The sequence below is a fragment of the Dromaius novaehollandiae genome, chromosome 2 (genome assembly GCF_036370855.1).
Source record: "Dromaius novaehollandiae isolate bDroNov1 chromosome 2, bDroNov1.hap1, whole genome shotgun sequence".
In the NCBI taxonomy this organism is placed as follows: domain Eukaryota; kingdom Metazoa; phylum Chordata; class Aves; order Casuariiformes; family Dromaiidae; genus Dromaius; species Dromaius novaehollandiae.
The window spans coordinates 12,546,931-13,123,646 of NC_088099.1; the positions used below are offsets into that span (position 1 = coordinate 12,546,931).

Genomic DNA, 576,716 nt, shown 5'->3' on the forward strand with positions numbered 1-576,716 from the left:
TGTCTGATCAGGAGGAAAATCTGCTAGTGGAAAAGTTACATAATGTAGATCCCTCCTGTAGCTGTCCTTGGACACTTGGTCCATCCAGTAGCTGGCTCCTGGATCCCCAGGTCTCCTCAGATGCTGGCACTTGGACACACGAGCCCCTGAAGCCTGCAGCCTCAGTACAGTTGCTGGTACTCAAACCTGCTCGCGCACACACGTGCACTATGTATCCCTTCAAGTAACTGGTGCTGGACACTCAGATTATCTGGCCCTGGACCCCCAGAGGCCTCACCCACCGACACACGCACGCAAACAGGGCTCTCCTGCAGCTGGCCTGGACCTGTGGCCCCACCAGCAGCCAAGGCCCAGGCTCCACTGCCTCTCTGGCAGCTGGCTTGGACCCCCTAGTCTCTCCTGCAGTCAACTCCTAGCCCTCCGGTCTCACTGCTACCTGGTCCGGACTTACGGCCTCCCAACACCTGCTCCCAAGCCTTTTGCCCGCTCGCCGACCAGCCCAGTTTGCTGTTCCCTGGCCATCTCACACACTGACACACACGCGGCAGATGTGCGCAGCCACTGCTCCAGCTGCTGGCACCCCCCGTGCACAGCCCCTGCAGCCCTTTTCCAGGCGCTGGCACCTCCATGCACACAGAGCAGACCCTGCTCACCCACAGGTATAGTCAGAAAACAGGTTTAATAGAAAGACAGGGCAGACTGTGGTGATTGGGTGGAGGGCACGGTCAGAGGAGCGCACCGACCAGCCTGCTAACACGCCACGGTGTTGGCACTGTGTACCCCTTTTCGATTTTCCCATGGATTTTCCTCCCCAATCCACCTCGATCCCACCGACCCTCGGCGCTGACTAGGCTACCAGGGTCCCTCCCCGGCTCCTCTGTGCTAACAGAAATTAGCTTTTAACCGCGTAACCTAACAGGGGGAAGACAAAAACACTCTGCCTCCGCTCAGGGATGGGTCGCGCGGCCCCATGCGCTCGACAGCCGCCCGCCGCCCGCCTCCGCCTGCGGCCCGGCCCGGTCCCCGCCCGCCCCGCGGCGGAAGCGCGGGCGGCGGCCTCGCCTCGCGAGAGGCGACGCTCCCCCACCCCTTCCGGCGGCGCAGGCGGCGGCATGGCGCTCTACAACTTTAAGAAGATCGGGGTGGTGCCCTCCGCCAAGGTACGGGGCTCGCTCGCCCTCTCCCCCCGCCCTTCCCCGCCGCCCCGGCGGCTCGCGCCGCCCTCCCGCCCTCCCGGCGGCTCGCGCCGCCCTCCCGGCCTCCCGGCGACTCGCGCCGCCTTCCCGGCCTCCCGGCGGCTCGCGCCGGCCTCCCGGCGGCTCGCGCCGCGTCCGCCACGTGCGCGAGGACAGCGCACCCCTCCCCCCCGCCACCCGGCGCGGCCTCGGACTTCGCCACCCCCCCTGCCGGGAGAGGTTGTGGGCTCGCCCTGGGCTGGGGCTCCTCGGCCTGGCGGCGCGTACCATGTGCGGGCGGGGGGGCGTGGGCGTGCCGGGGAGCGGGCGCCCCGGCCCGAGGAGGGCCCCTGAGGCGGCGGCGCGGGGCCCCAAAACAGCCTTTTTGTTTTCAAAGTCTTGCCATGCTGAGGGATAGTTAATAAATAAACAGCCTCGCTGCTACACGGCCGTGATTTAACATGTGATTAAAATGTCAAAAAAGTTCTCTTCTCCTCTAAAATACACATTTTAGTCGAATTTACGCCGGGTGGAGTGCGTAGCGTGGTTTGGGCCTCCTCCACCCTTCCCGGACACGACATGTCTGGTGGAGCTTGGGACCAGGGTGACAACCCTGCCGACGTCCCAGGTGGTAGAGATGTGGCCGCTGCCAGAGCTGCGGCTGTGGAAAACGTGGAAAGGAGGCAATTTCTTAAATGACTGTAACAAAAACTGCATAGAGAGTGTGCAAACTGCTTATTACTGTTCTGCGACAGAAACTCTGTTAATGTTAAACTTGGACACTAATGTTAACCTAGATCGTGCTGATATTTCTACTTGTCTGCATCCGCAACAACCTTGCAATAAGTTGCTTTATCTTAAAACATGCAAAATTCTTGCATTCCAAACTAATGATATGGCACAGATGCACTGGTCAGCCTGCTCCTCCACCAGAATAAAATTAATGCTCTTATTCCATGATTACTCTTTGGCAGTTTGTGTAATTAATAATGTTTCTTTAATTGCAGGACTTCATAGATTTGACATTGTCAAAGACTCAACGAAAGACTCCAACTGTCATTCATAAACATTATCAAATCCATCGGATTCGACAGTTTTACATGCGAAAAGTAAAATATACTCAACAGAATTACCACGATAGACTCACTCAGATCTTAACGGATTTCCCAAAATTAGATGTAAGTGTTTTGTCATTTGATAATACAAAGGAACTTTTCTTTCAAGGCATCATGAATACTTTGCAACAGTGTACTGGTTTTATTTGAGTTTATTTTGGCCTAAGCTGATTCAGTGCATAGTACATTTTGACTGGTGCAAAGCAGGTAACTTTAGCAAACTTGTATTGCAATTGTACTGTTTTCCTGCTAGGAAATGGAGTCTAAATTCTGCTCATAAGTGATTATTGAATGATGAGTTTTGCAGGGTTTTTACGTTAATTTTCTGATCAAGTCAGTTTGACAGAAACTGCTACTGAGTGATGAGAAAGAAAGTTTTTTTAGAGTCTGTATGTTCTGTCTGCTTAATTCTTCTTTGTATATGTAAATGTAAGTCATTATATTCATGGTTAGTCTTTCCTAGAAAATACCTGGAGGAATTAAGAAATATCCAAACATATTGCATTGCCTCTCACCTACAGTTCTTCAAAAGATTTACTTTGACAACACGAATACTGTTCTTGGCCCTATAAAGGATATTACTGAAAACACGCTTTGACAAGATGCCCATGGTCTAGCTTCCAACAACTGCAATTGAATCCATGTGTCCAGTTGGGTTTTCTGTAGGCAGTTTTCTGTTCGTGCTTAAATTGTTGACCTGCAACCATATTTTTTCCTGATGTTTTCATATTCAGTGATTATTACTGCAGAATTCCCCCAAATATCTTCTGTATTTTGTTTAACATCAGATGATGACATTTCTGCAAATAAATACAGGAGTAGCTAAAGCATTTTGTTTGAAATTTGTTTAAACGATTTGAAATAAAGATGATGCTTCTTTAAAATGCTGAAGGGTTTATCTGGGCGTTGAAGAAATGCTGTTTATCCAGTCTTATACAGAATTTAATGTAGCACTCAAAAAAAGAGGGGAGTTATCTTGTTGCTCTTCTGTTGTAGCACGAATTTGCTTTTAGAAACTACTTCTATAGGCTTCTTTGAGTTTCTTTATCAAAAAAAATTCAAAGATGTAATATTTAAATATTTTACAAAGCGAAAGATGGAAGGGAAACTTCATACGAGTCAGTCCAAAATGTGTATTGTGGAAGAAATGTAATGTTGTTAAGAGTTATGTATGTAATGACTAAGCAGATTGTTTTCTTTACTTAAGAAGGAATGAAAGCAGTCTGGCTTGTATTGTCAATTGTGTTGCTGAATTGAGGAAAAAAGGAACTTAGGTCATTATTATAATCTTGAGAATATTGAACTTAATTTTATTTTATATTTTTGTTTTAGGATATTCATCCTTTTTATGCAGATTTGATGAATGTTCTCTATGACAAAGATCACTATAAGCTGGCTTTAGGACAGATTAATATTGCCAAGAATCTGATTGACAAGTAAGGAATGTTCATTTCTTCTATTTTGTGCTTGTCCATTTGGTTGCTGGCTAACTTCTTACCTCTTTGTCTCCCCACAGTGTTGCTAAAGACTATGTGAGGCTGATGAAATACGGTGATTCTCTTTACCGCTGCAAACAGCTGAAACGTGCTGCTCTGGGACGAATGTGCACAATTATCAAAAGACAGAAACAAAGCTTGGAATATTTGGAGCAAGGTTTGTGTTCTAAATAGGCTAAAATAAGGCTATTGAAGAGGATGTAAAATTCATCCTTACAGATGACAGTTAAACATTGAAACTGTTACTGTCAATAATAGCAGGTAAAAACAGAAGAACGTGTTTAATACAGCAACTTTGTACAGGAACCATGGAAACAGTTCCAAAACCCCAAAATACTTATAATTTGTTTTCTAAGTAGTTTTCTCATTGAAAATTCTTCAGATTTTGCAAATGTTATTACTTACAGTTATAAAATGTTTCTTGGCTAAAGATCACATTCATGCTTTTATTATCTTCACTTATATATGTTTGTAGAATTAGTGCTAAACATTTTCCAAACATTATTCCTTACTTCAGCCTATGCTACCTATTTTGATCAGGTCATTCTAGCTGAGATGGATAGAGATTTTAACTTTTAAAGTATTTGTACAATTTCTTTTTTTGTTTGTAGATAATTCTGGAGTTAGTAAACAATTATGTATTTTCAAAAATAATCAGTGAATCAATTTATGAAGTCCAAAAAGCCAGTTAAGTTGTGTATAAAAACTTCAGAATATGAATTTTTCTTTCATTTTTGTTAAATTATCTTAAATCATCACAGACATTTAATATTAACATTTCAGTGCGACAACATTTGTCTCGTTTGCCAACCATCGATCCCAATACACGAACTCTTCTGTTGTGTGGCTACCCAAACGTTGGAAAATCTAGTTTTATAAATAAGGTGTGTGAATTCTTTTTCAAAAATAATACTGAGATACCATTTAATTAAAACACTTTAAAGTACCATTTAAACAATTTGATGCCATTATGGCACTGTCTGATGTCAGAGGTAACAAATTTGTATGTGTGAATAGAGATTGAGTGAAATTCAGAGTGATAAATGGAAAATTACAACAGATTTGACTGAAAAATACTGTAAGATAGTGTATCATCACCATTACCAAAATGGCATGTATCTGATTAGCATATTTTCTGATATAGACATTCCTGCAGAGAATGAGCTAGAATAATCATTTTGTTAGCTTTCCTGTAGTAAGGAAGTGTATTGTAATTATGATCTACTGCTTGCCAGTTCAGAAAATTTTTAGTAAATGTGTATGAATAAATCTTGTTTTAAGGTTACAAGAGCAGATGTAGAAGTGCAGCCTTATGCCTTTACCACAAAATCTCTCTTTGTGGGACACATGGATTATAAATATCTGCGTTGGCAGGTAAGGACTGTTATTATCTTGCACTTTCTTAAAACAATTAACTGGTAGTAATCTGTTTCTCCATTTTGCAATGTGAGTTGCATTTTCTTATCTTAATGAGACATAATATGCCTGAGAGCTGCTGTGCAAGATTTTTAATGCAATGTGCCAAATGAGGTTAGTAGTCCAAATCTATTCTAAAAATGTACAGGTGGATGTGTGTGTTTTCAGTTTGAGGGAAGAGTGGGAACTGGAATTACTCATTGAAGTCTTTTTATCACTGTCAAATTCTGGGCCAGGTTGGGGCAGGGCTCTTCCCTCTCATGCAGTATTTGGAATATTCGTTATTCTGAAACCACATTCTTGACCCGTCATTCCACTTTCATATTCTCAATTTTGCTGAGTTTGCAGACTTGCTTATGATTGAAAGGCGAGAACATTGCTATTGTCAAAAAAGGCAATATTGACCAATAATCAAGCACCTTACAAAATGCTATATTAATTGTCCTGTAATAAGGCCTGAGTTAATTATATTTATGTGAATTTTAGGTGGTAGATACTCCTGGTATTTTGGATCATCCTTTGGAAGAGAGGAACACCATCGAGATGCAGGCTATAACTGCACTTGCACATCTTCGTGCTGCTGTGCTTTATGTAATGGATGTGTCTGAACAGTGTGGGCATAGCCTGGAGGAGCAAGTAGAACTCTTCAGTAATATTAAACCGTTATTTGCTAACAAGGTAGATTTGGTTTACATTGTTAATAAAATCCAGGTTTTTATAATGTGATAACTTGGGTAATGATACTTATTTTCTGTTTACTAGCCGCTTATAATTGTTGCAAACAAGTGTGATGTGAAGAGGATTGCGGAACTTCCTGAAGAGAGTCAGGTTAGAATGCTTCCCCCAGCTGGCTCTCTTTCTTCTGAAATTTGCAAAAATGCTTATCATGGACTAATGTAATTTATATTGGGCAAAGACTTTTACATGTCATTTCTTAATTTAACTATTTAATAATGTAATGGAAAGTCATTTTCCAGGTCTTGCCTTGTATCTTTTTAAGTTGTGTGTAATATATATACTTGCCTGAATATTATAAATACCAAACAGAAGGCAACCTCTTAGCTGTTTCAGAAACCTTTGAGGCTGTGAGAACTTCCGTTTACCATGTTAGTTGGAAGTAAGACTGAAAGCTTTGTTCAGTAATTTCCATTTCAGTAAGATTGAGAGGTGCTGCTGAACAATTTCCATAGAAGCCTGTAGAAACCCCTGTTGGGAAGCAGTTTGTGTATGTCCAGGGCTAGGGGTTTTTTACATGAACAAGTTCAAGGATGCACATAATTTGTGTCTCTCTCCCTCTCTCTCTCTCTCTCTCTCTCTCTCTCTCTCTCCCTCTTTTTTTTGCTGATGTGTCCTTTGTAGTTGTTTCATAGAAGGTAGTTATGTGCTTAAAAAACAAAAAGATTAAAGAAGACTGTAGCCATAAAGTTGTTCATCTTTTTAGAAATAAATTTTAATAAAATACTCAGTAACAGGTTGCTTATGTTGATATTGGATTAAAATTTCTGTTCTTAATGGTAATGTTCTAGAAATCTGCAGAGTGTAATTTTTTGGAAAAATGCTTCTATTTCAGAAAATATTTGAAACTTTTCAAGCAGAAGGATTTTCTGTAATAGAGACAAGTACTTTAACAGAAGAAGGTGTAATCCAAGTTAAAACAGAAGTAAGTTTCTTCTCTATCAGTTTTGTTCCAAATGAACAGCTAATTATTTTGCCTGATTTGTGTTAATTTAATCACTGTTAAACTGTGCATTATAGTGACAGACTTTAAGCATGCCATCCTTGGTAGTCTGTTTAGCCTCAGCAGATTTAGATGCAAACCCCTTTCTGGAAACTTAATTATATCTACTGTAATTCATAATTTTAAAATGTCATGGTTAGGTTTATCTTGGTCTTGTTGCTTTATCTATGTAATTTGTCAGCTGTCATTATAAAAGATTAGTTATATGAAAAATATGAATCATATGCATCTTCCCTTGATATTTTTTATATTGAAATACCTTGAGATTTTTTGAGGGCTAACGAGGTAAAAGAATAAATGTAAGATCAGATATGAAGCTAGGTATTTGGAGTTGAAAGTGTACTGCATTGTTTGTTGTATCAGGAAGACTCCTTTCCTTTCCTAATGTTGCTGTGTGCACTCCTAGGCCTGTGACAGACTGTTGGCCCATCGTGTTGATACTAAAATGAAAGGAAATAAAGTGAATGAAGTGTTGAATAGATTACACTTGGCCATACCAACTAAAAGAGATAACAAGGTAGGCTACATGTTTACACTTTTTAGTATATTTTCCAGTACTCCTTACAATATTGGTAGAATGAAAATTCTCTCTTGGATTAATATGGTGAGATGTGTTTACTTTTCATCTATAAATGCCTCTGCTGGTGGGTGAGTTAGCTTGGGACTTTATTTTCTTGAGAAATAGAATACAGTAGTAATTTATAGCATTATAAAAATATGGATTCAAACATTTCATGCTTGTTTTGCGGGGGGATTGTTGCATTAATTTCAGGAACGGCTGCCTTTTATACCTGAGGGAGCAATAGCACGTAAGAAACGAATGGAAGTAGATGCACCCAGGAAGAAACTGGTGAGTGGCATCTCTTAATAAGGAAATTAGTAGATGATTTTTGAATTTGCTGAATCAGCACATATATTTAAAATTAGAAGGCATGTAAAGCCATGTGTATCTTTGCAGGAAAGAGATCTTGAACTTGAAATGGGAGATGATTATGTTCTGGATCTTCAGAGTAAGTATTATATAAGTCTCAATACTTACGTGATAAAGTTTGACTGTTTCTGTTATCTGGGAGAATACCTAAACCTGACTCCTTTCATCTAAGTATGGCACCATTTTATTGCATACTGTCCTTTCCTTTTGTTCCATTACTTCTGATCTTTATTGACTCTTTCTTGTTCTGTGATGTTACTCAGTGTTTTCACATTTCAGAATTAATGACATGTAATGACTAGTCTGATGATTCAGTTGTTTTTTACCTTTATTTTATATTGCGGTATCTCCTGATACTATCCTCTTCAAGGAGGTGTCAGTATGAGAGAGGTTCATGTATTTGTTTCAGCTGGATATCTGTTGCTTATTATGGCTTTGCAGTGGATGTTGTCATTGTCCAGCAGTCTTTTGAAGTAGTAAGGGGATCTGAAGTATTTGTGAATATCTGTCAGAGATGCTGTCAGATTTGTGCTACTCAGGAATATGACATAATTTTTTTATTATGATCTAAGTGTTGTTTTCTAAGATTGAACACTCTTCTTTGAAATTATTTTGGCACTTTACTAACTTCTTAAATTTTTTTAAAGAATACTGGGACTTGATGAATTCATCTGAAAAATACGATAAGATACCAGAGATATGGGAAGGTCATAATATACTTGACTATATTGATCCGGATATCATGAAAGTGAGTTTTCCATTATTCTTTTTACACTTTTTGCTTTTTCATTCGTTTATTTAGTGTAAATTACTGTATTCTTAGATAAAAGCAGTGCTTCATGAAAACAGGTTCTACATTGTCTGAACTTGCCATGGGAAAAGATACTGTTTTCTGAATAACTAAGGGCTGAATTTCAGAAAAATGGAAAATTGCTTTACCTTGTCTGAAGGTCACCTCTTGACTCTTTGACTGTAGACAGAAAGAATGCAGTTATCAAAATGTATGTATTATTAATAATATGAACATTCACCCAACAAGCAGTGAGTGCAGACTGTGGGAGCTGCTCGTTACGCAGTTGGGCTCATCTGAGTAGCTGGTGCTCCAGACTCACGCTAAATGTAGAAAGGAAGATTTTTTGAGAGTAAGATGCCATAAACAGCACAGCTAGGGCAGGTCAAGATACAGTACATCAATGCAGTAGGCAACTTCAGGGCAACCATACAAGTGCAGCCAAACTGCACCACAGTGTGAGCTGGGAAGCCTGTGTAGTGTTGCACCCTACAGCTTCTTGCACAGTAATCCATTTCTCTGAGTGCTTTAAGCATGGCTGGAAGGATCATTACAAGTAACATAGCTCCTTCTTTGAAGGGTCTGTATGGTCTTTTTGCCATAGCTCAGGCCAGTAGAAAAATGTAATTTTGAGATCCTCAGATTCTAAGTCAAGGGTTTGAATTTGAGGTCCAAATACAAACATCTTGATTTTCTTTTGATGTCTTCAAATTTTAAGAAACTGGAAGAATTAGAAAAAGAGGAAGAACTGAGAGAAGCTGCTGGAGAATATGACAGTGAACCAGAAAGTGAAGATGAAGAAATGATGGAAATCCGACATCTGGCACAACAAATCCGAGAAAAAAAGAAACTAAAAATCCTGCAGTCAAAGGAGAAAGATACACGGGGTCCAAGGATGCCTAGAACAGCTAAGAAGGCAAGTATAGAACATACTGTATAATAAAATCTTGCTAATGTGTAATAACTCTATAAAAAAGTATAATAATTTTGTGTAGTGGAACTGATGACTTTTTCTCACATTTTACCCTCATACTTGCTTGCTTTCTTCTGTGTTCATAGGAGCACTGATCTTGATTATGGAGACATACAAAAAGATTTGTATTATGTCACACAAATGAGTTTTCTGCAAGATTACCATGTATATTGCAGAAAAAGGTTTTAGGAATATAATCCAGCTCATTTGGTTGGGTTGCTGTATGGGATTTTTTTAAATTTATTTTATTTTTTATGTGGGAAGTTAGAAGCTTGAGATCATTATTTAAAACTAAAATTGTGCAAAATTTGTTACGGGGCCTTCCTATGCTGGAAAAGGTCAGATGTTTCTTCTTGGAAGCTAGATATCATGCTTTCTAATGACAAAAGCTCTTGTAACCAGTCCAAAAGGATTGCCAGATACCAAACTGTAAAAACTAGACATTTTCAGAAAATGAATCTTGCTAATTTTGCACCTAGAAATATATCCTCCCCCACAGTGTATGTCTTTTGGGAGAGAAGGAAACATTTCTGATAGAAACACCCCTACCCTTTCTCCCCACTTCCAAAAAAGGCAAATTATTTGAAAGATCTTTTTTGGAATGCTGGGACAAATCCTGTGAATAAGGATTTATGGATAAAGAGAATTAAGTGAACATGAAATTATGACTTTCATAATATGGTTGTGCAGTGTGCCGTAAAGAATAAACATGTAGTATTTACATATAGTATATAGTATTTACATGTATATAGTAAGCCTATGTATATACATAGGCTTACGGCGATTTATTAAGACAAATATTAGATAGGATCATTATTTTTAAAGAGAAATGTGATTTCTTAACTTTCTCTTTACAGGTCCAGCGGAAGGTGCTAGAGAAAGAAATGACTGATCTTGGACTTGACATGACTAATAAAGATGATGTAAGCTTTTTGCTCATTAAATATTACGGTTATCTGAAAGAGATCAGTTTCATTTTACGCTAAATTTCTTTGAGCACAGTTGAAATGTGTATTATCGTTAGCACAAGAGAGAGGTGGGCTTTATTATGGAGGAAATGTGAAATCTGAATGAGGCAGCCAATACTGGAGTGTTTGAGTGACACGGTTATAACAGGCTGGGTAGCCTGAACCCTTCCCCTCGTATTTATAAGGAATCACAAATGTATATATGCACTGCTTTCTATTAGAAATTCATTTGAATTTGTATAGGGTTCAAGAACTTGGTATACAAATGGGGATTGGCTAAAAATTCTTAAAATTTCGAGACTTTTGTTGGATGGGATACTAGTATGTCAGAAATAGCAGTAATGACAGATCAGGCTTATCTTTTTACAATTCATTAATGCTGTGAGTTCTAATTAAAGTTTTTGATTGCCTGGCTGGCATTTTTAGATGTAATACAGTCATGGAGTAGGACTTCAAAACCTAGATTTGCCTTGGGGAATCGTTTTATTTTATCATTAAAAAAAATACATTTTTTATGGCAAATTCAGCAGTATTATGGCTATCTGGAACTTGAGACCTTAGTTCTTTAAATAAACCAGGGGTTAGGGAACAAGGAATGTCGACATTTTACATCTGAAGTAAGCATTTATGGTTCTCAGAGCTGACATGCCATATTGATTTAGGAGCTATCTCAGTGAGGAGGAATTTAATACTTATGCTGTAGGATGGTGGTCTTTATGTCTGAAATTCTTTTGTGCTTTGTCCTATAAAGAGATAGCCAGTAATCAGAGTGGCTTTCTTCATTGCTTTTTGGCTGTTGCTGTAAAATTGCTTCAATATTGCTGTCCATTAATTTTTCTATCAGTTTTTATCCATGAGTTTGCTCAAAAAAAATCAGAAAACTGTGGAATTAATAATTTTTAAGAAAACATACTAATATTCACTAGAATTTGAATATTGCTGTAGGACAGATAGACGATGATCAGTTGACAAGGTCTTTATGTTACTACGGTATAACCAAACTAATGTATCACAGCAGTTCACGTCCTACTTTTTCATACTAAGCTAATTGGAAATGAATGAATGAATATTAACCTAATTTGAAATCTCAGCTTCTGTCTGTGCTGATTTTTCCTATTTTTAATAATTAAAATGCTGTTCTGAATGTCAGGCACATTATGCAAGAAGGTCCCGTAGTGTTACAAGGAAACGTAAACGTGATGAGTCTGAAACCCCTAAGTCTGTGGCACGCAGTCGCAGCTCCTCTCGCCCACCACGTGATGTCTCTGGTCTTCGTGATGCTAAGGTTTGTTGAAGTTATCTACCTTTGTAGGAACTAAAATGGCCTGATTGTGTATAAATTGTCTTCTGGGAAGCTTAATTCTGAGGTGATTATGTTTGTCAAGAAGATCCGTAAAGATATAACTACTTCCTGTTCATCTCTTTTCTTTGTGGCTTCCTAATTCTGCTGGCTTGATCTCATTATACCTTCAAAAGTGCCTAATTCATTCTTAAAAATAATATGTAGTAGTACAGACTAGCAAAGTACATTTTAAATGCAAATAAAAGAGAGCTCTAAAAGCTGAACATGCTCCATAATCTAACAGTGCAGTTCCACCTACAGTGAGTTAAGAGTTCCAGGGACAGCAACATCACATTGTTTTGTATTGGAAAAAAGTTTTGCTGAAGATGATTAGCATCACTTTTACCTGATACTGTTGTGGAGTTGCAGTTGGTGGCTTATATTGTGTATTACTTAATGATGTCTTTAAAATCATGCACCCCTTTTTTTTTAAAAAAAAAGGTAAACCTATTTGCAGAAGTTACTCAGTGTGTTTATTTGTTTGTTTTTAAATAGATGGTGAAGAAAGTTAAGACTATGGCAAAGAATGCTCAAAAGAAAATGAATCGCCTGGGCAGGAAAGGAGAATCTGACAGACATGTATTTGATTCTAAGCCAAAACATCTGCTGGCTGGAAAGAGAAAATCTGGTAAAACACAGAGAAGATGATTCTTCTGAATTAAAACATAAGTTTATTAAAACTCATTTCTGGTCCTGTTTTCCTTTTTTAGCACAATTGGAGTACTAAAAAAGTATACATTGGTACTGGGAGTTAAGATACTTGAAGCTCAGAGAGGGACAATTCTAGTATCTTGCTCTTGCAGTTCTGTGTGAGTTAGTAATACCATGAGAAATTTCTGTCAAGACCAGTGGCAGAAACCAGTTCTAAATAGACATCAGAAATGCCACATCATTCATTCCATTTTCTTACTCATGTCCTTCTTGTAGCAATATTAAGTATTTAAATTTTCACATAAAATTAGATTTAAAACAAGGTTAAATCTAGAAATACAAAGTGCTTGGTGGTAAAACTCGCATCAGAACTAGAAATGCCCCCTTCATAAGAAACTGAAACAATGAGGCTTGGCTTTCTGTGCTTTTTCTGTGCATGAGTTACTTCTTTAATGTATAGTGATGAATTCATGTTGCTGTTTTCGGGTGGAAAGGGTAGGTGAGAATACTGAGCTTTTTGACTGGCTTCACACTTCTAATGAAAGTAATACCCTTACCTTGATGATATTCTTTCCTGGGGAAGGAACGGGAGACTGACAAGCACTGCCCAAAGTTAGTGTTTGTGCACTGAACTAGTTTTGAATGAATAGGAAAAATATTTGCCTGTTTACTAAGCTAAATAATGACTGAAGCTGGAGAAGTTGCTTTTTCAATACTGAGTGGTAATCATTCTTGTAATAACATGGGCAGGTAAAGTTACAACTTGATTTTTAACATTTCAAATATGCAGAAGAGTCAAAACTTTCTCTGAAGTTCACGTCAATTATGCTACTGTCATCCCCAGTTTAGGAATACATTTTTTCTTTAGAGGCTGACGTACAAAAAATTCTGTATCTGTTCAAGACAAAATATATTCTGTTAAATATTAAATATTCCTTTTTTTGTCTCTAGTTAAAAAACAAGGTAGGAAATAGCTAGAGGTTAGTAAGATTGTGCATTATAAATGTAGTGCATGAACAAAGCAATTATAAAGCAGTTTTTAAGATTAAGCTGGAGTCCAATAAAATGCAAATGTAAAATAGTACCAAAATGGCAAGGCGGGGGGATTCTTAATCTTGTTTTTTTCTTTGAACTATTTCTTTTAAACACAAAAGGGCAACAGGCCTGTTCAACTCCTAACGTACATATTGGAACATTATGTATAATTCTGTTTTCTTTCCTCCTCTACTAAACACAGTAAGTTTTGTATTAGAAAGTATTCTCAAATTCTGTAAAGAAGTTTAATGTCAGGAAAAAACATAACTTTTAAGGCAGTTTAAAAAAAAACTGTTAGCAAAACTTTGCTTTCAGCTTCTTTATGCACATTATTTCTATTTCAGGGTATGCTTTATGTCAGCTTTTGCTCCAAGTTGGCCATCAAACCAGATGAGTAGAGCTTTGTTAAAATAAAATTACGCCCTGCTACCCCCAATCACATTGCTTCAGTTAGGTTTAATAGGCAGTTTGTTCTTTATAGTGTAGTAACTTCAGAGGTTACTCTTCACATGGCTGTAAGACTGGGGAAAAAACAAAAACAAAAATGGAGTCCAAAGTTTTAGGTTAGGTATTTTAATCCTTAGTCTTATTTTTAAAATCACATTTCTTTTTAAAAGTACTTTAATTCATTACTTGGGTAATGTAGCTGATTGCACTAAATTCAACAGAGCTCTTTACTATTCCCTCTCCCACCATTATTTCCTGTAAGAGAACACATCAATTCAGTCAATACACAACAACTTGACCCAAAACTTTAAATGCTGAACTAGTAGAGATGCTGGCACATAATAGCTTCAATGCTGTAGTCATAATTGTTGCAACAACTGAGATGAGAAAAATGTTAAGCATCTGAAAATCTCCCTTTCTCTTGAAACCAGGCACAGATTAGTTATAACCATTTTTCACATACAGGGAGAACTGATGAACAACATCTTATTTTACTAGAAAAACTTTGGTAGAGATTAACCTCAAAGAAACCTAGGTTTTTCAATGGTCTGCTATCAGAAGACATCACAATTAAAGTTTACAGGGGAATAAAAAACCCTGTACTTAAATTCAAATTGAGATACCTTTGATTATTTGCTATCTTATTAAAAACAAAAAACAAAACACAACCCTACTCTGTTGACCAGTAACTGATTGCAAGATCAAAAAGGAGTAGCTCTGACACTCAAGTACAATTTCTCACTAAAATTAAGACTTAGTGTCAAACTTCAATTTTGGAGTTTGAACAACTGCTTAAATAGCAGGTTTGAGTTTTCAGGGACTTCAGAAAGGGTCTCATAGCAGAGACTGCAAGAAAAAAAAAAACTTGCATCGGAATGTCTTGGTTTTCTGGAAGCTGGAGAAGTGCCATTTAAAGCATACTCCCTTCTCCAAAGAGTCTACTTCATGTTAGGTATCTAGCATTCACATTTGGTATAATTAACCGTTAGTTTCCAATTAGCGATATCCAGAAAACTACACAGTATTTAGTCATCACTTAACCAGGAAGGGGGAGGAGTGGAAGTGTTTATTTTCTAAAGCTCCGACAGACCTTTTTTATGATGTATCATCACATAAGATAATAAAAGTCTAAGCTGCACTAAATGATCTGTGGGTTTTTTTGGTATCAGTGCAAGACTTTAAGCTTCAAAGAACTCAGTCCACACAGACAAACTAATTACTTAAGCTTTTATGTGTTGTTTTCTTTTTAATGAGACAGTACAGCAGCTGAAGAGGTCTACTTGCAATTATCTTGATTGCTTTCAACTAATTGGTTTTCTTTAGGGAATCAGTCTTCTCCACATGAATGTAGAACACCATCTTTCAAAATACCGATTACAAATGAGTTTAAATCATGTGAAGTTGAAAGGATACTATCTCAACTGAATGAGCTGGACAGGTGATGTCAAAATTCCCTTGCCAGCACACGTAGTTATTACAGAAAGAAAGAAGAGCAAAACGGGTACACACAGGTTGAGCATTCTTTCACATCACATGATGAGGGTAACAGAGAAAGACACAGCCAGGAGGATTGTTAGGTTACCATTACTCATTTTAAATGAGACCAAGCTAAACTCACCCAAGGTGAAAGGCGGCTTGGGGGAGGCATTTGAGGAAAAAAAGAAAAAAAAAAAGACTATAACCATCTCTGTATAAAGTTATTTGTTAAATATGCTCCAGGTGGACCATATTTTTTAGCACTTGAGTCAGAGTTACCACACTGTTCGTGAGACAGCATATCATTGCTAGCCTTCAGCATCTTTCAGCCGCGGCTATTTACATTCTGTGTATTCTTTCATGATCAACAAATTTATTCAAGTTAGATAAGTTATCCCACCACTTAAAAAGAAAGGTCTCTGCAATTAGTTTAAACCATGGAGTAATCTTAACTTCATTCTTGGAGGCTTTGTCCAAGAGCTGTTTTAGTTCTTTCTGTGTCACATAACAGTAGCTCTTGATCTCATTAGGGTCAGGATTCAGTGTTACATCCTTCTGTACAAATAAGATATAGTCTATTTCATGTTCACCCCAAATCCCATCAGACTGGGCCTTGTAGTGAATTCTTGTCAGATAGGAGATTTCTTCCGGAGTTACCTACAACCAAAACACTTGTTAGAACAGGCAGCAAGACAAAAAAGAACAGTCAAACCGCTAGACATTACAGAATAATTAACAGCTACTATCCTCTTCCTAAAACAGATTATTTTTTTCTGGATGTACAATTGCAACGTATTTCTTTACTCATAGGTACTATGAAAAAAACCAAAGTTTTAATTGCACTTGCACCTTGATCACATAGATGGCACAGTGTTTCTCTAGTCAGATTTACCCTATAGTATGTTGAGTGGGTTTCTTCTATACAGTAACTTACGTTTTAAATAGTGTTTACCAGAGCTTGACATACACATATTGAAGCACTAATCAATATCGAAACACTTGCACTTACCCCTTAGTTCCCAACCAAAAGACCTGACAATTATTTAAAGCCAAGATCAAAACTGCTTGCTGATAGATCATATACAACACGGACCTACCAAGGACGGGTGCAAGTTGCAGACAAGCTAGGTAAGTCTAGGGACAACCTAACCATGTTATTTCCCAGTATCATGCTATTTCTCCATTGTCCCGTGACGTAAACATACTTAGTTACACAGTGTAGAAAGAGGTTTCAACCACCCACACAATTCAGCCAGTTTTACCCTGCTCTCTATGCACTCCTAAGTTGCCACCAGGAAAGAAGGTCACCAGAAGCAGGATGTGTGACTGGTCTGGAAGAAACACGCAGTGCCCTGGCCGCTGTGTCCCGCAGGAGACTTGGGACTGCACGGACACAGCACCCAGCACGCCCACAGCGCGGCCCTCCAGGAGCACCAGCTGTACAGAACCCATATCGCAGACTGTGCGGCAGGCCCGGAGCAAGTACAGCACAGTGCCTTCTCATACCACTTGGACAAGCAGTATAGCCAGCCCAACTGGAAAACACAGGCACCCACAGTTAGAACTGAGGCAATAAAATGCTTCATTACTCTGTGATTTACTTTTTGCCTCATATTTAGTTTGAGCAGCGAAATACCCTAAAATACCATTCACTGAGACAAGCCTTTGAGACTCCAGAATATAGACCAAAAAGTCTCATATTCACTAAGTCCTCTACATCTTCAAAGCTGAAGTTAAATTCATTTTTAGGTCTCAGGCTGACCCCATTTACCAGATGCAGTTAGTATGTAAATCATCAGTCACTATTAAGATTTCCCCCTTTCTCCCTCCTTCCTTTACCTGCTCCATGGGAATTCCTAATTCAGCTTTCAGTCGTCTTTGTGCTGCTCTCCGAACACCAATGGCATCATTTTCTTCTAGTTCTAGTGGATGGCTTAGTGGATGACTACAACAAGTGTTGGTAAAACAATCTGCAAGAAGTTCGTATCAGTACAGTGTTAAAACAGTATAAAGCATTGCATAAAAACTGAGATGCAGGACAGCAATTCAGAATCTCAGAGTTTTGTTTCTTTTTTTGTAGAGGAGAAAGGTCAGAAGGGAAGGAGGGTATTTTCAACCCTTATTTCCCCCTTCCCCCCCCCCCCCCCATTTTGCACAGCGATTGCCTTGTCAAGTACTAATTTGCATGTTAGTTTGATACACGCAAACACAAGCATCCTCTGACACAAGAGAACATCTACTTTAAAAAACAGTTTAAAAAGACACTGTTTATCTGCAAATGCTAATTAAAGTAACTTTTGGGAGTTTATATGCAACACAGTATTAAGAACTCTCCCAGAGCTTGCAAAATCAACTGACAGCAAGCAAACAAGCAGTTTATGCTTGTACTTAAAGAACAGACCCTCCACACTCTGTGTCAAGTATATTAAAAACTACTAATCAGTAATACAGCTGTCATCAGCCAACCCTTGATCTTTAAGAATCAAGCTCAAAAGCATCTAGAATATAGTTGTATGGAGTAATGAGGAAGAATGTTGAGGAGACAGGTGATGGGAACTAGCCAGACTGTCCCAGGAAAGAAAAGGAACAGGGTAACCTAACCTGCACATCTTATCTGTTACAACCCCCAGCTTGGCATGCTTTAGCAGCTATAATATCACATACCATTTCACGATCACAACCTAATTCTGCTTACTGTGCACACGCTTGTTGCATAAAAACCTATTAGTTCCCCCTCCCCGGGTTCCAGAACAACTTCTCCAACTCTACTAATTAAGCCTTTCAGCAGAGAAGATAAACAACACACACTCTACTTTTGCATAGACAGGATCAAACAAGTCATGAGAGCATCATTTCCCAAGAACACGTGTAACAATAAGCTAGTACTCCCATTCTCTTGCTTCATCCATGAGAAAAGTACTTTTCAAGCTGTTTATCTGCAAATGCTAATTAAAGTAAGTTCTGGGAGTTTATATGCAACAGAGTATTGAGAATTCCCCCAGAGCTTGCAAAATCAACTGACAGCAAGCAAGTAAGTTATTTTAAAAGTACTACCTTCCAAAGAGGAAAATTCTAAAGCTTCAGAACGAGTTGCACTCAAAATCAGACAGGCATCATTTTAAATACTGGTTTAAATATCATATTTATCAAAATGTTTTATGTGTCCATACTAACCTGGAAAAGTAATTTTAGCATGTGATCTCTGCTGCAACAACAGTTTATTTTCTGTATTGAATAAGAAAACACTGAATGCTCGGTGCAGCAATCCTAAAAATAAAAGCATAGAAAATTATTTAATGGAAAAAAATACATAAAAAGACTGAGTTTAATAGCCTAGAAGAATGGCTTTATTGAAAAAAAACCCACAACAATCAAAATGCATACCTCTTAAAAAACAAGGATTTGAGGAAAAACCCTTATTGGGGTTTCTATCTCAACTTAGAATTAACATTAGGAAATTACAAAAGTGCTAAGAACAACAAGACAACAGAAGAGATCTACTAAACTCTGTTAGTTCACTATTTTGAAGATGCACATTCAGACAAGCTTCTAGGAAGGCTCAGTATCCAGAAATTTATTATCAAAAAGAGACGACACAAAAATCCCGAACAAGCTGCAGGAAATTTCAAGGAGCTTCAGGAACTGCTTAAGTATAGTGGAAATGAAACTTCCTTAAGAATAGTACAATTGTTGGTTATTGTAGTTTTTGTCTCCTTCTTCAGAGCACCCATGAGTGCAGAAAGAGAGGTCACAAACTAGTATGTGAAAATTCACAAATGTGACCAACCAAAAGTAAAACTGATAAGCAATTAAAATGACAACAGAAAACTTTCCGATCACCAGTAGCTGAGGCAGAACTTTGCCTTAGCTACTGAAAATCAAAGTCTCTTCTATTCATAAAGAACTTGGTGAAGAAGCATGTGGTGTTCTTTAGAAGAGCCACACAGAATCAGGTGTCTAACAGAAAAACAATACTATTTTATCATCAGAATGTATGATTCTAAATATTAAGCAAAGCATACAGCTTATATCTGTAATCACTCATTCTTTCCTTTGCTACTGCCTCTAATTGTTTGTTCCCCCATATTGCAACTCTTTGAAATTCAACACTGTATGCCTTGCAGGGAAGCCTTGCCCTGGTTTGATCAGCACCCACCTGCAAGTGACTTTAATTTAATCATTAATATATTTCTGAAAATACGGAATCAAACTTAATGGTTCAATTAGTAGGTGTACCTTTATCAATGTTTTCATTCAAATGACAGTTTTTCTTAGTGTCTGCTCCAATCTTGTTATCATTTTCATCAATAAGGATGCACATCTCAGCCAGGAGCTGCACCTGCTGCTCATCCAGGTTATCTGTGCTTACTTCGGGCATTGTGGCGGTAATATACGTTCTACTGAAAACAGCAATAAAAAGAAGAAGAGTCATTAAGGAATATTAACGCCTAGAAGATTCAGGCAGAGCATGAGGAATGATTAAATGGCTGGTTTTCTGACACAGTTGGTATAAGCTGAGTACTGTTTGTATTTTTCAGGTTTTATGTGCCTTTTAAATCTCTAAAATTTCCCACCCATAATACATGTCATATCGCAACATAAGGTAGGTGCTTAAAGGGTTTTTTTATTATTATTCTGAAACTCCACATAACAGCTGTAGCAGGAGAACAAACCCCAAACGTAACATTTGGATGGGCTGATACAGCGTAGAAAATTAAAGACTAAATTTCACCCAGAACTAATGAAAAACGTGTCTAAAACCACTGCCTCTGCATGTTCTGCTCAGTAACTCCGCGTTACAAGTACAAAGCCAGAGAAAGAGAGAGAGGATATGTGTGTGTGCATATATATACATTCCCCTCTCCCCCAGTAAGAGCTCGGTAATCAGATGTCGCTGCCCCAGACCACCGGACCAAGGCACTTCTAGAACAGAAAAAAACAAAAACGATCTCCCCGCCTCTGCTCTGCCCGCTCCCTAACCACCGCCTGCGGATACCGCGAGCGCTTAAGTCAATAACGGAAAACAAGAACGAGTTATTTACACCTTTAAACTACTCCATAACCCGAAGCCTCCGCTGTGTTTCAAGCACAGCGTATTTTTAGGCTGCACTTGCAAATATTTCATCTGCCCCCCCCGCCGGCCCGGTTCAACCCGCCGCCCTCACCTCACCTCACCTCACCTCACCTCACCTCACGGCACGGGCCTTCGCTCCCCACAGGCCTGCGGCGGACGGGTGCGGCGGCGGCTCGCGGCAGCTCGGCACGGAGTAGTAGCAGTAGCGGCGCCCCCGCGACACCGCGGCTCCCCGGCCGCCCACAGCAACGGCCGCCCGGGGCACCGCGCGCCACATCTCCCGTCCCCCCGCGCCCGCCAATGGCAGCACCCCGAAACGCCAACGTCACGCCATCGCCCGATCGCCCCACTCGGGCGCGGGCGGCCCAGGGGGCGGGGCTTGCCGCCGCGAGCGGATAGGCGTCGGGCAAAACCAATCGCAGCGGAGCTGGGTGGCAGCGCGGGCCAATACGGAGAGCGGGTAACGGGGGGGCGGGGGCGGGTCAGCCGCGGTCCCGTTTTGAGGTTCTTTAGTGGCGGCGAACGGGGCCCTCGGAGCGGTTTGGGCGGCGAACGGGCGCAGCAGGAAGGCCGGGGAGCGTTAGTCGCAGAAACACGCCGAGAGGCACGGCGGCGCGCGCGCGGGGGCCCGGGCGAGCTGCCCGCGACGCAGCCTCGCGGGCCTGGGGTCGCGCCTGGCCTTGCTCGGGTGGTACGAGGCAGCTGGGCGGGCGCGGGGCGGGGCCGGGCCCGCGTGTGAGGGCCGGATTGCGCTGCAGCGTGCCGTTACTGCGACTTACAAAGATGCAAGGCACCTCTGGCTTCTGGTGATAACCAGGAGTCCTGAGTATTTTTAACATAAAGCGCTTCCCTTATCTTACCCATCCAGGAAAAACCAAGGGCTGCACTGAAGTGGCAGTTTTGTACTGAACAGTTTTGTACTAACCAGTTCTGGGAGCATTTGTTGTGGTAAGTGCCATAACCAGGTGACTATAAAGTTACACACTCCCCCCCCCCCCCCCACCAAAACACATTTAGTCGTGTATTTTTAATTTGCTCCATGGCAGCATCACTTCGATTAGTGGTTAAGAATGTCTCAGATGAATGTACAGCTACAGCACTCCGGGAGTGAGGAATGCAGAGCGGTTCTCTCCTATCCTTCATTGATAGCTACAATTTGTAGAAGATAGTTACTATGTTAGTCGTTAGCTTCTTAAGGGACAGAGAAAGAAACAGGTGAGTATCTGTATAGATTTTCAGCTGCAGGCAAGATGTAAAGATGAACTGCTCAGATAGGGCAGTTCTAGATACACGCAGATAAGCAGTCTGCAAAGCAGAGGAACTTTAAATCAGCCTCTGTAGAAGCTTTGTGTTACCACAGTTGAGTAGCTTCTGAACAAAGCTGCTTTTGCTAGTTTATTTGATTGCAGATTTGCACGTGCAGCTAAATTCCATAAAAGGCCTAGAAATGATGTTCCATGTGTTGTCTTGGTGGCAGCACTTTGTATGATTACCTCTAAACTCGCATTCTAGTACTTCAGTCTGATTTGTTTTGATTCTTTCAGTGAACAGGCAGATGGCCTTTCGTTTAGAAATATCATTAGCAGAACAAAATGTTCAAAATGACAACTAATATCTTATGATGGGCTCTCCTATGAAGAGGTTGGTTAAGGGAGTGTAAGGACAGGAAGTGGTTTGAGTGGAAGTGACTTGAAACCAGTAGAAAACGTCAAAAATTAAAAAAAAGAGAATGTACCAGATGTTGCCCATCCTTTCAACTATCAGTATTGAAAACAACACAAGAACATTAATGTGCACTGTGAGAAAGAACTGAAACATAAACAGATTTCTTTTTATCCTGAGTCACTGTTCAGCATAAGCACAGCAACCAGAGAATGCGCTTTGTAGAAATATGGAGAACATCCTTCACCATACTGATGACTTGCTAGTTTCATTGCTCAAACTGGAAAAAAAAATCTGACAAATGTGTAAATGTTCTTTTCTGTCAGTCTGCTAATATGACCAAACATAAGCTATACAGATCTCTCAGAAATATTGTAACTACTGAGATGGACATACAAAAGAGCATCACCTAGGAAGACAACAGAGTAACAGTGAGCTCTCCTGAGACTAAAGCCCTATTGGAGTAGAAGCTTCTACCCTAAAAATCAGAGATGGTGACAAACCTGACATGACATCACAACAACTAAAGAGCAGATGGAATGTACACACTGACATGCAGCCTACGCAGTGGAGGGATACTAGGAAAGTGTCCCTGTAGATTATGGGGAAAAGAGAGAAGATAGTTTTCCAGTAATAACCATTGAGAACTTCAGTACAGGCATTTTAGAACCAGATTGTCAGACGCAGCTGTAGTTACTGTCCTAGGTAGAGAAATGAAGCATTTCCCCTGGGATGATGTTTGTGAACACAGTTTTTCTCCATCCTTCAAACCTAACCCTCCTCTTTTTAAGTATCCTGCTCATTTGTTTTAATATTTAAGACTTCAGGTTCACCCTTGTCAACTACAGAGCTCTCCTAGTCCCCAGCCTCCCTGAAGAAGTCCACTTAGACGTCCACCTCTGCCCTGGAGTCATACCTCTTCAGAAAACCTTTGTCTAAATGATAAATCTGTGTGCAGAGCAAACAGCAGCCTGGGTGTTATCTGAATTGGGACTCGAATCCCTCCCAGTCCCCACTGCTGTTCTCTTGATCCTTCTTTCCTTAAAAGGCCTATTTCAGGAGAGTGGGTTGGCTTTAACTCACATCAAGGAAGACAGATGGCTTTGTAGTGGAAATGTAATACATGTATGCTAAATATATAAGTAGGATGTTGCATTTACATTTAGTTTTCCTGCCTAAAGTTTGACGGAAAGAGTGTTATGATGGACAGCTTCCAAAATTTTATGTACAGCATAAATAATTAACACAATAATACAGGAAACAGCTCTTTTAGGAAGGAGTAATAAAGTTTTGTCTATGAAGGAAGAAATATTCCTAGAGGGTTGTTCTGTTCTAGATCTATTTTTTTTTCCCTTTTGTTTTGAACTCTAGACAGGATGCTCTGCCTTTTCCTGCTACTTTTACAGGTTTGGAGAATCTTGATTTAGGAGGTTCAACTATTATTCTGTTCTGTTGCTGATTTCCTAAGCCCTGTATACAGCTTTCATTTCTCATCCTGTGTTCCTAAGTCCAACAAAGGAAACAGAAAAAGGAATGCAGATGGTCTGGAAGGTGATGTCTAGGACAACCTAACTTTTGCTACTGTTTACTGTAGTGCTTATAAAAAGGCTTTATTAGCTGTTGATAAGTCTCATGCTAACTAATATTGCTCCATGTTTCCATAGGCTTCTGTATTGCTGTCCACGTTCATGTCTTGCTTTGAAAGAGCAGTTTCTGAAAAGCAGGGGCAATCTGCTGTTCCGTACATCTAACAACACGTTAAATAATGTCTTGCTACTCTGTAGTGCCATGACAAAACAAAACCAGGAAAAGGGCCAGCATGACAACAGTATTACTTGCCATGCTACTCTCTTGAAAAAGCGACTGCATCCACACAAAGTCTGTTAATTTTCAGGTGAAACTCACCCTGTATCGAGGAAAAAATAGTTTAAACCCCTGCCTTCCCTTATTTTTGTAGTATTTTGCATTTCTTCTTAAAAAAAAAAAGGGGGGGGGGGTTGATCTCTTTACTGCCCCCTTCTGTTGAAGAGTGAACAAGGGATGAGGAAAAAGTCACCAAATATTTTTCCAGAGAAATCTCAAATGCAGATTCTTGTCCTCTCTCTGGACATTTTTATCTTTGAAAATATAGATAAAAATATTATGATATAGTAGAATTGAATTAGGATAAAATAATTTCAGGAGGAGTAATGAGATTTAAACAAATGTATTTAGGAACTGAATAGCTGAGGACTCTAGAGTTGTGACTTGGATAAGATGGCTGGGATAATTGCAACTGCACTAATTGTGAGAATTCCTACTGGCAAACAGTGTCATATTTTCAGGTGGTAGTTAAGCTGCTTCCCAGGCAACTCTATTGTACCTTTGTCCATCTTTTGCTTATACTCACTCCTCCTTTTCCTGTCTTGAAAACCATCAATCTATCTATCCCTTCTGTTCCTTTCCTTTCTGCTTTTGGTGGTATCAAGGAAGAGAATAGGCAAAAATTAGGGGAACTTTTTAGGCTGGTTATCCTGTAGAATAACCTGCAGTGAAGGAAAAGATGCATCAGGGCACAAACATTCATCAAGACTTTACTAAACTGGTAAAACACACTATTTTTGTCTGTGTTAATACAGTTGCAGTTAAGACATAACTATAGAAAAGGAGGTGGAAAGGAAAAAGAAGAGGAAAGACAAAGGAAGGCTGACAAGCACATGAAAAGAAAACCATTATTTTTAGTCCTCGCTGTATGAAGCACATACTCTTTTGGCCTTTTTACCAACTGCCTTCTTCTGAGGCGGTTAGATAATCTGTAGGAAGAAAGAAAATAATTAGGCAATTTTAAAGGCCTCCTTTGACTTTCGTAATCTGCTACGATGAATGAGAATTTTAGGTGGAGGCTTTCTGTGTTAATCAGCGAAGGAATTAATCATTTCAATTACGTGTTGTAAGCTTCAAAGTGAACAGCCTACTTGCAGAATGTAGTGGTTAGCTTTGATTTACCGCTTCTGTCATTTTGTCTGCAGATGCACTAAAAAAAGGACAGTTTTGGCATTTTCCAGCCATTAGATATTAAAAAACCCCAAGAATTAAAACTGTGTTTAATGAAGTTTCATTTCTGTCTTTAATCCACAGTGGTCCACTTGAGCTATAGTTGGGATGAAGTACAACTCATCTTTTTAAATATCAGTATTAAATTAATATCTAGAAGATACACACTTAAAGGCTAAATGTGGAAGCATAGGAATGGTGGCAGCATAGCCAATTGCTGCCTATTCTTTTCAGTGTTCACCAGATTGATGGGATTTTCTGTTATGGTATTTTTGTTTATATGGTGTGTCTTATTTCACACTGCCTTCATTACTGTACCTGGAATAAAATGCTGCAGGATTCCCTGACAGGGTGATCGGCCTGAAGTTCCTCATGCCTTTGAAGAAGTGCTGTACTCTCTAACACATATTTCTTTACAGATTTGCACACACATTCCTGGTTATGCCGTTGGGAAGGATTGGCATTTCCTTAATGTGACCAGGTATAGAAATAGGTATTTTGTGGCGTGCATCTATGTGAGGGTCACGGTATCTAATCCCCAAGCAAACAGCGGGAAGGCAGCAGCAGATCCGGCGTTAGGACGGCCGCGGCGGGGCAAGGCCGCGGCGGCTTGGCACAGCGCGAGCCCCGGAGTGGCGCTACCGGCGGGCGGCGCGGCGCGGCCCGTCTGCGCGGCTCCGGGGAGGGCGCGGGCCGCCGGGGGCGCTTCCGGCCGTCGCCGGATGTTGCGGCGCGGGCGCCTCACGAGAGAGCCGCGTCGGGCGGGAGTGCGGCGCCCGACTCCTCGCTGCCGCCTCCCGCGCCTTCCTCTTCCGCCGCTTCTTCCGCTGCCGCCGCGTCCCGGCCCGGCCCGGCCCTGCCCTCCCCTCCCTTCCCGCCGCCGCCCGGTCGCTGCTGACAGGTGAGTGCGGGGCCCTGGGCGCCGCCGCCGCCCCGCGCTGCCCGCGCCCCTCCCCGCTCCCCTCGGCGGGGCCCAGCCTCCGCCATCTTCCCACCGGCGAGACCCCTCGGGCGGCGGCGGCGGCGCTGCGGGTGCCCGGCGGTCCCTGCCGCGCCGGGGCTGCCCGCGGGCCGCGAGAGCAAGGCCGGGGCGGGAAGCGGGGCGCCCCCGTCCCGGCAGCGCCGCTACCCCGGTGCATTTCCACGTGAAATGCCCCGCAGGCTCCTTCGGCAAGGCGCGGATGGGTGAGAGCAGGCGTGCCTCCCCCCCCCCCGTGTGCTTCCCTGTCGTCAGCACCCGGAGCCCGAGGCGGGGGCATCCCCGCCGCGCCGCCGGTGCGGTCGGGCACGCCTGCTCGGGGGGCTCGGCGCGCTGCCCGTGCTTACAGGGCGCCCCGCAGCCTGGGGGCGAGCCCAGCGGTGCAGCGCCTTAGCTTGCAGGCTGCGCTGGGGTCCTCCCGTACGTGTGCAAACGGGGTAAAATGAACCGCCGGCCTTCCCTCGAGTGTGGCAGGGCTGCAGCAGGAAGAGAAGCGCTGCCTGGGGAGGGGTCAGGTAGATCTAACCTGTGGTGGGGGGCGATGACTTGAACTCTCTGGGATGTATGAAGTCGGTGTCCGTAGGGATCCATCTCCTGTCGTTCTCTCTCTCTTCCTGGGCAAATAATAGGTGAAGATGAATTTGTGGGAAGAATCGACAGGCTTACTCAAGATTGAGGAGATGTTAATTTCCATTTTTAGAAGGAAATTAAATAAAAAGATTGTGCACATGCAAAGATGAGGAAAATATTTTTTTAAGTTAAGCCTTGAAGTGTTGTTCAAGGACACGTTGGTGCTTGTGAGAGAAGAGAATCTTCTGCGTGTGCATTTCCTCCCTCTGTTACATCTTTTGACTTGTCAAAGTTTGTGTCATTACAGCATTTTTAAGTGCGTTTTGTATAGCTGTGATTCATGGAAGATTTATGTAAAGAACTGGTGGAATAGCTTCAGTGCCATTGAGTAAATCTTTGAAGTATACAAATGTCAGTTGTTACAGTACTCATTTTGTGATATTATAGCACAATCTTTTTGCTTAAACAAGGTCCTGAAACCCTTTTCCAAACAAGTCTACCTTTGTCATTTTATACGTGATATTCCTAAAAGCAAGCTGGTAACCTCAAGAATCCCTAATTGTGCTTTCTTATGTGTAGTTTACATTAGATAAGATCTTTTGCGATAGGAAGCTTATTAATCAAGGGCAAGTGGATGTGCAGAGCATGGATAGCCATGCTAACTATACTTAATGCTATAGGTGTTGATGTAAAATTGCAAAGAAATTGTTTCAGTTTTCCTTTTTAGCTGAACTTGATTATTTTTCTGTCAGTCTACAGTAAATTTAAAAGAAGGAAGGTATAGCCTACACTGAAATAATTAAAAGTATAAGCTTAGTTTGGGCTAATTACTTTCCATTTTGTGTGTGTGCATGTTTGAATATAGCTTAGTCCTAGTACGTCCTCCTGTAATAACTTTAAATGCAACTTTTTACTTTATGAATTTGGACAAATATTTTAAGAAGGGTGCCTACATCAAACCTTAGCACTTAAAGCAGAGGACACTGTAAATATGTCTTTTTTTAATGTCAGTTTTTTATTTGTACGCTTGTCCCCAAACTAGGTTTAATGTGTTAAATAAAATTGAAAATCGATTGTTAAATAAATCGATGTTAAATAAAATCGATTTCTAAAATGAGGTGCTCCGTCAGGCATAATCATGCTCTTATGCTTTGTCTTTTTAAAATTTAGGACTTGTTTAATGGATTGTGTCTTTTGTATGGACAAGGTCTTTTGTATGGACTGAAGCACTTGGGAGAGCTGGTATAGTCATAGGAGAAGTCTCTTCAGTGTGGTGGAAATGCTTTAAAAGAAGAGTTTACTTATACTCAATCCAGAAATTGCGGGCTAGAATTAGTATGGGTCAAATAGGGAGAAGTCAAGTAATACTCCATTTTATATGTTTGAGATGAGACTGGGGTTGACATGTGCTGCGGGAAGATGTGGTAGTTCTCCTTGGTAGGCCATAGGAGGAAATGCTGTAAGACTGCTGTGCGCAGGTTACTTACTGGTGCTTCAGAAAAGGTTGCTAAAAAGTGTTACAGTTAGTGTCAAATTTAATTGCTCTTGTTTATGTCTAGATACTTACTTACTAGCAAGTAATAGATTCCTAAATGAAAGGTAGTGATATTAGATAAACTGCTATTATCACCTCTAATACATTGCTAATAAGTACCTAGATACTGTTTGTTTAGAGAGTAGCACCGCAGGATTGTGGCCTCTAAATGAGGTACAGTGCTTCCTTAAACAAATCCCTGGTTAAACTGCCTTAGCCCTAGAACTTCCTCGGGATTCTTCACACTCAAGTCTTTTATTTGCATATCTGTGCCTGCATCTGACATCTAGACTACTTCTGAGCAGTTACAGATTTGCTAATACAGGAATGAGCACTAAAATGTCTGCAAAGCAACTAAGGAAATAAAGAGCAGCCTTCAGACATATTTTGGGATTTAACCACCAGTGAGTAATGTAGCAGGATCCGATGTTGTCTGCTGAACTCTTCGATAAAGTCAGCTAATCAAAAATACCAATTAATACAACATGTTACTGGTTATTTAGCTATAAGTATATATTGCGTTAAATGTAAGATTATATTCTACCTTACTTGTTTAGCCATTTGTTTCTGTACTGTTTAAATTAGCTGAAAGAGTGAACACATTCAATAAATAGGGATAGTAGTACAAAACACAAAGGCAAAACATACACTTTCAGTACATCAGCAATTTCAGTTCAGAAGTCCAGCTAGGATGATTATCAGTGAACCTAGGCAATTTCTTTTAAGTAAAAAGTTGTCCAGGTTTGATCATGATGATTGTTTAATATTAATTAGAATAAGTGCCTAAATATGATGATGGCTAGAGGAGGGTGTTGTTCCTTGCTGTAGCAGAGTGATGGTTGGGCAGGCTAGGTCTGTGATGCATTTTGATGTGATTGCAACATTTGCCGATAGAGTTGAGTTAGCAAGATTGAAGCTCGCTAGCAGTAAAACTGGCCTAGTTTCTGCTTCCGTGTTGGTGTTAGAAGCTTGCCCAGAGTAGGTGCCCACTAATGTGCTGAAGATTTTATTGCTGATTTCTGGCTATGTAGCATGCTTAAACTTCATTGGTGCTGTCCCTTTTTATGCTTTACACCAAAGGGAGGTTGCCACCTCTTAACTGACAGCTGCTTTCTCCCCTTAAGTGTCAAATAAGATACAGGTTTTTTTCAAAGTATGCTATGTTAAATTTAGAAACCAAATTCATGTTGTAACACTTAAATGTGCTCAAACCTTATGAAATCCACTTACTTGTTCTAGCATCATCTATGATGATCTGGAATAGTTCTATTTCCTAAATATTCGTCTTTAGAAAAGCAACTGGTCTTACCAAAATGTCTGTTTAGCCTGTTCTTTCTCAGGTGTGCTGTATTCTTGAAACTTTAACTGAAATAACTGCAGTTGAATGTATAGCATCCTTGAAACTAATTGTTCACTGAAGACCTTAAAATGGAAGTTTTACTCCTTTAAATTTCATTCCTTTGCATATTCATAAAGACTGTAGTGGCATATTTTTTTTTTTTTTTGTTAAACTCTTAATTCATGAGCAATACTGAGTTGCATATAATTAGGACCTTGATAAATGTAATCACTCTTCCCTGTTTCCCCTTTCCCTCCCCTCTTTGTGGAAAAAATATCTTAATTTGCATCTTTGTATCTTAAGGTTTTATTGCTGCACAGGACAATAATTACTTTTGTAATAAGCCTGGTTTAGAATGTAGTGTACATTGAAATACTGTTCTAAAACATGTTTGAAAGTGAGACAAGAAATATCTTGTGTTTCAACGTAGGCCTTAAAATGCTAAAGTCTAAACAAAATGGAGCAGGGAGACCTTGGGTAAGAGATGTTGCTGAAATTTCCTTGTGCTTTCCCTTTCCAGACTTCTGTGTTGTGTTGAATGAACAAAAAAGGAAATGCAGTACTGTAGCCATTCTGTCTGTGCTCTGTCACTTCTTAAAACATCTTTTCTCTCTGGCTTCAGCAGCATGCATACCCCAGGCATTCTTTCTTTGCAGTAGTCTGTTTTCTCTTGATCCATGTTCACGAGTAAAAGACATACACAAGTAGAATTAGTTGGTCGCTGTAGTGAGATGATTTTTAAGTCTAGCAAGACTGGTGTGTGTGCTTCTGTTCAGTGCCATTTTTTTATTGTAGCTGAATGAAACAGTACTTTGTTACACATGTTTTTTACTGCTACCCTAATGAAATATTTCCTGTGACTCAATACATGGCAACATCTCTTACAGAAAGGTAGGTGGCAGAACTTTAAATTAACACATTGTAAAATATGATACGAGTTTAATTAAACAGGATAGTTGAAATACTGAAACGTCTTTGCATTCTGAATGTGGTAATCACTTATGGTCTAGACTGTTTTCTAGGACACACTTTTTTCTTTCCCCCCCCCCCCCCCCCTCTATTTCTGCTGATTTACTTTGTCAAAAATTTGTTTGGTAACATTCTCTCGAGGCTTTCTCAGATCATTGTGTTGAAGACCACTGTGCAAACATAGCATTTTCCAAAATGATTGAGCAGGATAGCGCAATATATCCCATAAGCTCTCTTTTTAATAATACAGTGCTTGTTCACTGGCACCCATATTGAATATAGTTCAGTAATACCACACTCCCCCTTCCCTTTTCTTTTTTTTTTCCCCCTTGGAAAATTCTTTTCTTCAGCTTTATTTTATTTCTTTTTATTCTTTATGCTACTTTCAAGCTTTCCTGAATTCAGCTTCATTTGTTTCAGGAAACAAGAATCCCATACTTCTTGTGGTTTTTCATCCTAGCTGTAATCTTACCAAGCCAAAGGGACGTTAATTTATCTTTTTAGAACTCAGTTGAAACATTCAAAAGTTATGGTTAACTGTATCTGATTAACTATATATATAATGGGTTGTTTTGAAGCCTTTCTTTTACTTTGTTTGGCTTTGATATGGTGCTTAGCCTTGACTTGTATTGATAATTTTCCACTTTCCCCCTTTCCTAACTGCATTCTAACTACTGAAGATTCAAAAATGTAAAAGACTTTGACTGGTTTATATACTACTGACTGTTTCACTAATCAATATTTAATATGGTTTTCATAGGATATGTAACATGACACTGATATTCTGGACAGGTAATTTTCATTGTTTGAAAACCTTACATAATGAGGGGAATCAGGTAACCGCTAGAAATGAGCACCTTATTTATTTATTTTTTTAGCATCATATTGCCAAGGATCTGTTTTGTGAAGTCTACTCTTGGAAAATGTATAACAACATCAAAACTTTCCTGAAATTGTCGAAGAGATGTTAATATTTAAAGGGACACTGTCATTTTTTTCTAACTGAATTAACATCTTGATCTTAAACACTCTTAATCATTGCTGCCTTACTGAAAATTTATAAGGCTCTTTGATGGATTTAAGGATAATATTTAAGGAAAGTTAAGCTAGTCCCCTTCAGTTTCTCCTTTGTATTCTGCATATGCACATGCCTGCTTGCTGCCTTTTTGGTTTCAGCTTTGCTGTGGCTGTGTGTACCCCCTTGCAGGCCTTGGGGAAGAGTGTGCATGCTTGCGCTCTCCAGAACGGTGCATGAGTGATGTGGTCATGCTGGTGCATGAGGAGAGTGCAGTTATCGTCAGTGAACCTGGCTGCCGGTGAAGTGCTGCCAAATAGAGAAAATAATGGAGGTGTTTCTTATCTAATGGTCTCTGTTTGCTTAGTAGCTGTGGAAATAGAAGCCTAAATGTAATTTATGTGAAAATTGCACTATGTAAAAATGTAGTTTTGTGCATTTGACTGTGTCCCTTTAAATTCTGCACTGGTGGAACGAGCTGGTTTATGGCTGCCAAAACTGTACATACTCAAAGCAATCCAGGGAAGAATATTTCTTGCTAAACTCCTCTGAAATGAAATAACTTGGCAATAGAGGGCAGGTGGAAGTTAACGTAGTTAAAACAATGGATAGTGGAGAGAAAGTGCAAACTATCTTAACATCGCTGACAGACTTATGTGTAACTAAGCCTCACATAGCTTGGAAGCCAATCTCTAGCAGGGATTAGAAATTAGGTTTACTCTGTATCTTTTACAGAGTTTAGGTGAAATGATGTAAACCGATTTATATGCTTATATATAACTGTGTGTGTAGAGATACAAAATCATGCAGTACATGTATGCGTACATGCATGCACATGATTTAGTGCACTGGGCCTTGAAAATGAGTCGTGAACCCTGCCCATTCTGGTAAACTGAAAGCTGCTGAAAGAGTGGTTCCCAAATGAGACAGGAAAAAGGGTAAAATGGAGGAGAATCATTCATGTCTTTGAGATCTGATCATATTTTGAAAAGAAACACAAATGCGATGAGTGCTGAAAGCCTGTTCCTGGTTGTTGACCATATGTTCAAGAGCAGGAAGATACTTAATGGAGCCCAGAAAATCATCAATGACTTGTTGATAAGGTTTGTTTTTCATTTCAGCCCCCTCTTTCTGTGGTAGAGGAATCTAGCCACAGTGGGAAAAATCTGGTGAAATGAGAAACAATGGTAGTTCTTTCTCTTTTTCCTTCTCATTTTAATTTATGAACATAGCTAATTAGTTACTACTGGTTATTCACACGTAAAAAGCTGCTGTGGGATTAAGTGCAGGGAAGGACTGTGCAGAGTCCAGTGGAAGTGAACAGAATCATTTCAGTGAAGTACAAGATTCTGGTGCAACCTGAATTTTATTTTAGATTCACTATGGGATTGATGTCAGGTTACTGGAACTTGTAGTATTTAAGTGACTCAGGTATTCTAAAAATTAATTAAAATACCAAGTTTTTTTCATGAGAAGGTTTGAGGATGGATGGGCATCAAAATCTTAACTAAATGTAGTCTCATTTTTGTATAAATTTATATATCTTTATGTATTTTCATTTTGTGATATAAAAAACAAGCCAAGTGAAAGCTATTTTCATTCATGGCCCACACTGTGTTTTTAGTAAGCTACACTTTTCCTTGGCTTTATGATATGTTAAAAATCTGAGATTATCATGTTAAGTACACTGAACTGGTTAATGCCTAATCTTTTTAATAGTGATGGTGCTCATTCCTAGCTTGAGGTCTAGTGTGTTGGCGGATCTTGAATTGGAAGTGGCCCTGGGTATGGTTAAAATTTTCTCTGATCAGCCTATTTAAAAGGAAGCTCAGTTGCCTTTTCAGCTTTGCCAACTCTGCTCTCCTATTTCTCTGCAGACTATTGCAGCTATTTTCAGTTGTGATTGTTGTTTCAGAAATCATTTATGCTGGAGAATGAATTTTTTTATTTTGTTGTTATCAACATTCAAGATTCAAAAGTTTTAAATGATCTTAAAACGTTTGAAATGCTTAACAACTGGTGCCCCACAAAACTAAAATAATTTCTGTTGAATATCAGCTTTAATTTTCAAAAACATCCAGAAATTATGTGTTTGTAAAAATTAAGATTCTTACAGTAAAGAACATATTTTCCACTTTTTATCAGATAAATCAAGCATAATTTGATTTTTCTTAAACAGGGAAATTCAGTAGATCATGCATGGTAATGTTAGCTGGTGATACTGTCAGGTGTCTTTAAAAGTATTAAAATACATATTTAGCCTTAATAAATGTGTGCAAGCTGACAAAGTTTAAAAACAGCAACAACAAGCTGGCAAGTCAAGCACATGTTCTAAGAAGGTGAAACCATGAGCTGTCAAAAAGCAGTGAAAATTAGTTTTCAGAATTTCTATCACCAAAATTAATTTTTGCTGTATATAAACAAGCACATCTATTAAATTCTGTACAGAAACATTTAATGTTGCATACTATATTTTTAACCTGACAGTGTCCCAAAGTTATCATGTCTTTTTGCTTTCATTTTCCAGCTGGGTTTTAATTTTGCATGCATTTCAGTGAAATATAGTATGTCTAATAGTTTTTTGTTTTCTGGAAGCATTTTGGGGCTGTCACTGCTGGTATTCACCAAAATGCTTACTCAAGAGCAAGGTAATAGAATTTATTTCCCTTTTGTGGAGGTTTGTTATGAAATGAAATGCTAATGAAATCTAATGGAAAAGGTAATGCAGAAGTGATTCCATTCTCTATTTACATGTATGCACATATATTTTTGAACTCTAGGTTGTTTGAAGCATAGCTGTAATAGGAATCCCTCCTTCTTGGAAGGGTTTAATGACACCCCAAACAACTCTGAAATTCAGTAGACCTAAATGTTCCCATTTTTAGAAGAATTTTTAAACTCTGGTTACCTTGGCAAAACAATTTGTAATATTTAATACTTATTCTTAGTTTATCATAGGAGCCTCTGTGAAGCTATCTTTTTGAAGTAATGCCAATAGAAAGTGGAAGCTGTGCAGCTGCTCGCCAAGCAAAGCAGAAACGTAAATCACATAGTCTATCAATCCGAAGAACCAACAGTTCTGAGCAAGAACGGGCAGGACTGCAGAGAGACATGTTGGAAGGGCAGGTAAGGTAGCTGATACCTAGGTAACTTTGTTAACTCTTTTATGATTTTTTTTTTTAATGTGAAGAAATTAAATAGACTTAAGTAATGAAGTTTGTCTAATAAAGCTGGAGGAGTAGCAGACGAGCTTGCTTTTAAGCACTGACTGTCCTTGCAGTCTGTTAGTGTGGGTATTAACCATACTTCTGGTTGTATTCAGACTTGTGAAGCTTTTTATCAACTTTTATGTATTTTACAGTGAATAGTAAAAACCAATAGCAACTACAAAGATTATACCCCACTTAGCTTGCTGCACTTCCTTCCCCCCACCTCTTTAAGTTGAAGACTGATTTTGGAACAGTATTAGCCCATCAATATGAATAAACTGAAATACATGTTACTAGAACTCAGGGAGGGTTTTGGTGGGAACACTTTCCTCCATTCCTTCTGCGTTCTGCTTGATAGAGGTATGAGCTAACTGTTTGTGGTTTTTATTTATTCATTTATTTATTGAACTTGGCTCAAATACAGATGTGATCTTCACAGAATAGTTGAGATGGTCTCCAGAGGTCCCTTCCAACTTCGTCCAACTCCTCTGCTCAAGCAGGGTCACCTGGAGCATGTTGCCCAGGACACTGTTCAGTTGGGTTTTGAGGATCTCCAAGGATGGGGACTCCACAACCTCTCTGGGCAAGCTGCGCCAGTGCTCAGCCACCCTCGCACTTGAACCAGTGTTTCTTTATATTCAGATGGAATTTCCTGCATTTTGGTTTGTGCCTGTTGACTCTCGTCCTGTCACTGGGCACCACTGAGAGCAGTCTGTCTCTGTATTCTTTGCAGGGTTGTATTCCTTCCCTGGTGCAGGACTTTGCACTTCCCTTCTTTGTTCAACTTCATGAGGTTCTGCTCAGCCCATTTTTCCAGCCTGTTGAGGTCCCTCTGAATGGCAGTGTGACCATCTGGTATATCTTCTGGGCATTTAATGTAGGGCAAAAAATAGCCACAAAAATTTCTGTAATTCTCCTAATCTGCTCAGTTTGTGTAATAGACACAACTTAGAGCCAGTTGGAATGCCTCACCTAACAATATCAAAATTAACTCTAGGTAAAGCTTCTATAGGAACAGTGTTTGAAGTAGTGCTGCTAAAGATAAGCAAATAGCAGGTTTGAAAATTAAACTGAATACACAAAGTTCATGTGAGCCTGGCAAAAACGATGCGAAATTTGATTTTTATCAGCGAGGTGCTTTGATACTAATAACGTTATGCTATGAGAAACCACCCTTTCTCTTGTAGGTTGTCTTTAGATGCTCTGAAGGGAAAAGCTTCCATTTTCTCTGTGGCGTGACAGATTTTTGTACTGAATCTGTTACTCAGTTGACTAAAGTACTAGTTTTCTGGAAATGAACAGAGCCAAAGTTGTTGCTTCCAGTCATCTGGAAGCTGGACAATATAAATATTTACTTGTATAGAAAACTGTTCTTGCTTTTGGACTATTACAGCCTTACTTTAGGAAAGGAATGAATGGCAGAAGGGAGGTGAAGGCCTGCTATCACTTCTATATAGTAAACAACAAATATTAACTTATTTTAGTATTTCACATCAAACTCTACAAAACATTTACACATAAAACATTTATTTTATCAGTATTAGCTTGTTTAATTTTGTTGACCTTGAACAGTCAGTTGCCAGCTCTTGTGTGGAGAGAACATTAATGCCACTGCACAATGGAGCTGCAAAACACATGAAATCAAGATGATATTTTCTGTTTATCTGCAAAAATAGTTGTTACGTTATATTTTAATACACTAATTTAAATAATGCAAGCTTAAAAATGAGTAAAGCAGGTGGATGTATTTTATGATGTTGGCTACTTTGACAAGTTTAGATTTATATACACTTTCAGGCTTTAAGAAATGGTTTAAAAACCTTCCCAACATCTCACTTCATATTTCTAAAGCTATTCAAGGAGAGCTTAGTCTCTCTAGTATCCTTGTTATATGGAATTGTTGCGTAACTGAATCAGAAGTCAGTCTTTTAATTTCAATATTTCTCTTTGTACAGTATTCTTGATCAATTGATTTTGTTCAAAGTTGATTTTAATCTGGATCTACTTCACATTCTGGTTTGTTGGGGGATGTATGAAAAAAAGTACTGGCTCAAGGGAGAGGCAGATGAAGATGCAGAAATTAATACCTCGGAGCAGAAAGAGCATAGGACCATTTCTTTCAGCAGTAGTGCCTGTTTCTGTCAGCTTAAAGTAGGCATGAAACTGGTATAAGACTGAGGTATGAACAATGGGTTATGTTTTCTGACTATTAGTAGTTTCTCTCGCTCTTCTTTTTCAACTTGATGTCTGAAAGTAACTTCATAGTTAATGTAAAAGCATGATTGTAATAGGCTTTTCTGTGTTTTTTCTGAAGACAGTTACCATCTTATCTTATACATGAGCCAAAACATGAGTCAGGTTAAATTCTGGTTGCTTGTATGCTGACTTACTCAAAGACATATGCTGCCCTCTAATGGCTAGTGTGCATATGCTTTTTCATAATTCAGGCAGTTTTTAGAAATTGAACCATTTTTTCTGGATCAGGTTTTTTTTGGAACACTTCAGAATAAAACAAGGTATAACCATCCTCAAACTTGCATTGAAATAATTAAGGTAACCCTGATTTAGGTGATGTCCTGTATTAATATTTTTACTTCCTTTCTAATAGTTACTCTTCTGTACTTATAGATCTGAAACAGTGGCTGTTTGTGCTGTGATAGAAACTGTCTCAATTTCCTTTTTTGTTCGTAGTTGATGGTTTTAAGACTTTGAAATCGTATACTTCTGCTTTGTTTAAAAAGTAGATGTTGCAAATGGGCCCAATGCCTATATACTTTCCTTGAGATCCTCAAGATATATGCTTCATTACTTATCTCTGAATTTGGTAACTTGTTTTCTTGCATAGATGTTTCTCAGATTTTGAATATGGCTGCACTTTTTTGCAGACTTGTCTAGTACTAAGCTGTTGTTTTACTTAATTTTGAGATGACAGATTAAATATTGACTATCCTACTAAGGAGTGTTTAAGCTGTTTTGTTGTTAGGGTAAGGCTCAGTTAAACGGAAACTTCTCTTTAAAAAGTTTACAGTTGGCTAATGAGATGAATAATAAATGCAGTAAATCAACTTGCGTATTGCTGTCCATCAGCAACTGAAGAAAAGAATAGATTTAGTAGAACTGATTTACTTAGTGAGCAAGGATGGTTCATCCTTGCATCCATACTTACAGATTAGGCCAGTTAGTGGATTCACTGCAGTTATTAGGCTAATGACAGTATTTGCTCCTTTCTGATCTGTCATTTTTAGTAGTATGCTGTATTTTATATTTTGTAAGTTAGGAGTTGGCTGTTAGCACTAGGTATTCCCATTTATCAATTGGCTACTGTCAGTTGTCTTCTGCATCACTCGATGTCTTCTCAGCAGTGTTCAAAAAAGAATTATTTCTATAGTGAGAGCTTTCAGTCCCAACAGAAATCAGTACTCAGTTGTTTTGGATAAGGTATGCATTTGAACAGTGAAAATGCAGTGCTGATCTCTGTTTTGTAGGCAGATGAATAAAATTTAAATAACTTGTGTACAGAAACTTGTGGCCAAACTGGGTATTGAACTTGGGTTATATAAATCCTGTGTTGGTGGTTTTATCAATACTTGTTTTTGTGCTTTTTATTGCTATGATGATTAGACAGAAGAAAAAAAAAAAGCCCTTCTATGTGAACTTGCTTTTAAAGATTTTTCTGTGAAGAGGAGATCCTTGAATAATATCAGGGGAGGGAAAGATTAGATAGTCTCCTCCCCCTCCCCGCCCCCCCCCCCCCGAATGAAAAGAAATCCCATAGCATTGCGGCTTTGAAGCCACATTTTTGATTCCAGTAAGGTTTTGTATTTCATATCTGTACAGCAGTGAATTCCTCAGTCCCCATAACTAACAGAATGTCTTTAGACTTGAAATGTTTTTAGCCTGTGTCTGGTTTGTGTTCTATCAAAAGTACAGAAAGCAGTCCTAGAATTTTATTTTCATCTCTTTCTTTCATGCAGGACTTGGAAACAATGAATAGTTGTATTTACTGTTTTAATCTGTACTAAAAAATGTTCCAATTAAATGAAAGCATAAATACATTAAAGCAAAAATAAAATTTGGTGGAGTTTGCATGCTTTTGCCGATTTGCATGCTGTGCCCTATTCAAACAGGAATCTTTAGTTTAGAGATACATTTACATTAAATCATAATTTAAAATTTGGTAGAAACGTAAACAAAACATGTAAAAACCAATATTTTGCCTTCTAGGATTCTAAACTACCTTCTTCTGTTCGGAATACGCTTCTTGAACTCTTTGGACAAATAGAGCGGGAGTTTGAAAACCTCTATATCGAAAATTTGGAATGTGAGTATATTTTTCCCAGCAACTTAAAGCCTTTTGGACTTAGGATATAGTAGAGCTAATTGAAAAGCTTACATTGGATGCTATGATGTAATTAATGTAGTCTCTTTGTGCGGAGCTTAAGAGTGGTTTTGAACTTCTTGTCAAAGACAGCGTTTGTCCTTTTTAAGAAAAATCCCTTTCTTGTGTCTTTGCAAGTAGTGAGGACCAGTGTGTGTCATCTTCCTTGATGCTATGGCAAAGAAATGGAAGTGGCTGTCTCCTTTTCCCTGGTGTAGGCTCTGGTGTACACCATCTTAATCTGGCTGTAGCTTGGTTCAGCCTATGATGTTTGAGACTGCAGCTTTGTCTTTGTTTTTATATGCACACTTACAAACTTCATTTTAATGATGCTATTTTAGTAAATAAAACTAACAAAATGTTTTATGTGGAAAAAATGTAAAATGTAGTGTTTGTGGACCACACTACTTAGTACATTACATGACCAGCATCTGTATCTGCCTGTGAAGATTGAAGCTGAGCACTCAATTAATAATTCCAGATATTATCTGCTACAGATATAAATCACGCAATGACTGTATTGCAATGTAAATGAACAGAGGATCCAAAGTAAGTAACACAGGCAATCATATGATAATACCTTTCTTAACTTTTCCTGTTAGATTTTGCAAGCTGTGTTGCATAACTTTCCCTCTAAATTGTGGAATCTGTCTGTCTTGGCTTCAAGTCAAACTCTTTTCCACATCTAATAAGTTCTCACAGTTAAACCAAACACTCATGTTACAAAAACATTTTTGCTTAGTTTCTGAAAAGGTGCTGTTTTTTTCTGCTCTTAAAACCTGAACTCATGTTGGGTAAAAGTTAGCATCAACACTTGTAGTTTTTTGCTTTAGTGACACTTTGGACACTTGAGTTCTCTGCCTCCTGCTGAGAAGTTGGTGGAAAATAAGAAAAGTAGGGATATTTTTTTTCAGCTTGTTGTTCTGAGAGAACTGAACAGCTGTGAAGGTCTGAAAGCCTTTATACATTGTCTCTAAGGAAATGCTACAACCTTAACAGTAGATGGCTCACTTGACATCCACTATTGCTCCATGTCACAGCAATTTCATGACAGCAGCCGAAATTCAAGAGTTATATGTGACTGTGTGACTGCTCAGTTTCGGTGGGGGGGGGTGGAGGTGGTGAAGAGTGGCATTAGGTGATATTGTTTTCAAAAAATCAGGCTTTAGATGTACCATGCAGATTTCTCTCAGCTGAGATAAGCTATAATTGCCTAATGTTGCTATCAGTTATGCTGACAAACATGGTAGAAATGAGTTAGTTATTTTTATTTTTATTTTTTTAAACCACTTGACTTCACAAATGTTTGACAGAAAAATAGTGGTGAATGCATTTGTACCCTGCAGGGCATGATTATTTTCCTTCCATCCTATTTCTATTTCTTCCACATCTTCCTTCTTCAGCTGAGAATTCTAGTTCAGTCTTGGCCTTTGTGATCTCTTTCCACCCCCCTGACAATTTCCAAATTTCAGTTTCTTTTGTCTTCTGATGCTCAGTCTGTTGTTTTTGCTCTTGGTCTAACCTCTACGTTATTGTTGCATTTACTTTACCTAGAGAATCTCAGGTTTTTCTGCTTGGCTACTCATGTACTGTTCTTCCCCCATTACAACTAATTTCTAGTCTCTTCCTTTCCTTATTACTTCCAGGCTTCAGTCTTAATTCTTTCAGCCAATTCTTTAATTGTTTGTTTCAGTCTTCTGTTACTACAAACCTGTCCCTTCTTTGATTATTTCTCTATCACATTGCCTGTGTTTAATAAAAGCTCAGGTGTATGTAACTAGAAGAGAGTATCTTTCTTTGCTCATTTAAAGCCCTTGGACAAGGTATGTGTGTGTAAACTGACTACTTTTTTCCTTCTAGTGCTTAGAACTGAGACTTCAGTGAATTTCTTAGGAATGGCAAAAAGCATGCTCCTGATGGTTCACATTCTTCCAGATTTCAAAGCCTTATTCCAAAGCCTGGGGAGTGAATGAGGTTTTTTTTAAAGAAGAGGTCCCAAGAATTTGTAGAAAGACAGACCTAGACTTACTCTCAAGAATGGCTGAAAACTGCCTAAAGCATCTCAAATTCAGCCTGAGGAAGATACTTAAAGAATATCATCCCAAATTTTTTGGGAAAACTCTAAGCTACTGAAAAGGTTCTTTACATTATAAAGTTGGGCAACTTTAAATCAGTTCGGCCACTGGGAAAATCGCTTATGAGTTCCTAACTGATTTTTAGCTATGCTACCACTCTGTCTTCTGTTCATGTAGTGCTGGCGAGAGTTATAAATAACTGACAGAAAAACCTTCTCATTGCAATATATGCTTTGTCTTATGTGCAACAGAAGTATTTTGATGTTTCTAAAACACTTGAATGAAATATATATGTCATATTCTTCAAATTTTTTTGTACGTTTTGAAGAATAAAAAGGATTCATACACTTTTGCTGCATTTTTGTTTTTTTAAACTCTAGCGGTAGACAAACATTCAAGGGACTATAGTATTTCATGATTAATAAAATCTTTGTCAAGAAATGTCATCCTAATTGGCTCATACTTGTTATGCTGTAGGCTTTTTGTCTTGTGTTGGATTTAGTTCAGTACAGGTGTCCTGTATATTTTATAGAAGCTGTTTTATTAATCTTTAGTCACATTTAGTAGTAAAAGTAACAGTAATTAGAAGCGAGTAATGCTTTCCTTGGAATCTGGGTCAAGGTTGGTCTCTGGAAAATTCAGCATGAGACTTAGTTTATATCTTGGTGAGAACTGCTTTTATAAAATCACAGTCGATTTCCCTTCCTGTCCTTAATGTAAAATAGATTACTTATTAATCATAAAAATTCTGAAATAATATGTTAATGATACTGTTTTATTCAGTTCTTTTTTTTTTTTGCGTTAATGTGAATTTTCATGCTACTGTTAGTACGCAGAGAGATTGATACGCTTAATGAGCGTTTAGCAGCAGAAGGACAGACTATTGATGGAGCTGAACTGAGCAAAGGACAGCTGAAAACAAAAGGTAAGAGATGCACAAAGAATCCTTAACTAGCATTTTTTGAGTTTAGTTTTTCTGTACTTACCTGGTAAAAACTTATTGAAGGGAATCTTGTTGAAGGTAATTAATAGTATGGTATAAATAAGCTTATGTTGTATTTGTAATATCTTTCTTTAAATTTGTTTGTCTCAACAGCCAGTCATAGTACCAGTCAGCTTTCTCAGAAATTAAAGACAACTTACAAGGCATCTACTAGCAAGGTATGAGACAGTTAAACCTTTACTCATCAGTGTATACTCATGAGGCTAACATGGCTGTCTTTAAGTTGTAAATTATTGTATCTCTAAGCTGAGTAATGCTGTTCTTTAAGTAAACCTGTCTGATGAAGAACAGTGTTTTTTTCTTGGATTCATCAATTGCCGTTACTTCAGTAACATTTTTACAATAATTGCTGATACTTTTTAAAGGGTGAATGTTGGAGTGGAGAGAGCGTGTATGCACATGCGTGTATGTCAGGTTACTCTTTTGTAATGGAATAGCTAAAAAAAAATTCAGTTTCATGAGGGAAACAGAAAACTTGGTGGATGGTGAATTTGAAACAGGGATTTAAGTAGGATCTGTAGATACCATTAGAGCAGTGTTCTATTATAGGGTGGAGGGGGGTGGTGGTGGTGAGCCGTGAGGGTGGGGGTTGCTGCTGTGAGACCAGAACAGTTTTTCCTCAGCATCATGAGACCTTGCAAATTAGTAGTTTAGTATTCTCTTTTGCCTGGTTTCTTAGTGTAGTTACTCGTCCTGATGGTTTTCTTTTTACACATCTACATCTATCTGGTATTTTTGTTTTCCCCTTCTCTCTCTAATCTGTGGTTATAGAGTGGTTTTAGAGTGAATGTAGGTATCTCGGAAGCACCATCTATTAAGTAGTCTGAAAATACGGGAGTAAGAATAGTGTGCTGAAAACTATCCTAGCTGTGTTTTATTTGGTCTCCTTTTTAATCTATTGTTTCTCAATTTTTTTTTTTTTTTTTTAATTCTTGCCAAACTGGTACATAGAGGTGCCTCTTTTTTAATAGTTAATGACCTACAAATCCATTAATGGGGCCATTTCAGTAGAAACAGCATAGTATTGACAGTACACCTATTGTGTCATTATGAATTGTTATGAATTAGTACTTTCTCTAGTTTTTCTTTTTTGAGGCTGGTGTTAAATGCTTGTCTTCTTTTACTTGCTTGCAATGTAGCACTCATATTCTTTCCTGGGCAAGGCAGGCGGACCTTGCAACTTCAGCGTGGGAAGCTGGGAAATATGGGGTGGAGACTCCTGGGTAACTGCTTTGCTTCCCGGTATCCTGATATGCAAGCACAGCAAAGTAGTCATGAGTAGTGGAACATGAAGAATTTAATAACTTGCTGTAGGCATCATATCTATTATATCAATTGATAACTAACAGATGTTTAAATGTGCTGGTATATTTCTTCCTGCACCATTGAATCAGAATTTTGGGGGAGATAGAGAGAGGTGAGGAGAATGATTAAGCTGAGAGCATCTCTCTCCAGTGTGTCCTTTGTTCAGGTCCTTTCTGTAGTTAGAGTGGTTGTATTTGGGCCTCTGCCTCCTTCCTGCTCAGAAGAGTTAAACAGCTGTGGTCTTTGGGCTCTTCAACCACAATGAGACTATAACCAAAAGTTCAGGAGGGGCTATAACTATTTTTCTAACAAACTATGATCTTTCTCTGTTTATCTGAACTGGATGCAATTAAAGTTTCCTAATGCCAGTGTCTGGGAAAATGAGTTTTACATAGTTTTAAGAGTTCACAGCTATAAACTTCTTAAGTTTATATTTTTATAAGCAATGGATGAATTATGGTATTCACCAAAAATGAGTTTTGTTCTAAGTCAAGTTGGGTAGTGGTGGCAACTATGCTCTTATACCCCTCCTTTATACTGTCACTGTGTACGTAATTTAAAACTTGTCAGAAATCTGTCTTTCTGTGAAGTAAATTAGAAGAGACAAGTTTTACAAACCAACTTGTTTTGTGTAATTGCACAAAATTACATTTTTTCGTTTGCCAGCCTATAAAGAGTTTAGGTTTTGTTCTGATAAGAGCTCTCAGTATTTGCTTCTTCTAATCGTAAGACTGGTCCTTGACTGCCGTATTGGAAAAACATGCCAAGACTAAAGTATTCCAATCTGTTTAGTTTTTTGGGGAAAATGTTGAGGTAATCAAGCTTGAACCAAAGTCTTTTGTGAGGCAAATTCCCGTATCTGGGTACTTTTCATCCCTTAGATGAGGTGAGAATCTGAATGTTAAGTTGGCAAAACCTGTATCAGAATAAGGATGCTTTGAACAGCCAAGGTAACCTACCAGTGTCCAAATCCTGAAGGGACAGAGTAAATTTAGTGCATGGTACTCTAAAAATCCTTATTTGGATATATTAATGGAAGAGATGCTGTAGTCCAAGTGCAGCTGTTTGTAGATGAAGGAATTGCTTTGTGAAATTGATGTGTGATGGCTGCTGACAAGTTGTCACTGGTGATGTTAATGATCCCTGGCTATAAGAGTTGTTAAGGCATCAGAAAAACACCAACAGTTTATGCAGAATCCTAAAATAGGCTGAAATTATGTAACTTGTGCCACCATAAACTCTTTTCTGGGATCTCTGATTTATTTATTTTTTGACCAGGAAAAGGACCTTTTAAGGGAGTTCCTTCACCCTTCCATTGAGCAATTGAAGGGAATAAAACCTTTTTGGTAGGTGCAGTGATTGACCTCACTGCTTAATGTTGTTCTGTGGTAAACTCCATTATTCAGTTACAGTGCAATGTTGCTGGACTGTTCCTGAGTAGATCAAGTTTCCATTCTTATTTCTAATGTATCCTATTCACTTAAGAGACATTTTAAAACGGTATTTTGATATTACTTGCAAGCAGTTGTCTCCATTCTAAGGAACCTTCATATGGAATGAAACACATGAAACTCCATGGATTTAAGAAAGAGGACAGAGTAAGCTGAAACATGCTCTAGATTTGGTTGCCCAGGTATTTGCATTATTATATGATATTCCAAGATCTTCTGAAATTATTTAAAAAAAAAAAAACCTTTCTGTGGTGCAGAAGCCTCTTTTTTAGTAAGCTACATGGTATTTAAGTATTTCCTTTCCTTCCTTGAAACGTTGTTTATGAACAATTATAAGGAACCAGGAAGTAATCCAGTGACTCTCCAGTTACCGGTACGTGAATTGAGGGACAGCAAAAAAAAAAAAAAAAAAGTGTGGAGTAGCGTTTTTGACCTTCTCTCCCTCCTTTGTTCAAAACTGTTAATAATCTAAAAGGAGCTGGAGTAGCTGTGGCATAAAATGGTTGGTAATAGCACTATCCAGCACTCCTGGAAAATCTGTTGTTGAATAGGAGATAAAGTTCGTTTCAGAAAGCTTTGGCAGGAGAATTTGCCTCAAAATCAGAAAAACAGAATGCAAACTTAGGGTGAGTGTGAGACTAAGGCTTGAAAAGCTTCAAGTTTGAAATTTGAGCTGAGAGGTATATTAGTTTTTAACAACCGTTAAAGACTACTTCTGCTGTTCCACTTCTCCATTTGGTTTAAGTTCTATATTCTATGTGAAGCTGCATCCATAGGATTATATTCAAGGCATATAAAATTCTGCTGTACAATTGAACTAATAATCTTTACCACTAACCTACTGCCTTTTCAATGCATCCTTAAAGATTGTTGCTTCTGCTGCTGTGAGACTGAAATGCATATTAACTGTTAATTTGGGATTCAAATGGAGCATTATCATTTCATCATTGCAAAGTTGACGTGCTCAGAGTTTGGAATACTCTAAGTCTTACAGAAATTCTTAACTTCTAAAAACCTTTTCTGAAGTAATTTGCTTTAATGACACACTTAAGACCTTCTTTTCTTTTGATACCACAAACTAATAGGATTTTATCCTTAGTTTATTGTATCTGAAATGTAGACTTCATTTTCTAACTGTACTAAGTTGCAGACACATCTTAACGTGATTTGTGTTATGGCATTTAAAGGTTTTGAGTTAACCCATCTGATAGATACCTGCTCATAATTGCATGCAGAGGAAAACACTGATAAATTGATTTTTTCTTCTAATTTTAACAAAGCTTTTCAGACAGCCTTTCTCAAAATATGGTTATTGCTGCCAAGACTTGTGGGGTAAAATATGGTATTTTCCACTGTGGTTTTGCTCTTATTGAAGTCATTTTTCTCCACAGTTGATTTCAGTTATGTCTCTGGAAGTGTTCCAGTGAGGCACGCCTTTTATTTTTATATATATATAAAAATATATATATTTTTATATATTATATATTTTATATAAAAATAATGTATATAAAGATAGATATATCTATACTGCACTCTCCTTTTATTTGAAAATGTAGAATTTCTGCAGTTCTAGTACCTTTTTACACATCTTAGTGTTTTTAGTCTTCCTGTGCTATAGTACTTTATAGTTTTCCCTTTTTGTTAGTCTTTTTTTTTTTTCTTTTCATTTGGTTGTATTTACCTACATACTAACTTGGATTTAATAAGGCTTCTGTGTTTTCCCTTAATAGCATTGACTTTGAGGGAATGCGCTTATTAAATGTTTAGATGAGTGTGACATATCTTTAAAAAATGCTTTATTACACAAATGAACTCGCATATGGTCCCAGGTTAATGTTCGATTTGATTAGCTCTTTGTAGTTTTGAAGAAAGATGGCAGTGAGTGTTTTAAATGGGAATGTTTCTGTTTTTTTGCTAGAACTATGTCATAAACAGTATACTTTCCAAGACTTTACACTGTATAACATATCTATGAGTTGTCAGATGTAATTATTTTGGGATAGGCAAAGGAAGTTTTCTGCTATACCTTCCAGACTGGATGGGAATGTACACTATACTTGCACAGCCTAATTACTCCAAGGAGACTACATCATTTTAATATGGAATAGTTTATCTTGCTTTTTATAAAAAGGAGAGGGGGTGTTATAAAAAGAGAAAATCAAGTGGTGTGTTTGCATCCAAGCTCACCTTTCTCCTATCACATGTCAAATTCTTGACAATGGCAAACTGTGAGAAACTTGAGGAACTGGTATGGGAAAAAGTTAGTATCTTTTTGTCACACTAGCAAACACTATGAGCAATGTATTTGGGGGATAAGTTACTTAACGTTGAATCGATGTGGAAAAAAAAATGTTGATCTCTCTGCTATTTCAGATTGTATCCAGTTTTAAAACTACAACATCAAGGGCAATCTGTCAACTGGTAAAGGAGTATGTTGGCCACAGGGATGGTATTTGGGATGTCAGTGTCGCAAAAACTCAACCAGTGGTTTTGGGGACTGCATCTGCTGGTAAAGTCTTGCATTGCTTGAATCTTAAGAAAATTCTGGTTTAGTCTATAAACAGTAGCAAAAGTAGATCAAAAACATACTTCAACACTTAGGTCCCCCATACTGTCTCAGTTGACCTATTGTCAGTTTTGTTTTAAGAATTGCTGACTTAACTATCTTTTTTTAGTAGTCTGTGCAACTACACTTCTGAAAGAGTTCATTTAAGAAAGTTCAGTAGCTTAAAAATTCTTACATAGGATCTTTCTTTGAAATCTATTTAACTTTGATATAGCTTTAGAAAGTTCAAGCATCCTTGTTGTTCCTTCTAAACTGTTTGCCTCTAAACTTCCATGCAGGTCACTCTTTCCTTAGAGTCTGCTCTAGCCAGTTGGATGGGCGTAAATGAGTAGTTTGTGGAGCTGCTTGCTTGGAGAGGGCTTTCATGCCAAATGCCTTTCTATTGTATACAGAGATCCCCTCAGACTTTCTACTGTAGTAATAGTTTAGCTTTTATTTTATGGAAGTCATAGACTAAGTAGTCATAACTTGCATGTTCTTATATTCTTATGTTCTTCTGGCTGTTGTCTAAGGTTATAGGGACAACTAAAAACCTTAACTTTCAGTTCCTTACGTACCTTGTTAGACTCCTTTCCCCCTTAAGAGAGGGAACAATACAACCAAATAAGGTGCTAGCTGTGTTACTGACCCAAAAAGCAATCTATGCGATGTGTGGATTTGGAAAAATATGAGGAAAATAAGTCATAGCAAGTTAGAATTGGTCAGTTAGAACTGTCAGTCTTTTGAAGCTGGAACAGGATCTGAAGACACTGGACATGAATATTACGGAGCAGAACCCTTTTCTTGATTAAACTGAGCTGCTTATCATTTTATGTGTGTATTGAGAGGTATGTGGGGTGTTCTGTCTTTGTCCTGACTCTAACTTGGAAATGGCCACTTTCCACTTCAGGATTGTGATACTTCCTACTTAAGCATACTTAGATTAATTATTTATTTTGGGGTGTGGCAGGGCAAAGGAGTGGCATTTGGAGTGATTTCCTTTTTAAGTAAACTTGTGCAGTGCTCTACAGAAACCTATATGTGTTACAGACTTTTATGCAGGAAGGAAATATGTTTGTACACAGGACTCTTGTTTGTAGTGACTGATTTACCTTTTCACCCCTAATCACTTTCTGTATTGCTTTTTGAATCTCATGATACACAGTTTTGGAGCATTATGTGTAACTCTATATACCCAAATAAGAAAAACAGTAAAAGCAGAATTTGCCTTTCAATACAACAAAGTAATCTGAATGGAATAGCACTTTTATTTCTATTGAGACATGCTTATTAAGTTTTAATGTTTGGAAGCTTGTAATTATGTCTGGAAGCTTGTAATTATGGACTAGTATACTTTGGTATACAAGGTAATATTGTTAGAGGAGTTGTCTGTTTTTTACGTTTGGAGTCTATTTCATATGTTGTCATTTATATTCAGAAATAACTTGTTTGTTGAATCAGTGTTAAAATTGAAAAATATGTATGCGTAATATTATGTAATGATGTTTATAGCTAGTTTTTAACCTTTGTAGATCATACCGCCTTGCTGTGGAGCATAGAAACAGGAAAGTGCCTTGTCAAGTACGCAGGGCATGTTGGATCAGGTAAGATAAGGGCATTTTGCAAAAACAGGAGGGGGAAATGTGTTTTGGACACCCACAAAAATGTTTTTAGTGGTATTACTTGAAGATTTGCCAACACCGTTAACAAGTAAATTGTAAAAGTTGCATTTACTTTCATACAGAGAAGATTTTTGTCATGTATATATAAAAACATATGTACACACACATATATAGAATGAGAATATTAAGACAGTTCTGTAAATGTTGAGTGAGTAAACAACTACATTTAGACAAAACTTACAGGCACAATTAAGGCACTTGGTTAAATGTCAGAATTCATTGGGCTTTTCATGCCTATGCAGAATGAGAATGCTGTATATAATTAGAGATTGGTTATTTCACAGGATCTGTTTTTATTTGAGGTACATGATACAGTTGCTGGATCACCATCAATTTGCTCTTCGTTGTTCCATATGTGATCCCATGTATAAGTTACTGCATAGTATTAAAATCTTGCTTTGAAGACAGTTAATTCCATATAAGTATCTGTCTTCCTCAATACAATATGAATATTTCAGAAAAATGAACTTAAACCACTCCATGGATGGAGAGCTGCAGTACAGTAAATGTTTTTGCTGTTAATCTTTACTTTTAGTGCCAAATTTGTAAACAAACACCTGTTATCTTACACGTTATGAGATAGAAGGGGGAATATAGTGCATATCAATCTTTTATAGATTGAAAAGAGGTTTTCCATAGTTCTTACTTGCTGCTGGGAGCTGAGTGCTTTGACGGATCGTGCCCTGGAGTATTGAGTCGTGCAGCTGGAAAATGAGGAATGGTCATTGACCTGAAGTGTTTGGTTAAGTAATTCAGTACTTTGCATGAACTTTATGGCAAAGATACTGGTAGAATTAAGTTCTCCGGAGAGTGGCAGCTGCTTGACCCATCAATTGTACTTTCTTTTTCTGCTGTGTGACTTCTAGCTCCTGAAACACAAATATGCTAATGCCCTGTGGAGGGATGCCTAGGAACATCGGTTATCATTGTAATTCATGCTTTTTAATCTGATGGCATTCAGATATCTCGGGTCTCTTGCTATGTGGTGAGGGTGATATTAGCCTCCATAAAGTCATGTTTGAAAACTTCAGCTACATGCATTTACTTTTTTCTTTGTTTTAAATTGCTATTTGGGAAACCACAACAATAATAAGAGGCTCTGAACTATATTTAAACAGTGATGTGTAAACTAAGTTTAAAAAAAAAATACATTCAGTTCATAATTCTTCCATTTAATAAATCTTTGTTTACCTGATGATGTTTGACACTGGTTAAAATGGAGCAAAGATGTTGGGTACCAGCAACTGGTACAGTGCTGAGTTTGTTCAGTGCCAAAAATTTGAGGAGTATCTTTTTAAGGTTACTACTAAATCCCAGTATTCTGTTGAGAACATAGGCATCTCTGCTACTTGTATGATGGATGGAAATGATTTTTAAGTTCTCTTGAGGAACTGTAGAAGAGAAGCTTATGGATCTTTGCACATCAAAATAGTTAGTGAAGAAAAGTAGTTGAATCCTAATGTGTTGAAATAAAAAATGAAGAGGAGCTTTTTAGGCTGGTAGAATTCTTGCAGGATTCGATCTTAAAACAGTCATCTTCCAATTACTTCCAATTTCAGGACTGAAACCTAGTTTGCACTGTTTGCACTATTTACACTAGGTTTTTAGGCATTTGTTCTTGCAATTCTTGGCCATAATCAGGGAGTCAGTGTTCATATATAGTAGGCTTTCATCATATTAGAAATATTTCTAAATACCTAAATTCTATTTATGGATGTCTGGAGCATTTCTCCTCTGTAAGCTTATACAGAATAACTTGAATGTGGGCTTTTTCATCCTTTATAATGTGCAGTGTTTGTGCTAGATTCATGAAATAACTTACTAGAAAATGTGTATTGTGGTGTCTATCATTAACTGTACCTATTTTCTTTGACTTTATATAGGTTTATGTACTCCAATAGCATTATGATTTCTCTCACCTAACTGACTGCCATCCTTCAAAAAATTGCTTAAAACTGAAGACTTTCCTGGTTTCTCAATGTTTTTAATGATGAAACATTATGAAATAAATTTTTAGTATTGCTTGCTTAAAACTTTGCTTTGTTTTACACAGTAAATTCCATAAAGTTTCATCCAGCTGAGCAAGTGGCTCTTACAGGTATGTAATTTTTTTCACATCCTATGTTAATCGTAAATGGAAAAATAAGCATGTCATTCAGTAGCATCCTTTCGGTGTTGTAGCCCCTCTCTGTCACTGGTGCCCTGTCAGTATCATCGCTGATACAGTCATCTTCATATTTTAAGGCATAATTAATGAGAGCTTGATCTTTCAATCTGTACTTAACGTATCATTGTCATTTGTGCTCACCTCTTCTGAAACAGATGCTTGGAATCATATGTTTAACCTTTTGAAATATGTAAGTTTTCCAGAAGTAAAGAAAAAGGATGTTGTGATATTGGATATGCAGAAAAAGCAGCTTCAAAGTATTACTGTTGGTGTGAAAGGATTCTCAAGGTTGAGAATATTATCAGTACAGCTTTGGGTTTGAAAACTGTCTAATGTGGTTTGTATGGTCCAGCAATTGGGGCACTAGCTTTGGGACTAAAGAGATCTGAATTCAATTTGCTGCTATTGGGTAGGTCATTGCAAAATGAGGGTAATTATTACTGAGGTTAGAAATTAAAACACTGCTATTATGACTTCCTTCTGCATCTGCAGTGACTATTCCACAGGAAGCTAGGAAGTAGAATGCTTTCTAGCTCAGCTAACAATGATTTAAGTTAGGCTGGTTAGTTTTTTCTAATTTCAGATGGTAGCTGTAGTCAGTGTTGCAGTTGTAAAACCAATGTTCCTACATAAAACTGACCTTTTTTCACTCAAAAGCTTGAAACACCCATAGCTAAACTTTTGTTCTTCTGTCATTTTTCCGAGAGGTGGGTTCTTCAAAATATTTGCATTGAAAATTTTCAGAGGACCTGCTTTTCAGTGTTACTTGATTGGCTTATGACTACTTTTAAAATAAACAACCCTCCACTCTGCTCCCAGAGTACTGACATCAGAAATCATAAAAGGCTGATCACCTTTATTCTACCCTTCTTCCTCCATCTATTACTTCAGAAGATTTTTCTTAATACTTCCATGTACTTTACACTTGCCAAATCTGTGCAGACCCATTTTTATGTGCATTTTTTTGCCCTCCTCAGTCTAGAACCCTCAACACTGTATACTTAAGTATTAGGAGCATGTTCGGCTTGTCTGTAACAAAGAGAATCTTGTGTTTCTTGTTATGTAATAATGGATAAGTCTCTTTTAACAACAGAGAAGGTTTAAAATCAGATGGTACCTGCAGAGCCGATAACTGTTGCTGCATAAGATGAGTTGCTTAAGGTGAAAGCAGAATAGCTTCGCTCTTGCTGTTTTGGGTTTCTCATTAAAACCACACAGTGGTGGTTGTTGCCCTCCATTGAATGAAGAGGAACTCCAGTATTTTAGGAAAAAGCAAATGAAGGATAGTACTTGCTGATGAATTAAATACTTTCTTCAAGTATTATATATTAGAATGCTAGTGATATCTGTGTTCTGATGTGCACTATTTAAGTGGATAATTTCACTGTAGGAATGATTAATTTGACACCTGCTTATAGTTTGCATGTTGAGTTATGTTCTTATCTGTATTGAAGCCAGGGACGTAACCACTTCATTGGTGTGGAGACCTGCTTACCAAAAAGGTCATAGCAGTATCTGTTAGAAAAGATGTGAACTCAGACAGTATTGCCAAATATATAACATAAAACTTGTTTTTATTGTTTGTGGCAATACTCATATTTAGTCAATCTCTCTCTCTCCCTCTCTCTCCCTCCCTCCCCCCCTCTCCTTTTTTCTTTTACCTCTGTAGCATCTGGAGACCAGACAGCTCACATCTGGAGATACATAGTACAGTTGCCTACACCTCAGCCAACTGCAGACTGCAATGTAAGCAATCAACTTACTAAGACTAAACTAATTGCACAGCAATTTCATCAGATATGGGTGCTATGATAAGACTGGATGTTAAATTTCTACATAATTAAAAAATTACATGATTTCAGGATTGCAAAAGGTGGGATTTTAAGGTTTTAGTTGAACAGATACATTTCAGTGTCTGTCTTTCCTTTCATGTATCTAAGGTCTGTGGTGCAGAACAGAATCTGCAAGTTCATTAATTGACTCTCTTGTTCAAGCTAATAAATGTTTAAGTACATGAAGTGGCAAGCGCAATTTGTTTGTAATAATCCAAATCATAAAGAATAATGAAGTTCTTTTTAAACTACTTAAATTCTGGTAGTTTAACTTTTGAGGCACATATATTGTTTATAGTTGCCATGAATTAAAACCTGACGGTAAAGATTCATGCTTTTGGCATCTGCTTAATTATATCACTAAAATTGATTTCTAATTTACCCTCACCAGCCATCATCATACTATCTGACATTGTTGTCCCTAGACACTTGTTCAGTCAGTCTTTACTGTAGGCTGTCAAATTCTGTATTTGACTTAAAAAATATTTGTGATAAATTGTGAAGACCAGTATAGCTTATAGCTTGAGCTTCTCGGTAAGCTGAGTAGGGATGAGAGGTGGCTATGTAATATGAGATATATAGTTAGACTCTTGAATGGAAAATGTTTGATTCAGTTAATTTGATTCAGCATTTTTCTATTGAAAGAGTAGTACAAGTGTTATCTTTTTCACAACAAAATATGGTGAAAAAGAAGTTTATTAAAAAAGTTGCATGAGTGAAGTAGGGCTTAGAGGTTGATACTTCCTGGTATAGGAAAATAATTTATTTTGCATCCAATTTACCTGCTGTCAGGCAGTGCTGATGTTTTGACCACCAGACAAATCTTGATGTCATGACTTTGATTCTAATGGATAAAATGTGGCTGTAAAAGATTGTCTTCTCAAAAATAGTCAGCAGCATGTTAGACATGTACTGCCTTTAAAAATTTAAAGGAAAAAAGTCTCTTAATATATGTACTGGAATGAAACTCAAGAGTAATGCAGTGTGGGGAATATACAAAGACTTGTCAGACATTTGAAAGGATAATACGGGTAAGTGACTTAATGTAGTTTAAACGCGTCCTTCGTTTTAAAAACTCTTCCAAACTTTTTAGCTCTGACATAACAGTCCACTCTTTGATAGTGTTTGATAATACCTAAAGAGGTTAGATTCTACAGAATTACATTACCCCTTTACAATACCCCTTTCCATTTATTAACACTCTTTCTCTTGCATTTTACAGCAAATGTCTGGAGAAGATGAAATTGAGTTCTCGGATAAAGATGAACCTGATGGAGATGGAGACGGTTCTAGTGATTGTCCCACTATCAGGGTCCCGCTAACTTCACTCAAAAGCCATCAAGGAGTGGTCATAGCAGCTGACTGGCTCGTTGGGGGGAAGCAAGCTGTGACAGCTTCATGGGATAGGACAGCAAATCTGTATGATGTAGAGACCTCTGAACTCGTCCATTCTCTAACAGGTATCTCTTCACTCACAAAAAGTAAAAATTGCTGATTTATTTTACATGGGAGATTACTTATAGATACTGAAACATTGGGAAAAGTAAGTTGTTCCTGCGGAGTAGGAAGGGAGTGTGCACAAGACTTAAGCTGCTGCTCAGTGCCATAGTGATTTCTAAAATCCCAACCTTGGAAATGCCATGAGTATGAATTTTTACTCTTCTGAGTATGTGATGTATCAGGATGCTTTTGCCTTTGCTGTATTGATGGTATATTAAGTAGCAATAAATTACAGTGACTTAATAATGTGAAATGAGTAATAATTTATTTTGCTTTTAAATATAATTCTTGCCTTGTGTGACAGCCGTAGTGTTAGAATTCAGAATGATTATTATTATTTTACGGTTCGTATATTTTAAAAAAAACCCAAATAAACAAACAAAAACCTTGTCTTATCAGCATTTCATTCCAAATGTATGTGGATATGAAAAGTCTTACTTCATTACCTTACATGTTTTCATCTGTGGTTGTAGGGCATGACCAAGAGCTAACACATTGTTGTACACATCCCACCCAGCGTCTTGTGGTGACATCATCACGTGATACAACCTTCCGTCTGTGGGATTTCAGAGATCCTTCTATCCATTCTGTGAATGTCTTTCAGGGCCACACAGAGTAAGTCACAGTTGTTTCATAGGTTTTTTTACAAGTTTCAAAAGTATAAATATATTCAGTTGCTAATCTGAACAAAACTGTTCCTGTGCTCTTTTTGAGGTACTAAGTTCATTCCCCTGTTTTATGACTGATTTTCACAGAAACCCCTAACTGTCCTCCTTCAAATATAATACAGCAGTACTTAATTTCCAAAACAGCAGCCAGGGCTCTTGATGTGATATTGCTTATATGGTAAATCTAGATAAAACTCCTTACCATTAAAATTTAAGGCATGAAAGTTGTTTTCTACCATTGGTTATGTCTGTAGCTTAGGGGTAGTTGTCATGATGTTCAGTGTGAAATAAAGGTTACTTTTTTGGAACCAGAAAAATAAAAAGCAGGATTAATTTTTTAAGCTAGAGTTTCTAATTTGTACAAAAAAAAAAAAAGAAATTAAAGTAAGGACACTGATCACTACTTCTATCAAAGCAAGGGTCTTTTTGATGCAGTCTTTTAGTTACTAATTTAGACTTCCAGGTGTTATGCTAACTGCTGTTGAATATAGACAAATGCAGTCATGAGAATCCATGATATGTTGTTGAGTTACCTTTCTGTTAATCAGAGCTTAGATACATGGAAAATGCAGGAATAACTTCGAAATGCATTATCAAAGGAAGTTCGTCTCTTTTAAGGTTTTGGAGGTTTGACCTTGACTGTTCAGGAAACTAAATTTCATCTTCTGAACAAAAGATGATTGTGAGTGCTAGTTCAAAACAGAAAGCCCCAAACACTTATTTACATTTCCATTCTTTGTTCTTTCGCATGTATAGTTTTCATTATGACCAAGTTTTAGTATCCATTTTCTCATTTTTCCAGCTATTGGGTATAAACTTTATCTGAATTAAAACCTCTTTAAAAAACCAGCTCTTCCTCCCCAAAGACTCCCCAGCCAGATAAATATTTGATACATGGCAATCATCCCATATAAATAGCTGTCTTTTCCTGATAGAAGAGTATGCTTAATTTTGTGGTCTCTGTCCTTGAATTGTTTCTTGTTATCTTCCTGCTGTTTTATATCCTTCTCTAGAAGGACTTGGAAAAGTTGGGAGTTTTTGTGTCTGTTGGTGCTTGCATTTTTTTTATTTATTTTTTTTCTCCACCCTCTGACCTACCTCATTGCTTTGTCCTGGAACATGTTTTGCAGAAAAAAGGAATATGATTGACATTAGTGTCTTTCCATATGTATGTTGAGATCAGATGACATTGATGTGGGGTGATGGTGCATATCATAAGGGTTGCTAGCTGGTATCTCAAGGTCTATCACTGAGATCTATAAATTATCAGGGAGTTTATTTTTTATGGAATAGACCTTGAAAAACAACACGCTTACTCCAGCTTTCAACTGTCTTCATGTTTACATTTGTCTGCTTTATCTTTTGTCTTCATTTTGCTCTTTGAATGCTCTTAGTTCTTAGGATTGGCATAAGCTCTTTCTTCAAAGACGCTCCAACTTTTAAGAGCCCCCAAAGTGACTACTATTAACATCTAAGATTGTTCAGCTCATTATTTTGTTGAAGCAGTGATTCTGTCGTGGAAGATCAGTGTTTTACTGAAAAGTACAATCAAAGGGGAGATTGGAGCTCAATATTTTACAGTCAAGAAGAATTTCTCCTATGAAGGATTTTTTTTTTTTGGTCTGTTACTATTATTGGCAAAACATTTTTAAATTGCTCTCTGTTTAACAATCTTCTCACATTAAGCAACATAAAAGAATCTATTTTAGCTGTTCCCCTGAAAACATACATAGTGCAGAGTTCAATGGCGGAGAATAGACAATAAATTCCTGTAGCACTGTTGAGAGAGGTATTTACCTTTTTAGGTTCACTACCTAAGGGACAGCTGCACCCTTTTTGATGTTGTCTGTTATTGCATCTTCTGTTCAGGTTGAAAAGATTCTATTTTTGGAAGTAAAACTGAAGGCAAGGCAGACACGTGGCCTATCTAAAAGTTCTGTTTTTTTGGATAGTAAGCAGGAGGCCTCACTTTTGTTTGCTTCCATTGTCCTCTCTTATAGCTGATACTTTTTCTGATTCATCAAAACTTTTTTTTTTCCTTTCTTGAATGTCTATTGAAATAACCTCCCAAGTTTTTAGTATTCTATAAGCTCTTAAAAAAAACTCAGTGTTGCAATCATTAACCCTAATGATTTAAAATTATTAACCCTAAGTTTTAACAGCTTCCTGCCAAATAGTAGCTGATGAATAGCTGTCTAGAGTTGCTATTTCTTTTTCCTGTGTATTTCATCCAGATCAACTGCTAACCGATATAACTAGACACCAATCATTTCAATAATTAGTCCAGCGTAGAATATTTATTGCACTCCAAGAATCTTATACAAGGCTCAGACTTTACATTTCCTTCCTTCGTGCCCTCTTTGCCTGTCAGAGTCTTCAGACTCTCTCTAGAACGGTGTAAAACTTCTGTTGGGGCTGAGTGCTCCTCAGCGCACAAGGACCAAAATGTGAGACTGAAGAGGAAAATCAATTTTTGCTAAATACTTTAATGTTTGGTGGCATATGATTGCACAGCCTTATGGCGAAGGAGCCTGCAAGTGTTACCTGAACGCAGATGTAAGAACCAATCCAGCAGGTGGCAGCACAGCTCCGCCGTTGGCTGCGAGCCTGGGACCTGGGGACGGTGGCCCTCCTCAAAAGCATTCCCTGGCAAAAACACTGAGTAAAACCTGCTAAGGCCTCTCACAGACAGGAGACTAGAGACTCTTAGGTATCAGACTCTGAAGTTGGAGGGCTGGCATTCTTCTTCTGTCTCTTAAAACTCTGTATCAGGCATGTGATCTTGGTACCAAGGACAATTTTTAGGTTTTGAAATGTGAGGGAGGAAAAACCTGCTTTTAAACCTCCTTTTTTTTTAACCTCCTTTAAACCTGCTCATAAACTCAGTTTTTGTTCACTGCAGTGTTATGCTTTGTATCTGTTTGCCTACTGAAAACATACCTGACTGTGTAATTTCAACTTCTTTTTTAGTATCTTTAATGAATTAGATTTAAGATTTAGTCAAAATAGCACAATATCTTATGAAAATATAATGCAATGATGCTGATGTATTGAGAGAGTAAGGTATTTTGTAATATATACAGTATGATTTTATAAATTTAATTGACCTCCAAAAATGGAAAGCAATTACTGTGCATTGCCTTGTATCATAAAGTGATAGTCTGTCAAAATACATATATATGCTAGCTATGAGAGATTATTTGTATTTTATGTAAATGGATTAAGAAATTGCCTATTTCTGATGTTTTGAGCACATAACAGCTTTCTTTATTAAAAGCAAACTATTTCATATAGTCTAGTCACATGACGATTGTGGCATAGTCCAATAAAAAAGTCATCCTGCAATAAGGCCAGAAGGGATCTGTCATGGTCAGCATGTTTCTTGAATTAACGCCTATTTTGAATTACTAGGTAATTTTAGAGGAATTGTGGCTTGTGTATTAGGTTCTTCCAGTGATGAGGAATTCAACATAGCCCTTGGTAAATCCTAAAAGCTTCTCATCCTGATGGTTAGCTAACTTCCCCGTTAAACTGTTTGTGCCTCCCTAGTCTGAGTCTGCCTGGCTTCAAATACTAGGCACTGCATTTTATTTTGCCCTTGTATTATACTGAATATCTTTGTTTCCTATGTAAGTAGGAATTTAGATTATGATGAAATCTCTCTCTCTCTTTATTCTCTACATATTAGCTTTTTTATTCTCTAAAAATTAGAGAAATTTAATTCCTTTGTTTGCTGGAAAATCTGAGCTAAGAAAAGGTAAAAGTACTTAAGCAGGGGCTGATTAGGATGCTGGGCTGAATTCTGACATTTGGTGAATTGCAGAATGCCATTCTGACATTAATTCTCATCAACAGACTAATAATTGTTTTAGTTTCCTGGATACTCAGGTTTGTCAGGCTCAGCAGGCTTTCATAGAATCTCTGTTCCTGAGATTTAATTCTCATACTCTGATCTGTGCTTCCTTCTAAGCACGAGACCAAGTAAAGAAAGACCAAGTGATGGGGGGAAAAAAATTCTCTTCCGGCAGCAATGGCATCAGACATCCCTGTTGGAAAGTTGTCTTATTCCAGGTATCCCCAATGTTACAAAGTCACTTAGGTATTCTGATTACCGGAGATTTCAGCCACATTTTCTTGGGGAAGTTAAAGTGTATCTCAGTATAGTTCTAGACATACAAGTTTATGCCTTTGGTTAGAGGTTATTCTGTGAAGAGGACTCATGGAAGGCCTTTAGTGCCAAACAAAATGTCACAAGTTGGACCCCTGTCAGTAGGGTACAACCAGTTTAAACCATCCTTTCTTTTTGAGATACTCCTGTTCTTGCTTCAGCTTTTAATACCATCAGTGATGCCTTGTCTACCTCTGTCGCGGCCCGAAGGGAGTCGTTGAGGACGACCTCCCTCCCCTTGGGGCCAAACAACCAAGTTTGTGATGCCCTTGGACTGAATTAAGGTGAAACGACACCAGCCAACCACTTTTAAGATTTATTAAGGCAAAATGGAATCAACCAACTAGACACGTCCTGCGTCACACGTTTAGGAAAAAGAGAGGAAAAGGGGAAGACAGAGAGAGAGAGAGAGAGAGAGAGAGAGAGAGAGAGAGAGAGAGAGAAAGATAGGTATCACCACCCGTGGATCCAGTGGTGTCCCGTTGGTTCTCTTCTCTTGGGAGTCTCGGTGGCGGGGGGGGGGGGGTGGCAGCGGCAGGAAGCTCCTGTCTGATTCCGCTGACTCCGCTCCAGTTCCTCAGTCGTCGCAAGCAAGCCCCCCCCCCCCCCCCCATTCACGCAGTCTGCAGTTTTTATAGGTTCTTGCCCCACCTCTGGGAGGTGCTTCCTCGCTTCCCATGCAGATTAACTGTCACGCGCAGTCCGCCCTCTCGGAACCTTCCAGAAACGGGCTGGGGCACCTGGGGGTCTCCTGCTCATGCGCAGATGGCAAATGAGTACCTGCGGTTCGTGCCCTAGAGATGACCTTCTGCCCTTCTCGCGCCCTTTTTACCTCGTGCAGGTGCACGAGGTTGTTTACCTCGCGGACGGCTCCCGGGGGCGCCGGCGCAGCATTGCCCCATGCGCCTTGGCAGCAGCGGCTTTGCAGCAGCAGCAGCAGCAATGTCGAGACAAAACTGCATGTAGAGAACCGGTCCTCTACAACCTCTTTTCTGTTCTTTCTACTCAAAGAATACCTTCTTAGGCATTCCCCACGTGTGGATCTCTCAGTCCAACTGCTGTAAGAAGTAGTGCAAAATTTTTCTGTTGAAACACTGGGTGATTTTATTACTGTTAGCATTACTACGCTGTTGTCTCCTGTTGGTGTGTAGGGTGTTTTTATTTTTTTTATTTTCTTTTGTAGCTTCTCTGGAAATGGCCCCAAACTTGCATTTCAATCACTGTTGTTCCAGTTCCACATTTTCATGTGGCATATTCTTCACACACTTTAAATGAAGATTATGGTGAGGAGCGTAAGCTGTGGGATTAATATTTTTTTTTCCATGCTTGTAAACATGTTCATGTAAAAATCGTTTGGGTTCCATGCTGGATATATGCATGTAATGAAGCATGTTAAGGTTTGAACAGTTTTCTTGGAAGAGTTGTTAGCAGCCATAATAGCTAACAGCAGAAGCACCCAGCCTTGAGTTGGTCAGACTTAGATTTCCAGGCTGGTATCTTCTGTGCAAGTTTGTTTTGGGACAGACAGGGGCCAGCATGTTTTACATGCCTTCAGCTCGTCTGAGTTGCGTCTTGTTTTCTGACTCCCCTCCACCCCCCCATTCCTCCAAAGCTTTGCGTATGAAAACGTTCTTTGCAATTCTGAAGTTGTAAGACTCCTAATAAGGACCAGGAAGGGCAAACACTATGATGTTTTCTACTTTCTGAAAACCATTCTTTGTTTATGCACATGTCTCTATATGCACTTGATGCATATGCATTTACCCCATTTTCCTTTATAGATCTGGGCATAACCTTTTCTGTAAGGTTTTATTGCAGTGACAATGAACAAAAGCACTAATATTTGAAGCCGTTACTGGCCACTAAGCTTCACAAGTTAGGTGGTCCTGTGACACTCTTTGTACCAGTTTCAACAAGTACCTATAAGTAGGATCGGTTTCTCATTTGACAAAATTTTAAATTGGTTTAGGAGGGTTGATTTGCACTTGAATGGGAAAGATCATAAAATTTATTATTTTTTGTGGTGGTTCTTCTATGTGTTTTGTTTTATTTTTCAGTAAATTCATCCTTTATTTTGACCCGCCTACGGTAACTCCAAAGAAAGTAGGAAAAAATTCAGGTGGTGTTAGGCTGACACTAATGTATTTGCATAAACGTGATGTGACTGGGTTTGTAAGCCACAATAATAAGTAATCAACTTATAAAGTTTACAGAGAGTTGTTATCAAACTAGGTATTTAATGCCTGGGAAGGCATTCAAATATGATGTTAATGTGATGTGATTGATATTAAAGCGATTCTATAATTAGGTTTGTCTGACCTTTTTTAAAATGAGGGGAAGTAGATCTTATTTTATTCCTGAGGATAATCAAAAACCCCGGAAGTTTAATTGCTGCATCTTGTGAAAGGCATGTAGAGGAGACATACTAGTGAAAATCAGTTGTAAGGAGGATTCACTATAGTAAATACTGTGCAGAGTTCTAGATAACTCATCCTAAGTGCTCTACTATAAAACCACTAATGTGCACTTCACTGCTGCCTGCAGAGGGAATCTTGATTCTGTTCTTGAATGCATACACTAGAAAGTATTTTTTCCCCTTCAAATGACCCACAGAGCATAGCCAAAAGCCGTTTCTTTGTATTGTATTGAGTGAAGTATAACACGTTATAGCATTTGTCATCCTAAGCCTTACATAACGTATGCAACGATACTGCAGGGAGAAATGGACCTTTTAGTCCCATCATAAACGTAATGTCATTGATTTAAAGATATCTGCACTTTAACTACTTTATTAACTTGCCATCTAGTAATTCTCATAAGAGTTAGTGATTGTTTTCCATCCTTTATCATTTTATTATTTTAAGACAACTCTGGAGAAAAGGAGAGTGGGCTGTTTTCTCTAGGTGTCGTGAAACATGTCATGAAACATGTTTCTAGCATAGACTTTGATTTAAATGCTAGAAAATGAATTTTCAATGTTAACAATTTTCTCGGAATAGATTTTTTTTTCTTTTTTTGTGTTAACTCTTCCATAGTTCATTCTTATCATTTTGCAAGTTGGAGAAAAAGCTCCATGGAAAGTTGAGGCTAAATCTACAAACAGCCTTTGGGAATTGTGCATGTAGCTCTTCTTGGAATTAAGTTCTTGTAGCACTTCTTTCCAAAACCTTAACATGCAGCCAGATGTGGAGATGCTGGCCCGCTCTTTAAATGATGTTCTGACGGCCACAGCAGTAACTCTTTGACATGAGCAATGTTTTGTCCATATCTTGAAGTCTTAAACCCCTGTCTTGGCTTCCCAACATGTTATCCCCCTGGCTGTAGACCATTCTGTGTGGAGATGCATTTTGCTCTCCTAAGAGAAAATGACCCATTGGCTAGAAAAGACTGTCCCAATTGCAGCTTCCTTTAGGTTAGACAAAATGTTGTCATTATTTAAAATATGAGACACATCCAAGCAATCAAATTTTGCTGTTTAACCACAATTAGATGTATGTTGAATATACTTAGCTGATTGTTCTGTTTTAGTTCATTTTTTCCGTTCCTAGTCCAACATGCAGGTTAGTGTTCGTGAGTAGATGCATTTCAGCAGGCACAAAACCAGGTCATCTTAAGTGTTTAATGGCAAATCTCGGTATAAGCTGCATATCAGAGTGGAAAGAACAGTGTTAATTTTTTTTGGTGTAGTGCCAAAAAGTGTTCTGCATCAGCATTTCATGGTCCAACATTTCCAACATCATTTTTTTTCCCTGTGTGTGAAATTTCAGCAGATTGTTATGCAAAACAGTTTTGTGTCTCAGTGTGACTGGGGAGACAGCTGTTCGGCCTAATGAGGAGTGCGAGCATTACCGTCTTGCTGTTGATTGAGACCCACGGAGGGAGCAGGATGTTCCAGATCGGGCAGTGGTGTGTGGTGAGAAAGTGCCACGCTGTCAGCTGGAAGTACACGCTCGGCTGCTCCCCGCGACAAGATAAATGAGTTTTACTGGGGTTTGGCGGAGTCTGAAGCTCTTCAGGAGAATAGTAGTAGCACACCAAACTCCCTATGGGACCCATGGTTTAAAGTGTCATAAGACTGCTTCCTCTTTGCCAGCTTTTTTTTTTTTTTCATGTCCTACAATACCTGTCATCTTTTTGAGTTATTAAAAACCTAATGTCTTCTAGCATTCCATTAACACAGGGTCTGATGATCTTTTGTTGACACTTATTAATTTAGCCAAGGGGATGCTAACTACAGTTTTAGCTTGCCTAGAACAAATTGAAGACTAGTATCAGCAGAAAGTAAAAACAGTGAAAAGAAAATGCAGAAAGAAGTTTTTTAATTTTTGTGGTGTAGGTGGAGTTAGTCAGGGAGTATTTTTGAAAGATTATTTTTATATTGGCTGCTCTACGAACTTTTCTCTCCCTGTACAGACTTTCCTTCCTGTATCTTCCCCTTCCTCCTTCAGTTGGGCTGAAATCCTATTTTAGTTCTTGAGTAGAAAGTGGGTTTTCTTCCTGTTGCTATTTTGTCTTAATTAAAAAAAAATGCTTTTAAAACTTGGTGAGATTCATCTGTCTCATCTCAAGAGAAGTCTTAAATTTGAATAGCACAAGAGGCAAAGCATGGTTTGTAATGCATAAGAAAAGATATGAGGACAGCACTTGCTCACATTTTCTGAAGTCAGTGGTGTTAGTTGTACACATCCTTGAATTTAAGTGTGTATCTGTTTTTTAAATATCAACTGAATGTGTTCCACATAAACTTCTTACACTTGGTCGTTACTAAGCACACTGAAACTACCGCTAGACAGAGGACAACCAAATACTGATAACTTGCCCCAGAGTTGTCAAGTCTGTGAGAGTGATATGCTCTTGGCCTCTCTAGCCTTGGTATTAAGTTACTTAAAACTTTTAGGCTTGCAGTTGTATTTTGAAAATGGGGTATTTTCAAAAATTGAATCAAGTGTATTTTTCATTTTCCCTAGAAGAGCAATGTTTCATTTTTTTGTAAGCGTAATATCTAGCACTGTGTTATGCAGTACATCCAGACACTATTTGCTTTGAAACTATGGGACCAAAATTCTTGATCTTAAACACTGGGTTCAGTAAAAACTGTTTATATATCTAGCCTTTGTGTTCTAAGCTCCTTATGGAAAAATGCTTTTTTTAAAAGTGGCCCGTGCGTGCAAATAGTGCAAATTCTAGACTGCGGTGCCTTACAATGATGAATTGTTGAGGTGGTAGGTAGGGGAGTAGTGCTACAAAGCTTCTTTAAAGATGTCACGGAAAATGGCCTGGCAGTCTTCCTTCTGGCTTGCTATCACTTGTCTGGTTGTCAGAGAGAACTGTAGGAAAAATTCATTGCATTTTTATTGTATGAACTTTTTCTTATTTTATCCAGTAATTTCAGAATTCATAGCTAAATTGAAAATAATACAGAAAAGGAAATATTTTTCTTTTGAATATCTTTCTCTTTTGACAGGAACAGAAAAGGTTGAGTTGTTCTGTTTGCACAGCAATACCTTTGAATGTTTTCATTTGAAATATGATAAATTGAAGAATGAGAGAATTTTATGTGGTCGGAAAATCTTAACCGTGTTTGACAGTGACAAATGATAAAGGAGAACCAATATGAGATCAGAGAAGTTGTAAAGCTGTGTAAAGTTGTGGAAAAAAGCATTTGAAATTGGAGGATTATTTTGAGACAGTTTCATAACATATTACATCTGTAATTGGAATAAAACGTATGATGGGAAAACAAATCAGATCTTTGTGTTAGTAGCAGAATACTAAAATCCGGTGTACTCATTTCCTGGTGATTTTCTCTGTTTTGGATTCCTTCTGCTGAAGTGCACAAGGAAGCCTCACAGTGTGTGTTAGAATATATAGGGATTTAATAGCCAATTTTAAACATCTAAACAGTGTTATTTCAAATGTATTACAGCAGTACTGAGTTCAGTGCAAGTCTGAAAGTTAATTTTAAGTTAGGTTTTTGTTGGTATCGTCACCAGTAATACTAGACATCTGTTTCGCAAACTGTTTGTTCTCTTGAAATGCAAGTGGAATTTAACTCAACTTTGGAAACCTCTTTCAAATGGATAGAGGGATGAAAATTTTAGCACAAAGTTAGTGTTTTTGAGTTTCCCAGTCCAGGAGAAAGAGGAGATATGAAAAATTGTATTAACACAGACATGATAAATTTTACATATACTACCAAACTCTGCTGTGTTTAGAGTTTGTAATGCTTTGGTTGTCTGTTTTAATGTTCGGTCCTTCTTTATGCTGCATTTTAATATTGAGTATGGTGGCAGCTGCAGTACATTTCTCCCCCCCTCCCCCTTCCCTTTTGGAGATTGGGGGAAAAGAGTTTGTGTGCAGGGGATGTGCTTGGAAATTCCAATTTGAACATTTTACTGAGATATTTTGCAACCTGGATAAAGAACTAGTGAAGAGAGAATTGCAGTTGTTAAGTTTTATGGAGGACAGGTGGGTGGAAGACAAGTGCCCTTGGAACATGCCAGCTCTATCCTGAAGTGACAGAGCTTCCCAAATGTTAAGGTGCCTAATGAAAGAGAGTCATCACTTGTGGCTTTCATGATATGTTTTAACTTTTTGACTTTAGGTTCATAAAGTCCAGAAGATTAGGCAAAGACCTTTTGGTTCACATTATAATCATCTCCTTGGCGGCTTAGCTGTGCTCTAATAAAGCATTAGGAAACTTGGTATCATGAATAAAGTGGGCCTTCATCCTAATTAAAACTTAATTTAGTGTCAATTTAAATTAAGAGGCTTTCGTAAAGTGGTCCATTGCGACCTGGCTAGCGCTGATCTCAATCAGCAGCTTGGATAGGACATGAATTCAAATTTCTGCAGAACAACCAAAGTGACAGTAACAACTGACAACTTAAATTAAAATTACTAAATTCTAAGAAATTGATGTGCATGACTCAAGTTACAAGATAGGTTATTAAATCAAATCTATAGAAACAGAGGTGGGAAGCCTTTTCTAATGATCTTAGGGAGAGATGAAGATGCTTTGTTAGTGCATCATGTATGCAGAGAACAACTTTTTTTTTGAGTTGAGAACTTATATAGTACTAAAGTAACCATTTTACAGAAACTTTACTAGCTTAATATGAAACAATAGGTAAAAGGTAAAAATAGGCTAAAAAAATTGTCTCCTCATCATGAGAATTATTCATTTGCATTCAACAATATACTATTTTTGTAATAAAATTCTCTGTATAATCTTCCCTGATATCAACAGGTTGCACTTAAAATCACCAGAAAGATTCTTGGGAGTCTCTCTCTCTCTGGCTGCCCTTTTGCAATTGTAGACATAATGGGTCGAATTTGAAGAGCTGGCTAATCATGCTACCTGATATGACGACTTGCCATTTTTCTTATCTGACTATCAGGCTTTAGATACTTGTAGAATAGGAATGTTAGAAATTAGTAGACTGAGAGTTACTGCTAGTAGAGTTATACTTGAAGCTCTAGCTATGTATTATATCAGGTTTAGCTGTATATTCAAAATAGTATTAAGTTCATCTCAAATTATGGATTTCTGGATCTCTTCTGTATCTGTGCTGTGAATAATATAAATACCTGAGGTAACTTTAAAAAAAAGTCTTTGGATGGAAAATACAAGAATTTGACTATTGATCTCAAAAGATATAAGAAGGAAAATTTTACTGTATACTACTGATTCCATTTTGATTGTCTGAATAGCTTACTGAACATTACTATATAAGTGAATTAAGGCCTTGAGACTGAACTATGAAAATTTATCCTACTAAGAACCATATTATGTTATATTTAGTTCATATTAGGACAAATGGAACATGAGAGGTGTCTCCAGACTGACATTTTCCTGCTGGGCTTTTCTTAGCACTTTGACCAGTCTAGCCCTGTAGATCTTAACTGACAGGGCTTCTTGTAAGAATATGTTTTATTCTAAAATCCTCACTTGACGATTTAATGTTTCAAGTTACTTTGGTTTTTTTGTTTTTTTTTTTGTTTTTGTTTTTTTTTTAAAGAAAAAAGCAAGCTAAACATTTTAAAGGGAATACAGGAACAGAAACAGAACTTTAAATCAGATGCTAGTTTAATGAAGATTTTTAGAACTTGACCTTGTTTTTTATTCCCAATTGTTTAGCACTGTGACATCAGCAGTTTTCACTGTGGGAGACAATGTTGTTTCTGGAAGTGATGACCGTACTGTAAAAGTTTGGGATTTGAAAAACATGAGGTCTCCTATTGCTACTATCCGTACAGACTCTGCAGTCAACAGGTAAGCAGACTTTTGAGTTACCATTTTCTAGTCTTAACTCATTGAATAGAAATTTAATTTGGTGACTAAGGTTGTATGGTGAAATTCATTAGGTTTAGAAAAAGCTCTGAAGTTGTTTCATAAAATACACATGTAGTACATTTTTAATAGATGCATCATATTGCTTTTCTGAGATTTTTATATGTAGTACAAAGTACAAAGGTTAAGCGCGTTTGAGCATCTAGTACTATGGAAGACATCTTAGTGGTTTAATATACTTAATTTTGCTTGTGAAATCTACCAGGAAAAATTCATCTATATCACTTTCAGTGAACTTAAACTGGTACTGTCAAAATGTATTTGCCAGGCTCACTGTTTTGTACATAACCTACTTTTGTCTCTTCTCTGCAGGATTAATGTATGTGTTGGCCAAAGAATCATTGCCCTTCCACACGACAACCGACAGGTTAGATTATTCGACATGTCAGGAGTGCGATTAGCACGCCTCCCTCGCAGTAATAGACAGGTAACTGAAATTTTTTAGCCTTAAAGTATGTCTGTTCTTCTCTTTCATACAAGGTTAAAACTAGGGTTTAAGCTCTGGTTGAAAAGCTGAAAAATGCTGAAAGATGCTTGTCTATAGAAATGGTTGAATATACCATTGTTAATTATTGAAAATGGCCAGCATGCAAATAAGTAACATATCATTTTGGATTTTTTTTAATTGAAATCAGAAAGGTGTTTCCAGTTGACTGGATTTCATCATAATTTTTCTCCTTGCTAAAGCAATACTAATGTCTGCCTCCTCTATGAAACATAAAAAATGTTTAAGAGCCTTCAAAATGTGTTTTAACATCTTGGTGTGAATCTTGTCAGGAAAGTAACTCGCTGAGATTTCATATTTTTTTCAGTCACAGCATATTTAATTTGTTTTATAAAGAAGTAAAAAAAAAAAAAGTGAGGTCAGTTTGCAAGCTCATCTTCGTGTGATATTGTGATAGATTTCACTCCCCTTCTCCATGCTTACACAAATAAATATTTGGTACTTGAGAACAAGTACCAAATCATCACTCCTTCTTTCCATGCTAAAGATTCGTACATTTGTGGTGCTACTTTGCATAGCGAAAAACACTAATGGAACAAATTACAGTAAGTGAAGTTAATTGGATAATGTCACTTAAGTGCGTGGGGGTTTTTTTTGTTTTTTTGTTTTTTTTAAATGCTTCAGTTTTGTGGCACATTTCACATACTTTATGAACAGTATGTTTCACAATAACTGTGTAAAAGCAGTGGTTTCTGTCTTTCCTGTATCACTCACAGCGCCATGGCGACCAACCATGTGGGTAGATTCAGCCACTGTTGACAGAATTTGGGAAAGAAAAATTTAAGAACTGTTTAACATTCATCTGTAGTGTTTTTTTTTTTGTTGTTGTTGTTGTTGTTTTTTTTTTTTTTAAGTATTTCCTTTCAGACAGGCACTACAGAAAACATTGTGTTTTTTTGACTTGAATGTTGCCCAAAATGCTCCTTGGGGCATTTTTGATGTTATTGGATCTGAGTAATAGATTAGGCACTGCTTTTCCCCAGTAATGGGATAACATTCTTCCTGCAGTATTATTATCCTTTCTGTATTATGAATATGGTGAACAAAAATATCAACGCTACATCTTGCAAGCTCATAGCAAAGTAGTTGTCAGGAAGCAGTGCCTTATTTTCAGATTGCTTCTATAAATGAAAATGCTAAAATCAAAATTCAGTTGACATTGGTAAGCAAAATGATAAATAGCATACATACCTGGAAAAAAAAAGGTTTGTTGGTATGCTTCTGTTATTATGGGCCCAGTGCTGATACTAAGGAACATTATTGTCATAAAGATCTTACTTTGTAGATGAAACTAACTAAGACCTTTAGGATTCTGAAATACCATTTGTAAAAAGTAACTTGAGCGTTAGTATGTTTCTGTTTTGAGTCATTGTATTTAATTTAAAGTTTTTGAATGTAAAAGTTATTTGGAATACATGCTAAGCCTTAGCAAAATATAAATTATCAGTATTGGTAAAGAGTCTGCAGTTCACATTAACTTGTTGACATAACACCTTTTCAAAATACATCTGGAGTAACACTAGTATTTCCTAAACTGTCACAGGGCCACAGAAGAATGGTATGCTGCTCTGCATGGAGTGAGGACCATCCAATATGTAACCTGTTTACATGTGGATTTGATCGTCAGGCTATTGGCTGGAACATCAACATCCCTGCTTTGTTACAAGAAAAATGAAATGCTGGAAGTATTTTTGCATTTTATGTTGCCATGGACTTCTTCACTTTTGCAGACTTTTCTGAATACTGGTCTGCTGTTGCTGTAAAAGCTCATCCTTAAATGGAGAGTTTTGCAAATGTTGTTCTTGTTACCACATTGTGCACAGTTTGCATGAATTGTACAGAAAATGTGATTTTTTTAAAAAATAGTTTGTCTTGTGTATGAACTTTTATATTTTGGCATCCACTGGTCAATAAGTTCACTGTTGCATAGAGCACATAAATGTTCATAAGTTATTTAGCATTTATTAGATAAACAGTAGGGCATTACATTTGTGACATAAATGTGAAAGTTACGTAGTTATTGTAGAGATTATATAGCAGTCTGTTACATTTTTCCATGACTCTACATATCTGCCTTGTGTTAAAAAGAATCTGCAGGGCTAAAACTTTGAAATGAAGTGTGAATTTCATTAGTCGTATGATTGTAAACATTTTTCTGTTTGCATCTGTTTGGAATTTTTTTTTAGTGCTGCAATATTGTGCAACTTAACTCCATTTTTGTTCTAGTTACTGGAGAAATAGTAGATTTGAGAAGGAAAATACAAACAACTTGTAATGAGTACAGAATGCCAGGTTAATTCAGGATGCTTTTTGTACTTTTCTTTTTCAAAAGAAAAATGTTCATTCTGCCCTTCTTATATAAAACTGATTCTAATCTCATAGCATTTCACATTAGCAAAAATTCAGAATATTGTAATTCTTATCACTGAAATCGTCAAGCAAATTTTGAAGCACTTTAGTTTATAGCTATTGTTATAAACCATTTATGAAAGTTTGACTTTACCAGTGAATGTGAGTTAACCTTTATAAGAAGGATTTGCTTCTTTTTGGTGATCTACCCAGAAATGAAATCATGGTGTTTTTTCTGTTTTTTTGTTTTTTTTCGTATACCTACAGTGAGCATACTTTTAATTGTGCTCACTTCCCTAATTTTTATTTTGAGCCAGCAATACAAAGTAAATGAGTACTACCTCAAAAATGAATGTTAATCAAGATGCATTAAATCTCTCTGTAGCCTAGAAAGAAAGCACTTTTGGACTCTGGCAGAAGTACAGTCTCTAACATGAGATGAAAGACAATCATACTAAATGTGATCTTTAAGATAATTAACACTTAAAGCTAATGGAGCAATACGATAAGTAAACATCGTCTGTCACCTTCGTGTTCTCAGTGACTAGGGCTGCAGCAGTCCCTGTTCTGTACCAAAAGGGGGTAATTAGTAGGTTTCCCTTCTTTCTCCCAAATGACCTTACTCTGGTTTTGCTCCTCACAGTTTAGTCTTTTTTGCACCAGCAGTATGGTGTTATACCACAGCTGTTGATTGTATAAGTAAATGCAAGTCGCAGCTGACATCTTCAGAAAGAACAGAAAGGCTGCTTCAGACAGACACTTCCTTTTACCTAAAGGGAGATCCTGCTCCTAACTGTCTGACATATCACAGTATCAGGTGAAGGGTTAGAGTAATCCAAGGGTGTGCTCTTATAATGGGATTCTTAGAGTTTAAAGTGGGTTACCATAAGATAGTAAGTATTATGGACTTTTAATCACATTCTTATGATTATGTGAAGCTACAGCTGTGCTCAAGTCCTCTACAGCAGTGCTTATGATGATAGTGAGGCTGAGTTGTAAACTGGTTCTCCTATTAACTAATATATAAAGGTAAAGGAGTGGAACGGGATGGGAGAGTGAATGCATCACTGAGTAATTACAGGGAAAGTGGGGTCCTAGAAGTGGTTTGGAGCATAACACTGAGAAAGATGAGAGGACCAAGGAATTTAATAGAGAGTATATGTGGTATCTTCATAGTACGGGTTGTCATTGTAGCTTGATCTTAAATCCCTCGGGGGTTTTTTGAGGTAAAAGATATATAAAGAACTAGTATTTTAAAATTGTTTCAGTACCAAAACTAGTGAGGTTGGGGAAAGCAGCTACACACTTTTGACTCTGGTTATCAGAAGACTTAAAGGTTGCTGTTAAAGTTTATTTTCACTTTTTTTCTTCCTGTGTTTTTAATACCGGGATAAAACCATTTGATGTTGGGTTGCAGGTTTTATTTTTTAGGAAAAAAGGCTCACTTAGTTTTTGAAAGAGAGAACTTAGCACAGGTTGTTGCTCTTTAAAAATGAGAGAAATGTCTGTTCAGCCAGTAGAAGCAGTTTCTTCAGTGTGGCCTGTGCATAGGTATCTTGAGCAAAGATTAACCCTTTAACTGTCTGAGGTGGGGAAAGGGTCACTGGTTTTGGTCCTGCTACACTAAATTGTTGAGCTTCTCAAATACATATGTAATACAGGACCACTAGACTCTATGCAGTTTAATCATCATTGCTGCAAACTTTTTATATCACCAGAGGGACCAACCTCTGGCACCAGGAATGGGATGACTAACTCACTTTTACTTTGGGGGGGGGCGGGGGAAATCAATGAAGGTGCTAGAGCCACGTTCTTATGAGCAGGCTAATACTTAATCAGCTAAATACTAAAGTATTGCTTAGCTTAATTTTATATAGTGTACTGAAGTGTAAACTGAGGCCATCATTCCCCTTGAAGCAAATCACACGAGCTGTGGTAGTGAACAATGTTACATTGACTAAATATGTGGAAAACATTTCATGGCTTTGAATATTCTAAGGAGAGCTTTTCAGCACTGAACGATGTCCAACATTTCATAAAATGGAGTAGAGTTGCAGTTACAATTTCAGTATTGATGCAGAATTTCACAGAAAATTCATCACTGGGCAAAATCAAGCTTTTATGTCTTTTTCTCTCGAGCAATGCACATCAGTTTTCACAAATTTTGTATATATGTTAAAATCAGAAAAATCTGGAGTAAGACATCTTATGTGTTGCCTAAATCTGTGAAAACCACCTTTTTGGAAAAGAATTTATAAGTTATGTGGAACCACTTTTTATTATTCTGCTAATTTGTTTTTAGATGTAAATGTTTTTCTTCATTATGATTCAAAATGCATTAAAACAGTCAAAACCCCCTTTTTTTGCAAGTTGCAGTTATTCTGTGTCACATTAAGATTGCTGTTAATCTTAGTGTTTCAGCTTGTTGGTGGTCAAATGATCTTCCTATCCATTTTCCACTCTCTTCTCAAGAAGCTCATTTCCAAGGAAATGATGGGCACAGTTCCTCCGGAAGAAGGCCAAGTCTGTCTCTGACTATAGGACTTCCATGGTGCAATTGGTCATCCTGACAAGTACATCAACTGAAAGGTGCTCAGACCTGCATTTATAGTCATCTTCTCCAGTTTATACAAGCAATTTTGTAATTACATTTTATTACGCAGATTATGCAAAAGTCTGCATATGACTTTCCATAATATTACATAAATTGATTTTTAATTAAGTCTAAACCACAGATGATATACAATTTATATGTATAGAATACACCAAAAGTATTGCAAAACTTCACTTGTGGGATAACCACGCTTATTAATTCCACTTTCAGTAGCTTAAATTAAAGATTGCCTATCCTACCCATGCCATTCAAATCATAAAGCTTTGCAATGTTGAAAGTAATCCGAAGAGGGTTTGTGCAGAGATGCTGGTGTCTGACCAGGCTCTTTTGTCTGCTTTTGGACACTGAGGCAGAGCCTTTCCTAGCCAGTAGTCGAGTGCAGAACACTGCTGTGTGCATCCAGTGTTTTCCTTGTAAGTAGTTAAGGATCCCTTAATGCCACACTTTCAATCCTTAAGAGCTAGTGCTCTGGAAAATTATTATTACCTAATGTCTCTGGTGGTATGGATCAGAAATAAAAGACCAATGCCGTAAGGTGGTACAACTAAAATCGGGACTGAATTGAGATAAAACCCCCAACCCTGTTTTTTTTTAATCTATATATATATATGGTATTTAAATGAAGTCAGGGCTTCTTGCAACTGGCTTAAACATGTGGTACTTGTAACATCTTTAAATCTGCTAATGGCATAAGTTATACAAGCTTAACAAAGGCCACTTCTGCTGATATTTTTGGGGAGGGGATTTGAAGATGAATGTATGTGCTGAGACCTAGATTTTAAAACTGTGAGTATATAGCATGCAAAAATAAGTGATTTCACTAGCATGTCTGTGCTCTAATTTTAAGAAGAGCTGCCGTGGAATTGGCTCTGTCATGTGTCACAGTGTGCTCTTTAGACCAGTGCAGAATTTTTATTAAATGCTCCATTGAGACCAAAGTATGTCACTGAAAGATTATTCAGCCTTGTGATATTTTAAGTAGTGTTGTTACCTTTTCTAATTCCCACAGGTCAGAGTTTTCAGAATGTAAGTAATTTGCAGGAGCTTACAGCAGAAATCCCATTTAATTTGGACCGTAGATCCTGGTCAAAATGCACCAGTGACTGGGAAAGTTGTCATACTGGAGAAGTGTGTTTGCAAATGTGTTGTGTACACTGCTTGTCAGTGCCCTCATAGGAAAGATACTCATTTCCGTCAGGGCGTGCTGTTTCTCAGGATTGAAACATGCGGCTGGTGAGTGCAGCATCTAACCACAGTGCCTGAATGAGCAGCTTAGTTCCTTGTATAATTTTTGGGAGTTTCTGAAGGGTGGTTCAATGCTCCATGCAAAAGTTAGCATTTAAGCATTCACACTTTCTGCTAAATGGAAATGGTGTAAAGCGTCCATGGTGGCATGTAAGATAGAAGAGCGCTAACAAGGAAATACAAGTCCTGGTTTAAACTGTTTTGAAAACGGAGCTTGGGCTGCAGCGTAGCTGGCATCGGTTTCACATGGGGATGCTGGCGCTGCTGATTCACAGTGCTGCCTGGCGCTACCTGGGGCCCCGTTTCCAGTTGCTTGTAGCTGTGCAATTCACCTGCTTCAGCTGAGACTTTCCCTGCTGGGTATCAGCTTCAGAGCTTAGTGCTCATCAGTTTTGGTTCTTCCCTCCCACCTGTATTTGTAATCTTTCTCCTCTCTCCATCTAGAACAACTTTAGTTGAGTGTTTATTGCAGAGAATGAGAACAACGAGAAGAAATCCTCATACCTAGCTCTATGAAATGAGATGATCTGGCAGTTCTGCACTGGGAGCAGAGGTTTGATGTTTGGAATTGGCTTTGTGATGTGAACGTGCTTTTTGTCATCTTCATGAACCTTTTTTTTTTTTTAATTTGTTGAGGTGCAAATGTTTAATAATGAAGTTTCCTGAAGGCTCTATGCATTAGTGGTGTGGGGGTTACTGAAGGCTGGATCAAGTCTGTGGACTTTAGCTGAAGAGAGAAAATAAATTCTCAGAGATGCTGTAGCTGACTTGAGACATCAGAAAGGAACAGACTCAGGGATTCAAATGCTAGCAAAATAAAAATAACAGCAAAAAGGTCCAGTCTAAGGGTAAGAGGTCTGCAGTGTAAGGAGGAACTGTGACCAGAATTTGAGATCTGGGGATAAGGAAGTAAGATGGGTGAGAAATCTAGAGGCGCAAATTTGTGATGAGAGTGTTTGGACTGCAGATGAGGAATGCAGGGGAAGAAAAATGAAGGGGGTGAAAACCTGGAATAAAAAGAGGACTGGTTAATGAGACGCACAGATTGCGAGAGCAAATCGATTAGGAGGAAGTGCACATCCAACTCTTGTTGGGCAACCGGAGACAAACTGCTAGGAAACCTCAGTCTAGAGAGTGGCCCTGGCTTGCGGAGGAGAGGGAAGTGGAAGAGGAGATGGAGCAGGCCCGGGACAGCCTGCAGGAGGAGCAGCAGTGGCTGAGCTGGCTGGGAAGTGCACGTATCGGGCTGTTCTCACGTCCGGAGCCTGGCTGGAACCTGCCGAAAATTAAAGATGTCCTATACATTTTTTAAAAGAACGGGCTGTTGGCGTCCATATCCCTAGTTTGGGGAAAAACTTGCTTGCTAATGTAAAAACAATTTTAATTGGATATATTCAACTCCCTACTTAGTGTCGTATGCTGCTGTGATCACTCAAGCAGCTGATGCTGCTCTTGGGATGGGAGTGTTTCAGTAGGGGATGACAGATGTTACCTAGCTCACAAAAGTAAACCGTTCCCTTCCGATGGTGCCCGTCCTATAAACACAAGGGACGGCAGCATGAAATGTGGTTTATTAGGAGTCACTCCTAAGCTGGAAATTAATGTGGACGCACTAATTTGGAAGAAGGAGATACTGTTTTATGAGGTCTTTTCGAGAATATGTGGCTGGTCTGCATAAGAAAGGTTCAGCATTTAAACCGTAAGCATGATTTAGGAGTAAAATGCTCTGAACACTTGTTTACATTGTGTTTATTTCAATTCAGTCTGAATTGATTGGGGAATCTCTTTAGCTAAGCTGAAATAGGCACATCTGGATGTATAGATTATGTCAGGGTGATGCTGCTGTTCAGTCAGGCCTTAGTTCTAGGAAGGATGAAACCTTTACATTTTTGCTTTGTTGAGATGTCAAAAATTGCACCCCCCTGACTCCCGTCTCCCAAATCCAAGTCAGGAAAAAGGTTCCTTTTGTCTTCAGTGATCAAACTTCTGATTCCAGTTGCCTTCAATGACTTTTGGTGAAAATACACTCCTGAGAATACAAACAATATCAGTCTTAGACAAATATGGCATTTTGTGCCTTTGAAATCATTAGTCAATGAAAAGGGGAACAGATAACTAGTTAACTTCATCAAATTAACATTTACGCTTATGTACTCTTAATATTTAGTATTTTTAATTAATATTTTTTCTCTAAGTGTGGATAAAACCTGAAATCAGCCTTTAATTTTCCCGTTAATTTTTTAAACCTTATCTTTGCCGCGTCGCCGAGATTACCCTTGTGTAGATGCAAAACTAAGCCAAAGTATTTTAATGGAGCAATATAACCTCTGAGTCTGTATTTGCTGAGCATACAGTAAAGCTAGTAACCCTACAAATAAGAAAAGAAAATACCTGAAATAATACACAGCAAAGAACGCTGGAATCAAGGTGACAGTATGATAAAAATTTGGAGTATGGGATTAAAATAGTAGGCAGAAGGCAGGATAATGAAGGAAAAACAAAACTTTTCAGCAGCAGTTTCAGGTGAGGCGGGAGTAGTGATGTTATCATTATTAATTAAGATTGTTTTTCAGTGTGGATAATTGTGGGCCATGCTGTTTTGGCCTTTCATGTTTTATGAAGCTTGAGAAAACTGGCTACGTTAGAAGGCTGTCAAAAAGTTAGATGCTGTAGTTAAGTGGTGCAACTTTCAAAAGTGCTGAGCTCCCATCAGCTTTCAGCTTCCTCTGATGGCTGGTTAGTAGTTTGGAAAATCAGATTCATGTGCCTAAATATGGATTTAGAAACTTCAATTTAGGTGCCTGTTTTTGAAAACTATAGCCTAATTTTGTGTATACTTTATGTTGTTACTGAATTAATGTACTGAAAAGTTCTTGGATACAGATGCATAGTTTACTGCAATGTAAGAAAACAACAAAGACATTTTTCCCATCCAAGTTATATAAAGCTACTTGGAGTTTAAAATTGGGGAACTGAAGCTACATTGCATCAATTTCAAATATAACTATTTTCCGATTAGTGTCATAAATATGTTCTTTCAGATGCTCATTGTTCCTCTTGCAAAACCTCTTTGCTTGTGCACAAGTCACAGCATATTTTTCCGTAGTTGAGGGAAATTGAAGGTTTAGCTAAAGAGACACTTATGGAAACTTGGATGATGTAAATGTTGTATTTGGGGTTCACATCTGCTTTGTTACAGATCCTCAGCATATCCCAGTTGCTTGATTTGAGTGGCTGAACTTGTACACATTCAAATATATACGTTTATTAAAAAAAATCCCCCATAATTCTACTATTACAAGAAATACTGAGGAAATCAAATGTGAATGAATATATTTTTAGCTCCCTGACCATTCGAACTGATGTCGTATTTCTGAGAAACCACTCGTATGATCAGTAGGATTGCAGCTGGATCTCACCTATGCCACCGTGCTTGCCTTGAGGAGCTCTTTGTTCCTTAAAACAGAGAGGGGGGTGTTTATCTGAACAGATGATTTGGAAGCTATAACTGAACATACATTTGTACAGATTGCAGCTCAAAACCTTAAAAGCATTTATCTTGTGTGACATAAAATTAATCGACTAAGAATTCTGAGAATTACCACTAAATGAGAGAAGCAGTAGCACTTTTTCTGCTGAGCAGAAATCTGCCGAGAAGGCGAGAAGGCCAAAGATGCTCTAACCTAAAGGAATCAGGAGCAGAACTGTCTCATACCTGCTTTCAGGTATAGAGGGTGCTCCTCGGTAGCGGCATGCTGATGGGCATCCAGGGCTGACCTCATGAGAAGTAGCAGAAGGACAGATAACTGGGAACAGAGGTCACAGCAAGCGAGCAGCCTTTGCTCACCCTGGTGCAGACAGAGGGACACGACCCTGAGTGACAACTGCTGTATCTGAAACTGCAAGAAATGAAACTGAAGCCTAACTCCTGTGCTAGAGAGATGGAGCTGCACAGGCAGTGATAAAGAGAAGGAATTTGCCTTGGACAGCTGCTCGGGTCAAAGAGGTGGAAAACCCAAGAGGTGGAAGAAATCAAGAGGAAAGAGCCTGAATCCCTAGGAGATGGTTTTTATGACAGACTGATGGAAGAAACAGGCCGCTGAGAAGCCATCTATAGAGCTGATGGCACTTGTTCTTTTCCCAGGACTTCTGTTGATTAAGAGTCCTTCTTTCTGGAGAGAGGAATTTTTAAGAATGCATTCAAGGATTTACATGTTATCTTTCCTATTCAATAACTTAGACATTATTTGCTCATATTTAAATCTTGGTGCTGTGCGTTTAGTGCTGAGGGCTTCACTTCAGCCCTAGCTTGTTGGAGCAGTGTCTGATTTTGCATTCTCTTACCACAGAGTTACACAATAATTGGGGTGGAAAGAATCTCTGTAGGTCATCTCTTCACACATTTCAACTTTCAGACACTAGATCACTGCGTTTTTTTAACACTGCATTTTTCCTTGTCCCTTTTCCTGCTCAACTGGAATGTGTCTCCCTTACATTCATGCAGGTGTTTCCAGTAATATTTTTAATAATTTGATTTATTTCATCAAACCAGTTTTTTCTTTTGAAAAACACAATGGCAAATTCTTAAAAGAAGCAATTTTAAATGGATCAGCTATGAACAGGGCATTAAAGGAAAGTTGAAGACAAAACCCTAGTTAAAGCCATATCCTTGCAGGGATTAGCCGTATTCTACAAAAATCCAGCACTCAGAATATGATTTTTGCTAGGAAAGAACAACTAAAGCCTTAAGTTTTGCTCTACTAGAAATAGATACAAACAGGAATACTTATGACATATAGAAAGTTAGTGTCATGAAGCCCGATGTCATCATTGTTACCATGACTCAGGAAGCCTTAAGCATGAATAAATGTGCTAAAGCAGTACTGGGCAAAAAGTCCTGCAAGTGTAGCACAAAAAGGATTGTGCCTGCTCCGTTGAGCCCATGCAGTTGGAGTCGTCAGGCAATAGTGAATGCCTGCAACCGGCACTGCTGTCCAAGGGTGCTCCTCATTTCAGGCTCCTCAGGACTTGTTAAGTTCCCTCTTCTTCTGCTGCCTCCATCTTCCCATCGTCAGGCTTTGTGCAGGAGCCCACAGAGACAGAAAGCCCGTGGACACGACTGCCGCCTCGGGACCCTGCCTCGCTTTCCCCAGCCGTGACATCACATTTTTGCCAGTTTTGTCATGGAGGAAATTGGTGTGATTCTGCGCAGTGATGCATGGAGGAAGGTGTACAGAAATATGTGAGGAGAAGAAAGAGCTGAGGCTCTGGGTGTGAATTTCACAGGCTGAGAAATCAGGTTAATTTGAGTCAAAAAAACCCCCCAATCTCTGCTAATCTCCTAAGAGGTTTGCTTTATAGTCAAAAATTGAGAAAGAAGTTAACAGAATGGAATAATACTCTCCTTACCAAAGAGGCCACACTTTCCGTTATATCATTATAAGAGGCTTTGCCAAAAAGGCTGAACATCCGTTCTAGTATGTCTCTGAGATTAAGGTCCTGACTCAACAAGACATTAAGTGTGTTCGTAGTTCCTATGTGCATTGTGGTAAGTGCTCTAGAAACACAAAATCAAAATACGGCCCTTCATCTGGGCTATTTACCACCTCATTACAAGAGAAGAAACAACAGGTAGATGGAGACAGGCAGGGGGGATTAGGATTCTTTTATGCTGAAAGTTATATGTGTACTTTTGGTACCCTATCTTGTTGGGATCTTAAGTGTCAAAACCTGTTTCAGTTCTTCCAAACTCTGTACATCTATGCAGTGCTGTTGACCTCAACAGGTCTGCAGCTGTCAGGTGTTCTTAAGTGTCTCAACAGCTTGTTTTGAGGTTTTACCGTGAAACACCTAGAATTATGTCTTTGAAATGTAACGTATTTCTGCTCTGTCACTGGAAACTCTCAGCTGCTAAGATGCCCCCTTCCACTCTCCTCTCCCTTCACCGAAAAGGTTTTTTTCCACCTTTCAGTATCCTTCTGTCTCAAAGGGAAGAGAAAGAGAAGAGAAATGTAAATGTAAAGAGATATGTAAAGCCAAACATGTGAACAAGGCCATATCAGACTTCTTCCGAAGCAACTTCTGTGATGCCGTAACTGAGCTTCTCAGCCAATGGCCTCCTTTACTTTTTTTTCCCCGTACTGAAGGCCAAAGATTAATTTATCCAGACGTTCACACCACCTTGCAACAAAGCCTTGTGTTATACTTGATAACATGTAGAGCTATTTTAATCCAGCTTAATTTGATCTTGATCCTTGGTTAATATCTTTTTGATCTTTTTTTAACCTGTTTTCCTGAAGTTTGCAAGTATAAAATCATAGGAGGAATGGTATCTAACTTCTGATCCATTTTGTTAATAAGCTGTTTACAAGTATTTAAAGTTATCTCCTCTCCTCCAGATGCAACAGAACAAATGACCTCTAAACACAGGCAGTCTTGCCAGCAAGTTGCAGAGCTCCTGCTGCAAATAAACAATGTCAAAATGCAAATGCAGGGCTTGCTTGTGCAAGATGAACCGTTGTGCAAAGTCCAGCTGAGCTCAGGGGAGCTCTGTGGAGGCAGAGATTCAGTCCTGTGGGCCAGGGCTGCAGATCCATCAAATGTGCAATTTTTGACTGAAATAAATTGCCAATAAACTTGGTTTGGGAAAACTCTTTAGTGAACATCATGGAGTGACTGTTCTGTAAGCAATCGGTAGAACATTCCCCCAGGCGTGGTTAGTCTAGCCCTTGCTCCCCCAGGACAGCAAAGATGTCCAAGTCCTGTATCCGGCCCTGCTGGCACTGAGCCATGTCTTCGTGGCGAGCAGGGGTGGTGGAAACAGGGAGGCGCGTTTGAGCTTTGGCGTGGGGAGGTGGGATTGATGGTTGTGGGGCCATGAGGACCTGCATGGGATCCCCATGTGGGGATGTGCAGAGGCACAGCTGGGAGACAGATGAGAGCATGGCTCTGTAGCACAGAAGTACTGTGCAAAGCAGCTCCTCGTCTCAGGGATTTGACTACCATGGCCTTGAAGGATTCAAAACGGTGGGGCAGGTGCGGTAGGTGCTGACCCGTCCCACCCCACCAAAGTTGTCTGGAGCTGCTCAGCAGCACAGCACCAGTGCCCTGGGGCCTCGAGTGAAAGCTGCCTGCCTAGGCGGCCTCTCTGGGCAGGCACAGTCGTCTCCATCGCAGGAAGAATATATCCTCGCCTTTCTAGAAATGTGGCTTTCTCCCTTTGAGAAAGAAATGACTGTATAACAAATTTGCATGGGAAGGATTGCCATCTACCCCATGGGCAGAACCACCGTGCTTGCAGAGAGGCCCTCTGCCCTACTCCACGTGTAAACGTGCTATGTGCCGAGAACAGCGCTATACGGGCACACCATTTTTCCCTGTCGGAAAACCCATCTCCTCTCTATTACGTTGATTTTAGACTGATGTAGCTCCACTAATGTCATCGGCTTTGCATGGGATATCTGAGAGCAGAGACAGCTCCTTTTTTCTTATTTTGGGAAGGAAACAAGTCTTTTCTTCTTCATTAGGAATGTCTCTGCAGGGAGAGGATTTCAGTTGCCTGCCCATATGCTCCCTAGTTCTTTTAAGGCAAAGATCTGATTTTGTAAAAATGAACAATTCTTAAGTAATCTACATAAACTTCAAATACTTCAAATGAGGAAATCTCTGCCACTGTCTCTAGAGTTGCATAATTTAATAAATAATACACAAGGCTGGATTCTTAATCTTTTGCATTTCTCTTTCCATTTTTTTCTGGTTAACCAATTTCTGAGGGATAAATCAGCACCAAGCTATGTAAGAACTTCAGGGAAGAGTGAAGGAAAGGTGCTGGTTGCATAGGACGACAGGTACAGACGTGACGTACGCCCGAGGACGGCGGCGTGCCCGCGCCTAGCGGGTGCTTGCTTTGTGTCCCTGAAGCAGCGGAGGGTTTGGCACAAGCACGCGCGCTCTCCGCAGCGGCGAGGCTGCTGCAGACCTTCGCTGGGACGTTGGTGTGACACCTGCTGCCCTCGCCGTGCCTGTCTGCAGAGCCGCTGAGCCGTCAGCCCCTCTCGGCACCGCGCTCGCCCCAAGAGCTGCGTGGGGGAGACTCGTCAGAAACCTGCCGGGCGGGTGCGAGCGGGGCTGCCAGATGCAATCACCTCCCACCAGGGCCGCTTTGGAGAAGCCTCTGGAGTAGGGTTGGCTTGAGCAATTTCATTATCTGCATGAGAGCCGTGCCTTCATCTCGCAACTGCACTGCAATCGTACTCTATTGCTCTGCTAATGTGCTTGCCTTAATTTTGTTCTGTTTCCCGAAATTTCTCTGTACAAGTTGTCGTGTCCATTTACCAAAAAAAATCTCCTTAAATGGACAGAGTTGTTGGCTTCAGGTCTTTCCCAGCAAGGGAGGCTTGTAGTACACAGAAATGTGTTACCAGTAGTAAATGCCACCAGAGGGCAGGCCAAGATATACAGACAGCAGAAAATAAACTTAGGTACGTTCAGTTTGTTTGAAGAGTTAGACCAAACTCTGTTGGTTCATAATTCATATGCCTGTAGGACACTGTAAGGGAATATAATTGCTCTGTCAGGGCAACGGTGGTATTTTGCTTTGAAAAATGCTCTCCACCAAGTATCTTAAAATGACTATGAATGGCCATAATTTTAGATGTGCTAATTGAAAGAACAGAATTCCCCTCCCTCTGGCTCACCGGATCCTCATTCATTAACCTTTCCTGCACAGTATTCAGAAAAAAATAATAATAAAAAGCAGTTTTGCTGTTTTAAAGACATAGGCAAAAAGTTTGTGCGCTTTAGTAATTTCATCTCTCATGTTTGCATGATTTTAACTGAAGACAAAGTAGCTTTGCTGCTCTTCCATGCTAGATTTGCAAGAAGTTGGCTCATGGTGTTGCCCGTTTTCTGGTTAGTCAGGATTGTACATGCTGAACGTCCTCTTGATCGAATGCCCGAACGGGAAGCCTTCTGGAGAAAAAAGCATCTCCTAGATGTCCAGTCCATAGTCGAGCAGCTTTTTAGCATCCGTATGCAAACGTCTCCCACCAGATATATTAGTGACTCGTGTGCCAGAGTGAGGCGGTTCCCTGAAGCTGGAAAGCCCTGTTCGCCGTGCGGCCCAGCGCGCAGCGAGGATGGCGGCGCCAGCCCCAGAGACCCCGCGGGAGCCACAGCACGAGCACGTCCAGCGGCTTCGTGTGGGGCTAGCAAGGGCTTGCAGCGACACGCTGCTGCGGGAGCCGTTACAGTCATACACGTGCAAACAGGCAAAACAGGCTGCCTGCAGCGCAGTGCTTACACATACAGTGTACTCAGCAGCACCCGGCTTTTTTCAGGTTTTTGGGGTTTTTTGTTGTTGTTTTTTGTGTTTTGCATGAGAGGCTCCTGGCACAAGCCCATGGGCCAAGCGGCGGCTGGTGGCTCCTCTCGCTGCTGCCGCTCGCCGGCGGCTGGCTGGCCCGGCTCGGCCTCCCGCGCGGCACCGAGGGGCTGGGGAAGGCACGGTTTCCTCCTCAAATTGCCAGCCAGAGGCAATTTGGTGACACCGAGCTGCCACCAAAGGGCTTTCCACCCTGGCCTGCCTGCAGCTGATCTGAGGGGGGAGACTTCACACTAGGTTTTCCTCTAAGATATATTTGGGAAAACTTTTGAAGGCGCTCGTTGTTATTCATTTAGGTTTTATTTCAAGTATGCAACAAAGTCTTTCTCTTCGCTATCTCTTTTAGGAATTTTGGATTAGGCAATATCTCTTTGATATTTGCCACTCAAAACCACGTGGCGTGTTGACAAACACAGCTCGCAAATCCAACGGATAATTTCTTAAAAGTTGTGTTGCTTTGAGATACCCTTTAATTTTTAAGTGTAGCTAAACAATATTTGATTCCTTCAGCTAAACAGTAAAAAAATGCTCGGATGAAATTTGTAGTTTGAAGTCAAACAGAACATCTTTTTCAATCCAATCCCAAATTTATTGCTTTTCCCCCCAGAAAAGAAATAAGCCAATTTTTAGATATATTCAGATAGTCCAAGCTACACTTATAAAAGCAATGTGTAGGTGGAAATCATCACTCACTTTCTGAGGAGATTTCTTTAATACAGATACGGGAATATTTCCAATACTGTGTTTAGTACCCAATCAATGTCCCAGTAAAAAAATCTTCTCCTGAATGAGAATGAAAAGAAAAAATCCGCAACACACTTGTTTTGGTTGGCCAAAACACATCTACACTCCAACTAACAGAAAACTGGTGGAACAATAAACAAACATGTTTAGTACCTAAGGCAGTGGTACCCTCCACGGACCCTAGCAGTTCATTAAACCTTGCCCTCTAAACTTATGGACCAATTTTGTCTCATGCTGCCTGCCCTGCCAAGCTCCGGCTCTGTAATTCCCCGAACAGGGTACGCTCCAAAACGTGCAGCCAGCAGCGAGAGGAGCAGCAGCTGAGCACAACCGGCAGCCCCGCAGCTTGCTTCGACCCCTGCTTTAGACAATCATTACAATCGATGGGGTAACCTGCGAAACAGCCGCCCTTGCTGCAAGCGCCTTTCTGCTGGCGTTCGCTGTGCGCCCCACGTCGTCCCCGGCGTCGGGATGGCCCCCGGGCTGGCGCGCGCGTGGGGTTTCTCATCCAGGGCCTTCCATGGACTGGTTCCGCAGTCGTCCCGTGGGGCATCTGCGCAGGTCCAGCACGAGCCGACAGCAGCAGGTCTCTGCTCCTCTAACTCCAGCCCCTTCGGAAAAGGAGGGGTCGTGATGGCGACGGATATCCGGGCTGCCTGTATAGTCAGTGGCAGGAGACAGATATCTCCAGAGGGTGAATTCTCCTTCCTAAAATTGCTCTCTGAGACAGTGGGATACATTTCCCCTGGTGGCACCTGTCCCTCTGCACTGGTGAGAAGAGGAGCTCCGCCGCCCCGCTCACCCCCGCCGCGTGGCTCTGCAGTGGCAAATGTCGCACGAGATAAACTCCCACGTGCGCCCACCAGGTGTTCGCACAGCGTTTCAAATCAGGCACGTTATTTCAGAAGAGTGAGAAGCAACTGGGAGGACTTCAGGAAACACTTAGGAAGTTACAAAGTTAAATTCAGAAGTCACTTGGATTTTTTTACATCTATTTCCTTCCATTACAGTAAAATGCATATATTCAGCAAAATGGCAGTTCTGAAGCATAGGAAGCTACTGTGATTTTTCTTAGCATAAGAGAGTCAGTAAAAAGAGAAAAATATCTGCCTATGATTATCTCCTTTTCTCCACCATATACTTATTTTCTCCTCTGGGCTGGGTCTGTGTTTATCACAACTTAGTCCCAGTCTAAGTGGCAGCCACTGTACTCTATTAGCCCAAACTATTATACATTCTTTCTAGATTACAGATCTTTCTTAGAAACATCTTAGAAAACTAGGAATACAGTCATTAGACATATTTTACGCTCCTCTAACTGGCAAATCATGCAAAGCTTCTGGAAAGAGAAAAATGGAAGCTAATAGATCATAAGCAGTCATTTATTGTAAATAGCTTTCCAACTCTCAGAAAGTTACACTTTTAAAGTCTAATTGATGAGACCTTGGCTTATTCCCAACGGGAATGTGCGAATCTCCCTTCCCTTCCAGGATGAAGTCTCTGCTAGGGCCGGTCCCGGATACCGAGTGGCCGAGTTTTTAAATGGCAACACACCTTTTTTGCCTTAGAAATGCTTGTACCAGGGAGGACTGAGTCATTCCCTTCCCTGTTTGCAGACAGGAAAGAGCAAATGGATAGTACTCCACACTAAAGGTAAGAAATATTTTGGCTTGCTGCTTTATGTGGACAAGACCTGTTTGAAACTGCCCCAGCTTGTACTTGGGTCTGGGGAGATGATAGAAATCAGAGTGCACGGACAGGGTCTGGGCGGGGGTGGCTATCCAGAGGAACATGGTACCCATCTCCTGGTGGATGCACTTCTCTAACTGCATGTCTGAATATTAGTCTGTTATAGAAAAGAGTGAGTGTAGCTCTTCTGGCCTCCCCAGCTGCACTTACAGGCACGAGGACCACGATCACAGTAAATCTGGAGCCCCACCTGATGGTGGGCAGTAGGTGTGAACTCTTGGGCCAGGCACCTCTACCCCCAGGGTCTGGCTGCCTGTGGTCAAGGTCAGCTCAGATAAAGTGCAATGGTAACCTTGGATCAGATGTTTCTAAAAAAGGCTAAGCTGTTGAAAAGAGCTGTGTGAGGAGGAGGAGCTAGGTGAAGTCTCAGTGGGGGCCTGCATCCCTTGGATCAGGAGTTGCATTAAGCTCAGTTCTGCACCCACAGTCCTTCCCTGGTCTGACTTACGGACTTGCCTTCCCAGTTTGACCATGGACCTGCTTCATCATGTCAGACTTGCCTGGCAGTCACTAGTCTGTGGCTGTCCCTGGTTGCCATCACCAGACCTGCTCGGCAATCCTTGCTCAGGTACTGCGGGACTGCGCCCTTGTTGGCGAGATCACTGCCTGTGGCCTCGCTGTCACCTTCCTTCATGGAGCAGCCAGCCCTTGCTGCTCCTCAACAATTTTATTCTTAATGACAACTAAATTCCACTGTCTTGTCATCAGAAGTCCATTAACATTTCAGTTTCATTGACTTCAGCATTCAAGCATTAATTTAAAAACATTAAAAAATGTTAAGCAGGGTTGACTTTCTGAATTGGGGTTGAAACCACTGTTGTAGGAGGACAATACTGAATCCAAGCAACTTGGGATTTGAACCTTTTTCATTGAAATCAACTCCAGGCTCCAGCTTATTTCAGTAACAAAAGCTATATCAAAATGTAGAAGCATACTATGTGAGTCACTAGGTGAGAATGAAACACCTGACTATGCTCTGGATATTGTATATTGTTCGTGATTTCACAATAGTTACCTTTGTGCTGGTACACATTTTCAGTATATTTCAAATAACTGGAATAATTATATATACAGTTCTAGTAACTGGTTAATACAGATGATATGTTCCTAAAGAGAAAGAATGATAACAGGTTCAGTAATTATGGGGAATGGGAATTAAACATGAAGAACTGCATGGGCACAGAAGAATCGCAGTCATGAATTTTACTTTTGATTGATACCAAGAACACAGATATTGGAGATGAATAGTAACACTGAAATATGCACCATCCCAAACACTACTTTAACGGTGAGACAGTTTTTGTCCCAGTGCATTTTGGAGCTGGTTTCTTACTGAGTCTCTCTTTACAAGCTCTTCTTGGGAAGCCATTGCTGTTAATTAATCTTGTAGAGGGACAGGCTCACTCCTGGTGCTTAATGAGCAATAACGTTTGATCACTTCTGTACTGATTAGTAGTGGTCATTCCTGTCTTAAAAAGGGTAACTTTTGTCTGACTCACTAATGTTTTGGGGCTATAAATTCTCTTTTAGTACATTAGTGCTGCTTCGTAGCGTGATATTTGATGGATGAATGTGTATGGTATCTATAGCCTATTTTCTCTAAGCTCAGCCCTGAAAAACAGCATGTTCTGCTCTCTCTGGGAATACTGCAGAGTACCTTCATTTGCAGCCATAACCACATTTAGACATAGTGCTGTTGTTTTAAATTGGGATAATGAAATCTTGACAAGTGGTTTGGACAAACACAACACAAGCAATAAGAGAGGCTTTAATAAAATGAAAGGATTTCCAGGGAATACCTTCATTTCTTCCCTCCTGCAATTTAATTCTTTCTGAGAATAATCAGACCATAGCATAAGACTAAATTTAAGAGATGAAGTTCAGCTGGAGAGGAAATAATGTCCATAAAATGTTTTCAAAGGTTGTTCATTTGTTTGAAATGAGTTCTGCACGTCAGGCTGATGTGCCTTAAACACTTTATAAACAATAATACTTTGTGCTTGAAGTACCTTTTCATTTAAGCACCTTAAAGTATGTCTGAGGAGGGGGGAAGGATAGCTGTTAATTGCTGTTTGCCAAAGAACAGTAGATGGCTGGGTCTTTCAGGAAGGCTTCTCTAGACCTGCTTCAAGTGCAGCGTGGGTTGAGGGGATGGGTTTGCTATGTCCATGCTGTGACCTGGTGGAGGAACTGCACGGGGGGGTCTCTCTCCGGCCCCCACCTCCTCCTCGCCTCCCCACTCCGAGCTATCAGGGCAGCTTGAAGCTGCAGTGTGGGTAATGTAAAAGACTTTGTGCGTGATTCACGGCATTTGGCTAGAGAACCAGAGGTGACGTATGAAAATAACAACTCTCTGATTAAGAAATTTCAGTTAAAGGGAGCTTCAGTTCAAACGATCAAAGTAACCTTCCTGCAGGTCCAGCGAAACTCTGGACGCTCCCCTTTCCCTCCCCTGCACGGTGGATAAATACCAAGCGCTCAGCATTACAGCACAGCTCCGTAACCTCACCCTTGGTCTGAAGGCACGCGCTCCTCGCCCCCCTTGTTCTTTAGCGCTCATTGACTCTAGTGAGGTTCGTGTGTGTGTGTGTGTGTGTGTGTGTGTGTGTGTGTGTGTGTGTGTGTGTGTGTGTGTGTGTGTGCGTGTGTGTGTGTGTGCGTGCGCACACATGCTCCAGCTCCTTCACTCCATAGGATGGGTGTCTCACAAAACCCATAGCCTGCCATCTAGGAAACATTTTCCCAGAGCTCCGACGGTATGGACTTGTCCCACTGAAACAGAGAAGAAGGTTAGTCGTTATCCCTCTCGCTGCTGTGAAGGTTTGAAAGGCTGTGGCGTGTAGTCTGGCAATGAAGCGATGGATGAGGAGGGCTTTGTGGCAGGATGCGCACATTTTTACATGGGAAAGGGTTAAGGGTTATTTCATGCTCAACCTCCAGCTGTTGGCTGACAATGTGCTAACAGTTCGGTTTAGCCGATAGGGCCAGTTTTAAGTCAAGACTCGCTGAAGGACGTTTCACTTTTAGTTTAGAGATGAGGCCTTTTATTAGAGTTCACTGTATCCCATGATTTCTTCAGAATGCATAACATTTAGACAGAGGCCTAACGAAGGTCTGTCTGAGGATGATGAGATTGTGTGCTTCATTAATACCTTTTCTATTTAAATGGACAGTGTGGCAATTAACACAGGGCTCATTACACATTAATTTTGATCATTTTCTCTGCTTATTCATCACAGTATTTCCTTTGAGAATGCCAGAGACTGTGATTAAGCACAGGAATAATTCTGCAGTTTCTTCACTGAGATTTCTATCACCTTTTTTGGGTCTAATTATTTTACAGCCCTCATTCCTGATGTGCTTATAGCAAATACGCATAGTGCCTTGCACATAAACTTTGCTTTTAAGTTTCTGGTTGAGGTTGTTGTCTGTTTGTATCACAGAATAGCCTCAAGGTCTGATCTAGCAAGGCCTAATTAAATATTTTAAGAGCCATAAGACAAGACATAGTAAGTCCAAAGGGATACCTGATCTGGTCCTGATCCGTAACATTAATGTAAAAACATTATAAAATGGCTTTATTGGGCCAAACAAAGCTCCAGCTCCTCCACTCTTTGTTTTTGACACCAGCTGATGGATGTCTAGAGCAGAGTTTAAGAACAGGACACACAGGCAGTGGTGTTTCTCAAGAACACAGCTCCAGCCTCCAGTAATAGGACCTTCTGGAGCCAGATATGGTGCCTTTGGATTTCATAGCTTTTTTCGTATATCAATTTGTTCATAAAATCTCAAGAATGGAGTAATCCATGGTCCCTTGCCAGGGCAGGAGAGGGATCTAGGGGATCCACTCCTCCAAAAGGCAATATGATCCTATGCCTACCATCCCAAACTGCAAGCCAGGAGACCAGAGGCCCTTTTCCACCTCTGTCACTGAGTGGGGTGCTTGGATTACTGCCTGTCTGCCCAGATGCTGCTGTTTTCCTTTTCCTCTTCTTCCTCTCCCACCCATCTCTGATGGCTGCCCAAATACTTCGCCACGCTCCCAGCAGCTGCCAAGATGGTCCAGGCTTGGTCCCAACTCTTGCTGCAGAAGCCAAACCTGCTCAGTTGGCAATTTCAGACATGGAGATGTGTGTTGCACTTGTCCAAAATATGCCTAGGGAGGACTCTGAGGGCAGCAAAGGGGGACACACCTAGAGGAGGAAAGGACATAAAATAGTCCTAATTTGGGGCAAGTAGCTTCTCTGTACCTCTCTTTCCTGCATCTATGAAATCCTATAAAATCCTTCTCACTGTGATATCTAAGGATGCTGTTTGAAAATACTAAGTCACTGAAATCTTTACCTCTGTTTCAAAGTGCTGGCAACAGTTGTGTAGCTGAAGGTCTGCGTTGAAAAGATAGGGGTCATTTCTGCTAAAATCCATGCAGTTATTGAAGTTTTCAAGCATTCAGAAGAAATTAAATGAGTATCAGCTGAATATTGACAAATGCAATGTCATATTTTTCAGAAAACTGTAAGTGGGCACAGTTTGCACAGTTATTAATGAGTATGTCAACCAATCTGTTTTCCCATTACTTGACTAGCTGGGTCGCTAGTGTATTCTCCTTACTGCTCAAGCTGGCCTGGCTCATCGTGACCGAAAGGCTCAGCGGGGGGGAGCTGCAATGTTCATCAATGCACGGCAGAGGCTGGGAATGGGCGTGTTCCCACCAGCTGGAAATGCAGGAACAAGGTTGTTGAGGGAGAGCCGAGACCATGTGTTTCTAGCATCCCAGGTGAGTGCCTAAAAACCGCGCCACACGCTCCAGGAGAGACCTGTGTGAGTGTTGGCCACCAGCCTGATGGAGGACTGTTGCACGTGGTAGTGTCCTCTGATATTATCTAGAGTCTGAGGAATCAGTGGTTTCTAATTAAAAAAATTGTTCCAGTAAACCTTTCCTGACTGGCTGCGTTAATGTATTTCAGTCTGTGTTCGTTGTATCGTGTTGCTAGCAAGAGAAGCTCATTCCACCTAATTGTACTGTGTGTGGTGATGGAGATGGGAACCTAATTATCTTCATCAAATTGATTTCATTTTGGTTACCACACGGCTATTAGAGGAATGACAATAAATTTTGGGCTCTTTGATCAGGACTGGAGTTTAAACAACATTTCTAAAGTCATTAATGTGTTATGCCTCCCCCAGGCTAACGATTTGATTACAGTGTAAGTGTACTGGAGCCAAACATTTCGGGTGACAGATAGGAAGTTTTAAAAAAATACATGTTGCACCTAAATACACACCAGCAGTGAAAGACTGGGAGTCCCTGATAGTCACTGGTGGGCAGGGAGAGGACACGTACCTTGAAGTTTCATTTTAACTCAGCCCTGAGCACGGAAGTGTTGTGACACCCACAAGAGCCAAGTGCAGCTCCTGCTGCTTTGGATGCTTCCCCGCAGGTCTCCTGTGCAAGGGTGACTGAAATGCAGAACCGCCACTGGGAAGAAACTGGGACATTTCTAACTTAGTTCTCTTTCTAGGGAGGAATAAAAAAAATATGTATTTATGTGATGTTAAGAAAGCCTGTGGAATTTTATTTTATTTTATTTTTAACCTTATTTTTTAATGTGCCAAGAATATGTGTTGTATTAGGTGGTGCGTCATGTTATATTATTAATATATGTGCATATTATAAAATATATGTGCATATGTGTGTATATATATGTTGCTAATACACACGTTACTAACATGCCATGAACTATTAATTACATAGCATACCACGATATCACATAACAATAGATTTTACATTTAAATATTCTATTATGTATTTTTTATTTTATTTTATTTTAAACCCTTTATGGATAGCTGCCATCCCTTTTTTCTTTCACAGACAGCGGAGAGGAGAGGACCATGGAGGGGAAGGAAGGGCTGGAAGGCCAGTCCTTCCATCCAGCCTTCCCACACTGCCATACATGCACGGATCACCCTCTCCAACAGCCAGATTTAATATCCTGGCTGGGAATTTCATATATTTCATCTGACTTCCCTCCTCACCCTGATGCTATAGCCAGCGCAGAGCTGTCTGAGCATGTGTATGGAGCTGGAATGTTTTTAATTTCCTGGAGATGCTCCGTGATGGTGACAGGGCATTCAGAGAGGGCCGGGAAAGAAGAGCTTCTGAACAGAAATGTGCAGTATTGCAAGATGGGGAGAAACAAGCTAGCAACCGCTGGTGCTTAAGGATGAGGCTGCACCGTAGGGCTGAGCTGATCTAGCAGGTCTCTGGCACAGAAAAGGAAAATCGCCCTCCTCACCCTGCCCCTGCTCCCAGGCGCCGGGTCTGCAACCCCCGACTGCGGCAAAGCAGCTCACCGGCCGAGGACACAGTCACGTTTTTCATTGCCGTGTGCGTTTTCTGCCAGCGCAGTGATGTGAACCAGTCTGGGCACAGGGCAGGCGAGCGGCAGCGCGAGCAGGCGGGATGTGCAGGTAGGAACAAGAGCAGGAGGAGGGAGGAGGCAGAGGAAAAATGAGATCTCCCTTTCCCGTGGCAGCGAGCTCTTAGGTCGGCTGAACCTGCATCGTGTAGCTGTGTCCTTAGGGAACTCATGCAAACAGAGGCAGAGTAGACCACTTTGATTTTTTGATTTGGCTTGATTGATTGATTAACAGTAGCTATTGACTAGACTTCAAGTGTAGGGGAAAAAAAAAGCTTATCTGTTAACTAATCTATCCCTTACAAGGCACAACGCATTTGTAGAGACTTAGCAACAAGAAAGTGTTTATTTGCCACATGGAAGAAAAGGATCTTGAGAGGTTTGTGTGGCTTCTGCAAGGAATCACGTGGGAACAGAACTTGTCTCTCTTCGTGCCTTTTCCTCTGGCCATAAACCCACCCATCCCTCCCACGCCAGCTTCACGAAAGCCAGCAGGAGGGCAGTGAGCAATGCTGAGACACGGGAAAACTCAGAAAGAACAGAAATATATCAAATAGCCACATCCACAAATAGACACAATTCTCCTAATGACAGAAATGTATTAAATGCAACTGCTTGTATCGCGCTGCGTAGCTGAAGAACCACCCCGTTACATTTCAGTGGGACTAGGCAGAATGACCTCCTCATCCATACATCAATGTGAGTAAGGGGAACAGTTTCCACCTCCTGTAGTGCGCCCAAGGTGAAGCCTGTCCAGGCTGCTGATGGGCTATGATTTGAAGATTTCCAGCTTCTGGTCTGTTAGCATCGCTCGTTCTGCAAATGGTGCTCTCATCATAGAAAGTATTTAGATATAAGGAGGGTTTTTTTTCGCAAGGAAGGACAGCAGTGAAATAAGGAGCACTGCAGTGTCTTCAGTGGGGAGGTCTGAGAAATAAAAGGGCCTCAGAAGTGAACACGTGCATCTCTCCAGCATTATTTGTAAGATCTTTTCTTTGCAGCTAAGCTTGTTCACAGGGAGGTAAGGGCTGGTGGTCTGGGTGTAGCCCTAAGGGTGTAACTTGACCTGCCTTTACAATGGCACCGTCACCACCCAGGACCGTCCCTTCGCCTTCCTTCCTCGCCACCCTCTGCACGATCCGGCAGAAGTGCATGTGTGGTACTGTGGTGGACTAGGCCAAGCACTTGGACCTGCTCAGAAATAGTATCCCAGACCAGAAGAGAAAGAGAAGAGGCTTTCAGGTGCTCAGCTGGTCCAGATTCCTGCTCTGCGTCGCTGGGCTCTGGTGCCAGAGAGAGGCAAGCAGAGGGGGACTGATACGGGGGCAATGCTTTTACACCGTCGTGCTGGCTGAGATGCAAGCAAAACTACTGATTAAATGCCAGGACATATGGCATCTTAACCCCAGTTTCCAGTAATGGAGGCACTGGCCAGCTGATGGGCATTAAGTACCAATGCTGTCATTCAGCATGTAGGAAGGACTCCCTTAAGCAAATGTATATATACATACATCATACATACATATACATGTATATCCCCATATGTGTGTGTGTGTATACACACATGCATATACAAAAATATCAGCCTCATGGGAATATAGTATATATGCAGCACTATTTACTATACAGTTCTCGGCCAAATACAAGATGTTCCTAGAATCTCAGCCAGTCCTGGTTGTTCATACATAAAACACATAGCAAAACAGAAATAAAAAAGAGACCAAATATATATATTGTCTTACAGCAGCTCCAGCACACACTGAGGGAGACTGAGTTTTGTTTTTTTTGCCTCCCACACCTTCATTTCTGTGCAATATTTTGCATTTCTGCCATTCAGTCCAAGAGAGTATTATTTATGCATCCCCTCCTCTCGCTGTCCTGGGTGTCCTCGGTGTCCCTGCGCTCGGAGGGTGACCATGCCGCGGGCCGGGGCGAGGGGGACAGGGCAGCGGGAGCCCATGGGCCACCGGGCAGCGGGATCTGCCCCGAATTCCCACCGCTGCTGCTGCGCCGGTGCTGCTGGGGTGCCGGGCCGCGAGGCACTCTGAGGCAGCCGCAGTCGGAGGAAAATGCAGGAACTCGTCGGGATCTGGACACCAGCGGCGCCCGGGCCAGAGGCAGCTGGTTTGTTTGTTCGCTTCTCCGGGGCAGCTACTGCTGTTTCCCTGGTGCGGGCTGCTGCCGCCGGTGCCTGGGAAGGAAGATGTTAAGGACTGAAGGGCTCTGGTCTGTTAATTTGTTTTGATGAATATGAATTAATGCAGTTTTCTTTTCTCTGGCATGCAGATATTTAAAGGCCAGTATGACTCATAAGCATGATCTATTTTGTCATTAGTGGCAATAATACGTTAGTCATTAATGAAAGGCGTACGGCACCTCTGATGGTGATTCTCACAGCCATTTCACAGGTAGGTGGAAGTAGACATGAAGGGCTGGGTCAAAGCCTCGGCTCTCCAGGTACTGGAATCACAAGGCAACAAGCACAGGGAACACTGCTTATTTTCACACTCAGCATTTCTGGATCAGCTTGTCCCCATGGGGCTTAGGACTCCTCTAGAGGTAAAAAAGACAGCTTAGAGAGTATAAACACCATCAGATTGGTCAAACAATAATAGCAACAACAATAATATCAGACAAATCAACTTGGGAGCTGTTGTAATCCTCCCTGTAGTAAGAGGTGATAGGAAGAAGCACCAGAAGAAATTGGACATGCTTGTAAACACTCCCCCCCCGTCCAAACCAAAGAGCTACAGCTTAAAATAACATTATGGACATGGTTCCAGGACAGCATTCCTGAACTGCTCCGTTATGCAGGAGGTTGGACTACATCATCCCTTCCGATCTTCACAAGAAGGTCTGTTTAAATCTGAGCTGCTCACACTCCTAGCTAAAGGAGCACTGCCGAAACCAGAGCTTTTCCTCTGTGAAAGCTAGAGGGAAAGGTGACAAAAGGGGAGAGAAATTGGAAGCTGGAGTGAAGTGTGGCACCCACTGGCCATTCCTATAAGCATTAAAATGCTTCACCAGTTTAATGTCATTTCGCAGGATAATCCTTAGCCAGCCCCGACTAGAGACACTAGCAGGCTGCTTCGGCGCTCAGTGGTGCAAATCGTTGAGTTGCACTGCGAAAGCACAAGGAGAGGGAATGATGAAGTGTTTTCATGTACCTTTTTTGTGTGACCTTAACACTCCCCAACCCCTTCATAAAGTGAATTCTGCTCCATCGCACTTGCCAGAGTCCTCTGAAGTCAATGGGTTGCATTAAGGGAGCAGAGAATTTTACCTCAGGTGGACAATCCCATAGCAGAGTGAGTCAGATTTAATCTTTTCTTGTACATCTCACTGACAGTTTTGGGATAGAGCCCTGTCACTGTTCTTGAGTGAACAAGGGCTGACGCAGAGATCACTAGTAGCTGATCTGCCCACCTATCTGTCCCTCGCCTACCTCCCTCTCTTGAAGTGTTGTGGCAAAAGTGAAGACTGAGTAATTCTGAAAATAACCCCGAAAAGAAGATAAAAGGATATTTTATGAAAGCCACACACAGAGAAAAGTGAGCTGAGCTTGTACAGCAAATGTTTCAAATAGTTATAAAGGTTCTTCAAATGTACTCCTACTTCTTAGAGGGTCAAAGAGTTACTGGGTCAGATATGAAAGAAAAAACAAAAGCTGGGAAATGCTGAGCCACCATAAGGAAATTCTAATGCAAAGGCTGAGATGGCAATGATGGATGGTTTCTTGTTTTCCAGTGAGTGCAGGTGTATCAGGGTTAGGAACCGAGGTTGGCACAGAAAATAGGTTCATATGAAATTAGGTTTCTTAGCTCTTAAATTGAAACACGCATTTAATATTGGCCTAATCCTGCTGCTTCCTGCCAGTAGTGATCCTGTCAAATCAAAGTCATGATTTGGCAGCAAAGTCATGCTAAGAATAAACTCCCACACCAAACCTTTAAATATGTGCAGTACATTTTAATTTAGTCAGCCACCAAAACTTCAGGCTGGAATTCATTCTTTCCAAAATTTGAAGACGTTCACGCTTAACTTTAAAAGCAGACCAATCTGTTTCATATACATATATATATATATAGTATAGAGTATATGTAGGGAAAAACAAGAAATTCCTCTAACATTCTTTTCTCGCAGTGTGATAGTATTAACTCATACTCAAAAGCGAGCTCACTGTGACAAAGAGCAGTCACTGATTTTTAAAATGGATAAACAGAAGGTCCTGTGGCTTTCCAGACTCTTTGGCTTGGAGTCACCTCTCCAGGCTTCGTCACCTGAAAAATAGGCATCCATCCACCCTCTCCAGCGGGTGGAGAAGGACTGGCACCCTAAGAGGGCAATTTCTCCCATGTCTCTTTGACACTTGGTGTAGAGTGGGGTGCGTCACCTTATTCAGTCATTTTTGCTCTACTCAGAAAGCTTAGAAAATAGATTCAGACTAGACATCTAACTTCTTGGTGGATGAAACAGTGAAGGTGAAGATGGGTTTTGCCATTTTGTTCTGGGAAGGTTTTTTTCACGTGTTGTGAACTAGTTGCCCAGAAGTCCTTCTGTCCTGAGCTTGGTTTGGGTCAGTGTCTTGACTTGCTGCTCTGTTCCTCACTTCAGAGCATAAAACATAGACTGAGACTCAGGTTTTCCCCTTTCCCAGGTAAGTAGCCTAAAAGCCACTATGTTATCATGTCTTTTTTCAAAGACAATGGTTTTTAAATTATAATAACAACATATAACTTCCTCCATATTCTGTGAAATAATGTAAACAGCAGACACATTCTCTCAATACCTTTCTTCCAGAGTACCCTTTTTTTTTTTTCTGATGATTGCAGTACCTCCTTGTCCTCTAGACAGTGGCATGAGCAGTTTATCAGTTGAACTACTCAATGAAAAAGAGTCCTCCTATTTTTGGTGGGACGTGGTCTTGTAGCGGCTTTGAGAGGAGCACAGGTAGGACGCGTAAGCCTACTTCATGAATCCAAACTGGTCACAGTACAGTGGGGATCAGCACCAGGCCACACACCAGGATGGGCGAGACGAGGCATGCCCAGAAGAAGATGTCAGTGCTCTAGAGAATATTTAATGTTGGAGGCTGAGTGGAGGGTTGGCACCTAGCAAAAGGGATTTAGGTGTTGCCAGTGACAGGTATTTTAATAAGTCCCTTTCTGTATATTGCCTTATATCCCATTGAAGTGTGAGGTTTAGGAGTCCAAGGCCCACTGCTCTGTGTGAAGGTCAGGTTTTTAAGAGCCTGTGTTGGTACCTAAGCCACATTTGTACTTCTGAAAATGCTTCCTTTCACTACTGAGACCAAGATACGAACAATTTTCTTCAGAAAAACAACCAAAGTAGAAATGTATCTTATTACAGATTAATGAGTTAATCACTAGGTTAGTGAGCAAACACCTTAGCATTACTTGTTAAACGAAATGAAATAAAAACAATCTTTTGCAAAGAGCATGCTGTGGAAGACAGGACCAGTTGTAGCTAGGCTGGTGATGTCGCGTGAGGCCCGTGGAGGGGGAAGGCATGCACTGGTGCGACTGGGACCTTGAAGGCAGAGCCAGGGAATGGAAAAGGCACCTTACAAATGCAACCCCGTTTCTAGCATGACAGTGCTCCCAAATGTGGAGTGGGGCAGTTGTGTTTGTGCGTGTGCGTAGTCATGAATAAAGGCCGTCTGTGCACAGGAGGAAAATGCATTTCCCGCATCTGTTAGAAGATTTGTGCTGACTTTGAGATCCCAAGGGAAGGATGGGGCAGGCACCAGTTAATCTATAGAGCAGACTGCTGATTCCAGACAGTATGTGCCATTCTTCATATCTTTTTTTGCTCTGGGGAAGGTTGTTTTGGTCACTTTGGATACAAAGGAAGAAGCTGCCTTGGATCGTTTCATCACAGCAGTGGCTCACCATGGTCTTTCAGAGGCACAGGCTCCTCAGTGATCACGGCTGTGAAGGTATCTGTTCTGGGCCAAAGAAAGAAGAACAGGCCCTTTCCCCCTGGGGACAGAATGAGGCTTTTGATGGTCTAATGGAAGTAATTCCATATTGCAAAGTAAGTTGATAAAATAGAACATAAACTTCTCTGATGGAGGATTTAATTACTAGGAAAGAGCCAGACTGAATGAAGCATTTGAGCAGAACTACTTCATTGCTGAAAAGGCAATGATTATTAATCTCCTTTCTTCAAGGCCACATTATTTATTTAGGAGGCTCTGGAGTCCTAAGAAAGTACATGTGTGTATATGTGTGCAGTGCCTACAGGTTTTTGTGAATTTACTACGTTTTGGGTCCCAATGGACTATCATTGCCCTTTAAAGAGACTCAGATTTTCTGTGACTTCACCCAGATGTCCAGCTAAACTAGTGCATCCGTGATCAATCTGAAACCAACCAAAGTAATCAGGTCTAAGGGCTACAATGTAGGCACAACAGGTAATGCATCAAAAGGCTTAGAAAGCTATTAAATCGCTATTTCATTCTTCAACACACAAGCATGGCTATCAAGATTTAACTGCAGCAGAAGGACTTATTTATTTGAAAAACAGGCACTTCTCTGAAGCCCTCTATTAGTCAACATATTAGCTTGTTCATGTTTTATGCTGTTGTTTTTCCAATATACAGTTGGAAAAGAAATTACTGTGCTTGATGATGGTGGGGTGTATGCCTGTAAAGTTTTAAATGCGGTATTGGTATTTAGCCTTTAAACTTAATGAGATTAAACACAGAATCCATCCATATAATTTACCCTAATGACTGCTTCGTAGTTGTTTTCGGCAGCCAAATTGTGTCACTGTTTCTGCCATGGATTGGCAGCAGCAGCTACTTTTGGAAGAGAAAATAGGCTGGAGCCTGCCCACTGTGAACTCAGCTGTGGCAAAACTGCCCAGGTGTGGACAGTTTTGGGGCTCCCAGGCTGCTACGATGCACCAGGTATGGGTCTTCTGGGGGTGTGGAGAGGAATATGCCTGGGGACCGTGGTCCCCCTGCTCTCATTCGCACTTTATGGCACATGCTGTGATTTGTGCCCTGTGGCTGTGCAGTCCCTGCACCTGCGCTGGCGTTGGTTCTGGCTCAGCTCTGTGCTGCTCTCTGCACACCCTGTCTGGAGCACCTCTGCTGAGGAAGCCTATGCTGCACAGGGCTTTTTCCAAGTTAGGAGTTTGCGGGTTTCAATTTTTTGAGAACAAAATGATGGTAAATTCATCAGCTGGAGCATGGATAGAAGCACAAACAAGCTTTCTACTGGTGCAACTTCTCTCATTTCTCTTTAGGAAAATGACATATCCGTTTTTTACTGGTAGAAAATAACCACTGTGTCTAAGGTTGTGGTGAGGGGATAGAGTATGGGGTTTATTTTACCTATATCCAGTTATGGCCATACAATTTATGTATGCAAATACAGCTTGAGACTTATAATTAGTAAGAATCAGTCTTTTTTTTTGCCCAGTTCAAAAATCCCTCTTGGGTGGAAGAATGGGGTCGGCTCAAAGTGATTTTTTCTATGCAGAAAACATCACCCTGCAAATGCTCTACTCTCCCCCCTCCTCCTTATCTCACCCAGATACTTAATGATGCAAATCTGAGCTAAGGAAAAACAACTGCAGCAAAATCTTAGCTTGAAAAAAAAGCTATGTACAGCCCCTGCTCCTGCCCTTCTGTCCTGGGGAATGAAGCCTGTGGGATGGTACGTGCAGGCCCAGCACCAACTTCAATATTAGCGAGTGAAGGGCTGTGGGGACCGCAGAACTGGCTGGGGTCCTTGAGAGCCATCAGGTTTGATTTCATCCTGGAACCAAATCTGTCACAAAGAGGAGGACGGGAAAATTTCTTCCTAGACAATTTTCACTGTTAATACATACAGTTAGTATATACCTTGACAGTGGGCTCTTCTGAAAGGTTTTGGAGGCGGTAACACCAGTGATCTTTATCAAGACTGGCAGGGGTAAACCACCTCAAGGTATAGGGTCATGGTTATATACTAAAGCTTGCGTGGGTGGTGTCAGACAGGCTCAGCATGACTTCAGTTGGCTCTAGCTGAATACTGATAGTTTAATGCAAGAGTGAGCCAAGGCCACCTCACAGATGCAGATGTCTTCTTCAAGGAGATGCACTGCCTTCATACCTGTTGTCTATCCCTTTAGTTTTCTTAAGCAGCTTTGTGCAGCGAGTCTCATGAAGTGTGTGTTTGTAAAGACAAATTTAACTTTTATTAAAAAGGGTCTTTGAGAGTAACTGGGAAAGACTGAGTTAGAGATGGACCCTGTTCACTCTTCCAGAGTGAGGCTGTGCCCCTGTAAGGCTGCTTCTGCACTGAAAGGCACATTCACCTCTCAGTGCAGGTGTAGAGTTCCCATGATGCAGCAAATCCAAACTGAATGAGAACAGAGAGAATTGTCTACAGAACTGCAGTGGGTGTCTGTAAAAACACATATTTGCATTTTAGAGCATGTATAAATTACTTTCTAAGCCATAGTGAAAAATGGTCAACAAACAATGAAAGAACAATTTTACTTGGTATTTTATTCACTTAACAGAAACATTCACTTATCAGATATCACTGAAGTGCAATTTACAGAACTTAGCAGCAAATTCACATATGTAAATTCAGATTTATTTTCTTTTGTTGTCTTTTTTATTTCTTTTTTTTACAAATATTACAAATGTACATCCATTAGTACAGTATTGCCATTCACTCATGCGTGTTATGTACATAATCTTCACTTAAGAATTACTATTGAGTAAGTTTTCCTTTGCTTCAGGAAATGCTGAATGTTATTTGTATGTGCTTCTGGGACATGGTCCCATCACTCTCTATCACTGCACATAATGAGAAAAAGTAGACATCTAAGGTCATATTCAACCCCAGTGCAAGCAGGTGCAACATCGGATGCCCACTGACAGCAGGGACCCAGTTAGGTCCCTGCTGCTAGATTAATTCTGGCAGTCAAATCCAGGATTGCATTTACGTATTTCTTGCAACAAAGGATAATTCAATCCCACCACGCTTTTCTTTTTGTCCTTAGAAATAACCAGCTGCTGCCTTTTGTTGTCCCATTCGCTGCAGCACTGGCTGGGGGAGTGTTAGCGTTTGTGGAGCTGGAGCCATGCCAGGCTGAAGGAGAGAGGGGAGATGGAAGAAGGAGCCTGGAGGTTTCTCACGTGCTAGATAAAGACTAGTTTAGGGAGGGAAGGCAGAAGACACGGTTTCTGCCTCCTTGCGGTGTCCCAGTCCCTCCATTCCCACAAGGTGGTCATCACCAGGGCTTACAGGCCTCGCAGATGGCCCAAGGATGGGCTGGGCAGGAGGTGCACTGCCCCGGACCATTTTCTGCTCAGGTTTTTTTCTCAGGGGCCACATTTTTCCTCAAACCCTCTGGGACACAGAGATGGCATCAGCGGGCCACGTGCCCTCCTATGCCGCTCTGGTGCCCTGCGGCACCCCTTCCTCATGCCACGTCCCCGCTGCCCCGGCCTGGTGCCCACTGTGGCCTCGCGGGGCCCTGCATGGCCCCCACCATGCACCAGGGTTTTAAGGGAAGGGGCCGTGTGAGGGTAATGGGAGGCTCCAGAAAATGGCAAAGATACTCCGACTGTTACTCAGAAGAGGTCATATGGACAAAGTGGTTATCACAGAATCCTTGCATTATTCAGACACCTCAGATTCTTGTTTTTGTTACTATTTCTACTCTAAGGATTTTTTTTAATATTTTTGGTAGTTAATATGGAATGTATTATTTTGTTGAAAAGGTTTCTGGAAGGGGAGAGCTTTGCTTTATCTAATTTAAAAATTCTAGTTTATCACAATTGTTTTTATACAAGACACTATAGATACATCTTGTAATTTATAATCTAAAAATAAAATCTCATCAAAATACTGTAGCTATTCTATTGTGGGCATCAATAAACAATGTATTTACTGTATATGGCTCTCCAAACATGATAAACCCTATACAAAGAGCATCTATCTTTATTGATAGGAACAGTTTCCCGTGTAAAGGAAATTACATGGAAAAAATATGAGCCTTGTGTTGTTTGAAAAGTAACTCAGCTTGACAGTTCTGAGAAAATACCAAGACAATTATCACAAATCAGTAGCAGCGTGTTATATACAGATTTAAAGAGAATCACAGGAATAAAAAGAAAACAGTAGTTATATACCCGCAAATCCTGTCATTTAAAAAACCAAAACCCCAAAGAAATATACAGTGTTTGAAGGTTGGTTCTGCAGTTGGACTGTGAAAGCTTCGTTCTCCCATGACTGTATTTTCTGCTCTCTGACGAAGTTCGAGATTGTTTGAAGTCATAGTTATGAAGAAGATGTCTAACCGTTAGGCATCACTCTTCTTCTAACTGAAAAACCCTACCTGCTTTTCAGAGTGCAGCTGAATATGAATAATAGTAATACTTAGCATTTATACAGAGCTAGAATCTGAAAACTCTTTTATTGAGTAAAACCTTACCCAAGACCGTGGTGCCATCTGTTGTAATCATGTCCTTGGGGCAATGTGCAGAGGTAAAACGTGCAGTAAGAGTGACAGGATCTGGCTTACGTGGCTGTGTGACCAGAGCACTCTACTCCTGACACGTTCCTTAGATGAGAAGCAGGTAAGTAGTATTATCCCCATTTGACAGATGGAGAAACTGAGGCACAAAAGAGCCGAGCATCAGATGTGCCCTCTGGTTTGGGATGTCTCAGCTGTGGCTACCCAACCCACTGAGTTTTCAGGTCTGCCGAGCATCCTCAATTTGTATCAGCTTAATCTAAAACTGTGGATCCTCATGAGCATTGAAATATTGGGCTCTGGGTCCCAGCTTCAGCCTGTCTGATTTCGGACAGCTACCGGAAACTCCAGCGTTGGGAGTATGGCCATGCCAGCCTCCTTTTCCAGCCTGGACGGAGGCGCGCACCACCGCAGGCCCTTGGGCTCGAGTCGCCCCATGAAGGGCACCTGCCTCCGCAGCCACGTCCGAGGGAGGCCTGGGCGGCCCCGTGCCTGGCTGGTGGCTAAGGGTTAGGGTTACAAATTGGGTCTGGATAATTAAGGGCTGCAGAATGCAAAACTCATGGCCGTAACTGAAGATTTGGTGGGAAGCAAGGTGTCGGAGGCGTAAGTGTAAAAACCAAGGGACTCCTGATGCCCAGCGTTGTGCTCAGATCCAAAAGTGGAAAATGGAGTTTGGAAATGGTGCAAATCTTTGAGGCCCAGATTCTCCCTCACAGATTTAGGCAAAAAAGAGGATGATTTTTGCATAGAGGATAGACATCTTTTTGTGGATGATTATGGATGCTCTGTGACCTGCTGTCATGCCATGTGCCTGGGGTACTGCAATGTTTGCTTACTATTTTCCATTATTCAGTGATGATTCTTGCACTGACTGTGTGAGGGAAAACAAACTCTGTTTGTTTTTAAACAGACAGGTGGCCTGCCAGCATCTGAAATCGAGATGCTGCTTGTATAAACCGCAATACCAATTGCAATAAGCAGCGAAAAGCAGAATCTTTGCTGGGGGTGGTGTTATAATTTGGGCAGGTATGTTCTTGGAAGGATCATGAAAAAGCAGTTTCCTAAAGTCGAGTTCAGTGCATTAATCAGACACATTTATATTTATGTATTTCCAGTACAGAATTAAAAGAAAATATTCCCATGGAAGTTGCTATTACATGTTGAACTGCTTCGGATCCCTCGGCTCACATGTGCTGCCTCGCCTTCTCACCAGCTGATTTGATCCGGTCATGTAGCAAAGGTGTCAAGTGATTTATACAGTTAGTAGAAACTGATCTTGCTCTGGGGGTTTCTTCACCCAGGTGCCCAGACCTGCTTTCTGAAATGCTTTAAACAGCTGCTGCTTGACAGACTGGTACGTCTGAGCCACCAGCTTTGCCTCGCTGTACACTGATGGCATGTCTCCATGGCTTGGTATTCGTGTGCTCAGCTGCAGAACAAAAATCAGGGAAGGGGAAAAAATAAAATAATAATAAAAAATCAACCAACAAGCCAAAAGAAACAGGAGGCTTCAGTAGCTGTATAATCTTCCTGTCTACATTTCATAAGCAACAAACAAACCATCACTGTGCTTTGTGTGTTTGCTTGTGGTTTAACAACAAAAAACCCCAGCAAAGCAATGAATGCCTGTGACATTGTTTCAGTTTTGCACATTGTGGAAGGAATGCAAAGAGGAAGGAGGGAAACAGCCGTGCCTCGAAGCGGGCATAAGCGGTAGCAAGGGTCAATGGCAAGTCACGGTGTGCTTTACAAAGGCAAAAATCCGCTTTTCAGTTAAGGTGGATTTTAGGGAAAAAAAAGGGAAAAAATCCTTTCTGGGAATCTTAAATGAATGTGTTTAAGTTAGTCTGGGAAGCAGGGCAGCTCAGCATTTCAGATCGTCAGAGTAAATACTAAGAGACAAAAGGAAGAGGGTCTCCTCCCCTCTTCCCTCCCAAATCTGTTATCATTGGAAATGCTGCGAAACCTGCACTGGATCAGGCAGAGCTCAAGCATGGGGATCCGTGCGGGCCGGGAGCCGCGGCGCCGGGAGGGAACAGGGTTGGTGCAATAGAGCAGAGCGCTCGGAAGGGAAACCTGAAACGCCTGCCAGGAGCTGTCTTGGGAGGCAAAGACGCATGTCTGCAGCCCAGTAATCACCCGGAGCACACAGGCACAAGGAAGCACCTTTTGTTTTGCAGAAGGACTAAATAAGTGACCTTCTCTGACCCGCCAAAGTCTTAACACAGTCAAACCAGCAGCGAGTCTTTGACATTATGTGAGAGAAATCAAAGTCTGACAAATGGCTTGTAGCAAGCAGACAGGTGAAAGTCCAACACTTACAAGCCAGGGAAATAGCACCCTATAGGAAACCACCACCCTCAAAACACAGCCTTTGTGAGTAAACAACGCTGTTTTCCTCTTCTCTAGAAAGGAAAGACACTGAAACACAGGTTATGGCGAAGCAGCTAATGTGCAACCTGAAACGAGCTGGTCTGCTTTGCGTGGAGCTGTCTGGGCACACACCACGGATCTCGGATCTGCTCTCCTCAGGGATGCGTTAGCCGTAGCCAGAAAAGGCAGGGAGACGTTGCCAGCCGAGGTGTAAGCGGGTCACCAGCTAACATGTCCAGTGGCTGCTCCCCTCCAGCTGCTCGCACGCTCCCCAGGGACAGAGATCCCCTTCCCAAAACATCTGGCAATCCATGCTGCAATCTCTCCCAGTGGCATTACCGAACACTTCATCTTGTCAAAGGCAAAGTGCCCTGCTCGGCAGCGCGCTTACCGCATCCTTCACTGCCTTAGCTCCCATCCCCAGCGTGAGCTGGGTGCAATTTGGTTCTCCTTGCCCTAGTCCCCGTACTTCTCTGTGGGGTCTGCCCTGGTGCCTGGTTTGGCCCAGTATTTGTTCCCATGAGGATCCCTCTGGTCTGCGTCCTAGCAGGAGTGCTTCTCACCCCCCCTTCCAGTGCCAGCTGCCATACAGCAGTGATTGGGACCTACACCACCAAACTGTGATGGACACCAAGGCATGAAGCTCAGGCTGGTCACTTCTGCTCCTGTTAGGGACCCCATTAGGCTGAATTGTGCCCCTGACAGGGATGGATGAACCCTCCTTCTCTTAGGTCTCTGGCAGAGCAGAACCACCCCTTGGGGCTCTCTCTGGCCTTGCGTTGCCGCGGTTCCTCAGACCGACTTGTCCTAAAAGCAGTTGCCTCATCCTCACACCTTCCCCTCCCCATCTGTCCTTTGCCTTCCCGAATGACTTTGCCAGTGGAAGTGGCTGCAGACTTTCCTGGCATCGCTCTACCTTGTTCTTTTTCACTCATTTCCCCAAAGGAATAAGGATTTTGGTACTAAATAAAAACTTTGCTTGTTGTCCTCCTTTTCTCCCATCCTACCTACACTGGGGGACAATTCTTGACAAGCCTCATTATAGCAAAATAATATTATGGCAGTGAAAGTAGGCAGGCTGGAGAGGCACTTCACATGTTCCCTGCTGCTTCTTGTGGAAGTGGTGGAGTCTGGCTTGCCACTTCACTATCTGCATCCTTCTCTCCCCTAGCACTTCCTCAAAGTGTCAGACAGGAGGGAAAATGGTAACTTCAGAATTGGGAATAAGGAGAGGAAAATGCCTGAGACCATTTGCCAGCTGCTAGATTGCCAAATCCCATTCATTTACATTGCAGCACTGAGTCAAAATTTTTAGAAATACCCTTTTCCTGTCTTCTGTTTTCAGAGCCTGCATGCAGGAAAGAGCCACTCTTATTGCGTTAGACCCATTTCTGTTTCACACCCCCATCTCCTTGGCTCCATGCTTGTTAGTCAGAGGAAGGTTTCCCAAGCTTTCACCTACCCCCCAGCAGGAGACGGCTGCCTACTGCTTCCCACTCCCTCTCGCTCTCCTTTCTTGTCCGTACCCTTTTACTTTCATCTCCTTATTCCACCCCAAGTTTCTTCCTACATTTCCTACACCCCTAGTCTCCACCTTGTAGTTTTTGGCCATCCATCTGTCCTGCCACTGTCTGCTATCTGTGGGAAGAATAATGTTAAGAGGGAGGGTATATTGACTTTGGTGCCATTTCAAATAAGGGGAGTTGATAGCCATTTTCCCTAGAGACAGCTGGGCTGGCTGTCAAGGGTTGTTGACCGTTTTAATTAAGTACAGCCTGTAGTTTTAATGCCATTAAATTGTGCCGCTGCTGAATGTCATGAAATGTGAGAGCACTCAGCGCCTGGCAACTTACCTTGGGAGCAGCGGCTCTGTCATTATATGGATTTATCAGTATTACATGAGACAGCTGGGACAGCGGGGAAGAGGAGAGGAAGGGGCAATCCACAGCATCCCCTTTAGTCCGTTAACTCCGGAGCAGTTTTAAGTTAAGAGTCTAAACCTCTGTATAGGCAAAGAAGTGAGGTAGGTGCCTCAAAGGCAATGATGAATTTGTCCCTCAGACCCTGAAGATCTGACAATTTGGATACTTGTCTCAGAAACTAACAGATAGCTGGGATGAGACGTGAAAAAATCCCCCATTGTGGTTATATGAATATTTACACTCTCTTGGCATTTCATCGACAGTCTGAAAATGGCCCCAATTGCCAAGAATAGCCAGAATGCCCATTTCCCCTTCAAACCTGCATGAATTTCTGCTGTTAGATTTCTCTGTGCTCTCTGCTACGGAGCTGACCTCCCGCGGGTACGTGGTGCCCGATGACCTCCACCTGCTCCTGGTCTTCACCGGGGGAACGCAGGAAACCTCTGGACTTTGCTCTTTCATCAGGAAATTGTCAAAAAAGGCTCGGTCCCTGGGTAAGGATTAGCCCACCCTGGGACTGGAGACTGTCATTGTGCCAGGCCTACCTTCCCGTAAAGCTTTGCCCATCGAGCGAAAAGCATGCGCTTGCAGAGCCGCGAGGGGCTCCCGCAGTTCCGCTTTCCCATCGTGGCGTTGATCACCTCCAGGTCGGCGGTCCCTGCGATCCAGTTCACGCTGAAGCCGGGTGATTTTCCGGGCTGCCGAGCCTCGGCGTGACTGACCCCTGTCAGGAGAGAAGGCGACCCGTAATTTCCAGCCCTCTAAACTTTCAGAGGCAGCGAAAGCGCGGCAGGTCTCCGTGCACGTGAAACACCTCCGGGTGAACGCACCATCACTGTGCGCTGCAGATATCGATGTCACCGTCGGTTAAATGTTACCGCTTTGAGCACCTTTCAGTGACATAATTTAGCTATTTCATATAGATCTTTTTCCACTTGGCGGGCGAACCTTTCGTTAGCCTAAAGAAACCCATTAAATTGTATTGCATGGTATTGACAGCGGTGTTACAGTTGCTGAGTGAAATCTTTCGGAAAGGCTTTATTGTAGTAACTTATCTTTAAAAGGACCTAAGCAGCATACTGCTTTTGCCATTAGTCCCTCAAGGTGAGCTCTCTCTGGCCCTGTGTATTTGTCTGGTATTAACTGCTGGGGCCTCCACTGCAATGGGAACTGGATCTTGGGTGGTGCAAATGGTGGATAAGAAATTACAAAACATGCATCACCACAGACAGATGTTGAGATCTAAGTTGATAAAGAACTTGCACATATCACAGGCCTAAACAGAAAACTCCTGCTCCCCACCTTGTGTCTGCCTGCCAGATTCCTGCCCTAAACAGATACATCAACCTCTTAGAGAGCTAGTTAGTGTCGTGAAGGTGATGTTTCAGAGATGGTTAGGATGGAGTGGGATGCATCTTACTTAATTTTAGATAGCTACAGTGATGACAGCGTCATTCACCTGGGGTTCCCTTCATGTCATTCACTTGGCCAGTTTTAGATGTCTGAATCTTGCCCTGGAGTCCACTGCCTACATGGTCCAGATCTCCCTTGACTCTGAAAGGAGGTCAGGCCTGCAAGGTCAGATGTAAATGTGTACCTGAGTGAGATGCATGACCAGCTAAATTCCTGTTCCTTCTTAACTACAAGTATTTAGCAGAGTTCCACCTTTCTGTGATTCCCCTTTCTTTCCTTCCTCTTGCATCTGGAACCAGGGGAAGATGAGTCTTGGCAACAAAATAGGAGGAATAAAGCAAGCGGCTGGTTTGTTTTCCAGCACAGGATGAATGCCAGAGTGGGCATCAGTGCTTTTGGGAGCTGAGAACCAACATTTGGACCTTCCCAGCCTGGAAAAGATGGGGTAACCTGAAGCAGTCTGAATATTTCAGAAAATGTGGGCATTTGATAACGTGTCTGGAGCCAGCTGTTGATTCCCTCTCTACTAATTTGCTCTGCATGCCACTACCCCACAAACCTGGACAAAAAGGGCCATCCTGGTGAGCTGGCAGCTCGGGACTGCCCTAGTGGGCAGGCGCTGCCTGGCAGAGCTGGCCATTGCAGAGCGGAGGCCAGGATTGACTCTCTGTTTCCAAACGGCAGCGCAGGCTGACTATTACCCCGTCCTGCCGTGAGTCCCTGGCTAGAGCTGAGCTCAGGATAACATCTCATTGTTCTCACAGCTTGATGGCGAACTGCTTTTATTGTTCCTTGGCAGACTGCAACAGAGAAGGATCCTTTGCATTTCCACTGAAGGGTTTCAAAGAGCTTTTGCAGAGGAGAAGTACTGATTCGGAGTGTTTAGAGAGGATGAGATTAAAGAAGGGCGATTAAAGCCAGTCCTTTCCCACCTGTGTTCAGGGATCTCATTTTCAGAACAGATACACACCATGAGCTTTGGCTGTTTTCAGTGCAAACTGAAGGAGGTCGGCACTGATGGAAAACACGGCATCCGTGGCCACTTTTGGACATGCCAAACACAGTGAGCTGCTCAGCGAGCTGGGCAAGATCATGGCAAAGGTGAAGGGCTGTGCGGCACCTCACCTTCAGGAGAAGACAGCGCCGTGGGGATGTGCTGGAGCACGGGAATTAATGTGGGAGAAGGATGCTGTTTCTGCTCCAGACACCTCCCGGCATGGTCCGCTCTGCACTGAGAGGCAGCCATGAGAAACACGGGGAAATGGGACTGAGCACCCACAGAGAGAGAAAAGGGGCCATTACAGACAAAAAAATAATGTGATGATGCAACCACTTTGTAGTTTTGACAAAGCTTGCACCAGAGAAATGGTCTTGGTCACCACAAGTGAACTCGCCACATCGTGTAGAGGAGTATTACGGTTAAGTCATAACCTCACCTGGGATTTGTAAACACATTCATATCATATTAACACCTCTTTCAGTTCTTTTTTTCTGAGATAACAGATCAGTCTGCATCTAAAACTCCAGCTCACCTAGGCAACAGAATAGAAACTGAAAACTTGAAAATCAGATAGCTCTCTGGTGCTATTCAAATACCTCTACATCGAACAAGATGCAAACAGATCAGAATCTGCTGTTTGACACTATGCACCAATCTCTGTCAAGATAGCACCCAAAAGCTTAAAAGGCTGAGTGCCAAAAAATACAGCAAACACTCAGATAATTCCTGCCTTGCAAAGGTGCCACAGGTCATTAAATCAATAAAAATGCTGCAGATACACTGACCGGGGAAAAGAAGAAATGGGAATTGAACTGACCGGACTGTTGCACATGTAGATGACCATTAACCATTCCAGGGAAAGGCCCTGCAGAGCACCCGGGTGATCCTCGTGGCAGTGAGCAGCTCGCGTTCATGTGCAAGCCGTGCAGGGCCTGGGCGAAGGGGTGGCTGGGGCAGGACAAGGGCATGTCCACGTGGCACATGGGCCGTCCATGCCTGCCGTCAGGGCAGCCGCACTTGCATCATGCTCTCCCCTGGGACGATCGTCTGCACTGGCTGAGGGACAGAAGTTCTGCAGGGTTATTTAATTAATAAATGATAGTCTGCTGCTACCAGTGATTCAGTCTGGGAACCAGGAGAGAGTGTCCTCTCCCTTCCCATGGCATGCAGGAGATGCAGGAGAAGGGGGAAAAACCAGAGATTTGGTTTGGGAACCAGAAAAACCTCTCTGCTGGCTTTTTCCAGAGAGAAGCCCTCTCTCTGGTATCACGCTAGCATCTGGTATCAAGCTGGTATCACAGTAGCATCGAGAGAGGGGCAAGAGAGAGAAACTGCACCCATTCACCAGCCCCGCAGCCCTTCCTAGGGGGATGATGAGCCCCTTCCCCGGTCCCGCGGGCCAGCCCGCTGCCTGAGGTGGACGCTTACGGGGGACATCTGCAAGACCCGTCAGCTTGCCCCAGTGTCTGTGCAGGTTAGGCTTTCGCGCTTCCTTTTCTCAGCTATCTTATATAAATATACATATTTACATAAGTAGAAGGCATTTTCACATCATTTTCTGAATGCAAGGGCAGAAGCTTAAAAGAACACAATGAGACTTGCGACAATCAAATGGGAAGGCAAGCCTGGATATATTCTCTGATTATTATGGTTTTTCATTCTTTTTAAGCATTTTTTAAATATTTTTCCCCTGAAGGATAATTGTCCTGACTTTATTTTAAAGGTAACTCCCAAATAATCCAGATCATTTTCTCTCCTTTATGTAAAATATCCTGCTTGAAAATAACACAATAAAGAAAAAAAACAGTAAGAGACTGTAGGAACTGAAAGGAAAAAAAGAGTCTTTGTACAAATGATATAAATTTGAGTATTCTGACATATAAACCAAAACCTGTCCCCATTCTCTTCCTTCTCCTAGCAAAACCTCATGCCTCCTTAGGATACCCTTCAGAATAGTCTTGGTCTTAAGAGAAAAGGAAATAAAAATGACACAGGGCTTTTCTGTCTTCTAAAAAGACCACCCACGAGTAATCCCAGTGAAAGAATGAATTTCCATCTGTCTGGGACAGGTGTGAGTGGAAGATCTCACTGTCCATTTTTCTGTGGGGCAAAGGAGTCATCTCAGGATCTCTCATCCCACACTGTGACTCTCCGTTGAAACGTTAGCACTGCATTGACGAGGTAACAAAAATAATTGGCATCCTTGTATGGGAAGGACACTTGCAATTTAAAATCCCTTGCTGGCTTGATCCCTGGGAGGAATCTGGAAGGTGGGATTGCCTGGTCGCGGTTGTTGTGGTTTGGGCTTTAACAAATTCTGTGTGGCTTTTGCTGGGTGCCCTTTTCGTCAGTCACCGAACATGTTGTCGTCAGAGTTTTCCAGGTAAGAGAAAAGCAGTGCAAACCTCAGCAACGTAAGTTTTAGTCGGGGCTGCAGCATTGGCTCCCTCAGGTGTGTGTGGGAGGGACGATTACAAATAATGGCTTGGGAGATGAAAACAACGCAGACGGAGGGAGGCAGATTCCTCCCACTGCTTCTCCTCATTCGAAGAAAACCCACAGACAGAACGGAAAGCAAAGGGGAAGTTTTGCAAACAAACATCTCAGAGAAGGAAGAAGCCAGCTATGAAGCAAGCAGATATTTAAAGCAACATCAGGGCCCCTTTGATGAATTTCTAATTTCTTTGAAATCTCTGACAATGACTCATGGACATAGATATGTGCTTGGGGCCAGATATGAGCCACTAGGCTCCTGTGCAGTGCCAAACCAGCATAGCAGCATCTGCACTGTGGTTATGTCCCTTATTAAATCTCTTACTGTGTTTTCAGTCTTTGAGCAGTTCAGGTGGGTCTCCCCGTACCCTGTGGAGACACAACGAAAGTGGCTGTGGTTTTGGCCTTATGTATGCTGGTGAAGTAGGTAGTCAGATGATGCTAGGGCGGGTAGAAACCACACAGGATGCTGTCATGTGCCCCAGTGGGAGACCCAGAGGCCTCTGGTGGGCAGTGGCACATTGCCACAGTAACAGCCAGGTTTGGGAAATGGGGAGATTTTCCTGGCCGGCTGTAGATCCCTTCCTCCTTCCCATGATGAGCGTGTGGGATGAAGAGGAGGAGGGTGAGTTGTGTCAGGGACAGGGTGCAGCATGGGAAGCAGAGGAGGAGGAGTCCGGCGTGCTGAGTTTCCCAGATACTTGCACTACACAGTCTTTTCTCTTTGGCTGGCTGCACTGAAGAGTTAAAAATGGAGATAAGCTGTTCAAAAAAGGATAAGCCTTTTGGCCTACTCACCTTGTAAAACATACATGCACCATATGTGCTAAAACACACAGAACCTGAGAATTTCCCCGGTGGCTAAACTATCACTCCTTCTTCCTTAGCCAAACTAATTTTGTCACAAGGACAAATAAAAAAAGTAAAGAAAAAGAACATGAAATAGATAAAACCCAGCACTCTCATGACTCAGGAACCTAAAGGACTCTGTGAAAGGCAATGGTGTACTCCACTGAGGCATCCTTACCTCTCATTTCTGTATCCCTGACATCCTATTGTCTCAGCAACTCCTCTTGAAGAACAACTATCAGAGTCTGAGAATAAAATAAGAGTCTGATCCTGTGCAGAGCTGAAGATCCTTAACACTCACAATCCTCATGATGCACTGAAGGCTTTCAACACTTTATGGGACTTGCTGGAATGCAGCCAGATGGCTGGGGCCTGGTTGCGGGGTTAAGGAAGCAGGAGTTGGCGGCATGGGGAAGAAAGGTCCAAAGACCTGGGGCAGGGAGAGGCTAGGATGGAGAAGTGGTAGCCGTAAGAGTAGCCTGAAAGGTATCTGGAACCCCCTGAGCTGCTTCCTGCAGGACTGGTGGGACCACGCTGTACTTGTAATACCATGACTGTGTAGTGCACCTAGTGAAACATGGTTTCCCCTGCCTATGCTCATGCCGGGGGCTGCTAGGGCTGCAGCACTGTGGGGAGCAGCCTCAGCAGACAGCAATGCTGCCCCACGGTCTGCCAAGAAGGCAGAGCCTCCAGCATAAGCAAACAGCCCTTCTCTTTTGAGAGCCTGTCTGCTCTACATGATTGCTAGCAACTAGTGAAGGGGCAGGGGCTCTGAGTAAGGGCACTGAAGGTGGGTTGCGTGCATGGGGCTAGGCTGCAAGGGGCTAGTTCTCCTGGCTCAGCATGTTCGCATGCTTGCTGAGCCGGGAGGTACCGCATGGAGAGAGCTCAGGGTGGGCAGGTTTGGTCTGGTGGGTGGAAAGCAGAAGGCTTTTCAATCTAAGCAGGAAAAAATGTGGTTGCTCTGTGAAACAGGCTGCGAGGGAGCTGTTGGACTCCAGGGTACACTTCTGCCTACGACTGCCCTGACGACAGCACGTTGCCTATGCAGTGTGGTGGGTGCACCATGAATGATGTTAACATGTCAACACTGCTGCTTATGCACTGCCCGCCGCCAGCGCGTGCACAGGGGCCCACATGGGATGGACTTGCTGGGCATTACTGCCCAGAGACACACACAGAAACGCTGGAGATTTCTGGTATTCCCGGTCCTGGCAGCCTACTTGAAGCTACTGAGCTGCAGGTCCAGAAATCCTGAGCACACATAGAAAATCTTCATGTTTCATGTAGGACAACACTTTTTGGCAGAAAAAGAGGATGTGCTTGAGAAAATCTGGGCGTATGGCAGATGTCTTTGAAGGGAATGGCTTGAGTGGGAAGAAGTGAGTGGAGGGGAAATGGACTGCCTTATGGAGCGAGGCTGGGAAGACAGAAACATAAGAGCTTGCTGAGTGTAAGAGGAGCACAGTGCCAAAGGAGAAACTCTCCACCATCTTCCTGCCTCTTATTACAAAAGTCAAGTTTTTTTGTTTTGGAGAAGGCGGCAGTAAGAGAAGAAAAATCTCGTTTTTCTTCATACTTGCCCATCAGTCTTAATTCTTTACTAGCAGAAAGCTTCTGTGTCATCACCTGAGAGTGGTGAGTCAAGCTTTTCATGCTGGAATAATGTCTGGTAAGGGCTGAATAGAAAGAGAGAAAAGCAAAAAAAGGGCAAGATATTGCTGGGACAAAGTGATGGAGTAAGTGAAGGACATTTACTACCGTGGTTATTGGACATTGTTTTGTGTTATCCTTTTAGGGCCTTTACCTTTCCTTTGGAAGTCTTCTGAAATGATCTGATCACTCTCTAGGACACAGTAATTATTTAGTGGATTAAATAAACCTTATTCACTTTGGCAATTTTTTAATGTGTTAAGTACATTAATTTGCACTTGTTTCACATATCCACAGTAGCCATTTGCGATTCTTTGGGTAGAAAAAAGGCCATTTTCTTTCTACAAATGGAGAATGGGCAAAGAAGATTGTGGTACAGTGTCAGACGGTCTCAGGTTGATTTGGCTAAGTGTTGCACTCTTCTGAAGAATATTAAGTTTACTGAAAATTTCCTTCCTGTTTTTTACTAATCTTTTGCTCAGCCTCACACTTTTTTTCTGCTTTGAGCAGTTTAGTATAGCACTAGTTTTCCATGTTGGCTGTTATTCACTTATACACATCTTTTTGTGCTCATTGCATATAAAAGAGGAACTGAATTTAAATTCATCCCTTTCTTTACTCTACAAATTCTTACTTTTCAGAAAATAAAAAGGCACGGGCTAATGATTAACTTGTGTTTTGGGAACCAGCAGAGATTGGTTCAGTTGCTGTCCCTGGCGTATGTCTTACCAGTTGACCACTGGCAGCCTTTATAACGACTTGAGGCCTTAATTTTCCAGCGGTAGTATAGGTGTATGGCCCATTTCTCTAATAGACATCTCTGGGTGCCTAAAACTCCTCATTTAATACTTTGTCTCCATTCAGGAAACTGCCAGCATATGCATATTCATTTTAGATTTCAACCAACTTCAAGGGATGCTGGCTACATGCTTAAAATTAAGCATGTTCATCAATGCTTTACAAGAACAGACTTTTACACTGCTGAAATGCTTCACTAATTGATGGCCTTCAGCAAGTGTCTTTTCTTTGCAGCTGAGGAGTTCAAAGATATCAAACTCCACCATCCCTCCTGCAGTGATGGCAACCTCTAGAAGGGCAGTTGTTGCTAGGTGTTAACCTCTTAAGCTGCCCCAGCTGTTGGCTGAGTGAGCATGGGGCAAAGCCCTCAGTGCGAACTGAGAAGAAACGAGGTGCTGGAGACAGGCAGACACTTGAACCTTGACACTCCAGTAACGCACAAGAGAGGAGCTGCGCCCCAGTTAGGTGCTATGGCTGCTGCTCTCAAGTCAAGAGTCCTTCCCATTTCTTCCCACTAATATTACCTCGAACTTCACTGGCAACAAAGGAATTCCCCTGTTTGGGGGCTGACGTTGGTTGCAACCTGTTGTGGAGGATGTTGCAGATTTTTATTACTAAAGGGGAATGAAAGCTAGAAACGTGCAGTTTAGAGGTAGATACTGAACTTGATGTAAACAAGTATGAAGAATCTAACTTTCCTGTTGGTGACCGGTGCAATTAGTGATGGGAAAGGGGATCGTTTGTCTTGCAGGCAGGTGTGTACTTACCACTGAGAAGCAGCTGATTACGCCGATATGAAGCTGGCAGCTGACCAATGTCTTCTATCCTATGGCTCATTACCCTGGAAAGGTGACCAGTGTGACAGAGGCTTCCCACAATGACGCTGTGCAAGTACGTGGGCTCAATGAAGTAGCTGAGGAGAGCACCTTGAAGCCCCAGGATGTTCCATCTGGAAAAGAAATTCAGGAGCGATAAAACACGTGGGTGCAGGAAAGGCCACAAGAGAGGCTGTGCCCGTCCTGGCATCAGCGGCTTGCAGGAGGATTCACTTCATCGGTCCCCACCGAGCCTCCCTCCAGCTTTAGATTTGTTTGGGCCATTCCAGCAAAAGGCTGCATTAGCACCGCAGTGCATGAAGCCCTGTGCTGTCAGATTATTTTATTATACACCTGTAGGCCTGATGGTTTTAGATTATTGTGACACCACTGGCTTAAGGGATTTATTCCTCTCTTGTGCTGTTGCAGACGGAAGCCTCCTGTTGAGAGCTATTCTCTATAAAAGCATTTTGATTTGATGAAAGTTCATTTAGCACAAGTCTTTAGCAGAATTTTTAATTTTTTTCTGACACCTGCAGTGTGAGGGCTTTTGTTATTCTACCTTTATTTACTTTTTGTCATACAAGTTTATCTAAATTTAAAAATTTCCTGTCCTCTAGTCATAGAGGCAAAACGCTGTGTGACTTAGGTGACCAATAACACTGCCACAAAATTGTGAATCATTGCAGAAACCTCACAGGCTGACACTGCCTTGCAAAAACTACCATGCAAATATGAGGATGCTCATAAGAATCAAATCCTGTTCCTGAAGAGAGAGAGAGAATTAAAAAAGAGCTACACTTTTAGGCAATTTGTTTGTAACAGATAATTTGACCCACTCAAAAGTGTTCAGACTGATGAATGTGTCTCCCCTTGTTGCTGTCTCAAAGGTTCAACAGAGTGATGGTGAAAACCTTGGGGCCTTCAGCCCATTAATGATTGTGAGCTGCTTGCTACTGCTGTTGGATTAGTTGCCAGAACTGTTCCACATTTTAATATCCTATGAATTTTTACATAAAGCTAGGCACAAATATGACTGAACACTAGTTCTAAGTTATCTTCTCTAGCAAACCTATCTAGCTCAGCCCATCTAACAAGAAGTTGTTCCCCGCCAAACAAATGCTCACATGCTCTCTTATACTTGCATAATATTTTTATGTAAGTCGAACACTGTCAATCTGTTTGAATAGTTTTGAGTTCAGGAGCTCAAACTGAAAACTCTTTGGAAAAATATAATTTTGCAGAGCATCTTTTGGCTCATTAAAAAATAAAACACTGGCAACATTTGGATCTCTGTAGCTGACTGAAGAAAAGGGTAAAAGGTGCCTGCTATTTAAGGCACCATCCAATGGCTGCCATGCTAAATAATGTGTTTAGAGCACAGTCTCCACTAGCAGCAAGCATTATGTAGCTAATTTCTTACATCATTGTTCTTTTCATTAATTAACATTTCTCAACCGTTAGCGCAATTATTGCAGTGCCTCCGTGCTGTATGTCTCTTTTCATGATTAATAAGGAGTCATTATATTTCCCTTTCCTGAAGCAGTCAATTAACACGGAATACTTTCCATTAATTACTGAATGTTTAAAACCAGCATGCTGTACCTGGAGAGCAATCTGCTCTAGGAACCTGTGACACCAATTGCTTTAAAAAGTTCTCTTTAAATTTTATTCCAAAAACACAAGCAATTTAGCTGGCTATATTAATTTGCCTCCGAAGCAGGGCTGTGAATGAGAAACATCTTTTAATCTCATGCAAGAAAAGGCAGCCATCTGGTTGCTGAGGATTTCAGAGTCAGACTCTCCCTGTCTCCCTCTGTAAATGCAGGTCATTAAAGTAATGTGTTCATCTACATAAAACTCAAATGGAATATAAAAGGTAATATTTATATACAAACAATTTAGTCCCACAATTTAAACAGTCATTGGTTTTATGAAACATTTACTTTAGTCAATCAGATTTGCATAACTTCATTTGGGGGAAAAAAAGTGTGGTCATTTCTGCAAATAATATCACTTTTAAAGGAAAGAACTAGCTGCCTCTTTGCATAAATATCTTATCAGGATGCAAAATTAATAATCCAAGCTTAAGAAATAGAGATGAGTTCAGCAAACAGCACTATGCTTCAGACGAGCTTCTAAGCTGAGTAAAAAAATTAGACTGTGATATCTTTGTCCAGATGGAAACTTGTAAGATCTCAGTGTTGTTTTCAGCATTTGACATTTCCTTTAAAAAAAACCAAACTTGTATATTTGATTGAAAGAGAATAAAAAATCAGATAAACAAAAAAACAACATATGTTCAACAGTACTGAAATTTTAGCAATATGTGCACATAAGAAATCATCTGAGCTTTATTTACAAAAATAGGGGATTGTGTTCAGATCATAAATTATGGAGCAATAATGATTATTTTATTTAAATTCTTTGCAAGAAACCTGCTTCTCCTTTGACGATATTTCTCTGCCTAATTCTGAACTTGTTCTTCCTAGCGTAGAAAGGGATTCAGATGTCAAGGGAGTTAGATTATTGGAAATCATAGACGGGGGAAATTCCCACCGTCTTAGTCTGCTTCTGCTCTGTGGCTAAAGAGACCTGCTGTGGAGGGGTGCCACTTCATTATTTTGCATAAACAATAGATTTAATTGACAACAATTTGGGGGAAGGTCTTTTATCCTGTCTACTTTTCATCCCTTGACATGCACACATGGATAATGCACTTGGCTGTAACCACCAGCTCAGCCCTTTCATAATTAAGCACTTATGGGATTATTTATAGGTGGACGATAGGAATTGATATCTCTCGCGGCAGCAGCAAAACTATCAGTAAGGGTGTTCATTTCTGAAAGAGCTATTTCTCTGTCGCCTAATTTAGGTGAACGGAAGTAGCTGTGTTCCCATCTGTAAAAAAGTGCTCGCTTCAAATGTAGCTTTTCAAAATACAATTATTATTCACAGCAAATGCAGTGTTACATTTTGGGCCCTCAATATATCAAAGTGACTTTTCTCACTATGAAGAAATATGCTGGATCATTCTGGATTTTTCCTAATTGTGCAAGATTTTAAGGGCTGTTTTCAAGGGCAAGCATCTCTCTAATAACTTATATGCCGTGCACTTCTTAATAACCATTCCAATAAAGAGAAAATCAACCCACTGCTCCCTTAGTCACAGATCTTTTCGAAAAAATCCAAATCATCTTCGGCCAGCAGGATCAATAAAACCAAATGTCTCCCCTCCTTCCGTAAATACAGGAGCTTTTGGTGCTTTAAATGGAAGGAAAGAATACCCTTCATTTTGTTCAAATAGCAGATATTACTGCTCTGTTTACAAAGACAAAATCCCACATCCGGTTTTCAATATAGATAATCCTTAGATAAATATATTTTTGCCTGTTTGTCAATCACCGAAATGCCAGCGAGGAACTGGAAGGTGTCCTGGAGCAGGCAGCCTTTCTTTAATTAGAGGACGTGTTTTGCGCTGGGGGCTCCTGAGCACCCCTCGCAGCCGGGCACCCCGGGAGAGGCGTTGGGGGAGGAAGAAACACACGGCAGCCTCCTCGCTGGCCTGCCGCGACCGCCAGCTCACCGCGCGAGCCGAATTCCCCCTGAATCCAACCAAAATGCAGACAATAAAAATATTGCCGGCACGCGGCACAGCCCTAGCGACGCTGATGTGACTGGCAGTGCCGCGTCTGCCAGTCCATTCGTGTGTTATCTCCAGGGACTGAGAGCATGTGGTGTTATTCAAAGCAAATGTTCATAGGCTCCTGCCACCAAAACCCTTCAAAACTGAGGTGTGGAGAAATTTGCACTGATGCTTTCCAAACATTTTGAGGAATGGTGTCCACGCTGCATTGAAGCTCGGTGGGACTGGAGAGTCTCTCACAGACCTTTGGAAACCTCATCCGCTAAAAAATACTGCTAATGAATTTCAAAGCTTATTTGGTTACGGCTTTTTATAAAAGATGCACTTTTTATCGTTATTAACAGCTTTACATCTTACTGCTTAGCGTGTCGTTAACCTGCTGTACCCCCGACTCCATTACCAGTAATTCCTTCTGTGCTTCACACATTATAAATCATTATTCATGGTGGTCTGTGCTCAGCAGAGCACCTGCGGTGTTCCTATTTATATGACTATTTAGCTATTATTGGTTTGGAAACTGGAACTGGTGCATTAGTTTCTGATCTGTATTTTAGCAGTAGGTGGTTTATATGTTTTCTGGAATATACCTTGTGGTGAAGGATTGAAATTGAAATCTCAGTCACACAGAAAGGGGTTAAGAGAGGGAATTACAAATCATGTGCACAAATCATTCCTAATTGAAGATCTGGCTGTGTTAATTGATTTTCATTTACATTAATACACAGCCTTCGAAGTAGCTTTTCTTAAGATTTACCTTGTCAGGCTCAGTCTCCTTTTAACAATGGCGCTGGTTGACAGGCTAACGCTAAAATAGATCTAAGAAAGCCAATTTCTAACACTGACTTTTAGTCTTTCATTTTTATATGCTACATTTAAATACAGCTTAATGTGCCCAAGTGATCTTGTAAAGTGCTATTTCAGATTCCTATGGCTAAATCCTGAAACAGTGCTTTAGGACCACGTTGCCTTGCAATATTCTGAACGTACTCGCAATACAGATTCATTCCTGTTTTCCAGCTTATGGGCCCAAGCCCCACAAACCATAGCCATCGGACAAGAATAGACTGGCAGTGCTGTAATGTGCAGCTTGGAGGTCCTTTCTTCCCATTTCTGCCATTGTACAGGTGAGGTATAATTTAGATGTTCTAAGTCTTATTTAGCCTCTGGGCTTAATGGCACTGTTTTTGTGGAGTACAGGGAAGTGGATGACCGTTAACCTGGTGGCAAAAAAGAAACCCAAAAAACAAAAAAACAGTCTTTTAAAGGTGACCTTTTGAGAAGCGGTAGGAAGAAAACAATTTTAAGGCCAGAGTGAACAAAATATACATTGAATTCTAGCTTGCATCTGCTGTACAAAGACAGTGTCTGTGAGGGCTGTTCCCCGCCAGATCCTGGGTAAGTGCATTCCCCAAGCCTGCACCCTGCGAGGGGAGCTGCAGATGCCCGCGTCTGAAGGAGGACAGGGCAATACACCTCATGCATTTAGAAGTATGCCTGCACACTTTAGTTTGTGTAGATGCAAGTTTGTTGCACAGCAAGCTGGCATCTCTCCCAAATAAATATATCAAGTGGCTATCCAGAGAGCACAAACGTGCTCTGCCATAGCTTAAGCTCTCCAATCCCCTTGTTTAGGTGTATCAAGGAAGAGGTTCTTGGGGAAGAGCAGTATGTTGCAGAACTTGGTCTCCAATGAGACACCCAAATAAGCACTATTTTCTTAAAATCAACCTTAGCACAGAATACTTGGGTTGAGATACCCAAAATAATTTGCAGGTAGAGGCAGTGGAGGTGCTGCAGCCATGCATGACCTGGGAATGCTGGTTTGCGCTATGAGTGCCGTATTGTGGAACCCCCAGTGGCCTCCACCATGTGCTCCCAGCACTACTTCACTTATCTGCCAAACCATGAGCAGTGGCATTCTTTAAACTTTTATGTGCAGCTATTCGGGTGGAAACACTCTGCTATTATGGATTGGCTGATGCTGGGAGGACCAGTTTCTCCAATTTCTCTGCATGGAAGAAGAAGGGAGCCAGGTCTTGGCGATGAGATGCATAAACTCAAGGAGCCTGGAGCATGAACAAGAGCCTTCGTGCAGAAAAGGAGGAGAGGCGGTACCTGTTGTTAAACTGGGGCACGATGGGACTAAGGGGTGAGCTGTGTCAGAGGAAGCAGAGACGGTGCTTCCATGAGTCAGAGGACAAAATGTATGGAAGAGAAGAAGGTTTATGGACTGTTGGTGGACTCTGATCTTGGGCAAAAACTCTGCCCAGAGCAGCGAGGAATCTAAGTAAGGGAAATGTAATGTTCTTTAATATTTTGCCCAGTCTCTTGTATTTCTTTTGCTATGGGAATAAGAAAAAGAAGCATTTGGAAATTCTTATTTTATACATGTATGCATTTATTTATCTGTGTGAGGCCCACCAGTGCCTGCAGGAGTTAGAGGGTGCTGTGTGAGTGTGTGCTGCCTCACAACCCTTGCTGGGCTGAACATGTCCCAGGATCTGAGACTGCAAATTTAGTGCTGAACTTTCTTAATGTCTGGTCATTGCATTTAGATCCTCAAAGAGGAATTGAACTCTAGAGATATCCTCGTCTTTAACTAAACTTTTGTGTTTGTGTGTGCGCAAGTGTGTGTATACATGGGCCAGTTTGCTTTCAAAAATTTGTTTGCTCCTGGACCGCAACTGTGGAAACTTCTACCAAAAGCAACATTAACCTTGCCCTGATCTTTTAATAAGCAAATCGATGAGCTGTTCCTGTTTGTTGTCACAAAAAGCCTGAATTCTCTTAGGACCGTTATGCTGACCAAGGATGTCTCTGTTGAGATCAAGGCCTTAATATAGGTTCAGGTTAGCATCCAGAAAATGTTAAATGACACAATTTTCCCTAAACTGTTGATCATTTTCAAAATTATTTTGCTCAGGCTATTGCTGCTTTTTGCCCAAATGCATACAATGTTAAGACATTACAGAGGAAAACAAAAGTCAGTCTTAGGTGTTAATGTAATCAATGAATTTCATCTCTAAAACATGTGGTTTAATCCTAAAATCTAAAGCTCTAAAAGACTGAACTCACTTCAGCTACACAGTGATATGCGCAGAAGCTGTGAGTGTGAAAGCTAACACTCTTTTAGGGTAGGTTATTTGGGGATTCACAGAGCCCAAATTTTAAATTTGCACATATAAATGCATAGATTTTTAAAGCCAGAAGGAACCACCAAGATCTAGTCTGACCTCCTTTATAATAAAATTGCAGAATTTCACCTGCCTGAGCCAAATAATATGAGTATTCATGCCAGAAGTGTTTGCTCTAATTCAGTAATGGAATAGGTATGAGACCGGGCTGTTTATCCTGCAATCTCCACGAAGTAACAGAGCCCAAATAATGCATACCAAGAATCAAATTCTCATAGAGAACTTGTGGTGATAGTAATAAAAATTGCTAAATGCATTCGAATAACAAATAAATCTGATTAAACCACTCTCTGCTAGTGGCTATCCTGTGAGCAGGAAAGAACATAAATCGTTAGATGTATGATTTATAGAAAGTTATTCGCTCTTCTGAGTAACTCTTTCTGTTCTTGGACCTTTGATATTCTGATAGTAACATCCTTTGCAAATAATGCAAAATGATGTATATTTTAGCAGCTACTGGTTAGGTTCTCAAGAGAAAACATTCTCTAATAGCCCTGTGTGCCTGAGGGGCTTTTACAAGCAATAAAATCCAAAGCATACAAGTGAGATTTTTGTCAAATCTAAGTTATGCAAACATGAATTCAACTTTGGATTTTTTTTTTCATTGCAAGACAAGTCCAGACAATGTGAAAACAGGTTCTTGTGTCCTCCACACACGCGAAGGGTGAACTGTCTGTGTGTTAGAGCACTTCTTTGGAGCTCTGAAGTACAGTGCAAGAGCCACCGACTGAACTCTCTACTGGGGGAAGGGAGCGGGAACAAGGGCCTTAACACAGCAGTCTCCTCATTCACTGAACTCCTTTCTCATCTGTACTTTCTATGTTCATAGATGAAGAAGGCAGAAAACAGCCCCATGTGGGGTGAAAAAAAGGTGAGGCGACGAAACCTTGGACTTCTTCCCATTACGGGTAGGATGGAAGTTGTTCATAGGTCATATTTAATATGGTAAACTGAAATTTGGTATTAATCTTTTTGAAGCCATCATATCCAAACCTCTTCTCTCCGCTCTTTGCTAATCTCTACAAAAAAATCCTAGCAGCCAAAAATCACTGGCAACATAGTCACCAGTGGATTGACCTCAGATGATTGCTTATTTTCCACCATGCAAAAGATCTTTTTGCAGATCTTTCCTGTGGTATCCATGCTTTGTTTTCTCTAGTACAGTGATTCTCAGACAAGAACTCGTGAACCCCACTGAGGTTATGACACAAATATATGTAGTTAGAAACCTGGTGGAAATAAAATAGCACATCTGTGTCTCATAATGTGACTGGGCAGGTGGAAGGAAGGGTGAGTTGTGAACTGCAAATGCAGTTGGGGTTGGGATCTCTGCTAGAAAGCCTTGGGCACTTGCTCTAACAGCTTTCAGACCTTTCCTCATGCCACATACCACGGCGGTGGCCACTTTACTCCATTTGCCTTTCTTTGTCTCCCGCGTGAAAGGAGGTTTTCACAGTCATCTCCATGCTCTCTATTAACTCTGCATTTTTCTTCCCCCACATTCCTCTTTGGGTCCCTCCTGTTGGGTTTCCATCACTTCTATTTACTGGAGGTGTTTGCACCAAACCCATGAACAACCTCTTCTATGGTCATTTTCTACTTTTATCCTTCTCCTTTATTGGCAATGATCATTCCCTCCTCCTTGAAGCTCTAAACTTCATTCATTTCTGAATCTCTGTGCTTTCTCAATCTTTTCTCTTTAGCTATTAATTCAGTGGTTCATCTACTCTTTTCTCCTGTCTTAGAACACTTTACTCAGAAATGCCCAAGATGCGGACGGTGCTTGGAAGTAGTGCATGGCACAGAGGTCCCATCTGTCCCAGCGTCAGCTGGGAGGTCTGCTGGGAGACATGTAGGGTTGGGACCTTGTCAAGGAGATCCAGCAGGAAAGGCCAGCTGGATCTGGGGCCACTGAACTGCCTTGTTGAATAAGAAAACCCTAATACTGAAGGTATACTGAAATCCAGAAATTCTGTGGCTTTTGGGAGCTGGTGATTTTGCCAGCAGCTTGTGCTGCTCTTGCCACAGAAACTCTTTAGGATTTCCCACCGGAGCCTTATTTCATGCTTGGCCATTTACTCTGCAAACAACCTTGCTGTTTATCTCAGTGCGGTGCCACACACAAATCTCCCAACTCCTGACACATTTGCAGTGCCAGTTACAACACGAGCACCATTTCCACAAACATTGCTTCTTCCCCCATTTCCTCAGCCTCAGGGCTTGTGACTGGCCCTGGTGACAGTAAATCTTTGCTCTTCAAAAGAAGCAATAATGATTGTTGGTTTTTTTTGCTCTAGTTGATTTTTTTGGTCTAGGAAAATCCCGTGACCATTTGAATAACTATACAAATAAATAATAAAAATTACAATAATTAATGCGTATCAAAGATGAGAGCTGAAAGAATTCTTTTATCCTGGAAAAACATTGTAGCAGATTGTATTTTCCTTCATGGGTCTTAATGCTGTTTAGGTATGTGGCAACAAGGAAAAGATCCACTGAAAGCTCTTAGCAGATGTGTTTGGAGAAAACCCAGCTTCTGAGAGTCTGTGTTATAGTCAGCATTCCCATCCATAGAAAATGTAACACTGTTTGCAAAGCTGATACTTAATTCACTGGCTAATGACATGCCAAACGAGACTGCAACATTTCAATTCTTAATCTTAAATTTATTTAGTTTTTTGAGTCGTATGTGTCTGAAGTTAGAAAACCCAGCTGCATCAGAAAACACTGTGGGAGTTCCACAGAAAACAGTCTGGGTTTTCTGTTGTCACTTTATGAATAAATGAAAATATTATAGCAGAAGATGCCCTTTATCCTTCATGCCAACAAACTAGTTGTGACTGCTCTACTTAGCTCTTAGTTGTGATTTAGAGGATTTTGTGTTCTGTCATTTGAGCCTGTTAGTATTCCCATTTGTTGCTGGAATCATATATTTTTCTGCCAAAATGCCAACCTTTGCTAAGCCTATAGACCCACTTTAACTTTAGCAGGTCATCTGGTTAAAACTAAGAACAGAATTTGTGTGATTGCATTAAACAGAAGTTTTATAGTTTTTTAGAAGAATTATTTTATATGGCCTTTAACATATAGGGCCAAATTCTCTGTTGATGTAATTTAACTGGATTCTTAGGCATGATATTCCAGCAGAGAATTTGATCATAACATTTACATTTTAAAGTACAAAGTAATGTATTTTACATGTAGAGCTGCATCTATAGCTCATACACATAATATATATATAATTATGCACATAAGTATGCATGCATATGTAAATATATATTAATAGTAATACACACACATACACACACACACATGCTTTGTTTTCAGTCTGTGATACCCACCATTTGCTACTAGTTAACACCCTAAACTGAGCATGGGAAATGTGTTGATATTTTATGTGCCACCATGGAATGATTATGAAATTTTTATTAAACAGCAGTTATTCTACAAAAATATATTTACGGAATAGAGCAGAAAGCCATGGAGGTGCCTGTGACATCTGAGCTCTGCAGTGACATTCAAAATAGTAGAACCATTCTTAATGGCATTTAGGGCACTTTATCCAATGGGGTGCAAATGAGGTAGGTTCATCGGCATGACGACTGGTTTGCAGCTTTTGAGGTAAATGACCCAATAAGAGCAGAGTGGATGTGTTTTAGCTGCATACTGAAATTCTATTGGCAAAAGTGCTGCAAAGAGGGCTTATATTTTTGTCACACTTTAAAGAGCAACTAACGACCCTTGGAGAATTTGGGAAAATGTTCTATTTACATCCCATTCTATTTCTATGCTCTGCATTTGCATACAAAGAAGGTCTTTGTTTCTGCAGGGTTTATCAGCAGCTGCTAGTTATTTCCCACCAGTAGCCACAGTTCTGTGACATCAGACTCATTCCCACATGGCAAACATTTTTATAAAGTATACATCGAGTGCTGTGTTACCTGGCAATTTTGTCTGTGCAGGACATGGTGATGAGCTGTTCTCCCAACAACACGCCGTCCCATGTCTGAACTGCGTTGTGACACCGGACTGGTATGGTTCCTTCTCCAGACTCAATCTTTGTTCGAAGGTGTCCACGGTATTTTCTTACGATGTGCTTGCTGCTGTTCACTGGACAAAAGAAACAGAAGAGTGGGATGAAAAGGCAATAATTAAATGTTTTTAGATGCCTTTTGAAGGAAACCAAAACGCTGTGTTGATGCTAACACTTGCATTTGCAGAACCACTGGTGGTGGTCCATTAAGTTGCATGGAAAATCGAATGAGACTGCAGCCCAAGCAAACAGCAAAATGGAAAAAAATGCATGCTCCATAGCATGATCTCCTTTTCACATAAATCAAAACTTGTGCATTGCACATGTTGAGCTCATGTTCCCATTTCCTTCCATATTTGAAAAGCACATTTTTTAAAAAAAATCTTGTTTCTTGTTTTTTCCCCTGTGCTTGTAGGATTGAGCTGAGTCAGGGGAATCTTTAGAAAATCTTGGTTCAGTGAGCAAGATCAAAGGGTAAAGACTCCCATGTCTGACCCAGTCCAGACCAATACTCTGGTGTGATATTCAGTGGCAATTTCTGAGGAACTACAAAACTGAAGTCTTGTTGAAGTCATGGCTTGTTATCATCTCAAGAAATTTCACTGAAAATACTCAAAAGTTGAAGTACTAAACCTAGGGTCTAAAGTAAATTAAAACTTGGTAGTTTTTCACTGTTTGCTTAAATTCCCTCTGTAGTCTTCCTGAAGAGATATATACTACTGTTTTGTGTCATATTGATAACTGTTATGCATTTGCCATCTGTCCCTTTAGTGATCTTCTATACTTCAGTGAAATGCACCTGTCTTTGGGGTGGAGCACGACAAACAGCTACCCCACTTGTCCTGTGCATCAGCACAAGTCTGAGTGCAGAGATATGTAGTAACTGCAAAAGAGAGTGACGTTTGTGAAGCACTTTGCCTCCACTTTGGATGAAAGATAAAACCTGAACTTCGTTACTGAAATCACTGTTACTATGTCTGTATTGCTACCTGGGTACAGGTAACTTTAGCACAAAAGAAAAGAATGGAAGATGGTACAGGATGGTCTTTGCTTTCAAGGAAAAGGACTGCTGCCTCTATAGAGGCTGTTTGCCCATATTTCCAGCAGTCCAGCATATTTTTTCCATGACCTTCCTCTCAGCTGGACCAGAAGGTTTCTGCTTTTGAAGGTGACACCCCTCAACCCTCAGCAGGCTAGGCGAGGCTGTCTGGACCTTGTTTCTCACATGGAGCAACACCAACGTGTCACAGGCCAAGGAGCTGACGGAGCCACCGGCAGAGAGCAGCTGGCTCTGCGTGCCTGCCCCAGCCGCCCGCTGTCTCCCGCCTGTCATTTTTCACTGCCTTTGCTTTGTGCAGCCGTTTTCTGTGCTGCTAGCTCTGGTTGAAGCAATTGATTGACTTTGGCTGCTGCCAATGGATTGTTTACAAAGAAGGAATGGAAAAATAAATCGCTTCGGACCACTGGGATTAGCAAATGCAGCAAACACATGTAGAACAGCAATGTCAGCTGTGACCTGCCAGCAGACACATCGTCTGAGCCTCCACTGATCGCTTCCTCTTCATTTCCTTCCTGCTGTTTAAACCCCCTGTGATGAATCCGAGATGGGGGTGTGTGCGTCAGCAGTGGGATGGACTGGATATTGATTGGATTGACTGGCCACGGATGAAATGGATTCGCACCCAACAACAGGCTCCACCGCGCTGGAAATGTTTACAAATGCTTTAGGGTTTGCTGTGCCACCTCAGGAATGATGTTTGAGGAAGAGCAGTCTGTTGTTCAGTCCTGAGGGAAACTGGGAAGACCAAATAAGCAAATAAAAAACAAATAAGGAAAAATCCCAAACTTTCAGAAATGTCTCAGATCCCTCTCCCCTGAAATTGTTGGCCTGTGCCAACAATGGAGTGAAACCACTCTTCATGGCCCTGTGTGCTGATCCTACATCCATCTCTCTCGTTTGGGATCCCTCCTGCAGTATAGTTCAGAGGACACTCTTTGGATGTGATTAGTTATCTGGGAACTGGTCCATATCTTTCTTGGGACTCTGGGGGAAACTGTGTTTTTTTTAAACAGTGGTGAGCTGCATTTTTTTAATGTTAAACAATGGTGTGGTGGGGAAGGTGCCATGAAATTTGGGTAAGGAATGGAGAAAATGATCATTCTGCCTAGCAAACACATCTGGCTGTGCAACAGGGGAAATGTATAGGGAAAAGATTTTGCATTAGCCTGTACACACGAAGAACTGGTGGCATGGCAAAGTTAGACCTCTGTGAGCGAAGCACTAAAGAGGAACTCAGGAGACTATTACTGCTTTGGCTGACGGCAAGTTTTACTTTAAGCAAATCAGTTCTTTTTACCCAAGTTTTCCCATAGGTAAAATGGAGATAATGATGCTATGCTTCCTTCTGCAAATTCCTTTAAAGAAACTGCTCAAAAACTATTTATGAAAGCTAGATGCTACCATTTTAATACAGATCTACTACAGGAGTCCACCTGCAGAAATCCCCCAGGACAAAATGAATTTTTGATGTTCCTTTCCCCATCCTTTTTTAGAAGAATATTCTGCCTTGCTTGGCCTTTCTCTCCCCATTTCCCATCTTTTCTCTACACTCCTCTCTCTCTGTCAGCTCCTGCTCTGGTCCTCCCCTCTACATGCATTGGTCTCCTTTATCACTCTTTTTCAGGCAGTTCACCGCGTTGTTACCTCTACGTTTCGAAGGCTGCACACTTGCAGCATTGGATGAAATGGGACATGTAACTGCTAGAGAATTTTAGTGACTGCATGACAAGATGAATAGCCCATCGTTTACATGACTTTGAAACATTACCTAGCATGGGGCAACGCATCGCGCAATGTGCTGACAGAGATAAGGAGGAGAGATCCAGTTAAGGGAAAAAAGAAGAACCAGCCCTGCTAACAGCTTTTTAGCATTTGAGGAAAATTAAACCTGAGGCCAAAAATTAGAGGGGAGAGGGATCTGAAATTTTTCTGAGAGTTTAGGGTTTTTGCTTATTTAACTTTTTATTTGCATATTTGGTCTTCACAGTTTTCCTCAGGACTGAAGTTTGACAGGCCAAAATACTCTGAGAGTCTACTTGTTCTTTTAGCATCTCAGCCTTGGTCTGGAAATACCAAAAACTGAATAAAGAAGTTTTTCAAAGCATTTCGGAAGTGTGTTAGAGCTGGCATCATCTCAGTTTACAAATGCTCATATTAACTCACTCCGTGTGTCAGACTTTGCTCCCTGTAATGCAAGCTCTACCCAGGATGCAGCCAAGCAGGCAGAATTAGCTGATAGGATTCAGGCAGCTGTGGGCAGTCTACACTCACCCTGGGAAACACTTCCACAGCACTGATAAGGGGTTTTAGCTGCTCAACTACTATTAAATTCAATGGATAGGATGTGACTAAAACCCTGTGGAGTACTGCATATCTTAAGCTACTCATATTACTGGGATAGCCAGAACACACACTTCAGAAACAAGATCTGTAGTGGGTATATAAAATAATAATAACCCAAAGCTCTGACTACTTTCAGATTGCCAATGATTAAATTCAGATCTGCATTTGGAATGTACTTAGTTCTTTTTTAACATATTTTTAAGTGGTGTCTGAAGATATAAATTTTGAAGAAAGAAATAGATGAGGCTCTGTGTATTTTGCACTGAAGCTGTAAGACAGAGTCTAGCACATAAGCTGCTTGCCAGCAGTAAAAAATGCAGTCCACTTCCCAGCACAGTCTGCTACAGATCACTTTAAAACAGTCTCAGAGATATATTTATTTATGCACCCTGAAGCCAAAAAGTGCAGCGTACTGTTGTTCTCCTGTTTGGTATGATCAAAGCATCAGTGACTATGAACATTTCTGATCTTTGCTGTGCTAGTTCTCCAACTGCTTAATCTCAGCTAATTGCAGGGGAGAAGCCATCTGAGGATGCCACTTCAACCAGAACAAAATGTCAATTCAAACAGGAATTGGAAAGGACAAATTTAAAAATCATTTGGAGTGGATTTATGATGTGTGCTACACTCAGATGGGGAAATTACTCCTGAGAGTTTATAAGATAAAAAGGTGCATGATTATTAATTATTGGATTATAAATTTGCACAGGTGTCTTGTATTTAAAATAGTGTCTTGAAATCTGATACTTTTGATGCTTACCCCTTATTTTGTTAGGAGCAGTTCTGGCTCAAATGGTAATGAAAAAAGCCACTCCATATTTATTATTTGGTTGAAGAGGAAATGGACGTTGATTAAACAGAAGCACATGAGGATGGCTCTGTCTGAGATTCAGCATGACTGCCCTGGAGGTTCATTTTCTGTATTTCCCTGCTTCAGCGGAGGCTGTTCTCTCCTCATGAAGGAAGAAATAAAATGACATATCTTGCATTTTTTTCAGCGCCGGCCCCCCAAATCATCAGCATGGTTTGTAAAGCTTCCTTAGAGCTCTTTGAAACAGAGGCGTGGAAAGAGAAGTGTTAACATGTCCCTGCCTTTGTGTTGTGACAGTCATTAGAGAGGCAGCTGCTGAGCGTATTGAATGAGCCAGACCCTCCGAAGCGCTTGGTGCATCCGTCCTGGGAGGGCCTCTTGCCCCAGGCCCCAGAGGTGCCACAAGCACCTGGCTTAGCCTGCTCAAACGGAGGTACGGCGAGATGAATCCCCAAAAGTCCAGAGATGCTTTAAAACATAGGTGGGAAGGTTGGCTGGGCCGCGGAGGGCTCGTGCCCCAAGTGGGGCAGGGCTCACTGAGTCGTGTCAAAGTGCAGATCTGGGGTTTGGGCCCGTATCATTAAGCATATATGCAAATATAAACACTGAGTAACTACCTCAGTAGTCACTTATCTCCTTAGCAAAGGGGATCTGCTCATTCATAGTTCATCAATATGTGGCACTTAATCCATCTCACCTATAAAAAATTGGTAATGGGAAAAATTTGAAGTCCAAGATGAGTTTGAATCCAAAAGAACAGAAAAGGATTACATTATTTATCCTTATCTATTTTAAGTGTATTTTAATTAAATTACAATTTGAGTCTTGAGCTGTGGTGTTAGAGATAGTAACTGCAGGGAAGGTTTAGGAATGCTACTCCATCATGGGGAAAGCTCATAACTGAGTGTTTTAATGAAAGCTCTTCATTATGGTCCATCAGAATGCCTCCACATATGGCCATCGAAGGACAAAATTTCATCTGTTCAGGTGGTGTACATCTTTTAAAAAGACTTTTTATTACTTTAGTAGAATAATATGAAATTTGTTGAATGCTCATCCTAGTGAGAGGTGCTAGACTGTTTATGAAACTAACTGCTACAATCAGAGAATGGCACTCCAACAAATGAAACCCGTTTTGCCATTGAATTAACTTGTAAGCAAGCCGTTGTCTCTCCTAATGCTTTAACCTCTTGGGACAAGAAGAATAGACTGAGAAGTATATCAAAACATGCGCCTTACAAAATAGTTTACTGTCGTGTCTCTCTTTCAGGAACCCTGGGGATCAAACTATAACTAGTTAATTAAAAGTCTCTTTAGAACAATTTGTTGACAGCGAAGTCATGAACACTTACCTCTCAGGGGTGTAAATTACCTTTAGAGGCGAGGAGGAATGAGCAGTGCTGGGTTAGGCATGGGGGAGATTGTTCATGCCACCTACAAACCCAGGCTGCAAACTCCAGCCTCCTCTGGAGGAGAAATGCATTAGTACGTTGAAGCCAAAAGCCCAAGTTTTATCAGCGGAATTAAGATTCTGTGCATGTGGCAATCAAGGAAAGTACAGCTTGAACACATCAAGATTATTATTTTTAATTACTAATTGCTCCGCTCATCTAAAATTAGATGTGCAATGCCGTCACCTTACAAGTGCAGTTGCCCCCGCAGAGAAAAGTCTAGAGACCCAGCAAAGGGCCACGTGGGCGCCGCAAAACTCTGCGACTGAGAATTTCTGCCTCCGCATCCTTCCTGCGCCTCACCGCTGGCCACGCAGGCAAATTACCTGGTGTCCAGTGACCAGTTCATCCTGCTGCTGGCACCGGGGTCAGCGGCGGAGCAAGGCCAGGATGGCAGCTGGAGGCTGTGTGGGGATGGGAGAGACTTTGTGGTGCCCAGGGGTGTCAGGGACTAGTGGGGACCTGCCGGGCATCTATATCCTAAGCTGTGCAACGTTGTGGCAGGCTGCCAGCAGTGAAATCACTTTTTACTTATTTTATTTTTTTAAAAGAAAAATGTTTTTCTCTTAAAGCTGGGCTTTATCTTTTAAATATGCTTTGTGTGAAAAATTGTCAACATTACTGGAATTGCCCGTTTGGTGACAATTCTCTTCCCTGACATGTTTTAATCAAAAAGTTTACACAAACATAAAGGGAATGTGTTGTTCATCGTAATCCTCTTTCTTTTATCATAGAAACATGCTGTTATTCACGCGGGTTTGGAAATTTTTTGTTTGTAAATTGAAATCTTCAAGAGTGATTATGAGAAGAATGCTGTGAAGGATGTCAGCAAAATATGAAAACAGAAGATGAACCCTGTGAAATAGAAACAACAAAAATCTGTCAAAAATATTTCTGAATTAACATCATTTCAGCCCTCTATGATTGGTATGAGCTACAGAGGCCATGGTCCCTGCTGTTTCATGAGGCACACTCTAGCTCAACCTCAGTTTCTGAAACTATAGGCAGAAATTACTGGGTAAATCCTATGGTCTCTGTGGGTGGAGAAATTCAATCTAGATCATCACGAAATGGTCCCTGTTCACCTTAAAAATCTATGAATTGCAATTACTAGATTATTATGAAGAATGATATAATAGTGCATAAAATACACAATGCTTTTTATTTTAATATCCTACTTGATATCCTAGCTGGATAACTTTTATTGCCATTTTACATGGTTGGAACTAGAAATAACCAGAGTAAAATGAGTTGTTCAAGGCTAGCTAGAGAAGTAACAGTAAAGTCATGGTTAGGCTTAAACAGTGTTATCACTCTTAAGCAGATTTCTCCAGATTTCTCTTTTCTTAAGAGTCTAAGAAACTCTAAGTATTTTCAAAAGTCCCAAAGAGATCTCATCTGGAGCTTTAGGTGCCTGACAAGCTTTATGAAACTCAGCTCATGAGCTTTACCTGTGACTCCCACTCAGTGGAAGTGTTGTGTAAATTAGACCAAATTAGACCCAAGTGAGTGCAGTTTTTGCCACTGGGATTTTTCTCAATTACTGTTCGATCTTTTCACCCAAAATATGTTCCATAATTAAATGCACATCTCAGTCTTCTGACTCTAATGGGCCATCAGATGCCACAGGAGCTGAGATGATGGTGCCCTGGAACATACAGTCTCTTTGTCCATGCTGCAGAAGACCTCAAAGAAGCTCAAAAATAATTATTCTTTGGGCTGGACAAATTCTGGGACAAACAGTCTCTCTGGGTAAAAATTTCTACTATTATTCTGAGAGCTCCTCAGCCATGGCCTTTTGCTGATTAATGTAGCCTTTTTATCACAACTGAACATTGCGTCCAAATGCAATGTTTTACCAAACAGCAAAACCTAGTAACAAAGCAGAATCAATAACTACAGTGCAATTCCCTTCGGTGATTCAAACTTTCGGTTAAAATTAGGATCTGATTATAGCTGTGGAAACCTGTTTTCCTGAATCTTGACAAATATATTTTGCTTTACATGAAAACTTTTCAAAGCTGTGGCCAGGTGCTGGTTTTGAGCTCTTCATAGTTCCCAGCATATTCTTTCTCTTTTCCCAAATAGACACACACTGCACAGACACATACTTCTAAAAAGTCCTATTTTCTACTTCAAAAATAGCAAACTCTAAACAACAATATCCCAAAAAGCAAAAACAGCCAAGAAGATCAGAAGGAGAGGGGATTGGAACATTTTCAATGCGTTGTCAAAGCCAAAGAGTTTGCTCAAGATGTCTCAGTTCTGACAAAGTTTTTATAACAGAGACTGGAAAAAAGGAGACTGTCTAGCTGAGTTGATAGTTAATTCACTGGAGTGCTGATCTGGAACTTGGGAGATAGAGGGTCAAGTTTCTCTTAGAGTCAAAGTGGCTTGGAATGAAAAAGCCCACCCTGACTTAGACATGAAAGGAAAGGAAGTAGAGTTTTGCCCACCCCAAGTTAGTATGTATCTAACCACAAATATGGAAAATAAGGAATGTGATCTCGTTTTCACACAATTATTTTTTTTTCAAAAATTTGCTCAGCAGGTTTTGATTTTATTCCAGCCAACCAGTGCTTTGAGTTCTGAAAGTTGTCCATGAAGTGAAGTGGTTATTCCCTAGTCAACTGTAGCAAAACTCCACTAAAAACCTAACTATCTAACCTGATGGAAATTTATGTAATTAAAAAATGAAGCAATAGCAACATTTCACAAGTTGGCTTTTTAGCACTGAAAGCGTAAGGACTTCCAGTGCAGCAAAACCAGAAGACATCCTCTTTCAGAGGTCCATTCTAGGGCACAGCATGATAATACCACCAATAAAACCATGACCATACTCTGTTCTCGCTCTTTCTAAGCCTGGAGATCACTGGTTTCTCTGTTAGGTTTAAAAATTAGAAGGCTGTTTAGTGCAACAGACATTTCCTTTGGATTACCAAGAGCAATGTAATTTCCATCAGTGAGAACACTGGAACAGCTAATCCCTGCTACGTATTGCAGACCCTCTAGCTCTGCTTTTCCAACTGAGTAATGGGTCAGGCTGCAAGAAGCTGCAACAGTTACTGCTTCTGCAGCTTCCCCCTTCAGGTGCCATAAGGGGTACTCCCAGGTTCAGAGCAAAGTGCTTTAACCTGTCCCCCGTGACTTGACCCTGTCCTTTTCTCACTGCTTGTTTCTTTCCCTCTCCTACAGCCCCGAAGTATCAGAGACTGAGCAGGAGATGCTGGGGGAGGAAAGCTTCTTGCCAAGCTGGAGGTGGGTCAAACAGGACCTGCAGGTCCTGGGTGGGGGTGGGTGGAGTGCGCTGGAGGAGGGAGAGGATCCCCACTTGTCCTGAAGCTTTCCAGAGTCTCTCCATCCCACATGGGCCTTATGCTGCTGTGTCTTCCCATTCCCCCATCAAAGTTGAGTGTCTCTGAACAACCTCCCACCCTGCAAACTTTCTGATCCTCACTGCGGCCTTCCTGTCCCAAGGTCCCACTGATCCCTCTTAGCTGCCCTGCATGCCACATGCAGTACCACCTACACATCTGAGAAGCCTTGAGCTGAATCACTGCTCAGACCTGCAGTGCTCGGTGGGGGTGGAGAACCTTTACACTATGGCTGTGCTCTGCAGTCATCTTTGCCCATTTCAGCTGCTCTGAAGCAGGAACGAACATCACCTCTGCTCCCAGCCAAGAATAACATGTAAGTGATGGAGAGTGCTAACCAGAGGTGACAGTACTGTGGCCGTGTTTTCCCTACCTACTTAACTTGAGTGAAAGCACTCTCACTCTGAAACAGCCTTTCAGCAGCCTGGGATGATTGAGTTGGAAGAACGGAGTGATTATATACAAAATCAATGAGTGCTACCAGACCTAGGCGAGGACGTAAGTCCCTTGACAGACCAGCTTCTAGTTAACTGTAACAATTCTTTGTATTTCCTCTATATTTACTTTGGTAAATTGAGGCTATGTCAGTGGTACATGCAGGAAGGAGCCATTGCTTCAATAGGATTTGATCTCCAAAGAGGCTGACAAGGGGTCCTGTGCTCAGGTCCTAAGCCCAGTTGTTCTGTTTCCATCCCAGTTTAGCCTTAATCAAGTGAATGGGCCATTTGCCTTCACCTTTTTTAATAATCAAGTTCCCAAGCCACTGTAGTAATCTAACAACCTCATGCTGTGTCTGCAATTTCTGCAGCATCTTCTGCATGACAAAGCAATGTGGACTGACCACAGTAATTCACCCAGTGCTAAGGTTATTTCTCCTGAGGCAGTGCTCAGCATTACAGCCCACAGTGCAATTTTTTTTCCCTTCCTTGTTACTTTGGGGCATGTTTCTCTATGATAATTCTGTTCTGAGGTTCCCCTAAGGTATTGCTCTGCTCAGTCAGAAGAAAAATAGAAAAATAATGCACCTTCATCCTGTTTCTGCAGATGGGTCATTCATCAGCATAAATTTGACTTTACAAACCAGGAGGAAGCTGCTCCATGCGTTGAATAGCTACAGATTTCCAGGACAGCAGTCACAACAGATCAACAAGATGATTGCTACACCTGTGAACATTTGTACAGCTGAAACAACTAATAGTGTCCAACCTAAAATGACGACCTATGGCTATCCTTGATTGTCCTAACAGGGACAGTATTTCAATCCATTAGGACCTGCGGTTTCTTGCAGTTACTGATACCTGATCTGTCTTCAGGCCAGTTAGTTATTTAGATAGTTCTTCTTGAAATGCTTTTTTCCCCTTAATTCTCTGCTCACAAGAGCTGAACATCTGCTAGCAGAAACCAAGTTTTCAGGCAGGGTGAAAGCTTTTTTTTTTTGTCCATTTAAACAAAACATGGAATTGGCAGAAGGAAGGCAGAGAATTGTTCCCCTTGCACGTCTGATAACATTCGCCAAACTCGATGCATTTGGGTGTGCTTTTCGCTCAGTTGGTGCCACAAGCATCCTGATGGTATTGACATCCTGAAGCCTGCCTGCAAGACCCAGAATGCAGAAACTCTGGGGCTGTGGGAAAGGACAGTCTCAGGGAAGCATTTGTGTCCATCTTTGGGAGATGGTCAATCTCCTTAGATGGTTTCTGTTTGAATCTGGCCATTTCCAGCCACTCTGCCCTGGGATAGGACTTTCAGGGACTCTGATTTGAGGTTCACACAGTGATGCAATCTGGGTCACCCCCACTTGAATACAGAGTACCGAGTCTGGTGAGAGCAGAGCAACACTCCGAGGCAGCCCCAGCACCGAGGGTTAACACAGAACATCATTGCACTGAGAATGGGATGTCGAATCCAGCAACCAGAGTCCCAAGCAGTTAAAGCACAGGTTTGCACAGTGAAAGCACCTGGAAGTAGATAGAGCTGGTTTGTCTCTCAGGGAACACTCAGCTCCCCAACTTTACTGAAAAATCCAGTATGCATCCTCTCCCCAGCACATCACCTACTAATGCAATGATCCAGCTCACGTGGTTGCATGTGTACCCTGTTTAGATGACAGCTGTATTGAATGTGTGTGCATGAGAGCTTCAGCACAGCTGTAGGTTAATAGACAAGCAGGAGGAAGACCCCATGTGGAGCAGATGCAATGGTGTGTTTCAGACCTAAAGGGAGTGTGGGATAAAACAGGAGCTGGGCTATCAAGGAGTCAATGGTACAAGGCAATACAGCATGTTAGCAAGAGATAGAAAAGCAGCCCAGGGGACGGGAATGGAGACAAGCCCTGGGGCAATTCTGTTTGTCTCTTTGGCAACACGCGTAGTGAAAAAAGCGGAGCTCATCTCTAGCAGGAAGATGGACAGTGAAGTAAAATCCTGCCAGGGAAGGAGGAGTGGGGAAGTGGAGGATTTATTAGCTCAATTTTTTAAGCAATTCATTTTGCTTTTCAAGAGGCTCTTTTGAAAAAAAAAAAGCCAGTGAGTCAAGAAGCCCTAAATTAGCTAGGAAGGCACTTCAGCAAATCAAGGGCTTGATTATTCTGTGGTTTGCCCTAGATTCAGGAGAAGATGTAAAATAAATATCCAGCAAATATTAAAGGGATAGGCCCATTTGCAGTGGAAATGGGACAGTGGAGAACGTCACCATCAGCTCATGGCTGCAGCTCCACCTTGTGAGTTGGAATGTGTGTGCTGTCAAGGGAAAACTTTAGCTTCCTTGAAACCTCCAGAAACTTTGTGCTGTGATACTGCCCTCAGAGGAAGTCTGAGATCTAGGAGCACCTTGTCTGGATGTATATGAAGGGAAAAGGAACTGGAAAAGGAGGTGCATCCCCAGGGTTCCTGACCTGCAGCACTGAATTGTGTGAAGATGCAGTTAGAGACTGGTGAGGACAGCTGGGAATGTGTTGCCTCTCTACATTTTTGCTGTGCAAGAATGTTTTTGGGTTCCCTTGAAAAATGAAGAAAGGAAGAGAGTCTTGGGAAGGGAAGTGGGCTGTAGAGAGAGAGCAGGGTCAATCCCTTAAAATGCTCACGACTCCCTGAAACCCCAGTCATATTTCCCAGCTTCCTGTTCCTGCGATGCCACTTACCCTGCCTGCTCTCCTCTCCCACTGTCACCTCTTCTGTCACCTAATCTCTTGGACTTGTACCAGCTTCTCCTTAAGCTTAAACTTCTTCCCTTGAATCCCTTATTAATCCCTTTTAGCCTTTGGTGCCTACAGGCAGCAAAAAGTATGAAAACTCCACTCGATGCTCACACCAGCCCTATTCCAGCTGGATTTTGTCTTGTTGAGCTGGCTCAACAAAGAAGTCAGCTCACCTCTGTTCCAAGAGGGGCTTCACTGCAAAACAATGCAAAATTTGCTCTTTTTGTCCCTAATTCCTTACTTTCCTGTGTGAAACTTGCATATGTGCCAACTCCCTTGACCTCTCCTCCTCCAGATCCTCTCTGCATTGTGGCCATCCACAGGAACCATGATAAGGTCGGGCTTTTACATCTGCCACCAGTTTGATAGTCAGCTCTCCAGCAAGAAATAAACTTGGTTTCAAGTGCATGCTAACTTATCTCCTCCCTTGCCAGAACAAAGCTCATAAAAAGGAAATGTGAGGCCTCCCTGAGGGTGCTGGGAAGACACGGTGGATAATAAGAAATTTTTGGAAGGAGATTTGAGAAGTGGATTTTACTCACTCCCTATATTGATAAAGGCTTATCGTATTCCTTTGCAAAACCAGAAACCACATGGCAAGACACTGTTTTTAAATGTTAATGCATCTTTAGAGAATAATCAGTAGTGTTTGATGGCTTGCGCTAGCTCTAGGAGAAGCTTTGTTGTTTAAGAAAAGAAACAGCATTCATCTAGAGTTTCTTGTCATTACTGGATGAAAGAAAGGTTATTGCTTTAGTTACCAAAAAAAAAAAAAAAAAAAAAAAAAAAAAGATCTGAATGATAAGCATCATAAAATACTTATCTTTCCAGATGTCTCTGGGATAATGTGAGCTGAAAGGAAATGCTTATCTCACTGAAAGACAACTTTTGGTGACATGGCTTTTTTTTACAGAGCTAAATTGTTTTAAGAGTATGGGATAGAGGTGGAGGGATCTGCTTAAAACAGTGAAATAATTACCAGACATAGTGCCCCTGCAAGTTCTGCTACTGAGTTGCTTTATAACCTTGGGTAAGCCACACAATTCTTTGTGTCTCAGCTTCTGCATTGGGACAATAATTGGTGTAATAGTCTCACCAACATGAAAAGTATTTTTGACATCCCTACAAGTTACCCTGTAAGTGCTAGGTATAACATGATAATATGTTTTAAAAACACAACTTTCTGTATGTATAGTCATCTAAAGGAGCATACCCTCATTAGCTGGCAGATTTATATGTTGATTGAAGCCATCTATGAGCCACGCGTTGCTCATCTCCAGGACTGAGTTCAGCGCATATCAATAGGTGGTGCTGGCAGTCGGCTGCCCAAAGCATCCGCTTGCTCATGCATGAAAGAGCAGAGTTCAGTCCTGGATACTCTTTGATTATTCTTGAGAATGGACTACATTTTAAAAATAATTAGAGATTTTGGCACTTCCACTTCTGATATCAAATAAGGCATGCCTCTAGGACACCTGCCTTTTAGAAAACATTTTGACCAAAATTAAGGCCTTTTTATGTATCTCTTAACAAGTACAAAAGATGAGACCAGAATCACCATTCATTTTTGGTATTCATAGGCACATGCATTTTTATTTTTAATTTTATTTTTTAAGATGATAATTTTCCTCATTTTTGTTACCTCATCAGGGATTTGTCTATTTTCTGTTTTCATTTTAAATGCTTGCTTTCTTTTCTTTATTTTATACACCCTGCTGACAGAATATAGAAATCACGTCAGGTAAGGAAGTGTATTTTCTTTCTGAATAGGTGTATTTCCTTTTCACACACCAGCAAACTGCTGTTTCACACATGACAAGAGGATTCCATTTTGGGGAGAATAGTATTTAACCATTAAAAAAGAACAAATAAGAATGAGGAGTGAAACCACTGTCTGATGAATTTCCCTGCGAGGAAGTTAGGTCGTTGTGTGACCTTGGATGATCAGTTTTACATTCTAGTGTATATGCTTCCTTCTCCATCCGTTCTCCTGTCTTACCTGCTTCACATTCAAGGTATTCAGGGCTAGAACTATTTCTCATTACATGTACATTTAGCAGCTACTACAACAAGTATTGCCACACTGTAAAATCCATGTATCAATAGCACTACACAGCTCAGAGCGCACCTTGTGCAATGCACTTTGGGTCATGGAGCGACAGACACACATGGTAACAAGCCACGGACCCTGGAGTCCCCTGTCTCCCCATGGGAGCATTCCCTGTGGCTAGGCAGGTGCAAATCTGGCACAGTGGTTGTGGCACAGGGACATGCCTCTGAGATGGTGGGGCAAATGCCAGGGGGACACACATTTGGGGGTGATGTGGCAAAAGCATTGAGTCATGTGGTGGAGACAGCGTGTCTCCTGTGGTCAGGCAGTCAGTGCGAGACTGGAGCAAAATGGTGGTATTTCATGTTGATTGCCGTGAGACCAGCTCTGCAGGACTATTGGCTGCATCCACGCTGGCTCAAGGCCTAATTTGTTCACCTCACTTGCAAGACCACCTCTGGAAGAGAATTCCCTGGAAAACAATGTGCATGCTTAAATGCCATGGTATGGGCCCGGGCATGCCAGGGCTGGACTGGCTACCTCCATCTGGTCCATCTGCCATGCAATGACTATGCACAGCAGACAGGCAGGATGGCCTGGGAAGGATCCTTTCCAGGAGGGCCCTGATGTTGTCCATTCCAAGGGCAGGTGGTATTTGGAGAGAGACTGAACTTTGATCAACGCTATAGATACCACATGTCTTTGTACTACCTCACACTCCAGCCACTGCAGCCTGGACAGCTCAGGTTTGGTGTAAATGCAGCCCTTCAATCTGTTCATACAGTCTAAACCTTGAGAAAAGTCTGTATAACCCCATCTGGAGTCTTGATCTTCTAGCCCAACCCCTGGCCATGGCTGCAAGGGTCTATCTGGTCACACGGACCTTTCCCAGAGCCTTATGTACAAGGCATTCATTCACTGTGGGGTTGTATTTCCTAGTGGGAAATGCAGGCTGTGGGGGATGTATTTCCTAGCAAAGCCACTGGAGCCTCAGGCAAGCAGAGAAGTCTCATGCTGCCTTGCCCAGCTCCTATTTTCCTCCGCACACTTTCCCTCCCAATATGCTGGACACAGAGCTAGTCACACAGACACTCACGCTGCGTGGCCCAGAGCATCTCTGCTCTCGCATGAAACACATTTTTTCCAAGCAAAGGAACAAAGAAAGATAAAAAAAAAAAAAAAAAACCACCACCACGCACACAAAGTGGAAAAAGAAGAGGGCAAAATTTTTCCTTACAGTCGGTTGTGATTTCATAGGGGGAGTTGAGGCGTGCGTCTCCGCAGGGTGAAGTGCTCACATACAGATGGAACAGGATGTTCTCGCGCAGCCTGTAGCCTCCCTCTTTTAATCGCACAAAGATTGATCGCTCCCAGTCTTCTCGCCGTTTGCTATGATCACAAAAGAGGTTCCAGGTCATTTGTTACATGCCAAATCAGAAACATTTCTGCTCTTTCCCTGTGTTTTTCTCCCTGTGTTTGTTTGTTTTTATTAGCACCTGGCATCATATATTTTGCCTACTGACAACAAGAGAAAAATAATAAGCTTCTCCAAGTGAAGAAATGTTTGAAGGAGGTCAGATCTGTCAATGTGCTTTTGGCTGGCTTACGTGGAATATATTCTAACAATAAAATGTGTGGATATTTGAAGGATAACTCTTCTTCTTCACATGTAGAGAGGCATAAGCATATTGATTTTGAAGTGGTTCTGGTGCATGAAGAAAGGAAAAGTTCTTTTTGGCTTTCCTGGGGAAAAAACAGCTCTGCGTATCAAAGTGCCCAGGCAGATGTTTAAATCCCATTAACATCACTGTGACTGAGACGTGTGTTTTTATATGTGTTATTTTATGACCCTTGTCAACCTTCCCTCTGCCCCCAGCAGGCTCAGCCAAAAATGAGCGTTGCTTTTCTTGCCGTTCGGCCAGAGCCACCTACGGGAGCTCCAGCCAACAGCCGGCAGGGTCTTCCGGGTCACCCGGCATTTCTGGAAGCCAGAACCCGTCCTGAAAAGCGAGGACAAAGCTTGCACAGGCTTTTCTCAGCTGAGTTGAAAAAGATACTTACTAAGATGAAGTTTTTATCTCTGAAGTGGTTCAGCAGCTAGATGGGGACACGGCGCTCATATTCCATCAGCAACAGCTGCCCGGGAGGCCAAATCCCTCCCAGTCCTGCCGTTTACAGCGAGAGCTGGCATCACGACTGTGCTGCGGCGCAGTTTCTCAGATGATTTACATTTGTGAAGAAGACATGGGTGATTTCTCTGACAGACAGCTGCCTCTAATCCATATACTTGGGTGATGGTCATGGGTATAATTTTGAGGGTGAAAATGTGATTAGTGAAATTATAATTTAAAAAATCCTTTCCCTCTAATGCCCTACTCTTTCCATCAAAAAGTCAAGGGTCTTTTTATAGGAATACCTCTGATCAGAACGGCATCTGCAGGTGATGATTTTCCAAGGAGGCTCTTAATAAGCCAGAATTTTACCCACTGCAGGACAGCCTATTTACCAAAGCAGTTTCTGCTGGTTTCTCTGCCTCCCGTTAGTGTAAACAGAGGGGCTTTCTACTCAGCCTCCGAGCAACTCCTTGGATTTAATCCAAGCTGCCTCTGCCTGTTTTTCCCTGCTGCAGCCTCTGTGCTATTGAAGCCGTTTGGCTGTCACTCTTCCATGGTTTGGGTGTTTTGTCATTTTTTGATGCGGGGATGCGTTCGCTGTCAGGTGGAATTTACAGGCACATTACCTCGCCTGTCAGGAACGGTGAGCCACACCGGCTTCCCGAGCACAGGCTGCCACATGCGGCTCCTTCATTTTTCTGCTGGCTGTGGTGGAATTTCCCAACTGCACTAATTATATTATCGCCCCAATACAAGCCTCTGAAATAATAAAATACCTGTAAGTCCTGCTGCTCAGACTTTAGAGCAATTGCAGTTGCTATTAAATAATTCACTGCAAAATCAGCCTGGAGACTACAAAGCTGTGCAGTCCTAACGCCTGCTATTACTCTGTTAAACCTTATTAAAGCGGGGGGGGGGGGGGGGGTTTGGAGCTTGCACTACTTAGAAACAGTTGCTAGGTAGGGTTGTAGCAGCCATTCAGTGGGCTGGATTACAGGAGTTCACAGTAATCAGCACCCACCCTGTTTTTACTAGTTACTGTTTTTCACTGATTAACCTTGCTCTCTTCCCGCTCCCTACGTGCGAGAAGGCTCTGCAGCCAATGTGGCTGACGGCTTGGGTGATGGACAGCTGCTCTCAGAGTAGATGGCAGGGCTGCAGGGCAAGGCAGCTTGGCCCTTCCTCCAGGAGGCTGAGCTTGTCTTTATCCCATATGCTCCTGACCTGCCTTTGGGATGGCTTTCTGGGGATTTTCAGACGTGACATTTGTGCCTGCACAGTGGCTGAATGGATTTAATAACAAAGCTCTGAAGTTGTTGCTATAAATGAGTTTTGGATGCAACAGCATCATTGCTGGGTTTGCAGGGGGTCTTGCATGTGGGAGGCTTGGGGAACTCCAGACCCAAGGGTGACACAGGAACCTCGTAGAGATGGGTCAGACGGAGCATGAGATGCACTTCTTCAAAGGCAGTTCTCCCCCAGCGCTCGTACTCTCCTCTTGCCTTCCCTCTTGGGTAGGCATTTTGAGCTGTGACAGGGGAAATGAGTTTGGAGCAGCAGTAGCTTGCAATGCTGCTTTGCGCTGCCATACCCGACTGCACAAAGTATTGAGGAGAGAAGCCCATAGCGAGCCCACAAATGTCATGCATTCAGCAGGTGGCATTAGTGTGTCAGTTCAACATGCTGACGGTGTTTAGGAGAGGCAGAATTTTTCCCTAAATTTTTGCCTTTTATGCATTTCCATCCCCTCTTATGTAATATTTGACAAATGATTGTAGGCTTCAGCAGGAATAAGAGAGGAAACTGCAGATTAGAAGTTAGAATTGCAGCAGAAGAGTCAGCATATGAGACTGATTCAAGAAAAATATTTAAGAATGTGCTCAACTTTAATCTCATGCCTAAGTTCATCATTATTTATCATAACACAGGCATATGCTTTGAGCTGACTGAGGGGATTTAAGCATGTACTTGTGGTTTAATGTATGTGAAGTGTTTTGCTGAAATAAGGCCTTACTCTCTAAAAGTGATGTAGAGGAGCTATTTTTAGCATGTAAATGTACGTATGGGAAGCTTCTAGTACTACATACGTGTCTGCTGTACAGCATGGCATCCTAGAGAAACCCTAACAGCAAGCTTAAAAGGGAAGCAGCTGAGCCTGCTAAGAAACTACTGGGACAGAAGCAAGAATTAGTGGATGTACAGCAAGAAGCTAGCTTAACTGGTGAAAATTTGACTGGAGTGGGTGAAGAGTATCCAGTGCTTCTTTACATATAAAATTAACAGTGGTTTGTATCTGACTCCGTGGAAGATCTTAGTTTCTGGTAAAATTCATCCCTCTGGAACCTACAGGGTCATTATAGCAGTGAGAAAACTGTGCTACTGATTTATTTTAACATTAGGGTATTAGTTTTAGTTTTCTTAAAAAAAAAAAGGATCTTCGTTTCTTCCCTATAAACCAGTCAGTATAAGTAATCCCACTGATGTAAATGCAAATTTTACTGCCATCATTGCAAGAGGAATCAGATTATAATTTTTGTGTACCTTTTGACTGAGGTTTATAAAAATACTTCTCAGAAGGTCTTTCTCTTCCTTCTTTTGTACATCAGAAAATTCGGGTCTTGCTTTTTATCTTTTTGGCGAAAGTCTTGAGAACTAGAGGATTAAGGTTGTCATAAAAATGAAATCTGGGAGGGGTAAGGGTTTTAATAAAACTGGTTAGAAGCTGTCAGGCCTTAGCTGTGTTTTTTAGCTTTTATTTAACTCAAGCTCAAGACAATGAATTGTTGAAAGAAAGTTTCCTTTTGACGTATTTGTCACTCCTACTTCTTAGAGAGGATGGAGTTCCCATTCTGGAACTCTCTTTCCCAAGAAAAGTCAGGAAAACTACACCTCAAATGTCTAGAAATATGAAAAGAAGGAAAAAAATGTAATTTAAATATTGCTGTAACTTTGATTCGTGGATGAGATTATCTGTCCTGAGCCTTCTACAGTTCAAATATCTGAAGCAGTCACCCACTGCTGTCTCTATAGCAGTGAAAAAAAAAATGGCCCCAGTGTATGGCAACACATCTTTACAATAGGTATCTAAAGCAGGTCTGCTGAATCACACTCCGAGATGCCCATTTCTCCGCACTGATGAGCCCTGGGGGATCTAGTTCACACTTGGCTGACTAATTTTTAGACTTATCAAGTGAGGTGTCAAGAGGTAAATTCCACTCAGCATATTCATCTTCCCCTGCCATTCCTGCTATGTCCTGGCTTTCTCCTGCCTCCCTGTCCCTGCTCTTTGAAAGCCCTCGTGCTGCATTCAGATAAGTGTGCGCTTTCCTTCCACTGAAGTCAATGACAGTATTTACAAATTCTGGAGAAGGTGTCCCTTTGCAAGGAAAACAACATATTGAAAAAAATTTATATTGGAAATTGCTAAAGTTTGAAATTCAGCTGCAGAGATCAGTTTGATAAGGTAGGCTGGATGGGAGGAAGATGTGTGAGAAAGAGAGAATAGTCTCTGCAGAACTAACTTGCCTTTTCCATGGGGAAGGATGGAGAATTTGAGCTCTTTGAGGCAAGAACTATGTTTTCACTGTTTTGGGGGGTTAGGGAGCTGTCTTTTTGGTCTCAGTTCATGCACCACTTTGTACAGCAGGTTTCTGGCTCACGAGAGGATTTTAATCTGAGCTAGATTAATACAAGTGCATAGTAACACAGATGCCATCTTTATTGTTCCTCCAAGCCTTAAGAGTTGGTGGCCAGTGAGTTAAGCTGAGTTTAACACACCTGTCCTTCAAACTTTCCTTTTAGTTATAGCATTAAGTGGTTTCTCTCTCAGTTGGAGTTGTCTCTCTTTTTATAGAGAAAAATGTGCTTTAATACGCAGAAAATGTGCTTTGCATTTCATTTTGAACACCTCAATTTTCTTGCTATATGACTATGCTCCTAAATGAGTTCTGGCAATGAAGAATAGGTCATAACTCAGTGTTTTGCTTCCACACAGGCTTCAAGAGAGCAAAATTTGGTTTGAAAATATTTGCAGTTCTGTCTATCAAGGTTGACAATTTTGGTTGAAATTTTTATCAGGTGTGCAGGTCAGAGAAGCTGTGATGGCTGTTCTTGGCTGAACAGAGAGAGATTTGAAGTTATTGTGAACAGAGTTTGTGCTGCACTGAGGATTCTCTTAACAAAAGACTGTTAACATTGATCCAAATAGCATAATAATATGACTGAACATGTTAGGGAGGTGGATCAATACAGTAGTTTAAGATACAGTGGTAGCAGTTCTATCCCGAGAGACTATAGCACAAAGCAAGTGCTAGGGTCGCTAACTGCTGAAAACACAGTAACTTAATGTAAACTTGAAAGCAATACAGATTGAAATAGAGAGACTATTGTTTTTGATTAAATCCTTTAAGGCTCTTGTCCCCCTTTGTTAGCCAAGCTCATCTACTCAGTATACCCTCTTGTCTTCATCCCTGGCCTGAAGTGAAAATAACCATTATTCCTTTTACTCCTGATTCCGTGCCAAAAATATCACAGGTGATCACTAGAACACACAATCCTGCTCAGAAATCCTTGTGTCTGTGACCTGATGCAAAACCTGCTGAAGTCAAAAAGGATTTTTTGCCTTGAGGTTACTGGCCTTTAGATAAAGCCCCATGAAAACACAAGCAAAAATGAAGGGCAGAAGAATGGCCTATAAATAAGGGCTTTTTATTTATTTTCTTTCCTTCCTTCCTTCCTTGGGTCCTTCCATCTAATGGAACAAATGCCACCTCAACTAGGAGAAGAGGATAATTCAGGCTGAAAGAGACCTCAGGAGGTCTCTAGCCCAACTGCCTGCTCAGAGCAGGGTGAGCTATGAGATAAGATGAGGTTGCTCAGGGCTTTGTCCAGTTCGGTTGTGAAAACCTCCAGGGCTGGAGACTGCACAACTTCTCTGGGCAACCTCCTCCACTGCCTGACTGTCCTCATGGGAAAAAAGGTTTTATATCCAGACTGAGCCTCTCTTTTTTCCACCTGTGTCTGTTGTCTCTCATCCTCCCACTCTGCATTGCCATGCAGAGCCCGGCTCCATCTTCTCGATGACCTCCCTGTAGGTAATAGGTGGCTGTTGTTGGGTTTCCCTGCAGCTGTCCCTTCAGGCTGAACAAGCCCAGCTCCTGCAGCATCTGCACGGGGCAAATGCTCCAGCCCTTGAGTGTCCTGCTCATCTCCACTGAACTCATTCCTGCACTGGGGCCCAAAGCTGGATGCAGTATGTAGAGGTGGTCTAATGAGTGCTGAGTAGAGGGGAATAATCACTTCCCTAGATCAGCAGTTTGTAGAGCCCAGGATACTGTTGGCCCTCTTTGCTGCTAGAACATGCTGCTGGCTCACACTCAGCTTGCTGTCTGCCAAAACCCCCAAGTCCTTTTTGGCAGAGATGCTTCCCAGCTAGTCAGACCCCGTCCAACCTCTGTTGTTGCATGTGGTTCTTTCCTCCCAGGTGCAGGACTTTGCATTTATCCTCATTAAATTTCATAAAATTCCTGTTGGCCCATTCCTCCAGCCTGTCTAGGTCCTTCTGGACCTCCTTGCCCTCAAGCACATCCACTGTTCCCCCCAAATTTTGTGTCATCTTCAAAGTTTATGAAAAAGCACCCCATAGCCTTTCCCACATCATTGATAGAGGTCTTGAACAGGACAGGTCACAGGATAGACCCCCTCCAGTACCCCATTTGTTACTGGCCTCCAGGTAGAGTACGATCTGTTAACCATTTAAATGCATAAATGGTTAACCATTTAAAGGGTAACAAGATGCATTTGGCTGAAGACAAGAACAATAATACTCACCAGATTTCTCTGTTATAACTCTACATATTATAGTATTTTAAAATATAGAGAAGGAGTGATAGCACCTTGAGCTTTGATACCAAGTTTACTGATTGTTAACACTGATTGGCTCTCTAGCAAGTCAGTGAAGGCATTAATGATCAATAAATCACTTCCTTGAGATATTTCAGCAACAGCAAGGAAGACAGGAAAATGTCTGCAGTGAGCAAAATGACCCTCTTCCAATTTCTGACCAGTGAGTGATGTTAATAAGCCTGCATGTAAAGATTTGTACAAAATGATCAGGCTTCATAAAACACAACTTTATGAGTCATGTCTAATAGCTACTGAAAGAAAATCAGCTGAAGTAAAGGAGCTCATGACCCAGCACTCCAGACTATCTAACTTGTGTTTTTTTCTGTACAGTGTAATGGTCATTCATCAGCCACTGACTCAGAAACAACAACATAAAGAAACTAATAATTCAAATGTCTGGAGGATGGATCTGTTCAACAGAAGACCATATAACATTCCCCAAGCATCAACAGAATTCAGTTACCTTAAGTGGAGCTCCAGCTGTGAGTAAAGGAAGTGAACAAATGCCCGTCTTGCCACAATTTCTGCGTGGCAGTCATTGACCGCAAGCCCTTGGTCATTAATGTATTCTCCATTTATACATTTGGTACCCGATGACAGCACAATAACCTGAGCTTGCCTGATGTCCAAACCTGTAGAAAGAAAAACAAAAGGGTTGTGAAGTTGCCTGGGGGTGGGTATGATATCATAATTGTTAAAGTTCTTGCAGCCCACACTGTGATGTGGCAGCTGAGACAGCCCTAATGGGATGCTTGTAAAGATGATGATATGGCCTTTGGAATATGCAGGAATCTCACATCTCTGTGTTATTAGAATAATAAGGGCTCTATTTCAGCCTTGCTGCTAATTCCAAGATAAAAGCTTACCATGAAGTTTACTTGTTAAATCAATAAGTACATCATAGGAGAGCACATGCTGTAGGGAGGTAATAAAGATCTCCTGCAGTGCTGATAAATGGCCAGGTTTTTATGAGCTGTTGAAGACATTTTCTGGTGGGAACACACACTCCCTGTAATGTTAGTTTTCATTGCTGTTGCACTAGAAGTGCTAAATAAAATGCAAGTAACAGTTTCTGAACTGCTCTTTAAAAAATCTCAGAGAACAAACAGATCCAATTTTCAGTCCAGCCTCCTTTTCTGTTTCCCCCAAAGCAGCTACATCAGTGCTCTTCCACTGTGCCCCCAGGGATGGAGTATTCCTCGCTGAGACCAGCTCTGTCTGTCTGCCACCTCTCCAGATTAAAGAGGATGGCAACTGAAGGACATGCCCTTCTTGTTCCAAATAGACATCTCATAGGATTAAATCCTGATTTCTTTGGCGTCAATGGTGAAATGCTCATAGGCTTCAGTAGGACCTGGGTTTCACTCCAGAATAGAGTTCATTCAGCCCTGAGGACAATTTCAAAGAAGAGTTCAGAATGAACTGAGCCAAAAATGAAATAAGCTATTGAACAGCACATTTCAGGATGCATCTCTCTGAAGGACAAAGAAGCAACTCTTGGAACAAAGGACTGTTCTGGATGATGGGTGCTACATCTGGATGTGACAAGACGTGCTTAAAAGTGTCAGGCTGTGTTTGACAGCTACACACAATTACTGTGTGTAGGCAAACGCACATGCAGCATAGCAAGTCAGACTGCTAGGGTGCTGTTTGGTTGTGCTCATGAGGTCCCTGGTGCCATTTGAGATGTCCTTGGTGTCTTGCATAATCTCCAGCTGCTGGTGCAGGAAGGCTTGGGTGTCCAGGATGTTCTGCGCCATCCCCACCCATCCTGCACAGAAGTCCCCAAGGGTGACTCAGTGGAATTAGATGCCTACATTCAATCAACTGAATCAAGCCTTCAAGGTCTGATGGATTAGTGACTAAGATAGGCCTGAGGCTGCAAGTACCCACAGGAAACAGTCTTACTATAGGCCAAATATTTCTGGTTTTAACACATTTTACTGGAGAATGCATAGTGAATCTGCACACACATTTGCATTGTTCTTATTTCTATGATTTTATTTTAGCTGGAAAAAAGCTCTGAGATTTATTTTGTAGAGTCAGCAGTCTTTTTTGTGTTGAAGTCTATTGAGTAGCAGAAAAAAAAAGAAATTGCAGAGATTTTTCTGGATTGGAAGCACCATGCTTCGGGCCATGTTCTCCCATAAGACCCATGGGTTGGATATGAGAAAACAGCAGAAAGGAGAAGGAAAGAATATTTATAAAATAAAAGCCTGGTGCTGCTGGTGCTGGAATTAAAAAGTGTTTCTGTTTATTCTAGTTTTGTTACTATTGTTGAGAAAGTAAGTTTGAGGTAGACAAATGGCTCCTCTCCCCCCCACAAAGAAAGGTATTTATATTCCGAATTGCTTTGGTGCCACTTTGCTTTAGGGGCATTGCTTTTATGAGAAAGGTAACTAGTGTCTTAGGTCAGACTGATGTCCATCTAGGTAACTCTGTCCTTTGCATTGGCTAGTACTAAACACTTCACGAGGCTTTGCAAGCAGCAAAGGTTTTTGTATCCCACTGAGCATCTCAAAAAGTAGCTTATACTTGCCTAACCGGTCAGCATGTAGCACTTCCCTTGGCTGGAAAGTTCATGATAAGAATCAGCTATTTTTTGGTGCAATTTTATTTATTTACAATGAATGTACACAGAATTTTATCTTCCTCAACACAGTAGAAATAAAACAGCAAGAGGCAGTTCCCTAGTTCAGAAATCCACAAGCCTTTTTGCCAGCCAGCCCTGCACCTGAGGATCTCTGTCAATACTCCTTCTCAGGGCAGTGATACCAGCTGCTCCTTCCTCTTTTTATCCTGACTTTCTGCTCCTTCGCCTTCTGAAGTATGCCCTAATGTGCCTCCGTGTCTCCCCCTTCATCTCTCAATCAATGTACCAAGCTTTGCAAATGCAGAGAAAACCATCTTGGGAAGCCATCTTGTTCTCCAGGAGGTATAATTCACTCATCCCCTCCCAATCAATCCAATGCTTTGTGTGATGCCTTTTATTATTTCAAACATTTTACCCGTAAATGAGCTTAACTCCCTTCTAGCATGAGGGTAAGTTCGTTAACATGCCCGTCATTTTCTGTGAGGTATGGATTTGTTCACAAATCGAAGGCAGTTTTACAAAGGCACCCAACACCTATCAACGGAGCAATAACATGAGTGCCTCTGATGTTGTTTGCTATCACAGTGTCCACCCACACAATAATACCAAGCTTGCTTTGGATGTTCGTTTTTGGGTGAATTAACTCCATGTGTCAGCTGTCAGTGACATGGGGCGCCTGTAAGTCACCACATACCGATACAGACTAATGTGTCTGCCAGTCCGGCGAGGTACACGTGTTTGCTGAACATCACATTGATGTTTCCTGGGGTACAGATGATGGTTTCCAAGAATCCACAGAACCAGTCTGAGTGTTAGACACTAAAGATCTCCAAGTATCTCCCATTTGCAGTAACAGAAAAATAACCGATGTTCCTCCATGCTCAGAAATACCAAGATTTCTGTCTCACTATCAAAACACTCAGAAACAGGTATACATGACTTATACATTAGCTCTGAAATATTTATACCTCACTGGATATTTACACCTCACTGGGGAGCCAAATGAGGAAAGCAATCTGTGACCAATGTACCACAGTTCAACACTGCATGTGAGGGCACCCTGCATGATGAGAGGCAACCTGACAGTTGCTCTATATGTTCAGGAGCATATATGCTAACAGGTAGTTCTTTTGCGTGCCTTATTTGATCTATACATGGAGTTGGAGTTGTATTCATTCTGAAATGCTTGATATTACTTCCCGTGAACATAAGAAGAACTTGTCTGTGAGAATGAAACATGTGATGCCCAGCTGGTGAAGGCAAATTTTACCAGTGACTGATCACATTGGCATTTCCAACTCTTAAGCCTAGATGCTTGCTACTAGTTATTCACTATTGATAGGCATTTCTGTACATTTGTCTATTTTGCATAAGAAACAATCATTAGTACTGTTGTCATTAATATTTACTGACTGTTTTATTTTGCCTGCAGAATACTTTATATTTCTCAAGTGATTTCTAGTTAGGAATGTCGGACCACGTCCTAAAGATTGATTAATTTACCCTCAAAACATGTGACAGATCTAGAGCTAGCACATCATCAAGTTATGCCGGGAAAGCTAAGGCATTGAGCGTGGCAAAATCTTTACCTCGCACTAACCTGGCATCACCAGCTGTATGCCACCTTCCTGGCTCTGGGGTATAAAGCAGGATATAATCCTAGGCTCTTAACGCTACCCACATTCTTACTGAGGGAACCCATCGCAGATTAAAGACCCAGAGACCTAACTCTTTGTTCAGGTCATTTGACAAACAAGAAGAAATGGGCTACATTATTATGACCTTAACTCCTGACCCATTGATTGTCAGAGCTCATGAAGCATTTCTTTCCCTCACTGCCTCGTGTGAAGTAATGTTTGAGAAGACATTAAGTTAACAGTAACTAGAGAACGATTTATAACAGGCACCTGCATTAGGTTTCTATTATTTGCCTAAAGACTCTTAATAGTTTTCAATTTGAAAAGGAAATGGAGCAGGGGAAAGGAAATTGGGGAGCTGTGTCAGCACGCAGGCTGGATGCTGGCTGATGCTCTGTTCACAGGGACAGCTGGGAGAGCGGGAACGGAATTGGCCACATTTTATTTGCAGAAATTATGCCAATTCATTAACTACATTACAGAACAAAAATATATTTATAAATGACCCACTTCGATCACAGATTCAGTCTAATGATCTGGTGAGGTAATGAGTCTTTCTCATACTCTGCTGAAAACCTGAACCCCCCAGGGCTCTGGCATGCAGGGTTTTCTCCCACACTGAGGTGCGGGGGGAACCGTGACCCTGACAGTGTTCATTTTTTTCTTTTTCAGTGGTAGTCCAGATTTTCCTGTCATAGTTGAGCAGTTGAAGAGAAAATGGGTTTTATTATGGGCCATTTTCAGTTTGCTGACACCAGCGGTGGGATTCATCTCAGCTCATTTTGAATAACAAGAGTTTAGATGTCTGTGGCTGAGCTAATTGCTATAGACTCCCTTTATAGTCAATGGAGAGAAACTTTCCTGGGAGGTGATTCATCTGGCCTGTTTTAGTTATTTGCTTTTGGATAGTCTGAATTACACCTCAAAAGTGCCAATTTCTCTTCATGAAGTCTGACGACCTGTAGCTGACTAGCGGAGGTATAGTTGTCTGCACTGTAGACAACTCCTGAGAAGATTTCTCCCATCCCAAGTAACCAAAGATCATGAATCAAAAGCCCCCAAATCATGAGTGTGGAAGCAGAACAAATCTAATGTCTTTTAAAATTTTGCTTTCTGATTTTTGAACTTCCGGGGGTCATTTTTTTCAGTTTTTTTTCATGCTAATTAGGGATTTTTTTTTTTATATTCATGCTAATATACTTATAGATGGTCAGATTACCTTGAGCTGGGTCACTACACAAGCAAATCAAATGCTGTGGGGGGATATTGCTGATGCCATTCTCCCTACATTACCTCTGAAAATATCAGTCCTGAGAGCGCAGAGCTTGCAGTAGAAATGATTCAGAAAGATGCTGACAAAAGAGACAAGCGAGCTAGAAAAAATACAAAGGTTTGCTCAGCAAATAAGTGGGGTATGGAGAACTAGCTGACATCTTATGGACTACAGTTATGAGTTGTGCTTTTAAGTCAGTCATGACAATAAATGCAAACTGTCTATACCCATCTGCTCCGAGAGACAGCTCTACCAATAAAACTGGAGAGGCGGATTCTTGGCTAGTCTAATCAATGTTTCAACTGACTTTAATAGACGTTCTCTCACTTCTAGTGTGCGATGGTCATTAAGACCTTCCATAATGAAGAATTTGTAGCCCTGCATATGTGAGTATTGGAACAGAAAAATGAAAATCACTAGGTAATTGCAAGAGGTGTTGACTGTCACATGCAATCAGTAAACTGCATTTGCTTGCACTAAATTTGAATCACACCTGCTGTATATCAGAGAAAGGCAGTGACTTCTCTTCAAGAACTTGTGTGATATTCAGTAGACTAAATTCATATTGAACTGAATTGAGTTTGCGACTACTAACGCCAGCATACTACTGGGATCACACTTGGGCTCCTCAGCAGCCGGCACAACAGATACAGAAACACCAGTCAGTGTGCAAACCTCTATTTCACTGCATGTTTTAGACCCTGTTAGCAGTAATGAAATCTATCTATCTCCTTTTTCAACATGACACCATGAAGACAACTCACTACCTGGAATACGTTCATTTCAATTAAGAAAAAAATTATCAGAAAAAATCAGGTTTGATTAATTAAAAAAAAAGCCTACCTCTTTTATTGGGTGGGAGACAACTGACACAAAATACTATGCAGTAAAAAGAAAAGCCAGAAATAATGATAGTGTAACATCAGCCCTTGTGAATAATTCATAGGGTACAATTTCATGTTATTTTAAATGGTGCTGCTTCTCCCTCTGATAAGCAATAATTTTGTGTTCTTTCTTTACCTTTTTTAACAAATCAGTCAAAAGGATTCTCCATTGTTATCTGCAAAAAAGCGTATTTGGAATAATTTTCGAAGCGGCTTAATAGAGCTCTGATCACACAGGAGCTTTTTTTTTTAATAGTCTCTACTCATAGCTGAATAAGTTCAGGTTTCCATTTCAGGTTTGTTTAGGGAAGGAAAATTTCTTGATGCTACACAGCACTGACAAGTCCTGTATTATTTTCTGTTATCTTCTTCCCTGGAAGCTCTACTGTATCGGTAGAATGACCTTAGTTTTGTAATAAGAGATAGTTGAGACCTGAAAGGGCAGTGGTGCTGGAAGAGCTCCAGGCGGGACCATGTCTTGGGCGCAGTCCTGCAGCTGATTGCCCCAAGGCAGGTCTTTACGCCTGCTCAGAGCCCGGCTGGATGCGGTGCCTCTGGCAGACTCATGGCTCTGCCTGAAGAGCTGGGGGCTGCGGATATGGACAGCATCCAACAACGGATGCTTCAGCAGAAGAGATGAAGAGCTCCCCAATTTCTGCTGTACCGGTTACAGTGACTGTGATAAGTCTATTGAAAAACAACCAGGGACATTAAAGGAGCACACTGTCTATATCCCCTAGCTCTCAAGTAGGTGTCCATGTGAACAAACCTGAGGTGGATGGTAGTGGTTTATTTGATGCAGAGGCAGACAAAAAACTGGGAAGGAAGGAGAATGTTAAGGACTCATGAAATGTAATAGTAGGAGTCTGAGCAAAATACAAATATAGAGCTAGCAAATACTAGGCATAAAAAGATTGTTGGAGAGGTTAATGATATTTAGAGATGTAAATGGATATAGACTTTGAAATGCTGTGATTGTGCAGGGATTTCCTTTCTTGATGCCAAACTGCTGTGGGTTACAGGAAGTGAATATATTGTATTCCTGTGGGAAGAGGGTGTTTGGAGGGAACCTTTGACAGATTTGTATTTTCTTCCCTTATTTATATGGTGGTTAGTTCTGCCTCTTACTGCACTGACAAAGGAGGGCTAGGCTCTGTGGTGCTCTTCATCTTGGTCAGTGAATGAGCAGGGTCAGAGACTCAGTCCCCTCTGCCATGACCTCTGATCCCTGTGAGGTGGAAGCAGCAGCCAGAGTATTGTCTGAGAATGGCCGTGGCTTTCCTTTAATAGCCAGGCATATTAAACTTTCCCTGATATCAAGGGTACTTGTTTGTGAACAAATTTCAAATCTAGTTCCAGTGGAAGAAAAATCCCTTTCTGAAACAAGCCAGTTTTGAACTGCCGGATCAGGTCTCTGGATGCCTGAAAAAAGGACTGTTTAATCACTCCGTTTTCCTACACATTTCTACGCAGATCTTTCCTGTAAGTCTCATGCACAATGAGGATTGGCTAGCCCGAGAAAAGCGTGGAGAAGAGGCTGCCAAAGTGGAACTGAATCAGAAAAGAGGGACAAAACTGCTAAGGGCTGCAGAGGAGAGTGACTCAGGAGGAGAGTACAATAATTAAATATGTAAAACTTTGGTAAGTTACACCTATAAAAGTGCAATAAGTGCCTGCAGTATCTGAAGGGTGCAAACCCCAAGGAGTAAGTTAGTACCAAATGTCTATGGCAGTATAACTGAGGTCCTGGGATGAAATCACAGAAAATAAAAGACTGGCTGAATAACCGGTGACAATTATTAACAATGAGGTCTATTAGATGAGAACAGTCTCCCAAGGTAGTGTTGAAAGCCCCATTGCTAATTGATTCGTTTAAATCTAGACTGGAAAAAACACTCAGGAATGCACCACAGGGAACCATCTTGCACTTGCAAGGAAATGGACTCGATGACTTAGTGGTCTTTTCTAGTTCTAATTTCTATGGTCCATTTCTCTCCTCCCCTTAGTGGAGGGAAAGGATAAAATCCCATCAGCTTTGCTTCTGAGGAGCGTGGAAGGAGACAGTGCTGTGCTTGCAAGCATCAATGCCCTTCCCTTCTTTTCCTCTCTGTCAGGTTTGGAAATCTGGAGGGGAGGAAGAGAGGGTCAACCCAGGCTGCTCCATGCTTCATCCCCAAACCAAATCCACAAGGATTTTTTTGTCTAAATTAATAGTGACACAATCAATATTAACTGGGGCTTCTTTCCTTTCATGTGAGTTTGAACACAATTTTTCTCCTCAGGAACAGAGCTGTGTAGAGCCTTATAGATAATTCCTAATTTTAAAACAGAACTGACTTTCACTATCTCTGCCAGGCCCTGAGTTCTGCTATCTGTGTTTCTCTAATAAATGCTTCATCACTAATGCTTAAGCATTAAGTAAATTGACAGTCTTACACTGCTTCATATGCTAGTGAGAGCCTTAATTGCAGTGAGAAAGGATGAAGCCCTGAATGTGGGTTTTGGCAGATAAGTGCAGGAGGAACTTGTTCTTAAATACTTTTTTTTCTTAAGTGTACTTGCAGTTTTAAAATCTCCCTATGTTTTTCACTAGTTCCTGAAAGTAAAAGCAATGGTTGATGACAGTTAGATTTATCCACCCAAGAAGGACCTCTTTTTTTTTAGGATGAGATGCACTATATACCCTGAGACTGGGACAGTTTCAAATTTGGCCTGTCATAGACCAGAATGAAAATCTGAATTTTACAGTTCCTTGCTTGACACGCTTAAGGTCGGAAACACAAGCTTCTATTTTTTATTTTCATGTTTTATGCTAATTATTCTACCCATCCCGGTGGCCAACACAATCATGTGCAGCACAAAACTGGGGCCTTACCCACACCCAGATTTTGAGAGATTTCAGTAACTATTTCAGTCGGAAATATTCTTGGCACAAGAAGAACCAAAAGGTAGGTCTAGAGACTATAAATGTTTTGGGATAAAAGGCTTGGAGTCTGAAAAGAGCTAGTTGCTCTGAAATGGAAACCAGAACAACCAGTAGGGAAGAAGTGGGGAAGAAGTTTGCTGCTGGAGCTGCCCAGAAGTCACCAGGAAGAAAGTCTGAAGACACCTACAGCAGCGGGGCTCTCCTCTGAGCCGCGGGGAAGCTCCTCAGGTCACTTGGGAGCCACTCCTGCAGCCCTCTCCCAGCGACGGGCACTCACTTTCCTGGCACCTTCACCTTGAGAGGAAGGCAGTGGCCCTCACGCTCCCTCTGTAACACAGCTGCGGTGGGCGGAGAGGTAAACGCTGTCACTTTTTTCACTATAACCTAGAGCACTTACGCAGTAGGTGGAAAATGGGGTTCAATGCCCTCCTCAGACTGGGAGATTCTCCTATGGGAGAGCCTAAGCCTGCTGATGTGAGAGGGGCACCCTCCCCTTTCCTGCTGCATCTGGGCTAAGACAACAGGGCTAGGTTAGGCAATAAAAGCAGGCAGATGTGGGCTGTGGGACGTACTGTTTGGGGTTCTCACCTATAAAAGTGAAGCCCTAATGGCCATGTCCCATCCTGCATTTTCTGTCTCTGAGTCAGTGTACCTTGAATTGTTTCCCATTTCTTGGCACTAATTTAACAGAAGAGAGAGAATGGCCCAGAGTTACACTTGCTGCAGGGGTGCTTTCAGTAACACACCTATGCCCATGTTTTAAAAGAAGTGGTGAATGTGGTGGAGCTACACTTTTAACCGTAAACCCTCAGACTATAAACCCTCAGACTATCGTTTTCCTGGAATTTGGAAACCTGCTGTTGGCCTGCGGAGATCCCCATCAGCCCATTATAGGTCCATATTAAAATATTGAGTAATGGAATCGAAACTGTGGAACTAGGATGTGCTTACAGAGTTTGGAATTGTTCAGAGCGAATCTGAAGATTAATGGCTTAAGGTTTATAAACAGAGGAAAGCAGATTTCTGAGAAACAGACTGACATGTATGGTTTCTAACAAGGTATCTATCTACATATTTTAAAATATTTCTGGAAAACCTGGTGGTGACATGTCAACTTGGGCACATGTAAGCAGTTGATATCATTTCCAAGAATGCCAAACAACTTTGGGCTGCCTCCTTAAAAGCATTGCGCAACAGAGGCAGAGAACTCATGAGATTTTTGAAAGCACATCTGCAGTTTGGGCACCCAATTTCCATTTCAGGGATCTAAATCTCGTGAAAGTCCGAGTCTCATTGGGACACAAGCTCTTAAGCATCCATCTAACTCTGCGAATGGGACTAAAGAGCCTAAGTCACTCACGCCTTTTGAATATGTTCTTCTGTATATCACATCTTCCAAGGATCTGCCCTGGACACTGTTCTGTAAATTATTCACAGCTGTACTTTTTAGTTAATTGAATCCAACCTGGGAGAGTGCAGATTGATACTCTGTAGATATTTAATACTGTATTTTACTAGTTTCCAACTTCCCTATTTAAGCTAAGGAGCAGAAATCAATTGGCCATCAATATTCTTGATTGTACTTGGATGTCAAGTTTTATGAATCTTAATATGACTATAAAGATCCATGGAGACGTATTGTCAGCTTTGCTTTTTTCCTGTTATTCCACTTAGTAATTATTAAGATCCGTTCCATGAGATACGGAAGATAATTTCCCACCTTTTATCACAGCATGAGATTGCTATTTAGGGCCCTTTTGTCCAGTTCATCTTTATTTCATACGAGATAAGTGAAAAGACCTCCTAGTTTGCTTTTAACATCAAAATGATTGTTAGGCTAAAAAAAAAAAAAAGTTAGGAGAAGAGAGAAAATTGAAGTGAGAAATCAACTTATAACCTTTTTCTACGAATGCTATGCTCCTGTGAAAAGGATGGAACTTTCTTAATGCTTCATTTTTAACAGAAAGCATGACAAAAAGTTCCTATCAGTATTTAAACTGCTAAGATTTGTCAAATGCAAATGGGGAAATAGTTTTTAAATAGCAGTCTCATTTTGTCCATAGTGATTATGGGAGGTGTTTTTTTGGAGGAAGGACCTTAGCAATAATAGATCATCTCTGGACTGAATGACAGTTATTCTTTACCGCATCCAGGGATTTTAGATAAGCACAAATGTATGCACATATCTGCTTAGAGCTGGCAAAGACAAACTCTGCCAGTGGTGGAAATAAACAGTCTGAATGCAGCCCAGCTTTCCCGACTGCTGACTCCTGCTCCACGCTTCCCCGGAGCTGAGCCTCCCGTCTCGCAGCGCTGGCGTGCTGCGCTGCTTGGCCCCTGTCCTCCAGGGCTATGTGCTGAGAGGCAGAGTCACAGGAAGGAGAGGACCTGGTAGGTTACCTTCATTTGTAACACCAAGAAGGGTTATGTCTAAAGACATAATATTATTGCCACACACCCCAAAATTAAGTGTGTTGCCTCCGTATGGCCAGCCACCAGTGCTTGCCTCTGCCTTTCCCCCCCTCTTTGTTGTCTAGTGTCTTTGTCTTTCCAGCCAGTAGGGTTGCCAACTTCAAAAATGAGTGTATGAAGCCCCAGCACACTCTGTAAATTATCCTTTCAGTGGTATTGGGCTGCGCATTGTCTTGAGGTAAACATAATGGATTCAGGTGACAGGCTGACAAGCTCCTTTCTACAGCCTAAGACTCAGCACTTCTGTCCCCTCCTTTCAACACAACCTGCTTTGAAAGCAGACAGTCACAGAAAAGTGAAATAATATTCCCAAAGCATAAAATCCATTCACAGAACTAGTCTGATTCCTAAACCTAATGCTGTGCATCCAAGGGTCGTACATGATCTCTGTAAACAAAAAACACCCACAAAATAAAATTGTAAGTGCTGCGTAATGAGGAAAAATGTCTGTACAATTTTCAAAATATTGCAGTACACACCCTCAGCTAAGTGAAGGGCTCTTCATTTAGGATCTTCCCAGACACCAGGAAGACCAGTGAGAGGTTGTAAATGATTCACAGCTGCTCTAATGGTTTTGCTACTTGAATCCAACCTGGGATAGTGCAGATTGATAAGGGCATAAGCAGAAACAAGAGAGATTGGGTAGAAAGAGAAACTATTTCATGATGAGGATAGTCAGGCGGTGGAATAGGTCTTTCAGAGGGGCTGTGCGGTCTCCATCCTTGGAGGTTTTAAAGACCTGACTGGAGAAAGTCCTGAGCAAATTGGCCTGACCTTGTATCTGACTCTGCTTTGATCAGGGAGTTGGACTGGAGACCTCCTGAGTTCTCTCCCAATTTGAATGATCCTAAGGCTATAGAATGAGACATCTAAAAATAAAGAAATTGGGGAATTTCTGAGATTTTTTGTAAGATTTGTGTGCTTGGTAGCAACTGAATAATATGAATGAGACAAAAAGGCACGTCTGAGAGTCTAGTCTGAGCATAGTATTCTTCTTCTCCTTGTTGACTCTTGCAGCTAAAACATGTTTCAGAGAAACCCTCATTAACAGCAGGAACAAAATATAGTATAAGTTTACATTCTCTTGCTTTAAGATTGTGTTTTAAAATTCTGTTTCCAGTTTTGAAATCCAGACCTTACCACTTGTTTGAATAAAATTGGCTCTTTTGATTCTCAAAACAGTATAGTGCTTCTAGTGAACTCAGAGGACAAATAAATTAGGGCTACTTTTAGGTCCCTTTTAACTGCAACCAGTACAGATCTGGAAATCTGGAGAGTTGGATGGTGTTTACTTGGATGGTGCTTACTTGCAGTCTGCAAGAGTCAGTTTCTATTCTATTCTACAACATGATATACATGATATATTCTATTCTATAACACGAGTTTCAGATAATTTCGCAGCTCTGAATATGCATCACATATGCATGAATATATTCTGAGCTGATGGTTCATGTCTGGCAAGATGTCACCTAGGCTGCCTGTCTTGTCCACAGATGAGCCGATGGTCTTAATTTACCTGGTGTGAGCCCACAATATCTTCAGAGATGTCGGTAGAGCTACTGATGATAGTCAGTGGGCAATAAAACTTAGGTCCTCATATTAATAATATTAATAATATGCTACAATAACAAATATACTTTTGTGAGGAAAAGGCTTGCTGTAGATATAAGATTTGAATGTAATGTCTTACTCTTTTAATGTTTTTTCTTAGAGTCGATCAGATAATTTTTGATAGAATAATCTTCTGTAAAAATGTTTTGACAAAATTAGAATGTGCTATAGGACTGGCAAATTTCAAATATATTATAACTGGAGAACTGTTAAATAATTTACTTCAACCTTTCCATCTTGTAGTTTCAAAACTTTTAGTTCAGGATATCTTATATTTGTTTTTGAATTATTATCATGTTTCAGTTATTATATCACATCACATAACATCACATCAGTTAATATCCCATGTGATATTCTTATCTTACGTAAGTGGAATTTATCAGCGCTTATCTTGATGTCTCCTAACCAAATGTTTTGAAAATGTACTTCCACAAAAACACACCAAGATTTTAACTTTTCATCCTAATTCAGAGCAAAATGTATCTAAAGATATTAAACTGTACCTTTTTCCTGACCAGTAATTTATTACTGTGGAACATTCACAATCAGTCAATAACATCATTTTCTGCATTTTTTTCTTTCTCTTACTTTGGAATTTGCCCTGGGTGCTAAAGCATAAGTCAATAACTGTGCCCAGATGTAACTCTCTTTGATTTCCCCGGGAAACTGAAATGGCAGAAAAAATGTCAGAGTTCAGGGAAAGAAAACCAATATAGCACACTTTTGTTTTGTCTGCAGAGATTTTGTATTATCTCAACAGCGGTTATCACAGAATCACATCATGCTTTCTACTAGCTTTGTCTGAAAACTGTACAAGCAGAGAATTCTGTTGCTAGTCAGGATGACATTAAATTGAAAAGAAGGTAAAAACAAATTAATTTTTGTCTGTAGTAGTTGTGTATGGTATCAAATGTGACAAGACATTACCAGATTTGTTTTTATTGATGTCATTAGTAGGTTGTTTGCATAGATTAAGTATTTTTTGCTAAATTCTGTGTTAATAACACAGGAACTCTCTCGTTATTTAAGCATTTGATGTTGGAAGAACCTGTCTGTGCTGTCTTTGAACACTGTGTGTGAAGATCCTTGCTATCTCTGGGAAGGATGGTGGGGAACAGACCACAAATCTACAATTTTAGTACAGAAAATAATGACACAAAAAGGAAAATGATTCTTGCCGTGATTGGTAGATTTTCTCATATTGGAAGGAACTCAAATCTTCCCAGAAAATGTACCAAGATAAGGCTGTTTCTGGCTTTGTATCTTCTCTGAAGCACATTATGTCTATGATTTTCTCTTTTGGGCTCCATAAAACCAGTAAGGTGTTGACAATTTGGATAGCTGACAGATTGGGGGAATTCATGAAAGGGAATTCTGGATCAAAATGGAAGCCTTGGGGGAAATGATTTATGAACATAAAAAAAAAATATACTCTGTCTTAATGCTGACTAAGAAGAAATATGAAATGCAAATGAACAACTTCTCACTGAAGGCATGCGGCTCTCATGAAAAAAGCCAGCAGGAGGGCTCTTTCCCTACAGAAGAGGCACAGACAGCCCCAGCTGTCTAGCAGGGCTAGCAAGGGTCTGGATGTGTTCTTATCTCTACTGTCGCCACATGGGCTTAGTAGACACAATTTTGGAAGTTATGACTCCATGACGGAGTCTTCCCATATGGCATGGGGTTCAGCATGGTCCTCCATATGTCTGCTTCATCGATCATATAGCAATGCGACTGTATTGTCTCTACTATGTTTTTTTAAGCAGATCCAGGCCTGGGCCTAAAGGATGAAGAAGCTATACCTTGGCAGAATTATTAATGGGATGAAATTCTGATATGCAAAATACATGCTGGATGGAGGAAATCTGAAGAGAGAGACTGAGGTGGGTACATTCTCCCCTCAAAATGTGGTTAAAGCAAAAATTCTTGACACTTGTAACTAGGCTTCCTCCAAAAGACACATTTAAACTTTTTCCTTGTTGTCCTCATGCTTGGAAAGAGCTTCTTTAGGTAAATTAATACACAGTTCTTAAATCTGTTGAGTGGTATAGTCAAGAAATCTGACTGTGACAAGGCAATTGGCATGTCAAGTCTAGTGTGCATCTTGCACATCTCGCAGTTACTCTCACTGTTCCTTTTATTCTTATGTCTTTGTACTGAATCCGTTTCCTGTGGTCTTTAGGACTCCTATTATGTTCTGTGTTCACACAACACTGTGTATGTGCAGCATGTAAAAAATGAAAGTCTCATCCATTATTCAAGGTTCTAAAGTAATACAAAAAATAACTAACCAAAGTAGACTAACAAAAATAACAAGTTTATCCAGGGAACAGTTACATTTCAAACAAAGGTGGAAAAGACTTTTATGTCAACTTCTCTACTTGTAATTTCTGGAGCTGATTGCTCTCTTTTTTCACATCAAAAAGGAGGAGGCAAAGACTGCAGGAAATTAAGTTTCCTAGAATTCTTAGCTGTATTTAGGTTCTGTGGTTTGAAAAGACCCAGTAGACAATCCTGTCTCCATTCTGCTGCCTTGCAATATTCACGAATGTCCAGACTGAATCCAGCTAATGTAACTGTTGAAAGGAACTGGTAAGACAATCCTGGATGAATTATACATATCTTTCCCCTCTGAGCTTATCCCCTCATTTCTAAACTCAATCCTCTGCTCCACACATTTGAGTGAGAATGAAGTTTATGGCAGCATCTCCACTGCTGACATTCTCATAAATACTGTGAGGTGCCTGAACTGAGGTATGCAGACAAAATAAAAAAGGCCATTTACGCAACATTTTCATCAACAAGCTAAGATTTCTGCATGGTGTGCATCCTTTAAGTAAGTTTTAACAGGACAGAATATCAAATTTTGTCCCTGATGGTAGGTATTTTCCCATGGTTAGATCAGAGCAGAATTAAAACTGTGCATTCTCTAGGTTTCTTTTGACTGGCAAGGAAATGAGCTGAGATTTGTTTTTACTGTCAGACTAAAACAAGGTGTATTGTGGCCTTGTACAACCATAACTCAGTGTGTTCAGATCTAAAAATAACAATTAATAAATAAAACAACTCTTTATTGATAACTAACCACCCCTTCTGTTAGGAAATACAAAACAGACAAGTCTGCATTTTGTCCTGTAAAGAAAGGAATGGAGGGAGCACATATTTATGAATAAATTTTTTACTTCAGCTGCCAATATTTTCTGTGAGAACTTACTTGATGTGTAAATATTTAATGATTCCTTTTTCTGCATTGTTATCTATTTTTCTGTGTGGGAGTAAAGGGATCCTTCAATATTGTGGACCAGGTAGATAATGTATTACTTAGTCATGAAAAATGCTAGAGGAAAATAAATAGAGGATCTCTTACCTTTGGTCATCACAATTCCAGCAAGAGTTTTGTGGCGTGCATGCATGGAAGTAAAATTGTCTGTCAACTCCTGGAACTTCTGTGTAACCATTTGGTATATGGAGTCGGCAAAATCCTGAAAGACACAGTCAGAAAGAATTCTTTCACTGTCTTTGATTGAGGTACCTGGGCGTTTCTGCAGATTAGTCACCTGCTGTCAGCTTCTGAGTGGTCCCTTTTGGAATTAGACACCACCTACCTAAGCAAAAATAAAAGGAATATTTCTTTGTTGACTAACCATGTCCACCTTAGAAATGCTTGGTGTTAGGTTCTAAGGCTAAAGTCTAGTGCATTAAAGCCAAGATTCATATTGAGTAGGGTTAGCAGTAAAGGGAGAAGATTTCAGTGTTGACTTTTCTTCAGCCTCTCAGTTACTGGTCCAGAACCAATTCAAAGACAATTTGTTGGTTCTTAAAGCATTTGATTATAGCTGGCTGAAGATGTGTACCTGCCTCCCACCAAACCATTTAACAATAGGAGACATGGACTAAGCACCGCCAGATTGAAGGGTTACTCTTTTAAAGATTTTTGTTGTTAATAAATATTAAGGAGTGGAAATTTTCACTAATCTATTGAAGCCTGAGAGCTTAGCTGAGGCCTGGGTTACAGGGAGGGTGTCAAAGAAACACCTATTTCTGCATTCATGGTGAGTTTTTAATGACTCACTGCTACTGAAGGAAAATGATCAGCTCAGGAATAGTGGTTATGTTTAATGTTGTCAGAAGCATACCACAACGTGTGTTATTTCCACCTTGACAACCACCAGGAAGATGGGAACCTCTGCTTGCACCAGGGATGGTGCTTGCCGAAGTACACGGGTGTCTGGTAGTGCTGCATGGACTGGTATGTGAGGTCTCCTCCTGAGCTCGGGTGAGCACAACAGCTACCTTGAAAAGCCAAATTTTCCTGCAGATTGGGCTCTAAAGACTGTGTGGTCTGAATCCTCAGGTCTAGGTGAGCCTAGAGAGTTTAGCTGGCAGTCAGACTGCTAGGAAGTAGGGTACCAAAGCAAGCAGGCTAAACGGTCTAAGAACAAACGCTGAAGACTGCTTGTGGATGAATATGAACTGCAACCAGAACTGGGGCTCCTCAGAACACTGCTTCTTGGATGGTTTCCCTGAAAGAACATTTAGTATCTTTTCATTTACTTAAGCTCTGCACTTGGTTTGCACAGAACCATTCAAGCATACGTTAGAGATAAGTCAGGGGAATGCTGTTTGTGAGCATGAGTTATTCTTAATGTGTTTTGCAAATCTGAGCATACATAATTAAGATCCAAAAGATTTTTTTGTTTGTTTGCACTATCTGATTATTTATGTGACACCAAACTGTACCTATGAATCCTTCTGGGAGCAGTTCCTGAGGGCTAGTGCTTACTTTTGGACCCTGGATGAAGACCTCTTTGGCATCCTGTAATCTGGTTAGCCCCAAACGAATGTGCCCTCATTGGGAAGAGTGGCTGGACTAAGCAATGCTTCCCTTTTCTCTACTGGTGTGGGGCTAAACTCACCTCTGGGGAAGTCCCTGTAAAACAGGCCCTCTTGAATTCACATGATTTCTCTGCATGGGTTCACTGTACACATGGGTGAGGAGCTGGATTTGATATTCACCTTGCCTCACCCTGAAAGAGCCACGGCCACACAGAAGTAAGGAAATGTATTTAGAAAGATCAAATCCTTCCTTTCTTTCTTTTTTTCTCCAGAACTGTTAAAGGGGATGCAAACATAGTATTTTAAATTGGGAAAACACACAGCTGTTTTTCAGATGAAAACAGATTCTATCCCTCAAATATTATCAGTAATACTACTGTCATAGAGAGCCTCTGCAGGCTGTACACCATATGTTTCTACAGTTTGCTACAGGAAGTCTGTTTAATTTTTAAGCATTATTATAGAAAATATAAAAGGCTAATTAAATAAAACATATCAATAATTAGGCAACCCCCTTTTCATAAAACTGTGGAATATTGCAAGTGATTGCAATCTGCTCAAGTATATAGAGGATAAGGTTTTCTTGACATGATCATTTTTCTTTTTTTTGCTAAGTGCAGCTTTCCAAGGTGTTGCTCTGGGAACCACCCATTTGCCCAAAAGAAGGAAGATGGTTTAAAATAATGTGGAATAAAATTCGCTGGCTTGCTGCAAAAGAAGGAAAGAAGCATTTAAACTCATTCTGTGATGTGCATGTGAAGTTCTGCCCCAGAATTAGATGAAAAGTGAGAAAAATTATCAAGAATGGTTTGACAGTTTCTAAATGGAATTTTACTTTGACTGCATTTATACCTCTTCTAATCTAATTGTCCACAACAACCATGTGAGCAAGGTATTGTTCATACAGTGCTTCTGAAGGCTGAATTTTGGGTCAATTCTCATTTGTCAGGCATCAAGGCACCCTTGTGATATAAATGCAATTATAGCCATTTTACAGATGAATGAATGAAGGCACTAAAACGGTGAGGGACTGGTCCAAGGGAACAGCGCAGAGCTGGGCACAGCCAGGTGTTCTGATTTCCTGATGCTCCAGCTAAGCGTTAAACACTGGAACGCTGCCTGTCTTTCATAATATGAAAGTTTGGTTCTAAACTTGTTTTCCCTACTGAAGAATGACTTCTTCCATAAAGAAAAACTAAAGTATATTTGCAGACTTGTATAACTGGGTCCCATATGGTGAACTGAAAATCTGATCAGCTTTATTTAGACTAGAAGGAAAGAAAGGAAGAGTATCTCAACAAAACTATCTGCACCATCATTTAAAAAAAGAATCAAATCATAAATTTCATCTCCCACAGCATTACAGTCCAATCCATGCCTGCCTTTCTAGAGTACCCTCCAAATCTGCATCCCAGGGCATTTTGTGCTCATTAAGAGTTAATTAGCTTAGAGGCACATAGAATTCCTAAAAGAATCATTTTAAAAATGCTAAATAGAACAAATAACTTTTAACTTTGGATTTAGAAATCCCCACAGTCAGAGCTTTCTTTACTTCATTTGGCAGTAGATTCCAAAGCCAGAGAGCAAAGAGACTCACTAAAAGCAAAATAATGACATGACTTCAGATAACATTTAGGGATGATAAGGAATTCAGCATTCACTGATCTCAAGGAGTGACCTGGGACATTAAAGAATAGCAAATCCATTAAATGTGAAGCCTCTAAGGTAAAATAAGTCAGGTGAATATTTTTGTCTGGAATTCATTGCCTAACAGGATGCCAGTGAAATCAATAGAAAACATGGAGTGAAATACATGAATATGTAGCATGCAGGATGCAGGGAAAACAACCAAAACCATAGCATCAGATCTGAGAGGTCATTTAAGGGCTATCATGTTATCTTTGGATATTCCGAAGTACTGTGTAAAGGAGGGAAAAAACAGTCTATTTTTGCAGATGGAGAAAAATAAGGAGTAAAGAGAGGCATGGCTCAGCCCAGTAAGGAGTTTGATACTCTCAGAACTGAAGCATGTAGTGCAGCTTAACTGCAGCGTCCTGAATAATCAAGCCCTGAAAGTTGGCCTTGAGGCAGACCTGGGCATAGGGCTAGTCTCCAGATCTACATCTGTACGGTACGAGAAGTGTAGCATAGCTGCCTTCCCCTCTACTACACGCAGCAACAGCTACTTGACTTGATCCAGTCACACGCACTGAAATCAGTGGCAGCAATTCTACCTCTTTAGAGACATTAGTCTAGCTTTGAATGTTTCAATAAAATCAAAAGTAGTTGCAAATATATTTAATGCATTTCGGGCAGATAGGGTGGAGATTAAGATTTGGTACACCTATCCCTGCTCACTTTATAACCAGAGATTTCATTTCACAAGTTTTTTTGCTTTATGACTAACGAGTAGTCCTAGGCTACTAAGAGATACATATCCAGCTACTGTAGGTGATCATTCCTGATGGTTGATATAAGCCAGAAAAATTCAACTATCAGTGGTCATCATGAGCCTTGTTGAAGCCTTCATAAGGGTCTTTTGGGATACAGCCCAGACCATGTTAAATGCTATCAGAAATAACTTAAAAATTGTGCAGAACAGGAGCCACTTTTCTCAGAGAAAATTTATATTTGGTGATGCCACAGTTCCTAGTGCCAGGTATAAGTGAAAATAAAAGCCTCCATCTGGAGTAAATACAAGAGCCAAATACATCTTGGCAGCTTCTGAACAGCTATCTGGTTAGTAGTAGAAAAAGGGAATATTTCAGAAGATAGGGAGAAGAAAAAGAAAGTAGAAATATTCTTTGTGGAAAAGAAATCCAATGCAACTAATAAAAGTGCATGCAATTGCACTGAACATATAATGGCAGAAAAAAAGCAGACGGGGGCAGGGAGTCAGGAAAGAAAGAAGTGGAAAGATACAGACAGACAGAACTTGGAAAATTTTTAAAAAGGCTCACCAAAAGATACAAGTTTGCATACCTTCAGAGCACTGGGACTAAGGGGGACTCTTGGTTAGGGATAAATCTTAGAAGTTCGGGGTCTGATGCAAACCTCCCTTGAAGTCAGTGGAAGTATTTGTGACTGAGCGGTGCTCCAGGTAAGGCTCCATCAAGAAAGGTGTATTAGATACCTGCTCACCTTTGAGGCCTGGGTGCCAAGGGAAGCTTTGCTGGACCACAGGAAGGATGGTTCACCAGTAACCCCATCCAGTAAATATGGAGCAATTTGAGGCATCTCGTCCCTCCATGAAAGAAATTTTTCTGCCCCTGCACTCGGGCTTGTGATTTGACACTCGGTAGCAATACTGCATCAGGCAGCTTCTGCCGTGGTTGTTGTCCCTCATATCCCATGCTGCGGTGAACAGCCGTGCAGTGAACCGGGCTGAGACACTGACTGGACTGGAAAATACTCAGAAAAAAGGCAGTTCTTCAGCTGGATCAGCTCCCAGGTTGTTGCATGACCTGCACCATGAAAGGCAGCCACACAGCAGAAGAAAGTAGGTGCTGAGGGCAGCAAGCCCTTTACCTGGCAGTGCCAGGGAGAGCTGGGCCCTGCTGGCTTGGGGTGCGTGTGTGGGCACCTTGCTTGCTGGGAGGAAAGAGTACAGCTCTCTGGAAGAGCTGGCCTTCCGAGCGCTGAATTTCCTTCAAATCCCTCGCTTTGGTTTGCCTGCTGTTAAAATCTTAGCTTTCACAGGTCCTCAGTTAGATTTTTCTGTACAAACAATATTTAGCAAAGAGACAGTTTCTTCAAGACCAAAATTTTGCACATTCTCATCAACATACTAAGTGATATGAGTAAGGCAAACAAGACTGCCAGACCCACCCCAAGGTGCAGACTCTGCTCTCACTTACACTCAAACCCCTGATGTCTACTTGTCTAGTGTAGCCTGGCAGAAAAAAAGAGCAAATAATACTAAACCTTTCACTGTGAAGGAAGACTGTGAGATCCCACCGTACTTAATGAGCTGTATTTGGCTGTATATAAGTAGGCTAGAAAAATGAAAAACAGATATCATTCCTATTAAACTGCACTGTGTTGTCTGACCTATTCAACTATCCTTGATTACCATATCAAATTACCAGTGTTATTCACAGAGGAACATCAAACTTTAGATCATACCATTACAGAACAAAAACCTCTAGTCATTTCTAAGCACTAATATTTCAAATGGTATAAATAATTAAATGTGTTCAAGTTTGCAATGACAGTCTTCAGGGTAAAACTGACATTCAACAAGAGTAGTAAGGATATTAAAATCAATAGATTATAAAGGAGAAAGTCTTTAGTAAACATTTTCTATTGAAATCCTGTCTTTGCGTTTATAGGGTTGAAATATCAAAAAGGTTAAATTTGCATATGGATGGGCAGAAATATTCTCCTATACAGATATCAGCAAGGGCTCTGCTTCTCCTGTCTCCCAAGTACTTTATTTTCCAGAAAATTACTGACATTTGGGGGGTAAATGTTGAACACAATGAATGGGGATCGGGTTGAATTAAGTTCACAACTTCCTTCACTGATAAAAGGAGATGCATGCCTAGCTCTTTTTACTAGCCAAGTGGGAAACATGCAACTCTTAAAAAGTGAGAGCTTGTATTTTTTTTCCTGCAGCGAATTCTCACTATCTAAATGGAAGGGGAGGGAAACACAGCACATAGAATATGAATCCTAAAGGGCTGATCCTCATCAGAGTATGTAGCAAATTGCTACACAACACACTTTTTCCTGGGCTTGTAAATAAGTTTGCTATAGCTACTTGGAGATACATCTCTGAACAATTGCACCCTAGAGCCAATGCATTAGTCAGGCCCTTCCCAGGTACTATATCATCTTCAAGACGCAGGCTTGAGAAGAAAAATAGGAAAGGGTCATGGGTTGCCCTCCACCGTTAGTCTTTTGGCATCAATTTGGCCTCTGTCCCCAGGGGCTCCACCAGCACAGTGCAAAGGGCTGAGTGAGGACCTAGCCAAACGGCAGGCAGGATCTGCTGGGGAGGGGCAGTGGGTCCACAGCTAGGTTCATTCCTTGCCCTGCCTCCTGGCTGCCTCTGTGCTTCACCATCAGGACCACTTCTCCATATGTGTAAGGGGACAATTTTTACCCATCTCCCAGGGGGGCTGTGAGGCAAATCTCATTAATGGCTGTGAGACTCTTCAAGCAGGGATGGCCAGAGCCATGCAAGTACTTAGATAGCTGGACTGGAGGCTGCAGTCCACAGCCCCCTCATAACTCAGCCTTCCTTTAGCATGCATAGGCATTTATAGAGTATTACTCAAAAAACAAGGCATTGCCAGGGAATTCATTGTGGTTCTTTCTATGAGATGTGCAGTAATTATTTCTCTCAGATTGTAACTCCTGCAGTATTGATCATTATGTCTGGTTTTGGCTTATACCTCAGAGCCAGCATATATGGGCTTTGTTTTATCTTAGATAGACACAGTTTTATTTTGTCTGGCTATATGCTTGCATTGCAGCTGACCACGTCTCTATATCCTGTGTACCCCTGACTCAGAGAGGTCTGCTCGTTCCTGTTTGTTAGAGGGAGCCATGCATGTGTTGCACAGGCAGCAGCTGGGTACGCATTCCTGCATGGAGCTTTTAATGAAAACTTCAATAACAAAAACACATTTCTGACACTGAATAACTTTGTGGTTTTTGTATTGAGATTGATGGGGAAGATCATCTGCTCCTATTGATTCAGTCAAAAGAATCACTTTTACCAACCCCCCTCAACTATTCATAGTCCTAGTACAAATGTTTTAGCTACATATGCTGCTCAGCTATCATCATAAATTCCGTATTTCTGTAACCATCAAACACCCTGCATTTGCTCTGCATTTGGAAAGGCTCGTCACAGACTCGGTTGACCACAGCTCAATTGGCCGACTTGGCTGGACTGTGCGATGGGCTCCTGGGCTCGTTAGCTGGCTACTTCCCTCTTTCCTCCCTCTTATTCCCCTCAGCCCTGCTGGAGACTGATTACTCTGCTAATTTCACAGGCCCCACGGAACCTTTTTGCCTCCACGTCATTATTTATACCATTAGTGATGATTTGCTAAATTTTAACACTGCTGGTTGCTGTTTGAGGCATAATTTTGAGACAGTCCCTGTGTGGCAGACAAAAGAATGACAAAATGCTCTGAACGATCCTGGTGTGGCAGTCAGGGTAGAAAATCCGTCTTCTCTTCATTTGTTTTTTGGGTTTCTCAGTCCTGCAGCTCCCTGGGGCTGGGAGGGTACAACATGCATGGGGAAATTAAGACGGGACAAAGATGGACTGGGAGGGATAATTAAAATCTTTCTTTGGTGGACCTCAGCACCTTTGTGCCTGGGAGTTTTCCCACTGACTTCTTTGGGTTTTAGATGTTCTAACGAATCTGAGGTCTGCTAAAAAAGGTTTATCAGATTTATATAAATAGCTCATATATCCAGCCTATGCTCTAGCAATGTTTAGAGACTGCCATGGACTTCACACTTGCGATGTTTCTTGAACACTTAAATGCAAGCAAAATGTTCTTCACTGCATCTCAGGCGTGATTCTCTACACATGAGAACACAAAAGACTCCCAGTAAACTTCATTTTAAATCTCTTTAGTGAGATTTTTGGTCTAGACTGGCAAAGAGGCACTGCACAAACATTTGCAGACTTTTTTTCTTAATTTTTTAAAAATTTCGTGAGAAAAAGATGCCTATTTCTGATGGGTCACAAATGTCAGATTTGAAATGAGGAAAAAAAATCCCACTTTTGGGGGGCATTTGGAGAGGAATGGAGACATCTGGAAACTGCTAACTATACTGTGAGTTCTGCTATAATCGATACAACTATGTGATTCTATAAATGAGATTAACCAATGTTAAATATCTAAAAAGATACTTGCAGCAAGATTAGGAAGTACAAAGATCAAATAGGAATTTATTCTAAGAGCTCAATGAAAAAATTGGTCTGTTTTCTCAGCATATCCCTTGACTACAGGAAATCAATCAAATTTAATATAATGTATCTTTTTATGTGTTTCAGAAACCCCTGGAGTGCCTGAAAGAAAATAGAACACATAAAATAAGCATACTATAGAAAAAGGAAATACTGTCAAATCCAAACGCCCCAGCTCCTCCAAAAAGTACGTTTTTTTCTATTTAGTAGTAAAACATTTTGTATGTAGGTTTAATTAGAATCTTTAAATTCACATTAGTGTGTTAATGTTAGGATGCTAACAGATGAGCCCCTCTATTTGAGGTTGATTCATTACTGTTTGCATTCATCTTGCTCTAAAAAGATGCTAACAATAAGCACTGTTCCAATGAATTTGGAGGAAACAAGCTTTTCCACTGGCAAGCACAGTTGTTCCCTAAAGGAGACCATGTTCAGTTGCCGAGTTTCTGCTACTTCCGAGCACAGTTTTGCATTTATTGCTTCAGTAATGAAGAATGTCCATACCAATTTTGCAGAATCACTCTTGAAGTCAATACTGCACCTGCTAACAAATGCCAGAAAGGAGGGGGTGTTTGTTTGCTTTTCTTCTTTTCTTTTACTGATCCTTAACCGAAAAGCCTTTTTCCTACAGAGACTCATATGAGGTTGGCTGCAAGTGCTGAATAATTCAAAACAATAAAGTAGTGTTCACTTTGCAGCATTGTGCCTGCTTTAGGACAAGCCTCAGGTGTCAAGCTGTTGTACACTACAGATATTAAATTAGCATGAATGGGTTTTCTTTAACTAGATAAAAGCTCTATGAAGCGACTGGTGCTTGGGAATGGCTAACTCTGTACAAAGGCTTTTATGCTCTCTATAAAAGAATTAGATTTTAGATTCATATTATGAGCCGTATCTCTTTAATAAAATCAATGCTTTTCCAAAATATGTCCTTTCATTTTCCTGTTTTACATTTCTTAGAAGCATTAAAATGAATATCCTCTGGAAACTAACCCTTGCCACATACAATACTCTCGGCTGTTTGAGGTCCACTCTCCTACCGAAGTCTAACTCGTTAGCAGCTCTTAGGTAAGTGTTGAAAGCAAGGAGAGAACAGTGCTTGCTCAACTCCCTTGAGCACCACTCTGAAAATCTACGCCTGTGTGTTTATGGTTCTCATTAAGGAGCTGCGCTATTAAGAGCCTTCCCCATCACACATATGCTTTGTTAGATAAAGCAGGGTGCAGGCAGTGTCCAAAACAAATTTAATCTATTCTGAACTGCTGATCCCAGCAAGGCACTGCACGATTCAACTTTCTGAATCACTGCAGAGCGAGGCAGATAATACACTGCGTGGCAATTACGATGCAGACGCTGGAATTTTTCCTTTCCTGTTTTTAAAGATCTTGGCGTCATTTGCTGTAATGATTCTAGAAATCCGGCTGTAACCTTGCTAATGACCTTGGTTGGGAGGGGTAGTAAAGCAATCTGCATTTTGGGTTACCTCAGCCATTCTCTGTGCTTCTTCTTAAATGTGTGCTTAGCAAAGACGGGTCTCTGTCATCATCTATGGGAAATCTGTGCCAGTACGAGCAGAACCATAATTTCTGCTGAACTCCTGTTGTGTCCATTTGGGATTGGAGTGTGTGCATGGCACCAACAGCTGAAACCAGCCCCTTACTGCTTTGATGTCCTTCATCGGACAAACATAACATAATTAACACAAGCCTGCTGAAATTAATAGAGAGATTTACTGTTTTACATCTGCTGAGAACCTGCCTCTGAGGCTGCAAGTCAGCATTACTGTGAGCCCAGACTCTAAAAATCAAATATCACTTTCTCATCATCCTCACCTCCATGTCCAGTCAAAGAATTCCCAAATAATTATCCACAGGGAAGAAGGACAAATCTGGAATCTGGGAATGGCCTTTTTAAACCCTGCGATAACATTTTCAGGCAAAAACTGTTGCATCGGTAGGCTTTTTTTTTTTTTAAGCATGAGCCCTGGGGAATGACTGAGCACAAGGGCAGGAGACTTTGGAGCGGCATAGAGTGGGTTATCCTCCTCAGGATGACCTTTTCTTGTGACTGCACACGTGAGAGTGGGGGAGAGAATCTGGCCAAACATGAGTGCAATGTTATGGGTTTCACCAATAGCTGAGATTTCTTACTGCAAATAAAATCTTCAAGAAAACTTACTCATCATAGGAGAGTTGTTTTAAGTGAATTATTCATTGTGTTCTGTAAAAGAAAAACTTCTTGGGAAGAACAAAGAATAAATGGATAAACCAAGTAATTCAATATGAATAACAAATCATTTCTATTCATATAGCACAATTTACCCAAAACTTTCAAAGCAGTTTACCTACAAATAGACCAAAACCTATAAAATCCATGTCAGATAGGTAAACATATTTACTCCCCTATGACTGATTATTACATCGAGAGACAAACAGTTTTAATATTTTGCTCAAATAAGTGTCAAAGACAGGAAATAAAGTGTGGAATTCTTCCCTTATACCAAAAATGGCATAATACAAATATGAATAAATTTATTTTATCATCATACCATACCTCTGGAATGAGACCTCTAAGGCTCTCCAAGGTGGCTAGCATTACATATCCAAGCTCCCGTGTACAGCCACGGGGTAACGCAGGAATCTCCCCAAATTCAAACAGCAATTCCAGAGAGAAAAGTGAAGTAACCAGCCATCTCACTGCTTCACCCTCAGCTCTCAGAATATATAAAACTGTCATCGGTGTGTGTTTTTAAGGTAATTGCTGGATGTTAGCTCACTTGCTAAAATGCACATAACCTAAAGGGCACTCCAATAAATTACAGCCAGTAAGTTGCTCTACCCTGTTTGGCTCACAAGGCTCCTCAGCAAAGGACTGCTGCTGGCACACAGCTTTCTGCTACCCCTTTGGACTACCAAACTGTCCTGCCAAAAGCTGGGGGGTTGTAGCACACGTCCTACGCAAAATTCTTGGATTCAGGAGCTGTATAATATGGAAATCAAGGTAAAACATGCCACTCAGATCCCCTGAAAATGCTAATAACAAAAAGGCAGAAGAATTTCAAGGGTATCTTCTGTTGCACCTGTGTCTTCTGGTATCTCTTCATCCCCTTCCCCTCTTATGAATATATTTTTTAACCATTTCTGCCTTTTGGAGGAAAAAAAAACCCTCTACTTTGTTGAGTGAATATGTGCTTAGTCTCACAGAAACATTGTCTAGGTGGGTCTGGAATCCCAGACAAACTATTGCACAAATCGAAGTCTGTCCAGTTTCTGATAACACCAAAACTAATTTATTTTTTGTTTATACTGTGCTACCTTTGACAAAGCTTCCTCTGGAGATTTGTATCTCCATCCTTGCTGCCTTCCAACTGTTTGTCAATTTTTTGTTTTGCAACTGACAAAAGAAAAAAAAAATCTGACATCAACCTTGGAAGAGGTACTGTGTGCAGATTTTTTTTTTTTAGATGTGATAAAATCTTGCCTAAAACCATGTCCAACCTTTTCAGTAGAAAGTCCAGATGGCTTTGCAGCCTGTACAACAGACTTTATTCACTGATGCTTCTCTAAGTGTCAGCAGGGTGTTGTCTTCCAGAACTAGTAAATGCACAGTGAAAGGCAGCTCGGAGGGGAGAAATGAACACAAACAAACAAAAACCCCCTCTTCAATCCCCCTGCCTTCCCACCCCCCATCAAATTAATCTGAGGATTTCTACATGCTTCTGACTGAAAATTCCCCCCGGGTGGAGAAAGGCTTTGCAAACAACTGCGGAGGTGTAACGGATAGGGTAGAAGTTCAGGCTGCTCTGGGGAAACAGTGATTTACTCAGTCCCTGCAAACTATAGGTTGCCCTTGTCTGCATTACAGATATTTCAGCTGCTGGATCAGGACCATTCCCACGTCTGGGAAACTTGCTTAAAACTGCAGCAACTTCTAGTGCTATTTTCATTGTGATTAAATCAGCAGAAAAGATCATCGATCCCGCGAGTCCGATGGGCAGGCAGGGCAGGCAGGTGGATCAAGACTCAGGAGTCTGAGCTGAATTTCTGTCTCTGTTTCTGGATCCTCTGGCAGCCTGATGCCAAGCGCTCCGTCAGTCCACGCCTCATTTTCCAGTTTGTGAAACGGGAACAATTCTGGTGAAGCCAGATGTGCAAGTCCTTTATTAGATAAGGGGCTTATAAAGCAATTCACGCTGTCATGTGCACCTCTCTCATCTGCACATACCCATGGCCAGCTTTAAACGGGCAATATAGGTACCTGCAGAAGTCAGCAGACCACTGGGAGGAGGACCAGAAAAACAGCCCCACCACAGCCAGCCTGGCCCCGCTACCGGGCTGCCCGCACATTGCTCCACCCTGGCCGAGGCGAGAGCTGAGCGCGCCGATCCTGCACCTGACAACGTGAGCATGAAGGCTGACTGCCTAAAAACCTGCCCACTCGTGGTATCACTTGTACGTCTTCCAAGAGAGTTTGAAAAGGTATGAAGTTCATGCAAGTATTGCCATTTTAACCACCACCTGTGCGACACTAGGCAAAACAGAGCTGATTGCCACAGCCGTTAATACAGCAGCGACCTTGTTAGTGTTCCTGATTCTGTGATAATTGTGCAGCTTCGCGGTTGGTAGCGCTGTTGTTCCATGTCTGCACAGGGTTTATCCCAACGGGGGCCTGCTCCATGCCCAGAGATCCCAGGCAAGACTGCAAGGCAAATAATAAGTGATGACAGCAGCGGGGAAATTTCTCAGAAGAGAGGAGAGGGGAAAAAACTAAACCTGGTGCACACAAGGCTCCGGAAAAAGTCCCTTCCAGATTGTCTTCCGTTTTGTTTCCCGTAGACACACTACTCCTTAGTTTTGTGCTGGCAGCTGTGGTCTAGCCTTTGTCAGGTAATTAATCTGGGTAATTCATTTTCACAGGTGAGTAGCAGGTTGGCAAAGTCTCCTCTAGCAGAGGTTTGGGGGGTTTTCCTTTTGTTTTCAGAGCGGCACGGGTAAATAGCATATGAAAGGGTGTGTGTGTGTGTGAGGACGTGTGTGCACGCTGCGTACTCGCTGATGCCCTTGTTGGCAATTTGTTCTTTCCTCATTTCAGCAGAATTATAGCAGTAGTTATGCTCTGCAAATAGATGCTGCTCTTCAGAGGGTAAGTAGAGGGAAACTTCAGACAGGAATCTAAAAACATCAGACTTACTCTCACTGATTACAACTGACAAAACATTAAAACTACCGAGTTCCCTTGCCAAGGCTCAGCACTGCTATTCCGACTCACACAACAAGTTTTGTGTCTATTTAGAAATGAAATTGATTAAAAAAAAAAAAAAAAAGAGAGAGAGAAGGGGAGAGAGGAAGAAAAGCCACCATATTCCTTGGCAGGGAAATGGTGGTGATCTACTTCATTTTAACATTGTTAGTTCTAAAGTAATGCAATAATAATAATAATACTTTGCCCATACAGTGGTGACAGCTAAAATGAGCACATTTTCGTTTCTGCGATGCGGACAGCATTCTGCAAGGTCACAGAGCTGGGAAACATGATTCTGTGGTGCTTGTGTCAAAGCACCAAAATAGCCTTTCACAGAAACTCTACTCCTTCAAGCTGTCTTTGAGGTCCACTGAGCCACTTTCCTCTCTTTGATGGTTTTGCACCACTTCCCGCTTGTGCTTCAAGACATCTATCTAGACAAACGGCTGGATAACACCTGGCTGGATAGCGCTGTTGTAACTCAGGGGTCTCTGTCCTCCACAGCCAACACAACCTTCAACTGGCCGCCTTTGATTTCTTCTGCTTTACATGATCTTACGACCTAATCTGCATGCTAACCTGTATTATCTGTGTTCTGGGGTATCCTACCCCTCCATTGCCATGGGTAAGCAAGCGACTGTTGCGTTAAGATTGTGCCATGAAAGGAAGCAATATTATGATATACTTTTTTTTTCCTTGAATGATAATAATAACAGGCACTTTGAGCAAAAAGGCTTGGAGTGCTAGAACAGGTCTATGGCAATGATAACGTGCCTTAGGCCCTAGGGGCAGGGTGCCTTTATGGAAAGTGCGACGTTCCCCAGGCCGTCAGCTATGCCAGGAGGGACTGCATTAGGAGAGGTGGATTTAGGAAACTGAGTGCTCTCCACCTTTTCTTTAGTGTTTTGAGTTGTTGCTTCTAGGTGGGCATTTCTGTAGACTAACCTTTACATGTATCATGAAAGGCCCCTGAATAATGGATATATTCCGGCCATCTCTTCTCATAAGAGACTGGCCCTCAATGGTAGGTTAAAATAACTTGTCTTTTTCTCCTCAATTTTGATGCTGTAGTAGTAGTGAGTAGGTACCAGTAGCAGGTGATCAGAATAAAGCGATTTCTTTGCACTAGAAAATGGAATAAATCCCCTCTCATAAATCCCATTTAACTCTACAGTCATTACATTGCCATGCTTTTGTAGTGAAAAGTTCAGATCCTATTGAAAGTCCTAGATACTAATTTTCACTGCCAAAAATTGGAGTGGTATGCACTGAACATTGCCCTTGGAATGCAGTAAAAATATTTACTAATATTTTTAGTAAAATATTCTGTAACTAATAAATTATCATAGACCCTGTGACCCGGAAAACAGAGTGCGAAAGTCATACCCTTAGTGGCTAAAATGATGTGGTACCGCTGTATTTTGTCCTGTGCTTTTTACATATGCATTCGTCATGCCAAATTATATATTACCATTTTATATATAGTAAGGTGGCTAAGCGGACTTTTTAGCTGACATTTTCAATCCAGCACATCTTAGCAATTGTTTTTGCTGGTATCTATGCCATGTATCACGTATTTGATTGTTTAGCAAATGCAAGGCTTAACTATTGAAAGGCTAATACTTATCTGCTTCTAATAGGGATGCAATAGAGTGCCATCCTCCCCCCACCCTTCTTTTTTGCCTATCCAAATGTTAGCTTGTGATTATTTACTACTTTTATTTTATCCTTAATATTTTTGTGTAGCTAGAACTAAAAAAAAAACAAAAAACCCCCCCAAAAAAACAAAAAAACCCAAACAGAACAGCTCTGACCAAAAGGATAAAAACATCTCTTTAAAGGCAAGAATAATGGGAAATCTTTCAGGGTGAAAAGCAGGGAGATACTTCAGAGAACTTACTCTCTTTGCAAAACTCATTGAAATATCACAGGAAAAGGGCAAAATCTCAGCACCCATAAGGTATTTAAGTAACAAACTTCCATAGTTAGATGACTGGAGGCCTTTGAAGAGCCTCATTTGAGGCCCATACTAGACCTAAATTTGTCCTTTTAGGTTATGTGATGTCAATGACATATACCTCTAATCTTTTCAGGTATACAGGCAACAGACATGGTCAGAAGTTGTAAAGATTTTGTTGAAGAAGCTGCCGAATCTATGTGCCTTGGTTTCCCTACTTGAAAAACGGAGATCTGTTTACCTAAGAGCTGTTTACCTGAAGTACCCTGAGGATCACCTCTCATGTTTGCAAATGGCCTGAGTACACAAATCTGCGGCAGAGAGAAGTATTGCCATGGGGGTGCCAGAACACCAATAGCACGGGGCAGCTTGTCCCAGCTGGTATCAAAGAGACAAAATGAAGACTTACGTCTTCCGCAGGCTCAACGTAGCTATAAAACCCGCCATTTAACAGCAATGGAAGATGATACTGCAAAACAATCCTTCCATCTGTGTGCCCCTGTGTTTAAAACAAACCGGTGAATGTGCTAATCTTTGCCGTCCCAGTCGCCCTGCCCGGAAGGCGTGCGCGGCAGTACGTTACAGTAGAGAGCAGAGCAGCTTTTAGCCGTGTGGCTCCATCAGCAGCTGTTTGCTTTTCTTACTGGCTGGTAGCAAGTCAACAGCCTGAGAGCTCTCCGTAGAGGCGCACATCTGTCCCACCAGAAGGGTACCACAAACATCGACCGGTTCATCACAGGTCTGAGGTAGCCCCCGGAAAACGGAGTCACTGCATCCAGCAACACCAGTGCCGTTAATGACTACTTTTCTTAGGGAGAAAATGACTTACTTGGGCTTAAGGAGTCCAAGGGCTGACTCTTCTTTTGGGCTCAGTACACAGTAATGAGAAACACTTTTGTAGCTTACACCAGTTTCATTTGTATGATTATTCTGCAAAATGCAGAATAAGGGAGAAAGATGCCCACCTAACTGGCACTATTGTCCTTCCTAGGAGCATTCGTACCACAGACCACAGAGATTATTTCAAATAAGAGATTAACAAAGTCACTTAAAGGGAGCACAACACAATTTACTTCAAAAATTTTAGTTTAGAAAACCTCAGACAAAAAACCCAGCTCAAAGATGTGGATGAGCACAAAATGAGCAAGAAGAAAGAATGAATTATTAATAACTGGCACATTTTCGTGCCAATTTTGTCATAGGAACAAGAGATACCTAGATCCTCAGTCAATATGAATGGGATGAGTTACTTTCATTTCAGTGTGACAAGTTCAGTTGAACATGGTTGAGACAGCAGTCCAATATACTTTCTTTTTAGTATTAAACATTTAAAAAGCAATTTCTAATCCTGCTATAACTGCTAATTTTGAAAGTTTTCCCTTTTCCTTTTTTCCCCAGAAATCCTCCCTGCCAGACTATAGTTATGTGGCATACGGAAAGAATCTAGGATCTGAGATAAACCTTGGAGAAATCTAGGAAAACACTTGTTTTTACTTGAGGAGGTTTCGGTTTGGACTTCCTGTGCCTTTAAAATTGGAACATTTCTGTTATTTCACAAGTGCAACATTTTATGCAAAGCTTTTATAAAAATTTGCTTGTGCATTTAATTTCAGGCTACATCTGTAGAAACAGCTAATGGCTATCAGTGATGCCTACCAACACATTTTTTCTGGCCAACTGGCATTGATATACACTCGTAGCATGTCTTTTGCTAACTAGTACTATTTCTAAAAATCTGAATGACTAAAAATCAGTCACTCAGAACTTACTGCAGGGGGATTGCAAATAGCAGCTCTCAGTTGTGGAAGGCAGACAGACTATAAACCACCATATTAAACAAGGGATACATTTCTCGCAAAAAAGCAAGAAAAAGCCCTTGTTCTCTTTCCTTCCATATTTTTCCATTTTTCCCTTCTCTTTCTCATCCAATACTTGCTTGTTTCCCCCTTTTTTTTTCAGCCCCTCTGGCTTTTCACTTTCTTCTGAATCTATACTCCCAGCTGCTCTTCTCCAAGGTTTATCTGGTTATCACACGCTAACTCCTTCCCCCGTACCCTTCAGGTATCATTTTTTTTCCCTCTTCTGCTGGCATTTCCAGCCCACTAAGTGCTACAGGAACGTAAGGGCACAGGGGGGGAAGATCTGTGCTGGTGGTCGTGCTGCCCGGCCGGGGCAGGACAACCAGCGGTGGGAGAGACCCGACCTGCCACACAGCGTCCGGCAGCAGGAGCCCCCAGTGCTCCCTGGACTAAACAGGCACCCTGGGAGATTTAGACCACAGGCACCTCGGTTACGGACCTAAGGACTATAAGAGAGGATATCGCTTAGCGACCCCAGAAATTTTGTGCTCCAACATATGGCATCTCAGGGTATAGGAAAAGGGAGAGCTGGGTAGCGAGCAATAAGGATGTTACTCAGTGCATACTCTGTGAAATGTGCTACGATCAACCACATTTGGAGACTCTGAAAATGGATGAGCGTTGCAGGTTAGTAAAGAACTATTCACCAGTGAGATGAATGCAAGTCCTGGCTTCGGATCCAGTACCAGATGAGGAAATAATCGTAGTTCATTTCTTTCAATGACTATTTAGCTTTACTCTGATTTCAGAGCCTACCGAGGGCTTTTTACCACCAGCCACTGGTGGGGTAGGAGAGCAGAAATCAGACCAGCAACAGTGAGATGCCCAGCTCCTTTCCCTTTTCAATAACTTTTCAGAAATTACATAATTTAAGCACCCTAAGACCTCCGTATCATGCTCTTTGTGGGACATAGGGAAAAACCTCCAACCGTATCTGCAAATTGTTAGGAAGGAAAAGTCATGAAGTATGAGGTAAGAGATGGATACGATGGGGTTTTTCTTTTGTAGACGATGCTGCAAAAAAAAAACCCAGGCATCTAAGACTGCACAACTTCACTGATTTTGCTGCAAATACTCATAGTTTACTGGCCATCTTTTTGCCTTAGATGAGCGCTGACTTGAACAGCAGAAAGGACTACTGTACCTCCTCCAAGGTGAATACAAACTCCTGCTCCCCTTTTGGATGTATTAATTGCACAGGCAATGGAGTGCACATGCACTGAATAAAAAAAGCTTGTAGCTAGTTTGGAAATGGCGCTGTTATGCTACACACTCCCCTCTCTCAGTAATATATATACGTCTCGCCGAATGTACATGATTCTCCCATTTATTTCCCGCAGCTCTGGGCACACACCATGGCTGAGTGAGTGCAAAGCACACCGGGTGTCATTCCTGCCATGGTCAGTGTTTCCAAAGCCTTGCAGCAAGCCATACATCATAAAATAGTGATATGGTTCCAGCAGGCTGCCACTTCTGACGTTTGATGTATAGCTTTAGGTGTTCTCTTTTTAATTCTAAAGAGTCAATGAGGGATCAAAGGAAATGTCATATTTATACTGTGCCGAGCACGGCACGACACACCGCAAACTGGTGAGGGACGAACTATAGGGCTGCTTAATTCCCGTTGGCTCTTTCCTGGCGCTACTTGGTTAAGATGATGCAGGCCAGGCTTTTAGTCAGCAAGTGAATACTTTCGTCTCCAGCATTTCAAATATTTATCGTGTTAAATATCAACTTGGAGAATATTGCATTCGTTTAAGCTTTTCACGTTCCAATGATTTTTTATTATTTCCATCGACCAAAATAAATGAAGAAAATGTTTCAGACTACACATGAAAGCATGTAAAAATCAATAACTGGATTTTAAAAGATCTAGAATGTCTTGAATACATTCATTTTTCAAACATTTTTCTCTGATCTTTAAATAGCTTTTCTTGGAGCATAGCATTTTTTGAAAAGTCAAATACAGAGCATTAAGGGTATAATTACCATTTTAATTATAACTCAATCATCCTATCTACTTTGCATGGAAATTACAGCTTTTATGTCAGGATTTTGGGTACTCACAAACATTCAGGAGTAATTAATGCTAAAGGCTTTCACTGTATATGAACTTTACTTTGTAGCACTAAATTCAAGCAGGCTTCATTCAAAAAGTATGAATGTACTGATTTTTATACTCACAATTTTCAGGCAAAAAATCCTTCTCCATAAATGTTTGTAAAGCTAAGACATTCATCAAAAGTTGAAAATCTTGAAAACAAAATGTATTTTTTTCTGTCTTCAAATGAGATCCATCTATGTAAATATGGCCAGATCAAATTCCACTGAAGGTAATGAAAAAATTCTGATTAATCAGCTACTGAGGAGCATCATGGAGCATTTCTGAAAACATTCCAAATGTTTCTGGGTGGTGTCTACGATTCAAAATTTTATTTCTAGGCACCTTTTTACATATTTTTCCTGTCTGTGTTTTCAGGAAAAATGCTATTTTAAAGATTTATTTTAGAAAATGACTTTGCCTAAATGACCCTGCAAAAATGCCCATTATATTCCTCTGCAATTATAATTATGTGCATGTGTGTCTACCTCTGAAATTCAGCAAAATTAACTACAGCAAAGCTATTTTTCATCTGGTTAACACCACAATACAAGACTTAAGATATTTCCCTCTAAGCTGCCAGTGCTGAAACAGGAAGGAAAATAATTTTTATGAGTAAATAAAATGACGCTTCATTTATACCTGGGCACTGTTTCATATTTTACTGACTTTTTGCCTATTGCACATGTCACAAATGACTTTGCTATACATTTCTGTCACTGTTCATGTATTGTGTTTTGTGATGTGCTGGAGCAGCATATGCCTTTTCCTCTCCTTTAAAAGCATGATAAATCCACATGGATTTTGCAGCGGAGCCTTACCGAACACGTGCCCTGTCATTGTTGGATGTTAATGATGTCATGGCATTTTCTGTGCATGTTTGTCTTTTTCTGTCTAAAGTATTTTTTGGGGGAAAAAATTTTACAACTACAAGGCTCTGGCTCAAGTTACAGTGTTTCACTCCCCAGAAGTGGCTGTTTCTGTGTAATGCAGTATGCTCTTTTGCACGTGGAATTGCTTTTGCCTCCAGTGAAAGCTTTGCATGAAAGCCCAGGGAAAATCAAGCCCCTCGCCTGCGAAGTGCTGCAGGACCTGGAGGGAAGATTCATGACGCTTATTATCAGCCTGCATCTGAGATAGATGTCTTACGTTCCCAGTTGTGGAGCTACAAGTAGGTTACATCTGAAATGCATGTGATTAAAGCATTTATGCCAAATCACATCATGCATTCTGCATACATATGCGTAAATAGCTCTCACTTTTTTGCTGGATGAATGAAAAATATTTTCTTATTATATCCATCAGCAGCATAAAGTAAAGGTGAATGGATTTTACAACTGCACTGCTCCATGTTCTTGACAGTTTTGCCAAGAGCCCTTTCAATTTCTCTTTATCCCTAATCTTTCCCAGATGAAAGCAGGATTCTGACATCATTTTAACACTGTTATGTGAAAAAAAATGAGGGTGGATGCAAAAAGGGAGGCAGAAAACAGATTTTTCAGAATCAGTCAGATGGCCTGACTTGGCATTGACCCACACTTTGTGTAGTCACTTACCCCAGTGTTACAGAATTTTATACTCCCTTGCACAGGGAAAAATTTCAGAAATGCCTGAGCCCATAGATTTCCAACAGAACCTGAGTCTTGGCCACACAGAAAACTTGCACCTGCTGAATCTGATTTGGCTTTTAAACCCTGGGTGAAGTTAAACCCTACAAACCCAGAAGTGGCCATGCTATTTTCATATACTTAGATCTTGGTGAGACAGGAATGAAAGGCTTTTCCTTCCATCCCTACTTCATGTTTAAGCAAGAGTCAATCTCAATTTGTCCTTCAGGCTCTGGAAAGCAGGAACAGGGCTGGCAAGGCTCGGTTATCCCAGAGGGCGACGCTAGTTATCCTGCTGGACAGGTTTCTGTGCACTCAGCGCTGACTGGGCTGTTGGACAGGTGAAGCAAAGTCCACTGCTCAGTGTGAGACATCTTAGTGTCCAGGGAGTGGAAACTATTCAAGCATAAGAGCTCAGATAATAGATTACTGCCTGTTCCTAGCCTGTACACACTGTGACTTTGCTAAACATTATGGGCAGTGCGAACAGACCCTGGACTAAACACAGATGACGGTCCGAGCCAGGGGAAGCCAGTGCAGTCAGGGCGTCTACGTGCAGCCCATGCCGGTGGTGGGCATCGAGAGGCAGAGGGAACCGCAGGAGCGCCCAGTCGGCTGTGTCTGGTGCCACAGAACTGCCCTAGTATGTAGCTGACTCTGTGTCGGGAATATGCTTAAAATATGCACTTTTCCTCCCTTGAGGCATACTGCGTAGACCTTACTGGAGATGAAGCTGCAGGCAGGCCTCCTTTCGAGACCCAGTGATGCTGTCCGGAGACATTGCCATCCCCAGCTGCTCACGAGCGTGTCCAGGATGGAGGGACCTCCCCCCCTAGTTTGCTGGTGGCAGAGACTGAATCTATGCTCCGTACTCCATCATAGGAAAGGCTTCAAACCACCTTCTCAGTGGGCGTTAAGGTAACCTTACCTCCTTTGTCCCGGTGGATTACAGTGCACTTGTGCAATGCATTTCAGCAGCCAAGCAGTGGAGCAAGCAGCTTTGGTGGAGGAGCACTGCAAATATCTGGGAGGGCATTGAACATCTCCACAGCTGCTGCAGGGACCCTCCACCCAGGCCCGAGGCTCTCGGAAGACCTGCTGCTTCCTTCTCCACTTTAAAAGCTGAAGAGTGCTCAAATGCAGGATTCACAGATCCTGAGGCTGTTTTGTGGAAGCCACAGTAAGGTATTCTCCAGGGCAGACACCTGAGAGTCCTAGAACAGGGTTTGTTGTCTTGTGGACTCGGGCAGCACTGAAAATCTCCGAAAGGAAAGGCTACAGTAGGATACAGTGGTTGGGCAGGGACAAAATCTATGGCAAAAATATGGACATTAGACAAGCCACTGATGCACTGGATAGACATAATGTTATAAACTGATATAAACTGTTAGAAGGCATCATGAATTTCTTTGCTCTGACAATGAATGTTGTCTTCACATGAGTTCTGGGCAAGTAATTCCTCAATCACTTTTCTTTTCTTTTGAGTGGGTGCTGTTTTGTTGATCTATTCTGCCAGTATTCAATTTAAAATAGGTAAAGAGAAAGCAACCAGTAATGCAGGATCTGCTGATCCCGTGCTGATCTGCTAGTAAAACAAAATACCTTGCAGTCTTCAGAGTGCAGGAGATAACTGTTTTTTTTTTTTTTTTTTTTTTTTTTTTGTACTGAGTTTATACAGTAAAGTTACTGGAATATTTGTTCACTGTAAAAATGTAGGCACTTTTCTAAATAAAATAAGCAGTTCATCCAAATGTAATGATTTTTATCTATGCACAGCTACAGTTATTTCCCTTTAAATGCCACCAAAACCTCAACTTCAAACTGAAATCTAGCTTCTTTATTACGGGAATGAAAAAAACAATATTAGAAACCATCTAAAATAATTCATTTTTATTTTTATCTCACTCTATGATAAATTTTAAAAGGATTGAGCTCTGTCCCCAAAGTGTATAACACATTATTTCTCCCCCAAGTAAGCCTAGACTGCAGATTGAACCCTGAGCTCACGACTTGTGTGGAAAACGAGGTGTATAGTGGAAATACTAAGTCAGCACAAACCATAATGGTGCTGTAGTGATGCTGAGGACTGGGCTCGTTCTTTGAGCTTGCTTCCTATAGAAGGCAAAAAAACAGGTGAATATCCTTACCTAAAGAAAAATGACCGTGGAGCAAGCAATAATTCTTACATTCTGTTTTGGTAATACCTCCAATTTAACAACTGTCTGCGAAAAGGAGTTTCTCACAATGAGTTATTTAGTCACTATGCCATCTAGGGTATAACTGTCATTCTGGAGGGAACATCCATGCTATGATTTGCTGTCAGTCTGTTGTACACTGTAAGTCCATTCATTTTTTCCCCTAACAGGTGAAGATAACGCTGTGATACACAGTAAAAGATAGATGATAAAAACAATTCTTTAAGGAAAAAAATAGACACAAGGGGTTTGGCAGGAAAATATGATAAAATGTTCCATTCTCCTTTTTAAAGTACCATAATAAAACACGTCTGAAGTGAAGTACAGATAATATAAACAGCAGAGCACGGGTCTGCAATCCCAGCATGATATCACATAAGGAGCAATCATAAAGCATTCCCACCATACTTGCCTGTCACACGTTATTAACACGAATGTTTAGGACTATTAAATAATGCTGCTAAAGGGACATAATAACTTAAAAAAAGTTGTTGTATTTGTATCCGTTGTATTTGACCTGACGGAATCATAAACGATTTCAAAACCAAAGATTTTAAAGCCGGAAGGGACCATTTCAACCTTCTCAGCCAGCTCCCAAGCACAGCACTGACCGTAAACATGTTGCAACGCAGTTTCCTGCAACTGGCTCAGTAACTTGCGACTCGTAAGAACAGCAAACCGAAAATATTCTGCTCTGTTTATCAAAACCTTTTATGATCAATGTCAATCTTTCCACAAATTACCTGATTAGTGATCATCGTTCCTTTTTTGCTGATTGAATCTTTCAAGGAACAAGGGGAGAGAAAAGGGAGCTAAAACAAACAAAAATATTACAAGCTATGGCAGCAAGATGCACAGCGATGTATTTAGTACTACTTTTCCTTCTTTGCCTAGGTTTCAAGTTGTCAATATCCTTGCAAAAGACAAAAGCAAAACTAGCCTGTGACACAGCCAGTTACTTTTTTGTCACCCTCTATTTAGGGTGACATATCAGAGAGGTGATATCAGAGATATCTGCATTGACATTAAAAAGCCATTATAAGCAGTTTAAACTCTGAATTGATCCTGACACATACGTTCAGGTCCTCCTAATATGGCCTTTCTGTAGTGCTATACTCAAACCCAGAACAAGCATCACTACAAATGGAGGAGATAATTATGCTTTATTGATTACCCCTGCCAGGTAGGACTGGAAAACAGGCAGCTAGTTGAGAACTGCCATCAGTGCAGTTTTTAAATGGTAGTATCCCAGTCCTTTCCTTTTCTAACACTTCCTAAATGCAGTCACCTAAAATGAAAACGTGGACCAAACAAAGTTTTGCCACTGACTTCAGTGGAAACTAGTATGTCAATGTATATTTGAAAAATGTGACTTTACATTCTTTCCATAGTCCTGTCACAATGTTCCCTGCTTACTCAGTTTCCACTTAACAAGGACTCAGTGTCCTCCCCCCAAATGCTACCCGTGAACCCCCCAGAGCCTCACAGGCTGCCCCACTCTGTAACGCACTGCGACATCCTTCCCAGCTGCTTAATACAAACGTCACTTTTTAATATAATGTCAGCACTGACTGACTTCAGTTTTGCCCAAGTAAGGATTTTAGCACCTGCCCCATAGCACTGTAAAACATATATAACAATCCTATAGCAACTGTACCGTAGTAGATTCATCAACAAACTGACTTACTATATGTTTCCTGTTTATAGCAAAATCCCCTAACCAAGCATTTCCCAACCTTCTGCTTTTTGCCGATTAAAATACCCAATTAACCAAACATGCTAGTCAGAAAAAAATGAGAATGTAACAATTCCATGTCCAAATTTACCTTCTTACTTTTTCGGAGAAGAAGAAATATGTTTTTCAGGATTATTAATAATCCTTTAAACTGGCGATCCACTGCATTGAAAAACACTGAAATTGTTCACAGCTGTTACTAGAACGCACTTAAACTCAGATGATCAATTTGGGGGTTATCCCCGGAGGTATAAATAAAATAAATGATGCCTTTTCCTTGCCTACTCTCTTGGTCTCAGTGATCAACTACTGATATGACTTTCCCAATATCTGCAGTTTCCAGTCTTGTCCCAGACTGACACATGGGTTCAGTCTCTCCATCCGCAGGGAATATGTTACAGTGCACTTTCCTAATTCAATAGGACAGTGTCCCAGTGCTTACCATAATTTTTTTGCCTGGTACTTTGCTCTGTACAGTACAAAGCAAGAGCAGACTCATAGGTCTCATAAAAGAGAAAATGTTTCTATATGGAAAAATTACTTAGTACACTGAAATCCAAGTATGTGTGACAGAACTTGACATCCTTTCTTCTTGTATTCTGGATTCCTCCATTGACTCTGGAAGGCCCAGATATGTGTTATCGTAATAGACTTTTGGATGCAATGCCCAGCTCTAAGTGTGAAACGTGCACAGTGGCCAGGTTGCCTCGAGCGAAAATGCAGACTCTACCTTGTCTTCAGGGGTATGTCTCAACGAACCCACTGAAGCTGTGATTGCAGGAAATGCTAGTATGCTTTTTCTAGCCTTCCCAACATTGGCACAGATGTCTAGACTTGGCAGGGTGGGCTTCTCCACAAGCTACGGACCTGCGTATGCATGTCGGGTCCTCAATGTGCAGAGGAACATGCACCATCGTGCATCTCTGCGCTAGAGACAGGCGCTGCTGTCCCGGCTGTACCCTGGGAGGCTGTGATGAGCTTTGTGCTGCCAGCAGAAAGGTTCCTGACTGATGAGATTACAACCAGCTGCTCCATGAGGCTACCACAAGCCCATATTTTTATATCAAAAACATAGAAATCCTGTTTTAAGTGAAAAAGAGAAGTCCATCTGTCTCTGTAAGGGAAGAGACTACTTGAAGTCTGTTATATCAAAACCTCTATCAATTCATAGGCACAACAATATCATGATTACAGAATTGATTCGTTATGTAGACTTTAATTAAGAAACAGTTTGATAACTTGCAGCCACAGGGAAACATTTACAAGGCCCAAGTCTCCTTTTACCCCCTCTGTGAGTCTGCAGGCTCGAATGGACTCAAATCTCTACAAAAGAGCACACATAGACCCACTGCACTGAGAAGAGAAAAAGAAGCAGGACCAGTTTCTTGTTCTCTGAGGCTCCAGTAAGTCCCCATATGTCTCGCTGACATGCTGCCCGGCCCGCTGGCCGCTGCCCAGCAGATGAAGAGCTGCTCTGTACCTGCCTTGTCCTCAGAGCAGCACTAGCTTGGGTTTTTCTCGCTTCTATAAAGACCCCAATTTTAATAAAGTTGTACAGATAGAAATCTAGCATCTTGAGATATCTGCTGCTATCAAACAGAGCTTAACAGGTTCAAAAGTTACCAGGAGCAGCAGAGCAAGATCACAGAAACCCGATTTTGCTAGGAATGCAGTCCAAAAACATGCACAGAAATCTACTCTGTAGAAATGTTCCCATCACACGAATGGCTGCTACCACGAGGGGAGATAAAAAGGTTGGCAAACTCCTTTGACTGCCTTACTGGCCCTTCCCGTCTCTGCACTGCAGCAGCAAAAAATGTACCAAAGAGAACAAAAAGGTTTAGCTTACCATTCTACACCCTACATAAACCACAGAATTCCCACAGATTTCACAGAACATATCTGGATCTAAAAGAGTCTAGCTTTAACTAACAGGGCAAATTGCCCCTCTGTAATAGTTTTTAATTGTTTTAAAGTCTTTTCAGCCGAGAAATCCGAAACAAAGAACCATGAACAATTTGTTACGCTAAGAATTATATCTGTAACCAAATGTTTGAAAAGTCTGAGTGATATACAGGGCACATTTCCTCCCGTGATAAAATAAGAATGACCTCCGTGACTCCATTTAGGTTCCACCTCTCCTGAGTTATGAGCTGTTCCTCACTTGCTAGGTATATCCCATATCTCACTCAAACTCTCAGTGGACCACGAAACTCCCTTCCAGAAAAAATTATCCTTCCCTCAGTCTGCTGAGGATTACCCATGTCAGGGGAAGTTATATTATTGTCTTTAGTGCTGCTAGGAATTACTTTCAGGATGTTTCAGCTCATTACCTCAAGTCTTCATCAGCTATTTCCCGAGCATGGTAACCTTTGCTGTGCAGGTGCTGTATATACCTACAGCATCGATTCTGCTTCTGCTGCATGCAATACATGTAAACAGACAACAGCGTTTTACTACCAGCTAGCAAGGTGCAAAATGGTAACAGATCTAGCAGCTAGAGAACACAGATAAAACCTTGAAGTAATCAGCTGAACTGTCTTGGAACTAATTCCATGATATAGTGGAAGCAATTATTTGCATTTATATACCTTATTGTAAAACACGCTTAGTGCTAAATCAATCCTGTTAGTGTTGTCAAGGACACGTTTAGCCCCAGATGTTCCTCTTTTAATCAGTAACTAGTTATTAATTAATTAGATAGCGATCACCGTTGTATTTCATACACATGCATATTATTATTGCACTTGCTTTTGTACCTTTGGTCAGATCATTGCCAATTTACTGCGCACGCAATTGTGCTAATGCACTTATGTGTAAGCAATTATCACAAGGACAGGGCACCTAGTATTTGACCTAAAATTGTAGAGAACTATTCTTACAGCTGCTTTCTCAGTTCCAGCACCAGCCTGCTCAGGCCAGAAGTGGGAGACAGCCCAGCTCCTGGCAGCAGCAGCAGGAGAAGGGAAAATGGGAACCAGCAGCGGTCGGGCAGGAGCCGGGGAAGGGGAACAAGGCTGAGGCCTTTGGAAAGCTGTGCCCGAGTGGGTGCCGCGGGGGGCCGTGCCACGGGGGCCGTGGCCAGGTGCAGTGGAGCTCAGGGCGGCAGGAGCCTGCGGTGCCAGACGGGCGGCTGGTAAAAGCGCTGAGCGAGGTAAGCGGACCGTGCAGCAAGCCGGGTGGGTATTCGCGCAGAAGAGGGTCCCTTTCCTTCAGCCTCCGCTCTGCAAAGTTATCAATTTTAATGGTGGGGCTGAGGCCGCCTGCGAGGGAAATGTATTTGTTTGGTACCCTAAATAAAGGGGAAATGCTCTGCCCTCCGACTATTAATGATGCTTAGCTATGCTTCCTAATAATATATTTCTCAGCAGATTTTTCTTCTGGTCTGAATGCTTTTAGCAGGAGCAGACGCCAGCTGTGTCAAAAGAGAAACTAATAGTAGTAGAAAACAGACTTTATCAGAATGGCGTTTAATAGAGGCCAGAAGCGCTGCACTAAGGATATTCAGCTGAAGTAGTTCAGTCAGAGATAGCTAAACTTTTTACTATGCTCAATTAAATAGAGAGGCCTGAACTGGAGATTAGCTATTTATCAGCTGCACGATGGAATGAGAAACAGCTACAACATATTTCAGGGTAAGTTTGATATTTTATTCACTATAAATCCACAGGGTCGGATTCTGCTCTGGAGTCTGGAATAAAGGCATTGGCTTCTTGCACTGCTGTGTGGCTTCGTGCCCGTTCATATCAGGGTAAATTTTGTTTACCTTGGTTCAGTTAATCATCTTAATTTCACAACAACAAAAAGGACCCTTAACATTTGTGATGATAACAAGTATATGTGCAAAGAAGTAAGCTCCCGGAACACCATATGTGGCAGGGGTAGCAAAGCACAGCTCCTGGTGGCCACCGGAGCTTCTCCCCCTGTCTTCCTTTGGAGTCCTCTGCAGGGATTTCCCTCCAGGAATGCACTGTAACGCCAACAGTTTCCCTCCCAGACTTGAGTTTTCTGTCCTGACCTCCACCAAAGCCCCTGAACGCTGCCCCTTGTCCCGGGCGACAGCTCCCGGGTACCTGATGGAGTCATTTCTGCATTTTGAGCGTTTATTCCTGAGCCCCCCAAGTGCCTCTCAGGTTTGGGGCAGAGAACGGCGCTGCTTCCACGTGCAAAACAGCACTGCCTAGGAAAGGCAAGCCGGCAGCTCTCGCCTCCCAGCCAACATCTGACGTTTAGGAAGGGAGAGGGGAAAAAATAAAAAGAAAAAGGGGCTGCTAACCACTACTGTGCCAGTGTTTAATTTACTCAGATCAATTTCTGTCAAAGGCAGCCTGCAAGCCTTTTTTTTCTGTCTTGTCTTTGCAGTGTTTCTTTCCTTCCTGCTGATCAGTTCGGCCTCGTTGGCACTTATCTTATGACCTGTTGTTATCGCGGGCTCCCCACCAGATCCCTTCCATTCGTACAAGTCCCTCCTGATCTGCAGCTCGGAAATCTTTGCTCAGATTTCAGCTTGATTTCAGCTTATTTACATGGCAAGAAGGTTACTCTGTCTTTAAGGAGTTCAGCTTTCTAGTTTGGCTTGTTTGCAAGCTTTTTGATAAAAGAAACAGGACTCCCCCTCCTTTTTTTTTTTAAGAGGGAGGGTTTAAGATCTCTCTAAATTCGTAACATGCAAGAGAAGCTGCAGGAAAAGATATAATTTTTTGAAAATTTACATTCATTTTTGGCTCCTGCCTATTCATAGAAGGAAAGATTTCAAAATATCTATATCAAAGACTAGTAAATCTGAAAGTTATGTTACTGAGCCCTTTTTTATGACTGCAGAATTTAAAAGGAAAATTTATGCTGTAGCCTGCCAGTGTTTTGGGGAACGCTATTCATTCATTCCCTGTCAGTGTTCTCCAGAACGTGGTGACAGCCGCAGCCGAATCCCTCTTGTACTTTCCCTCAAAGTCCAAATGTAAAACATGCAGCTGAAGGTTCTTGTCCTGGAAAAGCAGAGGGCATGCCCTGTCATAACGGTTGTTATGATTATGAACAAAAACACCCTCCACTTAAAAAAAAAAAAAAAGAGAGAGAAAGAAGTCTACCTTCTGCTTGGGGTTTATATGGCAACCTAGGCACTTTGCAGTTTTGTTTTTTAGAGTTTATGTGAATTTATGAGTCAAATATCTGTTTATTTAGTGAAGAAATACATTTTTAACACATCTTGATGCCTTCTCCACTTAACAGCCAACTCCTAGACGAACAAGGGCAAATACAATTCATGGACACCTGAAGCAGCGCTAAGATACTTCCCTAGATAACTATTGCTGGCTTAGGCCATGTAGAAACTCAGACAGATGTGTACGAATTATGACCAGAGGGAATGTGCTGCTGCATTAAAGAAAGTGTATTTTTGAAGAAGACAGGCATGAAACGGGAAAAAACATTTCTGTGTCAAGAAGTCACACCTGCTCTTCTGGTAATGTCCATGTAACTCTATAGTATGATCTCTAGGATGAACTTTCCAGTGAGATCCCCCAAGTCATCAAGTGCCAGAGAGATGCTCCAGGACAGCAGGGCTATTACCAGCAGCCAGTGTTGGAAAGTCACAGCAGTCAGCCTACGCTAATAAGACAGCGTTAGCTCCCTCTGTGGATATCAGGTAAAGATGCTGGATGACCTTGAGCATGCATTGCCACAAAAGGCAGCAAACTAAAACTGTGTTTTAATGTGTTGCCAATTCTCGCCAGGAAGAGCAAAACCCCTGGGCTGGGCTCAGAGGCTGCTGATATGTGTGATCCGTATGTATACATGTGCCAGGGCTTACTCTTTTTGGAGGGGCTGATAACTGCCTTTAGCATCTGTGAAGATGGCTTCCAGAATGGTGACCCTCCTGTGCCATTCTTTTTCTCTCCACGTTATCACCAGCACTGTTAGCATAATGATCTTTTATTAGTGTTATTATAGGGCACTGTTTTAGGTGAATCATGCTGCTATTCCAGGTGGCATAATTGTTAACTTTTGGCTGCTGAGGACAGTTTTGGGCTATCTATTCTGCTTCCATTTTCATTTGAATTGCTGACACCCAGACACAGAGACTTCAGAGTGGCTCAGATTTGTGTCTTCTGGTGTGCATCCAGTGAGCTCATCTGTCCCCCTCACTGCTGCCATGACCATGAGCCTTCAAGGAACTTGACTTTATGGCTGTTGTGTTATCAGCCACTGCTCCCTTTTATTTTCTAGCTCTGCTTTTTTGGCTTCTGAACACTGATGGCCAATGACTTGGTTTGTGAAGGGTTTCTGACTAGCTTGATAGGTTTAAATATAAATACTCAATTTCTACTCATCTCTTAGATTCTGATTCTCTGCAATGACCAGGACAACCAAGCCCTAACGGCTTAATTGTGTTGCTATTATGAACTATTGTTCCGTATTATGAATGTACATGGATCATTAGGTACTGAGAGTTGGAGTGACTCGTGTGTGTATCAAGGAGAGTGGAAGAAAAGAGGGGGCTGACTCGAGAGTAATGAGTTTATTCTCCAATATTCCTGAGAGGATTATTCCTTAAAAGTATAGTGCAGAGTTGATTTGGATAAAACCTAATTATCAAACATGAAATGAAGCTAGTGTTGCAGACTTCAACCTCCCCACAAGACCTTGGAGACTCACATTATTCATTGCGTTTAACCCAATAAAGCAGTGACCCACATAGGAAGGAAAAGAGTTGACTGTAATTATTTCTGTGAGTAATAGCACCCAGTTCAAAGAAGCAGCCCTAAAAATAGGAACTCAACAATGAAATGACATAAGAAAAAAAAAAAAACAAAACAGAAATTGTGGGACTTCTAGGCTATTTCTCTGAATAAACTGAAGCACATTCATTTTGTTTATTTGACTCAAGTGTGTTTGTTTAGGCGGTGTTCTCTTTCCACTTTCAGTTTTTAGAGGTGAATCAGATAGATAAAGACAGTGAGAAGAAATAGTGCCCAAGGAATTTATACAGCAAATCAGTGTGCCTTCAATAACATGCGTTCATTTGGGGGACGCCTCAGTGTAGCACTGATTTTTAAGGTAGGATTGTTTGAATTTATAAGGTCTGATTATTTGGCTAGTGCCTGGCAGTAGGTGTGATGAAGAAGAGGTTAAGAGCAATCACAGGTGCTTTCATATCAAATGTCTAGACCAGTACAGAAGACAAATAGGAAGTAATTCTTAGTTTGCTTGAAATTAAACTTTGACTTTTCAATTAGAAAACAGAAAGCAAAAAAAGCAGCATGAATTTATCTAAAGACAATATTGAAGTATTTAAGGTGGAGGATAAAATGCTGAAGGAGGGGGAAAGGTTTATGGATATATTAACAAGTTATGTTTCTTGGAATTCAGTCTAAGAAGCTGATGGGTACCATGGGACTTAGAGAATATTGATTGTTTTAGCTGAGTAGAACTTTGTGATGAAAGGAGATGGATAATTTACCTACTTTCCCAGTGAATATACATAGTTATCTCCCATTTATGTTTTTGAAGAGTTCGCAGAAATATTTTATCTTAACAAAGGTTCACATCATGCATGTGTGAGTGTGGGGGAACTTGCTCTGTCTAATTTTGCTGCCATCAGAGATCCAAACTCTCATCTCAAGTAAGATGTTCATATAAAGAAAGCACTAAATGAACAACAAAGGATTTTACTTTCTAAAAGAACTTCAACTTGTAGGAGCCAATCTTCTACTTTTGTTTGGTTGCAGCAATGTCTTGTACTAGTAAATAGATAGAGCACATTATATATCCATTACAACAACAACAACAAGCCTTTTCTGTTCATTAGCTTTGAACAATCTTAAAATTAAAGTCCTAAATATATTCCATATATTGAATATTTTATGACATGCCTAAAGACTCTACTATGTGTGTGTGTATGTGTGTGTGTACATTCCTTTCACACTGCAGTATGCATGAACAAGTTAGCTGAGATTGAAAGGCAATGAGAAATTTTGCTTTTCTCCAAAACTACTATACAAATGCACTGTCTAAACACTAACAGATGCCATAAAATAAAATAGAAAAATAAGTTCTCCATTATGCAGCAAGAAGGGAGAAGTCCATTTACTTCCCCAAGAGAGTCACTGAAGTGCTGAGGGAACTGCTGGCTCTGAACTGCAGCTATTCCAAAGGCCCTGGCATTTTGTTTTATCCATCATTCTCCTTGCATCATGATACTATGCGTACCATATAGTTGGCACAAGCACCACAAGAGGGAGTTAGTCATCGTAAAATATATGGTGGTAGCTTGATTCTGATACTCTGCACATAGAAGAAAAAAAAATCTGTCTGAATAATTAAGGCTTCCTAGATGTGACTACAGATAAAAATAGATAAAGACTGCAATTTTGGCATGGCTGTAACACTCCAGCTCAAACAGCGAAGGCTTTGCATGGAACTCAACCAAAGAAAAATTCACTCCGGGCGCTTGTATTACAGCTCCATTTAGTGGAGCAGAACGATCATGGCTTGTATTAAGTAGATAATAATGAAGCATCATAAACAATGTAAGGATGCAAGTCCAGGAGGAAGCTGGAGCTTTAATGAGGTCCAGCTTGCCGGGAGTTTTTTGAAGTGTCCCTAGCTCACTTAACAGCCAGAAAGCAACAAAGGCGCCTCTGACAGCTGTAAGAGTGTCTGGTTTAGAAGGAAGTTTTATGTGTTGATGACTCTGGACTGGGATTCAGCTTTCATGTACTAACTAGCTCTGCTTGCTGCCTGAGCCCTAATCATTCTCAACCAACTCTCTCCCCGTAATGCTTCGTACAAATAACAGTTCTTCACAAATCAGATCCACAGCATCAGCTTCCTGCATAGGTGAGTCTGGTTCATAGCGGTAAATAACAGGAGTTAGCAGAGTCTACACTGTGTCTCACTATCCGATCTTAATAGGCAATCTATACTCTGAAGGGAAGAAGTCAAACACTGGTTTTGCGGACATATAGAGGGAATGATGTATTTACTATTATGCTAGCAGCCAGGTCAAGCAGTTAAATCAGATTCATCCCTTTCTAAACGCACTTTAGTCACAGAGGGCTCTTCAGATGCTTTATAAAGGAAAATGAGATATTTTTAGTTTTTTTTTTCAGATAGCTATGATGCATTTTGGCTTGCTTTTAAACATTTTTTAAAATATAAATATATATATATACACACACATATACATACTCACTTGAGAAAAATGCCTTTGGTTTCTAAAGATTTCCTCCCTGAAGATATTAAAATTATTCATTCATTTCTTAAATGGAGATGAGCCATCACCCCCATTACAGCTCTCTTAACTACTGTTCGCTAGACAAGCAGTATATTTGGACTTCCACACCTCTGTCAAACGTGTTTGGTTTAGCATACCCAGTGCTCTGAAAGTCCTGAGTATGCTCTATATCATGCAGGACTCAAAGCCTCACATGTCCAGTATATTACAGTGGAGGTAGCAGAGTGCTTAAGCCTGTGCTATGTCAGTACCAGGGAATCCTTTTGGGCTCCTGCTGAAGACTGTTCCCAGCTGACCTGGTTGTCTGGGAAGTCAAAGGTGCTGGGAAGTGACACTAACCACACTGTTCCCTGTGGAGCTATGCTGCACTTTGACCATGCTGGCCCCATGGGCCATATGTCTGGGCCATATCTCTGAGCCCAGGGTCTGGAGCACGAGATGATTCTACCCTTGCATGCCACTGCAGGGACTCTTCTCCTGAGGGAAGCATCCCATCACAGCCATGCTGCCACCTTGCCTCTGCGGGAGCCTGGAGAGCCAAGCCGCCTGCCGTGGCTGCCAAGGAGAGCACGAGGGTGGGATGGACCCAGCTTCTGCGTGGTGTGATGTGAAAGGAGAAGAGGAGTGTGGCCTTCCAAGAAGCAGCCTCCACCTTTCTCATCTTCCAAGTAAAAGCAGGGAGGCAAGCCTGGTTTTGAGGCTCTCCTGTGACCCTGCATCCCAGATGCTCCTTCTTTCCCTCCTTGTCTTGTGCCATGAGTGACCTTGGCCCAGACAGGCCTCAGTCCCTCATTATCAGGGCTGCTGGGAAGCCTTGAGCAAGGGGTGGTAAGGGAAGGGAAGGTGGGGTGGGAGAGAGAGGAGGTGAGATGTTCTCATGCATTCACCCTCCCCACCCCTGGGCAAATGGGCACGCACCTCGCTGCAGCAAGGCCTGTCAAACAGCATCGCAAAATGTGGCAAACTGCATGGGTAGGTTGCTACCACAGCAGGAACGCTCCTGCTGAGTTTGGCTCTGTTTGCGTGAAGATTGATATGCCATTTCAGATGCATATTCCTGCAGCGAGTGCTTTGTGCAGACGGCTGCTCTCATTCTTTTGGCAGGCAAAAATCACAGTCTTGCCATTTCCAGACTGAAAACACATGACCTCCCTGCTATGGGCTCATGGCATAACTCTAGTACCAAAAGCATAGTTCCTTGGACATTGAGAGGCAGTCCCACCCACTCCCTTGGACAGCCCTTAGCAGCAACTTCAACACAGGTTAAAGCAAGCTCGTTCTTCTACATGACAGAAGACATCTCCTTGTCTCTTAGTTCCTTGCATTCACTCATTTGTCTGTCTATAAACTACCTGTTATCACTTAGCTTATTATAACAGAGGTTTAGTAATACTGCTTTGCCACAAGGTAACAAGAGGCCAACCAGGGGCTGAGCTGCACAGATCTGTCTGTGCACACCTCCCTAGCCTGAGGGGCGGCTGAGATCGTGGGAATGAGCTTGCACCTCCTTTCCTGGGGGCTATGCCAAGCTGAATTACCCTGCGTTTGCCAACGGCAGGTAGTCGGAGCATTATCATCGCTCAGCTGGTGCAAAATAATGTGTTGTTTTGCAGCAATGACTGTATTTTCATGTATAAACCCCTCAGTGCGGCTGCATGCGTGTGCTGATACTATGAGAGCGAGGGCAGAGGCCTTTCTGCCTTATTAGTTCTTTCCTCTGATTCTGCATAGATAGCCCATCTGCGTCTCCCCTTGATTTTGCATGGATTATACATATTAAAACGTGGTAGTTTCTTCATCTAGGACTCTAATTGTAATCTCTCTGGGACAATAATCATCTTTTATGTTGGGCTTGTATGGGGGTGAGGAGGTGGTCCTGGTTCCCCAATTGTGAGCCTAGGAGTGACTGCAATCTTATTAGCAGCCAGGATAATAATAACAGTATCCAGTGCACTAACGCTGTGCCTCTAAATTGGTTCTTTTGCCATTGTTTTCCTTAAGAAACTGTAATCCTATAAATGTCTTGACTGCCTGTTGCTCTGATTATAAAAAGCAACTTTCCCACCTACAGAGAATCAGAAATAGAAGGTTGAAAATAATAAAAAAAATTATATTGTACAGGCATTTCTCCGGTCCCTGCCATTTCCCTCTCTTGCATCTCACTGTCAGGAGCTACACACATACCTCTCAGCTGCTTTTCTTTGTGTAGTAGGAGATGGGAAAAGTTATAAAAACTGTAGCTTGACTAGACAAAGCTGTTCACATAAACACATTGGAGTGGCTTCTCAAAACTCGGTGCCAGCTATGTGCTGTCCCTCTTTGCACCAGTCAAATCTATCACTGACAACCTTCGCCCCAGCTTAATCGCAACACAGGTGACAGGGCATGGTTGCAAGGAAGCTGGCAAATGAGGATAGTTAGAGAAATAAAGTGAAGGAGGCAGGAACAATTGGTACCGCATGAAAATGAAGCCTATTTCACAACACACAAAGAGACAGACTTTTCTTGGGAAGTGGATTGTAGGTTGGGCTTTTTCACGCACCACAGTGGCCATTCTTCACATGACATTACTCACTTAGGTGACACTGAAGTCAGCTGGTAGGAATCCCTGACCTGCACTCTGTGAAGAATTGGTGCAATGGGGATACCCAGATTGTTTTGGTCTGCAAATGAGGTTTATGGCAAATATAGGATTTAACTGGCTTCAAACGGTTAGCCTTATTTGCAGAAGGAAAAAGCCCTGCTTCTTTCTGATGATACACACACAATACCCAGTGAGGTTATCTTTAAATAAACAAACTGGCTACTGCTCTGGAGGCTCTGGATCTGAACCAGCAACAGCAGTGTTAAGCAATTTCAAAGCAGAGTGAATGCGATTTTCACACTTCTTCGTTTTTAATTTAGGTCCATTTGAAATCCAAGCACCCCTCTATTACTAATTTGTTATGGCAATATTAATTAATGGTATTGCTCTACAGCAGTAAGAGTGTTGTTTAGACTGAGTGAGATAGATTAGAAGGAATACAAGATTAGAAAAACAATCTGTAAACTGGTCAGATGCAGTTGGGGGTCACCTTGATTTCCTAAAATGAGCACGCTGCACTCTGAAAGTCTGGGAATGTATGAGCAGATTTCTACCAGTGCAGATTCCTTAGGGCTGGCTGGGTCAGCACTTTCCACTGTTGTCTCCTATTTTGGATTACAAGAATATTAGTTCCCAAGGTGGGGAAAACAATTGTCAGACTGCCATGAAGGTTGATAATCAAAGAAATTGAACATTATTTCATGGACATTATCAGCTTATACCAAGTAGGCTAGGAAACAAGTGGTAGTATTCAGTGACTTAGAGAAGGCACACAACAATGTGTTGTGATTTCCATTCTCTTGACTCACTTTATCTCTGCTGTTTTTCATTAGTTTAGCAGATATCCAGCCTCCTTTCTTGGATACTCTGATCAGCATGGTATGCGTACTCTCAGACCATCAGTAGCAATTATTTCTTGCACTTCCATGGCATAACATGGATAATAGTCCTGGTTTGAAGAAGGGTAGTAGCTGGTAGATTGATGGGCAAATCTTGTGACCATTTCAACTGGTCTTGGACTATCTCAGCTACCCCCTATTCACCCTGTACACATTCAAGGGCTCAGGTCTCCAAGCCATTATTGTACCTATTTAAGAACCACAGAATTGGATCAAAGCACTGTTGACAGCTGTATAGAAGCTGTAATATGAATTATATCGTTTTTAAATTATAAGATTAAAAAATGTTCCTGTTATAAAGCGTGATGTGTTTTTGTTAATTTTTGGAGTATAATTTTGCAGTCAGCCCCAGAACAGTGTGGAACAATCACAGAGAAGAAATCAGAGGCACAGTGATTTTCTTTTAAGAAAGCATCAGTGCTGTAAAACGCTATAACTGTTTCACAAAGGAATTTCAGCATTGGCAGGTGAGGGACAGGAGAGGCAGCTGAAGAAGCAAGTTGGACTGCAAAGGCCCTAGGGAATTCAGCTATTCTTGCTTTGCTGTTCTTGCATTTTCTTGTTTTACCTGAAACAGAAGGGATCGAGGTGGCAGGATTTTATATCTATGCTCTCCATTTCCTGGTGGTTAAGGAAGCCTCCTGCGTATGCAGTACCTATCAGGACAGACTGGAGGATATGGTGGTTCTTTTGACATTTTTACACTGAAACTCCCTTGGTCAGCACAAAAAGTGCCTGTTAGGCAGAGGGCATGCCCGAGGGCCAGGCTTAGGAACGGCAGGCACCCACTGGGCGTTTTGATGAGGAAGGCACAAATGTCAGAGGTCTGGAGGTCCAGTTCATAAGGACATCTGAACTCTTTTGACACTTCCTCAGGCACTGGGACATTTGTAAGTAAGTTCAGTAGAACTGGACTACCAGTGTTACGAGATTTCTGGCCTTTCCTACTTGCAGTCAGGCCAAACACTGGCCTGCTAAAGCCACTGATGAGAGCAAGGGCAACAGGAACATGCAGACATGCAAAGGTGGAATACTATGTGTAAGGGACAACCACAGAGATAAATATACTCCTGAATTCTATAAGATATTGAAAACACAGGTGAAACTTATTACACTTGATCTGGTTTGCTTTTCCCTACTATCATTGAGTTAGTTATCTGATATCCTAACAAGTAAGATGAAGCACAGAAAAAGCATGGGTGGTTGGATAGAACAATAGTTACTTCTTATTCTGTGAAGAAATTTCAAAAATCTATCCCTAAGCCATTTGAGCCATTTGTGTGGCACTCTCCTGCACTTAAACAGACCTGGACACCAAACAAGCTGTGCCTACTGAAGGCCTACTGAAGCTGAAGCAGGCATAGCTTTGAAAAGGTGTCTTGTAGTGTGTCCTTGAGAATATGGCTCACAGAGGATCAAGGAGTCAAGAAAGAGCTGAAACAACTTTTGGGGCAGCTCATTCTGCCCACAGTTCAATGAGAACAACACTCTCACTGATACAGTTACCACCACTTCAAAACAGCCAGATGGGCTGAAGTACTGAGCAAAGAAAGTCACTGTATGAGATACCGCAAAATACAGCAAGAACAAGTAAAGATGTTTCTGATTTTAATGCTTAAACTATAGCCTAGCTGAAATCCATGGAAATCTGTTGGTTTCAGTGGAATTTAGATTATGACTGAAGTGAGTAACATGAACATGGATTTTGTGTCATGGCTGCTATATCAGTTGGTGAAAGTTGTTAGTAGGGAAGTAAGCAGAAATCAGTGTTAGGGTTTATCTCTCAATTAATATGCTGAATTCTGGCATTAAAAGGGTCTGACTAATCTTTTAGTTGGACAAAACACAACCACTCAAAAAATACCGACAGAGAAAGTTCAATGGCACCTTTTTGCTGACATTTATACTTCTAGAACACTGAGGAGATGAAGATAAGGAGGGCATAAGTCTGCAGAAGGGAGAAAAGGACATAAAAAAGAAAATACACCCTGAAGAATACATGGGTTGCCTTGTGAGCAATTTGGGACCCAGGTAAGATGTGATATTCAGGTGGAAGATGATTATGAAACTGAGCAACCAGGGAATAGTTCAGGGAGATTGTGAACTGAGGTGATGATACTTGTGCCGTCTCAGAACATGACAAATCATTATCTTGTGAATGGTAGGTTTCTTAGTTCATGGTATTTAACTGCTGATCCACGTAGCAAAGTTCACTGGGGACAGCAAAGCAGTAAGTAAGATGGGAGGAGGGATTCTTCTCTATACCCAGTTGCTAGGTTTCCATGGGGAAGGATAGGCATGTTCTTCAAAACAAACTTTACTTTTTACAAAATTAATTAGCACAAGAAACCGTATAGGGGAAACTGCATAAATCTCTCATTTAAATCTCATTCACCATTCAGAGGGGTACTGTGAGGAGGAAAATGCCAGGTTAGCCAAGATTTCTGAAATGTGTGCAAAGCACTGTGAAGGTCATTGTTTTTATTAAATTAGGTTGTTCTCCCATTGGTACATAGAGTTTACTAATATGAAGTAAAGGGAAAGAGGGGGAGGATTATGATTTATTTTAGAATTTCTTACATTTCCTATGTTTCCTTTTTGGAAACATAAGAAGGGAACTTCTGGTTCACCAAACATAATTCCTGGAAACTGCAGGCAGTCATGTCACATACAGGATTCATTTCCAGATCAAACTCCCTCTTGCTAATGAACATTTTTACTAATGTTCATGAGAATTGCTACTAATAATTTGCATTTACACACTACTTAGGGATCTTAAAGTGTTCTTTCATAAAATATGCCCATTTTTTAGACAGGGATATTGGATTTAAATGACTTGCCTAGGGTCTCACAGCAAGCCAGCAGTAGAATGGCTCTTAGAGCTCCTAGTGCTTTGCATTAAATCCTGGACATTAACAACTCCCTTCATAAAGGGAGCTTTGTAGTGGTGGATCACCTCCTGGTGCTGGTGGATCAAACCTTTTAGGATAGTGCAAGCAAACCAAGAAATTAATTGAACCTATGTAATGCTTCTCAGTGTCTGCAAATCCAGGCTTCCTTTGAACCTAGCAAATTGACACAACTCTGAGCATGCAATGCTAAGATAGCCTTTGGCATACGACCAACTATGAAATTTTGATTCACTAAGTATGTACCTCAGATCTATATTTCCTATATGAATACATTAGTAATCTCTACATTTTTTCCAGGAAAACTTCAGAGCATTAACCATTTCTTGTACTGTTGGAGATATATTTGAAAAAAAAAATAGACCTATAATAAAATTCCTTTAACTTTTATTGAAGCCGTGTTGCCAGGAGAGTTGCTCTGACAAAGGCACATTCCTTGTCATTGCTATCTCCTCTGAATGGCACTGTCCTCAACAAAAATTGACTCTGAAAGGAGGCTATGGGGCATCCCGTTGTCTCTTGTTTATGGATTCCTTTCCATGAAGAAAGAGGCAACACTACAAAACGACCTGCTTTTTCCACCTGTGTCAATGTTATCATTCTCTCTAGGAGACTGAAATGTTGACATTTCCCCTATATTCTGCCCTCTCATCTATGTCTTTTATGGAAAGGCCTTCAAATTGTACCCAACAATTTTAAGATACAATTTTTAAGCTTTTTCCTGTGGCGTGTGGCTGTCTCCATGAGAAGAGAGCTTAACTGTGGCATGGTACTTATTATAATTTCAGAGAAGCCATCTCATAGAGCAATAACAGCTATAACGACACAGATCACATTAATCTACCAAACTCCTCCAACTGGGTGGTGGCTACCTGAGAGCTCTCACCTGTGGCAAATGGTTACATTTACTCCTGCTGGGAATGTGGCTGGGCAGCCGAATGTTAAAGAGGGTCTGCAGAGCAGCTTGCGCTGCTTGGCCTTTTGCCAGCTTCTTGCTACGTCCTGAGCCTTCAAATGTTCTCCCGTCCACTCGCACTGCCATCACAAAGCTCTTGATGTGCTGCTTCTCCACGGTCTCCGACAGGCAGACGTACCGCAGTCCCGATCGCAGCTCATTTAGCAGCACCACTGGGTTCTTCTCGCTCTCCGCTTTGGATGCCATCTTGTGCTTGTTTTGCTTACTGTGGCCCATTAAGTCCAATGTATGGCAGAGTAACCTCCCATGTCGATAAGCAGTGGAAAGCAATTCATTATTAACTGGGTTATAGACTGAGAAGTCCTCGCTGTGTGTAGATGGTTCAAACTCCTTGAACAGAGTATCTGGAAAGTCTGCCTGATCAGAAGTAAAGTCCGTGGATGGGTTGATGCAGTTCCCCATGGCAAAGTGAGCTTGGCATGCATTTGGGAACTGAACAAAAGACTTCAGAGCTAGCTCTGCAGCACGCATTTTGGCTTTCTTTTTTGTGGGTCCTGTACCTTCAAACGTAAGTCCATTTACTTCTACAGCGACAGCAAAGACTGGAGCATGCACTGGACCTGTCTGGGAAACCATTTTATATTGTAAACCTGGTTTAAGTTCATGTAGCTGAACCAGAGCATTCTTTGGTGTCACTGACCATGAGACTTTCTTCCAGATGAGTTGGAGTTTACAGAAATGGCCATTGTTGCCTTCCTCTAAGGGTCTTTTTCTCTTACTGCTGGATGTTCCTCCTCTTGCTCTCTCACTAGAGGATACTGGATGATCCTCCAGGTTGCCAATGTTTCGATTTTCCTTTACTTCTGCGCTGCTGGTACCTGTCAGGAAAGAAGAAAAAGAACTCACAGTTGTCATCACAGTAGCTGATGTCATGTCTAGGGTTGGCAGAATACCCAAAAAAGAAAAAAAAACAGCTAATGATAGAAATTTTATGAAGGAAAATGACATCTTTGCTTGGCTTTCTTTGAGGGGGAAGGTATAATAATTTTCCTCAAATATCTATATAACGGTTGCTTTATTTGTTATAGTACAGATTCTCAACATGTCCTGAATGATTATTTTTCCTCCAAGTTCTACTTGCATTAGTCATTATCCTCCTGTTAGATTACATCATTCAAAGAGGAAGCATAAATGATGCCATGTGATTGAAATGAACTACTGCATTCACAGTGCATAATTACTAGTAAAACGTTAATAGTTTGCAAAGATCCCTTAGGCTGAGATTTGTTCCATAATCCATGTGGGCAGACGCTTATGAACACATTATTAGAAATCAAAAATGCTTCACAAATGATTCATAAATAGAAAAATGGGCAAGTGCATTGAATAATTTATTTTCAATGAATAAATTGACCAGCTCTACTCACAACATAGGCTCTTGTGTTGCTAACAACATGAGTCCAGCCTAAGAAATGATCACACAGACCTTCCTCACATTTGAAACTATAATTTGTTCTGGACTCAGATTCCAGTTTAATATGTGAGAATTTTTCTGTCAAGTTCAACTGCACATACTCTTAGCTCCTTCATCAGCAATAACTAATACCACAATAATTCTGGATAAATCTAAATCAGACTAGGAGAGCCAGAGCATCATGATGGGAGTAATTACTGATGTAAAGGATGATCTGTTTCAAAGAAAAAGCAATGGGAGAGAGTGACTGCCATGAAACACTGTCATGATGGGTGAAGGGAATGAAATGACAGCTGGGAACTATGGAGGGAGCACTCTGTGTTTGGCAAGCCAATGAATCTCATGTTGCTCTCAACTACACTTGCGCAACACCTGTGCTGCAAGACAGTATTCTTTCCTGCAGGGGATGTATGGCTGAGAATGGACATTCATCTCACTGATGACCTGAATGAGAAAGAAAACATGCTGCTCTCTCAGTAAGCATCTTACAGAATTTCTACATTTTCTGATGCATTTGTTTAAATGTATTGCATCTCTGACACATCCTCCACTCCTTTTGCGTTTTGCTTGGGGAAGTAAATATGAGTTTAATCAACCTGTGAAGCAACCCCTTCCTGGGGCTATGCACCTGATCCCTTTCAGACCAAAACACTGCCTGGCTGATGGCTTATATTCCAGCAAGTGTTGCTCATGGAGCTTTTCCCATGTTTTGTTATTGTCAGAGAGGAGCATGCCACCTGTGGTAACTGCATGAGTCCCAAGCACACAGAAGGTCCCTGTGGTCCTTAGAGGATAGAGAATGGTCCTTCTACGATCTACAGGGTTGTGGCTGCGTTCTGCTTCCTCTCGGCCCTGACACACAATCCTGCTGCGAGGGTGCAAGTGGTTAGCTGCCTGCCCAGCCCGGAGGAGCTTCTGCTGGGGCAGCGCGACTGTGCCAGAGCCCAGGACGAAGCTGTGGCTGACAGAAGCGCAGGAGGCTGCAGAGAATTACGTGGAATCAACCAAGCTAAAAACCTCCCTTACATCCCAATAAAAAATGGGTGGGCTGTGCTTATATTAAATGTCAAAAGACTTCTTCCCATCAGAGCAGTAAGACTGCATTCATGCCAGCACTTCCACAGGAAGCAGCTCACTGCGTGGACCTTACTAAAAACCACGACACTATTGCATGCGTGGCAGCCCATTTGCAGGATTGAAACTTTCGGCTCCCTTTCCTAAAACCACTTTGGCACAAACTAAGTCTCCAGCCTGTGTCTGTATTTCATCAATTACTTGCTTAACTCCATATATGTGCTGAAATGCTTTGCTGATACAGAAGGTGGACTGACAAATTAAGGTCTTAGTGACTACTTAATTTTTACCTTCTAAAGCTAAGGGGAGAGAATGAAGACAGGTGAGGAAGAAAGAAAAAGAAATACTTAATAGAAAAAGAAAAGTTTCACCATATGGCATTCAGCCATACAAAATGTGAAATCTTTAAAGCAGCCTCACTGGAAATAAGACATTTAAAAGGTCAAATTAAATAAGACACAAGGATAACGTGGTCTTTTCTTGTTGAGTTCACAACTCTATTTATGGAAGCTCTGAACTGAAGGGGAAGTAGATGCCAGCTTTAACTTTGCTCTGCTTAACTTGGCAGTGACTTTGGCCAGACATTTTCCTCTGTGATTGTATCTCATGTTTCCATCCTACTTAGAATATAACTCTTTGTTTGTGTGATTTTTTTTTTTTTTGTTTAAAGGTGAAATATTTTGACTCACATATGCTTTTTTCAGGGAAGCAGGTTTGGTTCTGTATTTCACACCTCCTCTCTCATCTTACCTAATAGGTTTTTACAGACCCAATTATGATACATAATGATATTGGAGTCAGGAGGCATGACAAGAAAGATAGCTCTTGCTTCACACTATACTCAGGTTTGAAAAGAATTTGTATTGATTATGCACCACTGAATAGGAAAACTGAGGGGGTTATTTGTATTTATAATTTATATTGTCTTCTTCCTGCTATTTTTTCTTTCATAATCAGAGAACCATGGATTTGTGAACAAGAATGTGTGACCTTAGCATCTTATCTTAATCACCCTCACTAACACAGTGATTAACTAAAAACATGGCTACATAAAAACAAACTTTACTTGTTTGTCCTGAAATTTTGTCTATGGAACTGTCTAGTCTAGGTTTTGGGGAAGAGGGAATTTGCACTGATGTAACTAAAAAAACCACAGAGATGCCAGTGGGCATCCAAGGGCCAGACACAAAGGATACTTGGAAAAAACTCGGTCTACCTGAAGGTGATGTGTATATGTATGGTGTGTTTTGGCATAGTTACACTGATGGAAATCCATGCGAGTGTCCTTACATCCAAACAGATTCCAAGAGGAGCTGATTCTGAAACACCGGTTAATAACTCAGTTCTTCACAGATCTCAACGAGAGCTGCAGCAGGCCAGAAGTCATCTATGCCATGTAAATTAGAGGTAGTCTGAATTCAATGAGTGCCTCAGAAAGTCTGTGAGCCTGATGGACTTGTGTGATATCTGACAACAGCGGGACAATGTGAAATTACTTTATACATCCATGTACCTTTGAAATAGAAGATCTTTGAAATGTGTCTTTTATGAGACCTCTGTATAGCAGACACAAGATTACCTCTCTAATGGTGGCACATGTACTTCTATTGTGAAAATCAGACAAAGCAGGCAAATGACACCAAACTACATAAGATAAATACTGTAAGCAGCCATAATAGAACAATCACAAGCAATTTTAGAAATGAAGAACACTAAAAGGAAAGGGGTAAGTCAGAGGATACACACAGTGAAAATGCAAAACTGCGGATCATTTTCAGTCCTGTTATCTCTCATAATTTCTTGGTCATGAGTTCCCAAAACACATTCTCTATATTTGGAAAAAAAAATATAATCAAATATAGTTTTTCTATGATGAAAGGTTGGAAAAGAATAAAATTGTAAGGGGAGGGGGTTAAGAAAGAGAAAGGAAAATATTGCAACTTTTTGGCAATAAGTTCTACTTTACTGTATAAGAAAAATTTGATTCTTCATTATAATATCTCCTCTTCACTGATTTTTGCAGTTTTACAAGCAAAGGGAGACACTGCAATCTTGTATTTACTTCAGAAATTGAATAGGAGAGAAGAAAGCAGTTAGTGAAATACATTTATTTATGTATTTTTCCTCAGTCTTCTGTCTCCTCTTTCATGTTTTTCTCCTTTGGTCATTATGCACAGTAGAGTTAACCTAGAGAGTCTGCATCATCAAGAGCTTTTCAGAACTATAATGCATCACTAATAATGACACTGCCTATGTCTCTGGGTCATAAGGGCTCTGAAGAACTAGCCATCCGATACTCCACGCTACATTTGAAGAGATAATATTGTTCCTGTTGAAGGTTATTCTGCTGCCAAGCCAACTTTGAGGGAGGATGGGAAAGGAGAGGTAGGTGGCATCTTCATTCTGGCTGGCATCTTTAATACTGAATCACAAGTAATGTTACTCTATTGAAAAGTTATGATATTAAAAGAAAGAATTTACAGTCTCTGTGGTATAGCAAACTTCCGATATAACTGACTTCTATGAAACAGGAAGTTACTATCTTTAGAAATGTTTAGTAAAAGCAAAATTGCCAGCAATGCATTTTGAACAATACAGGTTGAACTGAATTTTTATTTTCCTGCATCCTGCATTTTAATATCTAACCCCCTTTTGACCTGCTTATGTAGAGTATGTTTTTGCTGTCCAGCTGCATCACATTGACTGCAAAGGTTAAAAGGATTGACCTCCGTAATTCCTGTCATATTTGAAAGTGGAAAAATTTCACTCAGAAGCAATAGATACAAACTTGGGAGTCAGAATGATGGTACCTTTATTCAAGGTCAGCTGCTGCTTTAATAGCAATGTAGGGCAGGCTCCTCTGGCAGGCAAAATAACATTTGCGTACAATTACTGAATCTGTAACACAGGTTTGGGAACTCTTCTGCTAGGGATTTTTAGGTTCATATTCTTGACTTCAGAATAATAAATTATAGCTAACAACAGAAATCACACCTTCCTCTCTTACATGAAAACACACAAATATATATTTTTAAATTTTCATGAAAGAAGTAAATATGGTAAGTCTACTTAAGGAAAACTTGTCATAATAGCATTGTTGCAGATGAAATCCTCCCTGCTAACTCTCAGGGTTTAGGCTGTTTAAAATGATATTGTTAGAACTCATCAGCGTGTAACATCACACTGTGAGGGGAAACATTTGCAATGCAGTGAAAATACAGGACTTTGCTTAAATTAAAGACTGAAAATTTGTGAAAGGTGATAGATGTTGCCTTTAGCTGTTCCAAACTGAAGATACTCTGCTTTGCCCACCTTACTGTCTGCAATGACTGTGAAATCCATGTACCTCTAGTGCAGGTCTCATCAATTAGAGAAATTATTCAAATGACTTAATGGCCTGACTTAGATGATACTCAGACTCTGATGCTCTCAGTTTGATTTAGCAAGTAAGTACATGCAGCAAAACACTGTGTGCAGCTCTGAGCAGAAACAGATTTAAGCACTTGCCTTCCTGTATTAGGACCTGACTATAGCTTAGCTTTAAGTGTGGGGAAAATCCAAATGATGGCAATGGATATGGTTTTCAAAACAAAAGAAGGGGTGCTGGTTGCCTATGCAAGATGGCTTGGTGCTCTGCAGAAGATGGTATGGAAGATGATATTCACTATATTCTTAAGGCAGAGTCCTTGCTGTACCTTCCACTAAGCAATCAGAAGCTCTGGGGCATCATGCTTTCTCAGGAGAATTTTGACCGACATGCTCAAAATTGAACATGCTTCAATGCACTGAATGGCAGGCTGGGTTTCATCCCACGTGATTTCTACTATGGGACATAGACACCATCGGCTCCCTCTGCTGTCACTGGAGAGAGGCATATACCTCCAGCAGGGCTGCAGTGCTGCGAGAGTTGCCTGTCCTTGTCCGTTCAACATAAAAGGAAGCCACAGCAAGTCAGGTGCCATGGTGAGGTGACTAAGGGCAGTCAGGATCAATCTAGGCCTCCGTGCCTGCACAGTTGCACCAAATCTACGCATACAGTCGCGCGGCACAGCCAGACCCGCAGGAATCGTATGCTGCTGCTAGAGGTGCGTGCCACATTCGTGAGTATCTGTGCCTGGTGATACTTGACCTTGATGTTGTGGCATAGTGCTGATGGGTCGATTTAAGATCAGGGCGTAGGCTGAGGTGCCTAACATCGTGAAGGGCACGCAGGCAGTGAATGGGGAAGCATCATTCGCTGTTTCATACAATCCAATCACTAAAGACAACAGGCTTGAAACAACAAAGAAGAGATGCATTTTTTGACAACATGGTTAATCACTGAACTCCCTGTTCCTGGATGTTGAGATCAGAAGTATCAGTGGGTTCCAGACCAGACTAGACAAGTCTACCAGTGTCTAGGGAACAAGATGATTCAGGTACAGACTCGAGCTAGGTATATTTCTTGCTGGGTGCTAGAAAGATATACCAAAGGCAGGATCACTATTTAAATGTCCCTTCTCTCAATGTATCACTAACAGCAACTGTTGAAGACAGTGTACAGAGCTAAATACCTTATTTCTAATCCAGTATGAGAGTTCTTGTATTTTTAGGTACAACTGATTTTGGGAATGATGAAACAAGGTAGTTCCTTTCTCTCATGTTTAGGGTAAGGGCTTCCTTGGAGGCTGATTATTAGTCTACCAAAGATGGCATTTCAAAGGAGGCTAATGGCTTGGGTACATTTTTCTAGCATTATTTTATGGATCATAAACCACAATAATGGTATCTATATGCTAAAAAGCACCAGCTGAAAATGCACTTGTAGTTTAACTACTATGGATCCTTTTGTAAAGAAGGCCTAAAGAAACATGAAACATAGGACTCGAATCTATTTCAGTTAATGGGACTCTCTGCATTCATGTAGCACAGTCCACGATGGAGCACTCTCACAGAGCTCGTACAAGGATGTTCAGTTAGTGGAAACCTACAGGGATAACCAAAGCACCATGCTACCTTGCTACTGTTCTTCTAGCCATTAGCTAAATTGTTAACACATATTCAGATCAAATCCCCAAAGCTCTTTTAAATTCCTAATTACTACAGTGGTGGCTCCCTGCTATGGAAGTCAGTGGGAACTATGTCGCTATACCAGAACTGAACAGAACTGAACACTGAAATATGTCTGATTTGAACTTAATTCACTTTTTTTTTTTTTTTTTTTTTTTAGATTCTAATAGGCAGCATTTAAAGAATGTGTTGTATATAATCAATATTTTATATCAATAAAGAGATTGATGTCATTACCACTAGGAGTAAGTTTGAACCAGGAGAGGACTAGGCACGATATCCCCAAACACAGTGAAATTCAGTGTTTTTCTTTCAGAAAACATAGCTTACCCTGTCCATGTGAGCTATATTAAAGCCAGCACAGGCACGAAGCAGTCTTGGCATTACTGCAGCAGTAAGAAAATGGTGTTGCAGTGTTTGGCTTGTACAAACTTCCTACATTACCTAAAAATAACTGAGTAGCACATTTGGGAAACATTACGCAGGAGGTGCCTGCACCAGCTCATCATGTGCATAATATGTTTTTTGTGTGTACTTCTCATATCTTCCTGAAAATGTAGCCTCCTTGGGACTAATTTTGAAGGATTTTCAAGACTTCTTTGCCTTTGCTAAGATATGTAAAAAAAAGTCCCCATGCCGCAGGTACAGTGTGATGTCTGTATGATACTCAGCAGTACAAAATAGAGGGCTGTGCTCCCTCAACAGCTATTCCCCTTGGTGCCACATCATGTTCGAATGAAGGCAGATTAGCAACAACAGGGAGAAAAACCCATTCCTCCCACCCACTGGTTCTAATAGGGCAACACGTCATTTTGTTTCTGGCTGGAAAAGAAACCCATCTGGTAGGTGATACTAAAGCTCAAAGAGATGTTCATTTGGTCCAGAATGCCTTCCTCCCTTTTCTTAATGACTCAAGATATGTTACAATAAGCAGGGCTGGATAACACACCATAATTGCTTCTAGGTAATGGAAGGCTTAGTAAGGGTTATTCGGTCCTAACTGCACACATTTCTCCTGGATTTATTGGCATTTTAAAGACTTCACTTCTCTCTCAAACCCAGCAGTGCTTTCCTGTAGCTGTGCAGTCACGGGCACAGAGCGCCTCAGTGCCTGCATGCCGGTGCAAGCGCCCTGGCGAATCCTGTGGCCAATTTTTGAGTTACATCTAGTTCATTTAAGCCTGGTTAATCATCTCTTTTCAATTGGCTTTGGTTTCTTTCTATTTTTTGCTCCAGGTCATGTCAAGCAGGAGCAAAGAAGAAAATAGTTTTTCAAAAAGAGGGCCTGATCCTGCAGTCTTTACTTTGGCAAAAGTCCTTTTGTAATCAAGAGTGTTTAAAGTGGGGAGAGACACAAGGGAAACAGAAAGGTCCTGTCTTTTAGGGGTTGTGAGAAATGCAAGCAAGCAAAATGAGGTAACATAAATGGGAAGGGAAAGGAGCTACATAGTCCTGTGACCCTGAGTGCTAAACACCTCCCTTTGGTAATTTTTTTTCCTTTATATTTGTGGCTTACAATTTATAGCCCCTCTTGCCAGTGCCTTTGCGGGGCCAGTGCCTGTGCAGGGAAAAGTGGGAAGCTGAACTGAGATTAACCCCTGCCTCACTGGACATAAGAGAATATGCCTGCAGTCAGCATCAGGTAATTCTGCGTTTTACTGAAGGACTGTGCTCAAGGCCTGCCAACGTTTGCAAATCTATGTAGTATGCACAACTACTCCTACACTTCAGTGCTTTTAGGTGACTTTATTGTTCATCTGTCTGTGAAGAAAAGAGGCTGCTTACTTAAACTGTCTTCATCCTCCATACTGGTTGCGCCAGGACTCAAATACTTGAAGGGTGCTATAAACGTTGACAGTATGCTTACTTTTTCTAGAAGAAAACAGAAGAAAAGAGACAAATAAAATCAGTATTTTGTCAGAGCATTCAGATCTATTCCATACTTTTCCTCAGGTGAAAACATTTTGGCAAGTCTGTTTCTTTTCTGTGTGTTCCTGACTCTGCAGTTCAATCAAAATTTGCACAACTGTAATGCATTGATTACAGCTCACACGTGTGAATGCCCAAACACACATCGCTCCTGGTTTCTGCGACGCTGACTTCCCACAGCCTGTGCAGCACCCCCTCGGCACTGCTTCGCAGAGATGGTGTCCAGGCACTGACCTCCTCCAGCAAGGACCTGGCGCGAAGCCTAGCCAGTGCTGTGGGAAGGTGGATTTTCCAGCTTGCTCTTCACCTGCAATCAGGTGAGTGCACAGCAGGGCTTTAGCAATATGTTTTAGTCATGTCATTCTAGCAGGCCTGGTTTGTCTCGTGCCAAAGTTTAGTGGTACTAGAGAGTATCTTAATACCCTTTTACTGTGAAATGCTCTATACAGAAGGGCTGAGAGAGGCTTGAACGAGGGCAGGTATTCAGCCGGAAAGGGAGGGAGAAGGCTGAGAGCTGTGGGCAGTCAACTGTGAGAGGAGGAACATGAGGATGCTGCACCAGATGAGACCACTGGTTCACCTGCTCTTGTTTCCTCTCCCTCACAGAGGCTCTACCAAAAGTCTCAGAGAAAGGACAAGGGCTAATGGTACAAGAGAGCGCAACAGCTTCTAATTCTTCTGGAAATCACTGATTTGCTCTTTTGGAAACCTTTATGTTGTGACACAGGATGTTATTATCCAAACAATAGGAATCCTATTTGGACTCCTCCTTATTCACATTCATATTAAGTGCAATTCATCTACCTGCAGCTTCTGTTTATCCTGGAGATAATAGATGGCACAGAAATTTACTTCCAGTGCCAGGATCAGCCTCTGCATTAGATGCCAGGATGGATTCAACAAAATGAGAACTGATACTGATTTGTATTAGCTCAAAAATTGGTCCAGAATTTATCTGTGGGGAAAAGCTGCTATTAACACAAACACAAGGGCCACAGCCATATTGAAGATGTACGTTTTATTTAGCTTGTTACTCATAATTCATTCATTGCATTTTCTAGGCTGAGTTCCTCCTGACAGCCTATAGGTACTTTACTGAGGTACCTACATTAATGGGGTGTCTGTTTTGGGTAGCAGAGGAAATGCTAAGGCACCTTAAAAGGTGACTCACAGCTCTGAAGGGCTTAGTTACTTTCCTTAAAGCACTTCTCTTCTTAGAAAGCCTCAGTTAGGTGGAGTGCTCTGAATCCTAGCATACTGTGAGCAATGTTGGTCTTTCATCCTGTATCAAATGTATCATGCATCAAAAAGAAATAATGAGTGTCATCTTTCAAATGACACCAGAAAGACGATTAGCAGGGAAACCTTCCTTAACGTTGAGAAAATATTTCCTGCATTTGCATTTCTCTAAATTTCCTTAAACCACCTGCCTAATAATGTCCCGTGTGATTGCTCAGTAGCCACTGTCCTGGAAGGCATTCTGGCTGCAGAGCTTGTAAAGCTCATTCTGTTTCGGCAGTACATCTGTTAGCTTTTCAACTTGCTCTTCCTAGATTTGCAAACAATCCTTTCTCCTGTTAAAGGGCGTTATTAGAATCCATCAAAAAATGTTTCCAGATGTTTGCCCTTAGCCAGATACCATTAAAACTCAACGCTATAAAGAGAACACAGCGAAAACTGACTGTTCTTTGTTAAGTAAATACAATCAGAGAAATAAAAGATCGCCTGAAGGAAACCTTTTTCCGTCCAGAAACCTTTCAGCCCAGACTAACGTAAAATTAGAGCACAAATTAGCCTCCTTGAATTGCAGTTTCATTAAAGGATTGTAGTGATGTCAGGAACCAAAAAAATGAAGCTATTTATGAATGCTTTAGCTGGAAGATTTTCCTAGATGTGTACTCTGACGCTTTTTGCTAAGGTGTTGCTCTCTGAGAAATGTGATATCTCTGTAAGACATTATCTCAGTGTATGTGAGACTGTTGGGTGGGATTGGGATAAAGGCCATCATTCACTCAGACTTTCTAGACCAATCTTTTAAGTTAAAGTGAAAAGAGTGTAGGCTTTTGGGACTTAATCCAAAGGCTACATTTGATAAGGGGAAAGCTTCAAACAGATTTAGGATGAGGGCAGTCCTCAACTTTAACACCAGCAATAACTGTTGTGCTTGGACATTGAGATATGGTACATCAAATTATATTCCTCCTGTGCCTGACTGCTGATGGCTGTCAGATACTCAGGGCTCACCCTCAAGACACTGGGTGTCATAGGCAAGCTTCAAGCTTCCTCACCGAGAAAATCTTCTCTGTCCTTGTAGTGAGTTATTCCATTAACCAAGCAATGAAGACATGTGCTTTCTTGCTGAGGATGCTACTAATTAACCCACCATCAACCAAAAAGTGAAGTCATATAGTTTTATACTATATTATTATTAGATAAAGGAATATTATATGATTCATCTTTCACCCATTTTGTGTATGCTGTAGGTCAGATTTGTAATGTGCCTTTAAATCCTATCAAATAGCTTTCCTTTTTTGTCTAAGGAACCCTTTAGTCATCTTAAGATTTTGTTGTTACTGTTTCCCACTTGTCTCCAAAGACCTTGCTTGTGCCTTTGCTTTGTGTGGCGGAAAACTGCTTGCAAATTTTACTGCACAGTTAGAGCAGGAATGGATGGGCTCATGTCACACAAACACAGACAGGCCCTAATAACAGGATGTCCGTCAATCAATACAGATGATAAAGATTATAATTTAATGTATCAATCCATTGGTTGAGGAATGGAAGATTTACTGTACATCCGGAAAGAGGAGGAGGGCAGGTTTTTGAGTGAGTGATGTAAGAAGAGAAGAACTGTAGTATGCATGTAGAGGAGACGAATTATTGAACCTATGGAGGAGAGGTAGATGGATGACAGGATAATTACATGTAGGTGTTTACAGGGAAATAATCTGGCTAGATATGTATCTAAAGCTATGATTGCACACCTTCATGTTCTGCAGTTTATTGTCTATTACCATATATATGCTTCTTCAGCTTTATTGTCAATGGTGAAATTTGGTGTTATTTTTGTTTACTTTTTCTCAACGATATTAGGAGAATTGTATATTCACTTTACAGTCCCCATATATTTTAATGTCCATCACAATTAGTCTTATCTTTGGCATTTGACAAAATCTTATGAATAAGAATAAAGAACATGGCTGGATATGAAAAAAAACCCATACAGTTCCTCAGAGAAATACCTTTAAAGCTTCCTATTTTTTCCCCTTTCTTCTCTACTGATGATTTTTTTCAAAAAGAAGCAACAAGAAGAAGCCCAAATTAAAGCTGCTATTTTTACTTTATAATTGTAAATGTTCTCTGCATTTGTTTGAGGTAATTTTTCTAGGCTAGGAAAGAGGGTCTGAGAGAGGAAAACAAGACATATAAAAACCTCTTTTCTCCAAAAGGCAGAATATATAACCCTTCATTTACGAGAACCAATACAAGGAGCTATTATTGAATGCATTACAATTGTACCAAAAGCCTCAGATGACATGAAGGAGCTATTTCATGAGGGCCTACATGGACACAAAGAAAGCTGTATTTACAATGGAAATTGAGAGACAAAGAGTAGGTAGTAGTGAGATTTATCTCTAGCCACCCCTGAATGCTACCACAGGACAAACATATCATCTTTTGTATCATCGCTATAAAAACATCCTTCCAAGTGACACTATATGGAACTCCAGTCCAGTACTTTAAGCACAAAAATCATCATTACCCTTAATGAGAAATCCATTATAGGAAGAAACTTCACTCTCTTCAATTTTGGGATGGAAACAGATTTTAATTCAAGCATCTTAAATATATATTTTCCAACAGCAGCAATTAATTAAAAAAAAACCCAAATCAAAAAACCCACCATGTTGACAGCAGCAATATAAATCATGTAAAAAAATAAAAAACTGTCAACCAAGATATATTTTGCCTGAAAAACAGAAAATGATTTAGCTAAATGATTCAACAAAACTGAACATACTCGGCAGACAAGTTTCCATTAGACTGTTCTTTTTGTGAACAGCTCTTGCTCTATGGATGCTGTTAGAAGCCTGGTCATAGGTCCTGTAAATATGCTTTTATTCTGGAGACAAGAGTACATGTATACAGCTATAAACTGCATTCATGCCCTTCATACCTAAAGATATTTAAAGGGCATCAAACAATACAGCCTGATCATCAAATGTACTGTGGTTCTTTCATTCTTAATCACCAGAATAAAAGCAATGGGAACTGCAGGAATTCAACATTTTTAAAAATCAGGGCTTATACACCTAGGACAAATTATTTTGCTTTAAGAAGAGCAGACTGAGTGGGGTCATAACAACAGTCTTCAAATACAAAAAATGCTGCTGCGTAGAAGAAAGGAATAAACTGTATTCCATGTCCATTAACACAACTAGAAGTAATGGACTTAAATTGCACCAAGGAAAAATCACTTTAGACATTAAAAAAATCCTCTTTCTATCAGTAAGGATAGCGCAGCATTCGAATAGGTCATCTAGTGAGGAGCTTGAGGAGCCATAATTTCTGAAGGGCTTTAGGAAGAGGATTGGCATCTGTTGAGCATGGTACCTGGCCTGGGGTGATCCCTTAAAGTCTTTCCTAGCCCTGTGATCCGTGGTAGCAAGACCTGTCCTGGCCTTGAGATCCTGCAGCAAGTTCTAGCTCAAACTTAGAAAGGTAAATAGTATTTGGGGCCAATCTCTGAGCAAAAGCCTGTGGCATGCTCTTTCGCTTGGCAGCTAATGAGCACTATTAATAACTGTGTTTTAAAATGCAGCTTCTGAACAAAATAAGGATGAGACATATGGCTACCAGTAATTTGCCAGATCAACGTTAGCAATGTTTTACTGAATCAGTTTCATTCTCATATTCTAATTGATTACCATAAACTAGTTTACTTGTCCAATATTTCTTAAACATTATTCTTTTAAAAACACAATGAGGTCATTATAAACCAGTGCTAAATAATTCATTTGATTTGCATGGGGTATAAGATTACTGTGGATGGGTCAACTCTGATGCAATAATGTGAACACAGCTACAAAACCTCCTGAAAAAATTGGGTTTATTTGTTTAAAGCAGCATTTGCAGCTATTCAAATAGTTACATTCTTACAGTCATGTTAGCCTTGATTTATTTTGAAAAGGGTGGATACGGGGAGAGAAGAGAGCCTGCATATCAGGAGATGACTCTCTACCTCCATTCTGATGTCTTATTCAATTCAGGCTTGGGCTGACAGTGACTGACAGGAAAAGGGGATTCTTTACACAAAAACAAAATATAGCAAATTTTCAGAGAAAATAGCAATGTCTTTAAAGCACAGCACTTACTGAGAGAGGCCCACAGCCTTTTCAGTTACGTTTTGTACAGCCACCACGTTGCATCATTTAGTTTAAGCAAGCAGTTCCCACATAGGGGTTTGCTTGCTTGGTGTCAGAACCAGCCTTTGCAGCTGAATTTGAGAACCAGCCGTTGAGTCAGAAGTTACTGAGCGTGCAGTGCTCACTGTGGCACTGCTCAAGCACTTTTTGTCTCACGAGCATGTGTGAAGTCGCTTTGTGATGCTCTTTGCTATCCATTCTAACAAATTTTTGCTATGGTGCTTGTGCGTGGCTACTATGGGGTACCAGTGTGCCTGATCTTCAGACAGGCTCATGTTTCTATATGGACCAGACAGCAAACTGGGCATGGCTGTGTTCCTGGTTTAGGAGATCTAGTTTGGTGCCTTGCACTGTACAGGATGAATTCAAGCCTGCACATATCTGCAAGGTCACCTAAAAGATGTCAGTTCTTCTTTGGTTTGTTTTTTTTCCCACTCTGACACTGGGAGGTCTGAGAGACACTGGCCTGTTTGCAGGTACTACTGCAGTTGCTTCCAAGTGCACAGATTAAAGTGTTCGTCGCAGCTTCCATGAAGGAAGCAGGGTGAGCTGAGAAGGCAAAGGGAAATGGCAACATTGGGCAGCCACCACAAAAGGCATGATTTAACCCAGTGCTATACCTCTACATGCAGGGAGCTACGAGCCAGAGGCTTTGGAGGTTTTGACCAGGTAAAAGGAAATGCCTACTGCTGCAAAGCCAAACTCAGAGAAGGCTAGAACCACTGTGCAAGATCTGCACTGTGCAGCTGGCGCAGAGGTGGATGTCAGACACTGAAGTGATAACTTTGGCTATATCTATACTTCTGTAAACTACATAGGACGAGAGCCCAACCATTGGTACAAGATCAGCCATAGAGATACACTGTCAACATGGTTTCTGGTGTGACTTTGACTCAGGCCAACCAGTTATTCTCCCAGAAAATCTCGGATACAATTCAAGGGTTAGCATAGCCCAGGAAGCTGCCTTGTCTGGGTGGAGGGAGAATTTAGCTGTAAGGATGTGAACTAAGCTGTGCTACTTTGTCTCAGGGCCGAGGAATGGTCCCTGGCCTGTTTCACTTACTGGTACAGACATTGCAATGAAAAAAAGGCAGCTCTGCGTATGTTCCCAGGCTGTGGGATCATAAGGGCTCACAGCATAAGCTGGGGCAGAAACGGATATGTTCTCTGCAGAGTCACAAGAAATGTTGCTAGTTAACATGCTGGGCACAAAGTGGAGCAGCTCAGACTTCAGCAAACCTCAGTCTCACTGCTGTTGCTAGCAGAGCTGGGAAGGAAAATCATTCTTTGAGTAACTATTCTTTCAGATTCAGAGTGGAGCAGTAAGATTATCTTAAGTGACAGAGAAAGCCTTAGCAAGACAGTAAGTACATGTGCATATGGGCAAAGGATGCTACATGGGACATGCCATAATCTTGGTCAGCAGACACAATACATAAGAGTCCTTTACCCAAGAACAAACCAACTGTTCAGTGCAAGCTCAACAGGTCCAATGCAAGATCTCTCATTAGCCTGCCCTGCACAGGTAACTTGTGGAACTCACTGCTGCAGGAAATCTCCAAATGTAAATGATCTGGCAATCGCTTCTCTTACTTTAAAGCCTAGACAACAGGCATGAGTGGAAAAAGGTATGTGATAAGACCTTTTGGCTCCCAGGTGCAGTCCCATTGGCATCATGAGCCCTTGAGAGCTGTCAGTCAATGCAACTGGAGCAGCACTTCTAAGTCTAATTTGTATTGGTAGAGCAGCTCAAAGGGAAAAAAGGCCTCCACACTAGAAGAAATGAAAGGTTCAAAAGGTATACAGCCATTCCTGTCTGCAGATAAGCTGGTTGGCATCCCTGAGGATTTGGCCTCTGAGGTGGACAGTTAGTAAAGATCTACTTTTATCAACTGGTTTTCAACCCAAGGCTTTTGCAGCGATATCCCACACGGAAACAGTAAAGAAAGCTTTTCTAGGAGGTAGCAGAAGAATACACTGAGAGAAGACTCTTCTGGTTGAACAAGATTTTTGCCTGGGATATTTTTGTTAAAAGCAGGGATACAAGGAAATATGCAGATTTAGGAATTTAGTTCTTTAAATGAAAAAAATATTTAGCATTTCCCTACTTTTGTTCTCTGCTTCAGCAGAGATGTGAAATGAAGATGTGAAACATTGGAACATATTTTGTCTTGTCTGATAACCAAATGGAAGACAAAGCTGGGAACATTTCCATAGCCAGCATTTCAGGGGAAGGCTTTTTGCTGCACTAGACAGGTTCTTCTTTGAGTCAGAAGTCAGAGGTGTGCATACCAGAACCATGAAGGCTTCCTCTGAAACTGGGCAACAAGTTCAATACGCATCACCCCCACACAAAAGGACCTACCCCCATGCTTTCCCTGGAACTTGACCTTGGCCTGCAGAGCACAGGAATCTGTTGTAAATAGATTTACTTGCTGCCTTTAAAACTAAGGTATCTAGTTTTGTGTCAGGGAATATCTTTCTGCTCTATGATTGATCACTACTAAGCAAAATGGGATCCTTGTCCAAGTTGAGAGCTCTGAAATGCCATTATAATAAATAACAATAACAGTTTGTGGTATTACGATTCTGCAGAGAATACTGAATGTGGAGCAAGAGTCAGCTCAGGGGGATGGTAGCAGAACTAATCTTTTTACTTCTGTGCTTCCTGTTCTGGATATATATTGACCCAGAATTGCTACAATCTGAAAGCTGTTGGGGAAGCTATATGTCATGCCTGGCTGACGGTGCCGATGCCTAACACATTGCGGCTGGTTTGTCCTTTCGCCTGTGCTTTGGCTGTTCTGCAGCTGACTCTGCCTGTCAGTGGAGGGTCCCCACGCTTGGGGGGACCCTCAGGTGGTGGAGACGCACCACTGCAGCATCGCTGCCAAGTCTCCCCAGCCCACGGAGCAGCACTGCGACCCAGGTCACCGCGTGACAACCCTCCTGCCCTCACGTCCCCAAAAATCTGGGACCAGGGCTGCCACACACAGCCCTGCTCACTTACTCAGGCATCAAAATAACTTCCAGTTTATTACTTAGGAAGCAAAAAGGGCCATCAGCAAAGCCATGCATGTGACTGGTATGGATCCGTACAATACAATTCAAGGTACACGACATATCCTTTGGGATATGTTTAGTTGATCAGACCCCTTCACATCATGGGCTTTAGCCAATGTATGCAGCATTTGGGACATTATTTCTCTTCACAGTAGCCTGTCCTGCAGCTCTCCTCCTTTCAGAGAATGAAAATGGTGGGTTTTAGTGGCAGTTTCACAATATGAATATAAATAGGCATTTGAGTAGACAAATCTCAGTGGCTATACTTCAGCACTCTGTAACAGCCCACTCCAAGCTCCTTTAAAATGAAAGACCATTTACAGAATGAAACACATTGCATTGTAAAATATTAGTTTCTTATTACTTCTAGTAAAGAGCAAAGTAAGTAAAAACATAAGTTGGTTGATGGATTTTATATAAGAAAGGCAACATGTATGTGTGTTGTTCTCTATTAGATTACACAGAAATCAATCTAGAAATCTAGTTCAGTCTAGTAAAATTAGATCTAAAACTATTTAATTTTGTTTCAAGAGTGTTTTTCTCTCCTGATGCCTCGCTAGAGGACACATAGTGATAAAAACCCTTGAGTTATTATCAGTTTATGTGCACCTCCGTCTGCCTGTGGAGTGTACTGTATTATGCATTTTCTAAGTGATCCGGCTGTGGCTTGGAGATGGCAGTTTAAAAATCATGTTGTTGCAAGCTTCTTATATTATTTGAACACTCATTTTGGAAATATTTTTATTTTGCATTCCATAAATTGTGACAGACTTTTCTTTCATCTTTTTTTCTTTTTCTTTGATGTCACTTTAGGAAACAGGAGAAGCACAAGAGAGAATGATTGTGGAAAAGCCATCAATGGTCGGCTCTGTGCGCTAAAGTCTTGCAATGCAGAGCATAAAAAGGGCTAGTGGATTTATTAAGGCTATAATAAAGCTGCATAATTAACACTAACTATTACTACTTGATTGTATGCCAGCTGCATATCAAACAGTATTATTGAAGAACATATGTCTACACATTTAAGGCAAACTGAATGGCTTCTTCAGTCACATGGGAAACTAGTTGGGCTGGTATTAAAGTGAACAGGTCAATTTTGGAATTTCTTACCCATTAGGCTGTGTCTATATACAAGTCTGTACTACTTAAGTAAGTAGCTAAACTGCGACAGAAAAGTATGTGAACATGCTCAGTTTGGCTTAAGAGAGGTTTACCTGTCACTAGTCTAAACCTGTTAACTGAATAAAGACCATCTGAAAAATAGGAGTGGTCTATGCTGAAATAAGAACGCCAAAGTTAGCAAATGTATTTAAAAGGACATCTGAAACCACTAAGCAAAACTGATGCTGCTCTGTATGTAGATGTGCTCAGCAGTGCTGAGATGTGGGCAGGCAGAAGCTGCTGCCTGTGCAGACGTTACTACAGAGGGTGTCTCAGGGCTGCACAGACAGCTGGGCATGGGGGATGCAAAGCTCAGTGCTGCACTACCTGATTTTGAGAGGTTCTGCCACCTTCTGAAACTAATAGTTCACTCAGGTGCCTAAAGTCTTAGGTGGGGCTGAGCCAAACTTCAGTTCTCCAAACCCTAAATGTGCAAGTTCAGAGAGGAGGCATCGGCATGAACAGCTACAGGTAAATGCCTGCTGAATCCCTCTCAGAAGGGGTCTATTGATTATATGGGGAACCTGGATTACTGATTGGGACTAAAAGACGAACTCGTAGATGCGCAAGGTTAGGTGAGATGATTCCTATCCTATCTTGAACACCTAGCTTGCCAGGAAGTCCTGATCTATGTCCCAGTGGGCATTCTCATGGCCTGCCACTGGATTGTATGGTGCTTAGGGAAATGTCCTGACTCCTCGAGCAATGCACCCCAGCAAGAGGGCTTTTCTGTTGTCAGTTTTACGTGATACTACTTCAGTCTTTGATCTTCACATAGGTTGGCGTAACTGACTGTTTTGCGAATTATGAAGAAGGGATCAGGAGTCCTTGATGTTCACAGAGTTCACAATGAGGGCACTCAAAGAATCACAAGCATAAGGAGTTATTGTACATGGGGAAACTATAAGAAAATTTTCATATAGGTGCGATGTAGATAAACAGCTACATATTTCTTTAATCCTTTGCAAGACGACAGTTCTTGCTGTGTGATGTGTGGATCGCCTAACACGGACACTGTGTTGTGCCTCATGTCGACACGGATTGATCTTCCAGTTCTTCTAAACTGTCCAAACTGTAACAATATCTTTGAGGCCAAATACAGACATAGCTGTTAATGTCCCCTCCCTAACTGATGAAAGGACCAATGTGAAATGGCCCCAGCCGAGGGCAGACACTGCCAGTGAACTTGCCAGGACTCCTCTCTGAGCTGTAACCTCCTCCTTGCAGAGCTGAGTAACTGCTTGAATGTTAGGAAATGAATGCACTGCAGCAGAAAGGTCCAACCAGCAGTTAGTGGTTAAAGACTGTCTGTTTAATCTGCTGTCTGTTCACCCACTGTACACCAGCCACGTATGACCGCTGTCTCTTGTACTTCTGTAATAACACATATCTACACTGAATCCTGCCCTAATCCATCCTTTATAACATGAGGCAGTCTTCTGCAGATCAATCTGTCTGTGGGAAGAATGTTAAAGGCACTACTGCTATATTTTAGGAATGTTCTTACTGTGGTATGTGCATTTATTGAGAGCGAACAATTAACTCCAGGTGATATAAGAGAGCTGAGCTTTACAGGGTTTTCTTGGACGAGATGCTACTGACCAGAAGTCAGGTCTGCTAATTTGGACAGTTATTTAATTATTTAGACACTTAAATTCCCATTTGATGTGGGGCGCTGAGACAGCTAAAAGGAGTTAGGTGAAGCCTTGTGGATGTCCCATGTGTTTCACATGTTAAGGCATGAGCCTTTAATATTTATTAAGGTTTCTATTACAGCCTGCACAGTCTGAAAGTTTCAGGTTGATCATTGATACTTTGTTAGTAGTTTCTTTACCTTTTCTGTCTTTATTCAATCACCGCACATATGGCTTCAAATCTGCCCTTCGATTAAGTGGCAACAAAGGAAAAGTTGGTAGAGCTTTACAAAGAAGGCTAAGTTTTCAGAGTGATGCAAAGGAAACTTGACACCTGACTCCCATCAACAATAATAATGGGGGCCATGCATCTAACTCTTTCTGCATTGTGCTGACATTGTACCCTTGAATGTTAGTACAGTCCAATAATTCTCCAAAGATGAGGCAGCTTATTTTCTCTGCCATTGCTGCTTTGTTGGCATTTTTATGGCATTCCCAGAAGTACTACCTGTCAGAGTTAGTACTTCCAAGGATGGCATTGCTTTGGGGTGATTGAGGATTGATGTAATTAAAGAGAAGGCAGTCTACTGCTTGCCCATGGGTATTTTATATCAAGCGTTTCACTGCACAGCTACGATTGATGATTTAAATGATGACAAAGTTGGGCTGCTCCATATGTGCAACAGTGATTTGAACCTGGAGTTCAGGGATGTGAGATTCTTGAATTTTAGGCTAAAATAATTCTGAGAATGCTGCAGAAATGGAGCTTTCTAGGAAAACTGCAACCTTCTTACAAATAATTTAATAACATCACTCAAAAATGTACCAGAGACTAGTCACTGAAAAGGACTAGTCCCAGTCACAGCTAGGGACAAGGAAGATTCCCCAGTTGTGCCTACACTGTCAGTACTGATAAATTTCTGTTAAGAAATCCATACAGAGAAAAAGTCCTAACTATGCATAAATGCTAATGGGCTCCAAGTGAGCTATCTTGAAGCAGATCTTGAACTCATTGTAGGTAGTTCAGTCAAAACCTCACCTTGAAGCTTAGGAGTAGTCACAAAGGTTATAAGAATATTGGGAATTATTTGGAAAGGAACAGAAAACAAAGCAGAATACAGTATCATGTCATTGTGTAAATTGATTGTGTGTATTGTGGGGAGTTCTTGTTTTCCCTACTGGGACATCCAGCTATATCTACACATAGTCATTGTACATATCCACTTCTGAAGCAGTCACCGTAGGCTGTCTTTATAGTCAATGAAGACATAGTCAATATAGTCTATGGCATTAGAGTACATTAATTTCATCCTAAAGTAAGTATATATTAGTCTTGTTCTGTTACTTGTATTTGTTAAAAGCCATGTGAAATATCAGGTATATTATTATGTCAGTTTTTACCCCTTAATAAACTAGTGAATTGGCAAAATCCCATATGAAAGTTGCTCTTTAACACTGCAGAGAGAGCTTGATAAGGATGGTCTGGGAACATAAAATAGCTCTTTGTGCAGAAAGAAGAGGAAGCTTATTCCTCTCTTCCCTGCTGTAATGTCCATAAACTCCAATTACATTTATAACTTTGCATTAAATTAAATAAGTTATTTTACACAAGCACTTAAAAAGTCTGCTAAATATCCAATAACAGTTTTCTTTATTCCCTTGTTAGCAGCTGCCACTGTGACAGGACTCACACAAGAACGAAAGTGATTTAGTGCATTGATTTCCAGTTGGCACGGCCCTCCACTCTCAAACAGAACTGATTAGCTTAGCAGGAAAGTGCCATTTACTTTTTATCGCATTTCTTTTCTGCTCATCTCCCTTTGGTGGCTGCCAAGAGGAACAGCAGAGCTGTAACCTCCTGAGCAGGGTGCTTACTTTCTTCAGCTCCAAATTCTGTAATTCTGAGGACTAATTTGTCTAGATGGTGCTGGAACATCAATACATATGGCAAGGTTACTGCTTTGATATGCTGAAAACAGGTCCCAGTGAGCTCTTTCAGGCTGTTTCAACACAAAATTAACCCTGAATATGACAACTCTGTATGTGACAAAAAGTTCTAACTAAACCAGGATTTTAGCTTTTTTTTTTCTCTTTCCCCCCACCATTTACTGGACTAGCTAATAGGAAACTAAAGCATCACTTCTAGCTGGGAAGATTCCTCCTGGGTGTGCCACTTCTGCTCCATAGACTGACCCCAGGGCTTGCCTTCTATAATATAACATTTGGAGGCCTGTGTATGCACTTCTGCACCTCTGATCTTCTGTGCATTGAAGCTGCTGTGGAAACTCTTCATTCACCAGTTAAAAGTAAAGATTTTCTGTGGCACAGAATGACTAGCAGCTGCAGTAAAAACAGGGGGAGTCATTGAATTAGCAATTATTTTCCCTTGAAGACCAATTCATGATAGAAGTTCAGTTTGCTTTGGATAAGACTCCGTAGTCTTACAGGTCAGTTCCTCAGCTGGGGTGAATCTGTGTAGCTTTATTGAAACCAATGGACATATACGGAGTCAAGATCAGCTAAGGTCAGTGGAAAAACACTGATTTGTATGAGTTAAGGATCTGATCCTATAAACATATCACTTGTCACTTGTTAGTTCTTCACAATTCTAATGCAAACTGGACAAGAATTCCACAACAAAGCTACTCAGGGAGGGGTGTTAGTTATTTCCAATTCTGTTTTTACTAAGAAGCAAGAATAAGAAAAAATAGGAGTGGGTGGGAGGCTGAGAGCCGTGGTTCAGAGTTATTTCTGGAAATGAAGATGAAAAGATAAAGAGACAATTTTCCTTCCTACTTCCAGCTGAAATTCATTGGTAATAATATGAATCCTTTCGGACTCTTTATGGTTAACAGAGATGAAGAGGCTAATCTCTGACTCTTCCACACTGGAGGCTCCATTAGTTCTCCTAAATAGCTGGCGTAGCACCAGAGAGAAGGAAGTGCATATGCATTTGCCTCACTTCTCCTTTGATCTCAGCAAGAGATTATAAGACAGCTCCCATGCTCTGCTCTTTCATTTTAAAATGCAAAAGCTATTTGAAACCTTCTTCCCTGTGGCACAGGAAACCCTGGTGAGGAGAGAGTGCCTTTACTAGAAAATGTATACCTCACACTTCAAATGTATCTAACTCTATTAGTCATGTGAATTCTTTTTTTCCCTTTTACACGCCCTTTTTCCACACCAAATCCACAACAAATAAAATCATCTTTTCTGGGACAGCAGGAGTTATTTGAATTGATTCAAAAGACCATAATATTGGCATAGCTCATGAGCTCCTTACCAACTGGGACACACTGACATGGGCACAAGATGCCTACAGTTCTCTCCTAAACCACCTGAAACTAAAAGCTATATCTTTACCAAGAACCAAAATATACCAAAAGCGGTATGACTGTGCTGACTCACTGTCAGCAGCACCTCACTCATTTGGTCCTCTATCTCTTTTGTTCTACCAGTGGTGGAAAACTCTAATGACCAGCAGTGAGGTTCCTCTCACTTAACTGTAAACATCTGCACTGTAGATGTCTACACCTAAGGCAGTCCTCCCAGTGTCCCTTTACAGCTAGCAGAGAGAGGCTTCAGAAAATAATTCATCTGGCCTTTTCTAGGAAGAAATGAATCATGTACTTTGACTGTTGATTACAAAGGGAACCTGGGGTGATTGGCTCAGGTACGGAGGTACTCATTTAGTCAGATGAATCCAAACTCATGTGCCTGCTTATCCACACACCATTTCACACATGCTTCCATGAAATGTCTGTCATGGCCTGCATCTAGGTTTTCTTGCTGTAGAAACTCAGGCATAAGGTGGCAGGGGAATAGTGGTGTAGGCACAACATAGTGGTCTAGAAGGTGGCTGAGGCTCATATCTCTACCTGGAATACATAGAAATTTAGATGGAGGCAAGAGGTTCTGGCCTTTGGCCTCAAAGTGTAAACCTGCATCAGAGCCTAAATGACATACCTAGGTTTGGAGAGCATCAGGTACCTCAGAAAGGGATAGCTGGCTGACAGCATCCTGAAAAAGGATTTGAACAAAGTAGCCCACTAAGAAACACTAAAGATTAGCATGTGTCCCAGATCCCATTCCCCTTCAGGGCTTAGAGAGCTCACTTAGAGTTACTGGAAACTCTTCCATTTGGGACTTGCTCCTGAAGACTGATGTTTAGGCTCTGTCTTTCAAAATGGGAGAAAACAGGAGCAGGGATCATCCTGTTTTAAGAGATAGGGTACTTAGGGAATGAAAGTGGAGGGACACCCTTTGTATCAAGCGTGATGCAATTAGAGTATTTATCCAGGATATGGGTTTAACACCCCTCCGCCTCCAGCTGTGAGGAATCAAAACCTTTTCTCTCATTTCCATAGGGAAGGTCCTATTTGCCTGGCTATTGTTTATGCTGGACATTTGTAGAGCATTTGCTGCCTATTGTCTTAAACTGTTCTGTTTTGAAAAAAAGAAAAGAATAATTTTCTGGGTCACAAAGTGGGAATATAGAAATTAAGGAGTTCATATCGGAAAGTGGAAACTATTTCCAGTTCCAGCTATTTAATGCATGCTACAGCAGAAGTCCTTGGAAAAGGAACTGAAACCCAACCCTTCCCTTTAGAAGGGACATCATCATTTAGCCAACTCACCTGGAAGATTTTGGCCCTCCCTGTAGCTGGCGTAATTTTTAATTCTTTTACAAAAGTCAGAATAGCTTCATGAGGACAATGCAGTGATTATGGCACTCTCATGAGAGAGAGAGATGTTAATCCCTTTCAGCTGAGAAAAGCATTGAACCTGTATCTTTGACATACTGAGCAATTCCATAAGATCTTGGATGAAAAGGGATCCGCTTGCCCTTTTAAAGAAAGTTGAAGCTGTTACCCTGGCATTTTCTGTGGCCTTGGGGAAGTATGAATTCTCCAGACTGATAGATTCTTGGGGGAATCTATCAGAGGTGGAAAATGCCAAGGCGTTGTTTGTAGGTCCCAGGCGGGTGCAACAGGAGTGCGGGCTGGCTCAGCCCTGTCAGGCAGGGGTACTTCAGAACAGGGTTGGAAGCAGATCATTAGACATAGACACATTAATACTGGAAAGGTAAGTGACACTAGAGGGAAGAGAAAACTTGAGATCTACATTTAGGATTTAGAGATCCTGCTTAAATCCTCATACGGATCAAGCCTACAATTCTTATTGCTACTATTTACGAAGCTTTAAGGTCACTGAGAGGCACCCAGTGAAGTGCAGACACCCCTTGAATGGGAAACAGTAGATGGCCAGAACAACAAAAGCAAATAGAAAGTGAGGAATACTGAAACCATCTTAAACCAAGGGGGAACTAGCAGGAGGCAGAATGCAATTAGCCATATCAGGATTTGTCCAAGGCATGAGCGATTAATGACGTTTCCATGAAGACTGCAGAAAGTGCTATGGAATTAGTATGTCATCACAAGTAACCAGAAATGCAGCATCTCACTGCATTCAAAAGACCAAAACTGAGTTTTGATTTCCACGGGCCCTGGGTATAAAGCAGTTGGGGCGCTGCAGGGGCCGGGGGCTCCCTGGGGCTGGTGTTGGGGGCTCCCAGCGGGGCAGAGCTGGACCTGGCCACTGGACCCGTTCTCCTGCCCCAAAGGAGTGGGGCAGCCCCAGCTCCGGCATTGGGCACCACCTGGCTGCCTCAACATACAGTTGCTCTTTTGTGTGCATTTTAACCACTAATTTAGATGAGTGAGTTTTCAACGCAGGTAAAATAATAACAAACGTTTAACAGCAATGCTGCTCCTCCACACTGCCAATTATGGCAGCCACCGATCCACCTAAAATACCAGTCTTTGCAGTAATCATACATTCAGTGACTGTGCTCACAGAGGCCTTGCTGCACTTTTGAGCCTATTGATTAAAACACGCCAAGTGTTTTACCTGTAGTAAAGCTATCATGAACAGCCACAGCTCGACTTCCCTCTCCCCTGAGCCCCTGTTGCAGCGCAGGAGCATGGGGGATCTCCTTTATGGCACCTTAGTGCTGAGCCGCGGCAGGGCTGAACCCGTATGCTACCCTACATGAGCATTACAGAATAATACCGATACCCTCACTTCTTCCGTACAAGAAAGGGGCTGCACACCGATTTTATGGTTTTATAGTACTCTGTCAAATTTTGAAACCCAGACACTGCAATGTATTTGGAGCTATGGGGGTCACCCCTGTAGTGCTGCAGCTAAAGACCAACACAGTCGAACTATATTTATTAACTTTTCCAAGGTGTTTTATTGTCCAGGACCATTCAGACATGCTAAGACAATTGAAACACTTTGGCCTTGGCTGAACTTCATTGGATGGATTTGCTTCATATTTGTTAAAAAAAGAGACTGAAAGAGAGGGGGAGAAAGAAAAGGTGGCAATTTGTCTCCAGAAGTAGCCATGCAGTAAATCTTCAGCAAACAGAATTTTAGTGAAGAAATTTCATCAGGCTGTTTTTCCACTTCTATTCTGCTTCCAGCCTTTATGGATGGTTTTCAGGATAAAGGCAATTGTCTGATACTGATGATTTATATGCAAACAATCGCACTGTTTGTTTCCTCAGCTCTGAGTGACAGAACTGTGGAGCTGTAATGTGACCTCTGCCACTTCCACAAATGACTAACTAGCAAAAATCGAATTTGTTCAATTCAAAAAGAAATGGAGAAAAACAGAGCCATATCTTCCTCCAAAAAGGAGAACAAGAATGTAAAGTGATGTTCCACATGGCCCTGATTGATACTGTAAGGTGATTCAGGTTGTAGATTGCAGGCTGCGTCATTGATATTTGTAGAGCTAGGGATCTGTCTAGTTCATGTCTACCACTGAGAATTAGTTGAAGCTAATAATTTGCTCAGTGCTTTTAAGCTTTTTTTTTTCCTGTTTGCAGCTTTGATTTTTGCAAATATATTTGTCAGTAGAATTTGCTCAAATGCACTTTGTAAACATATTTCAGCCTATGCAAACTATTTGTTTTGACTTTTCACTACTCATGCTGTGTAACCAGTCACCTAAGGCAAACTGTAGTTTTCCAGAGCTTTTGCAGATGACTGATCCCTGAAGTTCCCTGAACTGTTTTGTAGAACTCTACCATAATCTGTCTGTAGTCACCCAATACAGTTACCAGACACTATTTCTCAGTCACATAACAAGGGTCACTATCCATTGGCTCTAACAGCTCTGCTTAGTGTCCTGATAGACATGAAAACTATGATGGAGTGCATTTACACATGCACAAAATCAGTTGGAGAAAGAGCATTTTCATTATACTTTTTAATCCAAACACATTTAAATTGTAGAACTCACTTCCAGAAATCTCTTTACAAACTGTTAGCTACAATGCTAGCCTGAAGAAAGCTTTGTAGAAAATCAGTACAATAAAACTTCTATCCTACTATGGATGCATTATTTTTAACAAGTGTCTGCTTGGCATCACCTATCTCTAATCAGGATGTTGATGAAGAGATCTGGAGCTCTGGACTGCATGACTACGTCCCTAGTTTGAATCCATGCCATGGAATGCTTAAGTTATGGCAATACCATACTTTTTTTATCATGGAAAATGAGATTCCTGCTCCTGATGGATGGCAGTGCAATTCCTTTCTTAAGGAATACAAAGAGGGAGCCTCTAAAGACTGAACCAAACCCAAATCTATCCTTTGACTGCCCTTGAGTCTTTCCTCTGGCCAGCTGTGACAGGACCCTGCTGAATGCAAGACAGCCTGTACTTATCTGGTGAGGGCACGATCAGCCCCTCCAGCATTACCAATTCTGCCTCTTCAAAAGGAATAACTGTGCTAAAACTTTAGAGAGAAATGGAAATGTTTTATCAAATTAGAAGGCTGACTAAGTCAGTAAGTCAATGGGAATGTAATCCCTCCCACTTAATTTTAGCTATCTGTTAGGTGAATGGTGTAGTCCGGCCACCTTGGTTTATTCTGTAGTCAGAATAAAGAGGGGAACATACATAATATAATTTATCCCTTCCTGAGATAGGTGTTTCAGAAAACGAGGAGTCACCTTCTAGCAATATCTGTCTCCCACATTGACTATAGAGGAGCTCACACTAAGATCTGACGAGAGGAACCCCCATTTCACTCGACTTCTAACGACTTCCAGTGCCAGGCTTTTAAAAGAAGCTAGTGAATTAGTACAGAATTAATACTGCATTCATCTGCAGAGTCCCATAGGCAACAAGGATGTTGTTTTTAGGGTTAGTTAACGTGGCTTTTAGTAATGAGATTCCAGAAGACATCTGATTGCTTATGATATATCTACAGGCAAAGGTGCAACAACGAACAGAGTTCCTGGATGTGAGTCATTTGCTGTGACTCCATGTACAGCCTCACTGAAGTCCAAGGTGCTACTCAGGGTGAAGTTTATTTCTGACAACTTTGTTAGCAACATATCTTATAGAATAGAATAGAGTATTTTGCATTTTTTAATGTTTAGACTGGGGTCACACCTGGAGACTTCCAGCCTCTGCTAAATGACAACCTCTGACTGAAAGTGCACATAACCTAAAACACCTTATTATGACTCCTTGTGGTAAAAACCATCAGCATAATTATATGTGGCATAATTAAAAGAAAATAAAGATCTCTGACCAAAATAGGCAGCACATATTTTAAAGTGCAGAGGAAGGTCATTTTGCGCTGTTATTTTGAGGACTTTGCTGACAGAGACTTTTCTGTAACATTCTAATTTGAATGCTGCTATCTATAGCCCTTTGTGTAAATTTGTCCTTTCAATGTACACTGTTGTCAATGAAAAGATACTGTAAGCGGGTTTCAAGGTGTGACTCACAAAAAGCTAGCAAAAGGCCTCTGAGATTTTTCAAAGCCATGCTACATATCTCCAGCTTTAATGGATCTTATATGAATGCAGTCCTCTACAGCTTGGAAAATCTCTTCCATAAGCTCTCTCCTCTCCGCCAACAGGAACCAAGGTCATTCAAAGTGATTTTATAATATGACAACAATGATGACTCAACTCTTGTGGACATGGCTGATGACCATGAGAGTGTTCATTTGCATCACCTTCACATGCATACACACATACATATCTACAAAACCTTTGTGGTTTTCCAAACACTAGTACCCAATTTGTACATCATAGCTTTCAAGCACCCAGACTCATACAGGAGCCACCTACATGGCCAGAGTTTTTGGCATCCAGCACAGATATTCATGTTCGAAACAGGGTTCCCCATGTACACATGAAGGAAAAACCTTCATATTTGTTTCAATGAGTAAGCCTTTGCAGACTTTTAGTTTTTTAAGGCCATTATGAGTACTCTCATACCAGAGAAACCAGGACCATAGAGAGGTCTCAAAAGAGGTTAGTCTGCGTGAATGGTATCTTTACAAGGAGCAACACTATATATTTAGAAAGACATCCCATTTTGATTTAGGATGCCCAGCTATCCCTGCAAATTGCCTATAAATCCATCAGAAGAATAGGATTTCCTGGCCAAAAAGGATGTTTTTCTTTTCTAAGGTCTGTTCTAAAGTATTACTGAAAAAGGAGAAAAACATCATAGCTTCTCCCCAAACAATTTAGAACTCTAGAAGGGAAAGCTTCCTTGCAGTCTTTCCTTTTTCTTAGATGCTGCCTAGTTCTGACAGGGTGCCCAACGGGGCTACAGGGATTTACTGTCTGCTCTGTGGCAGGGAAAAAAAAATCCTTACACAAATAATTACATCAATTTTGCAATCAACAGGGAAAAAACAAACAACAAACAATGAGGTCAATGCTGAATGTACTAATCTTGCCAATGCTCTGCATAATTAAAACAATTTCACCTTGGAATCTGGCATTAATTATAACATGGAGCAACTCCAGGCCATAGCATTTCGGTGTGTGTTTATGAAAACAGTTAGAACACAGGTTTATACATGGAGTATTTTCTAGTCTTTTTGCTTATGATTTCTTTCAGCATTTTTTTTGCACAATCTATTTGTTGCTGATTAGTTGTTGCTGCATTCTGTTCCTACACCAGTATGCCTTGAGAAATGCCACAATGCATTTCACTGTTAGTAAGATTCTTTGCAAAATCATTGAGACAAATGTACTGGCAAAATCCAAATCTAAAAATCAGCATTCATATTTGATGCATACAGCATTCAAGGGGTCTGTTGCTGTTCTTTTTTAGATGGAGATAGGCCACAACTTTTGAAACAGTAGCCAATTTTTGACACTGGAGTTTGGGTTTCTCACATTCACATAGGGGTTCAGTTTTAAAGGGGAGTCTTAGAATTTCTTGAAAATGAGTTATTATTTTTCTGGAAATCAATCTGCACGAGCCAAAAGGAGGCACCAAAAGTCACGCATGAGAACTTCAGCTTTGCCTTTCATTTTAACAGAGAAAATGGATCTCAGCCTCTGGACTTCGGGGAAATGCAGTTCTTACTTTAAACTTCAGCCCTAATACATTTAATTGGCTAATTCAGGCTGCTTGGTCAAAATCTGTAGCAGTTTGATTCTGAATTTAGATTTCAGTTTGGTAACCTGGGCCTTGCTTTAATTCAAATAGAGAAGATTTAGGCAGTTGAGTTCTTTAACATCAAGTAGTTTCAGTTAAAGAGATTCATACTTGAAATGCATGCATTAGGCATTGGTACTGTTAAATTAATAGTGATGTATATGTGTTGGTAGGCACAGTGACCTTTATTAGCTTCTCAGTATGTTCGAAAATCGTTTCTGTTATCTGACTGAATGAATTATGTTGTGCATTGTTATGGCTCAGATAACCTATTGAAACTAGTTATTTTTCATCATATGTTAAATGTTAGAACTAACAAGCAGTTAGTTAAGCATTGCACTGGAGGCTGTCATCATGTCTTACATCCAAGAACATGCACTTTTAAAACTGTTCAGATTAAAGATGAATCAAAGCGCTTCAGCTTCAGGGGTAGGAGTGGAGGTGCACATCCTTACAGACAGAACTGGAGTATAAAATCCAACACAAATTGCTTTTAAAATTTAATAATTCACAAAATCTATCGTTAAGCACAGCCTGGCTGGGGTAGATAAGTAAAATAAATACTGCAAAGTCAATTTATAATAATCTGTGGCATGAAATTTAAGCACAAGAGAAAACATTTCACAATCGAGTCAGAAGCTTTTTGTAAATGATCAAATGAGAATTTTAAACCCCCTCACCTACCAATGCAAAATACATTCAGTTTATCCTTTAGTCCACAAAACATCTTTCTAGATTTCTTTGTTTAAATGCTTTTTACTTCTAATAGAGCCTTTGTTATAAGCCCTTTTAGAACTATAGTTATTTGCAACGTCAGGAGGAGATAGGCAGATACTGAAGCATGTTGTTCGATGGTAAATCGTCAAACCACATGCAGTCACAAGAAATAATGTAGTTAGTTCCTGTGTTAGTCTGGTAACAAGTGGTCTGGTGTATTTATCTAATTATTGAGACAAAACATTTACAACTGAAGGGATTTTGCCATAAGAGGTTTATAAAACTCTGATTTAGGCTGATCTTCAGTCTCTTAATGCCAAGTAAAAACTGGCCTTCAAGCAACATTTTTACATGATGAAGAATAAAATCCCAGATGGATTATGACAAGTCCGTGTCGTCCTAAAACAGAAATCAAAATGAAAAGCAGGGGAAATTAAATGGCAAAGATAACATATATATACACACAGTCGAGAGAGAGAAAATGTGAAGATTTGTACATATTTTATGCATCTGGAATCAGTATGCTAACATGCTGTTTATGCTAAGAGGTACACCATCTGCAAGGAATAAAGAAAAGGGAGAGATTATACCATATTATAGGGAAATCATATTTTGACTTTATTATTATGGTTGTGGCTATTTTATGAAAAGGGGGTGGATTAATAATTGTTTAACCAACCAAAAGGGAAGGAGAAAGCAAAATGGATTTTTCAGAGAAATAGACTGTCGCAATTATTATTGATGCAATAATAAGGGGCTTGCTAAAGAGGGCCGCAGGAGGAGGAGAGGGGCTGCGAGAACAAAGGGAGGCCAAGACGCGCGGTGGGAGAGAGGCGAGAGCTCGGGTAGCTGCAGGGCTGCAAGTGGCGGCACTGGCTCGGTATCAGCCCCAAAGGCAATGCACCCAAGGAGAAAGAAATGTTCTTTGCTGTCCTGGACTCACTGCAGAGAAGATGCCAGTAAGCCACAAGACTTGTGGCTAGACAACCCTAGACAGCAGTACCTTAGTTTTATCGAAATAGCAGTAACAAGCAGCTATTTTATGTAGAATGAGACATTTATGATTCTATCATGATGCAATTTAGAAAAATACAGGCCTAGTATGATAGCAGAGGCCTTGAGAAGCAGAGACATGGGACGGGGCGTAGAGGAGCCCATGCATGGGGTGATAAGAGATGGGGCACAGGGCGTCACTGGAGACCCCACGGCTATTAACAGTTTACTAACGCTCAGTTAAAAAGATGCTGACCTAGAGCTGAGCAAAACTGGTTTTAGGAGCAACAAAGAGAACAAAGAAGCAGTATCTAACATGCATGAAAGGCACCATATATAGTAAATGTGGATGTAACATGGAGCTGAAGACAAACGAAGAAAGAGAAAGGTGTAAATGTGTGTTAGCAAACAAATAAAAATGACCCCAATTTGATCTTGAGGGCAGAGGAAGAAACCATCAACATGAACATCATATTCTTCCCGTAAAGGACTTGATGCTGATGACTTGCCACAACTCCCCCAGCACCAATGCCAAGTGAAACCACACCGTAGGACCCAAAAGAACAGGGGAAGGGTGAGCGTAACCCCAGGAAAAAGGGATAGAAACTAAGTGTGTGTGTTGCAATTTTAATTGTATTATTACTCTTATTGCAACGTTTTCTGTATATAAGTACTCTAATGGCATTATTATTCTTTCTTTTCGCATAATAATTATATCTAGACTAATGATGATTGTTGAATTAGACTGTTAATTTTCCATTATACTAACAATAAATTCTTGCCTTTCTTATACTATAAATTGTGCTTCCTTTTACCCCTACACAAGATATTGAGTGTGACGGTACGGCTGCCTCATGGCGCGTCCTGCACAGGTAGGGCAGGGGCAGCCAGGATCGCCCCGTCGGTGCCACCGTCACGGTGCCGCAGAGACGCTGCAGCCAGGGTGCATCTCCTCCAGGATGGGGGTGGCATTGGGGTGGCCACGGCCTCTCAGCGCTGTGTGAGGTCCAGAGGGGACTTGGAGAGGGACCGGGACCTGTCAGGGTGCAGGGCAAGATGACCCTGGGGGCCAGAAGAGGCTCCCCTTGTTGTGAGCTGTTAGTGAATGCTGTTCTGGGAGGAAACGGCTCAATTTTTCGGCCTGAGATAGGGCAGTTCAAAGCAGATAAAGCTTGTCCCTGCACAGAGGGTCCAGACCAGATCTCCTGTTTTCATTCCTCCTACTTACACTTTCTCATTTGGCCTATATTTTTGTACCTCTTCACTCCTTTCCCTGCACTGGCCCAGCAGTTTTTTATTCTGAATCGAAAGACAACTATCACAAAGGGCCCTTCTTGTGAGTGATATTGGTTTCATTTACACTGGACTAGAAATGCGCATGCTACAGTGCCCTGGGTCTTTCAATCACCTGCCAAGAGCTCTCACTTTTCATTGTTTCTATTTTAATGCTATTCTTGCGGCTGCATTTGTAACCTCTCTGAATTAAATCTGGGTTAACAGTCTGAGGACAGATAAGCCCCATGAGAGGAAATGATGTAAATCCAAATAGCAATTCTTTAACTTGGAGCTCTTTTTACGACAGGCTTGAAGTCCTGCATGTGATGGGAAGCAAAGTGCATTTTTGCAGTCTATTCTAATTTGCATAAAGCTTTCTTTGATATTTGCATAATTTTTCAATTAATCACCAGGACAATTCCCTAACTCCTGAACATCTCTCTCCCAGGCAGTTAAGGCATTCTTGCAAATATAAAAGCTTTAGACATGATGATGAGGCCAAGACCTAGGGTTCTCCATTTATTTCACATATAAAGCCCAGTCCAAATGTTTACTGTATCTTATAGTCCTCAACTAGTGCACCAGTGATTACTGAAAAAGCACAGATGGGACGTAGACAGTTTTTCATTCCTTGTTCCATATGATAGAACTCAACACATCTGGTATGCTATGAAAAGCATCTTTGCACTAATTTGTTTGTCAGTATCTATTGAAAGGACTATCTGTCATCCTGTCGCATTTTGGTTGCCCTGAGATGTCTGAAGACAAAACTAGTCACAAATTGCGACTGCTGGCCACTTGGGACTAACTGGTAGAAACCACCAGCTGTTCCAAATATTTCAATGGTGGATTTGTTTCTTTTGCTTTTTATAAGCTGAAATTTCAGTGTAATCTCTCCTCAGACATTTTGTATTCACAAGAAGAAACCAAATCACTTGAGTAAGAGATAGTCTGTTTGTCTCAATGTCTATATGCACATTTCCATCTGTTACTACAGCTGAGTGGCTATTCTTTCACAGTGCAGAAATGATACGCTGGGCAAAAAATGCACTTGCTAATGTCCATGTGATGATCTTTTTATTTGAAAACTCACCTTGGTATGCCAGGTCTTTAGTATCAGTAACCTGAACATAAATAGATTGGTTCATCAGAGAGGAGTAAAGATCCTAAAGGAACCTCAGTGTTTATATGGATTGATCAATACATCCTGAGAATATTTTTTCCCGTAATTCTTCATGCTGATCTTCTTCTTGAAAGACAACTCTGTGATTTATGATTTGCTATGTTTACTTTACCTCATCTCCTTACCAATGAATCAAGATGTTTGATGTCATTTCTTTTCCAGTCTGATTTTTTTATTTTCTTATTATAAATGCTTTACTGCATTAACTTCTGATTGTGTGACTAATTTAAGCCATTCCTCTTCAGTCAAGAGCTATTCTGGCATGCGATTGCTGGTCTGATTGAAAGTGTGAATTTCAGGTTCTATTAATGGTTAGGCAATATATACGTAAATAGCTTTCAGGAATATGAGAAAACCTGTGAAACACAACACAAGCATTTATGTTTAACAGACAGGTTCCTTCCAAAAATACTGATCTGAATTGTCCGTAGCTAATTTGGTCCCCATGCACTTTTATAATTAATCTGATCGATCAGCAACACAACAGCGTAACATGAACTTAATGCCAGCCACTTCAAAATAATGAAAAGATTTTTCTACTTAATGGCATAAAATCCTTTCAAACTACTGATCTGAGTAACAGGCAGTACTTTATTTCTCTAGTGTTACTGAATGAAGAATGAGTACCTTCTCTGTATTGGAGCAATAATAATGTAGTATATGGATATAAGCTTTTCACCAGATTATTCTGAATGTCCTGGTTGTTCCACTAAACTTTGAACACAAGTCCCACAGGGGTTCTGCCCAAAAGTAATGACATGTTATGATCCAGAACATCTCATAAGTGTGAAGAGAAAGAAAAGTGTTCATACTTCCTCTCTACTTTAATAGCTAAATAGCATATGCAAGATTTAAAATAAAATCAACTGGGTAATTTGGACACCTTTAAACAGTTGCCTTCCTCTCCCATATGTACAGTTACTGAGTAGTTTAGAGTGCTGACAAAAAGATGAACAGGCCTTCCTTACTGCCTGGGAACCCATGAAGTTTACTGCCATTTTGGCCAGGTTTTCAAATGGTTTGAGCCAACCTATGCCAATTAGCATGAGCTAAATAACTGGCTTCCTTAATTCCTCTTGTCTCAGGTGAGTTGTCCCCTTACTGCTAGGTGACAATGTCTCTCCTATCCAAACATGCTTTCTAGGAGGCACCTTATTACAGCTTTTGGAGCAAATACTGTAATTTGGTGCCATGGACTTGCATTTTTTAGGTCAGCTCTGGTCTGTGAGTACCAATTTAAAGAAATTATAAGAAAAATAGTAACTAATTTTATGAAGAGCAAAATTCAGCTCAGTTTAACTGATGCAATACTAGCAAGACAGAGAAGGAAAAGAGCAAAACTGAGGCTGGCTCAGTTTCAGGGACTCACCCTCAGACAGCTTTCTCGAGAGGGTATTGAATGACAACCAACAAAAACCAAGACAGCAGCAGGATTGTGGCTAGGATTATCTGCAAGAGCTGCTCTTTCCTCAGTCAACACTGCAGAATCAGGCCCAGCACTGGCAGTCAGCTGTCATGGAAGGGCATTTTCCTTACTCCTGCCAATACCCAAACTACAGCAGATGAAAATGTTGCCAGTGTGTCTTGTTTTCTTAAATCCATTTCATGTCTCTAGTGGGGTAAACCTTGCTAAAGTTGTGTATGACAGACTTTTAGTTTGCTTTAGGGGAAGAGAAAAATCAAGCTGCCTAATAAACCAGGCACAGATATGCTGAGACAATCCTTAAAAATTAAGACATCCTTCCATGACTGCAAAGCACATTTTGAGCTGAATAATTTGAGGATTAAACAGCCCATAATGTAGCTGGTTTCACAGAAGGCCTAATTTGATAATGAACTGCTCTCACACAATTTAGGCTTCTCAGAGGGCTGCTAAATACAGAGGTGTGGTGTTTAAAAAAATGATTGCACTGAACATGTAGCTGTTGTGGAGAGCAGCAGTGTGACACCGGACTCTGCATTTATATCAAAATGATATTCTTGTAACATTCAAAACAAAACAATGCAGCTTCACCAATTCGTTATTTTTCACCAGGAGATTGACACTGAGCCCTTCATTTCTTGGTCTTAGTTTGAAAATTGGCTTTGTTGTTGCAGGATTCATTCCCTGTCAAGGGCCAGCACCAGAGGCATCCCTAAGGCTGCTCCAAGCACCCGTAGTTAGAGATGCCTAGGAAAAAGGCCGAGGGTCTGAGGCAGAGGAGAGGGCAAGCAGCTAATGGCAATGGAGTAAGACTGGTAAAGTCTTTATCAGATGGAATATACCCTCTGTGCCACAGTGTTTTGCCTTGGCTCTCCTATTACCATCCACTAATTTAGAAGAGACCTGTGCCTAATATGATAATGCTGTCCTAGGTTTTGAGTGGGTGGTTATACATACGCAAGAAATCAGTTCTGTTCTCCTGGGAGAATCCCAGTGGATGAGCTAGGACTTCAGGAGCTCAGAGACTCCCCTTTCCTCCCTCTCTCCTTATCCTGCAGGTCTTTTTACTCTACACACCATTCCTTGCAGAACTGAAAATCCTTTTAGGCAATCTGATTAGAAGGGCTTGTACCAGGAGACTTTCTATATATTTTACATTCAGCAGAACAGAAAATCAGAGTCAATTTGGAGAGAATTTGATTGATTCTGCTTACAGTCAAAGCCAAAGCCAGACAGCACAAACTAGGCACCTGAGAGGCAACACAATTTTAGCATCGTTTGATTTAAACTTCGTAGGACATTACAAGTCTGGTCACATTTTTTTTTCCAGTGTCATATACTGACTCCATCAGGGTCAAACAAATAAAATTTTATTTGAAAATTCCTTACTTGTCTACTTGTGTTTGCCTTAGTGCAAAATTGATGTGACAGAGATTTCTGAAAACTCTTTCTTCCTGCAGGGATTACTTCTGGTGGGACTCTGTGTGTTAAGGCTTTTTATAATCTCTGCTGGCTGTGAAAAAGGACTATAGCACCTATGAAAATGATCATGAAGTTTGGTTCTGTAGTTGCTGTCAGATTTCAGTGAATATAGAAAGACAAAAGTACCATAGGCTGAAGCTGGTGCATGATGGGAAAACTCCATGTTGTATTTTTTTTTTCTTTGAAAAAACATATCTACTTTTTCCTGCTTCTCTACCACCTTAATTCTTTTAAGCCAAGCAGAAGTCTGGGAGTTGAATGGAGAGTGTACAATGAAAAGAATCGATCTGTGACTCTTAAATCTGACCTATGAAAGGATTATATCTTGAATGTCACTCTCAACTGTACCCCAAAGTGGCGTTTGAATGTATGTTCCAAGAGGCAGCCACGCATACCGACAAGGAAGGACACAGGGGTTGGCGCTGCCTGACTATACTGGCATGGTCCTTCGGAAAGGCTCTTGAGGGAGGTTAACCTGTTTTACCTCTGCTGCTGAGTTTATGTCTTTGTTTGGGTGCATATGTCCTATTAACCAAGTAAATGTTAGCTGAATTGGCTGAGATGATTTATTAACTATGGAAAGGCAGGCAGATATTTTAGGTTCACTGCACCAATCGGAGTCTCTTTTAATATGACATCAGTTTATGATAGAAATAAATCTTTAAAAACTCTCAGCATCTTTTATTAACAGAATGAATACTTTTATGCAAATATGAACTGTTCTTCTGAAGTCACTTACATTTACGAATTACTCATAAATTTTCTGGAGGTTTGTAGCACCAGGAGACAACAATAAGACACGAGCAGGTTTCAAAAGCAGTGATTACTATTTTTGAGACTAGCATGAGACCTATTTTGGAAGAAGCTTTACTCCTTCCTGTAGTTTAAGGTTTTTATTCCTGTTTCAAAGATCACCTACAAGCCAGGTAGGGCTGGTATGTGAAATGCCTTTTGTCATTTGGAAAAGAAAGAAGAAAAATAAACAGCAGTAGGTGCTATTTGTCTGCTTCCATTAACCAGTCTAACACAGAGGCCAGTCTTTGGTGGAAGGTACTTAGCATCTACTAAGTGGTATCTTTAAAACTGAGGACTGATTTTGTGAAGTCCTATGTGAAACATAATACATAGGCAGTTCTTAAACTTCCTCTGTTCCTATGACTTTCATGCAGTTCTTCAGGACTGCCACAACCCTGCCCTTGCAATTTTGCTGCAAACTTTATGAAAATGCTTAAATTGTTAAGACCTAAGGCTCTTACTGGAGCAGCCACAGGGGAACCTTGGCCATACTGAAGTTGACAGGAAATTTGTTACTGACATCAGTGAAGACAGGCTTTCACCAACTCCTGCGATATGCTGGTGGGAAGTAACACTTCTTTTGGGACTTCTAAGAGAGCATCTTAAATTGCAATGGCTTTGAGGGAGAAAAAAAATCAGTGCTGGAACTCTTAATGCATCCAGGTACATTTAAATTTCCCCTGGGGATGGAATGACTTAACTGTCATTTCAAGTTCTACATTATTCCTTTAAATCAGCTATTTCATTTAAATAAAAAGGATCTATTTTCTGGCATGGAAATGCAGCTTCAAGTAACCCTACAGCATGTTGATTTACTACTGACTGTATACTCTTTAGAGACGATTCCTTAAGAAGATATGCTAACCCAGCTCCATGTTCCCTGCTACATAGCACTTTATACTAATCTCACTATATCTGTGTCCATGAAATTTGGGAGGAAAAAATAGAAAATCAGGTAATTACATGTTTGCATAAATACATTTGAAGGATTTAATGCTTTATGTTCACATGAATAAACTACTCACTTGTCTGCTATTAGAGATGTTAAGAGAAAAGTTATCTATCTCAAAAGCATCTTTTCCCCGTAAATTGACAAATGAAAAGATTTTCAAGATTCTTCTTCTACTTTTCTGAAGATGTATCTAACTGTCAGTACAACTAGGCTTAAGAGGTAGCTTTTTTAAAAAAGCAGCAGAATTCTGAAGGGAAAAAAATCTCTTTTAGCTAAAAGTCTTTATGTTTGCTTTTTAAGAGATGAAAAAAACTTCTTCCAGTTGCAGTTTTTCTATCAGGTTTAAAAATGAAGGCTATAATGTTATATACTTTTGTATGAACATGGTTTAAAAAGGATTATTATGCAGTAAAATTGGATGAACTCTCCTGATGTTGGTTATTATCACTTTCCGCAAAGTCTAACGCTGCTTCGGTTCATGCACAAATTGCACATTGTAAATTCCAGCAGCACTCACACACACAGAGAAACCTACCTTTGTAACTGAACAAGTGTAAGTTGCCTAGTTGTAGCTCACATTAATTTTTAGGACACTGTCTGTCCTATCAATTCTAGTGTTAGTAATGTACAGTCAAAATCTCACTGAACTGAGTTCTAACAGTAAATTGGAAGTGGATGGTGGTGGCGGAATATGGCTCTGCAAAGTGAGAAGTAGGAAGTTTTATAACAGCACAGGTCAACTTACATAACCAGTATTGCTACTGGTGGAAATAAGATTGAGGCTTTTGGATTTCATACCATACATGTATTCTGCCCGAAAGATCCAGCTACGCTGAAGCAAAGGTTGCACATGCCCATAACCTTCTACATGGTTTGGCAACCAGAGAAGGACCATGAACCATGCATGGCTGCAAGGATGAGTTAGACCCCAGTAGAAATGGGATGTTGGGAGCATTAGGCATCTAAATAGGCACCTGAAGCTCCCTAATGCCTAATTAGGCATAATGCCTCCTGAACAGACTATACTAGCCAAGACTAAGCTTTGGTTGGGATGCTAGTCTTCTGGCTGCTATTCTGTGTGGGAGGCTGTCCTTGTGACTTCTGGCACCACTGAGAACCAGGAAAAAGAGCCCTAATTAGAAGGAAAATCCACTTGCCCTTCTTGGCGACCATCTCTTTTCTTGTCTCTGGTTTTGAAGCAAACACTTTGTGCATAAGGAATGGGGAAAGATGGCTGAAGGATGGTTGAATCAGCAAGTCATTTCTGATTTTGGGTGAGTGCACCATTCACTGATAGATCCCATTTTCCCCTGGGAGGAGAATCTACATAGTTAAACATAAGACCTGGGGTCTACCTCCAACAGACAGACAGTTTGAAATTCATGAAATTCATGCTCAGATCTAATAAGGCAAGGTAAAGGGAATAGGCGTCATCAACAATACCATCGACCCAGGGAAATCAGACTATGAAGTCCCTTTCAGTTAATAAACTTCCTGGTCTTTTGATTCTGCAAGGATCCATCCTGTGCATTAGCACAATGTAGTCTGCTTCCAAATGAGACCTTAGAGAGCAGAAATACTTTAAATAAATAGCAAGATATTTTAATATAGGTGCTTGGCCTCACTTGGGTATACATATGTCTATATAATACAATGGTCTGGGATTTACTAATTGTTACTGTGGGAACAATTTTCAAACAGACTTTCCTGTATACAGCAACATTTAAATACCTTGGCCTAAAGCAGCTGAATGAATGGAAAGAAACAAAACTTAAAAAACCACAGCTTATATTTCTAGTTTCTCTCCCAATGACAGGGTAAGCAGCTATTTGAAATTAATGATATCATCAAATTAGTTATTCTTTTCACTACTTTAACCTGGCGATTTAAATCTAAAATGATAAAATCTCCCTGTGAAAATGTGTTGTGGAATATGGCCAGGCCATTTCAAAGAGAAAATATTGTTATATCAGTGTCTTAAGATGCAGTTTTATCCAAATTTTATTGCCCTAACAGGAAAAAAAAAAAAAAAGAAAAGAAAAAAAGAGAGACAGATTTCAAACAAAACGTGTTTCTAATCTGATATTTCCACGATAAAATGTATTCTAGTATGGTATATATTGAATCATGGTATTTAAAGATAACATTTTATACATAAACATTTATATATAGTGTTAATAAAACACGATGCATTACAATAAAATGTTTTTTATTGCTGTGAACACAAGCCAAATGTCGCCAGTCAAACATGTTGAATGGGGCACACAAATGCTCATTCTACACAGATCTTTAATGATTAAAACTTTTCCCTACATAGCGTGACAGCCTAGTTTTTAAGATCACTTGGTAGTGTCAGTCGAATCATTGCTAAGTGCAAACTGTCAGTTCTAGCAGACAAGTGTTAGAGTCTGTATAGTTGTTACCTGATTTCATTTGTTATAGACTGGTTAATAGTATCAGTTCTATATACCACATTTTCCAAATGGTTAGAGGGGGGAATCCCTGCCTTTACAGAAATACAGAAGAATGTACACAGCTTATGTTATTTGCTTTTCATAGTGTGGATTCTAATATTTCTCTTACAATAAACTATTTTAATGTGGGCCTTTTTTTTTTTCAATTACTTAAAAGGGCACATGCAAAGCAAGTTAGCACTTTTGTGAAATGAGATGGGTAATTTTAAAAGAGGCTACTGCTTGTAATTTATTGTTATACAATTCTTGTTTTTAGAAGATGTCTCAGATAATAAATCCTTATTTAAATTCATGTCCTCTGTCTCTGGTTTTGAAGAAGCATCTTAATCTCAACAGTAGTTTAGATGATGACTAGTGTGTGTCTTTGAATTCTAAGTTATACCCTCTTGTCCTCAAGGCTGATGATTGTAATTTTGCTGTAGCTGAGAAAAGTGCCTTGACATCCCTTCCATTGCTAAGTAGGCTGAATGGCAGGAGGTATTTGTTGTGTTATGGGTCAGATGGCAGCTGGGTCACTAGTAGGACATTTTGATGCAGTCTGGTAAAATCCATGGAGCAGAAACACCAGTAAGAAGGCTTCCATATGCCCCAGATTGCAAAGTGTGGTAAGGCTTGTTTTTAAAAACATTAGATAATTCAGAAATGTATTAGAAATTATGGAGGATCTGGACCACAGGGAGGCTAGACAGTGAAAATTTAATTTGCCTTCCAGAGGCAGCAGAGAGAACTCCGGTTACTTACATGATTAAGAATCTGGACAGGTTATTAATTAGCTGGATACTTTCCTCTAAACAGATCTTATACGACCTTGTCACACAGAACACTGACAGAAATCCTTCAGAGCCCTGCACACTTCATCCTGAAAGCTGATTCTATTTAATTTGTTTCTGTAGTCGTTTCCTTTCATATTAAGAGAAAGACACAAAAAATGTTGAAATGGCTCGGTAGCCTGACTTAAAGTCCGAGAGGTTCTTTTCACATAGGACATCATTCTCTCTGCTTTGCTTCCAGAAGAAATACTGGATCGTATCCTCTTGACTTGTAGCAGCAACTCCTGTGGACTTGACATTGACATAAGCTGTGCACAGACTAAGAGATGGTCCTGCTGATTTCATAGGCCTCTTCCATCCACAGCTACTCTGTCCCATCAGGGCCTTGAAATTTATTGTATAATTGCCAGAATCCTGACAGAAAGAGAAATAGCCTAACTGACTCAATGACACAGCAAATAAGAGGATCCTCCCCAAATGCTTTTAGTAAGACTACTCATGTCAAAAAGAGATAGGAATGGTGGTGCACTTTTCTGACCATGAGCACACATTTCTTGATAGACTAGGGATGCACTGCAGGCTGTAAAAAAATTCTTGTGTTTAAATACTGGTTTTCCAGCAGCTGCTATAAAACTTTAACTGCAGGTTGAAGAAAGAGTGTAATATCAAATGCCATTATATAAGGCACAGATGAGGTTCTGTAGCAGTCTGAAAACTCAGACTAAAAGATTATGCAAAACAGTTGCCCAGAGATGGATCCCTATTTAGCCAGCTCTTGACACGCATGAAGCTGCAAAACATAGACACCGCCAACTTAGCAACCTCTGTGAATAGGTTTTATAATGAAAACACTCAGAGACCATTAGCTAAAGCAGTGCCACTGGCAAGGCCACGGTACGATCACATGCGGGATGCAGGACTAGTCCTTGCCCAGTTCTAGAGCGGGCCTGGAGAGGACGATCGATAGCAGCCGCATGTGTGACCTGTAACAATCATGCTACCATGGTATGAAGCTGGGTAGCTGATTATCTCCCAAACTGGCAGACGAGTCACTTGTAGCAAACAAGAGCTTGAAAAGCCACTGAATTCCCCTGAAAGAATTGAAATGGCATGTGCCGATTCTGTTATTCTTGAACACTGGGGGAGTAAAAATTGACTATGCCAAAACCAGCTTTGTAAATCATAAACAGGACAATCTCCTTGAAGGAAACTGTACTGACTTTCCATGGGATAAACTCTGCTAATCATAAGGTATTATGAAATATTTGGTTCCTCTGCTCATATCTTTCTAAGTCTTTCTTAGGCAGGCAGTCTAAACAGAACTATAAATCATTATAATCAAAGTAGAGAGTAATATTATATTTTAATGGTAAAATAATATCAAGACCGCAATAAATTATAGAAAAGCAGCATTAGAAAACCGATCTAAGATGTTGAATTTATTATCTGAGGTGAAGTTATACAGTTATAAGTTCATAAATAATAATGAAGCCTCTGTTGGCAACATAAGTAATGTTTGAACTGTGGAGCTTAAGCTCAGCTTTTATTGAAAAAGAGCTTAAAAAGAGGAGAGACAAAGTGGACAGGGCACGGTCTCAGATAAAGCGGCTGTTATCGCTCACAGGCTGCGTGGTCAATGGCAGAACTGAAATACAAGTAAACAAACAAGTGGCAGAAGCCATAAGCCATCAATAATATCATCTCTTTCTACACAAATGATCTTAGGGAGGGCTAAGAATCCTGGAATATCTGGTAAAACGCACCAAAGTGAGCTTATAATCGAAAACAAGGTCCAGAATAAAATGGGCATTCTCATTTCCCTTTGTATTTGACCCCAAAGAATCTGACTTGTCATGGAGATGTTAATACACACTTGCTAAGGTACAAATGGCACCTCCTCAGAGTGGTTTGATGAAAGTTTAATGGGATTTCTGAAGCCCTAAACATGAGAAAAAGCCGAGCATGACCTGAGCAATGTACTCCTGTAAACTGAAATTGCTGGGCTAAAAGGATGTGTGTTGCAAATATCAGCAGGTCTCTGAGGACTCCTGCTACACCTGAGAGGGAGATCCATCACCTGCCCTGTTCCCTAACATTTCCATCCCTGTGGAAAAACCACAGCAGTGCAAGACTGACGCTGGTAATACTACCTTTAACTCAGGTGACCTGAACTGAAGTTCTCTCCTGTCTCACAAGACAGGGCATCGCAAACTGCCAGCAAGGTGGCTGCATTTGCTCTACCTCGATCCCACCTCATGCGTAAGGAAGGCTCCCCCGCTCCTCTTTCCCTGTGCATTTCTGATGATTCCTCTACTCTGAGTCAAATCTTCTGCAGAGAGTGAAAAAAAAAGCCTATGGAGGCCTTATCCAGTTATCAGCAAGGTGCTTATGTTTCACTGATAAGCTGCAGGTAAACTATGCCTGTAGCTTACTGAGCTTATTAAGCTGATAAGTGGTTAAGAATGAAAATCTTAGCAGAAAATATTTTTTACTAACTGAACGCAAACCTGTTTCTAATGAGAAACAAAGCTAAAAGAGAGCACTCAGATACAGCAAACAGGGTCCCACTGGCTGAAGAACAGAGACAGCTCAAATCAGTGCCTCCACGAGACAGCAAAACCTGCGTCTGCAAATACTACTGGTACTTAGTTTCCACAACAGTTTTTAACAAGGAGTTTTGAAACATGACAGATATAAACCTTACTCTACTGAACCCATGGCAAAACTCCCTTGGCTCCTATGGAGTTACATATGCAGTGCTGTGTATGTGTTTGTGTTTATCTATATATCTATATCTATATCTAATATTTATGAATACAAATGAATTAAACCTTGTCATGCCCTGGGGAGGCAAGCAGGATTAAACCCATACCACTGATAGCAAAACAAGCTCAAGAGAAATTGTATGACTTGCTGAAGGCTGCCCTTTCCACTGGTGACAGAGAACAGCTTGAAATTGAGAGTGTCCTTATTTTTCAGTTTGATGGAGCTTGTACGAAGGTCCTTGGTGCATCAAAACCTTTTTTAAGGTTCCACCATTTTTACCTAAACTTTGAATATTCACCAATGCATTCAGCCAGACTAGTAGAGTTCCTATTCTGCAAGCTAAAAACTACACTTTCCAACTTCTCAAACTCAGAGGATTTCCTCTCTAAAATCCCAACAGAAGGAATAATTTTAAGGAATCTTTCTTCAGTCCCATCACATGTTAGATTTCAGGTAGGCTCCATGGACTTTGAATTGCATTGTTAAAAGTTAGTGACCTTGATATGTGCCTTCAGATGGTGTGAAAGAGGAGAGAGTTCATACTCCTGATAAGCGGTGTTTTTAAAAATAAACAGCAAACAATGAGGAAGTTACTCTTGCATTTAAATTACCTATTTATTTAAAGTAACCTTCAAGACCTGGTATTTACTTTTGCTTGAATATAATTTATCATGAGAAAGAAAGTTAGATGGTTAGTGAAAATACATGGACATTTATCTATTTTTTCCCATTTGCTAGTGTAAATATTTTTATTACTGGCTGCTTGGTTGAATAACAGTTTGCCATGAAGGAAGAAGAGTATTTTATTATGCAAAAAGACAAGAAAGCTTACACTGTATTTCTAACATCAAATCTGTCTTTTGTCAATAACACTGACAACATTTTATCTTTTCTGAGCTGAACACTATCTACCAAATGAAAAGCTCCCTAAGTAAAACAACTGAATATAACTGTTTTTCGCTCAGCCAAGTATCAACTGCTGCAGTGATCCTTGCAATTAGTGATGATACCACACAGCAGGGGCCCACAGGGGATTGCTTTGATTATTTGTGATGGGTTCATATTTACCTAAGTACAAATGGAAGTGTCCTGTGCTTAGGCAGAAAGCTTTCCCTTGGAGCAGCACCTGGTGCTGGAAACCTTTTGTGCTGGTTTTTAAGCATGACTGTTTCTAGGGCATCTGGCATGAAAGTACAAAAATGAAATGAGCTCAGTGGGAGCAGGCTGGAGGAGGCGGACAGTGAGGGTGCTGCGGGTGGAAGTGGAGGCACTAGCGGTAGGGGCAGCACAGCCAGATTTACCCTATCCTTCTATACTGCACTGGAAAATTACCTGGGAATGTGCTCTGTATTCCAGTTGCTTTTTTTCATCTATTCTGTTCATGTTTTATACATGTTCAAAACTGGGTTAGCTGAAGACCTGCTACCACACGACACAGATTTCTGGCACCTCTTCTGCCCAAGAGCATAGCGTAAAAGGTTTGGCAAGCCTTGAGGCTGCTGGCGTCTCTGCAGAAATGTGACTTTCATCCCTGGGACACCAGTGGGGGATGATCTGAACGCTGTCAGGGGGCCTCGGTCTGCAGCCAGAGCAAGGCCTGCTCCGTGCAGCGTTTGAGGAAGCCTTCTCTGAGCAGGCTGAGGCAGATGGTGACAGACTGTGCTTTGACATTTTGGGGCGAAGGGTGAAGAAGGGGATTTATGTGGGGCGGATGCTACTGCAGGCAATCAATATAAGCAGCCCCTACTACTCCTCTCCCATTTTTCCAAGATGCACACATTTGCAGAGGATGTTCCCCAGATTTTGGCTGGGTAGAGAGAAACAGGAAGGACCTGTAACTTCCGTCTTTTGTACGTTACCTGAGTTCCTGGGTCCTCTCAGGGAGTTAGGCCTTCCTGAGTACAAATTAAGCCTCTGAAGACAGTGAGCAGTCCTTGCTCCAATAAATCTCCTCTGTCTCTTCAAAATGCACACAAGTCTGGGGACTCGGCGCAGTATCCAAACCAGTTTCTAGGAGTACCTCACTGATCACCAAAACTACTCTAGCATCCAGCCTCAGAAGCCAAAGAGCACTGCAGGCTGCCGGGGTGCTGGGAGGAGACGCTCTGGGGAGATACTGGCACCAGCTTCAGCTGATCTGAGTTTGGGCCATAGAAACGCTGTGACAGGACCTGGTGTTCAAACATGGACCTTGTACCCCAAATCATTGCTGGAAAACTTCAGTTCAACTTGAAAGCCAGCAAAAGGCTTGTATGCCAAATAAAATGTGCAGGCTGGAATACATTTTGAGATGTTCTCCATGAAGGATCAAATCCATTTTTTCTAAATAAAGTCTTTGCTTCCAAAACTTTCTGCAACTACACCTCCTGCCTCACCTCCCCTCAAAAACTTTGGTACCTGTGTTTTCCCCTTTTTCCTTTAGACTTTTTCCAAATTTTCCATTGCCCGCTGTCCCTCAAATGCTTGGGGGGGGGGGGCAGGGGGATGTGTTCATTTATCAGAGGGGAAGCAGGGGAAGCTCTAGGCTAGCAGGACTTTAGTTCATATGAGGGGTAAAACACTGCCTGAAAGTCTCCTATTGCATCTTCCCCCTCCTCTTTTATCCTGTAGAGGGGAGAGCGGCACCACATGATTTTCACAGGTACAATTTATTTACAAGCAAAATCCACGTCCTGCTTATCCATACAGCCAGCTGACAGATGCTTGTTAGCAGGTGAAAAGAAGGCTACTTGTTAAAGTGCAGCTGCTTCTATATTTTCTTTTTCCCAGCTGCATATCAGACACCACCTGGCAGGAATTTATTCATTAGATATTATTTTAAAAACCAGCAATGTGATGAATTTAAAACGTTAATTTGGAATGTTTTAAGGAAAGGGTAATTGATGAGGAAATACAACTGCTAATTTGCTGTGACTGGTATTGCTAGTGGCTATAATATTTGATTACTTTTTTAGGTTTGCAAATGAAACAGCCTCTGTCATTCTAAAACAATAAAATAGCAACCACTCCTGCCTGTATTTATGAGTAAATAAAATATGTGGTGGATTCTAGGTCACAGAGATTCAGCTGAACTTAGGCTCTTGATGGAAAGTTAAGCTCCCGTTAATAGCTGTAGAAAATGCCTGTATTCTTTGTGTTAACATTTTATCTCACCATAATGTGACATTTTAAATATCTCTTAAGGGAATTGTTCACAATGCCTTCATTTTACCTTCCTGAGTTGTATTTTTAATGAGGCTACTTGTCCTTTCCTCAGTTTATTATAACTAAAGAAGAAGGTATTGTAGGAGTGAATTTGCAAATCTCTAGGCATAAGTGAATTCAGTCCAAGTTAAGAGACCCATTGTGGAGAATTATCCAAAATAGAAAATGTATGTTTAAATTAAATATATCATGTACATAACAAAAAAAGATGCCCAACTTTGTACTAAATGCAGTTAAATTTTTTTAAGGTATCTGAATTGTAATAAATGAACCTACATCATTAATGGTGTAATAAATGAACCTACATCATTAATGGTGTAAGTTTTCTCTTTGTTTGTTTCTTAAAAATATAACACTCCTTTGTCCCACAGGACTGATCTGAATCAGATCTATTGTCAACAATAAAAATCTAAAATTTCCAGGGAGAGAATTCATTTGTAAGACAGGGATTCGATTCAGCTCCCAAAGAGCATAATTCAGTTCTGATTATTATATTAGTGGGTCTCTTCTTGGATAATTAATAGATGAGATAACTTGTAATATATAATTACAAGAAGTCCAAAGATTTTCCATACAATTTATTGACTCAGTATTTTATGAAAGAAAAGTTCATTATAATAAAGAGGAAGTCTTTTTTGTTGCTGACCTTCTCATTATCTGTCACTCTATAGATACTGTCATGCCCATTTATTTTCTAACAATGTCGTATGTGCTCTGTGGAAGTGGGTAAAGTCACACAGACTTTCTGTTATCACTTATTTACAGTAGCAGCGTAGCACCAGGGCTTCAACCCATGAAAAGGTTTAAATATAAAGTCCTTTCGCTTGCTCATCTTTAGCCTGGCACGTGAAAGTGAAGCAACACCTCCTGTGGGTTAGAGAGATGTGGCTTCAGAAGTGTCCCTACATCATGCCAAAGCAAGCAGGCACCCAGGTAACTTGAGGGAAAGAGTAAAGGAAAGTTTAGCCTGAGGTCTTCTATAGACACTGAGCCTTCCCCTATTGAACCTTCCCAGATGATAAGGGAAACCTGAGGTTCCCAGTTCCACCACAAAGAGGATAAGGCACCATCTCTTGCAGGTCTCAGGAGCATGCAACACAATAAAAAACATGTGTTTGCTGGGTTTGCAGAAGTCTTTGCAGGTCTTTTCCTGGAAGTCATGTCTCACCCACCCAGTGCTGGGGTGGAGGACCGGAGCTGCATAGCCTTTAGTCTTCTCCAGCCTGTCAACATGTGCTAAGGCTGCAAATTAATGAGTCATTGATTCCTAATTCCTGCCTCAGAAGGATGCTGCATATGAAACCATCCAGAGCTGGTGGTGGATAGAAGAAATTAAGAAGTTAAAACTGAGGTTAAAGAGAAGCACAAGGTCTAGCGCTGCTGGAAGGCATGACTTGCTCACCACTGCAGTCCGTGAGGCAGCACATTTTGGGGCCTGCTGACATAAGTGCTTGTGAAGGTAGAGCTGAACCCAGAGCGGTTCTAAGGTGGCAGCCAGCAACATGCCTAGCCGAATGGAGAATTTTTAAGATCTGTTTTCTCTTTTCTTTCTTTCACATGCTACCGTTATAAAAAACCTTAAGTAGCTTTAGGATGCAAGACAATTCATTAATCTACATACATACACAAAAAACGTATCACTGCCTTTTGAGATTCCCTGTTATGTTCCTAATAGATATAAACGACTGTCTGTGACTCTCCACAAAAAGGGCATATCTACGCTCAAAATTTCCTTCAAATAAATCCCATGTGCAAAGCAAGCACTTTGTACTAACACCCTGCTAGATATAAAACTCCTGGCATCACTAAAATGTTAAGTATATAAGTGAAAAACTCCCTGAAGAGCCCAAAATACATGACTTCACATAGTTTCATCTGTCTCCTTTTCTTCAATTTCAGAGAGAAGTAGTTGTTTTTTTGTTTTCAGGTATTTTCTGTAAACTGTACTGATACATTTTAGGTTGATAAACAGATATCATTAAGGAATGAATAATTAATATTGTCCTCTTAAAGCCTGATAGTATAATTACACTTAGTTTTATTTTGATTAAGAATTTTTTCTTCTATACATGCTTATTGAAAACCTGCCTATACAGTCATCACTTGTGTGTATTTACAGGGGTCAGGTCTGCCACCACTAAAGTCACTAGTAAGAACAAGTCAGTACAAGAAGCAGTATTAGTCTTTATAGGGAAAAACAGATGAATAGGCAACATCATACACTAATTACGGGAAGTTATTTCTTTCAAGTTTTTGAAATAGTGCAAGTGAACCTTTGGGGGCTTCTTACCAGACTAAAACAAACAAACAAAAAAGACTTTTTCATTCTATATGCTCATTCAGATATTCAAATGTTCATTCTATATGATGCTTAATTACAGAGATCTAATTAAGTAAACTGAAAGAGATGCACAGATCTGAAGTATGATAATGCAAGATTAGTTTAATTTCTCTAAAACTAGAGGTGTTGGATTAAAAGTCATATTATTTTTTCCCTATTATTTTTTTATTTGAAGTTGAAAAATGAACTAAATAGCTGCTTAATTAAAGGTTATTTTTTTGAAAAAAGAGGCAGAGAAAGATTGTGTTATATTTTGGGCTCAGTTGTTTCAGCACATGGATAATGGTGTGGGGCTTTATCAGCCAAAGCTGCTCACAGGGCAGTAAGCCTCAGCAGTAAAACTGATGACTATCTAATCAGATTCACACTGCTGTTGCATACAGGGAAGCTGTACAGAAGAAGCCCATAAACACAATTATTCATCCTTACATTCAGGAATGGGATGTAGCAACACTTTTCAATCCTATACATGCTTAGAAAGCTGTCTGTAAAGGCATAAGAATATGTACACCTACCTATTTACCTACACACAAACACATACACATTTATGTTTAAGGGATATGAAAATTCTACAGAAATTGATGGAACGGATTCCTGTTCTCCTCAGGGAAAGGAATGCATTAACCATGTGAAAAGACAATGGAGAGATACAGGACTTCTTAGCATGTGATTCATTCAACCAATTAAGGTGTCTACTCTATAAAGAGATGAACTGCACCCTAAAATTACTACTTTCTCTCCACCAACTGCAGAGTTTAGGTGATCTGTGGACATCTACATTGGTTCTGATGAAGCTGTTCAGATGTAACATGGAGGAATAAGGAAAGAAAGTTCTGCTAACAGGATGGGGCACCCTGTCCTGAGAAAGAGTGAGTCTGGAAAACATTTGGACTAAGCCTTTAGCGTGAACTTCTAATCAATAACGGTTAAAGCAATACTGGGGATACATTAGCAAGGGATAGGAAAGTTATAGTGCATTGCGTTTCATGTGCTATGGCCACTGCCAGACAGCTCTGCAGTGCTGCTAGTTTAAGCAGGTTCAGAGAAGATTTGTGAGAATGATTATGAAACTAAAAATAATGCCATATTATGAATTATTTACAGGATGCAATCTATTTGGCTTTTTAAGTATCATTATATTCTTTAAGTACCTAAACGATAGACAGAAATTTCACTTTAGAGAGCTCTTCGACCTTGCAGACAAAGATATATAAGAAGTTCCAAGTCTGGAAGTTGAAACAAAATTCAAAATAGAACCGAAGCACACCCCTTAAAACAGTCAAGGAAATTAAATGCTGGAACAAATTATTCAAGGTAATGGGGATTCACTAGTGATTTTATATCACAATTTATACTCTGTTTTTTCACAAGTGCTGCAATTTCAGTGATGCTACTGCACCTAAAGCTAGAATTAATGCAGGAAATCCCTGTCACCCATTTTCCAGGAGCTCAGACTGGACAGCCAAAGTGACCCTCACTATCCTCAAAATTGAGAAAATCTGAAGGTATTTCACACTTTGTTTTATTTAAAGTCTTGAGTTATCTTTGTTAAAGAGCTTTTTCTCACATGAGCAGAAATGTGGTGCATCAGGGGAGTATTACAGAAACATGAAGACTTGTCCTTAGTAAGAGCATGGCCAGCAGGTGAAGGGAGGTGATTATTTCCCTCTTTGAGGCACTTGTGAAGCTGTATCTGAAATACAATGTCCATTTTCAGGCCCCTGAGACAAGAGAGGGACTAATAAGCTGGAGCTAGAGCCCAGAGGATGGCGAATAGGATGGACACAGAGTAGGCGCGCGTGATGGACATGGAGAAGCTGAGGGTGCTGGCGAATGCGAGGGGCCGGGAGGATATAATTGCTGTCTTCGTGCACTGGGGAATTATGGAGAAGGCAGAGCCAGACTCTTCTTGGGTGCCTAGCGAAAGAAAAGGTGGCAAATTGCAGCAAAGGAAAATCTGGCTGCAAACAAAGAAGAAAAAAGTTGGATCTCACTCTGGAGCAGGTAGCCCAGAAAGCCTGTGGAAACTCTGTCTTGCAGATTTTCAAAGTTTGACAGGACGAGTCCCTGAGCAACATGACCTAACTTTGAAGATAGCCCTGCTTCGAGCAGGGGGTTGGACTAGATGACCTCCACAAGTCCCTTCTAGCCTAAATTATTCGGTGCTAAGATTCTATTAATTTGGGGAATGCATTTTAATTAGAAGTTCAAGCTTAGCCATGTGAAATGATTAACTTTTGCTCTTTATCATCAAAAGTAGGAATTTTCAATACATAAAAAGTCATTCATTTCATGGGCAGATGTCATCATTTTCATCTCACTCACTCTCTCCATAAAATGTGTTGCAGTAAAGTGGATTTTTATGCCTGTAATAACAAAATAAAATAAGCCTCTGCTTCCCTTCTTCTTCTCTCCAGCAAGTTCTTGTTTACAAACCAACAGCAAACCCAAAGCCTATGTCCTCAGAAGCATGATTAGTCAATTTACCTGAGCAATAAGAATTTTCTTCTGACTTTGAAACATTGGTGTAAAGAAATCCCTACAGCATGGAATTTAATCAAATATCTATTTGTGCTTTCAGAATTTTATGAAATCATTACAGGTTTTGTATGTCTTTCTTTAGTGCTTTTATATACTTCCCGCTGATCTAAAAAAAGAAGCAATACTTTCTACTGCAAATGTGGTTTCACTGTATAAGACTATATATAAAGTTGCAGCTTTTTCACTCTTGCTATTACAGTATACCCTTCCAAGAAGGCCAGAAAACAAATAGGAGTATGCTGCAAATAAGAGTCAATCTAACAACAAAAGAGATAAGCTCCAAAGTCTATTTTAATATATTGAAAAATGATGGGCATGTATTTTAAAAGGTTTTTTTTTTAGTTTTATTTTCCATTTAACTTTGTGTAGTTAAAAAAGATGTCTTTCAAACTTTAAGCAGCCACCTTTGTCTAGAATAATTGCTCTGGTCCTTGCAGCTTCACCAGATAACTATCCAAAATCCTCTCAAGTGAAAGAAGGCCAATCAGATGAACAATATTTTTTTCATTTCTACATACCAGAGCCAAGGTTTGCATCCACAGGACAGAGCAAAATCAGTCTTGAACTAATCCTTCAGTCAGTATTGTTACTGTCCTTCTTGCAAAATATATAATCTTCTCTGTTAAAGCAATTCACTAGAAAATAACTCACTATTTTCAACACTGTGTGTGTGTGTGTGTGTGTGTGTGCGCGTGTGCGCACACATGCACCTTTCTCACACATACACTGATTACCATCTTTCTTGCATTTGTCCATGAGCATCTAAACATGAAAATTAAAGCAGGCAAGTATCTGTTTATATTTACATGGATGTTTTTGACACAGCTGCAAATCTGGTCTCAGCTGTGAAGGAGATAGATAGGCTGCATCACCGGTGGAGAAAATACCATGTACATTACAAAGTTATTCTTCCTGGTGTCAGAACTGATGCCTAGCTTCTTTGTTGCCGAAATGACCAGATGACAAATTGACTATCTTGATCTTCCAGTTTTCCTATTCCAGTCTCTTTCTCCTTCCTCCCAAAAGGCATCATCCCGTGAATTTAATACTGTATCTAAAATCTCTTCAGTTTCAGAACTTTCATCTTTCAAGACCATCTTGCATTATCCCTGCATTCATCTGTTGTTTTTTTTTAAATAATTCTGGTGAAATATTAAAGATCTGATTCAAGATCTTAACTGACTGGTACAGCAGCTACTAGTTATTGCATGTAAACTTTGTAATAGTACAGGACACTTAAAAAACCCAGCCATTCTGAAAAGTATGTGTTCTTAGCTGAGTTTTCATTTAACCTCATCAAACAGAATTTTTCATGAAATAGAGGTCTGACTACTAGAGTACTGATACCTTTCTCAAAAAGTGTCTAAGCAACCTGTAACTTGTACAAGCAGGCTTCATTAACACTTAGGTTTCCTATGTCACTCAAGCATTTTTGAAAATACCACCACTGACTCAGAAGGCTGTGGGTGATGTGTTACCAACATATTTCTTCCTGTGAAATAAAGCCGGGCTGACAGCCATGGAAACTAAGGACCACTATTTAGTCATACGATAAATATGACACATTTAGGGGCAGTGAAGGTTTCCTCATGGCACTGTGTAGATATGTTTAGCTTAGTTGTCTGTGAAAATAATTTAATTTCATTGCTCATTTAATTCTTGACCTCTCTGCTGAAACTGAATCATGATTAGCCCAAGGTGGAAATACTTTTTTTTAACACACATACCCAGAATGCAGTTGCCTTCAATGGTCATTTCAAGTCTGCGTGCCCTCGAAGGACGGGAACACAGCCCAGCACAGGCGATGCAGCAGTCACCTCCCCAAGATTTACAGCCAGAGCGTCCAGCCTTGAGGGTGGACGTCAGGCTCCAATTACTCACATTTCTGGCTTTAGAAGTGCTGCTGATCTCAAGCTTGCTCTGACTTCAGTGGCAGCTGGGTTTGTTTATCAAATGTGAAAATCAGGACCACTTTATATTGTGAGCCAGGGTGTTCAGTGGGAAGATGCCCATTGAATTTACTGAGTTTTGGGTTAGGTGCCTACTTACACACCAAAATATGGATTTAAGAGCATATACATTTGGCTTCAAGCACAAATCTGTCTTGTTTTAAACAGGCACAGTGCATATGACATTTCTCAATCTGTAGTTACTTATATTGCTGTCAGACTTGGCCCTAGACTAAGGCAAAAACATTTTATTCAGAGTATTTTAGATTGCTTTAAAAGGGAAGAAATAACCTCTACAATTGATACCTATTTTTATTTTGCATTTCAAAAACAATCCCTAGAAAACAAGAATTTGTCAGAAAACTAAGCCTGTTGAAATGAAAATTTAATATTGTTTTTCCTGTTTTTCTTTTTTTGGATTATTAGGAGTCCTACTGACAGAAGGATACCTTGAATCAAATGTCCATCAACAGGTTCAAAAAGCTCAGTGGGTTACCTTCATGCAAGAGTTAAACCTGTTATTGATACAGCATCTAGTGAAACTAATAAAAACAATCTATTAGCTGGTTGGTTTTGTTCCTGGAGACATGTAAAATGAAAATCAATACGAACAATGTGAACATTTTAAGGCAACACCGGTACTGCCTGTTTTTGAAAATAAAAACCATTGTTTATGTTGGTATATTGTAAAATATTCTAGTATTTCCTTTAGTTCATCTGGTACTTTTAAATAGAACACATTAAGCTCACCAGGGAATCTGCATCTGACACAACACTGAGTTCCTCTTTATGAACTGAAAGCAATCTGTCTGACTAGGACATTGAGGACCAGTAATTTACTACCTCAGCTGTAATTTTAAGTGCTCACCCAATGCAGGGATTGAAGATTTCATTCTATAATTATAGAGGAATCAAAGACTGGCACACTAATGTATTGAGCACTGCCAGCTATTTATAATCATATCTTCTCAGGCAATATGTTTTTAATATGTTAGCATGGGATGGTTGTCAGAAAAAACACTTTTTTTTTTTTAAATCATAGATTCCGTAAAATGTTTCATGGCTGAAAAATGCAAATGATTTTTAAAGCTTACAGTATTATAGTATTTTTAAAGGAAAGAAAAGATCCTGTGAAATTTTCTAGGATTAGAAGGGATTAGTTTTGGTCCCTCCTTTGTTGTAAGGTACAAGGAACATCAGAGTAAGAAATGTACATAAAAATAAAAAAAATACCGCCATGATGTGTGGCAAGGTTAAGGGAGTAGGTTTGGGTTCAGGATCAATCTACTAAACCAGAGTGTGTCAGACCACTCAAGGAATCCAGCCACCTTATTAAAAATCACTGTTTAATATCTGTTCTTCAAATACACATTTTTTGCTACAATTTTACAGCAGTCATCTAATAATGAATCTTAGGGATGGGTTTGTTGCTTTGTCTGATGTGATCATCTGTGAGCCACCCAGATCAGTCTTTCCTACTCCTAGCTGAAATATTTGTTATAAATAGCATTTGTTATCCAGTTAGCTCTAAAGAAAGTCATGGTTATTATTTTCACTGTAAGAAAACATCAATTGGATAAAACAAGAGCTTTCTGTGGGGACTTAAGAGTTTGACAACACTGTCATCACGGAAGCTTTCTTGGGTCCAGTGCAGAGCAAAAGAGAGAAAACTGTTCCTATGCAAGAAAGGCAAGATATAGTTTCAGAAATGTCCCTCTTACAGGAGAACTCCCTTATTTTGCAGTCTTCAGTCTTCCTGATTCAAACTGGGGCTGAACCCACACCTGACTGGTAAGGGATCCCAGATCTCCAGATATAGCTGGAATTCTCCCCTCCACCACCCAACTTGAAGAAAAAAGAGCAATTTGACTCTTTGTCTAGGATTTCTGGAAATGCTGTAGCTTTTATTTTGATTGAACTCTGAATAACACAAAATTCAGGAAAAATGACCATTGTGCATACATGGATCGATTGCCCCGAGCCAAGGCGAGATGCACCGTGAGCAGCTGTGTTTAGGATAGATGAGATCTGCTACTTGCACACCATGTGGCTGATCTGTGCGGGCCCAGACCCATGTATTCAGGGTGTATTGCAATCATATGTACGATAGCAACCTGCACAGGTCAGCTCCCCATGAGGACGTGGGAGCCACAGCCAAGCCCCTTCTCTCTCCATTATCCTCCTTTTTTCCAGTCTCTTTTCCTCCATCCGGCCAAATGATAGTTTAATTAGATGAAGTGGAGCAGTCCTACCAGATGTTTGGAGAAAAGAATTCTACAGAGTAAAACATGTTTCTTGGACACAGGTGGAACTCAAGTTGCTCACATCCCAGGTAAGCTACTAGCCTAGTCATCTACCCCTATTTTTGTTCTTTCTACACAGGTTGGAAAGGTCTAGGGTTCCCCTGCAAGTGGGGTAAGAGCACTTCTGAACTCCCAAAAAGTTCTCTGGGAAACAGAAGAAACATTTTTATGTTAGGTCCCTTTATGATAAGAGTGTCTTTCCAGATAAATTCTTCCAGCCTGCTAATAAACCTTATCACGTTGTACCTTATTGTTTATGCAATGCCCAGGACAAGGAAATCTTGCATTTATTAGGGGTTTTGATGTCATATTGCTGTACAAATAATTATTAATAATGGGACAACAGGTTGAAATTACTCATGAATAAACTATTATGAAGTTGATTTTGTGTTTGAAAAATCCTGACTTGCATATCCAAGCAATTAATACACTAGATCAAAATTTGACTGATAGTTTTCTTCAAAAGCTCTCTGCAATGCTCCCTTGCACTGGCTCCTACTGAGCCTAATGCTCATTCAGCAGGCAAAAGGGTTTTCTGCACTGTTCTGGTTCAGTGATCTGACGACACTCCCCTTAACTAGTTTCCTTGAGTCGAAGATTGACTCAGCTGAGCACTTTCAGCAAGAAAACTGAAACACGGAGAAGGTTCTTTCGGGCAGACTGACAACACATCCCTGCAGTCCATCATTCTTACCGAGAAATGCCGAGAATGGTTTATTCCTGTCCACAGTCAGCTAACAGACATTTATAGACTCTGAACCATACTTGTTTTCTACGACTGTCTCCATTTATTCTTAGACTCGTAAAGAACTGAACCAGGGCTCAGCGCAGGGCAGGCATCCTGCACGCTCGCTCACTCCACACAGCAGAACTAGACTGATTCACCTGGCAGAATAGATGGGCCAGTGGCTGCTTTTCTCTCTTTATTTGGCCCTGACTTGATCCCTGATACATGGGAATATGCACGATTGCTATCCTCCTACTTAGAATGTACATCCAAAAAGAAGGGCTTGGAGAAGACAGCACCAGTCTTGCTCATATGTTCTCTCATCTGGTTGCAAACTTCAGGAAACCGCATGGGTTGTGTCAACCTCTTATATTCATTTCTCTTACCCTGTTCATGTGGTCAGACCTCAGATGTTATTGAGTGACATGGGAATGTCTACACATTTAGTGCTGACTGAGCCAGGTTACTTTTTGATGCCCTGGAGGAATTTAATTGCTTTCTTATACATTGATTGCAGTGTAGAGTGTGCCCTTGGTAGCAATATAAATCTCAAAATAAAATAAAAAGAACATACAAAAATTCCTGCCATCTGGCATGAGAGCAGAGACAAAGCCTCTTCTTCTCTTTTGTAATAAGCAGTTGTTTTTTGTCATGGAAAATGTATTTCACTGTGTCATTGGGAAAAGGAAAATTCTCTGTGTGGAGAGATTCTAGAGAAAATGCTTTCTTTTTGCCCAAAAGGGATATGAGAAGGGTAAACATGAGAGGCAAAATTCTGCTACAGTTAATATGAAAAGTTGCATTTGTGAAGGCAATCTCTGGTATTTAACATTAAGCTCAACTTAGAAATGTTTTGTAGAAAGGACTTTCCATAGCTTTTCCCTACCAACTTCTTTTATATTCTGCTCAGTGTCTATTTCTGAAATCCTGCCCTACCATTTCACCCGGCCTTACCCACCTGAAAGGTCGGTGTCTAAGCTAATTGCCTGGAATACGTCTGGCCGGGATGGGACAGATTGCCCTCTGGAAGTGTCTGTCTCTCTTACCATTTACTGCAGAAAGAAGTTGTTCAGGCTAGATGCCAAAAGTTAGCTGAGACAGAGCCCATCACAAACACTAAAATATCATACACTATCAGTTCTAATAATCTGTTTCTTGTGGTGCCCTTCTAGCTCTTGTTGAGAAAGCACAAACACTAGCCCTGCTTGGCCCTGACACAAAAAAAGAGAGCCAGAACTAACAATACTGTGGAAAAACAAGGTGCACAGAACAAAGAAACTAGAACAGTTTATTGTTGAGCACTACAGCTAGGTCTATGCATAGTTAGCCCTTCACTGTCAGGTACATGTACTATTTCATTTAACTGCAAAAGTATTTGCCTTGTGACAAAGCTTTTCACAAGCTCTTGAGGCTGGAGGCCTACACTTAGGTTGCAGTGTTTTGCAACCTTTCTCAATCGGTGGATGCCTTGAGAATTGTCAGTGGTGACATGGACCTCTTTCTAAATGCTACATCCTTAAGTTGCTGAATAGGAGATAGAATTTGTTTTTCTCAGTTACTTTTCTTGGCCCCCCTTAGAAATATTCCATTTTCAGGGAGGAAAGAAGGAGGACAACAGATTGAAAAGACTGAAGATGACAGAGAAGTGGCCCTTATAACTTCCCTGCACTGTACAATGACCTGAAGTCATCAGTTTGCTTTCAAAGTCAAAATCATTTGTTTCAACTGCTGATCAGTCCAGATTACAGAAGTGCTATTATAATTTGGAGTGGCTGATGTTACCCATTTTGCATTGTATTATATATATCTTTTTGTGCTTCTAAAGCTGTAGATATGAGAACCAGAAAAAAGCATCTGAAACTGAGATAAGGTTCTCTCTCTGAAATGCCATGTAAACCTGGAAGAGATCCCCCATTAAATACACACATCTATGTGTGCAACTGTTTGTCTGTACACCCACATATACGGAGTGCTATATGAATAATACATAGAAATAGAGAATATTTGATTTCTCTGCTATGAAAATGGACAGCAGAAGGAGAAAAATAAAGTAAAGATTTTAAAATAATTAAGAGAAAATGTCCCCTAATCTTTTCTTCTCTTGTCTGACCTTGGTCTCCATGGAAACAGGATCAGAAATGTCACTGCCAGGAAGAACTCTCACTTAAGGATTTCACCTGGAGAGAGGAACTGGTGCCCAACACAGACACACACTCCCAACATGAACACTAAGAGAGCTCGAAGGGCCAATGCAGATATGCTACCAATGAAATACGAAGCTTTCAAAGGGAGAACAAGAGTTCAAGACCCTCTCTTCTCGGTAAATCAAGACTCTTAGATATAGTTTCTGCTAGGCAGTCAGAAGCGTAGGTGCCTACCATCACTGTTTACTTTGGGTTACCTTGGCTTCTTTATACCAAATGTGTGTATCAAATTTATACCATAAAGGCAAGTGTCTGCCTTCATAAACAGAAGGGGTTTTAATCACATGCTTCAAAGACCACTTGTTGAGTAAGCTGAGAAAATCATAGGAAGCCTCCTGCACAGGGACTGCATGTGGAGGGAGGTGGTTATGGAAATGTCTCAGCCAGCTGCAACAGCAGTGACCAAGTCTGGGGTCCTATCAATAGTATGTTCTACAAGTAGGGAATGAACACTGGTGTGGCTTCATCGAAACCAACACAAAAGACACCATTCCCCATCAAACCCTGGACACATACAAGACATACAAGTGGCTGACCCTGGATACATCATTTACTTCAATGCCTTATTGATCACATCTCTCTGGGTTCTGACTCACTAAGGACATCCACCTACTTTCCCATAATGTCCCTGAGTCAGACCTGACTCTCATCACTCCCGTTCGTGCTCAGAGGTTTCCCATTCCAAAGGTAAATCTTGCTCAAGAGCAACTGCATCACAGATAGAGCTTCATTGCTTAATTAGGCTGTAGAACTAATTGTCTATAATGAGGTCATCAAAAGGCTGTTTACTGATGTCCAGCACTGGAATAATTTACATAGACAAGCTCAGACATGGAACATAAATAACTTGCAAAACCACAATCTTCGTTTCATTATGAAACAAGAATGAAAGGAGTCAGTTGTTGGCACCTGGGTTATTGACAATAGAGATACGCATCAAACCTATTATAGAATCTGACATTCCAGGTTTATTTTCCCTTTTGATTTTTTTAACACCCTATGTTTCTTGTTTAACAAATTGTTCTCGAGATGACGTATTCACAATAAGCCCATAAGCACAAACTGAAACACAATTTCCTGCTAGCTTCAGTAGAAATACATTAATCCACTGGATATTTCCCAGGACAATATTATCTCTCATGTGCAGGCTATATTTCTCTCATTCGGCTGCAAGGGGGAGAAAAAATCCTTGAAAATCTGTTTGAAAAGTGACACATACACAAGAAACTCATAGGTAAACTGCCTCTTGCTCATGTGAAGACTTTCCTATCTATTTATCTATCTACCCCTCTACCTATATATTCATCTATACCACAGCACATCATTATACTAAACCCCTCCCTGAACATCACAATGAAGTTAAATAATGAAAGAAAGGCAAGAAGGCAGTTAGCTTGTTGTAGTCCTGATTGCTTTGAAATGCAACTGTCATCTGTTTCTAACTGCCTTGTAACACAAGAGCATTTTGCATATTGGGAGAGGAAGGATGCGGTCCGTTCCGTGTTTAGAGACATGCATCTTTTAAATACCCACAGCTTTTATTCACCCTCACATTTTCAAGGCTGTTTATGCTGCCATGCCTTATAGAGATGCAATATTAAATGCTACCAGGACTCTAGGGGTGGTTGATTACTGGCCTCTTATGACCCACAAGGCTAAAACACTAACTTGTTCTTCGCTGTTTTGTCAGCTGGTAATGATAAATGTTTTTCTCCAAAATAAATAAAAAGGGAAAACTTCCTTAGAATGAGTTCTAGTTTTAAAAGCAAAGCATATTTTTTCTTTTCTTCTTTTTCTTTTCTTTCAAAAAGCAAAGCAGAGAAGTAGTAATCCCTGCAGTTCACAGAAAGGATAGAGCCTGGGCTTCAGATAGAGCAGCATCCAGATATTCTACGTAGAAGCAAAGCATGTTCCTCCTTGCCTTTCCCAGGCATTTCAGCAATGTTAGAAGTTTTGGAAGATCTTCTAGTGAACTAACAATTTCAGATTTTGTTGACCTTCCAGAAGGTTGTGGCCCTGGCCTATACCAGGCCAAATCTAGTAGGCTCTAATGTTATGGAATGGGAGGATCTCTGAGATGGCTGCATATCTATATCTAGTGGATATCTTATATGTTTTCTAGAGGCTTTCTGAAGTGCCCCATGAATCTTCTTGCAGGAGTAGTCTCCCTGTAATTGCCACTATTATAGTGGAAACAGAAAACCATTATAACCTGTGGAAGAGAGAGGAAGGATAGATAGTTGGGAAATTCTAAGATTTGGGCAAAAGCATTACTGCGGGAATGCAGGACAACTTTGTTGGAAGCTCTTGAAGAAAAAGATTCTCCAGGGAAATTTCTGGCTAGGGAAGAAAATCTGTAAGATGAGCTTTTCTCTTTAGTTCTGAGTCACATCTGCCTTAGGACTCAGCTGGGTATCAGCAGTGCTGAGAATCAGTATAGCAGAGAGGAGGGAATAGCCTGCACCTGCCAAAGGCCAGGATTTGACTCAGTCTCCATGTCCCCAGCAAGTTGCCTGGTTTCAAGGGGAGGAGACTAGGATGTTCCAGTCTTGCTGATAGCTGACTCCAGCTGGAAATAGATTCCACAATCGACCTGCCATGGGGACTTGTTTTGATTGTCTCTAGTTGTTTGTGTAGGGGGAAGAGAAGAGTTTTTCTGGTCCCCAGCCCCTGACAATTCAGCCTTTGAAAATTTACAATAATGCCTGTATTTAGTTCATATTTAGTTCAACCACTCACCCATTCTGCTAATAAGCAGTCTTCTCTTCATCCCTCCTTGCAATGTGACTGCGATTTCACAAGCACCATCACTGGAAACAGGTGAGTGCTTTTGTGTTTGCAGCCAACTAGTATTCCAGAGTATGTCTGAGTATGAGAAAATACTTTATTCTTTTGAGAATAAGAACCATCCAAAATAGGCTCCCTTTCACTATGGAGATAAGTTCACTATGACATGAACTAAAATATTTCTTATTTTTCTGATGGTGTCCAGGCAGGAACCTCCCAAGCAAAAATGGAAGATTTGCCACTGAATAAAAAAATGAATTAGAAAACTGAAAGTAGTCAGTCACTCACTCTGGCAGCAGTCTTGCCACTGTCTCTGAGGGAATGGATCTGGCACATATGTGCAGCCTCACAAATGCAGGGGCCTCTCCCACACAGGTCTGCTGGCAGCGTGAGGTTCAGAAGGGGTTAAACAGATGGAAGCAGCAATGTTAACAGGATAGGTGCCGAAGCCTTTGACCGTAGCTAGAGTTTGGAGGCTTTGGAAAAAAGGACTTAAAAGTTCCAATTTGGAAATGTATCAAAAGTGAACTTTCTGGCTTGGCAGGAAAAGAGGATTTGTCCTTGGTTTGGGAAGAATAGCCCTTGGAGCTCCAGAGGGAAAGAAGAGAAAAACAGATGGAAGGAAATTAATTCAATAAAAATAAATTAGACCTTTTAAACAGTATTGTTTTTAATATTTATGATGCAAAAAAGATTTGCATTTTTCTGTCAGTAAAGTGTATGTCTCCTTTGACCTTCACTCTCTAGGTGAACATTTTGTTTAGCCTGAATGGCAGATATTTTTCTATCATTCTGAGGACATTTTAAGAAAATCTGGATATTGCTATTTTTTTAATTCATACTGTAAAATGATCCTTGGTGATAAGAAAATGGTAATATTTGCTCTTACCACATGACTGGATCAGGGTAGCCAATGATCTGTATCTGGGTTTCTACAGCGTGATATATTATACTTCACACGATTTGCTGCAGGCAGAAATCTTAATTAAGGCCTTTCCTAAAGAGTGACCTTCAGGGATTGCATTTTTGAATTGGTGTAAAAATAGACAAATGCCCTAACAGCGTTAGCAGAGCTGTGGCAGAGTGCTAAATGTACCTTTCTCATTCTCCTCTACACAAACAATTCTTATTTGCTGCTATTATCGAATGAGTTGCGGGGTACCTTCAGCAAACAATTATCTGTAAAACATGCAGAAAGAGATTTCAACCCAATGTATAAGGACTCAGTTACACAGCTTCTCCTCCACTTTTAATGTAAGTTGCATGTCCAATTTGAGGATATAGTCCCCTGTGCTCTATTCATCAATATTTTACCATGCTCATGGATTTTCATTGTTTTGGGATCTCTCTAATTAGCTAGCCACATGTGGTTTCTGCTCAGCTTTCATCAATAATCCTTGTACCCAGCACGCACCGGTATCTGGGCAGGTTTGGCTAGGCAAAAAGGGGATTGTAGACAGTACTTGGAAGCAAATTAAGCATATTCAAAATAAAGAGTTTGTAACAGTTGCTACAGCCATGCAGGATGCTGGCAGGATGTATACAAGCATCTCCAGACTGTTTTGCTAAGACTTCTGAGCTGAAACACCCTTATGATGTCAGATATGGGCTTTTAGTATTTCTTCCACCCAAAAGAAATTGCCAGTCAGCATGACTGACAGTTTTGTGCTGTGATTGCTCAGGAGCTGAGATAAGGCCACCAACTTCATTTCCCACTGCAGATCTAGGGTAAGATTTGATCTCAGGAGATAACAGAAGGTGACATGCAGTGCCTGCACCCCTACACCCTCCCCAGGGCTCTGCCATGTCACCACACACACCCAACACGTACTCTCCACAACGTCTGCGCAAGGCTGGCTCTTTTAATGTCCCCAAACTGCTGCATCAGCTGAGCAGTTTCTGGAGATTGACTGAGGGGCACCGTATCCTGAGATAAGGAAAGCTGATTTCAGTTGCCACAAGTTAGATAAGCCACTCAAATTTTGAAGATGAAATATACTTTCAAAGTAACTTTTGAAAAGCTTTTGACACAAGTTTTTCCCCACCCAACTCTACAATACTGCTTTCTTCATGGGCAAAGATGAAATGAAATAGCTGCTGAAGCTTATAGAGAGCTCTTGTCAGAGACGGAGCTTTTGTCTGCTTTTTGTGACAAGCAGAAAAACCTCGGCTTTTTAAAGCTAAAGCCTATTGTGAGAGATACAAACTAGACTCTTGGCTAGACTCACCCGGCCTATTTCCACTGCAGCTGAAGAGTATGCTGTCAGTTGACATGAGCCAAGGGACTGGCTGTACCGTGCAGGACAATGTGCTTTCAGATGACTTAGGAGTGTAGGAGGTGAGGGCTCTGCACGCGTGAAGGACTCTGAATGGCCTGAGCGACTTAACACCGCTGCTGCGCCCAGCGTCAGACTTACAGGGCACGCAGTCCTGGGTGGCAGTCCACCCCCAATGCAAGATGATATCTGCACCCCTTGAAGCACTAAGTCGCCATCTAAGTGGTTTGCACAAAACGCCTTTTATGCCCTGTGCTTGTACTTCTTATCATGGTACTTTTGTGTAAAAAAATCACCTACACTGTCCAGAGTCTTTAGTCTTGAGTGTGAGATCCCTGGGATGCCTGTAACACTACATCAAGGAGTTTATGCTGGACAGCAGGTAGGAAAATTTCTGTTTTTGTTCTCAGTTCTGCCACTGCTCTTCAAACATGACCCGTGTAAAATGACCTCTTCTCACCGTTGTTACTCTCTCTTGACCTGCAAAACAGAGTTAATTTTGCTTATCTGAGGGGAGCAGGGAAAGGCCTAATGTGGGCCAAAGAGCTTAAATTTGCTCAGATGAAAGATGCAACAGATGTAAAGGCTGGCGACAGTCTGCCTTCCTTTTGAAGCATTGTATCACAAAGCAATGTTAATGGCCCCAACAAAAAGCACAACAGAGAAAACAAACGGCAAGTCATCCACGTTTCCCAGCTGGATGTCCTGCAAACTGCCGACCCTCACATCACTGTGGAGGCACTAGGTCAGCTTTCCAGCTTTTGTGGAGATGCTGTGATCTCCCATTGCCTCTTCAAAATGCCTCACTGTATCCAAAACTACTTCTCAGGCTCTCTTCCAGGCTGCTTTCCTGGCAGAACCTGAGCAAAGAAAAAATAAATAATGAACCAAAGAGACAGCTCACTCTCAGCCTCACACGTCGTCGAGGAGATAACAGTCCAATGCGTATAATGATCTGTGCTGAATCATTTGCCACATTGGTATCAGAAGCTCTCAGCTTCATTCAGGGGCTCTCTCATCCAAACTGCATGTGAGATGACAGTGTTAATACATCAACGCCTGCAAAGGCTGCTGTAATGAAATCTGTCAGTGTTGCCCCTACACCAAACACTACTTGAAAAAGCAGATGTGTAGTTCAGATTTAGTTTATTACTGTCTGAACCTTCCTCACGTACAAAACCAAAGGGTGATTAAGAGAGGAAATCCCCAGCTACTGAAAGTTGTAGTAGCTGTGGCATGCAGCTTGGAGCACAATGGGAACACTGTTTTAAGTCTGCTGCTGTTTTTATTATATGTTATTTTATTATTATCAGATCAAACGTCAAAGACTCAAAAATACTTCAGAATATTTAAAAGAAACCTCATCAAAGCAAAAGTACCTAGGCTTTCTGCTCATCTTGGGTATGCCTGTTTTTCCAGGTGACTTGGGCAAGTCACCTTGGGTAACATTTTCACAAGCATGCAGTGATTCCAAAGCTGAAATGCCATTTTCAAAACCTAAATCCTACTGACCGCTAATAAGATATAAGCTTACATGAGCTTAAATCACTTCTGAAAAATGAGATTAAGTTTCCTAAATCATTTTGGCACTTCCAGAATAAATTAGTCTGGTCTAGTTCCTGTGTGTTTCCTGTACAGTTAACTGACCTGTTGGACAGTTACTTCTTTTAGATCATCTTCTCCTACAAGAGGAGGAGACAACATGTATTAAAAATGCCAGATTTTCTCTGCCGACTCCAGCCAATTAGTTCCAGTGGGGAAGTCTATATTGTAGACATCTAACACTAGGTGAAGTGAATTCGTGCTCCAAGCCTTGGGTCCCCATCTGTGCAATGAGGCCAATAACACCTTCTTTCTCTTCATCATCACTTCTCTCTGCTAATGCGTGTCCAGTCCAACATGTTTGTGCCATGAGCACAGGGCCCTCCAGTCTCTCTTTGGGCTCACAAGCCCTAAGAAGGTGACTCTCAGACCCCGAGAAGAACAAGATCACAACCATCACAACCCACACCCTATCGCTTTCAATGTAAGCAGCACAATTCCAAGGAAAGGGAACAGCCAAATTCTAGAAATTTTCCTTTCCCTTCTCTGGTCCTTACAAGCGGCAAAATTAACTCTCCAGCGGTTCCCCTGTGCTGAACACAGAAGAAAAAAATCCCATTAGGCCATCTGCCTGCCCACTGCAGTGTGCAAGGAAAGCCTCACCACCCATCCTGAGTAGAGCTGATGAGCAGGAAAATATAAAAGTTTCTCTTCTTGTGCCTTGTGTGTTCCAGTAATTAGAGTGAGTCAAATGTAGTGGGTTATTTTGGTAATTGCTTCTCTTTAAGGTATAAAACACTATGTTATGTACTACCTACAAATGAGGACTCAAAAGGAGAAACGTGTTTAATTTTGATTTTAATTGCATTTTTACTTCAAACATCTATTTTTCTCCTTGGTACAAACAGACCTGAGCAATCTTGCAGAGATCAACAAAATCTTCCACAAATGGCAGGCATTTCTCTCTCAGTGGTGCTTGACTCTGTGAGCATTTAATCTGCTAACTTTGACAGAAAGAGCTGTCTAATTTCTACAGCCTGGTTATTTTTAAATCAACAAATATTTACTGCATTTTAAAGGTTATTAGTTATTAGTGTACCTCTGTTTGATTACCAATGACACAGTAATAATACCAGCAGCTGCTGAATTGTAAGTGAAAATAACCCTTTGTTCTCATTTTTCTTATCTGTAGACTGTAACAGCACTCATGGGGACAATAAGCTATGAAATAGATTAAAAGCCTGTTAAATGCTATTTTCAGCTTGGCAGATCACCAAACCCTAGCTTACCCTTAAGCTCTGTTTCCTTTCAAATATTCCTTTTACTATAGCCATGTGACAACAGTAATGTGCAGTTTTACAGTGATTAAGTAACTGAACAAACAAGAGGTTTTAGGTTTATAAACTGAGTACTGCTGTTCTCACAGGTGAAAAAGACTATGCTTCACCAAAGACACCAACGCTTCTGGAACAGGCTGTAATGACCTAGCTTGCAGATTTTCCCATCTTGTCTAGTGATTTAAATAAAAAAAGGGGACACTGTTAGCATTTTATTTCTGGCTGGCCGTGTTGAGCCCTGCCCCCCTTTCTCCATCTCCTTTTTACAACTCTAGATTCATTTTAGGAGGAAAATAACTGCGGATTTTAGCTGTAACTGGTGACACAGGCTGTTGCCAGGTATTACAGGGTGAAATGCACCCATACACCTTCCCCACAACCTCCCTGACCTTCAGCACGAGAGTTTGCAATGAGGGGTGGCTGCATCCCACTGCTCCGTGCCGGTCCTCCCCATGGGCCAGCGCGGCCGGGCAGCGCGCACCCCTCCAGCTCTACGCACCCCAGGACAAATGCAAGGGAGGAATAGTGGCACCAAGCCACGGCCTGAAGAAGGAGCTCTCAAAAGGGGTTGTCCTCATCCTCAGGCAAGAGGGAGGAGCTCCCCTGTTGTGCATCCCCATGGAGCTGCGTGTGCACCAAACGAACAGGCACCATCCTGTTTGTGGGCATTTCAGCAGCAGGAGAGATGAGGTCACGTTGTCGGTTTGGAAAAGCAGCTCTTCCAGACAAATGCAAAAAGTGATGACCTGCATGCATTTAGACCTGTTTATAGGAATACATGAGTGAAGTCATATTCAGACTGTGAATTCTGATGAAAGTTTCCAACAAGGGAAATGCTGAGGGGGTCGTCAATGGGAATATCGTAGCCAGAGGCCATCCCTTGGTGTGCCCATCTGCCTTTGTGAGCCTCTGGTGACTACCGACTGCTTTATCCATCTGAACAGAGAAAAAAAGAAAGGAAAAAAAGAACTAGAAGGACTAAAGGAGACAGTAAACTAGTTTCTGATAATGTGGGAGGGCTTTACTGAAAGAAACAGAGGAAGAAGGGAAAGGTGCTTGTGGACAGATCCTGCTCTTTGGAAGCATCATTTTTCCTCAGGGTAGATTTCCATGTTTCTGTTCTGCCATGGGACAAAACAGATCGTTTGAAGAACAGCACAGCAGGAAGTAGGTCTTCTACTTCTGCACTATTTAACACGTTTGGTTTTGACCAGAATTTGCCACTTGGAGCTCAGAAACTCTTTCTGAAGAAAGTGTGGTTGAAAATGTAAGCTCTCAGCCAGTGTTTTTGAATGAAAACAAGCCTGTGGCTAAAATCCCAACCAGTTCTGAATTCAGCTGGTGGAAGAAACATAAAAAATATCCTAGTTCTTACCAGCTTCTCAATAGATGAAAATAAAAGTCTTGGTGTGTGTATGTGAGACAATGTAAATTTCTTTCAAAATTATCAGCTGACTCTCATCCTAAGAATTAGCCTTTCCTCCTTTTCAGATGTAAGGGCCTGTCTTTCTTTCACTGTACCAGAAGGGACAATGAGAACTTGTGAGATTTTATGCTGTAAGAAATAACACTCACTGTTGAACTTCAGATTGCTAAAGACACAAAGACTTTCCTTTCAAAAGACAGGAATCCATCCAGGACCCAGAAGGTCCTGTTTACCCAGGCAAGTCTGCTGCCTTGAAAAGATCAACACATGGGAAGAGAACTGACACCCAAGAGCCTTCAAGGAACTTCATCCCCATTGCCAGCAACCACCGTCATAGTGCCTCAATCCCAAGACTGTTCCTGGAGGTGGTGGCTCAGACTCCAGAGCTGGAACAGATTTGCTTTAGAAACATGTCTGTTATGTTCTTTAACAGAACACAATTTAAAACACCTATTCTCCGAATCTCTTTGCATTTTTCTTTGCTTCCTACTGAGCTGTGATATTCCCCACAGACTTTGTTCTCCCTTCATCTCCACATCCGTATTCACTGTGACATAATTTTTACCACGTTGTTGGATATCACTCTCAAATATGTTTCTAGTGTAACCCTATCACAATACATTTAAGAAAAAAATCAAGCCTTCAAATCCATATATCACTTGTGTTGCTACTGCAAGCCAATTTTTGAGGAGATGATAGGTATTTTAACACTTACTACACTTCCTTCTCCAAGCAACTTTAATGTGTATAAGACATGTCTGCAGTTGTTGAAAAGGGAGGAGACAGTCTACTGCACTCTCACAGTCGCGCTGTGCTAAACAGGATGCTAAAGGCTGGGAATTTCTAAGAAGTCTTTGCAGGTCAAATATCAAAACTCCATTGTAATTTTAAAAGGGATGGTGTCCTAAGGTCCCAATCAGAATATTTCTGCATGTGACATTTTAATGCCCATCCTCAGCTTTTTGTCCATTTCCCCAAATCCTGGAGTTTCACTTTGAGCTGTGGGTTGAAATGAACATGAAACATAAAATGAAACTCAAAAGAAAGCTCTAACTTTTACCTACTTTCAGAAGAAAACTTCAAATCCCACTAGATCCTTCTGTGAAGAATGTTTTTGAAGCAGAACTTTAGTTCTTTTCCCCTGATGTGTGCTATTATCTTTGTCCCTTAATTTCACCCATTTGCTTGTATTCCATAAGGAAGGGAGCATGTTTCTGTACACTCAAATGACTTGGTTAGGTAGACAGTTTTTGCAGTTAAGGCAATAATAGTGAGACTCTGAAAATGTATCCAATTCTAAGTGTATTCTTGTTACTTTGGGAGTGAATTGAAGTCACAATATTTAATCTTCCTTTGTTTCTCTATACATTGTGATTCTAGCATCCTAGATTTATAATCACAATGGTGATGGAAAGTTAATGATGATTGCTAAACATACCAAAGATCCTTGCAAAGAAGGCAGAATAAACATGCAAAGTTTTATCATAAGCAGTGACACAGGTACTGGTACAGGAACACAAGACACACCAACTATTCTGAACCATTTTTTTTTTTTTTTTTTTCCTCATTCACTATCCTTTTCATTCACAGCCTCAGGAAGATTTTCTGGGAAATGCTGAAGGAGCCCTAGGCCTGAACTCTACTTTTATAAAGCCTCAGACATGGAGCGATGGACCTCAAGAGGTCACCTAGTCCATTTCTCTGCCATTTACTGTTCAGGAAGAGAAATTATACTCTTGAATTATTTTTCAAGCATAGACCCAAAAAGCCAGTGCAGATTGCCAGTATAGGATTTTGTTATACTGCCACACAGAACATAACAGTTTTAACCAACTCCCAGGGCTCGGATACCTGCATGATGCTTCTCACTGATATTTGAATACATGCTGTAGTCAAACTGCAAACATTTATAATCTAATCCCAAACAGTGGGTTATTCAGCTAGTCATTCTTAAAAAAAAATAGACCAACAAGGAAACCCCAGTCCTTCATGACTGTAATAGTTTGCAACTTCCATTCCTGTGAAAAGACATGCTTTCCTTACTTGAAATGGGACAGATGGCAGCTCTATAGGTTGCCTCTCTAAACTGCCTCAGAGCAGAGCTCTCTGTACTGTAACCGTTCTTACAGCAGCATATGTTTGAGAGATACAAGCTGGTTATCCTGAATCAAGCACTGTAACACTATATGCTGGGGTCCCTTGAATCCAGGATTCATCGCTTGCCTTCCAAACCTCTCCATGTTTCCTTTTTTTTTCTTTAATGTGAACTTTTGTCTATCAGAGATAGAAAAGCACACATACATTTGTGCATATGGATATAAATGTTTGCATTTTACTTAGTATTTGTGGAGAGCTTGAAATGCACACTTCTAGATGGAAACATAATTTATCTCAAAGGAAACAGCATTGTTGAATGGAGAATTTTACAGGTGGCATTTCCAAATCCAAGTCTCCACAAAAACAAATGGAGCTACAGTAATTAAGCCCTGATAGCACTACCTTCTTAGAGATGTTAAAAGGTCATGTGTTAGAAATTTATGATATATAACAATGTTTGAGTGGTCACTGCAACCCCAGACAGCACCCAGACTCTTCTGTTCATTACTGCATGAATAAAGGCAAATGTCTGCTTAGTTGCACAGAGACTGTGACAACCAGGAGAGCAGTTCCAGTTCCAAGAGTTAGACTCAGTCCTTTATGATCCACTTCTCAGTCTTTGGGAGAAACCTTACCTACTCACAGCTATTTGCAAAGGACAACCACCATACCTGACAAGGAGACACTTTTTCACACAATGCATAGTTAGCCTGTGGAAATACTTGCTGCAGGATGTTGGGCATAGTAAATGGTTTCCGAAAACAATCAGATGAATTGATGGAAGAAAACTCTAACATGAACTACGGAGGTCACGTAGACACTCATGATCCTGAGCTGTGGATCACAGGAAATCGAGACCATATACCAGGAAAGTATCACCATACGCATTCCCTAGTCTTAAACTCTTCCCTAGGCATCCAATACGGCTATCACCAGAGATGATCTCCTGAAGAGTATATGTGGTTGGTCTGACCCAGTATGGCTACTACTTAGCTGTTCATGGGAGGCTGACGCAATGCAGCTCTGATGGCATCCTCATGTGGCAAATCCTGACAAAGATCATTGCTATCATGTAGTCAACAAGTAATGGAGGTGCAACTGGGTGGGATTCAGTAGCCTAAACATAGATAACTCCCATAGTCACCAGAGCTACTGTGGTATCCCCTAATTCACCTCCACCTTAGTCCCATGCAGATGCCTTGAACATCCTGGGATACTGAATTGGCTCAACTAAAACATGCCAAAGAGTCAATATAATGAAAGGAGATTGGGGCTTGATTTGTCTCCTCCTGAAGAAGACAACTAAAATAGGTAAGATGAATCCCACTTGAAAACTGCCTATTTCTCTTCACTGACCACAGTGGGAACCCATGGTGACTAGATCAGCTCTGGACACTCCCAGTGTAGATGTCTAAAACTAATGAAACACCGAGTGTTCATGCTCTGTAATGGCACAAGCATACCGACCAGACTTCTTGTGGGTGCCAAAACGGTTTTGACCCGATCTGGGCTCCAGGCAGCTGACTTCACTAAGCAGGACCTGAACAAGCACCTCTGAAACATGTCTCCCAGTACTTTCAGCACTGGTTTTAGTACAGATGATGCTTGCTCAAGCATCTGCTAAGAAAGGCCTGAGAGATAAAATGCTGAAATACTGTGCTCCCTTGCAACCACAAGTATCTCTGATGCTAACTCCTGATAGTGTGACAGGAAAGTTAAGGCCCAGCACCTTTAGCTGACAGATGACCTTTAGCTGACTAAAGCTCTGGTAGGTTTATTCTTGAGCTCAAGAAAACAAAACTAGGCTTATAAAGATTTGCAAAGGCCATGAACATACTGTTCCTGCAGATTTTTTGAGCAGAGCTTTTTTACTCAAGAACTGTAGCAAAAGCTATTCTGGCAATACTCTGTGAAAAACGGGGTAATAAATTGGTGTCATTTTAGTGGATTAGTACTATCACATCAGCCACCACAGCTTTCTGCCTATGTCATCAACTTTGCTGCTGCCATTCTCTGTCCCCATCACAACAGTTCCAAACATGACAGTTAAAGGTGTAATTAAAAACATGGCATGCTTTTTCTGAATTGGTCTGGAAAAATAAGGGAGAAAATGCTGGTATTTTGTCTTAAAATAAGTCAAAATTATTTGGAATTCATGTTTCAGCAAATACACCATCCACATCCTAAATGTATGAGAAATGTTCTTTCAGCTGGAAAGAAGAAGGCCCTTTAAGACTAAATCCAGGCCTTTACAATGTGAGATGATCTGGACTAGTTAGCAATCTATTATCAGATCATGTCTTTAGCTGCAGAATGAAGAGTTTGGTATTTCTTATTTCACAGAGAACTCTGAAACTTGGTGAAAGGACAATTGTATTTTTCTAGTAAATATTTATGATGTGGAAACAGAAGCTTGATTGGAATAAGTCTTTTGATGAAGGTACTTTCATTTAGTTACAACCTATATTTCTCAATAACTTCCTTCATCTTGTTCCACAGCAAATTTCTGGGCAAACTGAGGCTGAGAGACAGATTTTGGTGTCCTAGCCTCAAGGCCAGGATAGTAGGAGTTTTTGGCTTCTAGAATAAACAGTGTCATTGAAAATCCAGGCAGAAATCTGTAATGCTGGGGAAGGGCAGATTTCAGATTGATGAGGAAGCACTTTTTGCCTTGATTCAACTAAGACTGTCATATCAGGTCTCCTCAACCTAATTACAGGGTATACCACTTCATTTTTCATGGTCACATTCTGTCTGTTCCTACGCTTGTGAGGACATCACCATAAGCAACAAGACTTCTACCTCAGAGAACTTGAATCAGGGCATATATTGGCTTAATCCAGTGATTTTTTAAGGATTACTTAAGACATTCAAGTTTCCTTTTCATGGACCTTCGAAATGAATCTTCCATTCTGTTTGACTCAAATTTGTCCCCTTGTTCCCACTTGTTCCCTTTTTTTGGAAACTCTAAGTTCCCAGAGGACAAGCCTGAATGTATTTACACCCTGCTGAGTCATACTCCTATGGCTCTAGCTGCTTTTACACTGCCCAGCCTGCCTGAGACACAAGGAGATTAATTGATTTACAGAGTCCCAGCTAAATGCATATTCAGAAACTTGTTTGTTTTCTATTACAATCTCAGATTCCACAGCAGCCAAATCCCCCTGAAATTACTTTGAATTTGGATATCTAAGACCCTTTGTTTCTCTGAGTATCTCCACTTAGTCATTTTCTAGTTTTCCCACATTTGTGATAACCCTTAAAGATGACGGTCACTTTCAATTTAAAAAGGGGAAATCTCTTTCTGTGAATTCTAGTCACTTTTTGCTGAGGTGCAGAGTGAGGAAGGGATTTAACATCTGATTTATTGACTTTGAATCTTAAACAGCTTTGCCCTTATCTCTCTCCCGCTGCTCTCTTCTGATTGAAGAAGTCCTAACAAAATCATTAATTTACTTTCTGGTTCTGATGACTTTTTGAGTTTGGTTTTGTTTTTAGCCAAAAAACATTCAGTATTGGTAGATTCTTGCCACACAGACCAACTCACATTGACATGTGTCTTGTAGGCAATGAAATGGTTTCAGATAATTCTGCAGGTTAAAGAAGAGTATCTGCATCATGTGCGTGAAACAGTTGTCAGCTAGGGATCTGTACTCCAGTGTCTGAACAAAGCAGGGCCAATATTATTGTCAGGCAGGCGCTTAATGAAGCTTTCCAATGCATTGTGAAAATTGTCTTTGATAATGACACTTGTTTGAGCCAGCAACCTCTTGACTTGTAAATGATGGAATGCTTTTCACAGTACAACACTACCTCGAAGCAATAAAGTGTTAATGCAGAAGCCTCGTGACAGTCTTTGGGAATTTTCTGTTTAAAAATGCCTTGAAGTCTTATTTTTTCTACACTTCCTAATCCTCTTCATTGAGATATATGAACCAAATCCTTCTTACCCAGATACTGTTACAAAGGGTGATTGTTTCACTACTGGAGACTTAAATTTGTAAACATTTGAAGGCAGCAGTTTCTCTTCTTTTCTTCTAAGCACTCTTTTCAGGAAGAACTTGATTTTTTTATGTTTTCTTCAACCAGTTTTTCTTACCAATTCTCTTTTCTTCTTTTATTTCCCTCCACACTGTCAATCCTGGAAGTCACATCACGGAAAAGGTATTTTATATGAGTCTATGTCTCACTCTGGATGTTGGCAGGAGCATGGCTGATTTGATGTTTAGCCTTAGACACTGGTTCAAGGTCCTTTTAGAAGGCCCTGTCACCTTTGCTGAAATCTTATTCTGCTAAGTGTTAGCTGTTGTTCCAGAGAACTGTGATTATTGTCATAGGAGATCAACCCACTGAGAAATAGGGTCAATGAAAGAGCCAACATCCAGACAGTTGAAAGCCATGAAAATAAGGGTCTCAAAATAAAACTCAGTACTGAACAAGGAGCCAAGGGTGGTCTGTGATGAACTGAACTGATCAACTCTTATCAATCTGTGTTGCTGATGTGACAAGTCGCCATGTGCTGGACCATCTGGATCTTCTTTATCATGTTCTCCATCAAACCCTGCTGCAGTACTGCTCAATAATTTAATACAGAGGTGAAAAACACGAGGCTGGTTGATCTTCCTGCCACATGGCTGGAAGAGATGCAGCCTCTTGATCAGCTAGAACAAGGCATTTCCACTGCAGGCACCATCTGAACACTCAGGAGCAGCAAAGAAGATGGGAATCAGCTGAGAGTGCAAGCCGCCTTAATGCAGTCCTCACACTGAGGAAAATTTTTGTCTTACTCAGTTCTTTAAAGTGTTTTCTACTTCTCACTTGCACCTATCTGGTTTATGTTTAATGTCTTATTTGTTTCAGCCTTGAACTGAGCCAGCTGGACAGTAACACAGAATTAAGGATGGCGACACAGAGCCGAGTGACTGGCTAAGAATTGTGGTTGTTCATTTTGACTTTTAATGCAATCAGTAAGCTAACAAAGAAATGGCTTTAAAAATGTTTCTGAGTTTGAAGCTTCCCCTCACCACATATAACTTCCCAAAGCTACCATTTTGGGCCCCAGCTCCCGATGCCATCCCCAGTCCCACCAATCTCGGCCGGACATACGTTAACTCATTTTGTTCCCCCCACCGAGTCTACAGAGAACTGCCCTGAGCCCATTCTTTCGCCCGTCCTCATCCCATGCCCAGCCTGGCCTGCCCAGCTCCCCAGCTCATGCTGCAGCACGGAGCCCTGTAGAAGGGACTGAGCAGATGCACAAAGCATCTTCATGGCGGAAGAGAAGAGAGGAGAGGAGGGATAATGGAAATTGAGGAAGAGAACTTTACAGCAGTGAGAGTTCCACTTGACCTGGCTAAAATCAGCCTATTATTGTTTGTGAAAACTATTAGCAGCAAAAATACTTTTAAATTAAGAGCCCTGTCTTGCAACCCCACCTCCCACACTGACTGTGGCAGGACTACCTTGGAACAAGCGGCAGGATGAAAAAAGGGGTAGGAAAGTATGAGGTTCTTGTTTGTGCACAGAGGACCTATAAAACACCCCAGGAGATGTTTGACTTATATATTTAGATGGGAGATGAGCTGAAGACTAACGGTAGCTCAGAAATGCTTAGATTTGCTTTTATTCCAGTTTGCAAAAATATACATGGAAGCAAAGGAAAGAAGGGCATTTTCGGAGCAAAGCCAAACTATTCCTATTAGAGAACTGGTCCATCTTTTAGTGAAGTGAGCTGTTAGAATAGAAAGAATGGAATTTGCACTGCCATGTATGCAATACAAAAATAGTCATTCTTCCCCAAATAGTAAATGAAGCAAATGGAGAAGGAAGAAGAAATATCACAGAGGGAGTAACAGACTAGAAAAGATTTAAAGTGGGGAAAACTGTGACAGAACAGAAGGCCTCTACAGGACAACGCAACTGCAGGAAACAATTGGTGGGTCACTAGGGCCTGGAATTTTGGGTAGGGAGAATGGCAGAAGAGTATGAATATGTAGAAAATATCCCAAAGATCATATTTGGATTAATGCAAACCCCAGCAATGACTGATAAAGAGAGGTTGCTCAGCACGGTCTTATGGCATGGGAGGGGAGTCTCCTTCCTGGATTCGCTATGAGCTTGGGAAAGTTTCTTCCTTGACTGTTTTCTTATTTTTCTCATTCTTTCTGACTCTCTCACCTGCTTCTATTGGAAACACTTCAGGGAGAAATGATATCTATATGATGCCTAGCATAACAGTGCCCTGAGTCTTGGCTATTACCTTTTGGCTCTCCATCGTAATACTAGCAACATTACTGATACAACAAGGCAGTTCAGGCTGGAAACGGAAAACATTCCTCGGTTTCCTTGAAGATCTGAGCAGGGCTTGATAATTACATCCAGTTTCACAGATTCATTTCTTGCCATACATTAGCCGATCAGTATGCTTCTGTGACTAACGGTAACAGTGCATGGAAGGAAAATGCCACTTTGCAGTTAGAATGATCAATCTCTTTGACTTTGCCTGTAAACATGTTTCATCAGGGGGTCACTAATATGCTTTTATTGCCTCACTGTCAGAGATGATGCCATTACCAAGCCTGATAAAGTATTCTATAGAGGGTTCCTTTTAATTTTATTTTTTATGCGATCATGAGAGACCGTAACCGATAAATTTAGTTCAATGCTTTCTCACTATTAACTAATTCTGAGTAAATCCATCGGGGCAGCCTGGATACAAACACTTCAAAGGATTTTTACAGGATATTGAAAATGATATTCACCGTGGGACAGAGGTTTAAGTACTGATCTGCTAGTGTTTTCTTTACCATTAGAGCTACAACACTGCTAAATGTCATTTAGTCAAAACATTGTATTCAGAAGGATTTGTAGCACAAGATGACTATTTGCTTTTAATAAATTTGTCGCATCAGGGTGGTTATGTTAGCTTATTTCGGGGTGGGGGGGAAGGGAGTTTGGGAAAAGATTATGCTTTTTTCCCTCAGTTTCTTTCTTGGGGCCTAATCCTGCTCCCACTGAAGGCAATGAGACTTTTGCTATTGCTTCCAATGGGAATAATCCCTAGATCTCTGATGGCTTTGTAGTGTTCAAAGCCAAATTAAACTAGAGAAAAAAAAAGCTTTTTCAGAAAAACAGAACAAAGGGAAACAAAACAGCTATAGCAGCTGGAAAAAAAACAAAAGAGACTGGAAATAAAGGTTTTTTTTCTGGTGTAAGGTTTTTTCCAGGCTGCTTTCACATCCTGTATAGCACCCTAAAAACTGGCACAGAGGGTGTGAAACCATGGAAACAGCTGGATGCTACAGGATTTGTGAACTACTTTTGTCAAGGTTTAGACTTTGGGGATTTCTTTTTCTTTTTCTTTTTTTAAGTTTAATTGATTTTTTTTTCCCTACTGAAATCCATAATATGTTGAGCTTGTTAAAACTTATGTTAGAGGTCACAGACTAAATTTAATTGGTAGTATTTCTTTTGAGTCTAATTTAAGGGTTGATTTGGCTTTATGGACAGATTCTCAGCTGTTGTAAATCAGTCCAGCTATAATGGGGCTCAGTTTGCATGAGTGAAATACGTGGTTGTCTGAGATTCAAATCAAATATAAAATCTCAGATAGAAGAGGAAAAAAAAAGAGTAAATAAAGTCACTTTCTTGAAACATTATTTTAATGAAACTTTCCATAAAGTTAACTCTTTTGTAAGGAGATAATGATATTTCTATGATTCTTGATCCACTTAATACAAGAAGACAGGGTTGTCCTGGAAATATGGTTATATGGGCTATATGGTTTGGTTTTATTTGGGAGAGCCACCTCTTAATCACACCCAGTCAGTCACTAAAAGTTTCTAGCAAACTCCTTTGCCCATTTCAGGAGCTATGGACTCAGTATTGATGGCCATTTATCCTCTTACTCCTCCCTTCTGCTTGCTCAGGCTCAGACCTGGCCTCCCACCCACAACACCTCGTGGAGCAGCGCTCTCCTCATCCTTACTCCTTGGCTCCCTCCCTCCCACTGCACTCCTTGGCTCTGCACCTGGAAAGTTCCTTGAGAGCAGAGACCTCTGACAGCCTGAAGGAAGAGCAAAGTCAATTAAGCAGCATTGTGCTCCAGAGAGAGAGGGATTCGTATTCTTTTTCCTAAAAAAAACCACCCCAAGCAAAAAAACCAAAAAACAAACAAAAAAAAAACAGAAAATTGATGCTCAGAGAGATCTTGGGCCTTGATTCTGCAAGACATTTAATTTCATGCATTGTGGGCAATCCCAGTTTTTATAGGTCTGTTCATAGTTCATGTGCATTAATTCTTCCAGCCTTGAAGAGTGAGTATGCTCAAACCCACAAAGTGGTTGTTGCTGTGCAAAAAGCACTAACAGAAGGCTAATGTTGAATGTAAGTGGCTTATAGGCCTTGTGAGGCCAAGAGGTTACATTGCACTCACAAGTGCCATTTCAGTAACATGTATTAGGGATCTGGAGTTGCTGCTGTGCAGCCACGTAGGTGGATGGTCAGTGTTAGTGAAGTGAAACCCAACAGGAAGATGCACACAAAATTCAGTCAGGTCAAAAGGTTTTTAGTTTAGGTAAGGTTAACACTGTGTTTCCTAAATCCAGATGTCATGGGAGGAAGCACTGAAAAATATAAATATATACTATAACAAATGGCATTCTGTCAGCTTTTCTACCTCAGTCAGAAATTGTACTTCAGAAATTCTCCTAAAGAGTTTTCCTGCGCTGCTCAGTACCAATTGGTACCAAAAGGTACCAGTAAGCTTATGACTAAAAGAAATGAGACTGTTAATCTTTTGGGACTCTTCCCTCATCAGTAAATGTGCAAGTTATTGGAAAAGTCCAGCAAATAAATGTGGAGGTCATTCATTAATGTACAAAAATGGCAAAACTCTAATCTTAGTGCAGTGGGTTAAATAGCTTACTGGGTCTGGGCAGGTCTGCAAGCTATGATCTGCAAATCTGCATCCCATCTTTAATCTATTCTATTCTTTCCATAGATCCTAAACAGCAGTGAGATAAATCTTTCACTGATGATATGGCACTTTGTCTATTTTTCCCTATATCTATTAACTGAAAAAGTCATTTTCATATACATCATGCTTCAGTTAACTCATCTTGACAGCAATAATGTGCAGTGATGATCTCTTGAGGGAACTCCAAGCTTCCCACACCTGGAATCTGTACTGGAAGCTCTGTTCCCCGATACTTTCTTTACTGAGCACAGCATTTGGTATTGCAAATGGAAGTACCGTGGTGCTACAAAATGTGCTGTAATGCTCTAGATCTGCAAATAAATATTCAGACCTTTCCTTGGAAAGAAGATGTTAGTGGAGAAAAGTTTTGAGAATATGTTTGTTGCTGAAAGGAAACATTAAAAATAATATGATTCAAGGAAGATAAAGGTCTTGAAAATAAAGGAGGAAGACAGGTGGAGATACCCTGAAAGCTGATAACTCTAGAAAGGATGAGCCTTGTCAAAATGAAATACTAAAAAGTTATCTTATGGAATTTTTCTTCCTAGTGGCTCCCGATCTCCAGGGTGTAACTGAAGTCTTCACAATGACTTAAACAGACTTGGGTTATGTCCTAGCAAAAGACGACGGCAGCAACAAATGGGTTTGAAAGTTAGAGCTTTGTCTTTGTTACAGATGGTAAACACCATCCTGGGACCCCTTCCTCATTAAAGGTATAGAGTGGACTTTAAAAGACAGACACACAGATTGGAGCTGAAAGGAACTGTGAATAAAACCATGAGCTGACAGCAGCACAAGGAGAAGTCTTAGTGATTGTGTCTGTGGCCTTCCATCCAGAGGATGAAAATATTTCCTTTATCCAAGAATGTTACAATGCCTCTGTAGAGAAAATACTCAGGAGTTGAAATTTGATCTGGAAAAAAGTCTTCATTGGAGAAATGAAAATTTGGTGAAAGACAGTAAGGATGTGACTGATATTGATTTCTAATCAGCTGATCATTGCTAGTACACACTTGCTCAGTACTTGTTGTATAGTTCACAACACACACAGCCAAGGCAAGATGCTCCAAAGAGATCTGACCTTCAAGTGACAAAACCCCTGAATTTACTTGGAAAACATCTACTGAAACAGCAAGTCACACTCCATAATTTTGCAATGAATTGCACTTTATTTCAGTCCTACTTTTCCCACAGCCATGCACCTAGTACCTGTAAATGTCTGATACTTCATGTGTGTATGACAGAAGATCCACAGTTATACATTCACATCAGTTCATATTCATATCTCATTATATGGTGCTTAAATGTCATATTTCAAGATGCCATTGTAAGACACTTTTTCGGGTGTCCAGTTAAATATTTTCTAAATTTTTGGACAGTCAGTACTAATTTAAAATGGTTGTAAAATCAGCAGATGGAGGTTTGTGCTTTTCTTAACTTTTCCTCTCAGTGCCCACTCTGAGCAGCAGGGAAAAGTTGAATCTGATCATTCAATCTGTCAGTTTTCAGTCTCACCCAAGGAAGATTTTCTGTCTTCAAACTTTACATTCAAAATTTGAATCACCTGCAAAGAGTGCATCTTGTCACTCACAGCTTAGGTCTGAACAAATACATGAAATAAACAACAGAACTACTTTAAAGATAGAAAGCAGAATTGCTACCAGAATTAAATAATTTCACTTAGGAAAGCAGACTTCATTCAAAAGAATAATTTTATCACTTTTCTGGCACTTGCATATATAACTGTTTGCATTCTATGAAACATCTTATACGGTCACATTCTGATTTCAACAAAATATTCCACAAACCCTGTGAAGAGCATCAGAAAGTGTAATTTTTAAAGGACAAATAAATTACGTATTTCCATAAAGTGCAAAATTCAAAGTCAGCAGAAACTAAATTCAAACACTAACTAACCCAGAGTGAACAATTACTACAGACCATTTGTTTGGCTATTTGCTTACTCCTAGAACAGCTTGAAAGTCTTCTCCCCAAATGTTGTCCCCAGAAACTTCATTTTCTCTTTAACATCTGAGCTTGCAACCTCCTTCTAGTGGCCATCTCCACTTTTCAAACTGAATTCCTAGAGGGTTCATGACTTGGGTCCATGGCACCACATTTGGGAACTATTGGTGCACGGCCTTCAACATGCTGTCGTAGCAGACAGTGGACACTCTTCCCGTGGAGACCCCTCGGTGGCTCTACCACCTCTGCTGCCAGGACTCACAGGGCTGCTCACCTCAGTCCTGCAGCTCTGCCTCCTGCCTTCTATCAGTTAGTATCAGTTCCAGGAAGCAAAGCAGGAAATTAGAGGAGAAACAGAAATCTGAAACAATTTCCTTCTTCCACATGCTCTTAGGCAGCTGTCCTCATATAACTGGTGTTAATGTGCTTTAATTTTGAACCAGTCCTTACAGGTATGTGAAGTGCCCATTTAACAAGTAAAGCATCTGTACAGATGGCATACGCATGTCTGACTGCACCTTGGGCAACGAGATGGACTTGATGACCTTTTGAGGTCTCTTCTACTTCTGCTTTCTCAGAGTCATTTTTTTACAATGAAAACTAAAGTGCTTTAACACTATCCACAAGTGAGCACAACTTCCAAGAAAATACACACTGGAGTGTGTGGAAAATACACACGCTTTGATTGCTCTAGTTTTTTTTAACCTAATGTACAGCTAGATCTTCTCCCAGAAAGAGACTAATTTTTTACTGTTTCTTGTAAGTACTGGCTATTTTTATTACTTTTATATCTCTCATAAAGGCATTTCTTTCAGACAGAACAGACTCTCAGCCCTGGTAAGTATTTGATCTTTTTTTTTTTCAAAGCAGACATCACATTCTAACCTTAATGCTTTGTATTGTGATTTTGTCTTTTTTTCTATTGGAAGTCTCTGTAATCTAAATATGTCTTTATTTCCAATAGGATGACTGTTTCCTAGGGGATGACACTGCTTCTTGTCGAGACAAAAGCTGTTCCACACAAGGAAATTCTCTGAAGTGTTAAACACAAGGATGTACTTTTCATTTCATCCTTCGTGCAGGTAGCTTCTCTCATCTGCACGAAGGCCTCTGCTGCCGTGTTACCAGGTCTTCACCCACACGGCTTCATTTGTTAGTTAGCATCCTTGCCACTCTGCTTTGGTTGTGATTTAATAAATAGTTTAAGACGTGACAGGCATAATGGTGAAACTGGAAAGTATGAGCCATGTGCATGGCCCAGAGGCCTCTGAGACAGGCCGATGTCCTGCCTGTGGCCAGGCATGGAGCTGGGGTTGGAGGTAGTGAGTAGTGTTGCAGAGCCAAGCAACGGAGTGCTGAGTCTTGTGCTGAGAGTGTAGTAATTTGAGTAGAGATGAGTTAAAGTTCAGACTTGGCTCTGACCTAGGCTTAGCACAAAACAGCAGAGCAATCGGTGGCATTTTCAAAGGATTACTGTCAATATATATAAAAGAGAAAAGTTTTTCCTTTGGGGAATGACTTCTTTAAAAAGCAACTACTTGTGTTGGGTAGAAACTGAGAGGAAGGGAAGTATGTATGTAAAACCCCAGAAACAACAGTAACAGGGACTGGAGAAGTCTTAGGATGGGGTGATCACATTGCTGTTTCCTACCACCCCAGGTGGAGTGAAGGAGAAGGCAGCACCAGCCTTTCCTTGGAGATCCACAGCGAGGGGACATGAGGCAACCAAGAAAAGTTGCCACAAGGGAAATTCAGTCAGTAGGTAAGGATCAAATTCCTCACAGTGTGGGTGGGGAAGCACTGAAGCCTCGGATCACCAAGCCCTTGTGGATCTCCATCCTTGGAGATTTTCATCCTCAACAGGATGTGGCCATGAGCAGCCTCATCCTACTGTGAAGCTAGCCCTGCTTTGAGCAGGGGTTGGGCTCTGGAGGTCCTTCCCAACCTAAACTTTTCTATGATTCCAAAGGGAGATAAAAACTTGGGTATAAATTTACCACTCCAGTTCAGACTACTAACATACAAACCCATGAGCACCAGTCCTCAATGTAAATCAAGTATTTTTAAATGAAAGTAAGTGTGTGGGGAGAGTTTGGTGAGGGAGGGAGATCAAGGGGAGGTACAGAAAGTGGTTATGGCAACTTAAATGGAAAACACAACATTCACACATCTGACTGGCATTTATTGGAGGAGGAGATTAAGTTACACAATTTTCTTTGGTGTTGAATCTTACTGTGTCTTAGTTTCCCTGGGATGGTGTGCCTAGAGATGGTTGACCTGCTAGAATTTCAGTTTGTCATTAAAATATTTTTATCAAACTTTAAAAGCAGTGGTGGAATTTTTAAAACAGGTTCCCTATTCTTTTCTTTTTTTTCTTTCACCTTTTGAGATGGGACAATTTTTCCAATATTTTGTACCAGTTTTTAATGCAAATACCGGCTTGCTACTACTCCTCACCTCTGAAAGAATACAGCCAGATTTAGTGGAAATACCTAGGCGGTGCAGTGCTATCCAATTGGTTGTCAGTCGTTTATCCTCACTGAGGTCAGAAGAAACACAGTGGTATGCAACTTGAGGCACGCTACCAAGTTAATTGCCAGAGAGATATTCACCATGGTCAGCATGAGTACAAAATATCCTGCCTTTTTATTGCACTGATGAGATAACCAAAATATACTTTTTGCCATCAAAAGTAACACAGTATATATTTTTTTAAAATATGGAGATCAAAAATTTCCAAAATATTAAGTTTGAGTTTGTTTATTTTTAAAGGTCTCACCTGTAGAAACCCTCCAGAGTAAACTGCAGAGTACTCTCTTTCTTTCTTTCTTTCTGAGAGATGAAAGAATGAAATGAACCCAGCTGGGACTTAAACCTGAGGTTTCATGGAGTCTAGGTGTTTCAGATCAGATGCTTAAACCACTAAATCATCCCACAAAATAGAATATTTGTGTTCTGCCTTTTTAGTTTCTTTTATCTGGAACTTCTGAGCTTAGTGGGGTTTTGTGCCTCTGTCTGAACTGATTAGCACAGCAAACAGCACAGCAGAGTAGCGAACACAGAGTGCTGTCATATTCTCTCTGTGCGTTGGCAAGGATTTTCCATTTCATACATCATTTACAGCTTGCTTCAGCAATTTTGCAAAGTTCATACATATCCTGAAGACACAGAGGGGTTAAACGATGAGTCTCTATTTCTTTCTACCTTTTCTCTCTAGAGACATAGGACATCTCAATACACACCTATGCACATACCCCTGAAAGACCATAGCTTGGCACGTTTCTGACTACACCCTGGTCATTCACCTCTTTGGACTCCAACTGAGAAGCCACAGAAGGTGGCTGTTTTGATTCATGGTCTTTTACTTGTGCTGTCCAAACACTGTATTGAAAACTTCCTCTGTGGCTGTGTGGGCCTAGATGATCGTTCCTGTAGTGGACTGGCATACCACCGGACTATTACTCAGGAGAGGTTACAAACCACATAGCACCATATCTTTTTATCCTCATCCATTATTTTAGATTGAAGGAATGGCCTTAATTCCAGTGCTGCAAAAATCAGTACAAAAGATGACAGAAATATGGACTGTCCTTTTGTCTTGTTTACAGACTTTGAAATGTGGACACAAGCCTATGAGAAACTTAGGGTTGGAACTAGGTGGGAAAGTGCTTTCTCAGGCCACCATACTTCCTGAGATTTCAAAACTCTTCCTGCTTCTGAGTGGGATGAAGCCAAGATCTCTTTGAAGGGGTTCACAGAAGCCAGAGAATATCACAGCAGAATATCAGATAGCTGGCATGCACGGCACGCTGCCAGGAGGTGGATGACCCTGATTCAACTTGCTGCTCTGTTAGATTCACTAATGAGGCATTAACTGGGCCAGAGAGCAAAAATGATTGCCCTGATAGCTCAGTGATTTGGTCACTCATCTAAAATGTGGGAGAACCAGGGTCATGTCCCTGATCTAAATCAGGCAAAGTAAGTAGATAAATACATGTCTCCAATATTGGTGAGATGGCTCTCACCATCAAACTAATTTTGTATATCTCTGCTTTTTCATGAAAAAGTACTGAGAAACTACTAAATGAGAAATTGTTTTGTTGAAAATTCTTCCAAAGACCTCTGGTTATTAGAGATACAGACTGTGGTGTGGGGAAAGGAGACAGGAAGGGGGCAGCCCTGCAATGCTTACAGATGTAAGTTGCCTGTGCTTGACCTGTTATGTGGAGCCTGGGAGCGACTGTCCTTCCTTTCAATCTCAACTGGCAGCACAGAGAACAGTCACTCACACATGTGAGCATTATTTCTGGTGCAAAATGACTGTGGATTTTAGAAACATGTAAGTCATTTCTATGTGTTGCTGGAAGCACAATACAAAGTAATTGAATATTCTCCATTCTTCTGAAGTCTACAGAAATAATGAATTCAATATCAATATTTATTAATATTTGAAATCAAGTCTTTCCCAGGAAAAAATCTAGTTTAATGAGCACTTCTCATTTGTCCACTTTACTTTCTTCAATATTTATTGATCGCATGTGTAATGAAGATAGCTGGGTCATGCAGTTAGGAAGGAACACTGATGTTCTTGAAAGAGTAGAGAACATACAGTTCGATAAGAGTTAATATGGAACGTGACACCAGAAAAAGGTGAACAGCACAGAAATATTGTGTGAGGGACTTATAAATGACTGTGTGATACAGACATAATGAGGAACAGAAACAGCAAATTCCACAAGGAGGCTGATCATTTCTCCTTCTAGTTCAGGATTCTGTCTCAACATCAAGTACTTGAGAGTAACAAGCTAAAAACTTGCTGTAGAAACCCTACAGTAGAATAGTTTTGGCTTAAAACTTCTAACCTTGATTAATTAGAGATTGGTTTATGTCCTGAAGCATATTACTTCTAATAGTCTTTTAAAATCCTAATATTGTTGGATATTTGTGTTGTCTGTATAAATATTAAGTCCTTTTTGAATCCTGGTAGGTTCTTGACCTCTAAGATACTATGACAATGAGCTCCACAGACTACTCTGTCACTGTGTGAAGGAAGTACTTCTTATCTCTTTGAAATTTGCTGTTTGTCTCTTGAAATATAGCTGGTTTCTGTATGATAAGATGGAATGGATAGGAATTATAAAGGAAAGTGGCCAAAAACCCACATGTTTCTGAAGTGACTAAGTGATTCAGGAGCACAAGTCATATGGCAAATGAGCTGGGCCTTTGCAAGTGTAATCCTAAAACTTCATTTCTAAAAACACTAAAAAACACCCTTTCTAACCAGTTGTAAGGAATTAACAAGGATAGATAAATAAAGCATACTTCTAATTTCTTCAGTGAAAGAAATCCTATTCCTTACTAAAGACTTGCCTACAAGCACATAAAATCTATTGAAATCATTCAGTTCCAACTAATCTTGCTTCAGGCAAGCATTTAACTATCAAGTGCTGAAGGTTTAGGCTTGATCCTGTATCAGCATCTTGCAATGTAACGCTATTTATATCGGCAGGAAAAATATTAGATTCTTGATTCTTATGAGATTCTGACTTTAAAGAAACAGTGGGATCAAATGTCTTGGAAGATTTCTTCCCTGCCTTTTAGGTACTTACATTGCTCACATTAGTTAAGCACCCAACCCCTTAATATCTTTAATGTATCTTCTTCACAAGCTCTTCTGTAATGCAGAGAAGTATTATTATACTCATTTCATAAATGAGGAACTGAGAAACAGAGTGATTTTGCTAAGGTCACTCGGAAGGCCCTTGATGAACCTCTGTCTCCTCATCAGCTCTGTAACTTCCTTTTAAATGAATATCTTTCCTGTGCTTTAATCAGACCAACTTTGCATTTCCAAATAAAATCCTGTTTCTGAGGCTCTGTCTGTCCCTTTCTTTCCCCCATCACATTCTCTTAGCCTGCCATCACAGTCACCTGGTTTTCCTTTACTTTTATGGTCCTTTCCAAATCCTGTTAAACTTTCTGCAGCTTCATTAGTGGCCCAAAAGAACATTGCTTTGTCACTAGACCCCTGGGATTCAGAGCAGTTTCGACTTTGCCAGAAGTGCAGAAACCTTTCTGGAGCAGACTGTTATGTTTTAGAATTTAGCAGAATGGATTATACTGCAAATAACAAGGGAGAACATTTGTCTATCCTGTCACAATTAAAGTTGCAAGAATGAAGTGATTTGGGGATATTTTTTCAGTTACATTCCCTAAAACTGGGTCCCCTTCTAGGAGACAATGTTATTATTATAGTTATGCCCAGATGCCTGCATATGATCAAGAAAACGCTGTTCAGAGAGTTGTTGCAAATACACTTAGCTGTAATAACTGACAGGAGCGTGCACCAGGACAACTCCAACTGTGAAGTAAAACATGTCAACCTAAACCACCCTCATAGTAGCCAGTCTGCATAAAAAGTCTGAAGATACTATTTCTAGCCTTTGGATGTACTCAGGCGGGACTGAAAAACAAAGGTGTAAGTGGCTTCTTCTATTAACTCACTCACTGCAGTAGCATCCTCTAAATGGCCACCTGAAACTTGACAGATATGTGCAATGGAGATGTAGAACATTCAAATGTTTCTTTTTTATTGCAATATACTGAGATATGTTTCTCACAATAAGGCAATATCCTGCAAAGTAGATTATAGTGTCTGGCTGTCAGGAGGCTGTGAGGAAATGAGAAACTCCTGAATGGTCTCCAGTGTGTCCTCATCCTCTGTTACTTCATAGCACAAGGTAGCTGAAGTGGTTATATTATAGTGGGTAAAGCATCACTGTCTGCACTGGTTGGCTGTTAAGTTGATTTTTACTCATAGCAGCTATTGTGTTATATGATACACCCACTGGGTTATTTGTACTGATTTTTAATCCAGCCCACTGAATGAGCAGAGGCTAACAAGGTTGTGAGAAAATTATATCTATCATCTCTCTAAGGACAAATGCAGATAGAGGCATCTAATTTACCTACTAATTAGTATTTCTCTGCTGGGTTATGTGAACACTACTGAGCCAAATTTAAAAGGAACCATAGTTTCTTTTTATTTCAGAGACGCTCTGTGCTCCCAGCATAACTATGTGGTTCAGAACAGAAAGCTATGAAACTATGAAGCCTGGCAGTACTCTGTTGTAATAGATCCAAGACAATTTGCTGATTTAACTTTGACTACCACAACATGGTCCTTTTTTAAACAAAAAAGCATTCTTCACAAGCCACCTTCCATGCACCAGTGGACAAGGTGCAGCCTCATCAAAAGTATGCTCTTATCTTGAGTTAGATGACATGAAGTAATTAGTATAAGATAAGAACATACTGATTATAGGCACCTACCTATGTAACTTAAAAAATCCAAGTTTCATTAAATTTTAGGCACCTAATGAAGCAGCCTACCTAAAGTAAGTACCTAATATAATCAATTGAGAGAAGCACATTAATCTGAATGTGTTCTGAAGGGTCTAAGAGGTACACCCTGTCTATGTTTATGTACCTAAATTAGGTAGAAAGGAGGACCTCCCTTTGGAGGTCTCCAGAGGCACCTCATTATCTATATTATACGTATGGGTAATCTGGGCATTTATTTAGCTGTTTCATTAAGCTGCTGAAAGTTAAGCATAAGGCAGATCTACAAATCAGGTGGACAGACTCCCATCCATCATTTTTCCAAGAAAAGTAAAAGCTGTGGTGATGGGTCAAGGTGAATGACACATATTCTGCCAGGTTGCTCCAGTGCATTCAGTCCTGGTGTGCTGTCCTATTTACATGGGCACAGGGTGTAAAAACATAAATTTTCCACACCGCCCTTTCTGCTCTGTTATGAAGAATCACACTCCACCATTTTTCTTCCTTGCAAATAGCTTCTACAGTTAGAATCCCACAAAGAATAATTCTTGCACCACCTAATCCTAAACTTCTGTACAATCCTAAGAGATCACCATAACATGATAAGTAGTCTATATTGTTAACTACACACCAAAAATGTGGTGTTGTCCCTTTCTCATTTGAAGAAGACTAGGAGATCCCTGATATTCTTGTTAAGAACTGAGATTGGGAGTCTGGATGAAAAACTTTCTGATCAAATATATGCAAACAATGAGTAGAGGACTGCAGCTATATGGAAGACTGAATGACTCAGAGGCTGTAAAAGAAGCAACATATCTTCCTGGACTCATCAAAGTATGAAACACTACCGGGAGATAGTCACAGATCAACATAGGAACACCCCTTCCTGCTTTGGGAGGGCAGAAAGGTATCTTACCGTAAGGAGAAAAAGAAGCAAGGAAAGAAGCTGCCCTTCAATTTCTTCCATGTTTCTATGCATGTCTTCTATGCAAAGGCAGGCACTGAAGGCAAATCTAGCCCAAAGATCCCAGGACAGACTTTGATTTTGGTGGAGTCTGGGCAGAAGCACTGCTAGGAGACAGAGGTAACTGTGTATGGTGAAACTGAGCTATTTAAACTTTGAAATAAAGCTACAGGGATGAATTTCTGCCTACCTCATAAAAACCAGACTCGCACAGTTCACAGACCTGCATAATCAGTTGCAATCATCTGCAATAATATTTAATCCACAGTTTATTCTATATTAGTAAGTATCAGCAAGCTACCAAATATCTTTCTTTGGCACACAGTCATTTCTGAAGATTCAAATGCTTTTGGCTGGCCTAAGTTATTGGGCTCAATTCAGAATTCACTGGAAGAAATTATGTGTGATAATGTGATATATAGGATATCAGACTAGATGATCTTTTCTGGCCTGAGCTTTATAAATCTATGAAAACCTAGACTTCCTTGTCAGTATCTGACGAGGAAGAGCTGTCACAGCCAGGACACATTGTCCTGCTTGCCTTCTTTCATTGATATGCAAGATCTGGATTTAGCCATTTGCTAGGGTGGTTCAGTGGCAGCTGTGAACCCTCTAGGCTTTCCAGCTACCCTCTGCTTTGGTTACTGTTCTTGGGATATGGCTTGTTTTATATAATTGTTCTAAATCAATTGTTCACCATACAGCCTTTCTAAGAGTAGACTTAATCCTCAAGAATTCACAAATATGGGCTGTAATTATTTATCCTACTCCATTATTCCCCTTGAGAAGCAGTGCTTCTCTATTTGACTACTTTTTTTCTTAGGCTGATACTGTAAATTTAATCCATACACACCTTCAATAATACATCCATCCCACTGCCAAAGAGGGAAGGACTGAAATATATGCAAAGTTTCCTTTGACTAAACAGGACAGTGATGGAGAACTGCAATTACTGAAATTTGCTATTGCCATCTTATGATTTTATACATGTATCATTTCTGTAACTCTCAATACAAAGTTGAGAACAATGTAAAGTTTCCAGGCATGCAGTTAAAAAAGAAATTGTAGAATATGTATGTTTCAAGTGGATACTTGGGAAGTATTTATGTCATCTAACTTTAGACATCTGAGATCTTCATCTGAGCTAGTTGTTGCAGTTCCCTTTTAGTCAGTATAGAGAAACAAGTTCTCCTAGTCTCCCTATGCTGTTTCCAAAGAATACAGAGATCAAATGGGTGGCACTGAAGGTGCCTATTTTTTTCTACAGACTAGCCTGTGGTGACTAACTAGCTCAAATGTACATGTTCAGATTTCTAATGTTAGATGAAATAAATCTCACCATTTGTAAATTCTGAGGAACATCTGGTTTCTTAGGACTAAGAGAATTACTTTGGGAAGAAGGTAGGCATCAAGCAGGGTCAGGCCAGTTTAATATTTTTCTACCCCAGGAGAAATGCATTTTATGTGCTGTGTAGACTCCAAAGCAAAAAGGTTAAGATGCCTTTTGCAGTTTACATGCTTCCCACAATGACTTGCAGCACCTATTTGTAGCAGAGTGGAAAGTTAATACCTTTTCAGTTCTTTCTGCTGCCAGTCATTCAGAAGCTGATACAGGCCAAATATATTTTAAACACCACCATTAGAGGCTATAACACCGCCCTAGGAGTGACCATGTAGCCCTCTAATAGGTATCCATACACACATTCAATAATACATCCATCCCGCTGCCAAAGAGGGAAGGGCTGAAAATATATGGAATGCTTCCTTTGGCTAGACAGGACAGCGACAACTTCTCATTGCTAGTAACAGGCCATAAGCTTTGCACTGCATTTGCAAGGTCTCAGGACTGAGACTTGTCAGGCTGGCTCTGTCTGAAATTTTCTTGACCTGCCTGCAGCTCTGTTTCCCTTGGTTTAGCTGGGACAGCTATTTCTCTGACTGACCAAGTGGCCATGGTTAATCTGTTTCACTTTTGTTTATCTTTGTGTGGTACAAACATAGTTCTTTGCAGATAACTGAAACAAGCAGTTATTCTGTGTAGAACGAGATTTTACAACTGTAACTCAAAGATGTAGTGTACAGAAATACAGGTCTGGTGCGAGAGCAGAGACCTTGCGACGTGGAGACACAGGATGGGTCACAGAGGAGCAGGGGCATAGGATGATAACAGATGGGGCACAGGGTGGCACTGCAGACCCCATGGCTGTAAACAACTCACCAGTGGTCACTTAAATAAATGTAGAACTGCAGCTGGACAAAACTGATTTTAGGGGTAAAAAGCACAATAAAGAAATAGTATCTAACATACATAAAGGGCACCCTACATAGAAATTCAGTGGAGCCGCAGACAAACGAAGTGAGAACAAGGTGTAAAAGCATGTTACCAGACATATAAAAGTGACCCTGAGTGATCCTGGAGTGAAGGAGAAGAAACCATCAGTATTAACATCATACTCCTCCTGACAAAGGACCCCAGATCCTGACGACTCACTGTAACACCCCCAGCACCACCAGAATGAAATGACTGACCATAGGATCAAAAGGAGCAGGGGAAGGGTGAGCACAATGCCAGGAAAAGGGGTAGAAACTAAGAAGTGTATATATAAAAATTTTAACTGCTTTATTATTGACACTTTTTCTGCATAAATGTGTTCTTTCTCTTTCTGTAATAATTAGATCTGGACCTGTAGCAATTCTTGGATTAGACCATTAAAGTTTAACTTATACTAACAGTAAATTCTTGGCTTTATATGTAAGGTATGGTTCCTCTTTGCCCATAAATAAGATTTTGAGCGTTACACAAACCAGAGAGAAGCACAGAAAAACTGGCAGTTCTCCTTTGCTGTGACACCTACCAAAAACAACGTGGCCAGCAGCATGTTGAGATGGCTCTTCATCATGTTGAGATTGCCTTCCTTTTCACTTGTCCCAACTGTGTTTTCTGAGACTATTTCGCTGGTTAAGCCCAAGACACTACTTTTATTCTGTGTTTATACAGCATCTTGCACACCTCTAGAAGAGTGCCAGACACCATACAGACAGAAAAATTAGAGAAGGGTAACACTTATTCTGTCATCAAGCCCATTTTTTCATAATATTACAAATAGTTCGCAGCTACCCTCTCTGGCTGTATGGATGCACAAGGTACTTTCACTCTAGCACTTCTAGGCATACTATAAATTAACTTTAGAAACATAGACAGTAGGTTATGCACCTTTTTCTTACATATTCCTCTAGAATATACACTATTCTTATTTATTACAGAACTGTGCCGCTGTTCATGATATACACCTAAGTCTCACCTCCCAAATATGTAAAAACCCAATTTTTTATCATCCATTTATTTTTAAATGTCTTTGCAATGTCCCCTTCTCGAGGATGTTCCTCTATTGAGTAGAGCAAGGATCTCCTCTCTCATCCTTCATTACACTGTTTTCATGTTTTTTTTAAATAGTGTCAGGCAAACAGTGCTGCTGCTTACAGTATTTTGCAATTTAGATCTATTATTAAAAAATATACTGTTCAGGCAAAGAGTCAATGAATTGTTCTGAAATGCAATATCTTGTTTTTCAGAGGCTCCTGAGAAGCAACAGTGAAAGTGAAGGAGTAAATCCATACTTTATCAGCTGAATATAATGAACATTTTGCTAATGGGAAGATTGTGCAAAGATCTGCCTGGGGAAGTTTTGAAGTCCAACCTTTCGGGACACTAAAAGCACAAGCCAAAACAGTAAACAATAAACCTACACACCAGAGGGGAAACAGAAACACTAACCTGCACGAGCTTACTCACTAGTAGCATATGCATTTTTATGATACATGTCATACTAATAAAACCAGCTGAAAGGCCAAGGGTACACTAGAACAGTCCTCTTCTGAAATTATAAGTAATTGTGTTTCTGCAGTCAGATTTCTCAGTCCCCAAATAGACTTTTTGCAGTTCAGACATGGTTATTCTACTCTAATAAACTGTCCTTTTACAGAACTCCAGTGTCCAGACTGCAGACAGAAAGAAATAGAAGAGTCCCCAAAGAAAATGAACACTAATGAAGTGCACATTTCCAGTAAGGTTTAGAGCAGAATATGCTCTTTATTATCATACTGATGAAAGGGCACACTCAGAATGGCTATACAATTGCTAGGTACTGAATTAGCATTAAATTAAATTACTATGAAATTGAGTTTGGCCCTACAGCACAGGAAAGCTGATCAGGACACCCTTTCACCCATTTCCTTCTGCCTGGCCAGGACTGATGGAGATCCTGGCACTCGAGGAGCCGTGGTGGACCCACTGCCAGCTGGAGAGCTAAGCTACGTTGCTTCCCCTTGCTGCCTCTCTTAGCCGCTCACTAGTGCTTTCAGATCTACCCTCCCCTTGTGGTTTTCCTTTTTCCTGTAACTTTTCCTCTCCCTTTCAAAGCCTGGGCAGCTATCCCTCTCCTGGGGAGGATGAGCTTTCTGCTGATGAAAGTGTTTTGTCAGATGACAGGATCTCCAAGTTTTGTCTCTGAACCAAGAAAAGTCAGCCAGAAGGCTGTGCTCTTTGCTCTGCTCTGTTCACTGTGCTTCACAGAGCTGGAATCGGCCCAGGAACGGCTTACGGAGAATTCCTTTTGCGTAAAGTAACACTGCTGACAGAAGGGTATGAGAGGAGACAGAACAGCCCGTCCACCCTCAGCTTTGGAGGCAGGTGATGGGAAAAAGAGGGGAAGTGGGTATATAAGCACAAGGCAATTTTTTCCTCTGTTGCATGTTGCAAGTGCATATTGCTTGTTCTAATTCTCACTGGGGCAAATTGCTGTAGGCAAAGGGGCTGTAATCAGTTCCCTGAAGATCTCTCTCCTCCACCCCAGCAAAGTAAATCTTTGGTTGGTTTGGAAATCTGATCCTCAGTGTATTAAATAGCGAAGATGCACCAGTGATCCCACTGCTGAGCCCCTCTAATAGGCATGATGTGCATCTATCCTTAGGGGATCAGGTACAGACATCCCTAGGATGTATCCTGCGTGTACCTAGTTGGTTCCCCTCCAGCACCCTGCACACACAGTGCTTCCCAGATGCCCCTTTCTTGCTTAAAGCCAGTGCACTAACCTGCATTCCTACCAAGCTCTGTACACAAATCTAGGGGTAGTGGGTAAGCATAACTGTTCCAATCCCACACATACTGCATGAGCCACTGCATGAGCCTGAGCAACTCCAGATCCTCTCTGGGCTATATTCACATTGTCAACTGTATGTGCCAAGTTTGGAAATCACAACTACTCTCATTTTTAAGGTCAAGAGGATGAAAAAATAATTCAGATTGTCTACTGCCCTGAGCTGCCAGACCATGACAATGAAGACATAGTCACAGTGTCTTATGGTAGGAGATCTGAACGCAGCCAGAGAGGTTAAGCATTTGTCCAAGTTCATACAGTGACATGATAACAAAAATGAGAAAAAAATCCAGCTGGGCTTCTAGCCTTTTGCTTAATCCCAGAGATCATGCCTATTCCAAAAATAATGCTCATGTTATAAGTCTAATAAGGTCTATGAAATTGCATTATGCACTGTCTCAAGTTCCATTAAACCTGGAATATCTCTGAGCTTTCCAAGGTGGGACTCAGCACAGAAGTAGAACATAAAACAATAAAGAGACACATGAATACAAGAGCAGAAAAGATGCACAAATAAAGATGGAGGAGATTCATAAGCAAATGACTGAATAACTGAAATGATTTCTCTGCCAGCAGGGCTAGCCCAAGTTTGTGAAGAAGCTGTCACCAGCCAGCAACACTTCGCAATTATTTCTCACTCTGACTGACTGGCCTGGAAAGCGCTTGCAGCAGCTCACAGACTTTTCCCAGGTCTCTCTTGCAGCTCTCTCTCCCTCTTGTTGACATTGCCTGCAAACCATTTCCACCCTGGAAGCAGCTTTACGAGGTTTGGCAACAGCCTGTGTGAAGTGATACAACTGCAAGTACTTTGTTGTTGTTGTTAAAATACTGAAGACATCAGGAAAAAAAGAAACAACTTCATAGTTAAAGGTTGTTTGAATCCTGAGGGGGTAGAGAGGTGGAAATGGCAGGGTAACAGTTTGCACAGCAGTGCGCAGGCCAGGTGGCACTTAGAAAAAGCTGGATTTTGTGCTGTAAAAAGGCATCGCTGCCCTTATCACCTTCCATTAATGGCTGCGCAGTACCTCAGGGTGCCCCAGCTGGGTGATTACTTCTCCCTCCCATTGTGCAGAGAAATGTCCAGCTTCATCCCTTGGAGAGCTCTCACAGCAAAATGGATTGAAGCATTTGCAGGAGTGTTTCAATATGACTTGGAGGTCAATGTGGAGGCAAAAAAAAGGGGAGGAAATTTAAAAAAAAGTTACAAACTAACAAATGCACAAATCCCGCAGGCTCTCCTCAGTCTTTCTGTGTTCTCTCTCACTCCTTTTTCATGCCAAGGACAATTAGAGATCTCTGCTCCACTGTCCATCTCCATAGGCCCAGGCACGGTGAGGCTGCAGCCACATCATCTTCTGTGTTCAAACCCAATTTTTAACTGAAAAGAAACACCCTGTCGTGCAAATTCCAGTTGTACTTTGACAGCCAAGTCTTTTGTTGCATCCCACCTGCTAAGAGAGTCTGCAGGTCCTGCCACAGCACTTACTGGCAGGTCGCTGCTCCTCCCGCCCCGTATCATGCTACACTTGGAGTTACAGTCCAGGCAGTCTAGCCACAGCTGTAGACAGCAAGACGCAACTTCTCCCCACTTGGTTCTCCAGTGCTTAGTTTAGCAGGCAGGTGTTTTCAGGCTTGCCGTATTTGCAGTGTGTGTGAGTGACTTCTCAATTTTCCTTCCAGTACTCCATTAAAGTGGTAAAATGGTGCTGAGCACACCTGCTGAACTCCTACTTCTCACCTCGCTTCTGCTGCCTTATTCTATCCCCTCTCCTACACAAAATGGCCTGTTTCTGGCCTCTCAGACACCTGGACAACAAACTTAGTGGGAAGCCTGAACTTCTCTGCTGCTTCTTGATTCAGTTTGTTGGAGAATAAGGAAGGATGGACTGAAGTGCAGAAGTGTTGTAGTAATAAACACTGCCACCGCCTCACTCCAGCCACCCCCTCACTCCAGAATGAACCCTTATGTCCATGTCCTGCACGTTTCAGCATATTAATTGTCCTGTACCTCCTACTTTCCTAACTTTGAACATGCCAACTTCTGGGCCAAATGTGCCATATGGATTTTATAAAGCAGTATTTACATTTTGAGTGGTAGATTAGCAAAACATAAATAAGTGTATTTGTTAAAAAAAAGGAATTGTGAATCAGCCGAGTTACTGCTTTCCTTCTTCACTGAATGTTAAACTCTGCTTCGTGATAGAAGTCAGGTGGGTTTTTTTTCTACAGCAATTTTAGCTTTATTCCTCCAACAAGTCTGAGAAATACGTAGTTACCGAGCTTAATCCTCTGCCAGTGCAAGGGTGTTCCCTGCAGTAGACTACCAGAAGCTACCCATGCAGCCAGACTGCACTCTGTACATATATAATTTTCAGTAGTGGAGAAAACTCTCCCCTTTTGCTCATGTGCATTTCATCCCACCTGAAGCAGGACTACAAAACCACTGCAGGTCCTGTATCATTGGCAAAGCCCATGCCAGCTGGTACTTGCTTGAAAGAGAAGCCTTTTAGAAACATACCTCGCTTTTCATGGGTTGTAGCCACTCGCTTTAGATCGTGTTTTAGGAAACAGAATGAAAAAGTTATGATAACACAAGCATGAAAACAAATGTCCCAATATTATTGCCATATATTGGATTCACTGACAAGTGCACAGCTCAGAAAAAGAGAAAGCTACAAGGGGCCAAACTGGAAAGGCAATTACTGCCCTCGTGCCGTTGTTAGATTTCAGAAATGGCACTTCTAAAGGCGGGAACAAGCTGAACTCTGTCTGGGGGACGGCAAGAAGAGTGAAAACCAGCACTAAACCCTTTCTTCTTAAAGTTGCTGTCATTTCAACAAGCTCAAAACACCTGCCAGTTTCTTCCGGAGCAGCAAGCTGACATATTGAGAGCTTCGGCTCAGAGAGTGTTTTAAGAAGGGTGATCCAGTTTCTTTGCGTATGACTGCCTGACTTTGCAGGCTGTGAGATTTTCATACCATCACACTGCATCACTGGGATATGATTTATTCAGTAGCGAGCACAACACTGAAATGTGTTTCATCTCTCTCCTGATAACACCCAAATGTGGAATGGGTGAACATATCATCATCTACTCACTGACATAACAACGCCGCAATTTATGGAAGTGAAAAGCCAGGGCTTGAGGATGGCTTATCTAAGTCAGTGCCAAATCAGCATTTAGACTTCATTTCTCTCTTTTTCTAGCTTTTATAAAAATGGTGCATAATGTGCCATCATTCTCTCACCTGGAAAATAGAAAATGCTTGGTATTAAAGTGAATTCTATTAAAAGGACTTTGCACTTTTTCTTAGAGATCCTTCTACTTATGGCAACTCAAAGCATTTTACAGGAAGGGTGAGGAAGGCTGGCAACGTCCTCATTCTCTGTCCAGCTAAATCAAGGTGCAGATAGGCTAAGCGACCTACCCAAGAGCACGCAGGCAATGATTAGCAATTTTGGCTTCAGTTTCTACACTGCGAACACTCACATTCCTTTCCCTGTGCTATAAACACACCTCAAACACCAGCTGTTAGAGAAGAGACAAAATTGATGACCTAGAATGTGACCCCAGAATTGTTGTAGGGTGACACCTCCAATTCCTCTCTAAATTTTATAACTCTGCCTTCATAATGTCTTCTTGGACTATGTCATTGGCGATGGAGGGGAAAAAATAGAGAAAAGATGCTTCAAGCTACAGCTTTTGGGAGTAATGCTTGTGACCTGGACACTTCCAAAAGCAAGAGTATGTCACAGGGGCTGTTGTTTTAACAGCTGCTGAGCAGGGATGGCTGTGAAGAGACAGCCTTGAATGCAAAAGAGTGCATCAACCCTCTCTGGAATCTCACTTAAAAACCCCCAAACTATTTCTTTTGTCAAAACTGAGTATTGCATTATTTTCTTGGATGACATAATAAACATTTTTCCTTTGCAATGGAGCAAATCCAAAACATACAGAAGAATCTTTTTAACTCATTAGGATTTTTATAAAAGAGCCAGTTCGATTTCAAAGGGTAAAATGAAATGAACAACCTGCAATACCATAATATTGCTGCACCTAAGTTCTTGGTAAACACAATATACTGAGGTGATATTGTGCTCTGTTTCTGCAGATTAAATATATCTCATCCTTAGATTTATACTGGCACTTTATGGCTTCTGCAAATGACTGTCTCAGCACCGCAAAGTAATTCCACCCTGTCATATTTGTCTTTGGAAATTGTAACAAATTATGGTGATTTATAACATCAAACTCAACTCTTCCATTTTCCCCCAGATGGGAATGTCGCTGATGGCAAGATTCTGGGCCATCCATTTATGTTGTGTGGAGGGTGACAGTGAAACATGTTTCATCTCTCTCGCCTGACACTCTCTTTCCCTTTGAGGGGAGGCTGTCAGCATAACTCAAGCTGTCAAGGCACCTTTGCAAGGGGCCTGAAACAAATCTAAAGCTCTCCTCCTTGCATGCCTACTAATGAGGTGTGACTTGCCTCTCCTGGCTGGCTGGCCTCGCTGAGTCTCCTTGCCTCTGACCCCTCATGGTCTCTTCTCAGTCTATAGAAGTCAAACCATCATTTGTCTTCGGGTAAGGATGGGCGATGATTAGAGATGGAGAACTTCAGGGAAACTCACACAGCTTGTGCTTTTCCTTCGCTGCATTTTGTCCGAGAAAGCAGCACCAGCACCAGCATCGTGAGAGCTCAGTGAACGCTCACCGGGGGTTAAACCAGCCTTGTGATGTTCTCTTTACCGCTTGCCTAAGGCAAGCAGATTTTCTAAATGGCAAGTCAAGCATTGTTTTGTTTCTCAGCAAAATATTTCCTACCATAGGAAAAGATGAATAATAGATTATGTTCTTAAACTGATAAATATTCCTGGTAGCCTTTCAAGGATGAATTCCAGGATAATTCCAGATTCAAGCCAAAGAAGTGAAATAAACATATTGCTGTTTCTAACATTACAAAAGATGAGTAAGACCTGATTAAAAAAGCATAATCATACATGTAGGTTTACCTTTGCAAATGGACCCACACAAGTTTCACCCTGAGAGCAGAAGGAGCTGAACTTTACTGAAAACCCAGCCCCTACTTTCTGGTGCCTTAACAAATGTGTACTGCAAATGCATACTTTGAAAATCATCATTTTGGCCAAAGAAAGTAATCCCCAGAGTCCTACAGGGCTGCAGCAGTAGTATGTGATACAATAAAGCAGAGACAGAACTGTCTCCAAGCCTTCTTTGATAAGAGACATTGCTTGTGAATTAGCAGCTCAGCAAAAGGGATATTTATTTGCCACCAGTAGTGGTGTTAGAGATCCCTGCTTATGGCAGCGATCACTTACAGGCTGCACAGAGGGGGAAGTCAGTGAGGGAAAGGAGTGGTTTTAACAGTCTCCATAGGAAGCCTCTCTTCTGGGCTCCCTCTGCTTTAGCAGAATAGATTTCACATGTTGTGAATGGAAAAATGGAACTGTAGGAACTGTAACATCCAAAATCCACCAGCCAAGTCTGATGTAAATGTGTCATGTATTTTGTCATGGGAGTAGTGGAGCTTCTGTCATTCCAGCTGTGTCACGAAACCATAATATTACCTGCAACGGCTGGTATTAAGGGTGTGGGCACTGGTGCTCACTGGCAGCGTGTTATCTATTGTCATTATCACATGCGTGCAAAGGGGAAATAAATTGATGAAGGATATCATAGACACGTGTACCCTCTCAGATCAAGTAAATAAATAAATAGAAAGACTGTCAAATACAATCAGTCCTGAAATTACTCTTGAAAAGATGGTTTTATTTCTTTCCTCACCACAGTTGCAGAGAACTAACCATCATTTGACAATTTTTTCTTATATTTACAGTAGTTTGATAAAATGTGAGCAGGCAAGTGTGTGTGTGCATGTGTTTATCTTTAAAACGGTAAGTTGGGTATGTCAAACTGAGCCACATGCTATGTGGCAACAAAGGAAATCATTTCAATAAAATTACATAATGTAAAACAAATAATTGGAATACCTACATTAAACACAATTTGCATGCAACATCGCATTATACAATTGCTGACATGCTGCAGAGAGGTATTAGGTTTAAAGTAACTACGTTTAGAAAGCAATTTGCAGAATTTCTGTTCTTTCTGCCGGTTTGAAAAGCAGTGATAATATGTTTTTTGCAGCTGACAGGAGAACAAAAAACAATAATTGAATGGTACCATTTTACCCACAAGGCAAGCTGATAATTAGAGGTTTAACAGACAGTTCGGATTTAATCTGAGCAGTGGCAGCTACTCCTTTTGATTTTTTCTTGTTGTCGTTTAGGGACCAAATAAAGGTCCCCCCCACTTGTCAATAACAATGGAAAAAAATAAGTTATTTTTTATCCCTAGCTCGTGTCTGACACTGGGCCCCTGGAGTGCAAACAAGGGGAATGATTATACACTAGAGGGCAATGTCTGGAGAGTGTGTGCGGGAAAACAAATATAAGAAACAAGGGGAAACAAATAACCGTCGTAGGGAAGGGGCAGACATGCTCAGCCGCGTCTTGCTAGGGCAGATGAGGAAGCGGCTGCCTGCAGGCTTCTCCTTCGCCCTCGGCTGCGGCTTCTGCCGCGCTGCACGGGTGGCAGAGGTGAGTATATTGGCGATGTCTTTCCTGGTGCCCACGCGGTGCCAGAGCTGCAGGGCTCAATAACAGGTTGGTCGGAGGGAGGGAGGAACATATCCCCCAGGCACTTTTTTACCTGAAAGGACAGGAAAGCGCAGCGCTACACAGTGCCCCAGATTATGCCCTTGAGGAGTATGCTGTGATCGCCAAGGCTGATCTCAGGTTCCCTGTCTGAAGAAACCTGGCCCAGAAATGAAGATGCTCTTTTCGGGCCTGAAGGAGCAATACTGTACAGCTATGTCATCTCCTATTCCAAGAGGAATCGTTCTCTCAGCCCAAAAAGATGTGTAAGAAAGCCTTCTGCACCAACAGGTTTCACTGGTGCCACTTCCCCTGCTGAATTTTAAGAGTTAAAATCTTACTGATAGCAACAGTAAAATAAAACCATCCCTGAAAAATATTGTCTGTTAAACACTACTGAGTATATAAACAAATTTCATAAAAACACAGAAACGTCCTGGAGGGCTATTCAGACTACATGAATGCTGAAGATTAAGCAGACTCTTCTCTTTCAGTGGTTTCCATTGTTTTTACATCATGTCCGGAAGCGGAATTCTGGTTTTGCTTTTGGCATTTATTAGTTTATTGTGTCTGAAAGGGGGAGGTCAGTTAAAGCTTCTGAAATAATCTTAGTTGGAGACCAATTAAGAACTTCAGTAATCTATAGATGATAGTACTCATTCTTAAACATGTTTATCCTCCAAAGAATTTGCATTGAACAAAAATGCTTTGCATGTGTTAATTTTTTTATAGCACCTGGAGACAGACAAATTTCCTTTCAAAACTATCAGATGAAGGCAAATTTTTGGAGTTTTGAATGTATCCAAAAAAGTATGGTGTTCAACCAAAAAAAGAAAAGTCAGAAAACAGAACTCTCTGTTCATGTCCTTTACAGTAATTGAAAACTTTCATTCTCTGTGAGCACGTTAGGAGACAGTTTGCTATTCAACTTACTGGCTGAAATGGCAGAACAAAGTTAAAATTTCTGTTTTTCCTTATAATGGAAGGCAGCACCTGAAAACCCCCCAAAACAAACCAAGTCAACAGATTCTGCCCTTAAAGTGCCTTTTTGCTGCAAACACCTGTGTGACCATATATTTTAGTAAGACTGGTCCTTGCATGTAGAAAATAATATTGCTCATGACATGTACTAGATCGACAACCATGGAAACCAAACTCTTTTATTCCCACCATGGGGTATAAAACATGCACCGGGTGGTAATCACATAGGCTGGCCCCTAAGTTCCCACCACCTCCAACACGTACCCCTATTTCCACTGTCCCTTTTGCAAGGACACCTGCTCTGGAGAAGCCTGTGCTACAGCCACTTGCTCTCCAACACCTGGAGGCAGATTGCCAATTCATTTTGGGTAATCTATCGACCTGCCATCGAATCGTCATCACTTTTGACCTGGTCTACATTTGGTGTGTGAGCAAGGGAGTGAAAAGTGCCATAGCTCACTGTCAATCACCTTAAATTTTATGTATTTTCCTGATCTTAACTTTTAAAAGATTTGGGAACAAGGCAGAATAGGGTAAGTTTTAAGTATTCGGTTATTGTTCTTGAAATAAAATTAGAAGCAAACTAGCTTTTCAGTGGAGGAGCATATTAATACCCAATGCACAAATCATTAGTCGTATACTGTAACAAGTACCAAATGAGTTAATGTTGACTGGCTGCTTATTTTGAAATTATTCACATTTTTAATCTTTATTCTCAACTCAATTTTTAAACCCTTTGTATAGGGCATGTGTTTAAAGAGAAGTTGAAATAAACTTTTAACAGAAGCACAAGAAAAAGTCAATGGGGAAAAACAGTTCAGATGGGACAATGAGTCTGCAATCTTCCTTACTATTTTGCTCCTTGCATGAAATGTAGGCGTCATAGCAGACTTTCTCCACTCCTCTAAAGCGTCTGAAAAGACTGTCCACTAATTGACAGAAGTACTGGCTTGCATACTTTCAGAGGCAGAGTGCTCAGACTCCAGAGCACTCCTTTCTCTGGAGATGAAAGAACTGAAAATCAAATGTGAATCTTCCAAATAAGAATGCAATGTATTACCACTCAGTCATTAGGGAAGATAAGTACTCCTGTGAATGCCCAGCATCAAGGTTTAATTCCTAGACCTACCATCACAATGAAAGTAATGAAAGACCTACCGGAGTAATGGAAGTCGCTGACAAAGTCACTTAATCTCCCCATGCTTCAGTATCCAAAGTCACACAAGTTCGCCTATCTGAAAATCAAGCCATTAGTTCGGGCTGTAAATCTGAATTCAGGAGACTGACTCTGTGAATACTTACACAAAGATTTTGCACTGAGCCTGCAGTAGTGTCCTAACAGCTAGCCTACGTGGTCTCTTTTTTGGTGTGTGTATTGCTGGTTGTTTAGATAGGGCTATGTGGAGCCTTGATTTGCTCACTACATCTCATTTAGAGTTCGCATGGCAAGTTTCACCTCCACTCCCAATCACCTGCTTTTTATGTCCTTTTGGATAGGAAGCTCTAGACAGAGCTCTTCAAGGATACTAGTGTTGTTCCCAATCCAATGGGAGTTTACAGGAATATCTAATCAGGTAAATGCTCTATCACATGGGTTGCAGCCTGGAAGTACCCATGTTTGTAGAGCAATAGTACAACTGGGATCTCTGATGAGCCACATCAAATACTATTCTGCTTACATCAGCAGCCCAGAATTGATCATGAAACTTTTGCAGCTCTAGCAACTGCTGTCAACAACTCCAGAAATGACACAATACATGTGAGAGTTGTTAAAACCCCCCAAACCAACACTGCATTTTATTATGCTGAACTAGTGCACAGTTTCTTTTATATTCAATTTGTGGTGGCAAGAGGCTTAATAGCATGTTGCCTGCAGTTAGAACTCAGAAGAGACTTGCCAGTTTCTCACAAATCCTGTTCTGGAAATGAAATGACTACTTGGGATATTATGTATGGAAGTAAAAGTATCTATAATGTATTATGTATGTAATTTTTTGGTGTATAAGGTCTGTATGAAATATTCACTTCAGACAACTGTTGCCTGGGGGTTGGCAATGTGAGAGAGGCAATTCAAGTGCAAAAAACCAGTAAGTAAAAAACTATACTGCAGTACTTTGGTTGGTGGCGTGTGTTAATTTTTCGGTCTTAAGCAGCACACCATACTCCTAGGGGACTATGAAGCCCTGACTTTTCTTGGCAGCTTGAATCTCTTTTCTCAGCAAGTTATTACACCAAAGTGGGACAAACAGCTAGACTCCTCTGAGAGATCCCACAGCAACAAAGAGTTAATGCTTCCCCTCTGGTCTTAATTCACCCCTTTGTGTTTTGTGTTGAAGGGATGGAAATGATCAAACACTGAAGTGCTGCAAAGTGCAATGCTCTAGACACAATGGGGTTGAGTTAAAGGACATGAGGCACTTAACTCTGAGCTTCCTTGTTTTTATCCAAACACTGTTACTTTAACAGCATTTTTTGCAGTTTCGTTTCTTTCAGTTTTATTTTATGGCATGGAAGAGTTAAATGCTCATTTGATGCACAGCAAAATTGTTACATGCCTTCATTTGGCCGAGCTGGGTTTGTATGTGAAAAAAGTGTATATAAAAAAAAAAAGAAAGAAAGAAAAAGGAAGGTGCATTTAAAATCTAGCCTTTTGCATGTCAGACTGAACCCAAAGCAATTTGGTCAGACAAAGAAGATGGGAGTGTTTCTAGATTTTCCTCACAGTAGAACAGGGCCCATATTTACACAAATTGATGTATATTAGAGACTTACAGTGACTTTTTTTGTTTTTCTTAAATGTGTTAATTTCTTTCCTTATCTCTCAGTACAGATTTTTAGATACTATGGAGACTGGTGTTATCAACTCTCCTAGGATGGGCAGGTAACGTTTGCTCTCTCAGTGGCTGTCAGATTTCAGTGAAACTGTTTTTTTCTGGTAACAACATGGGCACATATATAAGGGATTTCCCATAAGAATACCCTCTCAGAACAGGCCAAATCATTCCCTGCTTCCATATCTGTCCTTTAAGGTCTGGGCAGATGGACTTGGGATGGATAGCTGTGAATAAATTGTGGAGCATATGGAAATGCCTTTTGGAAATATGCACCACTCATGTTAATACAGCAATGAGCACATACCAAATGATTTTCCTCTGCATATTTTTTCGCATGATGTGATCCAAGTTACATCCTGCCCCTATACAAATATCCTCAGAGATAAGTCGGAACCTGTTTGCCCCCAGTGGCTATGCAGAAATACGCTGCAGGCAGGAGTCCCTGGGCTCAAACACTTCCTGCATCAAGAGATGGACCTTTATCTGAAGAAAGTCTGTGCCACCTCTGTGTGGGAAACCCTGCCCGAGATTCCCAAACCTCCCCTCAGTTCCCCTAAGGTGTGCATCTAGGCCGTTTCCTAAGTTACAGTTACCCCTCATGGACATATTTTAGCCTTATGTAATAGTAGGTGGCTTGAAGGAATTCCTCTTCTAATTATTAATTACGTAATAAATGTCAGTGCAGTAAAATAACACAAGCAGTGATTTTTGTTATGATTTGGCAACTGTATTTCATAAATTGCTTCATTTTAATGGCTTATAATTGCTGCATTTCTGGAAGTTATGTGGTGCAAAAAATGCTGGACTGGTTTCAAAATATGTTGGCGCACATGCAACTATTGAAAATGGGAAAAAAACCCAGAGCAAGTATTTAATTTGATGTTTGCAGCACTGTAGCATTATCAGCCTGCACAAATGCTATAATTGTCATCTGTAAAAGGACCGAAGGAAAGTGTTCTGGAAAAAGAAAATACATCTCTCAAATCGTGGCCTAATCCAGCAGTCATTGCGTTCACATGTAGTCTTTACTCAGCTGAAGTCAATAGTGTTAGTTATTTAACACTGGTGACAGGGCTGAATGGAAGTGATAAAACACAAAAACCTTTTAATGAGAATTTTTTAGTCCCATGGCCTGATCCTGTCAGCATTTTCTACTGGACATGCCATTTACTCCTGTGAGCAGTCTTACTGACTTTGGTATCATTATGCCCTGTTATAAGTGCCGGCAACGCTACTCTCCATGCATAATAAAACCAGAATAAGACAAAAGAGAAAAGAGCAGCCCTAACAGACCTGCCTATCACGTGCCTGCAGTCAAAGCCTTGGGCAGTTATTCTTCATTGCTCAGAAACATCCCAAGCCCATGAGTGCTAAGTTCCCTAGCAATTGTGCCAGGAGACACACAAGGACAACTCTAGCCGGCGGTGTGGAAACGCACGGCATGTTTCCTACAGCCTCGGCGTGCCAGCCGGGGACCGGGGACCTCGCGTAACAGGGCTGCGCTGGACTGACGAAAGCTCTTCTCTCATGCAGAGCAATGCTGCATCAAACAAGAGATTTAGGTCCCGCTGGAAGACTTTTTAAACAATTCATCATTACTATCAAAAACAAAATGAAGATCAAATTTTACCTAAGTTGTTTCATCTACCCCAGGTTCTACTATTTTAATTCAGATACTGCCATTTCTGGCTTTTAGATACTGTGCTTTGCATCAGAGTGGAAGTTGCCTGCTGTTGGCTGCGTCTCTTGCTGGCATTTTAGAGGGTGAGGCTCCTGGGACAAAGCCAGTTGAAGATGTCACTCTAATTCTCTCTCATCCTCGCCTTGCCCCCACATTGTGGCTCGCTGTCCCCTCCTCTATCCTACTGCCCTGTTGGTGGGTTGTGCTCTGGTCAAAGGCTCTGAGCTAAGCAGCCCATCTCCTTTTTCTTGGAAATGCATTTTTAACCTGAATCGTTTAATGATTCGGTTTGCAGAACAGCTCCACTGCCAGGTGATTTGCACAACTGAGATGGTGGTGAACTTTGAGGTGGGAGCACAAATGAGCAGACAGGGATGGCCCACAGCAGCATCTCCAAGTGATGCTACCACAGTTCCTTATAGAGCTCACTTCAAGGTAGGATACAGCAACAGGAATAACCTGAGGATTGTTTCCCTGTTTCAGGGCTTTTGTAATCTTACCATCTCTTAACTGCATTTCTCTTCTGTCCACCCTTATTGAGTAGGAACATTTCTCCATGTCAGAAACAGAGGAAGGTGAGGCTCTGAGAAGACATAACCCACCTATCTTGGTGCTCAGTTGCCCCAGGACCCTTCTGTCAGTTGTGGAGAGAGCAGATCCTCCCCGCAGTAAGTCACGGCTCCTAGATAGTGCCTGGCCCAAATCATGTTCGGGAACCTTTCTTGCCACTGTTTTGGGAGCTAACTGCACACTAGCCAGCTTACTCAACAAATATGTTGTCGAAAAATGATAAAAATACCACTGCACATGGGGGAAGAACTATCACAGTTTTCCTCAGAAGAGGGGAATCACCTCTTGTGAAATGTATTTTAAGACCATCCCCAGGAGTATTTTCTGAAAGCCATATGCTACTTATTCACATGTGTGTGACAGAACTCATATATGATGAGTGATACAGAATGCAAATGTAGGTGTTGCACATTTCATATGTGCATATGCTCATAGCCTATTCCTGGGCTGTGCTTTTGAAATACTTCATAACAAATTTGCCCTTATGTTCAGTTTAAGTATTTGGTTGTCTTTGGCTTCATCATTAATTTAATGCATTATTTTTAATGTTTTCAAAAAGATGTGGGGTCTAAAACAATTTTATTGGTGGAATTAGAATGCCTGATTTTATGGGGACATTGTATCAAAACAAGTCTAAATCTTGAAGAAGTTTGAATTTGACTTTGAAGGACTTGGGGCAACACTGGATCATGAAGCTATAAAATAGTGCAAAGCCACCTGCCTTCACCTTCCTTCCTTTTCTTTCTGTATTTAGCACAATTCATGAAATCCAGGAAACTGTATTTTGTCTGCAAGTTAATAGCATTTATTTTTCTTAATTGGCCAAAAAAGTTGACCCTCATCTTACAAGGACTCAGGCACAGTATGAGTCATTTTTATGATGTAGCTAGGATTTATTGATACTCCAAATGTATTTATAGCAAGTTCAGGGGAATTTAACCTCTGAGCCCCTGCCTCCTACTCTTCTGCCACGGCACTGACCCTGTGGTTTTTCCCTGGTGCCTCATGTCTGTGTATCAAACAGATGCTAACAGAGCCAATGCAGGAACACTGGCTCCTGAAGCAGAAGAGATGCAGCATTCATCCACTAGCTAAAGAGAAGGTTTTCTGGCTGTAAACCTGCATCCAGCCTGTCTGCCCATCCCCGCCACATCCCGAGGGACGCAGCAATCCTATGCGATATGACCTCAGCCGCGCCGGCAGCCTGTAGCACTCAACATGAGCAGCAGCTCTAGTGTTCCTCCTCTGCTACTTGAAAAGAAAAAGATGTTCAAAAGACTTGGAAAAGTTATTGACAGCAAGAATGGCTAGTTGAGCCACTTGTCTTTCGGTTGCCCAGGATATACCCAATTAGCCAAGAAAATCGTAGTCAATCTGACAAGATAAGGAGATTCCTGCCATGAAAGGACTCATTTTTCCTTAATACATTATTTCCTCAGGTGTTGCTATTTTAGAGAACGTTTAGACAATAACAATTTTAACTGTTTAGTTATAGAATTCAGCTTTTAAAGAGCCAACCCTTCAAAAAACCCTAATGAGTCACAGAAGGGCAAAAACTGTGCATTCTTCCACCCGTGAAGTGCAGAAGCAGAAGGCCAACAAAACAATGGCTTGCTGCTCTGGTATTTTTTTCTGTTACCTTGTGAAAGCTGCAATTGTTATTGAAAAGCCTGGAAGCTTTCACTCTGCAGAGACTGTTACAAGCATGTCTACGAGCCATTCACTCACTATCACACGAGATGCTTTTAGCTATTGTGCCACAGCCCTGTGGCACAAACAGGAGCAGCTCTGGAATTATACTGCTTCTCAGCATGTGAACACAGACCCCTGTCTTCCTTAAACTCACACAAAAATTTGAACACAACAATAATATTCCATGGGAGTCTCTCACGGCACCTTGCAAGATCTTGCTCTAACAGTGGTCAGAGGGAAAGTATTATCATCTCTGTGGAAGATATTTAGCATCTCTTTAAGTATTGCTTGTTATTTTCTATCAGATAGATGGAAAGACTAGAGGAATTACTTTTAGAGTCATAAATGAAAAATAATGTCAGTGTATTAAGAACAGTGGTTTAAAAATAAACAGTGTCATTTTTCATCTGACAAATTAACTCTTAATTGGTAATACTCATAAATTCCATAATTACATCCTCCGTTCCCTACAGAGCAAACACAAGCAGCTTTGTTCGGTGAACGGCAACATAAAAAAAGTTCAAAGGTGGTTGCTGAATGCCAAAAATAGTAAGTCATATACCAACACAAAGATAATTGGAAAGAAAGAAACCGATTGGAACAACTCATCGGAAAGGAAAACTATGGAATGGTGCTCCATGCCAACAGAGGGATGAGTAAGAGAGAGATGGGAGCAATTCATCAAGAAAGTGAAAACCAAACGGAACATTTTTTAAACAATTTTTTTCTTTCCTCCTCTTTTTTTTAAGTCAAGAATTATACCAAGAATGACCTTAACATAATTATTACTTATCTGTTTCTTTCCATTTATCTATCATTTTGCAGTATGTTTCATAGATCAGTTAAACTGGCATTATTCACGTATGGGGTGGCTTTTGGTGGTAAGGGGATTCCATCACAAATCAGCTACAGTGATGTTCATTTAATTCCAATAGAAGAGGCAAGAGGAAAAGCCTGGCTGGCAGATTTATTGATTACATTTCACCAATGACCAGCAAGAGGCAAGCACTCTGAAAATCCCCAAAGGTGATCATTAGTACTGAGTAACTGTCACTAAACATTAGCACCATCAGCAGACTGGAACTAAAAGAAAGTGTGATGCTTTAAATGTGAGGCCCAAGAGGGATTTCCTCTAGCCCAACAGAAAAGTGGAAAATCTTACAGCGTGCTACTTATGTTTGAGACAGCTGAAATGCTTTATACTTTACACATACACATATATATATATATATTCACGCATATACAGATACACTCATAAAACTGGTCCAGCACAGTCAGACAAATTGGGCAGGGCTGCCTACTATAAAACACAGAACTAATGTGTCAAGCTAATTTCGCGGTCCGCTTGCCTCGAGCTGATTAGGACCAAATTTAATTTGGTCCTAATCAGCCTGAGTGCTTTGCAGGTAATACAGAAATCCATGGGATATGCTGATTACTGCATATTATCTGCACAACCAGCATAAGAATAGGCTTACCAGAAAATTTTGTGGTTTTACACTTTCTAATGCATTGCTACTTCACCCATTTTTGGTGTATTTCTGTTTGAAAGTGCCATGTTTCCATGGCAAAGGGGGATTGGACATCAAGCACGCATTCTTTATTTTCTGTACTTGAACCTGATCTTCTGATCCTTGGCTTGGCCAAAGCAGCACTCTACATATCTGAAAATGGTGAATTTGGATATTACAGGTAGATATCATATGAATGTTTTTGCCACTTCCCATTAACTCTGGGTTATCTCACCCTTATTTCTCAAATCCCGTGATTCCCATGTGTGTGCCTTTTTTCCATCGGAAACAGTGGTAACAAAACCCTTTTTATTGCTGGCAGAGAGCTTCTTCTACTATAGATGTACTGCCGCTGCCTTTTGTGTACTTGGGGTGTTACCTCAGCCGGGAAAAAGAAAGACTGTTTGAATTCCACCTTCTTGGTCAGTCTATATTCCTTGCAGCTCCTCACTCCGAACACAATATCCCAATAGAAAAAGTGATTTCTTACAGCGACCTAGCACCAGCCCCGTTCATCAAGGAGGCACAAGGACAAAAGCACTGTACTATAAAAGGTCCTTCCTCCCCTGGTGCTACCTGGCAGTCACAGCAGCAAACAGAAGATGTGGGAATATGCTCCTGGAGGGCACATTCCCCCCAAGCAACTTCTCACCATGAGCCTTTTCTTGTCTCATGTTTCTGTGTGAACAGGAACAGAGTCACTGTATGAGCCCACAGAGAGGCCTGTCTGTGGCACATAAACAATGATGTGAGCATTAAAGACGATGTGAACTTGAGAAGACTGATGTGTTACAAAGCATGACAGATTCTGCATGTAGACTAAAACCTGAAATTAGATGGGTAGCCTATAAATAGACATTTTCCAGAGGATGAGGTCTAAAGCAGCAAGAGGAAGATGAGCTCCCTCACAGCTTTCCCCAGCTTCTTTGGGGAGACTCAAGTTTCAAGAGAAAATAACATTGGTGGTATAGTTTCTGCACTCAGCACAGGACACAGGCAATCAGGAGATGAAGGTTCAGATTTGTAGTGTTTTAGTGACATTTGGAATGATGCCACCCAAGTCACCTTAGAACCCTCTACTCCCTTTGTCCCACTTTTTACCTTCTCTGTCCTATTTTGATCAGTAAAACCAATCCTTTCAGACATATCAGCACATCAGCAGTTCAAGTTTGGCTCCTATGTGAGGACTACATTACACAGCAGGAAGCAAAGCTGTGCTGGGTGACTGGAAGCCCTGGCTGCTAGTGGGAGCCCACCGGCAGGTATTGCTAAGACCTGACCCTCTGTGTGGCTCCCGTGAACACTTAGTCTAGCACCATCCTGAGAGAGTCATGGGACACCTGGGGAACCTCTGTCACCTCCTGCCTACTGATGTCTCCCAGAGACCAAGCTCTGTGGTGGACAAATGATGATGCCTGATAATACGGAGCTACTGGGCCACAGCTCACAGGACCACTAAGTTTGAGCATCCTGACTTAGGTGATAACTGCTTGGGATCAGAGATCTCTCCTGCCTGAGTGTACAGCACCTGTGATGCTTCTGATAAACTGCGCAGACAGTCTGTACATTACACGAGATTGTGCTAGAAAACAGTTCTTTAAAAATAAGACAATAGTGAAAGTACAGGCACTTCAGTGAAAACAACTGTAAGTGTGCTAAAGACAATGATTTATACAGGGGTTGGGTTTGACACTGAAAGGTCCAGATCAGTTGCCTTGGCTTGTTTTACATTCTGTTTTCCAGTTCCAAATAGTATTTCTAAGCTTTCACCCCTAGAGGGAAGAATGAGAGACGGCTTCAGAAAATGCATACTTTTATGCCAGAACCTTAATTTTCATCTTCAAATCCATTAATTTTACTTCTGTTGCAATGAGGTAAAGGTTGAAGAAGAACCACTGGTTAAAGAAACCTGATGTCTCCATTTGATCGTCTTTTATTTCAGTGTGCATATGACAGCATCGCCTTTCAGCATTCAGGTGATCTTCTTAAACTGTGACATTTTCATTCTCCTTAAGAAAGATATCCTTTCTGAATAATGAACTCATGTTTACAATTTTTGTTGTCTCTTTAAAAAGAGAAAAAAAGTTACTTTGCAACACTTTGCTGAGTCTTATCACCATAATTCCATACTGAGCTAAGATATTGGCAATTATGGTTTAAGTCAAAATGGAAAAACAAAATAATTTACATCATCCATCATCGTTATCTTGGATGGATAAATTACAAGACACCATGGCAAATCAATCGTGAGGAAAGGGGCAATCCACATCAAACACTGTGTTTTTGTGTGCAATCTTTTTAATATTTGCTGATCCCATATATGAAAATAGAGGATTGAATTCTGTAAACTTTAAATAATACAAAACTGGTTATTCCAGAATCTCATGGGAATCTTCTAATCTAATCAGTTTATGTCAGCGCACAGCAACAGGAATAGAGAGAATAGATCTAACTCTGATCACAAATTCCAATTTGTTACTTCTCTCCTTGGCTTCATTTTCCATTCATCCAGTCCACCTGGTTTGCACAGACAGTAAGATCTTAAATACACGGACCATCTCCTAAGGATGCATGCATGACACTGTACACAATAGGACCTGGCTGCTGATTGCAATAGCTAAGCAGTACTGCAATATCCAGGCTTATGGATTTGTCAGTAGATGCTGAGTGAGCCTTGCTGTCTTTAAGAAAAATTAAGTAGCCCCTCTGGGGTTAATTTTTCCTTATCGTCAATCTCAGCTAACAGGGCAAGGACTGATTGTTCAGGATAAATCTGTTGCTTTCTTCCTACCGGAGGCAGCTTTTGCTCCAGAGCACGAAGGCAGTTTGAATGGGGGAGAGGATGCGTATGAACTTGTCTTGAAAAAGACAAAATGAAAGCACTGAGTCTAAATTCACCAAGGGAAACACATCTGAGAAACAATACAATGCATATACACAGGAATGTGAGCTACTGCGTTTCACCTGGGGGCTTCCAGATGAGCTGGGACGCAAAGGCCTCCATGACAATGATCTCCAGCACGCAGACTAAACAGGCTTGTTCGGTTGCATAAGTAAATGCTATATACTTCTACTTTACGCAACTGTGTCTTTCTCTGGGAAGCAGGTCCTAAAGGGCAGAACTTCAGTAGGACCCTTTGCTGTTTTTCCCACAAGGAAACCAAAAGTGTTTCCATAGGACCTTCACTGATTACAAAAAAGGCGTGCAGCACATGCCTGCCCACCTGCTGAACAATCCCTCGGTATCTACCAGCATTTAAGCATCCACTCCTATTCTCTTCCACAGTTAAATCCTCTTTTATAATCCCCTGCTTCGGTGTCACAGCTCTATAGGGGCTGGTATTAAGGAGATTCAGGCAAGCAAACTGCAAGGAAAATAGACTTCAGAGTTAATTATGATAGGTGCTGCATATATCCATGGCCAATCCTTGCCTCAGAGAGTTTCTGACTGAACTACAATAAATGGAGAACTAAAAGAAACATGATCCAGTCTTATTTTATGGATGGAGAACGAGAGCACTGTTAAGTGGTAACTGTTGAATGACTTGTTCAAGATCATAAAGGAGCTCTTGAGCACATACAAATTTAAATTCAGATCACCCACATGTTTAGTAACATATTTTGGTTTAGGGCTTTATTGGGTTTCCAGGGGTATAAAATAGCCTGACTTTTCTTTCTCTCTTGAAAAAAAAGCAATTGATAAAACTCATGAAGTCCTAGCAATAGACACAGAACTGCCTATTGTTGAAAGGTTCACAGTATTGCCAATTATTCAAAAATTACTAGCTGCTTTTGGCCTAATATTTTTTATTGTTTCTGCAAGTATGTATTTATACGTGTGTAAAGTGTTATACCTCTGTCTCACCTCCCTGCTCTATTTTCCTTCCTCTCGTATGGACTAAGTGCCCTATATTTAATTTTCCCCCTTACAAATTGGCTGCCCTTTCATGTCAGGAGAAAAAACGCCCACTCAGCATAGCTTGAAAGGAACCTGTCTGCGGCTGGGAGGGAAAAGTCGAGGTGCTGCTTTAACTAACTAAATTAAATACAACTAGAGCTCTAAGCAGCTGGCAGGTTTGATTTGGATGTAGGATGCTGTGAGATAGTGATAAGTGAACGCTCAGGACCAAAGGGAATTAAAAGGCTGTACTTTGGTTTAATGGAGTCAATCTCTTTCTGTGGTGTATCCATTAAGGACACCGTGCTGGCACACAGCACTGCGTACACCACTTGAACTGCAAAAGACTAGCTTCAAAAAATGCTAAGCATTAGGTTCAGAAGGACACAAGCGTGGCTTTTGAGGGGGAAAGAGGGAGGTCCTCACAGTGCTGTCCTTAACCTCCCCATTGCCTTGGGAAGGAAAAGGCCTCAGTCTGACCAACAAGACATCCAGATCTGCACTGGAATATATGGGAAGCATCTGTCAAACAACCCAAGACGTGCTTCAGAGCATGAAAGAAAAATCCCAGTACTCTGAATGAAAAAATTTTCTTTCTCTACTGAAGAATTCCTTAAACTTCATAGCTAAAAGAATTTAGAGAAAACAGTTTTTTTTTCTTTTCATTTTTTTCAACAGTGCATTAGACAGCAGTTTAGGTATAGTCAGTATTCTCTTGCTCTCTCCTGCTATTAGTATTTCTCTTGCTCATGTAAGCCTTTCCCTGAGGAAAAATGAAGATGAAAAAACATTCTTAAACATTATGATGCAGCTGTAAAACCTTACTATTTGTCAGTGTCACCGACAGGCAGGTGTAATGTCTGAAAGTGTCTTTCAACTCTGCTTTCTAAAGGGACTAAAAATGTAAATGAAACTTTGATTTCATAATTAACACAATAGATATGACACTTGTCTGCCTTTGGTAATAAGGGGAACGTTACTTATCTTCTCAAAGCAGTACAAACCTCCTCAAGAAAGATGTTGTAGTAGAAGCTAAAAAAGTGCTACCGAGTGTTGTAATCCATTGTGTCCTAAACTAGGCACCCAGCAAGAGAGCCCTGAAGACAGAATGGGTTAAACATTCAATTTTAGGGCTAACCTTCTGCTCCCTTTCTTTTAAAGTCTCTGTTTGGAGAACTTAACAAAGTGCAGGAGCATGGAAATATTGGCCACTAGACACTGACAGAATGTTTATTACCATAAGCAATCGCCTTGAATGTCATGATTTCTAACTAATATTGGTTAGAAGACTGAACACTAGAGTAATTATCAAGACAATTAGTTTGACAATTTTGATTTCCAACAAGTAGTGATTACAGAAAGCTTGGTCTTTTGCACAATTCAAAGCTAATCTTTAATTTTCTTTCTTTTGTGCATATATGTATGCCAATCTAACTTATTCCATAAAACGGCTCAAGAACATGTAAATATATTTGTTTCCTGATGCACAGAGATGCATATTTATGAACACCTTCTTTAAAACGCATGCTGAGGAAAAAGGAGAAATTGTTTTGAGTAAGATTTATTAGTTCCTGTACAGAAAAGAATGTATTAAGTTAAGAATAAATGCCACATAACTTGAATGATCAGTGCTTTCAAAATGAAAAGCACCACATTACATGAGGCTGTACGTACGGTACAGGCAAAATGAAGAGAGATCCACAATAAAGAAAAGAGAAAATATCACTCCAAAGATGATGACTGTCTTACCAAATTCAGTCTTCTTCACCTTTAATTTATTTTATCTGATTGGTTTTCACTTCTCCCCCCTTGGAGGCAAGATCATTATTATTATCTGCATTACAAGAGCACCCAGAAACCCCAGCTACGATTGAGATCCCACTGTGTTAAAAACTATTGTGGAAAGAGCCACTCTCACCTAAAATGGCTTGGAAAATGACAACTATGTGACTAGGAATGAAATGTCCTAGTCTGTATACCTGCTTAAGTGAACAGTACAAATGAATAGGCTGCATTTATGCAATTAGAGGTTGCAATTATGCAAGGAAAGCTATGATTTCAGTGAAACTTCTGCTTGCTTTAGATTGTCAGGATTGTGCCCACTATTGTACTATAACTGACAAAGATGGAATAGGAAGTAATGGGAAGGTGTGATAGTTATCACTTTGGCTGCAATTATTTTAGTCTATAACAAAGATAGTTTGTTGTGTATCAGTATAGCTTTTTTGTGAAGCAAAGGCTTTTTAAAAGGCATATTGACAGCATGCACTTCATGGAAAAGATTTGTAGGAAGCTCTTAATGGAGTTTCTATAAACCAATTCTAGAAAAATGGTTTGCAAGATATTTTATCTGTTGCACCTAGATCTCGAGATATTTCTGGCTAGCTTATGTCTGAGAGGCGTCATACTCTGCTTTAGATAAACAATGAAATGACAGTGGTTTGGAGTTAAGTATTTCACTGCGGATCTGTATAAAAACAGGCAAAAAATGAATGGCTGTCTTTGACATTTACTGGGTCATCTAGCTTTTCAGATGGCCATTATTTTTCCAGCCAACTTCATGTTTTGACCATTAGAAGTGTCAAGACTTCCCAAGATAGAAAACATTCAATTTTACTCTACTTCCAAACTGCAATCATGACCAAATAAATTTCCAATTAACCTTTATCAGAAGGGGAAAAAATGGAAAGGGGATGAACCTGACAGTGTTCATCCAGAAATTATTTTGAAAACATTTTAGATATAACATCCTAACACAGGAATCTAAACTTAGTCCCCCAAATAAATGATTTAGGTTCTGAATAACTCTAATGAGAGTGTTTAGAAAGACAGAACACTTCAAAACCTCCTTACTTCTTTGGAAACCTAATTTTAGAATCTACAAACTCAAATTAAGATAAAAGAATTTGAAAATCTTGGTGTTAAGACTACAGTTTTCAAATTCCACACTTCTGTTTTCACGGCATCCTTGCAGGGTTCCTGAGATACTTACTGCAGACTGTCTGTAGGTTCAGAACGGTGTTTCAGGGCAAACGAGTAGGGCATCTGAGTGACATAATTACATATGTGGTGGTTAAACTTGTGTAACACCCCTCAGGGAGCTCTTACTCCACAACCTAATTGCTTTGTTTTGTTCATTTTATTTTATTTAGCTTAGGAACCCAGGTATCTAATCATCCTGAACTATTTTACAAGATCTGTGCAATTATTTTCTTTTTAAAACCCAAATACCTTTGGTCCCATCATAGCCTCACATTACAATCAGCAGCACTGCCTCTCAGCACTTTTTCTTGAAGCTCCCACAGCAGAAACAGAAGCCTGACAGAAATGCAGGAAAGAATGATGAATGAATTAATATATGCAGAAAGTAAAATTCAGTTAATAAAGCAACATCCAGGTACAGTCCACTGTAAACTAAACCTTGTTTTCCATAAGAAATACGACTATAATTTTCCAAAGACATCTCAGCAAATATACTTTCCTTATACCAGGTTAAACATGATCACAGAAAAAGCAAGCAAGTATAACTAGACCTGAAGTGGCAATTCTCTTTTTGGAGGCATTTCTCCTCATTCTTGCAGAATTATTCCTCTTGGATGACAAAATTGTTCCATTTAATTTTGTTTTTAGCTGAGTTCTAAATATGCTTGTAAGACAATCATACATTTATTCACTGAGTCCAGATATAGGTTTTGTGCAAATCCAACAAAACTGCTGGATACCCATTTACTTTCCTGTACATTATTGTCACAAGTAATTATCTGTCAGATGAAAGAACATGCAGACTTGTGGCTAAGTACTGAAAAGCCTCATAAGCATTTTTTGTGGTATTGAGCAAGAATTCAGCTACTAGAAATAGTTTTACAATATCTAGTAATATATGGCATATTTTATTCTGTTTGGTCATGCTGGTACTGTTTCACTTCCTCCATTTGCTAGGGTTTTCTGGTGGCATCTTTAAAACCAATTATACTTTATCATTACTGCCTGCAAGGAATAGCCATACATTTTCTCACTGTAGAAATAATCAGCAGTAACAATGCAATATCAAGCTGCTACCTTTTTAATGAGCTAAGAAACATAACCATTAATTTATTGTAGCTTCTCATGTCACAATAAAAATACATCAATTTTTATTTTATTATGGAGAAGTCAAAAATACTGAAATTACTCCAGCTGCAAAGCACAGTAATAAGCATTTGATTAAATTAATTAACATTACTTGTTATTTCAATGTTCTTTATGGATTAAAAACTATGAAGTCCAGCACAGCTTTATAATTCTTAAAATTATTTTATATAATATAAAATCATAAAACTCCAATTAGAGGATTACCTGCCAATTTCCAGTAGTTTAATTTCACCAGTGATAAAATATCCAGAAATGCCTAAGCAGACAAAGAAAACTAAAGCTGATCCATCTCTACAGGTGCAGATCATTGAGCTGTGTCATTTTCAGTGACGCTCATTCAGTTCAGGATATGTTGGGCAAGCAATTTTGGAAATTCCTTTAGGTGCTATGTGTCCCTAGTACCCTACATACCTTTATGAACATCATGCTTTGAAATGTTACCCCTGAAAACAAGACTCATGACTCTAATTAATCATAATAAGTAACGTGATATTTTCAGTCATCAATCTTAGCTTGGTTTGCCAGGGAAATAGTGCTATCTCTGTTCTAAAGACGGGTAAATGATGTGATTAGACCCTTCCCCCGCAACAATTCCTTTGAACCAGGACTTTCTTAGTCTCTCTCAGGCTACATCACTAGCTAACCATCCTAGCCTTTTCTCAGGCAAGTGCCATGGAGCTATGATGTACCACTTCCACCCTTTTTTCCCTCTGTTTGCCTCCACAGCTGTTTGATACGTAGGCAAAGCTGCACAGGGCCCCAGAGCAGCCCCGAGGCACTTTCCAGGCAGGTGCTGGCATGGTGAAGTCTCCAAATCCGTACATCGCCGCAGGGTGTCCGCAGCTCCTGGGGCTCTTGGGGATCAGCGCAGCCAGCCTGTGCCGGCCTCCCGCCTGGTCAGGAGCTGCCCAGATGTGTCCTACCAGCAAAGCAGGCAATGCAATGCCCACCCCTCTCCAAGCCTCTGGCTCAGATGTGAAATATTATACTGTCACCAGGGCACAGGTGGTTTTGCATATGCCATTAGCAGGCACACAGATGCTGTGGGTATTTTCTCAGCAGAAGCTACATGCTTGGAGGTTAGGTGCAAGCTGAGGGCCTTGACTTGCATGGGCTGAAGCCAATGTTTGAGGCAGAGAAGACAATTCTTCCCGCAAAGCCTTTTCTCCTGCCATGGTTACCACCGCCCAGCGTGACAGTGGGAGGGAAAATGCACAGCTCACAGGAGTCTTCATCTGAACAGCTGAGCTCAAATGAGAGCTTTTTATCTCCTCAGGATTGTTTTATAAAAGTTACTATTTATCATTTTTGTCTAAGATGAGCAAACTAGCAGTGGAAGATACCAAAAGCTATCTCAAATTAAAACCAATGCTTACCTAATTTTACAGAAAACTTTGCCCACTGAGTTTTCACTCTGAGACAATTGCTTCTTTATCACAGATTTATGAGCCCCTGAAAGTAAAAGTATATAGAAATACTGACACAGCACCTTTATTCCCAAGTTACTGACCTTATTATATCAACCCTAGTGAGAATGCTGTGTTATATTTTAAGAGGCTTCTGTTCACTGCTGATTATGACCCATCAGGTTTTTCTATATTCTGGCTGTAAATAAAATGGAAAGTATGTTTGGAAGCTGAAGTCCATGTATATTTTCTTAATCCAATCAAACTGAAAATACTCGCCTTAGCAGTTTAATAGCCCCTTGCAGAAACATACGGCTGTTCCACATTTCATTTACATGATGGATGAGATGTGAAAATGGATTAAATAGTGGCTGATCACCCTGGGACAGACAGAAAATGGTGCAGCCCAGCTATGTCCTGAGTCCTTCAGGCGCAAGAGGGGACTGTGCCAGGGCCTCTGCTGTCTGTGCAGCAGATCATCTAACCTTTAGCAGGAGCCATGCCATTACCCTGTTTCAATTTTCACAGAGGTCCATAGACCATGGCAGACTGAGCAAACATGCCTCCCGGGGGGCACGAACAAGCCTGGCCTGTGGCTCCCTGTGGTGTGTGTCTTTGTGGAGGGGTGTAAATAGGTGCTATGTTATCCCATCCATGCTCCAAGACAGCTAGACCTACCCTATAAAGCTGTGTTAGTGCAGGGCCCCTACTAATATCTTATAGATCCCCATTAAAATTTTTCTAGACCCGCTGTATACATCTACTTCTGTAAAAGTTATCAGAAAAAAATCTATGCACACATTAGTGCAAATCTTATGTTAGCTGTCATTCTAAATCAAATGATTCATTTTTTCATTTCCTCCCTTGGTCACTGCAACCATACAGCCCTGGTGGGACAGAAGAAGCATGTGGCACCCCTTGGAAACATCTGTATTTTGTTCGAACCATTCCCTGTGCACCAGATATCATTGCTGATCCCAAATCTGTCCAGTCCTTCCTGCATATTAACATCTTATTAATCATCAGCATTTCTCCACCTCAGGAAAGTAGGAATCCCATTGCTAAGCATTGGGGAGGGGAAGGTGAAGTTGGACTGAATCAGCCATAATTTTCATTCTATTAGTCCCCAAGCTGCAGAAACCTGCTCACTAGACATCAGAAAACTCCTGGGTTGCCTCTTCTGTCTAGCTTTTTAGACACCATTAGTAGCCTGAAAGCTCATTTCACTCACAGAGAGAAGGAGCCCACCAAAGCTGGCAAAAAATTTCTGCCGCTATGGAGAGTGTAAATAGTTCCATGCATCAGAAGCAGAAAAGTAGCTGATGTGTGAGGTGACATTCAAAGCCAGACCACTGCGTCGCTGCCTCTGCAGAACGAGATTATTATTTTCTGCTGCTGTTCTCTGCGTGCGAGTTGAAGTGGCAAGCCAGGCTGGTGTCTGTGGCAGAGAAATGGAAAGATGCATGAACACGTTTCCGTGCCTTAGAGCTGAATTCTGCAAGGCATCACACATCTTTTCGGAGGTCATGAGCCTCCCCAGCTAGGGCAGATCAAACACCTTACGAGTTTGCACCCCTAAGGAGAAAACATACTTTTTTAATGATTCAAATGTCAAAGAGCTACAGCCTATTAAAATGTGTTACTGCCTTCTGGGTAATTTTACGCTGACTTTAATTACGCTCCGTCTTCGTCTGAAAGCCTGATTAGCTCAGTGCTCCACGTAGAAGCCACATTTCCTGGCCAGCTGTACACAGGCCCAAATGGGGGAGGATTTCAAAGACCTGCCAGATACACAGCAGACAGCAAACTACAGTGGGAGCTTCTCGCATCTGTATCAATTTAGTACCCAGAGAAACTAATCACCTTTTCTACTGTTTCAGGCTCTAGGATATCTTGGCTAACACAGCTTAGATGCTAGCAATAATGCTCTGACTTAAAACTATGCAATTAAGCTAAATTTCAAATTCCTGTTCCTTTATGAAAGATGGGGAAATTACACTAGAACTGTACTCTTTCAGACACAATGAAGACTAATACTAGAATTTAAAGTTGTGGTACATACGTGATGGTATTCTAGAAAGAAAAATATGCAACTATTTACTATTCAGATTTTGTTTCTCTTATGCCAAGGCAGGTGAGATTTTTGCTCATTAATACTGAACAAACATTTGTTTCACCTGACTTTCTTCCCATCCAGTGCAACACTGAAGCAGAACAGAACCTTCACTCAAACCAGTTTCTCGAGTCATCCTGGCATATTCTGCCCTTAATGTTAAAATCATAAATGTTGAGAAACTGGTTTGACTGAACAAAGAATTACAAGCAAAAAAAGTAATATATTTCCATCTTGCTATCGTATGCAACTTTTTTTTAATGAATAAATCTTCTAGCAGTAATTCAGTTTTGTGTATCTATGTTTGACTTAGCTCTGTAACCACCATCTCTTTCTGCCCTTGATGTGAAGCTTGTACCTCTAACAGCCATTTACTTCTTACCATCCTGTTTTAGCAAAGTGTTGTTCAACTTGGAAAACACCATAAATTTACTTTTCATTTAAGAATTTAATTTAAAATTATCCTCTCTTCTATCCTATGCCACAGGATTTATGTCTCCTTATTCTCCTGTTCTACACAACTTCCAGAAGGATCTTCTACAACTCAACAGCCTAAAAAAACCTTAAACCCCATCCTTGCTCTATACATTTGTCTCAGTTACTCTTTTGCACATCACACCTTGGCTGGAAATCCCACAGTATAAACCTCTCATTTATTCTTCCTCTGTTATAATTTCTACACAGAAGTGATCAGGTTATAAAAATATATATGAAGCCACTTATTTTCTTAAAATACCAGAATTCATAAGAAATACTCTGAGGACATCTCTTAATTATTATACAGATAGCAAAGCCATGAAAGAAGCTCATGAACAACTATTTCACTGGAAACAGACACATCTTCTCAAAGAACAGAATTTGTAGTTCAAGTCCCCATTACACTCTGTAATTGAAACTACAATGTACACAGCATTGTGGGATGCCTTGGAAGAAAGCAATGGTCTGAAATCACTTGTTTGAATTACTGATTGTGAAGACATTCTAAGTAAGTGTTAAGAGATTATGAATTAGTGATGATAATGTTAAAAAACAGGTTTCCCAAGGAATTGTTATGATCAAAACCATGATTATGGACAAAGAGGAAGCACACCTTTTATAGATATAGGTGCATATACATATATTTATATATTTGTATAAAGCCAAGAACTTCTTGTTAGTGTAATCAAAATCTTAAGGGCCTAATCATTATTAGTCCAGATCTAATTGTTACAGAACAGGAAAGAATAATAATGCACTTACAATTGTTATACACACACTTAGTTTTTAGTTATGCTCCTTCTCCTCCTGCTCCTCTGAGTCCTAAGGTTGGTAGTTTCATTAATTGTGGGAGAGGATCACAGCAAGTCATCAACATCTGGAGTCCTTCATGGGGAGGAATATGATGTTCACGTTGACGGTTTCTTCTTCCTCACTCCAGGATCCGCTTGGAGGTCATTTTTTTATGTTTGCTAACATGCTTTTACACCTTTGCTCTTTCTTCATTGGTCATGCAGCTCCATGTTACAGCTAAAGGCACAATATTACGTGCCTTTTACGTATGTTAGATGGTCTTCATCCAATTCATATACACCTTAGGCACATTTACACCTTAGGCACATTTACACCTCCAAGCGGGGGCAAAGGCTTTAGGCTGAATGTCTGTAAGGTTGAGAACTGATTTTTTTTTCTCTCCTAAATTAATAATTTATAAAAGGAGGCTAATACTCTCTAAGTATCCTATACAAAGTGTAATCTCTTTAGGAGAGAGAGGCCCAGACTAGGCATTTGCTTTGGTGGCTTGCAGCACAAGCTGGCCCTAATACTGACTGAGATAGAAGTTTATACCGAGCTGATTTTTTCATATGTCGTTTAGCAACAGCAGGATAAGAAGCGAACTGGTGAGAGCATTCTGGGTATTCAAAGAGGTACAGAAAGAACCTGAATTCCTTCCTGGTTTTTGGAGATCTTCTGTCTTGTATAATGGTTGGCTGCACAGATAAACCACCTAAAGCTGACTTTGGACACTATAAAGTGCTGAATTTCTTGTAGCTAAACTTAGGAAAAGTGCCTAACTAATTTTGGCAGGGAAAGAGAAGCCTTTGTTAGATATGACTGCCGTGTTAACAGTTCAGTTTTGTTGCATGTGTAAACTAAAGGCATATTTGAACAATTCTTCCATTGTTACCATTTACATTTTAATGGGCTATAAAAGTGATATGAAACATTGTCAGACAGCATCAATATATAAACCTCTGCATTTTTAATTAGGATTGGAATTATGTAAAATAATACAATCTTGCTATTAGGCAAAAACAAGCTTCTAAACAATGCATAGGAGCAATATTTTTTTTTAAGTTCATGCAGAATATAAAAAGAGTGAGCAGTGGCAACTGGTGGCTAGTCAGCGTTAGAGAAAAGAATGAAGCTGAAATACCGTCTGCTATGTGGCATCTGGAGTCACTCAAGTAAATACAGATTCCCTGGTACTAACGTTTCTTGAATAATATTCCAGTTATGACAGTATGAAAACTGAACATGTGATCTTAACATTGCTCTCAGATGAATGTCCAGTATTACTGGACTGTATCTCACACACGTATCCTTACTAAAATAAGCTAACCAACTGATGTTTGAAAACTGCGTTCAGGATAGGCCTTAGACATTTTGGCATCCACCAAAATTTAGGACCTAGCTGGGTTCTAGAAATGCTCATCTGTCTTCTCCTTTCATATCATTGACTGTCCTCTCCTCCTTACCCAACTGCGTTGTTCTTGACTGCATCTTGGCTTCTCAAGCCCAGGCTTCAACCCCTGCTTCCTCACCTCTCCAACCCCTGTCGCCCTCCGGACTCCAGCCCCGGGCTCCCTGCCGCTCAAGCCATCCACCACACGTCCCAGACTAGGAGCATGACTTAGTCTCTGCTTAAAGCGACGCAGACACAGGAACAAGTTACCACTCAGCTGTGCATCAGCTGCCTCTTTAGGTGCTCTCATATCTCCAGCAGAGAATTAGGGTCTCTATAGATATTAACAGATAAGATGGATACATGGACAGGTACCATGCACCATATAATGGTGAGGAAACTGGCCTGGATGGACTGGACAGGCCTGCAAGTCTCCAGATAATCTCCTAAATTTATGTCTAAGGCTGCCACTGTCTGTGTACTCTTCTATTTATAGCAGACAACTGGAATCTATCAAAATCTTGTGTAGAGTAAGTGCAAATGAAATAACACTGCAAAACTTATTACAGGTACAATATAGCAGAATAACAAGGGAAATGCATTACCTTATCTTTGCACTCTCATAATGCCTGCTTATCTTGGGCCTATCAGTGTAGTCACCTTACCTGAACATCAATATTAATAGCAAAGCCCCTAATGGATCATCAGTGATGTTTCATTAACAGCACCTTACTCTTCAGTAACTGAATACTCTGACTGGAGGTGAACTCCACGAATTTCTTTCTAGAGGAAAGAAACTTTCAGATTTTTTTAGTCCCTAATCATCACTAATCTCAATAGTGACCCCAGAAAACAATCCTGCCATGACTAAACCAAACACACAATGTAACTGCCGAATTTGTCTCCCCAGATCTATTCTGATACACATGTTGCAGAAGAGTATGACCCTGCCTGCCAGCATTTTATTGCTCTTTATGCTTTACAAATTCTATAACAAACACAGAATTTGAGGAAGGAATCAGACCTGGTAATGCTGAATTTCTCCAGTTAGCTATTGAGTTGTAACGCCATAGAGAATGCTGGTATTCAGTTTAGTCTCTTTAGCCAATTCTAACCATCCAAACCACTTTATAGGTATGGAAATCCTTGCAGTAAAGTAAACATATGCACATGATGCTCTGAAGCTTTAGGTCCTTCCATTTCACAAACACCACCTAAATGGCACCAGTCGTAGTAGTCTTCAATCATGATATTAATCAAAGCCTTATTTTAGTATAATTAAACAGAATTATTTTGCATCCTGAACTGTCAGATCTCTACCTCTCAGTACTTTTGACACTAAACCACTTTTCACCGCATTGGTTTGGAGAGAAGAAATACTAGAGTTCCTGGAATGACAATGAAATCATGCTAGCTCATATCCCTAGCAACCCTTTGGAACAATTAATGCTCTAAATCTATGCTTCTAGATGGTTAACATGGCAGCTAGTGAACAGATTTCAGTTAGAATGAAAGGCCTAAACCAACCTCCTCAGACAGGGAGAGGGGCTGGATCTCACCCTTTTTCAGAAGTGAAATCGTCCTAAGTAGATGTTCTATTTTTAGGGTGGCAGGTCAGAAAAAGGGCTTATCATGCCAAAATCAGAAAGAAATGGAAATATTGCATGAGGTGAGTTTTGGTGGACCTCTCACTTTTGTTTTTGCTGTGCTCTGCAGATGGACAAGCGGGAAAAGAGAAGAGCTGAAGATAATCATTCTGTGCTGACACACTATAATGCCAGGCTGCCTCACGTTTCATGCAGGACAGCCCTAGGAGAGCGTACATTTTTCTCATTTAAAGAAGGAAAGTTTTTCTTCATATTGAAGCAGCACAGCAACAGCTGTGATAAGGCTTACCAGGTATCATCTATTCTAACTTTAATAAGGATGTTGTTTTTAGAACTAAATCTCTAAACATTGTAAATCGAGGCTACACTACAGACTTCCACATCTGTACCAGTTGGTGACACCAGTATCTACCTCACTCCATTGGGTATCTACCTCATTCCTTTAAAATCTCTTGTGATCTTTTGGCCATGAGAGGCAAATTCCAATGTGTAATCCTGATCCTACTGAAGACAACAGAAAAGCACTGGAAGTCCATCAGATTCAGGGTCCTCACACAGAACTTGTTGCCTTCAACACAACACCTGAGCCCTCCCTTCTCAAGGTGCAACGGCTGGTGTTTATGGCCTGTTTTCTCCATAGCTGATCAGTGTTATAAGGCAGGGTACTGAACCATGAAATCCAGGTTATGTCCTTGTATCTCTTCTTCAAAACACACACTGACTCTCATTGCCGAAGATTAAAAGCAAGGGACGCAGAAAAACAACCCCAGTCATGAAAATGGCACTCCATAACAACCAGAATTGAATTGCTTGTCCACTAACCATTTCTCATGATTTCAAACAGTTCCTGTACATTGCCCTGTCTGATGGACATGCTGTTTGCCTACTTGATTAAGAAAGCCAATTACTTTGCCTGTTCTTGGAGGGAACAAAACTGCACACATTTGGGTACTGCTCATATCAACAGCAAAACTCTCCAGTGTAGGAATGTATATTTTGAAGAGCCTTCTAAAGTTGGGAAGCCTAGTCAAACTGCCAGCTACCCATACCACTGAATTTGGGAGCGTTTAATAGCATCTATTTTTCTAACTCGGATCCATCCATATGAAAGCTTACGTCATATCTAGCAGTACCAGCAGTGAGCAGTCACTAGAGTTGCTTGACTATTGTTGTGGTCTAAGGAATTAATTTGAAACTCCTTCTATTCCCAGGGATAGAAATACCAATTCATAACCACAAAGCAGTAATAAAGAAGGAAATTAGTGCATACAACTGCACTAATGTACCTTTCAATCCAACATCATTATAAATGCCTTTCATTGTAGGTTCTTTGTGCTTTACAACTTTATTAATTAACAACACGTAAAGACAAGCAACACACATGCAGAGCTTTAAATGACTTGGTATATGCATTTTGTTTTTGAAGGTGGCTTTTAGTAGTTCTTTGCAATATATACTGGAGTATATTGTTGCATAAATTTTTTAAACTGAACTAAAATATATTCTTTTTTAAAGATAAACTGATATCATATTTCTTGAAAGCTGTCTTCTCAAAAAAATAGTGGTGTTTCAATTTAGCTGAGATATATAGAAAGAAAGGAGGAACCTTGTGCACAATTTTAATATGTTTTTCAAGGTCTACTGATGTTTGCTATATTTGTTTTTAGCTGGTAAGGAAAATGAGATAGAAAAAGAAAGTTGAGCTGGGTGAACGGTTCATAAAATTAGTCTGAACTTGCCTAAAACGGAATTTTATGCATCCCAAACCTCATTTTTCTACTGAATGTTCCAAGGCTTGCTTTCAGCTACACTACTCTTTGCTATTCCTATTTCATTCCAAGAATATTACCCTTTCTGTGATTACAGAAGAGTAAAATATCTCCTTAATACATCAAAATTTTCTCTCACACTGCTGTAAAGGAAAAGTCAAAAGAGCCACATTGATGGGAAAGTAGTATGAGTATGATCAGGCTCAGTCACCTCCTGAAACTAAGACTGTAACTAAAAATAACAACAGAAATAGTTATTGATGGCAATGGGGGTACCAGTAATCTCGGCAATGATCCTTCCAGTGCATAAAGAGCCAAGCTCGATTCTTTCCAAAAGAGCTGCACTCTCCTATTTCATTTCCTTAAAAGTTCAAGAGACTATTCCCAGTTTGACTCATCATATTTTTAAATTCTTTCTTAGTAAACTAGCGCCACAACCAATATGAGCTGATAGTTTGATTACAGACACCATGAGAAACCTAGGTATGGAGATTAAACTGCCTGTGGAGATCACGGACAGAATAATCCCTGAAGATCAGCATGGAGATATATCAGGCTGTACCCGTTTGGTAGATAAATAACAGAGTTCATTTCCCAGGACTGTTTATGGCCTTTTTTTATCAGGCTTAACATTCACTAATTTCTTTTAAGAGGCCTAGCAAACAAATACAACTCCTGTTGCCTTTTCATCTGAAGAATTACAGTTGCCTTGCCAGGCCTTATTAAGAAGAGGACATCTGTGTGAAAAACTAACCAATACCTTTTATATAGATGCTGCACCAGAAACAGCAGAGAGAAACACTTACAATCCTTATTTTTAAACAGAGGGAAATGAGAAAACATCAAGTAAAAGAGAAGCAGCAAAATTAGGCAGAAGATTAATCCTCTTGATTATTCCTCTGTAAATAAGTGTAGCTCTGCTGATATTAAAGTAAAACCTACATAAATGGAAGGAAAGGTGGCTCATAACTCTTTCGTTTTGATCCAAATGCATCAACAGTATGCTTTGATGCTCATGAAGGAAACCATTTCAAAGACATGGTGAAGCATAACTAATAATCTATTTCTGCTTGTAAAATTACAGAAAGTTCTTCTACCTATCCAGCAGACAATGGACGAAGATGTGGTATTTGGAGAAAGTGGTTTCTGAGAGCAGGAAGGATGCAGAGGTATGAGGCAGAATGTACATCAAAATTATGGTGCTGTTTTCTTTCCATGTTGCCGGTAATGCACATCTATCCATCCTTTTTCTCTGTCTAGAGACTCTTCTCTTGATAGTTGGAACTACTATCAGAATACAGGTAAACAAGCAAACAAAAAACAAAGGAAGTCCATGCTTTGACACGGGAAAAGTCTAAAATAATAATTCTAAAATAGTACTGAGGACTGCTGAGGCAGTCTGAGGACAAACGTTTCTGGTCACAGCTACTTGATATTTAATGAAGTGCATTCAGACTGAGTGGAAGGGAAGCGTTCCAGGCTTTGTAGTGATGTTTGTTAAAAAAACAAAGAATCTGTGTTTGGACTGAGTCCTAAAACAGGCACTAGACCTATTTTCAAAACCTTCTCTGATCAGATTTGTATCCTAGCTAGTTTGCACGTTTTTCATCAAAGAACATCTGTTAAGGACAGCATAAAAGCATTCATGGCACGATCAGCGGGAATGACAAGCACAGTGGTTATTTATCTCTGACAGAGCAGTGAAGGCTCTAGCCCTACAGTCTAATCACATTTCCTGAAGAAAGCAGGTGTATATAAAATAGCAAAGAGCCTGAAAGCAGATCCTGGGAGACAGCGCATGGACTAACTGTCCAGCACTCAAGCTACCAAGTAACCCAGGAGAATAACATGGCAGTGGATCTGCAAAAGGACTTGAGCCAACTTTAAACAACGATGGATAAGTCCACCTGCTCACTCTCCAAGAGAATCCCTCCACATATGCAAGCTGCCAGAAGACTTAATAAACTAGAAATAAAGCTGTTGCATGGCTACTGCATCGGTTAAAGCACCCAGTCAGTCCATCCCTTTGCTGTCATCAGCAAGCAGTAGGAAATAGAAGAAGAAATGTTACATAATTGAACAGCCCCTTTAGATTAGAGTTCTCTCTCCAAAACCCTTAGGAAAACACATTTGTCTGACATGCAAGTAGTCAACACTTCACTCAACTATCTAAAAAACAGTTTTATTCAGAAGTGACTCTTGCCCTCTTTGCTACTGGTAAAATGTCAAGACCATGCCTGCTCCTAGAAGGTGATGAGGAGGTGTGAGTGAGTGCGTGTGTGAATGTGTGAGCGAGAGAGAGCGAGAAAGAGAGAATGAGAGGGAGATCAAGGGAGAAATCTGGAGAAGAGTGACTGCATCTGCTTTGTGAGAGCATGCTCGCTAACTGAGGGAGAGGCAATCTCCACTGGGAGGAGAGGAGGGACATTACCAGCATAATGATAATCTCAGAGGCAGCAAGAAAGTCTGAGTTCTTCTGTGACTAATGTTGGAGACCTGGCAAAACAGCCACTTTTTATCTAAAGAATGAGTCTGGGTCTGGATAACCATGCCCTGAAGTGAAAGTGAGCTCCATCTGCATTTCTGAGGAGAAAAGTTTGCCTAGATTTTTTGATATGTGGAAAGAAACAATCTTTTAAATGTACACTGATTATGTAAATCCTCTCTGTCTTTATCAGAAATACTGAAAATGTGAACTTCAACCATGCCATGGCTGAAGTACGCTGGCTCTGTATACACAGGTGTAAGAGTTGCCTATACCTATTGGATTCATTGAGATTTATATTTGCTCCAGTCTGCTCTGTATATACCCCTTTCTGAATAATGATACTTTAGCATGGAAATGACGAATATTCACTTTAGTGGTGTTGAACTGGAGTTGGCATAAGAAACTTCTGCTAAGCTGTGCAGATAATTAGTTGTCAGCTCATTTTCTTAGCATAGGATGAATACCAAAATATACACTGTGTATAGATTGTGAGTGAACACCTATAGTTTGCTAACAGTAAAGCTCTTGACAAGTACTCGATACTTCTTCTTAAACACTAATGACATTTCACAGAAACTTTTCTGCACCAAGATGGACATCTGTAAGAAGGCATTTCTTTAAATGAGAAGAAAATTATGACGCTTATTAGTTAGCAAGGCTCTAAAAAAATCAATTCTGTTCTCTCAAAATTATGCCTTCTCAATACAAAAAGTGAAACCTTTCTAATAATATTAATTACTATTGTTAAACTGTGAAAGAACAGATTATCTACTCATGCAAATTAGGAGAAAAATCATTTCCAAATTCAGAAGAGTTACATGAAGAATGATTCTGCCCTAATATAAGAGCTGATTAGGAATCTATCATTTATATGTTTTCTTCAATATTCTCTCTGCAAAGTGAAATCAAGATATGTGGTCCATCATGGGAACTGCAGGACAGCAACTTCCTTGTCTGAGACTGCTACGAGACTTATACTGTTCAGTGTGCTCCTCAACAATGTGGACAATGAGACAGAAGTGCACACTTAGCAAATCTGCAAATGATCCCAAATTAGGGGGACTGTCTGGTAGTCCAGACAGTAAAGCCTTACCCCAGAGAGGACTAAATTAAGAGACCCTTGGGGTGTTCAATAAGAATTGAGTAGTTCTGCACTGGGCGCAAGATTACCCTCTGGGAAGTGACTGGTTGACTAACAGCCCTACTGAAAAAGACCTGGGATAGTGGTGGACGTCCAGCTGAATGCAAGCCGATAGTGTGCTCTCACTGCAAATAAAGCAAAATGCATACAGGGCTACCTCAAGAGGAGCTTGATTAGCAGATGAAGAGAAGTTATTACCCATCTCCACTTGGTGCTGGTGAAGCTAAGTCTGGAATAATATGTCCAGGTTTGAGTCCCCCAGTTTAAGAGGTATACAGAGAAACTGGAGAGGGCCCAGCAGGAGGCTATATAGATGGTCAAGGCCTAGAGCAGAGAGCCCAAGACATCAGGGGCTTATTTAGTCTGGGGAAGGGAAGTCTAAGGAGTGATCTAGTAACAGTCTATAACTGCGCGAAGGGATGCTAGAAAGATGACAGTTAGGGAAGTTCACACTAGAGATCAGGAAAAGCCTTTTCACTGTGGGAGCAATGGAGCTCTGGAGCAGGTTGCCAGGGAGCTTGTGGAGTCTCCATCCTTGGCTGGACAAAGCCGTGCTGACCTGATCCAGTGCTGTCAACAGTCTTGTTTCAAGTCAGAGGCTGGACTAGAGACCTCGTGGGGTCTGGTCCAACCACCATTTCTGTGACTTTATGGTTTTATGAAATATGCCCTGACTTATAAGGGAGAATGTGTACAAGAGAACCCGGACATGAGAGCCCTCTCAATCCACTGCACTATCATAGTCAGATGTAGCTTCATCATTAAGATGGTTAACTGAAAAGACATTTTGATTCTGGAATGTTTAAACATGTTTTACTCTGGCATATCAACATTGCTTAATGGAAAAATTCCAGAATGCTTTGTTCCCCACATTTCTGAAACAATTATTTTCAAAATTCCACCGTAAAACGTTCACAAGAAATCCTGAAATAAACAAATTCTTTTATAAAAGCTCAGCTCAGTTTCACTGAATGTTTCCCTAATGTCTTCCAATTTATGGCAAAGAAAGAAAATGACAGGAATTTTAATAGCTTTAGTGTGAAGCCAAGTGAAACTAAGTGATTTCAGTTGATATATTCAAACCTGAAAAAGCAAGACAGAATCCCCCAAATGTGAACATATATAACTGAAAGAAGGCTTGACAGAATAGCTGCTAATCGGGACAACCAAATTTTCATGGAACTGATTAATTTTAAGCAAAAAAGACTCAGGAGCTATTAAATACAATGATCAGAAAAATTCTTCTTTCCCTTTTAAGTGACATACCTCTTTACTATTATTAGAATTTATTTCTCTTCTTGCCTCCTTCCTCCTGAATTCCCATCTTTCTCTCATTTATACCAGAGAGTAGCACTTTTGTTGACACTTACAGATACATGAAATGAAGAACTTCATTGACTACTTAGTTGCACTGAAATAAATAGAAACTTCGTTGCATGAAATAAAATTACACGATTAAATTATACTGATTTTCATTGGAGGTGAAAATTTAGCAACTAAGTTGGAAATGAATTGCCTATAATGCCTAGATCATCCAGCTAGGGAAGAAAAACAACATTGGGTAAGGTAGATGACCAATTACTCTTCTGAATATAATACTGAATGGGTAATATTTAATGCTCATGTAAAAAGGATAAGAAACTGTAACTTTTCTATAGACTGAAAAGCTGTAAGCACAAAATTTCTAAGCAATTTGAATAATATATCTTGTATATTTACAGGGGCTCCACTTCACTGCAATCCAAACATTTGTCTTTCATATTTTGACACGTACATTTTCCATAAATCTATATGCAATAAAGAGAGCAGTGAGCTTTCCTAACAGGGCAGGAGGGGTATTTCAGGTTTCCTGATCGAGTGGTTCACCACACAGTGCTCTGAAAACCCTACCACGTGCACTCCTCTAATTCAGAAGTTCTGTTCAGGATGTTGGTATTTACATAACAGGTATGAAATTCAGTCAGTCCTTATCGAAAGAAACAAACTGTACAGCTCTGAATATACTAATATACTAAACCTGGAAGACACAAGCCAGGATAATGGTTGGTGCAGAAAGATGCAGCCCTAGCGGCCTTTGCAAAAAGAAAATGAATAAAAATAATCGTGGAAAGTTTATCTTTAGCATGGGGCTCAGTGGTCAATTTGAAGCATTCAGGGCCAATATAGTTCCTTCCCTGTTCTCTGCGGAAGCTACACATAGTATTTCCACTATTCTGCTGTTTCCACTGTTGAGAATACCAACTTGTCTCATGCTTTCTGAGGGCACAGGCCTTACTCCTGTGCTGGGGATTAAATCTGTCAGTGGCAGTACTCCTGAGTGCTTTAATAAGGCAAGAGAAAAAACTTTTCTCTCGTGTGCTGTAGTGTGCATCTGAACCTGTGCAGAATGGCGATCGTATAGCCCTACCCTGACAGGTGTATATTTTAAATGGATTATTCAATCCATCTAACCAATTAAACCAGCAAACCCCACAAAAAAAAACCCCTAAACTGTTAAACTGATACAGTTATTCACACAATGGCAAAGAGCTCCTGAGAACTACCAAGGACAAGCTAAAATAGTGAGACTGTAAAACCCAGGAGGAGACAAGTTTGTGTGCCATCCCAGCTGGTGCGATTCCTGCAGTGCTGCACAGGGAACTGCTAGATGAGGGATCAGGAAAAACCCCAGTGGCTGGTGGATGGGTCTGGGAAGAAGAAAAGCCTTTTAGTCTTTGCTGACTAGGGAGCACAGAGGAAGACAAGGGAGAAAAATGCCAGTTACGTCGCTGAGAAATGTGTATTCCAGCTCACGGAGCAGAACTGGGAGAGGCTCCAAAGGGACATGTCTGCCAGTTCTCTTAGCAGGAGTAAGGATGTTAAATTATGGTCCCAGAAAGATGAAGAGATAAAATAAAACAGCAAAAAGAGAGGCAAAATAAATAATTTAGCTCAGTGGCAAAAAGATTTTTTTAATGTCACATTTCCAATCGTTGAACTATTTTGGCAATGCCTTCTTTGGCTTCTTTGTCACTTGTCAGATAGAGAAGAACTTATCTCCATGGCAACACATTATATTCAATGTAGAAAGGAGAATCTATCTATCTATCCATCTCAGCATCTAAGCCCATTAAAGCTCATTAAATAATAACCTACAGGAAAAGGGGAGTAGGGACACATACTGAAGCATTTGTTCAAGGAAAATAAAATACACTAGTAGATAGCAACTGAAAGTGGAATATTATATATATCCAAGGGTTTGAAAACAGTATCAAAACAGATTTTAAATAGAAACAGTTTTCTAGGCAGTGAAAGATCTGCAGGTCTGATTGGTACTCGAAATGTAGTATGCAATGGAGAGAAATGACACTTTGTGTCATTCAGGAGTTAGGATAGTATGAGCGCTTGAAGAAGAGCTTTCTGAAACTGGAATCCAGGCAATGGAGTGAATCATACAATGGATAAGAAAACAAATGATCACAGGGATGGGCATTAGGACCAAAGCGAGGACTCCTAACCCGCTGGTGCGCGACTTTGACTTGTACTAAATTAACTATGAGTGGAAGGCATTCAGTGCTTACAGGAACAGATCCATAAATATGGCTATACATGGGATAGATGCGCCAAAGCAGCTCTAGAAAGAATGGCTCATAAACTCAAAAGTACTCTGAAATCAACAGATTCTGTGGTTACCTTATGCAATCAAACCAATTTGTCATATGCTGGGCAATTTATAGACACTAATCAAGTTCCTTATGCAATACCATTTTATTATATTACACCTGTAGGGGTGCAAAGACCCTATCTCTAGCTCAGGAAATGCTTTAGCTGCTGCTGAGTGGACAGTGAGCGAGTTTTCAGAGCAGCCTGTGCTCTGCGCTGGTGCCCACCACGGGCTGCTGAGGTGCAAAACGGAGCCAGTGGGGCCACTCGTACAGTTGCATGACAAAAATGATATTCACAGACCTCGGAGTCTCTTTGCATATGTGCCTTTTTTGACTTAGACAGCAATATTGCTGCATTTTACCTCTGTGCTCTGCACGCTGTAAGATCTGTCCAAACACTACGATAAGTTACTTGCTAATGGTTGCACACATGAGATCACAAACACTCCTGCTCATGTAAAGAGGAGCACCAGCGGCTTGTGCTTGGTGAGCCCAAAGCCCTGAATTCTGGTGTTGCTCCAGACCCACGGTGACAGCCGTGCACCACAGCACCTGCTAAGCACTTTTACACCTAACTTCAGAGAGTTAAGAGTTTAGGATGAGGTTAAAATGTGCTCTTAATCTGTCTACGCTGTTTTGGACACCCCTGGTAGCCAACAAACAAGGAAATCAATTAAGAGCATACTTTGTCCATTTGGTTCATTTTTGCACACTTCATTAATGAAATATCTTCAGGCTTCCTGTTCACAACAGGCATCATGAGAGAAATGAAAGTATTAAAATGTGCAAACAAGGGTCTTGTTCAAAGGAGTTCACTCGTGTTAAAAGTTAACTGAGCAGGAAAACAAAGAGCAGAAATGGAAAAAATAGCTGGTAGAATCACGCTGCATCTGTTCTTGAACCTTACAAATTGGTGCTTTATATTTATATATTTATAAATATTTACATTATGCCTCTTCACAGTCTCCAGTACATCTTCTGGCCACCCTCTTTTTTGGGGGGAAACTGAGACAAATGCAAAGCACTATCAGCATAACTGAAACTACTGGGACAGATATTTACCCAGGTTTTAGTCAGCTGAGCCCACTAACCCACTAACCCACTCTACTATTTTATCTCAGCAACCTGGGAGGCCGGGTCAGGGTATTCCTTCAGGAGAGGCCAAGGTCATGGGAGGCTATTGCAAGCTGCTGGTCGCACAACACCTGAGAGACCCCTGTTCCCAGGTCTCCCTTCTACCTGTCTGCACTCAACGATGCCCCTCAGACGAAGCTTGGGTGATTCATGCTTTAGTGTCCGCGCTTTGCGTTGGCCCATGTTCCTCAGGTACCACAACCAGTGTTTGCAAGCTGAGCACCTCACCTTCCAGACTCTGTTATCTGAGACTCACTAGCGGCTGTAAAAAGGTTGGCTGAAATCAGGGTGAGCCAATTACGCCAAAATCATCGTCAGGAATGGGTAGAACATGCGGTTCTGTAGTGACCACTCTGATTAATAAAACATTGTAATACAAAACGTACTCAACAGATCAAATCAATAAATCTTAAGACTGTTTTTTCCTTAAATGCAGCCCACATTATCTGACTATGTCCCCTTATAGACGTAATTCTATGCAGTAAAAATGTGACCTCTCTTTCCCTTAAATCAAAACAATCATGCATTGGCTTCTTCAAAACTGTCACGTTAGACCGTAGCAGCTCACAAGGCAGAGATACTATATTTTCTGTGTCTGTCTATAAAGACTTTATAAAATTAATCTGTCTGAAGGTGAAAATTTTGACATTGGGGGGTCAGAAATGTAAGTCATTATCCAATACTATTGTCATCTTGTTAGTATTATTGCAATTTATTTAGGAATTTTTACATGACCATATTAATACTTACAGTACTCTGCAGACTGGTGCAACAACATTGCCTTCCTCAGCTTTACCCAGTTGCTGCTCTATGGTACAAGCGATGACAATCAGGAGACAGTATATCACTGAAAGATCTTGCCTAAAGGACAGCGTTTTGATGGAGCAGGGAGGAGAGACAGATACTTTTATTTTTTTTTCCAATTCTCTTCCTTCAGCTTCTAATTTGTTAAAGGAAAAATGCCAGTATTCTTCAAAAAGTCCCAAGATCATTTATTCCTATTTTAAAAACAGCTATGTGAGACTTTAAAAGAGTGCTTTAAGGCTGATAACCTGGCAGGAAATGATAGCAGAGAGAACTAATGAGACTTTTTTTCTTTTTCTTTTTACTAGGAGGTGGGAGGGGGGGTTGTTTAGGGATCTCTGCAACAGCACAATACCCCTTCAACTGAGTAATGCTCTCTGGTAACTCTCCATCAAAGCAAAACATAAGGTACAATTTCTTCGGCATGTTCTGGACTGCACAGGCAGTCAATTGGTCAGCAACAGAAAATGCATTTGAACACAGTGCACCAGGAATTATAATAATAATGAGATTCTAATATTGTGATATCTTAAACATAATTATTACCGCTTTAAAATGGCATTCTCTTGCATGACTACGCCTCCAAATATCAGTAATTACTAAATATTAAGACTGGACCTTTAGGATGAGCATTTCAGCCTATGTGTGATATGTTTTTTCAACACATGATGCTTTTAATGCTATGATATTTAAACATGTGTATCTCATAGGATTCAAACCAGAACCCAGAAAGACATCTGTATAAAAAATATCCAGTAAATGTCCCTGCCACTATCTAACTTAAATTGGCCCTTACAACACTCTGTAACAGTGAAGCATATACAGACCAGTTACATTTACAAAAAAGATAATATTACAGAGATAACTACTGGCCAAGATTTTTGGGAGACGTGCTTAATGTAGTTTTGGGGTGTCTAGAGAACTGCTGGAATAAATTGCTCTCTTGGAGAAATGTCCCACTCTAAACGTCCACATAATGTTTTATGGCAGTACAATTTGTAAATGTACACAAAATGATGAGATGCTACATATATGTAATTAAGATTTTTTTTAAATGTGTATTTGGACACAAATATCTTTTGTTAATATTTTTCTTAATATTCTCAATATTTTCTCAAAGAATATTTTCTTCATTTATGCCAGAACAGAATTTTGGACTCTTTCTTTAGTCTGTAAATAATAACTGCAGTCTGTTCACCTTGCTCCTACATAGCTTCATTTTTAACCAGTATAATATCTAGAGTTTTTTGACAAGAACATCGTGTGCCTTTGTGAATCTGTTTTTTTCTAAATCTTTCCTTATAGATGTATTTACATCACCTTAACATAAGTAATGAAACAAATACAAATTCAGATTAGTGTTTCTTTGCCTAGATTTGAATTTGAAAATTGACAGTGGCTATTATTATTCTCTGGAAGACATTTTAAGAACAAAAGTTCAAATGTTTTCCAGGAATATAGACAACAGAATTTAGCCCTTAAATAATTTGTGTGCATTTTAATGAGGTAGGAAAAAAACTACAAAATCTAGTAGTGATATTATTGTTATGCCATAGTGTCATTAAATTCCACTGTACAAGCATTAGAAAGATTTTATAGTTTTTGTGAAAGTATCCAACTTCATAAAGAAGGGTTGCTATTTTGTCACATTACTCATTAAATAATCTTGATTGCTATTTTGAGGAATAGTACTATTGACATTTATACCAAGCTGACAGGGAGCAGTATATATGATAAGGACCACTATATACGTCAGCGTGCTACATTTCTTTCTGGAAAAAAAAAAAGATAGAGTAAATTCATGAGAGTTTATTTCAGCATAGTTATGTTATTTCCTACATTAGTATTTTCATTAGCATCCCTAGAAAAATCATGTAGCTATTACTACTTTAAATCTCGGTTCACAGAACAACAAAGTACTAATCCTTCCCCAAAAGGGAATGGGGCTCCCTGAGAAGCAAGAAGAACAAGGTAGCTTTCATGGCCGACATGCGTGTCCTCAATAACTTTGTGGCTGAGAAGAGGTTAAACCATGCTCTTTAAGGTCTTTGCTCAACATATGTATGTGCCTAGTTTAGACAAGGACAAGGGATAATGTCCTGCAGGGCTATTACTGGGAGCTCGCTTGTAGGCAAGGGGAAGATGCAGTCACCTCTCTGCAGGCGTGACCCTGCCAGCCCGGTGCCTGTCTCAGACCCAAAGGACTTGTTCCTTTTGTTTCTCCATTGTTTTACAAGGAGATGTCCAAGGCTGGTGTCACCACCCTGATGCTGGTAGGGCTGGGTGACTCCTGCCTTCCTCTGGCTGGTGGGTGAGGAAGAGGAGCAATATGCGGCATTTCGTCTCAAACCACAGACTTAATGTTGTGCCGTTCAGATCCGAATGGAGCCTGAGTACCAGCAGAAACATCCGGCTCATTTTGGTGTGCAGAGACATTCAGTGACTGCCTCTGCTGCTATCCTCCCACCAAGGAGAGAGGACGCAAGCACTGCAAAGGACTTTATTAACAGTCCCTGTGAACGGGCCTAAAAGAGCAGCACAACCTCTGTCTTGAACAAATGTGTTACACTCTAGGAAAAAAAAATAGTTTGCTCCAGTCAAACTAGATTAATTTTCCTTTAGAGCTATTTTAGTTTGCTGAAGGCATCTTAAGTACTCTGTATAAATGAATTAGGAATGACAGTTTCTCTAGTAAGGGGATAGGTGACCATGTTCTTTTCTTGTACAGCACATCCTTTGCGAGAACAAAGAATAAAAGGCAGCATGTTATCTGCACACGTGTTATTTAAATGCTTCTCTCCCCTTGCTTTGTGAGAGTTTAACATTCTCAGCGATGTGTGGAGAAAGACTTTGAAATATAAAAATAGCACTTCAGATAACATAAAATTACTTCGCAGCAACAAATACACACACCTACTGGTCTATAGATGTGCTAAGCAAAGCACAGTGGAATTTTATAAACAAATTTACAGTGTGTCAAAAGCTTCCACGAGAAAGTAGATTGAATGATGCTCGGTAATAATGGTACATGCCTAGCAGTGCTCCACAGTAGCCGGTCTGTGCTGCAATACATACACCGGTGCACAAGGAAACAAATCTTAATGCCTTAAATCAAACAGAGCCTTATTTGTCCAACAGTTTTCGACTTGCTGTATTCTTATAATTTTACAATCTTTTTCGTGTGTTTGATAGAGACACAGGAATTAAATTGGATTTCAGAAGCCCTAAGAGGATGGCACCTCTTTCCTAGCTAAAATCCTGTTTACTCTAAAATATTAAATAAATACATAGTCTTAACTCAAAATATTTAGTGCAAGTTTGGACTGCATTGCATGAAGTACCCCTTATGTCTCTTTTTCTGATGCACAACAGAATACATGGCAGACTCTCAGCAAACCTCACAGCATCTACAAGACGAGCAAACAACATTTCCAGATCTTCTGGACTCTTGGGCACCCCCCAGGACAAGGCATGCAGGAAGGACACAAGGCAATGGCAGAAGAAGCGCTGTGGTCTGCCACCAGGTTGAGGCCATGTGAATCAAGTTATCACACTGAGTCTGGACCAGCGACATGGACTGGGGAACAATTTCCAATTTTACTCAAATTTTGCTCATTCTAAAGCAAGTGAAGGAGAACAGCTTCTGCTAAGAGCTAAACAAACTTCTGGGAAGTATTTATGTGCCCAGACTGAGGTTTACCAGCCGCTGCTCTAATCAAGGGATTTGGATTTTGTGTGGCTGATGCTTTAGTTATGGAGTTACTCAATGCAGAAAGCTGTTGCCTTGGTAGCTGAGTGACCCAGGGGGTTAATAAAGTGAATTTTCGCCCCAGAGATGTGTGATTCATGCCTGGCTTAACAGACAACGGTAAATGAGTTTGGTGGTCTCAAACTAGCCCATAGACTCGCTGTAAAATCCCAGAATCATTTCAAAAGAGTTTACCATAGCTGGGATTTTCAATTCATAGGAGAGCTAAGACTGGAATAATAGGGTTATGTTTCAGGGCAGGATGAGAGGCCATTAAGTAATCCTAGTATATTATTAAGTAATGTAAGTTTAAATACATGTGCATAAAATGTCTGGAATTAAATTAAAAAAATAATTTAATTCCATTACGAGTTTAACTTTTGACCAAATAGTTGCAAGGAAAAAGGGAAACAGTCTTTCTCATACAGTGTTGAAGACAGTGTTATTTTGCTATGTATGCAGTGATAACTTACAGCTCTGTAGCAACCAGAATATCATCTGTTGTGGAACTGCAGTGTTTCAGAAGTGTCTGAAGTAGTTGTTTTTATACCTATAAAGATATTTAACTCATTCATGCCAAGACATGGGGCAAGTTTTGAATCCTTTTGCTAACGACAGTGTTTAAGTACTGTTCTCTAGGAGAGGCTAATGATTTAAAACTCTTTGTGGACCGTTCCTAAAAGAAAGCAAGCTGTATGACAGCATTGTGCCACAGATATACAGCCTTCTGAGGGAAACTCTGTATTTTAGTCTCAGGTTCCTTCGCGTTGAGCATCACAGCAGAAACAAAAAATAGGGAAACAGAACTTTTAAGAAACAATCCCATAATGATTTCAATATCCTGTGATTTCAATAACCTCCAATAAATAATGCTTTTGCCTCTTTCTATGAATGTACATCGCAAAAACTTCACATTTGGCTTTCTATTCACCAAAGGGGCAGGAACAAGGCTAGAGTATGTTTTACCTCTGACCGTAGCTTTGGCTAGGTCCCAAGTTAATGGCAATCAACGCTCTTCTGGTGTGGCCTTTAGTTTACTGATGAGGATCTGAGTCTTTACTGACTGCCTTGGACAACGAGACGTGGAGTTCAGACCAGTCTGAGGGCTATCACTAGGCAGGTGTATCATGAAATCCAACAGCCTGTGGTACATTTTCTCTTTAGGAACAGCCCACATGTTTATGGATGACAGCAGTACTGAGGAGGGGGTGAGAGGGAGAGATGAAGGGAGTGACAAATGGACTGTAAATTAAAATTAACTGCATCAGAAACTTGAAGGAAAGATACAAGTTGGGTGCTGTGTACAGAAAATATCTTATTGCAGTCAAGCCTGACCCTGTTCCTTGAAAAGCATTTCTCTGATTTGTTCAGGTCACAAGTGGGATGGAAATGAGCCTCTGTGCTGCTTCTTCACACATCCGGATTTAATAGACTTTTTTCCACTGATAAAAGACCACTAATGAGTTCATTTTCAAGCTATTAAATTGGCTAGAATAGCTAGTTCTGCTGATGATTGCACAGAGACCTGATGGTCACAGTGGGTTTTGTCTTTGGTTGTTAACCCTTTGCTATCTCAGTGTTGCAATATAAATATTTCAGGAGAAAAGGAAGGGAAACCAAGCACAAGAGACCTTGCCACTCCCCCACCCCATGCTTTCTTTGTTCTAGCCTTTCCACTTCGCATCTCCATGTGTTTCTCAGACACCTGTAAACTAGAATATTTGCTTCCCAGACAGCTCTTGCACTTGTTACTTGCATCAATAATACTTCGCATGATCCAAACAATTAGAAGCACATTCACAGTGGCATTTGCATTTGGTTCTGGATGAGAGCAGAATTCATATCTTGTTTCCTTCACTGAAATGTTTTATTTCATAGTATAACAGTTTCTTCCTGGATCTCACATTTTTTTGCTGGGCTGGAATTTGTGCCCTTATGAAATGTGTCCATGGGATGCCCAGTGTTACAGAATGCTGCCTGAAATCCTATGAGAACAACTTACTTCTTTCACTATACAAATGAATGCAATTAAGGAATCACTAGGTGATTGCTCTTTTGGTTTAAATACACATCACTTGCATTATCATGCAATCTATCAGTCTTTTAAAGGCAAGCAATTAGCTGCATAGCTGCTCAGTAGTGTAAACTCTGCCTTTCTCAGTGCTTGGGGGGGTCATTTTCTAAATAATGTTAAGAGCGCTCTCTCTTTTTCTTCAGAGCATTGCTTAATACTGTTGTGTAAAATACATTAGAAATGGATTTGACCTCTGTTTTCAATATTACATGGGACTAAGGATTTGGCACTATGGAAAATTAGTTGCATACCTGCCTTTCAGTATTTATCTATACCCTGCACCACCCCTTCTCCCTTACCTCTACTTTCCCTTAACCCATCACTGCTTTTCATTGGATACTCCCAGCGTCGGTGTTGGAAGCACCCACAGTAGCATGATAGCCATCAGCTCAAAAATGTTCTCAGCATTAGACACAGCAAAGACCATCACGCTTGAAATAGGAAAAGTCATATGTGCCAGGTATTTTACATGAGTTAAGACTGTGATATGGGCTGAATACTCATGTGACAGAGTCGGAAATTTCCCTACAGAGGAGCTGGACCTTGGTGTTTCACTGAGGGAGAGCGGATAGTTCATGCTAATGTCCTTTTCTGCCTAGGCCCCAGGAAAGGCAGGGAGAAGAAAAGGTAGGCAGAACGCAGATCTGGGGCACTGTCCTTTCACATCCCAGCATGCTGTATCAGGCACAATGACTGCAGATTATATTACATACTACTGTACATACATACATTATATTACATATTACATTCTGTTAAACAAAAGAAAATGTTGAGATGTTAAGATCAAAATTGTGAAGCTATTAGAGGCAAGGCCACATGCTCATTCTCTCCAGTGGCTTTGGAAATCCCAACTTTTATGTTTTCTTCCCTGTATTCCACTAAGTCTCTGCTGATTTCATGGGTTTTCATCATGTAATGAACACAGACCTCCCAATGTTTCCTTCCTGATGGGACTTTGAGCAGGTATCCCTGACTATTTGTCTCTGTGCTTACCTTTGCTTACCTTCTAACTTTCTGCTATACTCAAACCTCTTGTTTTATAGTTCTCCCGAATCTGTTCCTTAGAACTTTCCTTAAAGAGACAGGGATTATCTCTTTAGACAGTGGAAAAGAAGCAGAAAATCAACGCTAGACTCCCCTTTACATCATACAGAGTTATGGATTTATGCATTAGTGAATTTTATGCTCATCGAATATGTCCTTTCAAGCTTAACTGATGTTTTCACAGTCAACCTGCCTTTCCAATGATACATCCCTTGTTTAACATTAAAAAGAGTATAAAAAAGATATGCTGTCATATAGACTTTAACATTCACATGGCCTTCCTTTGTTCTTTACTGACTTTAGTTAATGCCCCTTTTCTTTTTCTGTCCTCTCCCTCAGTGACTTTCAGACAATCTTTTCACCACTTTCACCATTATCAGAGTGCAGACAGTACACTGCTTATGAGTTAGAGCTCATTCATGACTAAGTTTGTCAATTCCTAAGCTAAAAAACCATTTCCAGCCAGCAATACAAAGCTCTGGCTTCCAGAACTTCACATTGCTATGCTGGGATGGTGTCTTGGTGATTTTTATGCCAAAAGGCTCATGTAGCACTGCACAGAACATGCTGCATGGTTTTCAGAAGTCCCAGATCACAAAATGGGAGAGCAGCCACATTTGTCCGACTGCTCCAGCTGCCGCACAGGGAGATGTCAAATGCACAGACAGATTGTATGAGATCCCTTGTACTCTGCACTCTTCATGTGGCAAAGACCTCAGTTTTCTTTTCATGAGGAGAATTTTCTGGATTAAAATTTCAGAGAATGATCCTCTCTCTATTTTCTAACATTTATTTGGTTGAGACTGGCATCCACAAAAGTGGAGACCTTTGCTGGGAAACACCAGAAGTAGGTCCATCATGATACTGCCATCTCAGCCCAATTGCTTGACTGGTTGCACTTGGGCTACAGCAACACCAGAGTGTGCGGCGTGTCTCCTTGCTGCACTGTGTATGTGCCATGGCTGTCCTGTAGGACTGGTCAAAGGAGAGGAGAAGTAGCAGGCACCAAGCAAGGGGGAAAAGGCAAAGATGTCACATAGAATTTCAGATATGATACATGGGTCCATAATGAACAGATTCACAGAAAACTTTGCAGAGAAACACCAAAAAACTTGAGATATCTAAACAATTGTTGTCGCAAGACTTGTTCCAAAAGACCACTGTGTTTTCAAATGTTTATCAAAGAACAGTAAGTCAAAGTCCACATTTCCTAAAAGAGGACATTTTTTGAAGCTACATTTTCTTGTTTTGGCTTCGGCCACACACTGAAACTATCCATATCTCATGCAAGTGGACTACAATAAATCACCTCATCCAAAATGGAACTGTCACACAAGTGATGTGTTAGTGTCACAGACTATTTGTTTGACTGTATACATCCACTCTGCCTACAGAGAGCAAGTCAAAACCTGGAACTCTGTACCAGATAGATGAAGTATTTAAAATTAGTCTTTACTTTCTCAAATCAAATCTTTACTCAGAAATCTAATTCATTCCTTTAAAGAGAGATCGGAAGGTGGCTTTCCCATTTTTTTTTATGGAAAAATGACTTAACTTTTCATTCCAGTCCTGAAGTCCCTCTTGTTGGAATAAAGTTATGCAACTTAAAATCTATCTTTATGGAGAAAAATTCTGTCTTGTAAATGTGTGGAACTGTATCTCAATATCTCAACAGTTTTTCATGGTCAGTGCCCAGTCATCATTAAGATGATGGTGACCTTATTAGGAACATGGGAACATGAAGTCACAGAACTTCAAAGGCAATTATGATCATGCCACCCTCCAATTAATGTATGTTAAAATTTTGTGATGTTTGATTGCATACATTAAAAGTCTGTCAATATTTCTGTTCAGTTAAATCCCATTTTCTGAGATGACACAAGTTAGTTGTTGATAATTAGCTGAGGCTGAAATTTACCCTGGAATAAGCTGGCACAGGAAAAACAGTCTATCTTAAAGAAAAGGAAAAAATGCCTTAGAACCAAAAACATTGCATTTTGGTTTGTATTTAAGAAGCTTCGGTGGGAAAGAAAAAGCATGCTTACTGGAAGAAAAGATGCTATGAATTGGAGATTTAATAAAAAAATAACTAATAACCAAACACGCTGTATTTTCCTTATTTCTCAATGCACACCTAAAAAGTTTATTTCTGAAGAAACTTTTTCAAACATATTGAAACATCCATTTAACATTCTTAACAAATGATTAAATTCCTAAGTTAGGTAGGGTCACTCCACAAAAGCCAGTGCTCCAGTGGCCTATGTGAAAACAGAAAATGTAAAACGGGGCCGCCAGCCTGTGGTCCCTGGCAAGCTGGCAGATTCATGCCTAGCCGGAGCCACGTGCTCTGCTGGGCTGTGATTTCCTGCTATATGACAGCAGTTACAGGAGAGGGCTTAGATCACACTGGAACAAGACAGCAAAGTGTATCTTCTAAAGGTGAGTACTGAGTACTATTTTGTAATTAATCCAATTCACAAGGCAAGAACTATTTAGCAGAAATAAAAGATGTTGCTTCTTTTCTAATGCTTATGAAAAGCACCAGTGTGAAAAAAACAGGCTTTTTATCAGAAAACATGCACTAGACAGAGGATAGTACTGCTACATAGCGAAATTTAACTGAATTACACTGAATGAGCTTTTAAAGTTGATTAATTAAACTGCATTACAATTCTATATGGACACTTCTAAAGTGAATTAAGCTAAATCCAATGAAGATCACTTTAATGTTGTATAAGGGGTTTAAATCATATGATTTAACAATTCAGTTTGAATTAACAACCTTAGTTAATTTGGGTTCAATTTTTGAAGTGTATGTGTATAGACAAAACATAAGCCACAGTTCTCACAGTGCACTACAGCATGGAAATCTCTAGCAGGTGAGGAAGATTTCTGTCTCCATGACAATATTGCTTAGGCTTTCTGATAGGATTAAATACCTTTTTTAGCAATTAAGTATCAGAGAGAGAATACTTAAAGTAATGGTTAGGATTTGAGCGTCTCCTTATTCCAGAGGCCAAGAAGTGCAGCCAAACGCTGTACAACTTTAGAGTTTGGCTACCAAATTGCTTGCAAGGTAAAACTCAAGAAAGAAACAAAAGGAATACGTCAATGAAACCAGTGACCAAGAAGGATGCTGTTGCCAAAGCAATGTGGATACTGTGACTAGCCTTGGCTATTCAGTGTCTGACAAAAAGCTCATCACCTAGAAGCCATCAATACGCGTCGCGCTAGCTGTCCTGTTGGGCAGCCCCAATTCCCTGCTGTTGCGTTACAGGTTAATAACTCATCTCCTCTAACCAGTCAGATTGTACCTTGACTCTAAGCCAATTCCTAACTACTGCTATTATAAAATCACAAAAAACCTCACAGTAATCTAATGTTTAAAAAGATAGATAGCCCAAGTGCGGATGCAAGATTTAGTTTCACGGCTAACGGTTGCTGAGCGTTAGTGTTTCTTTTCATCCAGGCTTTTCAAGGTTTCACAGCTCCTTTTTGACATGCTGGTGCTTTTGAACGATAACCAAGCTGGATTGCTCCTGATGCACAACAGAGCAAGATTATTTTAAAAAATGAAATACAAGAAAGCCTTATAAATTTCATTTGCATGTAATCAGCATCCATTTCACACAAATGCAGTGCCCAGGCAACCGGAAAAAAAATGACTTTTAAAAGCAGGTGTTCTTTCTAATTATTGTTGATTTGAGCAGCTTTTTAACACTTATGTGTACCCAGGTTTACAGTAACGTAATCTTGTTCGTCTACCAGGCGACATCTGATTGGGACAGTATCTTTGGCTTAGTCCTCAAAAACGGAGTTTAATAAGAAATAGTTCAAATTAGCTAGCCCTGGTCTTTTATGATTAGCACATTATGCCTTCATGTACAAAGCTAATAACCAAGATAAGAGTAAAACATAGCCTGCTCTGCTATTGCAGCATGGAGGAAGGGCAGCATAAAAACAGAACAGCAGTGGTTAAACACGCCCAGAAAACACTGGTATATTCAAGTAGTTTATTTCTCCAGGCTTACAAATTTGATTACCATGGAGTACAAAGCTATTAAAAATATGACCTTTCTATACTGTACAACTTGGCAAAAAGCCAAATAATAACTTTGTTTGACTTAAGTAGTATGATAGAGTGCCTATTCCGCTGGAAATAAAATGACTTTTCATTATAGAAAATTATACCTGGAAGACTAAATGTCCATCATGAACATAACACACATACAGAGTCATTAATTCAGACTCACAGCAGCCACTGTCATAGAAGTTAAGGGACATTTTTTCTATGTGCAGCAGAAAATGACGTAAAATTCTGCTGCTTGCCTGGCATTTGCTCTGTGGTGGGGAGAGGTGAAACAAGTACTGATAAGAACTGATAAAAACAGAAAATAAACAAATTATGTAACTACAATATGTCACTGATGCTCCATAACTTCTACTGAACAAACAGGTCTCTTTTTATACTTTGCCATATTTATATAAGGAAAAAAATACAAGTCCTATATTAATGTTACACAACTGACTAAATAAATACTCTAATTTGAAATAAAATAAGGAAGAACATATGGTACTGCTAGCCAAAAAAAAAAAAAAAAAAAAAAAAAAAAAAAAAAGAAAAGAAAAGAAAAGAAAAGGAAAAAAGAGGCAATTTAACCATTTTGCACTAACTAAGATCCTCACGATTGTGCTAGAACACTTTAGCAATGCTTACACAAGTACAGTTTAAAGCTAAAAATATATTCTCTGTATAATTCCCCAATTTTCCACTGATAAATAATCACTTTTATTACTTTGTGTGAAATCTGAAAAAAGTTCATAAAAGCTAGGGAAAGCCTAACTATGGGAATGTTCTGTGAAATAAAACTTGAGCTGTTGCCTAAGTCCAAAAAAAAAAAAAAAGATAGTATGAGACTGATCCTGCTTCCACTAATATTAATGTCCAAACAAAGAGATTTCAGTTCATTTAGGACTAAAATCAGAAGGATACACACAAGAAAACTGCCTGGACACCCTTTCTATTTCCAGTAGTGTTGCATTCCATTCTACTTTAGTAAAGATGCCTGTCAGGAATTTGCACTTGTAATATTGTTTAAACTAATTTTTGCCTTCAGCTAGCATTTCTTGGATACAAATTACCTAAAATTAGATACACCAAGAACTCTGAACTAGCAGGTTTAGCTATTCTAGAACAGTCAGAAAACAGACTCAGAGTTTATGGTGAGGAAAGAGAGACTATACAAAGCATTTTCATAGCTAACGAATGTGAAGTTCCTTTTTGGTTTCTCTTGTTGCCTATTTTCAGTTAATAACAGATTGGATTCCTTGAAATGCACAAATACTGATCATAACCATAGTTTTAAGGAGATGTCTTATATAAAATCTATCAATATAATATTTTATGGATTTTATTTTAAGTGATATACTAATGAATGCATCAAAAAATAAGGGGACAGAAAAAGGTAGGTGATAGGAACAAAAATGGTCATTGCAGCTTCCAGATTTCTTTTGCTTTATAGATGTGTTCTACTTTAATTGGACTAGAATGGAACATGACAAATACCAACCTAGAAAAAATTTAAATAAAATGCTGCATTATTAAAATTTTCCACTTACTCAAAGCACAATGATTAATTGTTTAGCTCAGTTCTATTGGTTTTTCTTTTTATTTATTTATTTATAGGGAGCACAGGGGATTTTTCAGAAGATTATCTTTCCAGGAAAACAAAATAGTATTTCTTTTTTGTTTCCCAGCTACTTAACTAAAAGAGTCCTGTCTGTTTTGCTTACAAGCAGAAACTGAACCTGTGGAGACCCCTCCAGGCAGTCGACCAAGGAACTATCATTTCAGTTTTCCCCACTGCTTTTTTTTATTCTGCTTTTTTTATTTTTTGTTATATTGAACTTTTACTATAGACTATTCCATTTTTGCATTTTTGCAAAAAGCATTTTCATCAGAAAGACATTATTAAAAGGAAGTTTTTCAAACATCTTCATTACTGACCCACTAAATGCCCTTGGGTTTTATTAGAAATAAATACAGAAATAGAAACAATTTCCAAATCCACTCAGATGCAAAAGAGCATCCCTCCAATTTGCCCCAAGTAGAATTCGGGTGTAGGAACCATACAAACATGGAAATACACGTCACTACACAATCTCTTCCGTTACCAAGAGAAAGATGAAAAATCTGCATCTTTTATTGCCTTTCACTCCTTTCACCCTAGTCTAATATTTAGATCCAGCTCAGCTTTTTGCTTTAAACTTGTGCCAGGTCTATAACCATTTCACTTGCTACTATTATTAATTACTAATAAATACATTCTGTCATTTTAAATAGCAAGTTCATTCCTAACAGCATAAATATTTCAGACAAATAAAGAACATCCTGCTATTACTGGAATACAATCAATTCAAAGATTTTTGCAGCTTATAGCATCAACAAACAACTATTTCAGTCAATAAATTAATAACTATAGCAAATCCAATTGATTATGCAGAAGTATTGCAAAATTCATGCATACCAGTTGATTAAGAGATCGGAATAAGGACCTTCTACTCCTATGGAAAGTTCTATAGAGTTTTTAATTACCACCCATGCTCTGAAGTTTCATGTCTTGTCTGCAAATTGGATTTCCAGTGGGTTGCATTATTCTATTTAGCTGTGGAAATCAGGCACAAGGGAATCACACTTCATTGCACTAGGAGACTAATATCCATCTATCACTTTCCAAAGGGCTATGGAGGAATGGCTTAAGAGTGAGATGACAATGAAAAAAACCCTATATTCTTTAGAGGTACAGTTATCTGTCACGTTTCTTGCTTTGTTTTGTTGACTTTTCTTATGAAATGCCTTCAGGACACAGAATTTCCCACAGAAAGTTAGAGAAAAGTTGCATATCATATAACATCCTACTGAGAACAACTCTCTGTGTCATATGCTCCAGAGCTGAGCGGTTATGGAACAGTCCAGCCACATGAGAGTTTTCTTTCCGGTTCCCTCAGTTTAATACTGTTTTCTGCCTAAAACCCATATTGTCCAAAATTAACAAAGCCACATGACTTCAGTGGAGGTTTTCACTTTTTTTCTGAAGTATCAGCTCAATTAAGCCTTCATCTTAGGCAGCACCTTATTTCAATGTGCTTCACAAATTTTCTCCATTAAAAAAGAGTGGATGGTAGCAGTAAGAAAGAGGGATCTGATTCTGCAGCTGTGCCAAACTCCCAATAATATTAATTAACATTAATGGAGTTTCGACAGCCTGCCTTCAGAATAGGTCCTGAAGAACTCTTTCACACGTATCAAAAATTATTACTTATTCTTTTGGACCCATTATCTTCTAAGAAGTACTTTGTGGGCTTTTTTTTTTCTCTCTCAAGCCCTTGAAGATCATTTGCTTTCATTCACTGAATGAAATTCTGAATTCTTTGGTGACCAGTAAGGAGCAGTAAGGTTCAAACAATATGTTTTATTTACCATATGCAGTGAATTGTGTAACAGTGTAGTGTGATTGCTCCTAAGATTTTTGATCAGCCTGCCAATGGCCACATCTTTCATCAGCTGGATGACTTGACTGCCAATGGAGATTCCTTCAGATTCTACTTTGAATTTAAACACAAAGCATATGGGTAAACATTCCCTTTTTGGACACAGAAGAAGACATATGGATGGTCTTTCCAGTGTGAATTCCTTTGTGGAGTAGGAATGCATACCTAACACCCCACAGTTTTAAAAAAAAAAAAAAAAAAAAAAGCATGCCTGCTTTCTTTCTTTGGGATGAGGAGATGTTGTGAGTTGCATTTGAACTGAGTCTGAAGAGATATAATTCTGAATGTTGAGATCCTCTTTACTCACCCATGAAGAGCTTCAGGTTCGACTGAAAGCGTGCTGCAACGTGACAAACTCCTATGCCCTTTTACTTGCTCTGAACTCACTTCAGGGTTAAGAGTTCAGTCACTTGTCAAGTGTCAAACAGCTATTACAGTGGATTGATCAAGTGGAACATGATGGTAGTAACAACAGAGAAGCAAAAGAATGAATGCAATTTTATATGAATTATGAAGCCAACAGTATGCACACAGTACTGATCATGGTTGCTTACCCTAAGCAAAGATGGGCAATGAGAAGTTGTTTTTAGACTGGGTAAAGGTATCCCATATCAAAATGCTGGCACTTCTTTGTCACTTTGGGATTGTGCATATATATTGCCTGTTGTCTTGTCTGCTGGAAAGATTAGAGGGATGAACTGCTGCTGCTTCTCTATGATACTGCCATCCTAGGAGAATACCAGTCACTAACTGCATAATGGAGCGATAGTAAACATATTAAGAAATACAAGTCTCAAAGCATTCCTTCTACTTTCTTCTGCTTAGAGAGAGAGATACTCTTAATACATACATTGTGAAAGACTGAGAGGGGACCTCATCAGTGCTTTATAATAACCAAGTATAAATCCTAAGCTCTATGGGTAGTATCCATGATTAATTGCATTCAGTCGACATTAGACTCTGTCATTATCAGCTACTTGCTGCTCAGCACTTGCTATGCTGTTAATTATTGTTGTGTGGCTCTAAGGGATGTTTTCAAAACATTTCAAATTCTGCTACTGTAATATCACAATGAAGAAATCAATAAGCTGCCATTTAGCAGAGGAAAGACAAACAGATACTTTTATTAAGATGTTTTGAATAATTTTGCTTTATCTGAGACCAGACAAGCTATCATTGATAATAAAGGTGCTTCCAAGACAGCATTGACATTTAACAACCTATCTAGACTTCACTGAAACTCATTTTTTTCATCCACCCACACATAGAGCAATACCCTCTGGTACACAAGGCAAGTGAGAAAGATTAAAAGGGTTGCATTCAGAGTCCAAGCTGTTTTGAATGGATATTTTAATCAAATTTTTGTTAGCATATCTCTCATGACTTGGAAAAAAAAAACAGTACTTTTTTAATTTTTATTAAGGAGATGGACAAGCTACTAACGATCTTTCATAGAACAGAAAATATTATGTTTCCAAACTAGAAAAAAGGCTGCCTTGCTGATACAAGGTCTGCCATTCATTCTATAAAGTAATTTATGAGAGTACTTCAAAGTTAACATTAACTTACCAAGACAAATGCAACTGATCCTTTTCTGCTGATATTCTGCTCATAATGGTCAGCCTTAACAGTATTATCCATGATGCAGTTATGTAGAAGACAGGCAAGAACTGTGCAACGTGCAACACTGGTAATAGGCTGCTGTGCCTGTGGTACATTTGTATCAGCAATTATCTCTGATAATTAAAAGCAAGATTAAATTCAGGTAACATTCTTGCTAATGAAAAATAAAAAAAGAAAAGAGAAGAATATCAAAAAATTCCTTTGAAATTTATTTCTTTTTAGCTTTTGCAAAACATTATTTTTCTCTAATTCTAGTCTGCAGGAAGTGCTGAAATATCCTTTCTTCTGATAAAGAATTAAACTAATTTTTGACAGGTCAACATTTCTAGAGTTAGGATCATGATTTAAACTAAGTGGAAGAGATCCAAAAGCTGAAGGAAATAGACTCCACATTTAGGTTGCTGGCGCTCATACCCTGTGGGAGAGCAGGAAGAACCATGACTGGAATACGCGGGATGCACAGTCTGAGGTACTGGCACTTGCCCATTCTGGGATGTCATCACTAGAAGAACATTCTGACCAAAAATTTCATCCAGGACTAGGGAATCTGTCTTGATCAAATTTATAGACCCACTGGCCTGTCTCCTGAAAAATGCTTTGGAAACTTTCAGTTTTCTTAGGTGTACAGGAAAACACTAGGTACCATTGGATACCAAATCAGAGCAAACAAGGGTTTTTTCCAAGTTACATCAAAACTATTGGTACCTCAAAGTGTTTCATTTTTATTCCTTGGGTTTTGGTCTACAAAATTCTAGTCAGTTCCATACGGGAACAGATACAACTAGAGCAAAAGAGCAAATACTTAAAAAGAAATAAAGTGCATAAATGATCCATTCAATGGAAACATCAAGAGACCCTGTAAACCAACTCCTGCTATCAACTAACACTGTTATCTAAACAAGATGTAGTGCCTGAGAGCATCCGTGTACATATATATGCCTATACAATGAGACTACACGTACACGGCACTTGTACCTACATGCAGAGGAGGCCTAAAGCAATTCAGAGGCTCCAGTTTTACAAGCCCACATTTATGGAACAGAGATCTAGATTACGCATGTGTGAAACATCAGAGAGAGAGTGAAATTGCATGTCGATTACCAGCCTGTTGAGAAACGGGAAAATGTGCTAGGGAGAGAATGAGAGCAGAGTGCGCCAGAGGCCAAATGATTAATATATTTTCTCAGTATTAGCATCAACAATGTGCTGCCTCAGAGGAAGTCACAGTTAAAGAGTATCCACTAACCTGGTGCAAAGCTCAATAAAATATTAGAATAAATAGGATAAAAAATTACCTTCATATCTTGCAGGAAGGTGTCCTGCTCCAGCATGTCTCCCATTGCTTTGCCGGGCTAATTTCAGCATTACTTTGTGCTGCTCATGAAAAATCAATTATGCCACAGAAAGACAGAGAGCCCTAGAAGGCATTCACCTCTGAGCCCAGCAACACCAACGGCTGGAAACTGATGCCAGACAAGTTCTAATTAGAAATAAAGCACAAATTTGTAACAGTGAGGGTGACTAACCACTGGAAAAAATTATTAAAGGAAGTGGTGGGTTTTCCATCTTTACAACCCATCTAAGTGACAGTAGAGGCCTTGCTGGAAAACGTGCTTTAGCTAAGCCCAAATTACAAAGCTCAGCAGAGTCAGTGGAATCAAATGGCTCATAACAGACTGGTCAGACTGGACAACCTAATGATCCCGTCTGGATCGAATTTCCATGAATCCACTAGCACAAGGAATCTGCCAACTCCTCCAGGAGGAAGACAAAAAAACCCTTTCCTGAATTTGAGATTGCTAACGGTGTAACGCTGGTTGGCAGATTTACCTGCAAACAAAATATGAGACATGTAAAACACTATGAAAAGGGCACTTGTTTGTCTCAAGTTTAAAGTATAAAGTCCTGTTATCTATAGATTTTGTTATTTGGTTCTGAATTTCAGCTGTGATGTATATTTCTACTTTTGAACATCACATCCCCAAATTTACTACCCAAATTGTAGTAAAAAGTGCAAAATGGGACAACCTAAAAGGAGATTACAGTTGGGTATCCTGTTATTATTCTACCTCTTTTAGCCCTCATAAAGTTGATAAAATATTAATAAGAATGATATATTTGCTTTTATTCACCTAGGAAATAAATGATAAACAGTTAGTGAAACAGCTAAGAACTGTGCGGTGTTCGTGCTAGACCCCATATACACCGCTTCTACACAACTGAGCTTTAGGCTGTCTTGGTAGAGAAATTAAGTTTGGGAACAAAACCAAAACGCCAGTGTCTCACTCTGTTCCTGTCACAGAGACGAACAGTTTTTAAGCATGACACCAACCACTGCAGACCCCTACCTGTAAACAGGACAGCTCTTACATTTTCAAAGCTTGCTATACTGGCTTTCAAGGAAATAGCTCTCATTTCTCTTTCTTCATTTATATCTGAGAGATTAATTAAGCTCATCTATGGTTGATTAATGCAGGTAGGAAGCCTGTGGCTTCCTCCAATTACATTCAGATGATGTGGCACTACTAGATGTATTTATTTGGCTTTAAGAAATATATCTGTAAGAATGATCTAGGCAATTGTGATGTCAGATTAAAATACATTATAAAATCATTAGTGAACCAAACCAGCAGCACATTCTGCGTAGCCATCTGGAAACAAAGATGTTACAGAACAGATCAACATCTCTTCTCAGTATGAGAAGGGACCCTCGTTCTAACATTCATACTTGTATTTCACTAATAGCTGCTCAGTTATTTTATTACTGTGGAGGCAAGGAGATGCTAAGCTACAGAGAAGGGATGTGGGAGCAAAAAAAAAAAAGTTTTTTACAAAGAAAACTCAGCTGGGATTAAAAAAAAAAAAAATCCTTCACGGTGCCATACTGGTACACAGGATAAAACTATTGTCCATGCAGATCTTTACACTTTTGTCTGCTGAAGAAAGAATCTGCTGCAGCATAGAAGGTATGGTATGTGACAAACACAAAATCAAGGAATGCATTTAATCATCTGTGTATTATTTACCAGTGATATTTCCACTCCCACAGAAGCCTTCCTCTATTTTTATCTATCTGTGTCTATATTATCTATATCTGTATCTGTCTATCTACCTGTACCACCAAAGAATACTATCATGCAGGAGACCAGAGAGAGACTCTGAAAGCTACAGGGGAGCCTGCAGTACGACATGACAAATATCTGCTTTTACAACAGCATTTATTTTTAAAACAGCATTTTGGTGCTTTGAGCATCAGTCCGGGATGACAAGCAGTTCAGAGCTTGAACAGTTGTTTGTTTGATGGCAAAGAATGTGAAAAAGTAACCACAGCAAAATATTTGATTTTATAGTAAATCATTGTTGGACTAGAAATGTAGTACAGTCACTTAACATCTGTCTTTCACTAGAAAATGCAGTCCGTTCAAAGTGACATTTCAAGGATATTAACTTTTTCATTAAATAACTAATAGTTTAGCAACAATGTGGGCAACTCAAAAAATAAGAATAGACAAGTCAGGTATTTTTTGTGAAAAACATGGTCTCAAACGTATAAAATAGAACCACAGAACTCTGCGGAGACACCACAAAGACCTCTCAGTTTGAAACCACTATTCTTTGATCCTAAAAACAGATCACACAGCCCTGTCTTTATGTAGTGCAGTAGAAAATAAAAACAAAGCAGGGAAGTTCGTTAGCATGAGAAGACTATATTCCTTGAAATGCTTTCCCTTGCTACATACAAATCCCTTTGCAAAAACCCCACCCAAAGGAGAAATGGGGTCGGAAGCTTCTGATTAGGAGGAGATTCAGCTACAGAGTTATGGAGCTGAGCGTGGAGAATGAGAACAAATTTACTCAGCCACATTCATCATCAGCTTTTTGAGCTTCCTACACTGTATGGATGAATTTTGGCTTTCCTGAATAGAGCAGCACAGGCTTCTGTGCAGCCAGAGTTTGACCATGAGCTCCTTATTGTGTCCAAAGGAGACGTGGCTGGAGCAAGTTGTGCTCACGCAGTAAGAAGATGGAGCTCACGTGCGCAGAACGCCCGCCAGGGCGACCTTGCCTAAATCACAGCTGTGGTTTCTCTGGCCTTGAAGAGGACAAAGAGCAGGGAGGTCACAGAGAGGATCCACTCCTCTCTTTTTTAAGTCTTTGGCTTATGGGCTCTGTAACAGACTTTGCTTGAGTCTCTATTAAGTCACACAAAGAAACACTGCCTAAAGCATTAAAAGCTAGGCAGAGGTTTAGAACTACTCGAAAGAAACAAGATAATAATATGGCACAACACTGCATGAACATGATTCACTGCATAATTCTGCCCTTCCCTAAATGCCTGTATTTTCCTCTTCCCTTTTTCAATGCATGTGATCCCAAACTCCTCAGGAGGAAATCTGCATCTCCTATCTGGATTTGTCAAGGAACAGTTACAGACATGCTCAAGTACCATGCTTAATTGCCACTCACAATTATATACTATGCAGTATAAACATGCACAAATTGTACATCCAGCATATCTCCTCAATGCATTGATATTCCATCCAGTACTTGGGATTTATTCTGTGCTTATTTTATCATTTTCAATGGAATTATTCTTTTTGCATCAAAGACTTAGGTGTTACTCTACTGTTGCCAGTTTAATTTTTCTAATTGACATGGTTTTGCTGAACCCATTTAATTGAATTCATTTCATTAACAGTGGAACCAGCACACTGACATATTTAAAGAATACAGTTTAAATAAATCAGCAAACATTCACCACTGTTTCACTCACCCCAAAAAGGCTTTTCACTGAAATCAGTAGTCACTTCTCAAAACAAATGCATTTTAATTCTTTCTGATTTATTTCTCTTCCTACCACTTCTTTGTCACAGTTGGATGCATTTAAGTAAACCAATTGGTATTTATAGAAGCCAATTTTCATTTAAATCCTTGAAAGATAGTTTAAATATTTCTTTAGCACCCGGTGCACATTAACTGAAACTAACACATTTCTGAAACGCAGCAGGCTTGCTATTGATAATAGTGCACTTTTTTTAGTGGTATTTTTGCTTCCCTCTTCCTCCTCACTAATTTAGGCAGATCAAATTTGTAAGCACAACAGATTGGCTTAAGGTTTATATTCTAACTTAAATCTCCACATATGCTAAAATACACTCCATTACATCGACACAAATCTGCTTCTTGTCTTTCTGTGATACTGCTGGACTTCGCTGATCTAGGCATCTCCGATACGGAAGCTGGAGCTTAGGGCTCACTAAAATGATCCTCAGCGATCATCCGGATGTAGGGATGAACTGGAATTTATTCATAAATGTAGAGTTTACTTAACACATCAGCATTGCTTGATTTATAGTGTCAAAGTATAAAAAAAATATATTAAAGTGTCAAAATCTTTAGCAAAAGCATGCACAACATGAGTGCATACACTGGGACTGATCCACACAGCACTCCATGAAGGGGATTTTTCAGCAAAACTGCTCTTTTGCTCTAGCAGAAGCTGGTTGTCGCTGCTCAACACTCTCCTGCTTCTGTGGAGGCAGCTGGAGGCCTCCAGAGACCATCGTATTTCAGCAGATGTGGCCCCTGCTGCCCCGGGCCGGGTGTCGCTGTGTCTTTGTGCGATGCAGTGACGCCCAGGCCAGCACCCCAGGAGATATCCTCCACCTTTAGTGGGTCTGGAATTCAGTATCAGAATGAAGTCATTTTCCTAAGAGGCAACAGGTCAGTACAGATTAAAATACATACTGTGGTCTTGTAAGACTAATGCAATGCAGTGCATAGGTAGTAAGTATTACCTTCTAAAACCCAAATAGTTGCAAGGCTGACTCAGAAGGTTTGACTCAAGGCAATATCTACTTACAGCATGCAGTGCCATACCAATCTAAATTTTGCATTTTGGATGCACTGCCATTTCAGTACCAAGCTGTACATGCAGCACAGCTAGGTTACCTCCATGAGGTGATCCAATACTTGCAGTATAACTATTTTGGCTATGTAGGAGAGCAGCTTCTTTACAGGATGTTGAAATTTTTGAGTCCTTGGCTGTACTAAGTACTAACTGTACTGAGAAACTGGTTGTGGTGGAGTCCCCAGTGTATGATTTCCAAGTGGTGCCTAGGTTTTGACCGTACAGTTTGATGTATAGTCAGAGTAGGACACATACCTTTCTCAGATACCATGCTTGCTTTTCAAAGCATCGTAAGCACATCCTTTTTATTCTGGTTATATATTGGCATCTCTTATGTTTTTTAACAGTGCTCTATCACCAACAGTTGTCTACCAATCTTGTGCACACAACAAACGTTACTGTCATGTAATGCTTCTCTGGAAATTGGTTTCATTATCTTTTTGCATAGCAGGAGTATATGTATTAATGAAACTTGGTGTCAAGTATTTGAAACTGGTAATGAAGGATTCTAGAATTCGCCTCACTTTCATGGATCAGTTATAACTTTTTGTTGCTTGCAGCACTGGGGACATATTAACATTTTTTTTTGCTACACATTGTAACAGATGACCTCCTCCTTTTCTCTAGCAATTAGGAATTTAGCCTTATCTCTCCTAGTATTTCATATGAACAGACAATCCTCCTTGAAGTGTATGTATAGCTGCTATTAATAGCAGACTTTCATATGAAAAACAAAGAATATATCCAGTAGAGACAACCTTCTCACAGTTTCTTTTGATTCAGCTGCTAGAGTTTCTATAGTCTGTATACAAACTATGGAGATTTGCTGAAAGAATCTCAGCTTTGCTAATGTTCCAGGCAAGCTGCAATTAGACGGCAAAATCCTTAGAGATACCAAATTCCTCTTAGCTTTCACTATTACAGGAAAGTTCCCCAGACTCCTGAGTTCCTCTGAGACTTACTTATTCTTTGAAGCCACTAGGAAATTAGCCATAGACATGTCCTAATTTTATCACATTACCTAGAGGGTGGTTTCTATATGGACTAGACTGTCTTCCTTTACAAAGGTAGCGGAGAAACCAGAATGGTACGGTGATGGTGACTGTGAGAACCCCTCCCTTAATTTTCACATTGTTTTGCTTCAGCTTCCTCTGCCCTTTTGACTTAAAGACTAAATCAGAGATCCTGAAAGAGGCAAAGTCTTCATTCCCCTCTTGCTGTTCCTGAGACCTTGCAATCTTTTCTAAACTGCTGGCCAGCTGCACTAGACTGGTTCCTCAGTAGGCATCAGCAACTTTCTGGCTCCCTGAGGCTTTGGGTGGTTTTTGCTGGGGTAACATCAGGAACATGTCATCTCCTTGTAGAAATACAGTTAAGATATTTAGGTATGTCACAGTCTTTCCCAGTAACTTTAATGTCACCATTGTCTTGTCATTTCCAAATTCTAATGAAAATGCTCTTTGTATGGAGATCCGCTGAGGAGATGTCTGGGTACCCTGATAAACAGACAGACATCAGGGACCACGTTCTAGGTGTATCTGGAGATCACTTGCAGGAGTAAGGGACTGCTGGAGAGTGATATTCAACAAAAATAGCACAGCGTAAAGTGGGAATTAACATCCTGTTTATAATGGCTAAGATGCAGGAAAGGGAGAACAGGGCAAACTCATGGGGAAGGTTCAGTTTTTTTAAAAAAGCAAAGGATTGTGAAATGTTCCCTAATGTCCTCCCATTAAGAAATTATTTCAAATACCAAATTCTCTCACAGCAGGTAAAACTTTTACAAGTACTCCAGCCTCTCTGAAGCCACATGCTGAGTGATATGCCCATATATCAGGTACCCAGGTTAGCAGATGAAGGAATTGGACTGGAGGATGCTTGTAGACATACCAACACCACCGCTGAGAACCTCTTCTTCTGGCTTGAGGGACAGGAGCAGCCAAATCTGCCGCCTCACAAACAAGCCTAGCATTGTCTGGTAGTTTTACAAATGCATGAAATATCCATGCTTCTTCTGCTTAACAAGATACTTCACTAAAATATGAAGTTAATGATTTATTGGTTTAAATAATTTACTTTACAATTGAATCAACACGCCAGCAGTGTTGCACACTCTATAAGGGAAGTAAATCCTGTTAATGCCTCGGTAATTTATTTAGCATATTCCTTCTCTTTATGCCATGTTTCAACAGTTACTCTATATGCTTGGACCTCAAAGTAACTCTCCTTTTGGTTAGATGGGGAGAAATTGGTTAATTTGGGTATGTGGGAAAGGGAAGGTGTTTAGGAAGCAGCTGTGTCATGCTTTGATAAAAAGCTCAGCAAAGGTTTCAAATGAACATACACGACTGGAGTTGATTTTGTATCTGACAGCTTCAAAGGCGGTGCAGGATTGTATGATAATAATGGGCATTAAATTACCTTCTCTCCAGCAGCATGTATCATTTGGAGTCAGGTCATAAACAGGATAAGGGAATCTTAGCTTTTCACTCCTTGCTATACTGGCACTTTGAAACAGCGAAAGATTCTCTTCACAAGTCTCATTAGTTGCCATTACGATTCTCAAAGGACTATGCTAAACTTGAAGCTACACATAAAAAATGAACAAACTTCTAATAATTTATAAAGGCAAGACTAATGCAGAAAGTACACTGTAACATATGAAAGCAGCTTAAAATATGGGTTTCACCCTTAAACATAACAAAAAGTTCTACATTTTGGAAAGTAACACAATTTTCTAGGTAGGCAAAATGTTCATGTAAAACCAGAAATGTTGTCTAGCTAGAACTGAGTTAACCAGCTAATTAGATTAACCAGTTAATCTGAGTTAAGCCAGCTTTAATAGTATTATGGTCTGCACAAAAGTTGTAATAAAATAAAGCTGAGGGTCCTGTACTCATCTTCAAAAGACTCCCTATAGTTAAAATCTGAATTTAGGCAGATATTGGCTACCTTTTTATTATCTTCTTTTTTTTAGTATATATTTTGTTAAGCCATGTGAATCAGTTGCTTTTGTCTGTGACACTTTAAGCAGAAATTTTAAATCTTGTCTAATCAACATGTAGAACCCCAAACCTCAGTCGGATGAACTTTGGTGAATGTGACAGAAAACACTGCAAAGTTACTGATTCATAATTTAAATATTAGTAGCATCTAGAGGCCCTGCAAAAGACTACAGCCAACTGAACTGAGCACATATACACCATGAGACAGTGCATGTCCCACAAAGCTTACAGTTTAAGTATTTAAAGCACATGGAAAGGAAATCATATTTCTGTTTTATATATGGAGAATTGAAAACATTGAGAAGAAATGACATAGACTCCAGGGAATTTTCCAGCTCTCCTGAGACCCAAGTTCCTAATTTAACTCTGGCTATCTTTCATGTCCCTTTAGTAGGAGATTTGTGTTGCGCACTTTTTGCATGATGTGTTGGTATTTTGTGTTGCATGGTTATTGCTATTCCTTAAGCCTCAACAACACACAGAGCCATAAAATGCACATAAAATAAAGCCCTTACACAGAATAGAGAGCCCTATAATAAGGAAACAAATGAAAGACTTATAAAAACTGAGAAAGAAATAACTCCTGCATGTTCACATGTAACAGGGACCACTTTTGTTCTTGGCCAAATGGAGCTTTTTCAGAGCAGCCAAATGCTGTTGTGCTCCCTCTTCAACTCTATGTAAATTTAATGAACTGTATGGCATGTTATAAATAATATGAGTGGAGCCATGACCTTAACCTTCTCATGGACTCACTCTTTTACAATCAAAAGTTCTACTTTGGATGACTGGAATGATGAAGATCCGTCAAAAAGCTGCACAAAAACTTAAATTCTGCTAGAAGATATGGGGATGGCTGGCAGACAGCTCATGTGGCTGTAGTTGATTCCAACAGAAAGGAAGAGGTGCATTCAGTGCCTCTTCCTCCCATAGCTGCATCACAGCACATCTCTCCAAGGCGCTTATTTGTCCATGCTAGGATTTCAGACAAGAGGCAGATCAGCACGGGGAGAGGAAGGCCTGGCTGCCAAATCATCACGCACCAGAGCTGCCTCTGGCAGCCAAAGGACAAGTGCCTGCAACCTCCCAGTACTCGGAGAGATGAGTAGAAACTGAGATAGAGCTGCCAGGCACATGGGGCTTGGCAACCCTCAGCTGTCTTGAGGAGGGATTTGAGAAAGGAAAGTGGCAGCAGCTGGGCAAACCCTGGTGACTAGCTACTAGCACAGCTGTTAAATGCAGCCAGGATGTGTAGAATGACTTGTGAGACAGATGAACTTCACCAAATACAAACATTAACATAAAAACTGTTGCAAATGACCAGGTTAGCATAGAGCAGACTCTTGGAGGGATGTCAGACTTGCAGGACTTTGCTATTAAGAAGTAAAGAGGACCTGAGACATAAGCCAAGTCATGCCAGGAGAGCAGGTACCATGTAGATGAGTCAGACGTTAACCTACTCTGGGAGAAGCAGAGTATCAAGCAGCGCATTACCACGGAGAGGGGAAGATGTGGGAGGAGCTGCTTTCAGCTCACACAGGCTCAGCTTGCTGACATAAGACACGGCTGCCTTTCACAGCGCTCAATAGATCTGCTGCCAAGGGACTACAGGACTTTTGGTTTGAGTCCCATGTGTGCTTAGCAGGTCCAACAACGGAATGGTGAACTCTGCCAGCTGGTGAAGTTGGCTTTCATGTTTGGCTGCCAATGTTAGACACAAGAGAGGAAAAATACTGGCATTAGCTAATTTCCAGGGCATTCTAGCAAATGAGGAATGCTTAGAAAAAGAGCAGCATGAGATTAATTTGACATCTCATTTCTAAAAGGTGCAAGTTTAAATACTAATAATGAGGACAGGAAATCTAACAAAAAAAACAGTAAAACAGCAGTGCTTAAGTAAAGGAATTTAAATACAGGCATTACAGGCAGTGAGGTGTCTTTGAATAGGCTGAAAATACAGATAACTGGTGTTCAAAGAAACACCCCAAAAGATGCTAAGTTTGGCAAAGGCAATGACAAAGTTTGAATGCAGTACAATTGAATGCAGATGGTATAATCGTAATCGTGATGATGTGAACAATCTAATACTAGTCCTTGCAACGGCACTGGGTCTTTTGTTCACAACAGTGCATTTCAATAGGGAAGGGGTGGAAAAAAAGATTTGTCTTAACTATTTGCATAATGAAGGAGAGCGTGGCTCTGGACTGCAAATCATCATCCAGAGGGAAGGATCAAAGCACCCTCCCCCCACTCCAGTTTGTTTTTTGTTGCTATGGTGGGAGGAAAAAAAAATGCTGGGTAGAAAATTTATTCCTCTTAAATTGTACTTCTGCAGCGGTGACAGAATTCATAACCTATCACTCAGTTTTGGAAGTCAAAGATGCTTTGACATATAACTAACAACATGTAAAGGGCCGGAGACCCTGTTCAGCTTTGCCTGTTGGTGCCCCATGAGCAGCATTGCTGCAGACCACCTCCTGCTGCAGCCACCCCTCGGAGAGCGGGCTCACGTCTCTGGCTCTGCTCTCTGTCGTCCGTTGTGTGGCAAGTGTGTTGAGGATACAGGATTGTATACTTCTGGGATGTGAAATGCTCCATCTGGCAGTAGGAACCAGAGGCAAAGAAATAGGGAGCTATAAAAGTTTTTAAAGGATTTGAAGCTCTCCAGGGAAAGGATTCTATTTTCTTATTTAGCACTAAATACCTCTTGTAAAACATGGCCTCCCCCACTTTCCAATTAGTAATGCACCTGCTTTACTCCAGTTGTGCCTTCTCTGAGACTAAGCAGTCTTTTTCAGGCAAGTCCATAAACCAGGTCAACTGGATAAAAATACACAGTGCTGAAGGATTTGGCTAGCTGCAGGTGACTTACAATCTTGCAAAGCTCTAGGAGTTAAATCTGTCCTACTGAAGTCAATGGGAATTTTGTCTTTTGATTTCAAAAGAAATTCATTCCAGATTATGGAAACTTCTGCTAATAACAGTCTGTATGGCATGAGGACACTAAATAATAACAGAATTTATATACACATAGTGTCAAAACAGGAAACCCCACAAAATAGGGTTCCCTATTTCTCCAGAAGTCAGAGCACAACCATGTACATAAGAACTGTCTGATCTGCTACAATTGCATGAAATCATTTCCAGATGTAGTGTTGATGATATGATAGGAATAGCCAAAAAAAATCTGAATGGATCATGATGGTTTCTTCTTAGATTCCGCCCAGTATTTACTGGTTCTCTAATTATTCAACTTTCACACCCCAAGAGGATCTCACTTGTGGGGAGACGTATATGGTATATTCTTGGCTAGAAGCTGAGAATCCGAAAATCCAGGAGGCAGAAGCTGCAACAACTAGTATAACAAGAACTAATATAACAAGAACCATCACTTGTTACTGCAGGGTTCCTACGCTGCAAGGATAAATTATCAAACTCCCAGTATAAAACATGTATATCTCAAGTAAGATTTTTAAATGCAGGGAGCATTTCTTCAGGGCTTTTCTCTGGCTGCAACAGCATTGGCAAGTATGCCAAGTACTCTGCCACTGATTTAGTGGGTCGGAAGCCACACTCCATCATTGTACCTTACCTGCCATTGCCATCAGGTTTTTGCTGTCTCTTGGCATCCTGCTTACAGCAGAAAATTATTCACTTGCTTGCATAGTACACACAAAACACACTATTTTTAGCTACCTGCATCTATCACAGCAAGTTTCTATCAAGACTTCAGCAACGAAGAGAAAGGAGGGGGAGAAAATCGTGCACGGGCTTCCTTTCTTACACTCCCCTACACACACAGTCACACTCTCGCGTGGTGCCACAGGTTATCACAAGCAGCGACACAGGAATGTGCAGGCTGCTCCTGGAGCTGTCACTCCAGCTTCGCCTTTCTCTTCAGCACACCAGCGCTGAATGGACAGATGATGATCGCAGTGGTATGAAGGCAATTTTTCTTGTCTTCGCTCCCTCAGCTCAATGGGGTTTTGAAGACACAGTCATGGCCCGTATTTTTCACAATGACTCAGAAGCATTTTAAATTATTTTCCTCATGAAAGTGAGCCTTTTGTTGGCAGTTGGAAATCTCTGCCACAGACACTTTACATTTTTAGAATCTAACTTTCTGACAGGAAGAGATCTAATAAGCCAAGTGTTGAAAAGTGCATTCAAGGCATTTCCTAACAGCGCTGTGCAAGTATCATCTCTAGCCATGTCCCCTCTGAAAAAAGCTGTCCAACATCTTTCTTGCCTCCCCTCCCATCCCCAATACACCAAAGGTATTAATACTGGCAGGATCATCTAAAACAACTCCAGAAAGGTCACACAGCAGGACATAAAGGCTACCTCAGGCAATTGCGGTCTATACTGAAATATCTAATCCAATATATTCAAGTCACCTTCTTAGTTTGAGGAAGATTAGCAGACCTTTAAGCCCAAAAGAGCGATGAGATCATCTGAACCTGACCTATTGGACAGGCCATATGTGGGAACTTTTTCTTTCTTTCTTAAAAAAAAAATAGCAAACCAAGCTTGCAATTTTCCCTCCAGTCCACCAAAAGTCATCAAATACTGAATTAGCACTCCAGAACATCCTCTGCCTCCATACAGCACAGCCAACAATACCAAAAGTTTCTATATAGAATACTAAAGGCCCTCTGCTGAAATAAATGGACCAGGTAGGTGGGAGTTTTGTCCAGCATAGAGATTTTCTAGACCATAAAACAGCTAGCATAGGATAGTACATTAATATCTTATGGCAAAATGTCAGTGCTATTTAGCTCCCCACTGTTATTCTCTGTAGACAGTTGCCTAGAAGGAGCTGGAAGACAAAATGAAAAATTCAGAATAAAAACCCAAAATGCTGTTTGGTACAAGGGTAACACAGTGATTTCTTTAACAGAGGAATCTTCCTTTCATTCATAAGACTGTTTCAGCTAAGTCACTAATGGGACTCTAGCTCCCAAAACACAGCATAGTTGGATCTTCTGGTGATCCAGATCTGGACTTTGGCCTGCCAGTGATGCTAGAGGTCAAACTACTATCTGGGATAAATGCTGGACTGAAAAGGAGTCGAGACTAGTGTCAAATGCGTATTGCCAGTGTTTAGATCCTAAACACCTCTAACACTGAGGGCTGGATTCAGCCCTGTCTTTAGGGAGAGAAAGGAAGAGGGTTGGAGAGTGAATGGTACAGGGGGCTAAAGCATCCTATACTAGGATAGGAGTAGAGTTGGTCACCTATCTCTATTAATACACACTCCATAGTTTAATTTGAATAGTTCCAATCATTCCTTAACCTAAGAATATTTCCAAATACAACACCACAGTACTTTGGGATTTGACATCTCTTTTTGTAGGTTACCGCTCCTGAGAAGCTAAAAATATGCAAAGTATAATCGTTTCACCCTAGCTGGTTTTTGCAAGTTCAGAAAGGTGTTTGCTATTCACTAAGCCAACTCAAATAACCTGTTCCTAATAAAAATGTAGTCATACATTATAAATACAATGAAATATGAATCCTCAAATAATTTCTCTATATTACAATTGCTGCAATTCTTTCCATTGTGAAAGTTCATCTTGCTTTATGCTATAATAATGTGTGGTTAAATTGTGCAGAATACATTCAAATTTCATTTTCAAGTTATATTGTTAATTATTATTTGTGAGAATTTTCTCTGAGCTCTGCAAAAAATATCAAATCAGAATTATCACTTTGCAAAGAAACTGTGAAGAGGGCATATTGGCATTTTTCTTGATCGTTGTCTTTAATTTTATTTTTTTTCAAAGAACTGAGAATTTATTTCAGAGACCTAACATTACACTTAGTAAAATAAAATATGATTGACTACTACAGGACTGGAAAGTGTAGACGTATATCAGAATCCACTCTTTCTAGTAGCTACATCAAATCTGTTAACAGTTGAGAAGCTGTTAAAATGCTAAAGAATGTGAAGGATGATCTACATTCCACACACCAACTCCTACTTTTACAAAGGTAAAACATATATGAAAATCCCAACAGTTCTTTGCTGCTGAAAGAAATATGAAAGACAGTTTAGCTTTTGAAATTATGACATAGTTGTTAGACTTCCCTACAAGATAAATTGTTATGTTACTGCCAGCATGACTACAAAAAGCTTTAGGGCCAAACTTATATTAGAAGAAGTTTTAACTAATTACCTTTAATTTGCTTCCAAATATCAAACACCAGCTTTCCAAGAATGATTAGTGATTTTGACTGTCCAAGCTGTGACAGGTGCTCAGAAAAATGCAACTTCCGAAAGATGCCAGTCACTGAACCTTCTGGAAATGAAAGCTCTTCAAGTGTCTTGAGTAACCCCCCCCCAAAATTAATTACTTCTGAAAACTCTTTCACCATGTAGAAGATCTGGCCAGATACAAACCCCAAAATGTGGCAACTTGAATGCGCTTCCTAGGTGGCACCTTCAGAGTTAAACTGGAAAAGATCTGTCAGAGTTACAGGAATTCTTTTAAAAGAGGTATCAACACTTTCCCAATCCTAATCAAGGAATTTTAGGGGTCTTCTCTAGCACAGTTGATAATAAACTCTGCTCAGGCTTTGGTGGAAGTGCCACATTTTCAGATGTGCTCAGGTGCAGCCATGTGCGTGTATCTGGCACTAAATTTGGGAACTAGCTGGTCCCTGAGTATCTGCGCATGCATCATACTAATGTAATCCTGCCATCTCCTGTATCCCCTTAATCAGCAAGCAGCTGTGTTTCACTTGCTTCCAGAAATATCAGAGTCTTGAGTACTTCAAAACAACATGGAAAAACCCACACTTTTACAGAGGTTAAAGTGAAAAGGGTGAGGGAAACAAGCTACAGTCAGCTCTCTGTGCTGTTCCCTTTATTGTTGCCTAATGTTATTTATTGCAGCACCATGTTCCTTTTGAAGCATAATTAAAAAAGATAAATAACCATACAGTCTTCCACAAAGATAAATTGATAGCTTGAGCCTTTTCCTGTCCAACTGCATTTTTCTAACCTATAAGAGTGAACAAACCTTTGATATCTTTTTTCCTCATTTTTCATAGGAATAATATCCCTTTAATCTACTTTGGGGTTCCCTTAGTTCCCTGAAGCAATCCAGTATTCCACTACGGGTCACAATAAAATACTCTCGTATCCAGCTGCCACGCTTACCCTTCGCTGTGTGCGGCAGGCAGGGGCTTTCTCGCCAGTCAGTCCTGCGCCTGCCAAGTGCCCCGTGCCACCGGCCCATTCACCTCTCCTTGAGGGTTAGGGCTTAGGGGCACCGCTATCACGGAAAACGCACCTTCAGAAATTCACCCGGTAGGGATGTGGCTGCTGTGGTCCATGCGGTTTCACGCTTTAGCTTCAGGCCACTCATCTCCAGGCCCTCATCTCTACAAATCACCATTCTCTAGTAAAGATGATGGATGGCAGCTCAATTCTGTTCCAAGTTTTGCAAACTCTGGTGAGGCACTTGTGCTCTTTTCCAGTAGGAAGAGGCATGCTGCTGAATAATTTTGGTAGCAGTTCATTGATTAGGAATTTGTATCACAGATGTGTCAGTTAGAGACCAGCACATTCACTAGCTAGATACTTCAGAAACAAGACACAGCAGATTTTTACCTGGATTACAAGGGACACAGACTGTCACCTGTCCCACGCAATGTTGACAGGTGAGACAGATGAATGAAGAGCAAGTTGGTCAGGAGTAGAAAATACCAGTTAATGCAAGTTAGTTGCCTACATAAACAATAAAATTGTTTCCACTGTATCCACTGTCTGCTACACTTGCAGGCAACACAGAACTCATAATGCAGCAAGACGCAGAACAACCAGCTTTCAGAAGAGGTTTGGTTGAAGGCATCAGATGATCATGAGGCTCTTACATTGCAAAAGATTTTTGTTACTATGCATTTAGCTTGTACATGTTCTGAATTACGTCTGGAACAGACAACCTGGATTAGTGACTTTGTTTTAAGAACAGATAATCTGTTGGTAAATATTTGCACTGTGTGAGTTAGCTTTGCCTGCAAAAATTGCTTGACAATTTATCAGGCTGAGCACAGAACTGACTTGCTGATTCTTTCAGGATGTTGCTAAAAATGATACAAACTAATGATGCTTGTTTGTACTTGCCTATGAAACAAAATTAATTAACAGCGGTACTAGACTGGTGAAATTTTGGTAAACCACATTATTTCTATAGGTTTAAAACTGAAGATCCAAACTCTTTCGACTCATTGGTGTTAATTTTAAAGCATACATCTATATGTTGTAAGAGCTACACACAGGAATTAGTGCCTATAATGTATGAGTGCATGAAAGTGTACCTGCAATAGCATGCACATCCAGAGAGGCCAAGAAGAGCAGCTGAATCCAACTTATGACATTAAAACACAGGAGTTTGGTTCTGCAATGTCTAATTCATGAGAAAATCCTACAACCAAAAAAGGAGTACTAACATAATGAGAAAATTATGGTTAACTTATAATGAGAAAACTACAGTGAATATAACCAAGCACAGAAAAATAATTTAAGAATAGTAATATTTTTTCATCAAGAGATCACAACAGGCTGTTTGCCCATAAGATGTACTGAAATATGAGCTTCATATGCTTTGAGTTGTTAAGTATCAATTTCTTTTAATTTCTCTATTGTCTCCATCTTTCCTTTCTTAAGGTATAGATAGGTACCTGACATCTATAAAAGTGTGTCATTTATTGACTTAAAGATTTTTTTTAAGCTATGATGCCTCCTCTGAGGCTACTCAGACTCTCCAAGTGTCATTTACAGGAAAACGGCATTGTTTGAAATGGATGATCTTTGTGCCTCTTTTAGTTTAGTCAGCACTGACATAAAACTGTTAAAGAAAGCAACTTGATAAAATACTTGACATATTAAGTGCTTTAGAGTTTTGTAAAAGGCAGAGAGCTATATTAGAAGAAAGAATAAGGAAAAGTTCCACATAAATACTAGTGGATAAACAAACACGAGATACAAGTTTCTTTGGTACTCCCCCATGTTTTCTCAAGTATTACCCCTAAAGAGACAACAGTGCCATTAACATCTAACACTAATACTAAAAATAACATCAGACTGAGAAGAAAATACTGATTGCAGCTTTTAAGGCAGTTGCTGTTCCAATTCTGATTTTTTTTTTCCTGTTTTAGTTGAATTAACCCATACTTTTATCAACTTACTCAGTTAAACAAACTGGTTTCAGTTGTGTGAAGTCCCTGCACTGCCATTCTCTATTTGTAGCTCCATCACTCGCTGCAATTTTGTAGAAACAGGGTTTCTTAAAAACAGCAAGTTCTTCCTATCCAAAAAAGAAATTCTTTTGTCCCAGAATTTTGTAGCAATGAAATTGGTACCTGAAATAGGGATGCCCCTGAGCAAAAACTGATAGAAAACAACCTTAGCATGATGTTTTATTAGGATGGCATGGGAAAGGGGATGGTGAACAGAAAGGAGCAAAGTCTTTTAGCAAATGAGGCTTGGCTGACAATGGCAGGACTTACCTGACTTTCAGAAATGGAGTTACCTGAATTTCTTTGCAGAGGTTATCTCAAGGATGTTGTGGAATAGTGTCATTTCTCCTTGGTGTACCAAGGTGAACCACACAAATGCCTCCAATAGCTCTCAGCTATTCTCATGTGAGACAGATTGCTGAGCTTCTGTTTGGCTTTAGAGATGCTAGCGTGCCAGTCACTGGGCCACAGGATGACAAATTACCTCTCTGCCAAGATGAGAGCTGGGACAGTTCTCTCCACAGCCTCCACCAGATGGGCCTAATTAAACTATTAGCCAATGAGTGAGGTCTGATGGCTCCATTAGGAATCCTCCTGTGCTTAAACAGCTCAAAATAAATAGTTTTCTCAATTAGAGTGTTGTTCACGTCCTTTTCTGGGATGTTCACTAGCACAGTATCTCCTTTGTCTCCTTTTTTCTAACGGGACAGGGCCTTCTTTGACATTATGCAAGAATTTCAAAAGGCTGTAGTGGCATTAATCAGTTTGCTTTGTGCAGTTAAACCCTCTCCCATGCCTCTTCCAAAGCACCCATTTTACTAGACTTTAGGACAAGGATTTTTCTTCTCTTATCTCATGCAGTTTCATTCAGGCTATGTAGTTTGCTACGGTGATGGGTTAAAGCCTGTCAGTGGCATGTGTAACACTACTGCAGCCTGCACAGTCTTACGGCATCTCCTCGAGCCATGATCCCTTCTCCTCCGCTGGCAAGGATGGCTACTCTGTTTCTTTAATTACTGCCTAAAACAAACTTCTCCTGCCCTAGTAAATGTCTTCAGCATCCACCTTTAGCCCTCTTCCTGCTCCACTTTCTCTCTAGATTAATTTTATTCCCCCGATTCAGTTGTGACCCGTATATATCCTATGTAGAAATCAGTTTATCTACCACGAGTGTTGTTTGGCTGCGTGTCTCAAGTTTTTGATGTGGAAGATCCAGTTTAAACTCAGAGTTGTAAACTTCTTCCCCTCTGTTCTCCCTGTTTAAAATTTTCTGTCTTAAAGCCCCACCTACTAATTTCTTGACTTATCCTTGACTCTTAGTTTCCCAAGTGCATCTTTATAATCCAGAATTTACTTTCTTTCCTGCTCAATCAGTGTAAGAAAGATCACCTATGTAGTGAATGCTAATCGTGATTAAATACTTTTTTCTGACTCATTCTCAGAGGAGCATTGCTGATTTTGGTGTGGAGGTTGGTCCCACAGGGAAAAATTGGATACTTCACACGTTAATAGAACCATCTGGCAGCAGTGTTTGACTCACTGTTTGAAATGAGCAACTAGGATTTTACATAAAACAAGTAGTAGACGGATTCTTCAGTATACCCCATGTCAAACATGGTCTTATCAAGGTAACTAAGTTGTACCATTTGAGCTCCAAAATAGTAAGATACTAGCACCATGGCTTCATGTATTTAATTATCACTCATTTGATATTGATTCTCCATTTGCTCTGACAGAGCCACTTTAAGATACACTCTTTGTCTAATTGCTGCAGAATGAAATTGGCATTTAAGTTTTTTACGTTATAAAAGATATTGGGCTGTGAACCCAAAATTGTTTCTGTTTAGTCACTGAAAGGAAATGGAAAATGAAATCATTAACTCTAGGTGAGAAAACAGGGTACTTTTAGAGACAGATCCTGTGGAGCTGTGACAATTCATATCACCCACGGATCTGTCCCTCAGTGCTTTCATGCAAGACTTCCAGGTAGTAAAAATCTTCCGTATTGAAAAGAAATTATTTCAATGTCACCAGAATGGGCCTTATTTTTAATTTAAGTATTTGTTGAAGCTTGCACTTGAGCCAAGACACAAACAAAGTATTTTGCCATTTTGAATCAGCTTCTGAAACCTTTGTGGAGATCACCCTTCAAATACACCCTTTTCTTTATCTTCCTATTGGACTGGAATGAATTCTCAGTACCTCCCTCATCATTTGGCACTTCCATATTTATTCTCATGCAGCCTTTAGGAAGTAGGCAAGTTCAGAAAGTGACTAAAATCACAGATACATAAAGGTAGTAATATCAGTAGAATGCAAGGTTTCGATAACTTTGTGCCCAGATCTTCTCTTGAGCTCCTCTGGCTCCCCTGAAGGGAGGGAACTCACTGAAGGGAATGAGCGTATCAGAGAGCGGCGCCTCTGTGCATCCCGGATTCTTCCCAGTACTTCACCACCACTTAAGTGAGGGATGTGTCTTGCCTCCATCACAAGAGAGAACCTCAGAGAAGACAGACAAATATCAGAAGGGGTGTGAACATCTTTCGATGGCTGCAGAGGATTAAAGGAGCAGGATTGAAAAAAGGTGTGCAAGAGGCTTCTTTTTTTTTTTCTTTTTATTGTTACCACGATCTAATTTAAGGGCTGATGGTATTTGAACCAGATGAGCCATCAAGTGCAGAGATGGAGGAGCCACTTCAGAAACAGAATACAAAAGAAGCAGGTACCTGATGAAAGTACATGACTTGATAAAAAGAAGGAAAAAAAAAAAGCAATATGTGTAACGTGTATAAGAGAAGGAATATCCATGTTCTTCAAGGCAGAGAGCTTTCTCCATCAAAATCAATCCTTCTAGTCTTTTCAACTGGGACTAAGCATGTTTGTTCGGGCTGCCCAGCTCACTGTATTAACTCTTCTTTTGACAGGCCACTTTCTATCAGTTGTCCCTTTCTGTACCCAAGCTTCTTGGCCTTGGTGAGCACTCTGCCCCCCTTACCACCTTCCACCCACCCTCTGTACCTTATGTTAGGACTGACGACAGCATTCGGTGTGTGGCAGTCCCAGGTCTGAAAGGAGGACATTTGGTACCACTGAAGGGGAAGGTGAGATTACTGGAAAGGGCCAGGAAATTTCCACCTGCTGCAGTGTGGGAAGACTTCTCCTATTCTCAAGATCCAAGTTTATGTTAGGGTATGCAGAGTTCTGCTAGAAAAGCTACACAGACTTCATCAATGACCGCATAAACGCTTACTAGAATGATTTATTTCTTTTTCCTTTGTTTAACCTGAAGAACTAAGGTTATCTTCAGTGTTGTGATTCTAGGTTGTTTGTGGGGTTTTTTTGGTCTTAGTCCTTAAAAAAGAAATTGAAGCCTAACATTATTAAAACAGCTCAGAACATGCCCGTGTTTGGCACATCATGTTTAATTGCAGCTTTGAGCTAATGTGGGCCCATTGTTTAAACTTCAGTTGTTGGAATTATCATATTGTAAAATTTCAGTGAAGTCCCACTTCTCTGCCTGAAGTGCCATAATGCTAGCCAAGTGGGGAGAAGGGTTCTTCTGAGATTGATTTTTCAGACACCGTAGTTCTGTTCAATTGAATTCACTCAAGTAGTGGTTAACATAAACACTGTGGAGAGTATGACATGTCAAATTAGCAGCTTTGCAAATCTCCTGTTAATTGTCAGCCTAATTAAAAAATTGCTAATTATAATGTTTATAACTTCAAATAACTGCTCAGCTATAAAGCACTGGCTGTCAGGTGTAAACAGGGGGACTGAAGGAAAAAAAAAATCAATCGACATCTGTTAATTTATCAGAGGCAGTACACTAAATTGAAAAATGGATTGCCTAATGCACTGTAAATCTGCATTATGATAAAAGACCAATTCATTTCAACACCTGCTTAATAAATGATAATGGCCATCTTTAGTGGCTAGCCCTAGGGTTTCTTCTGCCAATCAGACTTAAAATCCTACCTTTACCAACATAAGACCACAAATTGATTGCACTGTGTTAGAATGTATATAGTATCTCCTCCCTTCTTTATGGTGATAAAAATGAATAGTCTTTACAGATGATTTTTGTAAAAAAAATCTCCTGGATTTTCTAATGCCATAAAGAGGAAATCTATCCCATCCTTCTAAGGTACTGACATTCCTCTATTTTAGATAGACTTAAGTGCATTGATGAACTAGGAAAAAAAATGAAGTGTCAAGCACTTACTTCCAGTCTCTCCCATCTATAGACTTGCTTGCTTTGAATAGCAGCTGTACAACTGAGAGTCCGTACTTGATTTTTGTATTTTTTTGGTAGGTATTTACTCTGATCAGACAGATGATGCTCTTCTGTGGTCTATAGGATGGTGAATACTACTAATGCAGTGTTTCTCAAACTTCAATCTTCGAAAACACCATTTAGTTCAAAGAATTGCAAAGACTTAATGGCTGCTCAGTCCCTCAGAAAAAGACAGGGGTAAAAGACTGTAGTTACCGATAGAAGTACTTGTGATTTGCCGGCAACTGCAAACTGCTTGTAACAGCTGACACCAGCTCGGTTCTGCTGGGCGAGATGGGGAATACACGCAGCTGGTTGTCATTTCTCTCTCTGCAAGAACTGAACTCTTTCAACTTGGGGAGGCAAGTGAAGGCAAAGAGAGAGGTTAAATGAAGAAGACAGGTGTCAAGAAAGGACTCAGATTTTCAAAAGTTTGAGAAATGCTTCTTTTGAGCATGATGCTGTTGTCTCCTAATTCCTAATGACCACACTGTTGGCTCTTGACAAACCAACATCAAAGTCTTTCCTGTTCAGTTTAATATAGACATGCTTTGAATCTACATGTCTTTCCTGCACTCAGCATTAACCGGTAAAATGCTGTCCTTTGCAGAACGGCGGCAGCGCAACGGCAGTTGCCGTGTCTCTCCTAGACGTGTCTCACGACACTGTGCCGATGGAAGTCACTTCGTTGTGACATTTCCAGCATGCAACGCTGCCTCCTCTCCTCACTGAAACACGTTCTGAGGGATTAGGCAGCTTCTGTGTGATAGGATAAAGCTCATCAAGAGGTCTCATATTTTTTCAAGACTGCAAAGCTTTGATAGTGTATTATCAAGTCACAGCTAAGTTAATATTTAAGACTGTTTTAAAATTCCTGGTTGTGATGAAAGGTTCAAGTATGGTTTAGGATAAAATTAGATCCCTCTGTTCTTGCTTTTTATTTCTCGTCCACTCATCAAACTCTTACCCCCCAGCCCCAAGATTTAAACATGCTTTTGTTTCCCATAAACTTCTAAAATGTATTATTTTATGTTATAGTTTCACCTACAAGCTTTAAACTAAATACTAGTATGTGTACAAAGACAAAATAAAAACTAGCCCTTGACCCAAGCAGCTAACAGTCAAATTGAGACGGACACAAGTTGAGAGGAGCAAAATGAACAGAATGATCTGTAACAAACACTGAGGCCAAACCAGAAATGCTACCCACATCTCCTGTCCCACAGGTTCATCTCTATACTTTGGATTATGCTGTCCAACTCAAAATTTGCCATATTTTCATGAATACCAGTCATGACAATTCTGGTAATACTCAGCCTTTTCATATTGTTCCTTCAAAAAGTGCCTTTTTCTCATAAAATCAAATGCAGAAAGAAGGGCCTTACCAGGGCAGGGGGAGAAGAGGTGTTAGAGGAGAAGCGCATGCAAACTGCCTGGCTGTGCCTGCACATACACACACAAGACTTGCGGTTGTCAATCACGGGGCAGGGGGAGGTGGCCAAATCCTGTTTTAAAGATTCAGCGCGTTGTATCTGTGAACCTGTTGTGACTAAGGACACAGTAGTAGTCGTATTCTCTGGTTTTGGTTAGACTGCAGCTGTAATTTATGCTACAGTTTCCTTGTGTTGAAGACAAGTGCAAAACTTGATTCTTTATGAGATCAGCATTAGTGATTTCTAACAGTGTGCAAGTGATACAACTACACACAGAGTAATACACATCCAGTCTGGAATAAACAAGACCATTATTTTAAGTCATCTCTTAAATTTACGTTTTAAGCTGTGTACATACGTCCACAGAAATGTCTTTTATTAATGCATAGGAACACAGCTGGTTTCTTAAGCCAAAAATAATCACAAAATATGTTTCCAGCTATTATACCATTATTGACTTAGTCTTAGAAATCTCTAGGGAAAGCTGTTTTGGAAGGTTTTGCTTTTTTAAAAAAATATGGTTTTCTTATAACACGTGAAGTTTTACTGCCTCACAGCCTTTTAACAGTCCTTTCTTGTGCCTAAAACTGCTTTTCATTACTAACGCCTCCTTCCCCTCTGAACCCTAAAAGTAAAACGTTTTGCTTTTTCTATTGCATATGACTGCTATGTCTTTGGCACATGTAAGTACACACCTTTTAAGGCAAACCCATTAAAATTAATGTAACAGCATGTACATCCATCTGGTGTACTTAAGTCAGCCAGCAGCAAGTGCTTTGATGGATGTAGTCTGCCTTGTACATCTTATGAATTCAAATAGTTAAAATCATTGAGACCTTTATGTCCAATATTGCACATAAACTGCATTTCTGTCATCTTGAAAATTATCTGTTTTCTTAATGAGAAGGAATTTATTTCTGAAACATAGTTCAGCAAGCAAACTGGACAGAATGTTTGCAAAGAAATATTTAGTACTCTTTTAATCCTTTAATATTCCTTACCACAAGAAAGGAGAATTTAATTTGATATTACAGATGATGTTGTTTGATCTAAAATTCCAGATTAAATAGCCAAATAAAATATTACATTAAATGCTACAAACAGTAAAGTCTGATTTTTTTCTGGCAGAGATAAACCAAATTTTGATGCCTGAAATGAAATCTACGAATGTGTTTTGTAGCTGCTTTTATTAAAATTGGTATAACAAAATATGCCTCACATTTTACCCAGGCTGCGTACAGATTTTATAGTATCATCAGTACAGTCAAGTACCTCAGGAACCATGTTAATTCTGCTGACAATGATGGTGACAAGAAAAGATATTTTACATTTAGACAATGCAGAACAAGCAATTTTCATGCCTGTAGTGACAAAAAGCAAACTGTTTCCAGAGCTGAAGATTCAAGGAAGAAAATTACAAGAACTGCAGTATACCTGACACTTGAAACATCCTTCAAAACAATAACCAGAAATATTCATTGCAGGCACATTAGCCGAATAAGAAACAGGATGCTAGTCACACTACATGAAGTCAATAACTATACTTTCTTTTAACCATGTTTACAGGTGATAATGATGATTTTTGAAACCTTTGCCAAAAGAAAGAAAGAAAGAAATTCTTTTTTATAAAAGATAATGCATGATATTCTGCAAATGAAGATGCAGAAAGGAAAGCAATTCATTTTTCAGTGGTACCTGAATGCATAACTCACTATGATACTTTAATTTTAACTGGAAGGTAAATAAGGCCTCAGAAACATTTCAATACCAAATGAGGTAGACAACAGGACGTTACTGGAAAAATTAAAAATGCTTCTTCCTATACTGTGGTTGTATATGAAACAAGGGACAGAAGTGACCAAGACAGACTGTGACATATTATGAATGAACAAAAAAAGGCAACTAAAAGAAGAGAAGTGGAGAAAAAAGATCATGTTTAGAGTTTCAGCTGGTAAGATCAGTCAATCTCCCCTAACTGATTGGTATCTATGACAACATGTAAGACCCATGGATCGCCCAGTTTTCCTCCATTTTTGCTTTGCTATCAAAACATTGTCATCATAACTCTTGCAGATTTAATGGGAGTTTCTCTGGCTTTGTGCTGCAAGATCAACCTTTTTCTGAACATTCCAAGGTCCAATGGTAGAATTTGTTATTCTAATGCATGTTGCAGGTGTACTGTAACTGTGTATATACGTAAACATACACATATATATTCTACTGTGTGGATATATTCTACATGTAAGAACGTATATGCTTAAATCGATATAGGGAATTGCTTCAAAATAATTTTGACTGATTTTTTTTAATCCAGAGGTAAAGAGGCATGTTTCTTCTTATAGCAGCTTTTCTAAAATTCAAGTTAATGTTAAAGGAATTCAACATTCCTTAATGTTAAAGGAATGTTGAATACATAGCTAGGGATATTATCCTGCTAGTCACCACATTTGGATAATTCATTTGCAATATCCAATTATCCACTCTGTTAATGCCACACATCTGTGTGCAGACCTTGCCAATAAGACCACATTCACATTCAAAAAACACACCGAACACATACTACTGCAGAACAAAATCACATCATTTCCATCCAGTATTCTCAACCAATTGGTCTTTCTACAAGAAAAAAAAAAGAATCTAAACATCCCAAAGTCAAGCATATTCACTTGAAGCATAAAATAAAACCTCCTGTAATTATTTTTGCCCATTTCCTGAATCCTCCGCATTGCAAGGTAGAATTAAACATTTTGTGTTTATTCTTTATATACCTATTTGATGATCTGTACATGTGTACAGAACTTGAAGGTTAGAACATTACCAGGTAAATGTAACTAATCTGTATATTGTTTAGTAATATACTGAGAAGAGCAGAAGTGAGGTGCATACAAGGAAAGATAAAATCATTCAGTTGTTAGCCCCTTAAACGATAAAAGAAAGACATAATTTCTTTGAGAAGATTATCAAATAAAAAGGAAATCAGACATTACAGACATTCTGTTAACTAACTGTATAGTGGTACCTTCCAAATTTTCTCTTTTTGAAAACAAGTGCACGCTTAACCTTATGCATGTACTTTGAACGTAGATTTCATTGAACTTAATGTAGCAATGGACTTAAAGAGACTACCAATACACATAAGGTTAAATACTTGTATGTCATTTTATAGATGCAAGGACTAAACGATTTTCTTGAATTTTGCATTCATGGTAAGAATCAAGAATCAAAATCCAGATCCAAAGCTATTAAAAAGGCTCCCAGTGAAGCAGTAAGAGTCAGTCAACATCAAACATCACATAAATCAGAAAGCAAGAATAAAGGATATTAAAAACAAGAAGAATACAGAGAAAGGAAGTTTCAGTGAATTACAGCTGATGCATTTCTTGCTTAGATATCTGAAAGAAGTGTCTATATGTCCATATGTCTGTATGTCCATGTGTTGTGTTCCAGATCACACCAGCAGTTTTGTATAGCCTGATAAATTGGATACTGTTCCAGGGTACAGCCGACATAGAGCTTTTCCAGTGTTTAAATGTTAGCATCTTAGAATTAGAATTGGCAATAAATGTTGTGCCTGGTTGTCTACTTTATTCTATCAGTTTCAAACTGGCATAAATCACCAGGTGGCACAGGACTGAATCCAGCCTCAGGTTACTGGGAAGACCATAAATGCTGAAATAGCTTACCAGACATTTGTCTGTTGGAGCTCACAGCTTGTCTATTATGAAGTAAACATGGACATCTGAGTACATAAAAAATAACAAGTCTACTTAAGATCTTTGTTCCTTCCTCATGGATCTTTCTCTATGCAGGAAACGCACATTAATTCACGTCTTCTTATACATGCTTTCATTCAAATGCAAAAGAGATGATAAACTGGAGACCACAATATCATAGGTGCTCAAAGGTTGCTTTAGTTGACAAATCAGAAGAAAAAAAAATACCCGTGATGCTTTTTATGTCCTCTGCGTGGCAAAGAAAAAAGCATTATGGCTATATTTTTCATTGCTGAGGAGAGGATACAAAAATAAACTGTGGATGAAGCAAAATATATAGCACAGTCTACAAGTAAAAGCTTAGTATAACTTTGAATTCTTATGAAAAGCAAGCAAATGGGGCCAAATCAGTTCATCGAATTTTTGGAGGGGAGTAATAACAAAAACATTCAACGTAGCTATTTTTCTATTCCTTTATTCTCCATTCTTCCCCCTCTTTTTTATTATTTTCCCTAACTCATGTAATTAGTATAGATTGGTAAGTATTTGGGGAGGACTTAACCCACATTTTACCATGAGTTATTTATTTAATCACTTTTTGAATGGATGCATTCATAAATCTCCAAAAAGACAGAGGTAACTGTTTACCAACGCACAATGTTCTCCAGCACGAAGGGCACTGTATGCTGTTTGCCGGACCTCCTAAAAAAGCATTCAAAGCCTGGTCTCTCACAGAGCACTTTCAAGAAGCCTATGAACTTCAATAAAAATAGTCACAAAAGTTTATTTTCATCTCCTCTTGCATGTCATATTTTATCAGTGTCCCCTGAATATACACTGAAATCATAGGAGTAATGGTTCACAACTGTTGAGATTAAGACAGGTAAAGAGCAAAATTCTTTGGCAAAATCAGCCACAGCTACTTCTAGTGCAATTCAGGGTTGCTGTTTCCATCAAAAAAACATATCCACAGGCACAAAATACCCAACAGCTGTTTCCATGAACTCCTGAAGTCCAAAGAGATAGTTCTGACTTGAGATCAGAAGAACAAACTGTACAATACCTGAAATGTGGGAAAATAAAAATTAACAACTTGAGCCACAAAAAGTAAGAATGAATATTGTATTTTTGCTTTTATCAAGGAAAACACAGACAGGAGGAAAGAGAGGAGGGATGTTTCATAAGCAGACACATCTCAACCCTTCTCACAAATAAAATGTCAGCTGAGCTCAGCTTTTATGCACCTAACTGAAAATGCTCTGAATGGCAGCTGCGTAAAACAGAAAGTGTTTGACGAGTTGTGAGAGCTAGAAGACACTGAATACTTTTAGGCTTAAATAACCTGTAACAAGGCATATCAGTGAAACAGTAATATTTGTCACATTTAAGACACATAGCTTGCTCTGACAGTCACTGTGAAACAACAACAACTCCATCACACCGTTTGCAACATGCTTCTTCAAGACCTACGAGGTGGATTGTTCTGGGTTAAGGGGTGAATAACTGACAGATTGTGTGGGCCATTGAGTAATAATGCAAAAAAAGACATCATATTAAGGGGATTGCCTAAATATAATTATAGAATTATTAAAATGCAATTTCCAAATGGAAATTGCCATAATGGTTATTTTCCTAAGGCCTTCAGAGAACATTCAGAGGAAGCAGAGCATTGACATGACAGGCTGTAAGGCAGTTATTACGCAAAAGGTCAAAGTTTCCTTTAGATTATGTCTACTCTGTGAGTCATTGACTTTTATAGACCAAGGTGTTTAGAAAAAAGTGTCATGAAATTTATGGCAGCATAATGTTCTGGCTATACTCTGTAATCTTATTTTAAAAGAAAATATAGCTCATTAAGTATAATATTCAGACTATATTATATATTATTGTTTTTCATTTAAATGGCACCATAAATGTGCGCTGGGCTTTAGACCCTGGTTTGAAAGACAATAACGCTGCCAGGAAAAATTTACACCTTAAGGACTTAGCCCTTGAGACACCTACTCAAGTGAGGAACCTGACTGGAAGTCTGACAGATATCAAAGGACTACTCATATAGATGAGGACTTTAAACCTACATTTTTATGACAGCATGTAGTATGGAGGCAAAAGGTTCTTTTTGTCCCAGTCGTAGGGCTTTTAGTCCATCCTCCTGCTCCTTGGCTTGTTCACTAGTATCTCCTTTAAGGATCAAGCTCTGTCTTAGGATCCTGTCTCTGCTTTCTTTACAACATTTTACTTATGACCTTTCATGGTTTAGCCTATTTCTCCATATTTCCTGTATCCCTCCTTTCACCAATTTAGCTTCTCCTTTTATCTCTCTCTGAAATCTCCACCCGAAGGTCTCACAGCTTAAATTTAGCATGCTCACCTTGGAAAGCTTTTAAAGATTGAGTAATAAATATTACATATAAAAGTGACTAAAGTACCTGTTTACTTTTTCAATACACAAGGTTTTTGAGAAATACACAAATGAAAACATGATTTAGGGTCCACTTAGACATATTCTCGTTTCAAACTGCACAGCTTTTACTACAGCAAGTATGGCCATCCTTTCAAGGGGATGATTCTGAAGAAATAAGCATTAACTAGATAGCAAGTATTTTCAGCATTCAGCTCAAAATAAACTGCTGTTTTTGTGATGAAAGCTGAAAACATTCAATTAAAAAATAATGAAATAAATGCTCTTTATTTGACACTTAGCACACCAGCTTTCATCAAAAATTTGTTTTCTCCGTATCTGAGACTCTGCCTATCTATACACTACTGGGCGGTTTTAAGGGATCATGAGTGTACATTAGACTCAGCCACTATAGTGCAAATGATTTGGTTGGATTTTCACGACTAATTTTCTTGACATTAAAATGCTAAAGCAGTTTAAGTAGATTTGTGCAGATGAGCCTTAGCAATTATTCTGAATAATTTAATGTACTGATATACTGCAATCTTGTGTAGTTACAGTTATAACCATGACACATTCTCCTTTCTTTCCCACCACCTTCCTATTTAAGTAGCAAAGAATATCTTCCTTCAGTACTGGAAGCAAGAAAAGAGACTTCAAACTCCACTATGCTCATTTAAGAGAATCAACACAGCTTATAGTTTACAGGTGTTAGAACAACCCCACTACCAAAGTAACCTTTCTTTCTTATTCAATGTATCACTTAAAGAGTTAAGGATGTCCTTTCATGCATTTTTGTTCATTATTACTTTAAAAGCTCAACTAACAATTATGCACTTGTATAATTCAATTACAGTTTTAAAAAAAGGCTGCTTGGCAAGACAATCACCTGCCCCTTAAAGCTAAAACATTATGTGCCAACCGTCTCCAATCTCCACTGATTAACTACAGCATATTCCAAATTTATAGGGTCTATTACAAACCATCTGAAGAGCAGCCACTGTGCCAAATCTCCCTTACTCCATCTCCAGGGAATCCCTTCTCAGATGCTCTTTTCACATCCAGTAAACAACACTTTATGTCTTTTGCACAGATAGCAGATAATTACCATATGGTTAAAAACATGCTTGCTTCATTCACTTTCCCACTGTAAACTTCCTTCATTATGACAGCTAAGGAGCATCTAGGGAGGTAAACTCTGTAATTTAGCCCCCTATAGGCTTAGTGGTTTAAAAGGTCAGTGTCTATTACAATAAAGTTAGAAGGAAGAGTAAGCGACTTTGCAAAAAATTATTTTTATTCCAGCAGGACTGAAGAGAGAAACTGATGCAAGTGCAGGAGTGAGAATGCCACATATTGCACTGAGCACCAATATATTTTCTCATTGCATCCAGGACAGTAACAAATGCATGCCCAGGAATAACATAGCAGGAGAAGAGCTAACAGAGATTCAGGAAGATAAGTAGCTAAAAGTGCCCTCTTTCTTGTTTCCCTGCCTTATTGTTCACTGCAGGCAGCTGGGCTGCACAGCTGGAACAGGAAGCTGGACCCAGTCTTTGAGCAGCGCCTAAGCAAGGATGCGACCTTGCCAGCCCTGCCTGTCAGCACCCTGGGAAGAAGAAGGACTTGCACATCTCATTCACATAATGCAGGAGACAAGAGCTGAATCCCGTAACAGATAAGAAACCCAGAGTTTCAGAGATCTGTCACAGTCTCGCAGAGCCTCTGAGGCCATATCCTTGCCGAGTTGCTTTACAGGAAACCTAATTATGATTTCTCCTGAACTGTGTGATCGATTTCATCAGGCTCCCACCCTATTGTTGTTGCTTAATCTGTGCTCTGAACCGAAAGGTTGGTTGGCAAATGCTACGGCACTTTTGACCTCCGCAAGATTAATTCTTTGTGACCTGGCTATTTACTTAGGAGTGCAGGTGACAGACAAGCCCATAGGAGAAAGAATGAGCTTTGAGTGCATTCCATCCTTTTGGTAAAGCTTCTATAACCTTATATTCCACGGCTCCTAGAACACAAAAAATGCCAAGAACAGGGAGGGAAGAAGATGATCCTGGTTCCTATAGAATCCTGAGCCTGAAGCCCTGAGTGCGTAAGAGACATTTTTTAACTTTCATCTCCCAAATTGCCTTCTAGTGAAATGTGGCTTCGCTTTATCTCCATTTTTCTCCATATACTAATCATGTCCTCATTATTAGTTCAGGTGTAAAAAACCTTGCATGAATACTGTTAAGTGGTAGATACTAAATCTGTTTAACTTTAATAAACCTGGGATTATTAAAGAGCTGATCTCATTCATTAGACTTTATCAAAATTAGATAAAGAATTTAGACTTTATCAAAACCCAAGTGACATCAGTGAAAACAGCTGATGATTTTGGATGCTTTCATTTCTGCTCAGCTGTTAGGATGATCACTTATTATCACTTTCGTTTCCTTCTCTTTCTTTTCCCTCCTGACTGATTACAATTTCATACTGTATCAAAGAAGAATGGCCTCTTAGAAGAAACAGACAACAACATCAAGGGCTATATTAAGATAGTGAGCATCTCCTGTAAAGAGCCAACAGAACACAAAGCACTCTCTTAAGGAGTAATTGGAAGATTCAGAATTTGGGTTACAATCCTTCCAGAAGCCTGCGTAAACCTAATCAATATGGTGGTTTCACATTACCCAAAGAAGATGAGATTTCACCTATACCCGGAGAAATCAGAGCCTCTTTCAATGAAACAAGCACAAAAGTGGTAGAAGTGAGAATAGTGGAAGAATGAGAATAGTGGAGTTTATATTTATAATAGGGAGGCTAAGGCAGGTCAATGTCCATAATGTCAAACGCTGGGCAAGCAAAGGGGCAAAGACAGTGACAAAGTGGAGCAGTCAGAGCAGCGCAGCTGCCGCAAAGGCAAGTCCAGCGATAACACTGACTAATAGTTACTAATGTATTTCAAAGACAGAAATGAGAATGATGATTCACCTGTTACGGACATGTCATCCATCAGTGGAAATTGCCCTCCGCAGTGGACATGCTGTCATCATTTCACCTGCTGCTGTTGCTTAGCTCGGGGAGGGGGATGGAAAGAGCAGGAAAGGAGGGGCAGGGAGCTGATTCAGTTGCCTGGAAAGGAAAAGAAACTATTTTCTGGATTAGGAAAAGTAAGATCTGGTACCCATCTGTACAGCCTGATATAACTCATGTATTTTAACAGCCAGCACACCTGGCCTCACTAAACGAAGTGCAAAATTTACCCAGGAATTCAGTAGAATAAAGCAGTGCAATAAAATAACTGCAAGTTAATTCCCAAGGATATCCCTGGATTTGTCCAAAGTGTCCCGGCATTTTGTAAGTCCTTTTACTAGCCTTCTCATTTTCCATTTGCCTTTGTCACAGCATTCTCCATTAAGTTAGCAGTGCTTTCCAAAATTGTTTTATTGGTCAGGGAAAAAGAACAGAGGACATTAGGGGTTCACGTCCTATTTAAAATGTTATAGCAGTGCTCAGACACATTCTACGGCCTTTCGGTGGCTCTTGTTTTATCAACAACTTCATGACTTAAAAACCCAAATGAGCAAATTCCTAAGGGCAAAACATATGTTACTGGTGCTCACTGAAGAAGACTGAATTTGTTCCATTCTGTAATTTGAACAGTAATTTTTTTAAAAAAAGCAGAACGTTTATTGTACACATAAGTGAACTTCTACTGCCATTTATAGACTTAAAAAGGAAGAGATTTTCTCTGGAAATATAAAGCACACTGTTTAAACAGCATTAGAGAACAATTTGGGCAGCTGGCACCCATCTTATTTGTTTTACAGCTAAGTCACCTTTCATATGAAAAAAGAACACCTGTGGTTTTATCCACACAGAACAAGTTAAACAAATAGCAATACAATATCAGAACTGACTGCTCACTGATTTTCTTAGGAAATAATCTTCTTACATTATTATTATTACTTGTATTCCAGTATAATATAGGAACCCTGTAATGCTAAGCATTGGATAACACGGAACAAAAAACACAGACCTTGCTCCTCAGATCTTGTGAGGTCAGGCCATGGCAATTATGCTCACAGAGTTGTTAGGGAAGTTGGAAACTCTTGCCACAAGAAGCTTTTGCTCTCACACAGAAGGGGAGAGGGGTAGAAGGATGGGATTAACTTTTAAATGCAGGACAGTTTTACTATATATTCTGTCAGAAAACTGTACCAGCAAAAATCTCCCACTTTCCAACTTATTTGGCAACATATTTTCAAGAGAACAGGTTTTATAGAAGAAAAACATCCTTCATATCATTTAATAAAGGGCTATTTGATGGGATAAGACCAGAGTAATGGACTGTTGCAATTAACTACTGATTTCTTGCTGTAACAGAAAAGGCAAAGGTGAAGCAAAGACATTTACTTCAGGGCAGAAGACAGTGAACATTTAGTTATGTGTTCTTCTCATTAGCCTTATACTATATGACTAATATAGACAGAGACATGAAGTGAGTGTTGGCAAAATCACTGGACATGGGCTATTATACCATTATGGGCCTGTGGCTATTTACAGTAAACTTAGAGCTATAGCTCTGTTCTTTTATGAACAAATTCATTTCTTACTGCTCTCACTGCTGAAACAACCTCTCCTAATTATTGCCTCCCTTTCCCAATGTCTCCTGAAACACACTTAATACATGCAATCTCTGTGCAAAGACCTCTGCCTCCTTGCAGCTGCAAGATACTCTTTCTCAGTATCTCAGATGACCACCTTAATGACCTCCACAGAAACCCACCAGCCACATTTGCCCAACTCTTCTTTCATTTTTCTTATTCCTCATCCTACAGTCACTTATGGAGAAATAAGTGTAACTTCATTCACCTGAGTACAGCTGCTGCATGTGCTTTTCCTACCCTTTCTACCAGTGTCTGTTCTATGTCACTGAACTCCTCCATTGCTTCAAAGGACCTTCAGCAGCCTTCCCCTGCTGTATTACTTCTTAATAACAGCAATATATAGTCCTAGCGGGCAATTTGTTCTCAGGCCCATTGTGGTGGTGGGCTTACATATATAGATAGAAAAATCATTCTATCCCTGAACCATTAGTGTGGGAACAACAGCTTCAGTGAATGATGGTGTAACTTGCAACCTGGTGAATCAGAGGAAGAATTGTTCCAGCTTACATAGTGATATGCAGTACTGTGTGGATGTTTGATGGACTACAGGAGCAGAGAAGTAAGTAGGAGAAAGAAGAAAAATTATCCCAATCAATAAGCTGGTTAATTGATGACCAGCCTGATGGGTTTTATGAACCCTGTGGCAGAGGTGACTACTGAAATTTGGAAGGGGTGAAAGGTAACTTTAATCATCAGTGAATAATGGTCAACAATCAGCACTCTGGCACAGCAAAAAAACACCAATAGGCATACGTAAGCCTGACTTGAAACTGAAATGAGAAAAAAATATATTCTGCACAATGCAATTTTTAAGTTACTAATAATCTAAAACAACTGCATGGAGCCTGCAAAGCTACAGGGTTCAGATCACAATTTCACTCATGTTCATATCTGGACTCAACAGTGTTTCTTTAGTTTTACAGCAGGAAGTGAGCTTAGTAACCTGAGAGGAGGGTCACTTTTAACTCAAGCAATGGAAATCTGCTTGTTGATTATTCGCAGTAAGGTTTGGGGGTTTGGTTTTTTTCTAGAGGAAACATGAAACAGAACTGTGCAGAGAACTGACTCACATTTCCTTTCATTTTCAAATGGTGCTAAAGGAGCTGCTTTCATCTCCCGGGTGCATATGTCCATAATGCCTCAGATCTAGAGACGAGCTTCGCTATAATCGACAATTTCTGCACTCACAGACACCAGCTCTAAATTCCTCAAGCCTTAATTTTTTAATTTCTTCTTTTTTTACTGCTTTCTGGGTTGTTCATAAGTTTTACTGGATATGGCAAGAAGGGATAGGCAATAAAATTTTGAATCAGTGAAATAATCCATGTTGTTTCAACACAATTAGATTTTGCAGTTTATATACCTATTAAAATATTTCTTTTTAATGGATACTTGTTGCCTAGTGATGATACTTTACATTATTAAGGCCTACCAGCCTTCTTTATACAATTGATTTAAGGGTGTACTAGACACAGCCAGGCCCAAAAGATATAAACATATGAAAAAATTATGTGAGGCCTTTGACAACAGTGAAATTAAATTAATAGTAAAATTGGATTGAGCTAATCAATTGAGTAAAATGACAGGAAGGTTGCCTAAGAGTTGGAATTGAAGGAGTTTCACAGTAACCAGCTTCTGCAGTGCAGCTGCTGCACATTTGGGTAATAACAGAGTTGATGAGCAGCTAATTTGTATGAAACTGGAAGCACATTTAATGTCGTTTGGATTATAACAGGAGTCTGCAGCTAATGCACAAAGTCTCCACTGGTTTTCTGCTACATGCTGGAATTTCTCAAAGCTATTAATGATGAGTTTGGCAGATCAGTATGTGGCCAGAAAAAGCCGCTGGCATGGTAATGGAAAACTCAAAGACTACATTTCCATTCCCTGACCTGGTGCCCTTCCTACGACTTCCGATGCTATTTTTTATTTGAAAAGAGCAAGGGAACGTGGACCTGCAACACGGCAGCGAACCAGCTCGGTGCTGCTCCCTTTGGTCCGTTACAAAGGGCAGCCACACTGCCCGTGGCAACGCAGGAGCGCGCGAGCAAATTAAGCTAGGCGTTGAAAGATGATGTCCTAGAAAGGCTTTAATTTGACATTGCTTTTCCAAGGCTTCACGCAGCGATACCTGCAGCACGCAGGCCAGTTAACGTCCCAGGAAACTAACTGCTTTTCATCAGCTTTCGTGATTAGGGGTGTTCATATTCGCACTCCGCTCAACGCAGCGGAGTTGCTGCAGCAGCCACAGCTGTCACTGCACTTATCCAGACAGACTCCCATTAGCTTCAAACTACTCATCACAGAAATCAGCACATGCCGCTGGAGCAGAACAGAGCTCAGGCAGAAAAAAACAAGGTAAGACACCTAGCCCGGCAGAAGCTGTGCCAGAGCGCTGTGTTACCGGAGCCATGCTACTAGGAATACCCCCAAAAGATTTGAAGTCGACTCAGATACATCTAGATAAGCTCCAGGTGCTGTGGGAAACCAGGGTGCGGACATAACCTTAGCTTGGGTGGAATAGAGGGCAGAACATATTTTCTCAGCTGGAAACATACAGACTTGACAACACCAACTCTTTTTGCAAACAGTTGGCAATACCAGTAAGTGGTTTACAATGTTTTATTTTAATTCTGCAGTATTCTAAAAAAATGACAAGTAAACATTTTATTTTCTATGTCATGTTTTGCTTCAGTCCGAAACAATACTTCTGTTTCTTGACAGAAACATATTTTTTCCAAATTTTCAGCTCATCATAAATATTGAAGTGTTCTTTTTTCAAAAGAAAACACATTTTCCTCCCCAAATTTGAAAGCATATATGAATAATCATAAACCATGATTTATTTCTGATAGCCAATAAATCCAGTTCCAGCTTTCTAATACCGCAGTATAGGAAATGGTATGCTATCGAAAAGAAAAGACTGAAAAATATATAATTAGAGGCACATGGGACCTATGCACTTGTGCTAACAACACAGTGTCCATAGGCTCCAGTCCAACACAGCTTGTTAGGAATGTATGTACTTTAGGTCAATAACATCCCACTTATCTTAACAGGACTATGAGAGTGTTTAGGTGAGAATAAAGCACAGGATGGTACTTATGGATGCATCTGTGTTGACTATTTGCTCAACATATTTAACTGTCTGCATCTAAGCTTTTTGGCAATAGCAAAATGCTTTATTCTTAGGCCAACAGAATTTTGAAAATAATGTCAAGGTAAAGGGGGTAATAAGTAACAGAAACATGCGGTGTAGTCAGGTTACAAGGGTAATTGGATACAGGGCCACTTACAGGGGAACAGGTCCCCTGACACTGTAATCTGCAGAGTCAGAGCTGCTTGTGATCCGTGGGAAAGTGACTTCTGGGGGCCTTGCCAGCTGGAGGAATTGTAAAACTCGAGATCTGATAGAAAAAGAAAAATAGATCTATTTCTTTTCCTCGCACCTTATGCTGTGGCATTAGACAAGTAATAGGAATCAAAAAAAAGTAGGAAATTTAGAAATAAATAGGATTATCCATATAAGTATATACAAAGGTAATACATGGTATAATAATAGTAATTAATAGTAGTAAATAATAAAATAGCAAAACAAAAGATTAGTTAAAAGCTCTTAATAGCAAAACTAGAGAGTCAGACCCTCTTTTGAAAATTGTGGAAAACTATAGCACTGACATAAGTAAATGCAATTCACTGACTCCACTGGCATTTCAGTAAATGGACATATTGTTAATTTTCCTTTGCATTTCAATCTCACCCTCTGGGCCCTCCAAATACAAGGAGAGAGGTCCATAATGTTTTCCAATATTACTTATTTTTTGTTTCAGGTGTGTTGGACAATTGTTTTGCTGGTAATCTTAATTGCTCTGCTGGAAATCTTAGAATTTCTAATTAAAAAAAAAAAGTACAATTAGTTTTAGATGCTCTTAAAGGCATACTTTGTCATGCAATGTACTACTTTGTGTGCCAAATCATACATCACTACACATTACCAAATGTCAGAAATTTAAAGGAGATAGAAGGAAAATTGACCACTCATGTCACTGTGAGCTGAACTACTACATTTTCTGATTTATTTCATTATGAGTGCAGCAACCTATTGGTTATAGAAGCTCAATATAATTATCTGGGATGAGATATTTTGGGATTTTGTATTACAGAGGCTAAAAAGACTAAACAGAGGCTTCACTATTTGTACTTTAACGAGAATACATGAAGTCCAGAAGTTCAGAACTCATGCGGTCTCATATGAACTCATCTGAAATTATCATGATATCAGTGATACTTAAAGATAATCACTATTTAAAAATTAAGTATGCAATGATCATTCATCTCTACCATGACACCAGATTCTTTGCATAACTGCATGTCTGGGAGAAGGACAGACAGAAACAAAGGACTCGCTAGTAAAGGAACACATTTCATTATCAAACCTGTAAAGGGATGAGAGTAAATACACATTTAAAACACTCCTGACTAACCTTTGGTATTTGTTACCTAGGATATATGCTTCAAAGGCATATGGACATTATGCCACAGATGGGTCAGACAAGGCTGCTGAAATTGTAGCTGCACATTGCCCATCAGTCTGCTGGAAATTCATCTGTGATCAGCCTACCTGGAGTAAGTTTCGATGTTAGTATATAACTTTGTGTATCCTCCAAGACCATAATGCAAGAGCTGCATGCCGACTGCTGCATTGCTGGATGCATCTCTCAGAAACGATGTTATACCTTGCATTTGGGGTGGGGCTGGAAACAATTCCTTTTGAAGTGACAGAAAACACTGGGGACTGCATTTCAAAATTGAATTCAGAGGAGTTTTAAAACAGAATGTCATACTGAAGCATAAAATTAAAATGATTGATTTCCATGATTGTCAAATAAGTGCAAACATCTTCTGCACTACCACTAATCAGGTCTACTGCACTCTTACTGCTCTTTCGTCTGTTTTACAAAAATCTACTCACCCTTTAGTTCATCCAAAATTTGTCTATCTCCTAACACATAAAAGACATCCCTTCTACTCTGCAAGTAACCTAATATAACATATGCATATTACCTTGAACCTTCTCTTATGTCTGCTATGGATGACAGCTACTTAGGGACTGGTCTTATTTTAAAGAAAGCTGCCCTGGAACAAATTTTGCCACTCATTCTTCTGGACATTCTGCCTGTGGACCTTGGTGTTTCACATCAGATGGCAGACTAAGGAAAATAGTTTCATTGGCTTCCTGACCATTTGGATGTGTTCAGTCTCAAAGCCCAGAAGGGACTGATAGGACTGAATTTGTACAGGAAGCACAGTGGGCCTTGTAGTTTACTATTAACTAGGTTGTGACCCATTGAAATAACTCATCTCTCCTACTTTCCATTAATTATAAGACCTCCACTTGCTTCTACAGCATTTTGCTTGGGGACAAAGGAAGAAAAATCCTTAGCTCAGCATGCGATGGGGAATTTGGCAAATGTAAAAGAATGGGAAAATTTTTCCCTTGATTTATGAAAAGCAATGTAGCAAAGACTTATGTATAACAAAATATGTTTATATAGGTTCAGACTGAACCTAAAGAATGTCCTGAAACAGGACAAGAGGTCAAGAATCTAAAATATCCAAAAGCTCCTCATGCCCTCCATCTGTTTTGTTAATGGATTTTATCACTGCTGATCCAGGGTGGGCTTTTTAATTTTTTGTTGAGGCTGGGGGCGGAAGAAGGGAGAGGCTTATAAAAGGGGAGGGAACAGAGGGATGACGAGGTCGCCATCAGCAGAGAGGGCTCCTGCGTCCCATAGCCACTGCAGGCTGCTCAAAGGGTTTTCATCCCACTGTACGGACCTTGGTACGCGACAGTGGGACCACACCAGTTCACAAGACGGTGGAAAGGGTCTAAGACAAACAAACTAGATGGTTCCCCCAAAGCCATAACAATGCATCTAGTACAAAAATGCATTTTAACATAGGCTAATTCGAGGTAGCCATGTTAAATTGGTCTCTTTCATGTATTATTGGAAAACAATTAGAAGAAGTGGCTGAGAAAAAGACAAGACTATCTTAGTGGTTTAAAGTGCAGGACTGGATATGGAAGGAACGTAGGAAAAAAGGAAGGAAATCTGAGTATTTTTTTGTGTGAAACTGAACAAGTCTTTTACTCTTTCTGAAGAGGTTTAAAAGCTTTTTACTCTCTGGAAAAATATGAAAGCATAGCCTATGCCTAACCAAAACCTGAAAAGCAAATAAAAAGAATCCCAATTCCTTCTCTTCTCATTCATGACTTTCAAAGGCTCTGTATAAGAAACACTAAAGTAACAGTTTCTTAACTAAAGGGATAATTTCAATATTATTAAAAAAAAAAATTAGAAGGCAAATGAAAAAAAATCCAGTGGGATTTCTGTGCGTATGCATGTGGATATGTTTATCTACTCCTTCGGTTTGCTTCTACAGAGGACCTCGTGCTAACAGGACAGATAGGGGGAACTTTATTCTATCTTTATTTAATAACAATCACCCAGAATCCTTTGCGCCACTCATCACACCTCGAGGCAGGCACATGGCTATCACGGTCAATAAGAGGAACTGAACCACTAAGTACTTCATGGCTAAAGCAGAACCGTGCAGGCTAGAGCTAGATCATGGCAGTCTTAAATAGCTAACAGCCCCTCTGAGTTAAAGGCGAGTTATGACAGGATTGCAGGATAAAGCCCATCATTAGCTTCTCCTGAATGTTTAATAGTTGATCTGAAGCTAAAGCTGTACACAAGATATTTTTTTTATCATGTTCCAATTCATTTGTTCTTTAGTCTTGGTGTGTACAGCAATTTCAAAACGAGAGTGTTAGTGTTACTTAAAAAATTGTATAGGTACAGTCCAGGGACTTAGGGCTTTATTTTTAATGTATTTTTTACCTTTTCTATTTATTTTCTGATATACTGTTCCACTAACAGCCATTAGTTTTCATTAGTAGAGCTAAAATGAATGACACTAATGCGAACTGCATAAAACATTGATCTATTTTTATTAAATGAAGGAGAATAGGCCTTACAGGGTCTGTTAGGTTGTCTAATTTATTTTTCCACTTAAAATTACTGATATTCCCTTACTATGATCCATATATACAGGTTATGCTTAACTCTGTTTGAAAGCAACACAAATGTAATATACAGTATATTCTTATTCACCTCCTGTTCTAAATTACCAGCAATTCAAGAAATACCCAAAATTGATGGTTTCAAAAATTGTAGAAGGAAATAAAAAATGGAACAAGGAGACAGATCATCATCTTGACACAATTAAATGCTACCTGTGAAGCCAGTATGACCCAATGGCATTTTTTAAAAGAAAGAGTTATCCCCAGGCATTTTTCTGCTCAGGTAATTTTGCATGTTTCTCCTCTTCCTAGCTCTGTCCAGTTTTAAAGATCCAATCCTGACCAAACTGCTAAGTACATTTATCTATCATCGCTTTTAACAGAACACAAATGTTCTCAGCACCTCACTAAAATTTGCCAAGCATTGCAGAATTAGGCCAAATAACTAATCACTGTCAGATAAGATCAAATGTCAAAGAAGTAGCCTTGGAAACTTCACCTGCAGGTTACACACTCGGCTCCCTCAATGCTTAGGAATTAAATTTTATGTCACTTAGTAAAGTTGCTATTACTTTTACAACAGTAACGAGGAGGTCTCAAAGTAAGATTAGGATGACATCACTTCAGACATAATTTAGTGGTCCCTAAAGGGCTCATAGTGCATAGAGATTAGAAATAACAGAGACAAAAGTACTCTTTCTGTACACACAGAATACATGCAGAGGGGAGTCGAGTAGTTTGTCCAGAGTCACTGTAGCAGAGCCAAAAACTAAATTCAGGGTTCCTGAATTTAACAAGATCATCCTTCTAATGAGCATTTACAGGCGAATAAGACACACATGCAACTGGAACTCCTAGAGTATTCCATGTGAAATTTAAGGCACAAAATAACAAAGGCCTGTTCTGACAAAACTGCACTAAAGGTTCCCCAAAATTGATTTGGGGTAAAAATATAGTTTAGGGTACCAAAGAATACCAACACTCACCACCTCAGACTCTAGGCGCTGAAAAAATCAAGCCAGTATTCACAGATGATAATTTTTTAATAGTTCCAGCCTTGAAGCAGCAGCTCACATTCCCAATATTATAGGGAAGGAGGAAAGAAGAGACATATCAATCACTCAACAAAGAGGCTTGTCAAGGAGTGGGCATTTTTCTTTTGTAGCATTTTCTTCTCAGCAGCGGCCCACGTACAGCCTATCAGGAGATATCACGGATGTCCATCAGAATATTATTCTGTGCTCTCTCCACTGTTAGTGCTTGAGCTTAATTTATTTGTCAAGTGCTCATTTGGGAGTAGGATGGTGCAGGAGGGGCGGGAGAAATGTGCTTGTTTCATTGTGATACTGCCCCCATCTCCCTGCTTTCTGTCGGCCGGCTGATGTTCACATCAGACTTGCTGGACTGCTGCATCTTTTAGGATTTTTTGTAATTAATTCAGTCTCATTATTCTCCTCATTTCCATACTTCTCAAATGTCATTTCACCTCTTTTGATCTGCTTCCACTTCTTTTCTCCCTTCTCCCTCTTTGCCTTCATGCTTTTTCTGAATTTTGAAATGGGTTTTATTGGTTGATAGAGGCATTTGAAATGCTTTCAGATGCTGGTGCTTGGAAACACAGGCTAGCAGATTGCTTAATCACATTTCTCACCTAGAACCTGTATAATAAGGGTGATACATAGGGTGTGAGGCTGCGAAGCTACTAGTGAAGATGAGGTAATGGACCTTGGCCAGCCTTAATTAGAGTTTCTCAGCCAAGCCTTTTCCTCCTCTGGCCATGAGTGTGTCAGCCTATCAGTTTTATAACAGCTGTCAAACCTCCTCTGACTAGTTTATCTTCATATTTCCTATTTTGTGTGTTGACACGGCACCAAAAGAGAGTTATTTCCCTGCAGCAAAGGGGCCCTTTGTGCTGCCGGCAGAGCAAAAAGCGCCTCTTCTCCAAGGCCCCCTCCAAGGCGCTCCCCGGGAAGGGCCAGGCTCCGCGGGAGCGCAGCACAGCTCCCTACCCACGCCTTGCGGAGCCGGCACTCTGACACTTCTTCTTCCAAAAAACCCCCCAGCACAACAACAAAACAAGCAAAACCAACCAAACAAAAAACAGTCACCCCAATAAACCCATTATGGACGTGTCAGCACACAGCATGAACCGGCTGTCCAACAAAGAGGGTAGAGTGAAACTTCTCCTACTTCAAACTAGTTTAGGGAGGCTTATCGATTGCATATGTGGTTTCTGGTTATGAGCTTCCAACTGGCTGTGCAACATGTAAAACAAAATGTGACTTCTTAATAACAAAGGGTTGTTTTCATGAGGATGGGCTGACAAATTGCTTTCTGCCGGAGGATAAAGAGGACTGGCTTTTAGGTATGTTAAAACTGTAAATATTTCTCTCCCGCTATTGTTCTTTCCCAGCCAAAAGCATCTTAAGAGAGCCATCTGTTTCCTTGCCACAGAAAGAAAAAACTTCGGGTGAGCAGGCTCCCTGCATTTATTCATCTGGTTTTGCCTTGGGTTAAATGTTGGAGAACATTGCCATTTGGGAAGGGTTTAGTTCTGCCACTGGCCACAATAAAGGCTGCTGTTTCTATCCACAATTAGGCTTGTTTGTCTCTGTTTATTTTTTTATTTATTTCCAACAAGGCTCGCAAAAGAAATGGCATTACTCTAGTGCAAAATGGATGAGATTTCCTCATTTGAGTTTATTATCTTCATCTATTTCTCTCCACTAAAGAACAGGGGAAAGTCCCACTCACTCGCCCCCTGCCCTCCCCTCAACCCCAAGGAAAGTCGCAATTGTACCATTAAGCCTCGAGTGCTTTACATATGCAAACACAAACACAGGACTTACAGGGAAGATCCTAGCTATCCATATGTTCATCTCCTTCCCTTTACCTAAACCAGATGATTACCTCAGCAGCTCAGCTGTGTTATTGAGACATTTCAGCGTGAAATTTGTTTTTCCTCACTGAACTTTAAGCGGAATTTCAAGTGCCAAGTCTCCAAAGCCAAGTGGGGCTATTAAGAGATAATTACTAATTATGCTAATTTGAGAAGTTGTGCTATTTCTTTCCCTGGTCATTTTATCTGCAGCTCTCCTGAGAGAACAGTCCCCATTCAATGTTAATAACCTTTCCCTGCTAAGCATTCAATGGAGGACACTGTGTCCTAAACCTAGGAATATTTTACAGTTAATCTAGATATGTGGCAGTAAATTAGAAAGAGAAGCAAGTTGCACTAATGCTAATGACTTACATTATTAATTTTCTGCAGTAGCAGAAACATTTGATTCCTCTCCATTCATACATTGATACAGGCTTTTGCTGATGATTTCTTTTTAAATGAGAGAGTCCTCAGTGATTTGAGATATACAGTATACAAATAATGTTTCTCAGTGATCGTTTTCTAATCCTAACTATTTCAAGCTCATATAATAACAGATTAAAACAAAGAACAAATTTGATCTGCATTTTCTAAATGTCTCATCTATTTTTGCATTATTTATGTAAATGTATCAAATATATCTTTCCCAAGTCCTCTATACTGCTTTTTTTTTTCTCCCACAGTGACTGGGTTGATCATATTAATCTGTACAGTGTGCTGACAGAATAAGAGGCTTTATTATTAAATAAAATAATGATTTGAGGTTTTATTTGGTGTATAATTCTATCTCTGTTCCATAGCAAAACATGCATATTTTACATCTCTTATAATTTATTTGTTGAGTGGCAGTACCTATAGCCTTCTTGAGTTGGCTCTCCCTTCAAACACAGCAGCACTGAGATAGTCCTTTTGCCACACTTTTTGTTGCCAAAATCTTGTTTCTCTACTCCTCAGAATGGATCATTGCAAGCAAAAGTATTACGGCTGCACACAAGGTCTAAGAGCAGAGAGCTCTCTCATTGTGAAACCTTGGCTACTTTCACGTTACAGTAAAGGCCAGTTCCTGCAATACTTGCTCATGTAATTATCCCACTTAATGCAAAGCCTATATGTGTAAGAACAACTCCTGGGAATAAGGGCTGCAGGGTCACACTCTACTTTTGCAAGTATACCATAAACACTATAAATATTCAATGGAGGATAGTGACATCTGAAATCAGATGGACAAAACAGTCACAAACGTGTGCTTGGAGCCACTGATGGCCTGATAAGGCACAGAATCGCAGGCTACCTGACCCAGAAGTGTCACCACTAATGAGAATGGTAGCTGCATGTTAAGAGTAAACAAACTCCCATCTTCGTTAAGTTCATCATCTCATTTGATAATTTGTTAAATTTTGCATCAGCAGTGTCTTTTAATGAGTGGAGTTCTACTGAACTCCTTGCTTCAAAGCTACACATAGTGACCCAGTTATCGCTGGGCTCATTCCCCAGCGTACGCGGGTCTACCCAAGGCACTGAGGCAGGGGCTTGGATGCTGCAGCCTACAGCCACATATTATATATATCGAACACACAGTAGCCCTCAAACCCAGCCTCTGGCCACAGCTGGCAGCGGGCACTTGCCAGACTGCTCAGCCATCCCATCTGCCCTTGCCGCAGGTGACCTCAGAGGTCTCCTCTGAAACCATCTCCTTGCCGGCTGCTGGCACAGGCTGGAGACCCCCTCCAAAGGCCAGACAGTCCACGCCACAAGTCAGTGCTCCCACGGGGGGATTTTAAGCAGAGTTTACCATTCTGAACACCACCAGCAAGTGATGTAGATGTGCTGCTATTTTTAACTTCACATTGTCATAGGGACCACTTAAGACAGTAGTGCATGAACAGCTTCAGCTACTTATGGGTGACAGCTACTGTAGCCCGAGAGGTAATTTCAGAAAACAGGAAATATTCAAATTTTTATAATTTAATTGGGTCAGTGTTCTACACTTTTCCCGCAGTTTGCCACACGTAGATGGAAACCAACCAAGGACAGATCCCCTCCACGTGACCAAAACAAAAATGAGGATCAAGTGACAAAAATCAAACTACAGTTTCTGAGTTGATACTTCAAATTTTCATTATTTTTAAAACATATAGGCCTAAAAAAGTCTGCATTTTTTTAAAGAGGCAAATAACATAACTGCTCAAAATCTTGGGTAACTCCTGTTTCTGTAAAATGTAATGCGTAGCCCTCAGACTCCAGTTTAGCATTCCCAACATGCGAGTGGGAGGACTGCATTCACGTGGGAGATGAATTAGGCCCTAAAAATATGATGTCCCCGCAATAAAGAGAAAGATCATTTTAAGTTTCAGCATTGCCAGTTTCAGAATGGTGCTTCCTTTATTGGAATCCATTTTGCAAGGGTGCAAAGCCACCCCTGAAGCCCCCATAAATGCCAGGTAAAACCCAGCTGCTCCCTGCTGATGGCGCTTGGAGGACAACAGACCAGGATCAATAGGCTGCTGTGCTCCTGTAACACCACCGAGACACATAAAACAAGCACAATGAGCTAATAATATCTCTATACATTCATCTGCAAGTACATCCAGCAGAACTGGCTCTTCGTATTGTCCCACGACCCCAGTATTTAGGCAGCTCACTAGCACATGCTCAGCTAGAGCCACTAACTTGCACCTGGACAGACACGCACAGAGTCCATGGATTTCTCCAAATAACAGACTTTCCTGCTGTTCTCAATGGAGGGAGTACACAAGAAAACTGAGTAACTCATGACAACCTTGTCTCATGTCAGCTCCCCCTCTTGCGTACAGATTTGTTCTAGGTGCAGTCTTGCATCTCTCACAAGCTCCATGAACCCTGGAGACATTGCGTCTTCTAAAGAAAGAAGAATTTCTTGCCCCAAATTGAGCCTAAGCAAGTTGCTTTCGTCACCTGCTCCTTCCTGATGTTTGCTGTCCAAACGCAGCAGCTAAAGCTACCACATGTAGGGGACCAGCAACATGCAGAAGAGGCTGAGACCTCTGGGCTGCTGCCTCAGGGGGATTTTACAATATTGCTAGTGCAACAACCTTTTCTCAAAAAGGCATTACAGAAGAGAGGTATGGATCTGGGCAAGGTAAGGCTCTAAGTGAATAAGCATCTGTGCGAGAGAAGACACCTCTTAAAAAATGAACAGAACAAAAGAGGTAGTCAGGAAAGAAAGATGCCATATCTCCCGAAAGGCCTGTTGGAATATTTAAAATTAGTTCTTCCTGGGGAAAGAAACGAGCATTAGAGACAATTTCAAAATGCTTCATGGGCTATATTGGTCACAGACACACTTTTCTGTGCACTTCGAGAAACAATGGAAAACTAGAATAACAGCCCCATAAAGACACTTCACATTTCTAATTCTAGCTGAGACAAAGCTCTCTGCACATGTTTTTTCCTATTCATGACTGAAATTATTTTTAATACAGCACCTACAAAGATCATGGATAATCACGCTCACTCATGAAAGGAATAAAAAAACAGTTAAAAATCAGAAACACTAGCTGTTTTCTTTCCCTCTCAAATTTACATAATAAAAATATTTATAATGATATTACTTAACAATATCATTCCAAAAACTGCAGTAACCCTTTTGAAAAATATTTGGAGCTATTTCTAGGGAGAATATTGTAACAGATTTTGAGATGCTTGGATTGTATGAATAACAGAAATGCACAGCTTCGAGAGAGTCCAGCAGCCACTGGCACCATCATGCTTCCATTTATTCTAAGGAATTATATATGGGGGAATCTGAATATCCCCCTTTGCCCAGTTCGAGCCAGGGAAAACTGAGTCCTTCGGACGGACAAGTCCATGTGGGTGCTAACGTCAATAGAGTGTAAACAAGCAATTGCTCCATAAATTACATGACACCTAGAGACAGCCAGTCCCTTTTGGAGAAACAAATCTCTGTGCTGCAAGTTGGTGCTTGAGATGGTAACTGGAACAGTAGATGGGACAAGCAAAGAAATATTTTATTCATCACTATTCTATTTGTCCAGACAAACGTACAATATCCCAACAAAATTTCTCTCGCATTATCCCATCACGCTGTGTGCCAAGGAGAGGGGGTGCAGAAACTTTGCTGTCCCACTGCTTCCAGCTGAAAGTACGAAATGGTAAATGGCTCCTTCTCCTGGCACCTCCCTCGCCTGAACCACATCCCACCTGCAGTCTAGCACATTGGGAAGAAGATACTTCCCAGGGCGAAAGAGGTGAGGCAGAGGGGTAGAGGGGAGACTTCACTCTGATCTCCCCTACAAGGAGCAGCAAGGATCTCCCAGAACCAGGACTGGAAGAATCAGAGCCCAGATAATGTGGAGTGCAACATTTCAACTTTAAAAAAAAACAGTCAAAATAAAGAACAAACAGCAACCATGATAGGTATGAGATGAAAAGGGATTAGCTACAAAGTTGACACTCAATCTTGTCTTTTCAACTGAGATTGTAAATGGTCGGAGCCTAAGAGAAAAATTCAGAGCCTGAAGCTAGAGGTTTGCTAATTAATCAGTTAGAAATGCACAGGGAATTACAAGCCATGAGTAAAAGAAACAGAAGACAACAAAGACAAAAGAGGATGGTGAAGAGAGTATGAAAGTAGTACTGTCAACAAAGAAACACCTCGACACAACATGTATACAAGGGATGCAGCTCGCACAAAACTTGTGCTTAAGGATTAAAAATCAGCTATGACAATAAGGAAAAACAATCTTATGAGCCAAAAGAATCCTGGAAATTTGGCCCAATGCTTATTAAAAACTACGGGTTTGTTCCGAGCTCCTACTGAAGCCAAGGACAAAACTTCCATTGAGTTCAGCCCTTCATATGAATATGCATCTATGTGAATATACACACTATCGGAGCACATTTTGGCACATTAATATGCATAGTACTAGAGTGTCTGTGTTTAAGTATATAAATAGAAATTGAATATAAACATATGCATTCATAGCTTTGAAGTTTCATTAGTAACAAAACAGCGTAGAGAAATTATTAGCATTTTTACATGATGATTTCTGTGAAGTCAGATACTGAGCTGCTACTGCTACTTAGTAAAAAGGCATTCAACAGATGGGGAGTCTAGACTGACAACTTCTGTGTTATGCAAGTGTATTTTTAAACCTCTTTTAATGTTAAATTCTGATGCTGTGCTGCAGAAACAAAATAAAGTGCTTTCTTGCGTGTGCAATTTTAATTTCCTTGTTTGCCTTTTGAAACTCACGTTGGCCGGTGATCCATTACTGATAGTGCCAGTTGGCGTGATCCGAACCCACATAAGAGTTGTCGCTGAAGTCTACTGGCACTGGGGACAATGTGACCACTGACGCGAGAGTGACCTCTGGGACCATGGCCCCCATAAGCAGGCAGGCCGGATCCTCCTGAAAAGGGACAATCCCCATGTAACCCAATGCATGCAGGACAGGGGGTCCTTTTCCCTTCATCTCGATTCTGCTCTCAGTCTTTGTCTTTTTTCTTTTCCAGTAGAAACAAAAAGGGAAATTCTGCTTTTTGGGTTTTTTTGCAAATCCAAACCAAAGTTGATGCATGTATATTTTCAGTAGTACTACCTACTCAACAAAAACTGAACTATGACCTCAATCTACATAATGCATGAAACATATAGTCCAATACAGCCCAACATATGGCATGTGAAGATAAAAAGTTTTTTTTCTAGTCCTTCCTACTGTATCAGAAAATAAATGCAAACTCTTTAGAAATACTGTTGCATACTATTAATGCTATTTTAAATTATATTATTTAGGTAGCATTTATTTGTGTGTATTCATTTCTTGCCCTATGAGACTTTCTTTTGTTCTAAGTATGAACGTATTCTAGATTTAAAATGGTAAAAGCAAACAATTGTAAAAACCTAATGAAATCACCTTCAAATCTGCTTATGGTCTCACTTTTCATACAAACCCTCCCATCATAAAAATAATCCCCCAAATTTCTCTGAGATTATTCCAACAAATCCCACGGCCATCCAATCCTAACATACTCCACCTGCTAGTGAAACTATCACAGTAATTGTCTGGGCTTTTATCTAATGAATATGCATTAAAGCAGTCAAAACAAAATTCTAACTTAATCTACATTACTGGGGAAAGTTTCTGAAACAAGCTGTTGCAGGGAAATTTATGTAATATGTTGTCAACCTTCATCAGGGACAAGCTGTCTCGCATGAAGAACTGACAGAAACCAGCTCCCTAAATTCGGTCGGGGAGCCACGCTGTCGTTAACCTTGTGCCATGTCTTTGGTTACAGATGTGCTGACAGCATCACATCCAGCTGTGCCTTCAGCGTGCCTGCCTACCTGTACTTTATGTGCATGCATACACGGTGCAGAGGACTGCTGAGGGCAACTGGAAAGCCTCTTTTTGCCATGTGGATTCCAGTGCCTCAGCATCACCTCTTCCACAACACCCCAACTCACCAACACCTATAGGGTGAATGACGGACAGCAATTTAGCGCGGTGTCTGCGAGGGGGTCTGTGCACGACTGCACCTGCAGACAGGCACGTGCCCCAAGCCAGCATTCGCAGTGGCACCGTATGAGGCAAACCAACAAAAGCAAAATGATTTGAGGCTGAGATTAACAAACCATCCTTTTCATCCTATTGCTCCGCGTACGATGCACACACTGCTCCTGCTATAGTGGCTATTAGAAGAAGAGAGTCTCAACCCCTTACCTTCGCTTTTTGCTGTCTCTCGGTTCTACCTAAACAGCACAGAAACTAGCTATACCTGTCACCGCCAGAGAAATATTTCTTCAGATCAAGGAAGTGTTTGGAAGACCAGTTAAGTACGATAACATGAGACTGGAGCCCTGAGAAATATACGTTGGTAAGTAGGTGCAATAGAAACTTTTATACTTAGGAATTCTTTAGCAAAAGAATACTGATTCATAATCCAGTCCTGCGTCCACAAAATATGTAAGCACCTGCCCATCCGTATGCAGATCTTGTTACTCATCATTTATCGCTTTTCCGAGTAGCAATGGACTGCACAAGCGATTCTGCGGGACCAAGGCCACACGCTAGCCCCAAGATCTTCCATGATGTATCGCTCTGATCCAGCCACCGACACCCCACATGCTTTCGTTTGGATAATCTGTGTGAACGCGCACTGCTCTGGCAGGTGAGGATACACACGAGGGGGCTCAGACAAAGAGGAAAGGGGAGGAAAGAGATCTGTGTTTTGGGAAAGAATGACTCAAATTTAAAAAGTGCAAAGATCTGATAAACACTTGTACCTCAAGGGCTACACATACTTTGTATGCATACTGTTATAAAAGGCACTTCCTCGGAGCTTTTGCATTTACCTTTTAAATCATTAGTATAACAGACTGAGACAGCTTTTCTTGTGCTTAAATCCTACTCCCCTTACAACAGTACTTTACAAGACCCCAAATAATCTGTAATTTGTTGGTTGCTTTTTACTTCCATCTTACTTTGGTGACTTTTGATGAGGGATTGCTTTTTTTGCATGCAAAATTAAAGTAATGATGCATAGTTTACACCAAGGAATAGATTTTTTTTTAAAAAAACCCATCATTTTTAACTTTTAGATTCACAGTCCTTGACTCAGAAACTAGGCCTCTCTCTTTTTTTTTTCTTTTAATCTTAGAATTGTCTGCCACATTTTAGTCAAAGAATTATCTCGTGGTTAAGGAGCACAGTCAATTTACAGTAGTCTTAGTTGAAGTGGAATAAACTCTGGTCTTCCAAGAAGCATGCACGCACAAAAAATTGATGAACTAATAGTGAGGTGCAAATGTAGGGACTGTTATTATGATTTTCAATGGAAATAAAAGCTGTGACATCTAGATAATATTTAAATCTCATTGAAATTAAGTAAGTAAGTCATTCATTTAAAAGGAACAATCTCATTAAAAAAAAAAAATCTGTAACAGTTTCAATCAATTCCATAAGCAAATTCTACAAGCATCTTAAGGAAACATGTGGCATAAATACAGTTATTATACAGATTTGTCAGTGATGTGCTGCTAATGTCGAAGAAGGAGTCCCCTTTAAAATGTAACGTGGATACACAGACACCTCCTCCTGAGTGCTCACAGCAAGTGATCCTGGGAGAAATCAAAAGTGCCCCCTTGAAACTGAGGAGCAAAAGTGATTTAACACCAAGGAAGAATCTGATCCCATGCATTTGTTTACATATTTCTTTTTTTTAAAAAAAGCCTTCCTCTTCCATCCAAAGGCTGCCGAGCAGGGAGGCAGCGGTGCTTTGCAAAGAACCGCGCCAGCCCAGCTAGCTGGCAGCGGCTGTGCTCTGCTCCGGCGCTGCGAGCGCCTGCCGGCACGTCCGCCTGAAACCAGCACGGCTCCTGCCGACGTCGCCAGGTCAGAGACGTATCTTGCCACACCAAGTACCAGGGAGGTTGTGCAGCTACAGATGTGATGCAGCTGCAGGAGCAACAGGTACAAACCAGATACAGCGGTACACTTAGTACTGGGGCCTGAGAGCTGCGGGCTCCTGAATCCTGTCCTTTGATGATTAATTCTGCAGACAGATTTATTAACTGTTCTGACTCATTCTGCCTCTCTGTAAATAGGGAGTACCTGGTCTCTCTTTTGTGCGAATTAATAAGAATTTCTGCAGAAATACTATGAGGAAAGTGTAGGCACCCAGGACGATTATGCTGATGCGCTTTTATTAACTGTGGGCAGTGAAAGTCCTTTCTGGCTCAGATGGGCTGGAATTACCTGAAGAGAAGGATGATCTTAGTCACAGGCAGGGAAAAACAGACCAATGCACCTTATATCATACGAGTGTAAATTTAATAAGGGATTATTCACTGCTAGCGTTCAGGAAAACCTGCTGGAACACCTCTTGTCTATGGTTTCAAGTCTTGTGCCATTCAAGCAGAATATAGCACCTGCTTCAAAATGTGCACGGGCTAACTAATCTGCAAAGCTGTGGTCTGTTAAACTACACCTACTACCAACCAGATTTTTAAACTGCAAACTGCTATTTCATTTCTGGCTAATAAAACCATGTGCACATCTTTAAAAATCACCACATTTGTTTTGGACGTGAAATACCCATCTTCTGAGGGCTGGTACTTGTAGTGTCTTAGTGCCTGTTTTTACCTTCCCGTTTACACCTTGTGCCACAACATGCAGCTATTCTTTTAACAAAATGAATGCAGAGCTAAGGTATTATTTTTAAAAGTATTGTTGGCAGGGTACTAGTTAACCTAGAAAGTCTCAAATATTGCATATTCCCCCTTCTTGCCTGTGTAAGAAATCTAAAGGATTCACAGAGTGAAACTTTTTCTTTTTTTAAAAAAAACATCAAATGAGTTGAGCTCATGGATTTCAGCTGAAGGCACATAAAGTACCCCTCGTGGACACAGTACTGAGCAAACCAAACCCCTGTCATGCATCTGTACAAACTGGCCATTCTAAATGTGAATTGAAAATGAGTCAAGTATCTTGATTTTAGAAGAAAATGGATTTTAGAGACGCACATCAGACGCGTTAGCATAAATAAATGATAAACACAGATCAATCAATAATCCTTGTAGCAGTTGCAGCTGGAGGAGACCTTCTGTCAATGATATTAGAGAACATTCCTTTTTTTTTTTGGTACTGTTTCTTTTAAACTATTAAATCCAGGCAGCAAGAGCAGAGCTTCAATTTAATTACTGTCTACGTTGTTCAACAACGGAAACAATACGGAGCACCATAATTCTGCCCCTTGCCTCCCCAAATTACCATTCACATGAACATTTAAATACCAATTCATGACTGGCACGAAGGAGGGGAATTGCAACCTGGAAATCAACTAACGAAAGTTAATTTTAGTTAAATATTATTCGAGAACCTATAGGCATTTCACCTGATGTTTTGTGGCAGGTCTGATGGCACGGATGTAAAACAAGCACGAGGTTAGTGGCTGCTTCTGCTCCCTGGTAAATGAATTCCTCCATAAGATTCAGGTGGGGAAAGATCAGCACACAAAGAAACTTAAAACCAAATCCGCCTTTTTAGTGAAGGTTTGGGGTTTCCTGACGTGAGTATTACAGGCCTCTGTATGAGCTTCTCTCTGCAACATTCTGAATTACCTATTATTTATCATGGAAAACCTATGTACAGAATTAGAACATAGAAATATCCTGAAAATTCTGGATTATAGTTTTTCATTTATTTATTTCTCAATTAAAAAAAAAATCTTCTGATCTTTGTGTAACTGCCTTTGTGATTTGTCTGCAAGACATTTGTTATTATAGAGAGTGATCATGAACGAATCTTAGGAATATGTTTGTATATATAACAAGCATTTTAAATTACAAATCCATACAGCATGTATTTATGAGTGGTTGTATACAGATACATATGTATTTTATTTTTACATCTCTGAATGAAATTCTTTGACATAATAAAAAAAATAATCCCAGCTGTAAATAATTTTTGTTGGACTCAGTGGGGTTGTCTAGTATAACCTGGAGTTTTAATTTAATTATATACCCATTGATTTAACACAGCTACACAACTAAAGCAATGCAAAAATCTTATTTCATACATTATGTATATGTGGAGAGACCCACACGCACACACACGTACACAGCAGCACAAATCTGCCACCCTGACTCATGCCGAGAAGAAGTTTCAATTTCGATTTTGATGTAAGTAGAGGCAGCAGGAGCAGGCCTTACACAAAAGTAATATGTTATTAGACTTGGCTTGATAGCCATCATTTTACATTTGTTAAACCCCACTATTTAAGGAATAAACAGCCATTTCACAGTTTCTGTGAAGTGGTAAGAAGCAGGCAATTACATAAAATTAGTTGTGTGTAAATCTCTTTCTATGGAGATGGAGAAAAATGTCTGTCAAATTCCTCTTTCTTCCCACACCTTCCAGTAGCTTTGACTCCTCACACTGATGTTTCATTAGCAGTTAGAGGAAGGTGACTCCGCTAATAATTTTCAGCACCATTTCTCTTACGAGGAACAAAGATGATGTAAAACCGGTAAAAATCACACTTTATCGCGAAGCATTTTACTGAGACCTGCTCACCGCTCCTTCCTGAGCAGCACATAAAACACCAGCGCCCGGGCTGCAGCTCCCAGAAACGGCGATCACAAGGTGCCTGATACCGACCTCGGCTGCGATGGCCAACCCGGCTGCGGGAGCAAATCCCGAGCCAGGCAGCAACGCCTCCACGGGTAAGGATAAGGTTTGCGGGAGTCATCTCCTGCTATACAACATTCCTTTTATGACGGTATGGCAGCGGTCATGTCAGTAACTGGTTGTCTTCTGCTCAACTAACCATCATGTGTTTATACAGCTCATTTTGCCCACATGCTATCCCATGCTTTTGTTTTTTTTTCTAAGGGAGTAAGAAAGGGAGGGCGGATACTTTTTGAGTTATTTCTATTGTTACCTTTCTGAACTCACCACAGCATGGAAGTAAGAGATTGGGAATGAGCCTCAGTTTCAGCACCCCTTTGCCTACGGCATGCAGCGGGATCAGTGGGAACAGAAGAGAGAACTTAAAAAGTGGTCTGGCATATTCAAAGGAAATAGGACTGTTTTCTTCAGGCTGGCATTTCTGAGCGTTGTGAGCCACATCAGTGCATAGGGATCGCCACCACTGCAAATCAGCCCAGAAACTCACCTCCTGAACTACTGCGTTCACTAACCGTAGTTGTAAAGACAGAGGACAGTGCAAACAGCCTCGTAGCGACTGTGAGGGAATAAACCCCCTATAAATCACCCTGCCTCTTAATCCAAGTAAGTAAGGAGCCAGATATTTTCCTGAAATAGAGGATTCATATTAAAAAACCCTCCCTAACATGTTCTACTTAAAGCCAAAACCAACATCCACTGAAGAGATCAGCAAACCTTTTAGCTTTGGTCTCAGCTGAGCTAATAACCACCTCACCTCCCTACACATGGATATGTCGTCTTCTTGTTCTACCCTATCTCGAAGCAAGGAATACCACAGGGTAGCTATGTATTGTCTCAAAAGAAAAAGTCCTTTTACTGGTTTGAAATGTGCTGAAATTCAGCTTCCTTAAAGGTCTCTCTGTAAATAAATAAGTAGTGAATAAATCAGAGTGGCCTGTTCACTTTCTTTACAATCTTTCATTCATTCCTGTAGTTTCCTCTTACGCTTGCCTCCAGATTAAACAAAATCGTTTCAATTTCCTTCTAGTGAAATCCTGCACATGTCGGATCCCTTTTTCATATGCCCGTGAATCCTCAGTCTCCAGTGCACATTTCTGAGACAGGACAGCCAGGATGTAGCAGCATACACTCAGTGAAGACAGACCTTTCCTTTGTTAATGCTACCATAATGTCTTTAATGTTAACCATCCTGCTCCGTGCTTCCCTTGTTATCACGCCTTCGTTAGCAGTGGTTTTCATTAAACCATCCACAGTGAAGTCCGGTCTTTAGTCCTGGGTGGACACTGTTACCTCAGGGCCCAGAAATACGTCTTTGTATTTTAAATACAGAGTAAGTCAGAAATACTAGACAGACTGAACGACAACGATAACACCACCCATTTAATGCTTTCTATTAAAGCACTAAATTTGGTTATTCTGTGACTCAGCGAGGGTTGCCTATTAGGATGGGTGGACCAGCTGCTTCCACCAGGTAACACAGTGGTCTTTTTAATACATTACACCTCACAATATGCTGTTAAAACTCCCCTAGGTTGGCTGCCTTGTTTAAAATTCATACAACCAGGGAACAAAGGTCAGCTGGAGAAAAAAATGTAAGCACTTTATTTTACTATTGAAACTTACATAATTTGCAGGCAAACCAAGCTGCTTTACACAAAAAATATCAAGTTCATCACAGATGCCTTTAGAATGATCTGTCTACTGATGCATATCAGCTTTTTTGTCTGGATAACCAATAGTTTACAAGGAAAAAATGGTAAACTGCCAGAAAGGTTGTAGAGATAGCTGTAAACATGAGAATCAATTTAGGTTCATTACTACTCGCAAAACCTATATGATATTGGACAGCATTAATTCAAAAGTAGCACAATTAATGGAGATCAGATACCCTAATCTTTCACTTCATGCAACTTGCTAATCTAAAGTGAATTAAAAGCACCTACGAACACAGTTTGCACAGACCTTTAGCAGCTTTGATATTTCACAGGGCAATTTCGTGCAACCTTTAATTTTTAGTGCAGTGTTTTCCATTTGTAGTGTATCACTTCAGAAGGGGCTACCCTAAGTATTTTAAAAACTCCATTAATATCACTTAAACTGGAATTTGTAAGCGAAGCTGTAAAGAACCACCTTACAGAAGAGTTTCCCTGCCCAAATCACAAAGAGGAGAATTTTAAGCAACGTGCAGCAATTTCCAGCACTGTGACACTTTGCAACTTGGTTTATATGCCTCTGCATCGCCACTGACGAAAGCAAAACATCCAACTCAATTTCCACGTTCAAAAAGGTAAAGATGGCTATTTTTGTGATTACTCATGTAAGATCTTGTCCAGATTTATGTTAGCACTTCTTCTACTTACATAAGTAATGCTTTGAAGTAAAGTTGAAATATTTTCTTCTCTCTCAAAGTAAAACACGCCATTTTATTGTCCTCACACTTACACGCTGTTGCTAGGAAGACACAACTCTGCTACAACCTAATTGTCTGCTATTTAGATATGGACTCATGAATCCCATATTTTTATTCTAAATTTAAGTTCAGTCATTGTAGCTAATGTCCTTGATGCTATCTCAAATTGCTGTCATTACACGGATCACTAGAAATTGGAGGTAATAGTAAAAAAGAAAAGAAAAAAGAAAGGCACAAAATTAGATGATGGATAAAGGTTTAATCAATTTAATTTTATCACCAAATCCAGTCCCTTCCTCTCGAGCTGTCAGGGAATGAGATAAGCGGACCACATCTCGAAGCACGGCACAATCCCGTCGTGGAGAAGGAGTTGTGTCCCTGAACCTAGCCAAGATGAAACATGCTCATTTATTACTTTGGCGTTGCAGGATGATGAAGAACCAAGCTGGTTTCCTCCCTCCGTCCTCAGCACAATCTTTCTATTTCATTAATTTTTCATGGAATTTCATTTCACAATCATTTTGCCTCTCGCATCCCTTTGCTGTCCTTATTTAGTTTATTCTGTCAACTTTTATTTCACATCCCGTTGTAGCAGCAGCAACCTCAGCCATGGCTTTCTGCCGCAGCATCACGGATACCTGATTCTCTCCCGTTTCCGATAATTAACTTTAATCACTAGCTCTGCAAAAATGGCATTACAAATAAGGTGCTTTACTCGTTGTCATGTACTGGCAAATGATTAAGAAGTGGCATATTTCCAACCACCCCTTTCATATTTAGTTTCTATATGTTGATTTCCAAGAAGTTGCCGAAGGCTGCTGAAGTGCGGCCTTTTTAGCATTATCAGTAAATGGCGACTCTGCTTTTGTCTAGTCTGCTTTTACCACTTATGCCCCAAAACAAACTTTCTGTTTAAAGTCTATACCATCCTATCTGCACAAAATCTGCTGAGGCCACTGTGCCAAATCCTGCCAGTGCTCTGGCATATTCCGAAGCCTTGGAATAAACAAAGCAAGAACCCCCCAATCCAGCCCCTTCTGTTAAATCCCTAACATTTAAAACGGATTTCTCTAACTCACTAAGCACGTTTTTCTAACTCCTGATCATTCCCCTCTGATCATTTTAGATCATTTTATACACACTGATCAAAAAAAATAGGGAGAGAAAAATAAAATATCTGTCACTGCTTCTACACAAAATTAGTATGCAGATATTCTGACAAACATCCGTATTTATTTTTCATTTGGTCTTTGAGGAATCTGGATGTTTACTTCCCGTTGGGAGTTAAAACGCTTATTTTCTTAATGACAATGAAAATATTCCTACCTATACTAACTTAAGAAATAGCTATGAATATCCAAATATTTTAGCTTTTTAGCGTACTTTCTACAGGTAGTATAAAACTGAATGCAATTACTATGCAAATATACACTTGCAATGTAATACTCATTGCAAGGATATTTAATGATAACTCATGAAGGTAGGATCTTTATACCGAATGGTGGCTAGTTTTAATAAGCATAAAAATAAGGTGCATGCAAATTAATTACTGGACAACGTCTTTGTACTCTGGAATCACTCTCACGGTCTTACAATCTTCAGGGCTCAATTTGCATATATGGAAATTCTTTCTCCCTCTTGCAGCACATGTTTTTTATTGTTTTTTAGCCTAAATACACAGTGAATTTAGCTATTCAGAGAATGTTATTTGCTTTCCTCACTTGAACTTGCTTTCTGCCCTCAGGAAACTCCTCAAACAGAGCACCCAGGTATATGAGAAATGGAGCAAAGGGCTATACACAAACATGCTAATTTGTAATTCACACTGAGCCAGACAAAAGCATGAATAAATACCTGGAAAGTAAATCAGGAGAAAAATAATGCTACTATATAGAAAAAAATATTTGCTTCTACTACAAGGCATTCCTAGAGGTTTTATGAAGCAATGTCTCAATCTGTTTTTAAACACGGTTCATATGTAACATGTCTGATACAATATATTAATTGATATAAACAATCTGTTGAATCCATCTCCTTAAAGAGTGAGAATGTGACAGATAATTTTATTTTCTTATCCTGATTAATTCTCAATTCCAATTTAAGACTGGAGTGAATTTCTTTCCGTACACTTGCGCACAGATATCTGTGTGTGTGCATGCATACATATATGTGGGTATTTACATGCTTAAAAGCATCTGCTAAAAGTATTCTTGGTATAAACAATGAAGTAAGTGCTGGAGAATAGCTAGATGTGAGTGGTTTTGCTGTAACCCTTTAAAAAGGTTTTTCACAATTATTAAATAGAATAAATCTGCACAATAGTGGAGCACATATTAATTCTCATAAAGATGTAGTCATTTATGAGGCTAATAAACATTTTCTTGACTAATCTTCAGTATTCCCAATTTGTTAAATACTTCCTGTGTATTAGACATCATCAAAAAAGACACAGAAATATATGATAAGTAAACAAACTAGCATCACAGTTAAATCCAACAGGTTTAATATTGGGCGTGCCTCAAGTTACAGGCATTTTTGCCAGTATAAATCCATACGTGTGCATTTTTTTTAGTATATACTGCAAGTATATAGAAAAATTCTAAAAAATATGAACACAAGCATTGCTCCCTATAATTATTATACTAACCAACTACATTATTTGGAAAGTGGTTACAAGAGCACATTTCAAGGAATAAAAAATGAACTCTTCAAGTGCACAGCCTCTTATTGATATTGGTCAGTCAAGCACTTGCTAGAATGCCATCAGCCTCCAGCTGGGTATTCTGCAAATAGCTGTCATTACCAGGTTACTATTTAGCAAGTTTTCAGCTTTTTAAGACATACAACTTCCCCATTATTTTGGCAAAACACACAGCAACAAAGGAAGCAGCAGAAAACAAGTCTTACTAAAAGATCCTTACTTTTGTCTATTGGTTAAAAAGATTAACACTTACAATTTACCTTTATAACAAAGCACCTTCGCTCCATTACATAGGTGAATGAATCGACTCACTTCTGTTTGCCAAGCACAGGATAGCTAGGAGTAGGCTAAGTTTTTTAATTCCCTAAACAAGTAGTTTTGCTAGAACAAACAGAACAGACAGAAGTCTGTAGAGCACGACTTCAATACATGCAGACCTAAATACATTGAGTATGAGAGCTCTTCCTCTGCTCAGTGTTTTAAAATTTACTGTGTAGCGCAGCACGCAACAAAACCTTTGTCACCAGGTGTTATCACATGCTAAAGATTTGGAGTAACAAATCAAGGTTACACACATACTGCCACTACGACATATCTACACATTTGTTGTTTTTACTTGTGCTTAAGCCACTATTTGTAACTATGACTAGGAATAACACGAGAGGTTAGACATGAAAGTTAAAATCAGATTATATATAGTGAGAATCAGATTATATAGTCCTGCATTTGACCAGTTTTTTACTAGTTGCTATACAAAACCTGCTTAGACACCTTTCTAAAAAGTTATCAAGTGACATGCTTGTTGGCTCTAAGATAACCAATGATTAAAAGACACTTAGCTAACGGGGCCTCCAAATTCGAGTTTCTAGAATCGGAAGAAGAAATAGCACATCCAAAGCATCAGCTTGAGCTGGTGAGCTAGCTGACTAAAACTTATGCTAGTCCCACATAATGATGACAATTACAGATTAGATGAAATGTATGGCTTAGATAAACACCTCTCGTTAGCATCTTTGCAATCTAATGCATCGCAGTCGGGCACTTCTGGCACTCTCCTTCCTATATCAATTCATTTTACTTTAAAGTGTTCACAGTCTATTAACTTTGGCTGTTCAGGCAAAACATCAAAAATCAGGCAATAGTGTGTCATCCTCTCCGCAGGAGAAAACAGGACAGCGTTGAGAAGAGCTTTTATCTAGGGCATATCCACTGCCTGCAATGACATCCTGTAGCTTTACTTATCTAGATTATGACATTTAGTCTCTCTCTAACAAAGGTTTGTTTTCAGAAGCGGAATAACACCTTCGCACATAACTTCAGCACGGCAAAACTCAGCGGATCTTCACAAAAAAAAAAAAAAAAAAAAAAAAAGAAAAGAAAAAGAAAAGGAAAGGCGGTTCGCCAGCAGCAGCCTGCGAGGCGGCGGTCCGGGGCTCAGCGCGGCGCCCGGCTCGTCTCGCCGCCCCGGGCGGCTCTGCCCTCCGGCCGCGCCCGGCACCAGCCCCTGCGCCCCGCGGGTGCCGGCCAAGCCTCCGCGCAGCCCTGCGCCCGTCTCGGCGGCCGCAGGAAGGCAACTGAGAAAAAACGGAATCAGTTGCGGTTTTATGTGGAGCTGGCGACGCTGCGGGGCAGCGCCCGGGGGCTCCGGCCCCCGCGGCCCAAAGCGAGGGGGGAGCGAGCATCTCCCTTCTCCAGACGACAGCCCTCGCTCTCCCCGGCACCCGCCGGGTCGCAGCAGGTACCGGCCCCGCTTTGCTGGGCAGATCTTCCTGGCAGGGTGATGCGCGCCCTGCCCCGGCCGTCGGGGCAGGGATCAACCCAAAGGCCACTGCCAAGTGCCCGGTTGCTAAATACAAGCACGCTGAAAACAGGAGCAGACGGTGTGTCTGTGCGTGAGAATGCACACGTGGGAAAGACGGGCAGCAAGAGAGAGGGGGAAAAAAAAGAAAGAAAAAGAAAGCTCCCTTACCTTTCCTCTTCGATCTCCTCCTCCGCCTTCTTTTGGACTTGCATTTCAGCTGGCCGCTGGGCCCTCCGGCCGCTCTGCCGGTCCCCAGCACGGAGGTCATGGCCGCACCCGGCGCCGCGCCGCGCCGCGCTCTCCCTCCGTGCGCTCTCGCCGCTTCCCGCGGCTGCTTTTATAGCGCGGTGGGTCGGGCTCGGCGGCGCGGTCCTGCCCAGCACGCCGCCTGCCACCCGGCAGCGCCGAGCCGGGCTGAGCCGAGCCGCACCGAGCCGAGCCGAGCCGCGCCGAGCCGAGCCGAGCCCGCCGGGGAGCGGCCGGGGCGCGGCGCAGCCCCGGCGCGGACGCCCGGCGCGGTGCTGCTTCTGGCCCCGCGGCGAGTTGCTCGGCGCCGGCCACTTTGAAGGCGGCCCCGCGGGGGTGCGGGGGCCGGGCCCGCCGCCGCCGAGGCTCCCGCAGCCCAATCGCTCCTGCCGGCCCGCGCTGACATCAGCTCCGAGGCGGCTCCCCCCGCCCCGCACCCGGCGGAAAGCGGGGCGGAATGGCCCCGGGGGGAGCGAGAGCACCCGCCGGCTCACCTGCGGGGAGGGATGCTGCCGACGGGATTTCAAGCCTTTTTTTTTTCTTTTTTTGCTTTAGACCATGTGGACCCTGAGCATTGTGCTGCCAGAGATGCCGCCGCTATCTTCCCCGACCAAACACTTACTAACTAGTTCATTAATTGCAATGCTCATTGTTTCCAGGGAAGGGATATGAGTTGCTGTCAAAGGATCCCTGTATCCACAAACCTTGTGCGAGTGGCTAAGTATAACAACTCCCATTCAGTCTCCGGTTATTTTTAAGGTATGTGCTCTGCTAAATTCACAAGCAAGGGCAAAAGCTCTGTGGAAAGGGGAGTGTGTTGTCGCTCGGACTGATACGTTACCGGTCTGCAGTGCCTCGTTTAGGCAACTACGCAATTAAAGTGTCTGGAGCAGAGGGGCTTTTACGGAGAGGACAGATGACAGCAGCATCGCTTTGAAAAGCTTGACCACAAAACGTGTTACACGTTCATTACAAAAAGCCAGGGTATGCAACAGATAAGCTACCGCTTTAAGTTACAAGGCACCTACTGCTTATATGCCTTTCCCTCCTTAGTTATCGTCTAACTTAAAAATACATATCTGGAATCCTAAGCAGTGAATGGAAAGCAGAATATCAGGAAAAAATATGCTAAATATTTAATGCCATCATTAGTTCCTACTCCATTCGCAGTCAGCTGGAGGAGCACAGTAAAACGCTGTTTATCAGAACTCCTTTAATCTCAAACTTCCTCTTGCTGGAATGTAGGTTACCCAGCTCCTGCTGTTAAATACATCCGCTGTAACTCTCCCAGCTATTAGAAACCCTGGTTTAGGCCTCTGCCACTTTTGGGTTAAGCAGAGCTGCACACAAAACAGATTTTCAAAGGAAATAAACAAAAACGTTTGATAAAACCCTTTAAAACTGCTCGGTTAAGCCAGGATTCAAATGGCACACTCGAACCGAGATGATGTCACCCTCGTACCCCATCTGCCACCAAGCAGGTTGGCTGTTTTTGCTGCACTTGCATACATGAAAATGCCCCATGTACCCTCAATTTAAGCTATATGGCACAGTACAAAATACAAAAGGGGACTGGCCCTAGTTCTTCACCAGATCAGGGAAGAGAACCTGTGAATTTAGACCAGTGATGTTTGGATTTCAAATATAACTCAGGGACCCCTTCATGGAAGTAGGTTTTTGCATATGCATCTTTTACAGGTTACTGGGTGCTTTTTCTTAATGCATACACATCACCCAAAAGAATCAAACATTTGAACCACTGGAGAGCTTACATAAGCATGTCTTTAAAGAGCTTCTTCCATCCATTTCAGGGAGAAGGACATGTCTGAGGGAAACCAGTGAGATAATCACTATTTTTTTTGTTTCTTTTTGGCTTGAGTTCCAGCCTTTCTCTGCTTTTCCTTCTGGTTTCTGTTGTCCTGACCACTGCTCACCCTCATCTATTAACGTGCCAGAAGCATGTAGTTATGTGTGAAGTAGTAGTGCACTGCCAAACACAACAGCATGCTCAACGCACATCAAACTCACCTGCCCCCTCTAAAATTTAAGTCACTCAATTCAGGAGGCAGATATAGAAAATGGTGACTTCTATCATTCAGTACCAATCTCAGCTTTATTCTTCAGGGTTCTAAAAGAGAAGCAAGGTCCAGTTAGAAACAAAATGAGCATCCTAGAACATTCACCTATTTCTGGGACAATGCTTTCTTTAAAGTTTCTAAAGACTTTCTTTCTGGTAACATATTATACTCTCAACAGGACTGGAACAGGAAACCTGAAATGTAAGAAGACAGACTGTCTATGTGGCATCGCCAGTCCCCAAAGAAGGCATGCTACCTAGCCAACCCGAAAAATGCGACAGATCAGCCAGTTCTCAGAAAATACTATTTGGTGCTAACGACCTCATGATTTCAGTTCTAGGCGCAGTTATTAAGAAAGTATCAGCAAGCCAACTGCAGCAACATCTGAGCTGTACTGATAGTATAGCTCTCTCCCAGGGTAGTTTCAGGCTGGGTGAAGGCAGGAAGACAGCTCGAGTTATGCTGGTGGAAGGTCTTCTCTTGGTTGGGAGGAGAGGTGAAAGGACGTTTGATACCATCCTGCAAGAGTTAATCAGATTCCTTCAATTTGCTGTGTTTATTCCTTGTGTTCCTCCATAATGGAAGGAGTCAGTTCTTCCATCCAGCTAAGTCCCTTGTTTCAACAGTCTTTTTTAACGTTAATGCAAGATTACCGTGGGAGACTGTGAAACGAGAGGGCTATGCTGCCAGAGAGTTCCCAGTGCCATGCAGCCATGTCTCTCTCATCCTAGGCAGACACGTATCTCTCATAATTTCAAGCACTATAGTGAAGGCAGTGACATTAGCTCAATCTAGGAAAATACAGAAACAACATCAGGGAGGTAGAAAAAAAGCTAAATTATAAAAGAATATCACCTCTCAATTGTGTGCTCATGCCTAGTAATGACCAATGCACTTGATATCCTTAGCATCCCATTGAAATTATGGCTGTTCCTGAATGCTCTAATAGTGATCATTAGTGGTATTTCATGTCCTTTTTGCCTAGTAAAGAAGCTTAGATCCTTTCCCTTCTCCCTGAGCCTGGCTGGGGATACCTTTATGTTTATTACCTTCTAGCTGAACATTTCGGAGTCTACTAAAGGCAATGACTTTACATACCTTGATTTAAGCCTGCAGAGAAATGCACGTCACACCACTGTATAGCCACCTTCTCAGTCTTAGGTGAATCAGACAGGTAGGAGGACTTAAGGTATTTGTTAGTCCTGATGTAAGAGACTCTTTCCTACACTGTCTGAAGAACAGTTACTTTTCTTGCCACCCGTGGCCACTGCTGATCCCAGCGTTAGCTGGAAAGCCAATAATGATGCTGACTTCATTGCTGCACAGGGATCGGAGAGCAGCAGGCTGTCATAGAGACCTCAGTAACGTGGTCCTTTGGAGCAGAAGTGCCCCAGAGGCTCCTGGGGAACGGGAAAGCTATGCAGTAATGATGCTGATCTGTTTTTCTCCCATCCTCCCCACCTCATTTCTGCTTGCTTTTGGTCCCTCCTGCCTGTGTAGGTGGAGAGAAGAATAAGGCCGTTAGCATTTGGTAGATAAAAGATGCTCAAGGGCATTAAAGCAAGACATCAGTGCAATCCTGAGGCTGCGCAGGTGAGACTCCAGGGTCTTCTGCCGCAAAATGCCTGCACTAATCCACTCTTGCCCTACTTACAAGTCGCTGTCAATGTGGCTATTTGCAGCAAAAGCCACTTTAGCTTTGGGGCCAAACATCACAGGGTGGTGAAACAGCAAGAGTATGGATCCATATTCAGACTGGCAAGTTCTCCTGACAAGCGCCTTGCTGCAGACTGGTACTCCTGTCAGACTGTTTTGCACATTTTTGCACATTAAATAGTCCAAACTGGCTAGCGCTGTGATGCTGCGTACCAACACCACATGCTGGTTGAGGCTGTGCTGAAAGGATTTTGACCCTCCGTAAAACTGCGACAAAACTGAAGGAATTCAGGACCCAGAGCTCTTGCTGCCACAGGAAAGCCACAGCTGCCGGGTTTTAACTCCCCCAGGAGACGCTTCCCCTCTTCGCAGCCTGGCGGTCTTGCCTCCTCCGGCTCCTCCACGCTCCCCGCCTCGCCTGACAGAGGTTCACCACGCTGTGCAGCTGCCAGCGAACGAGCTGCCTCCAACTCCCTGATGAGCATAAGATAAACATTTCAAAGCTGCTCAGACAAGAGTCTCTTTAATGGGGAAAATACCTAGATGCCGAAGACGGCACATCATTGTAATTAGTGTATGCCACAAAACCCAGCAAGCAGTCTCTAGGGATGAGACAAAACTTTCTGAGAGATGTTTGTATTGGTATATTAAAACATAACTCAGCAGCTCTGCCTATTGAGGGGAGCAGAGCTCGACACCAGATGTTCAGTTTGGATTTTTACTAATGCTTCCTATCTTTGTAATAAATTAAACCAGAATGTGGAATGGAAGTGTTCCCAAAGCAGGGGCATCCAAAACCTTGCTCTACATTTAGATGTTTCACTCCTAGCCCAGGCTGAGGCTTCTGTAAGGCATCAGCTGATCAGCATCCTCCCTGTCCTGTAGTTTCCCGATATGCAAAAAGGTAATCAAATACAGTCTCTCTTAAAGCACTTCAAAACTTATCAGTGTTACAAGAGCTAAATATTATTTTTTTCAACTTATGAAATATCTGTTCTGTATATATATATTAATACTAAAATTCTGAAAAATATTTTTTTGTCTCTCTACATCCTTTGAATAAACCATTTGATACGATGAATCTGGCGGGGGGAAGTTTTGCATATTGCAGAGTATCCGTGGCAGCACAAGGTGCCGAGGACGTCCAGGCACTCACAAGCAAGGGCAGCGGCTGGCTCCCAGGCTCACAGGCCAGTGCTGCTGGCTCCCACAGCTCCTGCAGGGAGAGGAAAGGGGCACCTGGCTCAGCCCTCACTGCGGCAGGGTCCTGGTGTCACTGGTGGGTTCCCATCCCACCTCTTCAAGAGAATTTGAATTCCCCAAATTCCCAAAGGATCAAACTGTGAGATCACCCTCCTCCCTCAGTTCCCTCAGCTTGAGGAATATGGCACCTGAAAAGAGAAGTATCCAAGACAGTGGCCAGGCTTGAAAAATGAAGACCTTCATTTCTCGCTGCTGACAGCTTTCTTATCAGTAAAAGAGGGACGCAAATACCTGCTGCAGGGGATTAATGAAGGGCTAAAATGACCGGAGGTTTGTTTGCACACAATATACTTTTCACCCCAATCTTTTTGGCTTGGAAATCTTCCAGAAATTAGACTGTGAATAAATTCTTCTCCTAACAGCAGTTTGGCTTACAAAGACTTGCAAAGTTGGTGATGAAAGACTCCACCATCTTTCAAAATGAATGCTGCTAGCCTGCTTCTTGAGAAACCTCAAGCAACTTCTCTGGGACTCTTAAAAATGTTTTATAGAGTAATCACACAGTAACTGCATTGTAGAGAAATAATGCAATAGGAAAAATACTACAGCATAGTTATTGTACTGTACTATTTCAGTAATGTAGTGTGTAAGGTTTAAATAAGCTATTATAGAAGTATAATTTGATTAAAGTTTATATTTGCTAACATGCATATGTTTAGCATTATGGCTTGTTCCTTTAGACCTCCAGCACCTGTTACTGACCTTGTTAGTGACAGTGACTGAGGCTAAGGTATAATAGTCAGTATAAGAGCAGTGTACTAAACTACATTAACCTCTGGCAAGATAGCCTTGCAGATTCATCAGGTTTCAGTGATACCGTATTGCTTTGTAAAAGGTGTAGCACTGCAATCTTCTGTTACCTTATTTTTAAATATATTTTTTAAAAGGCATTCTGATTTAGATGATGTATTATCACTGCACAGCCAGGAGCAACAATTCAGAGACATAAATGGAGGTAAGTGCAAGAAAATAATGGAGCGCTTCTGTTTTTACAAGTATTTTTCAACACTTGGCCAGCAGCACTAGTGAGCCACAACTTTCTAAGGTATGTAAGGCCCTACAGCCTATACTGAGCACTCTACAACAGTCAGAATGAGGCCAGAAATACAGAAAACAATCTATTTTCTGAATGAACTAACCTATACTTTCAGTAATGAAATACTGAAAAAAAATTCTTTGTATATCCTCCTAATAAACCATCTGATACAATGATTCACCTGGGGAAAGTCATCTATATTGTGCAGTATGGCCATTCAGAAACCAGTAGCAAAGTGAAAACATAGCACCAATAGAGAAAAATAATAAGCATAAGAACTTCCTAGTACTTCCAAATAATTTTTTGTATTTTATTTCCAATATGATAGAGTTTCTCTTGATTGCCACACTCAACAGCTGATGGGTGTCTTCCCATTTTACATTATGACCATTTTAAATTATGACATGTGGCTAAATCTACACTGTCATCACTTGACTGAAGATTCCTCTTGTAGATGTCCAAACAATGTTACAACATTATCGTAGAATTGGTACACAGCTGGGAAAACCTCAGTCTGAAGTCAGGCAATAGCCCGACTAGCATAGTCTAGCATAGTCTAGCATACATTTAAGCACACAACCTTGGGTAAGTCACTTAAATCTCTATGTTCTACACAATGGTAATAACATGTATTTTTTCCTGTGCTTTTTTGCTTCATGAGTTTGGTCCATAAGCTATTGAGATAAAGGCTGTCTTTTCTTGTGTGTATATACAGCTCTTACAAATGTGGAACCCAACTCTTGCTTGAGATGTCTAGATGCTTTTGTGGTGTAAGTAAAGAAATATCAGTGAGAAATGGCTGCAGTCACATTCTTAAACAAATATCCCTACTAGCACCAATGAGAAAACAGGAGCAGTTTCTGTGCCAAAGAATAAACTCCTTGAATTGTCCTCAGTAAGGGGAAGGTATAATCCAAGGCATGTTATACATTTATTCTCTATCTCCAACATCAATTTCCCCTTATTTTCCTTGCACTATGACTGATTTTCCCTCATCCAAATCCCGATTGAAAATAAGCATCAGAAAAGCAGAGGAGCTGAACCATCTGTCTGCAGAAAAAGAGATACCTGGAGGTGCTTGTCATATGCCTCCTTATGTTGTTGCATCCTAAATCACTGTGCTATTTCCCCACAGGCACAGGAACAGGAGAGGTAACACAACTCCTGCCTGCATGGGCAGAAGAAAATGCTCCAGGCCAAGGACCTGCTGCTCAGTAACACTCTAGGTCTCTTGCAACAGCCAAGCCAGGCAAAGAGGATCACATTTACCTCAACTGGGGTCCACCGAGAAGTCAGGAAAATTTTAGCAGTAGCAAAGCCAGACAACAGATACAAAACACGTATCAAGAGAAGCCGAGATGACAGTATTTAGTTTATTTCTCTCCCTAACTCCAGAAAGTCCCAAAGAAGAACCTGATATCGCTGGGTGATTCAGCAGATTAAAACCTCTGCCACAACTCCACAAACAGATGGAGGCTGAAGACGTAGTTTCAGGAACCCATCTAAAGCTATTGAAGCACAACATGCCCATCTCAGTGGAGAATCCTGAACTCTCCGCTCATACAGGAAGAAGAAAAATTCACCATACTTTATAACAATTCCCCAGGGATACAATGGCTGTGTCAATTACTGTGTTAATTAGTAGTAGCTACAGAGTCCTTCAACTTAAGGATTTTGCCACTCCTCTCCACCCAGAACCGTCTTCCTTGAGTTTTACCCACTGAATCTGCATTCAGGAATTAGTTTCTATGTGCCACATACCAGTAAAGACCACTTTTACATCAAGAAGACTATGACAGGCAGCCACTGAAGCTTTAAAACACAAGTAGTACTATCAGCTAGAGAAGCTCAACCAAATCAGCATGATTTATTTCAAAATCATGAACTTCTCTTTACTGCTGGACTGTATTTCATCATGTTTCTAAAATAAATTGGCAGATGTGAACCCTGCCAAGCTTATCGGTAGGGGAAGATTAAGTGGAAATTCGGTTTTAAATCTGTTGTTTAGCCACAGGATTAGTGACCTAAGTTTGGATTCATCCCGCCTGATTTTGGCACTTACTCAGGTGAAGATCTAAGTGAAGATCTTTTTACCCTATGCTCCTTCTGCACACAGCTGGAGAAAGACCTCACAGCCTCACGGTGGTAGCACCAAGCAGATTTTGGAACTGCCTTTTTCTTTTTCCATGAGTGAGCTGAATGTTGAGTGAATCTTGGGCAACATGGGATTTCTCATCATTTCTTTGGATCCTAAAATTAGACAAAATTGGTAAAACTGGGCCTTGTTCTAAAAATAGGTAAGGTTGGATGGCTGTGGCTCATTTCTCCCTCGAGTTTATTATGAACCAAATCCAGTGTGAAAGTAAAAGAAGGACACAGGGGAGGACAGTTGAAGTGGAGGAGTGATTCCCTTCAATTTTTCCATTAGTGAGTCAGTTTCATTAACATCCTTCTGTTCAGATGCTCAAGAGTCCTGCTACACTTTTTATAAAGGGGAGAAGGAAAACAGTTAAAGGAAATTCTACATCAGTGATTGACTTAATTTTCTCCCTTTTCTTTTTTTTTTCCAGCAAGAAGACATAAAAATGCTTTATTTAGAATCTGAAAATTTATTTTATGTTTTTCTGTTGTCAACTAGAGGCACTGGGTGGAAAAAAAACAGCAGAACAAAGAGCTCCCTAGAGATATTTCACGTTTGCTGACTCACTACATCATCACATATGACACTGAATTATTAGTTTCAGCAAACACTGAAATAGCACAAGAAAGCTTTCTTGCTCTTTTATCTTCACCATTGTTCTTGGATTTAAACAACTCACATAACAACTTTCAGGTAAAACCTACAAATATTGAAAAATCATAATTTAGGACTGTGTTTGTTGTACAGGATGCCTCCTTAATCATGCTGATATAGAAGGCTGAGAATATAGCTTACTTGACCTCGGAGGACAATTTGGATAGAAAATGTTTCATGCTGATAGCCTGACCCAAAGCCTGAGAGGACTTTAAGAACTTTTTGCAGGATTCTTTTTCTGCGTTTTCTTCATCTTCATCATATTCTTAAAGAAAGATTGGGATTTTGGCTTGATTTGTGTCAATATGAGCTTTGCTGTTGTCTGAGAAGCCCACACAGTACAGCACATTTTTCAGTCGTGTCTTACATTTCCAAGCTATCGATTTTCAACTTTCTTTTAAAAATATAACTATCAGTTACTACCAAAATTCAGGAAACCATGTAAAATATCAGCTACTTGGGGTCGCAAAACAGACAGCGAGCAGCTGGCCCTGTCTAGATTGCTGCCACTTTACAGTACAACTGTCATATAGGTGACCTGTCATCATAAACTTCTGTACTCTGCTACTTGTATGGGCTTATCCTATTCCTTTGGCCTTGACCTTAGCTATAAATTTTTAAAGCTGCACCGTGTTGTTCTGTATTGCAGAAACAGTGAAAGGCAAGTGTCCAGGTTGTATAATGACTTTCATGACCTTCTGACTGGGATTAGAAGTGTAATACTTTTTGCCAAAAAATCCAACGAGAAATAACAACCCCAAACCCAGCTGTATGTAGGAAGTTGGTGGTTTCATATAATCTCTTTTGGTGAAGTCTATAGATAGAGTTATAATAATTTATATTCATGCAGATACTGAAAATTTATGAAATTAAAATTGTTATGTACTGGTTAATGTTGAAACTGTTAAATAATTAACAACAAACTGGAACATATTTGCCTATTTTGAGAATAAATTCTGAAAGCTAGCTATTCTAGTTCTTGTTTTTAGACTTGGCTGTCTGACTCTTTTCCCACTGAAGACAATGACAAAATTCTCTATTACCTAAATTTTACGAAGATTAGTCTGTTTTTTTACAAGCTGTGGCTTTTGTATGCACTGGTGCCAGTTCCTTGAAATGCTGTGTGGCAGCAAGAGAAAAGATGAAGACAAAACACAAATGAAATGCATAGATCAGTATGTTAACCAATGTCATAAATTGAAAGGAAGGGATGGAGAATGATCAGGAATATATATGTTACAATTTAAAGTAATAATAATTGCGATGGATTTATTTTAAATTCATTTTAAAATTTACTGTGCTCATCTCAATCTCTCCCTTCTTTTTCTATTCTTCCCATATCCATTGAAAGATTTAAACACCTTACTTGTTAGTAATAAGCATTGATTCAGCATCTCTCAGGAAATGATGCATGATTTTACTCCATCACAGATAATTTCAGAAACATTTCGTTGCCTGCTTTTATCTGCACTCTACTTGTGGAGAGGATTTGAAAAGGTTTGCGTAGTTGCCTGCTCTGCAGTAATGGGAGGATTTTGTTATCCAGCTGAGCTACCATCATTGGTTCAGATAGCTTGGATTCCTTCCTTCTGGAGCCAAAATCTCACAAAACCTCTCACTGAAATACAAAGGTGCAGGAGAGAAAGGGCAAATGAATCACCGAGCCTTTCAAGAGTCTATTTATATTCCTCCTGGAACATGGCAATTAGTGCTTCTCTCAGCCCCATCTGATCACCTTGTTGTCCTCTGTGCACCCATTTAAACAGTCTTTTAGATAGAGATCTTCATCTGCTTCTGATATCAGATCTGATCCTGCTTCCAGCGAAAGACAGCAAACCTTTTCCTACTGACTTTAACATAAGCAGAGAATTGCATCTCCAGCAAACTACCCACAATTCACACATATGTATGTGCACATCCAAGGACACATTTTTTACACCCGGATGTGAGATATTATCTTCGTCGCATGTGCAGCAGTATATTGCTTGCATACCAGCTTGTATCTGTGGGAGAAACCCTCAGATTCACAGACATACTTGCACTCTTTGATAGTTTTTCTTCATTACTGCAAGGAAATAGAAAGCATAGTGCAATACAGACTACACCGAGATTCGCGTAAAATAATTTTCTCTTCCTGTTTTCTGTGCCTCAGTCTTTACCCAAGCCTCTGCACTCTAACACCCACCCAACAATGGTAGAGATTAATGCCAAATAATTGACAGAGGCATTTGAATGTCGAGTTTGAGCTCGTTATCTATAAGACAATCACAGTGATTTGAATTTACCAAGTACTCTGCTTGCTTGTAAGACCTCGAGGGCAAGGACAATCTCTATGCACTCCTCATGTACAGTATTTCACTCAACAGAGTCTGGATCTTGACTGGGGCTGCTGGCTGCTCCCAGAGTAGGTGCTGGGAAGTGAAAGCTGAGAGCCAGTTTGGCCCTTTTCCTCCCTGCACGCAATCCCCACTGACCCCAGCAAAGCCACGGCCGTGTTACAGCATGTCAGGAGGCAACAGACCAAAATCCTCATAGCTTTGGTGGCCTTTTCCTGGCCTTTAGTGGTTTCATAATTAATATTTCCAACTGGGGAAGGAGAGCAATGAGTTTTGGCCAGGTTTGTGTCTGCAATGACCCAGTGCCAATGGGCTGATTGGCACAATTTTCCGGGGCCAGTGTCCTGTTCCTCCCTTGGGAGGGGGGTCATGTAGGCTGCTGCCCCTTCAAAAAGGACATCAGCCTTTGGCAGGAGTATCAGTCCCCCGAAGCGGGGCATCGGTCCCTAGATGGAGTATGTGGCAGAGATATGGGTCCCTGGAAGAGGTATCACCTCTTGGAGGGGTATCAGCCCCCTGAAAGAGCGGCAGCTCCTGGAAGGGATACCTGGCAGGGGTATGAGTCGCTGGAAGGCATATCAGTCTCTGAAAGAGGTGTCAGCCCCTGGAGGGGTATCAGCCCCCTGAAGGGGTACCGGCTCCTGGAGGGGTATAAGCCCGTGGTGGAGTGCCAGCCCCTGGCAGGGGCATCAGCCCCCGGAGGGGTACCAGCCCCGGCAGGGTGTCAGGCCTCGGCAGGGGTATCAGTCTGTCTGAGGACTGTCACAAGCGATCCATGCAAATTGCAGCTTGAGCGCAATCAATAGATGTGACAAGCAGCCGGCGCAGGCAACTGGGGACATAATGTAGGTGTGACTGTGTAAACGGCTAACAGATAACAATGCTATAGGAAATTATAGGGCAGCGCTGTATTGAATAAGTGCAGTGCAAAATGAGCTGCGGCTCGCAGGTCATGCTTCCCCGCTGCTGAAGTGTCTCCTGCTCTTGTCCTTTGTAATTGTAAGTGGCAGCAGTGGCGGGCTGGATGCGATGAGGGCATGTATTCAGCCCTCATTTGTTCTGCATTACAATGCAGTCCTCCCTGCTAGCAGCTCATCGGTGGTGTCAGTGCCCAGCTCCCAGGCGGGCTAAGGTCCCAGTGAAAACACCAACACTCCCTTTACCTAAGAATTAGAAAAGCTCTCCTTAAAACGGAGCTGTCATTAAAACCGTGCTGGTCTCATAGGGAATAGGATGAAACCTCTATGTTTTGTTTTAAAAAATCATGTTTCCTTCACAAAGCAACACACGAGCCTGAAGGCTTTTCATTCAGAAAGCAAAAGATCATATGTAGAAAATCAAAAAATCTCATTTGATTCTTTTAAGGTTGAAGAAATTTTTATAATACATAAAATATTTTTTTAACTTAGAATACAAAGGGCTTTTGATTACATGCAGTTTTAATATAGCAAATTCTCCAGACGCTACTGTTCCTCTTAGTCATTCCTTAATATTCAATGGGAGGAAGAATGGCTAAAAAGTATTCATTGATTTTTAATTCCATTTCCAAGTCCGATGATATGAAATACTTCTGTGCAATTTTGTTCTGATATTTGACTGAAACACAGCGGTTGTTTTCTGAAACCTCAGGTCTTCAAGGCTCTTTGGTCTGATTCCCATTTAAAGGTTTACAGATTAAGTTTAACATTTGAACCTAATCAAAGTCAAGGAGGTAACTCAAAGAGCTCTGTAGACTTCGCTGATATTTCACTATCACTGATCAATACTTTCCGCTATTTATGATCACTCTCTAAATCCCTTCCCCCTGTTCACAATACCAGGCAATTTCATTTACGTTTTTCTTCACCTTAGCCCTGAGAATGCCCATTTGTCTGGTTAAGGTAAAACCTACACTAAAGAGAACACTTGCTCAATTTCTTTACTAATGTGCTGTAAAAGTAGATCAGCATTTATTCTGTAGCCTTATTTTCAATCACTTAATGTAGCTGCCTGCTTTCATTTTTGTAAAGAACCAATTTGTTTCCTTGCAAATGCACCTATCTACAAATGAAAATGAATTCAAGGCAAACAAATTCAAGCTTTTTACATCTTTTCTTTTAAATACAGTGAAAAAACCATGCCCTTTTTCTTCCGGTTTCTTGAGGCCAGACAGCTTTCAGCTGAACTTGGGGGGAGTGTGCTTCCCAAACCTTAAAGCTCTGAGGAGTCCAGGTTTGCCTCCTTCCGTATTAAGCAAAATGCCACAAAAGCTCCATTTTGGCAGATGCCCAAATTTGCTGACACAAGAAGGTGCTCTAGCAGTCAAGCCTACCGGAGATGGACTTGGTATCTGTAAAATCTGCTGTCTTTATTTTTCTGCTGCTGATTGGGTTATGTGTGAGAAGTCCTCAAGGAAACCCCTTCATTGGCCGCTCGTCTACTGCAGAGGCCGATCTGAGCACGGAGGAAGACCATGCAGAGGTCCCAGAGGCCTTCGGCCGCTGCCGCCACATCTCACTGGGAAGAAGGTGTTTCTAGGGCTTCACTTGATGTGCAGGGGGGCAGGAGAGGGGCAGAGTCCCTCCCTGTGTGCGCTGGACCTCTGGTGGCAAAGAAACCAAGGGCCTGGCAGAGTTAATCCTGGTTCTCCGTTATTGCTCCTGTGCGTCGCCGCGTGCCCCAGGTCTGCCCGGGACGGCTAACTGCGTTGCAGAGGAGTGTAAAGAAAGATGGTATCAGCCTCTATCTGTCTCAGCCAGAAACAGGCAATACCAGAAAAGCCTGCCTTGTCCAATTTCCAGTTCAGCTTTGCCGACTCAAGAAGTGCAGATAGTTTGGACATGCTTTAGATAAGGAGCTGAATATCTGGGCGTTTTCCTGAGCACAAACCGAATGCCACGCTTCATGCAGTTTACTAAATTGTGTCACTAAATTTTTACCCTCACCTGTAATAGCCTTTTTTTCTTTCCTTTGGCATTTCTGCTCCCAACTCCCCAGTGACACGCCTAGTAAATGCACAAATATATATGTACAGCCACATGTGTACACACTCTAGTAGCATTAGTACCAAAATGTGCATATTTGCTCAGTAAGCTGGGGTTCTTCAAAAATAAATGTGTGAAGCCAAGAGCAGGGAGGCAGCTGTTCACACCCTTAAAAAGCCATGTGCCCGCAGTGTGAGTTCACTTCCAAATGTACGATGAAAAAACAGACTTTGGCTTCCTGTCTTTGTAGAAAAACCCAGTGTACCTGTGTAGCACAAATGCACTCAGATGCAAAGATGAAAGTGGATATTTTGTGTCTTTCACATAGAGCCACAAAAAGGACTGCAGCACTTACCAGAGCTCTAATTGCCAGGTGCCTGTTTCACAGACAAGGAGTATAGATAGCTATTTTGGTTTCGAGCTAATCGAAATGAAGTACGGAGAAAAATGGCTGGTTACAGATTTTGTTGCCTCATAAACTTCTCTCCCATACTGTCTGAAAATACATGCTTGTGCGTACTGTCTTTCTACAAAGCATATTTAGCCAATGTTCAAGAGGTTGGCTTTTTCTTTTCTTTCTTTTTTTTTTTTTAACAGCTAATTTTTGGCTAGTTCCCCGCATGCTTGCTTTCTGGCTGCTTTCTCCCTCACTATTCCTGACTGCTTTTAATGTGCCTCTGCACAGGAAAACCTTGCTTCTCCTCTGGTTTATCAAATGCAATTGCATTCCTTAGGTAGAACAGCATTGTTCGCGCTGCAACTCGTTTGTGAGAAATTTACGGGGGATTGTTCCTCTTTGAAGCACAACCCTTTGAAGCAGGAACCCTTTCCACGGGACTTGGAGGCCAAGCGGAGTAACACTGCTCTCCTATCCGATGAGTGGTAGCTCAGCATCTTATTTGCAGGGCAAATGCTTACAGTTCAAAATTCATTTTCTGTCTAACACATTTCATAGTCCTCTTTTACAGTTCACTGCCAGGGATCCACTGATCAAGGTTGGGGAGGAAAACTCATAACTGAAGAATTTTAGCTATCTATCTCATCTTTAAAAAAAACCCCACAACACGCCGGAGGCATTGGAGGTTTGTTGCAATGTAAACTAGGTGAGCTCAACCTTTGGGCAGGGGGAGGAGATGGGGAGGGAAGGTTACAGACAGCTGACCTCAACCAGCTATTTTTCAGCAAACACCGCAGAGGACCTTTTGTCTCCATCACATTTTACAGTTAGATAATTATTGCGCTTGTTATCTTGCTGTAGAACAAGACTTTTGTCTCAGCAAAGACAAAGCCTTGGTCATTGGCGTGTTTACAGAAAGGGAAGGTGAGGGAAGCCGGGGCTGGGGCCGGGGTGAGGCGGGGAGCAGATGGCTAGGTCCCGTCACCCCGACTTTGCTCCACAAACAGTCCCAATGAAAACAGTAAGGCAGCTTGCCAACGGAGTGTATTTTCTGCATGAATAAGCATAATACAAATGGCTCCGCAAAGGCTGGAGCACCTTCCAGGTGACTGTTTCCCACCACATTCACCTTGCTCCTAAGCTCAACCCCGGGAGATGTGCCCATCTCCGCTGCGTGACGATGAACTGCCTGGCACGTGCGGGGTGCACATTGCAGGACCATCTTTTGATGGTTTGGATGTCCGGGATGCAAATGCATCCCGAGTTTATCTTTGTCATGAAGATAGCAGTGCATATTCAAGCTCACTGCCAAATTATTTTCCTGCAAAGAGGCTGTTTTCTCATAGACAGCTTCTTGACTGAAAAATGGCTTTTTATTGCCCCAATCTTCCTGAATCCGAGCTGACAGCGTATTCCAAACAGTATATTCAGCAACATTCAAGGGGAGTGGGAAGCAGAGGCTTGTATGGCTCACGATTTGTTTCGTATGGGCAGGGACTAGGGGGTACACTTAAAGTAATCAGGGGGAGCCTCCTTTCTTTGTTGTTGCATTACACATTTTTATGTACATAACCTAGAAATACACCAGTAGGAATAATTTTATTAAACCAAATTATATAAATATATGCTTTCCTTTCATATGCCAGTTTCCCTTTCTAGTGTAAAAGTCTGATTTTCCCCTTAGATATGCAGTGCTGCCTCATTCCATATCTATCATTTTCTCTTATACTTTTTCAATCAAAATGTTCAGGGATGACAGACAGAAGACTCACGCTGTAGGACTGAAGCTAAATGTTAACTACCAATTGCTTACAACGCGAGGAGCTCGGAAGCTGCAGCTGCTGACCTTGCCACTAGCTCCTGCACGGTGCAAGAGAGGAGCATTTCCCCATGCTTATGCATTTTATTTCCATGTCTGATTATGTGCTTGCTTTATACAAATCACACGCTGACACAAAATGTCTATGAGTCAGTCTCTTCCTTCATGTATTACTCACATAAGATCTGTAACAAAATCCTCTGTTTTCTGCACACTGCAAAGACTTGTTAAATTAATCATACTGCAACTTGGAAAGAAGAATTATGTCATTCCTCTTTAGAAAAATTAGAACTTTTGACATTTAAATAGCATATTTATGAAAGTGCTTTGAGAAATAGTGTCATCTATTTTCTGTCTATTAAAAACATGTTTTAGTGTAAAAACTGGTTTTATTTCCATCTCCGCAAAAGCATGGCCAACATTGATTCTATTTAACATTTTATCAACTGAACTAGAGAAGAGATATTACCTCTTTGAGCACCAGCCAAAGGTCTTGTAGCTAATGCTGACCTCTGTCAAATATAACACATTGTATAGGAAGGATTGACAATTATTGTTCTACTGTATTTTGCAAGACACCAGGGGTCAGAGCAATGGAATTGTTACTTTGCAGCAGAGCGATAATTCAAAGCTTGTTTGCTTTTGCCGGGTAAAGCAACTAGGGTCAAAAATAGTTACAGTGTTAGAATATGGACAAAATGTTATGGATTTTGTAAACTGGCTTACCGTTTCTGGTTATTTTATTTGTTTCCAGAGATTTCCTTTTTTTTTTTTTTTGGACAGGTATTCCAAATCAACCCACTATCCTCCTGTGAAAGCATGATTCTTCCCGTTAGAAAATGATAAATCATCCTTTAATCTCAAAGATTTAGATCGTATTGAAACTTTCTCTAGCTTGCAAGAATGAAGGAGTAGGGGTCAAAGTAGAAAAGGAAAAACTTTCTTATTCCTCTTCAGCTGTATACAGCAGTGAAATGAGACTTAAAAGTCCATAAAAGGCATTTTGATTTCTGTTGCTTATTTTTTAAGGTTATTTAAAATAAAAATTATGCAAGATATGCTGTCTGCAAACCCCATGATTATATCTCCCTGTGGTGTGTGGCCTTCTTTCAACTGCTAATTTCTATTAAGAGTGCTCTGCTTCACTCAAAGAGCATGAATTTATATTGTTGGCATTGAAAGTGCTGAATTTGATACCTCCTTATCATTGTATATGGATGCATCTATGCCTCATTGCAGGTGCACTATAAAAGGAAAAGTATAACTAAATGCCTCTATATGATCAGCAGAAATGACAAACCCATTCCCATTGATGTTGAAGCCAAAAGGGGTTTATTGCAAAACTTCGATACGAACAGGATTGGTTATAATACCAAATATCATATATTTCAAGATATAATTCATAACACAGAGGAAGAATATGAAGAATATCAATGAGCTTGTCTAGGTCATCTCTTTCACCTACTGTAGGATCCTTTCCCATGGTATATTGCCAGTATTTTGGGTCAGTCAACCTGGGTTTCTCAGCAAATTCACCCTGCTGCAAAAGCAGAAAATATTGTACTGAGCTATCTAAACAGGAGTACCATCTACTGGATTTAGAAAGAAATCCTTCTGACTTACTTAGCCCTGCAAAGTCCTCAGGTAGCGTGTGTGGTTTGTGCACTTCACATTGAGGAAAAGTAGGGACCAAGAGGGAAAAAGAGTCCACAGGAGAATTATAGAAACAGTGAGAGATACAGGAAAAGTGTGAAAGAACTTGAGGGTTTTTGTGAATGAAGACACACAACGAAGCTATAGGCTAAATTAGGCATGGACTTGTGAACTGATACTGGATTGCAAAAGCTGAGTGCTATTCAGGACAAGAAGAGACATCAGGGAACAAATTAGATAACATTAAAAATTGGGCCAAATGTCAGAAGTTTAGAATCAGGTTTTCATTGTTGTTTTTCTGCTGTGAACATTTATGTATCTACAATGCATAAAACTCAGATGGCAAGCTGAGGGTGAGAAACTAATTCTTCTGCCAGAGTCCACCATAAATAAGGGCCCGCTCTTTGTGGGCAGTCTAGTTGCTCTTTGAGAAAGAATATACAGGAAAAATGATCTGATCTCTGTATCCAAGAATGAAATCATTCAGATAGTGTGGGCTGGCTGAGAGGAACAAGTCAACAACAGATGTTTTTCTTCTTCTGTTTATTTTTGTGTAGTAGGTAAATAGTAAAATAGGTGCTAAAGTGTGCAGTCCTCTTCAATTGCTCCAATGAAGGGAAAAATCTGCAGGAAGAGAAAAGGGTCAGTGATGTCCAGGAGTAGGCCATATGAAATTAAAATGAATTATATTATGATTGCAAATGCTTAAAGGGAGAAGCAATTGACATAATGAATGAAAAATAAAATCTACCCAAAACCCCAATCTTAAGACAAGATGACTTTTCATTCCCAGGCCTTAAAAATATATAGCACCAGGTCTTGGTGTGGCTCTTGCTATCATTTGATCACCCTTCTTGTATAAGCAGTAATGTCGCAAAGAGCGGCCAAAGGCTACGGCTCAGAATAAAAGCACGGTTTTTCTCCAATAGGCGGCAATACGGAAGGGAGGCATGGCAAAAGCTGAGCATACAGATTATACTTTATTCTGATTATCTCTAGACCCCCAAAGTTAAGGTCAAATGCTGCCTGGAAGCATCTATTAGTTCTGTGTAGAAAGTCACTGAACCTGTGGGAAATGGGAGAGGGTTTCAATCTTCAGAGCAGCCACTTTATCACTTTTCATGGATATTATGCTCATAGAAACACTTTTATAAAGCCTTTAAAATAAATCAAAAAATAAATGTAAGACTTGGAGGATGAAGTGGTTACAGACCAGCAGGACTGCCATGATACTGATGTGCAAGTCTGCTGCATATTTTGAACTATATAATATCCTGTATACACATACAAGATTTTCAGCCCCACCTACAAAGCTAAACTTCTCCTGCCCAAGGAATATGAAGCCACATTAATCAAATTATTTTCTGTCTCCCAAATAATCACTGAAATATGTGTACAGTACAAAAATATTACAGAAGAATGGTTCAGATAAAATAAAAACTGTACCAAAACTTCATCTTTCCTCCAAAGCAAACAAAACAATGGGCCCAACTTAAGGAAGATTTAGACAAGGCATCATTAATCAGATCTCTTGGCTTATGGCTGATGACCTCTCTCTGTGCAAGCTATGGCAGTAGTGGTATGGCATTTACCTTTGGTTAATTCCTAAAGATGTCAGCTATTATGCAGAGGAGAGCGTTCTCTCTAAGCTCCCCCTATGTTCAGTGGAGGAATAAGTTAAAGTTAGAGGATGATTCAAAGAAGAAATCTATGAAACAAAACTTAAAGAACAAAACTAGCTTGTGTGGTGACAGCAATGAGGTTGTAGGAACATCAGAAATCAAATGTTGAAACACAAGCGCCTTGGGTAGGTTTCACTGTTCACATTGAATTCTGGCACTGTGGCTATTGCAATAATCACAACTTTATGCTGCAGCGTAGGCAAACTCCTGTTTGCTACAAGACATCAGGAAGAGAAGCATAAACACCAGCTTTGAAAAATTTCCCTCAAATCCTTGATCATTAATATTCAGTTGTGGTTTAGCTCTAGTATGTACTACAAATGTGACAATGTGTGTTTAAAGGACAATTGACATTCAAAGCCGATGGGGAGAGAACCCAAATTCTAGTGACTACTTAAACAAAACTATCTAAAGTGACTACCTAAAATCCTGAAAATTGTCCAGCCACCTCCATTTTTCTGTAAAAAGTTTTGACAGCAAAAAGAAATATCTAAGGCTTTCTTCTATTATCTGATCATGGTAGGATTCTGCCTTCAAGGACCAGAGGCTATCAGGAACTTCGCTGCTGTAACATATCTTGTGGAACATGAAGGGGGCTCACGGAAAAGCAAAGTTATGCCAGTGCCTGAGACTTTGACATTGACATTACAGGGAATAAAAAAGGCAATATGAAGCCTAGAAGCCCTAAAAGTTAAACTATTGTTTTTAGCTTTCTTTTTCATCAAAATAGTTTCATCAAAATAGTTGATGAAAAAGCTGTACCCATGACAATGGCCTTCTCTTTAAATGTATTTAATTGTTGCATCTTTGACAATATAGGAGAAAATATTTTTAAATGTTTGCAGAAAAATACATTTTCTTTCATATTCAAATTCAAAATCATGATTGCTGTGTGATATCAATATATTTCAATTAACATTAATTTTATTCTTCATCAGTCACATCCTAATAGAAGATGGGGAAGATTTCTCTTTTTTCACTCTTCTTACAGCTCACCATTTAGAAGATCTAACATGAGCGTTTATTGATAAACTAATAGAATGCATGATGAAATGGCTCTAGTGTTAAGCTGTTAAACATTGACCAACAAATTAATGTTATAAAATATGTACAAACTACAGCGTGATTCGTGTTTATTGAACTGTGTATGTCCTTGCCAGATAAGCTGTCAGTAAATATTTTATCAGATACGCATATTTAAATTAATGCAATTAAAGTAAAAAACAGTTAATCAAAGCATTGTTACATCTAGCTAGAAAATACAAAAAAAGAACAGTAATTACCTTTATTAGATATCGTATATAGATATGACATTACACCAAATGGAATTCAACTCAAAAAAACCCCTCTGTGTAGGGGAGGTGTATGCAAGTGAAGGAATAGAAAAATCTCATCAGGTAAAGTCAGCCTGGCACAATTCCTTTTACATACTGCTTTTATATATTTCACTTTTTTCACTATACATCTCCTATCTTATCTGTTTAGACTATAAGCTTTTGGGGGTGGAGGCTTTTTACTGTGGGACCCTGAATGCAACTGCAATGCTGACAGTCAGTAGCAGTGATGGAGTTCAATGTCAGACATCAAAACTTAGGCACCTCATCTGGTGATCCAAAGTATCCCTAGCTTCCTATAAAATGTTGGGGGTCTCAGCCCAAGAGCAGGTATCCTTCACAGTGGCCTCAGAACGAACCAGGCTTGTGTATGGGCCTGCTCGCAGAGGAGCTACGTGGGGAAGACACGTATGGCGAAGCACAGCTGTGGCAGTGCATGCTCTGCACATAAACAGGCCCTTGCTCTTCAGACTTCTCAATCCATTGCAGATTTTAAAGAAAGATGTCCCTTTTACCTTATCCTAAAACACCTTGAAAAGAAACCTCTTTCCATCTCCCGTCAGCCTGCCACCCTCTAAAACAGCCGTGATGAACTCCCATTCTCGGTGGACTCTGGCCCAGTCCTACGCAACAGTTGTCTCACACAGGTAGAAAATAGGAAAGGCTTTTTGTTCCACTCCCCTCAGCTAGACAGCGGGACTGTTTGGGGACAAACACAGCTATTTAGGTGTCAGTCTGGCCCAGATATGCTTTTGGTCCAGAGTGCAGCAATTCTTTTGACTCTTTCTCCTCAGCCCAAATCTGCAGGTCCCAATTTGCAGATGAGTTAAATGAAGTATGAATCCAGAGAGAGAGATTTTAATTCATGCTTTTGGAGCCACGATGAGATGCCTTAGCTGTTCTGTTCTGCGCCCTATTCAAAAGATACTTACTGAATAAATCTGAATAATGAATGAACAAGAAGAGACTGTTATCTGGTCTGTAAGTACAAAGAGGCTAAGTTTGTCAAATGAATTATTCACTGTGAATTATTCACTTAGCTCCAACAACCTCTCCATAATCCATCTTTTTCCATCCCATGTGCTATGAACATAGTCTATACCTAGCTCATATTTCAGCCTTATTCTTTGGCTTACGTGTACATTTAAGAATGTAGAATATAAACTTGGAGCACAGAGTCATGATAGCACCAGGCATAAATGATTATTATATTTAAAATGAAGTTAATAGATGGGAAAAAAACCAATAATTACAAATTGCTATGACAAAGGAAAAAGCACTTTCAACATATGTTAGATCCAGGTCTTGTAAACACATGGGCATGTGCTTAACAAGCAAGAATCTTGACAAAATCAATGGAAGAATGTGTAGCGACAGAGTTAAAAATATATTTGTAAAAGGATCACACAAAATGCCTCATGGATTAAAACATGAAAGCCATAAACATTTATGGGATTCCAGGAGTTAACAAAATTAAATCTTTTACAGTTAAAGCTGTTTGCACTTTAACTATGCTCTTTCCTGTTCCTTGTATTCAACAAGAATATTCAATATTTTTGCATTACTAAATCTCAACAGGTTAACTAATTTAAAATATCCAGATTTTGATTCTGGTAGCAATGCTCAGCAGTACCTTAAACTCTGCTGTTGCAGAGAATGAGAATAAGGACACACTCTAATTTTAATGCAAAGCCCTGATGTAAAATATTAAATACATAGAATGTGGCCTATGACAACCAAGCTAAAATCATACCTCAGAAACCCTGCTGCAGCTCACCTAGTTTAGAGAACTTGTGAATCATGGAAAACAAAATATTTTTAAGACCAGGGGCACAATGTAGGTTTTCTTTTTATCAAGTGGGTTTAAAGAGATATTTAAAGCTAATAGTTCACTTACTTTATGGCATATTTTGTTTTATGCTAAGCAGACTCCAAAAAGACCCTATTAATGAAGATGGTTTAATGCCTATGCATTATTATAATGCACTCCTTTGTTCTACACTTTCTCTGTGTGTCATAGACTAAGTCATTAATCAATGGGTGCTGAAAAATAATTGTCTAGTTCTTAACAATCTTCTATTGTTGAAACATTTGGAATTTTAAGATAAAGATGTACTGGCTGCTCTGAAAAAAAATGTGGTTTAAGATTACCCTTCATGGAACTGTGGGCTTATTGTTAGAAATGCAAAGCAGATGACCTGGTTTTAATGTGTTTTAGTGCACTGTTGTTCAATTGCCTATTCAAATTGTGCTCGAAAAGTAGACTTCATTAATGTCACAAAATAATGATTTTGTGTGTTACTTTATTGTACTAGCACATTAATTAAATGGAGAAGCATCATAGAATTACACAGGGTTTAAAAATAGGAGTACAAAATCTTTTGGTAATAATAATAATGATAACTCTTAGTCCATTTAATACAATTTAGGAATTGTATTCTTTTTGTACTTCTATCCTTGATGGCAGCTATAAATAAAAGGCACATGGTGATTACAAATCACCTGGGAATACATGTCCGTGACAAATCCATTTCAATATCTAACCTATCTGACAACCTTCATATAGGCAGGGCAAACTTTGTGGAACATGTTATAAAGCTGCAGATTCCCAAACAACACAGAATAGTTCCTTTAATTCTGAAAGGAATACTACAAAACAGGACATCAGCTAACATTTACCTCTGTTTCAGCTCTACCAGCCTGCTTATTTGGCTGTGAAGGCCAGAGAAGATGCTTGGAAAAGCACCCAATCTGAATTCCCCCTAGCTGACTTCAAGCTATATTCAATAGAGTCAGAATCTAAATAAAGGCAGTGACAGCTCTTATATCACAACTCTTCCCAGAAATTCCAACTACAGGTACAGTTGCTCAGGATGCTGGAGGTGGACATGCAAATGTGACTCACAGCTATGAGATACGAAGGAAAAAAATCCAGCGTACCAGGGCTGGTGAATAAAACGCTTAGAAATCCTGAGCCAACAGTGAGTATTAGCAATATGGGGATCTGGACCACAGAGCTCTTCCACCAAACTCCAGTCAATGAAAAGCTTCTCATTAACTTCATGAGAATGGATTAAGCCTCTTTCACTTCGAGGTTACCTCTTCATTATCATCTACAACAACAGCAACAATGCTCATGGGAGCTTTGTGCGAAGTGGTGCTCCTTCACTGTACAAAATCATATGGCTCTCAGATATGTGATACTGACTAATCCTTAAAAAAAAGAAAATAGCTAAGTGTGCAGTGGGAGTAGCCCCCAAACCTGGGATGATAATAGGGGACTTGAGTGTACAAACCTAGGCTGATAGCAGAGATCCTCAGGGTATAAACACAAGTGGTCAGTCACTGGTCACTACAGGAACGCTTGCTCAGGAGATGCGCAGAACTGGAGTTGGGGCATAACAGAGAGAACAAGGAGCATGTAGATAACCCCCCATGTGTATTAGGAAGGCAAAGGAGCCGATAATGTCTCTATAAAAGACAGTCACACTGTCCTTATGGATGGGAGTAGAAAAGGAAGAACAGGATGAATGGTTACAACACTGCCTCCCCAGTAAACACCAGCAACCTCGCACAGTAGCTTCTCCTTCCCCTTCAGTGGACAAACAGCACTGCTTTTTGATTTGCTGCTCACCATTGCAGATCACTCAGCAGTCATATGTAAAATATTATCCTTTATTATATAACTAGGTTAAATAAATTAGAATTTTAAAGACCAATGCAGGTGTTTCCTGCTCCAACCATCCCACACAGCAAAGTGACTGATGCTGCAGCACTGAATCAGGGTAAACCTGGACGTAACCACGTTGTGCCTCTGTTTAGCAGCCAGTCCACAAACTAATGCTACAGAGATGTCTTTTACAATCAAAGTCATGAAGATCTTATGGTTCTAGCCTAATGTATTGTACCCCAGCCCATGTACCGTCTCATTAACAGGGAACTTAAAACTACAGGCATGACTGCAGTCACTGTTAACTACTTTCCTCCGTACGACAGTCACTGTGGGAGGTTATTTAGTTTGTAATGGCATGTGAAACGAAACAAGAGGAAACAAAGTAGGTGGAGGAAAGACGCAGAATATTAATGCTGTTTTTAAAAATATTCTCAGCCTGATGATAGTCATTTCAGGAGGTGGGTTGATTATTTTTGCCTAATAGATTTTTACTTGATTTTTGTTTTCCTTTTCCCTTAATTACAATTTTGGGTGAAATACTAGCTTTTTTTAAAAGTAAGTGATAAACTTTCACTGACCTTGACAGAGACAAAGAAGCACCACTCAAAGGTACCACAGCTTTAATAAAATACTAAAGCCAGTGGCTGTACAGATTATTGCAAACATGTTCAAAGTTAAAGAGCTGTGAATTACACACACATGAAAAAAACATCAGATGTTTTTGTTAACATTCTCAAATATTTGTTGCTTTTCTTCCTACTACTGGCTATTTATTCTTCCATGATTAAACAGTGAACTCCTTGGAGCAAGCAAAATGCTTCTTTCAGGGCCTGGAAAGCATATAACACATTGTGCAGCTTATTGCCAATAAATACTAAAGCCCATTATAGGAAGATGTGCCCTTCCATTGCATTTTGGGTTTCTATTTCAATTATGTCAGGAAAATGCATGCTTTATTTTAATTTTTTGCATGTGCATATAAAAATGCTGGAGAACCCAACTGTATGTATGTCCATGCCTAAGGCTAAACATCCAATCAAGCTGATAGCCCCATTTCCTAGTATGATGGCTACAATGAAGTAAATTCTGTGCCTAGTAAATAAGGGGGAAGACAAGAAACCACCAGCTTAAAAATACTCTTCCTCCTTACCATCTCGAACTCTCAAAAAAAGATCTTACTCTGTGTCATAAATCATTGAAAGATGAAGAATAATTGTCTAGCTTTTAATCGTCTTCTACTGTTGAAACATTTGGAATTTTAAGATAAAGATGTACTGTCGGTACTGAAAAAATGTTGTTTAAGATTATCCTTTCTGAAAATGTGGGCTTATTGTTATAAATGCAAAGTAGGTGACCTAATGTTAATGTATTTTAGTGCTATTTTAGTGCTGCCTATTCAAATTGTGCTAGAAAACAGACTTCATTAATGTCACAAAATAATGACTTTGTGCATTATTTTATTAAACTTAAACATTAATTAAATTTTGAAATACCTTGGATCTATACAATTTTTAAAAACAGGAATCCAACACATTTTTGTAATAATAGAAGCAAATAGTTCTGAGTTCATTGAAAGCTTATAAAGAATTCTATCTTCTTTTTATTTTTTTCCTAGATGTGTGCCGTAAATAAAAGGAATACACTGCAAGTGATTACAACCTAGCTAGGAATACACAGCTCTATGTAACTTGGTTTTCGTATTCTTCTAGGACAAAGAGAATAGCTTAGCAGAGTTCAGTTCTATTTTTCCTTCTGCTTCTGTGCTGTGACAGAACTTGAAATGCAGAATTGCAACACAGGCTACCAAGGCTGGAGAGAACACTGTACTTCCTAACTAGGCAATCCTATTTATGAAAAAATACTGTATTAAAAAAAAAAAAAAAAAAAAAAAAAAAAAAAAAAAAAAGAAAAGCTCTTGTCTTTCAAGAAATCCTTAATTGGTTACTGGAAAAAAGTCAGAGAAATGACATGCTCATTGGCAAAAAAGTGACCTTGATAACAGAATCCCTGAAAACAGGGATGAAGCAAAGTTTAGGCAAATGAACTAGCTAACCCCCCCGAACCATATACACAGACTAGGTTTGTACAGAGAGAAGTATCTGTTAACATTTCAGACATAATTCAAACCACACATATTACGTGAATTCAGAAGAAGACTCAGCATAACACAGCACAGCGTCTACAGAAGTATTATAAAACAATTAATTCTTTCTACATATAGGCTTTGGTATGAAGAACAACTAGTTAAAATGAAACATGTACATGATGGAGGGGGTTCTGGTAAGAGGAAAGAATTGTCTACAAAACCTATCACCAGTCATACATAATTCCTGACCTGCTCCCACTGCAGAAAGGGGAAAAAAACCCTGCAGCTCTAATATAGAAAAACTGCAACTATGAGAATGTAGAGCCCATTAATCAACCTGCACTAACCCCTAGGGCTGCAGTCTTGGAACAGAAGAGGAAAGTTGACTGTTGGGAAGGAAATTACTAACTCTCAGTCTTCCTTATCCCCAATATAATTAAAATAGTTGAAAATTGGGAGAATTTACACCCCTTTCTTATCCCTCCCTATAATTTACCACTACAAGAAATGCCTGGCCTGCCCAGGACTTTGGACAATGTGTGTCACCAGCAGCTGTACCCTCTAGTACGACTTAGCACTGCTCAATGTTGTATTTTAAAACATTCTCCACAGAAGCAGAAATAATGATTTTTCAGTCCACATGTAAGGGAACCTGAAGGTCTGGAAGAAGTGAGCTGCCTAAAATCATGTCTCTAGTCTCCCATCACTGAACTTCACAGCCTATTTCAGTAGACCTTTTTGTGTGAGACAAAACATAGTATGAGATTACGCCAACTCTGAGAACATGTGTATGGACCCATGAACTAATGTCTTGTAAGGAATATGGCATAGTGGGATAGAGAAATATTTTCTAGATGAACGGGACTTTAGATTTAACCTTCTTTAATCTATTTTATCTCATAAAACATTCCCTTTTTATCACAAAAATTCCTTGAACCAGGATGGGCATCATTCACCCCAATCTTCTAATTTGCATGCAATTTGTTCAGTTCTCACTTGTCATCTTGATTAAAAATCAAATCAGAAAGCCTGCAATTATGTGCAGCTATTTTCTAAACTACCTAGCAGAAGAAAACAGTGATCCTTTTTCAACAGTACTTTGAAGTGTGTAAACACAGTGGTACAACCAGGTTAAGATTATTTTAGAATGAGGCTTTCAAAAAGATAGAGTTGCCTCTCTAGCTACCCATGAAAAAGTCGAATGAGATAAGACCTTCCTCCTTTTGTGCTCTGCATAAATGGGGAAACAAAAGAGGGGAAAACAAAAAAAGGAAAAACTCAGTCTAAGCCCCTCCAAAGTTGCTGTTCGCTAACTCAAAATAAAGCACTTCCCAAATTTCTTCTTAAAATTATTGTGTGCGTGTGTGTGTGTGTGTAGGGGGGGAATATTACTTACATGATGTCCACATAACAAGGAAAACTGATATCCTGTGTGCATTTTTTTTCCTACCATGCAACATCGTATTATCAAAAAAGAAAAAAAATACAGCAGTATTTTTGAATCTACCTACTATATTTAAATGTGATTATATTCGTTCACTGTTTCATTAACAGGAATTCAAATTTATTATGAAGGAGAATTCATCACCAGATTTATAATTTTACTCCTTGTGGCTGGCCAATAACATTTGGGTTTCCCTAATTTGAGTGATCTTCTATTTAAATGTAACCACCATCCTTGTTGCAAACAACACTGTTGACCTTAACGTCACACAATATTATCTGCTCAGTAAATTGCACCAATAGTCTCATTGTATTCTTTTTAGCACATAAGCTTATCAGGAAAAGTCAGGGAGAGAAAAATTCACCGTTCTTTGGAAAAGAAATTGAAGTAATAAAACAAAGATAATATTATTAACAAGTCTAAGTTTGAATACAGTTATACTAGCAGCAGGAACCAGAGCTCCTTGTTAGTCCTTTAAACAGTATCATATTAAAAGAAGTCCCAAACTCTAGTTAGTCAGCCAAGCTTTTCTCCTTGCCCTCTGTCCTTACTTTTATTTCATCAGGGATCACAACTTCAGAAACATAAGGACTCGCACAAATTCTGGTGCCTGGCATTATGAGTATCATTCACTATCTAGAAGCATAAAATTATCGTACACAGTGACAAATTAAAGCTGACATCTATTTACTAAAGAAACAAATGCTCTCTTTCTCCCATGCCAGGTGTATATACCTCAGCACTACCCTGCTCAAGTAGATGGCTGATAAGAGTGATGGCAAGGTCAACAAATCAAATAAGGAGATGGCAATGTGTTTGCCATCCATGTTGCTAGCATTTTATCCTCCTGTGCAAAAGAGATCAAAATGTTCTTATGGATTGCCTATACATAGCATGTTTGAGAAAAAGTCTGTCATGCACAGAAGTTTTACGATGGTGAGGAAGGTTCTGCTTGTTATCAAAATGTGACGAGCCAACAAATCCACTAATCTACACGGTAAAACCTGGTTCTTGAGCTGATTCAGAATGGGACCAAGGGCACAAACCTGGGCTCCACCGTGGGATGTACTCCAATGATAGGGATAAACAGGTCTTTGTTAGCAGCCAGTTTGTCCAGCACCTACTACTCACACTGCAGTAAGCATTGTCTAATGTATCTTATTGGGATGGGTGAACCCACTGGAAAAAATGGCAAAAATGGAACAAAAAATGCTCTTCAGCAAGTTAGTCACCTGATCTGCGCTATGCCCTCTGAACATGGTGGAGTAAAAGAGCTGAATGTCTTTTTGTCGTTAGGATGGGATTGAAAATGTTGGTCACACTCTGAAAGAACGGTGAGGGATGAGTAAGGCTCGTGCTTTAAATAAAGAGGTTTAAGGAAAAACAGAACTCAGCTCTGCTTGAGGTTCAGTGAGAATATAAGAGCTATTCAAACTGAGGTTTGAGCACATGTAAATTAGAGGTAGGGAGGCTATATTGTGGAAGTTCAAAATTTCAGGATTTGGAAGTACAACGCAGGCAGCATTTGACTGTTGCAGCTCATATTACAACATACCTAGCTTTAATTTAGTTCAAGTACTGAATTTGCACATGTGACAGCAAAGAGCTCAGAGTAGGTTCATAGCTGCTATACAGCAGAGAGCTTCCAGAGAAGCGTTCTGCCAAGAAAGAGGAGATGATCTGTCTGCATGATTTGTCACACAGATTTACCCATAATACTCCTTCAATCCCAGGTGGAAAGTGTTCCACCACGACTTCAGCTTGTAAAAATTCTTGTGGGTTTCCTAGCTGTCAGATGCTGTGCTACGACCAGCAGAAGTCTTCCCTGTGCGAAAGCAGAACTTTTGGAAAGCTTGGCTGGCAGAGGGAGCTGGCCCGCAGGAACGAGGCAGTTCCTCTACGTACAGCATCTTTTCTGAAGTACCCTTTGTTTTTTTATACCTTCTAGATATAACTGGCTTTTGACATCAGAAAAGTGCTTGTCAGGGAATAGCTGTATAGCTTTAGGGTGCTGTAACCATAGGAGTATTATTTCCTTGGGGGTGCACAACAAGCTGAGCGGAGAAAAGAAAATTAGGGTTGAAGGAGTACCAGTCTGCGTGAGCTCACCGATGGATCAAGGCAAGAAAATGTTGCTGAATCAGCACAATGTGCCTTTCCATCCAACACTACTAACTCCAGTGGCTCCCTCATTAAGGCGTACATTTTTAAACCAAGAAGTCTGAGTTTTCAGTGCTTCAACAGACAGTCAGCCTCCTTCCAAGATTTAATGATGCAATGAATTATTTGCTACAAAAATTAATAATTGTAAGCAGTTACCATTCTTTAGTGTTTGAAATATGCACATAAACTTACACACAGAGCAGGGTATAACTATTGGTGAACGCTGACTTTTTAATAGATGACCTTTGTAATCCCACAGAGAAGATGTGTCCTGGATATTAAATTCATACTGCACCTAATTTCACCCAGAGTCTCAATTCCATAGTTCAATATTTTTCATTTAGTTCAAGTTTTCATGGTTTGTTTGTACAATGCTAGAAAGCCATTTAAGATATTCTTCATGCTACAGTTCTTGTTTTGGTATTCATGAAAAACTTCTTTTCCAAACAAAGAACAAAACCCCAAAATCCTCATCTGCCTTTTGCCCCTTCAGGGTATGAAGAGGAAGAACTCTAAAGAGAAGCATTTGCAACTCAGAAAAGTCCACGTTTGCAGAAGCACATAAACAGAAGGCAGAAAATATCCTTCATTAAGTCAGGGACAAATCTATTTTATATTCTAGCCATTTACATGGAGCAGGATTATACTTCAGCACTAAACAACTGATAAACTAATACTCGGTAAAGTATATATTATCTTCTTAAATATAATCTTATAATCAGATGTAGCAGCATCTTAAACAAATACATTCCTCAATAGGTGATGTTATACCCTGAAAAGTAGGGGAATCATTTCACAGGAATTTGATACACTCTTATGGCTTTTATCTTGTTTCTAAGACCTACCATTGTTTGGGCATTAAAATAATACTAAGTTCAAAGTTGCAAAATGCAGTTTGTAGCCTGTTTCGGTGTTGTTTGTTATGTTTCTACATATTTTGGTTTCCAATCCCTTGTGTAGGATTAGAAAAAGAGAATGAACAAGATCCCAATAACAGAACACAATTTATTTTTCTCCTTCATATTAGGTTATTACATATAGCCTTCTCTTACAGGGAGTTAATCTTTCTGAGGGTTTAGGTTGAGCCTAAAGAAAGCAAGGTGGACCATGGGTAACCAACTATATACAAGGAAATCATATTTTCCCAATAAAAATGGAGGACACTGGTGAGGCACTATTTTCTAGGTTATGAAATACTCTTGCAAGTCAAGAAAGTATACTTTATAAGAAATGTATTGTCATCGCAACTGCCATCTTTGACTCCATCTCATCATGGACATATTTTCAGAGAAGATTTATATATGTTACGTGTCTTCAGTGGGTTTATAATGAAATACTGAATGACTGATTCACAATGATACTTTGACAGTGTCTGCTCATTCGTCTTTTCATGCCAAATGCTCTTCATCTAACCGATCCCTTCCACAAGTCTATCTCTTCTCATTAAACACAAAGCAGACTTACTACATTAATGTCTTTTACATTTCATGTTTGTGCAAAATGATATGCTGCAACTGATTAAATAAGAAAACCTGTACTTTTGAAGCTTTTTAAAAGAAAATCCCAGAACATAATACGAAAAATATCAAGCTTATTTGAGGAACATCTCAAAATCTTGGTATTTTATGTATGCCACACTGAGGCCATGGTTTTGTGGTTAGAATATGCAACTGGTGAAATAGCAGAGGTCCTTCAATATGTCCAGTTTGAGGTTACCTATGGAAACTTCAGCTATTATGCAAAGAAAAAAAAAAAAGAAAAAAAGAAAACAAACAGACCTCACAAATCTTTTTACCCCCACAGTCTAGAGAACAGTGATCGTTCCTTTACCAATCATTCCAGGACTGAGAAGAAAGCTGTTTTCTGAAGTGTACTTTCTTTTTTTTTCTTTTTTTTTTTTTTTTTCTTCCTCCTTTCCTGAATAAAATCCCACAGTTTTTTCCCACATGGTGGTGTTATGGTAAAGTTGCTCTTTTTATATTTGCTTCACTTGCAAAAAAATAAGAACAACCTAACTTCAGGTCAACAATAAAATATTGCCTTAATACCATGCTGACTAGCACATTTAAGATGTTTTAAATAGAAAGGTTAATACCATATTTTATTTTGAAATTGGCCTAATCTAGTTTACTCCCATTGAGATCTGATATTATAATCATAATGTGTATATTATATGCAGTAATTTTTATGGGTAATTAGTGATTTATTCCCATATAGTTGAGCTGGTAATGGTGATTTCTTTCGGCAGTTGAATTGCTCATTCCCATAGATGCCTTCCACACTCTACAAAACAGGGCCAATTCTTTCCCAATTTGCATTGCCCAACCCCACTCATTTCAGAAGTTTTACACAGCACAAGCATTATGGAAGGATTTGTACTGGAGTATTAACTTGCTTCCAATTCCTTTCTATGTTAACTACCCTTTTCCTCTTTTCTCACTTTTCACAGATTTTCTGCTTGCTTTATTCCCAAGGGTAAAAACCCCTTGCCATGCATGTTGAAACCACTCAGCTATTCCTCCACTCCTCAGTGATGACTGCCTTTGTGCCGTGAAAAAATAAAATATGTCTGATGAGAATAGTGTGCTGTGGGACCTCTAGTCAAATTTAGCCTCAGGCCTCAAAGGTTGTAATAGACTGCAAAAGCCACCCTGATCAAATTGCTGTAAACTCTTTCACATAAACCCTTAGGAAGTGCATGCATTGAATATTATGAAAGCCAATGGCCAGTTATCTCAGGAAACTTTTTAATTGTATTTTGATGGTCTGAATTTGTATTACTCAAAGCTTTTTCTCACCAACTGTGAGGCCTGAAAAACTGATTTAAAAAATGTGTAATAGATTTACCATTTTATCATATGATTGTAATACCTGAAATATATACTGAACTCTTAAGTCAACACTGTCATTTTTGAAATCTATTATTCTTCCAACCTGCAGCATCAGATATGCACAGGTTTTAAAGCTGTACTTTAAAGATCCAATTTTCCTTTCACAAACAAGAATAGCTGACTAATCCTTGGAGCAAAACTGTACAATCTCTTTGGCAAAGCACCACCCTGCTGTCCTGGAAGTTCAGTTTGGAAATACCACTGTTTCACATTTATTCTGAAGCAAAACATACGGGAGAGTTTCCTTAACTCTGTTGTTATCTAAGTTCAAGAGAGTCTTCCTCAACACCTTTCCAGTTCTAATTACTAGCCTACCATTGAGACATGAACACCCTCAGTCTTCATTGCCTGAAGAGCTGAAAAAATGAGGTTAAACCATCTTCAGTAATTACATAAATTTACCTCCTTGGCTTTGCATAGTAATGGGCTCAGAGCGCTCCCATGACCAGTGTCACTGTCTGGGTTAGCAAAGAGGCACTAACTGCCAGACTAATAGCTCAGGACTCTGATTTTTAGGGAATTGCTAGTATCAAACCCTGCAGCAGAACAAAGATTTTTCAGTAGAATTACTTGTTCCGCTGATGAGTGATGCCTCAATGTTTGCTGTTGATTCCCTGGACAAAGACTCAAATACTCATCAGGACATCCTTAGAGTAGCACCAGAAACCCATCCTAAACTTGCAAGGTAAATATACCCAGTGAAGTGACACTGAGCAGCATGACTGGCAATGATGAGCATGCCAACAAGCTGCAGATTGCCTACCTTTCTGGATCTATTATGAGAAAGATGAATGTACTGGAGGGATCTGAGGTAGAAGCATGAAGTAGCTGTGTGGACACTTACAAACAGCTGTAAGAGCTGCAACAAAAGGGAGAGCACAGGAGAAAGGAGGGAGCTTGAAAACAACCTGAGCAGCATACGGATAGTGAGATGTATGAACACCTCTGCTTTCAAATCAAAAATGACTGCTGTCATTCTATGTTAGATTCTGGGAGCTACCTTGCATTTTTTAAAATCTGAACATCAATAATAATTTATCATAACAAAACAGAGATTTGTTCACCAATACATAGTAGATTTTACTTACCTACTTTTAGCTTCTTGGAAAAAAATGTTATAGAAGATACTTGTGCTTGTCAATCTTGATTCATACGTTCCTATATTGAATAGGGCTTTCTTCAGATTAAGGTACATACGTAACATTAGAGAGCTTTAATTCATATACACGATAAAAAAAAACTGCACTGCTGTATGAGTTAGATGGCAACATGGGCTTTCTACAGAGGAATATTGTAATTAAGACCTCTATTTTGCTAACACTTACAATCTAGCTTAATTTAAAACTTACAGCTCTCTCATTAATGTCAGTGGGATTTCTCTCATGCCTAAAGATATGCAGATGCTTAAGTGTTTGCAGGACTGGCTATTTAGTTAGTAGTTAGCGGTTAATTGACTCCACCAACTAATTAATAAAGGAAGCAACATTGCATTCCCTATTTCAAAATCCAATCATGAAAGTTACTCTGTTAAAGGATTAATGAGATTTGTCCTGCCAATTCCGTATGCTTATCCTTGCTCCAGTGCAATGGTTTCTTTTCAAAAGAAGCTACGTGTTAGAGGTAAGGATAATGTTGGAATTACAAAAGTTAGAAATGGAAAAGTATACGCATTAAAAAAAGAAGAAAATCTTACTTTAAATTTTTCCATTGTGCAGATGATCAGTTTTACACTAAGGGAAAAGACATTTATATGGAAGAGGATCAAGGAGGAGAAAATCGAGAGATTTTGCCATGCAAGCAAAGACCTGTAAGGAATTCCAGCCGTCGGCAAGCCTGCCTTCACTGGCTTTGGAGGAGCTCTATGCACAGAGCATCTGCAGTTTGGGCTAAGTGTCTTATTCTTTATCAGACTGCACTAACCTGTATCCCTGTCAGTATCTTCCAGCTGTGAATTTTGCAGCTGATAGCTGTGCTCATTTCTCACCCACTTTAAATTTGCAGAGGATTAATTTAATTGACTGTTTCTTTAGCCTTATGATACAGGAAAGGATAAAAAGCAATTCCTAGCTGCCAAACAATTATTGCAACAGAAAATACATGTGCACTTACAAAAGTATATATATGATAAACACATAAGTATATTCATCCTGGCAAGGAGAGATTTTTGCATCAAGGGCTCTGTTCATATAACATTTCATTTCCTCCATCATTCCACATAGTTTGCTCCACCTGTATCACTCAGTTGTGGAAGAGTGTACTGCTTAGCTGATGCTTTCCAAACTGCAGAGCACAGTAATGGTGAGTAGCGTCTGTTCTCATACTTCGAAGGTGCCCATGGAGGCTGACTTTACTCCCTGTATAAAGTTCTCATTTGCAGATATTCATATCTCAAAAACTAGAAGAGCTAATTATTTAAAAATTAGGCAGCACTTTTGTCAGTCAGTCAGTAGCTTAAGAAGTGCGATGTTTCTGAAATATGTTCATTTGTCTAGACTACATCAAAGGCATAAGACCAATTTTTTAAAAGCCTGATGCGTGTGACAATTGCATATTGCTCCTCAGATTTTCTTTTCAGATTGAAAACTGCTCAGTGGTTCAAAAGAAAGATTCAAAAAACAACTGAAGTATAAAGGGATAAATTAAGATTCTGTGTAAAGATTCCCAATACAGTTAACCGGTTTTGAAAAAGCATACATTTCAAATGACTTGCTAAACATTCTATCTGCCAAAAGTAATAAAATAACAATTTGCAGTGGTGAAATATCTTTTATCAAAGACTCACAGAATGTGCTATATAACTGGCAGTAAACTTATTTTGACTAGAAGGAAATTAAGATACAAAAAGGTTTAGGCCCAAATATCTGTCACTGTCACCAGCATGGTGTTATTCTGTGCCAGGACAGAAAAGGTAGGCTAAAGGACTCTTTTCATACCTTCAAAAAATGATAAGCTTTCCCTTCTTTTTGATATTTTGTGTTGATTGACAAAAAGGCATTCTCCTCTTAGTGTAGATGATCTTTAGGTTTGTGTGTCCACTATGGAAAAGCAAAATATTTTCCCTAAAATCTCAGTGTGTCAGTGCAATCTGTTCTTTGTCTTGAACCAAAAATCTATGTATATCACCACTTCTAGAAAGAGAAAAAGTGAAAGACAAGATTTCATTCTGCTGTGCAACTTTTACAACCCCTCTGAAATGGAGAAAAGTCTCTGGACTCTAGTCACAACGGTAGGCATTGCTCCACAGGCATGCAGTTCAAGTCTGCAGGGATCTGATGCGTAACAGAATGTGAGGCAGGGGGGTGCCAGTTAGAAAATTGGCAGGTATATGCATACTAAGTGACATGTGTGTCCCACCAAGTAATATCATACAATGGTAGGATAGAGCTCCAAAGCCAAGATGTTAACCAGAGGATTACAGGACAATTCAGGCTAGAAGGGACTTCAGGAGGTCTCTAGTCTGACCTCCTGCTCAAAGCAGGATCAGCTATGAGATACAAGCAGGTTGCTCAGGGCTTTATCCAGTTGTGTCTTGAAATCTTCAGAGGATAGAGACTGCACAACTTCTCTTGGCAACCTATCCCATGGGGAGGGACCTCATGGGGAAAAAAAGGTTTTCCTTACATCCAGGCTAAGTCTCTCCTTTTTCAGCTCGTGCCTGTTGTGTCTCATCCTCCCACCATGCAGAGCCCATAGGTATCGGGGGCTGCTGCTGGGTCCCCCTGAAACCATCCCTTCTCCAGGCTGAACAAGCCCAGCTCCCTCAGCCTCTCTGCAGTGGGCAAGTGCTCCTGCCTGTGACCTCTTGGTGGCCTCTGCTGAACTCCAATTTGTCAAAGTCTTTCCCGTAGTGGGGGGCCCAAAACTGGTCACAGTAGCTAGATGTGGTCTCATGACTAGAGAGGCTGAGCAGAGGGGGATAATCCCTCCCCTTGATCTCCTGGCCATGTCCCTGTTCAGACAGCCCAGGGTGCTGCTGGCCCTAGCTGCTGCCCTGGTGTACAGCCGACTCCTGTCCTGCTCACCGCCCACCAATGTCCCCAGGGCCTTTTCTGCAGAGCTGCTCCCCGGCCGGTCTCTCCCCAGCCTGTATCACTGCTTGTGGGTTTTCCTTCCCCAGTGTAGGGCTGAGCATTTGTCCTGGCTGAGTTTCATAAGGTTCCTGTTGGCCCATTCCTCCCTCTGAGTGGCAGCCCTGCTCTCAAGCGTATCGACTCGTTCCCCCGATTTGGTGTCATCCCCTCAGCTCCACTACTCTCCCCTCAGCCCATATCCTAAGCACGACTAAGCACTGACCTGCCAACTGTCTGTGCGTGCTGCACCAGGATCTAGAGAGGAAAGCACTTTGCCACTCAAATACAAGATGCACAGTGCTACTGAAAGGACCACAAAACGGGAGTTAAAAACCAAGGGTCTCATTTTTATCTCATGATGACTTAAAAGAGCTCCACCTGTGCTGAAGAGAAGCTTCCACATCTCTACTGGGGTGAGGAGCAGGCACCAAGGCTGCTTTCTCTTAAGGCATTACAGCAATCAGAAGCTGCAAGATACCATACAAGGCTCTGTGGATTAAGCTGCTATCTACTGAAATAAAAAAATATTTCCCTTCCCCATACCTCCCCCTTCCAGTTGCCCAAAGGAGGGAAAAGGAAAGATTTTTCCTTTTATTGAAAAAAAGATAGGTTTCTTCTAATGAAACTGTTCCTGAAACAAATTCAAAACCAATCTTGCTTTTGGAAGCATTTCCAGATAAAACTGCTCATACAAAATATAAGTATCAGAAATCATAGGTACAGCACTGCAAATGACAGCTCTGTCTTAACAAACCTGAGCAAAACCTTGGAATCAGGCAACTTTTTTGGTCAGATTCAAGCTTCATCACTTCTAATTATAAAGTAGTAAACACTTGATGGAACAAGCTAAAAGAAAATAATTTAACACTGGATGGTGCAAGATTGCCGGGGCCACTGACCTTCAGTACTTGTGTTAATCATCTCTATTCACTGTGAGTTCATTTTGCAAAGAACAAGATGGATCAGATGCTAATTAATTTTCAAGCACCACCTTTCACAAATAGTGCAATGCAAAAACTGTCTTGATAAAAGTGTAAGTATTCTTTAAACAATCGCTTGTCTGAGCTATGAAGCTCAATTTGCCAGCTAACTAATTGTACCAAACAAACGCCCTGGTACATCCCACTTCTCTCTCACCCCACAAATTCAAATCAAAACTCACTGTGGGTAGGAAGTTTTCTTCCTACAGACTCCTAATGCCTATTTAAGTCCTATTGAAGTCTGTCTACCACCTTCGACAAAGTGTTGTCTATTATTCTTTGGAGTATCTTAGCGCCTAATGAGAGGGAGATGGTTGGTTGAGGGACTGTGTAGAAAGAGGAAAAGGCAGTCATGATTTCAATGAACTTAAAAACAAAATAAGGCAAGCTGAAAAGATGAGAAGGAAGAGATGACAGAGAAGTGAGATGGCTGGCACGAGATCACATGGGAGGTCAGCAGTGGAGTTAAGAAGGAAGCCCAGCTTCCCATGCTAAAATGAGGCCCTAAAAGAAGATATTTAGAGGCCTGATTTTCTGCAGGTGAGTTTGGAACAATCACAGTTTCCAGCAACGCACTGTGCTATCACAGCATTTCTGACCCAGAGAGCAGAAAATGTGACAATGCACACAGTCTCGCTCACTGTACAGTTTATATTGTTCCCAGAGCTCTCTGCAATGACCACAGCATTGTCCTTGGTCCGTATTTCTACATGCATTTCTAAATGCAGCACTAAGCTCCAATCAGCTATTGCTTGGACATCTAAATATAAAACAATATTTAGGCACCTTAATTTGATTTTTAGAGAAAATTAACTTACCGAAAGCTATGAATACAGAGGATATCTGAAATCAGGCCTTTGTTGCTGCCAAAATACGTCAGTGTCTTTCTTTAAACCCTGAGTTTAGGAAATCTGAATTAAAAGTAGAAAATACAATACATGCACAAAATAAATAACAAAACTCCCTGTAATAGGAATATCTTTATCTAATTTTTATATCACCTGAATATTCTGAAGGAAAATGCTCTGCAACTTTACTGATATTACAGTATCCTTTTTCTGTATTGCATCTATTCAAGTCAAAATTCATTTATTTGTATGGCCTAACATGCTTCTTAAATAATGAGAATCTTAAAAACAAACTGAAAATATATTTCCAGGCATCACAAGCATAAGACAAAAATTCAACCAGCCTTCCAAATTTTGCATGCAAAATTAGCAAGACGTGGTCTATTTACATTTTACTCCTAGGTTGCTTTTTCTTCCATTTGATATTATTATTTTTAGACCACTTTTTTTTGTAAGTCATGAGAATACAACATTTTTTTACATAGTTGTCTAAAAAGGTGATGCATTACTCATGTGGGAATCCTGGCTGTACTTTGTGATGGAAGGGAAAACAAGAGTTAGGAAGAGAAAAATCGATTTAGTCACCAAGCATAAGGGCCACAGCCAAATTAGTTTCAATACTGATGGTATGGTACTATGATTTGAAAGGGGAGCCTGATAAAGTAACAAAGAGGTAATAGTCAGCAATGTTTTAAATTGGCTGGAAATAACTTAGGCTATGACATAGCACCAATACATCGCATGAGCACTACAGGCTTTCTATTTTTTTATCACAGCTTCACTTTTCTTTCAGAAAATAGCTAGACTAAATGTTTAAAGAGCTGATTGAAAGGGAAATATGTCACACAGCAAGACATCTGCCAACTGCATGTTTCATAGCATTACCAGAGCAGAGGACACAACTCAGGATATAACAGAAGGAGAGAAGAGGCCAAAGAGAGAACATGACCAAGGCAATGAGACATCATTTGTTCATACTTTTACTGCCAGAAGTAAATAAAGTTATGATTGTAATTACTGGAGTATATGTGGAACTAGAAGCAAAACTGCTGAAGCTTTATTGTCCAAACAGCACTTAAAGGTAGTTAATTTATACATAGACACACTAAAGAAAGAGTACCCATTATCACTGCTGTCCACTCTACCACATTAAATCTTCAGCTAGATTTAATTTAACAAGAAGAGCCTCAATCTGCCACTGCTGCGGTCAATCCCTTCTGTACTTCACAGCTTCTTTTATGTGTCTGTTGAAAGAAGGAGGCACTGTAATTAGCTGGTGATATTAACAGGCTTTCTTTTGCTTTATGAAGTTGGAAATAAGTGGTCACATTACCAAGCAGACTGCTCAATGCTCATCATATTTTGTTTTAAAGAGTTACTTAAACTGTGCATAGGACTCATTGTTTCTGTGCCTCTTGCCCAGAGTCACTTTCTGCCTTTGTGAACTGGAATTTTTCATTTGGTATAAAAGCAAACTGGGACCCTGGTTCTGTTTGTGTTGATGGCATTGCTCCATCCAAGGAGATTGCAATCTCTAATTTGAGACTATGAGGAGGAGCAGACAACACAACAGCACAGAGATGTGTACAGATATCTTCTTCAGCAATTTACAAATCAGAGTCTGAAACAGTTTTTATTTTGTCTCATACTAAATCAGATAAAGCTTCCTTGAAAGCAGGATATACTCAAAAGCGTGTGGCAGCAGTTTCATAAAAGTGTCGTATTGTCATTGCTTTTCACTGTATTTTCAGGAACTTAATTTTCTCCAACCTCTCTCTCAAAGATGGTTGAAATTGGCCAGATGTCAAAGAAAATATTGGATAGGTCAGGAATATGGGGGGAAGTGGGCAGAGAAAAGAGTTTAATGATGGCAAGCTCACTTTACTGCTCAAAAGCAATGCAGAAGACAGCATGTCTGGCTCACACCGCGGCCAGATTTCTGTTAAATGGGCAGGACAGTCAAAGAAACAGCTTCACCTAAGAAAAAGCTTCTCCTTTACGAATACAGTGCCAATTTTTCCTGAAGCTTCATGAAACACCTGCCACCTCCCTCCTTTACCAGTTGTAACCAACATATTTTCCATCAAGGATTCTATTTTTCCTCCTCTGGCTTTTTATTTAAAGGAGGAAAACTGCTACAATTTAATGGAAATGTTTCTGTAAGATTCAACAGAAAGCAAATCTTCTTGCTTAACTCTTGGCTACCTCATTGGCATAATGGATGAGTTTTGCGTTTGAGTGAAGACGCTGGCAGAGATCAGGAGAGAGACATTAGCACACATTGTAAAACACACATTGGCACTCATGTTTGCTTATACTAAGTGCCTTGGGAAGCTCTTTCAGAGATTTGTTGAACAATAAGCACTGTAACCTTTCAAAATGAATCTCTGCAGTGGGAACCTTAGGGACAATATTAGCGAACTTAATGGTTTCTTGCATTTGTTATAACATATATGCTTTTCTACCCACTTTCACTCTTGCACAAATTAAACTCAAACTCTCTTTTGAATGCTTAAGTTTTCTCTGTTGTTCACACTGCAAGTATTTTATCCTGAAATCTACTAATTTTAAGCTTTTGATAAGCAATGACTTACACTGCAAAGCATTCAGGAAGCTGCAGGCTCTCCTGGCAGCACAGGTTCCACTTACCAGCTGATCAGTGAAATCTCCTCATATCCCTGCTTGCTTGCGGTTTATGGATGTGGGAGTGGCAGCAAAAAACTTGAGTTCACTACAAGCATAGACTAACGCTATCTCCAGAAGTTTTAATAGAATGCGTCTCTGCACATGCCTGCTTTTTCAATAAATGATAGACATCTTTTGAAATCCCAATTTTTATCCCAAGTTATAGTGCAGTACTCCAACTGATGATATCATCTATCCTTTCTTAAGCATATTTTCGGTGCTAAAATGGAGAGCGTGATTAGTTTAAAATTGAAGATCCTTATTTTACATAATTATATGTAAAGAGAGAAAATGTATTTCTATCATTTATTGAAGCTTTTTACAGGAATTCGTCCCTGAATTCTGAAGGAAAGTACATTTTATACATATAGAAAATATCAGCAGTAGCAGTCAAGAATAGCTATGGTAACAAGTCTAAGAGATTTTTGACTCATATCATAGTCAGTGAATAAAATCTCTTTATGTGAAATATCCCTGAAGACTTTTCCTGAACAAAATTATACAACTGTTTTTACCAAAGTGTGCCAGAGTATCACATGGCTGACACGACAATATCTAGGAAACTGGTATACTGCTGAGGGCTCTATTCACAGCACATGCACACAGGTATGTGTGCGTACAAAAGCTCTAAACTCACTGCGCAACAAACAGAAGGTGGGACTTTTTTTTTAAAGGTAATACATTTTATAAGTAATCTGCCTTCAGACATTACAGAGAAAATCTTGAAGAGGAAAAGCAATGAAAAGGCCAAAGAAAGATCTTTTGCCTAGAAAGTTACTTTTAGACTGGGGGGAATCATTCAAAAACTAGAGCAGAATATTTTGTTTTACACACGAGCCAAAGAACACAGACCCTCATTGTCGCAGAATCCATGAATTTCAAACAAGTTTGTTCTCACTCTCAAATCATTGCTGTAATTCAAAACTAAAAAAGAAGGAAAGTTTTACTGGATGCTATGGCCAGATTGCATTCAGATAACCTCTCAAATAACGAAAAGTCTGCTTTCACTGACCCGTGTGATTGTTTTTTTGACTAATTAAATACTTCCATTACTACAAATAGGTTACTTTGACTTCATTGGTAAATGAAGCCTGAACTATGGAAACCTTCACATGTGGCTTTGTTTCTGGTGACTTGACATTCTCCAGATTTGTTTCCTCGAGGACTTGCAACTTCAGGGACTCAAGTACTTATAACAGAGATGTCCTAAAAAAAGAAATAAGCATCATCACATGCTGCACTTTCTATCAAATGTCAGAAAATAAGAGCTTGCCAGCAACAAAAATTTCCACCGAAGGCTTCTTTTTAGTAGGAGATTTAGCAACACAGTGACTATTTATTTTTTTTAATTTGCATTTAGAAAGCTGTAACACTCTTTGGACACTCCAATGATTTGTACTACAATATGAGTAGTTCAGGAGACAGGTCAGATACCTTCTGAGTTCCTCCTGATTAAGAGAGGACCTGTTCTAGCATGTCACCTGCAAAGTACACTCGGTGTCCTGTTTCTGGCCATGACTGGCAGATGATTCTCTCCTGAGGAAGAGAGGCCTTCATTTGCCCCTGGTTCCTAGTCCACCAGAGATCACCCTCAAGTCACTGCCCCCCAGGTCACCTCAGTATATCACTGAAGAAAGATAAGCATTGTAGCCTCATGCTGCTTCTTGAATACATCATTTACATTCTTGATTTCCACAGCTTTGTGGCCCATCTAAGGACAACTTTTCACCAAAAAGGCACAAAAAAAATCCTGCTTAAGTACACTTTAATTCTACAGTCTACCATTGGAAAATTTCCCCATGGACCAGTGAAAATAGGCTTGTTCATTCCACTTTTCTGGTAAATCCATTTTGTAACAAGAAGAAAATCCTCATAACTGTATTTAGTGCACCAGACTGCAGCCCTCCTCCAGCTTCTCTGAATCTTCCTCCTGATATCTTGGCTGAAATTCTTTCTGCATCTTTCCATTCACAGATTCTCCCAGAAAACCAATTGATTTGTCTCCTTAATCTCCTTTAGGCTGTAGCCACAAGGAGGGAACTTAATAGGGAAGTTTCTACTTCTGGTCCTTAATATCATACCTTAACCTTAATATCAACAGGATCTTTAGACACTCTTGATGCCAGCAATGTGCTGCCAGGGATACTCTGCTCAATGTCCCCCTTGATTCCTAGTTCTGAACCTCCCTTCTGTCTCTTTTTTCACTTGTTGTCTTGAGTATTCATATCAAACCTTAGTTCTGTGCCCCAGCTCCTTTCCAAGGGCTCTTTATTATCCAATATGGCATCCATCTAACTACACATAATAGGCAATAAGGATGCTTAGAAGAAGGTAAGAACTGGGCAGACATAGTGCAGTGCCTTCTTAACCCTGTTCCTACTAATCTGAATCTTAGATGGATCCTGAGCCAGTATTACCTCTCATCTTTCTTCTTCCCTCTCAGTGCCAAAAGTGAATCATATACAAACTGCCTTGGACTTCTAGGAGAAAAAACCCTGTATGGAGAATTTTACTTCCTCTGAGGTATCAGCATGCAGGTACTCCTGTGTTTCTTTAAAACTCAAGAATACATGACTGTTCTGGCTTACATTTGCCTACCTCATTAAAACAAGAGGCTATCTGAATGCCTTGAAATGATCTCTGGGAAATTCTGTCTTGTAAGTACATGATTCTTCCTTTATCACTCAATCCCCAAACTCTGCTGCCCTAAACAATTCATGCTTTGCTTATGTCTAAGCTTGCTTATGTCTAGAGCTGCCTTTCTAGAGCTGCCATGGCAGCTTTTTCCAGATGGACAGAGCCACACCAAGACAGACACATTCCACAAGGCCATCAATGTCAGATAGGACAAGCTGGCGACACGTTATAGTTCAGACAGAGGAACTAGCACAGCCTTATGTTCGGGAAGGTTAAGAAGATGTAAGCCTTATTCTATCCTTCCCTTTATTTTATCCTCCTGAAACAAGTCCAGAAAGAATTAATCCTTAATTTCTTTCTGACAGTTGCATGTTACTTTTATCTAAAGTATTAAGAAGTGTTGCTGAAGAGCCAGAAAGCAAAATTTAGTACTACATAGGACAGGATGATTAAGCTGGTTTGCGTGACAGAAAAGTAACCCAAGACCTAAAAGCTTGAATATATTTCAGTCCTATCCTTCAGTCTTCTAATTACTATATCCAATGCAAGGACAACAAGATTGCATGATTAGAAGAGAGTAGGACGGCATCTTTTGACAGCAGTATACACCTGACATAAAATGAAACTGCACACTAAATTTACATTTATGCATTTCAGTGAGCAAAGGTGTATTTATGTAACAGATGACAGAATTTGATGTTAGCTCCTCACATGCATCACACAGTGAAAGTCATATTCTGACTGCTTGCATAACAGAAGTATAAAGCCCCCTATTCAAATCATTGATCAAATTATGCTTATAAATAAAACTTTGAGATGAAAGTAAAGAGGAATTTAGCTCAGTGATGGATTTTGTCCAGGAGATAGATTTATCACATGGAGCTGGATCATGCCAAATCCTTTAAAGTAAAATAAGTAGTTCAGACTTATCACCCAGTATTAAAAAATAATCTGGATTTCACTATTCTTCACACACAAGGTTTCCTTTGCCTCTGTGGAGCTACACATTTGAGTTAAATGTCAGTGAAAATCACCAGCACAAATATAAAATGTGTCAGTGTGAATCATAACAGTAAATTTATGTAGTAATTGACATTGGCACAAGCTTCATCTCATACTTGCATGACCCACTCTACTTTGGGCAGTCATTTCTTCCAGCCAGTTTCATGAGAATTATGGACATATTTACTTCTCCAACCATTAACGAGTCTGTGATTCTTTGGCCAGTTTCAGCCACAGCTAATAGGCAGAAATTTCAGAGCTATTTTATACCTATGTATTTTATGGAAAAACATAACCACTACAGATCAAAGACCCTACTACAGTTTTTACAGGGGAAAATACGAGCCCTTTAGTGCACAGTAGAGTATATTTGTGATCACGAGTCACAAATTCATAGGAAATCAAGTTTTTACAAAGTTTGATGTGTTTGCACAATGGTCCAAAACCAATAAGGATTACACTTTTCACGTGGTAGGATCCTATATTGAAATTCCACCATTGCATTTCATTTTTCCAGATCTTTATTGATGGTTATTATAGATTCTTCATTTGTAATCACAACACAGAAGAAAAAGTTAGATGACTGGTGTTATAAAACTACTTTTTCCTTTAATAAAAAATGATTATCTTGTTAAATGCCTATTCACATATTCAATTGAAAATGATAATATTGAGTGCTTCTTCTGAACTACCTTTTCTTTAACATGATCGATTCAATCCAATTCATTCTGCTGCTTACAGACTTATTATTGTAATCCAGGGGCCTTTCCAAACTATTTTAAATAGGGGAAAGCTATGGTATGGCAGGAAAGATAAAGGCCATATTCTGATTTTTAAGAAACAAATCAGGGTTTGTCTATTGAAAGGTTTGGCCCATATCATATTGCATTTTAAGGTAACATTATGGACATTGTGTATTTTGTCATTTATAAAATCCATTCCCATTAGGGAACAGTTCGTCAGAGTTTGAGATAGCTAAAATCAAACTAAGTTTATTTAACTGAGCTTGCCAGTCTTGAAGATTACAGGTTGTCTTGTGTTTGCTCTGACATAGAGTAGTCCAGATTTTGGGTGGTGATCATTCTCATTCCCAGAGGCCACACAATTTTCAGCTAGAGAGGAAATTCACCAGTTGAAAAGGATGAATGAATTCAGCAGTTAAAGAATATCATAAACTAGGGACTTGTTTCCATTTTCTTGGGCAGCAGTCATGAGCAGCTTCTTCAGACAGGATGTACTCCCCCCCCCCCCCCCCCCCATTATTTTAAGTCTTATTCAGCGTTGCAGAAATCTAAATTCTTCATTAAAGGCTGATTTTTAATAATTCTGTGGTCAAGAAAATACAAACAACTTGGAGTTGGAATTATCACATCATGCAATTCAATTTCTAACAACAAATGTTTCCTAATATATAAAGAATTGAAATGTTTGAAGTGATTCAATACTGAGAATTGAACTGCAAAAGCATCTGACATCAGGCCCAGATCCATGATGCGATACAAAATAATCTCAAGGTGTATCTAGTTACATTTCAATGGGCAACACTTTCTCTGAAGGAACAGGCTGAGGAAAGTGCAATCACTGTATCTTTTCTACCAGTTAATACAGCAAGATTACAGATCTGTCCCAGAGGGGAAGGAACTGATGGAGAGACTCAATATATTAAGATTTTAAAGAAAAAAAGAAGTTGTGGAACCCAAAATAGCTCATATACAATAAAAATACTAGCCTGAGTCAAAGTCCATTGAAGGCTGATTACTTCCTGATGTGTTCAAATAGACTAAGGTCATATGTGCAGCAATATTTACTGCTGGGTTGTTGCCCATATCTTGATGGAAACAGAAAGAAAAATTCTTGTAGGAGACCCAGGAATGCCTACAACAACTTTATCTGAGCCTTATGGCTCTCCCATATGTGCCCTGTTCACAGAAGGGTTGGAATCGGCTTCATCTTGTCCCTGCTGCTGAGTACTCAAAAGTTGCACAAAAGGAGCAGGTTTTGCGCATTGGAAACTGAAGGGGATTGAAATGTCTCCTGAAACTACAAGGAACTGAAGAGAGGAAAGATTAACCCTTATTGCACATGACATAGGGTCATCACGATCCAAGTCATCAACAGCAACAGACATGAATAGCATTCTACGCAGTTACCCACAAGCAGATACTTTTGCAGAAAGCCTTGTTCTTAGATTATACAAAATAATGTCTAATTTTCCACAGGAACAGATACAATAATTCTGAAAGATCCCTGTGCTGTAACATTTACTCAAAGAAACCTTTCTGACTTTGGTGGGATTCCTTTGTATAAAAACATACTACTAAATGTGAGTAACTGCAGAACGGGATGCCAAATTAGCAGAAACTGCCTGTTGCACTGAAATACAGAGCAATGATCTCAAGATGTTGTTGTGAGTTAAGGAGGACTGTCATTTGTTACATGATTACATATGCATGTATTTCCATGCAACCTATATATTTATTTAGCTTCTTCCCATTAATGTCAAGAAATTGCTTAGCAACAGAAAACCATGCCGTCCTGTAGGACAAGTAGCAATATTTATGACAGTGGTGAAGAGAGGAAACACTGCATAATTAAGTGTCATAACTGCTTAAAGGAAAAAGAAAACTCTAAATTAATTTGTTTGCTATGTTTGCTGTGTAAGCATAATTGTCCAAAACCAATAAGCACTACGTAAGTCATGATCTGGGCTCCTATAATGAAATTTTTCTATTGCAATTAGTTGTCCTAGATCTTTATTGATGGCTGTTTTGGATTCTCCTGTTATAATCACATCAGAGGCAAAAAATTAGATGACTGTATTAGGCAAGTACTTTACTTCTTAAACAAAAGCTCATTATCAAGCTTAATTCCTATTCACATTTTCAGCTGAAAATGATAACATTGAGCACTCTGGAAATAGACACAGTCTTTTGGCTTAACTTATCTCCATTTTATCATTAAATTGTAAAGTAAACTAATTTTTCATCACTATCACTTATCTAGTGTTGCAGTGGACTTATCTAACATGAAACTGTTCAGTTTAGTATTATAACCAAGGGAAGTCTTTCACGTTCTACCAGCTCCGTATTGTTGAGAGCACCCTCATGAGAGCCAGCACCTCAGATGCTTTCCATACACAACAACTGTGTTTACTAAATGAAACACAGAGCTACGTGTAATAAAACAGGAGATAAATGGAAGCACAGAAAGTTAATGTAATTTATGTTTGGAGGCTGAAAAGAAAATTTATTTGACTTCTGTAATCCCCATAGTATGCTACAGCACAGTTTCCAGGATCCTGTAAAACAGTTCAGGCAAAAAGGTTTTCTTTGAAGGCTTAAGGGATGCAAATAGATTTTTCAGCTTAAGAAAAAACAAACAAAAACTAAGAAGCAAATCCAGTTTCCATCTCCTAGATCTTCTTGTCTGCAGCACCTCTAGCAGTTCTAGAGAGGAAACAATCTGTATGACATTACAGTTTCTTGACTTTACAAAATGAGCGGTTTCCTGTTTTGCTTGTTTTAAACTAGCATCTTTTTTATTTTTATTTTTAATGCTGCTTACCACAACACTGCATTTGCAATGGAAATTCTCCTTAGCAGTATTGAAAGACACCTTGCCCCAGCTGGGCTTAGTCGACAATCTGCCTCAGAGTTAATACTCTTCTGGTGCAAAGCTTGGGGGGAGGAACTAAAAACCATTAACTGTCTGAAATAAGATGCACTAGGACAGCCCTTCAACTTTGTTCCCAAGAAATAAAAATATTAATAAATTCCTCTTGGGATATACAAGCTAGCTGTTTCTTTGATTAAACAAGCCATTGATGAATTGCTTAGGGAAAACTACATTCAGATATAAAAGAAGCAAATACAACTACAGGTTATTTACCTTTATATGTACTTAGGAGCTTTAAGTTTATGGAGTGTGGCATGCTATACAAAGATATTAATCCGAACACAGAGTAAAGTTTATATTTTTAACAGAAATGTTCCTCACAGAATTTTATTTAGCTTGTCCAATTCAAATTCAAATCTGGAGATGATATGGCTTAGATTTTAGGATGTCAGTGTAGAGACATACCCCACCTAATCCTTAAAACTTCTTTTCTTTCCTTCTGTAAACATTTCCTTTCCATATACAGTGCTTTCCCACTTAAATTTGGCTCAAACTCTTCACTCACACACTCGTTCTGTTCAGATCCTGCTATCTCATTGAGCATTTTACATGATTTCTCAGTACTTGTTGGCATACTGCCTTGTTACCTTCAAGTTTTATTCCTTGCTGGGTATATGTTCATATCTAATGCTGACTCCCAACTTTCCCTTTTCGCCTCAGCTTGAGTTAAACTGCTAAATGTGAATTACCTTATAGTGATATGTAACTAAATGAAGGTGAATGTACAGTTTAAGCTTTAAGTCAGTACCTTGCCTGTGTAAAGGAATTTCATGCAGATTTTCATCAGAGATGTTTCTGTTCTAAGAGATGAGTTTTTTAATGGAAATGTTCTATATAGACTTTCATTATGCATTTTGAAAATGCCCAGTGAGATGGATAAAAACTTTATATTGGTATGTACATAAGTGGGTAAACCTGTGCATTCCTGGAATCTTTTCCTTATACAAATTTTAATTAAATGAAAAAAAAAAAGATATCAGTACAAGAACTGTACATTTTGATAGAATATCCCATAGTTCTCCCTTTTGCTTCAGTTTTACCTACTGAAAGCTACACCAATCTATGATCACTATCCAGACTACTAACACAACTAGTAATGAAGATTTTTCCTCTGTCTCAGTCATTGCTAAACCTACAGTAAGAAAGGATCATCTCCACCTTGAGAGGCCTCAGTTATCCATATTAATCAGATATGTTTGCTTTCTAAAAATATTTATTCCTTTGTCGATGATTTTACAAGCACTACTGCTAGATATAAAACCCAGAAACTTGCTAGGATCAGTGTGTTATATCGTGTATGTACTAAACCTTACAGAAAGGTGTCCTCCAGGACTCAAGCTTGTTTTCGCTATTACACAATTTGAAGTGAAACTAGTGCCCCTTAAAGACATTTGAAAGGAGATCCTTGGTCTACAGGTAGAATATTTAATTTTAAGGTAATATGGACAGCACATTTTGATTTTCACTGATCTTTGATAAAATCAACAATAGCTGTATTTGAAGTATTTTTGCCTTCATTTCAAGCTAGGATTTGTGCTTCAAGGCACTGGAACAATACAAAATGAGAAGAGTTCATCTGAGGAATTGGAGGCTGATAAAACAGGGTACACAGAACATGTAAGAACCTATATAGTCTTTTCAAGGTATCGAATGAGAAACGAAATCTTTTATTTTCATTTTTGAAACACACACCTCTCTTATTTCTGGAGATTACTTCAAAATGCAAAGCCATTGCCAAAGACTTCCTTGTTTCCAAAAGCAAACAAACAAACAACCCCCCCCCCCAACACACACACACACACAATCTTTTGCCCTTCCAAAAGTCCTTATTAAATGCATTCCCTTCTGTGTAGTAACCAGGTGTGACATTAAGTACTTCAGCATAGATTTAAAGTCATTGATAATTCCCAAACTCCCAATTCTCAGTATTCCTCCATGATGACACCAGTCAGCAAAGAGGAGCATGTGCACGACATCTGTCCTTAGTCACCCTCCCTTTCAGCAACCTGCCAAGCTCTAGATGGTGCGGGAGCATCTCCTGCTTCTGTGCTTCTCCCTCCACTTCGCCCTCCATCTCCTTGGCCCTCGAGAAGGAAGTCCCCGTCATGGGGATGCTCCTCACAGGCATGCTCGGGACAAGGAGCTGTCACTTGTCCCCACCTTTGGTCTCACCGAAGTCATGTTCTTCCTCACAGCAGCCTCCTCTCTTCCTCACAGACAGCTGGTCCAGGCTAACTTTGCATTTCAGAAAGGGCAGCTTTCCCTCTCCTCTTGTTCATGAGCACCTTTCCCTGGTTAACACAAAGACAGCAGCAAAATCAACACAGGCAGTATATTAATTTCATACCAATAGCTAGACAAACTTCAGGCACCTAAGAAACCCATGAAAAGACTAGGCACTCTGCTATTTGGGCTACTCAAACTCCTATTTTGGAAGGAAACATGAACCAGTCTAAAACACGCACTTCCAGTGGAAGGAAGTTATAAAATCTACAGGTTTCTCACAGTTACAGTATATGTTAGAACTACTGCATTTCGCATTTACAGTTCTGTCAATTACATTATTCAATCAACAGCTTACTAAGCTCCATTTGATAATACTAAGTCACAGTCTACTCTCAGTAGCAGATGACATAGCAGTCTTATTTTGTGTAAGATTGCACACTCATTCATTGAGTGTGTGGAAGGAGGGCTCTGCCTGTCAAGTAACATTTACCATTGTAAAATAAAACACAGATTAGTGCACTCCAAAAGTTATCTTGCACAGCAATGAGGATAGAGTTTATATCTGTTTATTCAAGTTTAAAATGAAGAGAAATGTTACAGTCTGCATTCAGACTTAGATATTAAGAGTCTGGATTTTTTTTTCAAGATTTCCAAACGTGGATAATTAGCCTATCATTACCTGTAAAAGCTCAAATCCCGAGTCTTTTAATGTTATTCTACTCTATTACATACTGCATACAATCTTCCTGTATTAAACAAGACCTGACTGTCCCAAATCGTGTTGTCAAAGCATAAAGTCTATATTTTTTGCTCATAAGAATCACTTTAAGCAAATACTTTTTTTTTTATACTCCAGCAAAATCTTCAGGATTTATTGGGTAGCAAGAACAAAATCAAAAAAAGTAAATGGTGCTTTGAATCTGCCTAAAATGTTAGTTTTATGACAAATTTTAAAAAGCTTTCTTTTCCATAATAAGAAACTGAAAATGAAGTATCCCTTAACTCTGAGTGTTACTGGTACTTTAAGTTTTTAAAGGAACACTCTATCTTAAAAATAAAATAAATATTGCTTGAATTTCTGCTAGGTAGCAGACACCGTCCATGATTAGGATTCTGTTCACTGTTGCCTTTTTGCAGATATTGTAATTATAGCTTGCAAATTGAAAGCACAAGATAAAGACTATCTGCACATGTTTACAAGTTAAAAGAAATGCTGAAATATAATTTATTACCCCATACTGAAAGTGTGAAAGCTCTCACACATGGTATCTCACTATGTTAGAGTGATATTTGGTGATGTTACACAGCCTCTTATCCAAACTTATTTTTGTGCAATTTCTTCAAGGATTGGATGATATTTCTAAACATGGAGGTAACAAAAAATCCATACTATAACATTGCAGCTTTTTTTGCGTATATACATAGATACATACATGTTTATTCTGGAGCAGGAGAAAGTCCTAACAGTTCTTACTGGTGCTTTCAAATAGGTGTAATTTGAAGCGTGGTTCTGTTTAACACACATCTAAAAGAAAAAAATCTCTAGAAATACCATCCAGTCCCATGTCCCACATTACTGTTTACTGACCAAAAAACCTAAAACCCTTCATATGCTTGAGACTATGTATTAAATAGAGCTACTAGAATTCCACAAGAAGGTGCATTGTTTTTTTTGCCCTCCTTCAAAACAGAACAAACAAACAAACAAACGATGTTTTACCATGTATTTTTACCAATGCAGAAACATTTATTCTGTGAAGGTGTATGTGTGGGAGATTTCTTAGTCGGAGGCATATGACTGTATGTGTATTTAAATGGACCATAGAGACAGTATATTCTGCTGTTATGTTTATATCTTTTGTACACTTACGTAAAGACTGCACTCCACAGTGAGTTGGAAAGTGGAGATTGATTTGATCCAAGGTAAGTGAAACTTTGTTGTCGTATTTGGTTGAAATAGTTGGAAACTGGCAAATTTTAGTATCTCCAAGGCTTTTACAAATATGCAGTCAGGAGGCTGCAGCTATTTTTCTGGACCTTTTGCAGACACCTTTGCAGATAGCTTTTGGAAATGAAGCACTTACCACCATTAGAATAGCAGTTTTAATGCTTTGGGAAATACTTTCAGCTAATGTCCCTGCTGGCAAATTGACTATCCATTTCTTCTCAAAGAGGTCTAAGATGTAAATGGTTTTTTTCAGAGTACGGCGGTGGTTGTGCGTCGAAACCTGCTGTTCAACAATCCCAGCTGCATGCATCTTATTATCCCAGCACTGATTACAAGATCCCATTGACCACAAGCTGCCTGTCTGCCTGTCTAGATGGTGTGATTAGTATATAATCAATCTTTAATCCAATCAGAAAACTCACTGCCTGCAACTGATAAAGGTCTCGGCAGGGTACTGATGAGGCCAGAGCCTTGGTATCTCTAAGGGGACACCTGCAGCATGTGATGTGCAGAAACTAAGCAGGCGGATCTAAGAGAAAGGAGTTAAGGTGGTCTGCAAAAAATCTGATAAACAACATTCAAATAGAGCAAAACAGGTAAATAAAACTTGGGGCTCAACAGCCTCAGAGCTCCTGAAACTGTTTTCTGTTCCAAATCCTACTACATAGAGAGAATCACCTTTTAGCTTGGGAAGATCATCCAGGAAATAATATTTAATTTACAGGCATTAAAAAAAGTTGCCACCAGAATAACTTCTCTGATTGTAGCATTTCCTCCAGCGCATGAATTCATCTGTGCTGCTTCAGTTTTGTACTTTATTTTCTGTATGCCTTCACAGGACGCTGGAATGGAATATGACTATGACTTTCCAAATCACGGTGCTAGGAAATAATTGCCTGTTCTTTGCTGCTTCCTTTTTAATTTCTTGACCAAAATTAAATATTTTTTCTCTCTTTATCTCAGTATTCTTTCCTAATTCTACAGATGGGATGCTTATTATTAAAGCTCATATTAAAGCTGTTAAAAAAATAGCACATTATTATGTGATAAACCCTATGTGATTTATATTAATCCCCAGTGCTCTGCTTCAGGGCAAACAGTTTCTCATAACTTCCTCTCTATGATATGACCTGTTCCTATTACCCTAACATTCAAAATTAAGAATCCTGACCGATTATCTTATTGAAAGTTAAACGACTCCCAATACACCTCACTTGTCACAATATAAACATCTTTACTGTCCCATTTTCAGACTATTATTTTTATCAATTAAACTATTACTTTTATCAGTTGTATAATTATTTTAAATATATTTCTAAGAGTCATCTTTGTTTCGACAAATACAGACTATTTCCACACACCCCATGGAGTAACACTTCTTTGTATCTTCTGGGTGAGCTGCACTCCTACTTTCATGCTTTTCAAGGTATCTGGCATCCATCTGAGACACCTGCAGCAAAGATTACATTTATCTATGTTACAATAAACTTAAGATCAAAAGAAACAAAATTAATCTGTCTACTAAATCTTTTTTTTCCTAAATGACCATTTCCAATTTAATCATTTCTATGATTTCAAATTCTCTCTCTAATCAGCAAACAATGAAAAGCATCACAGTAAAATAATCTAATTGTCACAGCTCTGGATTCTATAAAAAGCTTTCAAAACTACTTGAAACTTGACATTTTAAGCAAAGCCTATTATTACAAGTTTAATATGGCCGTAGTGTGCACAAAAAGAACAATGACCAAGTCGTTGCCAAATAAGCATTTAAAACTTGGACTTCAAAGTCAATGCAGACTACTGTAAACAATCCTGTATTAAGCTCAGTGCAGAGTTTTAAAATTCACTGTGAACTAAAATAGCTTATACCCAATAGGATTGAACATGCTTTTAAAGAAATATGGAAAATATCTGCTCTTCATAGAATATGACCTTCATAACTCAATTTATGGGTCATTCCCTCACTTGTGGGATATTTTGAATATCATAATTGTAAAAAGAGAACGAAAGGAAGGAAAAATGTTCAGTTATTCGTTTTGCAGGGCTTTTTTATTAAAAGCAGAAATAACATTAGATGAAAATCATTTCACTGATAATTTTAATGAAATATGAAGTGCTTTGAATATATTTTACTGCAGGCAATATAGAAAAAAGGCTCTGGCTGCTTAATGTGTCATTTAATGAATGGATTCCACATTGCTTTACCCTACATTTGGAAGTGAGGGCCTTGCAAGGATGATAGTGAATCGTTTCAAAAGGGGGCTTCTTCCCACATTTTTAAATTATACTTCAACTAATGGAAAGCAGTAAGTATGATGAGCAGAGATGAGGCTGAACCAAATCACTGGAGCTAACTACCTTAACAAATCTCACTGCATTTCCTCCTATAAACCTATTTCTATTACGGAAAAAGAGTGAAGCAGATAGTGTCCTAGCAAGCTGAAGGTCAGACTGTGATCAGAAGGATCCCACAAAATCTGAAATCTTATCTAATTTGCAACACAGTTGCTCAGCCCAGCTGAAATTCAGGTCCTATATGCTGTGCATCAAGGTGGAAGCTCTGCCTACCAGAATACGAGAGTCATTACAGTGAAGGCTGGTAGGTGTTATTTATTCTATACTTTTTTCCTTCTAATGTCAGATCAGAGAAAACCAAACCAAGTAGCCAGTGCTATACAGATGCACTGCAGCAATAATCCTTTTCCCATCTCCTAACATGCTTTTCTGAAGGACACCTGAATCTCCCTCATTTTTTACAATGAGGTAGCCTCACACCAGCAAGTTTCCCATTCTTCATCCTAGACTAACTCCAGCTTTCTCTGTTACCAGCTACCAGTTCTCACTTCAGGCTTCTTCTCCTGTAAGATGAAGATTCATTAGCCATGTCTAAACTGAATAAAACATAAACCATAACCATTCCCTGCCCTTGAGTCCAGCTAGAGCTGGCCAGCTGGGTCTACACTGTATCATGCCTGGCCCTGGGTCTCTTTGGAGCTTAATGTCCTTCTCTGTGCATGCTCTTTTCCTCATGAAGCCTGGTCACTGTTCAGGAGTGGTGAGCAGGGACTGAACTGTGACACAGAAATGCTAACAGTTAAGCAGCCTAAGTGATCTGTGACCCAGAGTTCAGGCATCGATGAATGGCAGAGGATCCAGAACAGAAGAAATGTCCTCTCTGGCCTGCAGATGAAAGAAGCAGAGATGAAGAGAAAGCTTTTACCCTGGGATTTTTCCACATTTACCTTTCTGATGCTCAAGCTCATTGGCAAAGTTACTGGCTTGACATCAATGAATGACAGAGATGGTAAAAAGGCTGTGTGTAGGAGACACTGCATGTTACAGGAAGAACACCTTGCCTGGAACACATAGTAATGAGAAATAAAGAATACTTTTAGAAATAAAAGCCACCCTTTTCAACTGTGCTAAAATAGCTTTTCCTCAACAGAAAAAATGCGAGTTTAACACAATACGGTCTCAGAACCTGTCAGTTACATGCAAGTGCCAAGTACTGTTAGAGATCACATTATCATACAGATCCATAAACAAACAGCTGCATAATTTCTCAAATGATTATCACCTCTGAACACCTGGTGTGTATGTTACATATAAAAAATAACACACAGAAGTGAGAATTTTACTATACTGCAGTGCTGTCATGGCAAATTGCACCATCAAAATCCAATTGCACAACACAGCTTTAGGCATCAGTATGACGAGAGAACTGCAATATATAATCGTAGAGACAGTGCTCCATTAAATAAGATGTGAAACAGGCCAGCAAGGAGCCTGAAAAACCCATGAGGTGCTGAAGGCAATGTAAGAGGACCCCATGGTCAATGGTATCAAGGCTGCTGATAAATCAAGACAATGAAAGAAGGAGCTTCTCAGTTAGCTTGAAGCAACAGATCCTCATTACAAACCCTCACAAGGGCAGTTCCAGCACAGTGGCAATATCTGAAACAAGACTGAAATTTATTAGAAAGATTTTTGTGCATTGAAGCCAGTCTGTAATGTCTCAACAGCTCTGTCCGGTGTGAAGAAAAAAGATGGGGAAATCAGCTGAGCTAATGAATTGCAAGTAATTACCCTTTTTAATCTTCTAATGAGAAAAAAAATGTTTTAACAATATTTTACTCCACAAAAATATTCCCTTCTTCATATACAGTTTCTTCTTTCATTGGGCTATTAAACAAGAATTGACATGGCCAAGAACTTGTAGGGGAAAACTAAAGGCCGTGTCCGAAACATCCAAAGCATTTAGGAACACCGTGACATACAAAAGACTGATCAGATGGCATTCACTAAGCATCTGTCCTCTTGATCTCAAAGTTCCCTTGACACCTGTATCTTTTCTTTGGGATCCACAAATTTGTTCTAGCTCAAGAAGCTGTCTGTTTTGGATGTCTTGATACCTCATTAGGATGCAGAAAGTAAGTGGGAAGGAGCCTACATGCTTTAAGGTTCAGTCTGGCAGACACTAACAGAGTCAGATCTCATCGTAATTGTTCTTGAAAAGACAGCTATAAAAAGAAAATGTAGACTTAGTGTATAGAGTCTTCACCCAAAGTCAGGAGATATACAGGTCTCTGAAGACCAAGGTACACAATCTCTTTCATGCACAGAGATTTTTACTGAACTCAGACTTTTATTGAACTCAGAACTCCCTCAGCACTACCCTAGCTGCTGAATTGCAGATTCTTCTTCCTCCTAAGAAATGTGTCTCCTGAATTTCCCACAGTGGCACGGCTTCAACAGGACAGGTCAGATAAAGTCCATTTCCTGGACATTTTCGGGATCCAGACCTCATTCCTCCATCTTACTTGGAGAGAATAACAATCACGAAAATACCCTGTTGACTCCTCAGACCATCAAGTCACCCTTGTTTTTGAATTTCTTTGAAGAACAAATGAGTTCTGAAACTTAAGCAGAACAGCATAACAGAATGAAAGCAAGTTGAACCAGAAGATCCTCCCAAAGACACCCCTCTCCAGTTCACCCTACACCCTTCGCATTTCAATTTGAGATTCTCTGAAGGTGACAAGTGCACTTTTGGAGGGATGGAGGTCAGATCCCAAATCATATAGGACTTCACACATATAAAAGACCATAAACCTGTGGTACCAAATACAAACTACTGCTGATATGAGATCAGAAGTGCTTAATGTATTCATAATTAAATATGATTGGAAAGGACAGGGCAAATCATGCATACAATTTCCCATATTAGAGCAATGCTTAAGTTTAACCTTTCCATTGAATTTTTTGGCATTTTTTTTAGATGACTGTGGCAAGGACTTTTGAACTCTCGTCTTTGTGAAGCTTAGTTTAATTTTTTTCCCGTATGAGCTGGTAACAGTTTAGTAAAAATTTAAAACTGCGTGTTTGCAATGAAACCCACTGAACTCTATAGTACAAATCCATAAAGGCACGGAAATGTTAAGCCATGGACTAAATCCAAAACCTCTGGTAGCTTTAGTTACTTAGTGATAATGTTCAAATGGGGTTCCATTTTGCCTGCACAGCTTAAGTGTGAAACAGTACCCCACAAAAGGCTTCACAATTCACAAATTGCTGAGCATCCTCAACTTCGCCATATAATCATGAGGCTGGTGGTATTAATGTACATTCCACATGAGCACTCTGAAACATCAAAGATTGGTCTCACACTCCTACAACTATGCATTTCCAAGGATTTGAGAGTTTGTCATAAGCACTTATGTGCTAAATATAAACTAAAGGCAGTATAGAGATTCTAGCATAAATATTCTTTTGAAAATATTTCTCACTTCAAAGCTTGAAATGATTCAGAATTTGGCAAGCAGCAAATTAAATATCATTTCAATTATACTTAAATTAGAGTTATTGACAACAGCCTGGGTTCAAAAGATCTAGGTACAAACTATGATTTTATAGATTGAGACATATTCAAATCATAATAGAGCTGAAAGAACCTTGCTGTTTTTTATTGACTATCCAACCAGTATATAAATACATATTTACTCCAGCATGTTTTGTACATGTTAAAATCATGTCCTATTTTCATCTGTTCTGCTATTTGCCTTTTTCAACTCTAATGCAGCTGTTTCAGCTGATATGGCAAACTCCACAAAATGCCCCTCTTCATATCTACACCTAGCATAAAAATACCAATATCTCATTATCAAATTGACCTCTAGAATTCCAACACAAACAAAGTTTAATTGTTTCTTTGAAAGTTAAACAGCATATTGTTTGCAATAGGCCAGATCCTGACAACCTTGATTCAGTTTTTACTCATCAACCATAGAAATGACAGAAAATGATTGTCTTAAGTAAGAGTTTTGTAAAAATCCAATGACTTTAGGATTTTTCCAGTATACTGGGGGAAAAAAAAGTGGAATACTTGGCTAATAACAGTCCTGTGTTGTTAATAAAACATGGATTCAATGTACCTTTCTGCTTCTCTTATCCCCCATTCACACAGAAACAAGTCTCCTCAGCTTAAATTAAACAAATCTAGGAGTTTAAGTTGTGCCAGATAAATCGATCCCCTCACAATGCCTCTGCTGATTGGAGGTCATTGAAGACCACTGCTGGATAATTCACTCCTCTCTCATGAGATGCTCCCCTCTGCTGGGGACTGCATTTTTCTGGATATATACCGGAAAGAAACCCCTACTAGCTTGTAAGGAATTCTCTTTTGTCTATGCATCACTTAAACAATGCACAGAAAAATATGCTAGAAGCTAGGATATGTTATCAGAAGTGTATTTGTTAAACAAATAAACAAAAGACAAAAATCATGTCCACCTTTCTTTGTCCTTAAAAGCAAATTAAGTAAGTGACATCACCCTACGCTCTAAAATGTCATCCATCAAAAGTTTGTAACATTTTTTGAAACAGTAATGATGTGACATCTTCATTGCCTCTAGGGTACCAGAAATTCTGTTGCTTTCCCAAACTGACACTCATGTAGCTATTTGGAAACTCTCTGGGGAGGTGAGCACTAAAACAAACTAGAAGGAGCCAAAGTAGCACATTCTTGAATTGCACAATCAGTTTGAATGAGTGTATGCAAAAAATCCTTATTTTCAGTGTTTAAAAACAACTATCCTAAGCAATAGTGTATTAATAGTGTTTTCTAGTTGGTCATTCAAGAGTGTATTTAGTAGGTAAGGAGTATGAGTTCAGAATAATCTACTCTCCCCTTTTCCTCACAGTGACAGGGCAGTCATCGGGCAAAGAGTCTGCTGTGCAATATCGGGCACTTGGGGTTCAGCTCCTTGTTCATTCTTAGCAGTCCCAGGAAACAAAAAGGTTTTCAGCTCACTGTAAACATCTGATTATTAGAAACACATGGAAAAATTTGTAGCGTTCGCCAGGACTCAGAATTTCTTAAGGAGACATGGCTTGATGGACAGGTTTACACAGCCTCATAAGGATAATAGTCCAGGTTTCATGCTTCATAATGCTTGGCTTGATAATATGTCAATTGACATATTGGTTTGCACATGCACATAAAAACTTTTTGTCCCATAAAAAATTTATATAAGAGCGTAAGCTATGTGGAGACCATTTTTTAAAACTGTTTTGGCCTTTTTTAAAGGTGAAAAGTTGGCCAGTACATGGGATTTGATCAGCAGTAGGCCTGCTGGTCAGAATCTTTTGTCATTTTGGTGCTGTACTTAAAATGCCCCTTTTTATATTTCTAAGTTAATTCAAGATAGTTTGCATTTGAATCTGACCTGTTTTGGCATCTTTCCTTTAATGTAATTCCCACAGGAGTTCTGTGTAAGCCAATGGGAGCCTTCTGTGAGACACTAGCAGTTTCTGCTTAATTTTGGTGAATCAAGATCAAGTGGTTTTTTTCCAGAAACTCCAGTCTGTCAGTGTACAAATGGCAAGATATGTATATTTCTTTTCTTTCCTATGGAATTCAAGAATAAATTTACCTTGGAGTTGTTCTCGAAGGCAGTTACCAATGTCTTTTAAAAGCTGGAACAAGTAAATAATAGGAAACTTTTATATGCTATAGCCACATTATGGTACTTATCTGTGATGGCAGTCAACCATAATATATCTAAACAGATTTTCTGGACTTTTATAACATCATTTTCTGAACTCAAGCAGACATATCAGCATCAAAGAGACTGGCAGCAACTGTAAAATAAAACTCAAATTCTTCTCATGGCATGCCCGATTGACTGCTACACACTGACTTATCAGAGAAACCAGGGAAAGATGTGTCACTTACATACACATCCCATTCTGAAAAGTAGTCAGTTAGTTTTGATAGATAAACAGAAGGAAAACAGCAGAGGCAAGAACTGGCTGGGTGAAACCTTGCATTCAAATTAAGAGCATCACAGCATGCAGCTGTTGCATGATAAACTTGAAAAGATAAATTGCAAGATTCTGGGAATGCCATAAACATCAATCAGCACAGGCTTCATGATGTTGGTGCTATGTCAGAAAAGCTCTATTTAGAAGATGTAGCCCTCCACACTACCTGACACCAGAAACCTGTGCTACTGCCAAAGCATGTACAACCAACGGCAGCAGTGTAACTTCCTACATGAAAAGATTATCTACAGCTTGCCCTGTGACAAAAATAAAAGGCTTAGATAATCTGAGAACAGGGGATGGAGCGGGGGATGAAGCAGAGAAGCAATAGTCTGAGGAATCTGAACAGGCAAAAACGCAACAGGAAGGAGGAGGACAGGGCAATTGCAGGGGAGAGAGGAACAGACTAGCGTGAGAGCAAGCTGGGGCACAGTCGACGTGCAGAAGCAGGGTCCAGGGTAGAGGTAGGCGTGAGATAAGGCTGGTGCGCTCAGAAGATTGAGGATTGTGTAATGGCTATGAGGGAAGTAGGGACTATGAACCAGGTGATTGTGTGCATTAGCAGAGGCCTGAAGTCATGGACAATAGGAAGAGGGGAGGTAAAGCATGGGTACGCAGGTGAGAATGAGGTTGGGGAGGACAACAGCTAGAGATTTTTGTGTTAAGGGTCAGTATTACAGGCTTGCAAGATGGGGACATCATGTCAAAATCATTACAAGAAAGGTGAAGAAATCCATGGAAGGTTAGGGAGAACAGAACACAGAGAGCTGTGGCATGTGACATTCTCAGACCTACAGGAGATACAAAATGTGTAATACCCCACAAAAACCAGTACATCTGATTTTTCTTGGCCCACACAGCTCCAATCTGCTCTTGTCTCACATGTACTGCTCACTCTGAACTCTCACTATATCTAGAAGTGCAGATGGCCTTGCCAGTAATTGAGGATCCCTGCAGAGTGAATGCTAATGGAAAAATACCCCATTTTTATCCTTTATCTTAAGCAATGCAAAGTATTCTTTACCACCTAATCCTGCTTTCATCTGTTACTTAAAGCAACATTGTAGTAAAACCCATATGACTGGAGACCATTTGACTGTGAGGTTACATTTAACATATTTAATGAAAATTTAATGTTCCTACAATTGATTTTTCTCTCAGTGGTACTGAATTAGTTATGAATAACCTCATCTTTACTTGAACAAAACATGCTCTTCTAATGAGGTACAACTAAATGGAGATCAAAGTGATCTATAATACAACATCTAACCAGCAACACTGAATGGAGCTCCTCCACATTCTGGGCGCAAGCAAGCTCTGACAGATGGAAAAGGGGGAAGGAAGACAAAAGCAGCTCCCATCCTGGAGGGGGAATAGGAGAAGTGGCAGGGCTTGAGAGGAATACCTTGGCAAATGGTTGTGCTAGAGCTGGGGACCACTTTCTGGTTATTCCTCTGCTCTTCTCTCACCAGCATTTTCTTTTCTCTAGTGTCCTTTCTCTTCTCTCAAGTTTATTTCTTATACCCAGATCATTACTCACTCAAAGAGCCAAGGCATGAGCTCTCTTCCTCCAGGAAGAGTGCCTGTTCCAATACCTTCCATTCACAACTTGTTTTCTACTTGCCTTGGATGGACTTATTTCACAGGCTGGAAATGTGATGATATCAAAGGTATCATCGTTTGCTACAGATTTTCTTCTTCATTGTTTTATCTGGATGGGTATCCTGAATTGCGTGACTAAATAACTTGTGTTCTCAGCCCTTTACAGGCAGAAGGAGAAAAAAAAAATCCTAAGGCCTTTAAATTGCTAGGCAGCTCCTGCTGGGCATGGTTTCTAAATCCTCAGCAGGTCTGGAAGCACCAAGGACAAGTTAGTATTGATTCCATTACTGTTACTTCCTGGACATGGTTTCTATTTGAAAGCTACCTTAATCTAAAGATGTATAACAATGAAAAAATAAACTGCTCTTTGAGTCTTCCTTGAGGCTATCGATCCCAGCCCCTGAATGCTGCAAGCTCCTCACCATGCTCCATGCCCATAGGAGAGCCTTTCCAGGCCCACAGGAAAGGGAGTTTTGGACGAGCACTGCATGATGCCACTGGGTTATTAGTACTAATGTGGCAGCTAATCTTTACTGGAAGGAAGCTGTTATGAAACACTGATCTTAATGCTAAAGATGAAGATGGAAGAAAAATTAGAAATCATGTACTTGGACAAGGAGTTGTTTACATTTTTCATAATGAGCTAGTTTCAGAAGACGAAGCACATCTTTCATTGCTGGATTAACTAGGGTTCACATTATATGGGAATGTGAAATCCAATGCTTATTGTAATATATCCAGACAATGAGCATTTACTCAGCAAAATCCTCCACTGAGACAGAATGAACGATTCTTCATAAGTGTAGCTGATAATTCATGATGCACAAAGTAAGATAACTGTGCCAACCACTTCAGAAGTGGCTCAAATAACTCAGGTTTTAATCAAATACTTAAGTGTATGTAATAATGGAAAAGGGAAAAAGAGCAATGAAGTAAAAATTAGTTTATCAGAAATAAATTTAATGAAAAAGTTTCTTATATGAATTATTTCTTCTCTTTAAAGGATAACAGCACTGTATCATATTTTTCAAAACCATCAACCTCAAATTCTGATATATGAAGGTAAAAGTCTGAACTGCGCTTTCTGCACCAGCAAAAATCAAACCATTATATAGTGACTATTGAGACTTCCTGGCACTCAGGTCCTTGTGACAAGCTTATTAAACAATAATTTGGTGAAGTGTGATGCTTTATGGATCATCAAAGATAAAAACATCTCTTTAAAGTATTATTTTAATAGCTGATTACAGAAACTGAAGGCAAAGAGATAGGAATTCCAGAGAAGAAGAAAAATTTGGTCTTTTCCAGGACAGCTCTATGAGCCTTTTTGATACAACAATACACATTTTATAATTGCATAATTGTACAAAATAGAAGAATTATTACATATGAATATTATCACTACAGAACTGATTCAAATTCAGAGTGTGCAACTTTTCCCTACTGCCTCACAGGATTAAACAAAGAACTAGCAATGTAAAATGAGAAAAAAAAGAAAGGATACTTTTTTGAGTTTTATCTCAGAAAAGGTACTGTATTATAAAATAATAGTGTGAAAAAAATAACAGAATAATTGTACCAGAAAATCATTACTGCAAATTAAACGTATATGTTGTACCACCTACTCACACTTTCAGTGCAGAATGACATCTCCAAGAAATGAAACTTCTGTAGTAGTTTAGCCCAACAAAAATATTTGCTGGATCCACCACATTTTGCCTGTGAGATCTTAGAAGTTATTAAATTTCATTGAAATGCCAAAAAAAGAAGTTATTAAACCACTTCAAAGACCATCATCCTCTCCAAACCACAAAATAACAAGGCATGTTATGCTCTGAATTTCAATAATTGCATAAATTGATGTTAAGAGAGAAAATAAAAGAATGTAGGAATAAATCATTTCTGCACTGCCATCTTCACTGCTATGATCTAGTTCTAGCTGAAGGACACTTAGTTTAAAAAGGTGACAATGTACATATGTTTTCAGTGAGCATCACAACAAATTCTACCAGAGAATCAAAAGCTTTCCAGGAATGCTATACTATTAATTAGCCCTTCAGTGTTTGTATTACAATGCTATGAGTGTGAATGTTCGGAATTAAAAGTATATTATGTTCCCTGTCTGACATGGAAATTTATGAAATTCCAATGAAAGAGCAAAGGTTTTAACCTAATTCAGACAAGACGTATGCAGTATTTTGATAGAAACTGGAATTCTATGCAGAATGATCAACAAGCTGTAATGTTTATCATGTCTTAAAAAGGTTTATTCTAGAAGCATACAGCTCCCGTAGAATGAATTTCAGACATGTTTTTAGGAAATGCAAATTTCAAATGATCTATATACCAGTTGTTACTCTGAAATCTGAGATGTGCACTGATCTAAAAATACATGATTCTTTTTAATGAAAAAAATATAATTAACTCTATATTGATGAATTATCCCAAACAGTCTTCTCTCTAGAACTTTGTTATGAAATTATTTATTCTTATGCTATATTATGTCAGCTAAAGCTAAAAAAATGATTACATCTGAAATGAGTTCTAATGTATTTGGTCATAGCTGAATTTTTAATCTACTCACTCAGGAAGATAATGGTTTCCCACTGAAGAAGGGGCAACTGTGCAACCCAGGAAATATGTCCAACCTAAAGGCACAATACATTCAGTTCAGTTATTCAGAGTGATCCTCCTGTCAGAATGTCTTCCACAATTTTTCATGGATAACCATTCAGACAAAGAGAATAATTGGTAACAAAATCATTAACAAGCTAGTACCCATGATTTCAGATAACTGTTTTTAATGAAAAGTTTTTATTGCAGAAGCTCAAAGGGAACGTGAATTTATGTGCTAAAATAAAATACTTCAATATTTATGGTATTAATCTGAAATCTGTAAAGACACTTTCAATTTTCTTCCTCTGCCAAAGCTTCGTGTATCATCTCAAGGACAAGTCATGTCTCTCTGTGATGTGGACCTGTCAGTCCTCAGCTGTAAAATTGAGTAGCACTACATATCAGTGCTGTGAAACACATACATTAAAGAGTATAAGAAATTAAACAGAACACAAAAGAGGAAGGATGGAATACTTATATGAGCACTTTAGAGAAATATGGGCTTAAGTCGCTCTATCTGTATTCTCATTATAATTATTTTTACAAGAGGAAATTCAATTTATTCCATGTAAAATTTTCATGAGACATAGTGCAGAATCAGAATTTTAATTCTCCAGTGAAGGATGCGGAACTTTAAAGCTCATTCATGTGTTATAACTATAAAAACAGAAATTAAAGAAATTTACACTAGTAAGAAAGTGCTTAAAAGTGAGGTCCATTAGACACAGAGGTGTGTCCTGTGAGAAATGAAAACGCTATACAGCAGTATATTTCAAACCACGTGAAAGAATAAACAGGAAAAAGGATTGCTTTTTGCTAGCTTGAATAAAAGGGGGTAGATGAGATTTTTTTAGCTTTGACTTCTGTTTTCAGAATGCTGTTTTCACAATAAGCATCGACAAGAAGCACAAGGAGACACCAGAGAATAAAGAGAACAATCAGAGTTCCTTAATTTACTGCAGGGGTGGAGGTCCCAGAACAGAATTTAGAAGAGGCAAGGTACTGTCGGGTTTTGTTATGGGCAGTTCTGAAGCTTGCACCCATTTGCAGGAGACTATCACCAGTCACACTTTTCAGCACCTCCCATCTGTAGGAACGTGAGGGAAGACTCACTTCTCTCAGTTAGATGCATGAAGTCCTAGGCAGACCTTTCCATATTTCAAGAACGCCAATAGGAAGACATTATGCTGTTCATTGGCTGTAATGAACCCATCTTTATACATATGTACATTTCTGTATATAAACGAAAGCAATAGGAGTTAATTCAGTTCATTGAAGAGTTCTGCTTGCACAGACTAAAACAATCACCTCATAAGGAGCATCCTCTCCCTCTAACAGCACAGAGCAGAAAGGTGTCAGCCACGTTTCACTTTTCTTTTTAAGGGCTAAGAATCAAATAAAGTACCCAAGCACAGTCTTTCTCCTGATTGTAGGCAGATAACAGACTAAAAACATTTTCTTGTGTGGTTTGTTTCTTTATGCGGAAAGGTCATTTTCAGTCCATGCACAAAACTTTTCATCCAGGTTCCAGAATGAAAATACTCCTGCTTCCCATGCAAATTTGATAATCCCAGACACCAGATTAACAAAACCATAGTGTTAAGTCAAGCAGGAAATGGGTTTATAGTTCTGAGGTGGTTGTTTGAATGAAAGATTTCTCTAATGCAAGAAGAAAAGGATGTTTGGGATGCATACATGTTATACAGTGATGGCCCAGTGCATATCCCCAGATTTTGCTGAGTTACAGTTTGTGCAAACATCCACCACCTGCAGTTGCATTCTCTGTGAGCATCTTCCATGTGTATGCAGCACTGTTCTCTCCATTGCTGTGATGTACAAACATCAACGATTTGACAGACAAAGCTCTTAATTAAGAAAAATCAGAGCATTTGATACCATAAATGGAACTACAGAATTCCTCTTCACACGATAAAAACAGAAATTAAGCAAACATTATGGAATAAATAGTAGTTTCTCAGTGTAAAATTTTCATTTAATAAAAAGAGTTGTAAAGTTGAATGCCTGGAAATGTATCATTCCAGACTGAGTGACATGGTGCAATTTCATTTCTCTCTAGAAACATTGCATGTGAATCATCTTGCAAGGGGATGAAGGACAAAGGGATAAATTAGATAATGTTAGACTAAAGAATGAATGCGGCCAGAAGCCGTCACATTTTTGCTTAGGAAATAAACTTGGTTAAACATAATATTGATTCAGTCCCTAACACACTGTAAATTTTATTCTGATTCTCTGCATACACCTATAAATGAATAGTTCTAACACACAATATCAATTTAAATCAATAAACTGGTCAGAGACTATTTTCTGACCCCAGTGTCAACAAAACTCCATGGCATGCCTTGTGTCCGTCCAGTTAAAACCTCTTAAACTTCCAAATCCTGTATTCACATCCAAACTCCTACTGGAAATAGTTCCCAACACATGCTAATTCCTAAACTGTGCCTGGGCATCATCTGGAACAATGTTAGCTATCATGAGCCAAAACCAGTTTAATAGTGTGCCTGCAGTCTAGTCTATGGCTTGGTCTTACTTAACCTAGCAGCTTTTAAAACCATCCTATATATATATATAAAAAAACAAATAACTTACGTTTCTTCACTGAGTTACATAGATTTAATAGAAAATTATTAAATTCAGTTTAATAATTGGGCTATGGAAAGGTCTAAATTCCTGTTACATTCTATAGAATGTCTTTATAAGAAACAGGAAGCCTGAAAATACATTGCTTCAATCTGCAATCTTCTTCATTGCCTCCTATATCATAATTGACTCCTTAAACCGTTCCTGCATTTTACTTTTCTTTTTTCTTTTTCTTTTTCTTTTTTAAGTTGTTCAGGGCTGTGTTTGGTTTCACTATGCACCAGTCAAAAGGTTACTGCCTAGATCTGCCTTGGACAGCAGCTGACCTGTTAGATTTTATTTAACTCTAAAACTGGCAGAATGATATTCGCCCTCAAGCACTAGCCACTAGGCTGCCTTGAAAAAGGCAAAGAAAGCTAGATTTATTTACAGGTGCTTGGATTAGCCATACTTTTTTTAATATGAGAGGCTTTTTTTTTTTTTTTAATTGCACTCACTGATATCTTTTGAAAATGTTTTGGAAGTCATGCACACTAATTGTGAGAGTGTAACATAAATAGTTTAGAGGTTTCTCCCTTTGCTTGAAGAGCGGGAATTTTCAGAAAGCTCTCTGAACAGTAAGCAGCCAATCATCACCTTTTCTCTGAGTTTTTTGCTTGCAAGTGAAAAGTCTCAGCAAGAGTGAAGGATCTGATGACTGCTGCTAAATTCTGAGGCTTTCCCTCTATTTCTTGAGGATGAAAGCTGCAAGATTAATAACAGTGAACTTAGGGACCATAAAATATGTAGAGAACCATGTTGTACAACAGCAATCATAACAACGATATCTGATCCTGGTTTTGTGCTAAGTTTTGAACAAATGTAGACTATAACAGAAGCATTCTCTTTGTTTGCATGCTGCTTTCAAAAAACTCTGGTTAAATTCATACCTACTTGAAAATATGTCACTATGTAAGTTTAGTTTTTTGTTAAAAGCAGAGTAAAGAATCCAAAAATATGGAACAGGATAGGAACAGCTGAAGGGAGCACTCTCTTTCCAGGTAATTCATCCTGCCAGGAGCTATGCCTGCCACCACTTTCCCACATATGCTCTTGTGGGAGCTTTGTGCAGCTTGTGGTTGGCTTTGCAGAACGGCTGGCATGGCTCTACGAACTGTTTAAGCCAGTGCTGAGACCACTGAGGTTTGAGGCTGGTCAGGTAGCCATGGGATGGAAATGGTAAACAGCCGTTCTGCAGGCAGCAGCAAAATTTAGAGCTTCTCCCTTGGGCCACAGAGATGAGACTCCAAATTAGCATTTTGTTCTTCTTGCTGCAGTGCTCTCTCATCTTTTTTCTTTATCCTACCCTATAAAGGAAACTAAGTCCACCATTATGCTCTACAGGCCTACTATTTGGCTCCTTCCTCATCTATCATTTTTTCAACATACTAATCCTCTCACCAAAAAAAACTGCATCATTTTTGCTCCCAGTGCTTGGAAAGGATGGACTGAGGAGCTACAAAATGAATGGTGAAAAACTTTGGTTTTCCTTCATGGCTTAGGAAGCTATCAAATTCCCAGACTACCCTGCTGGGAGAGAAATACATCACATGCTAGCTGAAACATGTAACGCAAGAGGAAATTGGGAAATTTTACCAGGCCAATCACCAGTGAGGATGAAAAGACCCAAGGGAGTGAGTACTTTCAGATTTAATACAGAAGTTGTTCACATTTTACAGCAAGCGTTCATTGAAACTCATGCTAAGCCTCAAGTTAAAACTATAATGTGACTTCCGCTGTAAAAAACAGCATCTTCCCTGCTGTCTTCGTGTTACCACAAAAAATTTCTCTTACCATAGTCAGTGAGGTTGTATCATTACAGCTCTCCTCTGGACCCAAGAGATGTTCTCCATAACACCCTTTTCAGAAGACTTTCGTTATGAGCAGGTGGAAGGGACCACAAGCAACAGAACAGCACTTGCAAGCAGACATCATTTTGTGGTAGATTAGGGCTGGACTTTATAGCTTAGCACAGCACCACCTCCTTTTAGTAAGGATATCGCAGTGCCACCCACTGTGACCGCGATGAGGGCAGCAGCTGCATCCCATGGCTTGCCCAACTCATTTGTAGTCTTAGGTCTCCATGGGGCTTTGGGCACTCAAGTTCCTTCTGATTAGCAGAGCCTAAGGTGGCACATGGTTTATAAAATAATAATGATCATAAGTGTAAAAGGGTGCAAAACCACTGTTGCCTGGGTTGGCAGGTCTGGGATTCTTCTTCCCAACTTCCTTATCTCCTGGGGAAGTGAAAATACTAGAAAGTCCTTGCTGCTAAGTTGAATAGAAAAAACAAGGGAGAAATTACCTTACAAAAAAATAATATTCTCTGTAGAAGAATGTCAAGATGGAGAAAAGGCAAGAGATGGATATTGAGTCTTTTGGACTCAAAGATTAATTTTAGGATTGTACAGAAGCCTACAATAGTGCTGAAACAGAGAAAAAGTTGGGAATTCCAACTAATTTCTGCTCATGTGATGCCCACATATTGGTAATTATGGTAGCCCTGGAGAGTGTGGCAACTAGCACCAAAACAAACATTTGGCTGTCTGGGCTGACTGGAGAAACAAACAGCATCGAGTGCCCCTGGCCCATCTAATTAACATATGCAAATTGTTACTATACAATTAGGTCATTCATTTTAAAGGCTAAAGCTCTGAAGGATATTTGGGAAAGCAGGCAGTACTACAAGATCTGGGATGAAGAGAAAATTGGAAATAGAGAAGTCTATTTATTACAAGTTCATGTGGCTGAAACCTTGAGTAATTAAAATACAGGAAGGGAGAAAATCTAACTTGCCTTTTCTCTTGCCTGCTTTGTTTTCACCACATATTGTGTCCTGTCAGAATAAAATCTGAGGTCACTGGGACTGTCATGCTGGAGGTGAGGCACGGCTCAGTTTTATGTGTTTGTCTGCAAGCTGGCTCGAATGGCTTCTTGCAATAGTAACAGTAATGAAGCTAATGATTAAGTCATAGGTTTTTGCAATTTTAAGAGTCAATTTTCAAACAACTGAAGAAAATGAAAGGCCTTCCCACTGTAATGATATTTTATTTTTGCCCACCACAGCTCCTTTTCCTTGTGTCTAAACATGGTTTCAAAAATATATACTTTTGCAACTTTTGTTTCACTAGTCTCTCATTAGAAGAATGATTCATATGTTCTCCAGAATAGATCTTTCACAGAAACCCAGCAAGGAAAGATGATCTTGGACCAGCACCAATCAGTATGTGTTGATCCTGAACATTAAAGGTTTCCAGACACTACAGCCTTCCCAGGGTCCCTTCGTTTTAGTTCACATACCACAGCCGTATCACTGAGCCACAAAAATGAATGTCTCCTGTACATAAGTGACATGACCTTGCATCTACATGAAATGGCATCTGCATGAAGTTACTTAAGCAGAGGTGATCTTGGCCCCAAACCACCACAAATATGACACTCAGTATTTGAATCTGAGATTCTCTGGCAGGATCTATGACTGTGGTGTTCATGCCAGTGGAATTTGGACACATGAAAAAAAGTCCAGTGTTTGATTAAGAAAAATAGTTTTTTTGGTGTGTCCTTCTTTTCGGAGAGAGTTGAACGCAGCGTATGTCTTAATAGGTGTTGCAAAGTGGCTGTTTTTCCCTTTGGAATGTTCTGCATGTTCGTTGATATTTGCTAATTATGGCTGCCACTTTGGCAACTGCACCCGTCATTTCTGAGCTAAATGCACGAACTGCCTCAATTTGAACCCTGTAGAGGGAATTGCAACAGAAATCTTTTCTGGACTGGCACAGAGGACTGTAAGTCAAACTGCCAATTAGCCAAACACTTCCTCTTCCCAAATTACACTTATCCCACCCGCCTGAGCCCCATGCCAGCTGATCTGCTAGGCCAGCTCCCCACACCAAATAGCCACCTTCTTGAGCAGAGCTGCAAGGATTTGGATGTGTTTGTGAGCTGCAGGGTTTTAGGCTGTGTTGATAACAAACTCACAACCTCTGGCACAAAGCATACCTGTAATGCAAATTCGCCAGATGCTTATAAAATGAAAAACTCTAGCTGTATATTCAAAACCCGAAACTGAAATTGAAAAATATTGTTAAGATGCCTGTACACAAATATGGGGAATTATGTTCAAATAAAAGTTACTCAAATTCCAGAGAGGTTTCTACTTCATCAATAATTCATGAATTTGTAAATTCATCATTTGTAATACTTAAATGCTTCCTTGAAACTAAGCAGCTTTCATGTCTCTAGTTAAATATAGTGAATGCAGGTTATTGGAATACTCTCTGGGATTCTATACTGACCCTTATTTCTTTGTAATTGCTGCATATTTATAGAAGAACAGCTGAACTACGTCTTTCAATTTTGATTTGAGGCTTTGGAGCCACAATAACAGCTTTTGGATTTAAATCCTCAGATGATGCCCATAATATAGTGGGTGAAATGTCAGGGGGGAAATGAAAAACTTATGACAGAATAAGGGATTTGCTAAACAATTTGAGAGGATAAAATATGCGACGTTGTTAAGAAAGAGGCCCTTGTCTTCTGTGAATTGAAGTTGGCTAGAAAAAGGCAATTAATAAAAGAGTAAGCTGAAGCCTTTTGAGCAATGCTTAACTTGCCTCTGAATTACACCAGAAAAGGGAAGAACAGTCCCAGGAATCTAGCTGGCATCAGATGCTCACTCTGAAAGCCTTAAACCATCATAAGTCTTTTTGATAATGTGACAACACTAGAAATATCCTGCCAGAAATATTTTTAAACAGCTTGTGGTTTTGCCTTTCTATCAGTTGCCATGACTTGCTGGTTTTGTTCTTAACATCTATTTTGCTTTTTCAATAGAAAAAAGGAATCAGTTCTCCAAGCATCTCAGAACTTTGAGCCAAATCTTGTAAAATGCTGAAGGACAAAAATTAGCTTAAAGAGTAGCAGAGAGAAGGCAACCTTAAAGCTAAGCAAGTGTGTAAGCCTGGGCTGCTGCAAGATCAAATGCTGAACACCTAGTGTGGTCAGCTTCATGGAGGAACAGAGCCTGTGTGACACACTGGTTTCCACTGGCTAGTGTTTGCTTCAGATTCAATTGCTTTCAACTTCCCTATTTTGCTCAAATTTAAACATCTTAGTCATAAAAGTCATAAAGTCAGATCTTCAGTTAGTAAAAGTTGTTCCATCTCCCACAAAGTGAATGGAGCAACTTCATTGACTTCTACTGAGGAAATTATTGTAATTCTGCTTATTGTCCTCAGTTGCAGAGAAGAAACACAAATATATGAGTTATTTCAGTATTTCATATCCTTTCAGAGAAGTTTCAGGGAGGCTCAACAATAGAGTAACCATGTGACAGTACCTTAGGAGTTCACCACTATTCAGTTTTCACTTCCAAAAACTAACAAAGCAGCAAATAAATCTAACTGTAATTCCTTTCCGAGTGGCACTTGTCTCACTATCCTGCAGGTACATTGTGAACACACCTGCAGTAGAAGATTAATATTAACAAGTCATTCTCATAAAACCATGCAGCTCCATTTCTGTCTTAATCCATCCAAATCTCTTTTCTCTAGAGGACAGTGCTATAGTTCAGATAGTTCCAGATATTTCGAGTCTCATTGATGACACACTCTGCTGATGTAGTCGTACATGTTTCCTAGGGCATTTTCAGAAGTAAAGGGATGCTTTCCATTCTCAGAAACTACTTCTTGTTGAACTGGTGCTGCACTATCTCACTACTTGGAATATGTATTAGAATTCAGAAGGCCTCTTAATGTTTATGTATCAGCTTTGCCATGCTATACTTTAACAAAGAAAAGAATTAAAAATTTAAACCTGTTTTTAATGTCAAAAAAATAACATCTAGGAATATGTCAGTGGCCTTGCTTGTCTGAGCTTTCATCAGATCAAGACTGGTGTTACTGACTGTAGTAAGTCCTCAGGGTCTCTGTCAGGGACAGAACTACTCAGCTTCATTTCATGGATCTCATGCTCTAAGAACACAAGATTCTTAATCTGACAAGAGACACTGAAGCACATCCAAACAGATAGAAAAGATTTTCATAAATCCAGGCGAATTTCATCTGTCACTTTGCTTTTCAGCAGTAATTCAGCAACATATGCAAAAAATTTCTAGCAAATTTACTATGTATAAATTCGTGGAATTCTTGTTGCTCTATTTTTTTCTCTGTTTTTTCTACCTCACTGGGGGACTATCACTAACATTTTGTATTGCTCCTATTAGAAGGGGCAGGAGGTTTGTCTGTTGTATGCATGTGCATGCATAGTTTATTTTGTGGGAGATATCGTGTTATCTCATCATTGCCGTAATTGTGAATGGTCTCTTAGTGCATCGGTTGATTTTCTGTTAAAATGTTCCAAATAGAAACTAGGTATTTTGTTACACTTCCCCATCATTCCTTTTTTTTTTTTTTTTTTTTTTTTGATTTTTGCTTTTCGTACAGAAACTCCACAGACATTTCATATAGTTTTTGATCAAAATATAAAAAATATAGTCAGTAATATATTTAAAATATATGTGAGTGGTTACATGGGAAGAGGATTTATGAAACTCTGTCATACATGTGTTTTTCTTTTTTTGTGTAGATTCTCTGGTATCTAATAAAGGTTGCCTTCTCACTGCAGGCTTTCCAGCACTGAAGGTCTCTCTCTTCTCTCCTCTATTTTCAGAGAAATTTTAGGAGCTGAGTTTATCTGAGATTTCTGTTACATTTAGTTGCAATTGTAATATAAAAATATGGGAGGAAAGAGCAGAAAAACTGTCAGTGTAATCATATACTCTGGTTCCTCTGCAAACCAGGCTAAGACCAAACCCAACCAAACAGAAAATTCTCCATGCCTACTGTAGCTATCAAACGAATAAACTGAAAGATTACTAGTAAAAATACTGCCATCAAAATGATAACACATAACTAAGAAATATATCAGGAGGCACTTCAAAGCCATGTAAGCATTTTGTAGATTGAGTCAGAGAGTTCTGCACCAAGAAGCAGTTGAGAGAAGAGAGACAGTCCTCAGAGGGCAGCTCCATTATTCTTCTTGTGGGTCATACTGCCAAAAGCAAGAGGAAAGATACAGGCATTGTGCACTAGCTGTATTTTCTGATGTTTAAAACTCATTTGGACAAAATATCAAAAATGGTCCTGCCGGGGCTGAACTGTGTAATTTAATATCTCTTGTCTGTCTCAAAATCCTGGTCTTCTCAGATCTTTTTCCCATAAATTCATGGCAATTATTACCCAATTTCATATTACTAAGAACTACTTGGATCTTAAGCAATATTTAATAATGCCAAAAGGATTTAGATACTGGAATCAATATTTCCTCTACAAAAGTGTCTAGCACTTTGAGATTTTAGCTTTGTCCAGTTCCTCATTTGCCCTTACCTGTAGGAGTTCTACTAGCCATCTCTAACTTCTATTGCTTCTTTCATTTCTCTCAATTCTCAAAAATATCAGAACACTTTTCTACTTTCTCCCCAGTTCTATCCACTGATCTGTCTTCCTTCCCTGTGTTTTTCAAAAACAAAATCTATAAACATTCTCTCCAAGAGTACAATGTTTCTTTGATTTCACCTGATTCATCTGGTGTAGACATGACAGTGGAAACTCTTCACACTACTGAAATTTAAAAAGTGTTAAAACCTTGTTTAGTTTTCTAAAACTCTTCTACTTGTCTTTTTTTTGCTCGAAATTCATCACTGATACTATCTTGACACAATCTGAATTCAGTAGTTGGTGACATTAAAATTAGATTAATGTTTCTATTGCATAATTTAAAGTCCTCTCTTTCCCATAAAAGATATTTTGACAATTATTTCAGGAACATTTAAGAAAAAAGGAAACTTAGAGTTCATTGTGGCTCTAAATTAAAGTCCCTACCAGTTTTACTGAGCTTGTTGCAGCAGAAGCATTGGACTTCTTTGCAGAAACCTTCTGAGATGCCAGAAAACCTCTCCAGAAGGCGTTACAGCCTTAGGTAGCTGACTCTTCTTTCACTTAAAAGGCTTTTCTGCAATGCAGGTCAACAAGTTCTCACTGACATTCATGAGCACACTGTAGATAGAGAAAAATGACCTGTTTCTATAACAAAATTTTAGGTCAGTTGAGAATTTTGGTTCACTTCAGACAGTCTTTGGATATTTCTTAGAAGTGTGTGTAAGCTTTTCTAATTTATTTGGCCTGAAAAAGTGGGATGGATATGGATCCTCACGCTTGCAAGCTTAGTTAGGTGTGAAGGAAGTTGAAGGAAGTTAACAAAAAAAAAAAAGGAATTAAAATGACAGAAATGGAAAGCAGATTCTCCTGAATTATTTTCATTTTCTCTCCAAACCACAGCTATAAGTAGAAATAGCCTAATGAAAACAGATATGGGAAAACTATGAAAAGCTTTTTAAACTTCATGAAGAGTTTGATTTGTGTTAGGTATGAATATTCTGGTCAGTTTTTATTTCAGATGAACTGACTATATTACATAGTGAAGACTGTATGCTGACCAATAGTATATATGGGTGATATATATACATATGAGAGATACACACATAAACAATATATATCATATATATCATATATATCATATATATGCATACTTACACATAGATCTCCTATATTAAGAGACTGCAAATATGTTTGTGTGTATCTACATATGAAAGGCGGCAATGGATATTCAGCAAGAAAAAAAGGACAGCTAATGTCTTTCCTATTAGTTTAGCCTCGAGTTTTAAAAAAAATTCTACGCCTTTGTGAAATCAACAGGTCAGGAGGCTGTTGGTAGCTTAGCTTTTCTTTAAGTTTAAAGTCCAACATATATTGGAAGCAAATACAAAACTGTAAGACAAATTCAAAGTTTCAGAATCTATGAAGAAGAAACAAAGATCACTTCTCTAATTTACCTGACCTAGCAAAGAGAATTTTATTTCAATAGAGTTTTTCCCTTTCATAGGTCCTCACAATTAATGGATCTTTGGATAAATTAATTTGACTAATTCTCCAGTGAGAATATGTCTGACATTTTTTCACTAATGTGTCTCCTGCTGAGCAGGAAGACAAGCACTTTAAAACTATCAAGAAAAGAGTGTCTCTTAAACTCCAGCCATGACTGCTACTTTTTCAGATTTGTGACTGAATGAAAAAAGAAAGGAGGGGCATTGTAAGAGTACCTAATTCTTTGACATCTTTGCCTCTTGCTACAATGATGATTACACTCTTTCTTTATTTATTCTCTTATTTATTTTGATTGAAAATATGATCTTTTGGAGTACACTTTAGCATGCCTTACAGTCTGGAACAGCTGTTGCAGAATATTGTCTCCACATATAGCTGGGATGGGATCCAAGAAATCTAGTCACACCAAACTCCCCTTGTGATCACTAAAGATCTGGTCAGTATAGTTACCAGAAGGTAGGTGAGATTCATTGCTTGCTAAAGCAGGTCAGATGATTTACACCTTAAAAATGTCTATATCTCTAATGACAGTGGCATTGGAGGGTGATTTGCCAAGCTGTAAATATCTTCAGTATAAATGTCTAAAACAAGGGGACATAAATTCTATTGCCTTGGACCACTCTAAAAATATGTTTGGGTGGGTTAGGTTAATCCATCTCCATAGTGCTTTAAATCAGAAAACATAATTCTTAGCACGAATTAAGAGATTCAACACAGAGCAGATATTTTCCTGAAAATGCAAAATTAAGCATTTTTTGTGTGATAATTCCCTTATACTGATAAACAATTAGGTAATTTCATTACAGATATGCAATGCAGCTATTAAATCTAGGATTTCAGAGGCCTTCAAGCTAATGATTACTCCTGTAAAATTGACCATCAAAAGTCTTAAGAAGTTATATATGATTTCTTACACTTGAATTCTAATAAAAAAAATAAAAAAAAAACATTTCAGAAACCTTATATGGATGGTTCTAATGGAAGAAGGAATCTGTACTTTTCAGTAGTGACAGCTCCAAGGTCACAAGGGAGAGTGACAGATTATCTTTATGCCAGCTTGGAATCCGCAAATAGATTTTTCTACGAAGAGAAGCCCTGGAAACCCTAGACATACATATTTCTCTCCAATTTTTTTCCCTGCATTCTTCTCAGCTAAGAGCTATATCATTGCCAGAGGATGCACTGGGTACAGCAGGCATAGGCAGTTTCAGTAATTGTAAAATATATATTTTTAAGTTATCAGAATATGTTTTTCATCAGAATACATTGGTTGAAAGGACGTGGACTACTTGAGTTACTGAGTAAATAAATAAAATATAACAAAATAGCAGATTAAATTCTGTGTTCATTAGTGAAAAGTAATACATTTTAGGAAAAAAATGTATTTATAGATAAACACACACAGTTTCTATATTATGGACTACCACTCAGGAAACAAAGATGGCAGTTATAGTTGACAGTTCTATGAAAATAATGGCTCAATACTCAATAGCAGTCAAAATAGCAAATAAAATGTTTGGAGTCATTAAGAAATGAACAAACTCAAAAAGGAAAATAATACTATGCAACACCGCAGCTCAATGGTTTGCCCACTCTTTGAGTATCTGAGCACAGTTTTGGTCTCCCTTATCACTAAGAACATAAAGGGAACTATAAAGAGTAGAAAAGCAACTAGTGAGATCGAAAGTACAGAACAGCTTCTGTTGATAGATTAAGACTCTTCATATAGGAAAAAAAGACAGATCTATAAAATCACAAATTATTCATATGTTAGGTGAAAAGGTCTATTCATTGTTTTTCACAGTGAAAGATTTACAGGGGCTCCAGATGAAATGAGCAGGTAGCAGACTTAAAGCAAACAAAACCAGGTAGTTTCACAGTGCATCACCGAGCCATGGAACCATTGCCATAGGATATACTGAACACCAAAGGCAAAAACGGGGTTCAAAAAGTGGTGAAACAAATTCAAGAAAGAAAAAAAATCCTTTGAACAAACCTCCCGTGCTTTTGCTAGTAAGGCTTTGTTAACTGCTGGTTGCTGGAGCTGTGCAGGCTTGTTGTAGGAATTTGACTACATACTTGCCAATTCTTAGTGCTTTTCCTAAGAAGCCACTGTCAGAAAGAGGATACTAGCCTGGCTAGTCTCTGGTGTGATTATTGTTGTTCTTATGGTCATTGTTAGATTTCTAAAGTAGCAGACATCATTTTAAAGTTATTAAAGCAAAGTTATATTTAAAGCCATGGCTTGGTCTCCAGTTCTATATGTTCTCCTTCCCAGATCTATACTAGCCTCAAGTAATGATTCAACTGTAAAGTAGCCATGTGAAAACTGTATCTCCTTGGGGGTGCACATTAGAACTAGTTGAGCTTTAGTCCATCCACCATATTTCAAAATGTTCTTAATTTCAGGAGCTTGAACAAATGATGTGCTGCTTACCCCTGACAGATGAGAGGAGCAGGAGCTCAGGAGATGACCCTCCAAACCATGCCTCTGCGCTGTGGAGGAGAAGTGGGCTGGTGCACAGAGGAATCCCACAGTGCTGGATTTGATTATCCAGCAGCCCCAAATGCTGACCCTGCTCTTCTCCCTTACCTTCTCCATCACATTCTTTTTTTATTTTTTTTTTAAAGAAGAATACTATGCACATTCATATTGCAGAAAAGTCAATCTTCAACTGAAGAAAGCTTCATTTTTCCTTCTTGGAAAAATCCATGTACATCCATGTTTTACTTCATCTACAACTTTCAAAACCCTCTAAAGAAGTTTCACTTTCTCTTCTCTGCTTCCTCTCCCTGAAGATGAAGAAACTTGTGCTGCCTATCTGTGTAATTTTTTTTATTTTTTCGAAGTGACTCAATGATTTTGTGAAAGGAGGACCTCTCAAATGTTAAGTGGCCTCCATTCCTACAGAGGTCAATGGAAACTGAGGCATTCAGTAAGTCAGTACCTGCACTTTAGCTCCCTGAGGAGTAAAACTCTTACAGACACGCAGCTAAGTGTGCCCATCCCGTTATTACGGTATATGATAACCAATAGAGAGAACAGGTAGGAATACATAACCAGCCTTCTAGCTCTCCTTATTTTATATGTTGAGTTAAATTGTTCTGGTACATCCACTACTCTTTCCAAGCATCTGCTGCACTTTATTTGTAATTTGTGCAATAATTTTGAAATCCACTCCTTCTCCGCACTGAGGAGTAGCAGAATAAGCCTGCAATAACATTCTTCTTTTAAACATCTCTATATCATTCCTGAATTATCTTTTCAAACACTGTCAAACCCTCCCACTTTGCCAATAAGCATATAACCTCCTCCTTCTTCCTTCCTTCTCTGTCTCCTCAGAACTCTATCTCCTTTCACAGTAATCCCTTCTGTCTTCTTGTTTCCTTGCCCGACTGGGCTGTTCCCGCAATATCACACATTCCAAATGTGTGCATGCTGTCAGCTCTCTTATCATTGCTCCTAAGCTCTTTACATTTGTATATAAGCACTTAATAACCCTCTCTCTTTTTTTTTTGGATCTTTTCTTTAATATTAGTACTTGTAAATCCCAGAGTTAATCTGACCTTCCTTTAACTCCTTTTCAGTAACAGGGATGTTTTTCTTCCTTTTCTATTTATCATCTTATGTTCCCACTTTTGTTTCCTTTTCATTTTGGCTGCTCCTCTGAAACCTAGTTTCCTCTTGTCTCTCCTTCAATTTTGATATTATAATTATTTTTGCAGAGAGATCAGTGATTAAGAGGGCCACTGTAATAATGTGTGTAGCCTTCCCTCACTTACTCATTCAAATCTCCCCAACTTTGGGGCTTCCTGAAAACTGTTGTTCTTGAATGGCTATTCAGTGGTCTGCATTCAATATTTTGATATTCTCAATACAGTTCCTGAATTACATGTAACACAAAGCAGGAGAGAAACATTATGAGCTGTCATGAGTGAAGATAACCTTTACACTTATATTAGAACAACAGAGAGGACATATACTGAGAGTTTCTATTCCAGCCAAAAAACAATCTTCTCACTTGTAATAGAAATGAAAAGATATTGAAGAGAAATGCAGAAAAATCGGAGAAGTTATGAGGACATGAAAACCATGCAGGGGTTAAGTGCTCAAGAATATAGGAACTACTGTATTGATTGTTAAAAGGCAGTGAATGTTTAAGTGGAAAATCTACTCAAATTGTACAAAAATACTTGAGTTTGCTGGAGGGAAGAAAAAAAAACCTCACAGGCAGTGAAGGATTTCACAAGCTTAGGCCAGAATGTATATAGGGCCCATGGCAGACCATTTCAATCTCTTCCAGCTGGTGGCAATTCTTTTGCCTTTAATTAGCAGGAATTATTCTAACTCAACAGAACGTTTTCCATCTCAAAGACTCCCTTACTCTGTACTGAATCCTTAAGATATTGCTTCCCTTATCATGACTGTACAGAAAACATTTTGATCTAGAGCTGAAGTTCTTACCAGGAAACACTAGCCCAGGATAGTTTTTCAGCTATGCCTGCAGCAGAAACAGCTGGGAGTTTCTCACACTGCGACAGCAGCAGGGCCAGTAATGAACAAGAAGGTGGTTCCCCATCAGAGACAAGACACAACTTTGTCAGGCCCAGGAACCACCTCAGTGACTACTTTCTGGAGCAGAGGAAAAGGCCTGTATTCTTCTATCAGATAAAAATATTTTAAACACTTTACAGCACAGGTAACATCTACCTCACAGACACTCTTAATGTCACCCACTTATCCTGTTGTTACAGCAATTACTATTAAGAACCACTTGGATAATTCAGGCTCGTAACAGACTTGCTTTTCTTTAAATTTCTTACATCACTGAACACTACAGCAAAGACCCTCATCTCCAAGAGCTTGTGCCGTTATGCCAAACATAGTCACAGAAAGCAGTGCTCGGGGGTAATGGTACATGCTAAAGGGTACGTGGAGGTACTGCCTTACCCGAACCTCTCTTTTCCAGGTAAAGTAATCAAAACAGTAGCTGAAAGTGGCACTTACATCAGACAGTTGTTGGACTTCAGGGAGAACATAGTATACACATAGAACTTAGTATTTAGTTTGATGATCTTTTCAAAATTGTAAAAGTTGTCAAGAGGCTGCCTGGATAAAAGGGATCACTGAAAGATCTTGCAAACCCTCAGACAAAATTCACAGACTTTTTGTTTGGTTCAGCAAAAAAAATCTATTTTAATATTTTTTTCCAATGAAAATTGAAAAAAGAACTATTTCAGCCACACCCCTAAAGGTTTTCATTTTCATTTGGTTCACTTGTAAGTGTGCCAGTGTTTGGCTCTGTTCAGCTGAAATGCTTTGGTTTTAATTGCTGAAAATTGGAGTCTTTTTCAGATTTTACAGATTTTCTGTTAAACTAATTACCTCTGCTAGAAATGCTTATGAGATCTTTTGTTACAGCTACTTTCAACTAGCCACTTTCTGATATTCTTCATGAGAGTGAAAGGAGATGATTTCTCTAACCAAAGCCCCATCTCACCATTTACTTGTCCTTTCTTCAGCAAATTGCTGTCAGAAGGAAAAGGACGGAAGCCTACACTGGTCTCACCTTTCCCTTTTTCCGAAAGGCAGGTCCTTCAGCTTTCTCAGAGTTTAGTTGAAATCACTATCGGTAACAGAGATCTATCTTGGAATCAAGGCAAACCAAAAACTATACTGGTAATAGAAGTCTTTAATTCTTTTAATGCATCTGGATTAGGTTTGGACTTTTGAATTACTCTGAACTTCATATTGCTATGGCTTGTTTAAAGAAGCATGACTGTAAACATATTTAGCCTTACGTATATTTATTATAATCTTGTTTTCTTAACACTGTCTTTATACTGCTTAGTTGTGTGTGAGCACTGGAATTGCCATGTGATAGGTGTGGAATCACTACGGCATAGCTGTAAGAAAAGGAAATTCATGAAAGAAATTGCAGTTTAATGTACAATTCACAATGGAAAATATCTGAGAGCCATTTGTCAAAGAAAATTAGTAATGCTCTTATCACCCCACATTAGCCACCTTTCCTGGTAAGCCTTAATAAACATCATAAACAAAAGCACACTGCTGTGTGTCAGACAAGGAGCTCTTTTCCAGCGGAAGACATAATTTCACATTACACACAAGAATCAGAACAGTGATGCACTTTTTTTGTCCTCAGGCACTTAGCTGGAGATTGCACCCAGACCAACCATTTTTAATAACACCATCGCAGTTTCAAGCAATAATGTTTTCTTCCTTTATCTAAACCCATAGCAATTCAGTTAAATCAGAGGCACCTTCCCATTCATCTATCGTTTTTAGGAAATACCTTAAATCTAGTCTACTTATTTCTACAGAGGCCAAATTCATAAAATGATGCTCTGTTGAACTTAAAAATGCCTTTCATTCCTCACAAGGGGATCCAACGCAGAGTGCTCATTAGGAACATTAGACACAACCCCCTGACCTCAGCCTAGCAGTGCTGAAGTACACAAAGAGCCTTCCTAAGAGCACAGAGATCACTCCCATGCTTTACAGGAAGCAAAACCAGCCACAAAAAACATTTCACACACTTCTGCAGCCTCCAGCCATTTCCACTAATCTCTGGAGGCCTATCCGGAGCGTGGGCTGCCTCTCTCCCCACTCCTGCACACAGAAAGTAACTCTCAACGCACGGTATATAAATAACGACAGAGATCTCTTTGAACTATTGACGTTTTCTTCACTGATAACTTCAGGGAAAGTCAAGAAAGGTCTAAACTTTGTTGCCAGATCCCACACCTACTATTAATGTTACTCTATCAGTAATAGCCCTAATGCTTCCTTTAGTGTGGAGACCTCTTAAAACTGGGGAAACTAATAGTAAGTTCAATACTATTTGTTTTTACCCTCTGCCTCCCCTGAATGCTCCTGCCTATATTTCTCCATATTACTTACACTGTAGCTTGTCAAAATAGAAATAGAGCCGTGGCAGGTAATTGTGATCCCCTTTAATTCGATTCTCTGCTCTTCCAGGCTGGCGAAGCTCTGCTCATCCCTTCTTCTGTGGTGGTGACACTGGATCCGACGTGTCCGTGCTTTCGACTGCAGCCATGCGGAGGAGAACGGCTTTGCCACGAAGGACTGCCTTCCCCCTCACAGGTAAATGTGGCATTGGCAGGGGCAAGGCTAGGACTGAATTTCCTAATAGCTATAACATGATATATTAATTCTGGAAGAATTGGGCATGTAATATTTTTACTCTAGCCATTTTTTCTGGCACATTTGTCAAACACAGTTTTTACAGGCAGGTTCATACATGATACTAACTTAATTATTTGTACCCCTAAGCACCTTTGAGCATAAAAATTATGTCACCCATGCAAACAGCATTACCCCTAGTGATAAGTAAGGATAAGTGTATTACACTGTGTTTCTACCGATAGGAAGCATTATAATGAAATGAGCAATATTTTCTTTTTTCCCTTCTCTGCCTTGGACTTAAACACTGTCAAAGTAAACCTTTCATATATGCTGCTTTTAAAGGCATGACTTCACTCTCATTTACTAATTACCATCTATGCTATTCCACCAGTACAGCAAAACCATAAAGATTTATAAAAAAATGTTTTAAACATTTTTTCCTTGTTTACTGGGACAAGGTTATAGAAGAGCTCTTTTACATAAATAAAATGCTGCAGGCCTAACTTGTTCCATTTCTCTCCTTCCATTTTACATTATTGATGGCATAATTTTTCATTATGCATTTTCCTACACTTCATAGGAATTCATAAAACATTTCTTATCTGAAAGAAACAATATGTTCTTTGCACCACTTCCACTTATATTTTTTTTCCTAGATCCACATAACTAAATGCTGGGTAAACCCAGAAAAAAAGAAGTGTCCTCATTTCTGCGTCTTTTATTCACCTAACTATTCTGGGAAGTCCTGAATTTTAACCCCAAATTTGAAGGAATACATTAGATTAGTTGCTTTTCATTGCTTGGGTTTCTGATCTGCAAAGTGAGAACTAGTGTGCCTTACAGATTTCAGCAAAATGAGAAGGTCTATACCTAATACCGCAATAATGCCACATTCCCTCTAGGACCTACATTAGTTCTTTTAAAATCAGTTCAGATATGCCTCTATGAATTGCAGTCTATGGAGTGCACATAAACACAGAAATCCATTTCAAAGCTACTTACATCAGGGTTCATTTTATTTTTTCACAAAGACTGTTTGGTGTTTACCTGGTTTTTACTAGTAAGCCAAGTATTCACCTGCCTGTTATTATTTCATTATCTTTTACTGCTAAAATCTGATAGGTTTTTCTTTTATTACTTGTTAGTTACAGGAAAATGAAGGCTTTGAATCTTTCCCTAAACATTTAGTAACAAAATACGAATCAGCCCTGGAATCATTAACTGCCTATATTTGCTGCCATATTGTTAGACTATGCATGCCATGCACATAAGTTAATCTCACTTATTTGAAGTCCTCTAAAAGTTAGCTGTTTAGTCCAAACTAACTGTCTAGCTTTCCCTTTGGAGAGAGAGAATTAATTCAAGAATTTCTGGGGAAGTTCAGCCCCCAAATCTTACATGCCTATCTTCAAATGGGATATATTGTCCTTTGGGGATTTTTGCCTCTCTGCTTTAATTCAGATAAATTAGCTAGAGTGATAGCTAAAGTAAGGTGCATTCTGGGCGAGGCTGTCATACTGTGCTCTGCTCAAGTCTTTTGAGGAAATACAGCTGGGGCGCAGTGCAGGCGCTTTCTAGAATACCCGATCCTCAACAGCTTTTATCTGGCTTCTAGATGTTTAAAAATTTGACTTTGAATCTAAAAAGTTGCAAAAGATTGGCCTAGTTATAAGAATGCTTCTTTATACATAAATTATGATAAAGTTGCAGTCAGAAGAACTTCTGAAACTTGGTTGTAAAATAAGGGATAGGGACATAACTTTCTTCAAAAAGAATTCTTAATTTAGGGAAATACCACAATGTTTTGACCTTAAAGAAATGACTGTTAGCAGTGGTTATATAGAATTATTTTATTTTGTTAAATTGTTTTTCTGTATAGCCCTAATCTTTGGTCCTTCTGAAACGCTTTGCATCCTGATCTGAAGGCAGTTTCTTAAGCTTTCAGTCCTTGAACCCAGCAAGGCTGGAAATTGTCATCTGTTATCAACAGAGATTGCTCACCTATCATCACCGCCATAGTAACTTCTACATTGCTAATCCTAATTTTCCTTGGTAATAGTTTATAGGCAACGTCTACCCATTTCATGTCTCATCCCCTAGTTCAGATATGTGATGTTTTAGAAAGAATAAAAGCATCTGGCATAGGACTAAAATGAAAAGAAACTAACTCACTCATCTTTAAGCACAAAATGGAAGTTACATGTTCTGTAAGAAGTCCTTTGGTCTCAGCTCATGAGCTGACCCTTCCCTGAGACTCCTCTCTGACAAGCCCTGTGCCTCTTCAGGGAACCTGACCTACGTCTACGCACTATCTGCCTTTCACGGAGACTAAGCATTCATGTGTTTGGGTAGGTCACTGACATACTTTGCCCCAGTGCAGGGACGTGCTGCTAGAGCACTTAAAGCATCTTGCTGTCAGTCCAAGCTGCAAGTTTCAGTCCTGCTTTGGACATGGGCCAGGTGCTGCACCCATGGCTAACAAGCACCATTTACAGTCACGTAAATGGGAATGGGTTAACTTTGCTAGCTGAACTCGACTTTGAATTTCATGGACAGAGTTTTGTATTTCTCTTGAATCCCTGGATATTTGTCTTTGCTAAGAAGAAGAGTTCTACATGCAGGAGCTAAAATAGACGATGTGCATGCAAGGAGTTAAGTTCTCACTATTTAAAACAACAGTTTAGTTCTGTGGGTTTGGTTTTCACTGGCAGCATGACTACAGTATCCACCCAAACACTCTAATTTCTTGCCGAGTTTTTTTTTTTAACTTTCAGTGCAATTTTCTCTCTCTTAAAAGACTACCTAGCAATTTTTCTAACCTTTTTGAGATGCCAAAGGAATTTCTGATTCTCTGTTGTTCTTTTCATCCTCTTCTGAGTCCTAATTTATATCATTTTACTTTTAAAATACAGTGACCAGATATGGAAGTGTTCTGTTTGTGGTCACATTGCACTTTTTGAATAATTTCTTCACATTTACATTTGAATTAGACATTTTTTATGCATACAGAAATTTTATTTGCTTGTATAAATTGCCATTATGCACTCTGGCAGAGGGCTTTCAGCCACTGCAACTTTCATTCAGTCACTCTTTTCCTGGTCAGTACTTTGTATCTTTTGAACTTGGAAAGCATTTTTTTTTTTGGTTATTATTTTTTCTCTAAGCTTCCTACCCAGATATGTCTAAACTTTGAACTGCTCAGCCACTTTACTGAAAAATAGAAATTAAAGATGATAATAACCCTCTGTGTTACTAAGACTAGTAGCTGGTGTATCCAAGTTACTTTGAGCAAATTTACTAATGCATTCTGCACAGATGACACATTCTGATGCATGATGAAGACAGCTAGTATGTTTTCAATGGGGCAAAATCATGATCCCATAGATATCAGAATGTGGTGCCTTATGTTCATAGTTTTTTTTTCTTTTTTTCTTTTTTTTTTCACATGCTGCTCCCTGGACTACATCAGAAATACTATCTAAAGTAAATAAAAAATGTTTCAGTTTATTTACATTTAAAATTTGCAGGAGATGTGGGCTCTTTCTCAATGGTCTTGCTAAGAAAGGATAGTCACAAAATTGTGTATGTGTTATCAAAAACAATAGATGGTACCTCTATGAAAAAATATAGCATATAAAAGGAAAAATAAATGATTGTCACACACATATTCTCTCAAGATACATGTTTATAGAACAGAAAGGCATATATTGATCAATAAATCCCAATCTCTACACAGCTGGATGCATAAGATTTTACTTCTTGCAGCAAGCAAAACTCACATCAGCAGCTGGTAGTACTGATATGTGACAAGTCTTTACCTTGCTTGGGGCACCTTTAGATAGAGATAGTGTTATTATTTACAGTGCCTGTCCATTTTTTGCTAATATTTCACTGAAGTATGATCAAAGTCTCATGTTTTCCAGGGTAGGGTAGTCATATAATTCTGGCAGCCACTGACACTATATTAGCTGCATATCTCACAATTTTACTGCATTTATCCTCGTCACATCTCCCTGTTGTGGGGAAAAGCAGTTAATAGCACCATTTTACAGATGGAAAATGAAAACCCTTAAGAACATATCCTCAGAAAAGATGTTTTTATCCTACAGTTTGAATCAGGGTCTGGCATTCCTTGAGTATCCACACCCCATAGATGGTTGCTTTTGCCTGGGCTCTGCTCTGGAGCAAACCAAATGGTCCTCTCAGAAGGAAATCTCATGTACAGACCAGAGAATAGTCCAGTTCAGGCTGGGGGCTGGATCCTAAGCATGCCGTTGATAGGAGCTACACTTTGTTGGCTCCCTTGTCTCACTACATTTCTCCAAGGGTATGAAAAGCTTTGACGGGATGGCTGTTATACCATGGTGCTCTCCTGTTATGTGCTACAGATGTGACCTGTGCTTCTTAGGGTCCCTAAAACTTCAGCAGTGAGGATGTGAGAAGGTTCTCAGCACTTGGCCTGTGGATCACTGGTACTTCATTGTCCTGATGACAATGAAGACGTATAGATGTGACTAAAGAAAGCAGGACACATGAGACACTTTGGAAATGTAACTCCCATTGAAGTTCCAGTAAATTTCAATGAGAATCAGGGATGAGATTCATCTCGGCTAACTTTAAATATCTGTAACGTATATTCTACATCTAACCTAGCTACCTTAGCCTATCTTTATTGTCAGTAGAGATTCATAGACACTTTAGGGGTGTATACATGTGACTTATTTTAAATGTTCATTCTAGGATAAGATGAATTTCACCCTAGTGATGCTTATTTCTACCCCTTCACTATAATAGGAAAAGACACAACTACCTCAGATACAGATCACAACATGTAGTCCCACACAGTGTCTGAAAAATGCTGGGAGCCTTTGAAGTGAGGCTAGAATCAGGCAAAAGTTGGGGTGTTATCAGATGGGATATTCAAAGTGCTGAACTCTTCTAAACTAGGCACAAAAAATCTGTGCAGCATATGTATTCCCTTATTATGTGGTACAAATATGGTCACATGCCTGCACCAGCATGCCGTTAATGGAGTGGTGGCTCAAGACTTACTAAGGTGGCTCAACCACTGTAACGCCGTGGTTTCTGGAGTGACTTGGTGTGCAGCTCTGCTCTATTTGAGAAATTCTACCACTGCTGCAATCTAAAAAATGAGGTGCATTACTGATTTAGATATGGCTGTTAATAATCCAGTAGAACTATACACCAGGTATTATTCCTTTCGATAATAAGTTTACGCTACTTCATACTGGTATTCTGCTTCAGTAATCTTCCTGCATTGTTTACATTTTAAACTTTGTTAGGAGGAGAGCTGAGTGTTGATAACTGACATTTTGCCACCAATAAAGATAATCTAGATGAAAGGCTCTAAAAACTACCATTTTGAACAAACCCAAATAAAAGCTAATTAAGTTCAGCATATTCCTCTCAGGCATTCATTAGAGAGTAGTTTATACACTGGCTTGGTATAAATGTACTGATGCCCTGTATCCTTATCAACTCAATTGACCATTCACACCATTTATTATTCAGATAGGCTTTGAATCTGCAAGGAGTTACCCCTGATGCTCAGCAATGCAAAGGACCAGGTTGTTATATTATCTGTTTTTTCCTTATTGAAGACTATGCTAAATATGACTTTCAATAGAAGCCCTGAACCTCTCCAGATAAATCTTGTAGCCTAATACTGGACAGATGTCTCCATCAAGGACTCTCTGTCCTTGCTGATGTCTCAGATGGTCTTTTAAATAAAAGGACTACCCTCTGAACAGTACATTTATTCTATTAGTGTGATTATTCTACCTCTAAGTGAATTTCAGTGTAATGGATACAGGGCTGTTCACAGACTGATAAGTGGATATTAATCTGTTACAACATACTATAATAGTAAATTATAAATTCACCTATCATAAATACCATTATATAAAGCTGCAATTATGCAATTAACATACCAATCTTTTCACTAACATGCTAAAAGCTCTAAGTACAGTCTGTTCAGAGCTACATGGCTATGGATAGTAAGCATTATGTTTTATGTGTAAAGAATTGCATTTTCTTTTTTGAAATGTTCTTTCTGAAGGTCATCTGGCTAAAATTATGGTTCCTAGTATATCCTGTTTTATATTATTTTAATAAAACACGTAAGTGGAGATGAAGATTTGGTAACATCGTTTGTCTTTAGGTGCTTGCCTTTTTAAAGACTTTTTTGCTATCGCAACACATGGATAGAATCTACACGTGTCAGTATCAAATAGCATATACCTTTTAGAATCTCTTTGATTTAGATTAAGCTATATAAAAATCTCATCACCTTGCTCATAAGTATGATCCCTCAGAAAGTGCTGCTTTTTGTGGGGGACAGGCACTAGTGGATCCAAATCTGCAATTTCTTTTAGCTTATGTCTAACCCCATTTGTAGCCTCCCAACTCAGATGGGATCTTTCTGTCCTGAGTGACAAGGATGGTCAGTATATTCCACAGCGCAGGTCCTCTGATCCTCTAAATTACAGGCCCTGGTGAAGTGCAGGGTGGCTGCCTCTCCTATAAGGAAACTAGAGGATATGGTAAAATCATGTACGTCAATACAATCACGACAGGACATTCATCTCAGGACTAGGTCTGAGGATTATATACCCATGGCTAGACATTAGTAATTAAATCTAGGAATTTGCTAAAGTACCTTGTTGATTCAGGACCCATGTGTGTGAAGGAAATTAGATATGGCTTCCAAAGTGCCACTGCTTTCTTAGAGCAAATTGTTAGCAGTACGCTTCATATTGTCTGTCCTGGCCTCTGCCTTCTTGACAGAGCAATAAATGCATGGTGAGCTGTAAAAAGGATGCTGCTGAAAGCTAAACTGTTCTATGACAAATCCACAGGATTCTGCAAGGTAGCTCTTCCAAAGGATTTCATGGGGCTGACACAAATACTCAAGGTAACCAACATAGCAATTCTTCAAGTATGTTGATCTTTAACTTTTTTTTTTTAATCAAGAGCAACTATTTATTCAAGAAGAGGCAGATCCTTCCCTCCTTCTTTCCTGCCTTCCTTTCTTCCTTATTATGGGTAAGTGTAATATTTTATTCAAATTCAAAACCCAGAAAACATCTAGATTAAACAGCCCTAATGTCACTAGGAAGTGTTACTCTCCTAGATTAAGGTGGAAATTACTTTGTCATCACACTAATATCAATAATCTTCTCTGGTATGTGTCTGTAGATATGGCTCACTTGCAAATGGAGAACTCATGTTATTAGTTATTATTAGTTTCTAGTACTCTCTAGGAGTATTACATTAGCTGTATATTGAAAAGATATATTTACTGGTGTTTTCAGGAATGTATCTTGTCACAGAGTATATTTTCTAAAAAAAAATACATTTTATTGTTTCACTTCATTCTAATGGAGAATTAGAAAAAGAAATGGGCAAGCAGGAATGAAAAGCCTGGTGAATGCTTGGCCACGGCTCCCAGACACTCTTGGTGTGTTTTCGTTCTGAGCCAGCTCCTCTGAGGCTGATCAGGTAGATTCATATTTGCACTGTTTTACAGGAGACGTAATAAACTCAGCCAGCCCTTGCCTGGGTTTGTCTACATGCCTGGCCTTGCACTCCTGTGCAACACTTTATGTACCCATATCATCAGTGTACCTGGTCTAACTTACTGCACATCATTTCCCAGGACTGGGAGAAGTAGCTTGTGGGTCAGATCTGACTCACAGACCACACATTAGGATAGGAATTCCAGGTGTTCACTCTTGCACTGAATGGATGGTTAGTAAGTATCCAGGAAAATAAAACTGGTGTTAGCAAAGAATAAACCAAACAGGAAATTTCAACAGATCCCCTGTTGTCTTCCATTCTTTAAATTTTCATGATTACAGTCTCATTGAAACACCAGTGATGATTCTGGGCCTGATTCTTCACTGCCTTTCCTGTGCAATGCAAGTCTGAATGGTTGTTCTTTGCCTTCCTTTTGTGTGGGTTTAATGACTATGTAACACAACAGGAAAATCCAGATCCAGAATTTGGCAAGGATTACAACATCGAACTTTAAAATGTAAAATAATCAAGGAACACAACCAAACAAGCATTGGACAGTAGCGACACAAACCCTGACAGTCTTCTGTCTAAAAATATTTTTTGTACCTCAATTTCAAGAGATGCTGGGTGCACAGAGGTCTCAGTTCTAAAGAGCTTCAGTACTAGTTATTTTCACTTAAAAAAAAGCATCTAGGGACCTGAGTTCTTGGATATTTAAGGTAGAAAAGACTTAGACATTAAATACAGTATGCTAGACTATGTGGAGCCATTGCAGCCATTCTCCTGGTCTTTACCATTCTCATGGCAAAGAGAGCTATATGGAACAGATCTCTTCCAACACATTACTTACTTGTCCAGACAAGTGAATTACCTCTGTCAGAATGGGGATTGATGGAGAAAAAAAAAAAAGAAAAAGAAAAAAGAAAAAGAAGGACTTAGAAGTTTTTGTTTCCAAGAGATTTGAACAAGATATTTAATTGGTTTCATTTCTTACATCTAAAGAATAGCTTGAGCTGTTCCAGATCTTTCAAGTTAGAGCTTTCGAGTTAAGGAAATACATCTTTATGGTTAGGAGAGTACTGCTCTGCTAATCTTTTAAAGTCATATCTTTCCCTGCAAACAGATGCCTACACTCAGAGGCTACACACTCAAAAGAGAATAAAACTGCAAGGGATGCGTGTTCACTACAAACAGCAAAATAAACAAAATGAAAAGCAAAACAAAACAAAAATTGCAGAAACTAAAAATTTTCTACAAAGAAAATTTGATAAATTAAATTAAAGAATAAATGAAGGATTAGAGAGTCCTTCCAAGAGTATGCAAAAAACCAAACCAAAACAAAAAAACTTCACTTAGCCAGATCCTGGAAAAGAGGCAGAAGTATGCAATGTTTTTAGCTAATTCAAAGAAAAAGACTTCTTGTATTAACCCAGGTAACTCAACAGCATCACTTCACTTAATGCAATAGAGAAAGTGACATTACCAATTTAAAGGAAGATATTTTAAAATAGATAGAAAAACCAAATAATGACTTTAACGGCAGGTAGAGGGTTGGTTTGCCTCATACTGTGAATCTTCTGTCTGTCAGACTCATGCAGCAGAATAGTGGCAGTGCTGGGCTTTGCAAAGCACCCTGCCACAAGGAACATAACCTGAATGACCTTCACGGCACATAAAGGATGGGTGGTCCTTATTCTCTTTGTTAATGTTGCCAAAAAGGTAATGCACAACTTCTAATTGTGCCACTAGTTTTCAACCGCGCTGCAATAAAGTTTTTGACTTATTTCACTTAGACTAAGTAACAGCATATTGAAGTATGACAGTGTTCAAAAGTACCAGTGTGATCTGAATTAAAACAAGCTTGCTGGAGGAACTGCTAAGCTGACCAGTCTCCTAGAAAAAATCATGTGTTCACTACTTATGGTCAGAAAATATTTAGATGTAATTATGCAATCAATACTATCACCACTTTAATTTGCCTTTAAAATGTGTACAATGAGAACATACTGATGAAACAGTGTAATTGCACACATCAGGTGACTGAAACTTAGAACATTTCAGTCACAGCCTGCCACTCGTTGCAGTACTGCTAGTGTGTCTTCTGTCTGGCTTAGATTTCTCCACCAGCATTTTGTGATTGAAAACAGCTTGGTTTCCTGTATTTGATAGGGCAGCATAAGTGGGGTTCTCCCTTGTGTGCTTAAGATCTAGCAGCAAGAGAATGACTGACATTGCCCTAAGTCTTTTTTCTGTCGTGTGTTAGGAAGTTAATGATTGAAACAGCTGTTCTCAGGAGTGATATCCACATATACTGTACTAGGTGTGCTACAAGGGACAGAATTATTCCTGTTTTAGCTTGTACCTTTATCCTACTTAGCACAATGTGAAGGTGGCTGAACACTGGAACAGGTTGCCTGGAGAGCCCGTGAAGTCTCCATCCTTGGAGATATTTGAAACCTGACTGGACGTGGTCCTGGGCATCGTGCTCTAGGTGACCCTTCTCTGAGCAGAGGGGTTGGACTAGATGTTCTCCAGAGGTCCCTTCAAAGTCCAAATATTTCGTGATTCTCTGAATCTGTGATTCTGATAGTGAGGTAATGACACTACCTGTGGATACATGCAAAGAAGAGAGATATATTCCTCTATTCCTGTAGAAATTATCTTAAGCATCCTGGCCTCCCATTCCTTCTTCTCTGCACTGAGCTTTTGTGGAGAAACTGGCGCTAAAGCCCTCCTTCTTGCTGCCCCACTGACACTGAAAAGTGCTATTGGCACGGTATATTGCCATTGGTGAGGGAAAGGGAGATGAAGAAAGACAAATATAGGTGTCGAAGAACGGGTGAGCAGCACGAGGCCACTTCAAACCTGACTTGTTCCTCTCACCAGTGTCATCTGAAACTTACCTTTGTTTTCTGTACACATGTGAAATGACACAATTCTATAGGCAAATAACCTTACATCTAATTTTATAATTAGTGCAATTACATAATACCTGAGCTTACACAAATGTCCCAAGTGACATGGTTAACTTCAGAGATACTAGTCAGCAAGAGTCAGTCATAAAGCATAAACTAATTAATGTTTGAGGACAAGGATAGGACAGAAGAGGTCATACATCTGATGTGCTTTTGAGTATTGCCAGATAAAAATGGAAAGGAAGCCTAATACAGCATCTTCAGGGATTTATTTCAGCAGTAACTGGAGAATCCGTGATTGCTTTCCAGAATGCTCCTGTGCTCTTGGTCTACTCTCCCTTGATCGTACATTAAATGTGCCAAAAAAAGGAAAGTACAGATGGAAAAAGATGAAATATTTGAAGGGGCCACTTCAGCTTACCAAGAAATCTATACAATAAAATAAACTTATAGAAGGCACCACATTTATTAAAGTACACCAAAACTAGTAGAAGTTGTGCCTGACAATCTGGGTATTCAAATATGTATTCCATTATGACCAAGTGTTGTGTAAAAGAAGAACAGATTTAATATTTTTATCTTTTCAGATTTCTTTTGTTTTTTGCTCAGCAGACCACTTTTCTTCTCAGGCCCAGATGCTTCATCCTAATTCTATTATGGTCAGCATTTAAATGTGCTCTTATATGCTGACCTCTATAAGAATGCAAGTAAAACATCTGCTAAATACTTCAGTGAAAAAAAATGTAGATGATTAATATATACTTAAGCACCCTGATGAATTGGAGGTTGTGTTGACAATGCTCTTATGTTTATATGCAAGTCAGTAAATATAGGATAGTGGAACTATGCTGATTTATACTGAGTGAGAATCCTGTCCAGTCTAGGTTGGTTTCACCTATTAGCTTCATCTGCCAAAGAACTTGTTTTTTACAGTTCTCCATTTAATTATACTGCCAGTCACCTCTGATTCACTATGGTGGACTAACCTGGTCACTCATGTCTGGGTAGGAACCTAGCAGACCCCGGTGCAAAACCCATGCAGTGGCAGGCCAACAGCATGTCATCTACTCCAGTACACAGCCAACAGAGAACGCAGGGCAAATGAAGCAGAAATGAAGTGATAAGGGGGAGAAAAAGTGGGGAATAGGAGATGCAAATCATCTGGGAACAATTTGGATGGGAGCTAACAGCTACTCAATGGGAAGGACAGTGGCAAGACAAGGGCAGGTGGCCTGGGGCAGGAATGTGAGTGCTGGAAATTCTCATGTGATCCATGGGCAGACTGCAATGAGGACCGCTTTGGGGTAGATTCAGGCTGTAGTCTGACAGGATGTTAAACTAGAATAAACTAACTGGGATCAAGGTGGAATTACTTGTCTTAGTGCCAGCTTTAAGATTTCACCTGTTTACAGCCTTGGATTCAAACAGAACATCTAGCTGAACAATGAATTTGGGACTGGGACAGAAGACAGGATGAAAGGAGGACAAGAGAGACAACAGAATAGCTAAGACAAATTAGAAGGTACTACAGGTCAGGTATCAGTGGGCGTGGGAAAGGAGTGATCCCAGGACAGGCTTAGGGGGTCCATGGTCCCTAGGCCATGCTCCCAGGACTTGGGCAGATGAATATCCAAGTCTCTGTATCCCTTGCTGTGACTGTCAGGCTCATCCAAATTAAATAGTGGTCCACTGAAAGGATGAGAATTTACTACTGCTATCTATTACTCCATTGACTTATACGGCAGATGCTGGGTGGTAAATTTAAATCTACACTGCTTTCGATCCATATAGTCAACTATAATTCACATACAGAATTTTTCTGTGTCCCTTCATGAAAAGAAAGAAGTATGTCCCCTATCACACAACAGCAAATAAACACCAATGAAGAACAGCTAATTTGCTCAGCCAAGAAGTTGGAACTCTAAATATGAGAATTGAAGCTGCCCAGGCAATCTTAATTCGATTTCATCATGTATATATATCCATGCATAAAATAACTTTCCTGACCAAAATCACTATTTACACAGAAAAGCAGGAACAGTTAACTTCTCCATTTTTCTTTCCTTTCTGAGTTCTTCTGTGGAAGAACAAGAATTCTTTCAAGTGTTGTTTTGGTGTTCAGTCCACATCTCTCTTTCCTATTTAGTCACCCTGCTGCAAGAAAAGAACTATAAGCAGAATGAGATCTTGACACAATGATTTTGCTCTGAGGAAATGTGACCTTATAGTTCAACAGCTCCATTGGCTTCTATATTTGCAAAAATAAATAAGCAAAATTCCTGTATAAGTCTCCTGCTCATTATATAGAATAATTCTATCTTTTCCTCAGGCTCTTGGCTAACAGCTAACTTAATAAATGCACATTTGGTAAGAGACAGGCAATGAATTTGCAAGACTTCAAGATTTTATTTGCTGTAAGCATGAACTCTTCTCTAAGGCTCTACTTAAGGTGCAAAAGCTGGTCTTCTTCCTGGCAGTGTCTAAGAAGAAAATAAATTCATATCGGATAAAGTTGTTGAAAGTTCAGTGAGCTGTAGAGATTTTTTTGACAGTCATACAGACATTTCTGCTTATTGAATCAGAAGTGACATTGGACAACATTCTGATGCAGGGGGAAAAAAAAAACCCAAAACAGTGTCCCTTTCAGCTTTAAAGTAAGAGTAGAGGAACAGTCTGAGAATTCACTGGTGCTGTAACATTTCATCCTACCTCTACTTTCCTACTTCTCACCTGCTTTTATTCTCATGGCATATAAAGAGGCAAAAAAATAGATGTTATGGTAGTGTGCTCTTGTTTGTATAATTTGTTGGGTTAAATTTCATCTCTTTAAATAGAAAAGACTGTCTCACTCATATTTATTCTAATAAATTTACTGATGGGTGAGCCTTCTGTCTTTCACATCCTCTCAAAATTTTATTTCTAGTGCAGTGCTTCATTAATTGAAGCCTAAACCTTGGTACATCAGTGCAGGCTGCTAGAAGACACACTCACAGGCTGCCAGAAGACACACTCCCTGGGTCAGATCATTAGAGAAGCTTTAATCCTTTAGAACAATTTTTCAATACTGTTTACACCAGGGACTTCCTTGTACAAATCCTCTTTACACAAGACAAGAATAACACAGGAAGAAACTATTTGTCTCTGATCTTTTCAAAGAAGGAGAGCAAGCCTGAGTCCTCAGGGGGCTTTCTATCACTTAAACTAACCAGGAGGGGATTAATCAAAGATATCTTTGCTGCATGACGTACAGCCAGCTTCAAAGCTACAATCAGATTGATCAGTGTACAACAGAGCAACACTCACAGCTTCTTGTGTTTTAAGTTGAGGCACAGCAGAGCTGAAATGCCCAGTTTGTTTCATCATTCCTTTTTTTCCATCAGAACAACAGCAGGGTATCACGATGTCCTGGAACCCAAAGTGCGCTGGTCAGTTGTTTGCATAGGAACTCAACAATTCATTGTAATGAAGATGGAGAGCTGGACTCTTGGTGATAATTTTATGTACTAGTTCCTTGCAAGAAAATCTAAGCTCCTTTTATGTGACCTTTTAAAAATCATCTTGTATGCAAAACAATTTTCCTCAGTTTATGGGAGCTGACTATTCCTGCATAACTCCATTTTTTACCATTGTATAATTAGAGTTATTTCCATCCCATCGCTGCAGCACACAACTGAAATGCTGTAGTGGTGAAATAATTCTGTTGCCATTAATAAGAAGAAACAGTAACCTTTCAGACATGTCTTGAATGAAGAATTTCATTGGATACTTTGTAAATAGATGAATAGATAAAAGACTCTTCAAGAAGATGAAATTTTTCTGGATGTATTTTCTGGAAATAAGCTTTTTTGATGAAGAAAATTTCATTTTACAAAAAAAGAACTGCTATTTACTATTTTTAGTTTTTTGTTGTTGAAAGTGCATAACTTTGTTAAATTTGAAAAAAAAAATTATTGCAAAAATTCCTCACATGAAACACTCATCTATTTTCAACAGTTAACTTTGCATGGACCCCAGGTCTTCACCATAACTGGTTAGAAATTTTTCAACAAAGAGAGTTTTGAAACAAAAATTTTAGGAAAATAATAATATAGTGTTTTCAAAATGTAGCATCTTTTAGGTAAAATGTGTCAAAATTTTTGGCATCAGGGTGAGATTTTGGGGACGGGGAAGGGAAGATCTTCATCTCAGGGCTACCATATGCTGATAACCACAACATCCAGTTGGGTATTTTGGACTCATCAAGTCTCTGATTAACCTAATTAAGAAAATGGGCTCATCCATAGGCCTGTCCTAGCCTAGGTAAGGCTATCATCAGTCTATCGATAGCCAATCTCCACCTTTCTAAGGCAGTGAATATTTAGTTATTTGTACAAAGAGAAACAGGTGCAAGAACAGTTCATATCTCTACTGAGCGACCAAGGGATATTTCCATCTCTCTCTCTCTCTCTCTGTTTTTTTTTTTTCCTCTCTCTTTGAAAAACTTCAACATATTTTGATTCTATTCCAATATGGTAGAAAACCCAATATGAACAACAGCAACAGTTTCAGTTAAGTGGAGTTTTTTTTTTTTCTCTAGATAATGAAGATATTTCTGAACTCTCAGAAAAACAGGTGAATCTGAGAACAACGCCATAGACCTTTTGTGTGTTTTTGCTAAAAGTGGTATAATTTCTTCCTGCTGAGATATGTTCATCTGTTCTGCTGCTTGTCTCATAGCATGACCAAAAACCCTCTTGTAGATCTGTCCCTGGTTGCCGTTTCATTTGAGATTCAGTTGCTCTCTTCTGCCGCAGAGACTGTTTTATTGCCTGGGGAACCAGAAGGACACAAATGAGAAGATCACAAGAAGAGAAAAGATTGTTGTAATTATTTAGGCCCAATAGCCTCCACATTTGATCCTCTCTCTAACATGTCTAACATTTTCCTCTTAGGCCACAGCTGGTTCTGGGTTCTCGGCAGCTGTTCGCACCTCGACGTCTGAGCTCTCTGTCTTTCTGCCTCTCACTTTGTGGGAAACTGCCCCTTCAGGACGTTTGGGTCTGTGAGAACTGGAAGCAAGTGATGTGTTGCCAAGGAAGGATGTCTTAAATAGCGCCACACTTTAAGAGCTCATTCTCCAAGTGGAGCTGATCTCTGCTGTCTCCCCTTTCTCCATGATACTGCTGAATGAAACACTGCAACAGGAATAAAATCAACTGAGCAGCACCCTGCCTAGGAGAAAGGAGTAGTTAAAGGCTCCAAGAGAGTTAAAGCCCTTGGGGAACACAGAGGACAGCTGGAGGAAGTTTTAAAAGAGCTACAAGCAATGGGCACCAGCAAAAAGGAAGACAGATGGAAGGCAGCCTTGTTTCTGACAGTAGGTGGTTTTGAAGTACTTGATGTTTTAATGGTTTTCAAGCACTCAAGCAGAGGAGGCTAACTGTGAAAGTGCAGCACAAAATTCAAGGATTACTGCACACTTCACATAAAAAATGAAACGTGAAAGATATCTTTTTAGACAGATTCAGAAAAAAAGTTTGCAAGAATTTGTGGTGGAATTTGTACAATCTGAGGTTGTACAAATCTATAAGTTTTGGAGATAGCTCAGTTCTTAACATCTGACTAAATCATGAGAACATCTAGGGCAAAAGAAAAGAAAAGTCTCTCAGAAAGAGACTACCAAATATTTCAGAACTCACCATCAATGGAGTAATTAGAATTTTCCAGGTGGAGGAAACCACCCTTTGAGTAGTAGGTGTTTGCACACGTTGGATGTGATGAAAGATCTGAAATAATGCAAGGAATGATACCTGGGACAGAAAGACATGTGAAGCAGTTCACAATTAAGAGCTCAAAGGAGGTTCACAGGAGCTGGAAAAGTCCATAGGTCCAGGCAATGCCTGGAACTGGAAAAAAAATACTGTAATAAATTATTTCAGCGTAGAAGAGTTTCCAAGAGCCAACAGAGGAAGCACAGCTCAGACAAGGATGATAATGGTAACATTTTTAGTTAGTTTTAGAGAAGAACTCTTTGTAGGAAAAATGCCACACAGTGAGATAAATGAACTGTAGATTCTAAATCATACAGAAAATGTATAGGCTTAAAGTTGGACACAGACTCATAAGTCAATGTGATGATAGAAACAAAGTGATAATCAGTACCAAAAGGAAAGAGATAAGCACATGAAGGTAACGGGGTGGAACTCAGTGCTTAGCAGTGAATTTATTTCAATTTAGGCTCTTTTATTTTGCCTTATTTTAGGCACATAACCAAAGTGCCTACATGAGGAGCCCAGATACCTTCTCTCCATACAGGGCTTTCCTCTATAGTCAATGGAGAAAGAAAATCACCTACAAAGAATCTTGTAAGATCTGAATCAGTCTATGAGGATTTCTCCCTCCCTCTCTTTGCAAAGAGAACTGCAGGTGACCAGGCACTTAATATGGGTCTTTTTCTGAAGTATTGGAAGTGGAATTAAGTGGGATAAATCCAAGACCAAAGAAATATCCAAATAATGGACTGGAACACATATATTTATGATGCTACCAGGAAAAGAAAATTCAAAGCAGGTGAGAAATATGCTGGGCTCAGTAAGATGAATGTAAGATCACAGATCCACAATCATTAAAGAAGTGTAGAAGATGCCTCCTGAGTAGAAGATGCATTGAAAAATAATGAATACAGCTTCAGAAGCCATCCATCTTTCTAAAGTATAGGGTTAAAGCAGAAGTAAATAGGATTATTTTACTCAAAATTATAAGCAAAGCAGAAGAAATGGAAAGAAAGAAAGAAAGCATTGGTCATTGAAAATAAAAGAGATAGAACATGCCACTTCTTATGCAGATCTGAAGATGGAAAATACATAGAATGGGAATGCTCTTCACTATCTGCAAGGACAGAAATTTCTTGTGTGATGGTTGATACAAGATTATTTTTCTATGCTTCTTATATCTGCCGCTTTCCAAGGCCAGAGGAAACTGTAAGCTGACTAGAAACATGTTTATTTATTCACCTGACTGCCAGTACTATCCAAAACAGACTATAGTCTATCAATTCTCACTACCAAAAGAAGTGAGGCCCTGTGCCAAATACATGTTTTTAAGCCTCTAATGAGATTGTTTTTAAGCCTCTAATAAATGTTTTCTTAAGTGAAGACTAAACTGAGAGGTTTTTTTTTTTTTCTTTTAAAATGTACACTGCATTTGGTTAAAGCATGCTGGAGCAAAGTCTAGAGCTGAAGTATATACTTGCCTAGTTGAGAAAGGAAAATGTTCACGCTTCTTAGCTGAAATGTGAACTGTGACTACTGAGAACAACATCGTATAGGCAGAGAATACATCCGTTAATATGGTATTGTTGGGACATGATGTTTCAAGGCCATATTATCAGTTCAAAGGATGTCTCTTAATATTATGTAAGGAAAACACCAGAAGTGAGTTATATTGATTGCAAATCAATAGCAACATTGAAGACAGTGTTAAACCTTGTTTGGCAAGTGACAAGTGTCAAATTAAACAAAAAGACTATGGTAGAAGTGTAGAAGAAATTGCTCCCAGAACAAAGCAAACAGAACTGTTTATGTTGCATAGGGGAAAACAAACCAGCAAAAAACCCTACTCTATTACTCTCACTTTCCCAGGACTGTCTTCCTGGAAATTAAACTGTTGTGTTCATGCATATCAATGTTCTTCAACAGACATGATTATCTGACATAGTAAGGTCTGTCAGTGGGATGATGAGTCTAAGCAGTTTGCAAGGAAATTATGGGTTTGGCATTTCACCATTTGTCTTCATCATCCAGAATCCTAGATGCTGAACAGAACAGTATTGAAATAATGAACTCCTTGTTAAAAAAGCAGTTAGGTCACACCCTGATCTGCCCACTTACAAAACAGCAAGAGGGAAGTATGAGTTGTAACCTACTGAGGTTTATGCACACCAAAAAACCAAAAAAGTCTCCAGTTTTCAAAACTCATGATAGACATTATGACTTTCAACCTCTTGCACCATACCAATGTAGTAGAGTAAGTGGGTTTGCCATGAATTAATGAAGAAAGGCAGAAATCAGAAACTGAATAAATGAAAAAAAGAGATGAGCATTCTCTTTTGAGTCTGCTCAGGAGTACTGCTCTGGCCCTTCCCAAGGAAGCCTCTTCTTCAGTCTTAAGCATCTTCCCAACTCCAAAAGCTCTCAGGAAATAGTGAATCCTAAAGGAAAACATTCCCTGAAGTTGATCAGTTTGTTTGTTTATTTGTTGTGATGGCTGGCATAACAGTGAAACCTCTGTCAGAAATTATTCTGATACTATTTTCAGGTTTTTAGAACCATATCATCATAAATTTTTCCAGAGAACCAATTGCTACAAGCAACACAAACAATAGGAACTAGCTTCATAGTAGTCTTGTGATGGTACTTCTTATTCACTGAATTTCATTTAATTTTTCCAGAAAGATTGTCAACTATTGGAAGGTAACTGAAATGTCAAGACATGTGAGTATATAGTGGAATTTATTAGGAGAAGTCTAAGTTATCCATAAAGTTATTATCCATTTTAAGTAAAAATTCCTGGGCTGTCAGAAAGTTGCAGATTTGCCCTAGTTGTCCAGTACTCCTGATAATGATGTGTGTCATAAGTACTGTAAATATATTTAATATTCTAGAGTAAGCTCTTTCATATCCTTCCATTCAGCTGGTAATTCTTTCATAAAGTATGGTAATACATAAACTATGTGTCCTCATGTCATTTGCAGTTTACATATTAAACAGATGCAAAAGCATAAAAAACACTATACACAGGGCTGGGAAAATAAAATGTAAGGAAGCTCTGCACTCTAAGATTGGAGTATTATGTTTCAAAAATAGCCCTAGAGGTAGCGTACGGCCCTCAGGCTGAGAGCAGTTAATGACTGCAGACTGCAGTGCAATCCAAAGTTTACAAGCTGGGTTTGAATTTGAGCTCCTGAATTTGCAGCTATGAAACTAACTACCCTGCTAACAGCCCACAGAGACCAGATGGACTTGTAATTAATTGGAAATGTTTTGCATTCATATATTTCCAAAGTCTGATTGCTGATGATGCACACATATATGTGCGTATCTACCTATCTAAAAGCCTACTATCAATAATGTCTTTTATTAAAAGATGGGGCAATTTCTAAAGTCCCATGGAGTTTTTATAAAAAAAAAAAAAACACATTTCTTTCATTAGACATTTCTTGCTCCCTCCTTGGGAGGCCATGTGGAGCGTTAATTAGACAAGGGAAGGGATAAACATGGTTTTGTTTCATCTGCTTCTGGGGTGGGTTTGCACCACTCACTCACTGAGAAATGAGTACTTGCTGGGGCCACTGGCAAGCAGCGGGGAACAGCAGTGGCTCAAAAGTACCATCAGGGAGCAGTATGGATATGTGTCCTCATTCCCACTCCAAGGACAAGAGGAAAAATCAAGCCACTAAATTACTGACATCACCTTGAGGCTGCCATGCTACTGTTTCATGGGGCCACGTCCTTTGTACACCACCACTGTATGGTCAATGGGTTCAGACAGGTGAAACCAAAAGGTGAGTTATCGAGGGAGAATCACTCACTGGAGCTGTCTATATTTCTACACTGACTACAGTGAAAGCTGAGGGTGAGTATGCTCCTGACTTGGTGGCTGTTGGTAGGGAATAGCATGTGAGATGAGTACAGGCTCAAATGAATTCACTCACTTAGCGAGTCCTGTAGTTTGCCCACTGGGTGAATTTTAAGGAATACATCTGCAATTTTTTCATTGTGTATAGACATATGCAAAACAATGGACTAAAAGAGACCTTTCGCAGTATAATCTTCTATTGGTTCTCATTATTTTTGCAATGAATGACTACAGCAAGTTGGCTTTTGCATAATATTATGTATATTGTAATGAATGATAGGTGCTATTTGGCTGCATTTTTACATAATAACCCATTCACTGTGCATAGTAAGCCACATACCACAACCCATCACCCTTGTACTCAGTAAAATAATCCAGAGGGGAGGAGCACCACAGATTTAAATTATGGCTTGTTTGTTGTTTCCTCCATATTTCTGGGCCTTGCCTATCATTTAAATTGGACAGGTTTTGTACTAGGAGGAAAAAAAAAGTAGGTAGGGAACTGCCTCTTTTTCCCTCTCTCTATCTGGTCACTCTCTGTCTTGGCAAACCAATGTACAGGGACTTGAAAGAAAGAGCTGTTCCACTCTTGGAAGGGTGCCCTAAAGAATAGTTAGAGCAGAAGGAATAAAAATTCTCATCTTTAATGACATTCTAGTATGAGCATATTTGTTATCTCTTTGTTATTCACTCCAAACAAGCAAGCTTGTGTCTATACCACTCAAGTGTAGGCTTTATGTAATAGGCTGGCCACATGCATACTGCTTGTATGCTGAAACATCCCAAGCAAAACTCCTCTGTCTCTTTTTGCTGAGAACAGAACTTGGTTTGCAATGTGTATATGGTGTAGATGACTTGGAGATGAATGCCATGGAGTGAAAGAGGCACTGAACCATCTGACAGTATAGACAGATGAGCACCATGAAATCAGTGAGATTTTGTTACCTTTTTTTTTTTCTAAATATAAACTTCACAGATTTCCATTTCTAGGTTTTTTTTCATAGCTGCAATAGTGGCAGTATGAATCTGTGCATTCATTACTTTCGTACAGCAGCTTGACTTTTTTGCAGTGACTCATTGAAGCCTGAGGTCACTGAGTAGGAAGGTTTCAAAGACCTGCTAAGGAAGCACAGTCGCTGTCAGGAATTTTTGATATGGATTATCTCTACCTTGTGCAGCTGAGCTACTGACAAAGTGATTTCACAGGAGATCTTTATATATATTTAAAAGGTGATTCACTCAACCTTGGAGACAACAGACATTGAAGGCAGTCGACTGCAACACTGGAAAAAAATCACTCTATGTTGCTAAATACTTTTTTGTAACTGACAGAACCATTATTTTTTTGTGTGCACTATAGTTCCTTTGTGTCATATAAGCACTCATTATCCTATACTTTTTAAGGTTAAAAATGTCTGCTGGATGACACAGGGAAACTTGAGCAACCAGGGTAACAATTAATAGACCTCAAAAGGTTTTAAACTTCCATCTGGATAAACACAGATGGATTTGAATGTTCATCTAAAGTACTTCTCTCTCTCTCCCTCCTTTTTTTAAGCTAAAATGCTTTGATTTCAAAATTGAGCTACAGATCTAACAATCTCAGATTTTCATTTGCTGCACTACCAATGTTTTTAACTTCAAACTAGCTTAATAGATCAGTGGTACAGCCCACATATCTTGACAAGTTTTATTCCTGTTTCACACCTAGATAGGTTCGTTTTTCCCCATCTATAATAGAAGCGGTATGAATCATTACCTTCCTACCAGCAACCTGACTTTGGTAGGTTTTTACTTCTGCTTCAGATCTGAGTTGAAATCAATAAATGCTCCCAACTGTCTGTCTGTCTCTCTCTCTCTTTAAAGGAGGTCAATGACTTGGAGATAGAGCTATTGAGGAATTCACTGAACAATGCTAATTCATGAAATATGAAACATTACATAGTGATGTTTTGATATCATTGAAGCTTTGCCTGCCTATAGGCATAGTTCCAGCAGAGCTCTACTTCTCCTGTGGCTTTTCATCTGTAAAGCCTGGTTTCTTGCCAATTCATATACACAATTTTTTAGCAGTCTTCATGACGGACAGCAAAAAGGCAGCTCCCAAGGCTTCAGGATCAGGTCCACTGCAGTTTTCCTGACAAAAAAATGTCAGAGCTTTAGACTACAACTTCCCTGGCATATTGAGTCAGAAACCATGGGAGTATTCACTTCTAAATTCCCATGCTTGGAGTTCATCAGAAGTGTTGGTTTCCATGAACCTGTAGGTCTGGGTCAGACAATATGGTATTGTAGCCTGCCAGATTTATTTTTCATTAAGGATTTAGGTAGAGGAGAGGGTGGGTTGCCCCAATTGAAGTGAAATGAAATATCAGCTTTGCAAAATGACTTGAGAAATGTGCTCTTTCTTCATATCTGCTATCGAAAGGAATAATATAAATCTTGTGTTCATATTAAGTCCCCCACTTCAGCTATTCCAATGATGATAAAGCAGTACAAATCATCTTCATATGGATATCATTAGAGTTAGATCTGTAGAACAGCTATTTTTGTATAGGAAATGGTATATTCTTTACTAGTGTCTGTCAGACTCTTTTATAGTCAACATGAAAAGTTCATGGAAAGCACAGTTTCCCATAGTAGGAGTTGTACTGGCATAACTGTTTAAAATCCTTTTTCAGAAAGCTTTCCTAGCTGACTTCGACAAGGATTTATCTACATCGTATGCTCCCAGACACTGCTACTTGTTAAGATTCATTTCCTTTCTGTAACAAAACTGGTTGCTAACAGTTGGATGGTTGGATGGTAAGATGCTGATTTACTCTATTTGTCATAGCATTTGCATATATGCATGTTCTATAGAGGAAAAATTGTAGGGCAGAGGATGCTGCAACAGGAGCAGGATGTTTAGTACTAAAAATGGGAATAGTGTGACGGAAGGTGCTTCATCTGCAGTTGCTTAGACTTGTGTCCCCCTTCCAGCTTGTTTTCTCTACTCTTACCATACCAATGTCATAGAACAATGCCATTACGAGTTTCTGCAAGGGACTCATGAAAATGCCTGCGTATGCATTAATGTTCCAATTGCTATATGCAATATGAATGGGTGTATACATTTGCACTGTTTCCAGTGCTTGCATGAATCATCATAAAAAATTAAAGGTACAGCCACTGTTGAGCTTATACAAAGAAATCTATTGATGAGACATATGTTCAGGGATTGCACTTGTAACTTTCAGAAGAAAGATCCCAAATTGCTTGGCTTGCTGAGTGATTGTTAATTGGATTACTATTCCTGCCATTACCTAAGAGCCGTTAGTCTTTGGTGGAGCCATAAGCCATGTTTCATAAATGATTAATTTGCATATGACTTTTTCCTTTTCTCTGAGCAAGTATGATGACCTTTCTTGTTTATTTCTCTTATCTCTAGAGAGGTGGCCAGTGACAGAGGTCATGGTTAAAAGTCAAGGTAATCACCCAAGTTGCAAGACCTCTGCATAACTGATGATGTTAAAGAACAGTGGAGTTCCTGCATGTCTTACACACCTTTGCACAGTTTCTGTCTGATTCAGCTCTCCAGTCATTTTAGTTTCTGTAGGTTATAGTAGGATGTAAACAGTGCTAAAATAGATATTTTAATAATAAACAAACATGCCAGCTGCACACAAGGCATAAAGAATTTGTTGCTATGTTTTTCCTACTCGAGATAAGCTTTGGCTCTCTTCTGCCATTGCTAAGGCGTATATTTGCTTTTGTCCTTGGTTTTAGTTTTAGGGACCATATAGAGCCTTTTCATTTGAGAATGGAATAAACTGCAATTCAGCATCACCGTGCTTAATGTATTTGCAGAGTTGTGCTACCTCAGCACCCTGATAAAGCAAAGCTTTCCTCAAGGCATGCTTGGCTAAGATTGTCTATGATAAAGTGATTCCACAGAGGCAGTTTCCCTTACAGACTCCCACTGTTTCTTATTGAAGTGGTTCACATATTGAAGAGCTCAGTGTTAAATATCTCATCTGACTTACTGATGTGGTTCAAATGTCACTGCCCCCAGGTGCTTGTCCACCTCTTTACTTGAAGCTACAACCTCCAAAGCAGGTCCAAGCAAAAGAAATATGTGGCTCTGCCAAGACTATAGTTCACTGTCTGTGGCAGTAAGACAAAGCAATTTGCATCAGTAGTTGCATCTAACATGCTAGAGAATGAGCTGAGGCTGTTGAACTACAGGAACAACTTTGCTTCTGCTGCCTCTGCAAAAGAAGCAGCAACCTTTGACAGCAGAACACAGCTGGGGCTGGCAATAAGATTATCCAGAAGTTAAGCTGCAGCATCCTCACAGATATTTGTTGTCATTTTCTTTGCCCACTGTGGTTAAAAAGAAAACCCTCAAAACCCCCAAAACAAAACCCTTGCACAGGATTAAAAGAGAAAAACAAGTGCAGCACTCTAAGCATAGATGATGCTGAGGACAGTACAAGCAAGTAGATTTTCTCTGTGTTATTTTAAACACAGAATATAATGTTGTATCAAATATAAGGTTGTATTAAATAACCTCCTCATCATATTAATCCAATGGCCATATAATGGTGATGGAAATTATCCGTGTTGTTGAGGATCAATGTTTTTCCAATCCCATCAGTGCATATTATGACTGAGCAGATGTACAGTTAAAGATACATGAGAGTACTTGGATTAATTCACTTCTAATTAGAACAATAGAGCATTTACCTACATCTCACATCCCAGCCCAAGTGTGAAATGAATGACTTTTCCCACTTTTTCCTCATTTTTACCATTAAAATTAAAAGCAGGGGATGAGTTTCAGAGCAGGGCTTATTTATGTTGTAACACATTTGACTTCAGGGCTGTCTTCCCATCATGTGCCTCTCTATGTTCAGCACACTGAAATCCTGATTGTCTAATGGTGACCCTGAGGGCTGACTAGAACACAAATAAATAGTACTAATAAAAGCTGAAAATAGATGGATGATTCAATTAAGGTCCAAAATATAACTGAAAAATGGCAATAGCAGTCTGCAATTTCTATTTAATGATTCTGTTTCCAAATTTCAGAAGACAATTTGAGGTAATGCTTTTGGATTGAAAATTGCAGAATTTTCTTTTAAGCATGACCATTAAAGACAAAGAGATCATGAAAAATAGACTAATCACTTTGGAGAGGCTGACTTGAACACAATTATAGCACATATGCTTGAAACAGTAAACAGAAATCAGGCAATAGAGACTGAAATATATATGTATTCAGATATAAAGAATGATTGCTGAAAAATAGTAGCTGTTTTGATTATATCATTGCTTAGCTCTTAAGAAACTGATAAAGCCAGACTCTAGGTGCATAGTGACCCACTTATTTTGTGAACAAACAAAGCTGGCAATGGGCTAACTACAATTTTAAATCACTTTCAGTGCAATAAACAGAGTTATATTTATGCTGAGTCTGTACAGAAGACTTCCTATATAAACACAAACCTCTATGTTTTCTTTTTCTACTACTATGTTAATGTTTTATTGGAAGAAAATGTAGTTGACAACTTCCGTTATAATAATTACAATTTTTTTCTATTTGTTTTAGAATAAGAAAAAATATATTAGGAAATCCGTACTTTGTATAGTGGGCATTAAGTTTATTCCCATGAACAGATAGCAGTGATATGCTAGTGATACCTGGTGGACATGAAGATACTCACAGTTAAGTCTTGGACTTTTTGGTTTTGTGTGATATCCAACAATTTGTAATTTGTTTATGCATCTTTATTTCTGTGGGAGCTGAATAACAGAGATGAATAACAACAGAAAGCTAGATATATTAGCTTTCTCCAAAAGCTTATGGCAAGTGTAGCTGAAATAAAGAAAAGTAGCAAAAGGAATGGACTATGCTTTTCTCCTAAAAATGGAGGTTTTTGATTGGGTTAGGATTGCATTAATCTCTGGTACAGCATCCTGGATAATGCCTATGGAGCTGTCAAAAAGAGTCACAGGGACAGATATGCTCAGGCCAACCCGTCTGCCAAAGTGCCCGTTCCTGCCTTCTTTGAGGAGATCCTTGCTCCCGACAGGTCCAGGCAGGACCTTTCCCATGGGGATGTGTCTGCCTCTTCCTGAAGCCCTGGCGACATGGTCTTTGGGGGATGCTGTCCTCTCTTGAGCAATCCGAGGTACAAAGAAGTTACTAGGATATTTGTTCAGTAGCTTTTGGGGGTGGCTTTAAGAGCTTTTCGTGATACCTAGAAGGAAGCCATGGGGCAGGAGCTGTCCCTGAAAGGGAACTTCTTTAATTGTTACTTTATTAAGAATCCCTATCCTGAGTGTCACTGTGTATTATTGTACTGGAGTGCTCTCAAATTTCTATTGACCTATTTTGAAGTTATGAATTACTTGCAAATCCCTTTGAAATTAATTATTATCTTCAAGGACTTTAGGTTTGTCTGTTACCTGATATTTTCCTTCAACTGGTGTATTTTCACACACACAAAAAAAGTTGCTTCATCTGCCATGACAGAAGCAGAGTTTTACAGAATTCCCTGCATTGCCATGGGAACGAATGAGTTCCCTCTGAATCATCATGGCCAAACTAACTCAGATGAAATAGGAACGAGCCCTAACCTTTGCCCATTCTTCAAACATACGTCAAAACTGATTTGTTCTGAATGTTCAAAAAATTGAGAAGGTCTCTAGGATACATAGGTGGATTACTAAAGTTACTGATATTATCATAAACACAAAGAGGTGCCTGGTGATTTATCTGTACCCTTACACACATGAAAACTTAAAGAAGATGTAGCTTTCAGGCTGCAAAGAATAATTAACAGATGACTTTAGAAAAAACAGGGAGGAAGCCTGTTTTCTCTGAAAATTGTACAAAATTTCATTTTATACTTTTTCCTTTGAATAAAAATTCTATTATTTTTTATGATTTAAATAGAAATCTTAAGGTAGATAATTTTCTAAAAGCTCCTTTTCCCTTATTTTCAGTAGCTCTGTTAGAATTTATAAAGTGTGGAACTTCTTTCTGTGCCCATTTTTACCCCGTAGATTTTGGCAAAAGCTGGAAAAATATTAAGAAGTTACTATGGAAAACAGTATAAAGAAAAAATGGAGAGAAAATGCACATGAAATAATTTCTTTTACCTACTCCATCATTAAAAGATGAAAAATTGAAAGAAAAATGTTCAGAATTTTAAAGATCAAAATGAAAATTGGAAGATGATCTTTTTTTCCTATTTTGTCCTGACATTTCCTTTAAAGGTAAGCAATGTAATCCTGTGGTGTTTTGCAATGGAAAATATTGTTTTATTACCAGACACCATATTTTTGCAGTAAGAAGATTATGGTAGGCTTGTTTTCTGACTATTTTCCTATTGTTTTTGATTTTGAGGTTCCACCCAGCAGCCTTGAAATGATTCATACTCCATCTCTGAGTAAAGTAAATATATAATCAAACCTAGAGTAAATTAAAATGTTAATCTACTATATTCATTTAATATAAATTTAATATTAACTTACTAATATGGAGTTCGAAAGTGTTCATGTCAATATAGATAGTGGAAAAATCTGAAGACTTTTGGCCGTTGCAACCAGTTCTGGGGACTTTTTTTCTTTCTTCAGGTCAGCTTGGAAGAATCTGGTTACATTATTAAAGCATGGGCTATGGATGAAGGATTTCTGGGTTCTGCCTTGGTTCAGTTGCTGACTCACAGTAGTGGAAACTCATCGTGTGGATTTAAGAGTGCTTGAATCTTTGCGCAGGCACAGTCCACTGCAGTGAACGTTGCCCTTGGACAAAATGTTAGCAAACCCACCTTAATGCTTCTATACCTATACACCTATATTAATATAAAAATGTGATATTTATTAGAGTTAATTCACACTTGCAAATGACTGGAAGGTCCTATAATTAAAAAAGGCTTTAGAATCAGGAACATTCTTTCTTTAATATGGGTAGTTTTAACAAATTCTTTCAGGAAAACCTCTTTTCAGGAAAAGTCTTAGAAGTTATTAAAGATCCCTTTACAGTATATGCAGATATTTTGTTTGCACTGATACATCAAGCAAGACACTGAGTTAAGAGTCAGTAGAAAATATTGAACATAGGAGAACATTTTGAAAAATGCTGGCAGTGCTCATAATCTGCATATCAGTCTAATCCTTAGAGGCTAGTCGAAGGTCAGACACTTGGATTCAGTGATTTACTCAGATCATAGATCTCCAGCTCTCCGTTGAAGGAATACATGACTAAGGGAATGCGGAAACAGGTGAGAGAGAACTTCAATATCCATAGCTGGGGATATCCTCAGTTTGATCCCTAAATCCCAGGGAAGTTTCTGAGTTTGCTCAGTGCCTTTTTATTATAAAATCCTTTCAGCACGGAGTGGAAACCAAGGATTCTCACTTCCAGTGCAAGGTGCAAGGGAAATGACACTGACGTTGGGCTCTGTTTCCCATTCCCCCAGCTGCATTTTGTAAGAAGTCCTATCCTATGTGGGTTATTAAGCATGTGCAGAAACAATGTCCCCGGCTGGAAATTTTACAGGGCAGTATCTGATTTCTGAGATCTAGGTGCATTTAGACACATACAAGGTGCAAATTTGCCTAGCCCAGGGCATATTTGGACATGCACAGAAGGGAATCCATAGGTGCATAAGGAATCTTCATGTCAAAGGAGATGCCCAGTAGACAGCTGCCGAGTTGCTTGGGTTTTTTCATACTGCAAATATGGATTTGGGTACTTATACTCCTATTTTCAGTCAGCCTCTTGGCTCAGAAATGTCAAATTCTGTAACCTTCGTTTGCTTCTGTGTTGGTTTTAATATGATATTTTGTACATTGTTGTGTTCTGATATTTCTGACTTCCCTCACCCTTGCTTCTCATTTGCATAACAAGCATGGTTAATCAGCCAAGCACTGGCTAGGTGCACAACAGGCCAAACAAGAGCAAGGGCTCAAACAAATCCAGCACCTGTGAGACAGTGGGAGCATCACCTTACGTTATTTACTGCAACTTTGGTATCCAAGTTATTCAGAACAACATCCGCAAAGTGGAACAAGCATAACTTTGCTACAACAAATATGTGCTGTAAACCTGCAGGTACATATACTTATTTACTGTTCCTGTCAAGCAAATTCCTTCTCTTGAATTCAGTGGTAGATTAAATTTATTTTAAGGGCCTTATGCTACAAATGAAATACTTTGGCAGAATAGTTCATCAGTCTTCAACAGAGAATAACTGCCACTAACTCTCCTCCATCTTCCAGGATTAGGAATCAAGGTATTTGGAATACATCTATGTCGTGGATGTCTTCAGGAACAAAGCAGGACTGACATGGGACCATTTTTCTCACTTCCCCTTCTCAGTCTCCGTACAGCCATTCAGTGGCCCGTACTTACGTGAGAAATTCACCCACCTCCTCGTTTGTTTAACTAAGCTGGACACTTCAGAGGAAGTTCTTCCAGCCAGGTCCTGACTTGAATCTTATTTCCTAGAAATAAATGACTAGCCAAAATATTTACTTATCAGTATTCTACTCATGAAAGAACACTTGCCGCTTTTGCACTTTCAGATAAGTGAACTCAGGCCTAAATACTCCTCTCCTGTTAGAATAAGAGATTATAGTCTATGGAGTATAAGAAAGAACTGTTAGGGCCTACTTCTAGAAAGCATTAATTCTTTATCTAGAGCTGCAGTATCACAAGAATGACCTAGTAATGTGTAGCTGGAGGCATCTTTTTATTTGGGGCTAATCAAGAATACGAATAGGTAGGGAAAAAGGAAGGTAAGCGGTAGAACTGAGTGTAACTTAGAATTATCATCCCACAGCAATTTCCTTCATTTTGATGTTTCTGTTCCTCCTAGATCATAAAAAGAAACTATCTTTGAAGTTTCTCATGAAACCAGGCATTCCCAGTTAATTCAGCTTGTGCTAAATAAAAAAGATTATTTTAATACAACAAAAGAAGTTTCATTTTGACCTTTTTTATAGTTTGCTCTTATTCAAGTTAGAAAAAATGTAAAGAAAATGTAAAGAAAAATTAAAAGAAGATTCTAATGAAATCTTTCAAATGTAATGACTTGGCTTTAATTATTTTATTTAATTGTTTGTATTTTGCTGTGTGAAATTTTACCAAAATTCACAATTCCTGTGAATTTCTTAGATTCCAGAATAATTTCCAGCTTAAAACTTCCCCTTCAGAAAATTATCAAATATAGTCTGAATTAATGGGCATTTTTTCACTTTTGCTCTCTGATGGCTTTCAAAAATTAGTCATCCTAAGACCTCAAAAAATCACTATAGAAATAGAAATTTATGAAAAGCCCCTTTGTTAGTATTTTGAGATGCCAGGTTCTTTCTAGGTAGAAGCTGTTATTCTACTACATTCAAAGAAGAAACCGTGGTATATGCACACAGTGAGAGCAGCTAATTTACAATCTGTTTTTAAGTCAATGATGACAATTGACTGGAAAATAAATATACCTGTCCATTAAAAGGAAGTCCTTTTCTCCCCTCTTCCTATTTTACTACCCCTTCATAATAAACTGCTGACTTCTCTTTTCTATACTGGAATAAGGAGTAAGGCCTATCAGCTCATCAGCAAGTTTCCTTTTATGTCTTTTTTTTTTTTTTTTTTTTGATGAAATAGTCAGGCCAATTATTCTTCCTTTCCTGAAAAAAAAAACCCCTCAGTCTTTTGCAGTTCAAAAGACCCAGGTGAGAAGACCAAAACAAACAACTACTTCTTTGTCCCTTTTTTAAAATAAGCTCTGACAGACCCAGCTGCTCCCTCCAAAGCTGTTTCAGCTGCTGTAGAGGTGATCAAAATGTAGGAAATTGTTTAAAGAGATTGTTCCCCTTCTTTTTTATTAGTAACATCTGAAATTAGAGACGTTGTAACTTATTTTGTAAAGAATGAGCACAGCAGGTAGTTTTGTGTTGCACTGTGTTCTTCTTGCTTGACTTTGTTTGTTAGACACACCACAATGTTTCTGTGCTTTTGCCAAAGAGTTGTTTTTACATTGAAAAATTTTCAGTAAATTGTATTGATTATCTCTAATTTGTAGTAGGAGAAAAATATATTCATACACATACGTATTTTTTTTGAAGATGTTGGCTTTAGAGGACGCTTATGAACTGACTGATCTGGATGTTTCCCAGCCATCCCTCAACCCTCTCAAAACTCCAGGAAACCTAGTTCAGCCTACTCTGGAATATAGTATTGGGCATTTAATGAAGCTAGTTTCTAGCAGTTCATAATCACAAACCATCTTTTCAAAACTGCTTCTCTTTTAGCATCCTTTCTCAAAAGAAACTTCTGGAGTAGAGCCATGCTGACCCTGACTGACTCCTTTTACCTGTTTAAAAGCACTACATTTTATTTTATTATTTGTCTGAGAGATGAGAGGTTGCAATTTGGAAAATGACAATAGATTACATAGCAGAAGAATAGTCCACAGACCTTGTCGATTGTCAATATTGTAAAAAAAAACAAAACCAAAAACAACAAAAAACACAATTACCTCAGCTATCTGCTAGAATAAGCCTTATTTTGGCTTAGGCACTTAAACTGAACAGGTATTGTAGTACCTGTAATTGACACCTTCCATATGAACTATTCTTAAAGGAAAAAGTATATTGATAGTGCTTCTGTTACAACATGTAGATCAAAGAATAAATATGCTCCTTCACCAAACCTGTAATAAAATATCTTTCTAATTTAAATCTCTGGAAAAAAATCAAATTTAGAAGTATATAGTTTCATTAGCCTTCAATATAATTTTTAGACACACAATCACATATTGACATTGAATGTCAGGATCAAATCTCCCTGTTCTATATCAGACTATCTTTTCTTTTCCTACTTATTCTTTCTTTTGATTTAAACATTCTGCTTTTGACCCATCTCTTCCATTCTGCTATTGTTGTGATCTTCCAACAGTATTTTCTGTCTACACCTTCTCTGATTTTGATTCCTGCTTTTCATTTTTCTTTCCTATGTGGTGACTTTAGCATCAATGCTGATGACCTCTACAGACTTGAAATATCATATTCCCTTTACTTACTTTTTTTGTATTGATTTATTGATTCATCCTCACCATCCACCAAAAGAACTGTTCACTTGATTTGGTTTTTACAGCGCATTGTAATGCATTCAGGTTATTGTAAATACATGCTGAAACAATGCTATGTGTGCCTGAAAAGCAGAAAACTGCACAAATGGAGTCATGGATTGCATAAAAGTGTGACTGTTAAGCAGCTGGACAAGAGCCTAACAAGCAGGATGCCTGTAATATACCACGGGGCTAATGAAAGTCTGCAAATGGGGTTGTGTCACTTCATGATGTGAATGTGCAGGTTAAGAAATGCCCAACAGGTGAACTCAGTGATATAGCAGTGAATTGATTCAACGTTTTTTATCATATGGATAAAACAGTTGATTAAAATGCACATTAGACTCTTAATGACTTAAATGTGGATAATAACTAATAAGAAACCCAATTTAAGATTAAAAGTGAGTTATTACTTGCTATCTTTGGTGGCTGAAGAGATCAATGCAATGGAGTGCTCATTGATGATTCTTCTTCGCTTGTCCTTACTAAAAAAACTTGAATAAAGGAACTTCAGATGGCAAATCTAATCTTGAAATAAGCCAGTGCTTAAAAGGGACTGAGTTAGTTGAGATTCTTGGTTGATGGGAGAAACAGGCAGTTTGCTTGATAGGTAGACTTCGGGGTCCTGAAATAGGTAAGAGTGGGTTTTGGAAATGCCATTTGCCACAGTTGGAGAGACTAGACCTTGAAATAACCAAAGGTACCTGGTTCTTCATCTGATCATTGTGTCATCTTTTGCAGCATCATTCTTTAGCTCCTCATCTAAATTTAACTGTCTCAGTGTCACATGCTGAGTCTAGGCTCTATAAACTGTGGAGAGTGTTGGGTCCCTTCAGAGGATAAGTCACTGCAGTCTTTGGAGACAACCACCTGAAGACTGTCATTCTGTGGAGGCTGGGTGAGTTGCTGGGACTGGGTATCCAAGTTTTAGATAGCTAAATTAGGTGAGATAAATTCCACACTACATATTTCTATGGTTTACAGTGCACCAGAACCATCTTATCCCTTCATCTTACCTTCTGCATTGGAGCTCGTTCATTTACCTGTCTTGAATTTCTCTCTGGTGTTCTGTTTTGATCTGCTTCATTCTCAATTGTGAAAACCTCTTTTTAAAGTTTTGTTGCTCCAATCTCATGCTCCTTAACAACCAAATGTGTTCAACAAGGTTGACTATGATCTTAGTCTAAAATTTTGTTCGTCTTCTATGCCTCCTTTTTCTGGTTTTGCCTCTTTCATGACACATTCAGAATGTCTGTGAGAAGATCCTTCTCATTCACTTCTCTGTGCACACTTTCTTAGGTTATTCTTGTTCAAAGTCACATTCTCTGTGACTTCAAAGGACATATTGTAAAACTGGGACTTCTAACGGCTATATACAGGCTGATAAAGCATATACCTGAGGCCCAGAATTTCATTGCAGCTTTCCCCCTATGTTTTGTTACTAATTTGTGGAATATGAGATCTTATTATACCATTTGCTTACACAGTTGGTTTTAAATGGGCTTAATACAGCTGTTTGTGATTGATGTGTCTATGCTAACATTCAAATTATGTTGATGAAAATGTCTTTTTGAAACAACAGAAATTTTCATGAGAATACTTCTATTTCTGTTTAAATTCAAGCTTTCACATGGACCTGAAAATCTGAGAACCACATTTAGTCCTGCTGTGAGGATTAATTAATGAAAAACTGTAAAGAATTTGAGTTCTCAGTTGAAAGTTCAATTAATATATCAGTGAATCATTTTTGTGCACATTATACCTAGAAGTGAGATGATTTATGTTCAAACCAGCTCCAGAATTCTTACACACTTTTAGAAAATTTATCTGTCCCTCTACACTGGGGTCCTTGGAGAAGATATTATAATTCACGTTCTTCTATTACAGAATAACTATCGCATGAGAAGATAACAGTTTTTTAGGTGTCAGACCAATTGTCTCATTAACTCCGTGTCCTTTCTCCAATAGTGCTTGGCTGTGTGTGCCTGTGTTGACTGTGTGTGGGCAAGAACATGCAAACTGGTGAAGTATAGAAAACTGGTGAAGTATAGAAAGATCTTTCACTGTTTCCTGGTTCTGGAGCACTCCATCCCAGAAGTTATATTTGTATCGTCACCACCCAAAAGGATGACCTATCCTCTATGAATGTTTCCAGCTTCTTTGAACATTCTTAGAGGACTATTTTTTAAAATAATATTTTGAGTCTTTTACTCCTAGTTTATAGGAGCCTTTTGATAGCAAAATTTAGCTTCCTGACCATTTAATGGACATGGAGGGATAAATCATGATAATAAAGTCTTTCATGACCGTAATTCCATCTGGATTTAATTAAACCACAATAAGAATATAATTACCATCAATTATGATCCAGCAAAAGTCTTCACTGCCTATCGCAGTAGTCAATTTTGTATCATTATTCCTTGTACTATTTGTCTGCCTCTTTCCTTGCCCTTCTTATGCTTAGAACATAAGCACTAGGGCTTTGGCTCGAGTTTGTACTTTGATATTTGTTCAGTGACTTGTATGTATTATAGTTTAGATCTTAGTAGTGTTCCTAGGTCCTACCACAAAAAGAAGAATAAATATTACTAACTGCAGTCAGAAAACTGAGAAGTTGATTTTCAGAGACTTTTCCTCCACTTTCTCTGTTCCTTTATTTAAGCACTTTATTTCTCTTGCTAACGGAAAACAATATTTATTCTATAGGATGCTGGCTGATGTGCAGACCATTCTTCACAGGTTCCTGTTCATGTCAGTTGACAGAACTTTGTTTTAATTTCAAATACTGGCATACTTTATTTATGAGGACAGCTTTCCTGTCTGTGTCAGGGCCACCGGAAAAACATCTCTGTTTTATCCATCCTACATAAGACAGTATTTTCTGACATCCACAGCTTCTGGAAACATCCACAGGTGCAGTTTAGCAGTATCTCAGTATATCAGGAAGACCAAAATGGTAAAATCTAGTACCATGTGTGAATAGTACTGAATCCCATATGATTTTATAAATGGTTTTAAAGAAAGCAGTCAGGCAATATTCTGTGTTGTTGAAACCTTGTTGTGTCTTGTAACTGTAACTTGTTCTGTCACAATTAAATGATTTTCCCCTCATTTAGAAAATGGATCTACATTAAGATACAGTTACAGATACACTTTATGATCTCTCCACTGAGATGCAATGAGTTTGAAAAGATATTTTCCTTTTCTCAGTTTTAAACACACTGCCTGACCTTTTCCTTTTTTGTTTGGCAAAAGACTAGATAAAAGGCATTGATGAAAAGACTAAAGAAGAGGCACAGATCACCAAGAAGTGATCTATGAAAAAAAAAAAAAATTAACATGAAATATATACCAGTCAATTTAACAGAAAATGAGCTAGCTATACATCAGTGAAACAGTGCAGAGGAGAAATCTGTGGCTGGTAGGACAGAGGTTACCAGCATATTCCGCAAAAGATATCAGTCACAATGATAATAGGCAATAGTACAAAGTCCTTAGAAAATATAAAACACTGTGAACATATTTATCTCTCTCCATTACTTACAGAGGGAGCTAAACAGCTAGCTTTGTCCTAGACAACTATCTACTGGATATCTACAATCAGACAAGATAAATCTCATGCTCTATTATATCCAATGACAGCTCTAATGCATTTAACTGATGGGGCTCTTAACAACAACAAATATAGTAGACTTGTGTGTACATGTCTACGTATACACGTACATTGTGTGCACACAAATAGCACAGTAGAGTCTTAAGAGAACCATAGCATACAAATAAGAAAAGTACAGGTTGCTAATTATCAGGATAATAATGACAAGACAAAAAATACTTAGTTATGCTTTGAAAAACAGAAAAACCTTGTAAAGGAAAAATATACTTTTAAAAATTCTGTACAACATTGCATAGTTAGATCTCCTACTGCACATGTTTCTGAAGCCCACAGATGGTAAAATTATCTGAGGAGGTTGGTAGTATCCAGGCTGACAAATAGACAAATAGACTATGTTATATTAATTTTTATAGAATTCTTGAGAATTACATCCAAAACTGGTACAAAAATGAGTCTTTCTGACTTACGTCAAAAGTATGATGTGAATTTTGGTTTTTTTCTATCCAACTGGTCATCCCTAGAGTAATTTAAAGCATAATTCATTTAATATTTCTTTTTGCAGTACATAGGCTACAGTCATGTAAATGCTGTTATGTTCATGGTGTTGTCTGGAACTGTGAGTAAGGATATATGGAGCTATTGCAGGGATGATGTAAGCAGTTAGGAAACCATTTTCATGGCGTGGCACAGGAAGCAATGGGATGCCAAGAGGAAGAACCTAAGGAAAGAACTTTTAGCAGTAACTAGGTTAAAAGTGGGAGGGCAAACTCAGGAAGGTTTGTGGAGGACTTTAGGAATTTTTCCTCAGATCACTGAAAAAATACTACGCTTACAGAACTCTAAGGACAGTGCAACTGCAGCTCCCTTTGCCAGGGAGTTATGAGACTTGGTGCAAGCTGCAGGAGGGTGCTCAGGGTGTCAGGAGCACCAAACTCTTGACAGAGCACTGGCTTGAGTAAGCTGACTGCCTGGCTGCTTTACGGTGTCAGGATAACACAAATCTGCAAGAACAGGAACAAGAATCTGGTTTGAATTTCCAGCAGTTCATTGCCTTGGGTTGATTATTTTGGGTGGCATATATTGGTCCTGCTTGTCTGTAGAAGCTAATATTTAGACATTATTTGTTACCTTAATGGTTGCTAGTGACAGTAAAGAGATATTCTAAACCTCTGCTTAACTAGAACTGCAAGAGAAAGTTCAAACTCCTGTGTTAAACAATCTGCCTGGACTTAGCTGCAGATATTAAAACTGCATAAGTCTGCTCGTGTTTTTGTAGATAAGGGAATAATTCTATCAGTCACTGTTGCTGTAATAAAAGCCAAGCCATATAAAAGTCAGCAACATAGCTCATTCTCTTATTCTGAAGCTCCTGCATAAGAAATTAATGGCAGCATGCATGAAATTCTAACAAGGAATGCTTCAAACTGGAAGATTCATTTGTTTGGACAAATGATATTTGTTGACTGTGCTGAAGTAGATTGCAACATTGGCATTATATTTGAGTAACCAGACTACTACTGTTGTTGCTGTTGCTGTTACTTTTACTATGACAGCTGAGTTGCACTTGGTTATAGGCCAGCAAAGAACGGTTCTTACCGCAGAAAGTATAAAATCTAAATAAATAAGGTAATGAAGGTTTTTAGCTAAAAATAAAAATAAAAATGCAGGAACTTGAATTGCCCAGTGTCACAGTGCAGCTGAGCTAAAAAAAATTCCCACCTGCTTACTCTGAATCTGTTAAAGCACATAACTCTCCAGAAAACTGGAGTTTTATCTTTTTTGTCATCTGCTTTTGAGAAAAAAAGTACTGAAAACAGAGCTTTTACATAAACAGCCCTGCTTCTAAACTTGGCTATTGACCAACTCATTATAGTCATTAATTTGACATTATAATTAGTAAATATTGATACTTGTTTCCTGTAAAACAGTATGCTTCATAATAATCTAACCCACATCTGATTTAAGAAAAACATCACATTAGTTTTGGAAGACTCTACAAAAAACAAGAATTGGTCCTGTATGACTGAACAGCTCTGTATATATATGATGGAATTCAATACAAGACTGTATTTTATTATAGCTACTCTGTGACTGATGCAGTATGTTACCTGAATGTATATTTGTCTATGTAAATATACTTCAGCATCTAAGAGGCATATAATTCAGCATACTTTAAAATGAAAATGTTTTGCTCTAATTTTTTCAGTCTCCCATTCACAAATATACAACATTGCATGCCATTGTTGAAAAATATGGCCCTGATTTATATATACGTAAATAGGTAATAAATCCTCTGAAGTCAGCTCAGTTACATGAGTATAAAACTGTGTAAATGTTAGGAGGATGCATCTTCAGGGCTGCATGAATATTCTTGCAGCTCTAATCTTTAAACAGGCATGGAAGAAAATATATCTTTGTACCTGGATGTGGATAGTTTTTAGTTTCATTACTAAGGGCATGAAATAAAATATGAAGAGTAAAATGAAAAGAAAAGGAAAGGGAGAAAGAACCTCTGCTCTTTTAGATTAAACTTTCTTATGTTTAATATGCAATTTTTGAAAAAAATTTCCTCATCATGTTTCCATGAAGTATGAACATTGTGTTTGCTGGAAGTTCAGCAGGGCAAAGGAATGCAGGAATGCAGTTTGAGATGGTTTATAAATTGGAATTATCCATAATATCATCATTGCTGACATTTTGTCCCTGTCTCCTCCAGCTGCTTCTTTAGGTCATGGGTCTGCCTGGAAGTGGAAGGATTTCTTGGAGAAATTTTTGTTCAAGATGCTGGGTGGCATGTTCTCTTCCAAAGAAGCTAGTTTCTCCTCTTGGACGGTGAAGGAGTGTTGGCTGTCTTGGGTTAGCTGTCAGGAGTTGTACATATAACAGTTGCCCTCAAATCAGTATGAACTGAGTCACTGAAGAGAGCTCTGCAAAGGCAAAGCAACGTTTTACCTCGCACACATCACAAGGACATTTTACAAAGCCCTTTGAGAAAAGTCCTGTGCTTAATTTTGAAGAAATTTATATCTTACATTATGAGAACTGTCAATGTAAGACTGCAAGGCGGCTTGGTTATCAAACCTTTACTTCATGGTAATCCAGTCACGTATTTTCTTTCAGGCATCATTTTTCTCATTTTTACCTCTGCTGATATATAATTCTAGAACATAAATGCTCTGATCTGTATGAAATCCTCTGTTGTTCTCCAGCCTAAAGTTATTCATACAGAACTTACACCCATTTGTCTTTGTGCCAGCTTTTACCTGTAACCCTACAATGTGTTCATAGGCAGCAGGCAGCCTCCCTCTCAGCCTCCACCTTTGGTATGTACAGTACAATAGTACAGTATAGCAGATCTATAGCAAGCCAATTTTCCTCCAGAGCTGGATTTTCTATTCTGGTAGATTCACAGTAACTTGTCTGCAAAGCTGCTCAAAAGTCTGGATTCACTTCAGCTACATAGGGCTGCCCTCCGCATTTCCGATGAAGGCTTATTATGTACAGCTTCTTTCCTCCTCTCCTTACTTGTTCCTCACTTAGCCTCAGTTGTTTTGTCTAGAGAAATCCTCCCTTCCTCCCCTTTTCTTTTCCCCTTGTCCTTCCTCTCTCCCTCTCCCTCTCTCCCTGCCTTTTTCCCTTCTCTCTCTCAGCAGTGTTTGAGTCTGAGGTACCAGAGTTCATTCATCCCCAGTTAATAAAATGAGCTGCTTATTTAGGATAATATACAGGGGAAATGCCAGAGTCTGTGTTCCCCATAGCAGGACTATTGTCTATTTACAGCTTCTGAGACTTTATAGCTTTGGAGAGTTTCTTTTGCCTTATCATCTCTACAGGTACGTGAGAGCAGATAGATGTAGACAGCCATGAACTTCTCTGGCTCTTCTGCAAGGTGAGTGGATATAAGCCAAATATCCTCTGGAAATTCAGTGCAAAGTGCAGGCCATTACATTCTGCTTTTCGGAAAGCCATATTTATTAATAGTCATTTAGGCACTGTCAGAGGCAATTGGCTTTTGATACATATTCATTATTCCACATTTTAGTTTTATATCATACTATTGTGTAGGTGAATCTGCTTTCTATTTTAACTGGTCACAGAAGTAGCAGGGTTGTGCTTTTTTTAATTCCTTCTTCTTCATTTTCTTTTGCTATGAAATATACATTATTGACAGACCCTTTAGGCTGTCTTTTACAATGACATTTAGCAGATGGGATGGGTTCAAATAAAAGAAGACTTACCCTAAATATTCACCTCCTCCTCAGATCTTTATTTAACTTTCTCATGCATTTTTTTTAGTATTTAGGTCAACATTTTCCATCTACCTCCTTAATATATAAACAGGAAAAACTGACAGGAGTGAGAATAAAACTGATAAAACAAAATACTTCTGAAAAAATATAGTCAGATTGTACAGTTTACTTCTATATTTCATAAGGAGATAAACAGCTTAAACATATCCTGTTTGCACCATGTATTTAAAAAGTCCACTGGCCTTTTTTCAGTTAGATTAATTGTACTTGGACCTATCCAGCCTCTCAGTCTTGTGAGGACCTACCATACAAAAACAATCTTTTAAAAATCATTTGTAACGTAGCAATGCAGTTGAGAAAGATGTTCAAGTACTTCACTGGCAGATGTGTACTGAATGTAGCAGGCTCATCATAATAATATGATCACTTAATTTTTTATTTGATCACTTCTTTCCACAAGACTATTTGAATATTTAGATTCTATATGGTAACAAATGTTGTTGGTGTATTGTTTTTCTCCCTTAATTTGTGACTGAAAGAAATATGCCAAATTCCTGAGAGGGGATTGTATTTCTGCACGGTTAATAATTAGGAAACCAACATCTACATCATTGTTCATGAAAGATGAAAATAATGTAATAGCTATTCCAGATTGGCAATTTGATTGCTATAACTATAATGCATTATAGTCGTTTAAGTTATTAGTGATATGGCCATCATGACTTTTTGTCGCGGAAAATGAATTAATTTAGTCACTCTCACTTTTTTTTAAAATATCTGACAATATTGAAGGATTTAATCTAATACGATTCCCATCAAATGAAAATTCATTTTAAGACAGCTTGCAGTGACATTCAAAGAACTGTGAAATAATATACAATCCTCTGTTCATGGCTCTGTAAAATAAGTTGATATAAAGAATCTAGGTGTCAGGAGATGGAGAAAGAAGATATTCTTCCACAATCTGTATATTAGTACTAGCTAGAAGCCCTGATAATAAACAAAAGGAATTAGAAGTACTCGTTTATGAAAAGATATTTGATCCGATGGGTGTCGCTGAAACATAGAAGGATGATTTACATGACTTGAATTTAAAGATTGCTGGCTACACCTTGGAAAAGCATGATAAAGGGGGCTGAAGAACTTTATACTAAAGATATTATCTACTTCAGAGTTACTGAAAGATGTAGCTTTATTTGTTATAGAGAATAGCAGTTCTGACTATAATATCCATACTTTGTTCCTTAGAAAGGTCAGTTTTACAAAACTGAAAAGAATAAGGAAAATCATGGAAGAAAAAAATCTATTATTTAAACACTCTCATGTCAATACTAGTTGGGATTACACGCAAAAACTGTAGATGACGAACCTTGGCCCCAAAGCACAATTCACTAATCACAACAGCCACCATTGGTTAAAAAGAATCAAGCTTAATAAAAGAGGTGAAAGAAATAATTGAATTGTTTTTAAAAGAAAACAAAGAATCTGTGAAGACAGTGTGAATAAATCAGTAGGTAAGAATGCAGATCCTTGATAAGCGTAGGTAAAGGTCACCACGGAATCCTTATGACGCAAATGGTTGAGGAGGTGATCTGATGAAGAAGCAGAGGCAGGAACAGTAGCGTGCACAGGGCTCATACTAAGGAGATGCCATCAGCTGGCCTTACGGTCTTTGTCTTTCAGTAAGCACACTTGCACACTTCTCACTGGCGAATTATCACAAATGCAGTGAGAAGGACTATTTAAATATATCAGGACAATTTGAAATCTTTTATACTGGTTTGGGTCCAGGACAAGGATTTTAATTTATGTGTCACAATGGAAGAAAGTTTGAAATATTCACCAGCTATTTTTCTATAGTATTTTGAAGAAAGTAGGGTGAGATACAGGCTTGAAAAACTTAGAAATGTCCCGATAGAACAGATTTCATGTGTCGTATGTGTAATAGTCTTATATGTTATATGTTTATATCATAGTAATGAAATGTTAGTAATGAAATGTTAGTAATGAAATGAGAAATGATAGTAAAGAAATGTTTCTTTCTTCTGTCAGTGGCTAAGAATAATATCAAGCCACAACTATCATACTTAAACATTGTGTTCTGAAGACCAGACTTTTTCCATTTGAAAAAGGTCAGGAGAGCTCTCAAAGTTCTGATCTTGATTTGTGACAAATATTGGAAGACTGTGAATATTCCAGGACATTAATAACAATTACTTAACAATAATTGAAAAATGTAGAAAATGGGATTACTGAGGAAGTGTTAAAATGCTAAAACTGATCATTGGAAAAATTGTAGAGAAGATGATATTGATATGATAAATGAAGAATTGAAGAAGGTTAATGCATTTAATGCCAGGGAACACTGTTTTAATGAATTTAGGTTTAGAGTAAATGTGACCTCACTTTTGATGAGATTATATGTACAACCAACATAACAACTTTATTCTTATAAAGTATTTGATTTAATCAAGCATGATGAAAATCAGTACTCTACAAAATCAGTGCAGCCCATATTGAATGGACTAGAAATCGGTAAATTGATAGATCACACAGAGTAACTGTAACACAATAGTGTCAGATGATAGTTTCTAGTCAAAATCCACACGGATCCTGTTTGCAATCCAATCTTATTTGGTATTTTCATCAGTTCTCTGGGCAAAAGTATAAAATAATGACAAGTAGAGTTTCCACAAAGACACAGATTTGGTAGCATATCTTCTTGTTATTCACTTTGGACTGTAGTCAGCGTTTCTCATGACATGATCTCCTTTTATTTTGTGACTGAAACCTCTTGAGAACTGAAGAAGATGTGAACTTCACCACTGATGAGAATGGCATCAGGCCCTATTGCTGCTAACCTTCCTAAAGAGATTCTAATTGCCATTGGCTACCAGTATATCATAATTTTTAACTGATTCAATAATTGCCAAGGTAGGCACTTTAAACTATTGAAATAATTGTCCAAATAAAAATTAGAGATCATGGTCAAAAAGCAGCTTTGGGTTCATAAAAGGTTATGAACCTAGGTTTATAATGACACAGAAGCACCTCTTACTCCCTGTGTCTAGCTGAAGCTTATTTTTATGGGTCTGTTAGTGAGCACAGAATGCATAGAGGCATTATCTAGTAGAGGAAAAAGGGAACACACAAACATATAGTGCAATGAAATAATCACAAAAATTGCATCATAAATTCCAATAGCCAAATTCACCTAAGTGTGCAACATATAGTTACAGTAAATGATTTCTCCCAAAACACTAAGGTCCAAAAGGCCACCCATGAAATGGTGGATCCAGACTATGAATATCAGCATTTTAGGTTGGGAGTCTGATCTGTCTCATCCTGGCAAATTGGCTCTCCGACCTCTTGCTACCTTTAGATCTCCTCCTGCAGGGTCCTAGCTTTGCAAGGCGGTGTTCAAGATAACAGCGATACTTCACTCATGGTGGCTATAGTTACAAGTGAGTTCTGGAGCATTTCTCAGGAAAGGAATGCCATAAGGCTGGACCCTCAAGTAAGTAAAAATCGTACATTTTCTTTAGCATTTTCTCTCTTTGTGACTTCTTTGTAATAAGACTGAAAAACAAATATTTGAGCCATGGGGTTAGTTCTTATCCTCTTTCTGGCAGTCGCCTGGGAATACTAAAGCTCTGAGACCAGGGAAAATTCCAACACTTCAGGAGCAACTGGTCAGTTTTCTCTTCCAAAAACTTATATGAGGCAAGTTGTGAAAGGGACCATGGTATTGCATCATATCCTGCTGCACTCAGACTTAACACAAAAATAAAAGCTGTTGAGGGCAGCAAAGAGGTCCATAGGCAGCTTTAACTGATGTGGCTCGCCAAGAAGTGTGTGCTTTAATTCTTGCATGTAATCTTGCAAAGGAGTACAAAATGAAAGTTAAGTATCTGTTTCTTGCTGTTCTATTGCAGCTCTTTCAACATTCACTTCTCCAAATCATCTGCTCAGTAGAGGTAGGAGTCCTCATAGCTGCCTTCTTGACTGGCCAGCAAAGAACAAGTCAAATAATGTGAGGGATGGGATCTATCTTACTTAATTTTAGATCTCCAAAGTGTAGGTGTTTACAGCTGATCTACCCTCCCTTTATAGTCAACAGAGGGAAACAGGCATTCTGAAGGTGCATTTCACCTGATCTATTTCAGGATCTATTTTTATGAAATGAAGTACTCTATGCTTCCACGGTAACTAAATACCCATCAAGAAATCTGTATTTCACAATATATAGGGAGCTTAAAGTGACTAGCTCAGACTTAGTCAGATGAATCCCACCTGGCATGTTATAGCCAAAACTTCCTACCCTGGTGTTGTCAAAACTTGATTACTAGTTTCAACGGATATCTATTAAGAGTTATCACACTTCAGTTATTTGTCCAAATATGTTTTTTGGATAACCAAGCTATTTTGGATATATTGAGAAGGTGCAAAGGGCTTAATATAAGGAGGAGGCCTCATCCTGCTTCAGTATGATACTACATATGTTATGTTTCATCTGACAGTATGTTATGATATATTGTGATTTACCCTGCAGCATGAATGGGATTATGTTACCTGCTCCTAGTTAAATATTTTTCACCATGTTTTGTTTCAAATCTGGCATCAGACTCTCACCAGAAATCTTCAGATGACCATAGAGTTCAAGTTATCTATTTTTAGTCACATAAAGTGAGTGCACCATTAGTAGAAGTGGTAACACTGAGGTGATTATGCAATCTTGTCAGTTTTTAATTAAGCCAGCTGAAAATGGACTGCATAGAAGCCTCTCTCAGAGCCTTTCCCTCTGATGCATAGGCGCATGAGATGCCACCCATGGTTTGTGTTATAAAGCTACTGAACCACCATCCCTTCTCACGGGGCAGCATGTGACTTTGGGGATGGGGGAAGAGGGAGACAGACAGGGAGAGAGAACCAGCCTTCACACACTACATTACAACTGAGGTAAGCCAATATTATATGAGCATTTGAGAATCCAAAGAATTTCTTCAAGTTATGAAAATAGGTTGCAATGTTGAGATGGTTAGACAGGTGGCAAACTGAGACTACTGTTTTATGCAAAAAAGTATATCTAGTTATACACTTAGTTTCTGTTACTATCTAGTTACTATCACATTTTCCGTTCTTCTCTTCAGCCCATCCAAGGTTTCTGTGTCTCAGCCTTGTTTCTGGGCAGAGGCTGTTCCTTCATATATGTTTGTTCAGCACTTACCATAAAGGGACATTCATGTCTGTAGGTTGCTCATAATGTATTAGGTGGTAACATAATACAAATAATAAGAATAATGGATTAAACACTTTGCCACAGGTTTGATTTCTATAGTTTGAAATTCAGAAGATTTTTTCTCTCTCTTTTTCAAACATATACTAAAACAAAATGCACTTGTGTTCTCAGATAAAGTGCCTGTTAGGTGTTGTATAGAGCTGTGAGAGTTTAGAAAAGCTTCAGAAGCAAGTCAGCTGTCTCATATTTACTTTGAAAATGCACTCCACACTCACAGGCTTAGAGGGAGCTTAATTACAATCAATGGAATAATTACGTTGAGGGAAATGTGCAATAGAGAACAAAAATGAATAGAAAACATATGCACAAGTGCACCTTTGGGCAAATGCATTATAGGCACAATATTGTCATTACGCCTCTCAAATCACATCATTATTTGCTCTGGTGTATGTGTGGGAAACAGACTAGATTGTGCACGGCTTGTACATTCATATTCTCATCCATATTTAAACATTTTACAAATGGTACATTGTAGTAACACTAGCCTACACTTAGCATATGTGTAATTTTGTGTACAGCTGAACTTTCACAACATATTTCTAATTCTAAGAAAGCACTGCTATTGAAAATGCTCTGCTTCTCTCTTTCCTCCATCTGCAAATATCTCACAGTCCATATATTTTAGGACTATTTATAACAGTTTGTTCACCAGAGTTTGACTCACTGGTGAACAGTTCTTTGCAGATGTATTATTTGCTGTTTCCAGTCCAGTTGCACTAGCCAATTGCTACTGTTTCACTGACCACAGCCCGCTGATAAATAAAATGCACACCCAGAAAAAGGTCTCCTCCAACAGGTAGTTTCAGAGACTGAAATGGTCTTAGAGAGTCTTATCATGCTCTTTTTTAATTCTGAATTCTTATCTCTCGGTGCACCTTGCAGTCCCAAAGCCATAAGTCCTGTAATGGGAAACCTGCTTTTTTAATCTCTTTTTCTAGCATTAGCCGTGATAGACATTGAAGAGGGAAGGAGAAGAAGGAAACAAAAAAATCCCCAGCAACCACATTTTCAGGTTACAATTAGAGAAATCTAAACATTTTAAAGATTTCACCAGCATTTGTGTAATCCTGCCTTTGAAAGGGTTAAATGCAATATTTTATACAAATATCTTGAAATAAATGCTTGACATTTTATGGTGTGTATTTAACAACAGAAATTCCAGCATAAGGGACCAAAGTCACTTCAGGTGTAACCAAGTACAACCAAGCTGATTTCAGAAAGTTTCCTCTAGAAAATTTTGGCCCAGGGATCATGCCAAGCTCTTCAAGTGTGATTGCAAATACAATAAAAAGTTTTGAAAATAGATATAAGAATATCAGGGAGTATAGAATATTGAAATTATATATACTGCTTGCTTAAATTCTAGCAAATAAATGCAGTGAGGTATAAAATATAGTAAGTAATCTTTAACTATTAATGGGAGAATATGTTAACGGATGACTTGTTTAGCTGAAATATGCAATATATTCTGTATGACTCTGAATTCATGAGTACAAAAGATACAGGTTCTGAAAAGCAGGTAATGTAAATGATCATTTATTCTTGCACAATAAAGTTTGATTAAGCAATAATATATACCAGTACATTTTACTATTGGAGCTAATAGCTACAGGAAATGCAAAGAGATCATTTCCACACAAACAAAGTGTCCGTGTTGAATTCTGAAGCACTAAGCACCTACATAAAAGAACAGTGAGAATAAAAAAAGGGAAGGAATGAAGGCAGAGGATAAGACGGCAGGAAAACTTTTTATTTTTCTCAGAATTCCCTGTATGCTTAGGCACAAATTTCGTGAAAGTGGAATTTATGGCAATCTAAAGCAGTTCTGGCCTTTGGAGATTCATAGTAATGTAGAAGTAACAACGTGGATGTAACCAGTGAAGAGATAGCCAGGCTTTCTGCAGCCTCTGAGAAGGCTAAAAACATTGCTATTGCTCATTTTATTTTTGGTCACCACAGAACCTCACTTTCTTTCACTCCTTCTCTTCCTACCTGTATCTCCCCATTCTGCCACATCCTTTTCTTAGAAACATTACAAATCATGCCTATATGGACCCTATCTAAATATATGTATTATGTATGTGTGTATGAAGATTTATGACCTGACCATATGAGTATGAATTGTGGCAGAAGGCTGTAAAAGTCATTGGCACTGAAAAAGGAATGTCAAAAAAAGAGAGAGGAAACACCACAGATGGAGTGATGGAAATAGGGATTAAGAAGGCTGGACACTGTTTTCTTTAGAGACCAGGAAATACAAAACTTCATTTCAAAAGTATATAATGATGGCAAGAGGTCTAGAGAAGATAAACTATGAGTTTGTCTTAAATCAAGCTTATAACCAAAAGACAGAAAAGCAGGCAATGAGCTTAAAGCTGGCAAACTTGAAGTAGCTGGATAGAAACTTTTCTTTTTCATGCAAAGAGCAATGAGTCTGTTGATTTAATTGCTATATGCTACTATTGACATTGCAGATTTTAGCAAGGCTCTTAAAAATGGCATCTCTATAGCTAACAGTGACCAAGAACTAGAATAGCAAGAACTGTAAGCTTAAACAGAGATTTGAAATGATTGCAATCCCACAAACTCCGAGGCAGAAACCTGCCTTTATACCACAAGGGCTGCAATAAACTTGCTCTAATAGCTCTAAAGGCTCATTATTTTGTGACTATTTTGTGCATGTCCTCTGGAATATCTAATAGTGGCTGTTATCAGCAGAAGACAGGGTAATGGACTGTAAGATCTACTGGTCTGATCAAGAAGATTCCTATGTGTCCAAATATGAGACACAGAAAGAAAGAGAAACCTGGGGTTGCTGCTTTTCCTACTTAACGCTGACATTAGCATTGCAACAGTTTGCACAATCTCTTAGTACAGGGGTGACATAAGCAAATGTGTTTGGGAGACAGTATTATAACTTTGCACTATGATAGGTTTCTTAGAGATTTTTTCATCTATCAAATCGGCTGGTTGAAAGCGCACACTCCCACCTGCTCCTCGAAGCCACAGTATTTTCCAGTGTCATGTGGGTGCAATACATCAGAGCAACCATTTCATAAAAATAGCACAGAGCTAGAGTCTGCCAGTTTGATAAAAGCTGTAATAGGATTGACTAACGTGCTGACATAACAAACTTAATATCAGTTGAAGAGTTTTGAAAAAGGCAGAAGGGGGAGAAAAAAGCCAGCAAAAAGTAACTTAACTGAGAAGAGAAACCACTGTGCATGGTGTCCTTTCAAAAATATCACTGTTTTAAGCTATGCAGCCATACTAAATCTCAATTTATTCTCTCACCTGGAATTAAATAATTAACTGTTTGGACCCCAGTTCTTTTGCTCTGTCAGGCCTCTATCTGTATCTGTATTAGAGCATTATTTTTGACCACATGAAATATCATGCAGCAGGTAAGAGCTTAGATGACCTTCGGGAATGCTTGTCAATAATTGTCAAGCTCCTCTAGTGCACATGCAAATGCAACTGAATATCAGGAACGATTCTGGCTCACTACATCACGCTGCTCGTTGACACCAGTCATGCACACTGTATCCTTCTCATAAGGCCTGGGGAAGAAATGAGCGCTGTCAATCTAGAAGGGACTGAAAAGCAAAAAGAACAACTTACTGAAAAGCAAACAGATTGGTGAAAGGAAAGTGAAACACAACAGAGCAAATGAGTGACCTTTGAAAATTGATGTACTGGCTTGAAATTTCCCAGGTAAAAGACACAGTCAAATTACTAAATCTTGTTCTCACATGTAACAGGGCGGTCAATTTGTTCGGTCAGATTGAATGAATGTTAAAGCCTTATAAAGCTTCTGTGGAAAAGGATTGGAGGTGACATCAAGGCAGATAATAAAGTTACCCAGAGCACAGATCAGTGGCAATTTAGCAATTAGCTCTGTCAGCAGCTCTGAAAGATCTGTAACAAATCATAAGTTTTTAGTTAGCCAATATAATAAAAATATTGAATGGTGAAGAGAAAGTAACAGAGGCGATAAATGTGTTTAAGCTTAGAATATTGCCTTCTTATGACACTTACATGATCTAGAGAAAAAATGTATTTTCTGATATATGATATTTTTCTTGATGCAGAATATTAATATTCTGGCAGGTGAAAAAAATATTTGTCTTTTTGACTTTCCTCAAATGTCATAGATCATAACACTGTTGGTTTCAGGTTGGGAATGAAGAAAAGTTATTATGCAAATTATACAAACATCAGAGTGAGTGGAAATAGAAACAATTACTAAAGGCTGAGAAATTCGGTAGCAGTGTAAAGAACAGAAATGAAGGAATAGGGAAGGGCAATTCAGTTTGCAAGAAATAAGTGCCAACTCTTCACTATAAAAGTACAATTTAGGTGAGCAAGTCTGAAAAGAAAGGAAGAGAACCTGGTAATTACCATCTTGTAAGCTGAAATTTGTCAAGTCATATGATAGATAGTACAGCCAGAGGAAATCTAAGGCAGCAAAGTCATGAAGTAGGGTATTCACGCCTGCTAACTTTAGGCATCTAATTGAAGTGCCTGACTGAGGAACCTAGACATGCTATACAGTTAATGGAAAAAAGTAAGCTCCTCCAGGGAGCGGTTTGAAACACCTAAGTTAGGCATATACCTTTCTCCATTGACTTTATATGCCATCTAAAGTTAGATAGTGTGAATACCTCTTGAGGTGCCCTATTACAGCATATCCAGGAACATACCTAGGTGCAAGGTAAAGGCATTGCAGGCCACCAATTACACACTTTAAGAGTGCATGCACTGCTTCTAACAAAGTGGTACTTATAGGTAATGTGCACTAATTGCTCTAACGCTGCTCTGGGGCGAGCCACAGCTGTAATGGGTTGGTGGATATCTTCAGTAGAAAGTCACGTTAGGTTTCTGGTTTGCTTTTTAGTGACGTCTGTTCTGTACAAGAAATGAGGCTATGCCAAATACAAAGTGGGGAAACTCCATCTTTTAAACTTCTAAAAATAAAGTCGGTTGCAGCGAAGAAACAGCCTTGTTCTGGGCAAGGACTGAGGGGACGGTCTGGTGTAATTCCCTCTCTGCCCTGCACAGCGATAGGCCTCTCACATCTTCTTTTCAGGTAAATGGAAACCAGCAAAGGATACAAGTTTTCACGCATGTAAAAGTATTACCTGTCCTTTGAAAATATTACATGATAGACAGTCGCAAAAAGCGAAGGAATATGGTAGTTGCAGAAAACTGATCAAACAGAAAAAATAATTGAAGTGGAACATACCAAAATTGCAAAGTGTACAAAAGTAAGACCTGTGTAGCAGACTTGTCCATATACAAAAACAATGAGCAGCCTCATTTAACTGGTACTTTGCACTGTTTGCTCACCTCACTCTCTCCCTCCCTCTCTGCTCAGTTCAGTGGCAAAAACACTAACACTTCCACTGTGTTTTAAATCACTGAAGTAGTAAATAATAGATATACAGGAACTCAAAATAATTTGACATAGTTCTTACCAGTGAGCCTGACATGTCTGCTTTAGCAATCCCACAAGATCTAAACAGGGGAAGAACCACATAAGCCCTTAGGAGCGTGCGACTGCTTGCCTGTTGCAATTTGATTTGAAGCTGATCTGCAGGAGTAGGTGGCACAATTGGCTTTGTGTGTGTGCAATAATCTCCATCAGCCTGTTTGCTCCTTGAAGGGTTAATTCCAACAGCTGAGATGCATGAAAAAGAAATAGATCATTCTTTATCATGTACTTGCATCATATAAAAATATAAATGGAAGACAAGTCTGTCTGAATGAATAAAATATTCCTGGTTAGAGTTCATTGTGTTTGAGCTAGCAAGATTAAAAAGTTTTCCTTTCTCAGCCTTTTTTGGATGGGTAGTTTTCAGGAATTTGTTCTTTTCCAATATACAGCAATAAGAACTTTTTCTTATGAATATTATACTTTTGGGATACACAATAACTGCAGTGAATGATGCTACCTTTATGTGGAGGACCATTGTAGGAAATGGGATTGCCATATCCAAGACGAATGAAGGCTGATTTTCTATACTGTTAAATGCAACAGGTACATCTTATTTTAATGGTTCACTTCCCATTTTTGCCTCTCAGGGAAACATGGAGAGTGTCTGTGAGAGTGCCTAAGCACTTTCCAGAGCGGATCTATGCCAGCAGGTTAATTGACTATTCTGTTTTATAATATTGTGTGGGTAATGAAGGTTCTCAGTACTCAGCTTTTTCAGATTTGATGTTCTATTCTAACTGACTTTTTGCTGCATTCAACATGTAGTCTTAAAATCCATCCACAATGCTGTTATTCACAGGCCTTACCCCCTAACTTCAGTGTGGTTAGGATGAAGTATGTTCTGACAGCGCGAATATCAGAATTTCTGGCCATTGTGTGGACTGTTTTCTTCAGTTTTCTGCATCTCATTCATATCCATAAAATAGAAAGGACTGTTATGTGCTTCATGGGGAGCATTGTCCAGCTTCAGCTGTTTCGCTTCAATTTGTGCCTAGATTTACTGAGTGAGGTCCACAGCCAGACTTAACCAGCTTCTTATACCAGTTTACTCCGGACTCACAGAGGGTTGCCTGCAGGGTTGTCTGCACCCATGCCTTGAGCTCAGCCCCTTTGCATCGACGCTTGTGGCAGGGCGCTGCAGCAAAAGCAGACAGTTGCAACTGGCTTTATGCTACATGAGGTGCAGGACGTGAATAGTTGTGGAAGGCAAGCAGCTTGAATGGTTGTGACTGGATAATGACAAGGTGAAACCCCTCAAAGTGTGAGGATACAGGACTCGTGGTAAGATGATAGGATGCACACATGGTCGTGGTACTACATATTAGTGAGTACCACATGGAACAGGGTCCTGGCCTCAGGGTGGTAGTAAATTAAAAAGTGCCAAGCAATGTTCCTGGGCACTTGACGCTGATTGTCTATATTACCAAATGGTTGGCACGGAGCTGGTATGGTTCTTGTCCAGGCTAATGACCACTCTGCCACATTCTGGGTACGGTGTGGGAGCTGGCATGGGCTGGGGATCATTTCCAGGCAGCTGTGAGATCTCCCTTCTCATGGTGCTTTCTGGATTTAGAGGGGAGGGGAAGAACAGAGATCAGGGAAATGGTCAGGCTGCTGGAGAGAAGAAACAATTTACCAGGGAGCAGAGGCAGAGCCTATTAACAGAAAGCCAGCTCTGCAGTAAATGTCTCCTTGATTCCCGCTCATTAGTATATAGTCCATATGGCTGTTGGACAAAGATTTTTCAGATAACTCATGGGACAAGCATATGAAAATTCAGCATTTTTGGCATGTTATGTGTACATAGCAATCACTCTGAAAGTTTGCATAACCAGTATACACTTCAAGATGTGTTTCAAAAGCAAAGAGAGACCCTTGGCTGATGTAAAACAGTGTCACATGTGTCAGTCAAACATGTTATTTCATTATTTCTAAATTGTAAAAGTTCATCTCTTCTTTCACACAGTGTTTCTGTGGAGTATATTCTTTATGAGTATCTGACATCTCAGAAAGCATTAACACTCTTTGGGGAATGTGAATTGAACTACAAATGCTCTTTGTGCATTTTGCTTTTTATCTTTTTATTTTAACTCATTCCTATAAGAACAGATCCTAAGAAAGGATGTCTAGAAAGGGCAATTTCCCAACAGTGGTTGGGTTATGGTAAAATATCTTTCATTGTGAGGCTGTCTGGAAAATTCTGAAGATTATTTCTGCCTAGGAGTAACAACTATATTCCCCATAAACCCTTGGAGATGGTTCTATGTATTTCTTCATAAATAATAATAAAAAACACACCTCACTGCATCTTATTGAAATATCAGATATAGAGTATTGTCTGCTAAACTGTCATCATTTTTATCATGTTGCCACTGATCATTATTTACTGCTATAAATATCTAAATATCTAGTATTCCTTTTTTTTTAAGCATTTTATGTTGCGATTCCAGAAATTAATAGTCTGAAGGGTATATTCCTATGTATTTATGATAGTTCAAACTAGAGGATTGATATATTTGTGTCATTTATAAGCATTCAAAAGATTTGTACTAGTGTGGAATTATTGCTACAAGCTATTGTGTTCAGTTCCCCCCCTCCTTCCTCTGGCCTTTTCTTGGGCTTATCTAGAGCTAGTTATTTTATTGCAGATCTTTTCAGAAGGCCTGTTTAAGCTTTTTTTCTCTCTATGACTCCTCGTTCATTTCCCATTCTGTTTCTGAAACTTAATTAACTCTTTAATCCTCCTGCTGCTTCCTTCTACCACTCCCAAGCTAGTTTTAAATGATTATGCATGCACTGCGATAAGTTTATTTTGAAAAGTATAAATGCTTCATTTAAGCTGCTCCTTATGGTGCTGATTCATTGGGTCATTCCAGCTAAATACTATTTGATGGAGTCATGGGGAGAGTAAGTCTTCACTCTTTTCTCTGGTAGTCACTGTGCTCTTTGCATCTCTGCCTTGCTGAGGGAGAGCAAGTGCTGGACTGGTGCTATCCCTTCCCGTGGGGTGGCAGTGGATGAGCAGCATGTCTCCCAGGTTGGACCCCATTTGCTAAACTTAGGAAGGCCTGAGGTTAACTATTTCCTTTCCAACCCCTAAAGCAAGGGGATAAACTTGATGTTCATTTCTCAAACTTTCATTGGTCCAGAAGAACAGCAGGATATTAGGGCTCAGTCAGTGGCAATTTTTTTAAATCAATCTATCTGTTGGGATTTACAAAAATCCGGACAAAATACTGTTTTTCCTCCTCACAAAATCAGCATAGAAGAAACAAGAAATAGTAGCCATTTTCAGCACTTGAGGGGGACAGCCATTCTTCCAAGATATGAAAAATGAGCTTGCGGGGAACACCTGGGTCCTCCTGCTCAGCTCCTCTGGGCCTGAGGCAGACAGGTCCAGGATGCCCAGTCAACGGTACTAGAAGCCTTGCTCACACAGTAAGGCAGAAGATAGCTGCAGATTACGCCTTTCAAAGCAAAGGAGTTGCTGGCCCCAGGTCCCAGGCAATTTGCCGGTGTGTCCCTGAGCTGGGCAGAGCTTGGGCTTTCCTGCAGGTGCTGCGATTAAAGAGCAGCACTGGGCCCAGATCGCTCCTGTTTGATGAGCGTGAGGGTGCCAGAGCTGCTCTGGCAGAGCCTTTCGTGTTTTTTTCTTTTACACCCCAGGTTTTCTTCAATGAGTAGAAGAAAAATCACACTGGAATTCTATTTTGAGGGACGTACAATGATACCCACATATACTAATTGTGTGACAGTCTGAAAGCTTCATGTCCAAGTGAACAATCCTTTGAAACATTTGGCAGCAATAACAGGTACCTCAAGGTTATGCCCTATCGCTTTTTCTCTTTATGTCATCTGTAACAACTGTGGATTGTGACATTTAGTTAATTAAATTTGCCCACACTATCTGACTTAGTTGTGCAATTCCTCTTGAGGATGTAATTTTTGAAGGTAGTAGGCAAGAAGAATGGTTAACCTTGATGAGTCGGTTTGCCATGGTAGTATGTTATTCAAGAGGAAAGAACTTAGGAGCTCTCATCTATTGCATAAATAATAATCCTCAGGACGGTGCATGGACATGGAATATCTAAAGAATAGCATTACATCTTGGAAGCCAGATATCTGAATAAAATGAAATTATCACACAATTGCAACTGCTGCTGCACTTCATCCACAAGTCGCTGCCTATTGCAATTTTGTTTTAATGAGCAATGTTTCTCAGCTAATTGTAATTTCAAATACATCAAATCTGTTTGAAATGGCTTTTGCCATTTCCGATGCTTTATATTTCAATTTGAATATTTAAAGTCACTTTTGAAGTTTTCTTTTGATATAGTACACGTATAGGTGTTACATTTTTAGTGGCAGTGTGGTCTAGAGCAGGATCAATGTCTTTACACAGCTGACCCTAATGGCTGTTATTGACATTAGCCTAATTTGGGAGTAGTCTTGTCTATGTCTGTGTTTCCTTCTGCTCCCAGAGCTGCTTTGCAGAAATCTTACAGAGAAGCTCTGGAGCTCTGGTCTGTCCCAGGATGCTAGCCGAGCATGCCAACAGTGGGCTTGGTGTGCTGGCCAAGCAGCGCACGGGGTTTGCAGGGAAAAATGCACAGAAGATGGGTCTCCGGTTGTGCTCCCAAGCTTGCAGTCTTCTTGTCAGGAGACACTGATGTGGTTTGGGCTATGCAGCCAGAACCGGCAAGCAAGAAAGGAAATGCTGTTGAAAAGAAGTTTGTTATACCTCAGCACCTATTTTAACTCATAAACCTGACTTGTACAGACTCCTTTTTTCCATAAGATGAACTGATAATGATAATAAATGCCATGAATGGAGCTAGCTATTTTTAACATTGCAGTGATGATATTAATTCATTTCAAGGAACATAAACTCTGTACAAGTTAAACTGCCAGAATCTCCATTACAAAAAATTTTGGGATAAGAATTAGAATAAATTCATTCATTGCATCAGCAATTAGTGGCAAGCAATTTTCACTTGTGTTGTATTCTTACATCCCTTCAAGAAACATGGTTTGATATTCAGAGCTCCACCTCAGAGGAATGGAGGGATGTCATGACACAGACCTTAATTTAGTGCAGTTCATAAATACACACATGATGGCTAGACAGTGAATTGCAGGGCCAAATCTGCCCCAACTTAGCATGAAGTGAAACACACCTGAAGGCACTGGGAAGGTACATTAGATAATATTTGGTTCTCGAAATGCGGCTGTAAAATTGGATGCAGTTGATAAAACGTATGGCAAACAGCATCATAAATTTAAAGCCAACCTATATGAATTTTCCTTTAATCCATGTATGCCAGCTAAATGTATGCAGGCCAGCACTCATTCTAAATCTGAGATTAGTCAGATTGATACCGGCTGTCTGACAAATCCCTAGCACTAGATAAAGCTGGAAGTGGTGGGGAGAGAGATATAAATTGCACGTGCCCGTTAATGCACTCATTTAAACATGCAATTTAGATGCTAATTGATGTTAATTCAGCCCAGCACTGGCGCTGTTGTGTTCAACTGTTTTGCAAATACAGTAACCTGGCTGAAGGAATAGTGGTACCAGGCTTGGGAGGATAATCCAACAGAGTCAGGGAGTAATTTAATGTACAGTATATGTTTGTTTCACTTCACATATTATTAGACCTTCTGGGTAATTAGAGCTAGCTGATTGCAGGAGATAAAGTGAATTGTGACCATTCTGCCACTGTGTGCTCACCACACGTTGGCTGAGTGGTATTTCCCATGTTTTATGTTGCCTGAAATCATTGCATGTTTCAAAAAAACAAGCAAACCAGGAAAAATATCTTCACCTTTTATTACTAAAAAATGCTTAGGCTTAATGACAGAAACAGCTAAAAAGTCCCAAGCAAAACAATGTATTTTCTTTTGATCTGAATGGAATGCTCTGGCTGATATTTTATTTTATTTTATTTTAGTCTTTGAGTGAGAAAAAAGGATCTTTACACAAGGATTTCATTGCAAAAAACATGGGTTACTCATGACACTGAAAACTAGTTATTCACTAAGATGTCTACACTTAAATATGTCCCTTGTATTAATTAAAAGTACATTTTTCATTCTGTGAACATATCTTTCAGCTGTATTCGCAACCACATGGTAAATTTAACAAATAGGATAAATGTGTAGTGAAATGCTGCTGGTCTACCTGTTACTGTTCAGTTCCTGTTACTCAGAAAGTTCTGAATATTAAAAAAAATCCAAATTGCAAATTGCTAGTGGCTAATAAATAGTTAACTTTGGGGGCTAAATTGTTCTTAGTGTTTTATGGTTAATATAAGAGGTTAAATGTAACAATGAAGGCAGTAGCATTTTTATTAAGCAGCCAGAGTGCAGATTTGGCTCATGATGTGTGTTAATATCATCTCCATACACCATAAACCTGCTGGGTCAAATTCTGGGCTTTATGCCAAATATTGCTCTCAATTACACAGCTGTGAACCTGTGGCAGGGATGTAGTTTCAGGGCTGAAACTGGGGGCAAGATGTTGCTCAGTTTGTTGAAGTGTTGTAAGAACTGGGAGTGATGGAAGGACCAATTCTTCATTGTTTGCACCTACCTGTCAGCCCTTAGGAGGAGTAAGTGTAAAATACCAACAGATTGACTGCTACCGCTGGACCATTTGAAATAGTGATATAAAGCTGTTGTCGGAAGGATACGGAGACACTGCAATGTGTAACTTTCCATGAAGGGCTTGATTTTGAGCCCATCGTGCAAACGGACTCTTTTAACAGCTCCAGCGACTTTTGGGAAGGACATAAACTCCTACCAGCTGTGTGTAAATCTCAAGGTAAAAAATGACAAGGTAGCCTCCTGGAGAACCTCATACAGGGATGACTTTGAGAGTAAGAAATACTATTTAAGGGTCTATAAAAGCGTTTTGGTCTGCAGTGGAAATTAACAGGGGGAACAGGGAGGCAGGAGAAGCAGACAGCCCTCCAGAATGGCATCACCATATATTTATCCAAAATCTTAGATGCTTCATATCTTTAATTCATCATCTGCCAGTGAAAGAGGTGGGCTCTGTAGTGTGTTCTGGATGACACAGTGATGTTATAAATCAAATATCTCAGACTAAATTATTTTATTACCGAATGGCAATATAATTTCAAATGATTTTTAAGGCACTTTGCTGCGTTCATTTTTTTTTTTTCCCTGGGAAGGTTGAGAGGAATTGTAAGTTGGTGGGATTTGTTCGAAGGTGAAGGGGATATGAGATTTTAAATTGCTTCACTTATTGGTAGTGGTTTATCTTAAATTGTGCTGCTGCACTATATTTTCAAATTATGTCAAGGGCACCTAGACCATACGGAATGAAAGGAAAATAACAATTTAAGAGTGTATCTATCTATTGCAAGAACATTCTCAAGATGTGTCAGCAGAATCACATGGTCTACAGTATCCAAGAGAGATGATAGGTCTAAAATAACTGGTATGAAGAAGTAGTGGTTAAAACTGTCACATGTGCCTGCAGTTAGGTATCTAAGACCAACTCCAGAATTTGTGAAAGAATTGTCTAGCTCTTGCTTATTTGTGACTACTTCAGCACTTCTGTTGCCATTTTGATATTGAAAAAGAATTTAAGTGATAGTGATGGTTGTGTCAGGAAGTAAAACATCTGGCCTTTTCACACACTAAAAAACCATGTATACTCATGAGAGTATATAATGAGAATTGTCATTTACTGGCTGTTCTTTTTTTTTATGGTACTCTTGTAAACTTTTCTCAACAATAAAAGATTTTTAAAAAGTTGTTAACTGTAGAGATTACCTGTATAAAAGGGAGTTTTTCAGAAATGTTGTCATAATTAATTCTTTAAATGTGAATCTGGATCAACTGTTATAATAGCTGAATGTATGTCTTCCTTTGTTTTAATTTATGCATGAGTCTTATAGAATAGTTCTGTGGCATTTCCTAGCTCTCTGGGTAACAAGCTAGTACATTTAACTGGTTTCTACTACTTTCCTTCCTTAAACCAGTGTTTCTCTCTCTTTTTTTCTATTTTCTTTTCTTATGAAGGTTAGTAGAAAATGTTTTCTGAAATCCAGATAGAATTTTATACCTTGCTTGATCTGAGCCTACCCATTTAGTGTTATATGTACTGAAGGAACTTGACTAAATGTGTCTCGCAGCAGTAGTGAAATGGCTCTCTGTGTCATAGCTCCCACAGAGAGGAGCTCCACAGCAGTCATTAGCAGTACAGGAAACATCAAAGGTAGCAACAGAGACCTGAGCCCTCACTGCAAGAGGGAATCAAAGCCCGGGGGCTCCATCACTGCTGTCTATTTCAACAAAAAGGAGGCAGTTTTAAAAACGGTCAGTAAGCATCAAAATGATAGATAAGTGGTAGTGATCTGTCCAAATGTAAAGGTGATTTATGACCCAGGAGCTGGATAATGAGTTTCACCTGTTTGAAAGGGCTTTTTTTCCATCTTCATTGATCCTCCTTTTGTCTTGGGGCCCTCCAACTGCGGCAAATAGTGAGGATTATGCAAATCAAATTAAAATCTAAAATGCAAGTGAATGGGAACTTGGCCCATACACCTACCTTCCCTGTAAACTCATGCTTTTGTGGTCTTTTTCCCTAATCCCATCAGAAAGTTATACATGATCTGCTGCAGATCTTCCTTTCTAAGCAAGTTCTTAACAACCATCAATAGGTGTCGGACTCAGCAGGTGCAGGCTGACACCAGTCCACACAAGTCGTCACACCTATTCCAGATTAGTGGTTGCTGTAGCAATTGCCTAAAACAATCTGGATTTCTTTGGGGAATCTATACATCATTTCTTATGCAGATATCTGTAATGGAAAACCAAGCAGTGGCTGAAAAACATTGCAAGTAGAAGCTCAGAAGAAGCAGAGAGAGACATGAAAACAATCCTAGACATAGTCCTCGATACAGCACTCTGGATGAGGTCTGGCTCCTTGAAAGGTCAGTGGAATGAGGAGATTCTCCTCTTTCAGGAGAGGAGCTGAGATGTTAGAAGCAAGTGCTTCTTCCTGTGGCTCTTTACTGTCCTCACATGATACATTTGGCGATGGCATATTTTAAATTGTTTTAATTTCCTGAAGACAATTTCAAGTGCTCTTGTGGTAGCAAATAATAGTCAGCTCTTACCTGAGGAAAGTGGTCTTAACCCTCTAGGCCTATCACTGATGGAGAGCATTACTCAGTTAGTTACAAAAGCTTTCAGTTAAGCAGAAAGCACTGCACAGACAGTAAGTGGAAGGAAAAATAGAAAGCTGAAATTTGAAAGCAGAAGGGAGCGAGTAAGTGTCCTCACAAAAGAGGAGTGCAATTGAGAGTCAATTGTCTAGAATAGTACTTTGGGCATCCTCACTTCCAAGAATAATGGGGAGAAGCACAAAGCTTTTAGCACTCCAGGGAGGGATCACACTACAGCTCTCATGGTGCATTTATCATTATTTGTGTTATGATAGTATCTAGAGCAGGAACAGGCAATCTCTGGTACGTGGTGCCACAGGCATCACACTGGTACATTCTGAATAGCATGAAGCTGGGTCAGGCCAAGACTGGGAGCTGGGGGACATAAGATCCCGTGAAAGCAAAGGGAGAAAAGTTCCCTCCTCAAGGTGTGAACTCAGCAGGTCAGGAGTGGCTGCTCAGCAGTGGGTTGCCTCATGAGAGGTGGCATCTCCTGGCTCCTGATGACCTTCTAACAACAGACTTAAGTTCTCAGTCAAGAAAGAAAAATACAACCTTGCATGCCATCTAAAAGTTTTAATAATTTTTTGACCACAAAGGCACAATAGACATCAGGGATCTATTGTGCATTGCATATATAGAGGTGATGATATATAAAAAAGTGGTGTTCCACCCTGAAAACAAGTATCTAAATTTTACACTACCTAACTGTGCATGCACTATTCACCTTACAATGCAAGGCAAACCCCACTTGAGGGAAGACTAGGCTGGATCCCTGACCTGAGGCACCTCTTCCAAGTGGGCAATGTTGGCTGAGGTGTCAGTTCTCTCAGAGCCCTGATAAACCTGCACCTCATTCAAAATGATAACTAGAAACTTAGGCAGAAAGAGAGAAAGGCCCAGAACTACCAGCTATGTAGGCAACTAACTGCGAGGCATTTTGAAAGCTATATAAGACTTGCCAAAGGTGTTACAAGTGTCCCACTCTCATATTAAGAATGGAACCCAGCTTTCAAGCCCTAAATTAAAGCTTTAACTACAAGTCCATCCACTTCTAATGTCTCTGCTCCTCTGTGGAATATGCAGTGATTTCTTTTGACTTTTTAAATAAACCTTTTAGAAGCTTTTAATGGGCTCTATATTTTTGTGAAAATATTAAGTAAAATAAAATAGTCAACTTTCTCACTAACTGGCATGTTTCAGGAATTATTAAAGTAGGACAATGAATGATTCCTAAAATGTATTTTTCTCTTACTTGAAAGCCAAAGCTAATAGCAGATAATAAGAATCCAATGTGTCTCTCATTGTTAGCTCTCTCAGTAAAAGCTGCTCCATTTGCCCTCCCATCATTTCTTTAGTCACACTTTGGAGAAAATTGCACATAGCTGGGTTCATTGAAACATGTCGTAATGTTTTGTTAATTATGTCACATGTAACACAGTAGGCCACATTTTTGAAAGGAATAACAGGTGAATAATTTCCCCCTCTGAATTTTGCTAAATAAATGTAATGCCTAATCTTATTAGTGTTTGCAGAGGGATTAAGTTCCTTTCTGGACCATATTCTCATTTATATTCCTGACTAGCATAAATGAAATAGGGAGATACCTTCCTTTCTCACCATGCATTTTATTCTCAGGGAATCTAATTTTCCCACCACTACTGAATAGCATTTTATGAGACAACAAACCTATCTTTCATCTTATGGATTCTTGAAAATTACCATACCATGAGATCTAGAAACTCAGAAGAGTGTGTCTGCAAATCACTGCTGTGCTTGTTTTAGGGCATGATAAGGGATTCTTGAGGTGTTAGTCCAGCCATGGTAAAACCAGTACTAGAAGGGCAGAAGAGTGGGATGTTGGCCCTGAGCTAACTGCCTGCATGGGAATTTGTGGGTGGTTCAGCCTGGATTTTTGCCTTTGCTGCTGTGAGAGCAGCTAGGGCACTGCACAAGTAGGACCATGCAATACTGGGCTTTCCAGCTGAGGACCTCTGCCAGGAGAAGAGCTGGGCTCTCTGTCCTGCTTTGTGATATGACCCTATCTTTACTTTGCCAACAAATCCATGGCTTCTGTTAAGCAGGCTAGATGAGTGCCTGTGTGTTACTTTGACATTCACTCGGTGGGCTTTTCCTCTGTGTTCTTGTCCTCATAGAAGATCTTCTTTCTATTTAGCTATTTATCCTTCTGTGTCTTGCAGTTCCTCATCCGCGAGCATTGCTAGGTTGCTAGGTACAGCTTGGCTGCAGAGGAAGACAATGACATCTTGCTTTGTGTGCTGGCCAAAACCTGCATGAGCACCTCTTGCTGACACCAACATTACAGGCGCACATCTGGTGGCTCACGTTGCTCTGCTACCCAGCTGAGCGGAGATGCTTCAGGAAATAAACAGACTGCAAAGTGCTATCAAGTTTGCCGATTTCTGTCTCTTCTCAACTGTCCGGCCTCCCTCCCCTGCTTCCTTTTCCCTCCCCTTCCCATCCTGCAGCTCGCTCTATCCATAAGCCTAAATCCAGGAAGGATCAAAGCAATATTAAAGTTTCTTAGTTTAACTTAAAATTGCATCATCCATCTGCTGAAGGGGATGTGGTAAGACAGCAAGGGACTGAAGAATATGTGGTGGTGAGTGCAAGCAGGAGATCAGGGGATTAGTAAGGAAGAGGAACAAAGGAGTCTGAAAAGTAGAAAAGTCCTGGGAATGAGCTGCAGGGAAAAGAAATCAGCCAGAGGAGTACTCAGTTGTGAGGGAAGGTGCTATTAGCCAGAGGAGACAAGCTCAGAAAAAAAAAAAAGATGTAAGAAAAGAAAGAAGATCAAAGGAATGTGACAGGAAAGAAAAATACGGTAAAAGGAGAGTTACAGTAATAGCAGTAATTATTATATGAATAGTTCAAATATGCAGAATAAAACACAGACGCAAAGGTGAAAAGATTATATAAGTAATAAATACTTAGGATGGCTACACTGGGAGACAGTTTATGTGTGGACAAAACCCAGGGAACATGAGGGAAAAAGGATGGGGTTATAAAAGAGGAAGGAAAAAAGGAACAGATAGAGTTTATATTAAAGGACAGCATCCTGTAAAAGCTGATTTTACACTCTCCATCATGTATTTAAATAGCTTTTGACACTGGACAAAGGGAGCAACAGTAATTTGTAGGTCTTATGAATCAAATTCATCATATGGCAAATGCTGAAATATTGCAGTGAAGATCAGTGTTAAAATACTAAGATTCAAACACAAGGAGGGGACGTTGAGCAGGGCTTTCCTTCCTCTGAGTCACCCCCTGCACGGGGTATTTAGAAAGAAGCACAGATAGCTTTAAAATTAATTTTTGTGTCTATTTTGACATTTAATTGAAGCAATTGCTGATGTAAAAATTTAATTTCTCTATTATACAACACTTATCAAATTTTAAGCAGACCAATTTGAAATGTCAGGATAATAAACCATGAAAAATAAGAATAAATATTCAGCACCTCAGAGTTTATTATGGAATTATACAACTCTATGCATTAGGAAAAAAATAGCATGAGTAGCTGTTGAGAGAAAAATGTAGAGGCTGGTAATCAGATCTGGAACAACCTGCCTCTTTAGTCATGAACTGTATGTCTAAGCACTACTGTATAGCACTACTCAAGAATTTACTGAATTCTGAAAATACAACTATTTATGAATGTAGGCATGTCATATATAAACAGATAAGCTCTTGATGGCTAGAGTGTTTCACAGGGAAAGAGGGAGTAGCAGAGTATGTGGATACATGCAGTAGTGCCTCCAGGAGACAAGTAGCATTGGTAGGTTGCAATAGTTCAGAAGCTAGTGCTAAGTTTTTAGTCTTTAACTTCACTAAGGAAACAAACAAAATAAAGGTCTATTCTTAATGTTAGTTAACTAAAGCCTTCTCCATAAACTTAACCATGCCTGTGAAGTCTAGTCAAAATTTAAAAGTGTTCTTTGCTTAGTGTCATACAACCCATTTGATAGTGGTTAATTTTGACTTGAAATTGCTGCTGAAAATGGAACAGAAAAAAGGTTCAAAAATTGTTATCTTTGCAATTACATGCCCAAATTATCCACAGTATGCCAATACTCTTCTCGCCCCAGCTCTCGTCATGGAATCCCTTTCCTCCCCCACCCTATATTTCTCAGATGTATTCCTTCTACTTCCCAGCTTCTGCTCTGCTTTGCACATGGCTTCGGGAATGATTGCAGCCGCTCCTTCCTATCTGGTTCCAGAACTATTTGATCTTCTCTCATTCTGCATATACCTATGTCATCACAGTTGTTCAGAAATTGGGACCTACAGGAAGTATTTTGGGTTGGAGGGAATATACCGTAGAAAGGGTGAAGCTTTCTGCCTTGTTCTCTTCTCTTAGGAAGCTTGTTTATATCACTGTTGTTTGCCTAAGCCCTTCAAATGGGGAAAATATCCTCTCTTGAAAAGAGAATGTAATTTTGCTTACAATCAGAAAATTGATCCGCAATTAGTAAAAATTCTAGTGTAGATGTGCTATTAAGAAAATAGGACT

The 576,716-nt window shown here is 40.0% G+C and overlaps 4 protein-coding genes and 1 long non-coding RNA gene across 11 annotated transcripts; 2 read left to right on the forward strand and 3 right to left on the reverse strand.

Annotated features, from left to right (window-relative positions):
* The first annotated feature begins 1,020 nt into the window (after positions 1-1,020).
* Positions 1,021-12,628, forward strand: GTPBP4 (GTP binding protein 4). 2 transcript variants are annotated; one of them, XM_026103205.2, is made up of 17 exons: positions 1,021-1,160; positions 2,183-2,353; positions 3,623-3,726; positions 3,807-3,943; positions 4,570-4,670; positions 5,068-5,160; positions 5,689-5,880; positions 5,965-6,030; positions 6,773-6,862; positions 7,347-7,457; positions 7,713-7,790; positions 7,899-7,950; positions 8,519-8,619; positions 9,380-9,577; positions 10,492-10,557; positions 11,753-11,887; positions 12,440-12,628. In XM_026103205.2, the coding sequence occupies exons 1-17, from the start codon at positions 1,113-1,115 to the stop codon at positions 12,590-12,592; spliced, it is 1,896 nt and encodes a 631-aa protein (XP_025958990.1). In that variant the 5' UTR covers positions 1,021-1,112; the 3' UTR covers positions 12,593-12,628. The 2 variants fall into 2 exon arrangements, with proteins under 2 accessions (XP_025958990.1, XP_025958999.1); XM_026103214.2 differs by lacking the exon at positions 1,021-1,160 and adding an exon at positions 1,301-1,415.
* A 1,559-nt stretch (positions 12,629-14,187) lies between these two features.
* On the reverse strand, positions 14,188-21,016 carry IDI1 (isopentenyl-diphosphate delta isomerase 1). 5 transcript variants are annotated; one of them, XM_026103236.2, is made up of 5 exons: positions 20,744-21,016; positions 19,790-19,950; positions 18,728-18,820; positions 17,393-17,523; positions 14,188-16,210 (listed from the first exon to the last, which is right to left on the reverse strand). In XM_026103236.2, exons 1-5 carry the CDS (start codon positions 20,902-20,904, stop codon positions 15,893-15,895), a joined length of 864 nt encoding a protein of 287 aa, XP_025959021.2. In that variant the 5' UTR covers positions 20,905-21,016; the 3' UTR covers positions 14,188-15,892. The 5 variants fall into 5 exon arrangements, with proteins under 5 accessions (XP_025959021.2, XP_025959011.2, XP_025959029.2 ...); XM_026103226.2 differs by having other exon boundaries at positions 19,790-19,953; positions 20,744-21,014; XM_026103244.2 differs by having other exon boundaries at positions 19,790-19,953; positions 20,739-20,872.
* A 3,830-nt stretch (positions 21,017-24,846) lies between these two features.
* On the reverse strand, positions 24,847-26,054 carry LOC135327426 (uncharacterized). The gene is made up of 2 exons (XR_010387540.1): positions 25,641-26,054; positions 24,847-25,081 (listed from the first exon to the last, which is right to left on the reverse strand). It is a non-coding gene; the product is annotated as an uncharacterized LOC135327426 (long non-coding RNA).
* Positions 26,023-73,275, forward strand: WDR37 (WD repeat domain 37). Of its 2 annotated transcripts, XM_064505772.1 has the most exons (15): positions 26,023-26,223; positions 31,474-31,505; positions 34,677-34,854; positions 39,162-39,258; positions 42,220-42,315; positions 42,487-42,551; positions 47,523-47,658; positions 49,227-49,298; positions 51,430-51,474; positions 53,213-53,289; positions 54,598-54,835; positions 55,349-55,490; positions 67,852-67,986; positions 68,377-68,491; positions 70,113-73,275. In XM_064505772.1, the coding sequence occupies exons 3-15, from the start codon at positions 34,717-34,719 to the stop codon at positions 70,242-70,244; spliced, it is 1,488 nt and encodes a 495-aa protein (XP_064361842.1). In that variant the 5' UTR covers positions 26,023-26,223; positions 31,474-31,505; positions 34,677-34,716; the 3' UTR covers positions 70,245-73,275. The 2 variants fall into 2 exon arrangements, with proteins under 2 accessions (XP_064361842.1, XP_064361843.1); XM_064505773.1 differs by lacking the exon at positions 31,474-31,505.
* A 28,289-nt stretch (positions 73,276-101,564) lies between these two features.
* ADARB2 (adenosine deaminase RNA specific B2 (inactive)) lies at positions 101,565-427,662 on the reverse strand. Its single transcript, XM_026103332.2, has 10 exons — positions 427,417-427,662; positions 217,862-217,948; positions 208,450-209,357; positions 166,836-166,950; positions 150,536-150,704; positions 143,292-143,443; positions 127,678-127,846; positions 116,849-117,030; positions 108,421-108,599; positions 101,565-105,009 (listed from the first exon to the last, which is right to left on the reverse strand). Exons 1-10 carry the CDS (start codon positions 427,514-427,516, stop codon positions 104,833-104,835), a joined length of 2,238 nt encoding a protein of 745 aa, XP_025959117.2. The 5' UTR covers positions 427,517-427,662; the 3' UTR covers positions 101,565-104,832.
* Positions 427,663-576,716: the final 149,054 nt, after the last annotated feature.

Bases quoted from the DNA above. Each gene is read 5' to 3' on its own strand.
- GTPBP4 (XM_026103205.2), top strand. From the start codon at position 1,113: ATGGCGCTCTACAACTTTAAGAAGATCGGGGTGGTGCCCTCCGCCAAG. The intron at 6,031-6,772 runs GTTAGAATGCTT...CTTCTATTTCAG, and splicing joins AACTTCCTGAAGAGAGTCAG to AAAATATTTGAAACTTTTCA. The intron at 7,951-8,518 runs GTAAGTATTATA...ATTTTTTTAAAG, and splicing joins TTATGTTCTGGATCTTCAGA to AATACTGGGACTTGATGAAT.
- IDI1 (XM_026103226.2), bottom strand. From the start codon at position 20,904: ATGTGGCGCGCGGTGCCCCGGGCGGCCGTTGCTGTGGGCGGCCGGGGA. The intron at 18,821-19,789 runs GTACACCTACTA...TTTTATTTTTAG, and splicing joins GAATGAAAACATTGATAAAG to GATTGCTGCACCGAGCATTC. The intron at 16,211-17,392 runs GTAAAGGAAGGA...TTTTGGTTGTAG, and splicing joins TAGGAATTCCCATGGAGCAG to GTAACTCCGGAAGAAATCTC.
- WDR37 (XM_064505772.1), top strand. From the start codon at position 34,717: ATGCCAATAGAAAGTGGAAGCTGTGCAGCTGCTCGCCAAGCAAAGCAG. The intron at 51,475-53,212 runs GTATGTAATTTT...TTACCTCTGTAG, and splicing joins TGAGCAAGTGGCTCTTACAG to CATCTGGAGACCAGACAGCT. The intron at 55,491-67,851 runs GTAAGTCACAGT...CCAATTGTTTAG, and splicing joins GTCTTTCAGGGCCACACAGA to CACTGTGACATCAGCAGTTT.
- ADARB2 (XM_026103332.2), bottom strand. From the start codon at position 427,516: ATGACCTCCGTGCTGGGGACCGGCAGAGCGGCCGGAGGGCCCAGCGGC. The intron at 143,444-150,535 runs GTAACTGAATTC...TTGTGATCATAG, and splicing joins CAGCTGGAGCTCCACTTAAG to CAAACGGCGAGAAGACTGGG. The intron at 105,010-108,420 runs GTAGGCCTGGCA...TTTGTTCTGCAG, and splicing joins GGGCAAAGCTTTACGGGAAG to CTGAGCACACGAATACCAAG.